This window comes from Onychostoma macrolepis, chromosome 11 (assembly GCF_012432095.1).
Source record: "Onychostoma macrolepis isolate SWU-2019 chromosome 11, ASM1243209v1, whole genome shotgun sequence".
Taxonomy (NCBI): domain Eukaryota; kingdom Metazoa; phylum Chordata; class Actinopteri; order Cypriniformes; family Cyprinidae; genus Onychostoma; species Onychostoma macrolepis.
In genome coordinates this window covers 2,990,941-3,567,656 of record NC_081165.1, presented here as the reverse complement: position 1 = coordinate 3,567,656, position 576,716 = coordinate 2,990,941, and the positions used below count along the sequence as shown (strand labels likewise).

At 37.0% G+C, this 576,716-nt stretch overlaps 17 protein-coding genes across 45 annotated transcripts in view; 8 read left to right on the top strand and 9 right to left on the bottom strand.

Annotated features, from left to right (window-relative positions):
* LOC131549370 (band 4.1-like protein 1) overlaps positions 1 to 164,172 on the bottom strand; it is a 303,307-nt gene extending 139,135 nt beyond the window's left edge. For 12 of the 15 annotated variants that reach the window (XM_058791485.1, XM_058791490.1, XM_058791497.1 and 9 more), the window contains exons 1-10: positions 163,829 to 164,172; positions 129,306 to 129,367; positions 74,369 to 74,481; positions 73,897 to 74,058; positions 41,670 to 41,774; positions 37,304 to 37,346; positions 29,253 to 29,328; positions 2,679 to 2,897; positions 2,378 to 2,465; positions 1,993 to 2,145 (exon numbers count right to left, since the gene is read on the bottom strand). In XM_058791485.1, coding sequence (XP_058647468.1) covers positions 1,993 to 2,145; positions 2,378 to 2,465; positions 2,679 to 2,897; positions 29,253 to 29,328; positions 37,304 to 37,346; positions 41,670 to 41,774; positions 73,897 to 74,058; positions 74,369 to 74,470 — 948 coding nt within the window. In that variant the 5' untranslated portion in view covers positions 74,471 to 74,481; positions 129,306 to 129,367; positions 163,829 to 164,172. Of the gene's footprint in view, positions 1 to 1,992; positions 2,146 to 2,377; positions 2,466 to 2,678; positions 2,898 to 29,252; positions 29,329 to 37,303; positions 37,347 to 41,669; positions 41,775 to 73,896; positions 74,059 to 74,368; positions 74,482 to 129,305; positions 129,368 to 158,058; positions 158,133 to 163,828 lie in introns of those variants that run through there. The other 3 variants (XM_058791486.1, XM_058791496.1, XM_058791487.1) reach the window with 3 other exon arrangements.
* Positions 164,173 to 175,908: 11,736 nt separating this feature from the next.
* Positions 175,909 to 186,838, top strand: LOC131549421 (bactericidal permeability-increasing protein-like). Its single transcript, XM_058791589.1, is given in 17 exon segments — positions 175,909 to 176,001; positions 177,080 to 177,197; positions 177,359 to 177,473; positions 177,831 to 177,910; positions 177,913 to 177,961; positions 178,063 to 178,218; positions 178,723 to 178,786; positions 178,926 to 178,986; positions 179,140 to 179,231; positions 179,316 to 179,492; positions 185,544 to 185,603; positions 185,672 to 185,839; positions 185,927 to 185,994; positions 186,105 to 186,147; positions 186,224 to 186,287; positions 186,387 to 186,463; positions 186,632 to 186,838. Coding segments are annotated over 16 exon segments (1,419 nt in total). The 5' UTR covers positions 175,909 to 176,001; positions 177,080 to 177,094; the 3' UTR covers positions 186,674 to 186,838.
* Positions 186,839 to 186,959: 121 nt separating this feature from the next.
* On the bottom strand, positions 186,960 to 202,311 carry cdk5rap1 (CDK5 regulatory subunit associated protein 1). The gene is made up of 13 exons (XM_058791588.1): positions 201,849 to 202,311; positions 201,318 to 201,421; positions 201,122 to 201,156; positions 200,927 to 201,027; positions 200,439 to 200,649; positions 196,980 to 197,100; positions 196,641 to 196,874; positions 195,347 to 195,444; positions 193,572 to 193,627; positions 191,626 to 191,756; positions 191,109 to 191,258; positions 190,804 to 190,944; positions 186,960 to 187,583 (listed from the first exon to the last, which is right to left on the bottom strand). Exons 1-13 carry the CDS (start codon positions 202,120 to 202,122, stop codon positions 187,479 to 187,481), a joined length of 1,761 nt encoding a protein of 586 aa, XP_058647571.1. The 5' UTR covers positions 202,123 to 202,311; the 3' UTR covers positions 186,960 to 187,478.
* Positions 202,312 to 212,841: 10,530 nt separating this feature from the next.
* Positions 212,842 to 215,984, top strand: ghrh (growth hormone releasing hormone). Its single transcript, XM_058792474.1, has 5 exons — positions 212,842 to 212,872; positions 213,884 to 213,965; positions 215,176 to 215,277; positions 215,561 to 215,665; positions 215,843 to 215,984. Exons 2-5 carry the CDS (start codon positions 213,889 to 213,891, stop codon positions 215,982 to 215,984), a joined length of 426 nt encoding a protein of 141 aa, XP_058648457.1. The 5' UTR covers positions 212,842 to 212,872; positions 213,884 to 213,888.
* A 1,348-nt stretch (positions 215,985 to 217,332) lies between these two features.
* rpn2 (ribophorin II) lies at positions 217,333 to 249,264 on the bottom strand. Of its 2 annotated transcripts, XM_058791561.1 has the most exons (18): positions 249,139 to 249,264; positions 248,148 to 248,335; positions 247,969 to 248,064; positions 244,207 to 244,382; positions 243,091 to 243,166; positions 240,110 to 240,244; positions 239,820 to 239,996; positions 239,627 to 239,745; positions 238,851 to 238,956; positions 238,314 to 238,405; positions 238,111 to 238,225; positions 229,516 to 229,710; positions 229,298 to 229,384; positions 222,544 to 222,639; positions 222,284 to 222,359; positions 221,545 to 221,674; positions 219,468 to 219,564; positions 217,333 to 217,871 (listed from the first exon to the last, which is right to left on the bottom strand). In XM_058791561.1, exons 1-17 carry the CDS (start codon positions 249,149 to 249,151, stop codon positions 219,513 to 219,515), a joined length of 1,929 nt encoding a protein of 642 aa, XP_058647544.1. In that variant the 5' UTR covers positions 249,152 to 249,264; the 3' UTR covers positions 217,333 to 217,871; positions 219,468 to 219,512. The 2 variants fall into 2 exon arrangements, with proteins under 2 accessions (XP_058647544.1, XP_058647546.1); XM_058791563.1 differs by lacking the exon at positions 219,468 to 219,564 and having other exon boundaries at positions 249,139 to 249,249.
* Positions 249,265 to 257,365: 8,101 nt separating this feature from the next.
* Positions 257,366 to 279,898, bottom strand: rap1ab (RAP1A, member of RAS oncogene family b). Its single transcript, XM_058791524.1, has 8 exons — positions 279,614 to 279,898; positions 274,448 to 274,536; positions 266,026 to 266,094; positions 265,863 to 265,919; positions 264,356 to 264,496; positions 260,929 to 261,072; positions 260,697 to 260,809; positions 257,366 to 258,480 (listed from the first exon to the last, which is right to left on the bottom strand). The coding sequence occupies exons 2-7, from the start codon at positions 274,502 to 274,504 to the stop codon at positions 260,720 to 260,722; spliced, it is 558 nt and encodes a 185-aa protein (XP_058647507.1). The 5' UTR covers positions 274,505 to 274,536; positions 279,614 to 279,898; the 3' UTR covers positions 257,366 to 258,480; positions 260,697 to 260,719.
* Positions 279,899 to 282,322: 2,424 nt separating this feature from the next.
* On the top strand, positions 282,323 to 310,315 carry pank4 (pantothenate kinase 4 (inactive)). 3 transcript variants are annotated; one of them, XM_058790444.1, is made up of 19 exons: positions 282,323 to 282,457; positions 282,888 to 282,970; positions 285,434 to 285,642; positions 285,751 to 285,934; positions 286,048 to 286,140; positions 286,259 to 286,412; positions 286,711 to 286,892; positions 287,167 to 287,248; positions 287,335 to 287,435; positions 294,517 to 294,672; positions 299,989 to 300,101; positions 300,316 to 300,403; positions 300,628 to 300,779; positions 300,873 to 300,928; positions 301,031 to 301,080; positions 306,276 to 306,380; positions 306,462 to 306,562; positions 307,994 to 308,062; positions 308,182 to 310,315. In XM_058790444.1, exons 1-19 carry the CDS (start codon positions 282,340 to 282,342, stop codon positions 308,408 to 308,410), a joined length of 2,325 nt encoding a protein of 774 aa, XP_058646427.1. In that variant the 5' UTR covers positions 282,323 to 282,339; the 3' UTR covers positions 308,411 to 310,315. The 3 variants fall into 3 exon arrangements, with proteins under 3 accessions (XP_058646427.1, XP_058646426.1, XP_058646428.1); XM_058790443.1 differs by having other exon boundaries at positions 282,888 to 282,982; XM_058790445.1 differs by lacking the exon at positions 294,517 to 294,672 and having other exon boundaries at positions 282,888 to 282,982.
* A 1,001-nt stretch (positions 310,316 to 311,316) lies between these two features.
* On the top strand, positions 311,317 to 335,769 carry draxina (dorsal inhibitory axon guidance protein a). 5 transcript variants are annotated; one of them, XM_058790448.1, is made up of 9 exons: positions 311,409 to 311,427; positions 313,902 to 314,805; positions 315,049 to 315,144; positions 324,418 to 324,904; positions 327,888 to 328,123; positions 333,210 to 333,330; positions 333,633 to 333,725; positions 334,715 to 334,804; positions 335,102 to 335,769. In XM_058790448.1, the coding sequence occupies exons 3-9, from the start codon at positions 315,070 to 315,072 to the stop codon at positions 335,212 to 335,214; spliced, it is 1,215 nt and encodes a 404-aa protein (XP_058646431.1). In that variant the 5' UTR covers positions 311,409 to 311,427; positions 313,902 to 314,805; positions 315,049 to 315,069; the 3' UTR covers positions 335,215 to 335,769. The 5 variants fall into 5 exon arrangements, with proteins under 5 accessions (XP_058646434.1, XP_058646431.1, XP_058646433.1 ...); XM_058790450.1 differs by having other exon boundaries at positions 315,045 to 315,140; XM_058790449.1 differs by having other exon boundaries at positions 315,045 to 315,144; positions 327,888 to 328,087.
* agtrap (angiotensin II receptor-associated protein) lies at positions 335,221 to 351,189 on the top strand. Of its 2 annotated transcripts, none has more exons than XM_058790454.1 (6): positions 335,221 to 335,302; positions 343,325 to 343,472; positions 344,122 to 344,156; positions 344,666 to 344,777; positions 345,265 to 345,469; positions 347,302 to 349,845. In XM_058790454.1, the coding sequence occupies exons 2-6, from the start codon at positions 343,446 to 343,448 to the stop codon at positions 347,373 to 347,375; spliced, it is 453 nt and encodes a 150-aa protein (XP_058646437.1). In that variant the 5' UTR covers positions 335,221 to 335,302; positions 343,325 to 343,445; the 3' UTR covers positions 347,376 to 349,845. The 2 variants fall into 2 exon arrangements, with proteins under 2 accessions (XP_058646437.1, XP_058646436.1); XM_058790453.1 differs by lacking the exon at positions 347,302 to 349,845 and adding an exon at positions 349,864 to 351,189 and having other exon boundaries at positions 335,234 to 335,302.
* A 2,154-nt stretch (positions 351,190 to 353,343) lies between these two features.
* On the top strand, positions 353,344 to 361,101 carry ctbs (chitobiase, di-N-acetyl-). Its single transcript, XM_058790452.1, has 7 exons — positions 353,344 to 353,744; positions 354,615 to 354,753; positions 355,145 to 355,353; positions 355,437 to 355,608; positions 356,278 to 356,375; positions 359,064 to 359,225; positions 359,365 to 361,101. Exons 1-7 carry the CDS (start codon positions 353,628 to 353,630, stop codon positions 359,578 to 359,580), a joined length of 1,113 nt encoding a protein of 370 aa, XP_058646435.1. The 5' UTR covers positions 353,344 to 353,627; the 3' UTR covers positions 359,581 to 361,101.
* Positions 361,102 to 361,112: 11 nt separating this feature from the next.
* spata1 (spermatogenesis associated 1) lies at positions 361,113 to 367,309 on the bottom strand. The gene is made up of 12 exons (XM_058790446.1): positions 367,098 to 367,309; positions 366,904 to 367,010; positions 366,158 to 366,275; positions 365,830 to 365,883; positions 365,423 to 365,732; positions 364,629 to 364,725; positions 364,416 to 364,470; positions 363,996 to 364,092; positions 363,798 to 363,923; positions 362,527 to 362,711; positions 362,248 to 362,346; positions 361,113 to 362,147 (listed from the first exon to the last, which is right to left on the bottom strand). The coding sequence occupies exons 1-12, from the start codon at positions 367,134 to 367,136 to the stop codon at positions 362,076 to 362,078; spliced, it is 1,359 nt and encodes a 452-aa protein (XP_058646429.1). The 5' UTR covers positions 367,137 to 367,309; the 3' UTR covers positions 361,113 to 362,075.
* A 2,370-nt stretch (positions 367,310 to 369,679) lies between these two features.
* rpf1 (ribosome production factor 1 homolog) lies at positions 369,680 to 376,763 on the bottom strand. The gene is made up of 9 exons (XM_058792326.1): positions 376,392 to 376,763; positions 376,027 to 376,083; positions 372,259 to 372,339; positions 372,062 to 372,157; positions 371,794 to 371,947; positions 371,573 to 371,655; positions 370,492 to 370,673; positions 370,157 to 370,283; positions 369,680 to 370,038 (listed from the first exon to the last, which is right to left on the bottom strand). Exons 1-9 carry the CDS (start codon positions 376,635 to 376,637, stop codon positions 369,997 to 369,999), a joined length of 1,068 nt encoding a protein of 355 aa, XP_058648309.1. The 5' UTR covers positions 376,638 to 376,763; the 3' UTR covers positions 369,680 to 369,996.
* A 163-nt stretch (positions 376,764 to 376,926) lies between these two features.
* Positions 376,927 to 380,056, bottom strand: dnase2b (deoxyribonuclease II beta). The gene is made up of 6 exons (XM_058792327.1): positions 379,835 to 380,056; positions 379,500 to 379,668; positions 379,239 to 379,317; positions 378,673 to 378,834; positions 378,384 to 378,581; positions 376,927 to 377,677 (listed from the first exon to the last, which is right to left on the bottom strand). Exons 1-6 carry the CDS (start codon positions 379,936 to 379,938, stop codon positions 377,343 to 377,345), a joined length of 1,047 nt encoding a protein of 348 aa, XP_058648310.1. The 5' UTR covers positions 379,939 to 380,056; the 3' UTR covers positions 376,927 to 377,342.
* A 1,667-nt stretch (positions 380,057 to 381,723) lies between these two features.
* Positions 381,724 to 384,906, top strand: uox (urate oxidase). The gene is made up of 8 exons (XM_058792372.1): positions 381,724 to 381,854; positions 381,962 to 382,174; positions 382,553 to 382,669; positions 383,490 to 383,568; positions 383,667 to 383,853; positions 383,959 to 384,082; positions 384,245 to 384,328; positions 384,649 to 384,906. The coding sequence occupies exons 1-8, from the start codon at positions 381,834 to 381,836 to the stop codon at positions 384,721 to 384,723; spliced, it is 900 nt and encodes a 299-aa protein (XP_058648355.1). The 5' UTR covers positions 381,724 to 381,833; the 3' UTR covers positions 384,724 to 384,906.
* A 151-nt stretch (positions 384,907 to 385,057) lies between these two features.
* Positions 385,058 to 392,796, bottom strand: samd13 (sterile alpha motif domain containing 13). Of its 5 annotated transcripts, none has more exons than XM_058792377.1 (5): positions 392,663 to 392,796; positions 391,802 to 391,912; positions 391,541 to 391,583; positions 390,772 to 390,883; positions 385,058 to 386,297 (listed from the first exon to the last, which is right to left on the bottom strand). In XM_058792377.1, the coding sequence occupies exons 3-5, from the start codon at positions 391,576 to 391,578 to the stop codon at positions 386,154 to 386,156; spliced, it is 294 nt and encodes a 97-aa protein (XP_058648360.1). In that variant the 5' UTR covers positions 391,579 to 391,583; positions 391,802 to 391,912; positions 392,663 to 392,796; the 3' UTR covers positions 385,058 to 386,153. The 5 variants fall into 5 exon arrangements, with proteins under 5 accessions (XP_058648360.1, XP_058648362.1, XP_058648356.1 ...); XM_058792379.1 differs by having other exon boundaries at positions 391,541 to 391,580; XM_058792373.1 differs by having other exon boundaries at positions 391,802 to 391,978; positions 392,663 to 392,784.
* A 548-nt stretch (positions 392,797 to 393,344) lies between these two features.
* On the bottom strand, positions 393,345 to 404,609 carry prkacba (protein kinase, cAMP-dependent, catalytic, beta a). The gene is made up of 10 exons (XM_058792408.1): positions 404,113 to 404,609; positions 400,689 to 400,750; positions 400,470 to 400,598; positions 397,205 to 397,303; positions 396,959 to 397,041; positions 396,750 to 396,876; positions 396,556 to 396,651; positions 396,356 to 396,478; positions 394,647 to 394,811; positions 393,345 to 394,543 (listed from the first exon to the last, which is right to left on the bottom strand). The coding sequence occupies exons 1-10, from the start codon at positions 404,288 to 404,290 to the stop codon at positions 394,418 to 394,420; spliced, it is 1,188 nt and encodes a 395-aa protein (XP_058648391.1). The 5' UTR covers positions 404,291 to 404,609; the 3' UTR covers positions 393,345 to 394,417.
* A 1,362-nt stretch (positions 404,610 to 405,971) lies between these two features.
* On the top strand, positions 405,972 to 495,937 carry ttll7 (tubulin tyrosine ligase-like family, member 7). Of its 3 annotated transcripts, none has more exons than XM_058792203.1 (21): positions 405,972 to 406,140; positions 419,129 to 419,391; positions 420,138 to 420,272; positions 423,797 to 423,918; positions 426,733 to 426,800; positions 426,923 to 427,081; positions 430,046 to 430,262; positions 431,339 to 431,503; positions 432,826 to 432,984; positions 449,860 to 449,954; positions 453,331 to 453,478; positions 455,322 to 455,395; positions 459,242 to 459,377; positions 466,806 to 466,892; positions 470,117 to 470,279; positions 474,196 to 474,521; positions 477,496 to 477,621; positions 484,963 to 485,043; positions 485,917 to 486,077; positions 488,343 to 488,516; positions 493,978 to 495,937. In XM_058792203.1, the coding sequence occupies exons 2-21, from the start codon at positions 419,367 to 419,369 to the stop codon at positions 494,093 to 494,095; spliced, it is 2,739 nt and encodes a 912-aa protein (XP_058648186.1). In that variant the 5' UTR covers positions 405,972 to 406,140; positions 419,129 to 419,366; the 3' UTR covers positions 494,096 to 495,937. The 3 variants fall into 3 exon arrangements, with proteins under 3 accessions (XP_058648186.1, XP_058648185.1, XP_058648187.1); XM_058792202.1 differs by having other exon boundaries at positions 488,340 to 488,516; XM_058792204.1 differs by lacking the exons at positions 419,129 to 419,391; positions 420,138 to 420,272 and having other exon boundaries at positions 488,340 to 488,516.
* Positions 495,938 to 576,716: the final 80,779 nt, after the last annotated feature.

Sequence of the window (576,716 nt, the reverse complement as noted above, 5' to 3'; positions counted from 1 at the left end):
CATGCAGTTACAAAGTTACTTATAGTTAGTAGAATGTCTAAAGTGGACTATCAATATAAAGTGTAACTGAAAAGTAATTTAAATACAATATTGATGATGTAATTAGTAATTAGTAATTAATTACTTTTTGAAAGTAACTTACCAAACACTGGTCTTGAGCGATATGTCAGTAAATATATTAACAGATTTGAACTATAATTAGTGTGAAATAAATGTATTTTAAATTTTACTTTTTATATATATTTTTTATTTATATTTTTATTTTATATTTTAAATTTATTACTTTTATTACTTTTTCCCTTGGTGTTTTTTCCCCCCTGAAATAAAGGTCATTAAATAGCTCTACACTTGATAAATACAGTTGCAAAGGAACTAAAAATAATTTTAATTTGGCCATAATTTAGTCATTACCAACAACTCCTAAATTAAGCTCTTGTGCAGGAATGCATTTGGTAATGCAACAGTTCCGCTTCTGAGCTTGCCTCTAATTATATTTAAACATTGATACACTTTGTACACTTCAACTTAAGAGATAATGACTGAGCCAGTTGCATCAGGGACTTGCATGGGCTGGGTTCAATGACAAAATGGTTAGGTTAGGAGTAAGAGCCAAACCACCAACTGTGACCTTGTACCACAAAACCAGCCATAAGTAGCACAGGCATATTTGTAGCAATAGCCAAAAATAACATTGTATAGGTCAAAATGATCATTTTTTATTTTATGCCAAAAATCATTAGGATCTTAAAGTGCCCCTATTATGGGTTATGAAAGGTTCATATTTTGGTTTTAGGAGTCCCCAACAACAGGTTGACATGCATGCAAGGTCAAAAAAACACTTTCATTGTCTTAAAATATGCATTTCTTTTTTCTTTTTTTTCTCCAGAGGAATCCCGCAATCCCGCTACGGTGTTTGAGGGAGGGGAGGTTCAAGTTTTCCCGGGTCTGCGAGCGCAACAAGTGGGTGGGCATAAATATGCTAATGTTTCATGTTGACGTCACCTTGAAACAGCTAAAGATTCGTTTTAAAAACGACTCGTTTTCATGACTCTGAGTCGACTATTTCTTTTGAAAGACAGTAACTTTATACATGGTGCACTTTTAGATTTAAAACTTTGCAGGATGTTTTCATTCACTTAGAGCTGTTACACACTGCATGAAAGATAATTTTAAAAAATCCATAATAGTGGCACTTTAAGTAAAGATTATGTTCCATGAAGATATTATGTAAATTTCCTACTGTAAATATATTAAAACTTAATTTTTGATTAGTAATATGCATTGCTAAGGACTTCATTTGAACAGCTTTAAAGGCATTTTTGATTTTTTTGGCACCCTCAGATTCCAGATTTAGTCTCAGCCAAATATTGTCATATCCTAACTAACCATACATCAATGGAAAGCTTATTTATTCAGCTTTCAGATGATGTATAACTCTCAAGTTTGAAAAATTTACCCTTATGACTGGTTTTGTGGTCCAGGGTCACAATTAGACTGCTAGACTCAATAGGGTCCAGGACTTCTGGCAATCAGTTAATTTCCCCTTTTTCACTAAGTTTCAAGCAATTGTTCTATTGACACAGTCAAGTGACTTAATAAAAATTGTCAGTATCAGTAATAAAAATCCCAGGGTCACCAATAGTTCATTCTATGACCAAATTTAGAGTGTGCAAGCAACTATTGGCCAGGTTTACTAAACCTGGCAAATCAGCCTTAGACCACAATCTCATAAAAGTGCAGATGGCAATGGAAAGTTCTGTGGGTGATCTACTAATCGAAGTGCAGTTAAAGAAAATCAATGCTTCTAGGTTAAAATCTCTATTCATATTTTGTGTATGAAAATTGTGTGCATATTTTAAGCCAAGAGTACATCTTACTTGGACTATTTAATGCTTTCAGCAATATGCCACAGTTTGCTTGTTCTGTTTTTTCAAGAGACGGATACTTTTGTGAAATTATCATGGTTTAAGATCTTCTGAAAGTACTGATTACCTCTCCAGGGCGGATTTTGATGTAGAAATTGCTCCTTTTGTAGGAAATCTTGAGGATCTTTGGCCAGGCAAATCGATTGATTCTCAGCCTGTCACGGTAAATCAATAGACCATTGGCACACACGCCCAGCATTATGTCAATCCCTTCTGAATCCTGCCTCAGAAAGAATGGGTGATTATTAAAGGCACAGTCAGCTAAATTACATAACTTCTACTGCAAGAAAGTTTGCCTAATACTAACTACGTTGGTAAATAATTTTTAGAAAACATTTAAATGTTGAGTGTATGATTTCTACATTCACTAATGGCACTAACTGAGAGCTACTTGCTGTTGTAGTGTCTTTAGCAGTTGTAGTTACAGATTGTACCATGTGATTTTTATGTACCTTAGCATGATGCAGGTCGACACCGTACATGGAGAGTTTCTTTGCATTTTCCAAGAAATTCATTTCCGCCTCAGCAGGTGTCATTCCCCTGAGAAAAAGGAAGAAAATAACCATTTTGGTTATCCAAAGGTGCCCCTGACAGTCACAGGTGTGCATTTCTCAGCATTTACAACAGCTTGCAGGGAACATTACATATACTGGTTGTAATATTAATATAATCTGTAATATAATCTCTTTTGCATTAGACAAGTACTGTAAAATCTCTCTGTAATAAATACAGTCTGTAATATCTCTCTCAGACCTGTAAGTTCTATGCAGTTCCATCACCCTCTCCTCCAGTTCACGAGTTTGGTTGGGGGCAAAGTGGAAGTCACTAACATAGTCGGAGCCATGGTCATCTTGGTCAAAGTCTCCCAGTTCTGCCTGCACGGTGTAGGAACCCAGCAAAGCATGTGTGACAAAGGAACAGGGCAGACGGCCAGAGAGGATGTCATTTCGCAGCTGCAAACACAGGTAGTACCTGGAACAGAGAATATCTCCTGAAAGTATAAATTTTGTCATATTCTTTGTTGTTAATGCCTGACCTGTAGAAAAGCTGAGGGGCCTTCAGAATTACATACTATCATAATACATTTCAGTTTTATTTTTGTTTTTTTGTTTACTTAATTTTCTAGAAACTTAAATTAAAATTAAAAACAACCTGGAAACAATATAGTACATGATTTAGCATCTCTTTTGTGATGGGAATGTCAGTTGGAATGCCAAATTTTAACATTTTTACACAATGTAATCCAATGTATTGTAAACATATAATGTAATTATGCCTTGCAATTGACAATGTTTATTGTGGAATACTGCAATGTTTATTATTACATTGGCCAATAATCATGTTGGCTTGGCTGATTAAAGGGGAACTATTATGCCCCTTTTTATGAGATGTAATAAATGTCTCAGGTGTCCTTTAAATGTGTCTGTAAAGTTTCAGCTCATAAATACCCAACAAATCATTTATAATTACATGCTGTAAATGTAATTTAACAGAAGCAAAAACATGCTGTTTTCATGCATGTATCTTTAAATGCAAATGAGCTGTTGTTCCCCTTTCTGCCAAAATAAAACTGTTTGGTTTTGATTATCATGACATTGCAGTTCTTTGACATTCTTTGACAGTTTATTATTTGCATGCATTTTTAAATCATATCAGTTTAAAATTCTGATATATGGCTTTCTGAGAGCACACATCTGAAGCAAATGCACAGAATTGTCCATTGAACTGTCCACCAACTTGCAATGTCTGCACAATTTTTCTAAACAGAAAAATTGCAGTATGCCTAACATGGAAAGTAGAAGTGAACAGAAGATCCCAAAATCATTTTTTTCCCGATATAAACACTTGGGAATTTACCATTTTTATAAGGCAGCGGCTATTTACACTAAGTGTACACTAAGTGATAGAGGCTATGTACACTAAGTGCAAATAGCAATGTATTCAATTTACAGTACGTGAAAATAGCAGGATTTTCTTAGCGATATGCTAAGTATTTACACTAGGCCTAAGTGCAAATAGCTATAGATTCTATTTACACTGTTAAATTAGCAGGATTTTCTGCTATTTATACTACTTATTGCAAATATTGGCAATTATCTGCACCTCGGAATTGTAGTACATTATAAAACAATATGCAATAATAACGTATTGAGTGTAAATGATTATTTTGGCCTAATTCAAATTATTAAATGCATGCCACCTTATTGGGACAAAACCCTACCCGATACTTTATTTTCAACTTTTCAATTATTTCCCTCATTTTTATTGAAAACAAATGCCTTTCTGACATGATATGAGATTTGAAAAGGAAGAAAAAAATTGGCAAAAGGTGGATTCGAACTTGGGTCGATCGCATCAAAAAGACTGCAGCACGCTCTTTACCATCTATGCCACTGGAGATACTGTTAGATTAGTGGAGATTTGCAGTATGCAAAATTTGGAAAGCCAGAATATTGAGACCATACGGTGGCCGAGAAGTGCAAAACAAATCACAATTCTGAAAACAAAAAACGCAAATGCAAATCTAAAAAACTAAATAATTCAGAAAACACAACAACAATTGTTAATTCTATGACCAAATTTCAAATAGTTGTGTCTCAGTCAAATACAATCGTATAAACTGCTAAATAGTTAATTACACTTCAAGAATTTTCCATTGAGAGAATAATGTCTAAAACAGCTTATTTTTTTAATGTAGCTTAAGGCTGTCAATAGATTAAAATTATTAACAATTAATATCATGTTTCTCATGGTCAAACTTTAAATTTTACACTTGCTTCTTTTCCTTTCAAATCTTAGTACTTTATTTGTAATGATGAAAAAAAAACATAGATTTGTTGAAGATACAGTGTTTTATTGATTGGTGTTGTTTCTCTTGAAGTAGGGTTGGAAATTAACATGGAGTTTTAACATACGTATGAGCCTAATCATTCAGAACTGCTGCAGTAGAGTCTCATGAACATGCAGTCATGCACACAGACCAACGACCAAGGTCAGGATATTCATTAAATAATTAAACTAAATTTTGATTTGTTTTTCACCAAACCCTATCATTTACATCCCAAAACACTTGGATAAGAATAAACTTTTGTACTAATATTAAGACATCATCAGATTTCACTGTCAATTATCAGCCATTTATGTTTGTTTGTTTTTTTGTGCAGGGTAATCAGACACATAGGCACCTACAGTTGCAATTGAAATTATTCAACCACTTTGACCAGCAAGACAGTTTGCTGCAGAGAACAAAAGTTTATGAAACCAATTCAAGGCATCAGTAGACTATTAGAGAAAGTTTATTAATACACATTTGAGTGATTCTGAGAACATAAAGTTGATGAATGATGAAAAAAAAAATCTAATTGGCTCTAAACATTCATGTTCAAAATTATTCAACCCCCAAAAGTCATATTTGGTGGAGAATCTTTATTCTTTAAAACCAAAAATAAACACTGCCTGTAAGTGCTTAGAAGCTTCTGTCACCTCTCTACTGCAATCTTGGCCCATTCCTCGCCAGAAAAAGCTTCCAGATCACTGATAATCTTTGGTTTTTACATTTCTTTCTTCAAAATAACCAAATATTTTCAATGAGAATTATATCTGGAGACTGAACAGGCCACTCAATGAAATTCTATGACCAATCCTTCTACCAAGCATAACTATATTTGAATGTATACTTTGGGATGGCTGTCCAGCAGGAAAGTCCATTGATCATCAAGCTTTAGTCTCTGCACTGAAGGCATTAAGTCTTTGTCAAAATGGCCTGATACTTAACCCTCTGGGGTCTGAGGTCATTTTGGGGCCCTTGAGATGTTTTGACATGCCCAGATATTTGTGCTTATTTCAGCTACTTAAAACATACTACTGACCAACATGTAATTTTTTTTTTTGTATTCAGCACAAACTGTGCTACAATAATATGTGACCTAGATGGATGTACATGTTTGCATTTTTTAGGAAAAAAATATTATGCGTGGTTAGTAAGTTTTGGGATTTTTTTTTTTTAGCTGAAATAAGGCCTTAAAACCCACACTAAATAGTTCTGAATAAGACTTTTGAGTAATCAGTCTTGTAGGCTAGAATACTTACTTCAAAATTATGTGAAAATCATTCTGCTTACTCATTCACAGTCAATATATTGATTTAAATTTTTCAAGACATGTTTTGTGATCGAAAGACTATATGCGAGGGAGTGGCAATGGCCTTGAATATTAAGTGAGTCTCACCAAAGAGACAAAGGGCCCTCCCCTAATGGCCTCTATTGGCCCATCAGTGTGACTGTGACTTTGAGGCAGGTAAGAGAGAATGTGAGGAGATTGAAAAAAAGGTTTTTTTTTAATTATTTGTATTTTATTTACAACACAGTATAATCAAAATATACATAATGAAGGTCAAAGACACATTATTGTGCACAATGATCTAACCATAGAGATGTGAACAGACTTTGAGTCATTCCTGAAAACAGATTCTGTTCAACAAGTAAATCATACCTGATATTAACAGTAGTTAAGGCAAAAAGTTTTTTTTTTCCGTAACTTGTTTATTGACTTAATAACATTTGCTGTGCAATATGTGCCAATCGGGACAGGTGCAGTTAGGTCTGTCTCTACCCAGCCGGGTTCGGGTCCAACTTTCGAATAATGGTCGGGTCCGCGGGTAGTACATTTAAGGCATTTCTCGGGTCTGCACGGGTTTGGGTCCCATTTTCAAATAAAATACGGGTCCGGGTCGGTTCCGTGCAGCAAATTCACATACGAATTTTTGGACCCGTGAAGACCTCTAGTTCAAAGCATCTCCAACCCAGCTGTTGGTAGAGGTGTTAGTGAGACCAGCAGGGGGTGCTCACCCTGTGGTCTGTGTGGGTCCTAACGCCCCAGTATAGTGATGGGGACACTATACTGTCAAAAGAGCACCGTCTTTCGGATGAGACGTTAAAACCGAGGTCCTGACTCTCTGTGGTCATTAAAAATCCCATGACACTCATCGTAAAGAGTAGGGGTGTAACCCCGGTGTCCTGGCCAAATTCCCGCTACTGGCCCTTGTCAATCATGGCCTCCTAATAATCCCCATCCACTTGATTGGCTCTATCTCTCTCTCCTCTCCACCTGTAGCTGGTGTGTGGTGAGCGCACTGGCGCCGTTGTCCTGTGGCTGCCGTCGCATCATCCAAGTGGATGCTGCACATTGGTGGTGGTTGAGGAGAGACCCCCCACATGATTGTAAAGCGCTTTGGGTGTATAGCAATACACAATAAAAGCGCTATATAAATGCTTCATTCCTTCCTTCCTTACAGTCTTCGTAAAGATGAATAAACGTCCTTCTATGCATATCAACATCCACAAACTTTCTAAGAATTTATCCTCTCATCCTAATAGATTTTTTGTTAATTTCCTCTTAACTGGACTCATTTAAAATTTCTTGGCAGGTCTCAGTTTTCTTCCCCCAGGTATTCATGTGTGTAAAAATCTGTTATCAGCTTTAAAAGAACCCGAAGTAGTCGATACCCTAATCCAAAAGGAATTAGATAAATGGTACTTAATTGGTCCTTTTCTCACTTCCCCATTTGAAGCATACCGTATCAACCTACTAGAACCGTTGGGACCGCCACTAGAAAATACTTGAGAAAGAAAAGATTGATTATAGATTTATCTTCTCGCCATAACAGCGAAATTCCTAGCATCAATAGTTTGATTACAGAAAATACGTTCGTGCTAGCTTACGTCACAGTAGACCATGCTATTCAGTTTCTTAAAACTGCGGGGAAAGGCACCTGGATGAGCAAAGCAGATATTACCGATGCCTTTAAAATCATGCCCCTCCATCCCTCTCAATGGCATCTCTTTGGCATCAGGTGGAAGTCAAAAATGCATTTAGCTGTGCACCTCACTTTCGGTTGTCGTAGTAGTCCAAAAATATTTGATTATCTCGCCGAAGCACTTTGCTGGATCCTACTGAATAAATGTAAACTCCCATTCGTCCTTCATTTATTAGACGATTTTTTAGTCATTGACTTTCCTAGTTCTCCTCCCGATCGCTGTATATCTAAACTAAAAGAATTATTCTCAAGTATCAAAGTTCCCTTGTCGGAAGAGAAAACTATCGGTCCTTCTACTTCTATCGAATTCCTGGGATACTTCTAGACAGTGTTGCCATGAAAGCTTCTTTGCCCGAAGTTAAGCTTAATCACGTTCAGCAAATATTGTCCCAGTTCCAATCAGAGAAACCCGTTTACTAGGACATTTAAACTTTGCTATGCGCATTATTCCCCACAGACGCAGATTTATTTCCAGAATTTTACAGCTGTCAAAATCTGTTACCAGCCTGCACAAATTAATTAGTTTAGACGAACGATGTCAATCTGATTTACTTTTTTTGGACACATTTACTTAACAATTGGAACGGAATTTCCTTTTCCTATAACGTGTCATTCGAAACTTTGATTTCTTTACAGCTCCATCCGTTGGATTTGGAGGATTATTCAGTAATGAATGGTTTCCTGACAAATGGCCCAGTGAAATTATTAAACTTCCTCCTGAAGTTAAATCTACTGCTCTATTCAAGATTCATCCAATCATCATAGCCTGTTTGCTTTGGGGGAACAGATGGCACCGTAAAAAGATTTCATTTCTATGCGATAACAAATTTGAAGTTAATATCATCAATAAAGGTCGTTCTGATATTCCTTTCATCAATCGTCTTTTAAGATGCCTCACATGGAATTGCGTTATTAATAATTTAATTCTCAAAGCTACTTACCTTCCTTTTACTGATAACAAAGCTGATGCTCTCTCACACTTTAAATTTCAGGAATTCCTTGTTCTTTGCCCCGAAGCTCACACATCCAGCCTGCCTTGTCAAACTATCCTAGACTAAGTTTGCTCTCTTCATACCTGGAGGCTGCTAGTAAATATATGAGGTTTGGGATGGCCAAATCCACATTGAAAGTTTATGATTCTGCATGGTCTTCTTTCTCTTTTTTTGTGCTGCTTTTGTGGTTCCTACCTTTCCAATGAATATTGAAGCTTTATGCGCATTCATAGCTCACCGTGCTAATGCCTGTAAGCTCCAGCCTCCTTCAATTAAAGCAACTCTAGCAGGAATCCAGTTTCATCTTCGTTGCCGAGACCCTAGCAGCATTAGCCTCTTCCACCGTCCCTCCATCTCCCTGCTATTGAATGGCATCTCAAAGGCTCATCCAGGGAAGAAAGACATCATCAAAAGAGCCAAAGCTTCAGGTGCCCCAGGCCAAAGTGGTATAACATAATAGTATACAAGAAAAGCCCAAAACTTTTGCTAAGGTTGTGGAAGCTTTTGAGGAAGATCTGGGCCAAAGGGTCAATTCCAGCAAGCTGGAAGCTGGCAGAGGGATATTATAAAATCTTACAAAAGAAGAGGGTTCCTCCACAATTGCTCAGTTCAGAAAAATCGCCTTCCTGAGGGTGGAATGCAAAGTTTTCTTCTCAGTGCTTGCGAAAAGGTTGACCACCTACATGATGCAGAACAATTACATCAATGCTTCCATTCAGAAAGGTGGTATCCCAGGCTTTTCAGGCTGTCTGGAACACACATCAATGATCAGCCAGTTGATATGAGAGGCCAAACAGAAGAAAGGCAATTTAACAGTGGTCTCGTTGGATCTAGCGAGTGCTTATGGATCTATTCTGCATGACCTCATCCAGCTCGGACTCGACCATTACCACATTCCAGTAGCTATTCAACATTGATCATTAGCTATTTAGGGGGGATTAAACTGAGGTTTACATCAGCCCAGTGGACAACCAACTGGCAGGAACTCCAGAAGGGAATCCCAACGAGATGTACCATCTCCCCTACCCTCTTTATCATGGGCATGAATCTTCTAATAACAGCAACAGAAGGCATAACCCATGGCCCCATCCTGGAGTCAGGTGCTATTCAGCCAGTACTGCGTGGTTTTATGGATGATTTAACAATAACAACTGTGACACATGTTGTGGAAACCCTGGACAATGTAGCCACTTGGGCAAGGTTGTCATTTAAGGCCAGGAAGTCCAGAAGGCTGGTCATCAAGAAGGGCAGAGTCACAAGTAAGTTTGGCCTCCAAGTTCAAGGCGAGGTCATTCCATCCATTGAGGACAGCCCTATAAAGTGCTTGGGGAAGTGGTTTAATGCATCACTGAAAGATGGTGTCAATGTTGCAGACGCTGTGAAGCAAACAGAAAAGTGGCTGAAGAAGATCGATAGGTCTGGACTCCCTGGAAATTTTTTAATTCTGGCTGTACCAGCATGGCCTTCTGCCCAGACTTATTTGGCTCCTTACAGTCTATGAGTTCCCTCTAACAGTTGTGGAAGGCATTGAGAGGAAAGTTAACAAGCACCTGTGGAGATGGATGGGGATTCCCCCAAGCTTCACTTCATTGGGCCTCTACATTCAATCAGGACAGCTGCAGCTCCCTCTACCATCTGTTGTGGAGGAGTTCAAGGTGGCAAAATGCAGAGTCGCACTAAGTCTGAGAGATTCTTTAGATGCCCTGGTAAACCAAGCAGGCATCACAACAAGATCAGGCCGTAAGTGGGCAGTCAATGCAGCCATTGAACAGGCAGAAAGCTCATTAAAATTGTGCAACATCATTGGCAACACTGGACAGGACGTCAAGGCCTGGGATCGACATTTCCAACAGTTTGGGAATGCTAGTACTACGATCAAGCGAGGTATGGTTCAGGCAGAAATCTGAGCTCAAGAGAAGCAGAGGCGTATGTCCAGAGCAGTGGAACAAGCATCTCATTGAGCATGGACAAAATGGGACCAAGCGTAAGATCATAAGAGCAGAGTTATGGAGACTGGAGCCCTACTGTATTTCCTTCCTGCTGCGCTCAGTGTATGAAACCCTTCCTTCACCCTCTCATTTGCATACATGGGGGTTGAGGGATGACCCGTACTGCAAGCTTTGTGATCAAAAGGGAACACTGGTAATTAAATGATTAGGGTAAACGTACCTATTAAGCGCACCAAAATCTACTTTAAGACATTTTTAGTGCACAAGATATTGGTTTCAGTACAAAAAGTTATGTTAAAATAAAATATTAATCTCTCACACAAAAATATTTAATTTTATTTTAAATGACAAAAGCATTTCAATTGAGATATACATCATTAAATTCAAAATGTCTGGCTGTGCTTAATGGGTACATTTTTGTACCCTTTAAGCACACCCCTGTTCCCAATAAGATCACATCATGTTTTATTAAAAAGTCTTATTTATTTTAACCCTCTGGGGTCGGCAAACGCGGATACGATTTTCCTGATAAGGCCGAAATGAGCTTGAATTACTCTGTACGATTTTTGATCGTACAGATAAGAGCAATACACCATTCGAATCGGTAAGGGGTCTACTTTTATTTGTATACACTTATAATAACAACTAAACTTTGTGCTTTTGAAGAATAAAGAAAACAATCAGGGTGCGTTCTCAGTCTTCACTCTCTCCACAAACCGCTTTTTGAAAGACGTCACTAAAATGAACTGTAACTCAGCAAATACTTCACACAGAGACATGAGAAATATAGAAAGCTTGACATGTCTACTATTAAATGAAGTAAGTCTTCCCAAAAACAAATATTCTGTGATAAAGTAATCCGTATGAAACCAAGGTCCAGTTTTTCCATCTGTTCTCATTATCTCTAATTAGGTCACGCCCACGCGCTGCTCGCGCTATTGTTATTACAAATCTCCACGTGAGGCATGTAAACGCCCACATCACCGTAAAACAAAGCAGCAACGCGTTCATCTCGGATACTTTTCAGTTTTGGAAGAACATGCTGTGAGGAATAAGCCTTGTATTTACCTCAGAAACGCGCTGAGAGGAAAAAGCCTTGTATTTACCCCCAGAAGACGCGCTGAGAGGAAAAAGCTTTGTTTACCTCACAAACAGAACGCGAGCGCAGCTGGAGCCGGCGGAGGAGGAGGTCTTTTATACCGAGTAATGTTATTTGTTGTTCTCATGCTATCAAGAGGGAGGCATGCGACCAGCCTTTCCCTATTAGTGTAGTGGATAGGATTCGACGCTCTCAACGCTGCGGCCCGGGTTCGAATCCGGTATAATGTTTAAGTAATGTTTCTTATTGGCATTCGATAATGTGGTGTTGTGACAAAGTTGAACGCATTTACTAGTTGAACTTTTCCCAAACTATAACTCCAGAATAAAATGTGTGAGATCGAGTGCAACATTTTGAAATATGATAGGCAACCTTTCATTGCATTTAAATGTTGCATGACGTGAGGATAGTTACATGTTCTATAAACAATGATATAAAAGTAATGTTCAAGAAAGTTTAGACAATCTTTACTGTGAAGTAGCCTACTCTGTTTGCAAATACCTGCTCAAATATGTTTATAATGAGCTTAACAATAATAATTTAGTTTCTCAGTTATAAAATGTTGTTTTTGTATTGTATGATAATACATTCAAAGCATGTGTGCATCTATGTTATAAAATCCAGTGGGCAATATTGGTGATTGCTAATGTAATAATATAGTTGCTCCTGATAACCCTATCAACATGCTCACTAATTTATTTATTAATTTTAGTGTGTGTGTGTGTGGGGGGAGGGGTGCTTTATTTATTTTGAATAGTAAAAATATGTAGGCCTATATATTATAATAAATATAATGTACTGTTTTTGCTGTACTTTGGATCAAATAAATGCAGGTTTGGTGAGCTGAAGGCATTTCTTAAAAAAAACAACAACATTACAAACCTTACTGTTTAAATAATTTGACTGGTAGTGTATGTATTGTCACCATGTTTGCTTTGTCTTTGTCTGTTCATTGTGTTACTCACGTCTGTTTTGTGTTTTCTCATGCAGTTTCTGCTGTCTCTCGTTTTCCTGGGTTCCAGTTTCCTGCCACTGTTTTGGATATTTTGGATATTGCACCCACGATGTCTTGACTCTTCTGTTGTTTATTTGTTTGTTTGTTCCTAATAAACTGTTTAACTGCACTCGCAAGTGAATCTCAAGTTATTGTATGTGATAGTTACAGTATATGTATAGACATTTCTTTTTTCCTCACATTCTTTCTTGTAGCAATTCCCTCTCAGTCACATACCTGACTGAATGGCTCGTTATGGAGCTCATTATGCGCAGAGGTGGACAGTAACGAAGTACATTTACTTGAGTATTGTACTTAAGTACACTTTTTGAGTATCTGTACTTTACTTGAGTATTATTTTTTCTGGAAACTTGCGACTTTAACTTCAGTACATTTGAAAGACAAATATCGTACTTTTTACTCAACTACATTTATATCAAGGTCCCCAAGTAGAAAGTCGTTGTATGTAGCAGTTTTTACAGTGTGTGCCTTTTCAGATTCACTGAACCTTTTTTTTTCTGCGAAAATCCAGCCTGCGATCTGCCAAGTGTTACAGTATTTCTAAGCCTGCAGTTTTCCACCTAGCTTTTGGCTGATTTCTTTTAGCACATCTGGCAACCTCGGGATCTTCACCACTAAACTAATGTAAACATCCGCGCTACTGCACAGCTAAAAGCGCTCTACAAAGGCATGTGTTAACTCATTAAAGCCCTTTGGAAAATTAACCATGTTTTTACTATAGTAACCGTAACTATGGTATTTGCAGTAAAATCACAGTATCCACAAATTTACTATTATCTCACTATAGTAACCATATGCTATTTGTAGTAAAACTTCAGTCACCACTAATTTACCATAGTTTCATTATATTAACTATAGTTTGATTTATGGCAATACAAATGGTAGGCTAATATATCTGTCAAAAATCGCTGCCCTCACTTTACTCTATATATGCTATAAACTTAGGCCTACTGGTAAATTGCTGCTAAAAACTGGTCAGGGAAGTATATAAATCTGAAAATTATTTTATTGTCAAAACACTGCACACACACACACACACACACACACACACATATATATATATATATATATATATATATATATATATTTTTTTTTGTAAACAAATGATCAAAAAGTAGGCTAAATGAAAACTTTGGAATCTAAACTAGGAATCAATAAGAATTGAAATCAATAAGCAGAATCAGAATCTGAATGGATAAAATTCAAACAATACCCAACCCTAGCCACATGTTGTGAAGTTCACTGATTTCTGAGCATTTTATGAACACTGATCAGTTGATGGCAAAATTAAAAAAGATGGTTCTTTGGTGCAACCTGCACACCCATGGCCATACTGAGAGAGTATGTTCCAGTTTTCTGAGGATACTAAAGATTTGTTTTCTTTTCAATGTTTGCTTTGTTTGCCTAAAATGAACCATATCATAGACTTCAATATCTCTTTGAAAAGAACTTTGTAACTTTTAAACAAGTATTAAAATGAGTTCAATGTAGCTGTAGGAGTGTTAGATAAAAAATAAAGATGATTAGCTTCATTCAGTTGTTCCATTTCTAGGTTTGGTAACATAAAAGCTCTTAATTCCAAAGATAATACAAGCTAATCAGTGTATTCAGTAGGTTGCATTAGTGGCATAAAGTATTGTAAGTATACAATAAAAGCAAAATACAATAAAACAATGCATTTACTTTTTACTTTTGATACTTAAGTACTTTTAAAAACATATACTTCTGTACTTTTACTTAAGTAAAAATCTGTCTTTACAACTTTCACTTGTAGTGGAGTAGTATTTGACCAGTGGTATCTGTACTTTCACTCAAGTAAGGAAGGTGTGTACTTTGTCCGCCTCTGATTATGCGGGCCTTTGTCTTCTCAGGTGTGATTCACAGCATTATCCAGGATAGTTCACGCCCTCTCGCATAGAGCCTTTCTACTCAAAAAGTGACTTAGAAAATTTAAATCAATATATTGTTTTCTCTGAATGAGTGAGTTAGATTATTTTCAGATCATTTTGAAACAAAAATTCTAGGCTACAAGATCCAGTTCTCAAAAGTCTTATGAACAAATGTTCTGTATGTGTTTTATGGCCTTATTTCAGTTACTTTAAAATTTTTGTTTTTCACTAACCATGCATAAACATTGTATTCTCAAAAACACAATCACGTACGTACATGCTGCTCACATATTACTGTAGCCCAGTTTGTGCTGAATACAGTGTCTTTAGACTTTAGCCATTAAAATGTTTATAAGCAACTGAAAAAAGCACAAATGTCAGGGCATGTCAAAACTTCTCCGGGGCCCCAAAACACACTCAGACCTAAGAGGGTTAAACAACCTTTTTAAAGAATAATTGAAAAATATATTTTTTGAAGGTACAAAGTAAATCCCCCCCCAAAAAACAGGACACTAAAATCAAGCAACAAGCCATTCAAGTTGATCAGTTATATATTCATAGCAAAGTGTCATTTAAGCACATTGCAACATCTAGACTAGTCCACGTTCAGCTAACACATTCAAAAACCAAATAAAACAAACCAATAAAACATTTAATTCATGGAGATGAACACAGAAACTAGCCTCATTATGAAACTTCTTATTAAATGGATATCAACTTATCTATATTCTATTAAGGCTGGAATACACTACACAATTTTTGCCCCGATGTTCCACCAATTTACAGTCTGGCGAAGTTGATGCTTGTTGCCAACGATCAGAGCCAGTCTGCAGATTTGAGTTGACAGAATTCATAGAAAATCGCATAGTGTATAATGGTCACAGATTCCGATTTTTTTAGCTTAAAACTTTGATTCCACCCAGTCGGAGGAGATCAAACATGTTTGATATTTTCAGCAGATTTTAGAATACATATTGTTTTCATTTCATTTCACGTGTCTCCTAGCAACAATGCTCACGTTTCTGGATGAGTTTGTTGTGATCGGAACAACTTGAAGGCCTGGTAGTGTATGATCCTCATTCGTTTAGTGTATGATGCCCAGTTTTCCTTTGTAACTTGTAAAAACTGGCTATTATACTCTAAATGACTGAGGATCACATCATACACTGGTGTTTTAAAAATCTGTTCAAATTTTAAAAGTCATGTAGTGTATTCTAGCCTTTAGTCACTTTTTTCCTGGACAGATATGACAGGTTTCTGATGGCTCCTTCATTGAATGGATGACATGCCTCTTTCATCTTTGGGCATAAACTATAAATACGCCTAGATTTTGTTATCTTAAAGCTGTGAAAATAAGTAATTTACAATTTTATAAAGATTAACTTAAAGTGACAACCATCAGTTAATATTTAAAGTCTGTATATGAAGTATTTACATAGACGTTCAATGTGAAAGAGTTTAAAGAGAGCACACTCGGCTTAATGGGAGCAGCAACAATTTTTTGATAAATTGAATGTAATATTCATTCAAATGACAGTATTTTGCTAAATAAATAGTCAAGGTCATGTATTAAGTTCATACATATTTTATTATGAACAACTATTATTAACAATATCTATGAAATTATACTTTTTCTTATTGATGTCACACTGAAGCTGTGTGATTTTCATAGTGTACCCTTTAAGCTCACCTTAAAATAATGAAATCTTTAAAAATTACAGCACTGTAAAACGACAGACCAGCAATAAACTGTCAATTTATAATATTATGTACAGGTGCATCTCAATAAATTAGAATGTCCTGGAAAAGTTCATTTATTTCGGTAACTCAAATTGTGAAACTCGTGTATTAAATAAAATTCAATGCACACAGACTGAAGCAGTTTAAGTCTTTGGTTCTTTTAATTGTGATGATTTTGCCTCACATTTAACAAAAACCCACCAATTCACTATCTCAACAAATTAGAATACTTCATAAGACCAATAAAAAAAAACATTTTTAGTGAATTGTTGGCCTTATGGAAAGTATGTTCATTTACTGTATATGTACTCAATACTTAGTAGGGGCTCCTTTTGCTTTAATTACTGCCTCAATTCGGCGTGGCATGGAGGTGATCAGTTTGTGGCACTGCTGAGGTGGTATGGCTTCCTCTGGGATATCCCAGGTTTCTTTGACAGTGGCCTTCAGCTCATCTGCATTTTTTGGTCTCCTGTTTCTCATTTTCCTCTTGACAAGGTCTGGTGAGTTTGCTGGCCAGTGAAGCACACCAACACCATGGTCATTTAACCAACTTTTGGTGCTTTTGGCGGTGTGGGCAGGTGCCAAATCATGATGTAAAATGAAATCAGCATCTTTAAAAAGCTGGTCAGCAGAAGGAAGCATGAAGTGCTCCAAAATTTCTTGGTGAATGGGTGCAGTGACTTTGGTTTTCAAAAAACACAATGGACCAAAATCATCACAGATTGTGGAAACTTAACACTGGACTTCAAGCAACTTGGGCTATGAGCTTCACCCTTCCTCCAGACTCTAGGACCTTGGTTTCCAAATGAAATACAAAACTTGCTCTCATCTGAAAAGAGGACTTTGGACCACTGGGCAACAGTCCAGTTCTTCTTCTCCTTAGCCCAGGTAAGACGCCTCTGACGGTGTCTTAACAAGAGGAATATGACAACTGTAGCCAAATTCCTTGACACGTCTGTGTGTGGTGGCTCTTGATGCCTGGACCCCAGCCTCAGTCCATCACTCTGTGAACAGCCAGCTTCTTTGGCAATGAATGTTTGTGACTTACCCTCCTTGTGAAGAGTGTCAATGATTGTCTTCTAGACAACTGTCAGATCAGCTGTCTTCCCCATGATTGTGTAGCCTAGTGAACCAAACTGAGAGACCATTTTGAAGGCTCAGGAAACCTTTGCAGGTGTTTTGAGTTGATTAGCTGATTGGCATGTCACCATATTCTAATTTGTTGAGATAGTGAATCGATGGGTTTTTGTTAAATGTGAGCCAAAATCATCACAATTAAAAGAACCAAAGACTTAAACTACTTCAGTTTGTGTGCATTGAATTTATTTAATACACAAGTTTCACAATTTGAGTTGAATTACTGAAATAAATGAACTTTTCCACGACATTCTAATTTATTGAGATGCACCTGTATGTAAAAATACAAGCCGGTAATGCTTGTGAAGCAATATTTTGGCGTAGCACACAATACAGCTAGTCAGCTAACTGTGTTCTATAGGATCTGCGCTATGTTGATAAAACTTTTGGTGAAAGTTTTCAGACAGCTTTCAAAATGGCCGCCAGACAGTGTGAACACATCTCAGTGTGCAATGATCTGATTGACTTGAAATTACAGGAGGTATATAGTAACAAACACATCAATTGGTTAAAACATCAAGTAGGATAATACATTAGTTTTTCTTTTTATAATCTGAGTTCAAATATGGAAGTGTGCTTAATGAGTACGTGAACTTAATAGGTACGTTTACCCTATTCCAGTAAATGATAAGTTCGAGTTTAATTTAAAAAAAAAAAGATTTCTTTGAGAATTTTAAATTATTTGTAATGCAGTATTTAAAACTATATTCTAAAATATACTTAACTGGTTCTGTTTTCTTTTCTGGGCTTAGCTTGTTTGCTCAAATGTGTGCTTGATGCATGAGACCCAGGTGATATTGTTCTGGAATGTGGGGGTTATGCGTGCTATTGTCATAAGTAGAGCACAATAAGCCATCAGACTGTATTGTTTGAAATCAGTGGAATGTGTGAATTCTGTGAAATGTGTGATTTCTGCAAAATTGTTGAATTCTTTAAAATGTTAAGTTTGATTGGGTTTGACTTGCATTGAGATTATTTAGCCTAAAAAATAATCAGCCTAAAGTTAAAAAAATAATAATTTAGCCTTAAAAAAAAAAAAAAAAAATTATTTTTCATTTCAAAAATCTACTAGACCGGTAAGGTCATAATTTTATAATGTATATGATGTCATTGATGCCATCCAAATTGGGAACAGAGACTTTGAGATGGACGCTGATACAAATGATAAAAAGTAATATAAAGATGCCTGTGAACTGGAAAAGGAAAATGACCACCTATTTATGTTGGCCCATCTGATGATTATGTGAACATCATGCCAACAAAACTAGGCCATTCAAGAACACAGACCATGCGCCGTAACAGGTATAGCTGTCTGAAAAAGGATTTTATCACTCAACATTAATTTCTCTGATGAGGATATCACTAATGATGCCCTCTCCCATCATACAACACTGGAGTACTTCTGAAGGTTTATGTCAGAAGATAAAATCAAGGTTCTGATATCTAACACCAATGAGTACAGTTTTCAAAAGAAATGAGCATTTATAAAATCATTATGAGACTATGGGAATTGAACAGAGCTAAACATTGTACAGTGGGGCAAAAAAGTATTTAGTCAGCCACCAACTGTGCAAGTTCTCCCACTTAAAAAGATGAGAGAGGCCTGTAATTTTCATCATAGGTATACCTCAAATATGAGAGACAAAATGAGAAAAAAACAAAATCCAGAAAATCACACTGTAGGATTTTTAAAGAATTTATTTGCAAATTATGGTGGAAAATAAGTATTTGGTCAATAACAAAATTTCATCTCAATACTTTGTTATACACCCTTTGTTGGCAATGACAGAGGTCAAACGTTTTCACACACTGTTGCTGGTATTTTGGCCCATTCCTCCATGCAGATCTCCTCTAGAGCAGTAATGTGTTGGGGCTGTCACTGGGCAACACGGACTTTCAACTCCCTCCAAAGATTTTCGATGGGGTTGAGATCTGGAGACTGGCTAGGCCACTCCAGGACCTTGAAATGCTTCTTACGAAGCCACTCCTTCGTTGCCCGGGCGGTGTGTTTGGGATCATTGTCATGCTGAAAGACCCAGCCACGTTTCATCTTCAATGCCCTTGCTGATGGAAGGAGGTTTTCACTCAAAATCTCACGATACATGGCCCCATTCATTCTTTCGTTTACACGGATCAGTCGTCCTGGTCCCTTTGCAGAAAAACAGCCCCAAAGCATGATGTTTCCACCCCCGTGCTTCACAGTAGGTATGGTGTTCTTTGGATGCAACTCAGCATTCTTTGAGTTTTTACCAAAAAGTTATATTTTGGTTTCATCTGACCATATGACATTCTCCCAATCCTCTTCTGGATCATCCAAATGCTCTCTAGCAAACTTCAGACGGGCCGGACATGTACTGGCTTAAGCAGGGGGACACGTCTGGCACTGCAGGATTTGAGTCCCTGGCGGCGCAGTGTGTTACTGATGGTAGCCTTTGTTACTTTGGTCCCAGCTCTCTGCAGGTCATTCACTAGGTCCCCCCGTGTGGTTCTGGGATTTTTGCTCACAGTTCTTGTGATCATTTTGGCCCCACAGGGTGAGATCTTGCGTGGAGCCCCAGATCAAGGGAGATTATCAGTGGTCTTGTATGTCTTCCATTTTCTAATAATTGCTCCCACAGTTGAGTTCTTCACACCAAGCTGCTTACCTATTGCAGATTCAGTCTTCCCAGCCTGGTGCAGGTCTACAATTTTGTTTCTGGTGTCCTTTGACAGCTCTTTGGTCTTGGCCATGGTGGAGTTTGGAGTTGGACTGTTTGAGGTTGTGGAAAGGTGTCTTTTATACTGATAACAAGTTCAAACAGATGCCATTAATACAGGTAACGAGTGGAGGACAGAGGAGCCTCTTAAAGAAGAAGTTACAGGTCTGTGAGAGCCAGAAATCTTGCTTGTTTGTGGGTGACCAAATACTTATTTTACAGAGGAATTTAGCAATTAATTCTTTAAAAATCCTACAATGTGATTTTCTGGATTTTTTTTTTTCTCATTTTGTCTCTCATAGTTGAGGTATACCTATGATGAAAATTACAGGCCTCTCTCATCTTTTTAAGTTGGAGAACTTGCACAATTGGTGGCTGACTAAATACTTTTTTGCCCCACTGTAAATACCAGTAAATAGTTTTGATTTAACATATTTTTATAATTAAAATAATATTAATGAAAACACGACTTATCTGATTATTTTTATTGTGTGATTATTTGTGTATGGATATATAGGTTGCTGTTATGGGGCTACATAAGCAGTATAACCTGCAAATGAACCCTTAGATCATCTTTAGATTTGTTCAGACAGTTAGTAAAATCCCTGAAATTCGGCTACCCCAAAGGCCCAACGTTGTAATATTACAACATTTCACTAAAAACGTACTAAAATATCAAAAATGTTAAAACTATTTTATTTCTGCATTAGAGGCCTCCCACAATAACATATAAATGGTGAAATTATTTTTGCAGAGTTTTTTCTCTAAATTTGAGGTCTTACAGGGTATGTTACGCAGCTTAGAGTCTGCTTTGTTGGGGGGGGGGGGATCTTCCTCTCTCTCTAGCAGCAGCATGTTCCTTTTATTTTATGATCTGAGCATTTAGCTGAAGCAAATCTACTTGCTCCACAGCAGTGGTGGACGAAGTACACAAATCAAGTACTTGAGTAAAAGTATAGATGCGTATAATAAAATATTACTCCAATTAAAGTAAACTCCTTTTTCAATTTTTTAAGTACAAAAGTACTCGATTTTTATGTACTTAAGTAAAAAGTACTGATAGATTCATTTTGCAATTTTATATAGGCTACTTAATTAAATTTTATATTAGCATATATTTTTTTATAATCCTACTGCTCAAATACCTGGGATTTTCCCAAAATAACCACTATATGGAGCCAAGATATATTTTTGTTGTTGATATGGACTACGTTGATGAGCGCGATGTAGTAATGTCCACTGTGAAGCTTACACTGCGAGAGAATACCTGAGATTTGACCATCTAATTTTCACCAGTAAGAAAAAAGTGTTTTAAAGCTTGTTGTTTTGCAGAACGTCACAGTTATATATGATATGAGAATAAGGCCTGAAGTTGGGAAGAACATTTTAAGGAAAATATAATTATATTTTCATTATTATTTTTTTTTTTCTCAAACCTTGTCTGTGGTATAAAAACACCCCTGGCCAAATGCCCCCTGAGGGCATCACTTCCCACTTTGATAATTACTGTAGTTACCATGTTCTGAACATCACATCCTTTCTTTTTCCCTCAGATGTAATCTATCTAGGTGGTTGAAATTTTTTTTTTGACTTTATATCTAAAAAAAATTACCTCAACTTAGCACCAGCAAGCTTGTTAGCTAGACAGTTAGCAACAGCTAACAATATTGACTTATTTTCAGTATGGTAACTTATGAATAAACCTTTATATATGTCTACTCGGCCAGTTGATCCAAACAATATAAAAATGTATACTGTTGATAAACAACATAAAAACATACATCACATGGGGCTAAATGCACAGCATTTTAATAAAACTGCTAACGTTACAGCAGCAGGGAAGATGAACGTGGATGAGTTATTTTATTTAATCTGTGTTATTTTAATGTTTCCGTTTTTTGACCTAAAACATAGAGACACTGATGTTGATATGTCTGCATTCAAGCATTTCAGTGGGCTTAAACAGATCAACAGCAGATGTAGTTCACAAACAACTGACAGTTTTGACCTAAATATGATTTTCAGTTACAATAATTAATCCTAAAATTCGACATTAGTAACTTACTTTTCACAGTATCAGTCACGCGTGCGCTCACAAGATTTCCCCGTTCAGTTCACTGGGGACATGCTCTAAACGGATCATTTGAATCAGTGAGTTGTCGACTCAAGAACAGCTTCGTGAATGAATCGTTTGGTGCGATTTGCGAAACGATTTAACAGGTTCATTGAAAAGAATCAGTTTGTTCATGAATCAGAATGAATCATGATTCTCAGAGCATGTGATATATTATAACGATATGTTTTATGAAATGTAGTGAAGTACAAAGTATGATCTTATGCTCTGGAATGTACTGAAGTAAAAGTAAAAGTTCCTCAAAATAAAACTACTCCAGTAAAATACACATACTTGAAAAATGTACTTAATGGTGCAGTGTGTAATATTGAGGATCTATTGACAGAAATGCAATATAATATACATAACTATGCTTTCAGAGGTGTATAAAAGACCTTACATAATGAACGCTATGTTTTTATTAACTTAGAATGAGCTATTTATATCTACATACACAGCGGGTCCCCTTACATGGAAGTCGCCACCATTTTTGTACAGTAGCCCTTAAAGGACAAACAGAGCGTGTTTCGTCACTGTTGTTCTTGCGAATAAAACACTGAACAAATAACAATAATATTCGTAATAACATATCGATTTATTGAATAACTAAGTAAATATAATTCCTTAATTGACCTTTGTAATAAATTAATAAACCTCATTGCCGGCTACTCTTTGCTGTCTCAGACTACGACATCTTAGCCCTGTATCGCCACCGTAGCTTCTCTAAAGGGAGGGTGAGTGGGGGACTGAGCCGTTGGTTGCAATTCGCAACCTCAACTGCTAGATGCCGCTAAAATCTACACACATAAAACTACTTTGTTACTGTGTCCACCACTGCTCCGCAGCAGCAGCAGCGTAGCAGATCTAGTCCGCAAAGACCAAACTTATGCACATTCTATTTTACATTAATAAAGATTTATCAATCCTTTCCGAGAGTTGTCATGACTGAAATAATTAGTTCAGCCATGAAACTCTATTTGCGCTCTAAGTGGTTCATTCAGTTCAGTGTTCTCAGATCTGTGCTCCGGCCAACGCAAGGCTCAAATGAGACATTAGGTCCTTAATGAACGAATAATTGAGAATATGGAATGTCTAGAATAATCAAATATAAGTTAATAAACAATCAATATTTGTGATCAGTTTTTAATTAGAAATATCACCTAAATTTAATGATCACTTGAAATTGGAGTCAGATTGAACACGGAGCTAGACTAAAATTTTTATTAAATCCTGATAAATTCAGAAGCGCAAGTAAAAGACCGAATACTCATCAAACCTTCAACCTGGACTCCACTTTTTGGTCCGGTGGAACACCACAAGCACACGTTGGAAATGTAACGCCCCTTACCATAATCGCGAGCTTCAGCTTTCAAGTTAGTTTTATCAGTTCAAGCCCGAAAGGTCGCTGATTCAGAAGCGCCAGATTGTCATAGTAAAGTCGGAATTGACCCTTTTTTTTTTTTAGAAATAGCCTTCAAACACAGCCTTGTACTCTCCTAGGTTCACGAAACTGTCATCCATAAAATGCGTTGCACAAATTCGAACATTTGGGTTGTGCTGTTGTGTTGTAAACAAATCTTAACCAATGATTCCTAATTGCATCTACTTTCAGAAGGCCAAATAAAGTGCTTTTGCTTTCGCATAGAAATACACAGCGTCTCCCTGACATGGCTGCATCAACAATACTGCGGTTACACCACGCCGCCTTTCTTTGCGTGAACATTTGGGCGGCATTACGCAAATAATTCCACATCGTGACGTAGACATGTGGGGGCGTGTTTGAATGAGCCGTTTTAGGTGGGCGTGGACAAGTCTTAACATTTATAAAGAATATCTCTTTGGGTTTGGGACTAGTCTTTGCAACTTTAGGGATCTCATCTATGCACGAACAGCTTGTAACACTCCAAAGAGAAAGGAAAATCTTGAAATCAAAACTCGCATCATATGACCCCTTTAACATATTTGGAGGCAGCTGTAGAAAATTCTGCTGTGTTCTGATTGGTTGACTGAGTTCTGATAAGAACACCTGTGGCCTCTTATAAAAGCCCTATTTGGATGGGACTAGTTTTCTAAACTATAGAACATATATATAAACATATATCAAATGTGCGCACGGTTAGAGTGTCTACGGTAATTCACACTGGCCAAAACACACAAGGAAATGCGTTGTGGAAAAAAAAAAAAATTCACCGGCAATCACAGACATCGCATTCGGACGGGATTAGTTTTCTCAGAGGATCATTCAGTTTTCTGAAAAACAGTAGGTAATTTGCTCTGGAATTATTACAGAGGTTGTGTGAGAAAAACACAGACGTGGCAGATTTGGAAGGGAAACACAAATTTCGCTAACGACCCCCTGTAAAGCTAGTCCCGTCCGAATAAGGCTTAATTAAAGCTTTACCTTGATTGAATTATGTTTTTATACTTCATTTTTAGCTGCTGCCACGTTCTTTTTTTATTTTATTTTTGCTGTGGGATAGCATGAAAATGAATATTAGTTAAATAATTTACAGTTTTCACCTCTGATATAATAAGGTATTTAGGAATTAAACTTACATGTTGACTCGAAGTATGTGGACGTCTTTTTGTCGGGTGCTGTTGCCGTGGTGAATCATAATTTCGGAGCTCCACTGATCATGACTTCTCATAGTAATGGTGCATGTGCACTCAGTCAACCTACTAAGAGTGACACAATTCAGCTGTTCTGAAACGGAAAACTCAGAGTTTCCCATCTCAGGGTAAGTCAACTCAGAGTTCAAGTTTCAGAGATGGTTGAACCTCCTTATTGAAACAGGCCCCAGTTCTCCCTCAGTGTTTGTCAGTTCTCGTTTATGTTGGCGTGTAATTATTCCTATCTTCAGTATCTTTATTAAAGTCTATTTCCTAGTGTTTATGTTCATATTCATGAGCTTTATTACATGTATGTTAACAGAAGAACTGACCAAGACAGTGTTTAGTATTTAGCAGTGTTTTTCTTTCTTTTGTTTTATTTATTTTTTCCCCAATGGACTTGCCTGCTGTCCAACTCCTATGCCCAGAGAAGGACGACCATTTCCTGGAGGATCACACCAGAGACTTTTTGGATTTGGATCTGGTGAAAGCCAAATTGTTGTTCACTAGCACCCACTCCACAAAAGCAGCGAAGTTCTTTTGGGGAGGTAATACCCAATGTTCCTGAATCTCCTGAGTCTCCTACAACTGGTTCTGCCCAGCTCTCCTGAGTTTTCTACGTCTCCTGAATCTCTGTTCTGCATAGGCAAGAAAATTCTCTGTCTCTGCCTCTGAGTCCTGGACTCCACCTTGGCCCTCAGACCCATCGGCTCCGCCTTGCCTCCTTGCTCTCTCATCTCCAGTGTGACCCATCATCCCACTAGCTCCACTGGGCTCCCTTGTCCCTCAGTTTCTGCCTTGGTCAGAAGTCAACCTTACTCTGCTTTGGGATTCCACTCCTCTGGCTTGTCCTCATCCCTCCATCCCCTGAGGCTCAATCTGGCTCTTCTTTCGCTCCAGCTCTACCATTGTCCTCAGTTGCTCCGGCTCTGCTGTGGTCTTCCAGGTCCCCTTCTTCACCTCGCTCACATGAGTCATCAGCTTTGCCTTGGCCCTCCTTACCTTACATTGCTTGTCCCCAGGGTGGACTCTGCCAAGTTAACACCATGGCTCCCCCTCCCTTGACTTTGCCCCGGGGCCTTGTCCTGGCTGGTCTCTGGACCATCATCTGGCTCCTCCTTCTCCTGGCTCTTCACTGGATCCTCCCACCTCCACTCCCAATTGGATTTATTCTTTGGTATATTTTGGTTTTGCCCCTTTCCTACTACAAGCCCTCCTCCATAGCCCCCATCCTCCCTCCTCAGTTGGACTACTTATGGTGTGAGGACGCGCCTTCCAGGGAGGGGGTGAACTGTAACATGTATATCTTGTGTTTCCATGTTTATAAGTCCTCAGTTCTCCCTCAGTGTTTGTCGGTTCTTGTTTATGTTGTTTCATTGGGTCATCTTGAAAGTATTTGGCAGTACATTGCGGGTTTTTCTAGGTTGCTCAGGTACAACACATTTTATGCTACGGAATAAGATTGTCAGTTGTCTCTAGGAACTTTAATGTCTTGGAAATCTTCATGTAGCCTTAGACTTTCTAATGTAATACAACTATTTCTTCTGTATAGCATTTGTGAGAGCTCTATTGACTTATTTGCTATTCAACTTAAGCACATGCATGGGCTAAATGTAAAGTACTGCAGTCTCTGGGGGGTTGAATAATTTTGATTGCAACTGTATGCATTTGAAGAAAAGTGCTTTTAATGGACATTGTGATGCATACGGATGTGCAGCGTGCAGTAGCACAAAATCACTAGCATATTGTGCGACAGCGGTTGTACTGTAGGCCTACTTGGTTATTGCACCTGTTTGAACCGGTCAACCACTGAGCAAGTCCAACAGTGTATCTATGCCATGTTCAGATGTGCATCTTTGATCGTTATTCAAATAAAAATATTTTCAATTTCACAGCTAAGTAATTTGTTCCTGCCATTAAAACTAAATATACCATTTAATATAAAAACTATTCTAAAAGCAGGGCACCGATAATATTTCTACTTTCTACTTTAAATTTCTATATTTTGTAGCTTCTGGATAATGATTTCATGTAATTGCGTATGCACAGCTTGTGGGCATTGCTCACATTGCACCATTTACTGTTTATAAACCACAATATGTGCTATAATTTTGCGACAAGATTTATAAATCAAATAAGGGACCAACTGGAGATTTAGATCCCATATTGCCATTTACCCAAGAAATATTAAGCAAATGCCTAATCACACTTTGTTTAGAATATCACTCTGAAAATGCAGTTCCAAATTTGACCCCCAAATCCATCCATCAGTGACATAATACCCTTTCACATCAAGCAAGGAAACAGACCAATTAATGCACGATCATTCAATATTTATTTTTAACCTGCCCACAGAAGTACCCAAATTCTAACCAAATTCAAAACTTTTTTTAATCCTCACTTTGTTGACGATGACAATTTTTACATTTCCACTGCCTGGTTCAACACCTTAAAATAGTCTTTGCCAGATCAGTGGCCCGTTCTTCATATGTGGATTACTCAGTTAGCTGGATTTTATTGTTGGCGATTTGACATGATCCAGGATTAATAAATTCTTCAAAGCTCATCCTGGAGTTGCTGTCATCGTAACAGGTCCATTAGCTCAAACCTGCTTAGGGAGCAGGTTTATTTCATGTAAACGGGATTAGACTGCATCTTTTTAGGTGAAGGTGATACTGAAAATCTGTTCCAGCCACTACTACTTTATTTTAAATGTTATTAAACCAGGAAAAAATATATATATTTTTAAATTCTAACTTTAAAATTATTTTGAAAATAATTAGAATGTTGTGTAATTTATAGTTACTTTAATAATAATAAAAGTTAATGTGTTCTGTCACAGCACTGTATTTGATATTTTTTGATATTGATCATTTTCTTCTTATATTTGTTGTTTACAATAATGATTCTGTATTATTATTATTATAAGTATTATAGTAAATTATTATTATTATAATTATTATTACTATTACTATGTATAAATGGAGAGCCAATACCAACAGTCGTGGAGAAATCTTGGACGTTGGTACACTGCCGATCTCAAAGACTCCAAACAGGTGGAGCAACTAAGGTGGGAGACAATTAGTGGCCTCAGGAAAATAAACAACACTTTTCTCCCTGGAAAGTCAAAGTTGTGGTGCTTTCAATTTGGGTTGCTGCCCCATCTCGTGTGGCCAGTTACCTATGAGGTCACACTTTCCAATGCTGAGTGGCTGGAGAGGACGGTGAGTTCATAATGAGGAAGTGGCTCAAGCTACCAAGATGCCTTAGCAACATAGGCCTGTATGGGAACAGAGCTCTCTCTCTCTGCCTCTATCAAGCCTTGTGAAATAACAAATGCGCCAAAGCTAGGCTGGAGATGAATAATATACTGACAATGCACACTAATGCCAAGGTCTCTGGAAAGAGGTTTGGTGAGGAGATAATTACATTCTGCTAGGTGACATGATAAGTCAGAGCGGTAATTGTCTTCCACTGGTTTATGTAGAGGGTATTGCTGCACAGCAAATGTTTGTTAATTGCATTTCTTTAGGTTTGTGCGTGGGGTGAGATGGCATTTAAAGATTTCCAGGCTTTGTCTATAAGCTCTTGCTGTATGGATTTTGCTTGTAAACGTTTGCGGCCAAGGCTTGGTTATCTTCCCAAAGTTGCTTCAACTCTGTTTTGCTCTCAAGCTGTTGTGCTGCAGTCTTTCTCTCCTCCAACCTTTGTGTCGTGGAAGAGTGAGAGATTGCACAAGCTTTGCTCTGTTAGGTTGTTGAATGAAGATTTGCATTGAACAATTGTTCATTTGTTTTGGTGGTAGTAACAAAGGTTTTGTGGCTACCAAGAATGTTGCATTTTGTGAGAGATATAATTTTAAAGGCCTATGAGGTGTGTGAGGTACTTTTGTGTGCACTCTACAAGAGGTTTTGGCTAGAAGAGTGTCTTTGGAAGGTATTTGGGTGACGGCAGGTTAGGCCTCTAAAGTATGAACTTTTAGCAGGTTTTGTAGTTTTGATATTGACTTGTTTACTCACAGGGAAATAAATTGCTGATCACTTCATAGTATGCTGTTGTGTTATAGTGTTCGCATAGCATCAGACTGACACAGTGTTGAGTAAACCAACTCAAGGAATCAAAGTTACACAGATAAACAAAATGCTTAGGAATTTTATGTATGTCACATTAAGTTATGCATATATCAGCGATCCTGCTTTCTACATATTGGTACTTGCCAAAAAAAAAAATACATACACGTTGAGAAATAGCTGTAACATGTAACTTTACTCACCTTGTAATGTCTTCCATTAACTGGGAGGGGTCCGGTGGATAAAACTTGACAGCAAAATTAAATTGCCAAGAAGATGCTGTAAAAACATACAAAGTGAGAGCAAAAAAACACAACATGCTTGCAGAGTGGTTGACTGATAAACAAATTTTTCTCATGGTTGGACAGCATTTAAGTGGTTTTTGCCTGTAGCAAATAAAAGCAAAGGTCAGAGCAAGTGAACTGATCAGTACTGAACAAGACAGGGCTGTAAATATGGGCTAATTGTTTGAGTGAATCTGATTTGTGTGATTTTTCTTTATCCTTTAATTTAGAAAGGTCTTAAAATGTTTTTATCCTAATTGTTTTGCAGTACTGAAAGTAACTTTAGAGTTATGTAAAATCAGTTGGGTTAAATGTGTTCTACATACAGTATCGGAATAATTAGGCATAATTATTTTAAATTAATGATGTAGATATTTATGTTTTATTGCAAAATGTCTAGGTTACTATGTTACTAAGTAGGAACGAAATGCTATATAATGACACAATGGGAACGTATCAGTGGTCACAAGGTCAGGGCTCTGAAAAATCACAGCAATTTTTGGCTGATGGTGCTAATACTTCAGCAGATATATATAAAGGTGTTTTATATAAAGGTAAAAAAGAGCTGCATCATAGAGCCCTTCTAAGAGTGTGTACAGTGCAATAACCTTACCTATGCAGCAACACAGAGTATAGGCAGCTACGCAGCTTCTCATTCCTACATCAGGCTTACATTGAGTAGGAACTCAATACTGCATAATCACACAGTGGGAAAGATATAGCCTCACACATTCAAACCATTTGTAGAAGCTTATTCATAATACAGGTTATAAAATCTGAAGTATGGGTAGAGGACCAATCTCCACCATACAAATGGTCTGTAAATAGGTACCTCTTGCAAGGGCCCGAATATCCAGAGATGAAGGCAATCCAGACACCTCATAGACCCCAGCAAAATCACATCCAGCAACCAATGCGAAAGTCTCAGTTTCTTGGCAAAAATGTATCTGTCTGGCCAACATTAGCCTTCAATGCCCTAACCTGCCAGAGCTCAGGACAACCCATCTAATAATAAAGTGTCCCATTTTGGGGCCAAACTCTCAGCCTTTCAAAGTTCTAGCTAGATGTGACAAATGTGCCCTGGACAGCATGTCCTTCTGATGCAAAATCTCCCGAGGTACACTGTCCTGGAGACATACCAAAGTTCAGACTGCCAATACAGAGCCACCACTGCAACTATCATTGCCATGCTTTGCTCACTGAGCATGCAATGTGCTTCATGGCCTAAGCGCAAAATTCAATGCCCTACAGAACTCACGAACGGCCTCAGAACCCAATCCAGCACCTTATCCGTGAACCTCGTCAACCTGCAAGGCCACCAGGGCGTGCAGAGCCAATGCTGTGTGACCTGAAGCCACAGTGTGGCAGGCGTAAGTAAAGTCTGCTGCCACCTCGTTTAGTAGGGGTGGGAATCGCATGGTACCTCACGATACTATACGAATCAAGATACATAGCTCATGATATGATAATATCATGAATACAGCGATTCTGCGACAATCTATATATTGCTAGACAATCCTATAATGATACATAACGATATCTGTCTAACTATGAAAACAAAATGCCTGTGAAAAGGTTAAGTGCAAGTTTTCTCTCTTTATTCAAGTCCAAACTGATAGAAAACGGCACAAAATATTCTGTAAATCAAATTTAACGTTAAGTACATTAATCATTTTATTCTTGGACTAATCAAAAGCTTACACATTTCTTTGTGTAAACCAACACATTTAATTGCTTATCAACTTTATATAGGCTATATATATATATACATATATAATCCTGGTACATTTCAAAATTTATCTGGAGTGCTTTCTCAACCTTTCCTCCCCTCTCATCATAAAAACGGAGCCCCGCACATGACATATTCGCACCGCGTCTTTTGCACGCTCAAGTTCATTATTTCAAATGTAAACACACGGCAAGCACACACACCACACACTTCTGCGGCGCATTACGGCTCTGACAAGGTTTTGTTTTGTCGTCCATGCCATAGATGCAGATTTATGTTTCTGCTGCATAACGCGCACTTGTAATATCTAAAGAGAGAGCGCTCTTTCTTTCCTGAGGGAAATCCACCTGCGATCCGAGCTGAGAGGTTAGGCTACTCACGGACTAAAATATGCGCTCTGCAATAATAAAGTGATCGGTGCCTATAGTCCACGCTGACAGCTGTTCCGGGGCAGTTTTTTAGTTCTCATCTCCATAAACATAAGACGCATCTCTGATTTTCTGTTGGTCTGTCATTACGCTCGTATTTCTTCTTCACTGTGAATTACAATTTCCATTCATCTGACCATTCGCATTCTGGGAAGCGCCACCACAAGAAGTCTGGAGGTAATGTTACTGCCGCTCCGGTAAGCCAAAGTGGTAAATAGCCATAGTGTAGGAATGAATTTAGATCTTTTGTATGTTTAAAAAAAATATCGATACTTGGTGCCAGAGTATCGATAACGACTTGAGGCAATATCGCAATAAATCGGCACATCGATTTATTGTCCCACCCCTATTGTTTAGTAATTTTGGCAAAATATGACCAAGATCTTGAAACTTTATAGTGAAGATCTGGAGAAAAGGGAAACAGCCTTGCGAGATGTGGTTGCTCTCTGGTCCAGCAGAAAAAAAATGTAATCAAAAAGATTTCTGTTCCTCCGATTGTGAATTTTCTGGCCATTTGAGATGAAGCTTCTCAATAAGCCATGTAATCACATTCAGGAAATCTGAGAAAGTTGCAGAAGGAGTAGGGACCCTTCCGCTGGAAGGTCCTAGCTCAGATTTCATTGTGCTGTTCAGACTCCAACACCACAGTAGATATGGCATTTGTACATCCTCCACCTGAGACAGAAAATGTCTCTTGAAAAATGCAGGTCAGGAGATGGAGAAAGCGGTAGCATCAGGTCCCCCATGTGCTGGCTGATGGGCCGTGTGGTGCTAGTAGCTGGGTGGCTAGAGCACACCTGTGATGTCAGCAACTCGTACTATGGGCTTCCAGATTCAAAAGTGGCCTCTGCATGATGGACCCCCAAATAGGAGACACATGTTGTATGTGTCTTTGCTGACAATAAAGTGCATAGATAAGAGAGACATATTCTAAACATCATTTCGCACTCAAGTTGGGGAAACAAATATGCTTGAATGTGAGTTGGTAGACAAAACAAGCTTAAACTATCATGCACTGATTAAAAAAAATCTGAAACGATGGTGCTGTGGGATTACAAATTTATTTAAATGTTTAATTTAGATTCCAATGTAATAGTGTACAAACTGAAGAAGTTATATACCTTGTATTTAGCATTTAAGGTAAAAAATGGTGACATGAGTCAGATCACTACATCAGATGCAAGAGGTCCCTGCCAGTTCCTGTTCTCCTATTGTAAGTGAAATGAGCCAAATGAGCCAGACTCGAATCTTTTGTTCTGCAAATGGCTTTCGGAGCCCCCTGGCCCAGACATGAATCGTTAGACTGATTGGATTATCAATGCAATCGAGTGTTGTTGATTGGGTCTGTCTTTCTCATTTGCATGCTTTGTTTAAAGTCGTCACCCAGGTGCTTTGTTTCCATTCCTAAGCACTGCCCCCTAAATGTATATACACTACAATGTATCACTGCTTTTAGTTAGACTTGGATGACTACAGCGACGCACAGCGAGTTCTCAATAAACAGTAACTTCTGTATGAAAGATATCCCAACGTCTCCTGGTCTCTGCTTCGACAAGAGGAAAAAAGGTTTACAACAGTGCTAAACATTCACTTTCAAGGGCACTGTGATGCAGCACCTTATGAGCATTGCTTTAGCACCATCAGCCAATAAATTAAGCATGATTTTATAGAGGTTCAGAGTTTGTGACCACTGATGTGTTCTCATTGCTTCATTTCAGGTTCTTACAAAAGGAAAGAAAATTAATGAATTAATGAAGGGTCCCTACTCCTTCAATGAATTTCTCTTCCTGTCATTTAAATTCAAGTCCAATATAATTAAAATTAAACTAAATTAATTGAATTAACACAGAGCCAAGTCATACGGAGCCCCTCACATGACATGTAGGAAAAAAACATTTTTAATTGTGTGCACAATATAATAAATTGTTCCCTCGTTTTAATATCTGCCTCTTCATAATGTGCACATGCACTGTGTTGAGTGGCAGCATGTCCAAGTAGCTCTTCTCAACTGTGTGCGTTTTTGTTTGTGTTTGTGTGCTTTTTCTATTCTTATTATGAGTGAAGCAGCAGTCAGACTGGTGTATATGAGGGACGATCTTTAGGCGCTGAGAAGTTCAAGATGTGGGGTTAAACAATTCATACTGCAGAAGATTTACCATTGCTGCAGAGCTGGGGCTAAGCTAAAGTAAAAACAGAGAGACAAGAAGTGGATACAAGCCGTGCCATCGATACTGTAGTATGTGGGACTCACGTCACCTAAGATGTTGTGATTTTGGGTCACACGTCACTCAAGGTGCGGTTATGAGTATATCAGATGACCAATTCCCACCTCACTTAGTTTAGTGCACCAATCAAAGACTGGTAATTTGGCAATGTGGGCGTGTTTCCCACAAGCTGTTCAATAATTTGAATTGCACACATTGGAGGGAGCTGATCAGCTGATTTATCTGAAAGATTGATGATTTAGCTAGCTAGTAGAGCCTTGGATCATCAACACAAAGAAGACACAATTTTATTAACAATAGATATGCAAGAGTAAATACAACAACTAGTGATGATACCAATAAGTGAATATGCACTGCTAATAGAGGATAATAGACAACTAAATATGAAGGAAGATACTGAGTAAATCGCAGAAACAAATAAATGGAATGAACACAGAATGGCTGAATGCAATGCTGTTGAGCTGAATGTAGCAATGGAAGAGATTTCTATGGAAATGTTGCTTATGGGAACCACTTAATGGCTCTGGTGGAATAAACGATAAATAAATGCTTATTTATCTCTGAACAAATAATATAGCTATTATTCGTAATGCTGACCCCAAGTAAATGTTATCTAAACAGGTTAGAGAAACATAGGCTGCAGGTATAAACTAAGCCAAGGTCTTTAGGAAAGAGGTTTGGTAAGTTTATAATTACGTTCCACAAGCGGGTGATCAGTCCGGCGGTAGAGACGTCTTCCACTGGTGATGCAGACTGCGTACAGTGGGGAGGGCACAGAGTTGCGTTCCGGTAGCCGTTAATGCTGACCTGGAGGATGCTGAACTTCTGTTGTGCCACAAAGGGTCCTTAGAGCATGGACCGGGCAGCTGGGTCAGATGGGTCTTCACGGGGTCCTTTCCCGCCTGGCTCGTTGAGGAGCCGTCGGTTTCAGGCAGTGTCTGCCACTGCGGAGGTCCTTTGCGGACTGGGCTGGGCTGTGCTTCGGAGCGGCAAGAGTCAGACGGGGTCCGTCACTGCTGGATCCTTTGCAACTGAAGAGCAGCCAAATGAGATAAAGAAGGTTTGCTCAGGAGCTGAGTTAAACCTTAGCTGTCTTGAAATCTCTTTCCTCGTCAGGCCAGAGACTCAGAACGTTGTATCTGCTACTGTCTCTCTGGATGTATCAGAGACTCAGAACTTTGGTGTTTCTGTTGGTGTCTCTCTAGATGAAAGACTCAGAAACGGGGAGTGTTCCTGTTGCTGCCTTCCCGGTAACAGGACTCAGACTCAGAACAAGGAGTGTCTTTTGGGAAGGTACCTTTATCTCTTTTTGATGAGGAGGAGATTGGAATCTGGCGCCTCTCCTTTCCAGGAATGTGACTGGCCACTTGTGTCCAAGGTGGCCATGATGTTGCCCAGTGTACAGTGGAGTACAAAGTTAAACAGTGTCTTTAACATTTCACCCATGCAATATTTCTTTACCAAACCTCTTTCAAACTATTATCAGCATCATGAGGAGCAAAAAGAGTCCAAACATGATAGGAAACTGTTGAACTATCACTTATTCATACCATAATGTTAATAGGCCTGCTTCTGTGAACTGCTGTGTTAACAGTCAATGGCCATCAACATAAACTGTACTTCATCTGAGGATGAAGTGAATCCCTTGCAGTTTGCATCCATTTAAGGTCTCCAAACATGGGTATGAATGGATTTGGATAGATCTGTGTGGCCTTTCTTTGTTTCGGCCACTGCTGTTGCATCCAGAGGTCTGGAGGAATTTTTATGGCAGTCATTTCCTAAACCTTAGGATTGGGTGTGATGGTGAGGGTCAACCCATAGTCCAAGTCACAGGAAAACAGTAGGGACATGGACATTGATAGGATGGTAGTGTTATTGATTATATTACTTTTTGTTGTGACACTGCAAGCAAGGACTGTACACTGTTTTCCTAACAATAAACCTTGGATCACTAACAACATTAAGGTCCAGCTTAATCAGAAAAAGTAGGCATTTAGAGAAGAAGACAGGGAGAAGATGAAGCATGTTCAACATGAGCTGAAGAAAAGTCTAAAGCAGGCTAAACTGGAATACAAAAAGAAAGTAGAGAGGAAGCTGCAGCATTATAACATCAGAGATGTCTGGAGAGGCATGAGGAATATTGCTGGCTATAAGAAGAACAGCCAGACAACAGAGGGTGACTTGGACAGGGCCAATGAGTTTAACCTGTTTTACAGCAAGTTTGATTGAGCAGCTGGTGTTTTTCCAGCCTCTGAAGGACCTACTTCTCCTTGCGGTCGCTAACCTTCTACAGCAGCTATAAATCTTCCCACTATTCAATCACCCTCCTTTTAGGATCCACTGTGGATCCTCTACTTGTACTGTTGGTGCAACTTCCTACAAACCTGGCTCCCCCTCCATGACCTTTACAGTAGAAGAGGTGAGGTCAGAGCTTGGAAGGATGCGCCCAGGGAAAGCGGTTGGCCCAGATGGTGTGTGTCTGAGATTGCTTAAGGAATGTGCAGCCAAACTAGCCGAACCTCTTCAGAGGATTTTCAATATCAACCTACAGACAGGGAGGGTGCCGCTGCTGTGGAAAACAACATGTCTTGTGCCAGTACCTAAAGCATGGCGCCTGAAGGAGATTAATGATTTCAGACCAGTTGCACTCACTTTGCACATTATGAAAACCATGGAGTGGTTACTTCACTTCTTAAGGCCAGAGACGGCAGGAGTTTGGACTGTGTGGGATTGGTAATGTAAAGATATATGAGGAGAAAATTGCAGGCAATACTGGACAATGCTTAACATCCTCTTTATGACATCTGGATTAGTCAGAGGGGCAGTTGCAGCAGACGATTTTTTCACCGCAAGATCTTTGATCCCTACAGCCATTAGGTTGTTTAATAGTTTTTGATCTCTCTCACCTCTCTTTTACTTTTATTATTACAAACTTTACAAAATAATGGATATGTTGAGGCAATATTTTGGTATGTCTTATTTATTTTATTTATCTACTTATTTATCTATCTATGTATCTATCTATCTATTAATTTGTGCACACAAAATAATAATTTGTTACCCTTTTTTAACTAAATCTTGCACAACATCAGAATTTGTTCCCTCATTTTACTAAATCATGCGCAAGACATTACTAAATCATAATGTTTAAGTTGAATCAAATCCAGTGAGCAAATTATTATATTGTGTGCATGTTTTACTTAAAATAAGGGAATAAGTTAGTAAGTTGTGCGCATGATTTAGTAAAACGGGGTAGCAAATTAAGTCGTGCACATAATGAACTTTTTTCCCCCTGTATGTCATATGCGAGGCTTTGTATTCAGAATTTTTTTTTTTTTTTAAGATTTATTTTTGCCATTTTGCCCTTATTACAACAGGATAGTGTAGAGTAGACAGGAAGCGAAGTGGGGGAGAGAGAGGGGGGCAGGATTGGGAAAGATCCTTGAGTCTAGATTCAAACTTGGGACGCCCGAAACGCAATGGCGTTATATGTCACTAGGCAAATGGCACCGACAGAATTTTGTGGTTAAACATTTTACGTGACACACCAGTTTACATGACATATCCATTCATATGAGGGATACTCACTTCTCATCTGTTTCTTGATCTCTTTGGACAGGTCCAACCAGTTCTGCAAAACACAAAAGAAACAACTAAATCTTAGAGAAACGAAGTCCATACTGCCTTATTGTTTAAGAATGTGTTTAAGAATTATTTGGTCTGTTCAAGAATGGTTGGTCTCTGTTTCTCTATATGTCTGAATTGAGAGACAAAATTTGCAGCAGGAGATTGATGCAAGTCTCAACATCTGTCTTTCCCACTGTGGCTTTAAGTGTAAATGAGATGCTTTGTATTTAGGACATCATGGAAGACCAGAAGAGATCAATGCACATCTGTACATCTGCATGATCTTCAGCATAAGGTTGACTGGAACCATAGAAACAAAAGTACAAGAGGTTGAGGCTTTAATCTTCAAAATCACTGTTTAATCTTTAGATTAAATAACAAAGACTATGTTCTGAATGTTCCATATATATTATAGGACAAAGAATATAAAAAACAGCCATTATTATTATTATTATTATTATTATTATTATTATTTATCACTATCTGGAGATATATATACCCTTCTACTAGCTCTTATAATGATATAGAAGTTACATATACTAAAAAGTGAGAAAATCACATCCATACAAGCAAAGTCTCTTTAAGACAAGTCATGTCACTCAGCGGCCATCTTTGAAACACCTCTCGGGCATGCAAGTGCAGCTTCTATCTCTTTGAATGGGGAAACATCAAATTCACCAAAACTGTTCACTAAGCTTACGATTAAATTTCATATTTGAAATCACTAAAGAAATCTGACAACAACTGTATCATTAATGTTGTTTCTTTTGCTCAAATAGCATTATAAAAAGCTTATTTCTCAGGCTAGATCAGCCAGTGCGCATGCGCAGTCCTGAGCGCACGTCTCAGAATGCTGACTGTTCCTATAGCAAACGGGACTTCTAATGGCAGCTGTAGTGACACGCAGACTTTACTGATTAGCGATTGGCTCTTTCATTCAGAATGCGGGGCTTCCTGCAATTGAGCGGCCATATTGAGCATTGTGTTTTTCCCCATTCAAAACTATACAAGTGACACGTCTTGGAACCATTATTCCGAGTCCATCAAGTAGGAATTGTGATCAGGTCTTGCGACAATAAGTTAAACTCTGGTCACAAAGTTGAGAATTATAGCGGGAGGAAAGTCTCTTCTGTGCAGGAACTCACAATATAGAAACGCTATAATGCACAGAAATTCCATAATTTCATGGTAGAAGAATTGGAGATCAATCTGGGTGGAGATCCAGACACTGAGAACTCACAGTAACAACATTATAATTAGTGGTGGGTCTGAAGCCCAATATCTTAAACAGAAAGGCATGGATAATGGCTTCAAAACAAATAATGAATTCTACTAATGAAAGGAAAAATATTTGACACAGTCACTTCTCAAGTTTTCGGAATAACAAATGAGCCAGGACAGTACAATCACAAATCAGTGCCAATCAGTCTCTCTTAGAAATCAGAGCTGGCAAAGCGTTATATCAACTAAGATACTGAATCATACACATTGTCTACTATAGGGGTGACCCCAATTAGTCGACGATTCGATGCTTCGATAGGAGGAGCCCGATTCGACTACCAATCTCACAGTCGAATATTCACGGGGTTTTATGATCATGCCATTTTGTCTATGTGGGGGTGCTCTGATTTCACATAAAAAGACTGGATTTTTTCGATCAGGTAGGGTATAAGTGATTTCAAAATATTTCAGCCGGTTTATATATATTGTGTACATATTTTTTTATCTCATACAAGATGCATTTGAGTTACGCTGCAGTAAAGCGCTTCATTGTAGTACAACGGTGATCTCTTCAGCGCGCAGCAGAAAAGTAAAAGAACAAAAAAAAACAAAAAAAAAAACACAATTCCCACAACTAACCACCCACCTTTAACAGCTAACTTTCCTAAGCACTTAGGCTCAAATTCCGCTAACAGCTCCATCCTTCTGGCTCTCATTCCCTAATTCAATGGTAACTTAAGCAAAAATGCAAGTCCAAAACATACCTTTTATAGTATAAAAGTGTAAACGGGAAGAACCTTGATCACAGAAACATATATATATATATATATATATATATATATATATATATATATATATATATATATATATATATATATAAAACAAAAATAGTAATATAATAAAACAAATACAACTAATACAAATAAATAAAACAATTATTATCAATACATAATAATAATAGTAATCACTATGTGCAACTATCAACTATAAGGCAAACAAAGGTTTTTGCAATACAGAGAATGAAGAAAAAACCTGAAGGGAGATACATTTAAGTAGTCTTTCTATACACAATGATAACATGTTGGCCCTAAACTGAGAAGTAAAAAAAAAAAATATTAATAAAAAAATTAAAAATAAAGACATGCAGAATTGTCTATGCAGTCTAACATTAGAACAGCCATGAACAGAACATCATAATGTTTATGGGGAAGGGAGAAAAAAAAAGGCATTTCCAGATATATAAACAGGCTTATTAACCAAAATAACACATTATGGAATACTTCAACGACATCAGCCAAACTCAAACTAACCATATAACGTTACCGTTAATTTGTCCTTTTGTGTCGTTAGGAGTATCATTCTGATTTCAGACTCTTTGGTATGTCCGGAAGAAAAAAAAAGGAAAATAATAAAAAAAAATTAAAAATGGGATTAAAGTTCCTGTTATTTGTATTAATTTCATTGCTGGAAAAGGAGAACAGCAATATTGCAATACTAAAAAGTCAGGCAGATTAACTGTCATACAGTAGCCTACACGTTGGCCACGTTATGGAACATGTTACGAGGAACGGACAGATTCCACAAAATCCTCAGCCTCCATCACCGAAGAGAACATCTTCTTACCTCCGTCTTTCATCCAGATGGAGAGCCTTGCAGGGAAAAACAAAGTTGGCTGGTATCCAAGGTTTTACAGTTCTGCCATCACGGATCGGTATTTAGTACGTTGAGTCACCACTTCAGGCGTGTAATCCTCGTAGATAGCAACTGGACTTGCCTCTTTTGGCTCAAGCTTCACGTATGATCAGCTCTTTTTGATGGTAGCGATGCAGCCGGATGATGACTGGCCTCGGCTTCTTCCCGGCCACTGGTTTACTAGTGAGAGCTCTGTATGCCCGGTCAATCTGCGGCGGAGAGGGTAAAATGTACTCTCCCAAAATGTCTACAAGTACTTGTGCGAAGAAAACTGAAGGGCCAGGCCCACGATCCGAATATTGTTGCGATGGCTGCGTGATTCAAGGTCCACAACTTTATCTTGTAGTTTCACGTTACTCTCAGTCAGAGTGGCGCAGGCCGCTTCTAATGCCTCCACCCATTCATCCAACACATTGGCACTCGATTCTGATCCGACAACGTGGTCTGGATGCGATCAATCTTCTCCTCCAGTGCTGAGATGGCTGTTTTAATCTCCGCCGATAAGGCTTGGCGGTGTTGTTCCAGCAGCTTGGCCATCGCCGCCATGTTAACCTCGTTAGGAGCTTCATCTGCAGAGTCTGTTTTCGGTTACTTTTTGCTCTGTTTAGCCGATTTAGAAGACATGTTTGAATAGAATTATAGCATGCGTGGTTGATATCGTTCGCTTTGGACTTGAGTAAACAAAAAAAATGGCTCAAAATGTTACTTTACACTGAAAGGTACGGGAGCGAGAGACAAACGCGTCTACTCCATCAATCCTCTAAACCGGAAGTCCGAAATGCGAAAATTTCTGCCGAATTTTAACCACTGAATTTTTGGAAGGGAAAATCTTCCACAAAAATCACCTGAAAATCACCTGTTGAATATTATACATCATATTTTTAAACAGACTGAATATTTTGGAAGTGAATTATAGAAGGTGAATATAAATGTTTGAATTTTTAATTATGGAAATGTGTGTGAAATGTTTTGAATTCAAATATTCGCAGCTTAAATAAACAATTATGTTAAATTTCAACCCCTAAAAATGCAAGCCCTGAAAATACAAGGCATTAAAATGCAAGCATTGTTAATGCAAAGCATTATTTTTTCAGTTAGTGCAATTCAACATGCTTTTTTTTTTGTTTTGTTTCAAAGACATTTGTCTTTATTTTTCTTCCATAGACTGATGGACAGTGAGACAACAAAGTAGCTGCTTTAGTCTTCAGATGTTAGCTTGAATCTTGAATTAAGTTCATTTTCCTTACCTATCTGCAAACTATTTTTTAAAAATTATTATTCTATGCTTACATCTCATTTAATTGTGATACAAGTGATCTTGCAGAGATATTATTTGTGAGTCTTCTGTTCTGTGGGATAAAACTGTAATATGTCTGAGATTTAATGATAGAATCATTTAGAATAGCTCTCTGACCTTTTGGCTGTCAGAATCACTGAAGGTCAAGCCGAAATAGTCCTTTTCCAACAAGTTTAGATGTTCACAAACCAGGTCCAGGAGAACCTGCCCCTTACACAGTTTCTGCAAAAATAACAAAAAACAAATGTGGAAGGGGTAAAACATACATATAAATTATGCAATTAGCAGACCATAATAACCAAGTTTATAAGATGTTTTGACACTGGTTTATTTGACGATTTGATTAATTCCACCCTCCTACCCCATCAGTACAAGTTGCTTGTCACATATATTATTTTACAAAAATGCATGAGCATTTCTACAATAAATGTACCACTGCAATAACATTACCAACAACAAAATATCAGATTCTATTTTCCAATAAGTCTGGGACTGTTTTAGGTTATTTTTCAGTATTTTGGTGAAATAAATGTATTCCTCCTGGCATAATCACCCCACAAACCCACAAAAGGGTTAAATTTAGGGGGATAGAATACAATATAAAACCCATTGTTCCTATGGAAAGTCATCATAATGATAGTAATAACTGTGTGTGTGTGTGTGTACCTGGTATTTATCACGTTATGGGGACCAAATGTCCCCACAAGTATAGTAATACCAGTCAATTTTGACCTTGTGGGGACATTTTTTTGGACCCCATAAGGAAACAAGCTTATAAATCACACATAATGGAGTGTATTGAAAATCTGAAATAGCAGAAAGTTTCCTGTAAGGGGTAAGTTTAGGTGTAGGGTGACAGAAAATATAGTTTGTACAGTTTAAAAACCATTACGCCTATGGAATGTCCCTACAAAAAATAGAAACGTGTGTGTGTGTGTGTGTGTGTGTGTGTGTTTGTTTGTTTGTTTGTGTGTGTGCCCAACCATATTTTGGGGAGAAATTGGTACCAGCAATTTGTACCAAGAACCTCCCTTTGAGGATGTCCTCATTTGTAAAACTGTGCATTTTGCAATTTGTGAACATACAGCAGGATACAAGGGAGAGAAATTGATCAAAGATGCATCAGATGGAGGAAGACAGATGGAATCAAATACAGCATTTTACATTACATTACATTATGCCATGTGATACTGTATAGTCTTTACCATGGTAGAGACTGCACATTACTATAACTCACCTTTCATCTGAAAAGTTCAGTTATAGTATAAATTCAATAATATGTCATACTGCATTGACAGTAATCTCTGTTCTAGCACAAAACCTTATGGCCATGTCATACCTTCATCATTGTACCTTTTGATACAGTAACACACTGTATAAATACTTTTAAAAACATTATGGATTTAGTGAGTTATGCCAATTATTGCCTGCATTACTGTAATTATTTCAGCAACAAAGGTCATTTAAAACATGTCTCTTGCATTGTTTGATCTTGAATGAACTGATTGTTAAAAGTTCTAAATTGAAAGAAGATCACAATGTTGTTTCGGTGATTAAATCAAATGTTCTCAATATATATTACAATAATCTTATGTTTTGAAACAATGTAATGTGTAATTGTCTCACAGGAAGCACGAGGGAGGCACAAATACTCTTTAACTGTCTTTAATGATGAAAACGCAGGGGAATAAGCCAACATAGGAAAAGCACAAACACACGTAGCAAACGAGTAGACCCAACAAAGGAACACAGAGCAAACAGGAACTTAAATGCACAGGTGCAAGGAATGATCAATTAACTTAACAAGAAAAGGAGCATGACCAAATAAGGAAACAGGAACAGAAACAGGGGCACAACAAGGCAAAATGAGTCCAAAACCCTCAAAGATCAGATTTTGAAAGAATGACTAGTGGTGTTACAAGTGTGGATTTCAATCACTTTGGATTTTTGTACAAAGAGTTTTGAAAATATACACCTTTCTTGTGAAAATAGTACCAGAGCAAATAAAAAAATTTAAAAAAAAAAACTGTATGTTGATATTCATCTTTATTTTGATTCAATACATTTATAGATTTTTTAAATTGGTTTGGTACTATTTTCATAAGGTGTACATTTTCAAAACTCTTAGTACAAAACTTTAAACTTTCACCACTAATCTTTCTTTCAAAATCTGATCTCATGATTTCATTGTAGTTGCACATATTTTCATTCCACATAATCATTGTTTCAGAACACAAGATCATTGTGATATGTATTGAGGACATTTGGTTAAATCACCAAAACACAACAGTAAGATATTCTTTCAACTTAGTACTTTTAACAATCAGTTCATTCAAGAGCAAACAATGCAAGATGCATGTTTCAAATCACCTGAAATAATTACAGTAATAGAGGCAATAACTGTCATGTTAGAAAATACACTTACTGTACATTACCTAGCTTGAATAACTCGCATAAAATCCATAATGTTTGTAAAAGTATTTATACAGTGTGTTATTGTATCAAAAGGTGTGATGAAGGTATGACATGGCCATAAGGTTTGGTGCTAGAAAAAGGTTTATTGTCAATGCAGTATGACATATGACTGAATCTATACTATAACTGAACTTATCAGATGAAAGGTGAGTTATAGTAATGTGCAGTCTCTACCATGGTATCTTCTGATACATCTCTGATTAATTTCTCTCCCTTGTATCCTGCTGTATGTTCACAAATTGCAAAACACACAGTTTTACAAATGAGGACGTCCTCAAAGGGAGGTTTTTGGTGATTTTGTCAGGTTTTGCTCACTTCTGGGTACCAATTTGTCCCCAAAATATGGTTAGACACATACACACACACACACACACACATGCAGCCTGTTGCCGCTGCTCCTGTGTGTGTCTTTTTTATTTCTGTCCTATTAACGTTATTAGTGCGTTTTTTCTTCTTGTATTTTTTGTGAGCTTTCTAAAGTTGGGCCCTTTCAAGGATGCTGGTGGGGAAAGTTTTAACAACCTTTTTAATAACTTTTTTCGTTACTGCGTTCACAACACCCGTTGGATACGCTGCTTGGATTGTTTACTCCCGGGATCAGCTGATCGATCTAAAGCCGTCCAGCTTAGCGATTCGACCAGCTATTGAAATCTGGAGGAAAACTCATAGAGGATGTAGGGGAGGAACAAGACAACGGGGGAAGAGAGTTGGGATGAGACGGGAGAGACTTAAGGAGAAGAGGAGATTCAAGCCGAGTTTCCCCTCTCTTATCATGGGCAATGTGAGACCGCTGGCTAATAAGATGGAGGAGCTGACAGGGCTAGTCAGAAGCCAAACGGAGTACTGGGAATGTAGTGTCATGTGCTTCACAGGCACATGGTTACATCAGGACATTCTGGATCATAACGTCTCCATCGAGGGCTTTCTGATGGTTCGGGTCGACCGGGATTGCAACGAGAGCGGCTTGCCATTCTAGTTAATAACAGATGGTGCAACCCTTGTCATATTACGGTTAAGGAGCAGATATGTTGCCCGGACATTGAACTACAACCCCAATTCCAGAGAAGTTAGGACGCTTTGTAAAATTCAATAACATCAAGAATCTGTGATTTGTTAATTCTCTTTAACTTTTATTTAATTGACAAAAGTACAAAGAAAATATTTCCAACGTTTTCACTGACCAACGTAAATTTATTATGTAAATATGAACAAATTTTGTTTTTGACGGCTGCAAAACATTCCAAAAAAGTTGGGACAGAGGCAAAATAAAAGTGAAAAGGTTATAGAATATCCACATTAAACTGTTTTGAAACATTTCACAGTAAGCAGGTGAATTGGTAATAGGTCAAGGTATGTTTGGGTATAAAAGGAGCATCTCAGTCTTTGCGAGCAAAGCTGGATCATGACTCATCACTTCGTACCAAATTTTATGAGAGAAGTGTCAAACTAATCAAAAATCACATTTCGCAATGCAAAATTGCAAAGAATTTAGGTCTTTCACCAAGTACTATACATTGGTGAAAAGATTCAGGGAATCCAGAGAAATCACAGTACATGTAGGGCAAGGCAGGAAACCTCAGTTGAATGTGCTTGACCTTTGAGCCCTCAGATGGTATTGCATAAGAAACCATCACGCTGTGTTAAACATAAGCCCTATTCGGACGGGACTAGTTTTCTAAACTACGTTTGAGTTTCGATTCTTATCACCTGATGTCTGCAATTTTCATATACCAATTCGGACAGGACTAACATCTCCGTGTTTATTACAGAGGTGGGAGGGGCTGTTTTGTACATCTGGGAGTTTCAGAGATCACGCGCTCTGTATGTGTGAATTGTGTATAGTCATTCGGATTGATTACCATTAGTATAACAGTTTTACTACAAATACCATGGTGAAGCTAAATGGCTAGTATAGAAAAGCCATGTTAATGTGTGGTTGCTTTAGTTTCACTTTAGTTATTTATTTGTAGTAAACCCATGTTTAATTTTCATAAAGGTGCATATGTAATTAAAACATTATGTAATTGCGTGTAGAAACGAACACGAGTAATTTTACCTGATGCTGATATTACAATAGCCAGTCTGAATGGTTTACGTGATCTGGCTCTTGATTTTATTATTGTTTTTGTTTTTTTGTTTTTATTTGACGGGAGGCAAAAATATCAAACATGAGATTCTACGGTAATTCACGTTGGCCAAAACACACAAGGAAACGCGTTGTGAAAAAAAATATCACCGGCAATCACAGACATCGCATTTGGACGGGATTAGTTTTCTCAGAGGATCACTGAGTTTGCTGAAAAACAGTAGGTAATTTGCTCTGGAATTATTACAGAGGTTGTGTGAGAAAAAAACAGACGTGGCAGATTCGGACAGGATTCAAATCACCAAGTACGTCTGTGAAACACAAATTTCTCTAACAACCCCCTGTAAAACTAGTCCTGTCCAAATAGGGCTATAGCTACATGGGCTCAGGAGTACTTCAGAAAACCACTGTCATTTACCACAGTCTGCTGCTGCATCAAGAAATGCAACTTGAATATCTGTTTCTCTAGGAGAAAGCTATACATCAATTATATGCAACGATGCTGCCGGGTTCTCTGGGCCAGAGCTCATCTCAGATAGTCAAAAAGACAGTGAAAATGTGTGCTGTACTCAGATGAGTCCACATTTCAACTTGTTTCTGGCAAAAATGGATTTCGAGTTCTCAGTCCCAAAGACCAAAGGGACCATCCAGAGACAGAAGCAAAAGCAAACGTCTGTCATGGTATGGGGGTGCAGCCGAGCAAACGGCATGTGTGACTGGCAAATGTGTGAAGATACTATTGATATGGAGGCATATATTGGGATTGTACAGCGATATATACTGCTATCAAGATTATGTCTTTCATGGGAAGTCCATGGTTATTAGATCAAGACAATGCCAGCTCTCATTCTGCATGTACTACAACAGCGTGGTTTCATAGAGGCAGAGTGAATGTGTTAGACTGTCCTACCTGCAGTCCAGATCTGTCTCCAACTGAAAATGTATGACCAGTCATGAAAAGGAGAATCACACAACGACGATCACAGACTGCTGAGCTTCTGCAGTCTTGTATCAAGTGAGATTAGACAATAATTTTGCTGGCAAAACATTAACAATTAGTATCCTCAATTCCCAAACGATGAAACATTGTAATTAAAAGGATTTGACACAGTGTTAAACATGCCTCTGTCCCAACTTTTTTGGAGTGTGTTGCAGCCATCAAAATCAGAATTTGTTCATATTTACAAAATACATTTACATTGGTCAGTGAAAACTTTGGAAATCTTTTCTTTGTTCTTTTGTCAATTAAATAAAAATTAAAGAGAATGAACAAATAACAGATTATTGATTTTATTGCATTTTACAAAATGTCCCAACTTATTATCTGCCCAGAGAGATTTCACATGCCAATGTAGTAGCTGTATATATTCTACCATCAGCTAACCAGAAGTCAGCGAGCAGCATTATTCATAATGTTACATCACAATTGCAGACCAGACATCCGAATGCTCTGATCATTATTTTGGGTGACTTCAATCATGTTACTATGGAAAAATATTGCCAACTTTCACACAGTATGTAAATTGTCCGACCAGAGAAGAGAGGACACTGGATTTAATGTATGCAAATGTGAAGAATGCATATGGTTCGTCCCCCCTCCCTCCACCCTGGTAGGTCAGACCACAATTTGGTGTACCTCAAACCCCTGTTATATGCCTCTAGTTAAGAGCAAGCCTGTGACCACCAGAATCATGAGGAGATGGACAGATGAGGCTTATGAGGCACTTCAGGTTTGTTTTGAGGTTACTGACTGGCAGGCTCACTGTGAGCCACACTGAGAGGATACTGATGGACTCACAGAGTGCATCACCGATTATATTCATTTCTGTGTTGACTGCACCGCACCATCAAGCACTATTTTCTTTTGTTATCCCAACAACAAGCCATGGGTAACAACAGACATCAAGGCCATCCTGAATGCGAAGAAAAGGGCATTAAGGTAGGGGGACAGAGGGGAGGTGAAGAGAGTGCAGAGGGAACTGAAAGTTAAAATCAAAGAAGCTAAAGATAGGAGGAAGTTGGAGGGGAGGCTTCAGCAGAACAATTTAAGAGAGGTTTAGAATGGCATGAGGACCATCACGGGTTTTCAAAGGTCCAACAGTGGAAGTGTTGGTGGTGGTGTAGAAAGGGTGGTGGTGTAAAAAGGTCTATCACCTCTACTGTGCCATTTACTCCTGACCATGTGAGAAGACAGCTGAGGAAGCTCCACTCCAGCAAGGCTGCAGGCCCGGATAAGATCCATCCCAGGGTGCTTAAAGCCTGTGCCTCCCAGCTTTGTGGTGTACTTCACCATGTCTACAGCATGAGCCTGAGACTGCAGAAGGTCCTTCTGTTATGGAAGACTTTGTTCCAGTGACCTTAAGGATTACAGGTCCGTGGCATTAACGTCCCATATTATGAAGATTCTGGAAAGACTGGTGCTGGAGAAGCTCAGGCCCATGGTTAGGCCTTTTATAGATCCTCTTCAGTTTGCCTACCAGCCCCACCTCGGAGTTGAGGACGCTATCATCTACATCAGGGTTCCTCGATTAATTTTCGCAGAGGGCCGAATTCTGCCAACAATACCAAGCCAAGGGCCACTGACCTACATACATAAATATATATGTATATATTTATTTATATATATATATATATATATATATATATATATATACAGTATATATATATATATAGATAGATATATATAGATAGATATATATAGATAGATATATATAGTTTCAAAGTTCATATATATAGTTTCAAAGTTCATATATATAGTTTCAGAGTTCATATATACAGTTTCAAAGAGAAATGTCCACTGAGTGGCGCTAAAAAACAGGTTCAATATGTGAACCTTGGCACGTTTTTATTACGTTGATATAGGTACGTATTGCTGTGTTTTTATTACTTTGCTTCAGGTACTTATTGCGGCGGTTCAGAATTCAAATATGCGGGGATTGTCGCTAAAAGTTAATTCTGTATTGTGTTGGAAATAACCCTAAACCTACCCGATAGTGTTAACAAATGCAAAACTGATGTAAAAATGTATTTGTAGACGTGATCGTGCCATTTCAACTTCCTTTTACGCAGATTTGAACTGATTTGTCGAATCGTGCTTACACGGGATTGGAACCAGAGCTCCTCAGCTCTCAAGTTCGTCTCCATACTCCATGAGCTGCTGAACAAACCTACCGTCTATGAAAACCCATAGATATGAAGCTGGATATGTGTGATGCTAACGTTCAAAAGCATCAGTTTTCAAAACTCCCAGCATATTAATATTGTTTTGAAGTCATAACATGATTCTTCAAGTAATTGTGCGAAAATTATGCTTTATTAATCGAAACTCTGTAAATTTGTGTGAAAAGGAATAAAAGGTGTCGGAGTTTTACTGCCTCTAGTGTTCATTTCTTTTGGAAACTGCAGTGATATGTACTTATTGGTACGTATTTCGTGTCTTGCTAAAAAGTGCATCCAGGTACGTTTATGCCATGAGACCACGTAGGTTAACGTCGCTTTCTGATGCTGCATTTGAATTTTCATGACACATTATTTGTAATTAGCGCGGGCCAAACATTTTTCTCTCACGGGCCGAATGTGGCCCGCAGGCCCCCTATTGAGGAATCCTGATCTACATGCAGGATCGAGCTTATACTCACCTGGATAAGGTGGCAAGCACTGTGAGAGTCACGTTTTTTGACTTCTCCAGTGCTTTTAACACCATTCGTCCGGCTCTACTGTGTGAGAAGCTGACAGTGATGCAGGTGGATGCCTCCCTCATGTCCTGGATTGTGAACTACTTGACTGGCATACCACAGTATGTTCGATTGCAGCATTGTGTGTCAGACAGAGTGGTTTGCAACACTGGAGCGCCACAGGGGACTGTGCTGTCTCCTTTCCTCTTCACCCTGTATACTGCAAATTTCAGCTATTGTACTGAGTCCTGCCATCTTCAGAAATTTTCTGATGACTCAGCTAAAGTTGAAGCATCAGTGGTGGTGAGGAGACCGAATACATAACTACAGTGGATAACTTTGTCACATGGTGTGAGCGGAACCTTCTACAGCTCAATGTGACAAAAACAAAGGAGCTGGTGGTTGACCTGCGGAGGACTATGGCACCTATGACCCCTGTTTCCATTCATGGGGGCTCAGTGGATGTTGTAGAAGATTATAAATACCTGGGAGTCCACATGAGCAATAAACTGGACTGGACTAAAAACTCTGAAACCGTCTACAAGAAGGGCCAGAACCGCTTCTATTTTTTGAGGAGGCTGCAGTCCATTAACATCTGTAGGACGATGCTGAAGATGTTCTACGAGTCTGTGATCGCAAGTGCTATCTTTTTTTGCTGTTGTATCCTGGGGAAGCGGACTGAAGGTAGCTGAAATAGACTGAACAAACTTATCCTTAGCTGGACTCTCTGTCTGTGGTGTCAGAAAGAAGGATGTTGTCTAAGCTTCTGGCCATCTTAGAAAACACCCACTTCATAATGTCCTGGGTAGATACAGGAGTATGTTCAGTCAAAGACATATTCAACCTAGGTGCTCAACAGAGCGACACAGGAAATCTTTTTTACCTGTGTCAATCAGACTTTATAGAATTCCTCAGTATAATAATGTATTTCATTGTGCAATAGTATATTTTTACTTGTATAGTTGTTTAAATCTTAGTAGTTTTAGTTTTATTTCTTGTATATACAACCCGAATTCTGAAAATGTTGGGACGTTTTTTAAATTTGAATAAAATTAAAACTAAAAGACTTTCAAATCACATGAGCCAATATTTTATTCACCATAGAACATAGAGAACATAAATGTTTAAACGGAGAAATTTTACACTTTTATCCACTAAATGAGCTCATTTCTAATTTGATGCCTGCTACAGGTCTCAAAAAAGTTGGCACGGGGGCAACAAAGGGGCTGAAAAACCAAGAAATTTTGAAAAGATTCAGCTGGGAGAACATCTAGCAAGTAATTAAGTTAATTGACATCAGGTCTGTAACATGATTAGCTATAAAAGGGATGTCTTAGAGAGGCAGAGTCTCTCAGAATTAAAGATGGGCAGAGGCTCTCCAATCTGTGAAAGAGTGCGTAAAAAGATTGTGGAATACTTGAAAAACAACGTCAAATTGCAAAGGCTTTGCAAATCTCATCATCTACAGTGCATAACATCAAATGATTCAGAGAAACTGGAGAAATCTCTGTGCATAAGGGACAAGGCCGAAGACCTTTGTTGGATACCTGTGGTCTTCGGGCCCTCAGACGACACTGCATCACTCATTGGCATGATCTGCAGTATCATTGACATTACTAAATAGGCCCAGGAATACTTCCAGAAACCACTGCTGGTAAACACAATCCGTCGTGCCATCTGCAGATGCCAACTAAAGCTCTATCATGCAAAAAGGAAGCCATATGTGAACATGGTCCAGAAGCGCCGTCGTGTCCTGTTGGCCAAGGCTCATTTAAAATGGACTGTTTCAAAGTGGAAAAGTGTTCTATGATCAGACGAGTCCAAATTTGAAATTCTTGTTGGAAATCACGGATGCCGTGTCCTCCGGGCTAAAGAGGAGGGAGACCTTCCAGCATGTCATCAGCGTTTAGTTCAAAAGCCAGCATCTCTGATGGTATGGGGGTGCATAAGTGCATACGGTATGAGCAGCTTGCATGTTTTGGAAGGCACTATGAATGCTGAAAGGCATATAAAGGTTTTAGAGCAACATATGCTCCCCTCCAGACAACTTGTATTTCAGCAGGACAATACAAAACCACATACTGTAGCTATTACAACAGCATGGCTTCATAGTAGAAGAGTCCGGGTGCTGAATTGGCCAGCATGCAGGCCAGATCTTTCACCTATAGAGAACATTTGGCACATCATTAATCGAAAAATACGTCAAAGACGACCACAAACTCTTCAGCAGCTGGAAACCTATATCAGGCAAGAATGGGACCAAATTCCAACACCAAAACTCCAGAAACTCATAACCTCGATGCCCAGACGTCTTCAAACCGTTTTGAAAAGAAGAGGAGATGCTACACCATGGTAAACATGCCCCGTCCCAACTATTTTGAGACCTGTAGCAGGAATCAAATTTGAAATTAGCTCATTTTGTGCATAAAATTGTAAAATTTCTCACTTTAAACATTTGTTATGTTATCTATGTTCTATTGTGAATGAAATATTGGCTCATGTGATTTGAAAATCTTTTAGTTTTCATTTTATTCAAATATAAAAAACGTCCAACATTTCCAGAATTTGGGTTGTAGATTTCTATTTGTATTTTTATCTTATGCGGTAATGAACCTAATTTCCCTCTGGGGATTAATAAAGTATCTCTGATTCTGATTCTGACACACACACACACACACACACACACACACACACACACACACACAGAGGTACTCCTATCATTATAGTGACATTCCATAGGAGCAATGCGTTTTATATTGTACAAATATTCTATCCCCCTACACTAACCCTACTCCTAAACCTACCCTTATGAAAATTGTTTTTTTCTCATAGGAAAAAATTCTCCCACAAGGACAAGGATTTCAGATATTGTCATCTTTGTGGGGACATTTTGTTCCTATAACATAGGGTTTACCTGAACCACACACACAAAATAGTGGTTATCATCTAAGATAAATCACTTATAGTGCAAAAAATAATTCATTACATGTGGTTATCCCTGAATTGCAAACAAGTTATTTAGAAACTATATCTATTGAATCTATATCTATAGATATATATAGATGCACCAAATGATTCACTGATTAAACATTAAGATGAGTTAGATTAAATAATAGACAAATGTATTAAACTGAATGAGAAGAAATGCTAATGAAAAGTTTGATAGTAAGAGCTTTATGAAAGGCAGTTACTGTGAATGAAACATTTATATACAACCCCAATTCCAGAGAAGTTGGGACATTTTGTAAAATGCAATAAAATCAAGAATCTGTGATTTGATCATTCTCTTTAACTTTTATTTAATTCACAAAAGTACAAAGAAAAGATTTCCAAAGTTTTCACTGACTAACGTAAATGTAAATTGTAAATATGAACAAATTTTGATTTTGATGGCTGCGACACATTCCAAAAAAGTTGGGACAGAGGCATGTTTAACTGTGTCATATCACCGTTCCTTTTAATTACAATGTGTAACATCTGCTTATGATCCTTGATGGTCATTGGGACTTTATGTCTTAAGGGACCCTTTAGCCTTTTGACTTTTGCAAATAAATTACTGACCTGGCCTCAGCGTTTACATTTATATGGGTACTAAATTGCAGATGGTCTTTATCACTATCAAAAGGATGCAAAAGGATCAACTAAGTGTCCTTATCAAGCTTCAAACACATTCCACAGAAGCGGGGGTGACCCCCCCGGACCAGACTAGTCTGTCTCCACGATTTCAAATACACATCACACACACACCTAAAGACATTTTCTCTATTTAGGCCATAATTAAGCAGTTATAAATGTATCTGGTGTATGCATGTGTTGTTTGTATGTTTCCTTATTCTATTAGCCTAGTTACCACTCGTTATTCGTATTAGTAAGCTCTAAACACTCATATTTAGAGGTATGAAGGTATCTCTGGTTTAATACCTTTCAGATGTCTCTTTCTTGATATCAAAATGATCTGCTCTTTATTCCTCACACAATGATGTACACTATGTGATCATGAAATGCATCACACTATTTTTACTGTACTGTGGGGAAAATTACACCAATCTCCAGATCAGTCGTAAAACATGCAAACGAGGTGTCAAGTGGGACAAAGAAACATTTTCCCGCTGAAACTATGAGCCTTGTTATTGGTAAAACTAACCAAAATGGGTGTTACAGGGAAACAGATAAAACTTCTCCCACACCAAAAGGATGGGCCCCTCTTAACTTTCGGTGCCGCGGAGACACACTTATCACCTTGGAAACCTCACGGCTCCCCTTCCGGGGGGAGTCCGATCTTCTGGCAGATTTTAAGATCAGTAACTTTGTCAACTCACTTCGGACTAATCCACCCATGACTGGAATGACGAAGCTTTCAATCCTAAAGGAATTCATCAGGAATCTACGCATTATACATGCACCAGGATGCTTTACTCAGCACCCACGAAACCCATGCAAGTAACCGCTTGTTAACTATCTAGATGCGCTTCTAGGCTTCGACCCCTTCTAATTAAGGTGATGTGATTATCTAATGGTTCATAACAGGTTTTAGTTAGCTGATGTTAAAATCCTGCCATTCTCTCTCTCTCTCTCTCTCTCTCTCCAGGCCTTCCTTGCGTTGGCATCCATGTTTAATGTGTGTATGTCTGTGTCTAGTTCTATGTTACATGTTCCCCTGTAGTGTAGTTTAATAAACATCCATATGTATTCACACTTGGTTGTCTGTGTCTGCTGCTCTCAGAACGAAGTCACTTTAACGTCCGGTCTTGTTACATGCTCGGAAGCAATGCTTCAGTAGGGAAATTATTTGTCGTGGCCAGATAAATAATTTTCCTTAGAGTCAATAGAAGGGTCCATACTGCGGACGAACTAATCATTTTATTGTACTATTAATACTACAGCTAATTCCTGAAGATGGATATAAAATTGATAACCCGTCATGATTAATTATGTTCATCTCATAAAGCAAATATGCTACAAATGTTTCATTGTTTAGAAATTTAAGATAATAATTGTTAAAGTTTTGCAAGCAAAATTTTTGTCTAGTCTCACTTGATACAAGACTGCAGAAGCTCAGCAGTCTGTGATCGTCGTTGTCTGATTCTCCTTTTCATGACTGGTAATACATTTTCAATTGGAGACAGATCTGGACTGCAGGTAGGCCAGTCTAACACATTCACTCTGTCTCTACAAAACCACGCTGTTGTAGCACATGCAGAATGAGAGCTGGCATTGTCTTGATCTAATAACCATGGACTTCCCATGAAAGACATCATCTTGATGGCAGTATATCGCTGTAAAATCCCAATATACTGTATACCTCCATGTCAATAGTACCTTCACACATTTGCCAGTCACACATGCTGTTTGCTCTGCTGCACCCCCATACCATGACAGACGTTTGCTTTTGTTTCTGTCGCTGATGAATGTCTGGATGGTCCCTTTGGTCTTTGGGACTGAGAACTCAAAATCCATTTTTCCTGGAAACAAGTTGAAATGTGGACTCATCTGAGTACAGCACACATTTTCACTGTCTTTTTGACTATCTGAGATGAGCTCTGGCCCAGAGAACATGGCTGCATCATTGCATAGAATTGATGTATAGCTTTCTCCTAGAGTAACAGATATTCAAGTTGCATTTCTTGATGCAGCAGCAGACTGTGATAAATGACAGTGGTTTTCTGAAGTGCTCCTGAGCCCATGTGGCTATGTTTAACACATGACGGTTTATTATGCAATGCCATCTGCGGGCTCAAAGGTTTCCTGCCTTGCCCTACATGTACTGTGATTTCTCTGGATTGCCTGAATCTTTTCAAAATATTATGTATGGTACTTAGTGAAAGACCTAAATTCTTTGCAATTTTGCATTGCGAAATGTGATTTTTGATTTAATTGACACTTCTATCATAAATTTTGGCATGAAGTGATGAGCCATGATTCAGCTTTGCTTGCAAAGACTGAGCTGCTCCTTTTATACCCAAACATGATACCTTGACCTATTACCAATTCACCTACTTACTGTTTCACGTGGATATTCTATAACCTTTTCACCTTTATTTTGCCTCCATCTCAACTTTTTTGGAATGTGTTGCAGCTGTCAAAAACAAAATTTGTTCATATTTACAAAATACATTTACGTTGGTCAGTGAAAACTTTGTAAATATTTTCTTTATACTTTTGTCAATTAAATTCAGAGTTCTGGCATGAAACTCTAGATGGCGCAGTCCGATAGGTCTAACTCAATCTGACCTAATGACATCATTATCACATGGCACAGCTGATTCGTTCTCTCCTGTATTGGTAGCCAATGAGCTCTCTGCTCATCATTCAAATATATGACTAGTGCTTGCTGTAGCAGTTTTCAGTGTGCTTCAGAAACCCACCACCTTCCCTAGCTCCACCTGTATAGATCTGCTACGAGGTGATTAATGTATGCTATAGGGGGTTATTTCATGTATGTTATATTTGCAGCAGCAGTATTTCTTTCATGCTCACAGCAGCATGTTGTGGATGTATTGGCAGTAGCAAGTCAAAGTATTTGCTCTGCCACAGCAGCAGCAGCAGCGTAGCAGATCTATTCCGGCAAGACCAAATATATTAACATTGTCATGTACATTACCATGCCAATCCCTCCGAGAGTTCTCATGACAGAAATACAAGTTGAAGAGAATTAACAAATCACAGATTCTTGATTTTATTGAATTTTACAAAATGTCCCAACTTCTCTGGAATAGGTGTAGATGAAACAATTATTTTATGTAGTGAAAAGGATACTTTGTGATTGTGTGTATTGTACTAAGACAATTGAAAATACGCTGAAATGTTTGAAAAAAAACATTTTAGGTTTTTTAGGTTAATGAGAATGGAGAAAGGTTTTTTAAAAAAAAAAACATTTTGGAAAATGCAATAAAAACAAGAAACAAGATTTTTTTATGGAAGCAGAATAGTTTTTGAAACATAAAGCATGCTGAATTCCACAAATCGAAAAAAAAAAAGATGCATTGTAATTAACAGTGCTTGCATTTTAATGCCTTGTATTTCCAGGGCTTGCATTTCCTGAAATTTAAAATAGTTGTTTAATTAAGCTGTGAATATTTTAATTAAAAATATTTCACACACATTTTCATCATTAAAAATTCAATAATTCATATTCACCTTCCAGAATTCACTTCCAAAATATTCAATCTGTTTAAAAAATACAATGTATAATAGTCGACAAGCAAATTTTGGTCATTTTATTTCACTTTCCAAATTCGTTGCCACAAATTCAGTGGTTAAAATTCGGCAGAAAATTCAGCGCTGCACATCCAGGAACCGCAGGAATAGCAGTAGAGCACCGATGCATGATCTCCAGCTGATGTGAGCCGCAACAGGTGGCGCAACCGGCTGTTGATGAAGGCCATATGTGGATCAAGTCATTCATTTACAAAAACTGATTTGCAGAAATGGAACAAGCTCCAAGTAGAAGTTTTGATTATCGGGGCCAGTATAAACATGTAGAAACGCTGATTGTGTGTATGTTTAATTCAACATCTTCGCTGTTTCCCGTAGCCTACATGTAAGCAGCTTTCTCTACCACAAAGGAGATTATAATGTTCTTTTACCCAATGCTGAAGTACAGAACTAACATTACATCTGAGGAAGACATATATTGCTTTCGGTTGCTTAGTTTCTGTAACTTTGTATCATGGCTTATGTGACGCTGTGCTGTAATTCTGGGGTTCCCCTCATACGTCACAGGATTCCCCAACGACGCGTAACGCGCCTCAGTGAACTTATACAGTGATATAAGTCCTCAGATCTCAGAATACACTTTATTGATGATTATGCAAACTATATACAGGCAAACAAATGAGATCAGAAGAACACAACGCGCTGCATTTTCGTTGCTTTCCCTTACCACTGATCTATAGTCCTACAAAGATATCAATACCACGATTCGTTTTAACAGTAAGCAACCACTTTATATCGACATAAAAAAGGAGTTCAAAACCGCCTAGGTGTATTGTTGCTGAAAATGTAAACCGGAGAAAGCATTGACCATCTGGGGCCGTCTGACAATTCCACCGACTGGGTTAAAACGTCCAATGTATTTAAATTAAAATGACTTTTAACATTTAAAATAGCACACTGTCAAATTGTAAAGCTTGTATTGCTCATAGTGATTTTACTACAGATGAGATTTTGCCAATACCTCCCTTTATATATAGTATATGTACAGTACACAATTATTTAAATATAAATTTTTTTTTTTTTGATATTCCAACGGTTTTAGTACGTTGCTGGATACAAAACTGACTTACTACAGGTTATATTTTGCCAATATCTCCCTTACGGTATGTACAGTACACAAATATCTTTTTTAAAAAACTACAGTAATATCATGAATATCATGAATATCCCAGGTGTCTGAATAAATGACTACATCGTCAAGATACACAGCACAACCCTGCATATCACCAATAACGCGATCCATGAGACGCTGAAAGGACGCAGGTGAGTTTCGAAGCCCGAACGGCATAACCTTATAAGAATACAACCCTTTTGGAGTAATGAACGCAGCAATCTCACGAGCACGGTCAGACAAGGGAACCTGCCAGTAACCTTTAAGGAGGTCAAATTTACTGACAAACTTCGCAGGTCCCACTTGATCGATGCAGTCATCCATTCTCGGAAGGGGAAACGAATCTGGTTTTGTGACAAAATTAACCTTACGAAAATCGGTACAAAAACGCATAGTGCCATCCGACTTATGAACGAGTTGGCAGGGAGAAGCCCAGCTAGAAAAACTCGGTTCTGCAATGTCATGTTTCAACATATAATTTATTTGCTCCTCCATTTGTTTCTGTTTTTCCACATTTACCCGATAGAATCTCTGTTTTATTGGCTTAACATCGCCCACTATAATGTCATGTTCTATCAGATGAGTGCGTGTAGGAGAATCAGAAAATAAACAAGGAAATCTATTAATTAATTCTGTCAACTGGGCCGCACGGGCCACTGGCAAATGAGCAAACAATTTCTCCAGGTTAGCCAAAGTCTGTGAGTTTTTAAAACAACCAATAGACATTTGTTCCACATTATCCAATGCATTTTCAATGTCTATACAGTCAGATTTAACTGGAACTGCTGAGACAGCGACACATGCCGCATTAACATGACTTACAGCAGAAGAAGACTGAAGCACACACGGGCAAAGTAAGGTTTTAATAGGTTAACGTGACAGAGCCGTGTGCTCTTTCTACGTTCAGGTGTTGAAATAATATAGTTTTGATCGGACACCTGCTTCACAATACTATAGGGGCCCACAAACTTCGCCTGAAACGGAGAACTAACCACAGGAAACAAAGCCAACGCCTGGTCACCTGGGCTAAACGTGCTTCGCTCAGCACTCCTGTCATACCACAACTTCATTTTCCCCTGAGACAACTCCAGATTTTCTTTTGCTAGCATCCCAGCTGTAAAAAGGCGATAAGATAAAAACCCATTAACAAAGTCTATATATACAAAGTGTATTTACAGGAGGTTCAACATTCTTCCAATTATCTGCCAACGCTCCCAAAGGACCACGCATTTTATGCGCAAACACGAGCTCATTCGAGGAAAACCCCAAGCTTTCTTGCGTAACTTCTCTAGCGGCAAGCATTAAAAAGGGAAGACCGTCCTCCCAATCCTTACCCAGCTCTGTGCAGTAAGCTCGTATGAGAAGATAAATTAGATCCTTGGTCTGATTGAACAACCTTTGGAATACCAAAAATTAAAATAAACTGGGAGAGTGCACGAACCACAGATCTAGTAGTTATAGTGCGTAAAGGATATGCTGCCGGATAACGGGTGCTCTGACACATCACTGTAATTAGGCAATTTGCACCAGACTTCGATCTAGGCAAAGGACCTACACAGTCAACTATAAGATGTTCAAAAGGCTGACTCACTGGAGGAATAGGAAATAATAGAGCAGGTTTTAACGTTTGGTTCGGTTTACCTGTAAGCTGACAGGTATGACAGGTTTTAATAAAAGCGGACACATCCCTTTTAACATGAGGCCAAAAGAAATGCCTCAACACTCTGTCATACGTTTTATTAACGCCTGAGTGACCAGACTCATTGTGCGCCACCTTCAAGATTGCTTCACAAAATTTTTATGTTACCACAATCTGAAAAACAGGGCTCCCAAGAGCCTTCCCTTTATGATCAGCGAGTTTTGGTGAAAATAACCACTGGCGCTATCGTCCATCTCAGTGTCAGGTTTAACCAATTGAAACAACTCCGATAAAGAGGAATCTGCCTGTTGCTCCAAGACTAGCTCACTGTGAGATACAGACAAAGGAAAATCAGACAAAGGCAAGGAAAATTTTCTGAACGTTTATTCATACCAGACTGTGTAGCAGGATCCGTATTAGTTTTTATGTGCGACATGTTACTGCACAAGCAGTAAAAACCTCAGGAAAATCCCGCTTACTTTCATCCAGGTCCTGACTGCTACACCCGTACCTTTAACCAAAGCACCCAAAACACATTCGGGCTTAGGTTTAAGCATATAACAGTCAGATTTCCAATGACCTCGTCTATGGCAATATTGACAAAACTTAACTTATCTGAATCACGTGAACCATTACCTCTATTTTCAGAATGGAAACCCTTATTCAGGTGCACAACAACGTCAGACACATTAGTACTTGGCACATTTTAACTTGACTGGCACTTATATTGATTAAAAACGTGCCTTTAACGTGCGTTAACACAATCGCCTGCAAGCATTGCTGCTATGCTTGCTGTCTGTGCTTTTTGCTCACCAACATAAACTGCAACACGACTGGGAACAGAATTTTTAAATTGTTCCAAAACAATTAAGTTACACAACCCCTCAAAATCACTGACCTCGGTAGCCAAACACCAAAGTGAAAAATGCATTTGTAAGTCACGTGCAAACTCCAGATGACTCTGCTTTTCGATTTTCTTCCAAGTTCTAAACTGCTGCCTATAAAATTCTGGGACACGTTCGTAGGCTTTTAACGCTACTGCCTTCACTTTTGCGTAATTCCGACTATCCTCCACAGTTAAAGACAAATACGCTTCCTGTGCTTTACCTATTAATACAGTCTGAAGCATCAATGCGCGGGCCGTGTCCAGCCAATTACATGCATCGGCAATGCGTTCAAAAAGTACAAAAAAAGTCGCAAATTTCCTACAACACCAAAACCAGAATTACCACGCCCCAAAGAGGAAGTTGACTGTGAATACACACCTATTCCAGCTGCAGCACCATCTCTATCCGTTTCAAGTTCATGTTCAAAATCGAACCTAGCCCGCATTGTGTCCTATCGTATTTTCGCCACTGTTAAATCCCTATCTATTTCAGCCTTCACTTTAAACCTTTCGTGCTCAATTTGCATGGCAAGTAACTCTCTTTGCTGTTCAAATGTTAAATTTGAAGACGACATGGAAAGTAGAGGTAATGAAACAGACGATTTTTCTGCCAAAAGTTTTCTTTCAATTAAATTACTCCTCAAAATAGCTTTTTGTCATTCTTTAAGCATATTACTGATGACATCAATATCATAATGTTCAACTATTTTAAGAAGCTGCTCTTTTGTGCAGAGATCTAATAATTCTTCTGACGGAGACGCTATAAATTCCTCTACCGTAGACATTTTAACCGTGTGCGTGAAATCTCGGCCAAAATTAACAGCACTTAACCTAAAGTACAACAAAATTAAAATAAGGTGCACCTCTCTAACTAACTACCAAAATTTAAACTACCTACATAAACTCAATCCTGGTCTTCATGCGGCTACTGATGGTAGTTCCATTATGCACAAAACCCGATGGGAAGGAAAAGCAAACAGAAACTGGTGACTCTCCAAAACCCACAGAAGTGCCCCAAGACAACGGCTCAGTCCACTTTCACCGCAACACTACACAAACAAATCAGGTGAAACCCAAAGGGGTAACACCACTAAACCTAACAGAGAACCACCTTATTAAAAACAAATAAATTTAATTTGAAATACTTACTTACCTAGATTTTCACGCACACTGGTCAAACATCATGTTCACGGCAATAATCACCACGCAAACTTCCTTTACTACCTACACCTGCATCACGCAGTCCACCGCTATGGACAAGTGACGTTACTCCAGCGACACTTCATTTACAAATACTATCCCGCAAAGCGCATGACTTAATACGTAACGCAAAAACGAATCAAAAACAGATGGACGAGCCCCCATTTGTCATAACCCGGCTCAAAGATTATGACAAAAAAAGAGGAAAGCAGGAATTGAGCCAAAATAATAGAATGCTAAAATAGTATTTAGCAAACAAATACACAAAATGGTGATGTGCGAGGGAGAAACTCCCCACACACCAACCAAACAGGGGAAAGATAAAGAGCTTTTATAAAGAGGGAAGACTCCGGGCCCAGGTGTCCTCCATCTGCATTCGGACTGCAGCCCCGCCCCACTGAAACACAAAAATAAACAAAACCACACAGCAGGCAGGTATGCAGGCCGTCACATTCACCAAAAAGGTTTTTCATGTTCCACAGGTTGTAGTACGTTATGAAATTGCCAATATCTCCCTTACTGTATGTACAATTCAAAATTGACCTATTTTGGTCTAAGCCTCGCCCACCTTAGTTACTGTTGCTCCCTCGGACAAACAGACAGAGTTGGTCACTGTCTTACAATGACAGCTACAGTGTGAAAACCTTGTCCCCCCAATGTTTTTGCACAATTTTGGACACAGAAGGCCACCAAATGGGAATTAAATATTCCATGGAGGGATTTATAAAATATTTAAAAATAAATACGGTGGGTAACTCGAAGGAGGGTTTACAGATCACAGTGCAAGCGGGAGAAGTGTCATATTACAGTCGGTCCCCATGATCGTGGATAACAACATGCAGGATCAACACTGTTCATGTATCGCGCTGTACGATTAAATTAATGTACATTTAACCAGTTTAATATGGAGAGGCACTGAAATGTAGACCTTCGTTTATGTGTTTTTGACCTACACTGTACAAGACACGAGAACAGTCTACTATTCAGGTTTGTACCTTAGCATGTTAGACTCACTAACTTTAACATTAGCTAGTTTTGGCCAGAGATACCTAGCTAAAAGCATATGATAACGTTAACGTTCTGCTTGAGCAGATGAAAATTGTAACTTAATGAGTGTATGACCAGAAAATGAACGTTTTGTCTTCATTTGTATTGGGGTGAATACTTAGGGACATTTTGTTCTGTTTTGTTTGGATTCAGGAAATGCAATAAAATAAATTATATTGCCCATCCTCTTAGGATACCTGGAATCAGTGTTACAAGTACCCCAGGCACATCGTTTTTCCTTTTTGAAGCATAAACCCCATAAAACCGTTGCGAGCTTCGGATCTTCCAATGTTTTTCTATGGCGCTGAAACCTAAAGATGTCAGAGTTCTGCTCCCCGTGCAACTGATACTCGACTGCCATTGGCTAGTCTGCGTTCGAGGGGAGGGGCTTACCGATAGGTCGATTATTTAAAACAAAAACAAAAAAATCTGTAAGACCTCAAAAGGAATTGTTCATGTTCCAAAGGTTGTAGTATAAAATATTGATGTATTTTATGTACATTAAGGGAGGTATTAGCAAAATTTCACCTATAGTAAGTCAGTATAGTCACTAGGAATGTACTACAACTTTTGAAGCATATTTCAAAAAGGAAAAAAAAAAAAAAAAAACTTTGTGAATTGCAGTAATTTCTTAAGAATAATTATATACTGTTTGTACAGTGAGGAAGATGTTGGCAAAATTTGAACTGTATTAAGTCAGTCTGGTCACTAGTAACATAGAACATTTGGAACACAAAAAATCCCATTTTGGTGAATTACTGTAATATTTTTTCTTAAAAATATTTGTGTAGTGTACATACTTTGGGAAATTATTGTCTAGGGCGAGTTATTGGCAATATATATTTAGTCAGTTTGAGTAAATTATTCATTTACTGTAAACATTAATTTGAATAAATTATTGGAATTTAATAATTTAATTTAAATAATTTAATAAATTATTACTTTGTTTTGTACTGTGAGGTAAATTTGCTATAACAATAAAATAACTCATCTGCTTAAATGTACATAATATACAGTAATATATTTTTTTAATTAGATGCTGAATTTAATAATTTATTATCGTTTACCACGTTAAGTGTTTTCTTTATGGGAAATGTTTAACGTGCAGTTTTGCACGTTCCGTAAAGGCTAGTTCACACTACAGGATTTTAAGCCAGCTCCAAATGGGCAAGTCAGCTCCAAATGGGTTGGGCCTTGTTAATATGCCCAACACCAGGGCTGGACTGGTAATCGGGCATAACGGGCATTTTCCCGGTGGGCCAACGCACTGAAGGGGCCGACAGAATTGTTTTTGTTTTTTTGCCAAGGACCATCACGCAGGGACTACGAGCAGCCATTGGCCCATTGATTTGTCTCCTGTATTGACAGCGTAAACCACCCAATCACAATGCGCTATAGACGGAGCCATGAAGTGTTTTGCTCCGCCTATATAAAGAATGCTTCATCCCAACTTCTTCCTCGTCGGCTTTTCCCACGTTTTCACAACAGCTTTATCAAGAAAAGGCTTGCTCTGCGGTGAGTGATACGGGCCAAAGAGCCAGGCAGGAGGAGGAGAGGAGAGCAGTTGAATCGGTAAAGTGCTTGATAGGGACTTGACACGGAGGCAGGCTGTCTATCCTGTCTGTGCGCAACATTAGTGCAGAATACGCAAACACTTTTTAATAAAACGTAAATTCGTCCACCGCAAAGTCATGTCAAGTGTGTTCATAGAGGTTTCCATGGGCTAATGTGAATAAATCTAGATTTAAATTCGAAAAGACACGATATTGTCATGGTCCTGCTGGAGCCAGGGAAACGTGGGGAACCAGGAGTTCTTCCAAACATAGACTTTATTGGAATTGCAGGAATGCAGGACACACTAGTAACAATTAACAACCGACATGGAGACAGGGAAACACAGGGCTTATAAACATAAGGAAATCAGACAAGGAGAACTCAAACAGGTGGGGAACAATCAAACACGTCTGGGAACAAATCAACTAATAATGACAGGAACAGGAACAAACCAAATATGGGCACGAGAGGAGGGGAAACACAAGACAGGACTGACATTACTCCCCCCTCCCACAAGGCGCCCACCCCTCCCGTTGGATGTTGCAAGGCGCGGGCCTTGCAACATCCAACGGGGAGGGGGGGTGGGCGCTCTGGAGGCCTCTAGGGACCAGGAGACACAGACGGCCTCCAGGGCGGTGCCCGTTCCGGGAGCCATGGCGGATCAGGGGAGTCCGGCGGCCATGGCGGATCAGGGGACTCGGGATGCCATGGCGGATCAGGGGAGTCCGGCGACCATGGCGGATCAGGGGAGTCCGGCGGCCATGGCGGATCAGGGGACTCGGGCGGTCTCGGGCTGGGGTTCAGGGGAAGCGGACTCTTGGGAGCGCCTACGTGGCGGAGGCACTGGGGGGCCCTCTGGCAGCGAGGAGCTGGACGGGACCAGTGGAGACTCTTGGGAGCTCCTTCGTGGCGCAGGCACTGGGGAGCGCTCTGGAAGCGCGGTGCCGGACGGGACCAGCGGAGACTCTTGGGAGCGCCTTCGTGGCGCAGGCACTGGGGGGTGCTCTAGCAGCGCGGTGCTGGACGGGACCAGCGGAAACTCTTGGAAGCGCCTTCGTGGCGCAGGCACAGGGGGGCGCTCTGGAAGTGCGGTGCTGGACGGGACCAGCGGGGACTCTCGAGGAGCAGGCCCTGGCGGGCACTTACGAGGGGCCGGCACTGGCGGGCACTTGCAAGGGGCCGGCACAGGCGGGCACATGCGAGGGGCCGGCACAGGCGAGCACTTGCGAGGGGCAGGCACTGGCGGGCTTGCCATACTCTCTGCAGGCTTTCGTGGGCCGCGAACGGAGGCTGGTGAGAGGGAGCCGCGGACGGCAGCGGGCTTTCGTGGGCCGCGAACGGCGGCTGGTGAGATCGAGCCGCGGATGGCGGCGGGCTTTCGTGGGCCGCGAACGGCAGCTGGTGGGAGGGAGCCACGGAGGGCGGCGGGCTTTCGTGGGCCGCGAACGGCGGCTGGTGAGACGGAGCCATGGACGGCGGCGGGCTTGCGTGGGTCGCGAACGGCGGCTGGTGACTAGGGCTGAGAACGAGGGTGGAGCTATGGAGGACACGGGGGTATTTGGGGTCGACCTGACGTTTTTTTATTATCCAAAACAACTAGATGCAATGATACATATCTACACTACCAGTCAAAAGTTATTGAACAGTAAGATTTTGAAGGGTTTTTTTTAAGAATTATCTTCTGCTCACCAAGCCTGCATTTATTTTATCCAAAATACAGCAAAAGCAGTAAATTGTGAAATATTTTTACTATTTAAAATAACTGCTTTCTATTTGAATATATTTTAAAATGTAATTTTCAGCATCATTACTCCAGTCTTCAGTGTCACATGATCCTTCAGAAATCATTCTAATATGCTGATTTGCTGCTCAAGAAATATTTATTATTATTAGTGGATTCTTTGATGAATAGAAAGATCCAAAGATCAGCATTTATCTGAAATAAAAAAGCTTTTGTAACATTAATACACCATTCAAAAGATTGGAGTCTGTATAATTTTTTTGTTTTGTTTTTTGGGAAAGAAATTATGGAAATTAATAATTTTATTTAGCAAGGATGCTTTAAATTGATCAAAAATGATGATAAAGACAAAAGATTTCTATTTCAGATAAATGCTGTCCTTCTGAACTTTCTATTCATCAAAGAAACCTGAAAAAACATTATACTCAGCTGTTTTCAACATAATAATAATAATAATAATAATAAATGTATTTTGAGCAGCAAATCAGAATATTTGAATGATTTCTGAACGATCATGTGACACTGAAGACTGGAGTAATGATGCTGAAAATTCAGCTTTGATCACAGGAATAAATTACATTTTAAAATATATTCAATTAGAAAACAGTTATTTTAAATAGTAAAAATATTTCACAATATTACTGTTTTTGCTGTATTCAGACTTGGTTAGCAGAAGAGACTTCTTTCAAAAAAAATTATGAAAAATCTTACTGTTCAAAAACTTTTGAATGGTAGTGTATATCATATATATATACGTATATATATATATATATATATATATATATATATATGGTGGTGGGCCACCAGGACCAAAAAATACCAGGGCCGATTTTTTGTCCCAGTCCAGCCCTGCCCAACACCAAACCCAACCCTAAACCTACCCTCCCACTTGGAGCTGTCCCAACCTACTTGCGGCATAAGTCCCTCCCACTTGGAGGTAATTTCCTCCCACTTGGAGGTCTCCAGGCTGCAGTGATATATACTTGAGTTAACGAGCTCGCCGACAGGTCGGGCTGTAATCGAGGGAAAATCAGCGGGTGATTGGCGCTCCACAATCTTTATGTGTGAACTACACAACGATGCATTAAAGAGGATCGCTGATGCGTCACCGACACCTCGCAGACGCCAAACAAATATCTAGCATGCCAAATACCTGGATCACGTGGTGTCAGGTGTCGTGACGAGCTACAGCCAATGAAAGAGCAAGGCATGGGTTGAGGTCACCGGAAGAAAAACAACAGCAGCAACTTGGCTTAAAGAAAAGTTAGGCTTTTATTTTTGCACATAAAACTTGCTTCGATCTATAGAATGTGTGGTAGATGCTTCATCCTACAGAGCATCTTTCACTCTCTTTCACAGGCTTTTGGCTGCTATATGTTTATTAACCACCAGATGGTGCTGTCCTCGAAACAGTCAGAGGAAAGCCTCAGTGCATCACGAGGCTTCATTTGCCCATCTCAACCGTTCCAATTCTCACGAGTGTTTTCATGACAAAACGTGGTTTAGGAACCGAATAGAGTCGTTGGGTGACAGAGTTGTTGTCAGCTCGTGTAGTGTTGTAACCCCTGGTTGTGGATCATTTACGTAGAGTCACGTAATGTGAACACCACAATGACTTAAAGACAGAAAATCAAGTCATGTAGTCTGAACAGCACAGTGATAGGCCGACGTGTAAAGTCATGTAGTGTGAACTTGGCTTAACTTGCATTCATATCCTCATCTGTTTGCATCATCAGTAACATCTGAGTTTGGTCTTTTAAATAGGCTTGTTTGAGATGAGCAAAATCTGCGCAGAACTGATCACCGATGATCACCGCAAGATGTATGCCAGTTAGAAAAGTGTCAGAGTTTTTCATTTTATTTTTTTATTATAAACATAGGTGTAAATCCCGAGGGGGACGTGGGGACAGGACCCCCCTAACAATATCATTACAAGCAACTCTGTGTATTAAAAATAATATAATGGACATATACTTAAAATAATTGTGTGAGTAGTAAAACAAAATAAACGCAAAAAACCGTTATAAGTTCAGAAATGTTTTGATTCCCCCCTCCCTTTCCTCACAGTGGTTTGGTCCACTGCCTGCTTTCCTCTTTTACTGATACACACACACACGAGTCCGGTGGGAGAGAGCAAGTTCCTCAGTAACAGTTAGTTATGTGTAAGTAATTTAGGCTGTCAAGGCTATTTTATTCGCTTTAAACATCGGGTGAAATGATTCTCTCTCTTTAATACAGATGATGCTGGATCATTAATAAATTAGTCATGACAAAAAATATATGATATCCGATGTTTTTTCTATGAGAGATTATAAGGTTAACAAGCTTAATACCGTAGCTTGTCACCCACTACAACTAACACAGCGATAAGCCTGTGTGTGAACTGATATTAGGCTAATATTGTAGACCTACCTATGTGTTGGGTTTTGCTAAATATGATGTTAAGTGGCAGATCAGTGGGCTTAATGCGGTTGAATATCTAAAGAGACGTACTCGGTTTCAGACGAAACCTAAAATACTATGGATGACGCAAAATAATAATTATAATATGATCGCGTGGTGAACCATATGAACCAATCTCATATTTAAACAAGGTCCATGCTATGTACACATGCTGTCTACGCATAGCTATCCTTAAAAGTACAATTTTGGCTGTATTATTTGTGTCCCCTTCAAAAATTGGTCTTGAGAAATTTTATGTTTATTGTCCCCCCCTACTGTTAGATGAAATTTACGCCCCTGAACATATAACATTCACAGGGGATACAGTCACAGCAATAAAATACATACACAACCAGAATACAAAACAGTAAATACCTCAATAATAGTAATAACAAAAAAGAAATATAAAGAGAAAAACAAATAAATAATAGTTACCATAAACATCATTTAAAATAAATAAATAAAAAGTGTCCGAGTTACGTCCGCCTTGTTCTGATGTCATGCTAACATGTGCCAAAAAAGGCGAGGTGGCTGTGTCGGATTGAGCAGTCGAGCGCAGTTGCTCTCCACCGACTGTGCTGATCAAAAGCATGATGGGAAATGACTTGCTGACGACACAGCTTAATGCTCATTGGTTCAGACAACTGTGATGCTGCTTTCTCTGCTAAAATGTTTTATTTTCTTTTTTAAATCCGATTTTATGTGATTGTGTATTTAAATTATGCTTGAATATTCCCAAACACTACCCTGCTGAAAAAAATGATAAAACCCTGGGCAAAACACAATAGAAAATGTAATGGGTTTAATGGTTATAATGGGAATTGTATTGGTTTTAATGGAAACTATAATGGTGTTGTCATGGTGCACAAGCAGGGAAGAACGAGGAACACGGAGACGAGGATAAACTTCAAAATAATAGTCTTTAATGATGACATCAGGGCAGATCAGGGCAGGGCAGGGCAGGGCAAGGCAAGGCAAGAACAAGGCAAAGACAAGGCAAAGACAAGGCAAAGACAAGGCAAAGACAGACAGGAACACCGGGGAATAACGAGTAGACCAGATGAAAACTAACAGACAGGAACACCGGGGAATAACGAGTAGACCAGACGAAAACTAACAGACAGGAACACCGGGGAATAACGAGTAGACCAGACGAAAACTAACTAAACAGGCAGGAACTAAATACACATGACAATCACTGATAATTACTAAAACACTGCTGGACAAGACTTAACTAATAATCACACTTAACAAGGACAGGAACAAGACCAAATATGGACACAAGAGGCGGGAACACATGACACACACGACAGAGGACTGACAGGTGTCTACTGGTATGTGATGAATTCTATTGGTGGGATGTTAAATCCTATTGGAAAAATGCCCAAAACACACTACAAAAAGGAATTTTGTAATGGTTTTACTGGAAAAAGCAAATGGTTTATAGTGGTATTTTAATGGAAACCATTGGAATTTCTGTGATGGTTTCTATTGGGCTTCTATTGTTTTTTTTTTAGCAGGGTATGACAGTGCGATCACTGTGTGAGATATGTGATTGTTGTCGTATTTCTATAAAAATCTAAAATACATCTTTATATTAAAGTAGAAATGGATGATAAATAAGCCTTTTGTATGGGATTAAATAGAAAGCACTTTGAGTGTCGTTCATCAGATTTATATTCATATAAAAGCAACAGAACTGAAATTATATCACATTTATTCGCAGCACAGCATGAGTGAGAGTAACGCGATATCCGCCTTTGATCTCATATGTATCTGTTCCACTTTGAGAGAGCAGAACTGTCCATCTTGACTGTGCTTATTTCACTCCTCCCCTCACTCATTTCAGGCGAGGCGCATCTCAAACAAGCCTAATAGTTGTCATTGTGTTAGTGCACCACTGAGCCGCATAATGTGTTTTCTTTAACCGATTTCTGAGGGAAACAGCATGAAACCTTGCACGTTCGTTCTTATTCTACAACTGCTTAACTGTCGATATAGTTCACATAATCATCAATAAAGTATATTCTGAGATCTGAGGTCTTATATCACTGTATTAGTTCACTGAGGCGCGTTATGCGTCGTTGGGGAATCCTGGAGTGTGACGTATGAGGGGAACCCCAGTATTACAGCACAGCGTCACACAAGCCATGATACAAAGTTACAGAAACTAAGCAACTGAAAGCAATATATGTCTTCCTCAGATGTAAAAGGAAGCTGCTTACATGTAGGCTACGGGAAACAGCGAAGATGTTAAATTAAACATACACACAATCAACATTTCCACATGTTTATACTGGCCCCGATAATCAAAACTTCTACTTAGCGCTTGCTCCATTTCTGCAAATCAGTTTTTGTAAATGAATGACTTGATCCACATATGGCCTTCATCAACAGCCATTTGCGCCACCTGCTGGTGAGCGGCTGACATCAGCTGGAGATCATGCATTGGTGCTCTACTGCTATTCTTGCTGTTCCCGGATGTGCAACGCTGAATTTTCTGACGAATTTTAACCACTGAATTTGTGGCAGCGAATTTGGAAAGTGAAATAAAATGACCGAAATTTGCCTGTTGAATATTATACATCATATTTTTAAATAGATTGAATATTTTGGAAGTGAATTCTGGAAGGTGAATATGAATTATTGAATTTTTAATTATGAAAATGTGTGTGAAATATTTTGAATTTAAATATTCACAGCTTAAATAAACAACTATGTTAAATTTCAGGACCTAAAAACGCAAGCCCTGGAAATACAAGGCATTAAAATGCAAGCACTGTTAATTGCAATGCATCTTTTTTTTTCGATTTGTGGAATTCAGCATGCTTTATGTTTCAAAAACTATTGTCATTATTCTGCTTCCATACAAAATCTTGTTTTTTGTTTTTATTGCATTTTCCAAAATGTTTTTTGGAGTTTGTACATACTAAAACATCACTGTGAGGGAAAGTGTATTTTATAATAACCTATGGTAGTTTCAGTTTAGAAATGATTCCAGTTAAAGCTGTCAGTGACAAAAACAGTTGTTCCCTTTCGATGCTTCACTCGTACTACAACGCTAGACGCTAATGGGGAAAACTCCTTTTTCTCCGAGGACTGAAGACTTTTTCAATCAGGCAGTGTAACTGCACGGCCATTGGTTCGTGCAGTCTATTAAAAACGAACCAATGGCTCGGCAGCAGATGGGGGCGGGGCTATCTGGCTATATAAGCGGGCATTTCGCCATAGGATCTCAGATCAATTCTCCTTCAGTGACGACGATCTCCCTTCGCTGACACTCGGATCGCTCTCCTTTTAGAGAGCGAATCCTCCCCTCGCGCCCTCCTGTTTTCTTCCTCCCAGGGACCTGTGAGGAAAAAAGAGCGGGGCAAAGGGATTAAGCGCTCGGTCACGAGCGAGCTCACGCTGACCCAGATCCCGCGTGCCTCACCCCTGCCAAGCAGAGTGATTTCTCACATTCTCTTTAAGCGCGAAGACCAGCGTCCCTCTGCTGATGCGAGCGACATGGTCTCATTCGGCGCCGGACGAGCTATTAGATGACAGCATGTCTCTAATAGCATCAGACATGGAGGATATTTCGGGCTCTACTGCTCACCCCTCCAAGCCATGCAGAATGACCTCCACCCTCGCTGGACAAGAGTACTCCTCCACCGGGCAGGCCGCCTCATCTCTGCACTCCATGACCATGCTACAGGTCTTCCAGTCCAAACTCCTCCAGGCTATGGATGAGACAGGACCTGATGCCTCAGCTTTTAAGGAGCTGTGCAGCACTACAGACCTGGCTCTAAGGGCCGCCAAGGTCACGACACAGGCTATAGGGAGGTCAATGGCCAACTTAGTGGTGCTGGAGCGCCACTTATGGCTAAACCTCACAGAGATTAAGGAGGCTGACAAGGTCCCATTGCCTTTGATTCCACCCCACGCATGGCGTCATGGACGCATCCGCGTCAGGGTGAGCCAAGCCTGCGTTGCAGCCCTGGCCCCCTGGAAGAATGGTTTAGACAAGGCGTGATGATGGGTATGGTCTACAGAAGGAAGGTTGTCTCGATAGATGCTTCCAACACAGGTTGGGGAGTTCTGTGCGTGGGCAATCCGACCTTCGGCTCCTGGTCGATAGCAGAAGGTCGGCTACACATCAACTGCCTCAAAATGATTGCAGTATGTCGAGCGCTTCAAACCTTCCTGCTGGCCCTGAAGGGACACCACGTGCTAGTCCGCTCAGACAGCATAACGGTGGTGGCCTATATAAATTGCCAAGGTGGGCTCACCTCGAAATGCCTTTTCGAGATTGTAAGGCGCCTCTTGGAGTGGGCAGATCTCAACCTACGTTCATTAATGGCAGCACACGTGCCTGGCGTGCTGAACCAGGGAGCAGACATGCTATCTCGGAGCAACATCCCCTCAGACAAGTGGATGCTCCACCCACAAACGGTTTAGAAAATCTGGGAGATCTTTGGCAAGGCAGAGGTCGACCTCTTTGCCTCAAAAGACAACTCTCACTGCCAAAATTATTTTTCGAAGAGCAAGTATACTTTGGCCCATGAATGGCCCAATCTCCTCTTATACGCTTTCCCCCTGATCGCTCTGATCCCCCAGTTAATCAGGCGAGCCAGGGAACACAGACACAGAGCGCTATTAGTGGCCCCGCACTGGAGAAACCATCACTGCATCTCAGAGCTGTCTCAGCTGCTTATAGCAGCCCCATGGCCTGTTCCCCTGAGGCAGGATCTCCTCTCTCAGGCGAACAAAACGATTTGGCACCCTCAGCCCGAACTGTGGGCTCTACATGTGTGGGTTCTCGACGGGAATCGGTAGATCTCCCCTGAGAATATCCTAAATACGATCTCACAGGCTAGAGCTTCGTCCACAAGACGCCTCTACGCCCTTAAGTGGTCGGTCTTTTCCGCCTGGTGTAACCCATGGCGAGGACCCTATATCATGTGACATATCGGTGATATTGTCCTACTTGCAGGAGCTGTTGGATAAGGGCCGTTCCCCCTCCACGCTCAAGGTGTATGTGGCAGCTATAGCAGATTCTCACGCTCCTATATTAATACACTGCACGAACCAATGGTCGTGCAGTTACACTGCGTGATTGAAAAAGTCTTCAGTCCATCTAGCGACGCAGTACTCGTTCCCGTATCTCAGGGAACCAAGGTTACGTAAGTAACGGAGTACGATTTATGAGTTTATTAAAGGGTTCTTAGTGCTTCACATGAGGCATAAAGAGAACTGTCATGCGGACACCACTGAAACAACTCTTCCACTTACCTCAATGTTCTCTTCATAAATAGAACTGTCCAAAAGTGCGATTTTAAAGGGTACGGTCTTGGAGCGTTTGGAGCCTTTCTGAGGGGATCTTGGGCTCTTGTTGGACGTTGTTCTGTCTGATGCATCATGTACATCTCCAGAGTCATCATGAGGCTTGACATCCTATAATCAGTATATATTATCAGTTTATATTACATTATATCAGTTTATATTACAAAATATTTTTTCACATCTGTTTATCATTAAAATATTTTCTTTCTTTTTCTTTTTTTTTTGTTGAAAAAACTGTTTCAATTAGGCAGTCATGCGAGTCTACAGGAATGGGTCCTCTTTGTCATGTCGTCTTGTGGTTTTCTTGTCAAGTGGTTGCATGTTGGTTGACTACACTGACTTTGATTTGGTGGACAAGTTTTCAAAGAAAAAAATAAATGAACAAATGTCTAAAATATTAGTTGTTAAAACAATTCCCTACCTCTTTCGCCATTTTACCATCTGAGTCTGACTCTGGAATGGTAACTTCAGTACCCTTATGTTGGGGTGTCACCTCAGTCCCAGGCCCTGTCTCAGTCCTCATAGTCACCTTTCCTGAAAAGAAAAAAAAAAGTTATTTATTACATTGTTCTCTACATATCAGTATGCATCCTTAAAAAAACACTATGATTAATGCTACTCAGCTTTCAGTGCTAAATCACATCTTTGATTGCAGTAAAAAAGACAACTCAAAAATATGCAGATACATGAAAAATTGTAGATACAGATACATGTCTATTGTAGATACAGAGATAAATGGGGGACTACTTAATTAGCTTTGGCAGTCCTGTACATTTTGTCCTTATTTTGAATATTTATGTTTGTCTTGTGTTAGAGCACCTAGTTTTGTCTTTGTGTTGGCCATGTATGGACTCCTCTTGTCCTGCCTTCTTGTTTTCCCTTTACCATGCACCCTCAGTTAGTATGTGTCTAGTCTTTGTTTGGGCAGTTGCACTTACCTGTTCCTCATATGCTTTCCTCTCTATATTGTGCTTCTTTTCCTCTTTGTCTTTGCTGGATTGTGTATGTTGCAAAAGTACACAAAGACAAAACCAATAAATAGACATGACCAAAGACTGAGAGCTAGACAGCACAAATTGTGCCTGAGTGTTTGTGGTATTGTCTTTATGTATTTTTTGTGTGCCTGTCTTTCCTCTGTCTTTACAGTGGAGTCTGTGCTGCCAGTATTCACCTGACTTCAGTCTGCCCTCTCCAGTATTGATCCCTGATTACATCTCTGGTTGCTTTTCTAACTTCTTCTTGGCTCTGACCACCTGTTTGGACTGCTCACTGGTTACTGACCCTTGCCTGTTGCTGACTTCTGTCTTGAGCTTGCTGTCTATGCACTGTTGTCTGTGTGCACAGCTTCTGATTCCTCTCCTCATCAGACTTTTGGATTCTTTCTGCCTTTTTGGACTGGCTGCTGTTTGGACTGCTTACCCAGCTGTTTGACACAGTGGTATGGACTTACAGTACTTTGATCTAGTGGCATGTGTTATATTCAACCGCATACAGATGACAGTGGACAACAATGTATTGTGTAAATTTGTACCACAAAGCACTGAAAGCAAAGCATTTGATATCAATCTGTAAAGACAAAACACTACACAAGAGGTTGGTCTACTACAAAACCTTGCCATTTAAAACTGGTTCCACTGCAACACCACTATTCTGTTCACTGACTTTGAAATGCATACTGCATCCAAAAATGGCAAGCAATTTCTAGATCTAGTCCAAGATCTAATCCATGGGTCCTCAAATAGCAGATACCGGACTGTGAGACCATTTCTACTGTTTAAAGTGAGCAGCATGTCAAAATGACAGAGCTGTACGCACCACGCTATATCCTCTAATTTTTAGTCCTTTCCTGGTCCATGTGCATTGCTTCTCTCCCCTGCTAAAGACATAAAGCTTTACAAAAACTACAGATGTTATTTTAACAACAGAGGCACAGTGCACAGCAAAATTGTTTTTGATACTTTTGCTAAAACAATACAGAAAAAAAGTTGGAAAAATTATTTGTACATGGCAAGGAAAGGCAACTAAAACTTTGAAATTACTAGTTAACTTTCCTTTCTGTTCATATTGTGTTTATTTACTGTAAATTTTTTTTTTTTTTTTTTTTTAGTAGATATTTATTTTAAGCAAAACTTCAAGATGAAAACCCTGAACTCCCATACAAAGTTTATGCTTATTTGCCAAACGGCAGTAATTTTCTGTAAATCTACATCGGTTATGGTTGCTTCCGGGCGAGTGGATTCTCTGCAGCTTTCTCGCCTCCGCTCTATTGCTATGACTCGTCAGGATTGTAGCGCATTCTCATTGGTTTACTGGCCTGTGGCTGATTTCATGCACGAGGTAAGCTTACAGCGAAGCGCTCGCCCAAGCGGAAAAATGCGCTGTTGCTGTCAGATCTCGACTGCCGAAAATCACATTGTGTTTGATGCAAAACCAACTCGACTAAATCAAAAGAAAAAAATATGCTGTAACTGTATTTTTATGTTTTCTCAAGCAAAACAAATTTTAAGAGTCCAATGAAAACATATCTTCTTACATTTTTGGTTATAGACAACATATGCATGTTGAAGATATAGGCTAGCCTACGTTATTGTCAACATGCCTAATTGGTAAATTACAAAAAATAAAAAAAATGTTTTATAAAAACGTGGGCTATATAAAATTTTAATAGCCTAATAAAAAACATCAGGAAAAGAAAGAAACATGAGTCCTCTGAACATTTTGAACATTAACATGTTATTGTTCCCTTTGTTTTGCATATGCTCGTGTCGCTTACAGTTAAAGTCCTTCTCTGATTTTATTGTTGTTTGCCATGTTGCAACGTTACTTGGCAATATTTTAAAGATATTATTGTTTGAGATATTTTGCATGGTCTGTTATTGGAATAGTGTCACCTGGGTGGGAGTTTTAACTCCTATTCACTGAGAATAAAAATAAAAAAATAAAAGAAATTAAATCAAATTAAATAAAAAACCTTTAGCAGATGCAAAGACATATGGGCTGGGGGAACCCCCCATCTCCCTCTGAATAGGGGGTTGGGGGGGGTCTTAATTTTATTTATTAATTTTATGACAGCTCGGCACTGACATTATGTACTACCCTAACTAGCTGCCTAGACAATATCTGTCCTATTTCCTTCAGACCAGCACGTGCTACTCCTTCCAACCCCTGGTTAACAGATGTCCTCTGCAAGCATCGGACTAAACTGAGGGCAGCGGAGAGAAAATGGCGCAAATCAAAAGACTCTGCTGATCTCAGCAGGTATCACTCACTGCTATCTTCATTTTCCACCAAAGTTCACGCTGCCAAAACGACCTTCTTCCACAACAAGATCAACAGCACATCAGACACACGCAAACTTTTCAAAACATTCAATACCCTCTTTGTCCCCCTCCACCACCTCTTTAAATGCTGACAATTTTGCTAATTACTTCACTAACAAAACTACAACCATCAGCAATCAGTTCTCGGCTCCACTCACCCAGGAACTCACAGCAAACACTCACACAGCTGACCATCTTCTCCCCTCCTTCTCTCCTCTTACAGAAGATGAAGTGTCTGAAATTATCCTCTCCAGCCACCCTACCACCTGCCCTCTAGACCCAATCCCCTCACATCTCCTGCAAGCTATTTCTCCTGCACTTATGCATTCACTCACACGCATCAGCAACACATCTCTTCTCACAGGCATTTTCCCCACTGCATTCAAACAGGCTCAGGTAACCCCACTGCTTAAAAAAACACACTAGACGCTTCACTTGTTGAGAGCTACAGACCCGTCTCTCTCCTCCCATTCATAGCAAAATCCCTTGAACGCGTTGGACAACAACCAATCGGGATTCAAAAGTGGCCATTCAACTGAAATCGCCTGGCTTTCAGTCACTGAAGCACCACAGAGTGCAAGAGCTGAGTCCAAATCTTCCATTCTCATTCTGCTAGATCTATCTGCTGCATTTGACGCTGTTAATCATCAAATCCTTCTGTCCACCCTCTCATCGCTGGGCATCACCAGAACTGCACTCCACTGGTTTGAGTCGTACCTCACAGGTAGGTCCTTCAGGGTGTCTTGGGGAGGAAAGGTATGCAAATCACATCAACTGGTCACTGGGGTTCCTCAGGGATCCATTCTTGGACCCCTCCTCTTCTACATCACGGGGATCACTGGGACCCATCATTCAGGCACATGGTTTTTTCCTACCATTGCTGATGACACGCAGCTCTGCCTATCATTTCAACCAGATGATCCAACAGTACCTGCTCAGATCTCAAACTGCCTGACGAACATCTCAGCATCGATGAAAGAACATCACCTGCAACTCAACCTGAGAAAGACAGAGCTTCTCATCTTCCCAGCCACTCCATCAGTTCAGCACCAGTTTACCATCCAACTGGGCTCATCAACGATAATCCCATCGGGTTCAGCCAGGTATCTTGGGTGATCCTTGATGATCAGCTGACCTTTAAAGATCATATTGCAAAAACAGCACGATCTTGCAGGTTTGCACTAAACAACATCAGGAAGATCAGACCCTTCCTAACAGAAAATGCAACACAGCTTCTCATCCAGGCCCTTGTCATTTCTAGGCTGGACTACTGCAATGCTCTTCTGGCTGGACTCCCAACATGTGCAATCAGACCTCTGCAAATGATTCAAAATGCAGCAGCACGTCTTGTTTTCAATGAGCCCAAGAGGGCCCATGTCACATTGCTTCTCATCTCTCTGCACTGGCTACAATTTGCAGCTTGCATCAAGTTCCAAGTCATAGGTGCTTGCCTACAGAACAGCCAGGGGCTCTGCACCCTCCTTCCTCCACTCTCTTCTAAGCATCTACATCCCCTCCAGAAGCCTGCGGTCAGTAAACAAGCGGCGGCTCGTGGTCCCACTGCAGAGAGTCACATAATCTCTCTCCAGGACGTTCTCTTTCACAATACCCTGTTGGTGGAACTCCATCCGGACAGCCAAATCCCTCACAATCTTCAAGAAACAACTGAAAACTCATCTTTTCCATGAGCATCTAAAGCCGCATTCACACTGCATAGCTCAAGTGATCCAATTCCGATTTTTTTCCTCCCATGTACGTGGCAAAGTTTGGATATGGCCCACGACCGTGTAAGCAGGAAAAAATCACATCGATTCCGATATTCTCCGATCGGTTTCAGGCCTCATTCATATGTGGAAATATCAGATATGAATCAGATACGTGCATTTGCGCCTGCCGTGTAAGCGGTCAGATCGGATATTCCCCTGTAAATACGAATCCTACATCATTGAAAAGTGAGTTTTTTTTAAACATTTCGCGGTACAGACATACCTGTAACAAATGAAACATCTCTAGTTGAGTAGCAGAGTATTAATTTGGTTCGTTTGTGTTAAATAAAAGGCGATCTGACACTGAAATGTGTTGCTTTTAAAATCACGCTGAGTGCTCGTTGCTGCTGTTGTCAGTGACAACGGCTCGTGCACAGACAAGCGCTTCTGTCCCGTTCGTTCCATTGAAACCACAAAATATAATACACACAAACATGTCCCTGCCTTTGATATACAATCACTGATGAACACATATGGTTTTAATTACTAAAAAAACTGATGTGATGTGACGATGTGATATGCTTAACAATACAGTATCTACCACTGAGTATTATTCCACTCGCAAGCTTTCAGCTGAGCTGAAGATCATCACGGTCCTGAAGAATTTGTTTTAGGCTACATAATTATTTTGATGTATAGATGTAACTATTGCATTAAAAAACGTTTCTATTTGAATTCCATGTCAATAAATTAAACTCAATGTACTATTCAAATTGATTTATGATGTCATATATGCTATTTTTGGCTTGTTTCACCCCCCACTCAGTGACGCACCCACTGAGAAACCTGATGAAAGTGCTCTAGTTATTGGCGATTCTATTGTACGGAACGTGAAAATAGAGACACCAGCCACCATAGTCCAATGTTTACCGGGAGCCAGAGTGCCTGACATCTTGGCAAATGTAAAAGTGCTGGCTAATGCTAAATGTAAATTCAGTAAGATTGTTATTCACGTCGGCGCTAATGATGTTAGACTTCGCCAGTCGGAGATCACTAAAAATAATGTTAAAGAGGTGCGTGAACTTAAATACGAGCAAATACGATGTCAGACACTTTAATATGCTCTGGTCCCCTCCCTGCTTGAGATTTATAGCAGACTGTCATCACTCAGTGGCTGGATGTCTAAGTGGTGCCCACAGAATAACATAGGTTTTATAGACAATTGGAAGATTTTTTGGGGCAGACCTGACCTGTTGAAAAGAGATGGTTTTCATCCCCCCTGGGGTGGTGCCACTCTTCTCTCTAGAAATATGGCATATAGTCTTAGAGTTCGTACTTAACTAACTGGGGCCCAGGTCAGGAAGCAGACAGACTGGCTAAACCGACTGTTTGCTAGCTGCCTCACGTCACAGAAGTCAGTTAATTCTCACCACCTATAGACTCCTTCAACTAGATATCACACTATAGAGACTGTGTCTGTTCCCCGAACAAGAAAATACAGAAAACATCCAAACCAAAGTAAGAGTAACAATTTAATTGATGTTCAACAAATTAAAAACAGATATAATACAGATAAACAAATGATAAAGCTTGGCTTATTGAATATTAGATCCCTTTCTCCAAAAGCACTTTTTGTAAATTATATGATCACTGACCATAAACTAGATGTGCTTTGTTTGACAGAAACCTGGCTAAAACTATAGATACCCTGAGGAACAATTCCACTCATTCTCTTCTATTGGAAATAAAGAATTGTATAAACTTGTTAAATCATCTAAACTAACAACCTGTATGTCAGACCCTGTTCCATCTAAGCTCCTAAAAGAAGTGCTTCCAGAAGTAATAGATCCTCTTCTGAATATTATTAACTCATCATTGTCATTAGGATATGTCCCAAAAACCTTCAAACTGGCTGTTATTAAGCCTATCATTAAAAAAAACACAACTTGACCCCAAATAATTAATTAATTACAGACCGATCTCGAATCTCCCTTTTCTGTCGAAGATATTAGAAAAGGTAGTATCATCACAACTATGTTCCTTCTTAGAGAAAAATGCACAATACCTAATTTATGCTTGTATGTCTTGTATGCTTCATATAGAGTGCTGTAATATAGATCACACGTTCTCTTTCCGTTTGCTCTGTTTTTTTTTTAAACACCGAACTTCAAACTCATTTATGCCACATAGTTCATTCTTGAAGCAAACTTATGTTTGGTGATTGATTAAACAGTTTTAAACCGCTGCTTGAAATGAACGTGACGTGTCTGTTGTGTGTGACACCTGGGACTTCTCCAAGACGCAGCGCTGCGCTTTTGCACAGTGGGTCACTTGCATATTTTTTTTTTAAATGTTTTGATTAGATAATCATGCAGTGTTCTAAAATAGCAGCAAATAAAATGTGAGAGTATACATACAATATCAATAACTTGTGCATGTAATTTTAATATGGCCTTGTGTAGGTATTTCAAGATGGCTATCTTTAAGCATGACTGTTGAAATTAAATGGTAATACTTATATTTAATACTTAACAATAAGAGTCCATTTGTAACATTAATGAAAGCTTTAGAAGTATTGTTCCTTGTTAGAGTGTGTTCATTTTGTTTCAACATTTACTATTACTAATAGGCTTCATTTTTAAATTTTAAAGTTTCTTCTTTTAACATTAGTAAACTATGAAATAACTAATGATCAACATAATAATTAATATTAATACTACATTTTTATTCATTTACAAAATATGGTTCAGTACTGTTACTGCTTTTTAAAAATAGTAAAGGTCTATTTTAGTTTTCGTTCAGTATCCATTTGAAAAACTATCGGTTGATTAATCGGTATCGGCCAGTGTGGTCCAACCTAGTTATCGGTATCGGTAAAATCCACTATCGGTCGACCTCTAGTATGGAGTACCTAAAGGCTCAGTACTTGGCCCCTTACTTTTCACGCTTTACATGTTACCCTTGGGAGATATGATTAGGAAACAAGCTTTCCCTGTTATGCTGATGATACCCAGCTCTATATTTCTTCGCGACCTGATGAAACTGACCAATTTGCAAAACTAACGGAATGTATAGTTGATATCAAAAACTGGATGACTAGCAATTTCTTGCTGCTAAATACTAAAAAAACAGAGGTGTTAATTATTGGACCAAAAACTTTTGCATGTAATAACCTAGATCACTGTCTAATACTTGATGGCTGCTCTGTAAATTCTTCGTCATCAGCTAGGAACCTAGGCGTACTTTTTGATAGCAATCTTTCCTTCGAAAAACATGTTTCTAGCATTTGTAAAACTGCATTTTTCAAATTATGACCTATGCTCTCAATGTCAAATGCAGAAACATTAATTCATGCGTTCATGACCTCGAGGCTAGATTATTGTAATGCTTTATTGGGTGGTTGCTCTGCACGTTTAATAAACAAACTCCAGCTGGTTCAAAATGCAGCAGCTAGAGTTCTTACTAGAACCAAGAAGTATGACCACATTAGCCCGGTTCTGTCAACACTGCACTGGCTCCCTATTAAACATTGTATACATTTTAAGATCTTGCTAATTACCTATAAGGCCCTGAATGGTTTGGCACCTCAGTATTGGAGTGAGCTCCTATCGCATTATATTCCTTCACATCCGCTGCGATCTCAAAACTCTGGCCATTTGATAATACCTAGAATATCAAAATCAACTGCGGGACGGCAGATCCTTTTCCTATTTAGCTCCCAAACTCTGGAATAATCTACCTAACACAGTTCGGGAGGCAGACACACTCTGTCAGTTTAAATCTAGATTAAAGACCCATCTCTTTAGCCTGGCTTACACATAACACACTATCACATTTCTATAATTCAAATCCGTTAAAGGATTGTTAGGCTGCATTAATTAGGTCAACCGGAACCGGGAACACTTCTCAAAACACCCGATGTACTTGTTACATCGTTAGAAGAATGGCATCTACGCTAATATTAGTCTGTTTCTTTCTTGTTCCGAGGTCACTGTAGCCACCCAGATCTAGACTGTATCCAGATCAGATGGTGGATCAGCACCTAGAGATGACCTCTACAGCCCTGAACGTCAGCGGAGACGAGGACAAATAGATGAGCCCCAGAGACTGATCCCCAGTGAAGACTCCTAGACGGCCATCGGGACAAGACCACAGGAACCAGATGAGTCCTTTGCACAATCTGACTCTGCTTTAGCCTAGATTTAAACTGCTGATTTTGTCTGGCCAGAGGAGAATGACACTATTTCGACAAACTATTTCCCGGTCTAAATACTGTAAAGTTGATATAAAGCCAGCCAGCTTTATATCAAGCTGATGTAAAGCTGCTTTGACACAATTTGCATTGTTAAAAGTGCTATAAAAATAATAGTAAAGAATAAAAAAAAAATTTAAAAAGAAAAAGTATTATCTATCTTTTATCCACCTTTTTCCTAAGTAACCGATGATCGCCACCATGATGGATTCTAACCTCTGTTTGGATGCGCAAATTAAAATTTTCATTAATTTGACTACAAACATCAGAGACTGGAAATGTAAAGCATTTTTCCGTTATGAGGCGGACGAGACTACCGTGATCAGGAAAAAGGTGGATTGTTCTTACTGAAATGATCTTAGAGGCACTTAACACAAAACTCTTTTATTAACAGCATGGTGCCTGAAACAGAGATTCCATTGTTTCAGCATGCACAGTAAGGTCATGAGTGGGGGCTTAAATGTTAATCCATGTTATGTAATGAGAGGCAGGACTTTATTGTGTTCAACAGCAGTAGGATGTAGAAAAAAGAAGAGCATTATGGTCCTTGTTTGCAGTGCATGTATTATGCAATCTAATTGAAGAACATATTCCACAAACAGACATGGTTCCAAATATTGGTTGAAATATGTCAAACATTTTCCATCCTATGATAAATGTAGGGATTGGTATATATGTTGGGTGACTTACAACATAACGTGTTATCTACTAACATGCTTAGTACATTGACAACTGAATTCTATAACCATACTCACACCTGTAAATTTTCAGGTCTCGCTTGTATTTTCAGCAAGGCCCTTCTGTGTGAATGGAGCTGTAATGACCAACTACTGGACAATGCCTAAGAAAAGGTTCTACTGGATTAACCACAGTAATGCTAAACATTATCCATTAATACTGGATAACAAATATTATACTTGACAAATACCCTACAGAAGACTTAAACTCAGGACGCCCGAAGTGCAATGGCACTATACCAGAGGTGGGCAAACTACGGCTCGCAGGCCACATACGGCCCGCCGGGAGATTTCATCCGGCCCGTGAGGCAGTTGGTCCAAAATAATTTGATGCAATGTCAGTAAAATCCAATAGACAGCGCTGTAGCATGTAGTGCGGTATATAAGCCCTGATGTACACTGCATGCGTCTGTTACACAGTGTCTACACTGGATTTCTACCGAGGGGAACGCTAGAGCCCTGCATTCCCTGGGCTTCGATCGGGCCAATTTTCACGTCATAGTTCAGACGCGGGCCGGGCCTCGGGCCTGTTTTAGGCTTCTCCTTATTTTTATATTTTAGACATCCATCAATTAGTGATGAAAAAAATTGCCGCGCTGGTGGAAACAACATGAGACTGTGCCGCGACTGTGAAGAGCGGCTCGACGGTGTTTAGAGTCCCGCAGCAGCAGAGAGCGCGCGCCGTCAGCGCAGATGAAGACTTCTGCATTGAAATACACGCAATACGCTGAAGCTTGCCGCAAAGCCCCAGCAAAAGTAATTACCATGAATGTGTCCGGGGGAAATAGTAAGGAGATATTTGAATTATTTACTAATAAACTAGTGTTTTCTGTGTCAGTGTCACAAAGATGAAGATGATGATCCTGACTCGCCGTCTACTCATTAGACACGCCTTTAGAGAGAAGTGCATCTTCACGGATTATATTTCTATAGATATCATGTCTGTGAGGCATGTATTTGCTGACTTTCGGTTCATTTTTGTGAAGCACTCCTGTTCAAGACGAGACGGCGCATCATTGTTTTCTTTATTTTATAAAGTTATTTTATTTATTTTATAAAAAGTTTTTTTAATATTGTGAGTGCACACAAATAAAAGTAGACCCTTTACAATTCCGAATGATGTATTACTCTTACCTTTATTAGCAAAAATTACGGCGTAAGTTGTTTTCATTGAAAAAAATGCAATTGATTGCGCTGGCGCCTCCATGTCCTGAGCTTTAGCTTGCACTCTCCGCACAAACTACTGGATGCAGCGCACATTTATCTAGTTGAGTTAGTATATCTATAGATTGTATTTTAGGCAAGTCGTGATGATTTGAGAAGGCTAAATTGATCAAACATGGTTATGATCAGCCTGCCGGTATGCCACTGGCTGCTTGGTCCTTACTTTAAAAAGAATAAACTTATTTAACGAACAAAAAAATGCTCCAAACGTTTTTCTAAATTAACTTAATAAAAAAACTAAACGAAATTTCGAAAATTTGCCATTACATACAAAACTGAACTATTTTAATAGCTGAAACAGTATAACGCGATCGCGATTTCGACCGAGGGGGATTCTACCGGAACGTGATCTGTACGGAGGGGGACAACAACCCACTTTCCAGTAGAAGAAGAAATGCCAGTGTTGCCTCCTGCTCACGGGCACTGTAACTACCACGCTGCTAGTTTCAGTTTTGCTTTAAATATTTAGGCTGGGCATTTATAATAAATGTTTATAGTGAATGCCACTGTAATTTTTGTTTGTTTTTTACTTTTACAGGATTTTTTGGAGTGAAGGGAATATAAATACATGTTTCTAATGTTTGTAAACGTTTAGTTTATTTTACATTATTTATGAATAAAATGATAAAATGTGTCTTATACATCAATCGACTTGTACCTCAATGCAACTTATCTGTGTGTCATAAAGTGTTCATAAAAAAAGGCAGAGATGGTACAAGAATAGTACAGTACAGTAGTGAGTGTCAATTTAATACATTTTTTTTTTTAAAAATCAAAGCTTCATTTGTCAAACATATATATATATAAACCCTTGCTACATGTACTGCGTTAGGCTAACTGAGACTTGTCAAAGCACTTGCATATCATTGCTCTTTTGTTGATTTTGGTTGATTTGCTTCCATTGTCCTCATTTGTAAGTCGCTTTGGATAAAAGCGTCTGCTAAATGACTAAATGTAAATGTAAACAATGTATGCAACGTATGTACGCAAATATGTTGTTTACTTTCAGATGAAAGCGTTAACAGCGTAAACTACATCTTGTTAGTTGTGTGTATGTTAGAATAGCCTTAGCGTATAAAAACAGAGGTGTTAATTATAAGACCAAAAACCTCCACATGTAATAACCTAGAACACTATAAGACCAAAAACCTCCGCATGTAATAACCTAGAACACTGTCTACTTGATGGCTGCTCTGTCAATTCTTCATCATCAGTTAGGAACCTAGGTGTGCTTTTTGATAGCAATCTTTCCTTCGAAAGCTACATTTCTAGCATTTGTAAAACTTCATTTTTCCATCTCAAAAATATATCTAAATTACAACCTATGCTCTCAATGGCACAATGCAGAAACGTTAATTCATGTATTCATGACATCAAGGTTAAATTATTCTAATGCTTTATCGGGTGATTGCTCTGTGTGCTTATTAAACAAACTCCAGCTGGTTCAAAATGCAGCAGCTAGAGCAAATAGACTGTTATATAATGTGAGAAAGGTGTCTGAATAAATTTAGCTTTGACTGTATACACAACACATAATTTGACACTGTGCACTGATCAGGGTCGTGGAACAGGTCAAGGTCATGTGTGTGTTCCGCTGGACGTTCTGAATAAAGGTGATGGGACAGCGATGCCCAGAGCTTTACTGTGATCGGCCTTTGCTGCCATACTCTCCTCTGAACTACTGCGCTGCTTAGAACCAAGAAGTTTGACCATATTAGCCCAGTTCTATCAACACTGCACTGGCTCCCTATTAAACATCGTATACATTTTAAAATCTTGCTAATTACCTATAAAGCCCTGAATGGTTTAGCACCTCAGTATTTGAGCAAGCTCTCATTGCATTATAGTCCTTCATGTCTGCTATGATCTCAAAACTCTGGCCATTTGATAATACCTAGAATATAAAAATCAACTGCGGGACGGCAGATCCTTTTCCTATTTAGCTCCCAAACTCTGGAACAATCTACCTAACACTGTTCGGGAGGCAGACACACTCTGTCAGTTTAAAACTAGATTAAAATCCCATCTCTTTAACCTGGCTTACACATAACACACTAACACATTTCTGTAATTCAAATCCGTTATAATTATATTGCTAGGCTGCATTAATTAGGACAACCAGAACCAGGAACACTTCCCATAACACCCAATGTACTTGTTACATCGTTAGAAGAATGGCATCTACGCTAATATTAGTCTGTTTCTTTCTTATTCCGAGGGCACCATAGCCACCCAGATCTAGACTGTATCCAGATCAGATTGGTCACTGCAGTCACCCGGATCCAGTCCATATCCTGACCAGATGGTGGATCAGCACCTATAGATGACCTCTACAGCCCTGAATGTCAGCGGAGACCATGTCAACTAGATGAGCCCCAGAGACAGATCCCCTCTGAAGACCTTGTCACCTAGACTGCCATTGGGTACAAGCCCACGGAAACCAGATGAGTCCTCTGCACAATCTGACTTTGTTGCAGCCTAGAATTAAACTGCTGTTTTCATTGGCCAGAGGAGAACGGCACACTATTTTGACACACTATTTCCCTGTTTAATACTGTACACAATCTGCATTGTAAAAAGTGCTATATAAATAATGGTGACTTGATTTGACTTAAATTGACGCTTGTGTAGTTCATAAAGTCTTGTTTGTATCACATTTTGAGTGTTGGCGGGACGTCTAAGACTGATTCTGTCAGGAATCCCCCAAACATCCCAGCAGGCACAGGATATATACTGTATAATAAGTAACGTCAGGTTGACTTTGGACAGACGTTGCGTTTTGGTTAAGAATGAAATTCGAGTTGTCATCAGTATTTGACACCAATTTGACATTGACTTAACATTTGATTTTGGTTTTCTTTTTGGGCTAATATGCTACACCCCAGATTTTATGTAAACCTTGAAAGTGTGCAATTTATGGACAAAAAGTTGTATTAATTTGTTAATTTGTTTTCGTTAAAATGAGAGGATGCTTTAATAGCTTTATTCATTTTAGTTCCACTGTTTAATTTTAAAGGGGTCATCAGATGCCCATTTTCCACAAGTTGATATGATTCTTTAGGGTCTTATTCAAAAGTCTATAACATACTTTGGTTAAAATTTCGCAATGGTAGTATAAAACAACAACCTTTTTACCTTGTCAAAATCAGCTCTGTTTTCAGCAACCCGTTTTAGTGCATGTTCCTTTAAATTCGAATGAGCTATGCTCACCCCACCCCTTTCTTCTGTGGGGTGGCGAGCCGTTCTCATGAGACTGTTTACTTTAGAAGCGGAACTTGCTATCTAGCACGTTATTAGGAAAGGCAATTTGCAGAGATTCATAAAAGAACCTTATACTCGCTTCTTCTGTAGGTGAGGCTGGATCACAAATAATGGGGGTGCATTCCCTTCAAAAACAATGGTAATCCACTGCGTATTCAGTGGCTCAGATGTTGGGAGTAAATGACGACTTTTCATGACTGTTCATTATTACATCCAACAACAGAACACCTCAATCACTTAGGAGCCATTCTTGTCTACTTCTGCTCCGGCATCGAAACAATGGCGGGCTGATGACAGCTCACTCAGGGCGGGTCTGAGGTAAAACGCTAGTGTCAATCAACAATCATGGGAGGGGCCTGGGTTTGTGTGATGTCACACAGACAGGCATCTGAGAATGTCTTGATATGAGAAAGGGGAAATGATTTAACAAGATTTAAAAAAAATCTTTATCATTATAGAGTGGTTGTGTATACACACTGCCACCACACATTTCAGTTCAAACCAATTGTAAAAGTGCATGTCGCATCCAATGAACCCTTTAAGTTAAAAAATTAGTTAACGCTCCAGCATCGAAACAATGGCGGACTGATGACAGCTCACTCAGGGCGGGTCTGAGGTAAAACGCTAGTGTCAATCAACAATCATGGGAGGGGCTCGGGTCTGTGTGATGTCACACAGACAGGCATCTGAGAATGTCTTGATATGAGAAAGGGGAAATGATTAAACAAGATTAAAATAAAAATAATCTTTATCATTATAGGGTGGTTGTGTATACACACTGCCAACACACATTTCAGTTCAAACCAATTGTAAAAGTGCATGTCGCATCCAATGAACCCTTTAAGTTAAAACATTAGTTAGCGCACCTGAAAAAAAGGCAGAGATGGTACAAGAATAGTACAGTACAGTAGTGAGTGTCAATTTAATAAATTTTTTTTTTTAAAAATCAAAGCTTCATTTGTCAAACATATAATGCGGCCCCTCACTTGGTGTGGAAAACATGATGTGGCCCACGAGTCAAAAAGTTTGCCCACCCCTGCACTATACAGTATGTCGGCACGCTGCCCACGAGGCTATTGGCGCCAACAGATTTCCCTAATCTTACATGCAAAATGCTCAACTGGTAGCTGATGACCAGACTTTCAATTCTTACACTGAAAATTATTGTTTTGCTTTCAGCATGACCTACTGGAGAATGAATTGGAAATGCAAAGTGTTGTATATTTTGCAGAACACTACATTACCTCAACAAAAACTATGTATAAAGTCCACTAGCGTTTCAAACTAATTAAAGTGCAAAATAATTATTATTTAACCTTACTTAACCATTAACATGAACAATGAGCAATATCTGAACTCTATTGGGGTTAGACAACACATGTCAGGGCCTACTCATTGTTGTAATCATACTTTAGATTTAATACTGACACATAGAATTGATATTAATGGCATTGAAATCCTGCAGCAGAGCAGAACAACCCCAGGCATTTATTCAATACAATGGATACATTAACGAAAGATATAGCATCAATAGACACAGACATTTCCCAACAGCAAAGCAGTAATGACTTTATGAACTTCTTTATTTCCAAGATCGATACTATTAGAGATAAGATTCTAACCATGCAGCCGTCAGCTACAGAATCTCTTCAGACAGTGTGCACTATAGATCCCCTGAGAAACAATTAATTAATTACATTAATTACTCACCCTCATGTCGTTCCAAACCCTAAAGACCGGTTCATCTTTGGAACACAAATTAAGATATTTTTGATGAATTTCCCCCCCGTTACGGCGCCCCTGTGAATCGAATCAAAATCAGATCACACCGCATCGTATCGGTGTAAATCGTATCGCACCGCATCGTGGCTGCTTCATATGTATCTTTAATGTATTGCAACTTTGGCTATGCATCGAGATGCGTATCGCAACAGCCTCAGTTATGAAGATATACAGTATATATATATATATATATATAAACCCTTGCTACATGTACTGCGTTAGGCTAACTGAGACTTGTCAAAGCACTTGCATATCATTGCTCTTTTGTTGATTTTGGTTGATTTGCTTCCATTGTCCTCATTTGTAAGTCGCTTTGGATAAAAGCGTCTGCTAAATGACTAAATGTAAATGTAAACAATGTATGCAACGTATGTACGCAAATATGTTGTTTACTTTCAGATGAAAGCGTTAACAGCGTAAACTACATCTTGTTAGTTGTGTGTATGTTAGAATAGCCTTAGCGTATAAAAAACAGAGGTGTTAATTATAAGACCAAAAACCTCCACATGTAATAACCTAGAACACTATAAGACCAAAAACCTCCGCATGTAATAACCTAGAACACTGTCTACTTGATGGCTGCTCTGTCAATTCTTCATCATCAGTTAGGAACCTAGGTGTGCTTTTTGATAGCAATCTTTCCTTCGAAAGCTACATTTCTAGCATTTGTAAAACTTCATTTTTCCATCTCAAAAATATATCTAAATTACAACCTATGCTCTCAATGGCACAATGCAGAAACGTTAATTCATGTATTCATGACATCAAGGTTAAATTATTCTAATGCTTTATCGGGTGATTGCTCTGTGTGCTTATTAAACAAACTCCAGCTGGTTCAAAATGCAGCAGCTAGAGCAAATAGACTGTTATATAATGTGAGAAAGGTGTCTGAATAAATTTAGCTTTGACTGTATACACAACACATAATTTGACACTGTGCACTGATCAGGGTCGTGGAACAGGTCAAGGTCATGTGTGTGTTCCGCTGGACGTTCTGAATAAAGGTGATGGGACAGCGATGCCCAGAGCTTTACTGTGATCGGCCTTTGCTGCCATACTCTCCTCTGAACTACTGCGCTGCTTAGAACCAAGAAGTTTGACCATATTAGCCCAGTTCTATCAACACTGCACTGGCTCCCTATTAAACATCGTATACATTTTAAAATCTTGCTAATTACCTATAAAGCCCTGAATGGTTTAGCACCTCAGTATTTGAGCAAGCTCTCATTGCATTATAGTCCTTCATGTCTGCTATGATCTCAAAACTCTGGCCATTTGATAATACCTAGAATATAAAAATCAACTGGGACGGCAGATCCTTTTCCTATTTAGCTCCCAAACTCTGGAACAATCTACCTAACACTGTTCGGGAGGCAGACACACTCTGTCAGTTTAAAACTAGATTAAAATCCCATCTCTTTAACCTGGCTTACACATAACACACTAACACATTTCTGTAATTCAAATCCGTTATAATTATATTGCTAGGCTGCATTAATTAGGACAACCAGAACCAGGAACACTTCCCATAACACCCAATGTACTTGTTACATCGTTAGAAGAATGGCATCTACGCTAATATTAGTCTGTTTCTTTCTTATTCCGAGGGCACCATAGCCACCCAGATCTAGACTGTATCCAGATCAGATTGGTCACTGCAGTCACCCGGATCCAGTCCATATCCTGACCAGATGGTGGATCAGCACCTATAGATGACCTCTACAGCCCTGAATGTCAGCGGAGACCATGTCAACTAGATGAGCCCCAGAGACAGATCCCCTCTGAAGACCTTGTCACCTAGACTGCCATTGGGTACAAGCCCACGGAAACCAGATGAATAATATGTGAAGTTTGGGGAATAAAGGGGTAACGACCTGTAAAATTAAAAATTATTTCAACTGTAAGTATTTTGAAACTAAGGGGTACCTATTCTAATATTATGTATGACCTAACAACAATCTTAAATTTTGCAAGTGATTTAGCAAAAACATACACTGTGTAGGCCTACTTTTTAAACACGCTGGGTTATTGTTTCAATCCAAACGCTCGGTTGAGACTGTTGGGTTAGGAAGCTGACTTGATTTGACCCAATTTAGGTTGATATCAGTAATAGAGTAACCCGACGGTCCTAGATTAGGAACAGTGTTGCCGAGTCTGCGGTTTTCCTGGGGAATTTTTACCGGAGAACCCCCCTTGAAACGCAATAGAGTGGAGGAGCTATGACATCACTTTGTAGGTGGATTGGCTGTTAGCATGAAACTGGTTCCCTCGACAAAAAGCCAATAGGATTTTTCCATAGACATTTGTATTATCGCAAAAAATAACCTCTGTGTTCAATCATAGTTCATGAAATTTACACGTTTTGTCCATCAAGATAATCTTCACAAAATAATATAACTTTAACAAATTTTGAAGCCTAAATAAAAGCGCCAGAACTTAAAAGCTAAACTTAGGCTATAAACGAACTACAGCATCACGGATGCTCGCTTGTTTAGTGAAAAGGATTTACTCTGTATATGAATTTGAATCCACGCTACATGGACCGTTTCATATAAACTGGAATAAATACAAAACTAGAGCCAAACTAAAGCTGAAATGAGACAGTAGTAATAAATAGTATAGTGAATAAATGAAATAATCTTAACTTGAAAGCACATATTTCTGTACATTTCGAAATAAGGTGCATTAAAAGTCAATACATTTATTTTAATTAAAAACGACCCCACGTGTCGTAGCCATTACGTATCATTATGATTAATAATATTATGGTTATTGTTGCTAATAACATTTGTTGTCTCTATTATTATTATTATTATTATTATCTGTCTTTATTTATTTATTTTTACACTACTTATATCTGTTATCAATCTATTATGATACTATTTCAGTTGTATGCTTCCTTACCCAACCCTAGACACAATGACACACACAAACACATATACACACACACACATGCACACACACACACACACACACACACACACACACGTATGCATGCATGCTCACAGACATATGAATGCAAATACAGGAGCTAATCAGAAGGGACTTGTAATGTTGGCCATCAGTATGTAGGTTTGTTTGTCCTAGTGTTTCTAAAAAAAATTTCTCTCTCATGTGCTATATGTTTGGTCCATGGGGTTATGTTTTTGGTACATGTAAACACTGTCACATTCTTTACTTGCACAATAAAAATAAAAAAACGACCCCACGTACTATTCAATAAAATTCTAGTACATTTAATCTATTAAATAACAGCAGAGTGAGCGAGTTTTTGGATATGGTAAGATTAAATTTATTTTAGTGAACAAAGTACCACATTTCAGCTATAATTTTGTTAGGGTGGGTACACAAAATTTTATTTTATCCTTGCTTCTAGGAAATCCTCAATCTATATGCTTTCTAACAGCTTCATGTGGCCGTAAACATTTAATTTTAACGTGGCTTTAAGCACTATGCATCATTAAAGTTTCACTTTCACCACGTAAGGCCGGTAAATGTGGTGTTTACATGGAATAATCGTATGAGTTTACCTTATGGTCCGAACCCATATCAGTAAGCGATAAAACGAGCATCTTCCATCTGAAGACATGTGTCGCATTTGATGGCAAAGCAAAAAAACATTGCTGAACAACAATATAAAATTGTATTTATTTATTTATTGGTTATTCTACAATTAATTGATTTACAAATTATACTACAACTGGAAGATACTGTAAATTGATAAACTGTTCGGCGTGATGACGTTGAATGTCTCCGACAGCGCCTGTAGTCCCATTTAGCAACTTGTTAGCAACCGTCTTTTTTAAGAAACGTAACAGTTTTAAAAAATCACGAGTGGGGTGTAACTGGTGTGTTTTATGTCGTAGAATAAAACGTGAAAGTATCTTGAGCCTGTCTGAACCACGGACCTTATTTAAGGGATTTAACCCAAATTCCATTCAAAAAACCCATTGACTCTGGGACGATGGAACCGGAAGTGCTAAAATGCTAACTCGCTAACTTTTGCCTACAAAGTGACATCATAGTTCCACCACTCTATTGGGCTAGTTTTGAGTAGCAATTAGGCGGATTTTGTTGTGAAAACCTGGCAACCCTGATTAGGAATGTGGAGGTTCAAACGTGAACAGTTCTGTGTGCGATGAAATCCGTGGGCCGTGTCTGTGGTGCTTAAGATGGAAACGTGTGGAAAATAGGAGAAAACTAATCGAAGCGCAGACAAGGGACAACTCTGAAATTGTCTGAGTGTGTTCGTTTACAACTGGAACAGTGAATGTGGTGATCGGGAACTGGAAACAGCTTGAATGGCGCTTGAGACGAGTCTATCCGTGTTTGCGGCGCTCGTGACAGGAATATGTGTCGAAAATACAAGAAAACTAATCGAAGCGAAGAGGAGAGTTTTTTCTGAAACTGACTGGAATGTGTTCTTTTAAAACTGGAGGGTTTGTATGTTCTCACAACATTGAGAGGCGATTAAAACCGGGAACTGCGAACTAGTCAGGACATGGATCAAAACGGTAAAATCCTGTCAGTTCACTATAATACATAGTTTAATCTTGACTTTCAGACTGGCATAAAGTTGGCTTGACGTTGGACGTTCGATATTCGCATATTTAGGGACTGTCTCTAAAGTTACATGCGATATTGGTATACATTTTTCTAACTTCAATAGCATATGAGCAGAATGACTTGCAGTGATAAAACAAACTGTAATTTTTACAAACTGTAATTTTTACATATGATTTAAAGTTTATTTGATTGCATTATAGTTGACATCTAGATGAACAGTTTATAGTTTGTTTTATGACTGTAAGTCATTCTCCTCAAATGCTATTGAGCTTTAAATTTGCGTTTGAGCCCATTCGGTACTGAAAAATAGCAATTTTTACATATGATTTACAGTTTATTTGAATAAATATCAAAAATGTAAAAGGTGTGCATTATAGTTGACACCTAGATGAACAGTTTACAGTTTGGTTTATGACTATAAGTCATTCTCCTCAAATGCTATTGAGCTTTAACTTTGCATTTGAGCCCATTCGGTACTGAAAAATAGCAATTTTTACATATGATTTACAGTAGATTTTAATAATTATCAAAAAATGTAAAAAGTGTGCATTATAGTTGACATCTAGATGAACAGTTTATAGTTTGTTTTATGACTGTAAGTCATTCTCCTCAAATGCTATTGAGCTTTAAATTTGCGTTTAAGCCCATTTGGTACTGAAAAATAGCATTTTTTTAAACATATAATTTACAGTTTATTTGAGTAATTATCAAAAATGTAAAAGGTGTGCATTATAGTTGACACCTAGATGAACAGTTTACAGTTTGTGTTATGACTGTAAGTCATTCTTCTCATATGCTATTGAAGTTAGAAAAATGTATACCAATATCGCATGTAACTTTAGAGACGGTCCCTAAATACGCGAATATCGAACGTCTAATGTCAAGCCAACTTTATGCCAGTGACTTACTGTGTTTATTACTGTGTGTTTATTGACGTGATGGTTTGGTCATAATAGTTTAACTTCATCAGTGGGTGAAAAACATGAACAAACTGAACAAAATCTTAAATTTGTTATGAACAAAAGTTTCAGAGCAATTTGTTGTAGCCAGTAACTACATGGAATAAAGGGGTAACAAGCACCACTTTTTATTTACAGCCCGCAAATGTTGTATTTACACTGTAACTACATGGAATAAGGGAGGAACAAGTTGGGCTTAAACACAGAAAAAATTTGTATTTGCACAGTTATTACAGAGAAAAATATTGCACTAGTTTTAATTTAATTGTTTGATGGCCAAATTAAACCCTCTTTTTTTTTTTTTTTTTGCTATAAAAGCATCACAGTATACATCCACTGAAATACAAATGTTGTATCATGTATTTTTTTCTGCAAACAGCTGGAAAGAGGTAAGCTTGTTTTAAGCTGCATTGAACCTTGATGGTATATCATGCAAAGTTATTTGGTGATAGTGGTGTTGGGAAGTTGCTGGTGTGAAGTTGCTGAGATCGACAAATAAGCTTTCATAAGGTAAGTAGATTCGTGAATTCTAAATCATAGCAGAAACTCATTAACTCATTTCACTAGATGTCCAGTTTTGTTGTTCAGTAATCTCCATCATGTTTCCTTTAATAACACAATGGTTAAAATACCTAGGCCTATAATAAAATACCAATATAAAAAGTATATTGTCTTTTTAAATCACTCCCAAACATACGATTATTGTTTAGGCCATACATACCACGTAATATTAGAAAAGGTACTATGGAGCGAATTTTGTGCCAATATTCATCAAACAAATCCAGTGTTTTGCAAATAAACACAATCTGCTTTGCAAAGAAAACTCGTCTTTCAAACAAACGCAAACCGATTTGCAAATACAAAACTATTTTGAGAGAAAATGCAGAGGTATGGACAATATGTATTGTGTGTTATAACTGTGAGACTCATTTGCTATTTTATGAGGAAATGTGACTTGATTTTCTCACAAATGAGTGCAGGCGGATTTTCTCACATGTGTCCAAACAGATTTTCTCACGCGTGCAAACAGATTTTCTCACAAATGCAATCCAAAAACAGCAGATGGCGCTGTTGGTCAATTTACGCTAGTCTCTCGAGACCCGAAACACCTTTTCAGGGAATACAGCAGACCAACATGAGTGGGAAACAGGTGAGTTTCTGTCTTACTATATCTATAATTGACCATTTAGCCTAGGTGTTTTCACAAATTGTCCCCACTACAAAGTTAGTGAAATTCACAATAAGTGCTGTAATGTTGTTAACATGATTGTTTAGTTCAAAAATCAGTAGTGACATGGTTAAACATTTAAGTAGGTAGTCTTTCCTTATAAAAAACTGATCCATTCTCTTTACCTCTTATCCTCTGTTGGATTGCGGGATATAGAATATATAGGCTACATATGTTGATACAATTGTTTAACATTCAAAACAATGCAGGGTATAACAATAAATTGTGTCACAATATATAGTAATTTTAAATGCAAATGTATTATGGATAGCGACAATATTGTGTACCAAAATGAAAGCTTAGACAATTTAATTTAGTATCAGATATAGTAATATCACCCAAGAGGTCATTAATTATTAACAAAAAAAAAAAAAAAAAAATTGAAAACAAATAATTATTTAGTGCAATATCTAAACCTTTTTAAATGTTATAACACTGTGCAATTATTTGTGTCAAAAATAATTATGTAATTTTGTAGCTAAGCAAAATGATGAATATTTATCTTCTGGTGTCACTCTTGTCATGTGAATTGGGGAGAAGTTCACGCTGATATAATACTAAATTCAGCGTTTTAATAAACAGTGGTTTACCAGTATTTCAGAACGATTTTAACAATGGAATGATTAGAAAATAATCTTTGGGGTCGAAGGCCGTGGGTTTTGTCACGGTTTCATGATGACCACGAAAATAACTAAGAATACAGATACGAGTATTGCATAGTTTTAAACTGCAAAGGTTCTACTTTTATTTGTGTATAGTCTTAATAACAACAGAACAATGTGCTTTTGTAAAATAAAGAAAACAAACAAACAGGGTGTGTTCTCTGCCGTCTTCTGGGAATTTTCTTCACTGGCACATTAATAAAACAACCTGAATCTCAGTGAAAATATGCCTCACATACATGATACATATATGTATAGAAAGCTTGACATCTCTACTTTTAAATAAACCAATTCAAATTGAAAACAAATATTCTCTGATTAGGCCTATATAATCTGTATGAAAGTAAGGAGAGGGACAGTTTCTCCTGTAATGTGATCCCGCCTCACACTGAGCGCTCTGATCGCATGTTAATGATCTGAGATCAACCAGATAAACATGTAGATGCCCCTGAAAAATGGCATCAAAATGTCAAGCTTCATCATAGAATTTAGCCTACTTTCTTTTTCTGTGCGTTGGATGATGGCACGCTACACGGGTGAAGACACACTCTGGACAGCGAGGACTCTTCTCGGAGTGACTCAGATGACGAATGTTTGCATTTTGAAGAGCCACTAATATAATTCCTGACAGTAGCCTTTTATTCTTAACTTCATGAGTTAAAATGTTGCTCGGCCATATATAAAAAGCTACATATTTTGAGTTGGGCTTTTCCAAACAGGCTGTCGTCAGACTAAAATCTTCCAGTATTCAGAGTAAAATATTGTTTGAAATATGAAATATCTCCTTACAGGCCACTTTTAGTTTTAAATGTTGTACAAGGCATGTATATAAACTACTGTATGCTATACTGTACATAAACATAAATATGATAATAAACTATGATATCCCTTACGAAAATTAAAGTTGGTTTTACTATAGTAAAAGTGTGGTAACCATCTTTTTTTTTTTTTGCAGGTTACCATTTCTGTAATGGCAGCTTTTATGCAAATACCATGGTATTTATTTAGTAAAACCATGGTTAATTTTCTAAAGGGATATCGATGTTTAGATAATATTTTGTATAGTTGAATCACAATAAAGCTCATCTGAACTTAAACTAGTTTGATTATAGTAGCCTATTTGTAATTAGTTTAGCCTACTCCTTTCAGTAGGTTGTCTATGTGTAGTTTTATACTTGTTTAAACTTTTACTGCAGAGGTAGCCTACAACATTTCTCTCCACTGTAGGCTATGTCACATCATATATAGCAGAATGACAATAAATCTTACTTGACCTAATGTAAAAATAAAATTGATTTTTCGCTATCCAAAATACATCTGCATTTTAGTATTACAATATATTGTGACAATTTATTGTTATACCTCTGCATTTTTTTGAATGTTGAACAATTGTATCAACATATGTAGCCTATATATTCTATATCCTGCGATTCTACAGAGGATAAGAGGTACAGAGAATGGATCAGTTTTTATAGAGAAAGACTACCTACTTAAATGTTTAGCCATGTCACTACTGATTTTTGAACTAATCAATCATGTTAACAACTTTACAGCACTTTGTAGTGGGGACGCTTTGTGAAAACACCTAGGCTAAATGGTTAATTATAGATATAGTAAGACAGAAACTCACCTTTTTCCCACTCATGTTGGTCTGCTGTATTCCCTGAAAAGGTGTTTCGGGTCTCGAGAGACTAGCGTAAATTGACCAACAGCGCCATCTGCTGTTTTTGGATTGCATTTGTGAGAAAATCTGTTTGGACACGTGAGAAAATCTGCCTGCACGCATTTGTGAGAAAATCAAGTCACATTTCGTCATAAAAAGGCAAATGAGTCTCACAGTTGTAACACACAATACATATTTGTCCATACCTCTGCATTTTCTCTCAAATAGAGTTTTGTATTTGCAAATCAGTTTGCGTTTGTTTGAAAGTCGAGTTTTTCTTTTCAAAGCAGATTGTGTTTATTTGCAAAACGCTGGAATATTGGCACAAAATTCGCTCCATAAGGTACCACTTAGTTTCAAAATACTTACAGTATAATGATTTGTAATTTTACAGGTTGTTACCTCTTTATTCCCCAAAAGTCGCATATTATTCCCCTATACCTACATGGAGATACTGAATAGGTACACTATAATTACAAAAAAGATACGCTGTAACTTAAGTTTACTTACGCAGTTCTTTGCAGGTTGCATATCTGGTTGTTACCCCCTTATTACCCAAACGTAACACATTGTTCCCTTATGCCTACACGTACGTTCTTTATAGGTACACTAAAATTACAGAAACGTACACTGTAAATTCAGTATACTTCCGTAGTTCTTTGCGGGTTGTACTCTAAAGCGTTGCCGAATAATCTACTTGATCAAGGCCATAGAGTACAATTAATCCAGTCATACAGAAGAAAAAAAAACACCGGTCAGATAAACCGCTTCCTGAAGAATTCTGAGAAGTGATGGTGCATGCATATCTTTTTGTAAAAAAAAAAAAAAAAAAAAGTCATATTCAGATATGTTAGTATTATCAGATCTTTTTTTTCTTCAGTACTACTGCCCTTCAAAAGCTAATACTGTAATTAATACCCCAGCTCTTAATTCATTGTGATGCCTTCTTGAGCATCAGTAATTTTTAAGTAATCTGCATTTTTTCCACTCACAAAATATTGTGGAAATAAAATGCAGAGGAAAACCAAGTTCTATGTTTTAAGGATGTCGTTTTTCTCTAGAGGACCCTTTGTTACAAACCTTATTAGTATTCCAAAGTATTTAGATTAAGTTTCAAAACTTGTTTAATCTAATAAATAATCAAATTAGGCTATGTTCACACTTGGCGTCTTTTTTGAAGCTGCCAACGTCTGTTTTACATTATAATTCTATGGCGTAAATCGTGTTTTTAAAAAAGTCCTGAGCACTTTTTAAAACGCCACCGCAGGCGTCTTTTTCTGCAGCTCAGAGCGTCTTTTCAAGTTGAAAAAAGTTCAACTTTTCTGAAAAAAATGCCCTACTACATCAAGCGCCTTTTTGACAGCTGACCAATGACAAGCGAGTGGCGAGTCGTTTCCATAACAACAAAAACAACAAGAAAAAAAGGAGAAGATAGCCGGTAGACAGATCGTACTAGTTTCGTGCATCATCCAACCGGAGCTCCTGGACTAAATTGTTGGAAGCACCATACAGTTTCCTTCCCCATATAATGTTGCACTCCCACAAACGTCGTTGTGAACCTACACCCTCCCCGTTAACTTCAAAAGCCGACATTTCTACAGCACACAGTGCTAGGCTACCGTTGCAGCTGTTGTTATAGCAACAAAAGACGCCTTTGGCTGCTATTTGTAACCAAAACGCTGCCAGCTTTTTATTTGACTAAAAAAGCGCTCTTGTCAACTTTTTCTAGTCAAAAAAGACACCAAGTGTGAACACGCCCTTACAATTTAAAGCATGTATTTTGTAATCTGTAGTGAAATACATCTTAAAAGTAACCTTCCCAAACCTGATGATCAGTACATCACAAAGAATATGTTTTTTTATGTTTTGTTGTATTAATCACAATAAGCCCATGCTATGTTTTTTATGATACAAAAAGTATTTATTGATAACCTCAAGCAGGAAGTACTGTGAGACATTTGTGGCACAATCTGTTCTGGAGAGCAGGCCGTTATGACACAAATTCATCTGAATAGCACTGAAAGAGACAAGCGAGAAGAAGCCTCAGCCTAATTATTACCCAGTGTCTTCAGCCTAATTATCATCCATATTTCATCTGATTTTATAAAGCAAAAAAAGAATCCTACCACAAAGTGCACTGCTGTATATAATGGTCGATTTACTGAGTCACAGAGCAACTACATAGCATGGTTATTTGACACTATTTATGTAGCTTACAGTATTTTACAGTTGCTTCTGGAATTTGATTGCTTAGTGGGTGTGACATCACAGCACATAATATCCATAAGCTAAGAATTTCCAACAAAGGATAAAAGGAAACTGAGACACAATACAATGCAATTGTAAATGTCATTAAACCACTAAAATGATAGGCTATATGTGTATGTGTGTGTGTACAGGTTTAAATATCCTGGTGGGGACTTAAACCTGAATACACACACTCATGGGGACTCGTGTCATTGTGGGGACCTAAATTTATGTCCCCATGGTTACAAAAGCTTATAAATCATACAGAATGAGTTTTTTTGAGAAAGTCCGAGTCAAGACCAAGACTAGACCAGCACACCTGAAAATCATCTGAAAGATTCACATTTACTGCCTGTCTTGATAAAATAATTACAATCATCATCATCATCATTTGCATTAAAATTACAACTGCAAATAATTTTATTACATTATAATATAAAATAATATACATTTTGAAAATAGAAATATGATGGAAAAATTAAATTATACTTTTTTTGTTGAAAGTAATACCTCCAGTAGGTGGCAGCAGAATCACAGAATCATGCATCTGATTCATTTAGTAAATGAACACTGCTGTGTGTTGCTTTGAAACAGTTCTGCTATGTTTGGATATTTGTATATTTTTTTGGAACTATTTTTTTTGTAATACAGCAAAAAATGTAATAAAAATTTTTATATCAACTATAAAATACGTATCATGTTTGCAATCATGCTCATTTGTTCAAGTATCATTATGTTCATTACAAAAAAAATGTTTCGCGAGAAAGTTCTGGGTAAATTTTGTGTGGGCTATAGATAATATGCGTAAATGATTTTTCTAATTACTCTTTATTTTCGTTGTATGCCATTGATATCGAGTAGCAATTTGACGATGGTTAAATTAGTAAATAAAAGATTGCTCTGATCTGTCATAGGGCTTAAACGGATCACAGTTGATCCGTGATATACGGACCAGGTCCAGACCCCACCTTTCGGCATGTGATTCGCAGATTAATTTGCCAATTTTACACGTTCAATCTATTTAAAACCACAAGAAGAAACGAAACAGAACACAATTCATTACTTGTGCGCTGTACTCGCACACACCCGAAGCGCGCACAAGCATAGAGACGTGTTTCAGACAGTGCGGCATACCGAATTGATTCCTCTTTCATGTATTCATGTAGTTTATACAGTAGAAGGCGAGCCAATGGATATCACACAAGCAACGTGCAAACTTTGTGCAATAGTTATGCCGGTGAACGTCTTAACTTCAGTCATACAGAAAGTGAAAGTAAAAAAACTGACTGAGTTTTCTAACGCTGCATTAACAGCGCATATTATCTCAGAGACAAGAGACGAATCTACTTCAACATGTGCTGATAACAGGATAAATGAATAGAGCTGTTTTAAAGACCCTATCCACAACAACAACAAATGATAACTTGCAAATGTTAAAATCCCCCCCCCTCATGTGTTAAGCAATATGTGAAAAATTTGGGTGTGGTATTTGATGAACATCTGAAGTTTCATAGGCAGATAAATTCTGTGGTCAAATCATCCTTTTTTCAGATGCGGCTCCTATCTAAAGCTAAGACTTTTCTTTCTTTTAAAAACTTTGAGAAAGTGATTCACGCTTTTATTACTTCTAGATTAGACTATTGAAATTATATTTATTTTGGTGACATTTTTGAAACAATCCCTCATTAATTTCTGACCTGGGACAATGGTAAACAAACAAACAAATAAATAAATATGTTATTGCATTTACAGTTGTACATACAATTTAACGATATTCCTGCAGTTGTGGTCTTGACCAGCCTGAATAAAATCCCAGGTCCTCTTAGTGTGTACTCACGTGCCCCGTATTTGTACTCTGTCTTGTCTCTGTCTCAGGGTGTACTCACACTAGGCGATCTGAACCGATCTGAACCGTGTACTCACACTAGGCAATCTGAACCGTGCCTGAGCGCTTTTGACCCCAAAGCCCGGTCCATTTGACTTAGTCTGAGACAGAGACAAGACCGAGTACCAAGACAAAAGACCTTCAAAACATTTAACTAGTCTTGGTCAAATTTTACAACACTACCAGCAAGGCCCTGTTCTTGTGACTATGCATATGGTGTTTTTTTGTTTAGTTTTTCTGCCTTTGCTTTTGTTATGATAGGTTGTATGCAAATATCTCACTTGGCAGCTGTCCAAAATATTTGTTGCTCTTGGAATATGTTAAAAGAAAGCATCTCACCTTTGCACTCATTCAAACTAAATACAGCTGAACACTGTGCTCTATTAGATCAAACACTCTCTAAAACAAAAGAAGTGTGTTTATATGCCAGGCACTAAGGTACATGAGTCATTGTACTAGTAGTGTGATGCTGCTAGCTTTATACTGGTTAATGAGGCAAATTGCCCCAAGCAGCCTTGGATCACTGCCTACCTGGACAGAAGGGCCCATAATTCCATCTAAAGAATCCTGCTAGCATTTGCAGCAGGGAAACTTGCATATTTTCTTTGCATACCAGCCGGAATTATGTTCCTTTTAAGCAAGAGATACCATGCTAATGCTCTTACAAGCAATTTTTTAATACTGTTAATACTGTATACACAATTTCAAATAGAATTAAAATATATTTACTTACATAAGACATTATATAAATGGCAAATACAGATACATAATACAGAACTTTGATGAACAAAAATATCTGTAACTTTGCACACCCTTTTAAGTGGTAAATACACACACATATTGGGTTTCCATGTTTTATGGGGACATTCCATAAATGTAATGATTTGAATACCTTACAAACGGTATATAAAGGATATCTCAAATACCTTTATTGTTTTTATATCAGGTTAATGACCTCTGTTCCTAAACATAATCATCACAGAAATCTGTGCAAAACACTAGAGTAGATTTAAACAGACAGCTACCTGTTTGAAAAAGTAGATGCTACAATTTTTTTTTTTTTTTATTTTAACTAAAACTAAAGCTATTTAGGGGGGCAATACCTTAAAGGGGCAGTTTACCTAAAAATGAAAATTCTGTCATTAATTACTCACCCTCATGTTGTTCCAAACCCGCAAGACCTTCGTTCATCTTTGGAACACAAATTAAGATATTTTTGATGGAATCTGAGAGCTCTCTGACCCTCCAAGGATATTACTACGATCAACACACAGAAACGTCATTAAAACAGTCCATGTGACATCAGTCTTCTCTTCCGGGTGCAATATTGTTTAGTTTGACTAATGCCAGAAACACACTGCATGATTTTCAAAGTTGTTGGATCACTGGTATTCTCACACTACACAACTGTCTGGAGTACCATTTGCAGTAGTTGCTTTTGTGTGCACACTACACAACATATCAATGACAGGGGCTCACACAGTACACAAATTTTCAGTAGAAGGAATCATTGACAACTCTGTCTGGTCTGCAAACTATGTTTCACAACCAAATACACGCAAGAAGTGATGCAGGAAATAACGTACCATTTCCAAATTTCACACTACAGGACTCACAGACAGGTTAAGATATTCAGCATACTAAATATCTTAACAGTATGAATCAGCTCTTCTCTCAGACTGCGTCTTTGATAATTCGCACTACATGATTGTTGTTACTCATGTGACCGAGAACTGATTTGCCCCTAATTTTGTCGTTTTGTTGGAGATTTCCTCAAAAATGTTGATAAGTGATAATCAGGGCTAAAACTGTGCAGCGTGTAATTGTCACTCTGTGTGAAAATCTGATAAAAGAAAATTACATGTATAGGTAGCGCACGTCTGTATAAGCTCTACAACACTTCAAAAAAGTCTTCCATCATCCTATCAGAGACTCGTCAATCCATGACCAGCTCTATGATTTAGGTCAGCATTTTTCAATGGTAGGCTACAGAACAATGAGTAGTGCTGGAAACAATACTTTTGAAAGGGGGAAGTTGATGTGTTCTTGGGGGACATTTATCTGAGTTGAATTTACACCACAGATTCACAGCAAGATGAGCTGAATCATCATAATTAATTGCAAAAGAATATGGTTTGAAACATTCCAACACCGTGTCTAAACTGTACGCATCTAATGTTCCAAATCCATTGTCCTGTTTCCTTATATAGCAGTCAGAAATAGAAAGTGAATCTCTTTATTACTTGTGTTTGTGTAAAGAACAACTGATTACAATGAGTTATGATTTTGTTGTCATGAGCTGGGTTTGCCTTTTTTTTTTTTTACCCTTTCCTTCCTTTTCGCTCATTCTCTGTTCTGCACGTCTACTTAGACTCAGCTCTTTGCCATCTCAATCGATATGGCACCTGTTTTCTCTTTTCTCTGATTTTCTTCTCTATTTATCCCTGCGTCCTTATAGGCTTTTTGACAAATTATTGTTGGTTACTGACTAGGGGTGCAACTGATCCGTGATTCGTACGGACCAGTCCCCATGGTTCGGCACGCATGTGATTCACGGATTAACTGTTAAGTTCAACCAGTATAGACTGAAAGTTATCATTTGCAAGTGTTTACCAATTTATACAATCAAGCAATTTCAGAACATTCAGATGAAGGAGAAATCGAATCGGGACTCGCGCGCCGTTTTCTGCGCTCAGACGCAGCCGCACACACCCGAAGCACGCAGAGAGAGAGAGAAGCAGTGCGATTCAGAATTCAGTTTCAGTTTCTGCTGGGGTATAGAGTACTTAAAGTAAGCTTTTAGTAATAAATGAAAAGCAAACTTTTTTTTTTTTTTGCTGATCCGAAAAATAGTTCAAGTTCAAGTTCATTTTATTTGTATAGCACATTTACAACAGCCACCAGGCTGACCAAAGTGATTTACAGAAAAGCAAGATTATAGCCTACCACATACACAGAAAACAAACCCGACAGAATTTAATACAATAAAAAATTAAAACTGGCCATAGCACAGTAGTCAATACACTAAGGAAAACAAATACTTTTTTAGCAGAGACTTAAAAACAGACAGAGGTGCAGAAGAAGAAGTAAAATTACCCAGCTTCACTAAAAACTTTCTGTCAGACAGGTAAGATTGAAACCATTTCAGGACGTTAGCTTTTAGACCTACCCAAGACTCCAATCTGGATAACAGTGAGGAGTGGTCTACAGTATCAAAAGCGGCCGATAAATCTAAAAGGATAAGAACCATAGAGTCTCCGGAATCGGTAGAGAGGTAAATATCATTTAACACTCTCAACAGGGCAGACTCAGTGCTGTGAGCAGACTTAAAACCAGATTGAAAAACCTCATGAATACAATTTCTTGACAGAAAACTTTGAAGTTGATTCAGCACAATTTTCTCCAAAACCTTTGAAATGAAAGGCAAGACAGAAATTGGCCGAAAAATTTTTAGGACAGAGGAATCCAGTGAAGGCTTCTTGAGCAGAGGAGTGACCGTAGCGACTTTAAGATTGGCAGGAACAGAGCCAGTTTGGAGACACTTATTAATAAGAGACACCAGACCTGGCCCAATCGAATTGATAATTAATTTTAAAAATCTCGGGTGAATGATATCGCTAGAACAGAATGAAGGTTTAAGCTTGCCAATCACCTCCTTCAATTCCTGAAGATTGATAGGTTCAAAAGCATCAAAAACGGCAGAGGCAGATGACATGATTGGAGAGACAGTTATAGTTAAAGTGGGGCAGACGCAAAGTCTTAAGTTAGTAATTTTGTCACTGAAATATCTCAAGAAGCTTTCACAGAGAGCAACAGAGGCAACAGGTAAAGTGTTAACAGAAGGATTTGTGACAGATTGAATAATTGAAAACAATACCTTAGGTTTAGAGTGATTAGTTTCAATTAGATTAGAAAAATATGCAGCTTTTGCAGACTTAGCTGCAGTCTGATAAGATGTAAGAGAGTCTCTGAGCATTTGAAGAGAGATCTGCAGCCTGTCCTTTTTCCATTTTCGTTCTGCCTTTCTACAATTTTGTCTTAAGAGACGAGTGTCAGAGTTTTGCCATAGTTCAAATTTTGATTTGTGCTTGTGTGGCTTAAGGGGGGCAGTTGCATTTGCTACCTTAAGCCAGGCAGAATTCATAAGGCTAAGATGTTGATCAGCATCCAAGTCAGATAATGATTGATCCAAGTGCAACTGTGAGCAGCATTTAGTTTCAAAAGTTGAAATTTGTGCTAAACTGAGGAGAGTATAATCGAGACAGAGTTGCAGGTGTAGTAGAAATTTGAGAGAGATCTGGAAGAGTCAGTGAAAATAATATGGGCTTATGGTCCGAGATCATAAAATCTGAGAGCACAATGTCAGTCACATCAAGCCCATACGACAGTACAAGATCCAACTTATGGCCCTGAATATGAGTAGAGTCGCTGATCCACTGAGATAGATTAAAAGCGTCAATAAGATTAAGAAAGTCATGCGATAGGGGGTTTGACGGACAGCAGACATGGATATTAAAATCACCCACCAATAGAAAGCGATCGTAATTAGTGGCAATATTGCCGATCAGTTCCGTGAAATGCTGTATAAAGTCCTTGGAAGAGTGCGGAGGACGGTAAATCACCCCTACACATACAGGACCATTCCAGTCTAATTGAATAAACTGAGCTTCAAAACTGGAAAAAGCTGTTACAGGGACCAATCGACAGCGTGCAGAGAGAGAGTTTTTAAAAATTGTTACTATCCCACCCCCGCGTCCACTCGGACGAGGGGAGTTAAAGAATGAACAGCCAGTAGGGATCAGATCAGAGAAAGGAGTTAGATCACCAACCTTTATCCAGGATTCTGTGATGAACATCCAAGTTGTGAGATGAGTAGAAGTCGTTTAATAAAAAGGTCTTTTTTCACCAAGGAGCGGGCATTTAATAATGCCATCTTCGGTGAAGACAGAATAACAGGAGATGAGGACGCTCTTTTCAGTGAGCGCAGATTTCCGTGAGTTACTCCCCGTCGTCGAGAGCCGAGGCCAATTCGGTGGAGACCAGCACGAGAAGCAGGACTCGGGTGCAGGGGGAGAACAGGACAAAGCCAAAGGACAAAGTAGGTCAAGTCCAGCGGGCGCCAGGTAGCAGAGCCGCCGTAGAACGATTCATAGTCCGAGAGAAAGCCAGCCCCGCAGTTGAGCTTTCAGCTTCACGATGTAACCTCCGCGGTTGCCTCGTTTCCTCCTTCGCTTTCTCCGCGAGATGTTAAGGGGCCACCGGCGGATACAGTCCGGGATAACCATTCGGAACGGCTCCTTCGTATTGCCAAAGGAGCAGTCCATATACATGTAAGAGTTCGTGAATGTGTCCACAATAGAGTTGCGGATATCCAAGAGTGCTTGACGGTCGTAGATTAAAAGTGTTCAGCAGTTTAGAGACAGAGCAGACAACCAGACAAACAAACATGAGAGCAGCAGACGGCATGCCAAATACACAGGCGCCATCTTGGAATCAGTCATAGTTCCCCCACTCTATTTTTGGACCTCATATCCGTGACTCAAAATCCGTAGTATGATCCGAACCGTGGGTTTTGTGATCCGTAGCACCACTATTACTGACTGATCGTTCTAAGGATCTCCAGACTTCTTTTCAAGTCTAAGTCAGTTCCAGTCCAGTCCAGTCCTATCTAGTCTGGTCGTGTCCTGTGCTTCAACCTGTTCTCTGCCCAGTCATCCTGCTGCCCATGAATACTGTTCCTGTCGCTGAGTGTGGGAAAGAGCCTGCTGGTTGGGGACTGCACTAGTCACACTCCACCTGCCCACTGCCTGGACTTCTGAATACCTCACCCAAGACCTTACGCTGACATACTTTTTCACCTAATGCTGGGTACACACCACAAGATAATCGGGCTGATTTTGGGCCGATTTCTCTCCTTCTGACAATCCTAGGTAATGTCCCGATTATCTTGGTGGTTCTAAAGGTTATCTTATCAGATTTCCAGTGGTGTGAGGTGTGTTAAGAGTGACTGAATCTGCTTGGAAGAATGTCGGAGGTTACGAATGTTGTGATTTTTGATCGAAAATATTCAAAAATCTTGATGTGTGGGGGGGAACCCCAAGGACACCACACACTATAGGAGCAAAACGGTTAAATCTAGGATTTGTTTCCCTCATGTTTGTGGCCTCTCACATTTTGAAGATCTTATTAAGATTTTCAAAATCTTTTAGTGTGTACCCAGCATCAAATTTGTATTCAGCTCTGTACCTGCCAAGTTTGGCCAGAGGATAGCAAACTACCTATGTTTCCTTTTATTAATAAACTATTTGCATTTACTTGCCTTTGCCCTTGGGTCCACATTTTACACTATGACTATGCACCTTCATCAACTTCATAAATTAAGTCTTCTGGGAATACCTGCATCACTACATGCTAATCCACATTGATTATATTCTCCATGCAACCTAACAAAGCACCTCAGATTTGTCACCTGGGCACTCAAGAAACTGCAAGAACACTGTTTGTTCCTCAAGGCTGAGAAGTGTTCTTTTCATCAACCATCAGTACAATTCCTTGGCTTCAACAAGAAGAAGCATTCAAAACCTGGATACTTTCTTGTACTGGGAAGGATCGTCAATGCTTTCTTGGCTTTACCAATTTCTCTAGAAGATTAAATTGTAACTACAGCATGATTATTGCTCTGCTAACCTCCCTCCTCCAATCTAAGCCCAAGTTTCTGTCCTGGAATCTGAAAGCCTGCTACATATTCCAACACCTCAAGAATGCCTATGTCAGTGTCCCTTTCCACATCTATCCCAATCCAGCTCTCCCCTTCATCATAAAAATGGCTACCTGGTCTCATGGCATAAACGTACCTGGGGCACTTTTTAGTGAGACGCGAAATACGTACCAACGAATACATATCACTGCAGTTTCCAAAAGAAATTAACACTAGAGGCAGTAAAACTCTTGATGCCTTTTATTCCTTTTCACACAAATTTACAAAGTTTTGATTAATAAAGCGTAATTTTTGAAGAATATCATGTTATGACTTTGAAAAAAATATTAATATGCTGGGATATTTGAAAACTGATGCTTTTGAAAGTTAGCATCACACATATCCAGCTTCATATCTATGGGTTTTCATAGACAGTAGGTTTGTTCGGTAGTTCACAAAGTATGGAGACATACTTGAGAGGTGAGGAGCTCCGGTTTGAATGCCGCAAATCTGCATATATGGAAGTTCAAATAGCATGGTTGCATCAACAAATGTGTTTTTATATCAGTTCTGCATTTGTCAACACTACCGGGTAGGTTTAGGGTTGGGTTTGGTGCAGGGCATATTTCCAACACGATAGAGCATTAATTTTTAGTGACGGTCCCCGGATATTTGAATACATACCTGAAGTACGTACGCCGCAATATGTACCTGAAGCAACGTAATAAAAACACAGCAATACGTACCTATATCAACGTAATAAAAACGTGCCAGGGTTTACATATTGAACCCATGTTTTAGCGCCACTCAGTGGACATACAAAGAAATAAGGTGCAACATGAGCAAATCTTAATGCTGCAATCAATACTTTTCATTAATTTTCACTACAATTCCCACCAACTCGAGATCCAACTCCTCCCACTTTACATAACCCTAAACCTACCCGTTTCCACCCCCTGGATCCCATTTCCACCCCTAAACCTACCCATCTCCACACCCTGGATCAAATTGTTCCAATTACTCTTATACATATTGTTGTTATAAAATGTAGTTAAATATAATTCCTGTTACACGAGTACTTAGTGAAGTGAAAAAACAAGTGTTGTTACCAATGTCCTGTTACACATTTGACCTTGCACATACCATTCTGAGGGTTGTTACATGTGTGTAGTTACAGAAATATTACAGCTGTAGATACTATGTACCAATGAGTACTTACACTGTGGTTACATACTACGTACACATCTAGTTGCTATGTAAGTACACAGGTATTAGGGCCACTTAATATAAAGTGGGACCATTAACTGTTTATGATACTCCTGTTCAGATGATAAACCACCCTTAATTAATTAATTTCTTTACAAAAGTTTCTCTTCGCCAGTTGTCTTAACACATAAGCAGACCTGATGATATAGTAAAGTGATACTGACAGCTGATAATTGAAGGTCACCTTCCAATTATCAGAAGGGGACATTTAATGTAGGCTTTTACATTATATGCATCCAAGTTATGCAAATTAGTGGGTAAGTTGATTAAAGTTAAATTGATTAAAATGTAACTGCTTGTGGGTATAATGTATTAGATGTTTCTACATATCTGATGAAACTTTGAAAAGTGTTATCGATGAGACTCACATTTTAAATGTGCAAATTTATTGTATGTGTTGCTAATGCAGTGCCGGATAACTACATTATGAACACACTGTGAATGTTTATCACCCTGTGCATCCTGTATAAGCAGTGATACATCAACAAGAAAAAGATATTCTGTGACTTTGTATGCATTCATTACTTGATTCTGGACCTGTGTTGGATATGTGAAATCAATGACCATTACACTGATGCCGTAACTGTTGCACTTGGAAAAAAATAAGCTGCAAAGTGAACCAGGCTTTATGTCAATAGTCAAAAGACTGGCTGTGTGACACCAATTTATAGTTTAAGGCAGGGGTGCCAAATCCTGTTCCTGGAGATCTAGGCACTAGATGGTTTAAAGAGTCAAATTACATTGTATATCAGTGAAAATGTGGCTATAGCATCCAAAAAAAGCTGCTAAGATCAAAGCCAGAAAAAAACAATCTTGAGCACTGTCAAAATGTAAAGATTGTAAATGATTGTAAAGATTTTTAGCAACAGATTTTATGAAGCCTACAGAGGACTGTTAATCCTCATGCATAATTTATTGTCTTAAATAAGGGACTAAACATTAGTTGTCTCTCATTACATTTGATATTCTTACATATAGCCTGCATAAACTGACTGGACAGCTCATCATACATTATGAAACAATGCCTACTTTCCACAGGGGAAGGTGAAACAGTGCTAAATATTTGTTATGAAAGACTTTGCGAGTCAGGGTCGATAGCCTCGTGGGCAGCACACCGACATACAGCGCGAGTTTGAGTTCCGGCTTGTGGACCTTTCCCGATGCCCTTCTCTCTCTCCCACTTTGCTTCCTGTCCTCTCTGCACTGTCCTATCAAATTAAAGGCAAAAACGCATAAAAAAAATAAAATCTTGAGAGACTTTGTGGGTTTCTCTCACTCTCTAGTTCTTATTCATTTATATTCTATCATAATTTTTGGGGCAAAATTTTAGGGTTGATGGGTAATGTTTAGGTATAAATATTTAAGGCCTCAGTGTTAACCTTTGTAGGGGAGCTTAGGTTTTTGATTTTCGTTCTGGATAACTAACATGATACATCAAAGCTGCTTTGCCTCTGTCATGACATTAATAGCTTGTCTAAGTCAGATAAACACAAAACCAGTCACTGTGTCATGAATCCGGTCCATGGACTTCCATTCGCTCTCCACCAGAGGTCACTCCTCCATCGCATTGACTCTCACATTGCTGTTTCACTTATTACCCTGGACTACATTTCCCAGCAGCCATTTCACTAATCACACAATCACCATGGACTTCCTTGTTCAGATCGCCATGTATTGTTCTGCGTTTAGCACTCCCCTAGTGTTAGCTGCCTTACCCAGCCATTCTGTTTCTGTTTTGTTCCTGTATTGTTCTGCATTTATTATTCTCCTAGTTTTAGCTGCGATACGGAATCCTCTTAGTTGTCTTAGTCTCGCCTTGTCTATTTTCTCATGTTTTGTTTCTTGTCCGTGTTCCTGGATTAACCCTTCGTCTTTCCGTTTGGACTATGTTTGCCCCTGCTTGGATTATTGCTCACGTTATTGGACTACCCCTCTTCTCAAGCCCTTTGGATATCGTTCACTGATCTAAGACCCACGCTTGCCCTAGGATTACTCTGTCTTGCCCATGCCATACCTGTTTGCCGTTGTTTGACCCTGCTTGTGTTTTGACCACGTCACTGTATAATAAAAGCTTATTACAAACACGTCTCACGTCTCATTGTCCCCGTTACAGAATACACGGCCACAAAAGGATCCAGCAGCTTTTCAAACGGACATTGGCCAGGTATGGACACAACAAGAATATTATTTGCCCTTAAATTAGGTCCACGATAACTGGAAAACCATATTCGAGAATTTTTAGCCATCGCTCACTATTCAGAATCACCAGACATTATTTTGATAGAGATTTTCTGCGATGGCATAAATCCACCTCTCAAGTCTAAGCTTAGACTCGAGGGTCCGTATTAGTCACTCAGTCAGTTTTTGGACTATGCTCTGTTGTCAGTCGGTTCCTCATTCACCGTGGGTGTCGCGGAGGAGGAGCGCGACATCTCGTCCATGCCGATAATGGCGGCCGTACCCGAGCACACTCACATAATGACGGCGACAGTGGAACCCGTTCACAAAATGGCGGCTACAACGATGCTCCGTCATGTCACAGCTGCCATTTATGAGTCCAGTCAAGTCACAGCTGATCTTCGTGAGTTCAGTCGAGTCACAGCTGATCTTCACGAGCTGAGTCAAGTCACAGTTGATCATCATGAATCAAGTCACGTCACAGTTGATCTTCATGAATCAGGTCAAGTCACAGTTGATCTTCATGAATCAAGTCAGGTCACAGCTGATCTTCGTGAGTCCAGTCAAGTCACAGCTGATCTTTCACGAGCCGAGTCAAGTCACAGATAATCGTCATGAATCAAGTCACGTCACAGTTGATCTTCATGAATCAGGTCAAGTCACAGCTTCTCGTCATGAGTCCAGTCAAGTCACAGTTGATCTTCATGAATCAGGTCAGGTCACAGTTGATCTCCATGAATCAAGTCAGGTCACTGTGGATGTTCATGAATCAAGTCGGGTCACAGTGGATCTTCATGAATCAAGCCAAGTCACCGTTGATCGTCATGAGTCAAGCCACATCACAGCTGATCACCTAGAGTCACGTCACGTCACCACTGATCTCCCAGAATCACGTCATGTCTCAGCTGAACTTCCAGAGTCTTGTCACGTCTCAGCTGATCGTCCAGAGTCTCGTCACGTCACGTCTCAGCTGATCGTCCAGAGTCTCGTCACGTTATAGCTGATAATCCAGAGTCTTGTCACGTCCTGTCTGCCACACCCAAATATTCAAGGTCAGTCCTTCAGTATCCTAGTCTGATATCCAGTGTGAGGGATGCACCACTGGTGTCTGCATGTACAGCTGGTATCCCCAAACCAGCTCACTCTAACCCTCCTGTTCCTGCTCTAATTCCCCTGTCGGGGATCGCTTTATGTTGCATTTGGGCTGTGTACACCACTTCAGAACTGCCCCAGGCGATGGCACCCGCTGCAGCTTCTCCAGAGGTGGCGGCACATGCTGTAGAACCTCCTGAAGCGGCGGTGCTCACTTCAGCTCCTTTTATGGTGGTGGCGCCCAGCAATGTACTCTCAGCCTGTTGTGTCATGATCAAGGAGACTGTTACCACTGTAGAACCTCCAGAGGTGGCGACAACCGCCGCAGAACCTTCGGAGGTGTCAGTGGTATCCACTCACCAACTCTTTGTCTGTCCTGTCGCAGTCAGAAGGGCTGTCCCTGAACTCCCGTCCTGTCACGGCTATGGAGGCCATCTACGAATCCTCGTCCTGTCCTGCCGCAGCCAGAAGGGCTTTCCCTGAACTCTCATCCTGTCCTGTCACGGCTATGGAGGTCGTCTACGAATCCTCGTCCTGTCCTGTCGCAGCCAGAAGTGCTGTCCCTGAACTCTCGTCCTGTCCTGTCACGGCTATGGAGGTCGTCTACGAATCCTCGTCCTGTCCTGTCGTGGCTACAGAGGCCACTTATGAACTTTCGCCCTGTTCTGAACCGGCTGAGGAGGCCATCTCTAAACTCTCGTCCTGTGCTGAATCAGCCATGGTGGCTGATTTTGAACTGTCCATTCGTTTAGTCTCATCTAATGTATCTGATTTTGAACTTTCTGTCCTGCCTGTTTGTGCCAAGGAGTCTAAACTTGAGTTGTCTGTCTGTCTCAATGCTGTTGTTGAGTCTGAATTTGAACTATATGTCAGTCCCGATTTAAGCATTGTGTTGGATGTTGAACTATGCATTTGTCCCATTTCAATCTATGAATCAGTTTTTTGCCCCACTAGTCCAGTCACGACCCCAGAAACTTTACCGGAGCTCCCTGTTGGCTCTAGTAGCCTTGTCACAACCCAAGGACCCGCCGTTGAACTCTTAACCCTCCCTGTCACAAACTCAGAAACCATAAATTTACTCTGTGTCTGTCCCATTTCGACCAATGAACCTGATTATGAACTGTTTGCCCGCTCAATTGTCATCAGGGAAAATAGTGATGGACTTCCTATGTTCCCTGCCGTGGTCCTTGAAACCGTAGATGCTCTCTCTGTCTCTTGTGTTTCTGTTTTTTCTAGACTCCGGTCTCTGCTGTGGGTTCCTGATCAGCCTGTTCAGCCTGTTCCGCCTGTTCCGTCGTGGTGCTCTTCCGTTCTGCCCATGAATCCGGTCCATGGACTTCCATTCGCTAACCACCAGAGGTCACTCCTCCATCACATTGACTCTCACATTGCACAGACTGTTTCACTTATTACCCTGGACTACATTTCCCAGCAGCCATTTCACTAATCACACGCTCACACCTGAGAACTATCACACAATCACACACCCTACATATACCAACAACAACAACAACAACAACAACAACGTTTATTTATATAGCACATTTAACTCTCTGGGGTCGGCACGTGCAAACACCCAACACAAACAAAGAGCATTCATCACGGCTACTGTTCAATTCTGGAAGACGCGCTGAGTAAAGGCAGGATTTCCCTCAAAAGAAGAACACGATTTCATCCAGTAGAGGAGATCAATCTGATGAGTAAGTAATGTTTCTTTTTTGCATTAGTTAACGTTTTATTGTGACATAAACTTGAACAGATTTACTAACAGTTAGTTGTGTTTTTCCCAAACTACAACATGATGAATGCTACGCATCTAAGAATGTTTAGACCATGTTTATTATTAATACTCTGTTCACAAATAGATTTTAGTAGCGTGCTAAACAATAGGGCTGTCACGGTTAAGGAATTTCCCTTGCGGTAATTTTGAGTGGCTCAATAGCTCAATAGCAGTATGCAGTATTACCGCATATATATATATATATATATATATATATATATGTATGTATGTATATATATATATTATGGCATGCCATTCAGGAAAATTTGAGTATATGGAATGGAATGAAACTTGAATATATGGAATGAAACTTGAATATATTGAATGAAAGTTTGAATATATGGAATGAAACTTGAATATATTGAATGAAAGTTTGAATATATGAAATGAAAGTCTGAATATATAGATTAAAAGTTTGAATATATGGAATGAAATTTGAATATATGAAATGAAAATCTGAATATATAGAATAAAAGTTTGAATATATGGGATGAAACTTGAATTGGGTGGATGATTGACATTAAAGAGTATGTATTTTGAAACAAGTGAATGGTATCTTACAGGTAAAAAAAAAAAGGAACATTGCTTGTGTGAACAGTACATTTGTGTAGTTCTGTAGTAATCTGCATCGATGCTATTTTTGTCGACAAATAAAAATTCCCAGTCAGAACTGACGTCCCGTGTGATGTGCACATATGAATTGTAACGTTCTGATCTAACCGCAGGAAAACTCTTGCATGTTCTACAGGCCCGAACAACAGTGCATCAAACTGATTTAGAGCAGTGTGCAATAAATTAATAGCACACATTTATGACAGGCAACTGCTTATGAACTAATGCTGATTAATTATAGCGATGTTTACTTTACAATGTTTATATGGTAATGTGTTTTAGACGGTTGTAAGAATGCATATTTTATCTCCCTCGTGAACTTGAATGAACAGCCTGCAAATAAGAATTCCGGTGTATTTCGGTCTTGTTTCAGGGATTCCAGTCACAGGAAGAAAAGACTATGGACATTCTTTGACATATTATTCAATAAATAGATTTTACTATCAGGATTATTATAGTTAACTAAAGCCATAAAAAGTATGCGTTAGGCCCTGATGAGCACAGAATTTAGCTCTATTTTGTCGTTTTGCACTTGAATTATCCAAAAACACACACAATTATGTCAAACTGTCAGTTTAGTCATGTATTCAAGTAACAGTTGTGTGATACTTGAATGCTTAATTAATGCATTACAGTTTAACCAAACTCAGTAGATTTTAGTCGAACAAATCTACTGTATTTTTAGTCGACTAAAACTAGACTAAAACTAAAACAATTAATATGACTAAAACTATATGGCATTTTAGTCAAAAGACTAAAACTAAATCAAAATGCTGTCAGAATTAACACTGTGTGAGAAATGTCTGAGATGATGGGATATCAAGATGATGGGATGTACACTCCAAACTGTTTGTATTGTTTGTTTGGAATATGATCAGCTGTTGCCAAAATTTTTAGTTCAACAAAGTATTGGAAAATTTGAAGAAATTATATTTTTAAAGTCATTCAATTCAGAAAGCTATCGCTCTGATAACAAGGATATAACTAGTTACAGTATATTATTATTCATTAAATACTGTCAAATTTGCATTTTAATTCCATACACTGCAAATTTCATTCCATATATTCAAACTTCCATTCAATATATTCAAGTTTCATTCCATATATTTATACTTTCATTCAATATATTCACGTTTCATTCCATATATTCAAGTTTCATTCCATATATTTATACTTTCATTCAATATATTCAAGTTCCATTCAATATATTCATATTTCATTCCATATATTCAAACTTTCATTCCATATATTCAAGTTCCATTCAATATATTCAAGTTTCATTCCATATATTCATATTTCATTCAATATATTCAGACTTTCATTCCATATATTCAAGTTCCATTCAATATATTCATATTTAATTCCATATATTCAAACTTCCATTCAATATATTCAAGTTCCATTCCATATATTCATAATTTCATTCAATATATTCAATCTTCATATTATAAATACCATAATTTCCTGAACGGTATGCCATAATATATATATATATATGTACATATATATATATATATATATATATATATATATACAGGTGCTGGTCATATAATTAGAATATCATCAAAAGTTGAAAAGTATTTCACTAATTCCATTCAAAAGTGAAACTTGTATATTATATTCATTCATTACACACAGACTGATATATTTCAAATGTTTATTTCTTTTCATTTTGATGATTAGCGCTTGCAGCTCATGAAAGTCAAAAAATCAGTATCTCAAAATATTAGAATATTTCTTAAGACCAATAAAAAGAAAGGATTTTTAGAAATCTTGGCCAACTGAAAAGTATGAAAATGAAAAGTATGAGCATGTCCAGCACTCAATACTTAGTTGGGGCTTCTGTGACTTACCCTCTTTGTGGAGGGTGTCAATGTTCGTCTTCTGGATCATTTCCAAGTCAGCAGTCTTCCCCATTATTGTGGTTTCAAAGAACAAGAGATACCCAGAATTTATACTGTAGGGATGGTCATTTATTCAAACTCAAATGTAAATATTCTAATATTTTGAGATACTGATTTTTGATTTTCATGAGCTGTAAGCTCTAATCATCAAAATTAAAAGAAATAAACATTTGAAATATATCAGTATGTGTGTAATGAATGAATGTAATATACAAGTTTCACTTTTTGAATGGAATTAGTGAAATAAATAAACTTTTTGATGATATTCTAATTATATGACCAGCACCTGTTTATACAGTGGGGCAAAAAAGTATTTAGTCATCCACCAATTGTGCAAGTTCTCCCAATTAAAAAGATGAGAGAGGCCTGTAATTTTCATCATAGGTATACATCAACTATGAGAGACAAAATGAGAAAAAAAACATCCAGAAAATCACATTGTAGGATTTTTAAAGAATTAATTGGTAAATTCCTCGGTAAAATAAGTATTTGGTCACCTACAAACAAGCAAGATTTCTGGCTCTCACAGACCTGTAACTTCTTCTTTAAGAGGCTCCTCTGTCCTCCACTCGTTACCTGTATTAATGGCATCTGTTTGAACTCGTTATCAGTATAAAAGACACCTGTCCACAACCTCAAACAGTCCAACTCCAAACTCCACCATGGCCAAGACCAAAGAGCTGTCAAAGGACACCAGAAACAAAATTGTAGACCTGCACCAGGCTGGGAAGACTGAATCTGCAATAGGTAAGCAGCTTGGTGTGAAGAAATCAACTGTGGGAGCAATTATTAGAAAATGGAAGACATACAAGACCACTGATAATCTCCCTCGATCTGGGGCTCCACGCAAGATCTCACCCCGTGGGGTCAAAATGATCACAAGAACTGTGAGCAAAAATCCCAGAACCACACGGGGGGACCTAGTGAATGACCTGCAGAGAGCTGGGACCAAAGTAACAAAGGCTACCATCAGTAACACTGCGCCGCCAGGGACTCAAATCCTGCAGTGCCAGATGTGTCCCCCTGCTTAAGCCAGTACATGTCTGGGCCCGTCTGAAGTTTGCTAGAGAGCATTTGGATGATCCAGAAGAGGATTGGGAGAATGTCATATGGTCAGATGAAACCAAAATATAACTTTTTGGTAAAAACTCAAAGAATGCTGAGTTGCATCCAAAGAACACCATACCTACTGTGAAGCATGGGGGTGGAAACATCATGCTTTGGGGCTGTTTTTCTGCAAAGGGACCAGGACGACTGATCCGTGTAAACGAAAGAATGAATGGGGCCATGTATCGTGAGATTTTGAGTGAAAACCTCCTTCCATCAGCAAGGGCATTGAAGATGAAATGTGGCTGGGTCTTTCAGCATGACAATGATTCCAAACACACCGCCCGGGCAACGAAGGAGTGGCTTCGTAAGAAGCATTTCAAGGTCCTGGAGTGGCCTAGCCAGTCTCCAGATCTCAACCCCATCGAAAATCTTGCAAGTCTGTGTTGCCCAGCGACAGCCCCAAAACATTACTGCTCTAGAGGAGATCTGCATGGAGGAATGGGCCAAAATACCAGCAACAGTGTGTGAAAACCTTGTGAAGACTTACAGAAAACGTTTGACCTCTGTCATTGCCAACAAAGGGTATATAACAAAGTATTGAGATGAAATTTTGTTATTGACCAAATACTTATTTTCCACCATAATTTGCAAATAAATTCTTTAAAAATCCTACAATGTGATTTTCTGGATTTTTTTTTTTTCTAATTTTGTCTCTCATAGTTGAGGTATACCTATGATGAAAATTACAGGCCTCTCTCATCTTTTTAAGTGGGAGAACTTGCACAATTGGTGGTTGACTAAATACTTTTTTGCCCCACTGTATATATGTGAAACCGAAACTAAATCGTGTTGAAACAGGAAGTGAAGTAAACAGAAGAGAATGACAAAATAACGGTCCACATAACAAAACATAAACCTGACAATAAGATCATTAGTATATTGTTAGCCTATATATATATAACAGTTAGTTCTGATCCTCGAATCTGACTGACAAGATACGTTTTCTGTTGATATTTCACCTGCGTGTTCTAGACTGGCTGTCAGTCAGTGTAGCTTTATTGTTACGCCACAAGGTAGCGTCAAGGAACTGTCTTGAGTGAGTCTTCATTCAACTACACCTTCAAAAGCGCTGACTCATTCAGAGATTTGTAATGAAACACGCTGTTTAAATCATTTTTACTTTGAGCGCCACTTTTAAAGGCTCAGCTGACCAGCAGAGCGTCGATGCTAAGACAGATTTGCTTTGCTTGGACATGACAACCTGTTTTCACAGATATACATGACTCGGCCTGAAGGACAGACGCAGGTAATTGCACGCGATCAGTCGATCTCTCTCTCATTCGCAGGCAGTCTGTTTAGGCTTGTTAAGTGCAAATTTACTGAGCCTCTGTGCAAATCAGCATGGAACACATTGTTATCATTGCTAATATTCAGTACACATGCACGAAGTGTAAAACAAGAAGGGCGTAACCTTACGAAAAAGAAAACACTGAAATATCGCGGTTGCTGCAGTTGTTGCATTCCTCTGCGGTTATGCTCGTCAATAGCGCGGTATTGCGATATTGCGGTTATCGCGACAGCCCTACTAAACAATAATAATTAGTTTCTCAGATATAAAATATCCTTTTTTATAGTACAAAGTACATCCTTTTATTGTACAAAGCATGCTTGAGTCTGTGGCTACAGAATGATATCATAGGCTACTATAAAACCATACATACTAGACTATATGACTACAAAATCATAGTTGGGTTTTTCCCAAACTATAATTCCTGACTACAATGTTTGAAATCGTGTAAAACATTTTGAATATGATAGGCAATTCATTGTATTTAAATTTATTACGGCGCAATGATGTTTTCATGCTCTATATAAAACAATAAAAGTAATATGAGTGTACACTGTAACATGATGAATGCTACGAGTCTAAGTATGTTTAGTACATGTTTATTATTAATAGCCTACTCTGTTCAGAAATAGATTTTAATAACGTGCTAAACAATAATAATTAGTTTCTCAGATATAAGATTTCTTTCTCTTTTTATGATAGTACAAAGCATGTGTGAGTCTATGGCTACAAAACCTATATATATATATATATATATATATATATATATATATATATATATATATATATACACAGATGTTCCTGATATTAACATGCTCACAAATGTTTTTGTTTTTTTGGTTGTTTGTATTTTATTGAATCAGATACCTGCACCACAGATGTATCCTGATGTCTCTTCAAACTGTTTTCCTCTGAGAGCGCTGTACCAACATCAGATGTTCAACTACACTGATATTCTATGTTAAAACAAGCTTCTTTTCTACTGATTATGTTTTTTTCTTCTTGAATCCATGGAAAGAAGTAGAAACACTTAACCCTCTGGGGTCTGAGGTCATTTTGGGGCCCTTGAGATGTTTTGACATGCCCTGATATTTGTGCTTATTTCAGCTACTTAAAACATACTATTGACCAACATGTAATTTTTTTTGTATTCAGCACAAACTGTGCTACAATAATATGTGACCAAGATGGATGTACATGTTTGCATTTTTTAGAAAGAAAATATTATGCGTGGTTAGTAAGTTTTGGGGAAAAAAATGTAGCTGAAATAAGGCCTTAAAACCCACACTAAATAGTTCTGAATAAGACTTTTGAGTAATCAGTCTTGTAGGCTAGAATATTTACTTCAAAATTATGTGAAAATCATTCTGCTTACTCATTCACAGAAAACAATATATTGATTTAAATTTTTCAAGACATGTTTTGTGATCGAAAGACTATATGCGAGGGAGTGGCAATGGCCTTGAATATTAAGTGAGTCTCACCTGAGAGACAAAGGGCCCTCCCCTAATGGCCCCTGATGGCCCATCAGTGTGACTGTGACTTTGAGGCAGGTAAGAGAGAATGTGAGGAGATTGAAAAAAAGTTTTCTTTTTTTAATTATTTGTATTTTATTTACAACACAGTATAATCAAAACATACATAATGAAGGTCAAAGACACATTATTGTGCACACTGATCTAACCACAGAGATGTGAACAGACTTTGAGTCATTCCTGCAACAGATTCTGTTCAACAAGTGAAACAAGTAAATCATACCTGATATTTACGTGTGTTATTTAAAGACATGAATATTTCGCCAATCATTATTACATATTCGGGTCTTTAGCAACCCGAACCTATATATCCAGCAAGCATGGATCTCTAACTGCTGCAATAGCAAAAACAGCTCTTGATATTTTAAGAACAATTACAGAAGAATAAAATAAAGCATATTTCGTTACCTTTTGAAACTTAGAAGGATTCAGCTCGAGCAGATGATTTTACCATCGCTGTCATCATTAGAGCGCACTTCCCCAATACGTTCAGCATCTGGCTCATATTCACGATCTCAACCGTATTCTCAAAAGTATCATTTTCAATGACTTCAAAATCAATATTTTGATCACTGGCAGCTTATTCACTACATCCACCATCAAATGACAGTGACATTTACTGTATATTCCATTAAGTACAGTAATTGCTCTACAGTAAATCCATTCAAACCACTTTAATTTTTGCTAATGATATTCTTTTGTTTTATGCCTGTGGTAATTATTATATTTACATTACATTTAGTCATTTAGCAGCTGCTTTTATCCAAAACGACTTACAAATGAGGACAATGGAAGCAATCAAAATCAACAAAAGAGCAATGATATGCAAGTGCTATAACAAGTCTCAGTTAGCTTAACACATTACATGTAGCAAGGTTTGTTTGTTTTTTAAAATTATATAATAAATAAAAAGAAAACAGATAGAATAGAGCAAGCTAGTGTTAGAGGCCTTTTTTGCTTTTGTTAATTGTATAATAAATAAAAAGAAAACAAATAGATAGAATACAAAAAGATTAGAAAGGCCAGTGTTAGTTTATTTTTTAGCTAGAGTTAGAAGGTCAAATAAAGATGGAAGAGATATTTCTGATAAAGATGGGATACAATATTGACACCATTATTTACATTTGACCGCAGCACATGCGACTGTCGCCCGTGAAGGGAATGGGCGTGACGTTTCCGGACAATGTGCAGTACGCAGTTTAGCCAATCACAACACACCGGCCCAACTAACCAATCTGAGCCCATCGCCTGTTTCTGAGGGAGTGGTTTCGGAGAATCAGGAAGTCAACCGGTCGTTCAAATGACAGAGGAGAAAGCGGCTTACAATAAAGGTGAAATAATATGAAAAATAAGGCGTTTTTTAACAAACGAAACACGAAGACATGTTATATTGCACCCCATAAACACAATCAAGCAAAGAAAAAAAGCAGTAAACCACCCCTTTAAAGGCTGTGAGACGCGGCCCTCTCCGTGCACGACAGGTGCTGTATTTTTGTGTTTGTATGTTTAAACTGACAAGGTATATTTGTTCGTTCAGGCGCGGGAGGAAACGAAAGAGACACAGAGACACTGTGTGCACACTGAACTCGGCGCACAAGTTCTCAGTTGAGTTTTTCAGAGTCTTGTTTGAATACTTTAAACAGTTTTGAATGTTTAAATTGGCAAGGCTGTCCTGAGCGTCTTTTTAGGCTGGCCTCAGCCAGTCGGTTAAAATCCCATATGTGCAAATGTATCATTGACATGGAGGCATATATTGGAATTGTACAGAGCCATATACCTATAAAACTTTAACAATTTGTATCATCAATTCCCAAACAAATAAACATTGTAATTAAAAGGAAAATTGATGTGACACAGTGTTAAACGTGCCTCTGTCCCAACTTTTTTGGAGTGTTGCAGCCATCAAAATCCAAATTTGTTTATATTTACAAAAGTAAGTTGTCCAGTAAAAGCATTGGACATTTTTCTTTGTACTTTAGTCAATTAAATAAAGGTTAAAGAGAATGAACAAATAACATATTTTTTATTTGATGGCATTTCACAAAACATCCCAACTTTTCTGGAATTGGGGTTGTAACATGCACTGATAAATCATGAACAATAAGACCAAGAATGTGTATTAAGAAATAAACAGGGTCAGAATGTACATTTTAATTCAATTTGAATTTAATACTTAGGTTAGAAATGTTCTCAAACTCAATTCCTGGAGGGCCACAGCTCTGCACAGTTTTGCTCCAACCCTAATCAAACACACCTGATCCAGCTAATCGAAATCTTCAGGATCACTAAGAACTTCCAAGCAGGTGTGAGTTGGAGCTGGTTGGAGCTAAACTCTGCAGAGCGGTGGCCCTCCAGAAATTGACTTTGAGACCACTGGGTTAAAGGTTTAAAACAAACCCCAATTAGAATATTTAATTCCAATTTAGTCCTGCCTGGCATGTACTGTGATTCATCGCTTCCCTCTAACAAGAAAATACTTGCTCATAGGTGTGGTACTCTGTGATGGATGTGACAGGAAATATAGTTGGGCGTAACTGGGTGTAGCATATACACTTTCTTTAAACCAAGCAGTTTCTTTAGGTGTGGAAGAATAGCGACTTTTGTAAGAATAGAGCTCAACAGTGACAATCGACTTTTCCCAGTAGTCTTGAAATTTCCACATTCATTCTCTCCATGAGCAATTTAAAATCTTCAATGGTGGCTATGTTCAAAATGGTATACTAATGTACTGCTTATTACATACTGCACATTAAACAATGTGTGTTGCATAATATATTTTCTATAGTACGAAATACAGTACACATTATTCTGCTTTATGTATGTCTACAAGAACAACATTTATCTCTGCGCAGGCCTACATATGGTAAAACACACCTATTAAAATGCTATTAATAACGTTGTCATGTCCTCACTTTGTTGCATATTTAAGTCGTCACCTTTATTTATATAGCGCTTTTACAATACAGATTGTGTCAAAGCACTTAACAGTATCAAATTGGAGGATAGAGTATCAGTAATGTATAATAAGATTAAACACTCAATTTTCAATTTTCAGTAAAAGGCATTTCATTATTGAATTCAGAGATGTCATTGTCTAGCTCAGTTTAGTTTAAATAGTATCTGTGCAATCAAATCGGCGATAATCGCTAGAAATTAAGTGTCCCCAACTGAGCAAGCCAGAGGCGACAGCGGCAAGGAACCAAAACTCCCTCTGTGACAGAATGGAGAAAAAAAAACCTTGGGAGAAACCAGGCTCAGTCGGGGGGCCAGTTCTCCTCTGACCAGACGAAACCCGCAGTTCAAAAGTTTATATTTCTATTTTAATTTTGTTACAATTTCTAACAATAGTAGTATTATGTAGTTAGGTATTTTATTATATTTTAGTTTTTTTTTTGTTTGTTTGTTTGTTTTTTTAAGTCAGTGTGTGGTGTCCAGTTATCATCTTGGAAACAAAATTATAATTTTCCATTTTTAATAGCTTACTATTTTGTGTATAAACATTTTAATTCTTGACAGTCTGATTCCAATTATTAGAAATTATCAGGAAAAAAAGTCATGGCAAATATTACTTCCATTGCTTCAGAAAGCGTTAACCTGTGTTCACAAGAAATGTGTATATATGTACTTGGAATGACATGAAGGTGACAAAATGATGACAGAATTTTCATGATAGGTGAGCTATTCTATACTTTAAGAGTTTTGTTTTAAGAACTTGTGGTAGGTCCGTCTTAAAAGGTTTATAAGTTCAAACTAAACATTTAAACTGTTCTAGAAATAAAGCATTCCTTGAGAAATTTCCCAGTGTTCCATAAGGTAACATTCACAGTGTGAATAACTGTAGTATGTCCAATGGTCTATTTATGATGCACTCATAGTGGAGGTCATATTTTATTTTAGGAGTTTTGTTCTATCACTGTTAATTTCCTTGCTTGGGTGACTAAATATTGTCCTTAGAGTGGCATAGCCCTGTCATCCCTGATTGGCAGGTCTTACTACACTCTGTAGAAAACTCTCTCCTTTCAAACTGCTATGATTGTAAAGAACACTGGGCATGTGAGACTTGAAATTAATCCACCCTTATGATACCTTTTATTTTTCGTATTTATGTTGACAGCTTAAATCAGCAGCCGATACAGACAGAGCAATATCAGAGTATAGCATCAAGTCAATTAAACTCCTGGAATATTGATCTGGTCAGTTAAGGCTGGCCGCACACTAGAGGATTGTAAGGCCGATTTTAAGCCCGATTTGCACCCCCGAACGATCGGGGGGGGGGGCAAATCGCCAAGCAATTTTTTGTCCAAAAATCCTCTATTGTGTGCTGTCATTACGATTATTGATCTGCTCCCGATCGAGATGCAGCATCGCCGAAATCAAATCGTAAATATCAAACATGTTTGATATTTAACAACAGGTGCACTAGATGGGCAACAATGAGACGACCCCCAAAACAGGAATGGTTTTACAGGTGGAGGCCACTGAAAGTTTTTCCCCTACTCATCTTTTCTGACTGTTTTAAAGTGCAACAGAATGTTAATAAATTGTAAATAAAATGCAACACAGATATTACAGAATAAACTCTGTAATTCCGTATCATTTTACCTGAGATGAGACAAGGTTAAAATCATGGATATGTGCTGTATTAAATTGTATTGTTTTATTTTTTTTTTCACCTTAGCGTTCTTACAGTTTTTCTCAGTCGCTTTGGTGCATTTCTCGAATCAGAAATGAAATTCTCAAAACTACTTGTTCAACCTCCACATCATCTAGTCACTTGTGCACATCATAAAAGCAGTTTCTCATTCTTTTGAACAAGTTGCGATTGCTTTGGTACATTTATGCAATTTATTATGTACATTTGTCTGCGATTTCCTACATTATCAGTTGCTATTGTCATGTTGCTCAAAATGTATTATATAGTTCTCTGTGCTATAGTCTTACCCCTCAAAACCTCAAGTCATTAGTTCATCGTATAAGTCATTAAATGTAAAATGGTTGATCTAGTTGTCATAAACGGTCAAGCATATGTTCTACACATTTCTATTAGACTTTTTGTAAATTTGCCATGAACTGTGAAAGTGAATCTTGACTTTCACTAATGAAGAGAATGCAGATCAACCAATGATAAACCAGTTATCTGAAATAGCTCAAAGATACATCTCATGAACCTTCAATTGGAAAGCATATATAGACAGAGGACAACACTAGAGTTACAAATTCTGACAATGGACTTTCAAAAAAAAAAATCACCTTTGTGCCCATATTTCTTTCTCTTTTCTATATCACAATGATGTTGTAATGTATTTTTTTTTTGTTGTTGTTTTTTTTGTCAGATCACTAGTAAACTGTATCCAATCCAGTCTTTCAATCAATATCCCACATACAGTAGTGTAAATTTGTACGTTTGAAATGGATATATGGCATACATGAAAAGTGCAGCATACTGCATTTCAATAAAGTAACTGTCATCCAAACTGTTGCAATAGTTTACATCAGAACATCGCTCCAGAGAACACTGTTATATTGACAACATGACTAAGCAATTTGACTGTCTTGTCCGTACACAATGACACAAGGACTTGTCATTCTGATGGCACTGACATGTTCATTGACACAGATATTTATTTTTGAGAGATGAACTAAGTATTTTGAGCAAGAGACTGGCTTTTGCAGGTAATCCATGGTGTTTTGCTATTTGTACGAGTTGTTTTGAGAAATGCACTTACTGTTTTGCAAATAGTAAGGATGATTCGAGAAATGCACCAAAGTGACAGAGAAAAACTTTAATACTTTTACATTTTATTAGAGTATTCTGTTAAGTATGCGCATGCGTTTTTATGACGTGTTACGTCACGCACGACGCGAAAACACTTACCGTCACCACGTAATGCAAATTACACACGCAATGCGCATGCGTGTCATAGACATACCATACGTCACTTTGCGCATGCGTGGTAAACATATACGTGACGTAGATACCTGACGTCACCGCGCTACAGTCTGCAGCGAGGGGTGTCTCGATAGAGTGGGTATCAGACTAGGGAATGCAATGAAATTTTCACTGATGATGATGATGATGATGATACTAACTTTATTATAATTACAATAATATATATTTGCAGATTAAATTCAATTTTAAAAATTCTAACATTCATTTGAAGCACAGCTGAAGCACACTTTAATTTAAAGCGAGAGATACAGGTGAAGTTGGCTTCAGAGATATGTGACTGTGCTCACAGTTTATTGGTTCCACTATCCGTATGTGATTTGTGACTGAAAACATAACTTCTCCTGAAGCACTCTGACTCTGTCTGCTATTGTACACTATGGCTGTAGAATTTTGTAAAATCATATTCATCTTCATGGTAAAGAAAATACAGAGTTAAAATTAAACTCAAACTTACCTGGTCAAATGTTTAAACCCTGTTTGGCTGACCAGTGGCAGTTGGGGGAGAAATTTGGAAACCTGTTTAAAAACAGTTTGAAATCATTATTCTTGCACTTCCATTTGGTCCCACTAAAATGCAAATTACACATTTCACCTTCAACCACAGTCAACCATTTCAATACAACTACATAACTATTTATTTTTTATTGTAGCTTTATTTTTGGCTCAGTTACCTGCAGTGGCACATTCAATCAATACGAAAATTGTTAACACTTTAGTATAGGGATCAATTCTCACTATTAACTAGTTGCTTATTAGCATGCCTATTAACAACATATTAGTACTGTTTATTAGTACTTATAAAGCACATATTTTGCATGGCCATATTCCACATCCCTAATCCTGCCCAATACCTAAACTTAACAACCACCTTACTAACTATTAATAAGCAGCAAATTAGGAGTTTATTTAATGCAAAAGTCATACTTAATGGTTTGTTAATAGTGAGAATTGGACCTTAAAATACAGTGTGACCAGAAAATGTATAAACTTAACTGTTAAATCCCACACCCATTAAAACTGTGCCACCTCAAAAAGATGTTGAGGTTCTCGTTGGTTTGTTGGCATGTGGGTGATTTCGGTAACACTTTAGAATAGGGAACACATTCACTATTAACTAAATCCCTAATTTGATTTCCAACATTCAACATTCGAGCCCAAAGTGTAATCTTCTTGCCCATTTTGGAGCGCACACATAATTCAGCCTGGGAAACAGTGCCTCTTGTGCAGATTGTGCTTTCAAAATTTTATCAAAATTGTCCCGCAATTTAGCAACAGTAAAGACTGCCTTTTACAACAATCACAATTACGCTGATCCTGACATTAAGTTTGGGATTTAGGGAGGAATGAACATGCGCTGCTGTGAAGGGAATGAAGTTGCGCTAGAAAAAACACGGCTAGTTTTTAATAGTTTTAACTCATATCATCTTTTTTATGATCCTTGGAAGCCAACATTGAAATCAACAATAAAATTGTCTTAATATCACAGCTTCAGGCCTAAAGTGTAAGCAGACATTTGAATATTTAGTTCTCTCTTCTGTCATCACAATTAAACAGGGCTTTCATATCCGCTCTGCAGCTCCTCCGCGTGAGCGTGATCTCTCTTCTGAATTGTGAATAGCAAAAATGCAAAATAGACAAATGTTCTAATATTATTCCATATAGAAACAGCTGGCGACTCTGGCATGATAGAATTTGCAAGAAAATGTCTATAAATATATGTGTATTTTCTTAATTTCTCCAGGACCGACAGCAGAACCGTTAACCTCAGAGCTTATCAATAAACCGGTCTTAAATAATTTAGCCCAGGGCCCATTTAATACTGGGCTTCGGCACACATCCCTACACACACACACACACACACACATATTTGCTATACATTCTATTTGTCTCTCCAAACACACTAATGTGTCCTTTTTTATACGTACAACAATAAGATCAGGCTGGACAGATTCCACTGAAGATTCACATGGACTAAATATGACATTAAAAACTTGAATAGTCTGAACAGTATGGCAGAAAAAAGTTAACAAAGAATAGAGTCATTTCAGAGAGTTGCAGATATGTGGTCATGATTGACATGTGCTTTGATGCCAAGCGGAGATCCTGTCATGGACAGCAAAAGACAGTTTTCTTAATAACAGTAAGACAGTGTTGTCTCACACAGTGCCTGTCATACACTGCCAGACTTATATGAGGCCCTCCAGCAAACAAATTCCCTCCACTGTCAGCTGGCACTGGTTTTGTCCTTGAGAAAGACAGAGAAAGATAGCGAGAGACAGGGAAATTGGGGGAAGGATAGAAACACAGAATAGAAATGTATCATAAAACTTGTTTTTTTTTTTTTTTTCGAGCTAACGCCACAACATTGCTAGTTAAGGGACTTTAAAACTCAGTTGTGCCACACTGTTTTCTGAAGGAGTTTACAGACAGTAACTGAGTGACATTGTCAGTGTTAAAGGTATACTCCACCCCAAAATGAAAATTTTGTCATTAATTTTGTCATTTTGTCACCTACCCCCATGTCGTTCCAAACCCGTAAAAGTTTTGTTCGTCTTCGGAACACAATTTAAGATATTTTAGATGAAAACCGGGAGGCTTGTGACTGTCCCATTGACTGCATAGTAAATTGCACTGTCAAGGTCCATAAAAGTATGAAAAAAGTCCATCTGCCATCAGATGTGCAATCTGAATTTTATGATGCGACGAGAAAACGTTTTGTGTACGCAAAAAAAAAACTAAATATCAAAATATAACAAAATTGTTCGTTATCTTGCTTCCTTCTAAAGTTCTCCAGTGTGTTTATATAGACCTCTGTTTATATCCATGGTTGTGCATTCTCATTTATGTGTTTTGGTTGTTCTGTTTGCATTAAAAGCTATTTTGATTCCTGAATATACTGTTCATTTTGAGTTTGTTAATACAACCCGAATTCCGGAAGTGTTGGGAAGTGTTTTAAATTTTAAATTTTTTAAAATTTTAATAAAATGAAAACTAAAAGATTTTCAAATCACATGAGCCAATATTTTATTCAATATAGAACATAGATAACAAATGTTTAAACTGAGAAATTTTACACTTTTATCAGCTAAATGAGCTCATTTCAAATGTAATGCCTGCTACAGGTCTCAAAAAAGTTGGCATGGGGGCAACAAAGGGCTGAAACAAAACAAGAAATTGTAAAAAGATTCAGCTGGGAGAAAATCTAGCAACTAATTAAGTTAATTGACATCAGGTCTGTAACATGATTAGCTATAGAAGGGATGTCTTAGAGAGGCAGAGTCTCTCAGAAGTAAAGATAGGCAGAGGCTCTCCAATCTGTGAAAGAGTGCGTGAAATGGGTGGAATGCTTTAAAAACAACGTTCCTCAATGTCAAATTGAAATGGCTTTGCAAATCTCATGATCTACAGTGCATAGCATCATCAAAAGATTCAGAGAAACTGGAGAAATCTCTGTGCATAAGGGACAAGGCCAAAGACCTTTGTTGGATGCCCGTGGTCTTCGGGCCCTCAGACAACACTGCAACACTCATCGGCATGATTCTGTCATTGACATTAATAAATGAGCCCAGGAATACTTCCAGAAACCACTGTCGGTAAACACAATCTGCCGTGCCAGCTGCAGATGCCAACTAAAGCTGTATCATGCAAAAAGGAAGCCATATGTGAACATGGTCCAGAAGTGCCGTCGTGTCCTGTGGGCCAAGGCTCATTTAAAATGGACTGTTTCAAAGTGGAAAAGTGTTCTATGGTCAGACAAGTCCAAATGTGACATTCTTGTTGGAAATCACGGACACCATGTCCTCCGGGCTAAAGAGGAGGGAGACCTTCCAGCGTGTCATCAGCGTTCAGTTCAAAAGCCAGCATCTCTGATGGTATAGGGGTGCATAAGTGCATATAAAGGTTTTAGAGCAACATATGCTCCCCTCCAGACAACGTGTATTTCAGCAGGACAATGCAAATTCACATACTGCAGCTATTACAACAGCATGGCTTCATAGTAGAAGAGTCCGGGTGCTGAATTGGCCTGCCTGCAGTCCAGATCTTTCACCTATAGAGAACATTTGCCGCATTATTACATGAAAAATAAGTCAAAGATTACCACGAATTCTTCAGCAGCTGGAAAACTATATCAGGCAAGAATGGGACCAAATTCCAACACCAAAACTCCAGAAACTCATAATACCAATGCCCAGATGTATTCAAACTTTGAAAAGAAGAGGAGATGCGACACCATGGTAAACATGCCCCTTCCCAACTATTTTGAGACCTGTAGCAGGCATCAAATTTGAAATGAGCTAATTTTGTGCATAACATTTCTCAGTTTAAACTAATTTGTTATGTTATCTATGTTCTATTGTGAATAAAATATTGGCTAATGTAATTTGAAAGTCTTTTAGTTTTCATTTTATTCAAATTTAAAAAAAGATCCCATTTCCGGAATTCAGGTTGTAAAAAGAAGATTGCTTCAGTTACTCAACTCATCCTAATGCAACCAAAGCATAATTTTCTAACCTATGTTTTTTTACCATTTCACACACAGCACAGGGTAATTGACCAGCAATGGAAACAGAGTAGGCAAGGCAGAGACGTGGTCGGGAGAACAGGCAGAATAAATCAAGGCAGGCGGCTTACAATCAGAGTCCAGAGAAACAGTCCAAATCAGGGCAACCAGAGAGGGAGAACAGAGTCGAGAATCAAGGCAGAGGTAATAACAGTACATCAAACACGGGTAGAAACGCTCAGAAGTGACAGCCGGGGCAAATCAAGACTTCGCAATGAGTGCATGGAAGTGTGCTGCTTAAGTATGGGTGTGTGAATGAGGTGCAGGTAATCAGGCCCAGGTATGAGGGATGATGGGAAACTGAGTCCGAATGGGAGTTAATATTCAGGGGATGGTTCCCTCTGGTGGCGGAGAGGGAGTGGTGCGGGAGCTTCGATTGTAACAGAGCCCTCCCCCTGCGAGCGGCTCCTGACACAAGGAGGCAGACGACGCCGGGGTCTTCCGCGAGGTCGAGGGGCCGGCTTCTCCTGGTGCAGTCGGTGGAATTCCTCTGTGAGAGTGGGGTCTAGGATGTCGCCTGAGTTAACCCATGATCGCTCCTCTGGACTGAACCCCTCCCAGTCGACTAGATACTGTAGTGCGCCGCCCCGGCGTCTGGAGTCTATCAGTTCATGCACTCGATACGCCTCCTCGCCGTCGACCAGAATGGGCGGGGGAGTCTGCGGCTCAGCTCCCTCCTCCGGTACCCCTCTCGGACCACCAGCGGGTTTCAGCAGAGATACCTGAAAAGTGGGAGAAATGCGGTAATTAGAAGGTAGCTCTAACCGAAATGATACAGGGGTAATTTGTCTGGAAATCTTGAAGGGCCCAACATACCTGGGACTGAGTTTCTTGCATGGAAGTAGGAGAAGATCCCGGGTCGAGAGCCAAACCCATTGCCCCTGCTGGTAGATGGGACCTGATCGTCGATGTCGGTTGGCCTGAAGTTCCTGGCGCCTAACAGCCCGTAGCAGATGGGTGTGAGCTCGGTCCCAGACCTCCTCACTGCGTTGAAGCCATTCCGTAACCGAAGGCAACTCGGTGGGTTCTCCTGACCAGGGGAACATTGGTGGTTGGAATCAGAGGACACATTTGAAAGGGGTCATGCCTGTGGCTGGTTTGGTCAGGGAGTTTTGAGCGTATTCTGCCCACATCAAATATCGACTCCACTCTGTCTGTTGCTGTTGGCAGTAGGAGCGAAGGAAGCGAATGACCTCTTGGTTGAGACGCTCGGTTTGACCGTTAGATTGTGGATGGTAGCCTGAAGTGAGACTGATATTAACATTTAGATTTTTAAAGAAACTTGACCATACCCTTGAGGTGAATTGAGGGCCTTGATCGGAGACAATGTCGTCGGGCAGACCGTAATAGCGAAACACCTGGTTGCACAGTAATTCAGCTGTCTCAAGAGAGAGGCAGTTTAGGCAATGGTATGAGGCGGCAGGCTTTGGAAAATCGATCCACAATGGTGAGAATGGTGGTGTTACCGTGGGAGTTGGGAGATCCGTGATGAAGTCAATGGCAACATGAGACCAGGGGCGTGGGCAATGGCTACAACAGGCCGGCTGGAAGTTGTCTGAGTGATTTAGTGGTGTTGCAGATATCGCAATTGTGAATGTAATTGGCTGTATCAGTCAAAAGCGTGGGCCACCAGAAGCGATTCCGCAGGAGTTGTTCCGTAGCCGAGATCCCAGGGTGTCCTGAACTGGGGTTTGTGTGAACTTGAGTGAGCAGTTGCTGACGGAAGGGTTCTGAAACGAATACACGGTCGACAGGACATTCTGGAGGAGGTTGAATCTGTTGATTTGCGTGGCTGATCTCGGTCATTATATCCCACTGAATGGGAGCTAGTAGAATTTTTTCGGGAATGATATTCTCGAGGGGGCCTGAGAGATCTCCACCTTCAGCTTGACGGGAGAGTGCATCGGCTTTGGTATTCTTGGTGCCAGGTCGATAGGTTACTTTGAAGTGGAAACGTGTGAAGAACAGTGCCCATCGGGCCTGCCTGGGATTTAAACGTTTGGCTGAGCGCAGGTATTCGAGGTTTTTGTGATCGGTGAGAACGAGAAATGGGAGTGCAGTCCCCTCCAGCCAATGCCGCCACTCCTCCAATGCTAGTTTCATGGCCAGTAGTTCGCGATTGCCCACATCATAATTCCGTTCAGCAGGAGAGAGTTTGCAGGAAAAGAAGGCACAAGGGTATAATTTAGCGGGCTCACCATGGCGTTGGGATAATACGGCTCCCACCCCCGTATTTGATGCGTCGACCTCAACGGTGAATTGGCGTTCTGGGTCAGGGTGTCGAAGGATGGGTGCGGAGGTAAAGCGAGTCTTTAGTTCTTTAAACGATTGGAGGGCCTCGGGTGTCCATATCAGGCGAGAGGTGTTGCGTTTGGTCATAGCGGTGAGCGGAGAAGCAATGGAGCTGAAGTTTCTGATGAAGCGTCGGTAGAAGTTAGCAAACCCCAGGAAGCGTTGTAATTCTTTTACCGTCTGAGGCTGTGGCCAGTCGAGTACTGCCTGGACCTTTTTATCATCCATAGCGACCCCGTCTTGACTGATTACATAACCGAGGAAAGAGGTGTTGGTCTGGTGGAACTCACATTTCTCTGCCTTTACATAAAGCTGGTGTTGTAGTAATCGCTTGAGAACTGATCGGACGTGTCGTACGTGTTCCTCTTGGGTGTCTGAGTAAATCAGTATGTCGTCAATATATACGATTACCCATCTGTCTAACATGTCACGGAAGATGTCATTCATGAAAGCATGGAAGACTGAGGGACTGTTAGCGAGCCCGAAGGGCATAACCAAGTACTCATAGTGCCCACTAGTGGTAGAGAAGGCTGTTTTCCACTCGTCCCCTTCACGGATGCGAATCAGATTGTAGGCATTCCGTAGGTCGAGCTTGGTGTAGTATTTTGCCTGCCGCAGTTGTTCGAGGGCCGAAGGGACGAGTGGTAGTGGGTAACGGAATTTCACAGTGATTTCATTCAAACCTCGATAGTCAATGCATGGTCTTAGGCCCCCGTCCTTCTTCACAAAGAAGAACCCGGCGGATGCAGGAGAGGTGGACGGTCTGATGAATCCCTTGGCTAATTCCTCCTGTATGTAGGTCTTCATGGACTCTGATTCTGGTTGGGACAGAGGGAAAATCCTTCCCTTGGGTGGAATAGTGCCAGGCAGGAGATCGATTGCGCAATCGACTGAGCGGTGAGCGGGGAGCTGGGAGGCTTTCCTTTTGCTGAAGACTTCTATGAGATCTGCGTACTCAGGAGGTAAGTTGAAAGTGTCGGCGAGGGGAGTCGTGGTTGTGTTGGGTTGTCTGGTGATTTTGGACAGACAAAGTTCTTGACACGCTGGTCCCCATTCTGTAATCTGTCCCTCCCTCCAGGATACTTGTGGATCGTGGGTTCGAAGCCAGGGAAGACCGAGAATCAACGGATGGTTAGGTGACTGTATAACATAGAATTGAATCTGTTCAGAGTGCGGCGTTCCCTCTCCTCGGGAGTGAGGTGAGTGAACCCTAGTTGCATAGGTTCAACAGCATTGTGAATTTTGGGTGGTGAGCGAGGCGCAGATTGTACGGTGCGTCGAGAACGAATCAAATTGTCTATGTGGATGGAAAATTCAATGAATTGACTCAGGGTCCTCCCTTCGTCTCGACTCGACACCAGCTCAGATTGCAATTCAGTGTTCAGGCCTTTCCGAAACAGCAGTTTCAGGGTATCCTCTACCCACGTAGTTTGCGCCGTCAGAGTGCGAAATGACAGGGCATACTCAGCCGCAGTTTTCCTGCCCTGTGAAAGGGTTAGAAGCTGCTCACCCGCGTCTCCTTTCTCAGCTGGATGTTGAAACACCTCCTTGAAGTGTTGGAGGAATGAGTCAAAGGTAGGGAAGGTTGAACCATCGGTCCTCCATACCGCAGTAGCCCAGTCCAGAGCTTTGCCGGTGAGTAACGAAGACACAAAGGCGATGCGACTGGATTCAGTGGGGTAAAGTGAAGGTTGTTGGCTGACGAAGAGCGAGCATTGCAACAGGAAGCCTTTGCATTTAGTGGTGTCACCGTCAAATTTCTCAGGAAGGGCGAGTCGTGGATTGACAGAGGGAGCTTGCATGGCCGGAGGGTTGTTTGGAACGGGTGGCGGGTTGGCAGCGGCTTGTGCTTGAGCCATGCACAGACCTTGTAACGCTGCAAGAAGCTCATCAGTGAGTGTGGTGAGTCGATGCAACTGATGTTGGTGCAGAGCGAGTTGCGAGGCTTGAGCCGTGAGTTCAGTTGTCAGCTGTGTCAATGCTGCTGGATCGCTGTTTGGCAAAGTCTTCTGTTGGGAATCATCAGACAGATCGGGATCCATTTGCAGCTTTCTTTATTAGAATGGTCAGACAGCCCAGGGTAATTGACCAGCAATGGAAACAGAGTAGGCAAGGCAGAGACGTGGTCGGGAGAACAGGCAGAATAATCAAGGCAGGCGGCTTACAATCAGAGTCCAGAGAAACAGTCCAAATCAGGGCAACCAGAGAGGGAGAACGGAGTCAAGAATCAAGGCAGAGGTAATAACAGTAAACCAAACACGGGTAGAAACGCTCAGAAGTGACAGCCGGGGCAAATCAAGACTTCGCAATGAGTGCATGGAAGTATGCTGCTTAAGTATGGGTGTGTGAATGAGGTGCAGGTGTGGCAAGGTAATCAGGCCCAGATATGAGGGATGATGGGAAACTGAGTCCGAATGGGAGTTAATATGCAGGGGATGGTTCCTTCTGGTGGCGGAGAGGGAGTGGTGCGGGAGCTTTGATTGTAACACATGTATGTTCCCGTTTTGTTTCCTGTTTGTCCATTTTCGGTCAAGTTTCCTGTTCCCTGATTAGTTCATTCGGTTCCATCTGTGTTTATTAATTATCTCATTAGTTCCCTTTGTTTGGTTCAGGTTTATAAGTCCTCAGTTCTCCCTCTATCTTTGTCCGATCTCTGTTATGATTAAGTGTGTTGTCTCTGTCTCCTGAGTGGATTATTAAAGTGTTCTGTTTGAAACTCATTCTGATTCTCCAGTCCTGTTTCTCCTACAACCCTACGTGACACCTTTTTAGGTCAATAATTTTAGCTAAATTGGTATGTAGGAATTCATGCTGTTTTAATAGCGCCGTTATCATTAGATTTGTATTAGTGACAAATAATATTAAGTAATGTAACAATATTGACAAATAGCATATAAATGCATGTTTTGAACAGGCTACCACTTTTAATGCTCCGATGCAAAGTAAACCAACCTTTCTTTGTTTTATGATAATATAACATATGATTCATATAATGTAAATAATACTGCACAACTGTTAAATGTCCAAAAATCTAAAATATGGTGTAGTAGTGTGTAGCATACAGTAAAACATAAGCACAGGCTCACAGTCTTGACATTTATGCTGCTTGAATTCATTCTAAATAACAAACACATTTAATTTCATATACTAAATTTGCTTCTGTGAATATGAATTATTTTACCTAGTGCTTTCTCACCAACTTATCCACTGACTGCAGCTATAAAGTCTAATCTATCGGCAAGGCCGTGGATCACGGACGCCGGGGGGCCACCCAGGCCTGGGAATATTGAGGTCTGGTACAAATATGACATACAAAAAATACACAGGCTATAGGCTCATATGTATGCACGATTAATCATTAAAAGATCACAATCTCCATTCAAACACACACGACCGTATTCCAAAATGATGATGATTCCACAATGTCTATTAAACCTTTGAAATCACAATCACATTAGAATATTTAAACCTGCTTTCGCGCAGCCGCTGATGCAGAGAGACAGCAGCTCTCATCATCAGGGCCTAAGACTGAAGATTGAACTGTTCGATTATGACAAAAATCATAATCACGATTATTTTGGTAAATATTGTAACCACGACTATTTAACACGATTATGAGTGGGCCATATGACCAAAACTTCAAATGAATGATTTATTTAAAGATGCCACAGAATGCATTGATATAATATTTTAAATTGTTCTCTGATATCTACATAGAAGTTATGTGGCTTAGGTAAGCGCAAAAATTCTCCAGAAACGGTTTTACATGTCCATTTACAACCCTAGAATTTCTCCCTAGAATGAAATGGTCTGTTATTACCTTATTTGGAAGGGTCATGAATAATAATGTTAACCTCTGCTCTGATTGGCTGTTTCACAGCGCGGCTCATTTCAGTAGCTCACAGGAAGGAAACACAGGGAAAATATATATTTCAATACTTTCTGGTGCAGTTATATCGTTGGGTAATTATACTGTAAATGAAATGCGGGAATCAGGGAATAATACTTATTAATATGCTGGGCATTGAATCTGCTTTCAAATGCACGATCGCTTTTTAGTTTCACTTTCACTTTCGAGATTCGCGATCGCACGTACTCTGTTTATACTATGGAGCGGCAGTACTTACCACACATTTTACAAGATCAGATACTTGCCAGTGGTGCTCAGGATCTATAAATCATTCGCCATCATCCTCAATTAGCTCTCCTTACTCTATTTATGTGGTAGGTCAAATCTTATGTACTGTAATGTAACAGGCTACTGCTAGCAAGGAGCTAACCATGTCCCTTTAGTGGCTCGCGTTATTTTATTAGAACGCGTTAATTGCTTTCCGTGCCTTTCTGAATAAAGACACCAACCCATCCCTGCACTTCACATCCCCTGCACGGCCTAGAACATAACATTTATTTCGCTGTTGTCCTCGCTTGTTTCTTCACAATACCTGCAGAACTTCTGATTGTTCGGCTGACGGCTGGCCTAGAACATGGCAAATATGCAAATTTTGGGGGAGCGTAACTATTATATTAATAAGGATTATAGCCTGCTGTCACTTTAAGAGCCGCACGGATCCAATTTACTGTTACACACGTATTTTCATTCTCAACTGTTTACATTCATTTATTACATAACTAACGAGGGTTTACATGAATAATCACTAAGCACCACATTTTGACACATTTTTGCATGTATTTGACCATTTAGGTGTGCACCTTGCGTTAAAAGATTACATCAAGCACAGGATGATAAATCAAGCACGTCCTATTTTGCAAAAGTCACGTTTACATGATTTTACTGATTTACGCGTGAAATTGGGAAACACACCACTGGAAAGGGGGCGGAATGGGGGCGCATTAATCATTTTATCTCGATTATTGCATTTTCATAATCGCTGAAAATTGAAATCGAAACATGGGCTGTAGCCCAGAGCCCCGAACACAAGGGGGCCCCCAAGACAATTCTCTTTTGCATTTTAAACAGGGTTGCCAACCGTTCTGCATAATCGTCCCGTATTTAAGGTATCAGTTTATCCCGTATTTGCAGGCATACACTGTATGACCACATACAAATAACAAATGAATTCTTCTTCTTGCGAATCATTGTTTGAACTGCGACCGTAGCCGCTCCAGGAAGGCTTTAAGACCAAGCGGAATTCTTATACATTTTAAAAATATTTACTAGAACAGCAGGAACATGCCCTTTTAGTGGTGAGTGACAGACTATTTAATTAAATTTGCAGTGCTGTTTCTGATTTGTAAGATTATTACTTGATAATATTGTTTAATTTTTGCCTACTATGGGATTATGAAGTGTGCATTGTGTTTTATTTATTTTTATTTCACTAGTAATGTTACATGTGCCTCGGTGTTAGATTGTACATTTGATTTACCAATTAATTGAATATAACTGGTGTGTGGGGGGTGGGGGCTGGTTAGGGGGTCCAAAGCTGCATTAGCCCAGGGCCCAGCAAAGGCTTAACACGGCACTGCTCAACATGTGAGCTTTATGTTTGAAACAGCTTGAAAACAGTCTACACAGTAGGCTACCTTACAAAAACATTAAATAATAACGAAAGTATTGGGATAAAAGTTTATAGTACATAATGAATTCAAAATTAATAAATATTTTTAAATAGACTCATTTACAACATTATATAAAACATTTTGTCAGAAGCTCAAGTAAATTAGCCTACATATTATTTTGTTTGGTTGTCTAATGTTTTGTTTTCAGAATTGTGGAAGAACAGTGGTCTCTATTCTAAAAATAAATTATCCAGAGTCATGAAAAAATGCATAATATACAATATACCTGGCATCTAACTAATACTATTAGTACTGTTTCTAATATTAAAAAGTAGACTAGGATGTAAACAAGGATTTGGTACAATTATAATGCATTGTAATGCCACTTATCATTCAGTGTGTCAATGTGCGAAGTTCTGCAAACCACACCCCAATCACCAATCCCAACCCTCCCCCACCCCAGGCACCCCTTTCTTTTGGTCCATTCCGCGATCCATGGGCAAGGCAAAGTTTACTGCTAATAATGAAAAGGCTTTGATACATTCACCTGATAACTTGTCGAAGTCTGTGGTTAAAACCCCACTTAAAGAAAACAAAAATACTGACTTTATTCAACAATTCTTCTCCTCCAAATCTTCCGCCATTATCAAGAGTACCTCTGCACGTAAACAATGCATGCATGTGATGCTTCTGACATAAAACACGTGGCACTCTCCATAATGGTGGAATTTGTGATTTGGAGGAGAAGAATTGTTGAATAAAGTTGTTAGTTTTGTTTTCTTTGCACACAAAAAGCATTCTCGTAGCTTCGTAAAATTATGGTTGAAACACTGATGTCACATGGACTATTTTACTGATGTCCTTACTACGTTTCTGAGCCTGGGAACATTTCAGTTGCATTGCTGCCTATTCAGGGTCAGAGAGCTCTTAGAATTCATCAAAAATATTTTCATTTGTTTTCTGAAGATGAACAAAGGTCTTTCGAGTTTGAAACAACATGAGGGTGAGTAATTAATGACGGAATTTTCATTTTGGGGTGAACTATCACTTTAAAAATTATGTTAAATAAAAGTATAAACTTTAACAATTTAATCAATATTTTAAAATGTAATCAAATGAAAATATAACAATTAATTTACAACAAAACATAGCACTTTTATTGTTTGCCAAATAAGATACTGCCCAAACGAACTTGTATAAATTAAAACATACATGAAAAATATCTTTGTTGTTTGTACAATATTCCTTAATAGTATATAATATTCCTATAATAATAATAATAATTTTCCTTTGATATAAGTATATTTTAATATACAATAGTAATATATTGTCATAATTCAAGTAAAACAGAACTTTTATTTGATGGGTTGTCATGAAAAATGTTTTTAATGTGTATTTGGTGATAGTTTTTCTCAAATTAAACACTGAAAAGTGACTCTGCAGCTCTGGAAAGGAAATTCATGTGTTCATGTCCTCATATATTGAGACAGCAGACACTGCAAACACTGTGAGCAGTGTTGGGGGTAACCCATTACAAGTAACGCGAGTTACGTAATCAGATTACTTTTTTCAAGTAACTAGTAAAGTAACGCATTACTTTTTAATTTACAAGAAAATATCTGAGTTACTTTTTCAAAAAAGTAACGCAAGTTACTTTGTTTTCCCATTTATTGACTGACAAGTCTCCTGTCCCCATGTTGGGAGAAATCGGAAATACAGAGGCGTGTGTGCACTGTGTGAACATGATGTTACTGTAGTTCTACACTAAATGTCAACATGTATTAATTCATCTCACTTGTGAAAAAAACTTTTTTAGTATTCCTCAAAATGAATTAAAACTGCAAACTCAGAATGTGAAGCAAACCTGCAATAATTAAATATGTTAAATAACACAAATGTATCTAATCCCATTTTATTAACCAATGTCTTTCCTGCTGACCTTTGATGATCCAGTTCAACCATACTAATAAGCAAAAATGACTTTAGATAAACTAACAATTGTGCTTTATTGTTTTTTTGTTTTTTTTATTGCTGAAGAGTGTTGAACCTTCTTCTCCTGCATTCTACTGTACAGACGTGAATTTACTATTCCTTCAACCTGAGGTTTATTCATTACACTTTTTGGTGTGAAAGGGCTTTTACATTTGCCATAAATAGAACTTCTTATATTAAACACAAACATCAAGTAATGTAATTAGGGAGTAACGCAATATTGTAATGCATTACTTTTAAAAGTAACTTTCCCCAACACTGACTGTGAGTGTCACCATAAGAGTTTGAGTAGTAGACGAAACTGCACAATTCATTCATTCAGAGACGCAGAACATGAAAACTTGTTAGCGACATGTACTGACTTTCTGTTGTCATGTATATTTCTGTTTTAGTGCTTTATGGTAGGCTGTTAGATTAATCCAGCTGGGTATTTCTTTGTGGCAAGATGAAACATACCAAATAACAAAACTACCAGATACTGACGATATACAGTATCTCACAGAAGTGAGTACACCCCTCACATTTTTGTAGATATTTTATTATATCTTTTCATGTGACAACACTGAAGAAATGACACTTTGCTACAATGTAAAGTAGTGAGTGTACAGCTTGTATAACAGTGTAAATTCGCTGTCCCCTCAAAATAACACAACACACAGCCATTAATGTCTAAACCACTGGCCACAAAAGTGAGTACACCCCTAAGTGAAAATGTCCAAATTGGGCTCAAAGTGTCAATATTTTGTGTGGCCACCATTATTTTCCAGCACTGCCTTAATCCTCTTGGGCATGGAGTTCACAGGTTGCCACTGGAGTCCTCTTCCACTTCTCCATGATGACATCACGGAGCTGGTGGATGTTAGAGACCTTGCGCTCCTCCACCTTCCGTTTGAAGATGCCCCACAGATGCTCAATAGGGTTTAGGTCTGGAGACATGCTTGGCCAGTCCATCACCTTTACCCTTAGCTTCTTTAGCAAGGCAGTGGTCGTCTTAGAGGTGTGTTTAATTTTTTAATTTATTCAGACTAGTTAAATTAATTTTGGGCTACCGAAATCTGAAGTTTGCTTGTCTGAAGGGCTACCAGGGATAATGAAATTTTGTGAGCCCTGGTTCCGGAGGCAGGCACAATTTTTGTCAATTTAATTGTAGATTAAATACTCATCTGTGATGTATCCCAACTTTAAAGCAAAATGAACAAATTATATCAATCCACAATCTGACTTGTGATGCAGCCTGGAATTAAATCGCACCATGTTGGCTTGGCCAGAGGAGAACTGGCACCCCAACTAAGCCTGGTTTTTAAAAAGTGTTTTTATTTTATTTTATTTTTTTCATTTTTGTCACCGATGGAGTTTGGGTTGCTTGCCACTGTCACGTCTAGCTTGCTTAGTTGCTCAATTAATATTCAGCAATATTACTGATTATTACTTATTACTGTACTGACACTACTGAATGAGAATTGAACTGAACTGCATGATGACCCCTACAGGGCTGCTTCAGTAATAAATATTAATAAAAATATTAAAAAGTAATAAAATATTTTTTGCTGAGTTCATATTATTTAATAATTGTATATATATATATATATATATATATATAAACATTTACTAGCCAATGTAAACTCTAATGTGGTCTATTTATACTGAATATTGGTCACCAGTTTGCATTTTAAAATGGCTTCAAACAGCTCTTCCAACCCAAAAATCTAAAAGTCTAAACATAGGCATGCAACTAAATTACTCTGCAGTGGTATGATATAGGATTTTAAACAAACTCCAGAGATAGTGCCCTGTGAATTATATGCATGCTAAAAGAGAGATGTCATATATGCTGTCACCAGATTACAGTATGCTGTGAATTTTCAATTAAAAATGATGAAAAACACCAGCAGGGGTTGCTTACTGCAGCGATATGTGCTTTCCAGCAGAAGAGAGAATGCAGCCCCACAAGGCATCTTTGCATGCTGAGGAGCATGTGTGAGAACACGTGTCTGCTTTCACATGCTTGTGTTTGTGTGACCGGTAGTGATGTTACAGCATTGAGTGAAGAGGTGTTTTATTTATTTATTTTGTTCTCTGAGCAAACAGGCAGATTTCTCTGCTGACAGAAGGTTTGGTTAAACAGTGTGGAACAATAACAACCATCACTCTGTCATTTAAGTGAATTGTCAGAGCATACTGCTGGCATGTACTAAAAACTACTTTACATGTCATTTATTTTTTCACCCAAAAAGCATTTGACTGTGCAGAAATCCACAGTACAATAATAAGTACAATTTTTATTTATAAACCTGAATTCCCCACTTGATTGTGCAGGAATCTACAAGAGGGCCATGGCTAATACAGTTAGGTTCATGGTTATAAACTATAAAGAAGAGTTCCTCACTGATCAACACATGCCACTATATCCTTATTTATAGCAGTAAAGCCTGGCCTGGGGAAATCATGCTGTGTGAATCCTGGTTAAAAAGAACATGGACTGCTATCCCTAGTGAAAAATAAATATACTAAAATGTATTATAAATGCATTTATTTCACAAGTATACAACATACATTTACATGTTTATGTATTTAATAAAAATATCCTGCAAGCGTACTTTTAGTATACTGAACTGGTATACTTAAGATCTTGGAACAACAAATTTTGTAAATAATGCACTTTAATTGTGCAGAAGTAGTGCTGAAGTCCAACTAAAGATAAACTTAAGTATATTTGATTGTGCTAAAGTGGAACTATTGCAAGTATACTTTAGGTACGCTTTAAATATCTTGCATTTAAAGACCGATATTAATCAAAGATAAAAAAAATTTAAATTGATTTCTATTAGGGCTGTCGTGATGAAGGAATTTCCCTGGTAATTTTGAGTGGCTCAATTGCGCGATATGCAGTATTATCGCCATATATATAACGGGACGCATTTTTAACATATACAGTATATAGTTTACCTTATGGCACGAGTCTCTGTATCTGTAAAGCGATAAAACAAGCATCTTCCATCCAAAGACTTGTGTTTCCTTTCAGGGCAAAGCAAAAAACATTGTTGAACAACAATATAAAATGTAGGAAACCATTAAATGGTTATTCTACAATTGTACTACAAATTACACTACAATTGGAAAATACTATAAACTGTTCGGCGTGATGACGTTTAATGTCTCCGACAGTGCCTGTTGTCCCATTTAGCAACTTGTTAGCAACCATCATTTTTAAGAAATGTAACAGTTTAAAAAAAATCACGAGTGGTGTGTAACTGGTGTGTTTTATGCCATAGAATAAAACGTGAAATTATTTTGAGCTTGTGTGAATCACAGACCTTATTTTAGGGGATTTAATCAAACTCCCAAAAAACCCATTGACTCTGGGACGATGGAACCAGAAGTACTAAAATGCTAACTCGCTTCCGGGTTTTTGCCTACAAAGTGATTTCATAGTTACACCACTCTATAGCGTTGAATGAGGAAGTGAAATAAACAGAGAATGTCAAAATAACGTTCCACAAAACATAACATAAACCGGACAATAAGATTTTTGGGCTATTGTTAGCCTATATGTATAACAATTGGTTCCAATCTTCGAATCTGACTGGACAAGAGACTTTCTGGTGATATTTCACCTGCGTGTTCTAGGCGGGCTGTCAGTCAGTGCAATTGCATTGTTAAGCAACAAGGTGGTGGCAAGGGACTGTCTTTGAGTGAGTCTTTAAACTTTTAATTTAACTACATGTTCAAATATTGCAGGGCAGTTGTGGCCTAATGGTTAGAGAGTTGGACTTGTAACCGAAAGGTTGCAGGTTTGAGTCTCAGGTCGTGCAGGATTGTTGCTGTGGCAAATGAACATGCACAAAGTGTAAAATGAGAAGGCATAACCATTGACACGTCTGTGTGTGGTGGTTCTTGATGCCTTGACCCCAGCCTCAGTCCATTCCTTGTGAAGTTCACCCAAATTCTTGAATCGATTTTGCTTGACAATCCTCATAAGGCTTTGGTTCTCCAACCCATTCTCACACCCAACTCGTCACATATTGAAGCTTGGTCAGGACCACTTGGCGTCGCTTTTTGATGCTCAAGGTACCCCTTAGCGTCATTTTTCGACTTGCAGGGTCCTCCGTTGCTTTAAATAGGAAACCCCTAGCGTCAATATGCCGATGCCATACTGGGAATTTTATCATCATAATTAAATTATATATTGGGTAATAACATTGCCATAACATTGATTTTTCAATGTAAACAGCCACAACAGTTTTATTTATATTACATAATTTACACATTTATGAGCACATAACCCAACCCTGGCCCTAAACCTACCATTTGTCAATAAACACAAGATATAACAGGCAGCTACAACTACCATCATAATTTATTCAGAAAATAGTAATATTCCAAGTCTTCCGAGGCAAAACATTTGATTTGTGAAAGGAATAGACGCGATCGCCGTCTCTGTCCGCCGTTAAGCTCATCCTGTATGCTGCAGTCTGTGCGCGAATTCAAAAAATGCCGCCAGATGAAATGCTATTGGCTCTTGTGTGTCTCGTGACCGATTGCGTTATGCTGTTCTGACAGACTATTGGTTCTTGTGTGTCTCGTGACTAATGCTGCGGGACTGGAGTATGCTTTTGAATGAGGTGTACATTAACAGAGTGGGGTCATTTTAAGCGATTAAAACCTTATGTTTTGCTCTCTTCTTCTCATAAAGACTTTGTATGGCTTCAGAAGACTTGGAATGCAACACGACTTGTTTGTAATGCTTTTATACTGCTTGTTTATGGTCAGTTTTTGCAATAAATACCTGTGACTGCACTTATATTTTCCTGTTATGTGTTTTATATTGTTCAGAAGTGGGTAGGTTTAGGGTAGGGGTGGGGTTAGGTTGCTCCAATAAAAGTATACATTTATATAAAATTATTTCTATTTTTTACAAATGCGTGCAAACCATTAAAGACAAACAACTGAAAACAACGGAGGAGAACGTGTTGTTATTTTCCATAAGCGTCTTGACCTGAAAGAACAGTATGACCATAAAGCAAGCAATTGAAAGCAATGAAGTTCCTATTTTGTCATATACTGATGCCTAGGGGCACTTTTGGTGTCTTCATAGTGACGCGAAAGGCATTTGACCATGCTTCAGTTTTTGACGCCTTAGGAGTGAGAATGGGTTGGGTTCTCTCGGTTGGTTGTGCATCTTTTTCTTCCGCACTTTTTCCTTCCACTCAACTTTCTGTTAACATGCTTGGATACAGCACTCTGTGAACAGCCAGCTTCTTTGGCAATGAATGTTTGTGGCTTACCCTCCTTGTGAAGGGTGTCAATGATTGTCTTCTGGACAACTGTCAGATCAACAGTCTTCCCCATGATTGTGTAGCCTAGTGAACAAAACTGAGAGACCATTTTGAAGGCTCAGGAAACCTTTGCAGGTGTTTTGAGTTCATTAGCTGGTTGGCATGTCACCGTATTCTAATTTGTTGAGATAGTGAATCGGTGGGTTTTTGTTAAATGTGAACCAAAATCATCACAATTAAAAGAACCAAAGACTTAAACTACTTCAGTCTGTGTGCACTGAATTTATTAAATACACGAGTTTCACAATTTGAGTTGAATTACTGAAATAAATGAACTTTTCCACAACGTTCTAATTTATTGAGATGCACCTGTATTACAATGCTTTATAAATACCCTTAATTCATTAAATATAGTCTTTATTATAAAACATTATTTACTTTATTACACATCCTAAAATACTCTGATATATGTGGACAGAAACATAATTACAATTTCATTGGCAGCATACTACACCCAAAGGAAATATGACCATATTAGCCATATTAGCCCGGTTCTGTCAACACTGCACTGGCTCCCCCCCCCCCATCAAGCATCGGATAGATTTTAAAATCTTGTTAATTACTTATAAAGCCCTGAACGGTTTAGCTCCTCAGTACTTGAGCGAGCTCTTATCGCATTATAGTCCTCCACGTCCGCTGCGTTCTCAAAACTCTGGCCGTTTGATAATACCTAGAATATCAAAATCGACTGCGGGCGGCAGATCCTATTCCTATTTAGCACCCAAACTCTGGAACAGTCTACCTAACACTGTTCGGGAGGCAGACACACTCTGTCAGTTTAAATCTAGATTAAAGACCCATCTCCTTAGCCTGGCTTACACATAACGACACACGCTTCTATTATTCAAATCCGTTAAAGGATTGTTAGGCTGCATTAATTAGATCAACCGAACCGGAACACTCCCCATAACACACGATGTACTCGTTACATCGTAAGTTGAATGGCATCTACGCTAATATTTGTCTGTTTCTTTCCTAGTCTGTTTCTCAGTCCGTATCCGATCAGATGGTGGATCAGGATGTCTACAGCCCTGATCGTCAGCGGAGACCAGGACACCCAGATGACCCCCAGAGATATATCCCTAGATATATCAACCAAAAATAACAAAATAACTAAAATATAATAAAATACCTAACTACATAATACTACTATTGTTAGAAATTGCAACAAAATTAAAATAGAAATATAAACTTTTGAACTGCGGGTTTCGTCTGGTCAGAGGAGAACTGGCCCCGACTGAGCCTGGTTTCTCCCAAGGTTTTTCTCCATTCTGTCACAGAGGAGTTTTGGTTCCTTGCCGCTGTCGCCTCTGGCTTGCTCAGTTGGGGACACTTAATTTCTAGCGATTATCGTCGATTTGATTGCACAGATACTATTTAAACTAAACTGAGCTAGACAATGACATCTCTGAATTCAATAATGAAATGCCTTTAACTGAAAATTGAGTGTTTAATCTTATCATTATACATTACTGACACTCTGTCCTCCAATTTGATACTGTTAAGTGCTTTGACACAATCTGTATTGTAAAAGCGCTATATAAATAAAGGTGACTTGACTTGACCCAAAGAGAAACCAGTCTGACTTGTTTGGATCCAAGAGACCTAGGGAGTAGACTTGTTTTTCTCAAAATAGTGCTCATAGTTGATTATATCCAATCAAATTGGCCTCTTCTCAGTTGTGGAGCACAGACTTTATTAAAGAATTTGCTGATTTTTTTTATCAGAGTTAGTGCTCTGGCTGCAGATAAAGTCTTAATTGTTGGTGATTTTAATATCCACGTTGATAATGAAAAAGATGCATTAGGATCAGCATTCATAGAACAGTCTAACACTTGATGGCTGTCCTGTCAATTCTTTGTCATCAGTCAGGAACTTAGGTGTGCTATTTGATTGCAATCTCTCCTTTGACAGCCACGTTTCTAGCATTTGTAAAACTGCATTTTTTTCATCTTAAAAATATATCTAAATTGAGACCTATGCTCTCAATGAGTGCGTTTACATGGACCCTCTTAATGCGATTATAATGAGATTTTGGCGATATTGCGATTATGCTTTACCTCATGTAAACGCAATACTTCGATCTAAATAATGCGATTAAGCTCATAATTGCAGCAAGCATAATCGTATTAACATAGGTGGCGTACGCCGATTTTAATCGGAATATACAGGCATGTAAACACCTTAATCGCAGTATTGCTGCTCTGACCAAAGTGCGCATGCGCTTGTGACATATATGGTAACACTTTACAATAACAGTACATGAATTATCATGTACTAATACCTTAATTAATAATTACTTGACTATGAACTAATGAAGAGTTAAGACATGTATTAATCAAGAACTAATGAAGAACTAACTTAACTACGACATGAGTCATATGAATTACCTCATGAATAACACCACCTTAATTACATGTTAGTTCCTGCATGTTAGTTAATGTATTAATTAACACTTTGGGGTAAACTAAATCAAACATGCTCTAGAAGAAAGATTCATGAAAATGGCACACTGCAAAATTGTTTATAAATTTTCCACCTGCAGTTATGTCACAAACATCAGTGAATGACAGTGGATTTCTTGCAATATTTACGTTTAACCTAACTCATCCAACGCACAATGATGCATTCATAATTAAAAACAACTTCATCTCATCCTGTTTTGAGTGATTCCACTGCTGCCCTCCTACAATAATGTATTCATTAAGCAGATGCGATTTTCCAAATTAAAATCAGTGTTAGCATAGAGATGATGGTTATGTTATGGATTGGTTTACTGTCTTTATATCATAATAATGCACTGAAATCAGACATTTGTCTTTGTGTTCTTCCTCTTCTTTTGTGCCACTATTGCCCCTTCAAAATGTTAACCTTCCTCCTACCGTTCAGTTCCTTCTCCATCCAAATGCAGCCACATGACCTCTGCTCTTCCACTTTTTTACAAACCACCAAAAAACACCAAATATCTGATTTAGATGAGCTGAATATGTATAAAACATGTGTAATTGATAACTTTTTAAAGATGTGCCCTCCAAGACAAGTCATGACATGATACATTGACAACTCATGAATTCGTTATAAGTAATTAATGATGAGTTAATGATATTGTGCCCCCCCAAGTAAAGTCATGACATTATGATACATTAACAAGTCATGAATTAATGTTAAGTTAATGATGAGTTAATGATATTGTGCCCCCCCAAGTAAAGTCATGACATTATGATACATTAACAAGGCATGAATTAATGTTAAGTTAATGATGAGTTAGTAATATTGTTTTTATTTCATTAAGATATTCTTATCAATGCATTTTTATCATTTATCAATAAGTGATTTAGACTTTTAGACCTCTTAACCTACCTCCAAACCTAAACATTTTATAAACATGCAAGAAAATAACCATTTTAGTAACAATATAGCATTAAAAGTTTTTATAATCGCTAATCCCACTCCTACATCTACACCTAAACATAGCTATTTCTGTACAGTAGAAGAAAAACATGACAGACAGATAAATGCAATTACAATCATTTATTTACAATAGTCTAACCTTGAGGTCATAAACGCATGAATTAGCATTTCTGCATTTGACGTTGAGAGCATAGGTCGCAATTTAGTTTTGAGATGGAAAAACGCAGTTTTACAGATGCTAGAAACATGGCTTTCAAATGAAAGATTGATATCTTCATTTGAGCAGAATTTATGTTGTTAATCGCTGAAAATATTATCCAGATTATTTTCCTGATCCTCTCCCTCTCAGTGAACTCGTGAAGGCGTGCGCGTGCTGCTGCTAGCATCATTCAAATTACACACCTCACCAGAAACACGGCATGTCGCGATCTGTGACGAATGCAGGCGAGAGCCAATGAGCGTTCGATTATCCTGCCGTAAAACCTGTCGTTTGAAGCTGCAACATTTGAATTTGTAACAAACCCGTCAGTCAGCGCGGGCTTTGCTGTTTACGGTCGCTGGACTCGCTGCTCGGGATGGAGATGAAGATCGTCGAATAAAGGCTTGGATTTGGGTCTGTTCCTCGCAGTCGTATGGATTCTGAAGATCTGGATTACAGCGCATGAATAAAATTGTTTCATTTCGTAATTATGTTGCGGTTTTGGTGTTTTTTTTTATAGTTCTATTGTCAGTCACAGCATGTCGGAGATTACGCCTTTTGTGGCCCATGGCAAACAAAGTAAACATTTCATGACAAGTAAAGGTTAAACCATTTAAAATGTTATTTATTTTAAGGTTTAAAGTTAAGTCTTGTTTAACTTGTAGTCCTATTATTGGAAACGAGCCGGCAGCAGAAATCACACAATAAAACGAAATGTTATCATTTCAATATTACTAACTCATCATTAACTTAACATTAATTCATGCCTTGTTAATGTATCATAATGTCATGACTTTACTTGGGGGGGCACAATATCATTAACTCATCATTAACTTAACATTAATTCATGACTTGTTAATGTATCATAATGTCATGACTTTACTTGGGGGGGCACAATATCATTAACTCATCATTAATTACTTATAACTTAACATGAATTCATGAGTTGTCAATGTATCATGTCATGACTTGTCTTGGAGGGCACATCTTTAAAAGTTATCAATTACACATGTTTTATACATATTCAGCTCATCTAAATCAGATATTTGGTGTTTTTTGGTGGTTTGTAAAAAAGTGGAAGAGCAGAGGTCATGTGGCTGCATTTGGATGGAGAAGGAACTGAACGGTAGGAGGAAGGTTAACATTTTGAAGGGGCAATAGTGGCCCAAAAGAAGAGCAAGAACACAAGACAAACGTCTGATTTCAGTGCATTATTATGATATAAAGACAGTAAACCAATCCATAACATAACCATCATCTCTATGCTAACACTGATTTTAATTTGGAAAATCGCATCTGCTTAATGAATACGTTATTGTAGGAGGGCAGCAGTGGAATCACTCAAAACAGGATGAGATGAAGTTGTTTTTAATTAATGCATCATTGTGCGTTGGATGAGTTAGGTTAAACGTAAATATTGCAAGAAATCCACTGTCATTCACTGATGTTTGTGACATAGCTGCAGGTGGAAAATTTATAAACAATTTTGCAGTGTGCCATTTTCATGAATCTTTTTTCTAGAGCATGTTTGATTTAGTTTACCCCAAAGTGTTAATTAATACATTAACTAACATGCAGGAACTAACATGTAATTAAGGTGGTGTTATTCATGAGGTAATTCATATGACTCATGTAGTAGTTAAGTTAGTTCTTCATTAGTTCTTGATTAATACATGTCTTAACTCTTCATTAGTTCATAGTCAAGTAATTATTAATTAAGGTATTAGTACATGATAATTCATGTACTGTTATTGTAAAGTGTTACCACATATATGAATAACGTGACACGCACCTGTAATAATACGGAGATTAGAAACGATGGAGGGGAAGAAAGCATCGCATTCTGAGGAAAACACAACAAGCTGCCAGCAGTCTCTGTTCCTTACCCTCATCTAGAAAGGGCGAGCAGAACGCGACGGCAGCGCACGCAAACAAATTCCATCACATTTCTATGGCGCCGAAAAAGCGTGGAATACAGCCATACAAAATCATTATGCATTAGACGTAAATAAATTAAAACAGCGACCAGTAACACTGCTCTTTCTGAGTCCATCATTTGTGCTGTCCAGTGGGGTATGTGAATAATGGCAGTAAAAAAAAAAAAAACACAATTCTTAGCGAATAATAAGAATAATGGAAATTGCATGTAAACGGGAGTAAGAGCTTTGCTCTTGACATGTAAACATCAAAATGCGATTAAGTCCTTACTCTGATTATTGGAAATAATCGCAATATTCGTGCGCATGTTACATGTCAAGAGCAAAGCTCTTACTCCCGTTTACATGCAATTTCCATTATTATTCCGAATGTGATGGAATTTGTTTGCGTGCGCTGCCGTCGCGTTCTGCTCGCCCTTTCTACATGAGGGTAAGGAACAGAGACTGCTGGCAGCTTGTTATGTTTTCCTCAGAATGCGATGCTTTCTTCCCCTCCATCGTTTCTAATCTCCGTATTATTACAGGTGCGTGTCACGTTATTCATATATGTCACAAGCGCATGCGCACTTTGGTCAGAGCGGCAATACTGCGATTAAGGTGTTTACATGCCTGTATATTCCGATTAAAATCGGCGTACGCCACCTATGTTAATACGATTATGCTTGCTGCGATTATGAGCTTAATCGCATTATTTAGATCGAAGTATTGCGTTTACATGAGGTAAAGCATAATCGCAATATCGCCAAAATCTCATTATAATCGCATTAAGAGGGTCCATGTAAACGCACTCAATGTCAAATGCAGAAATGTTAATTCACGCGTTTATGCCCTCAAGGTTAGATTATTGTAATGCTTTATTGGGTGGTTGTTCTGCACACTTAATAAACAAACTACAGATGGTTCAAAATGCAGCAGCTAGAGTTCTTACTAGGACCAGGAAGTATGACCACATTAGCCCGGTTCTGTCAACACTGCACTGGCTCCCTTTTAAACATTGTATAGACTTTAAAATCTTGTTTATTACTTATAAAGCTCTGAATGGTTTAGCTCCTCAGTACTTGAACGAGCTCTTATCACATTATAGTCCTCCACGTCTGCTGCATTCTCAGAACTCTGGCCATTTGATAATACCTAGAATATCAAAATCATCTGTGGGCGGCAGATCCTTTTCCTATTTAGCGCCCAAACTCTGGAACAATCTACCTAACACTGTTCGGGAGGCAGACACACTCTGTCAGTTTAAATCTAGATTAAAGACCCATCTCTTTAACCTGGCGTACACATAACACACTAATACTCTTCTAATATTCAAATCCGTTAAAGGATTGTTAAGTTGTTAAGCTGCATTAATTAGGTCAACTGGAACCGGGAACACTCAATCACTCAACCACACACAATGTACTTGTTACATCGTAAGAAGAATGGCATCTACGCTAAAATTAATCTGTTTCTTTCATATTCCAAGGTCACCGTAATGAGGAACCGTAATCCAGATCAGATGGTGGATCAGCACCTAGAGACGACCTCTACAGCCCTAATTAAATTAATGAAATTTTATGCACCTGACTGAATAGTTGAAATACAACAGTGTAGTATATTATGACATCACTCAAGATAAACGAATGCATAGCCTATTTGAGAAATACGTATGCATATTTCTCTTGTTTTGTTTTTGTCCTGATAATTATATTATTGTTATTACTATTATATTTTAATAATAATAATACCTTTGCTTATTTTTTACATTTGCTAAAGTAAAAGTTAGCAATGATTGTTCACAATTTTGTTGTTGTCTGACAACTTTCCTAGATCTAAACTAGTTTAGATTGTTTTGATCTATTATTGTTTTAATTCACAATGCAACAACCTTATCACTTAAAGGGGACATGCCCATTTTCCACAAGTTGGTATGATTCTTTAGAGTCTTCATGAGAAGTCTATAACATACTTTGGTTAAAAAATTCTCAATGGTAGTGTAAAACAACACTCAATAACAGCTCTGTTCACAGTGACCCGTTTTGGTGCAAGTCACTTTAAATGACAATGAACTAATGCTCAGCCCACCTCTCTCTTCCGGCGATTTGCAAAGATTCATTAAAAAAAAAAATGTATACTCACTTCTTCTGGAGGTGAAGTTGGATCACGAACAGTTGGTACCGATCCATCCTTCAGTAACAACTTTTTAGCAAAACCTGCTTTGTACTGACCCTCGTTTACAAAGCAGTCTGGTGTAAAATTATTCGTGCAAACATAAATGCATTTAGGTGCACTTTGCCCAGAATCTGTGAACGGCTTGCTCTATGAAAGTGCTTATGATTTGTGGGGATTTAAAAAAAGCGGATTTCTATCATTATAGGGTGGTTGTGTACACACATTGCCAAGACATATTTAAGTTCAAACACCAAATAAAAGTGAATTTTGCATCTGATGTCCCCTTTAAAAATAGTAATACCACACCTGTTCAACAGGCTGCACAGTTTGAGGTACCAATTTGCATAGCACAAAAAAAATCTGAGAAGACATCTCAGATCTCAGGAAAAATCCGAATAAGTATGAACGATACTAATAGTAAAAGAAGAATATGTAATTCACTTACATAATGATAGATTCAGTACATTCACAGCACCAGTGCATTTAGAAACACCTCTGGAACATGTTAAAAAAAAAAACTGACCCACTAAGCATACTCAATCGGCAACATTCAGGTGCTCATAGTCAAAGAGCTTGGTATCAAACACATTTGAGTTGCAAATGTTTGCTCCATCTATCAGTCACACATACAGATTCTCACTACTTCTCTTTATATACAAGCATATGGGGTGATTTTTCACTTAGGGGCACTTTTAACTAGTTGAAGTTTTGAAATCTTCTTTATATTTCATTTATCACATGTTCTAAAATAAAAATCTGCTCATGGACTTCTGTATGAGGAATAACATGTGATAAAAATAAATGACTAAAAAAATAAAAATGTTCACATTTTAGAGAAAAGGATGGAAGCCTTCCCAACAAAATTAACCAATATTTTAAAATAAAATAAAAGTAAGTGAAGATGTAAAAATCTTAAAATTAATTTTAAGGAACAAAATAATTTAGTGTAGTAGTTGTGAAGATAGTCATTTTATAGCTTTGTGTTATCACTGTATGGCAACAACAGCTGACTCATTTGCTCTTTTTATGAGGCAAAGTGTAAAATTAAACCTAACTGGGGTTGCCATTAATTCTTCTGATCTATGAAATAGCAACCTCTGAGCAAAACGCTTCCTAGGAAGATGTCTTCATTTTTAAAGCAGCAGTATACATATTTAAATCCACCTTAAATCCACTGAGTTGCCAAGTACTCAATCCTTGAAAATAATCTTGCTTCTGATTTCTGCCTTTAAGATTGGCTAAATAACACCTGAAACAATATATGTTGTTAACAGAAAGCACATAAAACACTTAACAATACTTTTAACAATAAGCTCTCATATTCATATAAAGTAGCAATTTTAGATACATAATGAAGCTGCAGTAATACATCTGCCATTACCAAACTAAATCAACTTCCATCAACCATAAAGCACAGACAAAATATATATTTAAAGTAGGGGTGTGCAATATATATCGTCTGCGATAATATCGTAATTGTTGTTTTAACGATGTGCAATTTGACATTATCTAGTATTTTGCAAAAGCCAAACAAAACACCCCTACAGAGAGCACGCATTCATTACGTGAAGTATAGACTAGAGCGCGTGCGCATTTACAGTGTGTTTTTTCACTGCATGATTCAGTCTATTAAAATGCATTAAGAATGATCACAAAATTCAAGATATGAGGGCAGAAAATGTGTGTGTATATATCATATAGGTACAATCACACGAAGAGTGTCGTTTTTTGTTCACAAATAAGCATGATTGTGATATTGATTTTATACAACAGTTCAATAAACAATAAGTTAATATTAAGAGACTTACGTTTTAGACACCATATTGCCTGTTTTTGCTCCATTTCGCCAACAAAAAATAATTCCAAACAGCTACAGCACTGTTTTTTGCGTCTCTGAGCAACATGATGATGTTTAGTTCCTGAATGAATCAACCGTTTAAATGATTCGGTTCAGTCGCAATGACTCACTTGCTAGCAGTGACTTGCTGCCACCTACTGGCGATTTTTAATTTCACATTCAAAGTATCTGTTCATTTTAAAATAATTTCAAATATCAGTATTTAATGTTTTATGTTTAAAATATCAAAACATTATGCATTTGTAACAGCAGGTTAAAGCACTCCATGTCCCTCTGAGCTGCATTAAACAGTGTGTAAATACATCTAAATGCCATTCAGATGCAACTTCTGCAAAGATTAATTTTGTTGATACTGGTTTCTTTTGATTAGTAACAGTAATAAATGTCTTATTATTCTAACTGACTGATTAAATGTAACAATTTGACTCAAAAGATGCATACTTTTAGAGAAAAAAAATGGCTTTGTTAAAGGTAAAATTGCCCATAAAAGGTAAAAATCTATTTAAACTTATATGAAAATATTAATTTCTATCACTGATGTAAACTGACCACACAGAATATGAAGAATATCAAAAACTGAAGCTGTCCACGGTAGTCAGATATCAGCACAATAACACACTCAGCAAAATATCGTCTAATTATCGTTATCAAAAAAATCTCAAAAAATATTGAGATATCATTTTTTTTCAATATCGCACAACCCTAATTTAAAGTCTATGTCATCAGTGTTTCTCTGCATTATTCATGAGAAGGAACTATTTAGTCCAATCACATGTGCTGTATTATGCATAAGTATTACAACATTACATGTATATGTATCTGTTGAACCCTCGTTGTTGCTCAGAGACATAGGGTCAAAGGTGCATTTCTTTAGTGCGGTATGTTTGTGTAATCAGAGCTACCAACACGTATAAAAAAATATTTGTAAGTTAAATGCTTCTTACAAATATTTTTTCATACGTGTTGGTAGCTCTTGTAACAACATGACAAACTGAAAAACATTAAACATGAAAACTAGTTGTGCATTTCCTGATAAATACTAGTTCTCACAAAGTAGCAAAAATCACAGCTGCAATGCCACAGTCACTGAGAATGCATCTTGTTTTCTGTCATCGGCTGCACACAAAAATCAACACATGTACAATGTAACACATGTACGGTGGCTATACGCAAGAATGACAAGACCACTAAAAATTCAATACGCAAATGCATGTACTGTAAGAAAGTAGAAAAATCACAATTCAGTATGCAATTATTACAATGAGGTATCAATACAGTACAACCTTGCAGACACTACAACTAATGATCAGGCAAACAGGTTTCAACACTTTTGTCAAATATTATATCCAAACTAGGTAATAAAAAAACAACAACTTTGAAGTTGGCTTGAGAAAGTCTGACTAGAATGTTTGAAGTACAAGCTTTAAGTTTGAAGGTTTTCAGTTTGAAGTATTGAAGTTGCAATGCCATTGCTGGGGTATTTGGGATGGTTGCTATGCAGTTAGTAAGGTGTTCTTGGTGGTTGTTAGTAGGGATATGTGCCATGTCTAATTTAATTCATGTTTAAATGAATGAAACCGACTAGTCGGATTAGTCTAACAAACCACTAAAACAGCCTGAATAAATGATCTGTTTAAAATAGCTTTACATAATCTATGAATAAAACATGCCACTGAAAAACAGATCATATATATGCAATGTGCTTGCCTTGCATTATGATGACTGTACATTAAACCTATCATTCACAATTTTAACCAAAATAAACATATATTAAAAATAAACTGAATCAATTGGCACTACAGTATAAATTAATACAAATTCAATATTAAAAGCAGAATTTTTCAAACTAAAGTTAATTGAGATCAACATATGTCAAGCTACTGTTTTTCATTACCACGTGTTCCTTGTGTATGAAAATGTACATGACGGGTGGCAAAATTGCAAGATTGCTTTACTTAAGCAAGCTACATTATTTAAGAGTATTCTGTTCATTAGGACTTTGATGATTTGTTGTTGTCAAGTAAGATTTGAATATATTCTGTAAAAGTATAAAAAATTATAATGTGCAAAACATGAATATAATCACAAATATATTCAGTGTCAAGTACCAGCAGCATCATTTAGCAGTATTGTTTAGTTCACTAGTCTCGGATATCCCTATTGCTAGAGTGTTCTGGGTGGTTGCTACTGTAGGTTGATCTTGGATGGTTGCTAGTGTGTTGCTATGCAGCTTGCTATGGATAGAAGCCTCATTTGGACACTCAGTCTATGTAAGTATATTGGATTTTCGCAGCATTTTTGGGGAGTTTTAATTGTCCATTTTAAGAAAATCTGATTAGTTAAATTAAAAAATATAGATATAATAAGATAAATAAAAACAGATAGCACACTAATGCCACAAAACACACAGCATGATTTTCAAAGTTGTCGGATTGCTGCTCTTCTCACACTACATGACTGTCTGGGGGTACCATCTAGTGCTGTTGTGTGCAAATTACACAACGTATCGGCAACAGGGGGTGACACCTTACACAACTTTTCAATAGGAAGAATCGCCAAAACTCAGGAGTTCTCATGCAAGACTGGATTTCTTCCTGAAAGAAACTGATACAAGTTGTGTGTATGCTGGTTTGCAGCAAAAAAGAAAAAAAAAAGATTACAAAGGAGGGATGGTTGCTCGCAGAAACCATGCATGCTGATGTTTTGTTGCAGATCTATGACTCCACCCCCTAAACTTTCCCTTGCCCTGTATCGTGCTGTAGGTCATTACCAATGTCATTTTCAGTCAAAATACATTTCACACTGCAGGACTCAGTGCTTCTCTCAGATTGCATGTTTGATAACATACTACGTGACTGTCATACACATGAACCAGTACCAACTTGCCTCCAATTTTGGGAATTTGTTTTGATTTTCTCAAAACTGTCTGCGATTGAAAATCGGGGCTAAAATCATGTAGTGCATACCTGGCATAAGTCAGAACAGTCTGAAGGTCTGAGCCGAGTTTGATGGTTGTAGCTTTAAAGCTCTATAAGGACAGTCAGACATTTTAGCCTTATAATCAGGGTTTGAATTTAACTTTTTCACTCACCAACTAATTTGGCTACTACATTTTTAAGTTACCGGCCATTCATAACTTCTACTAGCCAAAAAATAAATAAATGAATAAATAAACCAACAACTTGCGTCTGTCCACACTGGATGTGACATTAACGGGGTATTAACCTTGCCATAAACATATATGGCAATAAACAGAATCCAAATATGCTATCCATTGTGAGAAGAAGAAAAAACAACAGGCATTGTCATGTCGCAACAACTGCAGTGTAATTAGTGCTGGCATCCTTGGTATGATAGAATTTTTTGCTGTTACATTAAACTAGGGACCAGAAGACCAGAGGTTATACCTTCTTAACACAGAATGTGTTTACAGTCTTTGATGACAGAACTCACTGTCTACCTCCCCTTGTTGTAATCCACATTTGTGTGTTTTGTAAGAACTAAATAAACCAACATTTATTAACTCTCTAAATAAGAACAATACACTTCAGAGGCTCAAATGCTTTCAAGTTGAACTTGTTTTTCAGTCTTGTGGCAGAGGTCTGTAGGAACGCCTGACTGAACTTGCAACTCCCCGGGGTGTTTTCTTAACTGTTTGGGAGGGAGATGTCACATGCAATGTTGGCATAAACACTCAAATATGTGTGCATGTATCTTTGTAACATTGTGAGCTTGTAAATCTGCTAGATACACTGCACTGTTAGAAGTCACAGCCACATAAGGCCAGAAAACACAAACGTCAACTATGCAAATTTTCCAAGTGGAATATAAAAACCTAATGGGCTGACAGACACACTGAGATAGCAGATAGCAAAATTATCAATCCAAAGATAGCATAAGAGCCTGCATGACTTTCAAAAGTTGTGATACTCATAAACAAATGGCCAGACATAATTTATTTTCAATGAGCGACAGAGACGGTTGGTCTGAGTAGAGCTCAACTTTATGCAAATGAGCAGTGACAAGCAATAGAACGACAGTGTTACACCACCTGATATTGTTGAATACTTCAACCTGATTTTAACATTTCAATGCAGTGGAGCAATTTTGACAGTGGGACAGCCCTGAATTTGTTGCAGCTTTGATTTAAACTGCTGGTTTTGTCTGGCCAGAGGAGAACGGAACACTATTTCAACACACCATTTCCCTGTTTAATACGGTAAAGCTGCTTTGACATTGTAAAAGGTGCTATGTAAACAATAGTGACTTGACTTGACTTGACTAGAAATGGCCAACTCCCTGGCCAGTGCACTAACTACTTAAATAGGGAGTTGTTTAAGGAACATCCTAGAACTCTAGACTTGTGCATGTGAGTAATTATCTTAATTCAGTCTCAACAATCTTCAAAGATGCTGCTAGCTGGATCAACCTGAATGCAAAATAGCATTAAAGACCAGTATAGTCTGATTCTGCATGACTTTTATCGGTCTGTTCTTTTTAATGAATCATCCATATCTTGCACATAGTGTGCTTGACATAAATGTCATCACCAGCAGGGGCTACAAGAATAGTTTACCCCTTGCGCAGCCCAAAATGTCTAGCTTCATAAACACATTTAGAGTGCTGTCTACACATTTGTTGAACTGACTGCAGTAATTGGTGATTGCACCACCAGGTGGCAATTAGTCTGAGCTGTTACTAAATTAACCTGACTCCATTACTTAACTGTAAATTGCATGCAGCATAAAACATGCCAAATAAATATGCAGATGATCTGCTGCAGCAACCCCTAACAGGACCTTCCAAAAGTGAGACTGCAAATGATTACTTAATCCATATTGTTACGTCTACAACGTAATGCATTATAATTGAAATTGAACCAATACCTGTTACTTTTCTTAATGCTGCCATGCTGTGACAAGTCATTGGACTAATGTTTTGAATCGTTTGAAGTGTTTTCGGTTCTGTGTGAATGTCGCACCGCCTTTAGAGACTGCTAACGGCAGTAAATGCAAGCACAAATGAACCAGAATTCCTAAATTATGCACACACAGAAAAATGAAAAATAAAATAGCAAAGAATGCGTATTATGCCTCAAAGATTAAACGTTCTTAAAGGCTAGAATACCAGACAAATATTTCACTGTGCATAACGCCAAATAACAGGCTACTTATATGAGACATTCATTCAAACAAATTACATTAGAAGCCGATACTCTTTCTATTGATTTTGATCTGTAATAGTCGATTTAATAGAACAATCGATCTACAGCATATGAAAACATGACATAACTGCGATCTCTTTCATGCATCAGTCAGTGGATGCCCTGACAATGTCTGCGTACTTTCATGACGTGATTGTCATTGAATATACACAGCTATTGCTTCAGTATCAATTGTCTTTTTCTCAGTTTCTCACCCACATACATTACATTTACGATGCATTCAGCTATTATGTCCATTGATCAAAAGGCTGTAGCCTATTGGTTTTAGGCTTGCATGAATTTTTTTTCTTTTTTGTAATGCGTTCGCGCACTAAAGCTGAAACAACGAATCGTACTGTAGTAGCCTATACAGCAGTGTTGCGCATGACATAACCTTTCTAGATCTAATGTTTCTTCTCCACAGCAAAACAGTACTAATCCTAATTTTCAAATGCACCGGCGTTTCGATTAATTGTACATTAAATTACAACATGTTGACACGCAGCCTGTCACTCACCTGTGCTATCAAGCGGTCGTCCAGGTGGATCATGGAGATTTCAGAGTAAAGAAGTGCAAGCAGTAGAGGCGATTCGGTCCCGCCCAGATCCCTTCGACTGTTTCTCGGTAAGGCACCAACCAAATGCTACAGTGACTCAGAGCAACAGAGCACGGTTAAACGGGGGGACGTCACAAGCAGGGTTATAGAGAGTCGGAGAGGTGTTCAATGGTTACCCTGGGGAAATAAGTTTAATTACTGAATGATTTTAGCGAATGCGAATGATTTTATTTTTTTTTTTAGTAATTTGTGTCAATAATTTTATGGGCACTATCAGTTGAAACCAAATGTGCTTCTTAGCACAGTTAGCTAACATGAACATTAAAAGATGTTCAATGATATGTAACCTTATTTTATAATAATGGGAGGGGTGCCTTTTTCCGCTTGAGCACCTGTTCCCCAAAATTTCTATGCAAAAAAACCAACCAACCCAAAAAAAAAAACAGCTTTACCCACCCAAATATAAATATAAATCATTGTTTATTAGACAGAAAAATTGAAAGGAGGGTAAATGGAGAGCATTCTGTCACTAGCCCAAAGAGAAAGTCTGGCACAGACCAGCGAATGCTGTGCAGTCCATAAAAGGAAGTGCTGAAGCTGGACAAATTCTGATTAAATGCACTTATCAGTTCAGTTCATGATAGCTGTCAGTGCAAAATGCCTAAACAAGACCTGGACAGGCAATCGATTTTTTCTTCCACCAGAGGGCTTTAAAAACACATCAGCTGTGTCAGGGTGGAAGATGTGTTTTGGTTCATTCTTATAATTTTTTAATAATCTATTTTTTGGCGAGTACTTGTTAGTAAACATCTAGTTAATATTTGGAAGGGGCTGAGTGACTGTAATAATTTTTACTTCTTTTGGAACAACCTTGGACGGAGCTTATGATGTCTTAAAATCAACTAGATTTTGGAACAGAGCATCTACTATATCTATTTGTCTCGCTTTCTTTGTTAGAGAGGATCTTAATTTCATAAGCTGTGCATTTGCACTCATGATAAACCGCCTTAGGGTCATATGAGGGTTATGGGTGTGTGTTCTCCAAGGATTGTTTGCATGAGGAGGCACACCCTGTCACGAGTCACCTCTCATGCATGACCCAGCAGTAGTTTGCTTGGTCACAGCTGCACAGGATGCTGACCTGTGCATCCTGAACTCTGGCCTTGCCCTTTCCCAACTGGCTAGCATCTTCCAAATACACACACAAAAAAAATCTCTTACCTTGTTTTACAGTCATCTTTTTTCAACATGATTAGTTATGAGTGTGTGTATGTGCCCAGACAGCAACATAGTGTTGGCCCTGCACCAGCCCACATCTGGCCCGTGTGAAATCTATGTTGGCCGGATTCAGGCCGACACTGGTGCTGTCTGGGTGGTATGTATTAATTTAAGTCAAACTGAGAAATGTCTGAATGTCACTGCATTAGATAAATTATCAAAGTAAATGGAATTCATTTTAAAGAAATATTTCACAAGCACATTTTCCTCCTTTAAAAACATTTCACAAGTTTGTCAGGTTTTAAACAATAAAACAATAACAACTGTTCAAATTATTAATTCAAGCCTTTAACCACCGCTAATTGTTCTGACCCTGCAATGAATATGGACAACAGAATATGAAATCACAACAGGACTTCTAATTTTGAATAATATAAATTATAAACACATTCAAAATAATGCATTTAAAAATCATGTAAAACTGTTCCTTCCTTCCTTAATTATTTTTCAAATTATATATATTTTTTAATTCATTATTTTTAAATTGATTTTGAACAAAAACAATAATATATAAACCTTTTGAAAAAGACCAACAATGAACTTAGGTGATAGTGTACGTATTTGTAGAATCCATAAGTCAGTATGATTGGAACTTCAATTACTGATTGAGAACTACACTAACTATCATCCTCAGAGAGATACAGCCAACAGAGAATTTGCTGTTACCATGGAAATGAAAATCATGCTACTAGAGCTCAGCAGTGACATCTTACTGCCAGTGAAGCATTGCAAATGGCATAAATCAAAAATTTCATTATATAATTTATAACAATATAAATAATTATGTTGTTTTTAATAGCTATAATCAATTAATAAATCAATATACAACTTTGTGAAAAAAGAATATATAATTACAGTCTTGATGACTTTCAAATGCTTTCATAAGTCATTATGAAAGTTTGCTCATTCACAAGATTCTTTATGCATATGCTTTTACTCTTCACTATTCTCATACTGTATGTGTTACGGGGCTGACGAGACGTGAGACATGCGGATCCATATGCAAGCTTTTTATTGAGAAGAGACGTGGTCTTAACAGGCAGGGTCGAACAGTGGCAAACAGCTATATAATAGGCAAGGCAAAGAGTCATCCAAAACGGGCCTGGGTCGGTAGACAGCGAACAGTATCCAAAGGGGCTAGACAAGAGAGGTAAATCCAAAATGAAGGCAATAGTCCAGGCAGGGAAAACACAATCCGAAACAGGCAAGGCAAGACTAGGGAAACTAACAGGGGCTCTGTAGGGCAGCGATAAACGCATACAATACTCTGCGATGACAGAGAGGAAGTCCAAGGCTTATAAAGCGTGTCTGATGGGATCAGCTGTGTAATCAGTGCAATGAGTGATTGGTGACAGCTGTGATCAGTACAATGGATGATGGGAATTGTAGTCTGATGAAATGCAACAGTAGTGTAGTGCAGTGCAAGAGTCCATGTGATGAGCGGGTGACCTCTGGTGGTGAGTGAACGGAAGTGCATGGACAGGATTTCGTGACAGTATGGCGGTAGCCCACATACAATAAAATTCCCTTTTGGTTACCAATTATGATCAAAACTTGATCATGAAAAGTTGAATAAGTAATAATAATAATAATAAGTAATAATAAGATAATTATAATATAAATATAAATATATAAATATAAATAAAGTTTTTGTTCTAATAAAAATGAAAAATTGCTCTTCATTTTCTCACCCTCAGGCCATCCAAGATGTATGTGACCTTTTTTCTTCATAGAAAAGTAAAAAAGATTTTCAGCTGAAACCACGGTGCTTGGTCATTCATTAAATGCAATCGCATTTATGTTAATCGCTACGGTCACTTTCTGAGTGAAAAAAACAAATACAGGCAACAGAAAATTAGTACCCGTGACCCGTACCCGTGACACAAAAAAAATACAAAAGTTAATCTTTAATTAATTAAGGTAATCTGAGATGACTCAAAAAAGAAAACATAAGAGGCAGTCTCTCTCCTTTGTGTCAAAGATGACACACACACACACACACACACACAAATCCAAAATAAGGAAACCTACAGGAAGTTCCTTGAATTTGAGGAGATGATGAAAACACTCAAATATAATGCACAAAAGGCTGAAACATGCAATATGGCACTAATGACTGAAACATAAGAGCTAGAACAATCTTATTCCAATGTGATATATATATATCAGATATTAAAAATGATAGATGTAAAAAAAAATGCACAGGAACTGGGTGCTAAAAAGCAGAAATGTGATACAGATGGAAACACTGAAGATGAAAAATCCTACTCTGATGTGAGCCAAATAAAATGCACAAACCCTCGTATAAAAAAAATGCACAGGAACAGAAAGCAGAAATTTGAGGAGATGACACAATCATGGAAGAATAAGGCACCAACAACTCAAATATATGAGGGAAAACTATTTCCTCTAAAGCAGCAATGTAAGAAGATGATGCGGACATTCAAACATAAGGCATCAATCACATAAACATAAGATGGAGAACTATCTGGTTTGGAAATGTGAGATGATGTGAACAATGACTCAAAAATGTCACTGTGACAAACAAAAGAAAGTATCAACAGTGTCTTTCTTTGGAGAAATAAAAATAGTCACAACTGAGACATGCAAAAGTTCTGAGAGAAAGGAGCCCAAAATGAGAATGGGCCGTGAGAAACCTGCTAAAAAGAAATTCCAATGGTTTCCATTAGAATACCATTATAAACCATTAGCTTTTTCCAGTAAAACCATTACAAAATTCCTTTTTGTAGTGAGTTTTGGGCATTTTTCCAATAGGATTTAACATCCCACCAATAGAATCCATCATATACCAGTAGACACCATTATAGTTTCCATTAAAACCAATACAATTCCCATTATAACCATTAAAACCATTACATTTTCGATTGTGTTTTGGGCAGGGTTCTATTGTTTTTTTTGTTTTGTTTTTTTGTTTTGTTTTTTTCAGCAGGGGGAACTCTTTATTGTCTTGTTTCAGTCTCTTTTATAAAATTGTTTTATTGCTCGGGGTTATTTTTTCGTTATTTGTTTTCTTTATTTTTTTTGGATTACACTGGGGTTTTTCAAAATGTCCTAACTCCTAGCTCAGTTTGTTCCAGTCAATCCACCACAAGATGGCGCCATGACTCAACTAAATTTTTGTAGTGTTCATTATGTAAACACTACACAACGTTTAGGCTCTCCCAAAATCTGTCATTCGTTATTCAAAACTTGTAAACTATCTAATGTCAAATATAATGGTATACAGTTCCAAACAGTAGCGCTAGACATAAATAACAGCACATGACATTCTACTCTGAGCTGTCCACGTCCTCGGAATAATGCATTTATTTGAAAGCCTAATGAATCTGCATAAAACCAACATTCACAATTAGGATAGCACTGCCAAATCTTGCATTTCAGATTTGCAGATCTGCTTATGTGAAGCAACCAATGAGAAAGAACTAACTATGCCCCTATAAAGTGCAATTCTATTCTTCAGAACAGAGATTAGCAAAGGAGATTGTGTATAAATCTGACTCTATTGTGATCGAGTCAGTATGACAGTGTTTAGGCTGCCTGTGTGGTGTATATTTTCAGCTGGGTAACTCATGTGGAACAAGTTTGTAGTAAATAAATAAATGCATTATTTTAAAAAGTTGAAAGCCTAAATGAATCTGCGGCAGTTAGGTGGTACAACGGTCATGTTGGCCAAGCCATAGCTCTCAGAAGATTCCCAACTAGCAAGTTATACTTATGAGTTCTACTAGGAGCACTTTGGCGTTGATAGTGTTACCATAAAAAAGCTATACAAATGCATTTGACAATAACGTTTTGGGGGGCTGAAAATGCAAACTTTTGAAAAAAGGCTTATAAGTCTTTGAAAACGATACCATTACTGTCTTTGTGTAAACTATAAAAACATGCATTTGTGAAAACAGTGTTTGAATCTGGCCATTTTTCAATCAGCCCTAATCTCAAAGCCTGCATGGCATAGGTCCTCAGTCAGAGGCTTTGTTCCTCCTAGAGCTATAGTGCAGAGTAAGCTGAGACTGCTGCAGCTTCCTCAAAGATGGGAGGAGAAGAAGGACTCCTTCTTCATTCCTTTGCTCTCCTAGTGTTTCCAGTCTTGGGGTCAAACTGGTGGTCCCTAATGTCTCAGGTCCATTGGTCCCACAATTTGGTGGTTCTCAGAGGGACTACAGGACTACTGCAATGCCCTACTGAATGGCTTCCCAGTCAGTGCAACCAAGCTTTTGCAGAAGATCCAGAACAGAAGGCTGAACATTTGGTCTTAAATCAGCCAAATAATTTCCCTTCACTGGCTCCCAATTGCAGTCACAATCAAATTTAAGGTTTTGACACTGGCTTTCAGGACTGCACTGGAAATGAAAGCCTTCGGCACACATTCTGTCAAGAAGACTCCAAAGCTACGTCATTCATTCATACTAACAGGTCTGGCCAATCACTGCTTGGCACCTGGAGTATATAATTACTTACTTATAATTACGTAATTATAATAACTACTCATCAGTACGCTGATGTTCCCCTCCATCCTCCCCACCAACACCAGCTTGGCCCTGTCCGTCCATAGGGCTCTGCCCTGCCTTCATCTTCAGGCAGGATCAGCCAAATCTGCATCCCCAGGATTTGGACTAATGATGGGCCTCTGCCAAAGAACTTTTCTATAGCCTATACTATACATGAATTATTGTAACTCACCACCATCTCTCATCACTTTACAGAAATAGCATGTAAATGTTTACCTTCTCTCTGAGTCTTTCTGATAGAACGGCACCTCCCTACCTCATTTCACCCCTACAAATGTATTTGTATACTCCCTCCTGCCAGTTACGGTCACTGAACAGATGGTGCCTTGTTGTTCCTTCACAACAGGACACAAAGTCACTGTCCCCTCTCTGCTCTTCTCTGGAGGAATGAGCCAAGAAGCAGCTGAAGACTCACCTCTTCGGCATGCATTTAACGATTCCACAACATTCCACAACCACAATGATTTCACCAATGCACTTAAATACACAAACATACACACCCTCATACTGGTTTTTATACTGTACAAACTGTATTTTCTATCCCCTTACCCTAAATCCTAAACTTATCCCTCACACAAAACCTTCTGCATTTTTAGATTTTCAAAAAAAATTCTGTATGATTTATAAGCTTGTTTCCTCATGGGGACCAAAATATGTCCCCCACAACATCAAAAATTACTGTTATTTCTATACTTGTGGGGACATTTGGTCCCCATAATGTAGGGAATGCCAGGTACACACACATACACACACAAATTCTCTTCTTTGAGTTCAGCAACATAAAAAGGCCTGGACGTCCATGGAGGACAACAGTGGTGGATGATCAGAGAATCCTCTACATCAGGGGTCGGCAACCTACGGCACGCGTGCCAACAGTGGCGCGCAGAGGGATAATCACTGGCACGCAAGCAATAGGGAAAACTGCATACTGATGTACATTTTGATGCAATAACGTCTCATAGTCGCACAGCCTGTTAGGAGCTATAAATACTATTAAAGTGTGAGAATTAACTTGCGCTAGTGAGATGCGCGCGCGACCGCTGCACATACTGGGCGCTTTCAGATCAAATCCTCAACAGCGCTTGTCAATGTCAAAGTGACTGAGATGGCCAATCAAATCAAAGAATAGGCGAGGTATACTGTTCACAGATGCTGAGCGCGAAGCGTCAGTTTGACGTTGAAAGAGAGCGAGGTAAGATGAAGCTGCTGTTAAATGACCGACAGCTATATCCAGTGATGCAAACTACTTGAATTATTATTATTTTTTCTCAAATATGGCCATTTTGAGAGAGAGAGAGAGAGAGAGAGAGATGTGAGAATTGTCTGCGTCTGTCTCTCTCTACAAACAATGAAGTTGAGTTTAGTTACTTAAAAAAACAGCGATTTTACCCCCTCATTGCTGAGAAATATAATATAGCGATTCAGTATTGATTAACAAAAGTCACGTGGCAGCGCTGACAAGAAGTTTTTGAGCTTCTGAATTTTTTTGCACCGAGTGATCTCCGATCTCTGTGCGCGCGCAGAACTGTGATTAAACTGAACGGTTTTAATGCATTGGCCTTGTCTCACACACAGAGAGACAGACGTATTCAGTACGGCCACTGTATATCTGTTATAAGAGGGTGGTGGTACCTTATTGGCACAGTGGTTAACCAGAAAAATTAAAAAGGCACGTCATGCCGAAAAGGTTGCCGACCCCTGCTCTACTTGGTAACCCAAAAAGTAGTATACTTCAAGTTTATTTTATTAAGTATACTTAAGTAAAGTTCAAGTATATATTTTAAGTATACTTTATGTAGTAAGTAATATACAAATATCAGTGTACTAGTAGTATACTTGTAAGGGTACTATTTCAATACTCCTTGGGACTAAATTGGCCCATTTTCTAGTATATAAAAGTATGCTTTTAAGTATAACAGTAGAAAACTTTGAGTACACAACTAGATTACATCAATGTTTTTAGCTTGTACTACAATTATACTAAAAGTGAACTTAGGTATACTGATAGTTTACTAATTAAATACTTGTAGTAGCATTTTTAGTACACTTTGAAGTATAGTCTCAGTAAACTACTAGTTTAGTAGTTTTATACTGAAAGTATACTCTTAAATTTTTTTAAGTGAACTTTACATCATACTTTAACTATACTTCTATGTCCCTGTTAGGTATTAATTTGTATAGGCTATATTTTGTTATATGAATATCTGAACATACAAAACATCAAAAGAAAGAACAGGGTATCTGCTTGTAAACAGAAACATTTTATTCTAGCTTCATGCATTCTTTTTTTTAAACACTTGAATGTGGGTAAGTTTCATAAAAAATAAACAAGTGAACAATATTTTTAACAAAAAGCTGAAAAAAAAGACTGAATTAGATTCAGAATGATAATCAAAACGTAGATGGAGTCAATCAACAACCCAAAGCTTCATAGTCATTATTACCTCTTCATCAGTTGACATTTTATTCCATAATGTTACTGTAACGTGGCTGACGAGACGTGAGACGTGCGGATCCATGTGCAAGCTTTTATTTAAAGGCATGGTCAAAAATACAGGCAGGGTCAAAACAATGGCAAACAGGTATGGCAGGGACGAGACAAAGAGTAATCCTAGGGCAACCGTGGGTCGACGATCGGCGAACAGTATCCAATGGGGCAAGGCAGAGAGATAATCCAGGTACACGAGCAAGAATCCAAGAGAGGTGCAAACAGTGTCCAAACGGCAAGGCAAGGGTTAATCCAGGGAACACGGGCTAGAAAACAAACACGGGAAAACAGGCAAGACTAAGACAACTAAGTGGGCTCCGTAGTAGCTATCACTAGGAGAGGGATAAGTGCATACAATACTCGGCCAAGAGGGAAAGAAAGTCCAGGGTTTAAATAGGGCATGTAATCAGTGTGTGCGTAGGATCAGGTGTGCGTGTGATTAGTGCAATGAATGATGGGAAATGGAGTCCAGTGTCATGGAGCCAATGTGGTGAGCGAGTGGAAGTTGGAAGAATGGAAGTTCACAGACCGGATTCGTGACAGTTACACAGCTTTGATGCTGTTTTATGTCTGATGATCGTGTTAGATTACATGTGGAAGCATCTGTTGTTTTGGTTTCTTCTTCACTTGTGTTTTTTTTGGGGGGGGAAATTCTGTACAGAAGATGTGTACTACCGTATAACAATGAAAACACGGATTCTAGGATTCACGGATTCACAAGTATAGCTCAAATAAATTTAGATTTTTTCCCCTAAGTATGTCAGGTATACTTAAATGTCATTTTAAGTATATTTCTGAGAAGTACATAAAGCCCATTTCTGAGAAGTACATAAAAAGTAGACTAAAAGTATACTTTCCTATTTTTTTCAGTTTAAAAGAAGTATACTAATAGCACACTTGAATAAACTTCTTTTTCATAAGGGAAATAAAAACCCTTTCGTAACATCCAGCCAAGTGAACAACACTCTCCAGGAGGTAGGCATGTCACTGTCAACATCTACAATCAAGAGACTTCACAAGAGCAAATACAGAGGGTTCACCACAAGGTGCAAACAAGGCCAGATTAGACTTCACCAAAAAAACTTCTAAAAAAACATCTGGAAAAGCATTCTTTGGACGGCTGAAATTAAGATCAACCTGTACCAGCATGACGGGAAGAAAAAAGTATGTAGAAATCTTGGAACAGCTCATGATCCAAAGCATATAACATCATCTGTGAAACATTGTGGAGCAGTGTGATGGCATGAGCGTGCATGGCTTCCAGTGGCACTGGGTTACTGGTCTTTAGTGATGACGTGACAGAGAACAGAAGCAGCCGGATGAATTCTGAAGTGTGTAAGGATATACTGTATATCGTCTGCCCAGATTCAGCCAAATGCAGCAAAGTTGATTGGGCGGTGCTTCATAGTAGTTCATAGTTGCTGTAAAACATACAGCAAAAGCAACCCAGGAGTTTTTGAAGGTAAAAAAGTGGAATATTCTGCAATGACCAAGTCAATCTCCTGATTTCAACCTGACTGAACAGCAGAAAGGCAGAAAGACCCACAAACAAACAAACAACAACTGAAGTCAGCTGCAGTAAAGGCCTGGAAAAGCATCACAAAGGAGGAAACCCAGTCTCAGGTGATGCCCATGAGTTGCAGACTTAAGGTAGTCATTGCCTGCAAAGGATTCTCAGTAAAATATTAAAAATGAAAATTGTATTTATGATTATATTTGATTCCATTATTACATTTGAGCCCCTGAAAATGGGGGGAATGTGTACAAAAATTGTTGTAATTCCTAGGCATTTTATGTTATACTTTTGTTCAACCCCTTGAAATAAAGCTTAAAGTCTGCACTTCAATTTCATCTTGACGTATATACACGCATATATGTATGTATAAACTGAAGGATTTTAAATATTACCACCAGATTTTTAGTATAAAGGGAAATCCAGGGATATTATATCCTAAGATTCATTTGGTGAAGCAACTGGGCAAAAAAAGGCCAACACTAGCTTGCTCTATTCTTTTTCTATTCTATCTTTATATATATATATATATATATATATATAATTAAAAAAAACTTGCTACGTGTACTGCGTTACGCTAACTGAGACTTGTCATAGCACTTGCATATCCAGGGGCAGACTTAGCGATTTGGGGGCCCTAAGCAAATTGCAGGTATGGGGCCCCCATACAATAACTATGTGTCCTTTTATGCTTAACCCCTATTTTGCTCACTCGCTCAAGTTTTTAGTTTATTTATCCCTTCACAACCAGCAATTAGTCAACCTGCTGCTGTTCTAAATCCAAATTAGGCTACCTTATTTTTTTTTTCGGATCACAAAAGAAAGACCTTATCAAAAAATAAATAAATAAAAAAGAAAAGAAAAATGCGTTCACTTGTCCATTTAATAAATTGCAAAAATTTTCAATCTTTTTACAAACATAATAGCCTACTATCCCATGCAACTCATTCCATATTCCAAGTGAAAATGAAACCTATAGGCCTAATTAAGGGAAAATATCCAGTCACTGCATTCGTGCATTTATACGAGTACGCGGCAGTTCGCGCCGGTGCGCCTTGGAGAAGCACACAAGAGAGTCATTTTGAAACATCAAGATAAATAAAATTGTGACTTGAAACACAATACTTTCTTTACTGAGGTGAATCTCTGTTCTGAGACAGTCAGACAGCCTAGAATGCGCGCAAAGAGCGCTCCCTCATAATCACTATAGTTGTCTCTCACTTCAATTCATTGCGATCTCACAACGTTCCGTTAATAACTGCACAATTAATCTCTTATTTACATCGTATCTACACTTTGTTATAATGAGATGATCCCCGACCTTGCAGAACTCAGCGCTTGACAAAAACTCGGCATTTTGATCGGTAAGTGGATTCTAACTTAAACACTTCTGGTCACTGCGTTCAAGAAATCAGCGCACATGTCTGTGAACGGCTACATTGCTCAACGCTTTAAATATGTTTCGCCAATATCAGATGGGGCCCCCTGATTCCCCGGGGCCCTAAGCGGCCGCTTACCTCGCTTATTGGTTAAGTCCGCCCCTGTGCATATCATTGCTCTTTTGTTGATTTTGATTGCTTCCATTGTCCTCATTTTTAAGTGACTAAATGTATGTGTATATATATATGTGTGTGTGCGCGTTTTTGTGACAAATCAGGACATAGATTTGTATAATGACAAGGGTATGACATAGGTATACAAGGAGAAGGTGACTTTTCAGGACATTACCCCATGTCCCCACTTTTCAAAAGGCTTATACCGGTAAATCACACAGAATGGAGTGTATTGAAAATCTGAAACAGCACAAAGTTTCCTGTAAGGGGTAGGGTTAGGTGTAGGGTTGGTGTAGGACAATAGCACATACAGTTTGTACAGTATAAAAACTATTACGCCTATGGGATTTCATTTCAACAAGTGCCACACACAGCCTTGGACATCAACAACAAATCACCTGCACTGTACAATAAGGACAACAACATTCTAACGAAAAGCATTTTACTTACAATTCCCATTTTCTTTAATCATACCATTGTGGTTCAAACTCTGAATATTTATTGGGAAAATTAAAAGAATGCAAAGTTCACAAACCACAATTTCTAAATAACAATGTTTATTGATGAATGGTTTGTCTTCTCAGGTTGTGTATGGACACTAGAGCATGTCATTGTTTAAGTGAATTTGAGAAGAGCCTCTTCCTGTTGTTTTGAATTAGAGTTGAATGTCTCTCTTCCAGTTTCACTCAGTGCTGCTGTCAGCTAGCAAGCAGACCGTTCATGCATTCAGACAGGAGAGACCAAGAGCATATAGCACTTCACAACAGTTTAAGGTACAGTGCACGCAGACACACACACACACACACACTGAACAACGCCAGCCTACATAATTTCAGTTTATGTGTGAAATGTAGTATTCTTTTTTTCTGATCTGCCCAGATCTGATCTGTAATGAGAGTGAAAGTGTTTTCTACAGATTGTGTCATTTATATTCAAAATTGCTTTGCTTGTGTTCATGACTCTGCATAAGAGAAGTAACATGGTTTATTAGTAGATATTTGTTGATATCCGTTGTCCTCGGTTTGTAACAGGGTGGGCATCTATGTTAACCAATATTAATTTTGTGTATTGTGTATTGTTTTACATATGGTTCATTTTGATGTACAAAATATGCATCTAAATATCCAAACTTTGTAAAAGGTTAGCTTTACTGTATACTTTATACTTTTTTTCTAGATCAGGAAATAAACTCAAGTCACATGACATATTCCTGCAATGTGTCTTATCTGCATTCTTGTAATTCTAGCTCGCATTAATTCAATGTAAGCATAACATCAACTTGTTCACAGTCATGTGACTTCATCTGACTGCAAGACAAAGGTCTCTTTCAGGGCAACATAACAAATCAGGGCATTGCTTGTCTCAGCCATTTCCTTATTCTCTAGCAAAAGCAGAGATCCTGTAGTTGCTGTCAAATGATAGGCTATTATGTGGTTACTTAATATCTTATGCACTGTAAATATACAGGAGTGTACTGTAATTAGCTTCAGAAAAGCTAACTGTATATGATACAGCTTTTATATTTCAGTTTCACAACTGGCATGTTAAGCATGTAGCACTGTTACACCCCATCTAGGGAAGAAGCACAACATGAAAGGACTTGCATGGACAAAAGATGTGCAACAACAAGTTTATTGGGAGTATTAAATTGGGAGTAATTAATTTATTTAATTTGGGAGCTGACAAGACCAAAATAACAAACTAAATGTTCTTAGTTTTTAAACCTCTACCTTACTAAAATAAAATAAAATAAAATAAAATACACCACTTTCGATACACCTCTTTTCAACAAAACAAAACAAAACAGTTGAAAACAACTATTCTTATGTCCATGATGTGTGTTTCTCATAGGCTATATTGAAAGTGATGTTCCTCTGGTGTGTTCTGGTTCTTGTGAACCTGGTATCTGTAGCTACAGGCACCAATGCAGGAGTTAAAGTCAGACTAACTCAGAAGGGGCTTGAATATGGTAAGTAAGCAAAACAATACTAATACTTTTAACTCAAAATGGAACAAAAACTTAAACATAAACATGCTTTGTGTTTTTTACTTAAACATGCTTTGCGAGACAGATCTCAGGGTACTCATTCTGAGGTACAGCTTCTAAATGTTGCTTTGTTTTGATTGCAGGTCGACAGATTGGAATTGCCTCAATCCAGCAGAAACTCAGAACTATTAAAGTACCAGATATAAGTGGCACAGAAAAGGTGGATCCTATTGGAAAAGTTCAATACAGTTTTACAGGGTGAGATCATTATCTCTTTTAATTCATGGTCCTATAAATTCCTACTATGTAAACATTAAACCTAGTTGACACATTCAAAATGACATTTGAGTAATTCTATGACACATAAATTCCATTTGATTTGTATTCTCCACATGATTTTAAGTGTTTTTTCAGTGTTGAGATTTTAGGATTGTCCCCTACTGACAAATACAACAAATAAAATCCAAGTATTAAAAGAGATATTTACTTGGCCTTGCAAAATTTACTTCCCAAAAAATGCATGATGCCACATTTGTAATAAAACAAAGAGGCATTGAAGAAAAGAGGAGATGAGTTATATGAACATATGGTAAACTTCCCCGATGTACCTGTTAGGATGCAGATTGTAAATCTGGGACTTCCCAAATCAGCACTGGGGTTAGTTCCTGACACTGGAGTCATGCTCTCAATTGGCAATGCTACATCAATCTGCGTGGAAACTGGAGAGTCAAATACCTCAGAATCATGTAAGTTGAGTGTCCTCATTACTAATTCACACTAAATGAATTAATTAGATTCAGGAATAATGTAAATTATGCTATATAATATCTGATCACTTTGTACACAGAAAAGACAGTGGATCATTTGATCTGGCTGTGAGTGAACTGACCATTAGCACCACTATTGCAGTCACGAGTGATGACACTGGCCGCCCAACAGTCAGCATGACCAACTGTGCAGCAACTGTGGGAAGTGTCAATGTCAAATTTCATGGTGGGGCCAGGTAACACTGTACAACTAACACACAGCAGTCAAGTCAAAGTTCATTGCTAAAGTCAATGTTGAATGCTAAATCACCATATAATGTCACTTTATGTCACAATTAAAATAAACTGAAAATCTTTCAATACAGTTCCTCTTTCAAATTAAATGTTTAATGCAGAAGAAGCCACTCCACAAAATAGCTATGTTGTACAAATATTCTTCTCTACAAATATAACATTTAAAAAGAGGAAGATCTCTGAGGAAGTGAATCCTCTGCTTTTTTAACTGATGCAAGTGAAAATAGCAAGACAATGGCAGGACTTATGAGTCTAAATATACTCTTATAAGTATCAGAAATGTTTGTCCACCTCAAGCAGTTAAGCTACAATTGGTAGGGGTTAGCTTTGTATGATGTTAGTTTTTAATTAAAAAAAAAATGTCAACAATCCATGTTATTATTTGACCCAGTTTACACATAATGACTGTAAATTTTTTGCGCTTTTATTTCCTGTTTTCATGACAGCTGGTTGTATAACCTCTTCAGTTCCTTCATTAATAAGGCTTTACGCAATGCTCTGCAGAAACAGGTAAGTTACCTGTAAACCGGTTACCAGTAAAGTAATTTAGGCTGTGACTGTCCTCTTTATTACCCACTAAACGTGTGCTGTCAAACAAAAACTTAATGTAAGACATACAGTTTCACATTAAAACAATCTGCTGTTTCAGATCTGCCCTTTGGTGGCTGATTCCATTGCTGACATAAACCCCCACCTGAAAACATTAAATGGTGATATGATAATTCATTATTTATTCATTATTGGCATTTCAGGCTTGGTATGAAAATCAACATCATTCAATACAATTTTTCATTACATACATACAAAAAAAAAAAAAATTAATTAATTAAAAAAAGATGACATTTCTGTTGTTGACTCTCCAGTGTTAGCCAAAGTAGACCAATATGCTGAAATTGAATACTCCATGGTGGGGTCTCCTGTCATTTCTAATACTTCCATTGACTTGGGTTTAAAGGTAACCTTAAGCACTACTGTGTGATATATTTTTTTGAGACACATGACAAAATAACTGAATTTAGATGCGTTTCAAAATGTTTAGGGTGAATTCTACAACATTGGACAACACAAGGAACCACCCTTTTCCCCAACACCTTTCTCATTGCCGTCTCAGGACACAGATATGCTATACATCGGAGTATCTGCCTTCACCATCAACTCAGCAGGCTTTGTGTATAACAGAGCTGGTGCCCTCCACCTCTACATCACTGATGACATGGTGAGATAAATGAAATGTGAAGTGTCACTCAAATCTGAAAGTTCAATTTAATTGGAGAAGATATTGCAAATTGTGCAGCTAAATGGGTCTGGTGCATATTTGAATTACTGCTCCAAAGAATGTGCGTTAAGGTATGGAGCAAATTTTGTGCCAATATTCATCAAACAAATCCAGCGTTTTGCAAATAAACACAATCTGCTTTGAAAAGAAAAACTCGACTTTCAAACAAACGCAAACTGATTTGCAAATACAAAACTCTATTTGAGAGAAAATGCAGAGGTATGTATTGTGTGTTACAACTGTGAGACTCATTTGCCTTTTATGACGAAATGTGACTTGATTTTCTCACAAATGCGTGCAGGCAGATTTTCTCACATGTGTCCAAACAGATTTTCTCACAAATGCAATCCAAAAATAGCAGATGGCGCTGTTGGTCAATTTACGCTAGTCTCTCGAGACCCGAAACACCTTTTCAGGGAATACAGCAGTCCAACATGAGTGGGAAAAAGGTGAGTTTCTGTCTTACTATATCTATAATTAACCATTTAGCCTAGGTGTTTTCACAAAGCGTCCCAACTACAAAGTGGTGTAAAGTTGTTAACATGATTGATTAGTTCAAAAATCAGTAGTGACATGGCTAAACATTTAAGTAGGTAGTCTTTCTCTATAAAAACTGATCCATTCTCTGTACCTCTTATCCTCTGTAGAATCGCAGGATATAGAATATATAGGCTGCATATGTTGATACAATTGTTTAACATTCAAAAAAATGCAGAGGTATAACAATAAATTGTCACAATATATTGTAATACTAAAATGCAGATGTATTTTGGATAGCGAAAAATGAATTTTATTTTTACATTAGGTCAAGTAAGATTTATTGTCATTCTGCTATATATGATGTGACATAGCCTACAGTGGAGAGAAATGTTGTAGGCTACCTCTGCAGTAAAAGTTTAAACAAGTATAAAACTACACATAGACAACCTACTGAAAGGAGTAGGCTAAACTAATTACAAATAGGCTACTATAATCAAACTAGTTTAAGTTCAGATGAGCTTTATTGTGATTCAACTATACAAAATATTATCTAAACATCGATATCCCTTTAGAAAATTAACCATGGTTTTACTAAATAAATACAGTGGTATTTGCATAAAAGCTGCCATTACAGAAATGGTAACCTGCAAAAAAAAAAAAAAGATGGTTACCACACTTTTACTATAGTAAAACCAACTTTACTTTTCATAAGGGATATCATAGTTTATTATCATATTTATGTTTATGTACAGTATAGCATACAGTAGTTTATATACATGCCTTGTACAACATTTAAAACTAAAAGTGGCCTGTAAGGAGATATTTCATATTTCAACCAATATTTTACTCTGAATACTGGAAGATTTTAGTCTGACGATAGCCTGTTTGGAAAAGCCCAACTCAAAATATGTAGCTTTTTATATATGGCCGAGCAACATTTTAACTCATGAAGTTAAGAATAAAAGGCTACTGTCAGGAATTATATTAGTGGCTCTTCAAAATGCAAACGTTCGTTATCTGAGTCATTCCGAGAAGAGTCCTCGCTGTCCAGAGTGTGTCTTCACCCGTGTAGCGTGCCATCATCCAACGCACAGAAAAAGAAAGTAGGCTAAATTCTATGATGAAGCTTGACATTTTGATGCCATTTTTCAGGGGCATCTACATGTTTATCTGGTTGATCTCAGATCTCAGACATGCGATCAGAGCGCTCAGTGTGAGGCGGGATCACATTACAGGAGAAACTGTCCCTCTCCTTACTTTCATACAGATTATATAGGCCTAATCAGAGAATATTTGTTTTCAATTTGAATTGGTTTATTTAAAAGTAGAGATGTCAAGCTTTCTATACATATATGTATCATGTATGTGAGGCATATTTGCACTGAGATTCAGGTTGTTTTATTAATGTGCCAGTGAAGAAAATTCCCAGAAGACAGCAGAGAACACACCCTGTTTGTTTGTTTGTTTTCTTTATTTTACAAAAGCACATTGTTCTCTTGTTATTAAGACTATACACAAATAAAAGTAGAATCTTTGCAGTTTAAAACTATGCAATACTCGTATCTGTATTTTTAGTTATTTTCGTGGTCATCATGAAAACGTGACAAAACCCACGGCCTTCGACCCCAAAGATTATTTTCTAATCATTCCATTGTTAAAATCATTCTGAAATACTGGTAAACCACTGTTTATTAAAACGCTGAATTTAGTATTATATCAGCGTGAACTTCTCCCCAATTCACATGACAAGAGTGACACCAGAAGAGAAATATTCATCATTTTGCTTAGCTACAAAATTACATAATTATTTTTGACACAAATAATTGCACAGTGTTATAACATTTAAAAAGTTTTAGATATTGCACTAAATAATTATTTGTTTTCAATTATTATTATTTTTTTTTGTTAATAATTAATGACCTCTTGGGTCAATTTGAGACAAGCAAATTAAATTGTCTAAGCTTTCATTTTTGGTACACAATATTGTCGCTATCCATAATACATTTGCATTTAAAATTACTATATATTGTGACACAATTTATTGTTATACCCCTGCATTGTTTTGAATGTTAAACAATTGTATCAACATATGTAGCCTATATATTCTATATCCCGCAATTCAACAGAGGATAAGAGGTAAAGAGAATGGATCAGTTTTTTATAAGGAAAGACTACCGACTTAAATGTTTAACCATGTCACTACTGATTTTTGAACTAAACAATCATGTTAACAACTTTACATCACTTATTGTGAATTTCACTAACTTTGTAGTGGGGACAATTTGTGAAAACACCTAGGCTAAATGGTTAATTATAGATATAGTAAAACAGAAACTCACCTGTTTCCCACTCATGTTGGTCTGCTGTATTCCCTGAAAAGGTGTTTCGGGTCTGGAGAGACTAGCGTAAATTGACCAACAGCGCCATCTGCTGTTTTTGGATTGCATTTGTGAGAAAATCTGTTTGCACGCGTGAGAAAATCAGTTTGGACACATGTGAGAAAATCCGCCTGCACGCATTTGTGAGAAAATCAAGTCACATTTCCTCATAAAATAGCAAATGAGTCTCACAGTTATAACACACAATACATATTTGTCCATACCTCTGCATTTTCTCTCAAATAGTTTTGTAGAGATCCCTTTCACGATCCTCCTGAGGCGGCGGTGCCTGCTTACGATCCTCCCGAAGCGGCGGCTCCCGCTCACGAAGCGGCGGTGTCCGCTAAGGTTTCCTCCGAGGGGGCGGGGCTCGTTCCAGGCCTTCCCGAAGCGGCGGTGTCCGCTCACGATCCTCCCGAGGCGGCAGAGGCCGCTCACGATCCTCCCGAAGCGGCGGTGCCCTCTCACGATCCTCCCGAAGCAGCGGAGCCAGCCATTGCCCGTTCCAGGGTGGCAGCTCCACACACACTGTTGTGGTGGCCGCTGGTTCTGCCCTGGGTCCCCATCCCGCCGGTGCTGCCTCAGTCCCCAGGTCCCCCACCAGCACACGGACCTGAATGTTTTAACCTTATATTATTTTCCCTTTACATAATTGTTAAATAGAGAAATAAGCTAGCAAAAGCTGTTTGTCCCCAAAAAAACTGCTTGCATACAGACAGCTGACGTACTGACACTCAACCCTGCAAGACCATACTGGTGAACCAGCATCACCAGCCCCATTTTGCTAAAGAACATCATGAATATGCTGGTCCACCAGCTAGACCAGCACTAGCAAAAACCAGCCTGGACCAACACTATACCAGCATAAACCAGCCTGGGCCAGCTTGGAATCCATGCTGGTTTATGCTGGATTTTTTTCAGCAGGGTAGATTCTTTCTGTCATCACCCACCCCCATTTACTTGGTGATCACAACACAAGGGGCCTCATTTATAAAGCGTGCGTATGCACAGATTTGATCTTAGAGTGTGCGTACGCTTAAATCCACGCCAACGCTTATATTTATAAAAACGGTCTTTGACGTGGAAAAGTGCTTAGCGTCACGTCAGGGTCCGAGCAGACGTACGCACTTTTTATTGTCGGAGTAATGCAGATTTTTTCAAATGTAAGCTGTTCTTGCAGGTCGCTGTTCTAAATTATGATGATTGGTGATATTTTATATGTTAATGATATTAATTAGGAGTCGTTTACAAGGCAGAGAGCTGAAACCATTCAATTGCGCGCAAGTTTCACATCTGAAAGAGGCGCGTACGCTCGTTTTCTGTTCGTACGTTCATTCTATGAATCGCACGTACGCATTTCTGAGAAACGATCGTAAAATCAAATTTAGGACGGTTTCTGCGCAACAATTTATAAATGAGGCCCAAGGTATGGCAGCAATGTCCCAGATGGGACCACCCTGTAAAAATGTTCTCATGACAAGCTTCCGTCTCTCATGATCCACCTTGGTGCAGGTGCTGGTTCTGTTAAAAAAGAGGCAGTACAAACCTTTTAGGAATTTTCACTGCATCATCAAGGATCTCCTTGGAGACTTCCATTATACAGTATATATAATACAGTGATGAAAGAACTAGAATTGTCAGAAATTTGATCTGCTGGTTTGTTCTTCATACAGTGCCCTCCACTAATATTGGCAAATGTGATTAGTATCATATGGTAAATCTGAGAAAAGGTGGGCTGTGAAAATAAATCTCCATTGTTTATCCTTTTGATATTGCATTCAAAGAATTCACAAAATTCTAACCTATCATTGAAGTAAAACAATTGAAAGTGGGGAGAAAATCTCATGATAAAATAAATGTTTTTCTCCAATGCATGTTGGCCACAATTATTGGCACCCCTAGAAATTCTTATGAGTAAAATATCTCTGAAGTATATTCCCATTCATATTTACATTGTTTTAGCACACTAGGAGACTAGGAGAATGAAATTGTCCAGCTATGACTTCCTGTTCCAAAGGATTATGAATATAAAGAAAACAAAGGCCAAATTCCCTTAATCATCCACCACAAAGAGTAAAACCAAACAATAAAGTTCTGATGTACAGAACAAGATTGTTGAGCTTCACAAAATAGAAAGTTGCTGTAAGACAAAAGCTAAAGCATTGAAAATCCACATTTCCACCATCGGGGCAATAATTAAGAGGTTCCAATCAATTAAAGATGTTAAAAATCTGCCTGGAAGAGGACGTGTGTCTATATCGTCCTAATGCATGGTGAGGAGGAGAGTTTGAGTGCCCAAAGACTCTCCAAGGATCACTGCTGGAGAATTGCAGAGATTAGTTGAGTCTTGGAGTCAGAAAGCCTAAAAAATATATATATCAAACAGCCCCTACATCAGCACATGTTGTTCAGGAGGGTTTCAAGAAAAATTCTCCTCGCTCATCCAAAAACAAAATTCAGCATATACAGTTGTCAGACATGACTGGAACTTCAAATGACACTGGCTTCTCTTTGCAGCAAACCCACTAGATGGGTTTAGTTCAAACAGGGATAAAAAGTACCCCATGCCCACGGTTAAATACACTGCTGGATCTTTAATGTTGTTGGCCTGTTTTTCTGCCGGAGGTCCTGGACATCTTGTTCAGATGCATGGCATCATTGGATTCTCTCAAACATCAACAGATAAAAAATCTAAACCCGTCTGCCTCTGTTAGAAATCTTATAATGGGCTGTGGAATCTGAAGGATCTGGAGAGATTCTGCATGAAGGAATGGTCTCTGATCTCTTATCAGGTGTTCTCCAAACTCTTCAGGCATTACAGGAGAAAACTCAGGGCTGCTATCTTGGGAAAAGGACTTTGCAATAATTGGGTGCCAATAATTGTGGCCAAAATGAACTAGAGAAAGCATTTATTTCACAATGAGATTTTCACCCCACTTTCAATTGTTTGACTTCAATGATAGGTTAGAATTTTGTGAATTTTTTTAATGAAAAATCAGAAGGATAAACAATGCAGACTTATTTTCACAGCCACCTTTGCTCATGTTTACCAAGGGTGCCAATATTAGTGGAGGGCACTGTAGAAGGGTAGCTGAGCGCAGCTAAAATTTACTTTTTTTTTTTTTTTTTGCAGATTCCCTCTGGTTCTCCAATTCGTCTAAACACAAAGACATTTGGAACATTCATTCCTCAAGTATGAAAATACATAGACATGTTCAGTTATTAAATTCAAAACACTGACTTCAAGATTATTTATTTCAGATTGAGAAAATGTATCCTGGTCTGATGATGAAGCTTTTGGTTGAGACAGTGAAGGAGCCCCTCATTACATTTGAACCGAACAACGTGACTGTTCAGGCCAGCAGTACAGTGACAGCTTACGCAATTCAGCCCAACAGCACATTATCTCCACTATTTGTCCTCAATCTGGTGAGTCGCACCAGGAGGAGGAATAACCAAAAATGAATTTAAATGAGGTGAGAAATTTTTTATAATGATTTTCCCTTCAACCAACAGGAGGGCAGTGTCAGTACTCACATATATGTGACTGAGCTCAAACTGGCAGGAAACGTGACACTCAACAAGTGAGTTTTGGAGCCATAAATGCAGTCTATACATACAGTATACAGCTGGATGTGTGTTTATGTTCTTAACTTATTAAAGGATTGTTACAAACTATAATTCTCTTGAACAGAATTGATATGAGCTTAGCAAAAAGCTATGTGGGACCATTCCAGGTAAGACGAAACTAGGAAAAGTGTTTAAATCTGAAAGCAATAATTCAGAAACTCAACATAAAATTTTAATCGACAGGTGACATCTCTTGACAATATTTTCACAATAGTCTTGAAGGTTGCTGTCATTCCCAAGGTTAATGGTAAGAGTTTATTTTTATTTTTTGTTGTTATTTCTTCTTATTGGCATTTTAAGTGAAAAACTTCAAAAGTTCATTTTTATTGTTATGTACTCTTTTCAGCTCGTTTACAGGAAGGTTATCCACTTCCTGCCATTGGAAACATGCAACTTGTAAACAGTCAACTCCAGGTTCTGAAGGTAAGCTTTTATGTATATTAATGTAATACTTTTATATAGTCTATGTTGTCATAATAATAATAATTATATATATATATATATATATACACACACATATATATGTATATTATTTAATATATATAATATAGTAATATTTTTCTTTTCTTTCTTTTTTTTTGTATCCCACAGGACTACTTGTTGATTGGAACGGATGTTCAATTTACAGGATAAATCTCACCTGAATTGGCGATGGATAAATAAATAAATAAATACATACATACATAAAGTAAATGCTGATTTACTACTGGAGACAATGTTTTTAAAGGTGATTTTTTTAAAGAAATAATTTACGTCTTTAACATTTCTATTTGAAATTTAACTTTGCATTACATACATGTTTTGAATAAATAAACTTTTGAATAAATAAACAAAGATTTGACTTCTGGTTCTTAGATTTTATCTGTTTTTAACAGTAGTCAATGTGCTGAAATGGCAGGCAATGGTAGCATGGTGCTGCGGTATAGGGTTCCTATAGCGTCAGCTACTGAGTAGCGTAAAGTGAATCTATGAAAAGGAACTTCTCATTCTCATCTCCCCTTAGCAGGGAACCCCAATGCCTTTGGTTTGATTTCCATACTGAGCTGGAAAAATGTATACCTTGCACTGTAAGTTGCTTTTGATAAAATAATCTGAAAAAGGCAAAAATGTAACTATGGAGAATATGGATATGCTATTTACGCATGAACTTTTCCCCTTCTCAAGCTTGTAAACACCCAACAACAGGTTTTGAAAGTGCTGTAAACTCACATATATAACAATATGATAAATACTGCACTTGTTGTCAGTATGAGTGCCGTATATACCAAGGTAATTTAAAGAAACTCTTTATTTTTCTGCACAAGACATAACATTTTCCATATTTCTTTCCATATACTTATTAAAATACAATAACTGTGTTAATTTCTTCACTATCAATTTTTACGGCATACACATAGTGAAATAAGAACGGCAGTATGAGGTTATCTTAGGGTCAGCATTATATTGTCTGTTTGCTCAGAAGATGCTCAGATGTCTTTCTATCATTCAAGGAGGAGTGGATCAAAGCATGTCCTCTCAGACACTGGGAGTTAGCTGATGTGATCTGTTGGAAAATTTGACAATTAGAGACATTCTATGAAACAAAAATGGTTAAATAAATTTCAGTCGCTTTATTTCAGTGCTCTACAGTGCAAGTTATTCACATACATTACCAAGTGGAATTATTTTTTTTTACTTACAGAACTTATATCCAACCAAGCTACTGAAAACCTCTTTCCTAAAACCTCTTCTCAATATCAACAACTCTTTGTTTTCTTTAAAGGAGATCTATTATGCCCCTTTTTACAATTTGTAATGTAAGTCTCAGGTGTCTCAAAATACCCCACAGATTATATCATTTAGAAAATGCCTATTTTGAGTGGAAACAGCATGTCTCTTTAAATGCAAATGAGCTGCTGCTCCCCACCCCCTTTTCCAGAATAGGGTTGTGCCTTTACAGCTTGTTCCTCTGATACTCTGCTAAAAAACATCTGTTTGGTTTTTGATTATCAAGTCTATCATGCTGAAATCATGCATCTTTGCTGGAACTGTCGCCATAGGACTGATACAATGTAGTCACTTGCAAAAACACAACGGTGGTGCCATGAGTGGAAACCATGAGCAGATTAAGGGCGGTAATATTATAATAAGATCCCTTTCTACATCACAGGGGGAGTGAAATCTGACTAGGGTGGCCATATGTGCCATGTATACGGAACACGTCCTGGCAAGGATTTTTATATTGTCTACAACATCCAAAGTAGTTTGACCAATAACATGCAGGTATTGTACATAATCAACCAATCGTGGCGCGAGAGAAGGATCAAAGAGATGCAAATACGCGAACATGTTTGTTCGTTCGTTCGACTTGAAGCTGCGCACCCATCGTTGTATGACACCAAAGTACCGCAAGAGCGATTTGAAAGAATAAGGAGCCGTCTGGTCTGCTCTCTAAAGATCTTGTGAAATAATGTCATACAACGATCTGCAGAGTGCAATCAGCCAAAACCTGGATATTTTAGGCAATATAGGAATCCTGGCAAGGGTGCGTCCCATAAAAATGGCCCATATGGTCACCCTAAGTCTGACGTGCTCGCTTTTTCACAAGCTTGCAGAGAAAGGCTTACCAAAAAAAATTACTGAGTTAATCTTTTTCATATTTCCTGGGTTGGTAGATGCACCGGGGACCCGATCATAGCACTTCAACATGGAAAAAGTCAGTTTTTCATGATATGTCACCTTTAAGACACGTCCCTGTAACTTTTAAGCTTGCAGTTATCAAAAACACAGCATGAACTAAGAGAACCTGTTAATTAGGGACCAATCTCAAATCTGCCATCTAACCTGATGGTATTTCTCGTCTGACACGGCTACATCTGTCTTCTAGTGCCATCAGATTTTACTACTATGTCATATCTATCAAATGGCTACCACTGTCAGTATTTTTATTTTGTTACTGTACTTAAGTACATTTTTCAAGTATCTGTACTTTACTGGAGTATTTTTATTTTGGGAAACTTTTACTTCACTACATTCCAAATCATAATATTGTACTTTTTATTCCACTACATTTCAGAAAAGCATGTTCTTCCTCGTTATTTTGAACTGGAGAAATCATCGTGCACTACGAGACGTGATAGAGCTGTCCGATTCCTGAACGAGCTGATTCTTTTCAATAAGCCTGTTAAATCATTCGCAAATCACACTGAATGATTTATTCGTGAATTGGATTGAGCGGATTGCAGCTGTTCTCGAGTCAACAACTCGCTGATTCAAATAATCTGGTTTCAGCGAGACTCCAGTTAACAATTTACTGAAACAATTTGCTGTTCTAAATTATGATGATTGGTGATATTTTATATGTTAATGATATTAATTAGGAGTCGTTTACAAGGCAGAGAGCTGAAACCATTCAATTGCGCGCAAGTTCAAGATAATTTGCAATTCATAGATTTCACATCTGAAAGAGGCGCATACGCTCGTTTTCTGTTCGTACGTTCATTCTATGAATCGCACGTACGCATTTCTGAGAAACGATCGTAAGATCAAATTTAGGACGGTTTCTGCGCAACAATTTATAAATGAGGCCCCTGATCCAGTTAATCAAGGTCTTCATGATCACTAGAAACTTCCAAGCAGGTGTGATTTGGAGCTGGTTGGAGCTAAACTCTGCAGAGCTGCGGCCCTCCAGGAATTGAGTTTGAGACCACTGGTATAAAATTGCAAAATAAATCAACATTCATCAATCACTACTTTTAATACTTAAATATGTTAAAAATCAAGTACTTTTGTACTTTTACCCAAGTAAAATTGAAAAAGAGTACTTAATACTTTTACTGGAGTAATATTTTATTAGGGTATCTGTACTTTTACTCAAGTACTTGATTTGTGTATTTCGTCCACTTTGTGTAAATGAAGAGATATCTTATCAAACACATGTATGGACTGCCACAGGGCTCAGTATTAGGTCCTCTGCTTTTCTGGGGACATAATCAGGAACCAATGAGTTTACATGGAGGTTCAGTAAATTAGCTACAGTTAGTTAAAAATTCAGCAGCTGGACTGACTACTAAGCCCAACAAATACAAGCATATTTTATTGTCAATTTTATTGTCACTTCTATCACAAATTAAATAATAGTAGTTTAGATGCCTTTCAGAAAAGATGGCATCCACTGAAAAGATGGCCTACCGCTGTCTACACCTTGGTCTTGCGATGAAAAAGTGAAAAACAACTACCAGCTATACTGCAAGGCACACTGACCACTGCTTGCACCATCTTGATCTTAGGATGGAATTCAAAGAACATAAACTGTTATGTATGGACCCCATAGACCAGGCGTGTCCAAATCCTGGTCCTGGAGGGCCAACATCCTGCAAAGTTAGCTCCAACTTGTGAATTAATTCTAGTGTGTATTCACAAACCCTTTCATATTCAGTTATAGTTTCTGGCATCACAAGCCCTCCTGGACTGCATAGCATGAAATACAGACTGAAAGGCAGGTCAAAACATCCAACTGCTGCTAGGGCATGATAGTAAACTACTACTCTAAAGTATCTGCGAGGATTTCCAGTCAGGATTTAGACTGTATCATAGAGACTGCTCTCATCAGAGTTACAAATGAGCGGCTCTCTATTAGTGCTCCTGGATCTTAGCACTGCATTTGACACTATCGACCACAACATTCTTTTGTACTGTGAAAGATCCCATACAAATACAATTGACTTGACATTGACAATAAAATGATTATTTCAATATTAGATAAACTGTTGCCCATAGTTTACCTTGACTAACACATAATCTCCAGGTGTAATGGGGACCATCTGAGGTTTCTCTGGCTGAACAGGCAAAGCAGTTCTAGGAAAAACCACTTTCACATTTCCATCATTTCGACCACAAAATTCCTCAAAAGATCTTTTACTTTCCTGTAAAATATCAAGAAAGAATTCTGTAAGAGCTAATCACGTACCTGTACACATGTAATCTACATATGTACTGGATATCTGTTTAGCATTTTCTATGCCCAAGCAACACTACAAGTGTTGGAGAAAATGAAGCAAAACATCCTGAAATATTCTGTTATACTCACTCCTTCTACCAACACCAGCTGTGTGCTGCCAATAAGAGCCATGTTGACTTTAGCTGCCTCATCTCTAAAAACAGAGATGAGTTCCTCCAGACGGCGCTGTTTCACTGGTGCAGGAACATCATCTTGCAGCCGATGATATGCATGAGTTTTCTAGAGAGAGATAAGAATGGAAAAAAGCCATACTAATTGTCAGAATACCTCTTCCTATCCCAGTTTTTAATTATTCTATACAGTTTGCTTTGGCTCTTGGGCTAGGTACCAGCAAATATAATTAAGTTATGTTTATTAGTGAAAATACATCTCTAATAAAACCCTAAGTGACTGACATTATCATGCTGAAAAAAAACCCAGTACCTTACTGATGAAATGATTTAGAGCAGAGTAAAACTTCAACTATATTCACTTTAGACATTTCCACCACTTGTACTGATTTCCATTAATAACAATGATGTACCATTGGAACTATGCTTAAAAAATTGATGATGAATCTGGCAGAAGAGCAACAATTAGATCAGACCTTCCTCATGCTGTAGGCGAAGAGAAAGCCCACATTATAGCCCACCTCCCTGACAAGGGAAAGTGTCTGCTGATGGTCTTCTTCAGACTCTCCACAGAATCCTGTGATGAAATCACTGCTCAGACTGACTCCTGAAACGGGATTTATCAGGGACAGGGAGGAACATCATAAACCACTACACTTTATTTAATTCACATCATATCATATGAAAACATGTCTCACAACTTTGCTAGACATTAGTTTTGAAACTGTTATTTGGAACATGTTCTTGTGTCTTATTAACTCTTTATTTTGTCAAAATTAAGACATTATTTCTCACTAATGCTAAAACCACCAGACCTCAAACCACAACTAAATAAAAACAGTATATACATTTATTTTTAATGTATTCATGTGAATAGCATTTACTATCATGTCTTGACAGATTGTTCACTTAAAAAATATACCTCTCTGGTCTCACTTTATATTAAGTGTGTTTTACTACTATGCTTTTACATTATACAATTTGATAATGTAGTTTATTGTGTACATACACAATATTCTGCAAAAATATTGCCAAGACATAGATTCAAGTATGGTTGGGGTATATATTTGTCCCCATTCCACTGCCTGAGTCTTGTGTTTTTCAATGTAAAAATGCATTCTGTGTGTATAGCTGCTAAGCACTAGTGACATGCTCTACATGATGCTACTTCATAAAAAGCCCAGCATGCTCACATGTGAGCAGTTATTCGTGCACTGTCATGTGGTCAGATCATTTTTTCTCTTAACTTCTATCACTGACGTATTGTCAACATGTCTAATTGAAACAATTGCTAATATTTTATTCAAAACAAAGCCCCACAACAACAAAAAATTATTAGAACACTAGTATTTTCACCAGCTAAAAATGGTTTTAAGTTCAGATGTTCTAGTGTAAATGTCCAGATGTTCTAAACCATGTTCTTTGTTGTCTTAATGCTTTGGCAATACAAAATGTATTTTTGTCATGCCAATAAAGCTATTTAAATTGAACTGAAATTGACAGAGAGACAGATGGAGAGAGAGACAGAGAGAGAGAGAGAGCGAGAGAGAGAGAAAGAAAGAAAGAAAGAAAGAGAGAAAGAAAGAGAGAGAGAGATTAACAAAGGCCAAAGGCCTAACTCAAACCGTCAATAGCATCTCTCTCTTTCTCTTCCTTTAAAGAGCTACAATGTCTTTCTCTCTCTGAGGTAACATTCTACATACCTGTAGATGCAGGGAACAATTAATGTGTATGTTTTATCATATGCTTCATCTATTTTGTAACCAATTCAAATGTAATCATAACCAAATATTGTTATTAGACTGTTATTTCAATTATAAACTAGTTTTGATTCAGTATTAACATCGAACTGCTATCTATTGCAATACAATCAAGTCACACCACAGAAATGCTCTCCCACCTATTATGCTATTCTAATTGTGCTTATTTCTGTGTATAAGGTATATGAAGCAGTGGGTGCAAATAGACAAGAATATATAGATAAATATGATAAAAATGCGATATATAGATAAATATGATAAAAAATATATATATATTTTGTTAACTAGGCTACTGGATACAGCATCAAAATTAAGAGTAATTCCAGTGAACATCTTTAATCCCAAAAATTGTAGACTGCTACATCTGGTTAAAAGCAAAAAACAAATTACTACTTGTCTTACAAGAGTAAAAAAGTCAGTTTTAAATCATCCTATACTGTCAATTTACTTAAAACATTGAAAAATAGAATTGTCATTATTTATAATTATTTGACAAATTATTTGAAATCAAACAAAGATAGCAAGTACCTCTGAACATGTTTGACAGATAATACAAAATAATTCCTTGGTACATGAACGTTTTTGTCAGTTTTGTAAGTAGTTCTGTCCCAGTACTAATAATAAGTGATTATCAATTAGCATATTGTATAATGACAGCCTACCTGGAATTATTTCACGAATGTTTTCCACAAGATCAAGATAAGCCTCTCGGGTGTAACTGAGAAAGAATAAAAAGACAGTTTGAAGGAAATTAAATTACACAGTACATCCACACAGTCTTGGATTTCAATAAAAATGAAGATAAATGCAGTAAATATGCTATAAAAAGATCAAGTTAATTGCAGCAAATAAGGCATTTCATAAACAGATAGGGCTGGTTTTTCAAAACAGACATTAAATTCTTGTATTAATATTTATTTATTTATTATTGCATTAACATCATGCCCCATGACTTCAGTTATAAAAAAAACAAACAAAAAAACAGGTTGTATAAATAATCAGCATTTCTGACACTGGTATTTCTCAGGGTGCTTCTATGAGGCACAAGAGAGAGCGTTTTGGTTACATATGTAACCTTGGTTCCTTGAGTAGGAAACAAGACGGTGCATCAGTAGCTGATGCTATGAAACATCCTCCAGACTGGTTTGATCTCATAGAAAGACAACAGTAACTCAAATAACCATTTGTTACAACTGAGGTGCGTAGAAGAGCATCTCTGAAAGGACAACACGTTGAACCTTGAAGCAGATGGGCTTCAGCAGCAGAAGACCACACTGAGTGTCACTTCTGACAAACTGAGAAACTGAGTCTACAATGAAAGCTTGGATCCATCCTTACTTGTTTCAACGTTTTAAGCTGGCGGTGATGGTGCTAATCCTCTAGCATCCCAAATAAATTCATACAAATAAAAAACCTCTCCCTTCCTAGCATGCACTCTCTGTTCTCTGCCATGTCAAGCGCAAGATGGGTTAAGACATGCTTTTTTGAGTGGTAAAAAATGGCGCAAATACCAGTAAATTGACTACTGCAAACCTTAGTAAATTATGTCGCATGATTCATTCAAATACTTTCCTCCCGTAATTTTGCATCTGAAATGGAAACTCCTAAAAATGCATATGCAAAAAGATCAGCTGCAAAAAGGACTGTGTTAACACCTTTTCATCGCTAATTTTTCACTGCTTGTCTTTAGTATACCTGACAGTATTTTATTTTAACACCAAAAGAGGTTTTGTGCTGGAGCAAGCTGTTAGTAAATCTGGTCCATGATGTTGTGATGTGAAGCATTTTGCACATGTTTGGGCCCCGTGTTGAATCTGTATCACAGCGTGCAGGTCACTTGCAGTGCAGACATGATGTGATGTAAAGCGATTTCTGCACTGTATTAAGAGAGAGAGGAGGCAGTAGCGGTGACTCCCTTGAGTTGTCTGTGAATTGCAGTCTGACAGAAAGATTTCAAATCATTGATTTGATCCATGTAGATTAATTTACTCATCAACCCATTTTGCTATTACGAATGAATGTTTGCGGGAACTTCCTGATTTATAAGCACAGAACCTATGAATGAATGAATGTATGAGGCATTTATATAGCGCTTTATTGTGTATTGCAATACACCCAAAGCGCTTTACAATCATGTGGGGGGGGTCTCTCCTCAACCACCACCAGTGTGCAGCATCCACTTGGATGATGCGACAGCAGCCACAGGACAACGGCACCAGTGCGCTCACCACACACCAGCTACAGGTGGAGAGGAGAGAGTGTCATAGAGCCAATCAAGTGGATGGGGATTATTGGGAAGCCATGATTGACAAGGGCCAGTGGAGGGAATTTGGCCAGGACACCGGGGTTACACCCCTACTCTTTACAATGAGTGTCATGGGATTTTTAATGACCACAGAGAGTCAGGACCTCGGTTTAACATCTCTTCAGTTCTTACCCACGTCTCATAGCATGAAGAACCCGACTGCTGCCGCTCTGTGCTGGGAGATGGATCTGCTTGCAGATGTTCCTTCTCTCCTGAATTAACTGTAACACCTGATTTAACACAAAAAAGTATACAGTTAGATTAAATACAATAATTACGGGCAAAATGACAATCAACAAACTCAAAACCTGTTTACAAACAAATATCACCATTACAGAGGGATCAACGCAGTAAATTTATCCAAGAACCCAAATCATAAAGGAATCTTAGAAGCCTGACAGAGGGCAAACAGGATAAGTGCAAAAATTACTTGTCATGGCCTAGCTCTACGTTATTGCTTACTAAAAAAAATTATCTAACTTTACTGATTATACTCAGAACACTAGATTCTGATTATCAAATGTTCTGATATTTCTCAAAAACAACCAATTCTTCACATATTAGGCTCTATTTTACAGGTACTATTAAAACATTTTAACATGTTAAGTGAACAAAACGTATAAGGGTGTATTTTAAATTTGTTTGTCTTTGTTAAATCTGCTTGCTAGGAACTGTTACTCTTCACTGATGCTTTACGTTTATTAAGCAGGATAATGTAAAGTCTATATTTTGGGTGGTACCTTGAGGTCTGACTGGTCTAAACTATAGCTTTGAAAGTGCACAGTGATGACTTTGATAAGAAAAAACAGTCAAGTGCAAGATGTGGAAGATGTGCGGTGTGAGTTCTTTGTGCTTTAGTTGCCTGTATTCTAGCACACTGTCACAGGAAGAGTGAAACATGTATTTGCATGTTACTGTGCATATTTAAGTTTAAATATTATGTTTAAAAACATATATATCTGATTAATCTCAAATAGTTTGTCTGCAGGCAAAGTGCTTCAGTTTACCAGCTTTCATTCACTCTTCAGCTTCAGCTCAAACAGCAATGACCAACAATATTGACGATCAATGGTTTATTTCAAAAACTCATTTTCCTTAATTTTTTTCTCAAAATAATGATGATGCATAATTAATAATCTAGCAGTGTTATTTTTCATCATATTTTCCTCATAATTCAAAACATTTAATTATGGTCATGACGTGCATACGATAATGTCAATGTACATTATATAGTCAATGTAAATAGTTTTGGTGTTGTATCTCAGTAAATTATTGTTTTTAGTCTAACATCTTTACAAGGACCTGACAGTGTAATCAGAAGTTAAGAATCACATCTATGTAGGTAGAACTGTTAAAAATGCTTCTAGAAAAGCAGAATGCATTTCTGACTAGAATATCCCATTATGTTGGGCTCCATAGTACTTACCTCATCAGGGAAGTCTTTAGGATGTGGTGAGGTAAAGCGTATCCTCATGTCTGGATCAATTTGGGACACTTTGTCCAAAAGGTCTGAGAAGAGGAGGCCTCCCTGTTTTGTGCGGTACACGGTCTTGAAGCCTCGGCTGAGCTGAGTACTGCCCTCAGAACAGATAAAGTGCTGTTCAGACAAGTCTCTATAGCTGTTCACATTCTGCCCCAGTAGGGTCACCTCCTTCACTCCCTACACACAAACAAACACACTTTACCTCACCATCATAGATCATGGGCTTTTATTTTAGGTTTATTACGTCCATATTGCACAGTATTGTAAACTCAACCCTTTTACCTGATCTGAGAGCATGCGGACCTCCTCCAATATGGAAGACAGAGGTCTGCTCCTTTCTCTGCCACGAGTGAAAGGCACTATACAGTAACTACACATGTTATCACAGCCACGCATGATAGACCTGGAATACCAAACCAATATGTCACATTTTCATTGCTGTATGAGTTTTATTTCATTTATTCAAATGTCTGAGTTGGGGATGCAGAATATATACAGGTGCATCTCAATAAATTAGAATGTCGTGGAAAAGTTCATTTATTTCAGTAATTCAACTCAAATTGTGAAACTCGTGTATTAAATAAATTCAATGCACACAGACTGAAGTAGTTTAAGTCTTTGGTTCTTTTAATTGTGATGATTTTGGCTCACATTTAACAAAAACCCACCAATTCACTATCTCAACAAATTAGAATACTTCATAAGAGCAATAAAAAAAACATTTTTGGTGAATTGTTGGCCTTCTGGAAAGTATGTTCATTTACTGTATACGTACTCAATACTCGGTAGGGGCTCCTTTTGCTTTAATTACTGCCTCAATTTGGCGTGGCATGGAGGTGATCAGTTTGTAGCACTGCTGAGGTGATATGGAAGCCCAGGTTTCTTTGACAGTGGCCTTCAGCTCATCTGCATTTTTTTGGTCTCTTGTATCTCATTTTCCTCTTGACAATAGATTCTCTATGGGGTTCAGGTCTGGTGAGTTTGCTGGCCAGTCAAGCACACCAACACCATGGTCATTTAACCAACTTTTGGTGCTTTTGGCAGTGTGGGCAGGTGCCAAATCCTGCTGGAAAATGAAATCAGCATCTTTAAAAAGCTGGTCAGCAGAAGGAAGCATGAAGTGCTCCAAAATTTCTTGGTAAACGGGTGCAGTGACTTTGGTTTTCAAAAAACACAATGGATCAACACCAGCAGATGACATTGCACCCCAAATCATCACAGACTGTGGAAACAACACTGGACTTCAAGCAACTTGGGCTATGACCTTCTCCACCCTTCCTCCAGACTCTAGGACCTTGGTTTCCAAATGAAATACAAAACTTGCACTCATGTGAAAAGAGGACTTTGGACCACTGGGCAACAGTCCAGATATTCTTCTCCTTAGCCGAGGTAAGACGCCTCTGTCGTTGTCTGTGGTTCAGGAGTGGCTTAACAAGAGGAATACAACAACTGGAGCCAAATTCCTTGACACATCTGTGTGTGGTGGCTCTTGATGCCTTGACCCCAGCCTCAGTCCATTCCTTGTGAAGTTCACCCAAATTCTTGAATCGATTTTGCTTGACAATCCTCATAAGGCTGCGGTTCTCTCGGTTGGTTGCACATCTTTTTCCTTCCACTCAACTTTCTGTTAACATGCTTGGATACAGCACTCTGTGAACAGCCAGCTTCTTTGGTAATGAATGTTTGTGGCTTGCCCTCCTTGTGAAGGGTGTCAATGATTGTCTTCTGGACAACTGTCAGATCAGCAGTCTTCCCCATGATTGTGTAGCCTAGTGAACCAAACTGAGAGACCATTTTGAAGGCTCAGGAAACCTTTGCAGGTGTTTTGATTTGATTAGCTGATTGGCATGTCACCATATTCTAATTTGTTGAGATAGTGAATTGGTGGTTTTTTGTTAAATGTGAGCCAAAATCATCACAATTAAAAGAACCAAAGACTTAAACTACTTCAGTCTGTGTGCATTGAATTTATTTAATACACGAGTTTCACAATTTGAGTTGAATTACTGAAATAAATGAACTTTTCCACGACATTCTAATTTATTGAGATGCACCTGTATATACACAAGAAACTTATTTTTTTATTTATTGTTTTCTGACTGACAAAATTGTTTTACTGGAAAGATCTACCAGAATAAAAATTACTACCAATTCACTAGATATGATTCTTTGATCTATTCCTTTTTTCATTAACAGGGCTCCGGACTGCAACTAAAAACACTACTCATTTATCAGCTCAGCCCAATAGACAGCACAGAGTGAGCTCAGAGCTGGTGCGCTTACACACAGATCTGTCTTGACACCATTATTAAACAATGCTCCAAGAGCCAGTGAGAAATTACTGAATTTGGTCCAGAATCAATAAATAGCACTGCGAGATACAGTGAGAAGAATTAATAAACATCACTGCGAGATCCAGTGAAAAATGCTTGAATTCGGTGCAGAAATTTGTAATTTTGGCATGGTACATTCATGTTATTATATATTATAAATATATTCATGTACACACTGCAATAAATATACATGTTATAGGAATAAGGAAATGTAATTACAGTCATTTTTGTTGTAAAGCTTCGGCAGTTTTTTGCATTTGCTTTTATAATAAATGCTGTTTTTCATAATAAATACCATAATAAAACATAATAAAAAATGTTCAAGCAAAGAAAGGAGGTGTGGTTTCAGTAACCGCAGTAGTGTTGTTGCAGCCATGTCAGGCAGACGCTGTGTGTCTCTGTGCGAATGCAAAAGCACTTTATTTGTCCTTCCGAAAGTAGATGCAGTTAGGAATCATTAAGATTACTTACAACAGAACAGCACAACCCAAATGGTTGAATTTGTGCAACGCATTGTATGGATGACAGTTTCGTGAACCTAGGAGAGTACAAGGCTGGCTGTGCAAAGGCTATTTCTTTAAAAAAAAAAAAAAAAAGGTACATTCTTACTTTTCTATGACAATCTGGCGCTTCTGAATCAGCGACTGTATGTTTTGTTAATAGTTTAAGTATTTGCTATTGACTGTTCAAATGCGAGTTTTGCGCCTTGTAGAGTATCGCGTCGTGTGTGTGTGTGCACGCGCGTGTGTGAGAGAGAGACGGTCACACATCACAGTAGAGTCAGCTTTCTTAATCGCAGCTTGTGTACTGCAAATACAAACTAGCTTCATCACTGTGTCTGTCACGTGACTCTGTTCCCCTTTCGGGCTTGAACTGATGGTAAAACTAAGGACATTATTAACTGTCTACATTTAATTTGAAAGCTGAAGCTGGCGATTATGGAAAGGGACGTTACATTTCCGACGTGTGCTTGTGGTGTTCGGCCAATCACAATGCAATGTGTCAGCTGGCCAATCAGAGCAGACTGCGCTTGTCGGAAGGAGGGGCTTTGTAGAAAACGACATGTTTGAGAGAGGCGGGGCATAGAGGAACTACAATAATTGTACAGTATTTGAAAAATAATGTGTTTTTTGAACATTAAACATATTCTGTTACACCAAATACACAAAATAATGATCTTTAAAATAGCATCATATGACCCCTTTAAGAACTGTAGAGTCAAATGGACAGAATCCAGTTCATTTTTGTATTTTCTGTTTTAAGAAAAAAGTACACTTTTTTACATTTTATACTTACTATTTTTCACTGTTTCATGGTTACTGTAGTTAATTTACATCAGCATCCCAACTTAAACTTTGCAGTATTGTGATGTTCTACAAAAGCTAGCATAAAACAGGACATTACTCACACAAAAGCACTGTGTCCCTCTGGAGTCTGATGGACAGGCATGACATCAGCGTAAGTCTCCTCTAATGATAACAACACATTACTGGCCCTCTGACCTCCGTAAGCAAGAGATAGCAACCGGGGCAGATCTCGGTATGCGTCTGGCCCTGCCAGAACATCCACCAACTTCTCCTGCTCAAGTAATCTGGTCTTCAGTCTTTCCGCCATGCAACCTACAGAAGGACATAAGATACATGCATCAGGGCTTGACAAGAAGTTGATGGAACTGTAACTTGCCCAATCAGGGCAGGAACTGTATCTCTGCCAACAATACATCTCTCATACATTTCATACGAAATATGTTGCAACAAAGTCATTTACATTTTTTTCCAGACAACATAGTGGCAGGGCAAAAACCTGCACTGCTCCTTTCTGTTGAGCCACGTGTGTGCACATTTACACTTTTCTCTCTAGCAGAAGAAAATAAAAAGGAACCGTCATAATAGTTACCTAGGACACCTATTTTTAATAAAGGCTTGTGTTTTTGACACCTCTTCTTTAAGGCAGTGAGATGTTTGAGTCGGTTCCAGATTGTTTGCTCTGCCTTTTCTCTGTCGAAGGAGAAAAACAATTAAACCCTATATCTGAAAGCAAATTGCATTAGTATACTTATTATTTAATGGTTAAAAAGGGAGTCTTTCTTACCTTATAGAGCAAGTGACAAGCAGTACTACATCTGCCTATAGAAGAATATCAGACGACAATATTAAAGCATTCATGTAATGACAGAACATGAACCATATTCTGCTATTCTGACTGTATCTCAGCCCTTTAAAAAATTCACCATGGTAATCTACAGATGTTTCCATGATGACTTTTTATTGGGTAAAATTTGCAGTACCTCTGGCAGCTCATGTGTCCGTGAATATCCTGCTTTCTGAAGAATGGACCAAGCAATTTCAGTGTCACTGACATTCATCTGACAGCCGTATGTTTCAAAATACACTGAAAGACATTTCACTTGTCAACATCATGTGGCATAAATATTTATACCAAGAAAGAATTTAGACTTCAAAATCAGTGTAATGTGGCAACATTAAAAGAAAGAAAAGCGCCTCAAAAAAAGTGTTCACAGGTAAAGTACTTAATGTATTGTATGTGCTGTACATATATAATTCTTATATACAATAACTTTTAAGAAGCTACATTTGAATAATAACAATAATAATTTATGTAACAAATAGTTAATTAAGTTGTTAGATATAGCCCAAAACGACGAAGAAATAATACATTTTTATTGCTGTAGTCTAATAATTATTTAATTATTGCTGTTAATAATAACAGCCAAAAATAAGACATTAACTGAAAAAGAGTTTTGCATATCGTTCATCAGACACTAATACATGTCAATCTCTAGAAAAGAGGTCCCTACCTTTCTGTGATCGTGCTGTTGTGCATTCAGGAATATGGTACTCCTCATATTCATATTCATCACTGCAAGGATCATAGTTTTTGTCAGAGCTCTTGATGAAATCCTGAAAACTGGGACCACATGCCAGTTTATTCTTTAGCTGCATCACTCTTTTCTGATCGGTAGAGGATGGCTTAGAGCAATAATATCGGTCACATGTGTCCCCTTGAAGGCGTCGAGACAAACATTTCCTAAAAGTAAATCTACAGAGTCTGAAACTGCTGCTTATGTTCATGTCTCACTCATTTAACTGAACACACTTAACAGCTAAAAACAAAGAAACGCATCACTGAACCATGACACTAATCATAAACGATTTATCTCAAATAACTACTCCAATAGATCTAGTGAAATGAAGAAGAGAGTCCACTGAGTAAGAGTAGTTTATGAATGTCAAGCAGCGGAGTACATGTTTAAATGACGATGTAAATATGGCGACGCCACTGTGATATATTTCAAAATAAAAGTCAGGCTAAAAGATTACCATAAAATAAAATATCACAGCTACAGTTACAGATTAAAGAAATAATCTTGGAGCCTCTTTCAAATATCTTTTTTTTTTTTTTTTTTTTTGATAGTTGTGTACGGAGCCCCTAAAGGGACATTGGCAAAAAAAAAAAAAAAGAAGACTTTCTCGTGCGCACGAGATACTATCGCGTGCGCACGAGAAACTATCGCGTGCTCACGAGAAACTATAGTTACAGTTTCCTGTTGCATCACTTCTGCCATCTTACACAGAAGAAAACAAGAGCATGCATGTGCATGAATTAGCCTAATTGAGATCTATTTTGGCCTTCAATACTAAAACATTGTGTCTGTTCTTGCATTCGGACACAGATAAATCATTACTGAACAGCATAAGAACGGCTTTTTCTCTCAGGCTATATTCCACCTGAACAATACATAGCCTAACATCTCAGGACTGTCCATCTGTACATAACTTCTCAAAACTTTTCATCTGTAAAATAGCACATTCATAATTCTTTCTATTTTCTCTATAGGCCTATGTTGTACATAACCTAAAACATTTGCACATTCATAATTCTATTTTATCTATATTTTTATTACCATAGTTATTGTTTTTTAATGCATTGTCTATTCTGTTTATTATTAGCCTTATATTTCACTCTATTACCTTAAATTATATGCATGACTACACTCTCTGTACTTTCTCCACTGGATGCTCCTGTCACCAAGACGAATTTCTTGTGTTTTTGTGCATGTAAACACACTTGACAATAAAGCTCTTTCTGATTCTGACATTTAAAACGCATTTTGAGGTCTAGAAGGATTGGTAGCTACAGTATAAAAGCTCAAATTTTAGATTTCGATATGGCAATAGCCTATTGTCCCACATACAACTCTAAAAGCCAGTCAAATATGTATATAATCGAAAGCGATTATTTATTTTTGATAATTATTACTTTACTTCAGTTTGGTTTTCAATAACTGCTGTTAGTTTCGTTTCATTTTGTTTTTATTTCTTTGACATTTCTTTGACATTTCTTTCTTTCTTGATAAATAAATGCCTTTATTTTCGTTAAATACAGTTCTAATATAACATATTTTACCGTTTAAATATGTATCGATATTTCATTTACTTCTAAAATGCTTGTTAAACGAGTTTAAATGTAATAAATATTGTATTCATGTTTAAACAGTAAAATATGTTGTATTAAGAACAGTATTTAACGGAAATAAAGGCATGCAGGCAAATAAAGAAAGAAAGAAATCTCAAAATAAATGAAAAACTAAAATTAAACACAGTTATTGAAAGCCTATAACTACAATAAAGTAATAATTCTAAAAAATAAATGTGACGAACATTCTAAAATGAGTAAAATGAGTCGGAATGCGCAAATTTTCAAACATATTATTTTCACATTCTCCATTTAAAATACCTTCTAAAATTATATATGACTTGTTGGAATCAGACAAAAAAATGACTGAGCTACAGCCGTTTGAAGGCAATAGAGGCGGGCAGCAGATCTGATTTCGAGAAAAATCGAGTTAAGATTACAAAGCAAAATCACCAAGCAACGTTGCATATTTTCCTCCAATTATTTTCTTAATAATAATGACTATATATTTATCAATCACAATATAGCTATTTTTTTTATCTTTGTTATTCAATATAAGAACAAATATGCAAATAAACGGTAGTTTAATCAAGAGCATGCAAGTGATTCCACATTTTCTTTTTATGTATGATTAACATTGAGACCGATCTATATTAAGACCTACTGTAATGCATAGATCAATACCAAGCGGCAACCTCCCGCTCCCTCTAGTGAAACCAACACGGAAGTGACTAAAACTGCAATTCATCGACTGGCCGCTGGAGGCTGGCTCCAAAAGGGAGTCAATCCCATAGGCTCCCCATGTTAAAATGCCCAACTTTACAGCAGAAAAAAACATGTTTATAGCCTGGTACAAAAAATTATTTTGGTCTATATAGCTATATAGCTTCGTGACAACTGTGAGGGGGGTGAATTTTTTTATAACTCATCCGTTTAAATTATATTAAGCCTTAAAGTTCTGTATAATTAAGGGCGTGGCCACTTGAGTGACAGGTGGACTGCCGCTCTGCTCCAGAGTGTGAAACTTTTGTATTTGTACAGAAAAAAATTATTATAGGTAGGACACTGGGAATCTGGCAATTAGATGTTTTAATGAAAATGATCTCAAACTTGATTTTTACGGCTATATTGATATTGTACTCTGCTTTTGCACTGTCTGCAAAATGGTAACTGATGTTATACTGTGTTCTGCCTTGGTTTCTCCGGGGCTTTTCTCCATGATACAACATGTTAAACACATGTCCCAAAACGATCAATAACTAATTTTCGACCAAAAACCAAAAACGAAGTTATGGTGTTTAGTCTTTGCACGGCAGCACTGCTGTCACTATAGAGGGGCGTGGTTTCAGCTCAGCTTCACCCACGTCCCGCCTTTTTGGCCATTTTCGATTATCCGGGAGTGACGCGCGGTGACGCGCTTCCAAGATGGCGGCGGCCGGCTCCGCCCACTTTAGGCTTCAAAAACGCTTTACAGAAACCTACGGGTGACGTCACGGACACTACGTCCATTTTTTTTACAGTCTATGATCAATACGCAATAATTGTACTTTATAAGGGAGATCGCGCACTCGAGGAAAGGCGCGTCTTGTGCACTCGCTTTGCAAATGTCAGCGCGATTGTATTGTTTTCGTCAGCATATGTTTGAAAATCTTAAGACATGTTATATTAGGAACTGTATTTAACGAAAATAAAGGCATTTATTTATCAAGAAAGAAAGAAAAATGTCAAAGAAATGTCAAAGAAATAAAAAAACGAAAATGAAACGAAACTAACAGCAGTTATTGAAAACCAAACTGAAGTAAAGTAATAATTATCAAAAATAAATAATCGCTTTCGATTATATACATATTTGACTGGCTTTTAGAGTTGTATGTGGGACAATAGGCTATTGCCATATCGAAATCTAAAATTTGAGCTTTTATACTGTAGCTACCAATCCTTCTAGACCTCAAAATGCGTTTTAAATGTCAGAATCAGAAAGAGCTTTATTGTCAAGTGTGTTTACATGCACAAAACACAAGAAATTCGTCTTGGTGACAGGAGCATCCAGTGGAGAAAGTACAGAGAGAGTGTAGTCATGCATATAATTTAAGGTAATAGAGTGAAATATAAGGCTAATAATAAACAGAATAGACAATGCATTAAAAAACAATAACTATGGTAATAAAAATATAGATAAAATAGAATTATGAATGTGCAAATGTTTTAGGTTATGTACAACATAGGCCTATAGAGAAAATAGAAAGAATTATGAATGTGCTATTTTACAGATGAAAAGTTTTGAGAAGTTATGTACAGATGGACAGTCCTGAGATGTTAGGCTATGTATTGTTCAGGTGGAATATAGCCTGAGAGAAAAAGCCGTTCTTATGCTGTTCAGTAATGATTTATCTGTGTCCGAATGCAAGAACAGACACAATGTTTTAGTATTGAAGGCCAAAATAGATCTCAATTAGGCTAATTCATGCACATGCATGCTCTTGTTTTCTTCTGTGTAAGATGGCAGAAGTGATGCAACAGGAAACTGTAACTATAGTTTCTCGTGAGCACGCGATAGTTTCTCGTGCGCACGCGATAGTATCTCGTGCGCACGAGAAAGTCTTCTTTTTTTTGCCAATGTCCCTTTAGGGGCTCCGTAGTTGTGTGTGCTGTCTCCAAAAAAAAAAAAAAAAACAACAACAAAAAAAATGGTTAAAATGCTTCCCTTTTTATTTCAAGCCACTTGTTTGAGAAAGGTTTTATGTAGTTCATGATGTTTTATATAGACTTTTGATAACAATGTATTTAAAATAAGTGAGCTTAATCAGTTTTCATTTATGTATTTAAAAAAATAAATACAGTGAGGAAAATAAGTATTTGAACACCCTGCTATTTTGCAAGTTCTCCCACTTAGAAATCATGGAGGGGTCTGAAATTGTCATCGTAGGTGCATGTCCACTGTGAGAAACATAATCTAAAAAAAAAAATCCAGAAATCACAATGTATGATTTTTTAACTATTTATTTGTATGATACAGCTGCAAATAAGTATTTGAACACCTGTCTATCAGCTAGAATTCTGACCCTCAAAGACCTGTTAGTCTGCCTTTAAAATGTCCACCTCCACTCCATTTATTATCCTAAATTAGATGCACCTGTTTGAGGCCGTTAGCTGCATAAAGACACCTGTCCACCCCATACAATCAGTAAGAATCCAACTACTAACATGGCCAAGACCAAAGAGCTGTCCAAAGACACTAGAGACAAAATTGTACACCTCCCACAAGGCTGGAAAGGGCTACGGGGAAATTGCCAAGCAGCTTGGTGAAAAAAGGTCCACTGTTGGAGCAATCATTAGAAAATGGAAGAAGCTAAACATGACTGTCAATCTCCCTCGGACTGGGGCTCCATGCAAGATCTCACCTCGTGGGGTCTCAATGATCCTAAGAAAGGTGAGAAATCAGCCCAGAACTACACGGGAGGAGCTGGTCAATGACCTGAAAAGAGCTGGGACCACCGTTTCCAAGGTTACTGTTGGTAATACACTAAGACGTCATGGTTTGAAATCATGCATGGCACGGAAGGTTCCCCTGCTTAAACCAGCACATGTCCAGGCCCGACTTAAGTTTGCCAATGACCATTTGGATGATCCAGAGGAGTCATGGGAGAAAGTCATGTGGTCAGATGAGACCAAAATAGAACTTTTGGTCATAATTCCACTAAACGTGTTTGGAGGAAGAAGAATGATGAGTACCATCCCAAGAACACCATCCCTACTGTGAAGCATGGGGTGGTAGCATCATGCTTTGGGGGTGTTTTTCTGCACATGGGACAGGGCGACTGCACTGTATTAAGGAGAGGATGACCGGGGCCATGTATTGCGAGATTTTGGGGAACAACCTCCTTCCCTCAGTTAGAGCATTGAAGATGGGTCGAGGCTGGGTCTTCCAACATGACAATGACCCGAAGCACACAGCCAGGATAACCAAGTAGTGGCTCTGTAAGAAGCATATCAAGGTTCTGGCGTGGCCTAGCCAGTCTCCAGACCTAAACCCAATAGAGAATCTTTGGAGGAGCTCAAACTCCGTGTTTCTCAGCGACAGGCCAGAAACCTGACTGATCTAGAGAAGATCTGTGTGGAGGTGGGCCAAAATCCCTCCTGCAGTGTGTGCAAACCTGGTGAAAAACTACAGGAAACGTTTGACCTCTGTAATTGCAAACAAAGGCTACTGTACCAAATATTAACATTGATTTTCTCAGGTGTTCAAATACTTATTTGCAGCTGTATCATACAAATAAATAGTTAAAAAATCATACATTGTGATTTCTGGATTTTTGTTTTTAGATTATGTCTCTCACAGTGGACATGCACCTACGATGACAATTTCAGACCCCTCCATGATTTCTAAGTGGGAGAACTTGCAAAATAGCAGGGTGTTCAAATACTTATTTTCCTCACTGTAAATACAGTAGAATGGAATTAATTTCCCAGCTGTTCATGCAAATGGATAAAAGCTTATTTTTAAGTGTAATTATTCAATTGAAAAACACTAGAAAAACAGTGTTTGTAAATACATCTAAATGCCACTTAAGATGATGAAAAGTCATTCATATAAGACTTAGGCAATCCAAAAACAAGGGTAACATCAACATTTTAAAGGTAAAAAATGCCCCTGGAAATCAAAGGGGGAAAATATCCCCCCTATTAGAAAAGTTAACTGCTTATAGTTTTTGGACTATTTTTATCCTGGCCTCACCGAATTCTCATTTAGATTCATCATTTTTGGTGTTGTATGGACCACCTGTTGGCCTGACATTTCCCAACAGCACAGCAGTAATATGACTTTATGAACTATTTTACTTCCAAGATCGATACTATTAGAGATAGAATTGTATCGCATCAGATGTACATATCCCCTGAGGAACAATTCCACTTATTCTCTACTATAGGAGTAACTATAACTTGTTAAATCATCTAAACCAACAACATGTATGTTAGACACTATTCCATCTAAACTACTAAAAGAGGTGCTTCCAGAAGTCATAGATCCTCTTTGGCTATTATTAATTTGTCATTGTCATTAGGATATGTCCCCAAAACCTTCAAATTGGCTGTTATTAAGCCTCTCATTAAAAAAAAACACAACTTGACCCCAAAGGTCTAGTTAATTACAGACCGATCTCGAATCTCCCTTTTCTGTCAAAGATACTAGAAAAGGTAGTATCCTCACAATTATATTCCTTCTTAGAGAAAAATGGTATCTGTGAGGATTTCCAGTCAGGATTTAGACCATTTCATAGTACTGAGACTGCTCTCATTAGAGTTACAAATGACCTGCTTCTATCATCTGATCATGGTTGTATCTCTCTATTAGTGCTACTGGATCTTAGCGCTGCGTTCGACACTATCGACCACAACATTCTTTTGAGTAGACTAGAAAACTTTGTTGGCATTAATGGAAGTGCATTAGCATGGTTCGTACTTATCTGACTGCCATCAATTTGTAGCAGTGAATGAAGAGGTATCATATCTATCACAAGTACAGTATGGAGTACCTCAAGGCTCAGTACTAGGGCCGTTACTTTTCACGCTTTACATGTTACCCTTGGGAGATATCATCAGGAAACACGGTGTTAGCTTTCACTTTTATGCTGATGATACTCAGCTCTATATTTCTTCACAGCCCGGCGAAACACACCAAATTGAGAAACTAACAGAATGCATAGTTGATATAAAAAACTGGATGACGAGTAATTTCTTACTGCTAAATTCTGAAAAAACAAAGCTGTTAATTATCGGACCTAAAACCCCCACATGTAATAACTTTAGAATACTGTCTAACTTGATGGCTGCTCTGTAAATTCTTCGTCATCAGTTAGGAACCTAGGAGTGCTATTTGATAGCAATCTTTTTGTAAAACTGCATTTTTTTCATCTTAAAAATATATCTAAATTGAGACCTATGCTCTCAAAGTCAAATGCAGAAATGTTAATTCATGCATTTATGACCTCAAGGTTAGATTATTGTAATGCTTTATCGGGTGGTTGTTCTGCACGCTTAATAAGCAAACTCCAGATGGTCCAAAATGCAGCAGCTATTCTTACTAGAACCCGGAAGTATGTCCACATTAGCCACCGGTTCTGTCAACACTGCACTGGCTCCTTGTTAAACATCATATAGATTTTAAAATCTTGTTAATTACTTATAAAGCCCTGAATGGTTTAGCACCTCAGTACTTGAGCGAGCTCTTATCGCATTATAGTCCTCCACGTCCACTGCGTTCTCAAAACTCTGGCAATTTGATAATACCTAGAATATCAAAATCATCTGTGGGCGGCAGATCCTTTTCCTATTTAGTGCCCAAACTCTGGAACAATCTACCTAACACTGTTCGGGAGGCAGACAAACTTTGTCAGTTTAAATCTAGATTAAAGACCCATCTCTTTAACCTGGCGTACACATAACACATTAATACGCTTCTAATATTCAAATCCATTAAAGGATTGTTAGGCTGCATTAATTAGGTCAACCAGAACCAGGAACACTCCCCATAACACCCGATGTACTTGTTACAACATAAGAAGAAAGGCATCTATGCTAATATTAGTCTGTTTCTTTCTTATTCCGAAATCACCGTATCCATCCGATCCAGTCCGTATCCAGATCAGATGGTGGATCAGCACCTAGAGATGACCTCTTCAGCCCTGAACGTCAGCGGAGGTCAGGACACCTAGATGAGCCCCAGAGACAGATACCCAGCGAAGACCTCGTCACCTAGACAGCCATCGGGACAAGACCTCGGGAACCAGATGAGTCCTCTACACAATCTGACTTTGCTGCAGTTGGAATTGAACTGCTGGTTCATCTGGTCAGAGGAGATCTGGTCCCCCGACTGAGCCTGGTTTCTCCTGTTTTTTTTCCTCCATTCTGTCACCGATGGAGTTTTGGTTCCTTGCCGCTGTCGCCCCTGGCTTGCTTAGTTGGGGACACTTCATTTCCAGCGATATCGTCGACTTGATTGCACAGATACTATTTAAACTGAACTGAGCTGGACGATGACATCATTGAATTCAATAATGAAATGCCTTTAACTGAAAATTGAGTGTTTAATCTTGTCATTTTACATTATTGACACACTATTTTCCTATTTTGATATTGGAAAGTTGCTTTGACACAATCTGTTATTGTGCTATAGAAATAAAGGTGGCTTGACTAAGGACAGTATCCAGTGGCATAGGCGAAGATACACCATGTGTAGGTCTTTTACTCGCACTTCTGTAAAGTTCGCTTAATTCATTAGAATTTTGTTTCAATTTGATTTAAGCTCTGTGCTTAATCTAAATCTTATTTTAAATAATTTTAAATCTTAGACTAAGATTATTATTTCTTTAGTTCTGTTTTAATTTGTAAATTTGACAATTCTGGTATCCCCTTACTGTTCATTTATTTGTTCGTTAGTTCATCATAATTATTCATTTTGTAATGAATTATTTCTCTTCTGGTATCTTGGACCATTCCTCACTTGAAAAAATCTTTGGTTTTCATGTTGCCACTGCTTTCTTCAAATCCCACCAAATATTTTTAATGAGATTAAATCTGAAGACTGGTCAGGCCACTCAGTTTGAGAATGCACATAGTCAGTGAGTACCAGTTTATGGTTATAAGCAGAAGACCCACCCAAATGGTAAGGGAGGAGGTATTGACACAATTCACCACATGGTGTCACTCAGAAGTCAAGTAAAATTCGTTTGGTGGTTGTGTCTTATGTGTCATTGTCAGATAAATTTCTGCTTTTCTATGGATAAAATCATAATAGTTGGAAATTTTAACTTTTGCATACAGTATGTTATGAAAACAATGCATTGGGATTAGCATTGCATTCTCAACTTTGGTTTTGGTAAGACAAAATGTCACAGTAACCACTCATTGCCATAATCATACACAAGTTTTAATTCTGTCACAAAGTGTGGTTTCACTTTATTTTGATGGTCCCTTTTGAGCATTCTGTTGGCTATAATTAGCATTGCACCTACATATCTACTAGCTCTCATTAGTAGAGTATTATTAGACTGGTAGGGTTAGGGTTAGGATAAGTTGACATGCCCTTGCAAAGTTACTTTATAGTAAGTAGAATGTCTGTTGGGACACCATCACAATAAAGAGTTAGCAGATATTAATCAGACAGTCTACTAATACTCTAATGAGAGTTGGTTGACATGTAAGTGCAAAGTTCCTTATAGTCAACAGAATGCTCAAAAGGGACCATCAAAAAGTGTTACCAGTGTGTTGACACTTCAGCCACAGAGTAATGATACTTCAGATGACTACATGCTACTAAGATAGTATTTTAGAAACTGAAGGGCAAAAGGAATAATAAATAAATAAAATAAATTTAGAAGTGCATGGAAATGTTTCTAGCTACGGACAGCCTGAAAGCTGCATATTACATAGAACATAACCAAAACAATCACATTTTTATTCAATATTGCTAGACTGACAAGAAACCAGACTATCAAAGAAACAGATATTTCTTCAAAGCACATAGCAGTGAATTTTTACTGAGAAACTATAAAACTTTGGAAAGAAAAGTTCAATTTTACAACCATCTGGTAAAGCCTTATCCCAGTTGGCTCCTAAAAGTTTAAATTGCATTACTGGCAAAGTTTGAGACACACTGTCAATTGTGAAAATGTTTAAAGTCATCTTTATCTTATCTTTTAGTCACAACACATTTCTTTTTTGGTCTACTGGAATAAAAACAAATGATCACAGGTTTGAACTCTTTTTAACTCTACGGATATTTTTTACCAGCCACACAAGACCATGCTGTACATGACATTCATAGACTAAATAAATATACTAAAAAACTACAAGAATGAGAAAGTGGACTGTATGATGACAAAAGCAACGGCAGAGATGGAACCACTGAAGAAACTGATTTAAATATACATTTAAAAATGTAAAACTTAGAATCTATTAACTGTATGTCTTCAGAAGACTTGTGCAGATGTTGTGTGAAGTACTTTTTTATTTGGACCCATACATGGTCACTATATACTTGCATGGAAAGGTGTTGCATGGAAAGATTCATTCTTAAATTCTCCTTTGTCTTTCAGAAAAAAAAAAAGCAGTGGTTTGGAACAAATGCGGTTGAGTAAATAATTACATGACAAATTACAGTGAGAGAGAGTGAGAGAGAGAGAGAGAGAATAGGGGTTGCGGCATAGAGAGAGGGAGGGGGGAGGTGAGATTTTTGGTATATAAAACAAAAGGTACAAAAGAGGGGTACAAAATGCCTACCCGAGTCTTTTTAAACTCTCTTGTTCAGCATCACCGAGAATGAAACCAAACCCTGAGTACGAGTGACCAACACCTCATGTCTTTGTTCATTAGACTGTCAGAGGAGCACATCACCAACCATACAAGGTAAACTCTTCAATCTTTCTCCTGTCAAAAGACTATTCAACTTAGTAATTAAGAATTATTTTACATTAGAAAGTAAAAATACTTAGACAGTTGTTTGTTGTTTAGGTTTATCATCAAGAACCTTTTTTGGCTGCCTATATTTCTTTGGAGTCTTAAAGCTCCTTGATGTTAGATTGTACATTAGTGTTTATTGTGTTTTTTTAACCGAAAAGCAAGGAAAGTTCACTGTAAAACACTTTTTGGTTCTAAATGGAACTTTTTGGTTCAAGAATGAAATAGGAATGTTTTAGTAACAACAATTATTATTATTCTAAATTGTAAAATTCATTTACAATAAAACTGTTATAAAAATGTATTAATTTACAAAAATAGATTGTTAATTAATAATAATTAATAACAGAGTAACATAGAAAAGCAGGAGTTTATATACATATATACATACATTACAGTCAAACCAAAAATTATTCAGACGCCAGATATAATTTTTGATATCTTTTTACTAGTGGGTGCAGGACACTATAGTTAAGTGAGGATAGCAAAATAAAGTAAACTGTGACATATTATACCCAAAAATTCTTCATAAAATGTACTACCAGTAAGATTGATAAAAATTTGGGACAAAAAATATTCGGACACTTTGACCTGACCATGTTTTGTTTATGTTTTTCTTTAATTGCTAAATTTTTACACAACAGACTGAACAAAATTAAGCATTTCTTGGTAATTGGTTGGCCTAAATTGGTATGCACTAATTGTATACTTAAATTTAACAGCTGACAGCTATTCAACCGAATTCATTACATACCTTTCTATCAAAGTTACCGGACATTATCAAGATGAATTTGTTCTGACACAGTTTAACTCTGAGTTCTTTTCATATTTTATTACCATTTTCTAAATTGTAGCGAATAAACTGATAATGTGAGAAATGTTGAAGGTGTCTGAATAAATTTTGGTTTGACTGTATATAGATTGAGTGGGTGTGAATCATAATGTGAACTGTGTTTTTAGTGAGAATGATGCAGAGAACTGCCCTGCTATTGCTCTGCTGTCTGTTACTGTCAGTGACATCTTCCCCAGTCTATCCACTGAGGTAAGACAGACCAAAACCAACTGTCATTACATTGTTTTTTTTTAATATAATATTTGATATTTTTGAGAAAGAAATGTCCTCTCACTTTTAACTTTTACTCACAAATTTCTTAACGTGTTGATCAGGGGTCAGCAACCTTTCGGCAACCAATTTTCATTTTTCTGGTTAACCACTGTGCCAATAATACCGCCCCATGGGCATCCTTCTTCTGTGTTTTTCAGAGTCAGCAAAATGTCTTTGTACTGTCCTAAGTGACTACAACTGTGATCTTAATTAACTACCGACTGTAAGCCGTTAGTGTCTTAAGTTAGTGGTTTCATTCATTCTGTAATTTGCAACTGCTTTAGAAAAGTTGTTCCTTAACACTAGAATTTGAGTGGTAACTACTTGAGCCTTGTTCAAATATACACAGTGTCGTTATATGTCTAAATCATGCAGTCTTCTTTGTAGCAAACATAACAAATAACAGTTACATCATTTATAATTACGAATCCTCTTAAATGAGAAACTACTTGAAATCATAAACAGTATTATGTAACAGCAAACCATTCTCATAGCATTCTGATTTTCTCAGAACATGACATTTGCAGCACTTGTTGGGATACAACTAATTAACAGTGTATGACTCATTTTTACTTATGGTTATACACTTCTATACAAACACATGGGCAGAGAGTAGGATATGAATGGTCCTAACAAAGAACAGCTGTCTATGAGAAGCGTGAAAGTCTGTGCTGCTTCTGAGCGTACGTTCAGAGTCTGTCACGTTACCCTAATTGACAGAGCCTGAACTCTGCTTTTGTCGTGTTAACTAGGGTCAGGGCTTCTCATTATGAACCACAGACACAGGATGTGAGTCCACGGCTTTTTGAGAGCATCTTATTTAATTCTCTCCCTTACTACATGAAATTTGTAAGGTAATAACAATGTTTTTGTTTAAGAACTGGGGTGAGACTGGGGCTAGTTGTCACAGTCATGAAATCATCCTGTGTATTAAGTGCGCTATATCTTTTATCAAATTTTCAGTAGTGTCTTTTTTTGTTTTGTTTTTTTTGTACTAAAGACAGAAATTGGCTGCTAAAAATAACCTCTACCAAAAATTGGACTGTTTTGACTGTTCTATATAGAAGAAAACTGGTTCTATCCTATGGGTATGTTCATATCTTACGAATGTGACAGTGATATACACAGTGCTTGATGTGTTTGTTAGGTTCGGTCAGAGAGCAGCTGCGATACTGATGACCTCCTCTATTGAGGATCCAATGCAGTTGCCAGCAGATACTTCATCCCAAACACCAGATGCTGAGTTTAGGTCAGTCATTCATTCATTCACCTAGTGCTCAACAATAACACATTTTTTTCTTCTGTGCAACAGTTCAGATTTCTCTTGCCCTGACATTTTCATTTCACATTTAACTAACTCTAAAACTAACGCAGCACTGTCACACCAACAAGCATGTAAATTCTTGCACTGTACTTTGGGCCATCCAAGTGGTCGAACCCATACCATCCTTGGTCAGAAATTGTCTAGTCTGACTTCAAATAAAGTCATCTAAGTCTGTCATAACTGTGTGATGTTTAAACACCATTTTTAGGTTTGGAAGACATGCCGACGCCATCTTTACCAATAGCTACCGAAAAGTTCTCGGTCAAATATCTGCCAGAAAATTTCTTCAAACTGTTATGGGCAAAAGACTTGGGTATGTTTTTTTTTTTTTTGATAACTATAACTACATCATTTATTGTTTTTAATTAAGTAATTTAGTTTTAGGTACCCCATCTCTGATCCACTTTTTTCCATTCTGCTAATTAATCTCATGATTTAACTACACAATTTAATAATGGTGTGTCCCATGATGTTTTTTTTCTGTCAACAGACCAGAAACTCAAAACTATGTGAAACGCCAGTTGGGCATATATGGAGACACCTTCAAGCAAGATGTGGATATGGATGTCATTGAGAGGGAACAAAGTTACAGAGAACCACAAAGACTTAAGTTCTCAGTAGTTACACATTGATTAAACATTAATAAAAGACTGAACAGTCTTTATACTTGCATTTGCCACATTTTACACGATTATTAAAACTCAGTTCACCCTTCATACAGTTTTCTGTGCACTGTGAAATTTTACAGCCATGTGTTCAGAAGGTCTGCCACAGGAATCAGGAGTCCCTACCTAAAAATACACAAGCAAGAACACATGGTTGTATAGTAGTATAATCATTCCTTAAAAACACTGATGACAAATCCTACCTGAAGACCTCTTGCCAAATTACACTGAAAAAAAATAAAATAAAAAAATGTTTCATCTCACTAATAGCATTATTTCTAAGATGACATTACTCTCATGAATAATATAAAACACTTTAGAAAGACTATAGAAAATATAGACCCTGAAACATTGAAAACAAAATTGAGTACACCTGTGATTTCCAATGCATGAACACCATGAAAATAGTGTTTAAATACCAAGCGACCAACCATCAAGGCACATCCCGAATCTAATGTCAGATTCACTTCCTGTCTCCTGAGATGTCCTCATCTGATCGATTTTTGAAGGCGGCATAGATGTATCCTTCATTGCCTTTGATATCCCACAATCCTGTGTGTTCAGTTCCCTGACAGTTGAGCTTAAAAATAAAGAAAGCTGGCGTCTGAAAGTTGCGTTTTGTGGACAGTTTGTGTGTAATTGTGCGTTTCTGACTAACTTTTCCCACTTTTGATGTGACTTCTAGTGGGAAATCAGTATTATATTAAATATTAGCTTACTTATCACCAAATCTCACTCTATATTGTTGTAGATCATTAAACCATTACATTGCCTCAGTAGACTTTCCAAAATCAGTTTTATGAGGTGCCTTTGTGCACAAACACTGCCTTCAAAGTCATCAGCATTTTTACTCTCATTAAGTATTTTGTGTGTTTTTAAGCAGGTGAGAAAAGGGGGAAATGTTTTTGTTTTTATCCTTAATTAGATTGGATTTTAAAACTTTAATTTGTCACATTTGCTAATAGTTTTTTATCTAGCTAATACAATCTTACACTTGTCCAGTGCTAGACCAGCAATGTGACAAAATATATGAAATTGAAATTAATTCTGTCATGGAACAAATTAAACTAATATTTTAATGGATTAAGAGCAACCAACAAGTGTCCAACATACACGTGAAACCCTTCAAAATGGCTAGATTTAATTCATGTTTTGGTTACTACGTAATCCCCATACTTGCATTTCATACTTGTTAAAATCTTCATATTTTCTACATTTTAGAATAGTAAAGAATGGCTAAATGTGTTCAGTATTATATTTGCCACCCTGCTCTCTGAAAAGAATATCGGCCACTAAAAAACACAGAACAAGCGAATGTGTTTTAATTGTTTTATTTAAAAAACATTGTGTTAGCCATCAGTGTGGTGATAACTGGAAGAATGATTCCACATTTCTGTTCAGTTGATGTCAAACAGAACCTCTTGCTCTGATGGTATGACAAAAAAAAAAAAAAAAAACCCTCAAACAGAAACATGCTTCACTATTCATTACAAAAATCTGAGGACAGGAATCTGTATTCAAAAACAATCAAATGAACATCCTTTCAAAAACAGGAAACAGCAGTAGAATATCACAAACTTTCATTTGAATCACCACCAAACAATTCAATGTACAAGCAACAATCATCATATATCCTCAATGTATTCATCTGTCAAAAAAAGAAAACTGCATGTTTCTTAATTGTCAAATTCAATTTGTATTTTTGAAAATTCCAGAATATTCCGGCCTGCATCTTTGTTTCACTTTTAAACCACCACCAATGCTTCTGTTCCCAAATTTCTTAAATAAAGAAAAAACATGAATATGAAACATCCATGGTCTTCTCGATTTTGCCAGCATCATTTTCCATCAAGTCTGAAAAAGAGAAAGTACTGATTAAAACCAAATTTGTACTTCCTGTAGGAAATAACAGTGCTTGCAAGGTAGCAAAAGCTTAGGTTTTAAACTTCGGTTCTTCATAATCTGCAATGCAACATTTAACCTTTTTGTCATCAATCACACAAACAGATGCAGGAAAAGACCAATCACTAAACAGTATGCAAATATCCACATGACATCATCTGTTGGTTATCTTTTGAATGCTAAAATCTAACCAAGTTAATGGAACACTTTCAAACTCTAAACAGTATGTTGAATATAGTGAATATATAGACAAACATGAATATAGTGCTGCACTGCAAGCAAGGTCATTACTATAATTAAAAAATAAAATTATTTAAAACGCAATACTGTAGCCTAGAAAATTAATCATGACCAATCCACTCAGTATTCAAAACAATTTTAGGAAGGGGAATTTACCAAGAATAAATTGCATGCATTAAGCATAGTTTATTAGCATGCATCATGTCTGCAGTACTTCAGCATGATTCAAAAACGCATGCAAATTAGGTATTGGGGCAAATATCAGACACCGTTTGCACAGAGCAATTCCTCTTTAGCAGGCCAGTTATGAGTACTAGGTTAAGAAGGAAGCAGCAGTCTACAACAATCTGCACTCTAAAAAATATTGTAATTTTGACTAAAAATGCTACAGTAAACACCGATTAATTGGTAAATGGTAGGTTCCTTTACCATATACAGGGGGAAAAAAACTGTCATAGATCTTGTTTATTCTTGATCTTGTCATTTCATTTCATTTCATGTCATTTTATAGTAAAACTGTTAAATGTGCAATTTAAATACTGACAAACCATACACTGACATTCCCAGAATTCCCTGTGACACTTCACATTCGATTGGCTTTCATTTAAATCATTGTTTATTGGTAGTTTTTGTTAGATATGTATATTGATTATTTTTGTCTGTAAGATACCATGCACCAACTATATATTACAATTTACCTCAGCTTGTGGAAAGGCTTCTTTTCCACCTGTGTTACAAAACTGATAGCAGTGTAGCCTAGCTGTTGTATTTAGGATTTCTATTTTTTTTTTTTAATTACAGGTTGTTCTGCAAATATGTTTGTATTTATATTAACGCTGCAAATATTAATTGTGCCAGCTGCTATTTGTGAACCAAGTGAAGCCCTGTGATGCCCCTTATTTGTATAGAAACAGGTTTCCACTGAAATAAATAGTTTAGTGAATGCTTGGAATTTATAGAGTAGTTGTTCATACAGAACTTTATAAGGAAACTCCACAACTGAGAAATTTTCAAAGTGACAAAAAGACAAGCAATTCATCACATAGGGCCTAAACTGTAGTTCAGCGGTCTGTCACTGCACACACTAATGAAGTGAAACACAAGCCAATAAAAACAAGCGATCACAACACTCTGATCAATAAAAAGCATGACATGAAAAATATGGCTTGACAGTCACAAATGGCATTGTTTCAAAGGAAGTTGTGAACTTCACTCAACAAACACACCAACGTAGCCATGCAGTAAATGTTGTCATGGAAATGTTGATGCCATATTATAGGATGCACAGGTGGCAACAGCAAGCCTTACTTCAGCCTGAAGACTGGCCTTTCTTTTTGCAAAACATTCAGGCATTTATCGCAGACTCCTATATTTTGCCAACCTACTACTTTGTTCTGCAGCAATCCTAAAGGAAGGGTAAAAAAAAAGAGAGGGAATGGAAAAAACGCAGAAGGGTTAAAGAAAAACACCGAGACAAAGTGTGTTCACACCAAGAACGATAACTATAACACTAACATTAATAAAGTCCACACCAATGGACAATAACTTTATTTATGCCATCTGCCCACTTTAAAGTCAGTTGAACTCTGATTGGATTGTTTTTATTGTTCATCGGCCGGAAAAAACCCTGTTTTTAATGAGATTCCCATAATATTGGGTGTTTCTCAAACGCAAGGCTGCATCCTACAAAGGTTGCATATCTCGGCTGCCACGTCATCAAACGTCGCTGAAGGCCATCTCAATCGGAAGGATCCTTGGAAGACAGCCTTCGTTTCGCGTCCTTCTTTCAGCTGAATTTGAAGGATGCATGGGATGTATCCTCCGCGACCTTCAATCACCCACAATCCTTTGTACCCATTCCATTTCATGAAAATAAACTGACGAAAAACGAGTCAGTACTGAGCTTGTCTGAATTTATTATGAAATCTAAGACAAAAACAATGTTTTCGGACATGACAAGATAGATGTTATCTTTTGTTTTGGTGTAAATTACTTACTAAACGCTAAACTGCCAATAATTTATGCCACAGTGAGATCATAGATGGCGGTTTTTCATTGTATTGCATTAACAGAAAGCCAAATAATATAAAGATTTGTAATACAAAGGGTTTTTTCCAAAACTAAGTTTTATTAGTGTTTTTGTGCCGTGACGGTAAGGGCGGGAACATATGTGACGTAGCCACGCGCACTTACTAGAGCGTCTCATTCTAGCGTTTATATGCCGATGAGGAGTCTAGCCTACAAGACTCTGAAGGACTGAACTAGGAAGGACGCAGCCTCGGTAGTATCCAGCCTTCCGTTTGAGAAACACCCATTGTTCTTCTTTTTTGTTATACCTATGCTGTGGACTTCACTATTCTTATAGAATAAGAGTGATCATTAAAAATGTTATAGTTATTACAGTGGTATGAACGTCCCTTGATGCTCCATTCACCTTGGCCTGGCAGTCAAAAGACCGCTGTATTGTTGGCTGCTAGTAGGTGTTTCTACAACTAGATGCCCCAATATTATTGGTGGGCTGTGTAATTGGCTATATCTTTTGAAAATCTGCCAACTAATGACATGTATTGGCAGTAAAAAAGATGTTTAAACATGGCAACAGTGTCTCATAGTAGATGGATGAGCTCATCGAAACTTCTCTCGTCTGTCAATCATGCCGGCAGACATCGCCAACTCTTACAGATAATGATTTTAGGTCACTTCACTGCTGATTACTTTATGTACAAATGTCCCTTTGGAAAAAGAGAGAGAACTCTAGACAAGTGAAAGTCAAAACCTTGCATTAAATGCATTAAAGGAATTTATCTGTACAAAATTGGGCCTAGAAAAAAAATAAATAAATAAAACCATTTCAGGTTAAAACTAAACACTGAATGGACACTTATGTTCTCTCTAAGGTCTTTTTAAAGGCACTACAGATTAATTGGGTGAATAATCGTCCACAAAAGGCTGTTAATTAGCAGGGCATATTCAGGGAGGTACATTCTAAATCTGTGAAATTAATCTAGTCCCAAAAGACAGAAAATGAAGAGGAAACCACTTGAGTAAACCAAGCACACACTACAGAGCTCGGAGACGGCAACACACCCACAAGTTCAGCAGAAGGTTCAGAGTGAAGACATAAAGGGGACAGAGATAAAACCCAAGCGTCTATTTTATCAAATAGTGCAATTCAAAGCTGCCTTTTTACCACGTCAGAAATAAGATATACCAAATATTCGCTAATCTACACGTAATTTTGATGGCGATTTCTATATAGTAAATAAAAGGCACATAGTGCACTAAATAAGGTACAGTGAATGATTTGGACAGTCTAAACATGCTTTCCATTCGGGTGCTTGCAAAGGACAATAGAGGTAATATCAGTTTAACACTGTTACTGTACCTTTTCACAGCTTTTTGTGCTAGCATGCGGTTCCCAGCCAGGAATGTGAGGCTGCCTATGATAGCCAAATACTTCAGAGTCTGGAACATGTTTAAGTGAGTCCAGTACACGTACATTAGACCCAACATAGCTGCAAGAGAAGAGAATAATTATTATTTTTTTTTAAACTGAATTTATTTATTTTTCTACATTTTCTCTCAGAAGCATGTCACATTATCGAAGTTAAATTAGATGCAGGTCTGTTCTAAGAGCAGTGAAAGGTGGAAAAAAAAACAAGGCAAACATTATAATTGTGCAGTTACTTTGCTCCATTCCATACATGGATAACTCTTTTTCTGCTTATCTCAATTTAAGTTAAATATTCCATCAAACAAGTATTACTTCAAACATTTTCTATTCGATTGTACATTAATTTGGAAATTCAATGTGCAAATCTGGTTATGATAAACTTCACCAAAAAGCTATTAAATGAATTAGTTATTTAATTAATTCATAGCCCATTTCAGTCCAAGGACATTCTTTTTGTACTGTGCTGGATCTTCACTTTCAATGTAAAATTTAAGTTCTAAAGGGGAAAAAAAACCATTGACAAGTGATTTATATTTCATTGTAAAAAAAAAAATCTATTTCTCTGTGAAGAAAATTAGATTCTCACTTTCTGAACCCTGTTGTTGCACTCTATTAACTCTATTGATCACGCTGAAATACTGCTGAATACTGTGTAATAAGTCAGTCTTACCTGCATGGCCTAAGTGGAAGAGAATGGTGCTGGGTGACAGCGTGAAGTTTGACATATTGGCTCCAAGTTTAAACCACTGTACAGGCAAGAGGGAGAAACATAAGCATGACAGAGTGAATGACAGAATGATAGACCGAATATACATCTTTTTTTTTTTTTTACTAAAGCAACAGAAAATCACAACATTAATTTACAAAGTTTCATTTATTTGCATGTCAGTTTTTACATGCACCCATAATAATGGGTCAGAAGACCATTACCAGTATGAGCAGGAGCAGAAACGGAGAGAGGACCAAGGCAGTAAATGTATTGGATACAACTGTGGGTGGCTTCTTCTCTGGCTCTCTGAAAAGATGCTGTAGAAACAATATTATTAATGAAACAAAAATTAATTAATTAAAAGAATACAAAAATTAGGAAACAGATAGGCCTGGGCATATTTTGACATTGATATTTTTAGCCTTTCAATATTTATGAATAAGGAACCATCATTTCAACCACACATAATCGTTAAAGAAAGGAAACAGTATAACAAGTTTAAGAAAGATGAAAAGTTGAAAGAGTAAACAAAAAAATACCTGCATTGTTCTAGTTTAACAAAATGTGTAATTACTAATTATGTTAACACAAAAATGTTAAATATTTACATGGATCCTATAATTTCTCTTAATTTGGTATGTCCCCCTTTTCTTTAATGAAGCAGCATTTAAGGTTACAAACAAAACCTGATGACCCATGCTATCTAGTCCACACTTTTTCATAAAAGCATGAAACTTGGCACAATTGTACAGGTTAGGGCCCTGAACATTTTCAGAAATGGTGGTTGTCCTGCATTTATTTTCCCCAGGTGTTTTTTTTTTTTTTTTGAAAATCATATTTGAATGGGCGGCAACTATAGTTGTTGTATATGTCGTAAGCACTCCTTCAATGTAAAATTTGAATAGGAGGAGAACATTTGGCATCTAACTCAAAATAACTGCTTTCAACAGATCAACAGCTCATTATGAAAAATGCTTTCTCTAGTTCATTTTGACCACAATTATTGGCACCCAATTATTGCAACATCCTTTTCCCGGGTATGCTAAAAAAAATTTAAATACGAATGGGAATATACTTCAGAGATATTTTACTCATAAGAATTTCTAGGGGTGCCAATAATTGTGGCCAACATGCATTGGAGAAAAAAAAAAAAAAAAAAAAAAATTATATATATATATATTTCATCATGAGGTTTTCTCCCCACTTTCATTTGTTTTACAGGTGCATCTCAAATTAGAATGTCGTGAAAACATTACTGAAGAGGGTCATTACTGAAAAGTGTGGCTGTTTACAGAGTGCTGTATCAAAGCATATTACAGTGAGGAAAATAAGTATTTGAACACCCTGCTATTTTGCAAGTTCTCCCACTTAGAAATCATGGAGGGGTCTGAAATTGTCATCGTAGGTGCATGTCCACTGTGAGAGACATAATCTAAAAAAAAAAATCCAGAAATCACAATGTATGATTTTTTAACTATTTATTTGTATGATACAGCTGCAAATAAGTATTTGAACACCTGTCTATCAGCTAGAATTCTGACCCTCAAAGACCTGTTAGTCTGCCTTTAAAATGTCCACCTCCACTCCATTTATTATCCTAAATTAGATGCACCTGTTGGAGGTCGTTAGCTGCATAAACACACCTGTCCACCCCATACAATCAGTAAGAATCCAACTACTAACATGGCCAAGACCAAAGAGCTGTCCAAAGACACTAGAGACAAAATTGTACACCTCCACAAGGCTGGAAAGGGCTACGGGGAAATTGCCAAGCAGCTTGGTGAAAAAAGGTCCACTGTTGGAGCAATCATTAGAAAATGGAAGAAGCTAAACATGACTGTCAATCTCCCTCGGACTGGGGCTCCATGCAAGATCTCACCTCGTGGGGTCTCAATGATCCTAAGAAAGGTGAGAAATCAGCCCAGAACTACACGGGAGGAGCTGGTCAATGACCTGAAAAGAGCTGGGACCACCGTTCCAAGGTTACTGTTGGTAATACATGAAGACGTCATGGTTTGAAATCATGCATGGCACGGAAGGTTCCCCTGCTTAAACCAGGCCCGACTTAAGTTTGCCAATGACCATTTGGATGATCCAGAGGAGTCATGGGAGAAAGTCATGTGGTCAGATGAGACCAAAATAGAACTTTTTGGTCATAATTCCACTAAACGTGTTTGGAGGAAGAAGAATGATGAGTACCATCCCAAGAACACCATCCCTACTGTGAAGCGTGGGGGTGGTAGCATCATGCTTTGGGGGTGTTTTTCTGCACATGGGACAGGGCGACTGCACTGTATTAAGGAGAGGATGACCGGGGCCATGTATTGCGAGATTTTGGGGAACAACCTCCTTCCCTCAGTTAGAGCATTGAAGATGGGTCGAGGCTGGGTCTTCCAACATGACAATGACCAAGCACACAGCCAGGATAACCAAGGAGTGGCTCTGTAAGAAGCATATCAAGGTTCTGGCGTGGCCTAGCCAGTCTCCAGACCTAAACCCAATAGAGAATCTTTGGAGGAGCGCAAACTCCGTGTTTCTCAGCGACAGGCCAGAAACCTGACTGATCTAGAGAAGATCTGTGTGGAGGAGTGGGCCAAAATCCCTCCTGCAGTGTGTGCAAACCTGGTGAAAAACTACAGGAAACGTTTGACCTCTGTAATTGCAAACAAAGGCTACTGTACCAAATATTAACATTGATTTTCTCAGGTGTTCAAATACTTATTTGCAGCTGTATCATACAAATAAATAGTTAAAAATCATACATTGTGATTTCTGGATTTTTTTTAGATTATGTCTCTCACAGTGGACATGCACCTACGATGACAATTTCAGACCCCTCCATGATTTCTAAGTGGGAGAACTTCCAAAATAGCAGGGTGTTCAAATACTTATTTTCCTCACTGTAAATGCAAAGTTGATTGGAAGGAAGAATTTGGGTAGGAAAAGGTGCACAAGCAACAGTGATGACTGCAAGCTTGAAAATACTGTCAAGCAAAGCTGATTCAAACACTTGCGAGAGCTTCACAAGGAGTGGACTGAAGCTGGAGTCAGTGCATCAAGAGTCACCACGCTCAGACATCTTCAGGAAAAGGGCTACCAAGCCACTTCTGAAGCAGAGACAACGTCAGGAGCGTCTTACCTGGGCTGTGGAGAAAAATAACTGGACTGTTCCTCAGTGGTCCAAAGTCCTCTTTTCAGATGAAAGTAAATATTGCATTTCATTTGGAAATCAAGGTCCCAGAGTCTGGAGGAAGAGTGGAGAGGCACAGAATCCATGTTGCTTGAAGTCCAGTGTGAAGTTTCCACAGTCAGTGATGATTTGGGCTGCCATGTCATCTGCTGGTGTTGGTCCACTGTGTTTTCTGAAGTCCACAGTCAACGCAGCCATCTACCAGGAAATTTTAGAGCACTTCATGCTTCCTTCTGTTGACAAGCTTTATGGAGATGCTGATTTCATTTTCCAGCAGGACTTGGCACCTGCCCACACTGCCAAAGGTACCAAAAGCTGGTTCAATGACCATAGTGTTACTGTGCTTGATTGGCCAGCAAACTCGCCTGACCTGAACCCCATAGAGAATCTATGGGGTATTGTCAAGAGGAAGATGAGAGACACCAGACCCAACAATGCAGATGAGCTGAAGGCCACTATCAGAGCAACCTGGGCTCTCATAACACCGGAGCAGTGCCACAGACTGATCGACTCCATGCCACGCCGCATTGCTGCAGTAATTCAGGCAAAAGGAGCCCCAACTAAGTATTGAGTACTGTACATGCTCATACTTTTCATTTTCATACTTTTCAGTTGGCCAAGATTTCTAAAAATCCTTTCTTTGTATTGGTCTTAAGTAATATTCTAATATTTTGAGATACTGATTTGACTTTCATGAGCTGTAAGCTCTAATCATCAAAATGAAAAGAAATAAACATTTGAAATATATCAGTCTGTGTGTAATGAATGAATATAATATACAAGTTTTACTTTTTGAATGGAATTAGTGAAATAAATCAACCTTTTGATGATATTCTAATTATATGACCAGCACCTGTATGTTATATGTACTTACAAGTCATTTGCCCACCGACTTTTGACTAAGTATACAAAAAACTATAGATCTCTTGTAAGATTTGTTTTGTTTGGGTGATTCTTGAGACCTTCATGATCATGTAGATGTATATATGTCAACAAAAAATACTTATTACTAACATGAAAATGACCTTTCTTTGGGAGGGTTTGCCTTTCCCATGCTTCCTGAAAATAGGAGTAGGAAGTTGACGGTCTCATGTGACAGGAAGGAAGTGCATACCTTTTTTCCCCCCTTGAAATCATTTATTTGGTTGTTAGCTTGCATGTCATTGAGACATCAAACATGGATAACATCTAGAAAAATACTTACAAAAGGAAAATGACAACTATAAACTGCGGCAACTATAGTTGCCGGTGAGCTTAAATGGGTTAAGACTCAATGCTACTACTACTAATAATAAATCTTTAATATTTAAGGAATAATCCCATTTGTTTTCTTTTTTATTTTAACAGTAAACCTCTGTTGTGCAGCACTTTGTTTGCCAAAAAATAAAAGGGTTTAATTTTCATTTGATTAGGATAAATTAAATTAATGTATTATGCCTTCATCTGATTACCAGAAAAATTAAGAACATTTTATTTAGCCCTATTATTGTTTAAGAAAGGACCCTATACAAAAAAAGAATAGGTTTAAAATACAGGCCTGTGGTTCTCAATTTCTTTTTATTAATTCACCATTTGTAAACTGATGTTTACTGTTCATGTTTTAGAAATATCAATAACTTTTGTATTAAAACTATATATAATTGAATCGGGACATCTGAATCGATACCCAGCCCTAATTGCTATGCTGATGCAAAGCTCTATCATTTATTTTAACCAGACAATCCAATAGTAGCTGCATGGATCTCAGGCTGCCTGTCAAACATCTCGGCATGGATGAAGGAACATTTCCTGCAGCTCAACCTGGCAAAGACTGAGCTTCTCGTTTTCCCTGCCACTCCGACTCAACAGCATGATTTCAACATCCTGCTTGGAATCATTGAAAATCATTCTTTGGTGACCAGCTGAGCTTCAAGTACCATAAAGACAGCTCGATCGTGCAGGTTTGCGTCGCACAACATCAGGAGGATTAGGCCCTTCCAAACAGAGCATGCTGCACAACTTCTTGCCCAGGCAATTGTCATTTCTAGGCTGGACTATTGCAGTGTTCTTCTGACTGAACTTCCATCATGCGCAATCAAACCTCGACAAATGATTCAGAATGCAGCGGCACGACTGGTCTTCAACAAGCCCAAAAGGGCCCACTTCACTCATCTCTTTATCTCCCTGCACTGGCTACCGGTTGCGGCTCGCATCAAGTTCAAGACACTGATGTTTGCGAATAGAACAGCCACAGGCTCAGCACCCTCCTACTTCCTCCTCACTCTTACGAACCTACATCCCCTCCATAAGCCTGAGATCTGTAAGTAAGTGATGCCTCGTGGTAACATCACAGAGAAGCATTTTCGTTCATCTTTCCTGGCTGGTGAAATGATCTTCCCACAATCGCAGTTAATAACAGAACACCCGACACATTATCTGACAGAAACACCAATTTAATCCCAAACCCGACCTATCTGACATAAAAACTGGGACCCGAACAGCACCTGCATTAAATCTCCTATGTGAGGTAGACAGAACTCATTAAAACTTTTATTCATATTGCGAATAAATACAGAAAGCAAGCAAAGAGCGCTCACTTTAATATAATCACTGCAGCTGTCAATCAGGAACAGTACGATTGGCTACATTGCTCAGCGTGTACTAGACCCAGTAGAAATAGTCTTGGTTAATGGAACCGCAACCCACCCGTGCTTGTGCGGGTCGGACGGTGACCACACCCTACACATAAATATTATTCCACCCGTTACATCAAATATTAGCAATTCACCTGCATGTACCTGCCCGCATGCAGGACCCTGGCTTCCCCCTTGTGGACAACATAGACAACTCTGGCCCTAGAGAATGATTGTAAATTAAGTTTACATGAAATATGTTTGAAATTTCATTCTGCATCTTCTGAGATTTCATTGTAATCCTTCTCATAAAGTCACTGAATTAACCATTAACTGTTACCTGATAGCATTGCCGTCGCATTATATCGCCTACCTGACTCTGCCTAAGAAGTAAGGAAAAATACACTTACCTGAGATGATTTTCTCTGAAATACATGATAGTATTCTTGAAAAAAATCTTTGAATGTATTATTGAATAAAATATTAATTATCAAAGAAAGAAAAAAAATAATAGCCATAATATGGACTTTTGTAAATGCTGGGATACTGTGATGCTCATTGCTGATTTCACCATTACTCTTCATCTGAACAGATTATGTTTGTTGTATATGGCATCATTGTAATCCTTGACCATCAAAACATAGGGGTAGACATCACCTTTTCTGTGTTATGTTTGGTTCAGGAGATATGACACAAAATACATAATTTGGTTATGGTGGAAAGTAAAATGGTCGCCATGGCAACCATGAGGTGTTTTTGCAATGGCTCCATTTCTGAAAATGTTTAGGGTAGCAAACTTTACAAGTGTACCAAGTTTCATGCTTTTATGAAAAAGTGAACAATATTTCCACATAATCACCTGGACTAATCCACTATGATACAATAATGTTCTGAATAGCATCTTATGCATCAGTGGAAGGAGGAAAATCTGTCTTTTTATACAAAGTCCACAGAGTCAATGTCACAAACTTGCTTGTAAGATTTGTGAAAAACTGCAGAATTATATTTGAAAATATTTTGTTTTATTTATTTTTAATTTAATTTATTTATTTAAATTTTAGTTTTTATTAATAATAATAATTATATTAATAATAAAAATCATGTTCTCTGTACAGAAATTTGGCATTTTCCTCAGAATATCCTTTCATCCCCGAGTACCACTGGAGCACTTACCTGGATTTCTGGTTTGGGTGCATACAATGTTTTAGCCTGAATTGCTGCAGGTGCCTCTTCATCTAAGAACTTCAGCACAACATCAGCCTTTGAGAAAAATTAAGTCTAAATTAAAACTAAATCCATGTCTTTTTATAAGGACAATGGGATCTTGAAATAAACTTTTGCAAGTGCTGTTTTGAATTGTCAGAGTTCTCCAATGAAAATAACTGCCTTACCACGTTCCACAAAATGGGGTTCTCCAGCGTAGCGTCTCCCACCATCAGGTAAAGAGCATAGGTGCCAGAGATGGAATCAAACTCTGTCTTTCTCTCAGCTGTGTCCAGCTCAAACTTATACAAATTCTTACTGTCAGGTTCAGCCACAAAAACGACCTCCTGACCGGTCTTCTGGTTGTGTAACCTCACAAAGGTCTGAAAGAAAAAAATGACTTCAATCAGTGCATTCAAATGTTTTTTGAACAGTGCATTTAAATAGGGTTGCCAACTTTGCTTGCTTGGAGTGACATTTTGATGACGTGGGCTTAATCACATCCCAATCCAAGGTTTTAAAGAGGACATCGGATGCCCATTCTCAACAAGTTGGTATGAATCTTTAGGGTCTTCATGAAATGTCTGCAACATACGTTGGTTAAAATTCCTCAATGGTTTCCTTGTCATATACAGCTCTGTTCACAGAGACCCATTTCTGTACATGTCTCTTTAAACGATAATGAGCTACTGCTCACCCCATCCATCTCTTCCGTTTTTGCGCGTTACCATCAAAAACAAAACTGTCCTCAGTGGCTCTGATGTCGGGAGAAAATGAAGACTCTTACCCCTTATTTACGCCTGTTTCACTCAGCAAACAAGCTTTGCATCAGCTTAACTTTATCGTCACTCCAGCTGCCCACTCGCGAGTTTGTTTGAATTCAATTCAAGTTTATTTGTATAGTACTTTTCACGATGCAAATCGCTGCAAAACAGCTTTACAGAAAATTAAAGTTTCTACATTATGTTTAGTAATAGCTTATCAGTGGTGACACACAAATTGATGTCCATATGGCAGAATGTACGATACAAATCAAGCAGTTAATTAATGTCATGTAATCAAACAGACGGTGAACACTAACAGCAATGATTATATGTTGCAAACAAACTTATAGCAAAATTTGGTAGTTTTGTATGTTGTCTGAGGTCCTCTGGGGGGTTGGCATGTTTGTGTTTAACGCCATTCCAGCTTCTGTGGCTATTTTCATGGCGAGAAATATTATGGCTGAATTATATCATGTTTTTATAATTTATTTTTGCTAAAAACTCCAAAACTGTATTTGGTTTAACTGTTAAAAATCTCTTCATAAGAGTTGCCCACTCGCAAGAGTATTCACACTGGAAGTGTTTGAACAGCGTCACAGCAGCGGCTGCTCAAGTTTGCGGTGTGAAACCGGCCATTTTTACATTCAACTACAAAACACCTGCATTGCTTACGAGTCAAGCAGCTGTTCGAGCACAGAGAAAATGGCGGACAGTGTACAACTGGCTGAGGGAAGAAATATGCTAACACGGGACAATCCGTTAGCAGTCGTGGGCAGGCCCTGGGCAGTATGACATCATACTGTAAGGAAGCAGAATAATGACAATAGTTTTTGAAACAAAGCATGCTGAATTCCACAAATCGAAAAAAAAGATGCATTGCAATTAACAGTGCTTGCATTTTTAGGTCCTGAAATTTAACATAGTTGTTTATTTAAGCTGTGAATATTTCAATTCAAAATATTCACACGCATTTTCATAATTAAAAATTCAATAATTAATATTCACCTTCCAGAATTCACTTCCAAAATATTCAATCTGTTTAAAAATACGATGTATAATATTCGACAGGCAAATTTCAGTCATTTTATTTCACTTTCCAAATTCGCTGCCACAAATTTAGTGGTTAAAATTCGGCAGAAAATTCAGCGTTGCACATCCGGGAACCGCAGGAATAGCAGTAGAGCACCGATGCATGATCTCCAGCTGATGCCAACCGCTCACCAGCAGGTGGCGCAAGCCGCTGTTGATGAAGGCCATATGTGGATCAAGTCACTCATTTACAAAAACTGATTTGCAGAAATGGAGCTAGCGCTAGTAGTTTTGATCATCTGAGGAAGACATATATTGCTTTTGGTTGCTTATTTCTGTAACTCTGTATCATGGCTTGTGTGACGCTGTGCTGTAATACTGGGGTTCCCCTCATACGTCACACTCCAGGATTCCCCAACGACGAGTAACGCGCCACAGTGAACTAATACAGTGATATAAGACCTCAGATCTCAGAATACACTATATTGATGATTATGTGAACTAAATGGACAGTTAAGCAGATGTAGAATATGAAGGTTTCACGCTGTTTCCCTCAGAAATCGGTTAAAGAAAACATTACGTGGCTCAGTAGCGCACTAACACAATGACAGCTATTAGACTTGTTTGAGATGAGCCTCGCCTTAAATGTAGGCGAGAGTAGGCGGCTGCAGTGAGGGGAGGAGTGAAATAAGCGCAGTCAAGATGGACTGTTCTGACCTCTCGAAGTGGAACAGATAGACTATACGAGATCAAAGGCGGATATCGCGTTATTCTCACTCATGTGCTGTTCTGCTAATAAATTTGATATAATTTCAGTTCTGTTGCTTTTATATGAATATAAATATGATGAACAGGACACTCAAGGTGCTTCCTATTTAATCCCATACGAAAGGCGTATTTATCATCCATTCTACTTTAATACAAACATGTATTTTAGATTTTTATAGAAATATGACAAATCACACATCTCACACAGAGATCGCACTATTATAGTGTTTGGGAATATTCAAGCATAATTTAAATACACAATCACATGAAATCAGATAAAAAAAACAAAACCATTTTAGCAGAGAACGCAGCATCACAGATGTCTGAACCAATGAGCATTAAGCTGTGTCGTCAGTCAGTCGCTTCCCATCGTGCTTTTGATCAGCGCAGTCGGTGGAGAGCAACTGCGCGCGACTGCTCAATCCGACACAGCCGCCTCGCCATCGCGAGAGTTTTTTGGCACACGTCAGCATGACATGACAACAAGGCGGACGTAACTCGGACACTTTTTATTTATTTATTTTAAAAGATGTTTATGGCAACTTATTTATTTGTTTTTCTCTTTATATTTCTTTTTTGTTATTGCTATTATCGAGGTATTTACAGTTTTGTATTCTGGTTGTGTATGTATTTTATTGCTTTGACTGTATCCCCTGTGAATGTTATATATATATATATATATATACACACACACACACACACATATATATATACAGGCAGAGCTGAGATGTCTGGAGTGTGGAGGCTTGGAGCAAGAGTGCCTTCTGCTGACTTTTTCTTGTGTGTCTGTGGTTAACGTTGATAAAGTGGTGATAGCTTTTTAGCCCTCTTGTGGGAGGTTTTATTTAACCCAAACATGTGAGTTTTATACTTTTTCTGTAAGACCAAGATTTGTTTTGGTTTCTTTTTTTTGTCTTCGTGGGATGCTGTAGGGAAGTGGTTGCCATTTATTTTGTCTACCCTTTTTCTCCTGTTTAAGGATAGCAAGGGAGATAGTGTAATATTTTGTATTTTCTTTTTCCTTTTTATTTGTTAGATTAGGTAGATTGCTTTTGGGAGTTAGTATGTTTTGTTTATTATGTTGGCCTTGACCCTTCCTGAAGTTCTGTGTGCTTCCCTGTGTTCAATAAATTGTAATGTTTTGCATTGAAGTTGGTGTGGCGTGTGAGTCAGTAGAAGGGGGAAAGCTCCCTCCATTCCTCCACCACTTTCTTTATTACTCCTTCCCATCCCTAGACTGGGGAGGTATGCAATATAAAAAAAAAAATTTAAAATAAAAAAAACTCAGACACTTTTCTAACCGGCATGCATCTCGCGGTGATCGGTTCTGCACAGATTTTGCTCATATCAAACAAGCCTATTAAAAGACCAAACTCAGAACTTACTGATGACGCAAACAGATGCAGATATTAACACAAGTTACGGAACGCTTAAAACTGCACGTTAAACATTTCCCATAAAGAAAACACTTAACACGGTTTGCCTCAGTGATAATAAATGATTAAATTCAGCATCTAATTAATAAAATATATTCCTGTATATTATGTACATTTAAGCAGATGAGCCCACAACCAACAAGTTTCACCAAACCATTTTTTCTCCCATAGAAAACCAAGCGCGATATTATAGGTTTTAGGTTTGATATTCACTGCATATTCGCCTAGGCTGCTTTAGGGACAGTCTGCAAATTTACCTCACAGTACAAAACGAAGTAATAATTTACTAAATTATTTAAATGTAATTATTAAATTCAAATAATTTATTCAAATTAATGTTTACAGTAAATTAATAATTTACTCAAACTGACTAAATATATATTGCCAATAACTCACCTTCGACAATAATTTCCCTTAGTATGTACACTACACAAATATTTGTAAGAATTTTTAAATGGGATTTTTCGTGTTCCAAATGTTGTATGTTACTAGTGACCAGACTGACTTACTACAGTTGAAATTTTGCCAATATCTTCCCCATTGTACATTGTACAGTATATAATTATTCTTAAATTAATTCACAAAGGTTTTTTTGGGGGGGGGGGTTCGTGTTCCAAAAGTTTGTAGTACATTCCTAGTGACTAGACTCACTTACTATAGGTGAAATTTTGCTAATACCTCCCTTAATGTAATAAAGTACATCAATATTTAAGTTGGCTTGAGAAAGCCAACTTACTGAAATGCTATTTAAACTTCTTATTATTATTCTTCTGAGACTAAAATTTCTGACTGCTACTCCTCCTAGAGCTTTAACTCTACAGACTCCAAACTTAGCCCAGATCTTCAGACTGATCTCGCCGGGTGTGCTATATCTTTTCTAACTGATCAGACTTACGGTTTTCATATAACTGAAGATTAAAAATCATAAAAATCCCATAGACTTACATTGAATAGTCTTGGCTCATCTGAACATTCCGTCAAACTTCAACTGTCAAAATTTAAATGTAAACACACTGAAGCCCATTAGACTCAATCAGACTTCCCTTCTATGTACTATTTCTAACCCAATCAAACTCATCTATCTCTCTCTCTCTCTATCTATCTATAATCTGACTTTATCTATCTATCTATCTATCTATCTATCTATCTATCTATCTAAAGTCTATCTGTCTTTCTCTCTGTCTATCTATCTATCTATCTACAATGTGACTCTATCTATCTATCTATCTATCTATCTATCTATCTATCAATCTATGTCAGACTGTATTGCCTTAAGTTTGTAAAACTACTTTAAACTTCAAACTATTTCATACTGAAAACCATCAAACTTAAAACTTTTTTAAACTTCTTAAACTTTTAAAACTTTTTCAAACTTTCTGGTCCGGCTTTCTCAAGCCAACTTAAAGTTTGTCTCGACTAACTTTTTAATCTAGTTTATACTGCAACCTTTGGAAAATGAACAATTCCTTTTGATTTCTTACAGATTTTTTGTTTTTGTTTTAAAAATGAAAAAAGTGAATTGTACATACAGTAAGGGAGATATTGGCAAAATTTCACAACCTCCTACAACCTGTGGAACATGAAAAACCCTTTTGGTGAATTACTGTAGTTTTTTTACCAACAATTATCAACATCAATAATAACGATCACACAGTTGTTTTGTATCTAGCAATGTACTACAACCATTGGAACATGAAAAAAAAAAAAAAACCTTACCAGGGATCTTTTATATGTAAATAATTGTGTACTGTACATACAGTGTATATATTGGCAAAATCTCATCTGTAGTAAATCACTATGAGCAATACAAGCTTTACAATTTGACTGTGTTATTTTAAATGTTAAAAGTTATTTTAATTTCAATACATTGGATGTTTTAACCCAGTCGGTGGAATTGTCAGACGGCCCCTTGGGTGCGATAGCGCGACAATGCTTTCTCAGGTTTACATTTGCTGCACAAATACACCTAGGCGGTCTTGAACTCCTTTTTTATGTTGATATAAAGTGGTTGCTTACTGTTAAAACTAATCGTGGTATTGATATCTTTGTAGGACTGTCGACTATAGATCAGTGGTAAGGGAAAGCAACGAAAATGCAGCGCGTTGCTTTCTTCTGACCTCATTTGCATGCCTGTATATAGTTTGCATAATCATCAAAGTGTATTCTGAGATCTTATATCACTGTATTAGTTCACTGAGGCGCGTTACGCGTCGTTGGGGAATCCTGGAGTGTGACGTATGAGGGGACCCCAATATTACAGCACAGCGTCACACAAGCCATGATACAGAGTTACAGAAAGTAAGCAACCGAAAACAATATATGTCCAGTGTTGGGCAGTAGCGTCGCTATAAGCAGTGACGCTACTAGTTTAACTACATTTCTCAGTAGCGTGGCGGTAGCGTCATTGCTTTCTGAATCAAATAGCTTTTCGGTAGTTTCTCTTTTTTTGATCAAGTAGCGCGGTAGCGTCAACAAAAGCTAAAGTTACATTATCCAAATAAAGCATTCTGAAACTCAAGCTCAAATCAGAAATATAACAGCTACGGATCACTGATCCTGGATCAGTAAGTGACGCCACAGACACTAAAGCTCGTAACGCCATTGGCTCCTCAAACTGTCAGTCAAACCTCATTATTCCTCCCGCCTCTCTCCTCAATGAAGTGCGGCGCACGTTTTGGAGCATCTCAGCTTGTTTGCAGTCTGAAGGTAAATAAAGAACTGTTGATTGAATAAGTACAGCGGTTTCTTTACTCAAAAAACACTATTTATAAAGGCTAATGCTTTTTTTTGTCTGTTTGTTTTTGAGGAGCGGAGAAGAGTTTCTCTAGCATTTGTTGTTAAGTCACAGCCAAATAGCTCGTGCGAAGCGCTGAATCTTTCATAATATGATACTTTGGCCAAATAACAGAAAAAATAACGCCCACACAGCGACGGAAAACGGGACACGAGTCTGGAAAAACAACAAGACACATTCGCTGGTCAAAAGCTTCGTATTTGAACTTGATTTTGGTGAAATGTTTATATTAATATCTAATGACAAATTAGATATTAATATATAGCCTATCTGTAGGCCTAAACATCTATATGGTAACACTATACAATACGATTTCATTAAAATACATTTGTTACAGTATTTATTAATCTTTTTAATGTTAGTTAATGAAAATACAGTCGTTCATTGGTAGTTCATGTTTTTTCACAGTGCATTAACAAATGTTAACAAACAACTTTTGTTTTGTTGAAATTAACATTAAGATAAATGCTGCAGAAGTATTGTTCATTCTTAGTTCATGTTAACTACGCTAGTTAACTAATGTTAACTACTGAACCTTATTGTGAAGTGTTACCATTTATATAAATGTATCTGTATACAATAAAGCCACAATACCAACTACAATTAGGAGGTTTTCGGCCGACAGCGAACATTTATTTTGCCTATGTCACAATTTGAGGTCAATCCGGCCCAGTATTTGATACTGATTATGTTGCCAAATTGGTTTGGAACAGCTGTTGAATAAACAATTAAACTGAACATGCCTGTCTATCTGCTTGACTGACCGTTTTATTGATCACTGAGAGAGCATTGACTTGGTATGATGTTGGTTCAATAGAATTTTTTTTTTTTTTTTTAAATAGCTTGGATGTAGTAAATTACTTTTGCCATAGCTTAGCTTGCTACATTTCCCAGGGCTTTAGCTTTAGTGTAGTTAAGCTTCATTTAAAGAAGAGTAACTGTTAGCTTAGCTCACTACGTTTTCCAAGTAGCTTGCCCAACACTGTATATGTCTTCCTCAGATGTAATGTTAGTTCTGTACTTCAGCAATGGGTAAAAGAGCATTATAATCTCCTTTGTGGTAGAGAAAGCTGCTTACATGTAGGCTACGGTATACAGCTAAAATGATGAATTAAACATACACACAATCAGCGTTTCCACATGTTTATACTGGCCCCGATAATCAAAATTTCTAGCGCTAGCTCCATTTCTGCAAATCAGTTTTTGTAAATGAGTGACTTGATCCACATATGGCCTTCATCAACAGCCGCTTGCGCCACCTGCTGGTGAGCGGCTGACATCAGCTTGAGATCATGCATTGGTGCTCTACTGCTATTCCTGCGGTTCCCGGATGTGCAACGCTGAATTTTCTGCCGAATTTTAACCACTAAATTTGTGGCAGCGAATTTGGAAAGTGAAATAAAATGACTGAAATTTGCCTGTCGAATATTATACATCGTATTTTTAAACAGATTGAATATTTTGGAAGTGAATTCTGGAAGGTGAATATGAATTATTGAATTTTTAATTATGAAAATGTGTGAAATATTTTGAATTGAAATATTCACAGCTTAAATAAACAACTATGTTAAATTTCAGGACCTAAAAATGCAAGCCCTGGAAATACAAGGCATTAAAATGCAAGCACTGTTAATTGCAATGCATCTTTTTTTCGATTTATGGAATTCAGCATGCTTTATGTTTCAAAAACTATTGTCATTATTCTGCTTCCATAATACTGTTCAGAAATAATTGAGACAAGGTTTTTTAGGGATAAAAAAAAAAAAAAAAGCAAATGGATTTTTATCCTTGTATGGTAGGTTGTGTCCGCACACTGCTAAGACACATTTATATGCAAACAAAAAAGCGAATTTTGCATCTGATGTCCCTTTTAAGGTTCAAAGCCTCACAAAAAGGCTTGTCCCACTAATGAAGGCAAAAACTAGAAGGCAAAATTTATTCACTTGTCATGCTTTATGCATAAAAGAAAACCATTTTGGATGGGATAATCACCTGGTGAGGGGTGAGTTCCACTCCTGTGGTCTCATCAGCTAACTGGAACGTCATGGCAAAGTTTTGATGGCTGTCTGCCATAAAAGATGCTTTGGCTTTAGTTGGATATTCCACTCTGAAAAACAGAGTTCAACACACAAGCTGGCTTAATTATACAATAAAAAGAAAATAATCAAATAGAGCTTGATAGAAGCTAATCTTACCTGGTGGTTTTGGGGCCAATGCTCTGGTCCTTGTCCACGACAGACAAATCCATGTTGTTGATGGCAACTCGGGTAGAGACCTTTACTTTGAGCTGAGAAAGTCACATCACAATAAGAAATTATTTCAATCCATTAAAATGGACACTCGTAAGTGTGAATATGCTGGAAGAAAGAAAAAACTACAGCAATTACAATAATTGTGCCTTTTTGGTAATTTGTTCAGTGAAAGAGGCCAATGACTTCAGAAAATCTCCACAGTAAATGTGACATGCTTTTGACCTTATAATTGTACATTGAACAGTCAGAGCAATTATTCTTTACATAGCTACAATGTGAATGAACACACTCTAGGCCAATTAAACGTGAATGTTGAGTGAATGAGGAAATGAATCACAGTTCATTGCAACAATTAAGTGTTAAATGCTGAGGTCAACTCATTGAGGTCACGACAAGGCACGGCAGATACAATAAGATAAACAGATACAAACAACTAAACTTTTGATTTTCCTAGCACATTTCAAATATTCAGTTAATTACCTCAACATGGTTAGCAACAAATCGGCTGTCACCAGCAACGGCAACAGAGAACTGATAGTAGCCACTCGCTGGTTGGCTGGCCATGAAATTCAGCTCAAATACCCCACTGTGAAACAAAGGACAGTCTTTTAAACAAAGGAAATATTTCCAAATGAAATTATCACTGTTTCAGGCATATTACGTTACTTATCCAGAGCTTGGAACTCTTTTACAGAATAAAATATTCAAGCACTGTGCACATTACATAAAGGCATAGTTTAAATGCCCAAACATACAAAATGGACACACAAGAATAAAACTCATTCATTCTTGCTGGTCAAGCACGCGCATTTGAACTGTCATTAAACATATTTAATATGCTTTATGTATGTGTGATGATTAATGTTTATATATGAATAAAAGCCTAAATTAATATGCTCATCATATAAAGTGATTAGGTGAATTAGATCAAACCACATGATTCATATAGATTACTTTTACAATGTCTTTATGTTCTTTTTGAAACTTGAAAACCGATTGCATATTTAATGGATGGTCAAAAATTAAGAGAGAACATAAAAAAAAAAAGAAGAAAAAAAAACAAAAAAAATTCTGAGGATGAATGAACATCTTGATGGGTTTGGAAAGGCATAAGGATGAATAGAAATTTAATTTTTGTGCAGACTAACTCTTTTAAAGGAAGTATGTTTAGTAGCATGTTGTTGTTTTTTTCTGCAGTTTTAAAATTTGTATGCCATTTTTTGTTATTTGAAAGTTGTTATCTGCAATGCACATACTCTCTGAGGGTGAAAGGTGCCTGGCTTAGGATGGCAGATTTTGAAGACACAGCACTGGCCGACTCCACCAGCACACTTGCTGAACTGAGGGGCTGGCAAAGGACATCCGTCACCTGAAGCTGCAGTAACAAACACAGACATTATTTCAGGTTTCTTAAAAATTATAGAGTATACACTCAAAATCGAGGCCTACCTGGAGGAAGGGCTGGCTGTGGGATACGGCAGCAGGGCCCTGGGCACTGACAATGACAGGCACATGGAAGCGATTGTTGGAAAGCGATGCAGCCGCACTAGCCACACTGAATGCCTCTGAGAGAGAGTCCCAGGACTTCTTACTGAAGATAGAGTTCACTAGCTGGATTACCTGATCCTGTGATGGACAAGTGGAGGAGCCATTTACCTTGAGACTGCACTTCAAATACTTACAGAAAGTATTTGTTGTAAATAGTTATGTACTTATTTTGAGTGGGCTAAACTATGAACCTCTTTCAGGGGGGTCTCCATGTCCACATGATCAGACAGGGCATACGCAGCAGAAACAAACAATGCTGTGGCCTCCAGCCCCTCCTCAAACTGAAGATACACTCCACCCAAATCATCTAAACGGGCAGCGAGATCCTACAAAGAAGAAAAATACACAAATCACACAAGAACACCAAAAAAATTATAAAATAAAAAGCTGGTTACACAATGCAAATGAGACAAATCAGAAAAGTTTGAAATACAGTGCAAAGTAGATTTGTCTTCAGTTGATTGTTAATAACTCTTATGTTACTAATTTTATGACCATTAAGATTTACAAGTTGAGTTGGGGCGTGCCAGTGAGAAAATGAGTCGGGTGCAATGGACGCAGCCAAAGACAATAGATATGCAGCATCTGTATTGATGGTAGATATGTTAAAATGAATAAAACTTTTTTTTTTGTAATGTACAATAAACTATATAAGTTACATATACAAAATATTATATTATTGTATAATTACCATAGAATATATAATGATTCTGTTCACATCACCTTCATAAATTGAATAAAAAAACAAAAAACAAAATGCTGAATTTTATGTAGAAATGTTAAATCGGCATCTTGTTCTTGACCAAAGTGACTTGAACGCACCTGACGTCGTAATTACAATTTGTCAACTCATAACTACGAATGTCCCAGGAGGACTTGAACGCAGCAATAGTAACAATCAAAACATGATTTGTTCAATTAATTCACTACCCTAAAATAGCCTACACAAAGTCAAATTGTTACACTAATTGAATTACACTGTAAATAAATGCATTTAAGTACTTGAGCACTTAAACTAGGGCTGGGCGGTATATCGAGTTTGTACGATATATCAATGTATTCTTTATAAGCGATACAATATAAGGCAATACCGTTCATATCGATATACGGTAGTTTGAAAACGAGCACATCTGAAAATACAGCGGAGGACACAGACTGAGCTGCTGTGGAGAAAGTGCATAATACAATTGGTTCTAAACACGTGACAAACTTTATATGAAGGGCTTTAAAAACTCGAAAGATATAGAAGCCTATAGTTTAGTTTCAGTTTAAAACGGCTCTGACAGAAAGGCTGCGTGTGCCGCTGACAGACTCGCGCTGTTTAATGTGTTTGAGATGTGCTGATTTCCTAAATGCATAACTTATATTTCACAGGTATATTCTCCAACTTTAAATGTTAGAAAGCCATGGAAATATTTCCATTTTGCTGTCAGAACTGCATGAGCCTTCTGCTTTGAGGTTCTCCGCTAAACTTCACAGACTTCATTGAACGAGCGCCGCCGCGCGCATCCGTGCCAAACAGACACGCAATGTAATAGGAGCGCAATAATTCTGACTAAAATATACTTTTTGCTGAAATAATTGTAGTTGGACAAACTACAATTTTTATTTTATTTATTTTTTTATTTTTTTTTTAAGTTTAGTAAATGTAACTTCTGCTTTAAAAGCATTATTTTTGTTTTTAGATTGCAATGTTAGAATGTAATTGTAACCCTTTTTTAAACATAATATATGGTTACATTCACTTTATTAGTCTTTTTTTAATCCAAATACAAGAGTGTAGAAAATAGAGATATATATTTGCGTATACTGCAAATCAGCCAAAAAATGAGATATGAATTTTTGCTCATATCGTCCAGCCCTAACTTAAACATGACATTGATGATTGATAATTGATAAACAATAATCATTTGGTCTGACAGGTTAGCGATAGGACAGCATACCATCAAGACCTGAGAAACAAAGTGAAAGTATGGCTCTGAAAGTGCACAGTGATGCCTGGAATCACTTGATAATGAAAAAACAGTTAGGTGCAAGAATTACAAAACCAATCTGCCATATACATATTATAATGAAAACAAATGTTGTAATGTATGTTGTAAATTCTTTGTGCACCTCTATTTTAGCGTGTGAGCTTTTGTGCAAATGCAAGTTGTAATTTTAGGTTCATGTTGTATGTGTCTTATTAATTCTATATAGAACACATTTGGCTGAGTTAAATAATCTTTAAATAATTTAGTGGTGTTCAATTCACTCTTCAGCCTCAGGCCAGCTTAAACAGCAACATCATATTCCTTCTAGATGTTCTTTTTTAAACATATTAATATTATTAATAATATGGTTATTTTTCTCTTCATATTTTCTTCAACACTATGTTTCAATTTAAAATAATTTCTTGTCATGGCATCAAAAAAAATGCAGGGACGAATCATTTGATAATGCAGAAAATGCAGTTGCACATTTAAGTGCAAGATGTGCAACACCAAGCTGTCACAGAATATGTACATTACATTTTTATTAGCAAACTATTATAATACAATATTGTGAATTTTTTTGCTTTCACACTGTGTTGTTTCAGTGTGATCCTACAGGAAGAGAGCATTCACAATGGGAGTTACACATTCTGACTAGCACGTAACAGTTCACTTGTGCATCCACATTATTTTTTAAAGACATGAGTTGTAATGTGTTTATGTTGTGTAGTTATCTGATTAATTTCATATAGGATGCATTTGGATGAGGTAATTAACACACTAGTAACGTGCTTCAGTTTTCAGGTGTTCATTCACTCATCAGCTTCAGCTCACACTGTTCAAATGGTACGGTCCACCATTATTTGACTATGATTGGATTATTTCAAAATATCATGTTTCTTTTTCAAATTTATGGATGATGCATTGCTAATAAAAACTAACAGTGTTATTTCATCAACAGTAAGTTTTAAAAAAAAGTTTAATTGTTATTTTTGCCATGAATTGCACAGCCCAGCCCAGCCCCCTCAGTTAATTGATTAACTGAGCTTTTGATTTTTATTGAGCTTTCCAGAACTCAAAAAGAAAAAAAAAGTGCAAAAATCCCTAGACTGTTATTTTATAATTTCTGTAGTCTAGTTTAGGCTGATTGTTGATTGTTCTGTGGCTAATAGATCTGAAGTGACACACTAAACTCTCACCTCAATCTCCTCTAGGATATCTCCAAGTTCAGCTTGCTGAGAGAGACGAGACGCAGTCTGCAGGGCCAAAATGATTCTGTCAGGAGAAGAGAAAATCAGAGTTAGGTCTCAAAATTAAACTAATAAAAAGAGACCATAAAGCAAGCCTCAAGCTAAAACAAAACATTTGAACTACACGATATTGGATTTTTGCCGATATCCCGATAATTTTCAACTCATTTTGGCCGATAGCCGATGTCGATATATAATTATTTTTAATTTTGGTTAGTTTTTAACAAGAACTTATTTGTTAGAATTAAATAAACAATAATGAAGTTATTTTATAATGACTATACATTGAATATTTGAAAATAACTATAAAACTATATATTAAATCAATGCTTTTTTTTTTTTAGCAGAAAGATGCAGTAGTAAACGTAACATTTTATTTTATGATTAACATTTGTTAATGGTCTAAAAACAAAAGTTGTAAAAATTCTGAAAATGTTTTAGAGCTCAATTTGTTTAAAAATAATATAACATTACACATTAATGAATAAATCAGTATATATAAATTTAAATGTCATGTTTGTGATTTTTTTTTGTTCATGTAAGCTATAGCTTCTGACCTTTAAAGCAAAACATAATCATGATTTTATGACATCAATTACCGCTTTATTTAATTAGAAACAGTCTAAATATGATTTGTGTATTTTGCTTTCATTTTATTAGAAGTAGGCCAACAGTGCCCCCTATGGAATAAATACTCTTTACTGTGCAGGCATTAGGACCTGGGGGAGGCTACCTCTGCACATGCTATTACTGTTTACTCTATTGCACAGAATGCTTCATTCTGTATGTGCATTCTCAGTTTAAATGCAGTGATCTAAAACAGTGAATCCAATCACCATTGAAACTTTGCTTCAAGAATGAGCCACAATGCTGATGTGATCTAATCGCTAGCACACCCTGAGCACAAGTGAGTTAATGTATTCCTCTTATCGGCAAGACATATCGGCATAATTTTTCATACTGGGCCGATGCCGATATTTATATTTAAAGCCATTATCGGCCAATTCCGATATTGGCCCGATAATATCGTGCATTCCTAATTTTAACATAAGGACATGAACTTACGCCAAGACATTGTCCTCTTTGGAGATGCGAGCTTTCAGGGCAATGACCACTTCCTGTGAGGCCAGAGGTAACCCAAGAGCGCTGAGAGCACTCACAGACTGATGGATCTGAGAGGCAGTGGAGTCCTCACTGACAGTGGCCAAAAGCAAATCACGTGTGTCATTTGACACAGGAATCTGTCAGGATCAAAATAGAAAATACAATTTGTGGATTTGCTAGTGAATATTACTGTGTGCAATGTGACATATTATTTGAAAGTGACTTTTTGGCTGCCCAGCTAAACACCAGCTTGGCAAGGAGACTAGCTTAAACTAGCCAAGTCCACCAAACCATGTTTAAACAGGTTTTTCAGGAGGTTAAGCAAAGACAGGTCTTTGAACTTAAAGGTTTAGTTCACCCAGAAATGAAAGATGTTACCATTTACTTGCCTTCAAGTTGTTCCAAACCCTTAATAAGGCTTTCAATCAATTTCAGAATACCAATGAAGATATTTTTAATATTTTCTTATTTTTGTTCAGCCATTGAAAGTCCAAACAACCAAAACCTCCATGTAGTAAAAAGTACATAAAAACAAATGAAATTAAGTAAATAAAGGCCTCCTGTAGCGAATCCATGCGTTTTTCTAAGAAAAATATCCATATTTCAAACGTAATAAACACTTTTCTCTCACTTCATCTAACTGTCATAAGCGGAAGCCGTTCCGGCGGATAACGTAGGACGCTGGCGTTGCGTGATTAGTAACGAATGTGGAGAGAGAACAAAACAAAACGCCGGTCACGAATTAGAAGTACAAAATGAGAATTTGTAAAGAAAATGTCAGAGGATTTTGATACAAGTCAAGAGAACACTGGTTTTTCCTTGCTTAAGTAAGGAAACTTTGCTTCCTTTGCTCCTATAAACTCATATCTCAGAGGCGCGCGCAACACATACGTCCTACATCATCCGCTCGGAACGGCTTGTGCGTAAGACAGATACCGGAAGTGAGAGAAAAGTGTTTATTATGTTTGAATTATGGATATTTTTCTTACAAAAATGCTTGGATTCGCTATAGGAGGCCTTTATTCACCCCCCGGAGACATGTGAGGCATGTTTTATTATGGATGCGCGCACTTCATTTAACGTGTTTTGGACGGTTAAAGAGAAACACCCACCGCAATAATAACGCTTGGAAGAGCAAAGACAATTTTTAATATAACTCCGATTGGATTCGTCTGAAAGAAGAAAGTCATATACACCTAGGATGGCTCAAGGGTGAGTAAAACACAGGCTAATTTTCATTTTTGGGTGAACTAACTCTTTAAGTAGCCTAACCTATTAATTAGGAATATCTAATTAATTATACAAAAAAATATTCTGGGTGTTTTTAACATATGTTTAACAGAAAATAATAATACTATATAATTTATTATAACATTGATATTTCAATGTTATTGTTCTTTAAAGCACTCACAATAGAGAATTACCTTTTTTGCCTATCTATCTCTCTCTCTATATATATAAAAATTAGTGCTGTCAAACAATTAAATCGCATCTAGGCCTGTCACGATAACAACTTTTTGTTGTGCGATATACTGCCGCAGAAATAATTGCGATAAGCGATATCATTGTCATTTTAAAGACCATTTTATGCCCCTGAAATATAATTATAATGTAACAGCATAATAATGCAAGAAGGCCTACACGCTTCCAAATGACAACAAACTTTTAATTCTTAAGAATATTTAGATCATGGAAATTAAGTATCAAAATATTAGATACCTTAAAAAACTTGAATAAATAGTAAATAAACATTTTCTAACAAAAAGTGCAAAGTAACAAGTAGGGAAAAAAGAGAAAAATGCACAAAGAACTTGTATGGAGATTTTTCCATCTACAGATTTTCCCCTGACCTTCTTTTCTCTGTAAATTAAGGGTGCACAGTATTACTGAAAAACACAATCACTACTTAGCAGTCAGATGTACGCATGTACAAAGGCACAGATCCCTAAACAAGGCCATATTTTTTTGTAAAAACTTTTTTAAAATGTGAACTAGCACCTCATGACAAAATCCAGGAAAACAATCCACGTTATGTACGAGAAGCTGCAAAAGACACAGGCACAAGTGGAATGCAAAAAACATGGTGACATTAATTTTTAAGTAAATATAATGGGCGATATATTGCATCACCAAAATATATTGAGGTCATGTACATATATTGTGCGATAAGTCGATATATTGATTATTGCGACAGGCCTAATCGCATCCAAAATAATTTGTTTACATAGTGTATACTTATGTATATATAAATAAACACATGCATGTATATATTTAAGAAAAATATGTTATGTTTATATATTAAATATATTTATATATATATAATATAAAATATAAGAATTTACATACATACACATATATATATATATATATATATATATGTGACCCTGGACCACAAAACCAGTCTTAAGTCACTGGGGTATATTTGTATCAATAGCCAAAAATACACTGTATATATATTTTCAAAATATATACTGTATGTATATTTATATATACAAACTAAATATACACAGTACACATTATGTAAACAAAAACTTTTAATTTGAATACGATTAATCGCGATTAATCATTTGACAGCACTAATATAAATGTATAAATACACAGTATATTTAGTATTATAAAGTATTATCTGTCAACACTGCATTGGCTCCCTATTAAGCATTATATACATTTCCCAATTTTGCTGATTACTTATAAATCCCTGAATAGATTAGCTTCCAGTTTCTTTCACATTATAGTCCTTCACGTTTCTTGCGGTCACAAAATCCCTAAAATATCACAATTGACTGTAGGTGGTAGATCCTTTTCCCATTTAGCACCCAAACTTTGATAACAGTCTACCTAGCACTGTTCAGGAGGTAGACACACTCTGTAAGCTTAAACGCAGATTAAAGACCCATCTCTTTAGCCTAGAATACACATAACACACTTTCACATTTCTATAATTCAAATCCATAAAAGGATTGTTAGGCTGCGTTAATTAGGACAACCTGAATGGGGAACACTTCTCATAACACCCAGTGTACTTGTTACATTAAAAGTGGAATGGCATAAACGCTAACATTAGTCTCAGTTTCGTTCTTATCCTGAGGTTACCATAGTTGGATCCAGCCTGTATCCAGACCAGATGAATTGAATTAAGCTAAAATACTTAACTGTTGTCTTCTGTAGAGCTGCATAATAGCTGAATCACATCCGTAATAGCTGAACTGAACTCATTTCAAAATTGACCAAATTCATTTTTAACACTATTGAACTGACTTGAGCAAAATAATGACACTATTGTCTTTTTAGAGCTGCTTTACAGCAGAATCTAATTTGTCTCCATAACCGAGTTTCCATAATTGATTCTGCTATTTTCCTTCTTTCCTGCTATTACTGTGAAGCTGCTTTGAAACGATCTATAGAAATAAAGGTGACTGGACTCGGTGTTCATTTTGTAGCAATTATGCATATGGCGGCATGAAAAAAAACTTAATTCATATGTATACTGTACTAAAACACTAAAAAACAAATTAGCAGTCTTCAAAAAAAAATCTACTTTTTTGACTCTGCCCAAAAACGTTAACTAGAGGTATGAATGTTTTTAAACAGAACGGCATACAAAGAACCCTATACCAGATGAGACCAATTCAACTTGTGATGAACAGTCGGTGCATCTCAATCAGAACTGACTGACATGCAACCAGTGATCAAGACAAAAAGGAGAGTGAAGAAGTATTTTACCTCACATCCAGACAGAGCCTGGCTGGCTTCTGCCGCATAAAAGAGTGACTCCACGCTAGAGGGATCCAGGTTTGACTTGATAAACCTGCATGTCTCCTGAGGTAGACAGATAAGACAAAATTAAACACACTGGTAAAGACTAATATGAATTATTTAAAAAGCTGTTGTTTTTTTCTTACATCTGCATCCGCAACAAAGATTCCCAACTTGCTAAGTCCAACAACAGAGTAATAAGCAGACTTGAGGTCAGTGAAGGGCTGGCTCAATACAGCCTGAAGTCTGGCTACATCAGTGGTGGTCAGATGATGGGTTGGGGTCAGGGCCTGGGTCTCGAGAACCAGGGACAGGACCAACAGGCTAAACAAACCTTCAAATGGGTACATGCACAAAGAATACAGTTCATATGACACATAAGTATCTCAAGGTAACTGCACTTAAGGGAAGCATTTGATTCCTAGGAAAGCATAATGCATTTTGAGGGTGTGGAAAGAGCTGGGTTATTTGAAATCAATTGGAAATACTGAAAATTGGATGTCTGGAAGCACACCTTTCTTTTTCTTTTTTTTTTTTAAATAACCATTTTATAGACACTGCCCTTACAAAGAGCAATTTCTAGATGATTAAATATTTTACAGCTGAGCTTAATATAAAAATTTATATTCACTACAGAAATGGCCAGGTCTTTTCCAGGCCTAAAATCAAAATATTATAAATTCTCAGCTGTAATCTTGAAGTGTCCTTGTTAAGCATTTTATAACTTCACAACATAAATGAGGGAGGGAGGGAGAAAAGGAAACTTTAGGTCCTAAATATAAATAGGTTTAGGAGGTAAACACCAAAATGTACATGTTCTTTGCAAAAGCTATCAAATACAGAAACTATAACATACTACTAATATAATACGAAACTATAAAATGCACTATAAATGTTCACCTGACACTGGATAAAAACTACGCACAATACTACTAAAAACATCATAGTAACTAATATCAGAATAAATGAAGGTACTGATTGATTGGCTGCAAGACAACTGTTCGGACAAAATGTGACAAACTGCATTCACAAAGTCAGCCTAAACATGTCCGCAACGTATCGCTGTTCACTCCTACACTGATTTAATGAACATAAACCTTCAACAAAAGCATAAAAACGTGCAGAAATATTACTTACAGAGATGAGCCATGTCGCCTAATGCACCGTCACCAAAAGCTCAGAGAACTTCCGGGTCATGCGGATGAAACTTATTTCACTAATGTAGGGTGATATGTGCGTTCATTTGATCTAATAATAGACATCAAACATTAAAAATGAATACCCAAATTACATATATTATATGGAAAATAAAAATCATGTATTTGATCAAATTAAACATTCGTAAATATGTAAAATGTATGAAATGAACGTTACACTGAGGGACAAATTACCCCTACGGACCACATGTGGTGTGAGCCAAGTCATGTAAAAATGAATGAAACATGAGAGAAACGGTAAAACGTGGACTTCCAAACTACTTTTTTTCATATAAGAGTGTACATTAAAATCAAAACCTTTCATAGATGGTCACGTACAGAGTACAATCTGTTTGAATGAGAAATAAAAATGCTCTTTCGCGGTAAAAGACGGAAGGTGTGCGTTGTGCTTTGTGTCTGTTTGTGATTGGCCGCTTCCAGTCCTCATTTCTCATTTCAACCAATCAAATACAGGATAACCCAACATGAAAAGTGATATAATTTGTAATAACTAGTCAGTGAAGATTTTGATCTGATCTTTTCATTTCGTTCACCAGCGATATTTGTTCACTAACCCTTTTCATAATTAAGTTTCATCATTACGTCTTTAGGTGGCGACAAATACATAAGTATTTTGACAGAAAAGGGTCTTTTTTTGGCCACAGCTGAAAATGCATGAATGCGCATTAATATGTGATACTGGACCACAAAACCAGTCTTAAGTAGCACGGGTATATTTGTAGCAATAGCCAAAAAATACATTGCAATTTTTATTTTATTCTAAAAATCATTAGAATATTAAGTAAAGATCATGTTCTATGAAGATATGTTGTAAATTTTCTACCGTAAATAGGCCTATACCAAAACGTAATTTTTGATAAGTAATATGCATTGCTAAGGACTTCATTTGGACAACTTTAAAAGCGATTTTCTCAGTATTTTAATTTTTTGCTCCCTCAGATTCCAGATTTTCAAATAGTTGTATCTCGACCAAATATTGTCCCGTCCTAACAAAGCATACATCAATGGGAATTATTAAAAGCTTTTCACAATACTGTGGCATGCCCATTATAATGAATAATAATAATTATTGCATTTTATTTATTTATTTTTGCATAAAATAATGTCTTATACCAAGCATTTTGTAATGTCCCTGAGGCATGTCACTGAGTTTGTACTTAGAAAATTATTAACAAAATGTACATAGTATCTATATTTCTGGCAATAATGTAAGCATTTATTTTTGTTCCTTTCTTGTGAAAATTATTTTTTCTAAAAAAAATGCAAGATATTTGATAAAAACATACTTTAAAGATATGTCCCTCAGTCTGAACTCAATCCCGGCACACTAACCATCCTATACCCATAATAAAATAATCTCCACACATGTGACATCATTTACCAGAAATGGTATCATTCAGGTCTCTTTAATAGTGGTGCAGAAAATGGTTAGTAGTATCATACTTTTTATTCATATTTTTGAGGCGTATTATAGTCTTATATTATTATAGTACCCCGTCACATAAAATTAAGATGGAGAATAATTATTTTTAAACATTTTATTTTAATCCATAGGCAATGTACTTATTTTATTGCTGCCATATATTGTCTCTGCTACACTACATGAGTAGCAGTGGCCATTTTGAGAGTAAAACCACAACTCCATCACAAATGTATGTATCTCTCATTGTTACGTGGTTGTAAACTTGTGACAGGGTTATTTACTTCATTTAATAATAAAAAATTAATAAATAACAATTATAAAAATAAAATATTATTTTATAATTATATATATATATATATATATATATACATTTTTATATGTATGTATATATATATATATATATATATATATATAATTATAAAATCTTTTTATAATTTTTATTTATTTTTTATTTTTATTAAATATTATATATTATTTTGGCAATGTTGCATATATATAAAATTGTATTAAATATTATAAAATATAATTATATAAAATATAAATATAAAAATAGTAAATATATACTAACCAAAATCATGACAAATTTTTGTTGTAATTCCTAACACTTTTTGTAACACTTAAACTTTGACAATCATCATACATCAGAAATTGAACCCACATTTGCGTCAGAAAGGCAATGTTGGCCATGCAGAAATGTTGACCCAGAGATAAGGGAACAAGAAAGAGAGCGAACAATGAGTATGAGAGAGAAACAAAACCAAAAATTAAAACGGAAGGCAATCTATATCCCTTCAAATGTGTTACAGTCTTCAACTTCAACCCCCTCACACCTTGTCACATTAATATTTTTTGAAAAATATAGGAAAGACAATTAAGAACGAAAGCATTTCTTGCTGATTACCATCTGACATGTAAAGGATTAAATCAATAAAATTGTGGTTTTAATTAAAATTCTAAATTAAAAATATTTTTACAAAAATAAAGAGACCGTAGACACTCACTTTTTAGCTTCAGTCCTATAAAAATGTGAAAATTATGAAAAATTTTACATTTGTTATCATTAAATTGTTATGAGGGACACGTGAGCAGTATGTAGATTTTTGTTTTATAACAAGCTCTGTGTAAAATCCTTTTTAAACCAATCCCATTTTGTCCGTTACGGGGTTGAGAAAAAAGGCATCCAAATCTGAAAAAAAAAAAACCTAAAAATAATTAAATGTCTTTAATGCCTGAGGTGGGAAATTTTTTTTTTTTGGAGATCTGATATGATATGTGCCAAATGATGTGGGATATTTAGAAAATGAATCATATGTAGTTGAAAATAAAGTATATTCCAAGTTGAAATGTTACCGAATCCCAGGAATGACCCATATAATATGTAAAATACATAAAAATTAAAAAGAATTTAAGAAAAATCATATCATAATATTAGCCCACAGAATATTAGTTAACTCTCCTTGTATCTCAGCACTGATTATTTCATAAAAAATAACTATAATCCCCTTTCAGTCAGTCATGTTCAACGTGACGTTGATACTGACGTATTGAGGTCTCACTTAGAAGCCTCTGAGTAATACAAGAAACAGCCAATGAATATTGGCCAATGGAATTTGCATGTTTAACCACTCCCTGTACATATAAGATAGTGGGCTCCATCCACTCATTCAGATTTCTGCTTTGAAGCAGAGTGCTTGTATTAGCTTATTGCCTATAAGCACAAGAACTATAGTTAGACCTTTTCTCTGGCTTTGTACATGGCACATTCAGTGGTGCTGGTACCGGTCCCATCCCATGACGGACCCAGCATTTCATTTAGGCTCCTGAAGAGAACAAGATGTCTATCACAGCATTCAAGGAAGGGTCTTCTAATGATGATCTTCCCACCTCTGCTCACTAAAGTGTGGAAGGCACCTTTCACTGCCCGGTCACGCTCAAGTTCTTCCATCCTCACTGCCCTTGACGGCTTCCGTCCAAAGACTGTAAGGCAGGGCTCTTCAGCTCAGCACCTGGAGGGCCGGTGTCCTGCAGAGTTTAGTTCCAATCCTAATTAAAGCTGCAAGCAGCGATGATCGGGCCCTCGCACCCAGGCTCATCGCCAACGGTGGCTTCAGGGAGACAGGGAACGGTGAGCAATATGCATTTAAAAAGCCAAATATAGAGGAAAATGTTAAAGTCATTTATATGTGCCAAACCTGCTGCCAGCTGGTGGCGCTATGTCTATAACTTAACATTGGCCTGTAGATGTCTTCAGACCAGTCCTTTTATCAAACATATGAAGTTTGGTGCAGATTGAACATGGTATGTTTGAGTTAGTGCAAAGCATGACGTATCCTGTTGCCAACAGGTGGCACTATAATTATAACTGAATATTGGCCTTTTGATGTCTTCAGACCAGGACTCTTACCAAACATATGAAGTTTTGTGCAGATTGGACATTGCATGTTTAACTTAGTGTAAAACAAGTCATTTCCTATTGCCAGCAGGTGGCGGTATGTTTATAACTGAATATTGGCCTTAAGATGTGTTAAGACCATGACTCTTATAAAACGTGTGAAGTTTGGGACAGATCGGGCGCATTGCATGTTTAAGTTAGTGTGAAACAAGTAATTTCATGCTGCCAGCTGGTGGCGCTATGTATATAACTGGAAATTGGCATGTAGATGTCTTCAGGCCAGCACATTTATAAACATATGAAGTTTGGTGCAGATTGAACATTGCATGTTTAACTTAGTGTAAAACAAGTCATTTCCTGTTGCCAACAGGTGGCACTATCACTATAAATGAATATTGGCCTTAAGATGTGTTCAGGCCAGGACTCTTACCAAACATGTGAAGTTTGGGGCAGACCGGACATTGCATGTTTAAGTTAGTGTAAAACAAGTAATTTACTGTTGCCAGAAGGTGGCAGTATGATTATAACTGAATATTGGCCTTCAGATGTGTTAAGGCCAGGACTCTTATCAAATATGTCAAGTTTGGGGCAAATCAAACATTGTGTGTTTAAGTTAGTGTGAAACAAGTCATTTCCTGTCACCAGCAGGTGGCGCTATAATTTTAACTGAATATTGGCCTTTTGATGTGTTTAGGCCAGGACTTTAATAAAAAGTGTGAAGTTTGGGGCAGATAAGATATTGTATGCATGAGTTACAACAACTTCCTGTGTCATGGTATTAATAACATGCTTTAGTACTTAGTAAGTGTTGCTAGCATGTTTGACCATTATTCTAGCATGTTTAGCACACAATGGCATAATTTACAGTGTTGCTAAAAGTGCATCACTGTGTAAAACATGTCACTTCCTGTTGTCAGTAGGTGGCGCTATCACTATAACCGAATGTGAGCATGTAGATGTCTTCAGGCCAGGACTGTAATCAAACATGTGAAGTTGGAGGCAGATTGGACATTGTATGCCTGAGTTACAACAACTTCCTGTTTGATGGAGTTAGTAGCATACTTTAGCACTTAGCTAAGTGTTGCTAACATGTTTAGCACACAATGGCATATTTTAATGTGTTGCTAATAGTGCATCACAGTCTAAAACATGTCACTTCCTGTTGCCAGCAGGTGGCGCTATGACTATAACCAAATACGGGAATGTATATGTGCTCAGGACAGGCCTCTTATCAAACTTGTAAAATTTGGGGCAGATTGGACACTGCATGCCTGAGTTACAGCAACTTCCCATTTCTCTTCCACTCCTCCATGACGACATCACGGAGCTGGTGGATGTTAGAGACCTTGCGCTCCTCCACCTTCCGTTTGAAGATGCCCCACAGATGCTCAATAGGGTTTAGGTCTGGAGACATGCTTGGCCAGTCTATCACCTTTACCCTCAGCTTCTTTAGCAAGGCAGTGGTCGTCTTGGAGGTGTGTTTGGGGTCGTTATCATGTTGGAATACTGCCCTGCGGCGCAGTCTCCGAAGGGAGGGGATCATGCTCTGCTTCAGTATGTCACAGTACATGTTGGCATTAATGGTTCCCTCAATGAACTGTTCCCCAGTGCCGGCAGCACTCATGCAGCCCCAGACCATGACACTCCCACCACCATGCTTGACTGTAGGCAAGACACACTTGTCTTTGTACTCCTCACCTGGTTGCCGCCACACACGCTTGACACCATCTGAACCAAATAAGTTTATCTTGGTCTCATCAGACCACAGGACATGGTTCCAGTAATCCATGTCCTTAGTCTGCTTGTCTTCAGTAAACTGTTTGCGGGTTTTCTTGTGCATCATCTTTAGAAGAGGCTTCCTTCTGGGACGTCAGCCATGCAGACCAATTTGATGCAGTGTGCGGCGTATGGTCTGAGCACTGACAAGCTGACCCCCCCACCCCTTCAACCTCTGCAGCAATGCTGGCACTGGCAGCACTTATACGTCTATTTCCCAAACACAACCTCTGGATATGACGCTGAGCACGTGCACTCAACTTCTTTGGTCGACCATGGCCAGGCCTGTTCTGAGTGGAACCTGTCCTGTTAAACCGCTGTATGGTCTCGGCCACCGTGCAGCATCTCAGTTTCAGGGTCTTGGCAATCTTCTTATAGACTACGCCATCTTTATGTAGAGCAACAATTCTTTTTTTCAGATCCTCAGAGAGTTCTTTGCCACGAGGTGCCATGTTGAACTTTCAGTGACCAGTATGAGAGAGTGAGAGCGATAACGCCAAATTTAACACAACTGCTCCCCATTCACACTTGAGACCTTGTAACACTAACGAGTCACATGACACTGGGGAGAGAAAATGGCTACTTTTGTGGCCAGCGGTTTCGACATTAATGGCTATGTGTTGAGTTATTTTGAGGGGACATCAAATTTACACTGTTATACAAGCTGTACACTCACTACTTTACATTGTAGCAAAGTGTCATTTCTTCAGTGTTGTCACATGAAAAGATATAATAAAATATTTACAAAAATGTGAGGGGTGTACTCACTTCTGTGAGATACTGTATATATTGCTCAAACCAATTAAGGGAACACTAAATCATCACAGTATAATTAAATAATAGGTAACACTTTACAATAAGGTTCATTAGTTAACTACATTAGTTAACATGAACTAATAATGAACTGCACTTATACAGCGTTTAATCTTAGTTAATGTTAATTTCAACATTTAATAATACATTATTAAAATCTTGTTAACATTAGGTAATGCACTGTGAACTAACAATGAACATCTGTATTTTTATTAACTAATGTTAGCGAAGATTAGTAAATACAGTAACAAATGTATTGCTCATGGTTAGTTCATGTTATTTAATACGTTAACTAATGTTTAACTAATGAACCTTATTGTAAAGTGTTACCCTTAATATATTAACATGCACACAAACACACACTATATGTAAGTGTGTTAATATATTATTTAATTTATAACAATTTCTAGCAAACTAAAATTGACTAAAATGAATGAACACGACATGAATAAATATTAACTGTTTTTTAGTTTTCATTTTAGTTTTTGCCGTTCGAAAAGTCAAACAAAAAAAACCTACAAATTAACACTGGTATGTTATCACTTTTGAAGTTATGACAAAATGGTAAATGAATGGCAAAACTAACGTTTAAGAAATGTAATGCATTACACTTGTGCTTAAACTCTGTTAATTTGTGCTGTTGACCACGGCCTTTTTCGTGAAGAAAAAAACAAACAAAAAAAAACAGGATACTTAAATTTCTTTGATACAATTCTTTGCATGTTGGCAGTGTTGTTTTGCTGGCATACTGTAATTCATGCAATTATAATAGTGTTAAAATGTTTAAACTAAGACATTTCTGAATGTAAACAAAATGCATGTTAATTCATTTTAATACTGTGGTTATATTTGTGCTGATCTGATCTGTCTGCTGATTTTTTTCACAATTTGATCATTCTTGACTATGAAAACTAATATTGACGTTATTCAGTCCTGTTTGTTTATAAAAAATTAAATGAAATCCCAGTTCTTAAGTCTTTGATGTCAATTGTAGAATTGCTAGGTTCACATTTTTGCCTCATTTAACATTGTCCTAAAGCAGCAGTTCAAGCCCTGAGGTTAAGCTGCTCTACTTTTGCCATGCATGTAACATGAATTCCCTGGAGGATCTCAATATTCTTGTCAGAAAAACAAAAACAAAACAAAAAAAACAGGATACTTAAATTTCTTTGATACAATTCTTTGCATGTTGGCAGTGTTGTTTTGCTGGCATACTGTAATTCATGCAATTATAATAGTGTTAAAATGTTTAAACTAAGACATTTCTGAATGTAAACAAAATGCATGTTAATTCATTTTAATACTGTGGTTATATTTGTGCTGATCTGATCTGTCTGCTGATTTTTTTCACAATTTGATCATTCTTGACTATGAAAAATAATATTGACGTTATTCAGTCCTGTTTGTTTATAAAAAATTACATGAAATCCCAGTTCTTAAGTCTTTGATGTCAATTGTAGAATTGCTAGGTTCACATTTTTGCCTCATTTAACATTGTCCTAAAGCAGCAGTTCAAGCCCTGAGGTTAAGCTGCTCTACTTTTGCCATGCATGTAACATGAATTCCCTGGAGGATCTCAATATTCTTGTCAGAAAAACAAAAACAAAACAAAAAAAAATTTCCTTTGGTTTACAGACCATTATTCTATCAATCGGAGAAATTAGCCCTTTAAGAATATACCAGGAGAGACATAAAACAATCTTGTTAATCTTGATAAACCAATAAAATACAAACTGGCAGAAATAATGAAAAGGTACTAAAATTTAATAATCTTTAAAAGCCAGATCTTTTGACAGAAAAACACAAGAGGAAATAGTTGGTTTAGTACAATATATTTCAGTCTCGATAGACATAGAAATCGAACGTTCCTTCCCCCACTTTTTGCACTATAAAAGGCCTGTTTACTTATGAAACAATCTTTATGAAACAGAATGGCATTAGAATATGATATATGAGCTAGGAAAACCAAGTGACTGAATACAAAATAATGTCACATTGGGAATGGGGGCAGTACTTTCCGATGAACGCGTCCATAGTTGTCAGCAAAACATTTACATACATGTTTGTCATTTATAGACATTTACACACTATCATAAATGGAAGTACAACTTATGAGAGAAAACAACTGAACTTGACATCATTTACAACATCTACACATGCTGTCTGCTGATAACTGGATATTAAACGCTGTCATCCTTCATGTCCTTGAACATGCGGTATTGCGCAAATGAATACTGTTAACTCTGATTTCTCGTCCTGCTTCTTCAACAGGTGATGAGGCCATTGAAAAGCACAGAGTTCAAGAGTTTATGGGAAAGAGTCTTAAAAACATATTTGTCGTGAAATTTCAGTGATTTTCTCCTTCTTGACAGTGCAGGTCTTGAAGTTTCTGAACAGATGTATCCATGGGTTTTTAGAGGAAGTTGAAGGATTTTAAATATTGCCACCAGATTTTCAGCGTAAAGGGAAATGAAAGATAAATAAAAAAATCCCAAGGTATTATACCCTAAGATTCATTTGGTAGAGTAACTGAAAATTGTGTTTATGGAGGTTAATCTTCACTATTATGTTAATATGAGGTTTGTTTAATTTCTTCATCAGCCACGGTCAGTGACGTAAAAAGTCCAGAAGGTCCGGGAAATGTTGAGACGTTCTCAGTTCTACTGAAATTGCTTCTGGGAAATTGAGTTTCTCCTCAAATTTTACTGCCAACATAAAGGGGAAATAAAAGAGTTGTTCTTTTTTGCCATTTCCGGTGCTGCTTTGAGTCAGTCAGTCAGCTGTTCCATTGAATCACTCACTGAGGATGGGAATGCTGGCATGATCCAAACAAGCTAACAGTTCTTCATTACAGCATTCTGCACAGAAAAAATAAAAAATAAAAATCCAATAAAAACAAACTCATATTGAAGCACATTTACCACATAATACAACACACAAGTCATTCTAACTGCTATAGACTGAGCAAATGCTGCTCTCTAGTGGAAACGTTTAAGTAAACCAACTTACTGAAGATTTTTTTTTAATAGAAATTGCACAAGCAAATACATGGCTTCACATGATCAGACCTAAATGCTGAACACCTTGCTGGAATGTTGATTAATAAAAGCCTATACTGCAAATATTGCACTCATATAATGCCTTTTCAGCTGAGTTCATGCAGCAAAAAAGGGCACTGCACTGAAACTTCACTTGCACCCACTTTTGCAGTGATGAATGTTGTAACTTTCAGAGCACCAAAATAAATATGCTGCTATTGTGTGTGTGGTATGAAACAGGCCTTACAGTAAATAAAGCAAAGATTAAACTTGGTACGCAACTGGTGTGTGCGTGCACGCACTTGCAAAAGAGTTCAATCTGCACACTGTGAGAGAGACCGCGAATATGAAATTTGTATACCTACATTTACGTCTCATGGTTTTGAGGACTGAAAGTCTATGCTTCATAAACAGAAATGTCATAGATCACACTTTGACTTTTCCATTTGCACCATTTTTGTTAAACACCAAACTTTAAACTTGTCAATGCCACTTGTCAATGCAAACTTTTGCCGGATTACGTTTACTGTTTGGACTGCCACCTTGGGCATGCAAGTACAAAACGACGCGTTTAGTGTGTGATACCAGGGAGTTGCCCCGGAAAGTCTCATCTTCTATTGGTTTCAGCTAGGAATGCATGATATTATCGGACCAATATCGGAATCGGCCGATAATGACTTTAAATATAAATATTGGCATCGCATCACATTAGCACTGTGGCCTTTTCTTGAAGCAAAGTTTTGCCTGAATGGTGATTGGCAAATCTGTGTTTCTGGCCTTCTGTGCTATGGAGTAAACAGTAATAGCACGTGCAGCGGCAGCCTCCCCCAGGTCCTAATGCCTGCTCAATAAAGAGTATTTATTCCATAGGGGGCGCTGTTGGCCTACTTCTAATAAAATGAAAGCAAAATACACAAATAATATTTAGACTGTTTCTGATTAAATAAAGCGGTAATTGATGTCAAAATCATGAGTGTGTTTTAATTTAAAAAGGTCAGAAGCTATAGCTTACATGAACAAAAAAAAAAAACATGACAAATAATTTTATATATACTGATTTATTCATTAATGTGTAATATGTTATATATTTTTAAACAAATTATGAGCTCTAAAAGATTTTCAGAATTTTTACTATTATTTTTAGACCATTAACAAATGTTAAATCATAAAATAAAATGTTACGGTTACTACTGCATCTTTCTGATAAAAAAAAAAATGCAGTGATTAATATATAGTTTTATAAATTTATAGTTATTTTCAATATATAATAATGATATAATATATATAATTATATATCGGTATCGACATCGGCCAAAATGAGTTGAAAATTATCGGCATGTACTGGCAAAAATCCAATATCGTGCATCCCTAGTTTCAGCTGCTATCATTGGCTTCAATCCCAATCAACAGCAAGTAAAATAATAATAATAGCAAGTTTGAAAGGTAGAGTATAATACAAAGCTTATTAAAAATAACTGGGATATGCCCAGAATAAAATGAGCAACAACATGTAATGAAAGTAACTAAATGAAAAGAGAGATAATCTAATTACTTTAAACCAAATAATTCAATATAATACTAATATAAGAAATTGTTTGTAAATAATCTTTAACCAATAAGTAAACTTTTGTCATTACATTAATTCAGTTACAGACAATGAGAAGAGACTTTAGATATAACAAGTTATGACAGAGCTAATTACAAAAGCTTAAAACAAAAATAAATGAATAAATAAAAACTATCGGCCAGTCAAGACAGTTGATCCGTTTTGATACGCAGCATCTGTATTATTTTGGTTAGATATTTTCCAGGTTTTAAATGTTTTAATTTTAATACATTTATACTTGTAGCACATATTAAATATTACACATCACATTTTTCTTTAATATCATGCAACCCCATCTCACGGTCTCAATTTCTGAATACTGGGAAATTATTTGGCCTGAGCAATATATCAGTCTATGAAAAATAATGTAGCTGGGAGAAGCTTTGAATAAATCAATGTTGGATGATATAACTGTGACATGATGACAGACCTGGCTCTGAGCTGCTGCTGGCTCTACAGGAGGATACAATTGGATTTCTTTTTCGCTTTCTTCTTTTCCACTGGTGTTTTCCTGTTAATTTGTCTGACCAAGTCATAGAAGATCTGCAATGTGCAAAGAAAAATAAACAGATACTCTTTAAAGTACTCAATATAAACATGAAACTATGGAATATGTTCTAAATGGAGGAAATGTCAAGTGTGAGTAAATGTTACAAGCTCACATCAAGGACGTTGATCTTCGATTTGGCGGAGGACTCTAGAAAGGCACAGTTGTTCCACTGCCGGGCCAGATTTTGCCCCTGTTCTTTCCCCACCACCCTCTCATCCTCCAGATCACATTTATTTCCCACCAGGATCATTGGCACCTACAGTCGGAGAGGGGGAGAAAAAGAAAGTTACACAAAGGTAATTATGCGGGTCTTCCAGTTCACCACTGAAACTAAACGGTTATGCAACATTTATGAATGCATTGTAGGCTAGTTTTGGAACATTTACAGTTTATTAAACCAGTGAAGATGAAAGATGCCAAACGTTTTTCTAAATTTTATACCTGAAAAGCTGTCACCAAACCACTTATCAGACATGATTTAAATGTGCACAATCATACCAGCCACAACTAAAACCTCAGTAAGCACCTATTATGGTAGACTCTAAGAAGAAAAGAAAAACTGAGCTTTGTAATAATATTTTCACCAAGTTGGTCAGCTGTTGTAGTCGGTCTATAAGCTGTAAACAAGTTACTTTGTTCAGTTTATTGGTTACTTGCTTATAATAAGCAATGTGTCTGGTAAAAGAACAAAGACATCACACGTGGTCAACAACAGTCTGCAGTGTGTAAAACGGTGTGAGTGCAGAGGTGATTGATTTAATGCCACCTAGAAAGATGCAGGACACTGTCAGTTTTCCCATTTCCTTCTGTGGCCTTAAACAGTGGAGAGCACACAGAGCGATTCTCTCACTAGACTACTCTTCAAGCACCAGAAGCCTGCCATGTTTGGACTGGCCAGATGGAAAAGGTTTAAAATCTAAACAAACCAGGAAGAGGTAGTGGTCAGGCCAGATATTTCAGCACAAGCCTCTGTAGAGAAACAGAACTAGGAATGCCATGTTTCAGCTTTAAACTAAATGGCACCAAATCAGGCTGGGGACAAGGACAGAACTATCTGAGAGTGATAGCATAAAAGCAATAACAAACCAACTCACAGTCACACTTAAAGGAATAGTTTAAGTGTGAAAAAAAAAAAAAATAAAATAAATTCTGTAATGATTTACTTAACCTCACGTTGTTTCAAACTATGTGATGTGGCTATGTTCACACAGCAGAAGAATACGGTCCAGTATTTGACTCCCTAATACAGTTACGTTCACACAGTTCAGTTATTCACAGGATTGAGAGCTGCATTCTGTAAACAAACACTATGGGTGTAACAGTACACTTATTCGAACTGAGAATTTTCGGTACGGGTCTTTCGGTTCGGTACGCAGGAAATTCAGACAATAAATGCTGCTTTGGCATTCTGTGATGTGGCATGACATCTCACCGTATTCTACCGCCTCAGTCAAATTGGCAGCACGACCATCCCTTCCTCTTTATTACTAGTTTTAATGCAAAATAAATATGAATTGACATCTCAGCCATCACTAGGGTTGTGACGGTGCGGAAATTTTCTATTTAGACTATACTTCATTATATTTACTTGTTAGTGACGTCTTAATTATTTAATGTATATGTTTAAATAAATATTATATGAAACAAGGTATGACTGTAAATTGTTATATGTGACCCTGGACCACAAAACCAGTCTTAAGTCGCTGGAGTATATTTGTAGCAATAGCCAAAAATACATTGTTTGGGTCAAAATTATCATTTTTTCTTTTATGCCAAAACTCATTAGGATATTAAGTAAAGATCATGTTCCATGAAGATATTTTGTAATTTTCTTACTGTAAATACATTAAAACTTAATTTTTGATTAGTAATATGCATTGCTAAGAACTTGATTTGAACAACTTTAAAAGGTTGATTTTCTCAATATTTAGAGATTTTTGCACCCTCAGATTCCAGATTTTCAAATAGTTGTATCTCGGCCAAATGTTGTCCAACCCTAACAAACCATACATCAAAACCGAGGTACATACCGAACCGTCATGTTTGTGTACCGTTACACCCCTACCAAACACAGACCTTAACAGAACTCACAACCGTATTTTCAGCAAAGCCCTGCTGTGTGAACAGAACCTTTCTTCTGTGGAAAACAAAAGATATTTTGAAATATTTCAACCATTTTTGTCCATACAATTAAAGTCAATGGGGTCCAAAACAACAGACAAACATTGTACAGACTTTCTTTGACTTTTATGTCCAACATCAGACATCAGTCAAGTTGTAGAAAAAAATGACTCCAGAGCAAATCAGAACTGGTTCCATTTTTAAAAGAACCTACCAGAAATATTATGGATTTGTTCTGCTTTGTTAAAAGAAAAATTAAAAACAGATTCAAGAACAGGCAAAGTGAAGGAAAAAAAAAAATCATAATAAAATAACACGACATGAATGACTGTATCTACAGCACCCAGCGAAAGAATTGTTTTGGCAGAACTATGAGCAGTCTGATCTGAAAATGAAAAATCTGGAGCCTCAAAATAAACATTAAACACAAAGATGACAACTTTTTATTGCGTTGTCCTTGCCATTTGCATCTAACAACAAACATTCAGTTATTTATGATTAACTATGGGTGCTCCCTCAAATGTAATTATGGAATCATTAACTATAATTATTACGTGAGATAAAACCAGAATGCAAAGAATTCACTCATACTCTCTTGAGAACAGCTGGCCTCAAATAGACATATTCAACTGATGTGTGGCCCATTCATGCCTTCCAGCCTCAATAGATCTGAACCTTTGCTGGGGATCTGGACTTATAGTGCGGTCCAACCCGCAGAAGCAGCATGATGAGAGACAGAAAGAGACGCACACGGTGTAAGGCCAATCAAAACATTCCAGGGATGTTAACTGCTCATAGCTGTGATCCCCTGGGCCAGTGCTTCACACTACACACACACACACACACACACACACAGTGTTCTTTCCACACATGTCCAAAAAAGGACATCTCATGACTGACATAGAACAGAGGCAAGCCAGAAGACTTGGGTTGAGGGTGGGCTGCTGCAGAGATGGTGAATAGACCCATGGGATAACAGACTCATTTCATCAGTACTCTTGCTTTGCTTAGAGTTGGGAAATATATAGAATATTCACAATATTGTAGGCAATATAAAAGTTAAGCATATTTGTTATAGATTGCTACAATTTTAACATTCAATTTCCATGTAACATGTCAGACTAAACTGCACACTAAATTGTCTCACTTGTTTAATACAAATAATCAGCAAACCATTATACAAAATGTATACAGGGAGAAAACTTTGATTTTCTAAATGTTACTGACATAGAAAGAAAGAGAGAAAGCGATAATGGTACTTTAAACGGTGTAAGCAACTACCAGGTGGCTTGTGATGAAAAAAAAAAAAAAATGTTTTAGTAAGGCAGTGATTTGTTAAACTAAGTCTCTAAAATGCTTCTCTTTGCATGCATCCATACATCAACGTCCACTCAACATGAATGTTTTCTCATACTTACATCCTCTGTGTCCTTTACTCGTAGGATCTGCTCTCTTAAGTCCTGCAGGTCGTTGAATGTGGACTGCGCTGTGATTGAGTACACAAGAGCAAAGCCCTGACCGTTCTTCATATACAAGTCCCTCATAGCTGTGAACTGCTCCTGAAAGAGAAAGAGGGAAAAAGTACACAATGAAAAAAAGCACAAGTGTTTACTTTAAAAGTGTTACTATGTAAACTCCGACACTTCAAAAAATTCTAAAATACAAAATAACTTTTTGAAGCGTCAAAGTTTTGGGTGAACTGACTTTCAGTGAAGGGACAGAAACGTCTCGGATTTTGTTAAAAATATATACTGTGATGTAATATCTTACATTATTTTAGGTCTTTTCTCTGCAAATATTAATGCACGATTAAACATCACATTATGCTATGGACTTTCAAGACCTTTACAGTCTAATCTCTGAGAGCTAGAGGTCTTCACGGGTCCACTTGAATCTGGAAACACACAGTTTAACCCTGAATCTGATTCAAAACTTCAGACATGAGCTGGGTATGATATTAGTTGTTTTGGGTCTCGGGTGATTTTAAATGGGTGTTCTTTTACCGAATGGACCTGAAAAGACGTGAATTTATTTATTTTAAATATGCCAACTTTAGATTTTTGTTTTGCCCGTTAAACAATATTTTATTATTTATAACAAATACATATCAATAATTTGATTACATCCTTCTCATTCAAACTATGATTCTGTGTGTAAATTACCAAACCAGCAGCAGCATTATGCGGTCCTTATAACCTGCACTCTGCAATGTACCCGAGCCATTTGTGAGAATGAAGGTAGGGGATTTACTTGTTAATATTAACACAAATATAAATTCCTTGTCATCTGAGGTGCAACATAAGCAGTTTATCTGCTTGGAATTGCTTGCAGAAATCTTCTGCCAGATAAAAAAAAAAAAAATACAAAAATAAAAATATCTAAATGCAGTTGATGATTCCAAAATTAATTAACTAAATCAAATTAACAAAAATTTAAGCATTACTGTAGATTTTCTTTTTTTTTCTTCCCTCAAACAAAACAATTTGTGAAATTTCACAGAAAACAGGCTATTCTCCCACATTTTTGACATACAAAAAGTAAAATTGACATTATCTGGCAACATAGGTTAAAAATATATAGCTAACAAATGTTATGAAGAAGGATCAGAGAATAAATTTAATCGACAACTGAGGTAGGTTTGTATCATACCCAGTTGTCACCACTCACCACTGGCATGCAGGGCTACAAGCTGTGCACATCACCAACTTTTGCATTTGGGTCCAGTTGATTTTTACAAACTTTTCCATCGGGTTTTTCTTTTAAAAAATTTATTTTTGCACGTCAGGTTTGGATAAGAAGTGATTTGGGTCTACCCAAAATCGGGTACAGAGCTGTGAAATCTTTTTTTCTCCGCTAATGTGGTTACAGTACGTTGCCAGCTGTTGCTGGCTGAAGTGTGGAAACAGGGAGGCCAAAAGGACTTACTGTTCCTGCTGTGTCCAGGATCTCCAACATGCACTGCTGGCCATCCACTTCCACTTGCTGCATGAGGAGAAGAAGAGAAGAAATGAAACCGAAATAAGCTTCCATTTATTCACTGGGGTATTGAACAAAATACAGGAAAGTCTACTGAGCACAGAATTTCTACCTTCCTATAGGAGTCTTCTATTGTGGGGTCATATTTCTCCACAAAAATTCCCTGGACAAACTGGACCGTCTGCAAGAGACACAGATATCAAATTAGAGCCAGAGAATGTTTCATAGAAAGCTGTACACAAGTCATTGTCAAAAGTTTAAAAAAAACAACCACCATATTTTCTCTGAGGGGGTGAAAGGTTGGTCACGATACACTTTTTGTCCCTCTGACATACGCAAATGTGGGAGACCAGAAACAAGTTTATATGAAAAAGTTGTTAATTTTGCTGCATCCTAAATTTTGGTGAACTTTGACCTGCAAATTTATATCACATGATGTTTGACCAATAGAAGATCTGTGTGTTCTGGGGTCCATTCTTCATACCTCACTTCGTACATCGGAGATGATCTGACAGATGCCAGATCTTTCAATCCTGATAACTGATCTCTGGCTAATTGTGTTCTTCAAACAAGTTAGCGGATTAGATTAAAATTAGGGATGCACCGAATGTTCGGCAACCGAAATTGTAATAAGCGAAAAGACCGAATAAATTGTACCGAACAATGACGTGACGCGATCAAATAGAGGCGCGCACTAATGCAGCAAACACGTCTGCAGTGTGAAAGTATTTAAAACTGTCAGAGAAAGACGCAAAAATAATTCCAAGCACGAAGCACCGACAGTTAGATGCTTAGCGCTGCATCTCATGTCTCCGATGAGAAGAGGAAGAGATGGTTGATGCTGGTTACTATGATGATTGAAATCGCGAAATAGCCTCAACTGATTAGTAAATAAACTGCAGAATGTTATGTTTTCTAATACAAGCAGGGATTGCATGTATTCAAACAGCGCTGCACGAGCTCGCGGTGCCAGGGTTCAAAGTCCAAAGCGCGAGGAACATCTGCGTTAAAACACTGTAGCCTACTCGTCTTTTGCTCAGTAAATTTTTTTTTTTTTAAAGACACATGACAATGTGATAAGTGCTACAAACATCTTCCCAAATTCGTAATGAGAATCATTTAAATATCTGCATGCTGTTGTCAACAAAAAGAAGCACTAAAATCTTCCAGCGGGTTTCTGCCAAAATAAAGTCTAAGAAAAAGCAACAACTCCATCAACATTCATAAATGTTAGTATTGTAATTTTACTGTTGTTCTGTAAAGTAAAATAAAAATAATAATAATTACCCTACAACAGCTCTATACATTTATTATAACATTCAATGTCAATAGTGTTCAAATTGGGATCTGTAGTATGTTTTAAAAGAATTCTCTTCTGCTCAGCAAGGCTGCATTTATTTGTACAGTAAAAAAATACATGCCTGATTCAAGAAGGAGGTCTCAAAATGGCCCAAAAATATTATTTTAGTAACTTATTAATTTTTAGTTAAATTTTGCTTTGTTGGTATAATGTCTGATAGAATGTTAAAAAAATGTTCAGTGTTAAGTAAATATTTTTAAATTGTTGTTTTGTAATTTATTTATTTATTTATTTTTTTGAAAAGCAGGACAAAACAGTAAAAAGCACATTTTGGATATTTAATTTATGCAGTGGTGACAAAAAAAAAAAATAAAAAATGGAAAACAGGCCTGGGGAAAAGAATGCGAAAACCGTGTTGTATTCGCCTTCGCCCAGTGTTCCATTTTGTTCGGCTTCGGCCAAGAATTTTAATTTCGGTGCATCCCTAATTAAAATATCCTTTTTAAGTTGTCTTTGATTACTTTGTGTTAATGTTCACTGGAAAGGGGTTATCGATACTCAAAACCATGATCAGCAGTAGGGATGTAATGGTATGAAAATTTCTTATCACGATTAGTCACCAAAATTATCACGGTATTGTTAAAATGTGCTGGAGATGTTCAAAAAGTACCGACACATACATCAATTGACCAAGTTTTATATTTAAAAACCAACAAACAACAAATAACTTTTTATTTGCGTAATCAGTAAAACAATAACATTACCAATGACATTCGGATTTTAAATGACAACTTGACTGACAACAGTTTATCTAATAGCATGTTCAAATATCTAATGTAAATTTTCAAATAAAGCATTGAAAGAGTTTCATAAAAATATAAACCTCACATTTCAGCCTTTAAATAAAGAAAAGTGTTATGTCAAAATTATAATCGATTAATAAATGATTATATGTATTTTATCTGTTCCATAAATAAATCTAGATAACTTGTGTATTATTTAAATGTGTAGAATCCACATAAGCTTGTTTTTCATCAACTGGTCAAAATTTACAGCAGGGCATGCAAATTCGGTCCATTTTTGGCTAGTCTCTGTAAATCCACTCTCTGATACTAGGTGGTGCTTTATACGGAAAAGCTGAATACAGCTGTTTACCATAAACTCCATAGACAAAGCAGTATTGCGATTAAGAACACTTCCTTTAGGTATTACATGGAGCGAAAATGAAAAAAAAAAAAAAATACCATCAAATCGTTTCTGAAAACAGTCAAAACCTTCAGAGGTACATTCATATAATTAATTAATTCATATATTTATTTGTATAATTCCTGTAACACTCTTTTAAAACCTCCCAGCTTTTCCGCACTATTTTCACTTAAAACTAAACTACTCTGCATGCTGTGCACACGTGAGACTGTTACTGAAAACTGTGCTTTATGCTGGACAGTATTTATTTATTCTGAGTTGTTCAAATCGCAGTAAAGATTTTAATAATTAAAATATGAAACGGTAATATTAACCGTGGGAAATTTTATCATGATTTATCGTCAAACCGGTAATCGTTACATCCCTAATCAGCAGTGCAGTGATTGGCTGGCTTCAAGACAGCAACTTAATTACATCATATAATTAAGATTAAAAAAAAACAACAACCTTGTGAGCAAAATGACATCACTAGTAAAAAATAAATATACTTAAATGTATTTGAAATACATTTATTTTGTGTTAAGTATACTACAAATACATCTACATATTTATATATGTACTTAATAAAAAAAACGTAACTGTACACTGAACTGGTATACTTAAAAGTCTGCTAAATTGCATAAAGTGCATTGTGCACAACTAGTACTCCAAATAAAGTTTAATTATGATTTTTATATCAGTAAGTCTCGAACGATATGTCAGTAAGTGTTAATAGATTTGAACTATACTTCGTATGAAATAAATCTATTTTAAATGGATTATTTTTTTACTAGGAATAAAAATTTGTACAGGCTTTGTATTCTTCAAATGTCAAGAGTATTGTAATTAGCAATTTATTTAATTTTGAAGCTGATTTGTTATACGTGATACATGAGTAAAGTTTCTTAATCCATCTAACACATAACTGTGTTTAAAATGATTGTGCATCATAAAAGTATTTTGAGATTTGATGAGCGCTCACTGCTCAAATTAATGCACGGCTCAGATAATTAACTTACTGAGTAAGTAAAATTAAAGCAAAATAAAAACAATGAGTAAAATTTGTTGTGTCTTATTATCTATAGATTACGATTTTAATTATTTGCAAAATAACTTTTTCCTGGTTTAATAAGAAAGCAGAAAGTAGCAGTGGCTGGGACAGACTTTCAGTATCACCTTGACTTAAAAAGATGCACTCCAATACTGTTTACATGAAAAGAGCCTGCTCCCAAGCAGGTTTGAGCTAACGGACCTGTTGCTATGACAGCAACTCCGGGATGAGCTTCGAAGAACTTGACAAACCTGGATCATTTCAAATCGCCAACTGATTAATCCATGTACGAAGAATGTACCCCTGGCACAACCTCTTATTTGAATTAAAAGATAAACTTTAAAGCTGCAGGTTTGCAGCATTTTGGATTTGTTATTCGTTTTATGTTGAATTCATTTATTTTTTAAAGGAGCTACAGAGCGTGACGTCATAATAGGGTTAGACAATAAAACGATAATGCTAATTGTAACAATATATTTTCCCCTTGATAGAACGATAATACATGTTTGATAACTGTTCAATATAATGTTTATGTTCCAAAAGTGGAATGAAACCGCGTTAATGGCAACACCAATGGACCAATTTTCAGCTTGGCATGAGCAGATTACTAGGGATGTAACGATTAACTGCGAGCTGGTTGAAAGACGATTCAAATCAGTTAAGATGCTAAACAAATCGCGATTCAATTAGGGGTAGGAGTTTATATGAAAGTGCCCCTTTTATGGGTTATGAAAGGTTCATATTTTGGTTTTGAGAGTCCCCAACAACAGGTTGACATGCACGCAAGGTCAAGAAACACTTTCATTTTCTTATAATATACATTTATTTTTACCTTATTTGCTCAACAACTCCCAAACGATTCGTTCAATGATTCATATTTCCAAACCCCTTCTTTGCATGTGACGATCTGTGGTGATTGGCCGATTTCACTTAAAGCAGTGTTTGGGAGCTTTTACCGCTCCAAAAGCGGCACCTAGTGGCAAAGAATGAATTTGCATTTTCATTCAGACCAATGTGAAAATCAAGTTTTCCCAGGTCTGTGCGTGCAACAAGTGGGCAGGCAATATGCTAAAGTTTCATGTTGACGTCAACAAGAAGCGGCTTGGGATTCGTTTTAAAAACCAACTTGTTTCAATGATTCAGAGTCGACTCTTTCTTTTCAGAAACAATAACTTTATACATGGTGCACTTTCAGATTTAAAACTTTGCAGGATGTTTTCATTCACTCAGAGCTGTGTTACACACTGCATGAATGGTAATTTTCAAAAATCCATAATAGGGGCACTTGAATGCATGTCTGAGGGCAACTTACTGTCTTTAGAAAAGTTTAGATGTTTTTTTTCTTTTCATCTTGCCTCAGTATAATGCGTATTAAATTTCATAAGTGCAGCGCTGCTTTCTTCACAGCGGAAACCAAGGAAACGCTTTAAGCAACACCTGCTGGCAGAGAGTGAATCTGCATCTCATTCAGCTCGTCTGCTGTTTCGGTTTCATGCAGATATATTTTATGTAGTTTCACAAAACTGAAGTGAGACCATTCTGTTTTTGCTTCAAATTTCAAAAGTTCAAAAAATTATTTAGATTAAAAACTGCTCATGTTGCATGTATGCAGCATCTTTGTTTGGATCATGATTAAAATGCAGTGGTTGCCTCTAATTTTAAATGGAAAGAGCACAGACAAAGCCTTATTTTGTTTATATGAATTGATTTATTTGATTTGGGTTTTTTTAAATTTCAATTTAGTTTTGTTATTTATATTTACATCACATTTACATTTAGTTTTTAGCAGACGCTTTTATCCAAAGCGACTTACAAATGAGGACAACAGAATCAAAACCAACAAAAGAGCAATAATATGCAAGTGCTATATTATTATAGTGTTATATTTCAGTTTCACAAAGAAACATGCAGCATTTTATCCAAGCAATAATAAAAGGACATTTTATTTATAATTTGTCTTAAATCTAATTTTGTTAAATCGTGAATCGAATCAAATCAAATCATGAAATCAAAATCGTGAATCGAATCGTGAGTTGAGTGAATCGTTACATCCCTACAGATTACAGTTAATAATAATTGCTGATCGTCTTGATCACACGACCAGTGCTGTGAGATCCATTGGGAAGCACTTGAATTCAGAGAACTAGGGATGTTCATTTTAACCGTTTAACCATTAACCGACCGATAAGAATTTTGACTGATTAATACAATCAGTTAAACGGTTTTTTCAGTAATTTATCAAAATATTTTAAAAGGTTTGCTGCATGGTTAAAATAAGCTATGCGTATAAAAAAAAATATGTTTTTTTAGAGAGAGAGAAAAAAAAACATAAGTCGCATTTTATTATTTCATTCAGAAATAGGCCGACGCGAATTACAAACATTATAATAAACACTGTAAACATAGCTAGGCTATTTTAGGTCCCCTCACTCCACAACACATCCTTTCAATTAACAGTAGGCTATTTAGAAAAGAACAAGAATTAAAAATGTAAGAAGCTATAGGCCTAGCTATATAAACGACAAACCAAAACTAATTCATTTAGGCTAAAGGAAACTGAAACCAATGTTGGGTCTCTCATTCATACAAAATCAAATGTTTCCGTATTCGTGATGTATTTGAATGCCAAAATATTATTTACCTTTTATGTATAGGCCTAATTCACTCGCGTTCCAATATTCACGTAAAACAAAATGTTTTGCATAACTTCACGGTGGTACGGTGATAACGCTTAACGGGACAGATTTTACTACATATTTAAACTGAGCAAAACTGTTTAACGTAAAACTTTGTTTTTTCCCATATGTTTGACTGATTGTTTTTAATAATGATAATGAACAGGCTGCATTGTTAAGTTAGAATGCTTTACTGTGTGCGCACATGCGGCGCTGGAGCAATCACTTGATTTTTTCCCCCCTTGTAACAGTGGAAGCAACTACTCTTTTTAGTCATGAAGATAATCGGAATTGTAAAATAGGCCACTTTCTGCCTTGGTTTCCTACTTGTTGCACAGTTTTTCTTTTGTTTTCTTAAATTATGATTTAAGTGAAAATATATTTTCTCGTATAGGCCTAATTTATTTGTTTTAATATATATAGGCTATATAGCGCCTAGCTTTATTATGTTTTTCTCCGCTGCAGAAGCGCTGCAGGTGCGTGATGTGATAGCCATGATGACCATGTGAATCCTTATGTTCTGTTGTTTGCTGCTTTTTGCGCATGTAAAATTAATCCCCGGAAAACAAATGTTAGTATTTTTAACGGGTCACAGACACTTATTCTTTCTAATTTAATTCAGTTCTAATTTAAAATAATCTTGTCGGTTAACGGTTAATAATCGGTTAACGAGCATCGGTTGTCGTTTAGGAAAAATAACCGAAATGAACATCCCTACAGAGAACACCAAAAATATCTGGAAGATTTAGACAGGGCTAGTAAAAATTTTAACAACTGGGCCAGTAGAAATTCCTGTTATTGAGCCCTGTATTTTCATGCCTGCACTTTAACACATTACTGCAGTCTCCAGTGTCTCATGATTATTCAGAAATTATTTTAATATGCTTATTTGGTGCTCAAGAAACATTTCCTATCATCAATGTAGAGAACTCTGCCATTCAAATGTTTGGGCTAAAATCAGATAATAAAATTAATACTTTTATTCAGCAAGGATACATTACATTGATTAAAAGTGACAGTTAAGGCCTTTCCACACAGAGCGCGAAAAAGTGAAATGAATATTGGACGCGACGACGTGCTGGAATAAAACAATAGATTTCTATGGATGCTTCCACATAGACCGCGAATATTCATGCACCGAAAATGCGAATGTTTTTTTTCCGAACCAGTCCGTCGAATCTTTTCAGTTTCGCAAAGCGAAAACACGGGCCGTCCAATAAGATTTTAGCATTACATCATGTGGCCAGAGCAACTGCTGTTACCCAAAAGGATGACTCGACGGCGCTAAAAGCTCAGAAAACTGTATTGAGCACGAGCGTAAAAACACCGAAGTAGAGGACTTTCAGAGTCAGATTGTGTTCACTTTAGATGTTCCGTATTAAAAAAAAAAATGTAATTGAGTGAAGCATTATTCTACACAAAATATGACAGCAAATAGACAGATGATTATGACAATATATTTTCTTTATGCGTTTTATGCAACTCATGGTATTTTTATAACAATAAAGGATGTTTAAGCAGTGTAGCGTTATTAAACATACAAAGAGTGCATGTCTGCCTATTATAGAATCAGAGTCAACGATCGGAAGTTATTACAAGCACTCGATGATGGTTTAAAGTGGGTTTTAAGCAAATACATTAATAATTACATACATTTTACACAGTGTAGTTTGATATTTTACAATTTATTCTTGTAAGCATTATAAATAGTTTGCGTTTCTGGTGTAGAACCAAACTTTATTTATTTACAGCAGACAATGTTAAATCCATATACGAGATACATATCTGAGGAAAAATACATTGTTGTATACGCAATACAACAATGTATTTTTTCCTCAGATATGTATCAGGCGTGAATTAATAGAAGGTGAACAATCGTTTCTCGCTCTGTGTCAAAGCACCGTTCGTCGGCAATTCACCTCGCTTTTTTGCATCGCACTCAGTGTGGAAAGGCCTAAAGCCAATCAGAATTTTACAAAAGATTTCTATTTCACATAAATTCTGTTTTTTTTTACTTCCTATTCAAAGAATCCTTAAACATTTTTTTTTTAATTTTTAAATACCACCGTTTACAGCAGCGCAGCTATTTTTAATAGAATAACTACCATTATTAATAATTGAGCACCAGTAATAATAACAGCATGCTAGAATGATTTCTGAAGACCTTTACAGCTACAGAACCAAATGACAATCAGAGAAAACCAAAGCCATGGTCTACTGATGATCTACTGATCATTACTGTGGATCACATCATTGCTTGGCTAAGCAGTGGAGTCCAGCTGCTCTGAGGTTTGGTGAAGATGACATGGTATACTGTACTTACCAGGGCTGATTTGCCCACACCGCCAGAGCCCAACACCACAAGCTTGTATTCACGCATGGCAGGGTCTCTTCACCAGACTCCTCAGTGCTCTACAAACAAGATAAGACAACAGAATGAGTAGGTCTCCACATATTGATACGTGTTAGTTTGTGTGTGTGGTGTAGAGAGCATCCTGGATCGTAGCCCAGGTGGGGGATATTGCAAGCATGACCTCTTAAACACAAAGCAGCTGTGGGTTCTGGATGGAAGTGTGCAATCTAGAGCCAGGACTGAGGCCTGCTGAGCCTACATAGATTTAACCCATATCAGCAGGCCCACACTGATCTGGACGCCGCAAATCAATGACAGGAAAGAGGATGGTGGAGGAACGAAATCTGCTATGACATAAAAACCCAAGTCTGTTGTATAACAGGACAGAATGTGCATTTATGTTACTATGTGGGAAACTTAACCAAGATAATGGTTAACCACCATTGGCTTTTAAAATAAATAAACCAGAGTTGCAGTCTGAATAGCTTTATGTACAAAGCATGCCACATACATTGATCAGCAAAAACCATTTACTCCACCAGACCTTGAACGAACATTCTTTAAAATCAACAACTTAATCTCTTCTCCAAATGCTGCTACAACCATGTGGGACCTGTTCAGAATGAATAATACATATAGGACAATCCCTTTTGTCTGAAAAGGTGTCACAGGGAAACCATTCTGCTGGCTTTCATATAGTAAACACACATGCAGCCAAAAACAGGTCTTCTGAAGTTACGCCTCTGTGGTGAGGGGCCAAATCCAAACAGTGGCCAGGCTGTGTGCACTCAAGGAACTAATCTCATCCAGTGTTACTTGGAGAGGTTCATAGGTGCTGTTGCTCGAAAGCTTTGGTCCATTTCAGCTTTTGCAGGATTGGTCGGCATGCAGGGAGGAGAATTTTCTTCCTTTAATGGTAACGGCAGTGTAGAAAAGGCGATGAGATGCCAAACTGAGGCCACCGAGAGGGAAAATGACCAGAGGTAATGTAGAACTAAAACTCAGATGTGATTAGGAGCATTTCAGAAGCAAATGACTTCCAGTCGCTCATGATGTCTGGAAAAAACACTTGCACGCAAACAAGATGGAGAGATATAGCGTATGACCACACCTCTTGGCTCCCAAAAAACAGCTGCAACTCCAAATAATTCAAATTATGTTCGGAAACAAGCTAATTGTTGCATGTCAGTACTCAATAGCCAATGAAACACTTTCATTCTCATTTTCTTCTGTTTGTTTCCCTAGGACACAAATAGACACATTCAAACAACAATACATATTTACCTTGCCCACTCAAGTATGGTATCATTACCGGATTCACTCAGACTGTTCTTTCCATGTAAGGATGGCGTGGATAGGCTGATACCTCCACACAGCATGAACACAGCTAAACCTCCCTGATCATCATCAAAGGCAGACTGAACAATCTGTGGACCATAACAGCTGCTCTGATGAAAGTCTTTGAAGTCATAGGATAATACTTTAAGACTGCAAATAAAGGTCCAGAGAGAGTCTGAGGGCCATGGAGGGTGGGTGAGTTGGATGAAACCCACAATACTTCAGCAAGCTCAAACATTTGACAGAAAGGCAGTTTGTTTAACCCACATTAAACTAGACTTTGTGTCTAATGCAAGTACTAGAAGTCAACTGATTTTATATTTTAAGAGCTAACAAATACTATCATGACCTCCAATGTCAAGCACAAGTTTAAAATATTAATTTACTAGCGCATGTTTGTTTATAGTTTAACACCATGCCAGCTTACCATGGTTATATTTATGGTGAGAAAAGGAAAAAGAAATAAAAAATATATAGTTCCAGTGTACCAACCAAGAAAAATTATAAAGAGTTCTGCTTTTTTTTATGAATGTCTCATTTGCTATAATTAAATTGAATACCATCATAAGGCTGTACTGATACAATCACTTAAACATATTGCATCAATACTTGCATCAAAACACTGTGTTATCAGGTGATAAATGAAAAGACAAAGCACAAAATTTGAACAGAAAGAATGTCACTGCCACCTGACTGATGCCACTTAACCACAATTTCTCAACTGAATGTTGCCGTTCACAGCCTTTTTAGTCTCAGTTAAGGAAGACAAAACAGACAAAACGTTATTTAACCTCATAGTGGGTTTCGGTTTGTCAGTTTATTACATTCTAACTGGATTAATTTGTTGCTCTTAACAGTCACAGGATTTTACCAAATTCTTATGGTCCAAACAGCTTCAAGCCCTGAAACATCAACCGTCCAACTTACAAGAGTTTTCATCCCACTGATCATCTTAAACCACATTTTCAGGAATTTAGTTAACTGAATACTCTGATGGTGACTGAGGAACACAGCTTCAGTGTGACACTACAAAGAAACTAAATCTAGAGTCTGGATTGAAAAGGTCAACCTCATCGGGGACAATGGCTTTTCTTAATCATCACACTAACTGTGCAAGGTGATCTATGAAACAAAGTTTTCATACTAATACTGAAAACTGATCATCCTCTGTAAAGTCAAAAATTATCAAAGAAAAAAAAAACACCCTGGTTCAAGTTCTTGTCAAAATATCCAGCTCATCGGCAACATACAAAGACCACATCCTTTGTTTTTGGAAGGAAGATCAAACCTGACTATAAAGTCACAAATCTAATTAAAAGACATTCATAGAATTACTGCCACCTCTGGACAGTGCTGCTTTAAGTTTAACCTATGCATGTCTTGTTAAAAAACGATGAGTCAGTATGCGAAACCGTTAAACTTGCATTTCTCCATCCTCCTCTTCTCATAATTTAAAAGACAACATCATATCTGGAAATGTGGTTGTACTTCCGTTTTTCAGGCTGAAGAGATGAGAAATATGCTGTTCTCACGTGAATATGACAAACTACCAGATGAAAGATTATAGCGGGGCTTGCCTGTGATATTCTTATAAATTACTACATACTGCAGACAAACATAAGGAAATGAGACAAGTGAAATGGATCAGGTGGAAGCCAAAAGATTTTAGGAAAAGACTATCGATAACTGGTCTGTACACTTTTGTGATATATACAATTTATCATTTTTTAATTTATAATTTCACCGCTAACCAATGCACCGCCTCCTGATTCTTAAAGAAATAGCACCTACAAATGTACACAATTGTGTGCTCAACAGGAAAGAGAGTAATCCAATTTATTTAATGAATTGTTCACATTAATATCATATAATTTGCATAACAGCAACTGCATGTGGCTATTAAAAAAAGTCCACTTGTCTAAAATAATTAACATTATGTTAATAAGCATAGTTTACATTTCTGCCATTAATCTTTATCCATCTAATTACTATAACTCCATAATATCTGTGTTAAGACACAACAACAAATGTGTTTTGCTGGAGCAATACATCAGCTGGATTGGCTGCAGTAGGGCTGGGCGATATATCGAATGCGATGATCACACGCATCTCGTCAGTAAAGCCGGTTCTGTGATTAGTCGTAAATCTCCATCACATGCTTTCAAATGGAGCGGCATTTAATGCACAGAGAAGCTACACAATATCGCGTTCATAATCAAAGGCGATTCATCTGCGATAATGAACACGATATTGCTTAGCTTGTCAGTGAACTACGGCTCTGTGCATTAAATGCTGCTCCATTTTAAAGCAGGTGATGGAGATTTACGACTAATCACGGGAACCAGCTTTACTGACGAGATGCGCGTGATCATCGCATTCGATATATCGCACAGCCCTACTGCAGTCAATCCAGCTGATGTATTGCTCCAGCAAAACACATTTGTTGTTGTGTCTTAACACAGATACTGCAGATGTATTGCTCAATCTAAAAACAGAAAATATAATTAATAAAAATAAATCAAGTAGATAGAATAGAAATAGAATTGAGAGTGCTAGTGTTAAATGGTCAAGTTTTTTAACATAATATTCAGACACCTACACTAAAAATAACTACTGTTGCACTAAAAATTATATCAATTTCTACAACAGAAGTACAATGCGAAAAAGAGCATATGTTCACAGTTAACAGAGAAAACAGTGGAAAAATTAACAAATGTAATTTTAGTCAAAAGCAACAACAGCAATTAGCTTTGGGGTGGGGTGGGGTGGGGTGGGGTGGGGAGGAAGGGGAAGCAAAATCTTAGGCAAGGCCTGACACAAATCACACAACCTTTTGAACCTAAAACCAGAGAAGACTGGTTTCAAGGGACGCAGTTTACTTTCATAAATAACTTTATCTGGTTAACAACTTAGAAGAATATCTTGCCCACTCAACATAAACCTGACTCATATTGAGCTTACTTGCATCCATTTCAACAGGTGTAACCAACATGAAGTTATCATCTAAAGTATAAAAAAACAACATAATAATGATTCACTCCATAGATAAGAATAAGGAAGCCTCGCTCAGACATCATTTCACAGTAAAACCAGCAAAGAGAACTGAAAACTGCTTTGCTAAACATTGGTATCAGAAAAAAAAACCCAATGCCAATTTACGTCTATTCAGCAAAACCAGTTGATCCGTCCTAGTCATCTAGGGATACTAAACTCAACTCTGAGATAGAATCAAGTTATTAAACAATGTGGCAATAAAAATCAGCTCGCAATTAATTCCTCATCAGAAACTGGGAATTGTAATACAACAGGACTCACAACTACTGAACCTTGCAAGAGAGGGCTGTTTTGATTGATAATGCTTAAACTACAGCATAAAACATTGACTGGACTGTTTAATTTAGATTAATGACGGCAAGAATGTTAATTTCAACCACACACTTTCGATTTAGACTAGTAATGTACACATTTATTTTAAGGTGAGACAGAAGTTCTTTATAAGATGTTTATAAAATGTGTTATAACGACAGCAAGAGTTTATTTTGGTCAGTTTCTGATGTGGTGAAATTCAGTCTGTGAGATTCGTGCTAACATGCTAAGACTGCTGGAGCCGGGAAAAGACTACTCAATATCACTTTATATTTAAGGAGCAAAACATTATTGGCACAGTTATGGACTACAAGTGAATAAAACGACCCATATCACACGACACATATAGTTTAATATCTCTTCGTGAATTTTTGCAGTGAATTAACGGTCCTTATCAATAGTGTCTGTTAGCGCGCTCGTTTAGCCGCCTACCTTCACACACCCGCCGGAAAAACCCGACAAACTTTAGCGTGTTCAGCTGCAGTCAACCTCAATCCCTTATCTCCTCAGCAGACTGGGTCATTCCACGAAACAGCACCTGCGGCTGACACGAAACGAGCTTTGGGATAGAAAAAAACACGGCTCTGCTGCCCTCAATGCGACCTCACGAGCCGCTCACGCAACGCGCCTGTCACTCACCGACTCAGCGCTCCAGCGCGAGCCCAGCTAGCGCCGCGATTTAGCTCAGAGTCTCGTGACAGCTTCCGGTGTCCGGCTGAATCATGGGCCGCCACCCGACAAAACAAAGGTCGCGATGAGACGATTTACTTGTGTAATAAGGTTAAACTCTGACCAAACCCTATTCTTAACCCTAACCTCAATCTTAATCTAAATATACACCAGAAATATACAGCCTTGGCTTCTGAATTCAGTGCACTAGACATATTCATGCCATTGAAAACAGACCTTTAATCAAAATGTAAATGTAACTCTACTTAAATGTAACAAGGCCCTCCAACTGAGCCTGGTTTCTCCCAAGGTTTTTTCTCCATTCTGTCACAGTTTTGGTTCCTTGCCACTGTCGCCTTTGGCTTGCTTTGCTTTGGACGCTTGACTGATTGCACACATCACTGAATCATCAATGAACTGACTTTAGCTGGAAAAATGACTCTTTGTCATTGTCCTCTTGCATTATTGACAAACTATTTTGCTGTTGACACTGTAAAGCTGCTTTGACACAGTCAGTATTGAATAAAGCACTATGACTTGACAAGACACAGCCACAGTTAAGACCATCGCATAGATCTGCCTGCATTCAGTACATAAAGCCCACTTTTCAGAAAATGGTCATTCCTATGTTCCCATGTTACCCACATTTATATGACACATGACAGAGACATGGCAAAGGGACCTATGGTCCCAGGATCCTATGTTCTCTATATTTATATGGCAATCATAAACACATACTTTGATGTTCCCAGGGTTAGGGTTGTGCGGAGTTAGATAAGAGAATATAATTTAGCTTACGAAAAAATAAAAAATTGTTACCAGTTGGTGGTAAGCAGTATGCACTTTACACATGCCAACAGCCACAAAAATTCAGAATACCCTGGTACCTACTACTTTTGTGAAGAAGAAGTACACACTTTTGAGTGTGTAGTAGAAGAGCAGGCAAGCTTTGGGAGATAATATTACATCATACCGCTCTGTCGCAGCTGTCACAATGTCACTGTAAACTGCGCTGTCAATCATCTTGTCACAGTTAACATCATCAACATTTCATTTAATTAAACTTCCCACATTATTGGAGAGAAAAGAAGGAGCACGTTGAACTGCCAGCGGGTCTTTATGCGGAGAACTAAGCTAAATTATATATATATATATATATATATATATATATATATATATATATATATATATATATATATATATATATATATAATCTTTTTTTTTAACAGGTTAAATTTTGAATATTGCCATCTACACCGGTCGCGCACATTCGCCATGTTTGTAGTTTTTAACGCTTTTATTCGTGTTTGTAGTTCTGAATCTAATCATCCATCCGGAGATTTTTGGCATACCTTTTTCAACATACTATGCTTTGGGACATACTAACTCTAATCTCACATACTTTTTAGGATGGATAGTATGAACATTGGGACACCCTGGCTGGCCTGTTCAACAGCGACCTGAAGAAAAAGTCCATATTCCATAAAACATCATATGCATCATTATTATGTTTAGCATGTTTACACAGTGAAATTATGTTTCACCTGATTGTTTTACTAAAGGTTTTTAAATCACTGAATGACATTAATGTCAGTTTGTCTAAATATTGCAAAGGTTTATTTTTATTTATTTATTTTATTAACTTATTATTATTATTATTGCATCAAATTATCATCTAAGAGAAAGTTTAATTAATAATTTGCAGATGCACCTAGGTCACAAACCAAGTCTATAATGTAAATAGCAAGTGACTACAGCATCTTTTATAGCCTACTATTATACTATTTTTATACTATTTATAGTATTATTATAATAGCATGTTATGTTGCCTACTTAAGTACGAGATCAATCATGTCTAATTTATGGTAGCAAACTGCAGTTTGGTTGAGTAGATTGTCACAACGTGGATTTGAGTGTCCTCTGTTCAACGAATTTGTCAATATATATATATATATATATATATGTGTGTGTGTGTGTGTGTGTGTGTGTGTGTTAAATGATAAAAGTGTATTTTGACATAATATAAAATATGAATAAATATCTGTTACCACTATATTGCGCATCCTCAAATTAAACTATAGCTGATTACTGACTTTTTTATATATTATAAAAGTGTTAATAGAAATACGTCTAAATAGGAATCTGATCATTTTAATGCTAATAGTGTTTTTTTTTTTTAAATATTAAATACTGTAGTTCCCATTTTATTCTCAGACATCTACAAAGCTTATCATTTAATTAAGGTATTGATGTTGACTATTCACTTGTTTCCGATTGAAAAGCAAATAGGTAGTTTTTTTAATGAAATAGTTTTAATAAATATTCTATTCTATTCTATTCTATTCTATTCTATTCTATTCTATTCTATTCTATTCTATTCTATTCTATTCTGCGTAGGAATAGGACTTTTATTGTAAAATTTCGCCGTAACTCTGAGCTTTGACGCGTCGTTCACGTTGCGTAGCAGTTTGCAAAACAGTCGCAGTAAGATGGCGCTGTCTTGCGGGGCGGACAGAGGATCCCACAGCATGGATAAGAGCATTACACTCCCCCCAGATGAAATTTTCCGCAATTTAGAGAACGCCAAGAGGTTCGCTATAGATATAGGTATTATCACATGCGAACTCGTACCCTTGTTTTTTTCTCAAACGTAGTACAGTCACTTGTGGAGTTTGGACGTGTCAGAGTTTGTTGGGCAGGGCTGCGTTCAAACCTGTTAGCGCGTGCTGCTAATCTGACAGTTTGTTCAATTCATGTGAGGAATAACAACACTAACATTATTTATGAAGACTTTGAGGCTGTAAATACCCTCTGAATAATCTTTATTAGAGAAATATAGCGTAGCGGAACGAGGACAGATGTTTTTAAATTTTTTTTTTTTTTTTTTTACTACTGGGCTGCAAGTGCAAACATGTCATATTTTTTAATGAACCTAAACAACCTGATATGTTAATAACATAATAGTAATCGTATAAGACAATGTTAAATGTATATGAACATAGAATAAAGAAACTATTTACCTCATCTTATCTGACAGGTGGCTCTTTGACAAAACTGGCATATTACTCCACTGTCCAGCATAAAGTTGCCAAAGTCAGGTCGTTTGATCATTCAGCGAAGGTAAGCTTGCAGGTAAGACTTTTTCATTTAACCCCATGATTACACATAACATTAAGGGCCTTTTTGGAGACAAGGGAGGCAGTGTCAGAAAATCTGATGAGAAAGTCATGTACTGTGCAAAAAGTAAAACTATACAAATATTAGTTTTTGTTAGAAGGGCTCCTATTATTCTTGTTTACATTTTCAACTTCCTTTAGTGCATAATGTTGCTGGGGGTTTTTTGCATGAAAAAGATCTGCAAAGTTACAAAGCACAAAGTCCACTCCAAAAGAGTTTCTGGGCCTGTCCCAATACCTACGCTTGCAGTCTTGGCCGCTTGAGAATGCATGCACACGACAAAAAATGGCAACACTCCGTGCACTCAAAATCCACACCGTCTCTAATACAGCTTCGGTGTGGTATCCCATCGTCATTCATCATGTTCAGGAGCTCACAAGCCCCAAAAGAGTGAAATGTTGAGGAGAACTTTGCGGTGTAATTAATTTAATTAGATATCACACATAATTTGTGTAAAATGTAAAGTATTGCACATTTTATTGTTACAAAGATGTGTGTGTGTATTATGTAAAACATTTGCAACTGCTTTTTATCGCTTGATTAGAAGCACCACAATTGGGTGCAATTCACTAATGAACAGAATTATTATTTTTTTAAAGTGCAAAGTATTACATGTACACAGTGTAAAAACCCCTCGTTTTTACAATACTATGTTGTAAGTGTGTCCCACTGATTAAAGGGGTCATATGATGCTTTTTTAAAGATCATTATTTTGTGTATTTGGTGTAAAAGAATATGTTGACATGCTTTAATGTTCAAAAAACACATTATTTTTCAAATACTGTACATTATTGTAGGTCCTCTATGCCCTGCCTCTCTCAAACACGTCGTTTTCTACAAAGTCCCTCCTTCCGACAAGCGCAGTCTGCTCTGATTGGCCAACTGGCACAGTGCATTGTGATTGGCCGAACACAGCAAGCACTCGTTGGAAATGTAACGCCCCTTTCCATAATCGCCAGCTTCATCTTTCAAAATAAATGTAAAGACAATTAATAATGTCCTTAGTTTTACCATCAGTTCAAGCCTGAAAGGGGAACAGAGTCGCGTGACAGACACGGTGATGAAGCTCGTATGTGTTTGCACACAAACCGCGATTAAGAAAGCGGACTCCACTGTGATGTGACCCTGTCTCTCTCTCTCTCTCTCTCTCTTCCCTCAACTTAGACGAGTTGATATGTACCTCTCCCATCTCAGTGCATGCACTCAATCGCTGTAGCGCGCGGCGCCACTATGCTAGCGTTTATCTTAGCACCATTCATTCCTTAGGATCCAAACAGGGATGAATTTAGAAGCTACCAAACACTTCCATGTTTTCCCTATTTAAAGACGGTTACATAAGTAGTTACACGAGTAAGTATGGTGACACAAAATAAAATAAAAACTAATAACAAAACATACTTACAGTCGCTGATTCAGAAGCGCCAGATTGTCATAGGAAAGTCAGAATTACCTTCTAGGTAATTATTCTTCTAGGTAATTATTATAAGGTAATTACCTAGGTTCACGAAACGGTCGTCAATAAAATGTGTTACTGTTCTGTTGTAAGTAATCTTAATGATTCCTAAATGCATCTACTTTCGGAAGGCCAAATAAAGTGCTTTTGCTTTCGCCTACAAACACACAGTGTCTTGCTGACATGGCTGCATCAACACTACTGAAACCACGCCTTTTTTCTTTGCGGGAACATTTGGGCGGCATTACGCAAATATTTCCACATCGTGACGTAGACATGTGGGGGCGTGTTTAAATGAGCCGTTTTAGGGGGGCGTGGGCGAGTCTTAACTTTGATAAAGAATATCTCTTTGGTTTTGAGACTTTAGTCTTTGCAACTTCAGGGATCTTATCTATGCACAATCAGCTTGTAACTCTCCAAAGAGAAAGGAAAACTTGAGATCGCATCATATGACCCCTTTAATTAAAAGTCCTACACACTAGCGGTCTTAACGCCCACTTGAACACTTGGGCCAAATATGTCATGTAAGTATGTACATTATGTACGTTTTTATTATGTATTTCTCAACAGAATTTCTTACAATAAAAAGTAAAAGAGCATAGTGGTCATTAACTGTTATAGATGACGTTAATGGCATGATCCATATGCATATGGCATATGGTCTATCAAGGTGTTGCAGGATGTATTGCAGTCCCTTTTTGACTGCATAGCGTTCTTGGTAATAAATTAATGGTAATTTTAAAATTTAAAAGCAATGCCATAGAGGAACTGTTTTGGGTTTCCCAAAGAACAGTGAAGAGTTAATAAAAAAATAATTTGTGTAAAGAACATTTTATATAATAAAAAGGTTTCATGGATGTTACTTTATATTAAGATTCTTTGCATTAACATTAGTTAAAACAAAAGTTTTATAATTATTTAATTGTGTATTTTTTCATGTTACTTCTTTCTAGGAAACAGATGGTGACCCTCTTTATGAGATATCTGTACAGGAAGAGATCACTGCCCGTCTTCACTTTATCAAGTTTGAGAATGCTTACATTGAAACCTGCCTAGATTTCATTAAAGATCACCTGGTCAACACAGAAACCAAAGTCATCAAAGCAACTGGTGGAGGGGCACACAAGTTCAAGGACCTGATAGAAAAGAAGTTAAAGCTAAAGTAAGTAATATTTTATAGCTTACTGAGAATGATACAGACATGCTTGGAGTTCAAGGATTTGTTGTAGGTTTGTTGTAATGTTAATTCAATTGTATTTTTTTCTCTTAGAGTGGACAAAGAAGATGAAATGACTTGTCTGATTAAGGGATGCAACTTTGTTCTGAAGAATATCCCCCATGAAGCTTTTGTGTATGCTAAACATGCTGATTCTGAATTCCGGTTCCAGAATACACATCCAGACATCTTCCCCTACCTGCTTATAAATATTGGCTCTGGTGTCTCAATAGTAAAGGTATATCTGTACTGCACTGGATCTAGATGCCTCTGTTGCATTATACACACAAAACAATACAAATCCTGAGTTTGCAGACTTTCTAAAGGAAGCAACTGTTCCTGTTTTTGAAGGTTGAAGCGGAGGACAAATTTGAGCGTATTGGTGGCAGTTCTATAGGTGGTGGCACTTTTTGGGGTCTTGGAGCTTTACTTACAAAAACCAAGGTGGTTCATTTCGTGAAGTATTACTTGGAATTTCTACATTTTTTATTTTTTATTTATTTTTTAAATTTCACTTAATTTTTTATTATTTTTTATTATCCCTTCTCATTCTCTGTCTTAGAGGTTTGATGAGCTTTTGCAGTTAGCATCCAAAGGACAACACACAAATGTGGATATGCTTGTTAAAGACATCTATGGAGGTGCTTACGGGTCCCTGGGATTAACTGGCGATCTCATTGCAAGTAGCTTTGGGAAATCAGCCACCACAGACAAAGGTAAAGCAAAAGAATAAATACAAAAGTGGTTTGATTGTAACATGAGGCAGTTTATTGTATGGCCTGTTTTCCTCACCCAGGAAGAGTCATTTGACCCTTCACCCAGTTTGCTTTGTTATTAATGTGAAATGAAGCCAAAAGTCTTTGGTTTCACAAAGGCATACATGAGGAAAGTGTAACAGAGTTGCAGTGTTACTTTTTAAGGTCTAAAATAACATCTGCACGGTTTTGCACCATGAATTCAATGAAAAGTTTACATGGCAGATCTCACTTGGGCATTTTGTTGTATATTGCTCAGAGTTCTCCAAAGAAGACATGGCAAAGAGCCTATTGCACATGATAAGCAATGACATTGGACAGCTTGCCTGCCTCTATGCCAAACTGCACAACCTTACCAGGGTCTATTTTGGAGGATTTTTCATTCGAGGACATCCTGTTACCATGCACACCATCACCTATAGCATCAATTTCTTCACTAAGGTCTCCAACCTTTTTTTCTTAATTATAATACTGTATCAATAATGATTATGTGAGTGTTTGATACAATGAATAATATTGTCAAATTCTGTCAAATATGTTTAATTTATCATTGCCCCAGGCACTCGATTTCCTATCACCTAATTCTCTTTCTTCATGTGTAATACAGTAATACAATGACAATGTTATCCCCTGCTTACATTCTCAGGATATAAATCTTATTACATATTGCTGTGTTATGTGAGCATTTTGGATAAAGAATTGTGTTTATTTGTAGGGGGAGGTCCAGGCTTTATTTCTAAGACATGAAGGATATCTTGGTGCTATTGGGGCCTTTTTGAAAGGGGCAGAAGAAGACAGTAAGCTGTTGTTGTGTACACAATCAAACTTGAGTATTTGCTGCAGTGAGTGTAGTTTGTTTAACCTACATGTTTCTTTGTGTTAGATCCTAACCAGTACAGCTGGGGAGAGAACTATGCTGGCAGCTCTGGTCTCATGAGTGTATCTCCAGAGCTGAATCCTGTGCAGCGGGCTCGTAGTGGAACGGTAATTTGCACAAAAGATCAGGCCTCTAGAAAATTTGCTGTTGCAGTGTTTTTTTTTTTTTGCATATCTGTTTTGAAAGACAAAGTAGATTGTAGCCAATTGAGATGCATGCTCCTTATCTTTCATGACCTATTTTATGTTCTCTGTAATGTTCTTATTTCATCTCTTTTCTTTTTTCTTTTCTTTTCCTCTTCTCCATCCGTCCATTCATCCATCCATCTTCTCTATCTATACCCTAATATTTTCCCTTCAGTTTCCAGTAAGTACATTTCCATCCAGGTTTTCTTGTGGTTTTCTCTGCATGCTCTTTCCTTTAAAAAAAAAAGAAAAAAAAAAATGAAAAGCAATCTCTGGTAGCATTTTCAGCATTTTTTTTATCATTATGAATGTGATGTTGCCATGGATATTATCCAGTGTGATGCACTTATTTCTCATGAGTGTAAACGATGCAGATTATCTAGTTGTAGATGAGAAATCACTGTCTGGAATGTTTGACAGCTGTGGGAAATTTGTCATAAAGGTAGCGTTTTGATTGCACTGTAAGAGCCCCTTTACACAGAACACGTTGTTGTGTTCCACTGTGCTACTTTTTACTTGTTTTCCAATGCAAACATGCGCTAAACAGACTTCTTTAACTGTTGCACCACTTGTCATTGTCAGGGCCAGATTATCCATAGACGGGATTGGGCGAGTGCCCTGGGGCACCAGCCAATAGGGGGGCACAAAGTGATTAAGATAATGACTAGACCTTTAAAATATTTTTCGTGTTTTGTAAATTTATACATAAAGAATTGCGATTGGGTCAGGTCACAGTTTTGCCCCCTCCCCCCTGTCAGAGTGGATAGGCAGCATCGCGGTTGTGCGAAACGTAAATTAAAAAAAAAAGAAAATATCATGACACATAGCCAGGGCTCTACAATGTGACCATTTTAGTCACATTTGCGACTGAAAAGTACTGCGTGCGACTATCAAAAAATATTTAGGAGCACCTGTGCAACTAACCCGATTAGCATATTGTATTTGAGCTCAGGGGAGCTTCAAAGATGTCTACTTACTGTTATTCAGAATCCACTCACTGCTCAAAATACTGGAGTTTTGTTCATTGCTGAGTTATGCAAGCTCACAAATCCTCTCGTTATAAATAACAAACAAAGTGTAGACAGGGTGTAAATAAGAGATTCGTTGTTTCATTGATTATAATGGAGCTTTGTGAGATTGCGATGAACTGGAGTGAGTGACAGCTTTTAAAGGTTATTAAGGGAGTTTGCAAATGTGGTATTAAATGAATACAACAGTTCAATAAACAATAAGTTAATATTAAGTGACATTCATTGTATGACTTTAACAATATTGCCTGATTTTTCTCTATTTCTTCAATGAAAATAGTTTCAAACAGTCACAGCTGAGCCACTGCTGAGTGTTTCATTTATGAATGAACCTGCGTTTTTAAATGAATCTAGTGAGTCAATGATTCAATTACACATTCATAAAGACAGTCACTTGCTTTGTTCCTGAATGAATCAGCCGTTCAAACAAATCAACTGAATGAATGATTCAGTGATTAAAATCAGTGACTTACCGCCACCTGCTGGCAGTTTTATTTTTAAAGTGTCATTTCAGTTATTTCACCCTAGGGCACTACACTGTGTTGATCCGGGCCTGGACATTGTTTTTCAGTGTCTCACACATGAGCGCCACATAAAGTTTAGCTCATAAAGATGTGTCTGAAGACACTTCCTTCTTTTCCATTTAGCAGCCTTGTAGTTCTGCAGTTGGATATTATTGCATCAGTGTGAATGGCCCTTTTGGGCTATAGCCACAAATAATGGTTGTTTTGGGTGGTGAATAGAGTGCTGCAGAAATGATGTGTTTTTGCAGGCCAAAACCCAGAAACGACCATTTTAGGACTTCTGGTTCCATGGTCCCGAAATCAATGAGTTTTTTTTAATGGATTTTAAATGCCTGAAATAAGATCAGTGGTTAACACAAGTTCAGGATATGTTTTTTGTTTTATTCTATGGCATAATATACAACAGTAACACGTACTATGAATTATAAAGCTTTTATTTGTGTTGAAACATACTAGCATGTGCGAGGCTAAATAGTAGTGTCAAACGATTAATGGCATCTAAAATAAAAGTTTTTGTTTACTAGGGGTGTCCCCGACTAAGGATTTACAAAGTCGAATCGGAATTTTCAAATCTTGCTGATAGTCAACTGATAGTTGAATCATATGTTTGGAGGCGAGGACGTGCAAAATACATTACCAAGAGTCAAGTCAGACATTCGACAGTCATAATTACTGACGTTAACACGCAGGGAAAATGTGTAACGGACGCCTCGAAGATACAAACGGGATAAATAATGTTTTATGTTTTGATTAAAAGATAGTTAACATTAAACATCAGCGAAACCCTAAGAATTCAAAACTTTTTTTTTTACAATAGTGCTCTCATTATAATTTTATGTATATGACAGTAGTTATAAATAGTCTGCATTTCTGTTTTGAGCTGCGCGGGCTGAAGATGACCAGTAGAATGAAGCATCTGATAGCAGGTTTTTACTCCTCATTTATCTCATAAATAATACACTTCGTTATATACAACATAACGTTAATATTACGACTTCTTATAGGCTATCTGCACAAAATGCCCCGAATGCATGAACGTGTCTGCGCTGCTCTGAATGAACTCAGTCTTTGTGGACACGTTCTTCACGCAACAACGTGCAGAAACACGGCAACTAAACTCTAAAAATTCACAGTGTTTTATTAGAATAGTGTTCTCTAAAGAGATAATCACTGTAGTACTACAATGAAGCGCTTTACTGCAGCACAACTCAACCAAAAGCATCTTATACGATATAAATAATATATACACGATATATATAAACCGGCTGAAATGTTTTGTAATCACTTGTACCCTACCTGATCGAAAAAATCCAGTCTTTCAAAGATTTAAATCCCTGCCACCAAGATGCTCCTCTGTCGGTCACGGATTATGGAAAGTGAAACTTAAATCTATAGCAGTGGTTGGATTTATTCAGGCACGTTAAAATATTTATTTAAAGCTTCCTTCTTTTCAGATTCTTATTTACACAGCATTATCTTAATAGGCTGTATATTAACTTATTGGGAGAAAACCGGTAGTTCTATGTTAAATCAGACGTTGAGCACCCCCCATATAGCCAAAACGGCATGATCATAACACCCCTCGAATATTCGACTGTGAGACTGGGAGTCGAATCAGGCTCCTCCTATCGAAGGATCGAATCGTTGACCATTCGGGGTCACCCCTAATATAAACCGGCTGAAATGTTTTGAAATCACTTGTACCCTACCTGATCAAAAAAATCCAGTCTTTCACACTGCCTGTGTCAGTTTGTGTTTTGTTAAAGATTTAAATCCTTGCCGCCAAGATGCTCCTGTCTGTCACGGATTATGGAAAGTGAAACTTAAATCTATAGGGGTGGTTGGATTTATTCACGCACATTAAATATTTATTTAAAGCTTCCTTCTTTTCAGATTCTTATTTACAGCATTATGTTAATAGGCTGTATATTATTGGGAGAAAACTGGTAGTTCTAAAATCAGACATTGAGCACCCCATATAACCAAAACGGCATGGTCATATACTCTGCGAATATTTGACTGTGAGATTGGTAGTCGAATCAGGCTCCTCCTATCGAAGCATCGAATCGTCGACTTTTCGGGGTCACCCCTGTTGTTTACATAGTATATGTGTGTGTACTGTGTGCATTTATTATGTGTATATATAAATATACACCCATGCATGTATATATTTAAGAATAATGTTACCTTTATATATTAAATATATTTATTATATAATATAAATTATATGAATATAATATTTTCAAAATATATACTTTGTGTGTGTATTTATATATACATTTACATAATAAATATACACATTACACACAGATATATTATGTAAATAAAAACTTTATTTTGGATGCGATTAATAGTTTGACAGCACTATGGCTAAATGAGGTTGTCTGCGATTATTAAATGTCAATTCAACCGAGAGGAAAAGTCATCCACTTATTAGTAAATTTTCAGCGCCTCATTGTGTTTATAATTATGGTTTTGCAGACTATTCTAACTCAATTGTATAGTCTTCAGTCACAATCTTGGGCTTGCTCTCTCTAACATCTCTTTCTCTCACACCCCCTGTCAGGTTGGGAGGGGCAGAGGCACCAGTTTTCTCATTTTTAATAGCTGGAAATACTCAACTTATCCATCTTTATGCAATAATAATTATTTTGAATTTCATGCTGTTACTGTAACACATTCTGTAAAACTCCATACTGTAGTAATTTATTGCCTTCCAGGTAAATTGGGCACCATTTTAGGGGATCCGGATCTGCTGCTGTCCTTATTCCCTGAGGATGGCAGCCTGCTTGTTGTCTTTGGTGACTTCAGCATCCACCTGGAGAAGCCTTAGGCTGCAAAGTTCAACTCTCTCCTATCCTTATTCAATTTTAAATGGCTCACCATCACGGGAATTGAAAAATCAGGCAACCAGCTCAGCCACATTTACACATCCAGCTGTATCACAGAAAATGTTTTGGTAAAACCCATTTCTTATCATGTTTTTATTACTTTTAATTTCAATTTACATCTTATGTCCCACCAACCCCCTGCCAGTTGCATTCAGACAAAACCTACACTCATCCTCTCTTCCGTCTCCCACCCAATTCTCACCACTAGATGTGAAAAGTGCTAGACTCTTTATCATCACTTTGACTTCCTGTCTAGACAGTATCTGTCCTCTATCCTCCAGGCCAGCGTGTACTACCCCTTCTAATCCCTGGTTATCCGATGTTCTCCGTGAACACTGGTCCAAACTCAGGGCTGCAGAGAGAAAATCATGCAAATCAAAAGATCCAGCTGACCTGAGTATGTATCAGTCTCTGTTTTCATATTTTTCTGTTATGGTCCACACTGCCAAAAATTCTTATTTCCACAAGATTAACAGTGCTTCAGATGCACACAAACTCCTAAACATTCAACTCTCTCCTCTGCCCACTCCCACCACCACTTTAACAGCTGATGATTTAGCTAATTTCTTCACGTATAGAACTATAACCATCAGTAGTTTGTTTTCAGCTCCACACACACAAGAACTCCATCCACAGCCAACAGTCTCTTCCCCTCCTCCTTTCCTCTCAGAGTCGAAAGTATCTAAAATTCCCTTCTGCAGTCATCCTACCACCTGCCCTCTAGCCCCTGTCCTCTCACACTCCTCTATAAGCCATTTCTCCTACACTTTTACCAGCACTCGCACACATCAACACATCTCTCCCCACAGGCACTTTCACCACTATGTTCAAGCAGATTTGGGTAACCCCACTGCCTAAAAAACTACACTAAACACTTTACTTATAGACAGTTACAGACCTGTCTTGCTCCTCCCATTTATAGAGAGAACTCTTCCAACGATTTATGTCCAAGCAAGTATCATCTTTGCCTTTCAAAGAATAACCAGCTGAACGAGAACCAGTCAGGTTTTAAAAGTGGCCATTCAACTGAGACTGCCTTGCTGTTGGTCACTGAAACTCTGCAGATTGCGAAAGCTAAATTCAAATCATCGGTTTTCATTTTGGTTGATCTATCTGCCGCATTTCACACTGTCAATCATCAGATCCTTCATCCCACCCTCTCATCATTGGGGATTATAGCAACTCCACTTCACTGTTTTGAATCCTATCTCTCAGGTAAGTCTTTCAGGGTTGCCTGGAGATCCAGAGCACATCAGCTGGTCACGGGGGTTCCTCAGGGCTCAGTTCTTGGACTCCCTCCTGTTCTGCCTATACACTACAGCACTGGGACCCATCATGCAGGCACATGGTTTCTGGTGCCATTGCTGTGCTCTATTTTTCATTTCAACCAGATGATCCAACGGTAGCTGTATGGATCTCAGGCTGCCTGGTGGACATCTTGGATGAAAGAACATTACCTCCAGCTCAACCTGGCAAATACAGAGCTTCTCATTATTCCTGCCACTTTGACTGTATAGCTTAATTTCACTGTACAGTTAGGCTAGGTTTATCAACAATAATCCGATCAAGTTCAGTCAGAGCTCTTGGGGTAATCTCTGATGACAATCTGACCTTTAAAGACCACATTGCAGAGACCGCACAATCATGCAGGTTTGCATTGCACAACATCAGGAAGATCAGGCCTTTCTCGACGGAGCATGCTGCACGACTTTCTGGCTGGGCTTCCAACACGTACAATCATACCACTATAGATGATTCAGAATGCAGCAGCATGACTGGTCTTAAGCGAGCCCAAGAGAGCCCACATCACACCTCTCCATCTCTCTGCACTGGCTACCGGATGTGGCTCACATGAGGTTCAAGACATTGATGCTTGCATACAGAACAGCCAAGGGCTCTACACCATCCTATCTCCATTCACTCTGAGGCTACATCCCCTTCAGAAGCTTGAGATCTGTAAGTGAGCAACGCCTCATGGTACCATCACAGTGAGGAACAAAATAACTTTCGAAAATGTTTCTGTTCATTATTCCTTGCTCTTGGAATGATCTTCCAATCCCCATCTGGCACACAGAATCCCTGATAATGTTTAAGAGACAACTGAAAACTCTTTTGTGAGCACCTAACTGCATCCTGCAAAAAAAAAAAAAACACTTTTCCTTAATTCCTCCCTGTTCTGGCTGATACTTTTCTGAACAATGTCAGAAATGTATTACTAGCACTTCTTGTATTTATTACTTATGATGAATCGCTTGTTGTATGTCTCATTTCATTATTACTTTGGATAAAAGTGTCTGCAAAATGAATAAATGTAAATGTGTTGGGTTTTTGTCAAGGGATCCAAGATAATGATAACTTCTGGGTTGGCCTACAAAAATGTATCACTTCAGCATTCTATAGGAAAGAATGAATATTTATATCATGAGTGAACCCTTAAGTTAGGTGTGTATGCCTGTTTTATTTTTTGAACCTCTTCTTGGTATCATCAAATGTCTGCTGGGGAGTAATAGCCTTTCCTGTGCAGATGAATGCACAAATTAACTTTATTCATTGTCTCCAGTTTGACATGTTGGAGATGGACCGTCTGGAGAGGCAGCTAGTCAACCTCCCCCTGCTGCAGGACCCGACCTCTTATATTCCAGACACGGTGGACCTGACTGAGGATGCATTGGCTCGGGAGTACTGGCTCTACTGCTTTGAGGACGCATTGGATGGGGTAAGTCCTCCAGGCTCTGTATTTTTGTCTTTCATTTTGCGACTTTGATTATTAATTTGCTATGCTAACTTTAGAAAATATATATGTAATCTCACAACTCGGCATAATGGCCGGTCAACTGCAGGGCGTTCACACTGCACTTTTTGTTCCATTGACTTCCATTCATAATAGGGCTGTCAAAAAAAAAAAATCGAATTTTGAATATTCGTCGAATTGAAAATAAAAATCCAAATTTTAATGCAAAACGTTGCGTTCAAATTTTTGGGGTGCGTCAGGCAGCCTTATCTGGCACACGAGATGCGATGATGATGTAGGTAAGTATAATTGCATTTTAATGCTTTTTTTAGCCTATCCAGTTGAACCTACTGGATATGTTGATCATTTAAAATACTGCTGAAAAGAACATCAATGCGGAGATTGTTGTTTATGTCAAAACTGGAACCAAGCCGTTCACACAGAATGCATATTTATCGCATTTTCAAGAGGGACATCTATCACCGCTGCACTCGCGTCTCGCAAAAGAGAGTCGGATATTTAGAAAGCCATTTAAAATTATTGTAAGTTCAACTTTGAAAAAACATCGGGACATGTCTCTCCCCATTCCACTGCATCTCATGTTTTTAAATGAAACAAAGTAACTTTACTCTTTGTGATTGGTTTTCTATGCTTTGAAATAAACTTGTATACATGATGCTGTTTTGTTTCTAATTGTTTAATCAACTTAATTATATAAGGTTAAACATTATTTTAAACATTTTGCACATTTTTCAAAGATAGTCGTGTTATTTTATGCTATGAAGAACCGTGGATTAGTAATATTTTGCTCAATGTGCCCTCTTGTGGCCTCAGGAGAGAAGCCAAAAGCTTTTTTCCCCCTAACTGAAATTATGCCTTTTAAATTAGAATATAATTCGAATTTTGATAACATTTAAGTACAAAATTTGAATTTAGTTTTTCAGCCATTTTGACAGCCCTAATTCATAAGCATGCAAATGCGTCAGACCGGAAACGCAAAAACCCATGTGAAAGTTTCGTATTTCACTGCGTTCCAAAGTTCATGCTTGGAACTTTTTTTCGCAATTTGCATCATGTGAAACTGTGTGACCAATAGCAGATCGATACGTCACAGCATAGCTGAATTAAAAGAACATAAATTTAAAGCTGCAGCACTGCAGGAAAGTGGAGTGGATGGTATGTGTTTACATTTTAGGTGTATTATTATATGTTGTGTTGAATTAAAGTTTTTAAAAAGACGCTGCAGAGCATGACGTCATATCACGACTGTTGCAGCATTCAAGGAAATTTTGCATGCTCAAAGTCAGTGTTACCGTGGCTTTATTATTACCAACAACCACCCACTGGGACTTGAATTTCTTTTAGTTCAAATAAAGAAACAAGACAGAAATAAATTTCTGGTCGGTTATATGTTGATATGTAGATGTTTTGATGTCACTAACCTGGCAAACTCTGTAAAAGTGATTAGTACTTTAAAGCTGCAGTCTGTAACTTTATTTTGGTTAAAAATGATCCAAAATCAATATTTCAGGAAGTACATAACCAGCCAGTGTTCAAAACTATCTCCTTACTTTTGCCCGACTCACAATGGTAAGCTTATAATGTTTTCTAATTTGAGTGGTACTGGTTGGAATTTGCGGGAAATTTGAGCATGCTGCCACATCACTACATCACATCTGTAAACATAAAGTTGTCCCAGCTAAAAGGCTATCGCATGTGAGGATGCTGCAGGTGGCGGATCGTTTATAGCCTTTTCTCACAGCAGCTGGAATAATTAAATTGATCATTTTGATGGCGGATTGTAATCCAGAAAGGATTGTGTGTTTATGAAACCCATGTGACTGAAGTGAAATTATATTCCAGTTTTAAATGGGCATCTGGTTACAGATAGCCTGGGATTACACAAGATTTGTATTTTAAAGAGAACCAGTTTGAAGGAAGAATAAATTGCTTTTTGGGTTAAAAGAATTTCTTAATATGAAATTTGAATGGTATGACAATTAGAGATTAAACTGTACAGAAACTGAAATGTACATGGTAATACACACTATATACACAATGTTAGTCACGCAATGCTGTTTTTGTTAACATTAACAATTTGAGAACAAAGTATAATAATGTGCACGGTTTGATGTGATATGAGCTAACCGATCGTTAGATTTAATCATCATTGGTAGCGCAATTTGTTGTAATGCTTTTTTCCTCAGTTGGTCAGAACAAACGTGGTAGACTTGTTACTTGCTTGTTTAGATGACAATATCCGATGAAAATTCTTATTTGGGTCATATATTCCAAGATGTAGGCTTGATTCCTAAGTACAATATCCACATCAGTGCAGTGACTGACAGCCACACATACTCCTCAAAACATTAGATTCACCCGTGCTGGAGCCGTGCCTGAGCACAACCCATTCAATGAAGATAATTCAGTAAAAAACAAATGAAGGTTTTCAAACAGAGATTGCAACAAAGAGGCAAAACTTACGAACTGCAGCTTTGAGGTGAACCTATATGATATGTGACTGTTACGTAACTTCAGTGTGATATGATGACCAGTCTTTCGTCGTGGCAACATATCTAGTTACGTTGTCAAATCTGGAAAAATGTAATTCCTGAATTCTTTTCCAAAACGGAACTTTGTGTCATTTTGTCAGTTAGCAAAGCAAAGAGGTGTGATGCTCCGCGTAATAATCTGCTCTGTTCCAGTGCACTCCGTGCAATTGACCTATTGGTAAGCCCCTCCCCTCAAATGCAGTTGAGCCAATGGCAGTCGAGTATCAGTTGCATGGGGAGCGGAACTCAGACATAGAGAAACATTGGAAGATCCGAAGCTCTCATGGGTTTGATGGTGTTATTGCTACAAAAATGGAAAAAACGATGTGCCTGGGGTACTTGTAACACTGATTCCAGGTGTCCTGAGAGGATAGGCAATAGAATTAATTTTATTACATTTCCTAAGCCCAAACAAAACAGAGCAAAATGTCCCTAAGCATTAAACCCCAATCCCAATGATGATGAAAACGTTCATTTTCTGGTTGTCATACTCTCATTAAGTTACAGTTTTCATCTGCTCAAGCAGAATGTTAATGTCATCTTGTGCTTCATCAAGGTATCTCTGGCTAAAACTAGCTAACGTTGAAGTCAGTAAGTCCATGCTAACGTACAAACCGAAATAGCGGACTGTTCTCGCGTCTTGTACAGTGTAGGTCAAAAACACATAAATGAAGGTCTACATTTCAGTGCCTCTCCATATTAAACTGGTTAAATGTATATTAATTGAATTTTACCCTGTTGTTCCAGGATGTTGTCATCTGCGATCGTGACTTCTCCTGTTTGCATTGTGATCTGTATCTTTGCATATTTATTTTGAAATATTTTAAATATCCCTCCATGGCATATTTAAGTCCCACTTAAATGATGGTCCTTCTGTGTGTCAAATATATCGAAAGCATCTTGGGACAAGGTTTTCACACTGACAGCTGTCATTTTAAGCCAGTTAGCAGTTTGTTTGTCCGAGGGAGCAACAGTAACTAAGGAGGGGCGGGGCTTACCGATAGGTCAATTGCTCACGGTCCAAGCCAACGCTACATTCATATACCGCTTACTCATCGTTAAAAAGTTGTTAGCTATGATTCGGCTCTGACATCATTAAATTCTCATTCTGTTTGTAATTAATTTGTTGAATAAATGTCTCAATTTCAGAAGGCCTATAGATAATAGTTATGATATTTGTGGCTTTAAAGTAATATGTTATGAAGTAGGTTAGAAATAGACATGACATGACTTGACTGGATGGTGCTTTGATCACTTATGATCATTTCTCACTGCGGTTATTTTTGTTGTATATTTGTTTTGTTATTAAGGGGAAAGCACACGGAACACATTCACATATTCATCTAAATGACACTTTTCATCAGTCTGGATGTTGGGATGTTCGTTAACATTACAGCACTGCAAAGGGATTTCAAACATTATTTTATCCATAAGCAAAAAACGAAAAAGAACATTGCTGTTAGTAGGCTATATCACAAAATTAAATTCAGTTTCTCCACACTTTTTCATATTGCCCTCTTACTTCATACTTGACTTTGATGTTTACTGTGCATTTAAGGTTATTTAACTTCATTAAAACAATATTTGAGCTCCATAACCTTTTATTTTACTTATTTTACATATTCTTGAACCAGCATATCACAAAGAGCATTCTGGGTTGAGAGAGTGGCCCAGAGCGGACTAATTGAGTCAAAAAGGCTCTCTTCGCTCTGGAGGAAATATGACCACCCCGCTCCGCTCACATGCTCTGTCAGTTAGTAATTGTGACATTGTCGTGGATCCGTAGTTTTTTGGTCATTTTTATTTATTTTTTTTCCTTTGGGCAGACATGCAATAGTTTAACTTTATTTATGTCCTCATTTGCTCAAACTAATTTAAAGGCTAATTTGTGAGAAGTGAATGAAGAATACAGACTAATTAATTAATTAATTTCATGTATTTGAAAAAAAAAAAAAACATAAAAATGAGCAAAACACTTATCTAGAAGCATTAAAAAAATCTTAAATAAATAATAACATTAAAAGTTGTACAGAAAAAAACAATATGACCAAACTTTTATTGTGGCAACACAACGTAAATAGGGTTGCAGACAACACTAGCAAATCCATTATTTATTTTTGGCTATCAATTTCATTTTTATTAAGCTATCGTGTTTATTTTTTCAATCCAGAAATAAGAAATAACTTGTATCTATCAGGCAGACAATAATATAAAGTAATAATAAATAAGTAAATAAATGAATGAAAATAATGGAGCAGCGGCCAAATCAGTCAGCAGGACAAATCAGTCAGTATTGTTTTTTTCTGACTGCAGGGCTTCAGGCTGTGCACATCAATGCTGTTTATGTTCAGGTCCAGTTGGGTTCGAAAATAAATGGCATCAAGTCGGACAGATCTAATTTTATCAGGTCTGTCTCGGGTCAGGTTTTTCTTTAAAAAAATTGGGTTTGGTTAAAAAGTGATTCAGGTTGGGTACAGATTTTAGGAAGCGACAAGACCTCTGGACAGAATCATTAATGGGCTCTGTTGTCTTTAGTCACATTGCACTGCGTTTGGTGTAGATGTGGTTTATTACGAATATATTGTACATACTGTAACTAGAACATTCTTGGTTATCTTATAACCGTAGGAGTTGGTAATTTGACGGTAATGACATTATGAGAATGCAATATTCTAAGATTTTTCCACAACAAAACTAAGAAAAACAAAGAAATCATGAAAGTTCATGAACTCATTTTGTTTTTCAACAGGTGGTGAAGCGAGCCATAGCTAGCCAGAAAGACCAACCAGAGGCGGTGGAAAGGGGGGAGAAGTTTCGCCAGAAATACCGTCATAAACTCCAGACTCTTCGGCACCAGCCTTTGTAAGAGCAACCATGAACCTTCAGTCTCTGCCACGGCTCATCAAGGGTTCATTCTTCAGCTTGGACTGATATATCTGTCGCTTAATATTCATCAAGATCTTAGTAGATATTAGGATGTTTTACGAGTTATTGTCTTGTAGTGTGTGTGTGCTTGAGTGTTGCTGGATGAGTGTTTCTCTCTTCTAATGTAGCTTGCCTCTCCTCTCATCTCTAGTGCTTATGGATCCCTCACCGTCAGAAGTCTTTTAGACACAAGAGAACACTGTTTAAACGAGTTCAACTTTCCTGACCCCTACTCTAAGGTTTACATTGAATCTTGAATCATCCTTCACCTTGCCTGTGGTGCTTCAAATTACATCAGTTCCCCATAGTCTCATATTTAAAATCTTGTAAACTTGTTTTTCTTTTAATTAGATTGTTTCAGTCTCTATCTCTATGCATCTGTGTGTCTGTTTTCAAGTGGTTAAACTATGTTAGTGGCTTATCGAGTTTATCATACTTAGTCTGATTCTCTGTTTTTCTGTAGATTAAGCAGAAGGAGAATGACATGGCCCTGAAATACTATCTGAAGGTAGTGAAGTCTGTAGAGGAGCTGAGCTGGGAACAGAGACAGTTCACTTTGGTCAAAGGCCTCTTGGCTGGCAACGTTTTTGACTGGGGAGCCAAAGCCGTGTCAGAGTGAGTGTACTGATGAGTATGCTAGAAGATTTTTATTTATTTTTTATTTTTCACAGACATTGGGTTTATTCTTACCTTTGAATTGTTCTTTAGCGTGCTTGAATCAGATCCAGAGTTTGGGTTTGAACAAGCAAAACAGCAATTACAAGGTATGAAAACTTATTTTAAACTATTAAAATTATATAATAATAATAATATTATTTGTTCTATCTATATTTCTATCTATATCTAATCTATATACTTATTCCCAGAGAGGCCATGGCTTGTGGATGCCTACAACCAGTGGCTTGAAAGACTGAAGGTCAGATCTTAAATCGACAATGTCTTTAACACGCCTCTCAAATGCTGTATTGAACTTCATATTAAGCTGCAATCATGCTGTTTTAACCCTAAAAAAAGCCTTTTTTAAATTTTAACCCTAAAAAGGCCAAGACCACAAAGAGACATTAGAAAATGAATTTTCGCATCACACAAGTTCAGGATTTAAAAAAAAACAAAAAAACTTTTATTTTTGATTTTAATGTTTGAATATGTCGTCCCTTTGAGGGTATAAATTGATTGAAAACAGAATACTTGTTTGGCAAAGCACGCTACCACATTTTAGCAACATTTTATTCTCTCATAACTTACAGTAAACATATGTTGTAATTAGGGATGTTCATTTTAACCGGTAACCGACCGATAAGAATTTTGACCGATTAATACAATCAGTTAAACGGTTTAAAGTCACTTATTTATTTATTTATTTATTTATTTTTCAGTAATTTATCAAGATATTTTAAAAGGTTTAATGCATGGTTAAAATAAGCTACGCGTATTAAAAAAAACAAAAACAAAAACTTGTTTTAGAGAGAAAAACAAAAAAAAAAACATAAGTCGCATTTTATTATTTCATTCAGAAATGCAAATTACAAACATTATAATAAACACTGTAAACATAGCTATGCTATTTTAGTTCCCCTCACTCCACAACAAATCCTTTCAATTAACAGTAGGCTATTTAGAAAAGAACAAGAATTAAAAATGTAAGAAGCTATAGCGACAAACCAAAACAAATTAAGGCTAAAACGAAACTGAAACCAATGTTGGGTCTCTCGTTCGACACAAAATCAAATGTTTCCGTATTCGCGATGTATTTGAATGCCAAAATATTATTTACCTTTTATGTATAGGCCTACTTTACTCGCGTTCCAATATCCACGTAAAACAAAATGTTTTGCATAACCTCACGGCGGTACGGTGATAACGCTTAACGGCACAGATTTTACTACATATTTAAACTGAGCAGTGTTTTTTTTTTTTTTCCTTTTCATATGTTTGACTGATTGTTTTTTTATAATGATAATGAACAGGCTGCATTGTCAAAGTAGTGTGCGCGCATGCGGCGCTGGAGAAATCACTTTTTTATTATTATTTTTTTCCTTCTAACAGTGGAAGCAACTACTCCTTTTAGTCATGAAGATAATCGGAATTGTAAAAGGTTAGGGTTGTTTGCTGCTTTTTACGCATGTAAAATTAATCCCCGGAAAACAAATGTTAGTATTTTTAACGGGTCACAGACACTTATTCTTTCTAATTTAATTTTATTTCTAATTTAAAATAATCTTGTCGGTTAACGGTTAATAATCGGTTAACGAGCGTCAGTTGTCGGTTAGGAAAAATAACCGAAATGAACATACCTAGTTGTAATATTGTGTTATACAATAATTACAATGTCTATTTATAAATATATTAGTCTCCTGTATCACATTTCGTACACAAATTTCAAGATCAAAAATTTGCTGATAAACCTGTTGTACACAATTTACTTTGTGCCTTCTGCCCTCTAATTGATAGTGCTTTTTTATCAAGTGTTTTTGCTGTGAAATCTGTCATGATTTTTATAATGTTTTTATTGATTTATAATGATTTTTATAAGAATAACTTTTATATTGTTAGTAATAATTTAAGAAGAACATGTACTGGGCTGAACCAGCTTGTTTTCTTGATTATGCGTTTATCATTTTTTAATGTAAAAAAAGTTTTTTTATTTTTTCTTCTCATGTTAAAAATCAAATGTCACATATAGCACAACAGGATTTTCAGGAAGGTTTATTTGCGTATCTCTCAGTAATCACTGAATTGCAATGAATTGGACACATGAGCCATAAAAACCTTATGTATGAAATACAATATTAAACAAAAACACATGTGCAAACTCATATTTTGGACATATATGTTGATAAAAACAATAACACCTTAATAATGTTTTGTCATTATAAAATAAACATGATACTGCTGACAGATTATTTTCAGTTTTGATGTATAAGAAAGGGAGAGTGAGAAAACAGTATTAATTTTATTTTTTATTTAATTTCATTTTAAAATGTACAGTATCTCACAAAAGTGAGTACACCCCTCACATTTCAGCAAACATTTTACTTTTGGATATATTTTATATAACTTGGATATATTTTAGAGTAGTCAATATGCAGCTTGTATAGAAGTACAAATTTACTGTCCTCTAAATATAACTCAACATATAGCCATTATTGTCCAAATAACTGGCAACAAAAATGAGTACACCCTAAGTGAACATGTCAAAACTGTGTCCAAAGTGTCAATATTTTGTAGGGGCACCATTGTTATCTAGCACTGCCTTAATCCTCCTGGGCTTGGAGTTCACCAGAGCTGCACAGGCTGTTGCTGGCATCCTCTTCCACTCCTCTATAATGCCATCACGGAGCTGCTGGATGTTAGACACATGGTGAATGCCCCACAGGTGTTCAATAGGGTTCAGGTCTGGAGACATACTTGGCCACTCCATCACCTTCAGCTTCATCAGCAAGGCAGTTGTCATCTTGGGGGTCGTTATTATGTTAGAAAACTGCCGTTCGGCCCAGTTTCTGAAGGGAGGGCATCATCTTCTGTTTCAGAATGTCTCAGTACATGTTGGAATCCATGTTTCCCTCAATGAACTGCAGCTCCCCAGTACCAGCAGCACTCATGCAGCCCCAGACCATGAAGCTACCACCACCATGCTTGACTGTAGGCAAGATACAATTTTCTTGGTACTCCTCACCAGGGCATCTTCACACATGCTGGACACCATCTGAGCCAAACAAGTTTACCTTAGACTCATCAGACCACAGGACATGGTTCCAGTAATTCATGCTTTTGGCCAGGTTGTCTTCAGCAAACTGTTTGCAGGCTTTTTTGTGAGCCAGCTTCAGAAGAGGCTTCCTTCTGGGACAACGGCCATGCAAACTGACTTGTTGCAGTGTGCGGCGTATGGTCTGAGCACTGACAAGCTGACCTTCCACTTCTGCAACCTCTAAAGCGATGCTGGCAGCACTCATGCATCTGTTTTTTGAAGCCAGCTTCTGCACCTGACGAACAGCACAAGGATCTAACATCTTTGATCAACCCTTGCAAGGCCTGTTCCGAGTGAAACCCGTCTTGGAAAACCTCTGTATGCCACTGGCCACTGTACTATAACTCAGTTTCAGGTTGTTACTGATCTTCTTATAGCCTCGGCCATCTTTGTGGAGAGCAACAACTCTAATTCTCAAATCCTCAGAGTTCTTTGTCATGAGGTGCCATGTTGAACATCCAGTGGTCAGTATGAGAGAATTGGGTAACACTTTATAATAACTGCACACTATGAATCATTAGTTAATCATTAGTAAACAGTCAATTCATCATTTATAAAGCATTGTTCCAACATTAAGAGGCATTAGTAAGCAGTTTATAAATACAGCTATAAATGTTTTGTTCTTGAGCATATCTATAATGTTTAATAATTGTATTTTCATACTTTATTAATGATCAGTTTGTAATTTCTAAATTATTACGTTATTTACAAACCAGTTATTTAGGAGTTGTCAGTGGTTCATAAGATCATTTAGAAAGTGTAAGTAAATGATTAATAAACTATTTAAATGTACATTTATAAATCTTATTATTTAGACACATGATAATAGTTGCTCAGTGTGTTAATAAATGCTTTATTAACACATATTCCTGCTGTAATTCATGATTAAGTCAGGTAGTTATAAAACATTTAGTAGTTGCCAGCCATCTATTTTTGTGAGCTCATCTAAAGTGAGGACTATTCATACCTCGTAAAGCATTTACAAAGGAGATTTAAACGCTCATTTATCTTCCAAACAGACAAGTTAAACAAACACAACACAGAGGGATACAGAACACAGAAATATTTTTTTCATGATGCAAAAAGGAAACTGTACAACTAAAAAGAAAAATTAAAGTTAGTTTCATTTTTTTTTTTCATCTTGAAATAAATATTTCTGAGTTCTGTATCCCTCTGTGTTGTGTTTGTTTATTTTTTTCTGTTAGGAAGATAAATGAGCCTTTAAATCTCTCTTTGTAATAGATATGCTTATAAATCAAGAACAAGGCATTTATAGCTGTATTTATAAACTGCTTACTAATGACTATTAATGTTGGAACAATGCTTTATAAAGGATGAACTGACTATTTACTAATGCTTGCCTAATGATTCATAGCGTGCAGTTATTATAAAGTGTTACCGAGAATTGTACTCAAAGCACCAAATTTTAACTGCTCTAAAACAAGATACACAAATTTGTATAGTCCTGTCAAGCAGACAAAAACATGAACGTGATGAATAGGACATGTGGCTTTGCATGGTTAAACGACACAGCTGTTTTCACGTAGGGTGTACTCACTTTTGTTGCCAGCTTTTTTGACAATAATGGCTGTATGTTGAGTTATTTTCAGAGGACAGTAAATCTGTACTGCTATACAAGTTGCACATTGACTACTCTAAAATATATCCAAGTTTTATTTCTTTAGAATTGTCCCTTGAAAAGATATACTAAAATGATTGCCGAAATGTGAGGGGTGTACTCACTTTTGTGAGATACTGTACTTTTAATTGTAGATTAAGAGGAAAAGAGGAATTATGGATGAATTAAATCAATGCAGATATCCGTTTTGTTTTTATGCCAAAACTAACAGTTCCAAAAATCCAGTTCACTAAAAGGTTATCAGTAAAACCAATATGTCATTATGCTTCTACTTAACCATCAACATTAGAACAATGGTCATAGAAAATATATGTGAACAAACGTTTAGTCTGAGATCCTTTTAGGTGCACGTGTGAATTATATTGGTAATTATTAGTAAACATGCCAATTGTGTGGGTCGAATATTTTTTTTCTTATGACTCTATGTTGTTACAGACTGATAATGTGCTGCTTTGCAGTATATTTATTTACTAATGTTAACAAAACAAAAATCACAGCAACTGGCTTGGAATTTGAAAGTGGAGTTTGTAACTTTTTAAACGTACATGTTGCATCTAATGTCTACCCTGGCCTGTTTTTAAACATGGCTAAAAACACATATTTTGCATCTGTTTCAGGACATTGTGCATACTATGAATTTAATATTTTGTCTGAAAGCATGTTAAACAATCTACAGTCTTCCTGGTCTTGATTTGAAGGCGTACCTACTGGCTTTCTTTTACAGGGTCCTCCTCATAAATGTGCATTATTTTTCGTAGATAATAGTGGAATAGACATTATTCTTGGGGTTTTCCCTTTCATTAGAGAACTTCTCATCAGAGGCACAGAGGTAAGTCAACAACAATACACATGAGTCTTTTCAGTGTGTTCTTACATTTTTAGTTACATATGCGATTATGTTGGCTTTTAGGTTGTTCTTGCCAGTAACTCAGGCCCTGCCCTCAATGACGTCACTAACAGTGAGCTGCAGATCCTAACGGAGAGAATAGCTGCCATGGACCCTGTCATTCAGTGAGTGCTCACCCTCTTTACCAGGGTTAAAATAAAATTGTTTAGTCTCTAGGGGTTGGGAATCGAAAATCAATTCCAACAGAATCGGATACTTAAGGTCAGGAATCAAAACCTTGTTGTAAAATTCAAATTTCAATTCCACCTATCAATTCCTGTGTGCACATCTTTTTTTTTAGGTGGTGAAAAGGGGCTGTTAAAAATGTATTTATCTTTTGAATCATTCATTCAAGAGATTAATTCAAAAACACTGATTCATCCAGTAATGAAACAAGTAAATCTTGAATGAGTCATTGAATCATTCCATTCATAAATTCTATGAGATTTTGTTTAGTTGGCTAAGATTTTTTCTTCAGAATTGTTAGAGAACTACAACCTCCATTTAAAAAAAAAAAGTCTCAATTTATCCATAATCGTGCCGTTCTATTTTGCACACAAACGGCTCTTAATTGAGTCTAGTTTTTATGTAGCTGGCTGATTTTTGTTCATGGTATTCAGCAGCAATTAAATGTTTTGCAAAAAGAGACAGAATAAATATGTTTGATATCTAAATGTTTGACTTCTAAATGTTTTTTTTTTAACCACATTGGAATCAAAACTGGGAATCAATTAGCAGAATCCGAATTGAAATTGATCAAATTCAAACGATACCCAACCCTAGTAGTCTCTCACCTATGTAGAATGTAAATATGAGTATAGATAATGTCACATGACAACTACAGCCTTTGTGCCCATGTATGGAAAGATATTCTGGACAATTTTTAAAGGAGTTACAAATTATGTGTTCACTTGCGTTTTCCATATGCGGACGCATAAATTGTGACATAATCCAAACGCAACTGCAAATCTTGCATTACCGAATGACTTTTCAAATTTCAAATGGAAAAGCAAAGTCCATTTGCAGCTGTATTTTCCATGTCTTACGCGTTATGAGCCTGTCAGATTTAAATAGCAATATTAATTACCATGTCTGCTTTTTTACTGTCTCTGCCAAAACTCAAATGGAATCACAGTTCCTTTAGCATTTGATTTTCTGATGCCTAGATTTGCAGTTTGCTCATGTGCATCAGTCGGAGTGTAAACACTGAGAGATCTTGAGGTGAAAAGCGTTTGGTTAATGGTGAATATTGACCTATTGTGTAAGTAAAAAGGGGGGAAAAAAACTTTAATTTTTGTTTTCAGAGGACCAAACTGAACAAAAATATCCAATAGGGTAGAAGATTGTGTATAACAGATTTTGTTATGGTAATAATTTAGAGGCCATAGAATGTTGTGTATCAAATGTGATACAGTAGGCTTTAAAGGGTTAAAGCTGTTAAAGAGGTTTAAAGAGGTTTCTTTGAAAAATAAATGTTGTGAAGCAATACACCCTTATTTTTTACATCATGCTGAAGTAACAGAAGGTTGAACATGTTTTTATTTTCTCTTTTTCAGCACTGCACTCAAAGAGGACAGACTCGCTTTGGTGCAGAATGGTTCTAGTTCTCCTTGTTTAGACCTGAGGTATAATGTTTTCTGTCTGTATTTGTATTTTCATTTATTGGAGTGAAACAGAGAGCCAATGCTGTGCGAGTTCCCTCTGCTTTAAACCATGGTCTCTCCCTTTGTTATTCATTCTTCAGTCGCCTGGACAAAGTCCTGGCCACAGTCGTCAGGGAGCGTGGCACAGATCTGGTGATCATTGAAGGAATGGGTCGGGCCATCCACACCAACTACTATGCCATGCTCAGCTGCGAGAGCCTTAAACTAGCCGTCATAAAGAACTCCTGGCTGGCCGAGCGTCTTGGAGGCAAGATCTTCAGTGTAGTCTTCAAATACGAGGTTCCTTCCAAAGTCCAAGAGCAACATTAGGGAAATTAAAAGGCTTTTAGAGCTAAAATGGCTAGTGCTGAAAGGAAATTGCGCTACCAAGGGTCCTCAGTGCTTTTTCCTGCGATTGACATAATGATTGTACTTGGGGTTTTCTTTTGCTTTTGCGTCCTTTTTTTAAATTTTTTATTTTTTTTTATCAAAATCAATAATAAGGGGGCAGTCGTGTGTGCCTGCTCTGAAATTGAATGTGCACGTCTGCTGTAGCCTCCCTCGTAACAATTGGATGACAGCTGTAGGGGCTTTTTCTTTTGATGAGATTGAATTTTATTGTTCTCAGACCAGATTCGGTTGCTGATGGTCACTCTGTTGAATTCAGGATGGATTGGAATGACAAATATAACATCTATGAACGGTTTTCAAATTGAATTAGTCCTAGTTATGAGGTCTTATGCTTTTCTCCTGCTGGATTTAACAATATATTTAAATGTATAAACCTCTGTTTATTAAATGTGGGTCTTTCTTTTGAAACATTGAAAACATAGCAGATTTTTTTTCTCTCATTTAGTCTTTTCAAATGAATATATTTTGTGTATTTCCATTTTTGACAAAAAAAAAAACTGCTTTCAAGTGAAGCTGGTATGTTTCTAATTTCACTCACTGCATTTGTTGCTGCCATACTGAATCATATCTCATCCAGCTGGCATTGTCTTTTAATGACTAGCACCTCTGTTCCCATGACAACATTTCGTAGTGACAATGATTTTGTTCTTTTAATACAATGGTGACCCAACAGAAGTGAATAACAAAAGCTTCTTGAATTAAATAGAATACTTGGCCTTTGAGTAACAATTTATGGGTTCTGATAGTTTTTTGTTCTTTGTTTTGTTTTGTATGGCCACTGTCCGGATGTGATAAAAAGTGGTGTAACTATTGGGACATACTCAAATATAAAGGGATAAAAGGCAGTTTTTATAATGGGCTATGTAACCATTAACACTAGATGTCAGTATTGTATTACAGTTGGTCCAAAACAGTTGCATTTCTTGCTAAAGGCAGATAGTATTGTATTTTATTTTATTTTTTTATTATTTGTCAGGTGCTCAGTAGGAAAAATGAGAGGGAACAGAGTCTGCAATGCCTGCTTCGGATATTGCACCATTATAATGTAATGCATTTGTCCTCAAGTTTGATGCAGATCTCACTTTCTACCATCTGTGGAAATCTTTGTAATCTAAAATCCATTTCAGGATTCTACAGCACAGTATTGCCTCACTATCACAGCTCTTTCTGTTTGAGAGAGAGACCGACAGTTTGTGTGAGTGTTTGCGTGAATAATAAAAATCTCAAATGTTTGAGACAATGGATAAGACAATGATTAGTTTGTGAGGACTAAACTTTAAAGCACAGTATTTCAGGGCTCTGTTATAGAGTAAGAAGCACGTTAATTGCTTTTGTTTCATTCTGATTGATTGGTTGGTTCTCTTCATGTATCTTGTGTGTTTGTATTGCGTACATGTGTGTGGTCCAGAAAAAAAAAATGTTCATACAGATTGACAGGATATGTATTTTCAGTATTTTAAACACAGTGTGTACAACATAATTCTGACTAAAGGTTTTATACTAATGGTCTAGAATGTGTAACTTCAGGAGTCATTCATTTGGGTGGTAGATTTGAAATATGCTTGTCACAGATGTCGAAAAAACAAGGATCTCTCTCAGACTAAAGCTGATTGTACAGTCCTCATTTATTATTTGGCCAAACGTACTTTACTAATGCATTAACTGTGAAATTTTGTAAAATCAGTTGTAAATATAACGTAAACTTGTACAGAGTGTACTGTTTATTTGCATATCTTGATGCATTCTCGAGATTTTAGAAAAAGATGCTCACTTGACAATCATATATAATTCTATGTCAAATATATTTTACACTGTCTTCACTCAGCTCGGATGTCTTATTTCTGCATTTGTATTACTTTTACAAAATGACCGAGGATTTGACAGCACTGGTTAAACATCTATGCCATCTTGCAATAAATCTGATTTATATGTTATTAGCAAAACATTTATCTCATAAGAAGCAAAAAAATAAAAGAGGTACACTTTATGTTGTGTCCTTGTTACAGTGTAATTATACATTTAAGTACTGAGTAATATTAATGGTTAAGGTTAAGACTAGGGCTTGGCTTAGGGTTACTTGCATGTAATTATGCATAATTAACAGTAATTATAATAGTAAGTACATGTAAGGTGTAACAAGGACACCTTAATATAAAGTGTACAACATCTACCAACAGATGCTTGATGGACCAAGCTAACCAGCAAAATCTTAACCTCTTGACCTGGACAGCCTCATGAATCACATGACCAGCCAAGTAATAATTATTTTAGCTTGGTAAGACCTGTGAATAAGGACATTACTATAATTATTATTATTATTTTATTTATTTATTTTTTACTGGAAGAACAGCATCTTCACTGAGATGCAGTTGCAGTCTTTTGAGAAGCTTTTGTTTAGTACTGTGCTTAGTACTGCACAGGGTATTTCCACATATAGTGATATAACACTATTAGATATGATTTGGTATTATTTGCTAGATGAAACCTCTAACTTGTGGTCCGCTGACTTCTGCAAGTTATTCATTTTTAAATATTAATAATATATATTACAGTTGTTTTAAAAAGGAAAGTGAGAAAACAGTTAGTTAAACAATGCAAGCAACATATAATAGTAGGCCTACATGTATTACCTTTCACTGAATTAATTTGTTTGTTTAGTTTACAAAGTTTGTAATTAAACAAAAACGTTCCCTGTTTTGAGGACTGTTGCTGGTCCCCTTTTCAGTTTTACTTCTGAGCAGATGTGTGGGAATGCATGTTTGTTGAATATTCTCTCCTGTGGGATAATAAGCTTGTTCGCTGATTTTTTTCCTCATCACTGACATCAGACTTCACAGCGGCGCGCGTTCAGGGAGCGCGCTCGACTTTCAGAGCCAGAGACAGTTCATCTGTGCTCCGCTTCTTCACTCGGCTGCTTCTCAGCGGAATAACACACGGTGAGTGCTGCTCTTATACTCGTTCTCAAGCTTTAAAGAATATGTTATATCGTGTTTGTTTGCGCAAATATTTTGACGGAACATTAATTCGCTCGGGGGTTTCTGTTATGATTCACGATCATAGCAAAAAGATAACTTTTGCCTCTTCTTCCTTTTCTATCCTTATTACCTTTTAAGTGTGTGTTTCATTTGTATTATTTTAAAATCTGAAATTATGGTTCTCATAAAAAACTGTATGGATAACAGCTTTCTTTTAAAACTTGACAATTAAGATAAGCATTGTCACGTTTGTCTATGCAGGATACACCCCGTAAGCAATCGCTATCTCTTCATACTTTTTATAAGCAATTTCCTTTTTTTCATAAAATGTCCATGTTATTTTATGAGGAGGATGTATGAGAGTGCGTCTGTGCGCGCGCACCTGTGAGTGCACAAGCTTGATCATATCTTGATGTTCATAATTGTGTGTCTTGAATTGAGTGGGCAGCTGAGTTTGAAAGCATGCAATTATATCTGAATTTCAATTAGTCTCCAAATAAGGCTCTTTCTCTTTCTGCACGCACAAAGAACTATCTTTTTTTTTTTTTTTAGAAATAAAAAGAATGTAAAATCATATAGTAATAACCTGTTAAGTAAGTTGCATTATCACATGCAGTGTGTGTGTGTTTGTGTGTATATATATATATTAAAAAAAAATAAATAAAGGTGCTTAAAAAGTTCTTCACAGCGATGCCATAGAAGAACCATTTTTGGTTCCACAAAGATCAGATTCAGTCAAAGGCTCTTTAAAGAACCATCTCTTTCTTACCTTTTTAAAATCTGAAGAACCTTCTTTCGCCACAAAGAACCTTTTGTGAAACAGATGATAAAGGTTCTTTATGGAACCATTTAGACAAAAAAGGTTCTTCTGTGGTATCGTGAAGCACCTTTATTTTTAAGTGTGTATAAGTTAAATAATTTTACAGTCAAATATTGTTGCAATTATTCATTTGATCATTTATTTATTTGTCCTTTATTTGGCCACAGTTGCTGGAATGTGGTTAGTTTTTTTTAACTTTAAGTCATCATGTGGTCTTCTATTGTGTTATTGTCAGTCCATTTTATGGTAATAAACAGATTTTAATAGATCAAATAATTAACATGATATAATTGAATGACATGTACAGTTAGGTACTGCAACATATACAGGAACAAAAATGCCATCCAGTAATACTTTACCTTAAATTTTATAACCACAGATTGCAGGTTTCTTCAGTAAATGTAACAAAATAATTGTTTACAGTCCTGCAAAACTGTGATTCTGTGACTTGAAGATTGTTTTAGATGCATTTTTTTTCTAGCCTCAGTAACGGCCTGTATTGTCATACTAACACAGCTGCGCAGCTCGTAAATATTCTTATTATTAATATGATATTCTTGGTCATACTTTCCATCATTTAGTACAAATTTTTTTTTTTTTTTACTTAAATGTTTTCAGCATTAGTGTACCTAAAGTGGTGCTTGGTATTTTCCAAATGTGTGTTCTAATTACAGAGCCACACTCCTAAAGAATATTTTTAAAGATGATACTTTATTGATCATGCCATACAGTGGTATCAAGACATTGACTGCACAATGCTGAATGAATGTCAAAGAAGTCTGAATGACCTTCTGCTGATTCTTGCTACAGGGCGATTGTTAAAAGAGAGCAGACGCTCCAAATGTAGACCATCCCTAAAACACTTCCAATCGTTTCGGCTATTAAGAGACCCCAAAGCAGATCAATAAAGACCTTTGTGTGATTTGTTCTCCAGCCTCCATCTCCTGCTGGCTAACTGGGAATCAGTCTGGAGACAGCTGGTCTATTGCTTAACAAATGAGACACTGTCTTTCTCTCCCGCTTATCTTGTACGGAAACTGCTTTGACTCAACAGAGACGTTTCCGTGTGGACTAGTTTTACGGTTGATGTCATATGGTGTGGTTCTCCACGTTCCCTTCTTTTTGTTGTCTTCACACCTCACAACATGCCTATAAAGACTGCGCGCCCGCTCAGTATGTGTGCTTGTGCGTCTGACAGTGTTTTTGGGACAGGATGAAGGAGGTTTCCCTGCTGTGAGGATGAGGAGCATTCTGCCAGGATGCTCAGCTTGAAGATAAGGAGACACATTGCAGGGAGCCAGTTGTGATACTGCGAAACAAAAGCGATATTTGATGGAGCACCACATGTGTTGTAAGCAGTCACACTGGAGAGAGGATCTCTCTCTATCTTTCCCTCAGCTCTCTTGGCACCAGATGGATCCTCCTTATGGCAGTTTTAACACTTAGCCTGTTGTTACACGTTTTGTGTCCTTGACACTTTTAGAGCTGCCAAAACGAACAATGTGAGGTGTGAAATTGCTGAAACTGTTTGTCAAGAGATGGGTGCTCTCATTTGTGTAGATGGGTTTATTTCCATCTTTTGAAGCAGTCTTTTGTTTGATTTTTGTCATTTTAGGAGGCTGCCTGATGTGAAATCTTAATGTTTCATCCAGCCTTATCTCAGATTCTCAGAGCAAGATTGGAACGATGCAATTTGCAAAGCTAAGCACTTGTTTATTCCCTCTGATTGATCTTAGTCACATATAATGTGCTTATACAGACTGACACACCAGCAGTGCGATATCTGACTTCCATTAAAAAGAAATTGTGACAAAGCAATACCCTTTACCTGAACGGAGTATGACATTGTGCTTATGATATTTGTACAACATTGATACTATTGGTGCCTGTTTTTCTGTCTTACCACATTTAGTCCAAAGATTATGGTTGATTTGATACTAAAGTTTTGAAACACTATCTGTTCCTGTGCCTCAGTATTGATACTAAATCAATATCTCAATACAAAATGACAGTAGGTAAACTGTTAAATATGCATGGCAATGGACACAATTACAAATCTAATGATTTAAATGCTGTCATATAGCTAGGCAGATTAATAATTCAATAAACAATTAGCTCAAATTAGACAGAAGGCCAAACTCCAGCATTTGCTTTCATGTCCTTTCACTTTGCATGAAGTGCTGAACTGTGCTAAACAGAAGCTTATTGGTAGCAACGTGCTAACATGAAATCAAATATAAGTCAAGTCACCCATGTTCTTTGCCTGAGGAGTGCTGTTTGTAAGATGCTGCCTTATTAGACAGCAAGGCGGCTCTCTTGTAACAGAATATCTTTGATGCTTCTCAATAGTGCTACCCTTTCTTGATGGCTATGATTGTCTTCGTGGTCCTGCAGATTTGGTGGGTGTGAAATTTTGTGGGTGTAAATCAGCCGTGGCCAGCATCCCCTCATATTATTTGGAGAGCAGCTAATTGCTTCTACACACCAAACATGACCCGATCCTTAACATCATAACTAAGGTAGACCTACATATGATTCCTGGAATAGAAAGTAATTAGAGTTAGCTGATATCGACTGAGAACATTTTTCTCTGTGCCCCGTATGTGGTCTGTACTCGCCTCATTCAGCATCAGAAAACTCACAGAACTATATAACCTTCTTAGATCTTCCAGTTGAGAAAGTATGTATAGAGAAAAAGCTTCAACCTTTCATCCTGTTGAAAAGCTTTTTTTTTTTTTTGTTCTTCTGCTTTCTGGAGGTAGCAGGGGTGCAACAGATGGCTTATGAAGCCCCAGATCTCAGCAGGAGGAGATGTTGAAGACCTCACAGTGGAAGCTCTCCCTCCTCTTGAGATGTCAGTGAGTTCATTAGTGAGCTCCACATTCCTTTCAAACTTTTTCACAATATCATCCAAGTCGCTTGTGGAGGCTTTTATCAGTTATTCACACAGTAGTAGGATCTGAAGTTTCTGAACACCATGTTGTGCTCACACATACCCTCTGTGGTAACTCCACCGCCTCGCTGTTTTCTTTCTGGGATTTTTTTAAAATTCTCTTTCTGGGTCTGGGTCTCGTTTTCTTTTGCTGAATTTCCAGCGCCATGCTGGGCTCCATGTTGTGACCCTTTGCTGAATATCTTATATCATCTAAATTTGCCTGCTGTTATTCCACAAACAGCAGAAGTACTACCACATGAATCCACGGAGACCTCTGGCTATACTTCTATGTGTTGTATCTCATATGTATGTGCCTGACACTGAAGCTTTGTGATTTGTTTTTGTGATACTACAGAGGACTATCTGTTGGTTATTAGAATGTGCTTCCAGGATGTGTATTTGATTATTTATGTTGGATGGACTGGAAATAGCAAAGAAATTAAATTTTAAAAATATATTCAATATATACTTTAGCTTAGTGATTTTTAACAATCTTTTTTGTCAGCTGAACACTTTTGAACTGAAATATTTACTTGATCTATACACTGGAGATTTTATGGTAATATTTTAATAAGTTAATTATTCACATGTTCAAGATTTTTTTAATGCCAGTCACATGACATGCAAGTAAAAGAAATAAATGATTTCAAGCGTTTTATTTAAATGTTTACAATTATTTATTTTAATTTTAAATTTTATGATTTAAAGAATTATTAGCTTTTCATCAACTCACACATCACTATTATTATTAAGCATCACTATTGCTCATACTTAGGGTGATATGAACATTTAACTATTAACTGGTAACATTTACGCTCATATAACTACTAAGTAATAATAACGGCTAAAGTGGACATGATATCTCAAATCCTGTTATATTTTTGGTAACAAACTGGCAGCTGTGGTTTCCAGAAATTCTGTTAAAAGATATGGTGACAATGCTTCAGGTATTACAGGATGCTATATTGGTGCCTGTGTATTTTACAACTTTAAATAATTGTTTAATAACACTTTTAAACAGGGAAGACATACTCACTATTAAATAAGAGTTTTCACTGAACAAACTCCTAATGTGTTGCTTATTAGTTAATAAGGTAGTTGTTAAGTTTAGGTGTGGGGTAAAGGATCTAAAGTATTGTCATACAAAATAAGGCATCAATATGTGCTTTATAAGTACTACACAACCAATATGCTAGTGCTTAAAAGAAACTAGTTAATAGAACTGGTCCTTAAAATAAAGTTACCTTTTTTTTTTTTTTTTTTTTATTTGGACCAGCAGCGTCCTAGCAACCACCCTGAACGACCACATAACAACATGATAATAAACACCCAGAACACCTAACCATAGTAGCATGGTACTGTATAAGCCACTCAGAACACCTTAGGATAGTAACACACTTGTAATCACAAAAACACAGTGGTATGTTCTGGGTAAATACATACAGCATTCTCCTGAAAAGATATAAAAAAAATCAGCAGTAATTATTAGTACTGAGCTATTTCTTACTGTCACAGTAAAAATTAATGTTGCAGATTTATCAAAAAATCTATATTTACTCTCTTGTTTTGATAAAGGACTTTTCAAAATCTAGAAATCACATTTTGATAAACAGCCAGAACAAATAGGCAACATTTTAGCCAATGGCTGTATTATTGATTTTGCACAGCCCAGCATCTTTATAAATCATGCACTGGACACATTAGGTTCCCCACCCCCCTCTTGTCATCTCACGGTCAGCATCTCACCTTAAGCCTGAGCCCTGGGCATATTGCCATGTCATGCCAGATGTTGTATATGTTATCCATGGCTCCTATTTAAACAGTGTGTGGTCTTTGTGGGTGAGGTCATATTAAGCCCAGCAGGGTGCACGGCTCCCAGACTTCATTTCATCCCATCATTCAGCTCCCTCAAAGCTCCACCTGTTAGTCACATGACAGTAGGCGGTTTTTGTATGGGATCAGCATGAACTCAAATCACCCAGAGCCTTCATTTATAAAGACTTTTCAGGAATCTTAGAAGCTTCCAAACATTTTGGTTTGTTTGTTTATCGTTTACACTGTTTTTTGGTATCTTTACTGTTGTTTTTTGTGTGGTGGATGAGAGACTAATGAACTACTAACGAACACACTTGTCATACTAACAAAGTCTACGGGGGAGTGCTTATACTGAATAGAGACCAGCAATTGTGTGGAGACTAAAGCTCAGCGGTCGCTCTAAACTCTCTCCGGTTGTGAAAAGCGCACAGTGCATACAACAGACTGATACCGCCCAAAGCAGTCAGTATGTGTCCCAAATGAAGCGCCTGCAATCTTGATACAAATTTCCTCCTGCAGGAGTTTTGCTATACCCAGCCTCATATGCAATTTCCTTCGCTCAGTCTTTGTGGATGGGTTCTGGGTTCTTAAATAGCCCACAATAAAGTCCCCTAGCTAGCAATCCTACACAACGATCTCTGCAGGGTGTGAGTTGCATTTGTGTGTCTGTGGCTGATAAGGCTGGTCCAACTATCGACCCACACAAGCTCAATACCCCATCCCCATTGATTTATCATACGCTGTTGTCTTCACAGAGCGGAATGGCTGCCTGAGCAGGTTGCCAGGTTGATGAACTACCCCCGCCCACATTAAAGAAAGTCTCAGAGAGACCTAAATACGTTAATGCTGACACCAACACAATGTAAGCACACACCCCTAAGCCCATAAAAGCATGGGCAATAACTCAATACAAGCACTAATTGATACTAATGCTAATGGTAGCACTTACACAATGCTAAAACCTGTATGTACACTGCCATATCTCTGGATGAGAGTACGTAGCAAAGAATGGTGGTAGAAAGTTGTCCTAAATCGCTTTGTGCGCATGCAAGACATTTTTGAATCTGATTGCGAAAGTGAAAGATGGATAATATAAACCATGGCATATCAAACGCTCCTCATTACCGCCCAGTTGTACCAAACCCTTCTCATTAAATTCTGCTTTATTTCATTGAGCTTGATTCATTACCTAAATCACAGCACTGAGATACCAATTATAAGGCAATAATGGTGAGAGATGGAGCTGCAATTTAAGTTTTGCCATCTTAATGTGCTCTCCAGTTGCAAAGGCAATGAAGAGTAATGTTCTCCTCTGATAATTTTACTTGCATCTTAAAGGCGGCAATAAGAATTTTGGATGTACTGTACGGAATCAGGATGATCCTTTATTCATCCAACCCAAATGAATTATAGGTGTACTCATTCATTTCCTATTGAGTAAATTTTGCATATAAAGAAATAGTACTTTTGTAAAATACATGATGCACACTCGCATATCCAGTCCAGTCATATCTAGAATGTTGAGATTAAGTAATCTGATGTCTGAGGTACTATACTATTAATTCAAATAATAATAATAATAATTTTACATTCTGAGTGGAGAAGTAAAATGTTGCTGTAACATCAATTAAACAAGCAGTGACATACAAAATATTTGGTCCATAAAACAGCTACATAGCCTCAATCTGACATGATCGGAAGAGAGCTTTTGGCAAAGCTCTGCAATTCAGAAGACAGCCATGCACCAGAATGAAACGTATGTTAAAAATGTGAAAGATGTTCCATTTGTGAAACGTAAACAATAGATATAAGATAAAACTGGATGTGGACTGGACTTAAATAGAAAGTAATTCATTGAAAATTCATTATTTGTTTTGAAGTTATTTTTCTGTGCCTTCTAAATAAGAGCTTCAGGTACATATCTAGTAGATATCTTCTCAATTTACATCTAATGCATGAATTGGCCTAAACAGTTTTACAACCTACAAGGAATCTTTTAGCGCAAAGTGATTTTCATTTGGAATAAAATGGCAGTTGGGCAGTTTTATATTTCTTGCTCTTTTTCTCACTTCCCGATAACATTCACAGGTATACATTTTATCAGTTCATGCATTCCCTGGGAATCAAACCCATGATACTGGCATTTCTTGCACCTTGATTTACTCTTTGAGCATGGTTATCACTAGTGGAAATCTGGTTTGGTCACACAAGCCTGAAAACTCATAAACTGGCTAAATTATTATTTTCTGGTTTCATTGCAATGCCTAATCTACAATATACAAAATGCATATAAATGTTATTACTGCAGACATTCTTGTAAATACAATGACTTGATGCCATCAAGAATAGCCTTGCTCCATCATTATAAACATGACAAATCATCAGAAATCTAAAGACATCTTATATGTAAAATTAGCATGTTTGTATCAGTAACACTGGTGCAAGTCTTAAATGCAAGGATGGATGTTTGCTGTTTGAGGTAACGTGAGCAGCTCTCGGGGACAAAAGACAAAGTAAAGGGGCTAGATTTACTGAGGGGAGCATCTGAGGATGAGAGCAGACCTCGGATGATCAAAGTAAGACCCATGTCACTGATTTGCATGGTGAGATGCATGGTGAGAACCTCCTCATAAGCTTAACTTTGATATACCACCTGAGGAAAGATTCTTCCTTTGGATCCTCTAATGCTTGGCCTATGGGAATCCAAACCTGATATTTAGTCTGGCAAGTTTTCTTAACACATTTAGGTTGCCTTTGAGCTCTTGTTTATTTCATGTCAAAGCAAAGACATTATTTAAATATGAAAGTATATTTCTGGGTGTAACGTGATGCTCTGGTTTGTAATGTCCTGGTTTAAAATTCAAAAGTTTCCTTGAAAGTCTTTGAAAGTTTGTCAGATTTTTTCAGTTTTTATTAATTTAAATTTAGCTAGCTAACTAAGATATGTTTTAATAAACATTATTATCAGGGCATATTGGCTATAATATCCAAACTTTTATGTCTTGGATACATGGTCAAACAGTGAGTTGCAAACTGGATGTTATAAATGGTCTGTCTATCTGCCAGTGTGTAAATGATTGTTAACCTATTAATTTATTCAATAATATATTAAAAATGTAATTCATACATACACCAAAAATACTTTTTACATGATGAGCATGTTTTAAATTTTTGAAATAATAGTAATGATTTTTTCTTAATATTTGAAATATGAATGAAATTTAAGTATTCATAATATTGCCAAATGAATGTGGTGCAACAAAGAAACGGTTCAACCAACAGAAAAAAAGGAAATGATATCAAAGAGGAACCCAGCAGACCCTCATGGCTGTGTACTAAGTTCTATAAGTATCAAATCATTTACAACCACACTAACCATAGTTCTTGTTGTAAAATGTCGTCACACTTTAGTATAGGGACCAATTCTCTCTATTAACTACTTGCTTATTGGCATGCATATTACTAGCATATTGGCTGCTTAGTAGTAGTTATAAAGCATATATTCTGCATGGCCATATTCTACGTCCCTTAAAGGGTTACTCCATCCCAAAATTAAAATTTTGTCATTAATCACTCGTTCCAAACCTGTAAAAGCTTCGTTCGTCTTTGGAACACAATTTAAGATATTTTGGATGAAAACCGGGAGGCTTGTGACTGTCCCATTGACTACCAAGTAATTAACACTGTGAAGGCTCAGAAAAGTATGAAAGACATCGTCAAAATAGTCCATCTGCCATCAGTGGTTCAATCTGAATTTTATGAAGTGACGAGAACACTTTGTGCGAGAAAAAAACTTTTTTCAACTTTTTCTTCTCCGTGACACTTCCTGCAAGCGCGTTCATGAATTCACAAGCAGCGCCTTCCAGGTTCCCTATCTGAAGACTGCGCTAGCAGGTCACGCCACATGCGTTGTGTGTGATCTGAGGCGCACTCGTCTGAGGCATGTTTCTAGAGCCCTGCATTTCAACCCGGGCCCAATGGGCCACAACTTTTTTACGGCCCTAGGGCTTGGCTTCGGGCCAATTTTCATGGCATAATTCAGACGCGGGCCGGGCCTCGGGCCCGTTTTCGGCTTCTCCTTATTTTTATATTTTTATAAGAAAAAAATTGCCGTGCTGGTGAAAAAACAACACAAGACCATGCTACCGCGACTTTCAAGAGCGGCTCGACGGTGTTTATTGTTTATATGAGTTCTGCGTTCAAATGCATGCAATAGGCTAAAGCTTGCCGCAAATCCCCAGCAAAAGTAATTACCATGAATGAGGGAAATAGTAAGGAGATATTTGAATTATTTACTTTTAATTAATTAAAACTAGTGTTTTCTGAGTCCACGTCGCAAGGATGAAGTTGCCGATCCTGACTCGCCATCTCCTCATTAGACGCACCTTTAGAGAGAAGTGCATCTTTATAGATTATGATGAAAGAGTTTTTGTTTTTGATATGTTTTATTTCGTTAAGTAGTAATTTAAAGCTTTCTATAGATATATTTATTATGTCTGTGACTGTGAGTTTCGGTTCACCATTGTGGAGCGCTCCTGTTCAAGACGAGACGGCAGAAAGCGCATCATGTTTGTTTTCTTTGTTTTATAAAAGCACAATGTTTTGTTGATATTATGAGTGCACACAAATAAAAGTAGACCATTTACAGTTCCGAATGATGTATTACTCTTACCTTTATGAGCAAAAATGACGGCGTATCCACTGAAAAAAATACAAGTGATCGCGCTGGCGCCTCCATGTCCTGCAAAGCGCGCTTTAGCTTTCACTCTCTGCACAAACTATTGAATACAGCTCACATTTATCTAGGTTTAACGTTTAAACATTGTTATATGCTTGAACTGTTTTATACCTATAGATTTTATTTTAGGCAAGTCGTGATGATTTGAGAAGGCTAAATTGATCAAACATAGGCTACACTGACTGGTCGTTTCTTTAAAAAACAAAAACTTATAACAAACAAAAAATGCTCCAAAGGTTTTTCTAAATTAACTTAATAAAAAAACGAAACGAAATATAATCACTTTGCCATTACATACAAAACTGAACTATTTTAATAGCTGAAACAGTAGTATAAGCTGTTTTGGGAGAAGGGGAAAAAAATACGGGCTCGGGTCGGACTCGGGCCGGTAATTCTGATAAGCTGTCGGCAGGGCTGGACTGGGACAAAAAATCGGCCCTGCCATTTTTTGGTCCTGGTGGCCCACCACCATATATATATATATATATATATATATATATATATATATATACATACACTACCATTCAAAAGTGATTGAACAGCAAGATTTTGAATGTTTTTTTAAAGAATTCTCTTCTGCTCACCAAGCCTGCATTTATTTTATCCAAATTACAGCAAAAACAGTAATATTGTGAAATATTTTTACTATTTAAAATAACTGTTTTCTATTTGAATACATTTTAAAATGTAATTTATTCCTGTGATCAAAGCTGAATTTTCAGCATCATTATTCCAGTCACATTATTGTTCAGAAATCATTCAAATATTCTGATTAGCTGCTCAAAATACATTTATTATTATTATGTTGAAAACAGCTGAGTATAATTTTTTTTCAGGTTTCTTTGATGAATAGAAAGTTCAGAAGAACAGGATTTATCTGAAATAGAAATCTTTTGTAACATTATAAATGTCTTTATCATCATTTTTGATCAATTTAAAGCATCCTTGCTAAATAAAAGTATTAATTTCCATAATTTCTTTCCCAAAAAACAAAACAAAAATTATGCTGACTCTAATCTTTTGAATGGTGTATTGTATAATGTTACAAAAGCATTTTTATTTCAGATAAATGTTGATCTTTGGATCTTTCTTTTCATCAAAGAATCCATTAATAATAATAAATATTATAATATTAAAAATAAATATTAATATTAATAAAAAATAAATAATAAATAGAAAATACATCTTTGATCACAGGAATAAATTACATTTTAAAATATATTCAAATAGAAAGCAGTTATTTTAAATAGTAAAAATGTTTCACAATATTACTGTTTTTGCTGTATTTTGGATAAAATAAATGCAGGCTTGGTGAGCAGAAAATAATTCTTTAAAAAAACATTCAAAATCTTACTGTTCAATAACTCTTGACTGGTAGCGTAGATATGTATCATTGCATCTAGTTGTTTTGGATAATAAAAAAAACGTCAGGTTTTTTTTTATTTAAATCTAGATTTATTCGCATTGGCCCATGGAAACCTCTATGAACACACTTGACATGACTTGGCCAAAAAATCATGGTGGACGAATTTACGTTTTATTAAAAAGTGTTTGCGTATTCTGCACTAATGGCGCGTGCACACAGGATAGATGCCTGCCTCCGTTGCGAGTCCCTATCAAGCACTTTACCGATTCAGCTGCTCTCCTCTCCTCCTGGCTCTTTGGCCCGTATCACTCACCGCAGAGCAAGCCTGTTCTTGATAAAGCTGCAGTGAAAACGTGGGAAAAGCCGACGAGAAAGTTGGGGTGAAGCGTTCTTTATATAGGCGGAGCAAAACACTCTGTCTATAGCGCATTGTGATTGGGTGGTTTACGCCGTCAATACAGGAGACAAACCAATGGGCCACTGGCTGCTCGTAGTCCCTGCGTGATGGTCCTTGGCAAAAAAAAAAATAATAATTCTGTCGGCCCACCGGGAAAATGCCCGGTATGCCCGATTACCAGTCCAGCCCTGGCTGTCGAACAAGGGCCGGGCTAGGGCCTGAGTGTCTTGGGCCTGGGCCGGGCTAGGGCCTATATTTGAGGCCCGTGCAGGGCTCTACGTGTTTTGTCGGTATGCTTGTGGCTTGATTTGTAGAGGCCAGCGTACAGACAGAGAACCCGGAAGGAGCTGCTCGTGAACTCATTAACGCGCTTGCAGGAAGTGTCACGGAGGAGAAGAAAAAGTTGAATAAAATCGATTTTTTTCTTTTTTTGTGCACAAAAAGTGTTCTCGTCGCTCCATAAAATTCAGATGGAACCACTGATGGCAGATGGACAATTTTGATGATGTCTTTCATACTTTTCTGGGCCTTCACAGTGTTAATTACTTGGCAGTCAATGGGACAGTCACAAGCTTCCCGGTTTTTAGTGATTAATGACAAAATTTTCATTTTGGGGTGGAGGAATAATCCCACCCAATAATCCCACCCAAGTTTATTGAGGCAAAAGTCGTAGTTAATAGTTAGTTAACAGTGAGAAATGGACCTTAAAATAAAGTGTGACCTAAATGTCATGTTTTATTGATGTATAGGAATTAATTATGATATATGAAAAAAAAAAATTAATAAGCATTTCTCAAAATAATAATAAAGGTGTGTACACTTACATGTATTCAAAGTGCAAAAGTGTAAAAGTCTGACCTGATCTTGCCCTAAACAACAGGTGGCGCTGTGTTTGAAGATGGCAGCTCCCGGCTTTTGTCGTCTCTTGGCTGTGCTCCTCATCACACTGTCCCACACCTCGTACAGCTCTGAGATCCCATCTGAAAATGCCAAAAGGAGTCTGACCCGGTCTTCCACCTCTGACTCCAAGCAAGACCAAGATATGGGACTTCTGGGTGGCAGCCAACGACGGAGACACTGGCCACGTAAAGACAGGGATAGTGTTGGGCTTCACTCGCAAAGGCCACTGGATCGAGCGGAGGATGATGGGACAAGTCTGGAGGGTCTGAGCCCTGTAAGGCTGGAGATGGGGCCTGGGGACAGTATGAGGACGGAGGTTCATGAGGAGGTGAGGGGGCCTGCTCATATGCGGCGGGGAAATCATCCACCGGAGGGAGAGTTCAGTCGTAAAGGCAGGAGACATGGCCATGGGCATCAGGCTGATCACAGAAAGCAGGGAGGCAAAAGAGACAAAGGTCGAGCTAAAGGTAATTGAGATTTGCTGAATTTTTTACTTAGGTAATATGAGTCATTGCAATTTGCAATAGGGTAAGCATTTTATTTCATAAGAAATCATCCCCCATATTTCTGTTTGCTTAAACATCTTTGCAAAAATCACACTGGTGCCAATGGCAATAGTTGTTTTTTAAAGGTTCAGTCTTTACAAGAACCAACTAAGACCTCTTTTGGTTATCACAAAAAAATGGCTAATCACTAAAAATGGAAAGAATTTTTACTTTTACAAAAGTTTGTTTCAAAAGCTAAACCTTTGGCAAAAAACTGCAGGTAGTCTTTTAAGCAGTGTTGGGCAGTAACTAGTTACTAGTAATTTAGTTACTGTAATAATATTACTTTTTGCAGTAACTAGTAGTGTAACTAATTACTAATAAGATTTCAGTAATAATATTAGAGTTACTTTTCATAAAACAGCTTAGTTACATAGTTACTTTTGATGCCTCAACCCCACTGATTTGAAATCTAACAATCAAATAATTCCTAGATTTATTTTCATAATTTTCATGACTCGCACATGCATGTAATGTCCCCAGTGCAGCATGCAAGCTTGGAATAGCTTACATTCAGCAGATAGAAATATTGCATTATATTGATTTTGTCAGGAAAAAAGATCTGTTGTGTAAGTTGTGGCTTTAGTTTACTCTGGCATTACATCCCTCTGATCAGCATGTGGTACATTATATTAATATAATTACAAATATTTTTGGAAAATTAAACAGTTTCTTACAAACTCATGTCATTTGATAAAATACATAACGAAATTTAATCGCATATGGGTAACGGAAAAATTACTTCAAGCTACACATGACAATTAATGACATGAATACAACACTTCTACTTGAATGTCACTATCAATCACTATTGAGTGTTTGTAATAACTTCTGACTGCGATCCAATGTGGATTTTGGTCAAATGATGAGGCAGAAATATGTTGTTAGTAACATTCTAGAATAATTTTATCTGGAAGATACACAGTTATAACTTCTGTGGGGCATGAAGAAAAAGTAATGTAACTAGTAGTGTAACTAATTACTGTTGCCAGAAAGTAATAAGTAAAGTAACAATATTACTTTTGAAAGGAGTTACTAGTAATGAGTAATATATTACATTCTTTGAGTAACTAGCCCAACACTGCTTTTAAGTCTATTTAGTTGACAACAGGTTTATAAACACTTCTCGTTAGTAATCTGAAAAAATGCTAAAATGTGTGTGTGAACATTTATATTTATATATATATATATATATATATATATATATATATATATATATATATATATATATATATATAAATTTTGGCAATTATGTAAATATAAATAAACAGTGCCATGCTTCACTCTGAAAAATGCACTGCATCAGACTAAATTGCATCCTTTCATTTATTAATCACACTAAGCCATAACGAAATTTAAGTTTTATTTCAATACGTGTACAGACCTATTGTTCAATCTCTGCATTTTTTTCATACATTGAAAGCTTATAGTGACTGTCGAGTTAGCCAATGTTTGTGTACTACATTTAAAGTCAGCTGAAGCTGTATGCAAGAATGGCCAAAAAGTTGTTGTCCACAGGAATGACACACAACATGTAATTACACACTTAAGTGGTAATATAGCACCTAAAACTACTTTCATGATGCTTTTTGGAGCTTGGCAGCACCTTTTCACAATATTCTATGACTATTTAAAGAGCAGATATTCTTCTAAATGTCTTATTTATGGGTAACAATTTACAATAAGGTGTCGTTTGTTAACATTAGTTAATGTATTAACTAACATGAACAAACAATGAACAATGCATTTATTACACTATTTATTAATCTTTGTTAATGTTAATGAAAATACAGTTGTTCATTGTTTGTTCATGTTAGTTCACAGTGCATTAACTAATGTTAACAAACACAACTTGTGATTTTAATAATGCATTATTGAAATTAACATTAACTAAGATTAATAAATGCTGTAGAAGTATTGTTCATTCTTAGTTCATGTTTACTAATGTTGTTAACTAATGAACCTTATTGTAAAGTGTTACCCATTAATGTTCCACAGAAGAAAGAAACTCTAGTTTGGAACAACACAAGAAAGTAAATGATGACAGAATTCTTTTTTTTTTGGGGTGAAGTTTATTCATTTATATTTGCAGAGTAACATATCTAAACTTTCCCTGCTTACTGGCAGGTAGATATAGAATATTTATCCCAAATAATTTCAAATTTAAGCACACATCCAGCTTCAAACCACATTCGAAGAACAAGGACTATGTACTGTATGTAGGCCTGTTACATACACTGCTTGGTTCAATAGTCTAATTTGCTGATTTGGTGCTCAGTTATTAAAAATGGTTCTTAATATGGTTCTTAAATGTCAAAAACAGCATGATTCTTTGATTAATATAAAGTAAAAAAACAGCATTTTCTTGAAATAAATATCTAAAAGTGTTTGAATGGTAGTGTATCACAGCTTTCTGTTTCAACGTTGATAATAATCAGAAACGTTTGTTGAGCGGCAAATCAGCATATTATAATGATTTCTGAAAGGTCATGTGACACTGAAGACTGTAGTAATGATGCTGAAAATTCAGCTTTACTGCAGGAATATATGAAAAAAATGACACATTTCAAAGTATATGTAAAAGATGTTATTTTAAATTGTAATAATATTTCACAGTTTTACTGTTTTTACTGTTTTGGTCAAATAAATGCAGCCTTAATTGGCAAGCATAAGAGACTTAATCATAATATTCTAAACTTTTGATCAGTAGTGTATATAGTACACTGTATAGAATTAAATATATTTAACAATAAAGCCCTGAGATGTTCAATAGGCCTATGGAGTAGAGTAACAATGGGTTCGTTTCTGTGTCTATAAGTAGCCATATAAGATGTTTGCCAGGTCTAAACTACGAATGCTAATTTTATTAAAGACCGACCATAGTTTCTCTCTCTTTTTCTCCTAGGGGATCTCTATGACCCTGAACCAGAATTAGGCTCCTTGTTGAAGGATATGAATGCATTTGAGGATGGTTTTTACACCTCCCCGCCCAATCACGACAATGCCCCACTCACTGAAGCTCCCTCCCCTCTCTTTCCCATTTTGGTAACCACGGCAATCAACGAGCATCCCCCAACACTGTCCCCAGCCTCCACCAAACCCCAGGTACCCTGGCAAGCAGAAGCGTCCTTGAATATGAAGGTCTGTTGTGTTGCTCAGAGTGTTTAGTTTTCTAAGATGCTGTTATTCCTCTCATATACACAGAGGACTGTGTACAAAAGCATTTTTGCATTGTTTTGCCTGGATTCCTTTTTTTTTTTGTTAAACATTTCACCAGCATCCTGATTTTATTGTTAGAAATACATAGTCTGTGGCATCACTCTTGGGACGTTTTGCTGCTTTCAGACTACGTTAAACTGCCTTGAGTCTTTTTCCACTCTGTCATTTTGTTGTTAGATCCCAGAATGAACATCTTCATTTGAACCGCACACTGTGGCAGATATAGATACTGAAATGCTGTTTGGAGCCAGTAGTGGAGGTACTTGTCATCCTTGTGGTGTGCAGCGCTTCATCACACAGATTTATTTACCTGTGCTTCTTTGCCGTACTTATTACTGAGTGCCGCCCGGGGCTGGATCATACACGAGTAAAATTACCCAGCTCGCTTTGCACTAGGGAGGAGGTGGAGGAGGGGAGCTGTCACCAGAGCGAGTGAGGGGTGAGATGTCGCTCGCCCATCCTCCTGCTCCTCTTTTTCACAGCCATCTGTTCTGCTCCATTCTCCTCCCTGGATATCTTTTTACCACTCCCCGTATATATTCAAATTCTCTTGAGAGGCATCACTAGGCCTGGATACTGATATTAATAAAAACTACATTTGCATTTCCTTAAGGAAATGCAAACGCTTACAAGGCAGCAAAAGAATAGTGTTTTAAAAAATAATCCAGAAGGGAAAGTAAGCTGCCAGAATGAGACACACAGAGAGATGAGCATAAGCTGATACTGGTGAAAATATTATGATTTAAGTCAATACGTGATTTCCAAATTTCAATCTTAAGTAGATTAAATCTTGAGGAATCATTTATTTTATTTTATTTTTTATTTAGAATACCACAACAATAATGGTCTTTTTATTGAAATTAAATAAATAAATGGATTTTTGGGAAATAAAGAAAAAGAAAGAAGAACAGTGAAAGAACAAGAAAAATATTTTTTTTGTAAAGTAATCAAATTGAACTGTTTTAAAATAATAATTTTATTTCAAAATATTCACCCATGCAATCTGTTTTGTGTGCATAATGTGTTGAAAATAGAGAAATGCTTCGTGCCTTCTCACATTCAGTTGTGAATTACACGAATCACATAAATGCCTATATTTTCAATTCACAACTGCAAAATTTGACAATAAAGTGAAGCAGTTGCATTGCCAGTGGTTACAGACCTGTATGCCAGTGCACCCACTCATGGTGAATTAACAGAGGTGGGATAGATACTATTGTTTATTTTTTTTATAAACACCAGAAAAAATAACAATATAAGAGCAAAACACTGTTAAGTCTGTCAAATCTTGTGGTGCTTCTGGCTGTAAGTAGCACCTGAAACAGTTAAATGATATGTAAAAAAATTTTTTTTCATCTTTCGGCGACTATGGTGTGAGACATCTCGGAAATTTAACAAGAAATGCTGTTGCTCAGATACAAGCAAAAGACATGCTTGAAGAAACACATTTTATTACATCTTGATGAACAGACAGAACAAATCTGTGAAAGCTGCATGTTTGAGAAGCTCAGATGCACAAGGTGCAAATCATGTCAATACACCAAAATAACCACATCAGGAGGCCTTTTTGCATGTAGTTCACTTTAAAACTTTGGTGTGGTTTGGAAAATGGTGTGAAGGTGCACATTATTTTGATGTTTATTTTCATAAATCCAAATATTGGCCTTGTATTTGTATTTAACATTAAGGTTAACAAAATGCTGGTAAAATTGGGCATTCACCAGCTAATGAGGTTAGTGTGCAAAACAATTAGTTTATTTATTTATTTATTATTTATTTATATTTTTTTATTGTTGTTATTTTTTTGCCCTGTTTCCAACTTTATAAGTCGATTTTGTTCAAGTGGTTCAGGCTGAATTAATTGCAGAAAAATGATGTCGAAGAAAAAGACGAAATGCTAAAGAATTTCAAAACAGTATTGCATTGCAAGCACTATAATGCCAAATGGTATACAAGTATGTGTTAGTGGTATGGCTACAGACAGCTTGTGTCATTGGAGAATTGAGACTAACACACAAACCCCCAGCTGCTACTCAAATGCTGTGGTTTGCAGTTGAATGACTTAAAGTACTGTGGACAGTTCTAATTAGGCTTCGATCACTAACAGCCTTAGATAAAGAAATACAAAGACAGATCTTCAGTTTGCACTTAATCTAACTGCCATTCCTCTAGTAGATCAGCTGTAGTCTTTAGAGGCAATCTATACAGCTATCCATCTATCTCTACTACTCCATCTAGTTTAATTGTAAGGTATATTTTGATCATGAAATAAAATTTCAAGAGGGAAACTGAGAGAATGTGGTATCTTGATGGCATGTCATAAATGATCCAGGTCTCAAATGTGATGCAAATGCAATTATTGTATTGCTGAGGGAATGAGCAGCAGAAGTCAGTTATTACTCTGGTTAGATTCTCTCTGTCCTTCTCCTCTCCAGTCATTCATTCAACTCCCAGAAGAGCACCGTTCTTAATGCTGTTCACTTGCACTGCGTCAGTGCCGCTGCTGCTCCAGCCGCTGGCAAAGACACAGACTCTACAGGAGCTCACACACATATCAGCATGTGATGCCAGAAGCTTTAGAGTGCAGACTTCAGTGTATACACATCTAGGAGCCAGATTTACTAAAAGCTTGCACCAGTGCAAACCCTCTTTTGTTGGTGTAAAACTACAGTCAGGATTTGCTAAAGACATGCAGTGAAAAATTTGCAATGAAGTCATTTTTTTGTGGCTGATTTTAGGAAAATAGATGTGAGGAGAGTATTTAAATGAATTAAATATTGTGTTCAATATTTAATTCAAGTTCACTGCGTCTGTGTTCTTTAATTTGCGCAATGTCACTAGATCACTTGCAGAACTTGCCACTCCCATCAGTGCTCATATGGGATTGCAGTCTAACGCTAAATTGCCTTGTTTAGAAAATCTAGTTCTTTTAGAACACAAAAGCATATTTTGAATGTTCATACAGCTCTATTTAGGGTTTCAATGGACACTGAAAATCCAAGGGAATTTCAGGGAATTTTAGAATTGGGATTTGCAGTCATGGATATTGTATGTGAAGACTGTCAATCCAGGTCTACTTTTATTACTTGCACACTGATTTTGTAGAGTTTCTTTCTTTCTTTCTTGCTTTCTTACATTTATTTTTTTTAGTGCTTTTCACAGTACATAAAATTTCAAAGCAGCTTTACGGAAAATGCATGTTTCAGTGTTAGAGTGTCTTTGGGATCTAATAAATATGGGGACCATTTCCTTAAATTCCTTACATCTGCTTTAATCTTTCTAACACTTGTATTATGCTGAAGTTCTAAAATTATGTAAAAATTGACCCTAGGTGGATTTAACACAATTAACTAAAATTCACACTATAAATTACAGCGATACAATTATAATAAAAAAGAAAACAATAAGGCTTAGTTAAACAGACAAAATGATGCTATCCTTCCACATCATCAGCTTGTGATTGTAATGGTTATGACATATGGATAATATTTGTCAGTCTTGTAAGTCATCTGAAGTCCTCACATGTAAGGCTGGACCCAAATTGGAGTTGGTGCAACATCAGGAAGGGCATCTTAAGATAGAAACCAGAAAGCAAAATGATTAGCATAACTGCTGTGCATGTTATTTTAGACAAAGATGATGTGAATTTGTTACACATCTCATAATACAGAATTCCAGTTATGTCTAATGAGTATTTTGAATGCTTGACTAAAAAGATGTCTTTAATCTACACTGAAACTTAGAGTGTGTCTGAGTGCCGACCATATCAGGAAGGCTGTTCCAGAGTTGAGAAGCCAAATGTGAAAAAGCTTCTATAGTGGACTTTGATATCCTAGTGTTTTGTGACCTTAAAGAGCATGATGGATTGCAATAAGATGCAATGTAGCCAGTCTAGAGACGATAAAATTGGTGTGATAAGATTATATTTTCTTGACCTGGCAAGAACACTAGGAGCTGCATTTTGAATCAGCTTGTTTACGGATGCAGGGCAGGCACTTTGCAGTGCACTACAATAATCTGGTCATTAATGCATGGAGTAGCTTTTCTGCATCAGAAACAGATAATGTTCTGTAACTTGGCATTGTTTCAAAGGTGGAAGAAGGCTGTTTTGGTAACATGGAAAATGTGATTTTCAAAAAGCAATTTGCTCTCCAATATAACACCTAGATCTTTAATTATAAAGCGTGGAGTAGTATTTTGGTCTGATGACTAATAAAATGACCGGTCATCGAACCTTTCATGTCTTTCATACACTTGTATTTTAAAAAAATATTTGAAAATTGGACATTAAGAACCCTTTAAATTGGAATAATGGTGTGAGGCCAGGGCAGTTAATTGTTAATTAATATCAACATGATATCAACATTAAGCCTATTAATGGTTTTAAATGTTGTTATGCAATATTTATCAGTGTACATTATTTCAAAAATAAAATATAATTTTTTTTATCAAAATATAATAACTTTCTCCACCTCTAAAGCTTCCAAAGCTGTGCATAAGGTGAAACACAATATAGTTGTACGCAGCAATTACAGGGACAAGCACAGACTACATTCCACTAAATGCAATGCCAGACAAAGTCAGTCTCAACAGAGGAACAATCTCAAGATCATCCCGTCTGGGATTTGAATTTATAAACTGTAGTTATAAGCCCAGAGCTTTATCGATTGTGATGGCATAACTGCATATTGCTTTTTGAATTATGAAGATGACCAGAAGGTGGCGCTGTCACTAAACTTGGCCTATGTGACGCTTCTTCTGACTGTGTGTGAGCCAGGACAAGCAAAATATGTCACTTCACAGAAGTTAGAATTCTGGATACTATTTAGTATCCTTAAGAATTTCTTAGCTGTATTTTAGTGTTGTTAGTACAGCTATCCTGTAATATAAATCAATGCATAGTTGTTATATCACAGGTTTTGAATTAGCACCTTGCTTAAAAGTGATGTCAAGTGGATCACCCAGAATAAACCTGTCTAAAACCATATTTTCAATCTGTCTCATTCAGAAGTCGGGTCGAGGGAAGGCTCAAGGGGAGGTGATGCCGACTCTGGACATGACCCTCTTTGACTGGACTGATTATGAGGATATGAAGCCTGTAGACACTTGGCCATCCAACAAAAGAAAAGGTATGAAAGTACATTCTCAAATCTAATCAATAACAGTGGTTTTACAATCTGTCAGATTTGTTTCCTGCAGCAGGTTTTTTTTTTTTTTGATTTTCTTTTCAGATATGTTTTGAGATAACTCTGTTTTCAGAGTGTTTAGACCAAGATATATTGAAAGATCTGGATAAATATTTGATTATAAGATCAGATGTAGTTCTCCCAGATCTTTAAACCTCTAAACGTAAATAATTTGCAAACTCACAGCTGATTTCTGAATAAAGGATTTCATAGGAGGCCTGTGTCTGTCTGTTTCCCCAATAAAGATAAACGTCGTGGCAAAAACAAGAGTAATGGGAACGCAACGCTTGATACTGATGTCATTGACCCATGTGACCATCATCTCGACTGTCTCCCTGGTCAGTGCACCGCTATGATTGTTTTTATATTACGGTTATCAAAGGAATAGTTCACCCAAACATTACAAATCTGACATTATTTACTTTTCATCATGTTGTACCAAACCTGTATGATTTTCTTTTTTCCATGGAACACAGAAGGTACATTAAAAATAAAAAAAAAGTCTTCTGGGCACATTCATGAGCGAATGAGATTTACACTTTGAGTCTGATCTTTTCAATCTGAATATTTCCTTCACAAATCTGATTGGGGTTCAGTGACATAACTCTCTGCCTAACTAGTATGATGTGTCGTTGAATAAGTTACCCAGCTACTCAAACCGTGGTAACATTGTCCAAACCACATTGATTTAGTCAGGAACATGTCTGGGTCATTTCACCAATAAATCAAAGGAAAAGAAAAAAAAAGAAATTGTATTTTGCTTTGTACTTTTGTACTATTAGGAGTTTTTACATTACATCAAGGCACGAAAAAGCTCTCTTCTAAAATTTCTTCCATATATATATTTTATCCTAACCTGCTGTGACAAAAAATAAACATTTCTAAGTTTGTATTATGACGGAATATATAATATCTCCTGCATATAAGCTTGCTTTTTTTGCTCAAGTGCATTAAATGCACATGTCATATGCTTCTAACCACAAGTTAGCTGAACAGTAGTTTCAACCACAACATACACAGTACGATGATGTTTGCAAAAGTTTGTTGGAACAATGGTTTCAGGAATTGATGAACTAAAACACTATAATATAGCCCTTCTATAGAAAAGAGTAGCCTTTCTTTCTTTCTTTTTCCCAAAATACACTTTCTGTGTTTCACAGTAGAAAAAGTCATACTGAGTTAGAATGATATGAGGATGAGTAAATGATGACAGAATTTACTTTCTTTTTTTTGTTTTTCTCAGTTAACTGTTTAATTAATATATGTATTAGCAAGAAATACTATAAAATACTTACATTTGTGGTTTATCTTGTTGTGCTACAACCAGGTTCCTGTTGTGACCTGAGAGAACATGAGTGCAAACCTCACAATCGCGGCCTAAACAACAAGTGTTATGATGACTGCATGTGTGAGGAGGGTGGGTACAACTTTTTTGGTTTCCTTAGAAGGTAACATTCTAGAGCGATACAAAGAAGAAAAAAAATATAGAAATAAATCTCATAAAACCTGTCTGGGAACATTATTTATTCACTAATAAAGAAAGAAAGAAAGAAAAAGAAATGCAAAACTGAAATTGTTTATTTTTTATAAATGTTTATTTTTAGAAATATAAAGGTTTTTTTTTTTTTTTTTACATTACATCAGGGCCCTAACCTGGGAAAATGTAATAAACGAAACATAATAAATGAATAAATGTGAATGTAAACTTCTTTAGGTCTGCGTTGTTATGCCAAGTTCCACCGCAAGAGGAGAGTGACCCGAAGACGGGGCCGCTGTGTGGAGCCAGAATCAGCCAACAGCAACCAAGGAGCCTTCATCACCATCTGACATATAGAGAGATTCCCCATGACTGATGATGGACTGAGCTTTGAAGAATGTGGGTCAACGTTAAACGTCCTCAGCCCACAGTATAAATGTACATACACTGTTCATCTACCTGTCAGGGTTGTGCACCATTCAGAATTAAATTTAGAATGGCTTTTAAATTCTTGAATTTGAATTGAGGTAGCAATCAGTATACAGAATTGTAATTTGAAACAGAAAGTAGAACTTTATTTTTCAGTTTGAATTAACCATGAATGTTGTCACATGCACAACATACGGGATAATTTCTAGAAACACTTGATGATATTAATAATAACATTTTGAAATGCCACCTAAAAAAAATTTATAAATCAAGTTACTTTTTGGACCATGGAATTAATCAAAGCCAACTAATGGACCAATTAATTTTCTAATATACTTTTATTATTAGTACACTTGTGTGGATAAGCTCAATATATTATGTAATTGATAGATTCAAATTTGGTCAGTATGTATTTTTATTGAGCTGTCAAACGATTAATCGCATCCAAAATATATATATTTTTGACATAATATATGAGTGTGTACTGTGTATATTTATTTTATATATATATATATATATATATATATATATATATATATATATATATAAATACAAACACATGCATGTATATATTTAAGAAAAATGTTATGTTTATATATTAAATATATTTATATATAATATAAAATATAAGAATATAAATATATACATGTATATACATGTAAATATTTTCAAAATATATACTGTATGTGTGTGTATTTTTTATATATATATATATATATATATATATATATATATATATATATATATATATATAATAAATATACACAGTACACATACATATATTATGTAAACAAAACTTTTATTTTGGATGCGATTAATTGCGATTAATCGTTTGACAGCACTAATTTTTTATAAAATTATTTGAAAACAATTTGGTGTTTTTTTTTTGTTTTTTTTTTGTGATGCAGGGTGGCATAATTAAAATCTGAAAAAACTGCCTCTACCTACAATTTTGCAAAACTCTAAAAGCATACCTTTACACACAATTCATCACAGCTTCCAGCTGAAATGAACACTAGAGGCAGTAAAATGGCAGCAACTTTTATTTATTTTCAAAATGATGATTATGGGGACAGATTATCTATTAATAAACAAATGTTTTTGTGTGGTTCCTTGCATAATATTATAGTATAACCTCAAAATGCTTTTACCATAGCACATGATTTGTAAATAAATACATTTTGACATTGGCATCACATAACCAGCTCCATATGTCTGGCTTTTCTAACATAGTAAACTTGCTCAGTATCTCATCCGGTACAGCACTGCACTTTACGATGCAGAACGCTCAGCAATGAGTTCCATGAAACACAAGATAAAACACAACCTTGGTTGGAAGTTAAACAATGCATTTACTTTATAGAAATATGTCTGTTCAAAGAAAAATGATTTGTGCATATCAGGGATTAAATAGGCACAATTATACAATAATAGTGATTAAATTGATGATGCAGTTATTTATGCTGTGTCATAAAACTTAAATTTCTAGTTTGAATTCCAATTCAGTCAATTGCTCGTTCTGTTATTCAAATACCAATTCAACATTCTGACTGTGGCCAATTGAATTTTGCAGTTCACACTTATGAACTTCAAGGAAGCCGATTCTTAAAGTATGAATTTTGCCCAACCCTGCTGTTTGTCAAAAGTTACTTTTAAGTTCGAACAGAATCATTTGTGTCTGAATGGAAAGCTTTTTCTACTGATTATTGTTATACTACTGTCAATAACTACTGCTACTCCTGTATTAATGGATAATGATATTGATTTGTTTGGTTTATTTGTAATATATGCTTTATTTATTCAAGTACCAAACAGCTTCTTTTATTGAGAGATGTTATCATGGACAGGGAATGTGCTCTTCTTTAACGACTGTGTGTTCTGACAGAAAGATGGATGGTTGAATGAGTGATTGTTACCTGTATGGATTAGAGGGATAGAGATGGACAGAGGAGATTGAGAGAGAGATGGATGTCTTGTCAGTTTAAATCACTAAGCTTCTTTATGATCTGACACACCTCTGTGTCCCATCACTGTCTTGTTTTAACTGTTTATTAGACTTTTATGTTAGTGGGGCTGTAGATATGCTTTAGTCTTTGTAAAGTTTTTTTTTTTTTTTTTGTCACCTTGTTTTCAACTTGAAATTTCTCAAGCTCCATAAATTGTCAATTATTTTTAACTGATACACCAGAAATAAACTTAACTAAGGACACTTGGATCCTAATAGTTTTTTTTTTCTCCATCACAGATGCTCTTGAGACGATAACATACTGTGATATATTGTACATATTATTGCAAATATTTAGGTCACAAAAAATATTAAGTTTCCCTACAACCTTTCAAAACTGTGCAGTTAGTAAAGACAAAAGTTATGTTCTAAATGCATGGGATACACTGATGGCTTTCTACTTACTAGCTAATATGTGACCCTGGACCACAAAATCAGTCATAAGAGTCAATTTTTCGAAATTAAGACTTATACATCAATGGAAATCTTATTTATTCAGCTTTCAGATGATGCATGGTTTGTTAGGATAGGACAATATTTAGCCGAGATACAAATCTGGAATCTGTTCTTAGCAATGCATATTACTAATCAAAAATTAAGTTTTGATATATTTACAGTAGGAAATTTACAAAATATCTTCATGGAACATGATCTTTACTTAATGTCATAATGATTTTTGGCATAAAAAAAAAATCCATTTTGTTAGCACAATGACACACAATGTTGAACACTGGCGGTAGAGCCTGGCTTGCCATTTATTCTAGAACCTCAGGCAGTGTTTGATGCCTCTAAAAAACTTCCTCAGAGAGCTCCGTAATGCACGGATGTGTCCTCTAAACTGACTAATAGTCTGTGGCATGTAGTCTCTGTCCAGGGACTGGAAAGCTCTCTGCAGAGCAGGTGACCTTGCTTTCGCTGTCTTTGTGTCCTTCTGCCTTCCTTGATGTTTATTTATCTTCCCATTCTCTTTGTGTCTTCTGAGTCACACTTCCTTCCTGAGTATCGCTGTTTCTTGTTTTTCACCTTCAATATATTACCTGATATCGATATTTGCGAGGTAGAGTCCAAATCAATTTTTGTGATTAGTGCCACACAAGGCCTTTGAATGCCAGAGGCTTTTTAAAGCCACAGGCTGCATGGCTCCAGACTGCAAAAGGAAACTTAACACTGGGGTCCTAGGTGCATACAGTCCAAGCTGACCATTGAAGCCTCCAGGCCATTCATGTACACAGTATTATATATATATTTATATATATATATATATATATATATATATATATATATGTGTGTATACAGTGCCTTGCGAAAGTATTCATACCTGTTAATTTTTTTCACGTTTTGTTTTGCCTTATGCTAAACTGCTTTAAATTACTTTTTTTTACCCCACATCAATCTGCACTCCATACACCATATTGACAAAGCAAAAACAGAATTGTCACAACTTCTCAAATTTATTAAAAAAAAAAAAAAAACACTTAAATAAGTAAAAAAAAGTAGCTGAAGCACCTTTACAGTCTCAAGTCTTTTTTGTTTGATGCGACAAGCTTTGCTCATCATCATTTGGCAATTATCTGCCATTCTTCTCCTCGCCTCTTCATCTCTCAAGCTCTGTCAGGTTGGATGGGGTCAGATTGCACATTTTCAAGTTTCTCCAGAAATATTTGATTGGGTTCAAGATCAGGCTGTGGCTGGGCCACTCAAGGACATTCATAGAGTTGTCTATGAGCCACTATAAGCCGTGCTTAGGGTCATTGTCCTGTTGGAAGATGAACCTTCTGCCCAGTTTTGGTGCATTGAGCTTGTCTTCTATTCTGATGAGTCCTTCAGTCCCTGCCGCTGAAAAACAGCCCCACAGCGTGAGCACACTTTACTTTTGGGATGGTACTCTGCAGGTGATGAGCAGAGCTGGTTTCCTTCAAACATGAAGAAAGAGTTTGGAATTGAGGTTCATCAGACCAGAGAATATTGTTTCTCAGAGTTTCAGGGTCCTTTAGGTGCTGTTTTGCAAATTGCAAGTGTGTTTTCATGTGTCTTCACTGAGGAGAGGATTGAGTTTGGCCACACCGCCATAAAGCCCAGATTGCTGGAGTGTTGCAGTGATGTTTGTCCTTATGCAGGTTTCTCCCATCTCCACATATGATCTTGGAGCTCAACTAGAGTGACCATCAACTTCTTGGTCACCAGTCTAGACAAGGCCCTTCTCCATCAATTGCTCAGTTTGGCCAGGAGGCCAGCTCTAGAAAGAGTCCTGGTTGTTTCAAACATCTTCCATTAAGGGTAACAGAGACTACATGCTTCTGTGAAACTTCAACAGGCAGTTCTTTTGACCTCAGGGCTTGGTTTTTGCTCTGATATGCATTATCGGCTGTTAAACCTTTTATTAAGACATGTGTGTCTTTCCAAATCATACCCATTAGGTTACCCACAGGTTAACTTAATTCAAAGTGTAGTAACATCAATATGAATGATAAATGTCAGCTGTCCCGGATAAGGGTATGAATACTTATGCAATGGAATCATTTAAGTTTTTTATTTTTAATAAATTTGCAAATATGTTAAAAACCTGTTTTTTACTTTATTATTATGGTGTATGGAGTTTAGATTGATGTTGAAAAAAAGTAATTTAAAGCAGTTTAACAAGGCAGTATCAGAACAAAACGGGAAAAAACTAAAGGGGTATGAATACTTTCGCAAGGCACTGTATATATATATATATATATATATATATATATATATATACACACACACACACACACACACACACACACACACACACACACACACACACACACACACACACTGTGTCATTTTAAGCAAAGTACCTTCATTTATTAGATTGTATTTGGAAAGTTGACTAAGAAGAGGTGTGCTGTCCATTCCCTCATTACTTCAAGACAAATTAAGCAGATAAAAGATCTGGAGTTGATATGAAATATCAAATTGGCATTTGGAAGCTGTGTGGCTGGTGCTACCATTATGAAGTCCAAGGAGATCTTGATGAAAGTGAAGGAGGCCTTCATTAAGCTGAAATACAACATAAATAAGAGAGATAGCAAAAACCTTAGGTGTGGCCAGGTCAACGGTTGGCTACATTCTTAAGAAGAAAGAGAGCACTGGTGAGCTCAACAACATCAAAAGGCCTGTACAAACACGGAAGACAACTAAAGTGGATGATCGCAGAATCCTTTCCTTGGTGAAGAAAAACCCCTTCATCAACAGAAATCAAGAATACTCTGGAGGAGGTAAATCATTGTCAAAATCTACAATCAAGAGATGCCTTCATGAATGTAAATACAGAGGGATTACAACAAGATGCAAATCACTGGTAACATTCAAGAAAAGGAAAGCAAGATTAGAATTTGCCAGAAAACATCTAAAAAAAAAAGCCTCCCATGTTCTAGAATAAGATTCTTTGGACTGTTGAAACCAAGATTAACTTGTACCAAACTGATGGGAAGAGAACAGTATGGCGAGAGAAAGGAACAGCTCACAATCCAAAGCACACCACATCGAGTGTCAAGCATGTTATGGCATGGGCATGTATGGCTGTTCACTGGTGTTTATTGATGATGCAACTGCTGACAGAAGTAGCCGGATGAATTCTGAGGTCTTTAACGTTATACTCTCTGCTCACATTCAGCCAAATGCTACAAAACTGATAGGACACAGCTTCACAGTGCAGATGGATAATGACCCTAAACATACTGCGAGAGCAACTCAAGACTTTTTGAAGGCAAAGAAATGGAATATTCTTTGATGGCCAAGTCAGTCGCCTGATCTCAATCCAGTAGAGCATGCTTTTCAGTTACTGAAGATAAGACTGAAGGCAGAAAGATGGACAAACAAGCAGCAACTCAAGGGAGGAAACTCAGAATTTGGTGATGTCCATGGGCTCCAGACTACAGGCAGTCATTGACTGCGAAGGATTTTCATCCAAGTATTAAAATTGTACTTAGCTGGTCTTTGAGTGACGCCACAGAAATGATATATCACATTCACACACATCCCGATTGGACACCCACTGCACAACACTGTCACCCCAGGAGCTTCATTGACTATAAAACAGTCAATAATGCATGGGATAAGAGTGAGAGACAGAGAAAGAGCTGTTTCCTTATGCACTGCTGTTGAAATGCAGTAGTTGTACATTTAGTAGATGATATTCAACGTAAGAAATCTGTGATTTAAGTAACACAGGAAATTTTACTGTGTTGCGTGGTAGCAGTTCGTTTTGTAACACATCCGGAAGATTCTTCCTTTTTTCTAAACATCAAATGTGTATCAGTACAGGATTGTGCAGATTGTATATTTTTCGACATATTCTGTAGAAAATTTAAGTGGTTTATATGCCATGATTTTACAGTGTTCTTCATGGTTGCCAGGACATTGCTAAATGAGTGAAACATTTTCTCCACGTTTTGAGTATCCTTCATGACCATAGCACCAAGAAGTCGGAATTAGTGCCATACAAATGCTCTAATTAACTCAAATTAGGGGTTTTTCAAGAGTAAAGGTGCAGTCACACTACACTTTTCATTACATTGGTTCTTCTATTTCTACATTGACTATTCCAGTGCTGGAGGTATAGGAAATGCAAGTTCATGTGAATTTTAGTGCATTCTGAAGAATACGTTTGTTGAACTCTGTCCTGCAAATTTCCATCAAGTGAAGATGTCTGACCAATTGATATATCAGTGTGACCTCTAGGCAGAAATAAAAGAACAAAACATTTAAATCTTGCATCATTGCTATAAAATATAGTAGATTGCATATTTTTACATTTTAGATGTATTACAAACCACCCAATGTCCATAGAAATTTTGTTCGCTCAAAGTCTATTGTGACTGTGACTTAATAGTGAAACTGGCTTTAGCAAACACACACACACACACACACACACACACACACACACATACACAAACTACATCCTATGTGCATCATAACACTGTAATTTGTGAAGACAGGCCTAATGTATATCAGAGGTCAAACAGGAAGATGAACCTTTCTACCAGACACTCAAACAACAAAGGAACTAATTTCCCATATGCCATGTGAAGTTATTAATGTAATTTCGGGAGGAGTACGCCCATCTAATCTTCCAATTAATATCCGAGTATAAAAACAGCCTCTTACCATTTCCGTTTTTAGTTCCATCTCCTCCTTTATGCATATTTAATTCATTTATCCTTCTGTCTATCGGAGCTCGACTAGAATAGTCTCTCTGAGCCCTCCATTGTGGACATCAAGCCAAATCCGTTTACCTCTAATGCTAAGATTATATTGGGCACACGAACTCGTGAAGTGAAAAAAAAAAGTAGATTTTGGTTCCTCTAAGCTAATTGAGCAAATCTGGGCTATTCATCAGACTTAGATAGTGACATATTCTTCCAATGAACTGTCCCAGGTGTTATTAAAATCATGGACCACAGCTGGCTAATTGAACCAGCAGCATGATCCATCAAATTCAGCTTTGTTGTATTTAGTAATTTCATGTCCATAAGTGTGTGTGTGTGTGTGTGTGTGTGTGTGTGTAGGAGCACTAAACAAATCATTTATGAGCACAGCCTATATTTTATTTAGTAATAATGAATGTGCCAAGAGGTATGTGCAATTTAATTTGGTTGTTTCTGCTGTGACAAGTCTTTAAAGGGCTGCGTATTAAAATAACATGAACCACAAATCAATGGGAGCTGAAGAATAACTTGTCTAAACTAAATAAAACAAACAAACAAACAAACAAAAAACCAATGGATGGTTGAGAACAGTGTGACCCTTTACTGTATTGTGACATTTCCTAGTTAGTTAAACTTCCAAATGTGACAACAAACCCTGATCTCTCCTATAACATTCAGAAAACGTTATTGTAAATATGCACAGTAGAAATTAAATCATTGCTTACAGTGACATAAACGCATAGACACAGGTTTTCCAGTTCTGCTCTCATGCGTTCAGATGGAGTAATGAGTAGAGGGAGGTGTAGTCACATGGCTGTGGTCATGCTGGTGTCACATGGTTTTTGTTTGCAGTCACTTCAGAGAGCTGGGCAAACTTCTGTTACACACAGTTACGATGAAAGTGTTTCAGGCTTCCTTTGTGAAATACTGAAAACTACAGAGGGACACTAAATCGTAAAAGGGCAGTGATACTATGGAAATACCAGCCATAAACCTCAAGGTAATGTTTTTAAGTTACAGTATGTGTGTTGTATAGTGAGTACATTGAGATAAAAAGAATTTCATTGCTAAATGATCCATCAAAAAAACTTTAAAGATCAAAAGAAAAAAGGAAATTGTTGTTTTATTTAAAAATATTTCTACACACACTTTTTTTGTTAAATAATTTATTAGTAACTTTATTATCAATTACCTACTACCTATTATCCATTAAATCAACTTTTTGTCAGTTTTGTTACATTATTTCCTCAGTTGTGCTTCTGTGATTTTAATTACACTTCTTACTATTGTATGTCAATGGCTGTGTTTCAAAACCGGTAATGTTATTTTATTATAAACAGGAACTAGTAAGCCTCTGAATGGATATAGTATTACTGTAAATACATTTTATTTTCTTTATTTTTGGACATAATTTTTCTTTTGTATGGGTTCATATCCCCGCATTGCCTTTTTTAAAGGTATTTGTATTTGTTCTGGGCACAGTGATTTTTAGAGATGCCCCAGATCATAGGTGCAGCAACATTTTTGGGCATGTAGGCCCAAAAACGCCCATGACTGAATGCTTACTGGGTTTGAGCCACAGCCTATGTCTAGGGAACAGATTTGTACTTTTACTCATGAGCTGCACTGTGTGTGTGTTTTCTCTGCAGGCCATCGTGTTGGTTCACTGGTTACTGACAGTCTGGTGAGAATTATGGTGCATTTGCCTTTCTCTTTTCTGTTTTCCCACACTAACCTGAGGAATTTCACCAGTTCTCAGTTCAGCAGAAATGAAAATACATTTCTTCTTCAGACTAAAAAAAGTCAAGTCTGTAAATGTGTGTGTTTATAAACATTTGAAGCCATGTAAATATTGTATTGTAACAAATTCTGCAATAGATTATTTTGAATTAATTTTAATTGATCTCTTCTCTCAGTTAGTGTGATACACTGTCTGTAGTAGCAACTGGAGGTCGCGGAAATATGCTTTGCATTTAGGTGGTACTTGAAGCTCGAATGCTCCAACAGTCTAAAAATTGCTTATTATAAAATGTATGTATGGATCAGAGGACAATTAAGTGCTCATTTGCTATATTAAAAAAAAAAAAAAAATCACATTGTTGTTTTATTTATTTATTTTAGCAAACTGAGTTATATTGACAGCCCTTATTAAAATACTAGTCTTAAAAGGTTTGAATGCATGTTTGTATGCAGGGCGTGCTTGTTCCCCTGGCTTAATACTTCTTATGTGTTGGGGAACGTGAGTGTTCTTGCAGTGGGTGTGTGGGCCATTGCACAGAGAGACTCCATAGACGCTGTATTAATGGTAGGTGTGACTTTTTTACATCCAAGAAGAGCATGATTTTTAGGTCAAGAAGGCTTAAAGACAAAAAATGTATTCATTAACGATGACAGATGAGAAATCCACAGCTTGAGTCTTGCATAGCCAGAGTTTTGACTAACTGTCAGTACAGCTAACTGTCGGTGAAAAACAACCCTCTTAGACAGGAAAAGAGCATCGGACTGACGTGTAAAGCAAGAAATTACAGTTTTTTGTTTTTTTGTGCCAGTTAGGGGTGAGTTTATCTGAAATATATTATGTGTGATGTGTATAATTTGTAATGTAATTGTAATTTGTAACTTAGTTTGAATTCATTTGAATTCCTGATACAAAAATTCTCTAAAGCCAGCCAATCAGATTAGAGCTTACAAGATGGCCCATGAGCATGCTGAGATCATTTTTTGACCTTCTTATGTGTTTGTACATAGTATTTTTGTCTACTAATATGTGATCTCTGCTCTCCTTCGTTCAGTTCTTGATTGGGTTGGCAGTGACCATCCTGACTGACATTGTTCATTTTGGGCTGTACTATGCGGATACTGAAGCCCACTATGGGAGCGGCTTGTTTCGCTTTAGTGGGGGCATGGCCATCCTGAGCCTGCTGCTCAAACCTGTTTCCTGCTTCTTTGTCTACCAGATGTACCGTGAGCGGGGTGGCGAATACAACGTCAACTTCGGTAAGTGGGTGACCGAAGGCCCGGGGGAGAAAGAATAAAGGGTGACTGATTAATTTTGGTCCAGAATGCTTTCTGATGCATGTGAAAGTCTTTCTGTGAGGTTAAAATGGCAGCATTGTTTGCTTTGGTTTGTTTAAGGCATTATTGAGCCTATTTTAGGCATTATAATTCCTAGGTCACTGATTGTGGAGCACAAGCAAAGTATTTCACTCAAAATGGCAAGCAAAATGAGTTAAAAGAGGAGAGGGTAATTGAGTTTTAGGGCTGGTCACAAGGCAGATGCCTGACAGAGTAGCCCACAGAAAAGAAAAGAAAAGAAAAGAGACAGACAGCTTGACTGATCTCTGTCTGAAAAACAGGGCTTGGGCCCAAAGGGATCAGGCCAGTTTCCACTGATTCCTCAATGTTAAATCTTTATTATCTGTGATCTTAGTCTCGTAGCTGTTTTGTTAAGGTCTTAATCCATTTATATTGCGTTATAATTATTTCTTTAGGTCTTTTATTAACCCTGTTAGGTATGAAATATGAAATGAGTCATAAAAAAAAAATAATAATTAAATTGAAAAAACAAATCCATTTGCATATGTTGCACAGTATCATTCAGTATGATAGAAAAATTTCAAGTTGCTGATATTTATGTGATCTAAATGTTATATAGATCTCATCTCTCAGATATAAAGATTTCATCTTGCATGATAGCGGACTACTTACACAAAATGTATATAAATATTTGTCACTCTATATCTCCCAATAATATGTTTTATTAGAATGATATTTAGTTTTATAAACAAAACCCTGTGTTTATTTATTTATTTGCTTTATTGTTTGTTTGTTTAACATGGGGCAAAACTTTTAATACAAAACAGTACAATGATGAATGACAGATTGACAAATAAATGTTCCTCATATTTAATACATTTTAAAATGATAAAAATATATATATATATATACAGTATATGGATAATTAGTCAACTTAAACATTAGTTGCTTCAGTAAGTATTCATCTTGAAATATTTAGTTATTCTATATGTTTACCAATTCTTGTTAACATATTCTATGTTTACTTTATAAAAAGTCATTAAGGTTTCACAGCAAAAAAATCCCTCCTTCCACGACCTGTGGGGGAGGGAGGTGCACTTTTTGAATTATGCAAAAAGGATTTTTTTACTTAATAAAAGAAGTGTGAGCAATCAATTTGATCATGTTGATAGAGGCTACTGATGGAAAAATGCAATCTGCCTTTATTCTTTTATTCCACAAGTAAATGTCCAACAATAGAGTGACCAGTAGTAGACCAGTATTTGATTGGTCATGTTATCTCAAGATATCCATCTTACAAAATTGTATATAAAATATGATGCTGTAGGAGTGCTAAGGAAATCATTAGAAATCATCATGCCTATAACGTCTCAGCCATGGAGAATAAAAAAAACAAAAACAAATCCTGTTAAATTCTAAAGGTCATTGATTCACTTTGCACTAACAAAATCAAATAATTTAAACTCAAATCAGTATTTCATCTACATTTATTCAGTTGCTAAGTATCCATACTGAACAATAATCAGAACAGCATACAGTCAATCGTGAGTATTGCAGAAAATCCATTGGGGTTTATACTGTCTGACTGTTAATCATTTTCTGCATGATTGTTTTACTGTAACCAGGAATGATATTTTACTCAAGACACATGTTTAATTCTAGATTCAGGCCTGTTTCGTGTGTTGTTGTTCATCTATCGTCATAGTGTTTGCTCCTGTCCTTCATGCTCTTTCTGTGACTTCCCATCTTCATTCACTGCCCTGTTTGCTGTCTCGCTGTCTTCTGTCTCTCAGACCTGGAAACATCCGTGGACAGTCGCTGCACCACGGACAGTGCTGATAGCACACTGCTCAGCCGTCGCTACTGAACCTTCCCTCCTTTTCCTCCTGCAGTCCTGTTTAGCTTCCTCTAAATCAGGGAGTTTTCATCTCTGAGCTGCTGTGGTGTATTTCATGTTGACTTATTTTCTTGCTCTTCTTCACATAATGTCTTGGTATTTGTGTTTTTTAGCACTTCATATTATTTCCTGCATTTTAATGTCTTGCGTTAGTGTTTTTTTTTTTTTTCATTCTTTGTGCATTTCTTTTTGCTTGATGTTATAATAATGTATATAGCTACATTTGTTTACTCTCTCTCTGTGTGTGTGTGTGTGTGTGTGTGTGCATGTGGTTTCAGAAGAATAATCAGTTCTGTTAGAAGTCTCTGTCAAAATTTTAATACACAATGCTCAGAATTTACTACAGAAAGTTTATAAATATATTTATAGGTTTACAATAATTTTACAGTACAACATTTATTTGTAAAGCACATTTAACCGAAGTTGACCAAAGTGCTGTACAGAATAGAATAAAAACTCAGAAATAAGATGAATAAAACAAGGCTATCATATTTAAAACAAAACAACAATTAAACCAATGATCAAGGAGCATTGAAAGCTAGAGAGAATAGATGTGTCACAGCTGCATTTTGCACTAGCTGTAGACGAGAGAGGGAAGACTAAGAAACACCATAATAAAGTCTAAGCGAGTTGTTACAAAAGCATGGACCACCATAGATAATATTATATTATATAATTTGCATGCTGTACCATGGTCTGTCTGAATACTAGATTCTGATTCTAGATTAGCTGGCAGGTATGCATTAAAACCATTTAATGCACATGCAAGTCAGTTTAATCGCCGTCCTATATTAATGAACTGCTTTTCAAGTCACCTTTATTTATATAGCACTTTATACAATATTGATTGTGTCAAAGCAGCTTTACAGTGTCAACAGGAAAATAGTTTCTATAATACAAGAGGACAATGCACTAAACGTGTTGTCAATGCTGCCCCACAACTTTTATTAATAGAAAAGCTTAGATACTGGATCGCTACATTATATTCTTCAGCAATAAGGAGGTAAAATCGCTGTTTAAGTAACTAAACTCACAACTTCGTGAGTTGAAAAAATGACCATGGTATAAGCGGGATAATGCACGTGCGGTGCTTTAAATGATTTTAATTTCCTTGCCTATAGCCTGAGACGCTATAGGCTCCATGCATCCTCGCAACTCAACATAGGACATGTGGTGTGGAAAACAGATGGATAAAATATTTACTATATTTTCAAATGTTTTGAAGTATTATTTTCAAGCAGCTTGTTACATAGTCTTAAAATTGTTTGTTCAGTTGTCTCTACTGAGTGCAACAACTATTAAAAGAGCAAGGATTTCTCTGTATGACAATACATGTTTTTTTTAATATGTAAAAAAAATGTATGGGATAAAAAAAATAAAAATAAACAGAGTGCACCTTTGATTAAGAAAATAGGTTCAAACGTATGTTGACCATAATATTGTTTGTTAATGTAAGTTTTAAAGGGGAAATCTAGTTTTGGGCTGGTTGTGAGTCTGGGTGCGGGTCTGTGTTGAAACCTTCCAAGAACATTATTAAGAACCGCACCATGTGTTACACGAAGCTTTATTTTCTAGCTGTATGTGGTATTTTCTGCCTGAATGGTCACAGAAGTGCTGATTTACTGCACTGTCTTAGCAGTCAATATTTGCCTGGGTTTTTATTGCGCAATAAAAGGGAATCGTGTTATTTTAAATTATTTATTGACATTGTATTTCTCAAGTCGTGTTTTAATAAATGGAAGCAATAGCAAATTGATCCTTTTCTTGAACGATGTTTTGTTTTCACAAAGCCCTTTCTCATGCCTGAGATATTGGGCCTATAATGTAATTGAGAACATTTACCTCTGTGCCTGAATTGCTCATAATGCAGTGAAACCGTCTCTTCATTGGTATTCTGTTGATGTGTGATGGGATTTCTTCAGTTAATCTATCATAAAGGAATATTCAGGCTGAATAAAGAAGTTTAGGCTAGCAAATTGTCCAGGAATTACAGGTTACACAGTGTGATCAAAAAATCTGTATGTTTATTGTTTAGCGATAATTGGGTTTAATTCACTATACCTCATGCCTGAATATTTAACCTGATCTCACTGAAAAACACAAATTCAAATGAAATGAATCATACTAAAAAGTAATATTTTTAGAAAAAAGCTTGAAGACATGAAGGTCCACCATTAACCCTACCTCTAAACATAACCATAAACGTCAATGGGATGTACAAAAATGAAGGAATGAGATATTGAAGGAATTAGCCACCAATTCGTAAAAACGTAAAACGGTTACAAACTGATAGTGTTGCAATGTTCCATTTGTGCAGTCGGAGTCTTTTTTTTATTAGAATGCAATTTCTGAACGAGTGTAATTATGTATTTTACAGTCACAATATATTTTAACAATGCAAACTGAAATTACTGTTGAGTATGCAAAGGTTCAGAGTTTTTTTATCTTTTAATTTCAGGTTTTCCAAGGATAACTCGAAACAGAGATGCCTACCAGTCCATTGACCACCAGGACCAGTCTGGCGGCTCTGCCAGCTCCTACAACCAAGCAGAGGCTGGCAAACCTGGGCCACCTTCCTACTAAGCAAAGACAAACCCAAGATATAACCAACAGTCTTGGGTTTTTGCTTGGGTTATGTTTTTTATTTTTCATTATTATGTTTTGTATTTCATGAATACACAGTACAAGCTTCAAAAACACAAACGAGAGGTTTTGAGCAAACCATTTAAACAGCTTTACATTTGGTTGGTTTTCAGCCTGAGGGTTGTGAAGCTCATAATGTGCAGTTTCATCTTAGAAAGGTCTCCTGAAGCTGTATTTTGGGGTGTTTGGCAGCTCTCCTGCTAAGTGTCCATCTGTTACTGTTGGTCAATTATTACTTCTGTTCCGAGACTGTTATACTGTAGTTTTCTACATTTATTTACTTCATTTAATATTTGTTTGCAGTGGGACTCCAACATTTGTTTATTTTGTAAGTATTTCAAGGATTCAAAAGATTCTTGTTAAACCATATGCCATGCAATATGTTCCATATTTATATAGTACAATTCATTAGATTGGTCATGCACCAGATTATTTATTTGTTAAGCTTGGTAATGCCGAGTTTGGACATATGAGAATTGGGATTTCCTAATTTTGAGACCTATAAATCAAAAGTGATAAATTTGATGTGGGAATGTATTTATTTATACAAACAATTATGCAAATGAGCGTTAAGCACTTTCAAACATGAAAAAAATGGAGATTGTATTGGTTTTTGAAGGAAATGCTGATATCGGTGCACCAGATTGACCACAGAATCCAGAACTCTTATCTGAAATTTTGGACAGCTCTCAAAATATGCTGATATGCCAAAAAGTGATGTCCCCCAATTTAATTTTTATTTTTTTCTGCAGACAGATGCAACCATATCTCATAAGGCATTTACTGAAGGATTAGGTTACACTTTATTTTAAGGTGTCCCTGTTACAGTTACACACTAAGTAATATTAATTGACAACATGCATACTCTAGGTATACGGTTAGGATTGCTTGCATACTTGATTTTGCTACATTTACACTTAGTCATTTAGTAGATGCTTTCATCCAAAGCGACTTAAAAAAAAAGGACAACGGAAGCAAACAAACTGACAAAAGAGCAACAATGTACAATTGTATAATAATTCTTTGTATAATAAACAGAAAACCAGTAGATAAAATAGAAAAAGAACAGAGAACACTTGAGGTTAGTGTTAATGTGTAATAAGGACACTGTAAAATAAAGTGTTACAAATGATTGTTTCTATTCATCTTGAATTTTTCTCTGAACATCAACACAAACATTTGTGAGATTTAATAACAGCGGTTGCAGTCCTGTTCTAAATTTTTTATATTCTTCTGTTCATTTCCAAAGCGGTAAGAAGCACTGTCGTGTACCTCAAATGATATCGGTTTAGATTAGTTCCCACTGCTGGTTTTATATTCCCATTAGTGATATTACATGTTGTCATAGGAACGCCACAGTGCTCATTTAAATTAGCTTTTGGTTTTGGGTAATGTTCCAGTTTTCATTGGCAAGAAAGCTCTTTTATGTGGGCTTCATTATATTGTTTAAAAAACGGGGGCGGTGAAAGTTATTTCAATATTTTAGTATTCAGTATTTTAGATCTCTTTGCTAGTTGATCTGTAACATTAGCAGTACTATCATTTCTTCGTTTTGTCATCTTATTGTAGCCATAGAGTTAGAAATGAGAAATAACAGATTTTTATATAATGAATAATGACCTGGGGTGCGTTTCCCAAAAGCATCATTAACTAACTATGGTCGTTAGTTCCACTGAACTCTATTGGTAACGATGGAACTTGCAAACACAGCTGCTTTTGGGAAACACACCCCTGGCTGATAGAAGTGCGGCTTTGCCCAATCAAAAGCTGAGGTCCAGAATATTTATTATGCCCTATACTTTTCTCTTTTTCTTTTTTTTTTTTTTCAGTTGAACCCTTTACAAAAGTGACTATGACTTTAATGCATGAAAACACAATGCATGTTATGCAATTATGAGTTTACATATTGTATTTTTTTCATTTATTATTGTACTTCCTGTAACTGTTGACAAAAAAATTCCTCAGAAGCAATTTTTAAAAAAAAAATTAAATTTCTTAGGCACCAACCATGACCAACTCTTGACTACAAACTCTTGACTAAACAATTTCTTCTACTTCTAAACAAACTTCTACTGTCCAGGGGCAAAACAACAACAAACAACCCTTCATTGAACACACTTATCTTTTCAAGCATATTATCAATCACATATCAGTCTCCAAAGATTTGACTGTAGTGTACATTTTTATTTTTTTATTATTATTTTTTGACTGAAACCTCAAGATGACCTCAGGAAGGCAGTATTTTGTCATAAGTGTCACAAGGCGGCATAATTAAAGTCATTAAATCCTCAGAAAATAGTAAACTTCCCTCTTCACATGTATGAGGAAGTTCATTGTGCTGAATGAACTGAAACTAGCAGAATGGCTGACTTCAGTGTACATGTACACATGTACATCTAGAAGTGTGTTTCTCCTACAGAGGGCGTCCTGTGGCTCATGAAGCACCATTCACACTTCAGTTGCTGTTGCGTTGTGTGTTAAAGGCATCATGTGAAACATGGTTAGGTTGTTACGCTTAATGATCCTCAGCTATTCACTTACACAGTAACATATCATAAAAAAAAAAAAAAAAAAAAAAGGAGAAAAACTGGGACAATATATTTACATTTAATCATTTAGCAGATGCTTTTATCCAAAGTGACTTACAAATGGGTACAACAGAAGCAGTCAAAACCAACAAAAGAGCAATAATATGCAAGTGCTGTAACAAGACCCGGTTAGTCTAATACAGTATTAAAAAAAAAAAGTTTTTTTTTTTTTATAAAAAAAAAAAAAATGAAAGAAAGAAAACAAGTAGGGATAGAATAGAAATAGAATACAGTAGTGGTTCTTAACTCTGGCCCTTGAGGTCCACTTTCCTGCTGTGTTAGAGGGTCAAGTTTATATATAATAAAAATAAATCAAGTAGACAAAACAGAAATATAATAGAGAGTCGCCTACTAGCATTAGAGGGTTTTTAAATAAATAAAAAGATAACATGTAGGTAGAACAGAAATAGAGAGTGCCTAGCTAAAACCAAACAGAATAAACACCTAATAAACGGTTTTATTAATATGGCTTTATGAAATAATTTGATATGATTTAATGATATCATCCACTTAGAATAGATATGCATTTTAATAAAAACTAATATGCAAAAAATATTAAACTAGAATTATACATTAAAGGATCAAAATAGTTTCTTTATTTACCATGTAAAGCAGGGTTCCTCAAATCTTTCCCTGGAGGGCCAATCTGCTGCAGAGTTCAGCTTCAACCCTGCTCAAACTCACCTACCTGTGATTTTCTAATGATCTTGAAGACTCTGATTAGCATGCTCAGGTGTGTTTGATTAGGGTTAGAGCTAAACTCTGCAGGCCAGATTTGAGGATGCCTGATGTAAAGTTTCATGTCATGGAAATCACGTTATCGAATCAAACCGATGAAAGCAGTCCGACTCCGCCCACTTTGCGCCTGCGTTTAAATGTGTTTTTCTCATCCATCCTTTTAATTTCAGTAGTGTCACATGTTCGTAATGTTTCTGACTCGTGTTGATTTGTAGACAGGAGTTGTTTTTCATTACAGTCATTTATCATCAACATGTGGATTATTGTGTCTCTCTTCGTGCTAACTTTGACCGCGCAGGTGTGGTCCAAAGTTTGCCCATGTGCTCAAGAGGAGCTCTGTCAGCCCATCCGATCCCAGCCGGGGTTTGAGGTGGGTGACCCATCCAGTGATCAGCTGATAGCTTCGCACTATATCATGTCAAATACAGACACTTAGACCACACTTAAATGCGTTGGATTTATTGCATTAGATAACAAATTGGCATATGCAAACAAATGATGCTAACATCTTTACTCATTTATTTAATGATATAGGCTACTTGATCTTTACTCGTTTACTTAATTGGCTATTTTAGTGAAACCTTTTGCTTGAACGTGTCATGCAATGAATTCAATCGCATTAATGCTGTGATATTCAGACACTTTTAACTCTGGCTAATAACTTTTTTTTTTTTTTTTTTCAATGGGTAGTTGACCCCAAAATGAAAATTCTGTCATCATTTACTCACACTCAAGCTGTTCCAAACCGGTATGAATTTCTTTCTTCTGATCAATGAATACAAAAGAAGATATTTTGAAGAAAGTGAATAACTGACAGGTGATCCCCATTGAATTGCATAGTATGAAAAAAGTACTATGGAAGTCAATGGCGACCAGAAACTGTAGAAGAAATTCATACAGCTTTGGAATAAATTGAGGGTGAGTAAATGATGAACTGTCCCTTTAACTATATTTAAACTTTGCTTTTCAATTTTATTTTTTATTTTTTTTAACTCACAGGCACAACATTTCATCATCACCATTTACTGTTGCATGCTGTATTGTTGAGCATTTGATAAGTTGCCTGATTTGAAGTTAATTAAGTATTAGCACAACCACTTTAAATTTGTTTAATGTTTAAATTTCTCTCTATCACATTGTATCATGCAATAAAGACACTGCCATTAAGACCAAAAACTATTATCTTTATACTGAGAGAAAGCTTCTTAACACAGGTCTTTTCCTAATGCATCTTTTCCAGGTTTTTGTATTTGATGTTGGGAAAAAGGCTTGGAAGTTTTATGACTGGACCCAAGTAACAACGGTTGCAGCTTTTGGAGAATATGATGCTGAACTCATGTGTTACGCTCACTCTAAAGGAGCTCGTGTGGTCCTGAAAGGTAGGGTTCGACTGAACATATATCAAAGTTTCACATTTTACAAGCATGCTGTAAACAAGATTTTTACATTTTCTAATCAACGTGTGTGGCACTTTTTCTTGCTAAGCCCACCACCATGATGCTAGGGTATTGTATGTTATTGCCAGGGCCTTGTTATTTAGTTGCTAGGGTGTTCTGTCCCTCCTTCAGTGTATATCTAAAGGGAATTGTTTTAATTAAGAAACAAAAAAAAAACCCTAACATTTAACATAACCCAACTATTTTTTGCATTAGTCTTTTTTTTTGTTTGTTTGTTTGTTTTTTGTATGAGCAGACTGTCAGTGATCAAACTGATATTCTTTTAGTCTATTGTGTTTTCTATAGTGTGTGATGGTTAAAATGTTTTTCATAGGAGATGTGCCACTCTCATATATTGTGGATCCAGTAAATAGGACAGCTTGGATTCAGGAAAAAGTCCAGTTAGCAAAGAGTCAGTTCATGGATGGAATAAACCTAGATGTTGAGCAGGGAGTGGAGACCGGTTCCCCTGAATACTATGCTTTGACAGCCCTTGTCAAGGAAACCACTGAAAGTTTCCACACAGAGATCCCAGGCTCTCAGGTAAAACAGCATTTCAATTGAAATTGTGTCATATGGCTGCTTTAAAAGCCCCTGACGTACTGTCTTCTTACCATGAATCACAGGTATCATTTGATGTGGCTTGGTCACCCAAATGCATTGATAAGCGTTGCTATGACTACCTTGCTATTGCCGATTCATGCGATCTCTTGTTTGTTATGTCCTATGATGAGCAAAGCCAGATCTGGGGTGATTGTATTGCCATGGCAAATGCCCCCTTCAATCAGACATTGACAGGTAAGGGATTTGTTGAAAAAATAAATAGGCCATTTGTTTTTTGACAATAATATCTCACAAGGCGTTAAAACAATACTCTAAAGAGCTATTGTAAATGTTGCAAAACTTGAAAGAAACTGTGTTTTTATACTTGAGCACACTTTTTTCTAAACAGGTGTCTACATAGTTTGCCCTTTTCCACAAATGTGAAATCTGACATGTCTTTCTTGATGACATTTCTAAAATATCCCTTCTCTCTATGTAATCATAACATAATGTTTGAAACGCACTCTTTATGTTCATTGAACAACAGTTGGTTAGACCATAAGATTATTACATATCAAGTCAAGCCACCTTTATTTATATAGCGCTTTATACAATACAGTATACAGATTGTGTCAAAGCAGCTTTACAGTGTTATACAATAAAATAGTGTGTCAATAATGCAAACACAATTCAATTCTGCTGTAGAGCAGCTCTAAAAAGAGGACAATAGTTAACGGTCAATTTTTCAGTAAAAGTCAATTAATTGTTAATTCAGTTCATCATCCAGCTCAGTGCAGTTCTCTTCCAATAGTGTCTTTGGAATCAAGTCGACAATATTCCCCAAAAAAATATAAACTTTTGCTTGTTTTCATGTTACAAACCATTGTATAATGCACACCTAATGTTTAGACATTTGTTTTTCAGCCTACGATCAATACATCAGCATGAACATAGAGCCAAAGAAACTTGTGATGGGTGTTCCATGGTATGGTTATGACTACAGCTGCCTGAATTTTACAAAGGTAACAATTTATTTTCGATATTTTCAGTACTTAATTTAAAATGACATGCAGTACTAGAGCTGTTCGATATAGAAGAAATTGTGATATGCAGTGCAATAAACTCAAATCAATTTGCAGTTATTTTAGATTAAAATACATTTAGTTTATACACTGTAAAAAAAAAAAGTTGAGCAAACTTAAAATTTTAAGGCAACAAACTTCAGCAGATTTTTGAGTTTTCTCAACTTGTTGTTTTAAGTTTATACAACAAATATTTGAGAATCTCCCACAAAAACAAGTTGAGCAAACTCAAAAATCTGCTGAAGCTGGTAAGTTCGCTCAACTTTTTTTTTTTTTTTACAGTGTATGTACTTAAAAAGCAAAGTTATTACAAATGAGCTAATAAAATATTTCAGAGTTTAAATCAATATTTTGTTTCCAATTATTTGTGGCAAATAGATGTATAATAAGCAGGACAATGCATAGCCAATAGGTTATTGCAAAGTGAAGCCTTCCCATTTTATCTCTTACACAATTTACATACTTCCCTTCACTCCCACATATTATCTTTTTTCATCATGCTTATTTGTGTGTATATACACTGAACAAAATTATAAACGCAACACTTTTGTTTTTGCCCCCATTTTTCATGAGCTGAACTCAAAGATCTAAGACTTTTTCTATGTACACACAAGGCCTATTTCTCTCAAATATTGTTCACAAATCTGTCTAAATCTGTGTTAGTGAGCACTTCTCCTTTGCCGAGATACTCCATCCACCTCACAGGTGTGGCATATCAAGATTCTGATTAGACAGCATGATTATTGCACAGGTGTGCCTTAGGCTGGCCACAATAAAAGGCTACTCTAAAATGTGCAGTTTTATCACACAGCACAATGCCACAGATGTCGCAAGTTTTGAGGAAGCGTGCAATTGGCATGCTGACTGCAGGAATGTCCACCAGAGCTGTTACCCCTGAATTAAACGTTCATTTCTCTACCATAAGCTGTCTCCAAAGGCGTTTCAGAGAATTTGGCAGTACATCCAACCGGCCTCACAACTGCAGACCACGTGTATCCACACCAGCCCAGGACCTCCACATCCAGCATCTTCACCTCCAAGATCATCTGAGACCAGCCACCTGGACAGCTGCTGCAACAATCGGTTTGCATAACCAAAGAATTTCTGCACAAACTGTCAGAAACCGTCTCAGGGAAGCTCATCTGCATCCTCATCGGGGTCTTGACCTGACAGCAGTTCGTCGTCGTAACCGACTTGAGTGGGCAAATGCTCAAATTCGGTGGCATCTGGCGCTTTGGAGAGGTGTTCTCTTCACGGATGAATCCCGGTTTTCACTGTACAGGGCAGATGGCAGACAGCGTGTATGGCGTCGTGTGGGTGAGCGGTTTGCTGATGTCAACGTTGTGAATCGAGTGGCCCATGGTGGCGGTGGGGTTATGGTATGGGCAGGCGTATGTTATGGACAACGAACACAGGTGCATTTTATTGATGGCATTTTGAATGCACAGAGATTATCATTCATCCACGACCATCACCTCATGTTGCAGCATGATAATGTGATCTGTACACAATTCCTGGAAGCTGAAAACATCCCAGTTCTTGCATGGCCAGCATACTCACCGGACATGTCACCCATTGAGCATGTTTGGGATGCTCTGGATCGGCGTACAAGACAGCGTGTTCCAGTTCCTGCCAATATGCAGCAACTTCGCACAGCCATTGAAGAGGAGTGGACCAACATTCCACAGGCCACAATCAACAACCTGATCGACTCTATGTGAAGGAGATGTGTTGCACTGCGTGAGGCAAATGGTGGTCACACCAGATACTTACTGGTTTTCGGACCCCCCAGATCCCCCCAATACAGTAAAACTACACATTTTAGAGTGGCCTTTTATCGTGGCCAGCCTAAGGCACACCTGTGCAATAATCAAGCTGTCTAATCATGATATGCCACACCTGTGAGGTGGATGGAGTATCTCGGCAAAGGAGAAGTGCTCACTAACACAGATTTAGACACATTTGTGAACAATATTTAAGAGAAATAGACCTTTTGTGTACATAAAAAAAAAAAAAAAAAAAAGTCTTAGATCTTTGAGTTCAGCTCATGAAAAATGGGGGCAAAAACAAAAGTGTTGCGTTTATAATTTTGTTCAGTTAGACAACTAGTTACAAACTATGTTACTTCAACATACAAACACTGTTTAACATTGTGTATGCAAACTTTGGAATAGAGAATGTAAACTAAATAAAATTTTGACACTAAAATTTAACGAGACTGCAGCTGTGCTCATTGTCTTTCTGAATATTTTCCCACATGAATCTCATGAATGACACATCAGAATGGGTACCAAAACTTTTCTAGCAAAATATCATCATTAACCCGGTGCTTAATATTGCATTAAACAAATAAACCTATCAATTTCACAATTTTTCTATGTCAAAGCTTTTGTTATCAGACCTGGTAATGCAGTCTCTAGTCATATATTATCTGTTGGCCAAGAATTTGGCGTATTCACATAATACAATGGTTTAAATTGTGTGCTTTAAATGGACCATACACAGAATATTTCCACAAAAACATATAGTAAACAATTGCCTGCAGGTGGACAAAAATAAGGAATAAATGGTATTTAAATAAGGTTGAGTAGTCGAATAGAATGAATGCACTCTCTTTTATTATAACAGGATGGGATATGTACAATTCCAAAAGTGCCATTCAGAGGGGCTCCATGTAGCGACGCATCCGGCAAACAAATTCCCTACAGCATCATGATGAAACAGATCAACAGCTCAATATCAGGACGACTGTGGGATGAGAACCAGCGAGCTCCATATTATAATTACAAGGTATTGTGTTACGTATCAGTTTTGTATCAAAAGATTAATACTTACTAAAATACTTTTGTAAAAACAGCATTTTCAAGAAGATAGTTTCACTGTTAGACAAGTTATCTTTTTCTTAAAATTGATAAGATTTTATTTACAGGACACAGAAGGCAGGGTCCATCAGGTGTGGTATGATGACCCTGAAAGCATTGCTCTGAAAGCTGCCTATGTGGCACAACGCGGTCTGAAAGGAATTGGAATGTGGAACGGAAATCTCCTGGACTACAGTAGTGACCCAATCGCCCAGCAACAGACGGTGGACATGTGGAACGCCCTTACATCCGGTGAACACAGGGAGTCTGCTGCCGTCCCCTAGCTTCGTTTCTTGTTGTCTATATACACATATGGTCTGAATGACAGAAGGTGTTGTGCTTACTCAAAAACACATCATGAATCTGACAAATATTTAATTGCTTTATCACAAACCGAATAAACGGCACACTCCATTTCAGCAAGCCTAAAACCTTTTATTTAACTGAACATTATTGACATTGGCACGTTTACTAAATGTAATCATTTGCATGACCATAATTTCTAGTTCACTACTGCATATCATGATTCTAAATCAGCAGGATCTGCAGGTCTTATAGTAATGTCTTTCAAATCAGAGCAGAGAGCAGGATGTCTTAAATGTATAAAAGCATAGCGTGAAGTGCTGCATACACTGCAAAAGAAAAAAAATTCCAAGTATTTTTGTTTTCCAATTCAAATATCTAAACATCCTTAAATACATTTACTGGAAGATGCAAAATGCAGATAGTTGAAGTCTTGTTTTTTGAGAAATTGAACAAAATTAAGCAAATTTATGCTTAAAACAAGAACAAATGTCAATGAGGTACGAAAACTCGTTTTCCCTTTGAATTAGCTTGTGTTCTAAGCCCGCTGGCCGATATTTGTTTCTGTTTTAATCACAACCTTACATTTTGATCAATTTCACAGAAAACAAGACATGTCTTCTTGCTTCTCAAGTAAATGTCTTGATTAAGGAATCTTTAAACATTTGCACTGTAAAACTAAAATACTGAGGACCAACATCATTTTTTTGCAGTGTGATTAAGTAGTACAGGTAGAGTTATTTCTATATTCTAGTGGTTGGGAGCAGAGTGCTCTCATGTGGTGAACGGCACTTGTATTCACAGTCACTTGTACTCTGCAGGTGATGAACTGGTTTCCTTCAAACATGATGCTTAGAATTGAGGTTCATCAGACCAAAGAATCTTGTTTCTCAGAGTCTGAGGGTCCTTTAGGTGCTTTTTTGCTAATTGCAAGTGTGTTTTCACGTGTCTTTACTGAGGAGAGGATTGAGTTTGGCCGCACCGCCACAAAGCCCAGATCGGTGGAGTGTTGCAGTGACGTTTGTCCTTCTGTAGGTTTCTCCCATCTGCATATATGATCATGGAACTCAACTAGGACCATCAGGTTCTTGGTCACCAGACTAACCAAAGCCCTTTTCCATCAATTGCTCAGTTTGACGAGATCTAGGAAGAGTCCTGCTTGTTTTAAACTTATTCCATTAAGGGTAACCGAGACTACATGCTACATGTGCATTCCCCGATACAATCCTGTCTCATGAATTCCTTGGACTTCATGGCTTGGTTTGTGCTCTGACATACACTGTTAACTGTAGGACCTTATATGGACAGGTGTGTGCCTTTCCATATCCTGTCCAATCAACTGAATTTACCTCAGGTAGACTTCAATCAACTTGTAGAAACATCTCAAAGATGATCAGTGCACCTGAGGATCAGAATGCACCTGAGCCCAATTTTGAGTGTCATGGCAATACTTATGTACATGTGATTTATTATTATTTTTTAATAAATTTGCAAATATTTTAAACAAACTTTTCATGTTGTCATTATGGGGTACTGTTTGTAGAATTTTTTGGAAAATAGTGAATTTAATCGATTTTGGAATAAGGTTGTAACAAAATGTGGAAAAAGTGAAGTGCTGTGAATACTTTCCGGATGCACTGTAAGGCCACGCTCTGAGCCTCCAGCCTGTGAGAAGACATTAACAGATACCCTACGTTCAGATTCTTCATCCAGCGAGACAATGACAGATGCAGCACATCCTGAATCTCCATCCTAGAGAGACTAAAGTAGACTGACCATTCGTTCTGAGTCTCTGGCAATCTTTCAGATATATCAGCTGACCAACTTTCTCCAATTTACATTGTCCAAACAGCCCCCTATTGGGAGTGTTTTCATACTGCTAAGGTAAAAGTCTTCGACTAGTGTCCCAAACTAAGAGAGGGGAGAAGTGGTCATCTGATGTACTCATAACCGCACCTAAAGTGACATGGGTCACTAATGACATTGTGATTTTTGGGACACATCACTACAGTATTTCACCTCAATAGGCGGGCGAAAGCAAAATCACTACACTAAACAATTACATTTAGAGAGCATATTCACGTATTGTGTTCCCTTCAATTCACTTCTTAAAATTTTCTTTACTTGCTTGTAAAAAGTTCTCTAAAAAGTTATATTTACCAGCATAAAACTTGCAGAAACCCTGATAAAATCAAGTAATGTTGTTTTGCTTGACAGCTCTTTTTTTTGCAAGACTTAATTTTTTACAAATTATAAAAATGATTTTTGTTACATGTTACAAGTAAAGTATATCATTTTGTAGCAATCAACTATAAGTCCACCATCCATAGGTTGGTTTCTCCAAAATGTGTAAACGGGTGCTTTCAAACCATTGCACCATTAGTCATTTCATCAGCTGAATCACAACTTTTGTCCACAAAGAAATCTCATTTCTAAGAAACCTAATGCTGAGCACATAGACATGTATTCTGTTTCTTTATAATTGAGCTCTCTTTTGCATCAGTTCTGCTCTCAGGGCCCGTAGTTCTGTGGCAGCTTGCTTTCTCAACTAGACAAAGAAAGAAAAAAAACAAAAACATCACTGAAAAGTGATGTGAAAAGTGCTGAAACTAACCAACAGACCTAAACAGTGCATGTCTATTCAGTACCTTGATCTCTGTGGCCAGTTTCATATTAGCATCATCCGCATTTTTCCTCAGATCATCAATTTCACTGCTCTCTGTCATAATCTGGATTATCAGCTCATTCTGTAAATGGCAAGGCACAATGTTTTTTTTTTTAATGTATCAAAACATTACATTTAGAAAGAAAGAAAGAGGACAGTTCCTTCCCTGCTGAGGAGGAGTTCTATAAATAAAGCATGATTAGATTATCATTACTAAACTAAACTAAAAACTAAAAAATAGTACAGAATCAGTTTAAACTACCTTTAACTTTGTGCTTGACTGTTTCTTTGCTTGCGTTCGTCGTTTTGCACCATCCCGGGCTTGGAGTTGTTGTAGCATTTTACTGTAGAAGGTGTGAAGCTCCAGTCGTACACTCTTCAGTGTGTCCTCCAGAAGTGTTGTTGCCTTCTTAGTGTCAAAATATTGCCTTTTCCACCGGTCACGTGCTTCAGAGGCAAACAAAAAAAATAAACTTTCATACACCATAACCTGACATAATACCCATTTCACAAACACAAAAAATCTGACAGATTAAAGAGAGCCTGAAATCCTAAAATAACCCATATGAAGAGCGTAAAGTATTAAAATTCAACAGTAGACTCTCCAGTTCTCAGAATCAAAGTTTTAGTCGGAATGAGACAACATTTTTTCTATAGATTGTATTCCTTGCATAAATACTTTGACAGATATACAGTATGTACAATTATAATGCCCCAAATGGCTGATATCTGCACAAAAGATTATTCACAACAAGTATAATGCGTAATTTCCCCCACTCCCATAATAAATATATAGAAGAGTGGTTTTCAACCAATTGTTTCTTTTTTAACTAATGATATTACATGAATTTTCTGGTCTTTTTAGAACAAAATGTTTTAGAGCTTGGCATAATTATCAAGTCTGTGCACTGAAAAATGCAACTAACTAAATAAATCCATACACCATGCTCTCATTTTATCTTCACTTTGTTTCCTGCTTTATGCTATTTCATGGTTTCTTCTGCAGACCGTTCAGGCTGATCTTTAATGTTTGAGTACATGACTCTAACATCAGAAAGACACTGATGGGAACAAATGGGATCCATGGCAGAGCAGCACGACAGAAACCAAGAAAAATACAATCAAAGGTTGTTACCACAACTTCTTTTCAGGTGCTGAAGGGTAAAACGTTCCAAAAGAATAAAAAATCAAAAAGGTCTGTACTCTAAAAATATTTATTTCAAAGAAGAATGAAAAACACAAAAACTTCCCAGGTTTGCTTAGACGCACCTGGATGATCCTCTCAAACTCTGGAAAAATGTCTCATAGGAGGATGAATCAAAAGTGGAACCTTTTGGTAGCGGCACGCACCATTCGTCAGAAAATGCTTAATTTCATAGAAAAACTTTATAGCAACAAAGTGTGATGGTTTGGTGATGTTTTAACACAATCTCAGAGCAAAGTCCAGATGTAACCTCACTGACATGCTCTGGCAAGACCTGGAAGGCACATACTTACATTTGAGTACATTTTTAATTCTAGATGACTTTATACCTTGGTTCCTGCGATGTCTGTTAAGAGCTAAAAGCTCTCTGCCCTTTTTCAAAAGCTCTTGCCTTGTTTGTTCAAGCTCCTTCCTTTGCTCTTTGAGTAGCTTGATTTCCTCTGTCAGTTTATTTTCTGAAAGCATGAGATATTGAGTATGCTATACAAGAGCAAGAATGACAAAGTAACTGCTAGTAACTGTCTTACTAGTGGTTGTTTGTTGTGTATAAAGTTCAAGGGAATAGACAGACAGTGGAGAACTTCTCTCTGCTGGGAGTGGAGAGGCTGGTCTACTCATAAGAACCTGTGAAAACACATAAAATCTTCACTAAAAGCTTCTCAAAACAATGTCCAGAACACTGTTCAACCTCCCGCTGCAAGAGCTATTTTACTCGGCTAATAAACCTCATGTTGTCTTTATGAGGGTGAGCCATTTACAGGTACGGTACTTCCTGTATCGTCTGGAAAATCTCTACTAAACCTTCAGAAACGCTTCACAGGAATGTGGGTCTGGGTGAAAGGTTGAGACTACAACAACACGGCATTCTGCACAAAACCAGAATGGCTTATTAAAAGATCCACCGGATGTATCAAATGTAATTTGAGACCAATAAGTTTATCTCTTACCATATCATCTGTTTTTTCTTCACTTGATTTCAGTGTCAGAGAACTGTTGAATTTCCTAAATGTATGATATAGGGTATTAAAATACAATTAAATATTCTATTACAGATCTAATATTTAAAAAAAAAAAAAAAAAAAAAAAAGTACTACCAATGAATGAATATCTGACATTTAATAGTCTTTGCACAATTACAAAAGCAAAAAGAATTAGGTTACCTTGCCAGTCCATGAGAATCCTCAAATGACTCCGTAGGTCCAGAGTTTCTGTTGTTCCTTTTAAATTTTTTTTTCTTTTTTGCAGCTGTATTCATTTCTACTTGAGAAAAATCTCTGTTTAGCAAGGTGTCTGTCTGCATTGAACAAAAATGAATAAACCCAACAATATTTAAGTATTTAAGTAAAAATGCAAGTAAAACTGTATTGCATAAAATATTTTGTCAGGTAACTTGCATTTGACATGAATGAACATTACATTTAGACTAACTGCACTGTATCTCTCAAAAATATCATTTTTTTCTTTTGGATGTCTCGCTTACTGGACACATCACACGATATTACTTAATCATGAATAACAACAGGTCATTTAATATGCAAATAGCATTCAATAATTGTATTTAGAGGTGCACTGTTTAAGCCGGGTTTGTGTTGAAGAGCCACTAACAAATTTAATCTAAGTAATCTAAGTAATTTATTGACATAATGTTTGTAAATGTCAACATTATCATATATGTCTAAAAGATTGAAGTCTTATCAGGTGAAACGAGCTTACTGATGCAATTCAATCAATCGACTATTTTATTCTAACCGCTCCCATTTTAAAGCTTCCATAAATATTTAGTTTGTTTGCAGAATTATGTTTCAACTAAGTTTAATGGTGCAACGCAAAAATCATTAGCAGTACGTAAGGTGTAATTTAGTGCCCCTTGACGTGAAAGCTAAGTTGTAACTTGCGCACAGCTGGAGCTGGTGTAGATGAGTGCATCTGTGCTTATGTTTTTTGCATTTCATACCGGACTGTTTGTGTACAGGCTCCAACTGATCTTGCGAACTGTATGTTAGATGAGGAGTGTCAGCGGATCCTGTGTCTTCATCACTCTCATCCTCCTCTGCATCCTGCATCAGAACAGACTGCTGAGGTCCTTTATTGATTGAGGGGAATTTAATGGGCTCTTTTATCTTGCCAGGTGCACATGTTGGTCTGAGCAAATCGTGACTGTGATGGTCAGTGTTGCTAACTAAAGTATCAGGGGTCAGAGAGCTAGAGCAAAGGCCACTGTCATTCTCTCCCACGGGTAAAAGGTACAGCTCAGGAAAAGGAGCCTAATGGGGTCAAGGAAACAAGGCATAAACAATAAATCATAAGAAGCATAGATCAGCTAAACTAAACTTAGTTTGCCTTTATTTCATAAGCACTTACAAATGGTGGAGTGAAGGATTTTACTGTCAGTTCTCCCTCTTGTCTGAATTTAACCTGGGATCAAATGGAAAAATTACATTTTTCCGTGCTACTCAAGGGTAATTATCTCACAATTTGCAATTGCAGATGGTCTATATTGAAAATGAATCATTGTCTTGTGTCTAATCAAACTTTTAATTATCATACTCATCATCACCATCACACTATGTGCTTTATTTAGTCTAATGCAAACAACTCTAACCTTTGGTGGTACACTTATATTAATTTAGGTTACTTTCATTAATCTAAATTAAAACTTGTTTGTTATTCTGCAATGATAGCTACTCACCAGAGCCAAACTTCTGCCAACACATTTTAAAAAAACATATCTATCTGCGATCCTGTCCAGCCCAAGAAATGTTCCAAGATCAGATCTGAGATCAGACAGGCTCACATCTGAATCGACTCTGAAACAAAAAGCAATTAAATCACAGACTCACATATGAACAATCCGAGTAAGGCTATGAGGTAGAATAAGTAGGATATCTTTACATTTATTAATGGATTACAATTTTCTGGAAATATATATGTTTCATATTTATGAAATAACTACTATGAGATAACTACATCGGAGTACTAAAGATTTTGAGCGAAATTACACAAATTCTAGTTTTTTTCCTGCAGTATTTTTTGTTACTTTCAAACACCAAGCTAATGTAGGCCATTGTTATGTGAATTCTATGTAATTCGTTGTTATGTGAATAAAGATGTCATTATCATCATATAATATCTGTTAGATAAATAAAACCACACAGGCATACAGTCCAGATTCTAGAGTCAAATATTTGATGATAGATTTTAAACAAGTTGAACTGTGTTCAAGAGCATTCTTCATAAGCACCAGGACATGTCAAGTTGGTTTGTATTATTTTCTCACAATTTTCTGGTTAAAACAATGATTTGGTGATTCCTTTTACATGTTTACGGTTTAATATGGAGTTTATTTGTGGTCAAGACCAATTCACTTTCAAAAATATTCACAAGTGTAAACCATGACAACTAGCTCCAGAGCCCCAGTAGAAGAGGTCAACTGACCTGATAAATCCAGCTGAGATGAAAGTGTCCACAGCTTCAGCCGATACTTTATTCAACCTCCGATCAAACTGATCATCGGGTACAAAAAACACATGCAGCTCCACACGCTTCATTAAAAATAAAACAAAATTAAATCAAAAGAACACATGCACGTAGAATTAGCTGTTGAAATTATGGTTATTTATTAAACATACCTCTGTAATTTCAGCCCGCTTGCCAGTAAACCCGCTCATGGTCACATTAACCTAATGATGATTTCACAGAGAGTGCGCGTGGGTGTGTGAAGTGCTAAGGAACGGTATCTTGAGTAATCAAACAGTACCAGGGTGAACTGGACGCTCATAAACCCCCGGAGCTTCACACAGGACACAGTGTGAGCGCCGCCATACACATGAACATGTGTACTGCCCACCGTACATGCATCCAAAAAATAAAGTAATATTAACAGCAAATTAAGCCCTTCGGACCTGATTATTTTCTGCTGAGCAAAAAATAAAATAAAAATTCCCAGTTGATTTCTGCTCCCTTCCAGCATAGAAATAAGGGGGGGTTTTAACATAGGAGGTTGGCGGATTGAAGGGGTTGGGTGATTGTGGGCAATGTTACCCCAAGAAATCAGTTTTGCATTCAGTTATCATGGAACTTCCAAACACATTGCTAACTTTTAACATTGTAAGCTAATAAGAGATCACACAATTACTAACAAATGGAAAATAACAAAAATACATCTGCTGGATATTCCCATATATTATCTCATTTGCGATGAGCAGCCTTGAAGCAGTTTCTGTGTGGCACAAAGCAAAGGTGGATGTTGCATTTGTCACAGAATACATGTGTTTTCCCTGTGCAGTATGGCCTCTTGCATCTAGTGGCCTCTGTCTTCTCATCATAATTCGGCATGTGGTCAACCATATACTGCACTTCAGGTAGAGGCCTTGCATCCTGAATGATTACACATGCTTTTGATCTAGCTTTGGTCAACAGTTGGTTAGAGTACAGGCTGGATGCCAAAAGGGCCAATCTCCAGACAAAAGACACCCTGGATCTCCTCCATTTCAAGATGAATGTGGCCCAGTGTCTGGTGAGTGTCCGTAAACCAGGGCAGCAAAACGTGGAAGACCCAGTATGTCTCCAGAACCACAACCGCATGCCCACAGACCAATACCCAAGGATTTTTTCAAAGTTTAATGAAATTAAATATTTTCAAAATAACTTGAAATATTAACACTTGAAATTGTTAATATTATGCCGAGAGAAAATGTATTAGGCTAGCATGAACATAAATTAACATTTTTAATGAAAAATAGGCACTTACTCCTCCCTCTCTCGAGCTTCAGAGCCATGCTTGTCTTGTCTTAATTTCTAGCGATTATCGCCGATTTGATTGCACAGATACTATTTAAACTAAACTGAGCTAGACAATGACATCTCTGAATTCAATAATGAAATGCCTTTAACTGAAAATTGTGTTTAATCTTATTATACATTACTGACACTCTATCCTCCAATTTGATACTGTTAAGTGCTTTGACACAATCTGTATTGTAAAAGTGCTGTATAAATAAAGGTGACTTGACTTGACTGATGTCTGAAGCTCTCTCAGATCAAGTTAAAAGTCATTTCTCCGTTGTGATTGGATAATCAGGAACCAACCAGTAATAAGCATTATTCAAACAATGAAATCAGAGATTTTTTATTGGTTTAGACCCAGAAATATGTAATGTCCATTCCAATGGACGCCAGGTCTGAAGGGGTTTTAAAACATTAAATATTAAAAACTATTTATATTATGCAGCACTTTACATTGATTTACTGTCCAGACTGACTGTCAGTCTGCAGGTTTCACTGGGTGTCACTCAGTACATTTACATTTACATTTACGCATTTAGCAGACGCTTTTATCCAAAGCGACTTACATTGCATTCAAGTTACAGTTTTTACATTTTATCAGCTCTTGCTTTCCCTGGGAATCAAACCCATGATCTTGGCGTTGCTAGCGCCATGCTCTACTATTTGAGCTACAGGAAAGTACTTAGATAATATATTGTTTGAATGGTCTGTTTGCTTAGAAACCATCAGTGTTCTTTTTTTTTTTTTTTTTGCAATTTTATAAGTGTGCAGCACTCACTAATTTAAAATGTTTTTATTTTATTTTATGTACATTCACGAGTTCACCTGCCCATCCAGTCCTGATGGTTAATGGTAAACAAACTTGGCTTGCTGTCCTTAATGGAGGCTCAAACCCAAGGCTCGGCTTAAGAGCAGAGTTCAACCCCCCTATTGAGGTACTACCTAGAGGGAGAATGACAGATATGCAGGAGGAAATGGGGAGGTGGAGGGATGCCAGAAGAATTGATGCTGGGATCGTACAATGACTGCTGCTTATATAGACTCGTAATGATGATCGGTAGGACTGAATGATTAGTCTCCTCCCAAACCTACGTTTGGAACTTTATTCATATGACTGTAACATCTAATCACTCAATAACCCACCCTGTCCCCTTTACACACATATATATATATACTTAAAAAAAGAAAAAAAACTTTCATATCTTCACAAGGATGTGTAGAGTGTAAAACATAATCAGCATAGGTTCCTCCAACTATAGGATGATTTAAACAAGTTCAATTCAAACTACTTTTTAAATGACAAAACTGAATCAGAGAAAACGTTAAAAAAAAAGTCTTAGTTTTAAGTCTTTCCAAGGTTTTTTTTTTTGCATATCTGAAAGTTACGAAAATATTAGGTGTATGTCCTAACTTCAATACTGTAAAATTAAGACAGAAGACATCAGTCTTTTTAATCTGAAATTTCACAAACCGGCCTCTTCCACCCATGTCTTTAATCAAACATTTAGAGAAAAAATATATATAATGTATTAACTTGATTTATTTGTCATGACTTGAGACACACCAAGTCTCTTTGTGTCCAGCCTGATTATAATACTCATATGAACAAATGCTTAGCAGAAAATATAATACAGTAAAGACAAAGCTTGTGTTTCTACAACACTTTCTTTCCATAATATAAAAGAGATTTTTAGATAATTCATTAAACGTCAACATGACTGTCCTGTGTTTGAAGTCTGTGCCTTAAAGATGGAATTTTCTTCTGCTGGAGTCCATCTCATGGCGCTGAAACATTTAAAGGAGCAGTTAATCATGCATGACTGACACATAAATTACTGACAAATAACAGCACATTCAAACAACCAATGTTCCTCACGAATGAGATTTTAGATTTAGAACGCACCTTGTGAACCCACTCATATTCCCCAAACTTTGAGTCAAAGGTTCCTTTCTGTAAAGAGCGAAGTTTAAGAGTGAAGCGAGGTCCTAGTTCCTGTATGCCCACTTTCTTTTCATTCTTGAAGATGTACCTGTATGATACACAAGTTTATTCAGTCATGTAGAAACAAAAGTTCCTAATCTGCATACAATTTTTATCCAGTTAAAAATGTAACAATGCAAAATGTAGGTTAGGTTAACTTTATTCGTCTATTTATAGGGACTCTAATAGAAGTGTCAGACTTTTGGACTCTACTTGATATTCTAACTACGTATCTATTTTTATGAGAGAATATTTACCTGTGAAACCTGAAAAAAATGAAGTCTCTCTGATTGTGAAATGTGGCAACCTGACGGCCCACAAACTGTGGATCATGAGGAAACAGAGCAGCAAACAACCGGCCGATGGAGTGACCGAGTCTAGTAGTGAAGTTGTTAAGGATGACTTCTGGGACGTGTTCCGTTGGGTCTTTACCTCTTCTCTAGAGAGGAAAAACAGGAGTTACGGTTAAGCATTTTTGAACTTCCATCGTCCCAAGTATTTTATTTTTATATATTTTTCAATGGGTGTTGGTAAAATGCCTGAAATAAGTTTTGTGGTTAACAAGCTCAATATTTTCAGTTGCAGTTGCTAATAATTGGCTAAATAGTAGGGCTGGGACAATAAATTGATGCATCGCGAATAGAGTAATTATTCAGAGATTTTCCGAATGTGTCACGATTCTCTCTTGAATTGATTCTGAGCTTAGTTTTTAACAGCAGATGGCACTGCGTGCTTTAGAAACAGTCGTACTCCGCTTGCTTCCAGTTCCTAACACTTCATCGTGAGCGTTTGAGTGCACAGTTAAAAACTAGTCTAGAGCTCCATCTGCTGTTAAAAACTAAGCTGAGAATCGCGACACATCGATTTATTGTCCCAGCCCTACTATAAATAGTATTAGAGGACTTGAAATATCATCATGCTTAGCAGAAATACTCATCTGCTCCCTAGTTTTGCCCTAATGTATTTACACTTGTGTTCTCAAAAACTATTCTATTCAAACTTTCCAACTTTTATCTGAAGCTTGGCAGCAGTGGTGATTTTGAAGTCAAGTGACCATGGTTCTGTATATCCTAACATTTGACTGCATTTAGGCTTCATTTTCATGATAAACAACGAAGCTTATTTTCTGCTATTATCCAAAAATCCTATTGGTTTTATTATCAAGAGAAGCAGGGTGATGCTAACCTTCTGGTTTGAACTACAGAAATGTCATCCCTGCCGAACTCTATTGATATAATTAGTTAAAATGATTTTGTTGTACAACTTGTATCGCACAACATGGACATCAAAATGCACTGCATGACTAATTTAATTACACACACACAGTAATTCACTAACCTTCATTTCCTTGCGAAGGCGAACATTACTAACTTTGAAATGTGCAGTTGGCCCATCAGGAAGGTGACAGAGAACCAAACCATCTGTGATACTTTAAGTGAGGGAAAATCCTTCATGTAGCATTCAGTGACTGCTTCTCATGACCTCATTAAGATGACGATTCAACAAAATCTCACAGATCTAAAAACGTGGTTATATACTGACGTATGAACAAAGGATACTTGGCACTTTTCTGTCCTCATTGATCACCATCAGATAAGTGAAACCTCTAGATACACACTGTGGAATGACTCTCTTCAAAGCCAGACCTCTTCTGTAGTACACGTGAGCATGTGGGATCACTGTTGCCAGCTGCTCACAAAGCCTCACGGTCCTCTGAAAACATGCAGACATTAACCATTAAAACAAAATAATTGAAGGACACACTTATATAAAATTCTAATTCATAATGAGAGTCAATTAGAAAACAGAACAGTAAACTGAACCCACTCCTCTGGGCCTGTCCGAAGTGGTGATGAGCACTTTAGGATTTGTCAGCCGATTGAAGTAAGCAGAGAACTCATCGGTTCCTTCATCAAAAGCCACCTGGATTTCAAATAAATTAGTTCCAGGTTAGGTTCAAAATTGTAAATGAGGTCTACTGAAGCAGTAAGCAGGTGGAACAGGGTTCACAAATCACACATCACCTCCTCATCCTCTGGGTTGACTGTAGTTTCATCGTATATTCTCTGGTTTTCTATTGTCTTGGGAACTTCTTTTGGTGGAGCCTGAAATAGAGAATAAGTTATTACATATAGCCATGGCACCCACATCTGCCAAGAGCGTGTTAATTGTTTATATTTGATATAGATTAATAATACAGTTCTGCACATATCATCAAACATGGACTTAAAAGTTTTACACCAAAATTCAACAGCAATCATTCAGTATTCATTTACTTAGACCTTCCTTCTCAAACTCCACTCCACTTTTGCATGCAATTTAATCATACTGCATGATCACAAGAGAATCACTTTGAACAATAAAATGACAAAACTGAAGTAAGCACATATACAGCAGAGTTAATCATGTTTTATTTTCCTTTTCATTTCAGAGCTGGTCAGCCCTGGTCAAACCAAAGTCTTTAAATCCCTGTAACTTGAAACAGGAAATCTAATGACTTTCAAAGTGTATTTTCCATATATAATCAGCTTTATTTTTAACTGAATTAAAATGTATTGCTTGCCATTCACTGATTTCATATGTACCACATTTAAATTCTTAATTATCGTAATTTAATACTAAAATATATTAGCTTTTCACCAAATGGAATTGAGAATCTGAAGCAACAAGTATGTACTTCACAAGACATTTAATGCTGAGTGGCAGAATAAATGCATTTACACATGCATTGCAATCTCCAGAAACAGTGAATGCTTTATTACAGTGCATGCTACATAAAAGGTTTTTTTTTTTTTCATAAAACCTAAATATTATGCTTTATGTGGTAACATTTAAATTTACTAGTTGTGTGCAAGTCAATAAAGGCATTTTATTTGACTACAGTCAGGTCCATAAATATTGGGACATCGACAATTCTAACATTTTTGGCTCTATACACCACCACAATGGATTTCAAATGAAATGAACAAGAAGTGCTTTAACTGCAGACTGTCAGTTTTAATTTGAGGGTATTTACATCCAAATCAGGTGAATGGTGTAGGAATTACAACAGTTTGCATATGTGCCTCCCACTTGTTAAGGGACCAAAAGTAATGGGACAGAATAATAATCAAAAAAACTTTCACTTTTTAATACTTGGTTGCAAATACTTTGCAGTCAATTACAGCCTGAAGTCGGGAACACATAGACATCACCAGACGCTGGTGATGCTCTGCCAGGCCTCTACTGCAACCGTCTTCAGTTCCTGCTTGTTCTTGGGGCATTTTCCCTTCAGTTTTGTCTTCAGCAAGTGAAATGCATGCTCAATCGGATTCAGGTCAGGTGATTGACTTGGCCATTGCATAACAGTCCACTTCTTTCCCTTCAAAAACTCTTTGGTTGCTTTTGCAGTATGCTTTGGGTCATTGTCCATCTGCACTGTGAAGCGCCGTCCAATGAGTTCTGAAGCATTTGGCTGAATATGAGCAGATAATATTGCCCGAAACACTTCAGAATTCATCCTGCTGCTTTTGTCAGCAGTCACATCATCAATAAATACAAGAGAACCAGTTCCACTGGCAGCCATACATGCCCACGCCATGACACTACCACCACCATGCTTCACTGATGCTTAGGATCATGAGCAGTTCCTTTCCTTCTCCATACTCTTCTCTTCCCATCACTCTGGTACAAGTTGATCTTGGTATCATCTGTCCATAGGATGTTGTTCCAGAACTGTGAAGGCTTTTTTAGATGTCATTTGGCAAACTCTAATCTGGCCTTCCTGTTTTTGAGGCTCACCAATGGTTTACATCTTGTGGTGAACCCTCTGTACTCACTCTGGTGAAGTCTTCTCTTGATTGTTGACTTTGACACACATACACCTACCTCCTGGAGAGTGTTCTTGATCTGGCCAACTGTTGTGAAGGGTGTTTTCTTCACCAGGGAAAGAATTCTTCGGTCATCCACCACAGTTGTTTTCTGTGGTCTTCCGCGTCTTTTGGTGTTGCTGAGCTCACCGGTGCGTTCCTTCTTTTTAAGAATGTTCCAAACAGTTGTTTTGGCCACGCCTAATGTTTTTGCTATCTCTCTGATGGGTTTGTTTTGTTTTTTCAGCCTAATGATGGCTTGCTTCACTGATAGAGACAGCTCTTTGGATCTCATCTTGACAGTTGACAGCAACAGATTCCAAATGCAAATAGCACACTTGAAATGAACTCTGGACCTTTTATCTGCTCATTGTAATTGGGATAATGAGGGAATAACACACACCTGGCCGTGGAACAGCTGAGAAGCCAATTGTCCCATTACTTTTGGTCCCTTAACAAGTGGGAGGCACATATGCAAACTGTTGTAATTCCTACACCGTTCACCTGATTTGGATGTAAATACCCTCAAATTAAAGCTGACAGTCTGCAGTTAAAGCACATCTTGTTCGTTTCATTTGAACTCCATTGTGGTGGTGTATAGAGCCAAAAATGTTAGAATTGTGTAGCTGTCCCAATATTTATGGAACTGACTGTATATCACCCTGACAAACTACATCAACTGAAGTAATTTTTATGGGTTACATCCAAGTACAAACAACAAAAGCAGGTTGCCCCCTTTTTCTCTCAGTGACTATGATTTTGTGTTCCATCCTAGGATATAATTTACTGCCCCTCCAGCCACACCATTAAATATTTTCTGGAGGCACCATTGCATATAGATGCCATGTTATTATGGTGAGGCATCAGAGGCATAGAAAAGATTATTCTAAAAATAGAAAAGCCTCACTGCATGCATTAAAAAATATTGTCAAGCAGATGTAAATTGTAATAGATAAACTCAACTTAATTTTTACCATGACCGTGGTTTTAAAAAAAGATTATTTTTTTGGAATCACTTTACTATTAAAAAACAGTTTGACCATAATATTATTACAATACAAGATTTTACTTTAAATACCCATCCCTAATGGCAAAGAAATTGTTTTTGCAGAGAAATTGTGATACAGATCTCGTAAAGTGATAATAGTTCACCCAAAAATAAAAATTCTGTCATCATTTGTGACCCTGGACCACAAAATCAGCCTTCAGTGTCAATTAATGTATAAATCATCTGAAAGCTGAATAAATAATCTTTCCATTGATGTATGGTTTGTTAGGATCGGACAATATTTGGCCGAGATGCAACTATTTGAAAATCTGGAATCTGAGGGTGCAAAAAAATCTAAACATTGAGAAAATCGCCTTTAAAGTTGTCCAAATGAAGTTCTTAGCAATGCATATTACTAATCAAAAATGAAGTTTTGATATACTTATGGTAAGAGATTTACTAAATATCTTTATTGAACATGATTTTACCTAATATCCTAATGATTTTTGGCATAAAAGAAAAATCGATAATTTTGACCCATACAATGTATTTTAGCTATTGCTGCAAATATACCCCAGAGACTTAAGACTGGTTTTGTGGTCCAGGATCACATGTACTTACCGTCATAATCACCCTGTATGGGTTTCTTTCTTCTGTTGAACACAAAAGAATATATTTTGAAGAATGCTGGTCACCAAACAGTTGCTGGTCTCCTTATTGACTTCCATAGTATGGAACAAAGTACTATGGTTAAACTTTGGTTATGGACTTGGTCTTGGTCTGGTTTTGGTTAGCCATATTCTTCAAAATATCTTCGGCAGAAGAAAGAAACTCATGCAGGTTTGGAAGGCTGAGTAAATGATGACAACTTCATTCTTGGTGAACTATCCCCTTTAATATAGTTTACTGATTTATGAGAGCCAGTCTGATTATAGATGTTGTGAAGCCAAACATACCTTATCTCCAAGAGCTTTTCTCTCTTTTTTCTTTTTCTTTTTCAGTTCCAACTTTTGCTGAAAGACATAAACGACAACTTTAACAATTTGAAAAATGTATGTTGCAGAGTTGCACCTTTAATGATTAAAAGCTGTGCTTCAACCTTTAGCGAGCTACAGTACATTTCTAAAAGAGATGTTTTAAATAGGCTAATTGTTTTTAAGTGAGCTAATTCAGTTTTTCACTAATTCTGAGGCACCGACACGTCCTGTCTTGTGATGCCCATATTGCTGTCTGTCCTGGCAGCTCGCTAGGTTTCGAAACACAGCCAAATGATGCGTTCGTGAGTGATGCAGTAAGTGTGTATATGTTAGTGAGATGTCACCTTTCTTTTCTCCTCCTTGAGTTTAAGGAACATCGAATGTCTGCGCTGCTTGTTTTTGATCTCAGACACACTAAATGTGGGAGGTAAACAAGCTTCAGACACGGATTTCTTTTCTGTTTCTTCACCCTCCGCCTGATCCATCTCTTGCACCGGAGCTTCGTCGGGTTTTACCTTTCGCTTTAGTTTCTTCGTTTTCCCCTTTTTCTTAGAAACACTTTCTGAAGTTGTTGCCTCGTTAGAATCCATTTTCTGCTGCTTCTGTCTGCTTCACGTGTGTGATACAATACTTCCGGTCGAACAGGAAGTTCCTGCTGCCACGTGAGTTGGTGTTATGTTTAGCGTCCTCTAGCGGAGAGGCAGGCGACTGATCAAAGTACGAATTTTCTAATAATAACATTTTTAAGGTATTTAATTCATTCATCTTTTCTTTTCTTTTTTTTTTTTAATTTAACTAATTTCACAAGTAACTACAAAGAAATGGCAAACAACACACTGAATTAAACATAAATGAAAATAAATGTCTTGTTAAACATACCCCAGTGATCTTTGTTTTATTTACAACTTCAAAAATATTACTTTACAGTGTGGCCTACAATGGAAGTCAATGGTCATCAAAAAATCTGTTTGGTTACCAACATTATTCAAAGTATTTTCTTTTGTATTACGCAGAACATATTAACAAATACAGGTTTGGAATTACACGTCTTGAAAGTTCAAAACAAAATAAAACAATGTTAAAACTTGTTTTTTCTTTTGTTGATAGCTTGGAGGACCACCACAATCATGGTTAAATTTACCATTTTGTGTGTGTGTTTGTGTTTTTTTTTTTTCCTGTTATGTTTATCTACTTTTATATTTGCATCTGGGCTTAGGCTAAAACTGGTATAACCGGGGTTTTCAACAGGGGTTAATGCATGCTACAAAGTCTGGAGCTAGTTCTGAAGGTATTTTTCAGCAATGTTTATACCCAGCCATGGCCTGACGAAAAGCTTTATAAATGACTGAGCTTTGAGAACATATCAGCCCACCACCTCTGCCAGCCTGGCCACCGTCTCTATTCAAGTCCCCCAGACATGCCCACTGGTCTTTGAATGCATAAGACACACACCACTTTGAATGATCCTCATAGCTTCTGAACATCTGCGGTCCAGGAAGACAAACGCTGTCAATGTTCATCACGTGCCGGGGAAGTGAGCAGTTCGAGGGGAGCCGATGAGCCTGGTGCAGCCATGACTCCACCAGCAGATCTGTCCCCAACGCTTGAGCCACCCAACCAGTGTAAATATCTGTAGAGGAGTTATACTCTTATTAACCTACAACTCTGTTTCATGTTAAAGGAATAGTTTACCTGAAACTGTTTAACCAAAAATCCTTTCATCATTTATTCACTTTTATGTTTTGTGCACACAAAATACTCAAAATGTTGAAGACTGTCTATTCTCCTTTGCAATTGCAATGAATAAGGACTGACTCATACAACTTTTTTGCTGTTTTCCAAGCCTCCTGAAGCAGATACAGCTTTGGAAAAAGCTTTCATTCTTTCAAAGCAACTTGTGATTGTTTGAGGAAAAAAAACTTGCAGTCCTCATTTATTGCTTTTGCATAGAAAAATAATCTCATGATTTCTAGTTTTGTGTTTCACAGAAGGAAAATCAAATGGGATTGGTCATTTGGGGAATGATGGGAATTAAATTATGACGGAACAATGACAAAATCACATTATAGATCACTAGCTTTTAGCCTACTGTATCATGATGGGAATAGTAAGATAACATGTAACATTGTAATAATATATTGTCTAGAAAAAGACAGTTCATAGTATATAATAGTCATACAAAGGTAAAACATTTAGGGACTGAACTTGAGTCTTGCACGCTTGCATGGTTACATAACCAAGGTAAATAGTACTTTGGCATAATGCAATGACAATAAACTGCTGTAGGACCATCAGTCTGAATATATAGAAGAGTTTTTGAACTTGAGAGCTCTCACCATCCACATAGTTGTGTGATTTGGCAAAACTGAAAAAAGTTTGTCCTCGAACCGATTTCAGCCTCTGCAGACTCCTTCTGTTTTTAATGACAGGTGTCTTACCATCACAAATGTGTGCCATGACTGCAATGTCTGGGCGAAATGCCATAGGCACAGAGCAGTTATACATACGTGGATTAAGATATGCTAACTGCCATGCTGTTAAAAGAGAGGAATACTTATTTCAGACAGTGAGCTATAAATTATACCACACTTTAAATTAAACATAAAAAGAATTGCATGTGCTTACATATTTGCGGGAACTGTGTATAGTTGTATGTAATACAGAGCAGAGTCTGGCCGTAGTATTTTCCTGTAGATGGGTAACTGTAATTTCTCTCTGGAAATGGAGGGAAATGAGGAACACTGTGTGTGAGCCAAAATCCCTGAGAGTGGTCAAACATCAGCACGCCTGCAAAAAAAAATCATATACATGACAATCCAGTTACCCCATACAGTTGGATACAGTATTTACACGTTTCAAATCTTGTTTATTTAATGTATCAGTTGGTTTTGAGGGTATGTGAAGAGCAAGAATAGGCCAATTCATTTACTGCAATATTGCCCACTTGCTTCACAGCCAAGTTACAGGGGACTGAAGAGAAAAGAGAGAGAGAGAAACTTGTCCTAAACTATTTATGACATTTTTTCCACAAACACGACTTATTAGGCATCGCCTTTGTGCTATAACTTTGAATACTAAAAGTGACAGGACAGTATTAAGTGAACAACAAAATCAAATCAAATGCTAAAATTGTTGTTGGAATCTGTAAATCCGTTTATACGTTGTATATACCTTATCACATATAAATGTACCTTTTGTATGTCCATACTTGCTTGGGTACTTCAGTTCTGGTGGAGCGTCATTGTAAAGCATATAGACTGAGCCGTTGGACTGAAAAATGAAAGTACAGTCATCTACAGTATGTTCAGTGACAGCACAGTGTTATTGATGCACACTACAGTAAAACATCTGTAAAAAAAGGAAAAGATTTGAAGTGTATTTTAATAAACTTTTGTAACAGTCCTGTGTACAGTAATATATTAATATATATTAGTATTCAAAGAGCATCTTACTGTATATCTGGAGTAAAGCTGTGTCAGTGTTCTGCCTAAAGCTCCTTTACTGCTGTTGACTGTATGTTTACTCATCTGAAAATCCATGACGGATGGATCCAGATACATGTAATCCACTCCACTTCCCTTAACTTCCATCTTGTAAATGGGAAGCTTGTAAATAATGAACCTTTTAAAAGAATACATGAGAGTTACAATACTATAAAACATTGAATTATACGATGCACATAACAGTTCACAGTGCATACAGTGGCTATAAGATTGATTTCAACAACAGCTGTCAAACATGTTTTCAGAAACTAATCCTAAACCCGAGAGCAAAGATTTCATCCTACCAGTCAACCGGCTGACCATCCTCATTTAAACAGGATATCGCTGCCTCTGAGAAACTGAGAAAAAACAACAACACACACACACAGATTCGAAACAACATTAACATTTCAGTCTGTGATTCAAAGTGAATAAAACATCTGAATTTCCTGCTTAAATGAAAACAGAGAGAGACGCTCTCTCTCGTATTCCAAGCTGTGAAGTCAAAATAGCTGCTCTAATGTCAAAAAGAGGAAGTTTGTCTTATGACCGACATCATGCAGCTGTAATCTAGTGACAGAGAAGCGGCCTGAATATAGCAGGGGCTAGGGAAATGAAAATCTGGTTATTTTTCCCTAAAACCTGTAAATTAAAGTCTGTAAATTAAGTAATATGAGTGATGCTGTTACAACCTACCCCACTACCAGCGTAAATTCATTATTTATGAATAAACTCTGCAAAGTCTAACATAAGAGTCTTAAAATGTATAGTGTATGTAATTTTTTGAAATGTAAAAAAAAAAAAAACTTTTGACAAAGTCTAATATATTAATATTAAATATAATATTTTGCTTGGCTCTTCAGTTCTGGTGGAACATCACTGTAAAGCATATAGACTGAGCTGTTGGACTGAAAAGTGAAAGTACTGTAATCTGCAGCAACATTATATATATAGCTCACACTCAAGGAGGAAATATTATTTATTGGTGCAGTTGCCATATGGCCAAAGAAGAATTCTGATAGTTTATAATGTAAATCCAGATCTTTATAACAGTACAGCAGACTGCTTACATAAAATGTATAGAAATAGAAATATTAGTTGTCACTCTATATATCCCAATAATATGTCTAAGAAGATATTTAAATGCTTAGTTTTATGATCAAAGTAGTTTTTGTGGTGGGCAAAACATATAATGCTGAACAACATTGAACAAATGTTCCTCAAAAGCTTCATGTATCAAATTTGCTACAATTAAACATGGTTTTTCTTTTTTTAAAAAACAAGTACTGATTATGAAGTATGAGTTTCAGTCTAGTAAGTGTTCATCTTAAAATATTACTAACAATATAAACGTTATTCTTATGTTTACTTAAGAATAATCATGATTTCACAGCAAATGCTTGAAATGCAATAGTTTCACATATCGTTGTCCCGGTGAATGTTTGCTCTTTGAATGAATAATATAATATGCGCAAGACACCTAAACTGACAGTCCTCAAAACCTTTCTGTGGCAGACATTAGTAGGCCTATATATATCACACCTCTGTCAAAAAATAATCAGGTTCCTCTTATTTGGCATTGCAGGTGTAGAGTAAAATTTATTTAGGTTGTTGGCACAAGACAACACAACATATACAGGCTCTCTATGCTGTATATCATCTTTCACCTCCAGTTTTTCTCCCAACCAACGTATCCAACCCTGATAATTTTCCAAAGCATGTAGAAATCATGCTTGTGAGAAGATTATAAATCAAATTAAACAAGATAATCTGCTGATCTAGATCTCACTTGTTTGTCATTTAATGTTAATAAATTAAATCTGTTAATTCGAAGATCAATCAACTGCTGGATTATACCGAAGAAACACCCTTTGAAATGTAGACAAAATCTTGTAGAGATTTCCAGTTCCTAAAACACAGATATTACCAGCTCAGGCCTGATTTTCTCTTGTTCCTCAAAAAAACAAAATCTGTTGAACTTTGGTTGATGTACAGTTGAGGGGTGGTGAAGGGAGGCCAGTGGGCCAGAAGAAATGTTGGGTCATGGATGGGGTGGAGTAGGACGTGACTGTGGTCATTGTGTAAATGAAACAGGACAGAGGTAGAGAGGAGAGGTGGCTTGTTTTGGAGGGCTTTCAGCAAATCAAAATCTCTGTAGAGGTTTATGGAGGTGGGGCAGATCATTGATCATTTGGACCCAAAACATAAAAAACTGGTACATGACACCACCTCCTCAGCAAAACCCTTTGCCCCCTCCAAAACCTCCTCCAACCACTGGTGCAGTCAGTAACTCCAGTTACAGTCATGGCCACTACCTCAAATCAGGTAAGGAAATTTGCTTTTCATTCATACCGTATGTGTGTAGATGCATGCCAGCCTCTTTAAAAAATGCATTTGAACTGCAATATTATTTAATAACATGTCTCATGTAGAATGTGGAGTTTGTGAGAACAGGCTATGGGAAGAATGCGGTTAAAGTTCTTCACATCCGCCGTGAAGGGATTCATCACCATATTACTGAGCTGATTGCAGACGTTCAGTTAACCCTGAAGACGCACAAAGACTACTTGACAGGAGACAACTCTGATATCATCCCCACTGACACCATCAAAAACACCGTCCACGCTCTCGCCAAACTAAAAGGAGTAGGTCCTTTTTATGCATTTAGTTTAGCCCCTGCACCTTACTTGTTTTAGCTACATTCATAATTTTCTTCCCCAAATATAAATGAAAACAAACAAAAATTACATTGTAAACATAAGTTTTGTTACATAATATGGTACTTCGTGTTATAAATTAGCCTAGAAGTCAAATATGTAACTACCACAGTTCAAGTAGAAACAGCTACATAGGCTTTTTTTTTTTTAGAGTGATTGCCAACCAGCATCATTACTTTAGATAATCAGGAAGAATGTCTAATGTATTCTATGAAAGGATTATTAAATTAAGGTAAGTCATCTTGCAATTGTTATATTAAGCCATAGCGGTATGACTTAAAGCACAGAATATTTCTTGTCTTGCAGATTAAGACCATTGAGGGCTTTGCCCTGGATATCTGCGAACATTTCCTTACAGCGTTCAATCATGTCACAAGAGTGAGGGTCAACATTGATGAAGTTCCCTGGAAAAGGCTGGAAAAGGTGTTGTGTTTCCGCTAAAGCAGAATATATTCAGTGATTTTCCAAAAAATATGTAGACCTTTGTATTAATATTTGGCCATTTAGTAAAACGACTAGGAATGAGGAACATCACAAAAGCCAACAATACTTACGGTACTGCAAGAGATCCAAAGCTAGGGAAGTTCAGAAAAGTTGATAAAATGTATTAATTATTTATTTATTATTATTATTTTTAAAGTGCCTTTAAAAAGAAGTGTCTAGCTGGGCTGACCAGGAATTCTGTGTTTGCAAAGTTAAGCTGAACGTGGCATCCCTTCACCCAGGCCAAAATGCCTGAGTCGCAAGCAGAAATACAATCTGAGATAGTGCCAGATTGTGCAGATAGTGCCAGGTTGGAATGACAGCTGTGTATCATCAGTGTAGCACTGATGGGGAAAGCTGTTTACTTTTATTATTGAGCTGAGTGAGGAGGTCTATATCGAGAAGAGTAGGGGACCAATAACTGAACCCTGAGGCACCCCAGGGGATAGCTGATATAACTTTGGAAACTTACTGGGTTTATTTGATGAACTAAACCTGTAGTAACTCTGGTGCTAGGATTAGCCAATTTAGGCCTAAATGGATCTGACTTCAAACATCCACTAAAAATCACTGTGACACCACTCACTGAAAGATAACTGAAAAAAAGAAAAGAAAACCCCCGAAAGCATAAATTATTTTTAGATGCCATTTTGTTTGGTAAATATTTAAATCATACAATTGATTTTAATTAAATACATTACATCTTATTAAATACACTGTAATACTTATTGACTAGCATCATTATTAACGTGTTTAACAGAATGGAGTCGAGCACACACATGCTTTCATCAATTGTCCTGAGGCCTGGCACTTCTGTGAGGTCGAACAGCATTTGAGTAGTGAGTAAAAATGAGATTCTGACTAGTGATGGTGGTCTGAAAGTATTAAGGGGAAAGTATATTCTTGCTTTATTTCAGCAAATATATATCTTTCTCAGTGACTCCAGTGGTTCACAGCGGTATTAGAGATATGAAGGTACTGAAGACTACTCAGTCTGGATTTGAAGGCTTCCTACGAGACCGTTTCACCACACTGACAGATGCAAAGGACAGAGTCTTCTGCACTTCTGTTTATGCAAGATGGAGCTACAACACTCATGTGAATGTGGCATTTGATGCTGCATGGTAAATGCTAAACATTTAGACATTCTATAGCACATAATATGTCATATGTTCTATTACATGCTGTACTGTGTTGTATAGCTTACTGTAATGACAATTTCCTTGTAGGAAAACTGTTAAGGACACCATCATTCAGAAGTTTGCAGGACCCTATGATCGTGGTGAATACTCTCCTTCTGTTCAGAAAACTCTGTATGAAACACAAGTTCTGGTACTTGACAGAATTCCGCAGGTAAATCAAACCGATTTCAGTTTTGTGTGACTTTAGTTATAGTGTTTGCTAAGGTAAGCATTACTATTGCTCATACTTAATTGCTTTAAGTTACTCACTTATAAGCATACTTGGAAGTAAATGTAAAAAAACATAAATCTCGTCATCACTTTGATCCCGTAGGTTGAAGAAATTGAGATAATCATGCCGAATCAGCATTATTTTGTCATTGACATGACAAAAATTGGACTCTCAAACAAGGATGAGGTGAGTGACAGAAATCCATTGTAAAAGTTTGTAAAAACGAGTCAGTCAAACAGAGGTTATCAGTTCAGATCGGTCTGAATATACTTCTCTATTGACAAAGGACAAAGTCTAGAGTTTTCAGGCTCTGTGACAAAATCAGGACTTGTGAGACTGCTACTCTTAAAATGACTTTATTGCCAAACTTTTACAAACCACACACACAGGAGCAGGAGAAGGATGTTTTGCTATCCCAACTTAGAGATGATAAAGTAACGATGTTGCTTTGTTTGTATTTATACTTTAAAATCACGTCACAATATGTTGTTGTGCTTTCATTTCAGGTTTATCTTCCCGTTGATAATCCATCAGGAAACATCACAGGCACTGTACGCAGAAAACCACGAGCCAAAATGTAAAGAAAAAGAAAAACAACATTCACAAACCAGACATCAAATACAAATAAACCCTATAAAAGCAATCTCAAGTTAGGCTCTAGCATGAGTATCTGTCTATACATTCAACAAACTTGATTTTTTAAAATGAGAAACATGTATTTTTTTGTGTAATCACACAAATAAAATAAAAAATAGAAAACATCATTCTCATCTCGGATAAATATATTAATAAATATAGTCCAAAAAATGTGTGTGTGTTCATCTTTATAACTTTGTTTGAATCCATTTATAATAGATTTTATATTCGTTTTAACTCTGTTTTCCTAACGAGTAATTTAAAACCAAAATTGTCACATTTGTTTGCGTTGAAAGGTGTTTATAGCAGTGTTTTTGGAGTAAACAGAACACAATCAAAATCATCATTAACATTAAAGAACAGTTAGTTTCATAACCTTACTATAATAAGGAATCAAGTTTAGGAAAAAAAGAAAAAAAAAGAAAGAAAACTGAATCAGATAAACATGCAGGTAACATATCTGGGATTTCATTGTTTAAGGAGATTGGTTTGAAGTGGAAAACTGATTATTACATTTAATGATCCATTTTTTGAGATATTACTCAAATACCACATACGCACAAACGGACGGAAGTCACACAGCACTGTAATGAGGACCAGGAAGTGGATTTTTTTTAGCAGTCTGAAAAAGCACCATTTATTGCAGTCTACACTCACTTTTGTTTCATCTTTTAAAACACCCGGTATCACAAACCGCTGTAGATTTACAGTGTTGTGCTGGCTTTCAAAAACAAAAATTCACCAATTCATCAAGAATCACATTGTTAGCTACAGAATGAAATAAATAAACTGAATTCATAGCAGCACAAAGTACTGTCATTCTGACAGGTTTCCTGCAAACAAAGCCCTAATGTGTTGAGCCTTTATAGCTGTAAACTACAGCAAATACATCATTTTCAGACATTTGATCATTTGTGCTGTTTCTTTATCTCAACACGCTTTTTATCTCTTAAAACCAGAAAAACAAAAAGGAAAAATAAACACCAACAAACCGATAAAATCACAACCACGCTCTCATTTCCGTTCAAAAGTACTTCATGCGTTACACAGAAACATCTTCAAGAATAGTGTTTCGATTTTAGTTCAAGCCATTTTTCAGATTACATCACAGATCACGTTATTAAACTGAGCATTTAATCTTAAAAGCAAGAATGATTTATGTACAAGCACACAAAGTGAAGGTAAAATCTGAATGAACATGTTAAACGTAGGTAAACTAAAAACAGTAAATATACCTGTACAGCAGAATGAGACCTTTAAAGCAATAAATTCACCATGTTTATTTATTAAGATGCATAAAATGTATTAGTTCTGCCTGCAGTTACCCTGCACCCCTGCTGTGATTGTCTTCCATGCGTCCATGTGGCTGCGGCAGCTATGAGACGTTACTTTTCAAGTGTTGGGTTTGGAGAGGCTTGACGTGATACTCATAAATCTTCAGTGCAGGACCCAGTTTTATTGACAGTCCGGTCAGAACGTCATTTCGAGTCATTAATAAAAGGGATTTGCCATCAATTTCCTGTCGGGGAAAGTTGAGCAAAAAAAGACACAGGAGATGAATAATAAAATGACATTATAACATGATTGTCTTATAAAATGATGAAGCGCTGCTCCGCTGATCCAAGAAACTGAACAATTACTGTCAAATTCCCATATTTTTTTATATACAGCTGACTGTGACTAAGAGATTTAGACATAGGCATTTAGTTATGTAAAAAAACAAAGCATGCTAAAATAAATTCAGGGAAAATGGGTTTAATAATCCAGATCTAAAGTATATCATACATAATAAAGATCAGCTCTAAAAACAATTAATTGCCTCAAATATGTAAATACAAATCATGTACATTCGTTTTGTTCAGAACTGAGGGTCAGACCTTTCGAGAAATGTTTGGGAGAAATGCAAGGATAAAACGTCACTATTTCTAACGGTTGGAAAAATATTGACTTATTTCGTTCAGTCAAGAATGTTTTGCAAATTGTCTATTGCTTTTTCTGAGTGACTCAAAAATATTTTTATTATTTAATAAGTTAAAAAAATAAATAAATAAATAGTATGTATGTGTGTGTGTATATATATATATATATATATACACACACACACACATACATACATACATACATACATACATATATATATATATATTAGGGGTGGAAAGTGAAAGATTATTTGTTTTTAATTAACTTTAGTCAAATGTATTTGAATCAACTGTAGCCAGCTATATGAACTGTTCTAAAGTGTGAACCAAATGGCCATCAGGACAATGGATCATGGGCTCTCCATGGGGTGTTATTGTGTTGTTTGTAGCACATTTGTTACCAGGTATAAAGGTCTGGTCTCACAGACAGTACTGGGTTAAGATTGTTTGAAGGATGACATGCTAACATCACTGCTGAAGAACTGCTACACTGCTACCTTCAATAAATTCTTCTCCCCACAAGAACTTTGGTCAAGCTTACTTATTTTATGTATTAGAGAAATCTAGTACATTGGCGAGCCACCCAAACTACTGCTCAGCCAAATACAGCAAAATCTAACACAAGGTACACAGATGTCACGGTTCGGTACGTACCTTGTTCGGGGGTCACGGTTCGATACGATTTCGGTACAACAGGAAAAAAACAAATCTACTATGCTCGGTTTCTTTTCATTTATTTTGAACAGAGAGTAGTACAGTAGTAATACTAAATATTATATTACATTTTATATATATTCTGCAGTACATATATACATACAAGGGATAAATTCTTGAAATATATTTGATTTAGTAAACAGATACACAAGGGGAAAAAAACTGTGCGACAAGTAACGTAGCCTCTATACGCTGAGTTTCAGTTCATTTTTGTGAAGGGCTTAATTTGTTCACAGAAAGGAAACTCAAATGGCAGAAAGCAACATCCTATTTGTTTTCTTTATTTTATAAAAGCACAGTGTTTTGTTTTCATTGTGAGTGTACACAAATAAAAGCAGACCTTTATACAGAGATGCATTATTAAGATGACAAGTGTTTAAAGTTGATTCTGCTGGTATAAGGAAACAGTTGAAGTGATAGCGTCACACGCACACACACACATCAGTTCCAGCATTGCTTAAGTTGGTACTTTATCAAAATAAAATACAAACATCAGCGCACCCGCCTCTGTGTCACCGTTGGAATGCGACAAAGCCTATAATTTACATAATAAATAATAGTTTAGCATTCAGATACGTTACATCGCAAATATGGAAATATTATAGAATATTTGGATTTGTGCCAAATGAGAGAGGTAGGACACACGAGCACAAAGCTCCTTTTCACAAACAGTTGAGTGCGCAAGCCTTTAAAGTATACTCCTTTGTCAGTCTATGTGAGAGACGCATTCAGAATCAGCATATGGTCACTGTCTAGTGGGCTTTTTTTTCAAGTGCGCAACTCATGACATTCGCTGTTCTTCTGCTGGCGGTTATCAAACAGCGTTGCATAATATGTATATATTAGGGCTTGCATAGACTATAGGGGTGGCCGGATCGATCTTAATATCGATAGTATCGATACAGACGTTGGTATCGGTATCGGATCGATACTAGCCTGATTAGATCGATACTTTAGGTTAATTTCCTCTCCTCTACACTTTAATATATTGCTTAATACATTAAACAAAGAATAGACATGTCTGTGTGTTTATATACCGCTCTTTTCACGTCTCGTATGCAAACATTACTGCTCCTCCCCTGCTTTAGTGATTTGTTATGCCATCACGTGACTCAGCGGTTCCAAGCGCAAGCGGATATTATTGGCTACAGCGAGAGATGGAACAGGAGAAATTCGCTGCTGTGGCAACAGCACCAAATTTATTCACCTTTTTCAACGTGGAAGAAAAAGTAAGCTTTTTTCATAGACTGTATGTACGAGACTTCCACTTCCTTAGGCACGGTGGGGAAATTATGAGAAAAATAAACAAAAAATTGTTTGTGCTATCCACCATGTGTGTTTATAATTAAGACAATTAATTAAAATAATATGGTAAGAAACACCAGTTTGCAATACCAAGCAAGCAGCAAAACGAGCTGTTTTGTACAGTTAAAAATTGCTGGAAGCGGATGAAATTTACAGAATGTGGCCTTTTTATACAGTATTACTGTCTTCAACCATTAAGCCACGTTGTTTTTTTTCTTTATAAAAGTTATCTGTCAGAGGAAAACACTTAACATGCATGCACTTTGCGTTCATATGCTGGGCTGCTTGCCTGCATATAGTTTGCATCATCAGTATACTGAGTTGGCCTTTCAATATTACTTTCTTAATGCATTAGGCCATGTTAAGTTTTTTTTTCTTTTCTTTATAACTCTTTTCTATGGGAGGAAAATGCTTAACACAAAACTTTACGCATTGCTTTCATATTCTGGGCTCCTCTGCTTGCAAACTCCTTTCAGAAAGGCAAATATCCACATAGCTTTAAGGTGAAAGTAATATTTTAGTCATATCAACATAAGTTATTGTTAATTTTCAAAGTGTAATTGGTCATTTAAATGCATGTTATTAAAAAAGAAAAAGTATCGGTATCGGTATCAGTATCTGTATTTACTTGGTATCGGATCGATACCAAAATTTGCAGTATCGCACACCCCTAATAGACTAGTCGAGTAGTCGAGTGATCGACTACTTCAACCACTAGTCGGCACTGCTGGAAACAATCGACTACTCGAGTATGCACAGAGTTTGCAAGTACGATGTGAATTTTAGGATTACAATATTGTGTGTAGCTGTTACATTCTATGAATTTATCTATGTTGCATGTAAAATTAAAATATGTAATGTAATAATTAGGGGTATGCCCGAAGTACCTTATTCGGAATGGCATGGATAATGGCTTCAAAAACGAATAACGGATAAGGAATAATTCTGCCTGAATATCTGGCTGAGGCTGGCACAGTCTGGTGTTTGTTAGATAACAGGTGAGCCAGGGGATCAACGCGATATTACACACAGACCTCTAAAGTCACGCAATAATGAGTGTGTGAATTGAATGGATATAAACTTTATGAATGAAAAGAGCGCAAATCAAACACTGCATTGCTGTTGCCTCTCCGTGCATCTCTCAGAAATCAGAGCTTGGCAAAAGTAATATCACCTATAATAATACACCATACACATTCTATTATTTGTGTGTATTTAAAAGGCAATGATTTAAACCTTAGGTTACGATATGATACACGAATGAATGTAATAAGCACAGCGCGATCACCAATCAAACAGCCGCGTTGCACATCTCAGTCTCTCAAAAACCAAATCAGCTCTCTCTCAAGAGCAGGCTAATAATCAACTTAGATACAGATACATTTTCTACTAGACCTACATGTTTGCTTCATCTTTTGCTGGTTTGCGTGGCACACGCACATTTGTTTAGTGAAGTTCAAAAAAAGACTCGCTTAAAGAGTTCTGCGTAATGAAAATGTGCGCATTGAATTAATTCAGTCGTGTTAAAATGATCATTAAACGTTTGTTATGACATCTCTCTGCTTGTATGATAAATTTATTTTTAGAAATTAATAATTATTTTAGTTTAACACGGCATATTTGTTCAGTGATGACTACAAAAAAAAAGATAGTCATAACGGTCTTATCAAGTAATTGTACGAAGTTCCACCTGGTTTTATCCGAATACAGATACAAATAATTTTGTGATTGTTACAAATACAAATACTGGCTGTTACATGAAAATTAAAATATGTAATGTCATAATTATAAAGTTTTGACAATTTACGTAGGTAATTGTTGCAATAGGCTATGAACTAATAAATGTTTATTGATAAGAACTATTTCATGTCTTTTCATGTACAGTAGCATGAACCACGAGTAGTCAAGTATTTTTAAAATAAGAAATCGACTAGCAGAAATCAGTAGTCGTGCAACCCCTAATATATATACTCATAATATTATATCATATGAACCTGGTTAGTTTGTAGAAATATATATAAAAAGAAAAAGGTGCAGCAAAAAATGAATTCCTACCTGATCCTGGAAAGCATTGGCTTGCTCCTCAAACCCTGTAGCTTTAAAATAATTGACCACATCTGCTACGGCCCAGTGGGCTGGATCAGAAAGCTGCCCATTCTCCACAGAACTGTTAGGGAGACAGAAAAATATTTCACTGATGTATTAGCATAATTTAACCAAATACTGTATGTCTACACAATCTTCAAGAGATCACTTTATTGGGCATAAAGGGTTAGTCCACCCAAAAAAAGAAAATTTTGCCATAATTTATTTGTTCCAAACACATAAGACTATCTCCAGAAAACAAATGAAGATATTTTTAATGAAATGTAAGAGATTTCTTCTCCCTCCATTAGAACTCTGACACTTCAAATCGTGCATAAAGAGATCATAAAATAAATCCATATAAATCTTCAAGAATCGGCTAAAAACACATCTCTTCCATCTTTTTTTGACCCTCTAACTCTAGCATTCTAATACTATTCTTAAAATAAAACTCTATTCATGTACTAACTGCTTGTTTTCTTTAAAAAAAACAAAAACAAAAATCAACAACTAACACTAGCTTTTCTGAGTCAGAGCCAGTGATGAATATGATATTTCTGGCCTTGTGATGAAATGGGCCGTGTACAGTCGAAATCACTTCATGTGTACCATGAAAGTTTAAAAAGTACAGCAACAACATAAAATTAAGATGACAAGACATTACTAAATGTTTCTCACTCAAACTCAATTGTTAAACACTTGGACTCAACTCAAACCCAACATTACTTTATATACCAACCTTTTGGTGTCCAATGAACCATTTTCCTTGGTTTCCATGACTGCTGGATGAAAAAAAAAAAAAACTTAATACATGCAATTATAGTCTATCATCACTGTTGTAGCTTTGTAAGAAATACTACAGTATTGAAGATGCATTATCAAAATTCAATAAACTGTTTCATGTTTATGCAAATTCTAAATAATGTCTTGAGGTGCATAAGGCTGAGGCTCTGTATTTATATGAACAATGATAATCGTATTAATCTGATTTATTGCTCACCTGTATGTCAGAGAGGTAAGACTGCTCTATTCCATTAGATGTGTTGAGTTGTTTCCTCATGTCCTGCTCACTCCCTCCTCATCAGTCTCCTGCTGTGCAAAGCTGCCCCATCTTCCAGAAATTTACATAAGTTTCTGAATAAACTTAGAGAATTGATTCCGTAAAATAATAAAAGATCTGAGCAATCAAAAAGACGATAAACCAAAAAGTTTAGGACCACAAAACAGACAAGAGAGAAATGTTAAACATGCGGAACTGTAAAATATATTGTAAACACTAAGGTTATCAGTAAAAAAAAAAAAACATATATATTAATGTTACTGTCATTATTATAAAATGACTATCATCGCTATATAATCGCACAGCTATTAGATTTGCAAAACACAAATATCACAGTTATGAGGGAAATTAAATAAGCATTTTCCTTCACATCTGAGGTTTGACAGGTTTGGTGTCTATGAAGAGAAACACGATGAACAAAATGACAGCCATCGTTTTTAAAGCAGAAAAGAGATTTTTAATTGTAAATAAAGTATTTAATAATTTATTGTAAATAAATTATCCATGATTTTTAAGAATTGAAAAATGCCGTTTGAAATATAGTATTAGCAAGACTAAATGTATCTGTCACTGAAGCTGTATTCTGTCAGGCTAGACAGAAGTATTGGATCATCAAAATATCCATTTAATATATTACACGTGTTTTCATGATGAATTTCGACAGTGTGATGATTAATAAGGCAGATGATAAACTCATTAGCTAGCTAGCTTCCATTAACTCTACATTTATGACATTTGCCGTCTTTCTGAGAAAACAAAACGACAATTTCCAATTATTTGCAAGAAAAGCCTTTATCTTACCAATTTAACAGGTGTTTTATGTTGACGGTTTGAATGTTATTGATTCTCGATCATTGGAACAATATTACGCTTTTTTCCCAAGCACAATCCGACAAATGCAGGCGCTGGGGGTTATGGGTAATGTAGTCTCGAACGATGGGAAATGTAGTTGTTCACAATATTGTAGTTGCAACCTATTCAACGAATATGCAATTATAGGCAATTATCAGTTACATAAAGGACAATAAATAAAGCAAAAAGGTAAATCTGCATCTTGACAAGCTATTACATGCATACTTTCAACGGACAGTAATTCACAAAGCTGCCCCCCCCCCTTGTTGTATCTTTTTTTTCTGTTAATGTGTGAAGGTAGTGACCTAGCCTATTTCTTCTGATGAGTCAAAGTTTTTTTCAATGTCCGTTTATATTTCCCATATATAATGAGTAAATTCACAATTAACCATATTTTCAAACCAACACAATTATCAATAAATAAATAAATAAATAAATTAAATAAATTAAAACATTTTTTTTCTTTGAGTTGCAATGTAATTTTATTCTTTGTAACAAAAATCACACCAAAACAATTTTGTATTCATAGTCTTTACAAAACAATGCAGTCACCTAATAATTCCAATCTTCAATCATACTTCCAAGTCTGGTGATTTTAAAGATGATTTTAGGAAGCACTATTTGACAAAAATAAGCTGAAAAAAAAAGTTGTTTATTACATTTTTTAAAAAGTGTTCTTTTCTCACATAGCTTTTGTTTTTTTTTCACAATGTGTAGGATGCATTGAACGAGTTTGTGTCAAATTAATAAATGCACATGCAACATAATACAATCAAGCATGAGAGGTTGTGCAACTGAATTATGGGACCTGTGCAGAGATAAGGTGAATAAAAAGGTGTTACCTGTGTATTGTGGAATATATACAATTGGCATACAGAGCATCACCTGTTTAATATATGTACTGCATAATATGTTAACCAATCAGAGTTTCTCTTGCTAATGTCGTCAGACATTTAGCTCCCCCCCCCCACAAAAAACAAACAAACAAACAAACAACCAAAATAGTAGCATTTTTCACAATTATACTTCCAACAGTACTCCCAGACAAACAGAACTGACAAAAGGCATTGGACATTATAAAGCAATGTAAATAATTTTCTTTTATTCAGTGTCAAAATAAATTGTCCCAAAATTGGACATCATTATCTCTACAGCAGATATACTATTTATCTTTAAAAAAAAAAGTATTCACATGGCCCATATAAGATGACTGTAAAAGGTGCACAAATCAAAGGCATCTTTTCATTACAATTTCAGTGCCATTTTAAACACTTTCTTTATCTTTTGATATTTCTGAACATCCAAAAGCTTTCTTCGGCACACATATTCCACAGACAGATATCGTATACACACACTTAAACATAATGTAGAATTGAGTTTTTCTCATGTATTAATACTGAGCATATAGGCTACATTTCCTTAATGTGTAGCACGAATGAAAAAAAAAAATTGTACAATGCAGGAAAAAAAGGCTTTATTCATTGTTTAAATTAACATATAATCTTTCCAAACAGAAGACTATCTTTTTTTTTTGATGCCGTAGATTACACTTCACTGCTAAAGGCACCTGTGAATTTCCAAATCTCCCAAAGTCTCTGAATTAAGCAACGTGGAAGGAATTGTGATGTTCTTGGATTCAACTTTGAAGGTGCATAACAAGACAAAATAACCATGTAAACTTCAACTAAAGCCTTTACAGAAACCCTAAAACTCCAAGAACTCTTTTGTACATTTCTCTGTGACAGATACCCGGACGTCTTCCTCGTCGTACTCATCAAAGTTACTCGTGTCTCCAGGCCCTCTGCACTTTGGTATGATGGGAGCATCAATCTATAAAAACATTGAAAAAAAAAATTCACCAGCTTACAAAAGAGCAGTTCTCAAGAACCAGCTAATAAATTGAAGCCTGAATGTAAAAAACAAAAAGCAACACCTTCTTCTCATAGATTGCAATCCAGTCTGTTGTAGCGAACCATCTGTGGTTTTTGATGTCGCTGACTCCATTTTTCAAATTGCCAAAGCGTTTTGTGAGGTCCACCTGCAGCAGATTGCGCAGAAGATCCTTCAGGTCTGAACTAAAGTGTGAAGGATATCGTGCCTGTGGAAATGAAATATTCACATCTGTTGGAAATGTCTAGAACATTTGTTCCCTGATTGTCAGTAATTTTTAACTTTTGTTAGCAGAGGTTTTAAAGGGTTGGTACAGTATACACAGAACAAAATTAACCTTTAGACCGACTCAAATTATATTTATTAAACCTTAAATTTTGATTTAATATTCAGCTAAAATATTTATTTTCCTGAAGACAAAAACATTCAAACAAAGTAAAAATGTATTTAAAGCCATGCACTGAAGAAAGTGTGTTGGATTTACATTATTTATACATGTACATTAGCTGGACATCAATTATGTATTTTGTTCTCATGACTGCCCAATCATCGAATTAAGTCATTTTAAAGTGACCAAATTAAGTAGTCTCAAAGTGATTTTATGTGGCAAAAAATTAACTGAATTATATGATTGTACTATCTAACAACTAAATAACTAACTGTTACCAAACAATAGCACATATTAACATAATAAATGATAAGTTTGCTCCTTAGAAAATCAGTCTGTCCTCTTCCTAAGTAAAATCTCCACTCTTCATCACAATTGGTAACCCGGTGTAACTGAAATGGTTCTAAGTCCCAACATAATTAAACATTAAACATGATCAAGTCTCCCCCTTTTCTCATCTTGCTTAACACACACACACACACACACACACGTTAATACATGTTTAATCTAATTATTTAGTTTACTAATTTAGTTTGCTTACTCTAAAGTTGTTATTTTTAAAACAATTTTAGAACAGTATTTTGCATCATATTTTCTGTTATGTACTAACAAATAAATAAAATTAGATGTAAAAATATAAGTCCATAACACAAGTCCATAATCCATAATATCACTTCCTCAGAAAAGAAGTCCATCCCCTGTTGTGCTCTCACATCAAAACCACCAACATATTTGTTACATATTAGAACAGTTTTGAATGGGTTCCACTTGGAAACAGCAACAGATCTGTGCATATTTATCTTTTAATTCAGACGAGATGACTTTTTCACTGGAGAAAGCATATGGATAGAGGACTCTAGATTTTAAAAGGTCTTAATGATTGATTTGTTTATCACAAACATGCAGCTTTCTGCTTGACAAGATGTTAATTGATAGACTGGAGTCATGTGGGGACGTCAGCTGTTTGGACTCTCATTCTGACGGCACCCATTCACTGCAGAGGATCCACTGGTGAGCAAGTGATGCAATGCTAAATCAAAATCTGTTCCAAAGAAGAAATAAACTACATCTTGGGTGGCCTGAGGGTGAATACATTTTCAGCAAATTTTAATTTTGGGGTTAAACTTGTTTTTCATTCAGGTCTCAAAACACATGATGTCATGAAATTATTCTTTTTTGACCTGTTCTGATATAGCAACCTAATTTCCTTGTACTGATGGAGCAAAATAATTTGTGTAAAAATAAACGGTTAAAGAAATAGGGATAGAGTGTAGATATACAGTAAGGCCAACACCAAGAGAGAATTTTACTGTACTGTAATAAATAAAATAAATCATAGTAAAAATAATTCAAATTCTTCTGACCTTGCCAGATACAATCTTCTCATAGATCTGAATAGGTTGATCAGCGAAAAAAGGTGGATATCCAGCAGCCATTTCATAGATCAGAACGCCCAATGCCCACCAGTCAACAGCTTTGTTGTAGCCCTAACAAAGAAAAGGAGAAAACATTAAGGATTTGTTTAACTTCTAGAGGAGTAAGAACAGCTGCTGTGTTTTCTTACCTTGCTGAGAATGATCTCTGGCGCCAGGTACTCTGGTGTACCGCACAACGTCCAAGTTCTGCCTTTGACATGTTTGGCAAAGCCAAAGTCTGTTACCTAAATCAAATTCGAATATGAGAGTTAGAAATAAATGCTCATTAAAATATCAATTAAACACAACCAAAGTGCAGGTAACATTTAAGTGACTGGCACACCTGGATGTATCCCTGATGATCGATGAGCAAGTTTTCAGGCTTAAGGTCTCTGTAGATGAGGTCTAGAGCATGAAGATACTCGAATGTCAGAACAATCTGAGCAGCAAAGAACCGTGCGTTCTGCTCACTAATATGAGGGGAAAAACATGGTTATTTCATTTATAAGAGAAAAGGACAGGTAAAGGCACATAAATAAAGAAATGTATTACCTGAATCTTCCAATCCGTCTCAGATGTGAGAACATCTCACCTCCTTGGATATACTCCATGACCATGTATAAATTTGAATGATCCTGTTAAGGTAATTTAAATTAAATCATCATAATGCTACGTAATACAAAAGGTTTCTGTTTTTATGTAATAACGTAGATTTTTTTCAGTAGCTTTAGCTACATCCTAGAATCACACCCTCTGCTCTGATATTGTATGTCTTTTCAATATAAACTGCATGTGTACCTTAAAAGCGGACTCCAGCTTCACAAGGAAAGGAAAGGACACTGCTTGTAATATTTTCTTCTCGTTTAATGTGTGTTCTATCTGTTTAAGTTTCACCACCTGAAAAATCATCAAAAGGAGGAAATACTGAATAAAAAAAAGCACACATTTCAAATGCTAAACAAAATAGATTCTTTTTAACATACCAAAAGCATATCTTACATAGAGCAGTGTAAATAAGTAAGGTAAAGTGGGGCTAGATGGTCCCTTTATTTATTAATTTAATTTAATAGAAAAAAATTCTAATTTGTGAAAAAAAGGTTAAAAAATGAATGAGTGATATAGTGTAGATATATACGTCATAAGGGATTTTTATTGGCATTTACTGTAAAAAAAAAAGAAAAAAAAAAGATGAATAGGATTAAATCCTCTTTAATGAAACTGAAAATCTTTTGTTTCAAAAGATATGTGATAATTTTAGGGATTCTCATTAAATACATTTCCAGTATTTTGGTAAAATAAAACAACATTAACCTTTTTGTACCTTATTTCTAAAAACACCATCAGGCAAGATTGGTGGTTTTAAAATTGTTACAACGTAACAATTGTGGTTTTAAAATGTCTGTTAGAAAGACTTTAGTATTACCCACAGTATTGAGTGACAACGCATTTAGCTTTTTCTTCTTTGTCAGATCACACACGTGCTTCATATTTGACTCCTTTCGCCAACATAGCTAAGGTTTTTAATGCATGATCCTCTCAGTACATTGTTATAACAATAATATGTTTTGGTTTCATAAGTGACAGTCAACTGTGGAAACATCATTAGGCTGCTTGCTGCGGTTTGAACCTGTCAGCAGAGGAAGTTTCAGTTTCCTCCCTGCGCTGTAAATGTATTTCTACCATTTCACATTATGCTCTGACACATTAAACAAGGCCTGGACCAGCCAGACTCAACTGAAACTGTGACAATTAACCTGCTTTTGAATTTCCTAAAATTCCAAAATAATAATCAGTTTCAGTGTTTGAAAATTTAAGAAACTATTTGCTGTAAATTTGATTTGAAAGTCAACTGAATAACTAAATTTAGTTTAGAGCATACAAAACATAAAAATGCATTAAGTTTTATTATATTGTTTTCTGTAGGGAACATCGGGATTCAGTTATTTAGAAACTGTTATAATAAATCAGTTATTTATGCAAACAGAAACCATGCTCATTTTCATTTGCAAATCAGTTTTTAAATTTTTTTTTGTTGCAAAAATGTCTTCTGTAACCCAGACAAAAAAAAGATTATATAAAAATCTAAACAAATTACGTTTATCCTACAATGTTTTGTATGTACAGTATTAGTGTTTTGATTAAGGTGTTTAATCCAAATGAGTACATACAATGGTGGCCAAAATTATTAGAACACTAGTATTTTGACCAGCTAAAAAATGGTTTCAAGTCAGTTATTTCTTTCTTTTGCTGTAGTGTGTCAGTAGGAAATATCAGTTTACATTTCCAAACATTAATTTTGCCATTACTGTAATGATCCAGTGAGATTTTTGTTTAGTGTTGTTTAGTAGTATAGTGTTGTAATAATTGGGCCACCACTGTAATCTGCATAGCAAATTTATTTGTGGAAAACATACAGTAAACAAAACGTTGACATTACATAAAAAATGAAGTTAGGTGATTTAGTTTGATTTATATTATAACTTAAAATATTACACAGCAACAACTTAAAATGTAAAATTTGGTGCTGAGCATGCAAGTCACTGATGATTGCTAATCACTCCAACCTGTCCTCCAATTTGTCAAAATCCCTGAAATACGACCCATCAGAGCGTATACTACAATTGCGCCCCTATCGGCAACAGGACATTTTCATATTAATGTTTTGTACTCTTTTATCTGCGTCATAATTTGGGTTTCATGTAGCTCAGTTGGTAGAGCATTGCGTTATACGATGATATATAACCAATTGATTATGGGTTCGATCCCAGAGAATGCATGTGCTCATAAAATGTATATGCACTATAAATCATGATTTTGCACGATTTCTGTTTAGGGGTAGGGTTAGGTGTGGTCATTCGTACAAATTACCGTGAGATCGGTGTAAAAAGTCCACACATTGCATTTAAATAAACACGCATTTTGATTGGTAATGACAGTCATACGTCATTTCATGACGACAGATGCAACATGACACTGTCATTATTTTTAACTTTAAAACGTAAATATAGGTTGTAATAAGGTGCTTGCACAAACGACCTATAGGGTCATTTTTTGTTGGAGGACAGGCTCAATCACCCATAATAAACTTGTATAATTTGTCTTTTTGGTTAAAGCATGTGAACTTACAGATATGAGCACATTTTTGTTAATTCAGAATTAATATATGTTCTAGCTCTATTTACTGTTAATATTTTTAATATGTTTTGTTTTAAGTCACCATTGGGGTGGTTAGTGTTCACGTTGGTGAAGTTTTTTCAATTTTAATGATTAAATTCTTTATAAATTCTTTATTACATAAAGATAAACCTATATGATTTTTTTTTAAAGTTTGTCACTAACTGATACACAAATTAAGCAAACTTAGTTTAGTGGAAAGGTCTAGTTAGTAGCATTTGCATCAGTAATGCGCAATATTGTTACTCATTATAACTTCAAAATACAAGCTTATTGAACTTTATTGAGCTTAATGATAACTATAAAGTTTTAATAAAGTTTAAATATACGAAGCATTAATAATTGTTCTAATTCTATGATAATAGGGAAGTCCACAACACAGCTATAACATTGATGACACAGAGGAATGGTATTTTTCCCAGCTGACGAAAGCTAAAAATATTGACATCTAATCAGAATCCACAGATGAAAGAGCTGAGCCTTTAAAGCAGCAGACAACATAAAAGCAGTGCATAATAAACTCACTCATAATAAACAGAACGTGAACAGGTCTTAAATCATTTACTTTTGAGTTTACGGAACTTATTATGCTTATTATGTTCTATAAAATAACAGAACATCCTTAATTGTTATGGTGATACAACCATTTTTTCCATATCTTTATAGTAAAGTCATACTCTTCTTGGAAAACTTAAAAAATAAATACTTTCAAAATAATATACATTCTGCATTTATAAAAGACCCAGGATGCACTCATTAAGAGTCACCAGGACTGTGTTAAAAAATGTTTTGTCTCATAGACGCTCACAAACACAAATGTCTAGCACAGAGGACAAAAATCAATTGCTGGGTCCTGCAGGAGGATATACAGTACAGCATGCATACTCACTTTTTCTTTGTCCAAAATCTTCATAGCATAGTATCGTCCCGACTGTCTGTGCTTGACTAGCATTACTCTTCCAAAAGATCCAGTGCCAAGAGTTTTCAGTCTGTCAAAGTCACCTAGACTTGATGTGCTCTGCAGAACCCAAGCCAGAAGTCAGCAATTAGTTCTGCTAAAAACCAACTGTCTCCGACTTTCATGTTTGTTGTAATAAAGCTCCCATACCTGTGGCTGACAGTCCCATTTTCTCAAGAAATCCTCTTTGGCTTTTGCCAAGAATTCTTTCACTAAATAAACAGATAACAGAATTAACATTATAAACTGAAAAGGGATAGCTCAATGCATGATTTTAAGATAAACAATAAATTGCTTTATATGGAATAGAATGGAATACAACTTTAACATTTTCAACTTCATTTCAATCCATTTAAATGTGTAAAACAGAGCTTATTTAATGCATTGAAATTGGTCTCATATGGTAATCATTCTGTCACCATCCTCTGGCATTTCTAGTTCTGAGCATGGGAACTGTGTGCTCTATAATGAACTGAAAGCTACAGGTACAGTATGTTTCTGCTACAGAGTATGAGTTGAGTTTTGTGTAATGACAACACATTTCCAACATGTGAAACCACGGTGCAAACTGAAACTTATTTTTAAAACGTGAAACGTACAAAAGCAAAAATGGCTTAACAAAGGATGTGTTATAAAATGTGGACGATTTCTGCTTGCTTGAGCTCTTGCCATTTCATTTAGGCAGCAATAGAGATGCTGTTATCAAATAATCCATCTTTTCATCTGGTTGGTCAGTCAAAGGCATAATCAGTGAAAGCTGCTCAATTTTCGGTAGCACTTTATTTTACAGATCGTGTACTTCCCTGGTACATACATGGTAAATATCTTGTACCTACAGGCAAGTGAGTGGTAACACAAGGTACTTACCTTAAGTGTATGTACATGGTAACAAATAAGAAACACGGCTGTACTTAACAATCGTACATGCATGGTAATTAGTTTGTACATACAGACAAGTGTGGGTAAGAACGGTCACTTACAGGTAGTGCCCGTACATGGTAACTAATTAGGTACTTACTAATGTATATACATGGTAAATATGTAGTACTTACAGATAAGTGGGTACAAACAGGCACGTCCTTACAGTATCCGTATATATGGTAACTAATAAGACACATTACTGTACATACTAATGATATGTACATGGTAAATGTGTAGCACCTACGGAAAAACGTGCTATTATGTGGTAACAACATGACACATTCTGTACTTGGTATATACGGTATGCTTGGTAAGTCCTAACCTTACCTAATAAAAAGAGGACTGTTTTTCAAGTGCTTATGTAGGACTGTTAATGCTAAATTGTTCTCCACAACAGTGCTTACGAAGTTTGAAGAACTGGTAATTCCTGTGTAATGTTTATGTAAAATGGTGCACTTTATTTTACAGTCCTATTTCCATATACTTACTATGTCTGTACTGGTGTACCTATTAGTTAATGCACAGAATAAGTTATGCGGTACTCAAGTTGGGGGGTATAAACATGGACTAAGGTACTTATTGAGTAATTGATGATAGGTGCCATTGCAGTTTGAAACTTTGGAAGTTGGATGGGAACACGGCAGTAACTGTGCAGCATTGCATAGTGTTAATACTTAGCAGGCACAGTCCATTTAAATAGGAATTTTGACACATGACAATCAGTAGTTGCAAGTGCAAATATGAGTCCGGTAGCTACTGTATAATTCCAAAATAAAATCTGTCTACACACATAATTATTAGGAATGTACGTCAGCTCAAATCCCTATTGGACCAATTAGTTAAGAGAATCAGTGTCGTTAAAGATAAGGCAAGTTAACTGCAATGGCACCTACCATCAATTACTCAATAAGTACCTTGGTCCATGTTTATTCCCCCAACTTGAGTACCGCATAACTTATTCTGTACATTAACTAATAGGTACACCAGTACAGACATAGTAATTATATGGAAATAGGACTATAAAATAAAATGCACCGTTTTACATAAACATTACACAGGAATTACCAGTTCTTCAAACTTCGTAAGCACTGTTGTGGAGAGCAATTTAGCATTAACAGTCCTACATAAGCACTTGAAAAACAGTCCTCTTTTTATTAGGCAAGGTTAGGATTTACCAAGCATACCGTATATACCAAGTACAGAATGTGTCATGTTGTTACCACATAATAGCACGTTTTTCCGTAGGTGCTACACATTTACCATGTACATATCATTAGTATGTACAGTAATGTGTCTTATTAGTTACCATATATACGGATACTGTAAGGACGTGCCTGTTTGTACCCACTTGTCTGTAAGTACTACATATTTACCATGTATATACATTAGTAAGTACCTAATTAGTTACCATGTACGGGCACTACATGTAAGTGACCGTTCTTACCCACACTTGTCTGTATGTACAAACTAATTACCATGCATGTACGACTGTTAAGTACAGCCGTGTTTCTTATTTGTTACCATGTACATACACTTCAGGTAAGTACCTTGTGTTACCACTCACTTGCCTGTAGGTACAAGATATTTACCATGTATGTACCAGGGAAGTACACGATCTGTAAAATAAAGTGCTACCCAATTTTCTATCCAGAGAGATTATGGAATGTAAAGGTTTATAATTATTGAGGAATATTATAAATAAAATGCAAATTAAAAGTCCAAAACTGCCATCTTTTGATTATTATTTAATGTAGAACTACAATGGCCAGCTGACCATCAGCCACATGACAGCAATGACTTCCTTTTGGATTTATCTTGATTTCATTGAGACTCCTGAAATTACTTTAAAATGCACACAAATATGTTTTAACTGTGATATTCATGCTGACCAATAAAACAGTTTCTTCTGACATTTATTAAAAAATTAATAAACAAAAACGTGGCAGACTGAGAAAGAACAGTGAGACAACATTGCACTACAATAATTATACAGTACATTTAACAAAAAAACTGTTTACAGAATATTATCTCTCCACCTCACAGCTTTATAGATAAATAACACTGCTTTCATAAAACCAGCTACAACAAACATTGTAATAATGTAACTTTTGTGATATCAGTCTTAATAAGGTTTAGCGCACCACCTGCACATGAGATTTGAATTGCACACGTTTGTCAGGGGATGTATTATCAGTAACAATAGTGTATTTGTTTACATTTTTACATTTACATTTTAGCCTAGCAGGGCAACCTACAGTATTATCAGGTCTGCCATTAACTAGAAGAAAAGTTAATACTTTATGTACAGGAAACGTGATGTTTTAACACTAACAAGTTTAGATTGCTTTACATTTTCCTGGCTGTAAGAAGCAAACTGAACTCTTCCTGTTAAAACCACAAGAAGTCTGACAACAATCAAAGTGTGTAACAATTCGACAAGACTAACACATTTTACTCTGCACTCTTCGGTTAATTACTATAAAAGACCTACATTATATCCTTCAATCTAGAGCTTGTGAAAATCCATCAGATACTCTCTAAAGTATATGCAATGGCTTTATTTATAGCAAAAGTCAATCATTTTAAGAAAACAGTCATTTTGTGCATTTAATTGAAATAATGAAATATTGAAAAATATTTCACTTTGACTTACTTGTTGCATCCCAAAGGACGGTATACTCTGACACATGTGGCCCCTCGTTTTCTAGTCCTTTCTCCTGGTGCCCTTTTCGACATTTGTAAAAAAATCGGCTAGCTAAGGTGTCCAGCCTCTGAAGGGCAGAGTTAGTGCCTGATGACTGCCCAAAGTTAGGATCTTTTGTCTGGGCCATCACATGCACCGTTCACACCGAAGGAAACTCTCAACTGGTTAATAACCACAAATGCTCTTCAACTGAAGTCTCTATAGCACAGAAGTCATAGTCATTTCCTGTTTGAGAGGCTTAGATTAACATGCGAGTTTTTGCTGTACCACCAGCTGAGCTAGTTATACTTCCTGTTGGAGTATTCTGTGTTAATGAAGAAGTAAATACATCAGGCCCTTTGCTCAACACCCACAACAGTGGAGAAAAACAAAAAGACACTCTAAAGTTCCAAAGGCCATCACAGGGAGAATGTATTGATTCTCACTGAGAGATAACTTGTGAATACTACTACCCTGTAGAAATGTTTTACTTATTCTTGAAAATACAGAGCTATCTATCGCTGAAATAACATGTCAAGATGTTGTTCATATCATTTTGATGAGACCATGATGCAGTGTGTCTTAACTTTTCAATAAAAAATGTGCATAAAATGTTTATAAATTACTTCATGTAATGAGTTTAAATATAAATAAAACTTCATTCTTCTTATTGTTGTTGCTGATGTGTCATGCACTCTATAAAACCATTTCACATTAATAGGTTAACAAGTAGCCTATTACTCAGTCCTGACTAATTCAATTAGGCTACTAATGTAACTAAGCTTACTTTTATTTTTATTTTTTTAAGCAGGATGCAGTTAAACAAATACCCGGGTGGTCAGTGCTTCCTTAGCATATGAATTTACTATAAATTACTACAGAGATCAAATTGTAGGCAAAAAAACAAAACAAAAAAACATTGGTGTTAGCAGTTACCAACGGATACCCTCAGAAATAAAAACAAGCCAGCACATAAACAAAGCAAAACGAAACCAAGAAAATAATAGAGAAGGCATGTTAAGTCGCAGCGCCATCAAGCGGAGAAAAGACGAAATAAACATCAGTGATGAAACGAATAAACTTCAGTGATGAAACAGAAATTCTTAGTAGCCTACTGTATTTTAGTAAAACATCCATCTACGTTAATGGCCAAATGAGTGAATCGTCTTTTTTAAACAGTGATGTTACAACAAACGACACTACCATTTAATCAATGCTTAATATGTTTAATATTAAAGTTTAAATATATATAATACAAACAACAACAAAAAAAAAACATTTGAAGTATGAAGTAACATATGAAGTAAAGTGCGACTGTAGTTTATGTAGGCCAACTGTGATTTTTATTCATCTTTTAGTTGTGATCTATACACATAGTCAGCAATGCTGAACATATTCAACAATGCTGGTTTATATTCATAAAATAACACCGAAAAAGAAGAAAATAAGATTATTTATTGCTTTAGAAATAGGAAATATATGTAATATTTATTATTAGCCTTTTATTATTAGTCATCTGGAATAAGAACCCGGATGGAAACATTGGTTTGTTGCTAAGAGTCCGTGCGCTCCGGAAGAGTCCATGTATTTCAGAGTGGGTAATTATGGTCTTTCACCATTTTATGGTAATTATGGTCACTCACCACATGCCTCTTAATCTACTGTTTAGAAATAAACAGTAATTTTTATAGACTCTATATGAAATACAAACTGACAAATTGTGGTTAAATTATATTGTGTTATTAGTACTGTGTAAACAGTATGCAGTCCACACGCCCCTATTTGAGCAATGGATCGGTCCATCTTCATCGTACACTTGCGGTAACTGGACAACGTACAGAGCAGATTGAGGGATTTCATTTAACACCAAACCTTTAAATGACATGTTAAAATGAAATAATATGCATTACGGCCAAAAATAAGACTTATACACAAAGAGACAGAAAAGAAAGAACAACAGCGACAGCATCGCAGACAGAGGCTGGAGCCTGTGTATAGGTAATTCACTCAAAACCTTCTCATTTTTATCATCATTGATCTGTTCACTGCTGTTACATAGTTTATACAAAATAATAACAATGTTACTGACAAATAATTATTCAATGGCTTGAGTTCAGTGGGAGTAAGCCATCAGGATGTCTTGTGTCAGGATGCGGCGCGTCTCTCATCGCATCCGCATCTGCCTTTTATAATTAATGATAATTTTTCACTTTAATAACATGCACCATAACATAAGCATTATTTATAAGTTATTAATTTTCGATGAGTAGTTTAGTTGAAGAGCTTCATAAATCCTGGCAATGCAGCACTGGTGTTTTATTATCATCTGGGCCTCCTTGCATCAGGGGATCTTGCAGGGAATTCAGTGGCAAATGAATCACATGACAGCGCAAAGTAACCTGTTTTTAACTGTGAGTTATTATGAAGACAGGAAAAGGAGAATTAAAGGAGAAAAGCAGGTGTTTGGATGCAGATCTGGACATCCTCATTAAATACGGCCTACTACACAAAGGCCAGCACTTCCATCACATACAGTAGTTAACATGAATTAACTGGTACACATGAGCCAGATCAGCAAAAACCAGGAGCAGGATGTATCTACAGTATGAATCTGTACATTTATCCACCCCATGCCACAGGATCTATCCTTCTTAGCAGTACACCTCATATAACATTTGGGTGCCATGAGTTTAGTGCTGTAACAGACCAGTGATTTAAGAAGATTACGTCACCGAATTCCTCTGTTGATGTTAGAGAATTATTTCTGGGATGGATTGATGTTGTTTGCGCATTGGTTCATTGTTTCAATACCTTTGTTTTTGTTATGTATTGTTCAGAGTAGGAGCTTTGGAGATTTATGGTGCTGTCTTTTTCGCATGCTGTAAGTAAAACTGGTGTGTTATTATGTTGCCAAGGAGACATATAGGCCTATGTCTAAGAGCTGTTCCTAATTTTAGAAACTTACACAAAACTTAACACCCCACGCTTAGTGTGACTTCACACATATGCTTTATCTGGGGTTTGAGTCTTTTATATAGAGTAAATTATACTAAACTTTAATGGAAGTCTTGGAATAGGCAGTTTTCAAGCAATCATTATTGGTTATTTTGGTAAATCGACAAATTATTTGGTTGATTAATTAAGTAACCTTATTTTTTTAAGCATCAATAGTAAATCAATAAGGGTTTTATTGAACAATTTGTCCTTCAATGTTTTCAAACTGTTGAAATGCGTAATGTAATAGTATATGGGTGCATATCATCCTGTTCTGAACTGGAAGAGAGACAGATATGCAGTAAAAATACATTAACATCACCCTAATTAGTTGAGTCATTTTAATAAATTTTCTAATTTCTAATAATTTGTTGAACTTTTTAATGCAAATAATAATGATTTTATTTTATAGTACAACTGTAAAACTGCAATACTAATATTTATGTCTTCTCCTCTGTTGGTAACAGGTTCATAAACGCTTCTCAATACAAATGTGGTGAAATAAGTGCTGCACATATGCAGGTTATAAGCATCTCAAACTCACAGCTCATGCAGAAATTGAGTTCATAATAAGCAGGATTTTCTATGAACCGAGCCGCTCTGAGATCTATGCAGCAAGTATATTTAATTACATTGCAGCCTTTGTTATTTGATTATCACACTAAGCCATGTCATAATTCCACTTTTATTTTCATATATCATGCAGACCTTGTACAAATTGTTTGTTTATGCCAGTCAAGACCATATGCAAAAAAACAACAACAAGACCATACAATAAAAAGTCTGTATTCTTTTTCCATTCCAGTTTAAGAATGAGCTTGTTATTAGAGTATTGAGATGTTGTCTCAGATGCATACAGAATCTTGATTTGTGAGGTACTTTTTTTTATGAATGATTAACAGAAGTCTAAATTCATTTTTCTTTAACTGACATGCCATGGTTTTTGATTTCCTGTCAAAAGTTCTCAGTGTTTGTGTAGGCAGAAACAAGTCTTGCTGTGCTTGAGAGGAGTTTTCAAATTTAAGGACCAAGTTTGGTTGATATGCTGTCTGAATGGAGGCACAAATGGCTCCAACCAGATCTCACGAAAGTGCGTATAAATAGTACGCCAAATAAAAACAAAAACTCGTGGTATTGATACGATGGTATTGATAATAAAAAAATAAAAAAATAAATGTTTGCAAAAACTGTGTATCATATGTACTGCAACAAATTTCGTATCATATGCACGCGAAAACTGCGTATCATATGCACGCCAAAGTCAATTTTTGCGTATCAATACCACAAGTTTTTGCTTTTATTTGGCGTACTATTTATACGCCAATTAGTTCCAATATTTGAACCTCTTCCTTCATCAACCTCTCTCGGACCAAATGGTAGAAAATAGCATTCCAAAATTTAAATGTAATATTTAGCCAGGGAAATGCATTATCAGTTAGTAGAATATGTACGCTGTGGCACAGAGAACCTCTGTCAGCGATGTCTCTTAAGGCTGGAACACACTTCACGACTTTTAAAATCTGAACAGATTTTAAAACCCTAGGCGTCATACACTTACCGACTTTGTAACAGTCACAGAGGAATACTGGCAGTTATACAGTAAATTAACTGAGGATCTTACATTAGCAGATTTTAAAGTTGTTCCGATCACAATCAAACTCACAAAGAACTGAGCGCCATGTTACAGCGTGACAAATGAAAATCAGCTCAAAATATCAAACGTGTTTGATATCCTCCAACTGGGTGCAATCAAAGTCTGAAGCGAAAAAATCTGTGATGGTCTGTGACCATCATAAACTATGCGATTTTCTATGAAATCTGTCAAAATCTGCAGACTCACTCTTTGGGCAACTAGCGTCAACTCTTCCAGACTGTAAATCGGGGGAAAATTGGAAGTGTAGTGTATAGCAGCCTTTACAGAAGTGTGAAATGTGTTTGTGTGAAAATGCCCAAAGCATACTTTACACAAGTACAAAAGTCAAGTTTAAGCACTTTTCACAGTACACACCATTTCAAAGAAGCACGAAGGGTGCTTTGCCATAGAGCCAAGTTTTAGAGCTGTGGGGTATGATGATACATAACGATGATAAGAGTGATCCTCCAGATTTAGATCTAGCTATGTTGCATTTATAGTGTTGTCAACATACAGTATGTATTATTGCTGCAGTGACTCAAATGTAATTAGGAGATTTAAATATTGGTTGGTTTTGTTCTGTGTGAGAGTAAGCAATTCGCTAAAAGTTTTAATGAAAATATGATAGTGTGGCACACAGGGATTTGGGTAATAGTCAGGTTAGTTCTGAGAAAGAGTGAACAATTCTCAAAAAGCATCAAATGAAGATATGATCGGTTATCTTTCCCCATTAAAAAAAAAAAAAAGGGGAAATAAGCAGAATTAAGTTAAACTAGTAACTACTGTAGCAAACTAGTATTTAAGTTATATTTGACCTGGCTGCTTGTTGAATGATTACTGTAGTTGTGTAAACCCTACATTATATAATAAATATTTAAAAAATGTAGGCTATTTTAAAAATAATTTCAGAAGGTTATGTGATTTTGTTCTCCTTTTTTTCTTTTTCTTCTTAACAGCTCCCACTCACTGAAGTGGAGTAGTGACATAATATCATTCTTGTAAACAAATTCCAGCATTTCAGTAATAAAAGTGTCCAACTATTCATATTTGAAATGCATACACAAAGTGCAACAGTAATTGTACGATGCTTGGTAGTGTTCAAAAAGCATTTACAAAACAGCTTTCGAATTAATCCCTTCTTGTAAACTGCTGAGATGAGGAGTCTGAAGTGAGTTTAACATTTTCCAAATATAATTAGCAGTTATTAGTGACAATGTTGAGAAATAAAAGAAATGGCTTTAACTTCAATAAGCAACTTCCCTGATTTCAGGCAAAATGACCATATTGTGATGTTGTTCCTTTACATTTTACTTGGGTTACTATGTATATTTTTGTTGAAAATTACTGATATTGCGGTAAAGATTTTGGTAATGTCACAGTCTTGGGGCCCTATTTTAATGATCTAAGCCCACGGTCCAAAGCGCACGGCGCAAGTGCACTCAGGGGGTGTCCAAATCCACTTTTGCTAGTTTAACGACGGTTTACGATTAAAAATTATTTGTAATAATTTGGCATGTTTGTGCACAAATGGGTGCAAATGCATTTGCTATGCATTTGCTAACAACGCGATGCAGGAAGGGAAACTGAGAACTGCGTCGGGCTGAAACTAGCATAAACACTTGTGCCTCGCCTTGCGCCGCATTGCGCCGGGTGTATGATAGGGCCCTTGGAGTTATAGACCAAGATCAATTGACCCTTCACAGGGAGTTTGATTGACAGGCGGTCTGACCAATCATAAACGCTGAATCTGCCATTTTTGTCCATTAAACAAACCAGACAGGAGAGTAGATTAACGTTGGTGGACGTCTTTTAAAAACAAGTCTTTCGTTTGAAACAAGATACCTTCTGATGTTCATGTTTATTTCGTGCTACATTATATAACTAGTAACGAGAAAGAGATGATCGGTTCACTTGCCGCTTGAACTGAGGTGCTACACAACACATTAAAGAGCCAAAAATTGTATTTATTGTTGGAATTTCTTTAAAAATGACAAAAGTTTAAAGCTGAGACTTTGTTTCATGCCTAAAGTAACCTGCTCTGTCTTGTCTGTCAGTGCAATGTATTTTTCACTGCGTGAGAACGTGGTGTGACACAGGGGCGGACTGGGACAAAATTTCAGGCCGGGAAATCTCACACTCATCCAGGCCATCCCATAAACCCATAACAAAATTTGAAACCACGGACAACAATATTTTTTGTATGACCATCCTCATTATCACTTGAACTTCCACTTTCATTTTCCCTGTCATCTCTCTCTCTCTTATGTGTATGTTTACTTTTTTCATCAACATCTCCTTGTTGCAAAACAACCACATCATTATAATTTGTTTGCACATAGTATACTTTTATTTTAGAAAAAAATAAGTATTACATTAGGACCATATGTTATTGTTTTATCTTACCTAAATGTCAAAATTGGTACAATAATAGCTACATCCTGAATATATCTTTATAACACTGAACATGTTTTTGCATTATCATGGGTCATATTTTGTGCTATAAGGGAAATTAACCATGGTATTATTAGGCCTATGGTAAAAGTAACCATGTTTTTGGCAGACTGATTACCAATTGTATAACCAGAGTTTTACTACAAATACCATGGTGAACTACATAGTGTAAAACCATTGTTAATTTGTGGTTACCATGGTTTAACTATAGCAACTATGTTAATTTTCGTTGTGTTGTTGTCTGCCTTAGCTCCCTCTAAACCTGTTATAAAACGATGTGAATATTTGTCTGCTAAATTCCTATGCTTTACAATAGTAATTATGTCCTGTTGGTAATTTTGCAGTAATTAATTGACCGCTATTGCTAACTTTTGCTAGCAGTCTAATGTTTAAATAGGTAAACAAATACAAAACTACAATACACCAAAAGTACACTAGTCTGTTTACAGATGTAAATAAAAAGTGTCAGCACTTGAAGTCCTGAACAGGACAGTTTTGCCTCTCTGCTCCACCTGATCGCTTCCACTCCATTCTCGAGTCTCGCATGAGTCGCATCCTTCTGGCGGACGCGCGGATGCCAGCCAAGACTAACCGATTCATGATTTATTATTTTAATTCTTTTTTTAAAATTTGTAAATTTTTTATTCGGAAATAATCACTTTAGTACATTCGGCAGGCAACAAAAACAACAACAACAAAAATATGTAGGGCAGCGGGCCGGTGCTCCCGATGGCCAGTCCGCCCCTGGGTGACAGCTCCACGTCTTGTCGGGCATAGTAACATTAACTAAGGGTCTTTATGAAGGGTCAATGAGTGTAAATGTCTTCTTTTATGGTCAGTTTTTTCTTTGAGGTCATGCATTGTCATGGTGATACAACAGTTTGCAAATAATCCTGCTAAGCAAGTTTGTTATAGTCAGTCTGTTTATAGTAAATTTGCAGATCAGAATAACAACACCTTTGGTTTATTGATTCAGAAATTTGAAGGTACTGTGACTCTGCCCTCTTGAGTTACCTGTAGACCAATGCAAGAGCGCACATTTAAAGAGATAGTTCACCCAAAAATGAAAATTCAGTCATGAATTATTCATCCTCATCTCATTCCAAACCCATAAGAACTTTGTTCATCTTTGGAACACAAATTAATATGTTTTTGATACAATCCGAGAGCTTTCTGACCCTGCATAGACAGCAATGCAACTGAAATTTTCCTAGGCCCAGAAATGTAGTAAGGACATCAGTAAAATAGTCCATGTTCCTCTGCTCGTAAACAAGGCGCAGCTCATGTGTGTTCTAAATCAGCAGCACCACACGCATGCGTTGTGATACTCTCATTAATAGCGCCAGACGGTGCAGGGAGGAGAAGAATTGTTGAATAAAGTTGCTATTTTTGTTTTCTTTGCGCACAAAATGTATTCTCGTATCTTCATAAAATTATGGTTAAACCACTGATGTCACATGGACCATTTTACAGATGTCCTCCTTACTACGTTTCTGGGCCTTGGAACATTTTAGTTGCGTTGCTGTCTATGTAGGGTCAGAAAGCTCTAAGGTCTTACGGGTTTGGAACAACATGAGGGTGAGTGATTAATGACAGAATTTTCATTTTTTGGGTGAAATATGCCTTTAAAAATGTTCTCATTACGTTACAATAATCCTGTGGACAGTTACTTATAAATTGGGGTGTGCGATATTGAAATAAAAAAAAATCTTTATATTTTCTTGGATTTAATCGATAACGATAATTAGACGATATTTTGCTGAGTGTGTTATTGTGCTGGTATCTTAAGGACTACCGTGGACAGCTGACCCCTAAAGTTTTTTATATTCTTCATATTCTGTGTGGTGGTCAGTTCACACCGATATCATTTTTTCCAATAAGTTTAAATTGATTTTAATAAGACATAATAATAATAAGACATTTGAGCTGTTACCAAGAAAATGACATCAGTATCAATAAAATTCATCTTTGCAATGCAGAGAAAACACAGAAGCTGCATCTGAAGTGGCATTTATATGCATTTACACACTACTGTTTAGTGCAGGACATGAATGCATTTAATCTGCAATTACAAATGCATAAATAATGTTTTGATATATTAAACATAAAACGTTGAATACTGTTATTTGAAATGATTTAAGTAATAAAAAGAAACTTTAAATGTGAAATTAAAACCGCCAGAAGGTGGCAGCAAGTCCCTGTTAATAAGTGACTCATTGCGATTGAACCGAATCATTTAAACAGGTGATTCATTCAGGAACGAAACACCATCATGTTGGTCAGAGACAAAAAACAGCGTTGTGACTGTGTTTGTAATTATTTTTGTTGCCGAAGTAGAGCAAAAACTCTTAACTGACTTCTTGTTTTTGGAATTTTTGTAAAAAAATCAATATTTCATTTGTAGTCATGGCAATTTTTGGAGAAAAAAAACAGCACTCTTTGTGTGATATTGATTAACTACATGAAATTATATAAATATATACATTTTCTGTCCCAATATCTTGAATTTTGTGATCATTATAAATGTATTCAGACTGAATCATGCAGCGAAAGAACGCACTCTAAATGAGCACGCGCACTATTCTAGACTTCATGTAATGTACGCGTGCACTCTGTAGCAGTGTTTTGAATGGATTTGCAAAATACTCGATAATGTCAAATCGCACATCTTTAAAACAACAATTACGATATTATCACAGACGATATATATCGCACACTCCTACTTATAAATATAACATTTTTTGAGCAAATTATGCACTGGGCGCACCATCTCACAGCACAAGCACTCTGTCAGCACCTGACACTGCAACTGATTCACATAAAACTCATTATGATCTACTTTATAGTGTTTAATGTGAAGCATGCTTTGAGTATATTGGGTTTGCAATATTCTTACTGTAAGAAATTCAACTCAACTGCATAGTTGCATATATTATTCACAATTATATTCACAATTATTCACAATTATTATTCACAATACAGTTATATTATCAAAACAAACTGATAAAAGTCATGCAAAACAAGTAAACAAGTAAAACATGTTAAAAGAGCACATCAGAAGTCATTGATTAAATAAATATTCTATTTTACAGCATTTTTAGAAGAAAATACAATTAAACAATATTGTAAATGGGGATTATATCAAATACACAATATATTAGATACAGTTGCACCACCTTACATCATAAAAAACTGCATATAACCTGGTGTTTTGGTAGTTTTAGTGCATTTTGAATGTGAAATTCACTGCTGTGCGAATGTTGAAAAAGCTGAAGGATAACTGTGAAGAGTTTTGAAAAAGTGACCTAAGTATTTAAAACTGTGTTCTAGTGAGTGTAAAAACTGTAAACTGAAAGAGAAGTTTGATAGTAATAGCATTAGTCCACAGAAGCATTTGGACTTGGTCTTGAATAAGCTGGTCTTGATTATTCATAAAAAATTTGTTCTTGGTCCGGTCTTGTCTGGACTCGTGTACCTGTACTACAATGCCACTTGCTTGTAAAAATTGTATTAAAGAAATAATCATTTAAAAACAAAAGTAAACATAATCTGAGTCTATTTTTTCCCCCTGATTTAGACTTTAAGTTAGTATGCCATGAAGTTATGAAGTGAAATATCCACTGAGTGGTGCTAAAGTGAACAAAATGTTCTCTAAAACAGATGAACGTGAAGCAGCATTATGCAATCTTGCACTTATTGCAGCAGTTCAGAAATAAACCGTACACTGTACCGTACACGATAGGTTTAAAATAGAAAAGCGAAAGCAAATGTGAGATAGAAAAAGAAATAGTGTGTGCTCTCTGACTCCCTCTACAGCTGAGAGAGGTGATGCGACGTCTCAGAGGAAATAAATAGTGAGTGGATTGTGGGTGGTGGAGCTGTCAGGGTGATGCATGATAGCAGGAGATTACTCAAGCACTCATTCATCAAACACACGCCTGCCTGTCATTGTGTTGCTGTCTTGTGCTGTAACAGATTGACTGTAGCTTCATAAATTGCCTGAATGTCTCTTTTAGCGACTGTTCTAATTGCATTAGTATTTCATAATTTGGAAATTGTATTGATAAAGCAGATGCTTTTTATGCAAATATTTCTTTGCAGTGTTTTGCACTGAGCTAATCTCAGGAACACAATGGTGACAGGATTTTCTTGTAGGTTTGCAGTTCATGGGTCGTCCCTTTGCGGAGACCAAACTTTTGAAGGGTGAGTCAGAGCCCAGAGACTTAACCTTTCTGAATCAAGCACTGAAGCAAATAAATGAACAACTTGGACATATGACATTTCATACAAGGTGTATTTACTTTCCCTTCTGTCAGTAAAGGGACTTTAGGGAGATAAAACAATGTTGAAGAAAAGTCTTCAGCATCCAGTCACAACCAACTAATTAGTTAAAAAAAAACACTCTCAGAACCCTAAAATAAAACATTAATAATCGGTCTGATCGAAAACGAGGTTTACACTGAAGTTATTTAAGAGGGCAATATCTTTATATCTATATAACTGTCCAATGATATAATTAATAATTAAACAATTGAACTAAATTAAAAACATAGCAATGAACAGCAGCATTTAATTTAATCCAATGTTTTACTATAAAAGATGTAAAAACCGACTGTGACTTGTATGAATCAGATGCCCCAGTGCTACAGTACTTATAAGAATGAGAAACACTGTACGTCGTATCATATTTAGACTTTGATATTCATAGAGACATTCCATAACTCCATAACTTCATTGAATCAAACCAAAATTATAAACGAATAATAAACATGGTATCAGTACAAAATAGCTTTAGAGAATAGAATAGAGTTTAAAATAAAATACTCAAAGCGATATTACATGATAAATATGACTGGATGAGTCGAGTTTGAAGCTGTTGTAAATCAGTGTAGGTGTAAATGGGATCAAAATGCTTTGTGATCTTATCATGTCCGGGACAACATCAGAGGACCACCTGTAGGGCACAACCTGCCAATCTAGCAGTGACTCAGATCATGAAGTTTACTTTATACAGATTCTCGAGTACAACAGTTAAACGGCATGTTTGCGGTGAAATTAAAATTTGGAAGCATATCTGGTGTATTTGAATAAACAACTACAGAAAAGCACTGAACTACTATGTGATGTTTGTAGTCACAAAATCAGTGACCCTCTTCTCAAAATTCACTCACAAGTGGTCACAGGAGAGGCAGATGAGACACTGGTAATACAGTCCTTGTGTAAACATGGTGAGACTAAATAGTTCCCCTTAAAATCTCTATTTGTAGTTGGAATCTATAAATCAACCATTTTGTTTTGTTCCTTGTTTTATTCTTAAACTGTGATCTGTTTATATGTCTTTTATATGTCCATTTGTGTGGAATCAGTATTTGCAATGCACTTTACAAACACACCACCAGAAGTCAGTGTTGTATTATATTTTGCCATCTGGGTTGCCATAAAGCAACACTTAAAATAGCTGAACATTTAATTAATATCAGGAACATTTAATAAAAAAAATATGTATTTACAAAAAACTTGACAAAGAAAGCTAAATAAAGCAAAAAAATTTTTTTCAGAATATAAACCTTTTCGAGTACTATTGCACCATTTTTCAGAGCATTTCATGTACATGTATCCACATGGTATGTTTTTATCCAAAGTCACTTACATTGCAATCAGCACAGACACATTGTAAAGATGTTTGCATATTGTAATTTTTTAAAATATTTTTAATCTATATACCCTCTTGTTGTGTAAAAAGGTACTAATTCCTAAACATATTTTAAGATATCCCGAATCCTGATTTGTGAAGACATCACTTGCAAGGTTGTATATTAGAATGAATGTTCATTTATTGTCATTTAAGTTAAGTTATGAGAGATATTTGCAGCAGGTCACCATCGTTGCTTGAGTTATGTGTAGGGCTGGGGGGATGTAGTTTTTTCCCCTTCATTTTGACCAGCCGTTGCTATTTTTGCATGTCTCTCTTGTTTAACACATCTGATTCAAATCACCAGTTCATTAGAAGAGAAGTCCATGAATGAACTGTGTACCGTGTTCAGAGCGGGTGGGGGTGGGGGGACGCGAGGACCAGGATTAAGAACCGCTGCTTTTCACAATCAAAAGACAAAAGGAAGATTTTTAAAAGACATTACATTAAGAAATAGTTAAACATTGTTTTTCATTTTATTTATTTATTTATTTTTAAAAATAACACTGAATATATATATATATATATAGTAATATTTACCTACATACATTTACTAAACCATTTTGTTAGGCTACACAATTTGGATATTTTTGAGTGCTCAAAAGAATGATTGAATTTGAACTGATTCATGGAAGTGAATCTAACTAACTTGTTTGTAGCAAAGCCATCATAAATATGTGATGAATAATAAGTATATCAGCCAGCCTTAGATATCATTTGTCATCCTTCTGTCAAAAGAAAATACTGCTTTGTTGTTGAGTGTGATGTTAGTTCTGCATTCGTTTTTGGACCTGTTATGCTGTTAGTGGTGTTGTCACAATTTACAAAAAATATGACTTCGATACAACACCTGACAAATACTGAACTGATACAACAGCAAAAACCTAAAACAACAGGAAAAGTAATTCAACAATAGAAGACCCAACATGGAACTTATAGTTCTTTGTTTTATTTAATTAAAAAAACCCTGAAATTTCCCCATTGACCATGGTGTTCCTGCCCTGCTATTTGAACATTTTCTTTAAAAAAAAAGAAAGAAAGAAAGAAATATTAATAGTAAATGTGTGTGCTTGGGACAGAGCGAGAACTGCAACTGATTCTTTATTTTATTTTGTTTTATTTTATTTTAAATAATAGTGATTTACACAAATTGAAAGTGATTACAGTACTGATTACAGTACACAAATTGAAAACAAAAAGTAATAAAATTACTTTATCTCTAATCTATAATTATCTAATCTCTTATTTATCTGTCTTTATCTAATCTATTCTGTCTATTTTAACTATGCCTATAACTATATTTCATATGCAAAGTTCATTTGGGCTTCATATAAAATTGTGATATTGTATTAGAGTAAGTGAAGCTGTGCTGGGACTCACTCCTTTTGAACCAGGGGCCGGTTGCATAAAAGGTTAAGACTAGTCTTAAAAGTTAGTCAGCCAATTTGTTGCTTTAAGACTGGATATCATTTTTTAAAATTCAGTTACATAAAAATGTAGATTAGTCTAAGTTGTATCCAAAAAATAATACTGATTACCCCTTGGCTAGTTGGTCAGACTAGTTCTCAAAACACAGTCTTAACATAGAGGCTAAGTTTATGCAACTGGCCCCAGATATAAGCACTCACACGGTTTTTTTTTAAAGGTGAACATAGCTTTGGACATCATAGATCACATGCATTTTGGCAAAAACAATACAGTGCTTTAATGGGAAATGTGCTGTTTTTGGAAATTTTGTTGAATGTAACTAGTGTATATTTCTTTATCACTTTATCACAACTCTTCTTAAAATGGTTTCTTACTTAAAGTATCGGTAGTAATAAAATGAGGAATCACACCGTTTTTACCTGCAAGGTATCAATACCTTTCTAGTATTGGTATATCGTAGAACACTAGCTGTTAGACGTGTGCATTGCTGTGTGACAGATTACAGACGTGTAAAGTGAACATTAGAATGTTAAACATGGAGAAATCTCACAGACTGATGATGCAGCGGTGCTAATGTTGCGTTTACTTGACAAGCAGCAGACAGACCCTCATCTGCCGAAGCCCCCGTCAGGCGGTAAGAGCTGATCAGTGAGGTGAAACCTGCTGTCAGCGGCGCTGATAGGTTTGAGTGACACAGCAACCGTTTGGCCAGACTGTGCAGTTCCCTCCAGCGCTTCTTCTTTGTCTGACATTACCAATCTTGCTGTTTCTCTTTCTCTCTTGCTCAGACACCTTGTCTATCTGCCCATCTGTGGTTCCGTGGAGAAGCCCTGACCTCTTTCCTTCAGGGTATACGGTCTACAACTGACCTTCGCCCCGTCCTCTGCCACGTGATCTAAGTGGACAGATGATAGTGCCACCTCCTAAAACTGTTGCCACAAAGACAGCGAGGAGGAAGTAGACTGGTGCCAAACCGTGCCTCATAAGTCTCTGAGGCTGGGTATTGAGAGGTCAGCTGTTTGAGATATGCCCTCACCCCCCTATGATGGAGGTAAGTTTGATATAACAGTTTGACAACAGTGACCCCAAAAGTCCATCCAGAAAACCAGAGCCCACTCTATATGCCCACTAGGGGTGTTCACAAATAGTTGAATATTCGCTGTCCATTCACGACTGCAGGTATAAGCACAGCTGTACTCTGAGTAAGCTGAGAAGAGAGCTTCTGATAGCGCATTGATCTTGAGACATACAGTATGCTTCCTTTAAATTTCCTCCAGGGAGAGTGATTTAAGAACAGAAAACACAAAGCTCTGTAAGAAACTCTGCTTAGCACACTGTTATCTTTGTTTCTCTGTTGGCGAAACATTCTTATTGTTATAAGAACATCCCTAATGCCCACCCTCTTTGTTGAAGTAGACATTCTAGTAGGTGTTGAAGGGTGTTTCTTAATACTAAAGTGTAAAATATATCAAAAACATTGGTAACACTTAAGTATCGGGACCAATTCTCACTATTAACTAGTTGCTTATTAGCATGCCTATTATTAATATATCGACTGTTTATTAGTACTTATAAAGCACATATTCTTCATGACCATATTCTACATCCCTAATCTTACCCAATACCTAAACTTAACAACTACCGTACTGACTATTAATATACAGCAAATTAGGAGTTTATTGAGGCAAAAGTCATAGTTAATGGTTTGTTAATTGTGGGAATTGGGCCTTAAAATAAAGTGTGACCACAACGGTGACAATAACCTTAGTAAATGGTCAGTTGCTAAATATTCCACAGACGATCAAGGAACGTCCCCCATGAACATGCCACCGACACTGTCAAATCAGAATGGAGTAAAAAGGAAGGTCCACACCAAGAAGAAGAAGAAGGGTTTCATCACAGCCAACGTTGCTGGAACAAAATATGAGATTGGTAGGAAAAACATTCTATTATTTATGTAAAATTTGCTGATGCAAGGGGACATTCATACAGAACACAGACAATTGTTTATCCAGAGACTCAATAGAACTGCATTCTCTCTTGAAAAAGAAGACTAAAGATGAAAGGAAGAAACAAAACACATACACACACACACGTACGTTGGGTTTCCATGTTTTCTGGGGACTCTCCGTAGATGTAATAGTTTTAATACTGTGAAAATTGTGTTTCCTACCCCTCACGCAAAACGTTCAGAATTTTTAGATTTTTAAAAAACTTGCCAAAAGACCAAAAATGCCCCCACAAGGACAAATTTACTAGTATTACTATCGTTGTGGGGACATTTGGTCTCCATAACATAGGGAATACCAGTATACACACACACACACACACACACACACACACACACACACAACCCTGCTGAAATTGACATCATTTACTTTCCAAGTACTTTAAGTGCCTTTTTTAGTCAGGAAACATTTTAGTAAGACATGTAAACCATTATACATGCACCCTATAACTCATTAACGCTTGAATAAACCATGTATGACATACAAAATCCTATATTCACCACACATATTCAGTGCATCTCATATATGACTTACAGCCCGAATTCCGGAAATGTTGGGACGTTTTTTAAATTTGAATAAAATAAAATCTAAAAGACTTTCAAATCATGAGCCAATATTTTATTCACAATAGAACATAACATAAAAAATGTTTAAACTGAGAAATTTTACAATTTTATGCACAAAATGAGCTCATTTCAAATTTGATGCCTGCTACAGGTCTCAAAATAGTTGGGATGGGCGCATGTTTACCATGGTGTAGCATCTCCTCTTCATTCAAAACAGTTTGAAGACGTCTGGGCATCGAGGTTATGAGTTTCTGGACTTTTGGTGTTGGAATTTGGTCCCTGATGTAGATTTCCAGCTGCTGAAGAGTTCGTGGTCGTCTTTGACGTATTTTTCGTTTAATGATATGCCAGATGTTCTCTATAGGTGAAAGATCTGGACTGCAGGCAGGCCAATTCAGCACCCAAACTCTTCTACTACGAAGCCATGCTGTTGTAATAGCTGCAGTATGTGGTTTTGCATTGTCATGCTGAAATACACAAGGCCTTCCCTGAAATAGACGTCGTCTGGAGGGGAGCATATGTTGCTCTAAAACCTTTATATACCTTTCAGCATTCATAGTGCTTTCCAAAATATGCAAGCTGCACCCCCATACCATCAGAGATGCTGGCTTTTGAACTGAATGCTGATGACGCGCTGGAAGGTCTCCCTCCTCTTTAGCCCGGAGGACACGGCGTCCGTGATTTCCAACAAGAATGTCAAATTTGGACTCGTCTGACCATAGAACACTTTTCCACTTTGAAACAGTCCATTTTAAATGAGCCTTGGCCCACAGGACATGACGGCGCTTCTGGACCATGTTCACATATGGCTTCCTTTTTGCATGATAGAGCTTTAGTTGGCATCTGCAGATGGCACGGCGGATTGTGTTTACCGACAGTGGTTTCTGGAAGTATTCCTGGGTCCATTTAGTAATGTCAATGACAGAATCATGCCGATGAGTGATGCAGTGTCGTCTGAGGGCCCGAAGACCACGGGCATCCAACAAAGGTCTTTGGCCTTGTCCCTTACGCACAGAGATTTCTCCAGTTTCTCTGAATCGTTTGATGATGTTATGCACTGTAGATGATGAGATTTGCAAAGCCTTTGCAATTTGTAGTTGAGGAACATTGTTTTTAAAGTATTCCACAATCTTTTTACGCACTCTTTCACAGATTGGAGAGCCTCTGCCCATCTTTACTTCTGAGAGATTCTGCCTCTCTAAGACATCCCTTTTATAGCTAATCATGTTACAGACCTGATGTCAGTTAACTTAATTAGTTGCTAGATGTTCTCCCAGCTGAATCTTTTCAAATATTCTTGCTTTTTCAGCCCTTTGTTGCCCCCATGCCAACTTTTTTGAGACCTGTAGCAGGAATCAAATTTGAAATGAACTCATTTAGAGGATAAAAGTGTAAAATTTATCCGTTTAAACATTTGCTATGTTCTCTATGTTCTATTGTGAATAAAATATTGGTTCATGTGATTTGAAAGTTTTTTAGTTTTAATTTTTTCAAATTTAAAAAATGTCCCAACATTTCCGGAATTCGGGTTGTAAATATATGAATTTAAAGCTCAACATATTGTCTGTCTGATTATTTTAGCATTCTCTTGTTTACTGAGCAACACACTTTACCTAGCCCATGTGCGACTAATACACTCAATTACACGTACAGTGCTAACAAAGCTAGCATTCTGAGTACAAGATATGTGCAAATGTTATTGTTATTATAAATGTTATTGTTTAGTTGATTTATTTATTTTTATTAATTCATATTGTGGTGTACGTTCAAGGGTTTCACACATTTTAAGAAGTGCTTTGATATTCAAGGGCTTTGATATTCAGTTTTTCAGTGTAGGTGAAACTCTTTTCTGTCAGAGCATGACAAGAAAACTGTTCTTGTTCAACTTCCCACAAAACATATATATTTTGTGGGTAAAACAATTCAAACTATAAGAATTTGTTCCCTTGTTCCCCGGAATGCAAAGACATGTTCTGTGTAAACAGCCCCTAAAGGGTTTTCTTTCAGGGATTGATTTAAATTAACAGTTTGTACGGCAAACCTATTTTTATTTATTTATTTTTTAATCTACGCTGTCTCTTGGCTTCTAAAGCTAAGAAAGAAAGTTTACTTTTTTACATGTAAATACTTAATTTAGTATTCCAAAGAAATAGTAGAAAATACAATGAATTATTATTATTATTTTTTTAATACATGTACGTGTTTGGGATACTTCTAATTGAGTAAGATTTTGAAACCTCCCATATTTGAATTTATTGTAAGTGTAATGCTTTAGAGCAGGGGTCACCAAACTTGATCCTGGAGGCCCTGTGTCCTGGAGAGTTTCGCTCCAACTTGCCTCAACACACCTCCCTGGAAGTTTCAAGTATAGTAAGACATTGATTAGCTGCTTCAGGTGTGTTTGATTAGGGTTGGAGCTAAACTCTGCAGGACACCGGCCCTCCAGGACCGTGTCTGGTGACCCCTGCTTTAGAGTAATTCCCTTAATTAACAATCATATAGTTATTTAACAGGCATGGGCAGTTTTTAAGCTTTGGTTTAACTGGATTTCAGTGTAAGCCACACTGATTTAGTTTTATCCAGTAATGGTGATGTTTATGAAAAAATCAACATCACGGTCATAACATTACCAGTTGCTACAACTGTGTAACGCTTCTTGGAAAGATAATGTAATGCAGACATAATTTTCTTAAAGCATTTGGGTTGAAGCAAAAGCATAAGTCAAGCATAATTATTGTTAAAGCATGAGTTTTTATTTCAAAAAAAGAATTAGGATTCTGCTAATTAAGTCAGTTGTTTGTGTCCATTTAGTCATGGAAACAGAAATATGATCCAGTATTGTCAATGCATATTAAAGAAAACTAATTTGATTTATTTGCAGTTCGTATTGTCATTGAGGAGATGATCTTTCATAAAGCCAGAGATGATGATGAGATGGCCAATCTCATCTGGAACGACTCTGCCGTGCAACATGAGAAAATCGCTGAGCTCAGGAACTATCAGGTATTGTGATTTTTCTTTCAGTTCAAATAAAGAAAGAAAGTGAAAAAAGTTAAAAACAAACATGTTGCTAAAGTCTTTTTTTATTTGCCATGCCTTTAAGAGATGTGATCTTTACCATGGCTTTTACTAATTTTCCTAAAACCCTTCACAGGGATTTGTGGTTTAATCAACAGAAATCACGTAATGTACTGTATATAACCTTCATGGCTAAAGTACAGTACAGTAGTAAACCATCAACTGAGGTCACTTGAGATCAGCAAATTTGTCAGGAAGAGATTTGAAATAAAGTCCTGTTAAGGGAAGTCAGTTCAGTAACCTTTTTAAGTGTGTAATGATCTACAACAAAAATAGAGAGATTGTTTGCGATAATTAAGCAAATATTTATACAATAGTCCACAGCCATATCACCCTGCAGCCCAAGACCGGTTGCCCATGGAAGCTAAGCAGGGCTGAGCCTGGTCAGTACCTGGATGGGAGACCTCCTGGGAAAACTAGGTAGCTGTTGGTAGAGGTGTTAGTGAGGCCAGCAGGGGGTGCTCACCCTGTGGTCTGTGTGGGTCCTAACGCCCCAGTATAGTGACAGGGACACTATACTGTAAAAAAGCACCGTCTTTCGGATGAGACGTTAAACCGAGGTCCTGATTCTCTGTGGTCATTAAAAATCCCATGGCAGTCATCGTAAAGATTAGGGGTGTAACCCCGGTGTCCTGGCCAGATTCCCTCCACTGGACCTTATCAATCATGGCCTCCTAATAATCCCCATCCACTTGATTGGCTCTATCTCTCTCTCCTCTCCACCTGTAGCTGGTGTGTGGTGAGCGCACTGGCGCCGTTGTCCTGTGGCTGCCGTCGCATCATCCAAGTGGATGCTGCACACTGGTGGTGGTTGAGGAGAGACCCCCCACATGATTGTAAAGCACTTTGGGTGTATAGCAATACACAATAAAAGCACTTTATAAATTCTTCATTCATTCATTCACAATAATAATTTCTTGCTAAAAATTAAATCAGTTGTTCAAAAACATATACAGTATGTACACACAAACTGAACACCAAATGCAGCTTTCAGATGCCTTTTTTTTAGGTCAACTGACATAGAATTGAATGCACAGGATAGTGAGATCATAGGCAGGGAAGAATACATTTATGCTGGCTTCAAAAATTGATCAGATGTGGATATCTCAGTAGACAGGATGTGTCATGATCAATGGATTCAGACGTGCATTGTTGGCTTCTTACCTGAGATTTTTCAGCTTTTGAATAAAGCTTTTTTTTAATACCTTATGTCAAACCAGCAATACAAACTTTAATTTTGCTTAAACTAGGTGAAAAACTTATCATCTTATACACGTTTGTAGTAGAGTGCTCTATTGAAAAGCATTTTTTTGATACAGGCATTGACTCCCATTCATTTGTGACAAGTTGTCCACCTACTCCTACAAATAAATTTGTGCCCGGTTTGTTATCCATGCCACAAAAGCATCCCACCCTGGCAGAAAGTCTGTAGATGCCAAACTCTCTGTTTATGTACTTACTAACATCAGATTCAAAGCAGTCTTATGTTAGCATGTTGCTAAGCTAACAGCACATCACTCAAATACTGTGTGTCTTCTTATGCACATCAAACAAAAATATTGTGTAATTGTTTTTAATTACACTGAATATTCTTTTTATTAATGCATTGCAGAAATCAAATGACACATAAGTTTACCAAATCAGTCATTCTCTCACATTGTCTCACACATAGTCTGCTATCTTTGCATTTCTTGTAAAGGATATACTCCATGCTGTCTTAAAATTGCTCTAAAACAATGTATCTCAGGAGGCAGCTTAGTGTTTGAATTGACACAAATACAAAATAATAAAACATTCAAACAGACAACATAACATACACGGCAAATACTTAATTAAGATGGCTACCTTTCGAAAACCCTCAATAAATCACGATTAAACTATGTTATCAATATCAGATATTTCAGCATCAGAAGCAGTCTGTTGCATCTGCAGCAGCATGACCATACTTCACATTTTCTCCATTTATTTTCAGAATTTTAATAGGGAATGACATGAGGATGAGTAAAAGATCAAAGTAAACTCTAAATTCGCAATTGCAAAAACTTTTGCCCCAAGATATCAATCTGTCTTTCATATTTGAAACAAATGACATTTACATTCAGTATAACACTGTGTTAGGGCTTGCTTTCAGAAAGCAACTCTGCATGTCTGACTAATATTTCCTGTCACGTATCACAAGATTACAGTTGCAAAGAAAAATGCCCCAAATAATTGGCTTAGATGCTTTGCTTCATATAACACTTTTCATAAAGTTGTGTTTGGTTACTTTTATTTTTGGATAAGCATGCTGTGCTTTCACACCTACAGTTTTTTTCTTGCTTTCCTGTGATTGGCTCGGCTGCCAAGCTACAGGTCATATGAGTCAAATTAATGGCCCTGTTCAGCCTCATTTGCTCAAAGAATACAGAAAAACTCTCCACCCCCTCCCTTCCTCTTTGCATTCAAAGCAATTCATTCATCTGTCAGTACCTACAACTACATGGGCTCTGATGCAGAACCAATTACCTTGGCCCTTAGAGTCAAAATTGATCGTCTTTTTTAGTTTTAAATTAAAAACAATGTGGGGAACTAAATAGGGGTTAAGAAAGGTCTGACAACCACCTTTTGTTTTGAGTCTGTAATTGGACATAAATGTCAAAATATTATAGTCTCAGTTCAAGACTTGGGCTCTAATGTTGTGTTTTTCCTCGCAAAGGTGAATAACCGAGTGCCCTCTAACAGTGTGATTATTTTCCTCAGAGGATAAACCATTTCCCAGGAATGGGTGAGATCTGTCGGAAAGACTGCTTGGCAAGGAACATGGCCAAGTGAGTTTGAAAACCTGATACCATATAAGATACATGACTGATTACAGCTGCCCTCCAGCCAAGGAAAGTTGACTTAAGCTCTTTGTTTTCGTTAATTTTAATACTCCACTTTCTTTCCTTAGAATGATTAAAAGTCAGCCTCAGGAATATAGCTTCATCCCCAAAACCTGGATCTTCCCAGCCGAGTGCACGCAGTTCCAGAATTATGTAAAGGAGTTGAAACGAAAACGCAAGCAGAAAACGTTCATCGTTAAGCCTGCGAATGGAGCCATGGGCCACGGGTAAGTTACAGCAGACTGGAAATTGCGCATCCTGTTTTACGGTGTTGTTCTGGAATATTTCTCAAAATGGAGGTTATTTGTCATTTTTCCATGGGCAGCATACTACTACAAAAGTGGCAAAGATTTCCCAGTAAAATTTTGCCATTTCAAAATTTTCTATGCCTGACAGACCCTGTATTCACAAAACATTTTATCTCACCACTAAGAGTTCTCCTAAATAGCAGTAAAAGTTTGTAGCTAAGAGTTTTCTCTTAAAACCAATTCACAAAGTTGCTGAGACAAACTTTTACTAAAGAATAGAGAGAAGTCTTAAGATAAGATGACCTCGTTGCTATGTCAGCATGCTTACTAACTAAGCCCACAGTGATTGGCTAATAGGGACAGGCTCTGTCAGAGATTAATACATAGAAATATTGTAGAGCACGATTTTATGTTGCCGTATTCAAATAAAGGTTTAAAAATAAAAATGTTAATTGCCACATTCAAATAAATATTTTAAAATGCAGGCTAAGAGTCACTAATTAAACACGTATATGTTCAGCTAACTGTCAGCCTCTTACATGTATACCTCTCGTAAACAATTAGTGAATATGCATATAAACAGCCTTTTGATTAACAGAGTGGAATAATCATGGCTGACGTAAAAGAAAACCAAACTGGACGCAAGAAGAGCTATTACTTCTTGCCCAACTGGTTAATGAAAGCATGGATATAGGGAATCAAAGGAAAATTGTCCCCGACAAGTTCTACAACAGTCATAATACCCCCGCGATTAAAGCAATATACTTTTTTAAAAGCATATTATCATTAAATGTTTATATTCCAAGGCAGATTGCCGTTTTTAGGATAGTTTGTGGTTAGGATTAGGTTAGGGTTGCTTTGTGAAATACTCTTAGAGCAAAAATTTAGGAGGACCATTATTTTTAAGATTTTCTCCTAAATCAGCGAGTTATGAGCTACTTGTAGCCTTAAAATGTTTTGTGAATACGGGCCCAGAAGTTATTCATTCATAGCTGAAACTTGTACAGGAGCTGCATGGAGTTCCAACCATATGTGTATTTGATCTTCGGGTGCATTGAAATATTTGAACTTTTGTGGTTAGACTTATGTGAATTAACAATAGTTTTCCCACTAAAACTAAAAAAGTAAAATGTTCGGTTATGAATAATTATATCTGACTGATAAGCAGAGGGTAATGGCAAAGTCGGTTAAGGCAAGTCATTTCTCTTTGAAACCCCTCTCTAGATCTCTTTGTTGAATTAGCGCTGGGGTTGAGATTGGTTGATAGGAGTATCGTTCTACTGTGTCCTACTCATGTAAATAATATTGTGCCACCGCAAGCACTAATTCTTATAGTAAATTTGAAACTAAAGTAATAACCCTAACACCAACCCTTATACCTAAGCTGAACGTGTACAGCAGCAGATGGGGCACTAGATTTATTTATGACTGCCTTTTATCTGTTCATAAATTAATATTTCTATGGTCATACGCTACAGCAAGCCGGTACTTATTAAAATGAGAAGTCATCAAAGGTTGAGTTATTGTGGTGCATTTAACAAGTGAAAGAAGATCGTCTGCTAGGCTGGAGATTAAATTTGAAAAAGCGTAGCGTGACGCAGGAAATTAAGTTATATCTTCCTACGTAATTTATTTTTCAGGCCGAAAACTAAATGAATATTGTTTGTGTCTAAGAAGAGGCTTGTTAAAAACTGTGGAGGGCTAAAAGACGAGATCCCCACTGGTGCCAAATTAAACAGTCAGCCAAAGTGGGTTTTGATTACCTGCCATCAGCCCTCATCAATCATGTCATGCAATTCAAACAACCCCATTATCCTCTACAACATAACACAACACAAGCTACTGGACGCTAAACACACACCTGAGCCAGCGGACGCCAAGCACAGGACTAGACTGTGTGCCAATACGGTGGAGATAAGGAAGATTGGCTGGTGTGCTGCTTTTGGCTGAGCACCAAATTCTCATACTCTGAACTCCCTTCACAATAGCAGAAGCAATTAATATTTAATTTTTAATTATAAATTAAATGTTTATATATTAAACAAAACACCTTTTAGCGATAGATGTGGCATTTCTTATTGAAAACAGAATGCATCTGAAGTGTAATAAATCCTGGAAACCCCTCAAGAGCCACTTATTATGCTAGTAGAAATGAGACTCAATCACGGTAAATCATTTTTAATTGTTTTAATTGAGCAAATGGAGCAACTCACTGTTGCATTGGTCTTTTTGTGGCCCTTGTTCTTGTTTGGTCATTTTCTGCAATTTTGTTCTCGTACTAAACAAACAACCGTAAATGAGTCAAATGTATCACGAGTCACAGGAGAATCTTTCGTAACAACGTAGTTCTAGAGAACATTCAGCTGTGTTTTAATTGTCCTGAACCTCTGCATCTAATTGCAGCAAGACCAAGCAAACAAATTCTTTTGCAATATTTATCAGCTGACATAGCTAACAAATGAACTGTGATGATCGAGCCCTCCTTCAGCAGCTTGTGGTCTTTGGAAAGTTGACGTCTCAGGTAAACTCTGAGGTCACATGGAAACCGGACGAAAAGAAACATGCAACCAATTAGGTTAATGCAGACCAATGGCCGTATATTTTACCGTCAAAGCTGGTTTTTCTAAGGCCCCTTTGTTTGTTAAACATCCAAGCTTCACTTATTCATGTGTTTGGTACTGGTAAACGCATCGTCGTCTGTATACTATAACAGCCAAGAGCTGGAGATCTGTTCAAGCTCAGAACCAAAGGAAATAAATGATGGCAGGGCTTGAAACAGACCAAGACGTCTGGTCCTATTAACCTGGGCCTAGTCAGGGTCCAGGGACCAGCGATAGAGACAGCACCTTAATAAACTCGCTCTCTGCTTTGGATTTTTAACCAACAATAAAATATGCAGCACATTTTTGGGATGTGCGCTGAATCTTATCCATTTTTTCCCAGGATATCTCTGATTCGCAATTGTGAAAAGCTCCCGGTCCAGGATCACTTCATTGTGCAGGAATACTTAGACAAGCCCTTCCTCATGGAGGGCTACAAGTTTGACCTGAGATTCTACATTCTTGTTACTTCCTGTGATCCACTACGTGTCTTCCTCTACAACGACGGCCTGGTGCGAATGGGTACAGAGAAATACCACACACCAAACGAGTCCAACTTGGTGAGTTTGCATATAATAACATGTAAATGACATGAAAATGTTAATTCTATGTAGTAAATGGACAGTCAACACAACATCAAAATAAACTAAGCAGAATCCTCCACTCTATAAAACTGGGTAGACATATAGACACTTTTATAGACACAGTCCAGTCAATTCCCGATGGATTCAAGCAATTGCAAATGCTGTTTCATATTGACTTTAACGCTCTTCTACGTACTTGAGATAATAGACATTAGTAAGAGTAAATACCATATGTAATTGTAATTGTGGTGAATATTGAGTGTATTGTTACATAATACATTTTCCCAGGTGAAAAACAAGTACACTTCCATAATGTACTTAAAGTGCTCTATTTTCGCGCACTAATTTTGTACTTAATATACTAAAAATGATCCTTTAGTTCATATTCATGGTGTCTCAAAATAGCACAGTTGAGTACACTTAGATGATCTTAAGTTTATCTTAAGAAGTACTAAAGGATCATTTTTAGTATATTGAGTACAAAATTAGTGCGCGAAATAGAGCCCTTTAAGTACATTATGGAAGTGCACTTGTTTTTCACCTGGGTTAGCATGTTGTCAAGTTGTCACATTATGAAGTATGCATAAATCTTCGTTAAAAAAATTGTGTAAAATGCCGCATTACATATATTCATAGTAGGGCTGCATGATAAATCGCATGCGGTTGTCATGCGCATCTCGTCAGTAAAGCCGGTTCTGTGATTAGTAGTAAATCAATACCGTAGATCACTTACAATCCACGCAATATTGTGTTCATAATCACAGTTGAATCGCATTCGATTATGAACGCGATATTGTGTAGATTGTAAGTGATCTACGGCTCTGTATTAAATGCCGTTCCATCTGAAAGCACGTGAAGAAGATTTGCTACTAATCCCAGAACCGGCTTTACTGACGAGATTCGCATGACAGGCCATAATGTGCAAGCCATAATTCATAAAATATTCTTATGTAAATGTTTTCATTGTAAACTATCAATTATTTAGACCATAAATGTGACAATTCTTATAATAATGGTTGTACGCTCTTATGGACCTTTATTCTTTTCCTCAGAACCAGCTCTACATGCACTTGACCAACTACTCCGTAAATAAACACAACGAGAACTTTGAGCGAGATGAAACCGTGGACAAAGGCAGCAAGCGCTCTATTGGTTGGTTCACAGAGTTCCTTCGAACCAACGATTACGACGTGGCCAAATTCTGGGGCGATGTTTCAGTGAGTTGTTTTTATTTCTATTGCTTCTTCAATAACTTTCAATCTAGGGCTACATGATACAATGTTCGATAATGAGACACAATGAAAGATTATGTAATTGGAATTTTTAGCTTCCCGTGCCATGAGCAATGTGTGAAGTTAATAGAAGTTCTACAAAAATTGTAAAACGTCTAAAAATGTTTTCATGCTTTTCTTTATGCATACGATGTCATCGGTTCACACACGTATCAAAAGACATTGCACACCCAGTCTTTTCTCCACATTTCCATTAACTACAGATTAATGGCTTTAATTTCATATCGCAATGCATATCACGACCCTTATCTTATCGAGATTTGCCGTATTTTTCAGAATTCGATAGCTCACGCAGCCCTACATTAATCCCTGGCTCCAGTTTCTCAATTGTATCAAATTTTCCTTTAAAAAACAAATCTGTTTCCTGTCAGAGTGTTACCAGTGTGACAGCTCTGCCCTTATCTTTCCTCTGTTTCATCCTCCTTGTTGTCCACTTCTCTCTTTTGATCTAATTGTAATTCTTTCATCTTTTCAAATGGAGAGCTCATCCACTCATTGCACTGTATTTATTGACTCCTTTGCCAAGCATTCACAAGTGTTACATTTTACCCAGTGTGCATCTTCTCTGTAATCCAGTGCCTCTTTATTGGCCCGCAAGCTGTCCTTATTTATTGAAGTAATTTCTCCGAATCAGAATCAGACTCTACTGATAACTAATGTTAAATTCTCATTTATATGTCAGAACAGATATGCATGAACATTTTCAGTTCAGCTGAGGACAAACACACACACACACACACACACACACTTCTTTCTCTTCTCTGTGGAGGATGCATGCTGGGATCTAACCTGCTTCTCCGGAACTGCACGTTTGGGGTCCACGGGACGCTCAGCAAACGTCCCGCCGGTTATCTGCCCCTCATACTTCAACACAGCCTCTGTTTAATCATGCAGGGAGACCGCCGGCCTGCCAGACCTCTGATAAGAGTGTACAGCAGCTGATACAGGCCGTCTGTTCCTGTCTTCCTACGATCTGCCCCTGTCTTCGCGTAGCGTGCTGTCAGTCTTTGACCTATCATGTCTCTTCAGGGAGCTGGGATGTTAATGAGTCCCTCATACGGGCTGTTTGCACATGCAATGAGATTTCACGAGCATGTCCTCACTGAGAGTTAACACAATGTCATGCATTTCTTGTGATTGGAGCAATTCAATTCACAACATTCAATTTTCAATGCACTGATTGGAGTTGTTTAAATTTGTTGTGTGGTCTTATATAACAAATGCGTGTTTTGTGCATGTGTTCGCAGGAGCTGGTGGTGAAGACCCTGATAGTGGCCGAACCACATGTGCTCCACGCCTACCGCATGTGCCGCCCGGGCCAGCCACCAGGGAGCGCCAGCGTCTGCTTTGAAGTTCTTGGATTTGACATAATCCTGGACCGCAAACTCAAACCCTGGCTGCTAGAGGTCTGTTTTCACCTTCTGTCCTCAATCATTTCACTTTTTGATCCGCCACACTTGATATACAGTATGCAGTTCACATTTGAGTGTCCTCACTTGTAGAAAGTAGAAAGGCCATTTGCATATGCTATATACTATGTACGTTTATCTTGTCATATTTTGGTCAATGGTACGTTTTAATTCAAATTTTTGTTGACGAAATAAAATAAAAAAAACATCTCAATTACTGATAGACTTTTGACAGGAATGAAAATGAGGATGTGAGGAATATAATAACATCCTGCAAGTTTCATAGCTTAAAACACCCTTATCATTATACAAAAAGCATGTATTTATTCAGTCTAATCTGAGGTACATCACCTGGGCACAAACATTTGCATATACACTGCCTCCAGAGCAAGACATCGACGAATAGTCATCTTCTCACCATAGGCCCCGCCCGCTGGCATCCAGTCGCCTAACGAAATTACAAGCAAAAAAAGCAAATAGAAATTACAATCACTGTCGCTATCTTGTCTACACTGGATACAGTATACAGATGAGCATTTAGATGACATTTGAGTCTGTCATCAATACGAAAAATGGAGTGAAAGAACGTTCATTTTGACGCGTTTGGTTTAAACAGCTCGATCACGTCTTTGTACAGATATCAGAAGGATTCGTGGTAAACTCTAAAAATAGTTCAATCCAAAAGTATTGTTTAGTAAAACATGTTGAAGATTAGCAGATAGGCTGTCGATTCATTAAATGATAAGCCGTTTCCTCTAAAAAGCTGTTTATTCAGCGTAGTAAAGCCTCTCCTCCATTGACATCCATTAAAAAAACGGCTAATGGTTGCAGGCTTGCCTTCTAGTGGCTTTACTGAGAGGACTAAAAGGACCCGCCCCTTAAAACAGGTCGTTTTAGAAAGAAGGTCAGAGTGAGGATTGAAAATATACATTTTTCCAAATATTTATTTGTTTTTTGTGAAAAAACTTTATTAACACTATAAAGTAAACTTCAGGGAACATTTAAAAATAATTAAAAAAATCCATGTCATGATCCCTTTAAAATGTTTTAATTGCATAATAAAAGCAAAAATTGATAATTGACCTAAGATCTAGAATTGTGTTGTATTGTATTGTAAATGTAACGCTGTATTGTAGGAACATCTGGTTTGTTAGCACTAAATATGTTGGCTTTTACGCTAATAAACTTAAAGGTACACACATGGCACACATTAATATTGGATAAACTGCTAATGTTTTAACAAAACTATTTTTTATCAATGTTTTTTGTTACTGAATCAATGTTATCTACCATCTTGAAATAATTTTTTTACTGAGCGCGTTGCAGTGAATTCAGGTATTGTCTAATTTATAAAGGATACATGCAGTATTCCTGTAGAATTGGTATCTTATATATCTTAGAAGTGCAGTATTTCTGCTTATCTTTCAGAGCTGGCCTCACATCAGCTGTATGCCTATGAGGCCTTAAAGTGCTGTCTAGATAGGCAGCTCAGCAGGTTTTGTAACAAAGATATAGAGCGGAATGATTGCTGGACATCCCTGATTTACCCAGTTTAATTTTGTGGAAATGGGAATAAGATGCATTCGCCTTGGTCTTGCTCAAGATGTCTTGGGTTTTGCGTCCTTTTGTTCAACTTTTCACCATTTAAGGCAAAACATTCCATGTAATTCAGCTAAATGAGGGACTCCCACTGAAAGATGATCTAAAGAGGCAGTTGTTTGTGTGTTTGAAAACAGTTGGTTCCTCAGATTCTGGGGTTTGGCTTTTTTTTTTTGTTCTGTTTTTCATTTTCATTTCCTTTTGCTGTGGTGTTCTGTAATGTTGGATGACAGTCATCTAAACAACATTTTCCAGCCGTTCCCAGCATGTGCATCTTTTAACTGAACAAACATAAAGTGATTGTGCTGACTATGCCGCTTCACCATGTGTTTGTTATGGTTATTGCATAATTAAAAACATTTAAAAAATGTATAGCAACTATCATTTTTGGTGAATTGTAAAGACACTGAACATTTCTAACTCCTCCGGCATTTAAACCTTTATTCACGGGTGAGTCATTATCATGGATCAAGGCTGAATCTGTTGAATTTTGTTTCTATTTTACAAGAAGAATCAGTGTTGGTATCACAATGTTGTTTCAGCATTGACGTCAAACGTTTGAATTAGTTACGATTTTGTAATGCTTTTGAAAGAAATCTCTTCACCTTCACGTTGTATGAATTTGATCAAAAATACAGTTAAACCAGTATATCATTGTGATATGATGTATTATTACAATTTTAAATAACTGTTTTTTTTATTTGAATATATTTTAAAATGCAAAGCTGAATTACTCCAGTCTTCAGTGTCACATGATCCTTCAGAATCATTCTGATATGCTGATTTGGTGCTCAAGAAACACTGTTTTATTATTATTATTATTATAAATATTGAAAACCGTTTTTGCTGCTTAATGTTTTTGTGGAACCTGTGATACACTACCTTTCATATTTTTTGTTCAACATGATCAGCATTACATTGATCAAAAGTGACAATTATAATGTTACAAAAGATTTCTATTTCAAATAACTGCTGATAATAATAGAAATAACTTTCTATTCATTGAAGAATCCTGAAAAATGTATCACGATTTATAAAATTTGAAGCAGCAAAAACAGTTTTCAACATTGATAGTAATAATTATATTTAATATGTAATAGAACCATTATATTTAATATAAGAACCCTAATATTTTGCAGTATTACTGTTTTTACTGTATATTTAATCAAATAAATGTGCTCACTTCTATAAAAAACGTCTTTCATTTTTTTACTAATTATGTACATATTTTGTTAACCCTTTTTTCATATTTAGCATTATAAGGTATTTAAGCATCATTTTTTACATTTAAACAACCAACAAGGTTGATCACACGCCAAAGGGGAAGACTAATGAAGATATAGAATTTGTAATCTAAGCTGTAATAAGTCAAAATATTCTTTGTTTGGTTTTGATATCACTGAACAATAAGCTGACCACAGCAATCCATTCTGCAATTATTATCAGTCTGTCAGACATAGAGCCTGTTTGCATGTTTTTGTGTTTTGTCTGCAGTATTTTCCCATGATACCTCAGGCCATGTTTTTACGATGGTGTGTCAGGTGAAAAGTGTTTCTGACTGTTTGGGTACATGGATATGTCCTGTGTGAACAGTTCTTTTTCTGCTCATTTGACATTTTTGCTCAGTAAAAGTGATTTTGATGTTGACTGCAGACTGGCCAAGGGTCATGATTAAATACATGCTTTTTAAAAAGCGTTATATTTATATAATAGAGTTTTCTATGTTATATTGGCAGCCCTGCCGATTTTTGAACACTTTTTTGGCTTGAGGAAATGGCCACCTTGTGTGTTTTAACATCTGAAGTGGGGTTCTTGCACAACAGCAAGGATAAATGCTTAAATAGCAGCGTATTCACCACCGACGTTCAGCATAAACACCGGGCTGAGTTTGCTTACACCAGAGCAAGAGCAGACTCTCTCCCCTCTTTCCTCTGTTTGACAGACACGCTGCAGAAATGTAGGTCAGGACTGTGAGTTAAGACGGTTAGGATGCAGGAATGCTGGCGCGCGTACATGTGGGGTAACGTGCCGTTTGCTAGCCCAGAAAGTTCCATGTCAGGTTTTCTGGATCGCCTACACTTCTGTGTGGCAGTTAAAGCATGACCTAAATCTTTTAACCCAAACTTCTGGCTGCAGCTTCCATCTTACTAACCCATTCTAGAATGTGACATGCCTTGGGATTATTATTATTATTATTATTTTATTTATTTATTTTTTGGTTAAATCCTCCGAATAATTTGATCTTTTATTAGAAACTGGAAATTTTTCACATTTTATTTTCGGGCTTTTTGACACTGGCACTTTTTTGATAGACACATTAGAAAGGGGATTTTATTAAGGGAATTAAAAACTGGATTCAAACCTACAACTCCCATGTGAGCACCACAAGAGTATGGTGCATATGTGGTTACTGCTAAGCCATGGCTCCGAAAGAAAAGTAAAACAAAGTCTTTTATTATTATTTTAAGTCAAATCATTGGGGAAGTTTGTGTCATGGTTCAGATTTTCTTTTCTTTTTTCCTTTCTCTCTCTCTTTAACCACTTTTTAATTGAGATACTTTAGAGAGGAGATATTTTTAAGGTATTAGGATTAGGTTTTGGGCTAGATTTATTATTTTTTTGAGGGGTAAAGAAAAGATTGTGGCTTTTAATTTTGTTTTGAGGCGAGTCACTGAAGAATTTATCTGGCATTGTCTTTTTATTTGAACTTTTGCAGCTTTTTATAGACAAACATTTGAGAAGTCATTAGGGAAGTTTCTTTCATTTTTTTTTTTTTACTTTATTCTTTGGGCTTTGAGATGCTAAAATGTTTAATTGAGAGGAGGAGATATTATATTAAGGTAATAGATTCAGGTTGCAGACTGGATTTTAATCCAAAGAAGTAGGAACTTCTTACAGTACGTGGCATTTTTTCTGAATTTTATGCAATTGGATAAGGTTGCAGGCTATATTTGAACTTCTATGTCCCACACGAGCACCATAGCTCAATGTATGTGGATAAAAGTGGATTCCCTCAACCCCTGTTGTTTTGAGTCAAGTCATTGTGAAAGTTTGTTGCAGGTTTTAGGAACGTCTAGCGTAGACGGACATTCGCCGTCAGTTCTCCGGCACTGTTCGTGTCTCTTTGCAGGTTTTGGGAGGAGAACACAAACTGTGGCGGTAGATGCAGTCGTTCAGCCCCAGTGATAATGATCCCTCAGTGCTACTAGCAGCCGCCACAAACTCCCATCAATTAACATCCCACAAGCTCCTCACTGAGGGGGAAAAAAAGCTGTTTCTTTTTCACGCTACATTTACTGAGCGAACATTTATTTCCGATTTCGAGTGATTAGTCAAGACACATATCCACACTGCAGCGTCTGACGGAGAGAGGCAGGAGGTGTGATGTCTGCTGTCTGTTCTCTTATGAAAGTTTCAAAGCTGACTGTCGTAATCTTAGTGGATAAATATTGGGAATTGTCCGCTACGGTATTCTTTCAACTTCCTCCATCGTCCTCTATTTAATTTCAGTTTTGATGGCTAACCCTTATCAGATATTCTATAAAATTTATTTCTTTGAAGCTGAAATTGTTATGATTGATCTACAATTATAATTTATTCAGTTTTCAGTGCATCCGCAGGTCTTATGATTCTTTTATCAAGACACTTTAGTGTCTGCCGCAGTGGCAACAAAAAAGTGAAATGTAACCTCTTACTCTGACAGAGAAATGTCATATTCTCCTTTTTCTTCACCGCTTATCAAATGTTTTTCATTTTATTTGCAGTTTCCTTTTCCTCTTATTTGCAAATGAGGCTGAAATGTCAGCTGGGGTTTTACAATACCTCTAAACTGACAGCTCTTTCTCACACACAGCTCTTACTGAGAGCTCTAAAACTTGTGTTTTTAAAGGACCTCAGCTCAAATAAACATCAGTTGCTCAATTGCTACACAAAACCAGCATACTCAAATACACGACAGCATTCTAATGCAAACTGTAATACAAATACATCTCATAATTAACACACACACACACACACACACACACACACACACACACACATGTTTGTTTTAGTGGTTTACGGGGACTCTCCATAGGCGTAATGGTTTTTATACTGTACAAACTGTATGTGCTATTGCCCTACACCAACCCTACACCAACCCTACACCTAACCCTACCCCTTACAGGAGACTGTCTGCATTTTTAGATTAAAAAAAAAACACCATTTAGTATGTTTTTTAAGTGTTTTGTTTTTTACGGGGACATAGGCAGTGTCCTCATAAACCACCTTCAAATTGTAATACCTCTGTCATACCCATGTTATTATACAGATTTTGTCCCCGTAAACCACAAAAACCAGTACACTAAAACAACTCAAACAACACTCAAATGCAGTGACTAAATGGATCTAACACACAATTTCAAGCACACAATGTTAAACACATATGCGCCTTCAAAAACACAAATTGGCTAAATAAATACTTAACACACATTTGAACACATACAGCTAAGATGGCTCACGTTCACTCAAACACATCCACACACACACACACACACACACACACACTGCAGGCTGCAAAAGCACTTTAGCTCTGGCCGAACAGCTAATGTTCTGAGGCTTTTGTACTGATTTTATCTTCTCTGCGGGTTTTATTCTCCTTCCATTGACATTCAAAACATTTGAGCCATTGATACGAGCAGGAACACAAACATGGAAACCGGAGAAACCTCACTCTCTTTAGCTCGCCTCACATCATCCGCTAGACGTGGTGAGGCACCATTGTCCACGTCTTCAGCAGAGCGCATCATTAACATGTTAATCTGGGCGCTGCTCGTTCACAGGGCTGCTGGGAAGGTTCGTCCACTCCACAGGTCAGACAGAAGCATCTGAGGGACTTGAATAGCCATTAGTCAAATGCTGTGGCGCAACATTGATATCACTCCCCCCCTGGGCCATCTCTGTCTTTCCCCCCTCTTTTCTTTCCAGAAACTGCTCACACTGGAGCCGTTAAGCTGGCATGACGAATAATGCAAAGGCACAGCGACAGACAGAGAGAGAGAGAGAGAGGAAACATGGCTTCTCTGTTAGTAGACTAGTGTCTGCATGCATGCATTTTATTTTCCAAAACTTGGTGAGCTGCCTACCTAGAAAGCATTTTAAGACAAGGCAGAGGTTTCAAAATGTAAGTGGCAACATTATGCTGCCTACTTTTCTAGAGTTAAATGCAGCATTGCATGTATCCCTCATTAAGAAGGCCATCCCACAATACACAGTGATAAGCACGTTAAGCGACACTGTATGTATTTTATAGCAAATCTCAACCAAATTGCTCGACTTAACTGTTGAAATATTTTAAACTGTATTATCACCCAGCGATATATTAAAAGTTGGATATAGTACATTCTAATTTACATAGAATTATACTCACGTGAAGCAATATATACTGTATAGAAAAGTTCAGCTGTGTGATCATTACAAGCTATATTTTGCACAGCTCTATATATAAAGTTGGATATATTATACATATATATATATATATATATATATATATATATATATATATATATATATATATATATATATATATATATATATATATATACACATACATACAGTATATAGTATAGTACAGTATACTGTATAACTGCTTGATTGCTTGTATTGTCACCAAGCTGTGATCTGCTAAATGCGACATGAATATAGCAAGAAATATTAACATTATATTTTGTAAAGTTGCTTTGAAGCAGTGTGTATTGTGTAAAGTGCAATAAATTAGACATTTGATTTGAAAGCGCAAAAATAAAAATCCATTTAAGATGCTGGGTAAACGAAGATAAATATTGATTATTAATATTATTCATGTAGCAATGGAATTTCATACATGTGCTGATGCTGAAAAAGGTGAAGGGTATTTACTCTAGCGTAATGTGCTAGTCTGGAAGACAAAGTGTTTTAATTCTTTGTTTAAAATGTCGCTCATAATTTTTTTTCCATAATGTGGAATATATTAAAGTGAAAAATATTCGTAATTTAGAGACATATGTAATCTATTGATATGTAAAATATATACGTTTTTTGTTTGTAATTTAAAACTGAAACTAAATGTGTAAAATACGTACTTCTTTTAACTTACTGTACCCCTAAAAGAAAACTTTTAGCATTTTTAGGATAAAGAAAAGTTTGCTTTATGTGTGAATTCTTTTTTAAAGTGTGTCCGCTCTTTTCAGTGGACAAATGTATATACACAAAGTATAGCTACTGTCCCCCGCTCACACTCACACTGATGCTGGTTGTATTTTAGGTCCATTCTCACTAACAGAAATGCACTAGCAGTGATCTTAAACAATCTTCTGTTCTGTCTCTCTGATTCTGTGGGTTCAGTGTTATTGTAGAGACTGTACCTGCAATAAAGACAAGGTAGAGAAAAAAAAAATAAAACAAATTGACTTCATTTTATGTTTAGCTCTCGTGAAGGTTGTGTCCTTGAGGCAGTCGGTTTTCTGACAATCATTAGAGAAGCAGCAAGCATCCAGGGACAGGAAGTGCTTGTCAAGTGTTTGCCAAGCGCGGGTCAAGTAGAGCTTTAAGAGCTCGTCTGCACACCCAAGATGTTCGAAAGCACGTTCGTCTTATCTAACACTTCTCTTGCGGTATTCTTTTTAACATTATTTTTGAATTTCCAAGAAATCTTTAAGTCATGAGGAATACATTTTTTTTCTTTGATTATTTACTCTTCTTCATGTCATTCCAAACTCGTACGCTGTTATTTTTTCATGTAATACAAAAATAATTTTTTTTTTTGTTTAAATAATGGTTACACTGCTGCTGTTGTCATTCAAGGACAGTTTGGTGTTTTGTGAAATCATGTGATAGTTTTGTGTGAGAAACAGACTTTTTAAATTTTTTTGGGATACTATGAATTGTTCTATTTTGTGTTCTGTTTGTAATAAACACAGCAACAACAGGATCTGTCATTTTTGGGTTAACCATCCTTTTAATTTAAATTTGTTGTTCAGGCCATTTTAGAGTTTATGACAGCACATAATGAAGATACTTTATTATATTTTATTTTTTTTGAAGAACATAAAAAATGGAAGAAGAACTTTAAAAGCTCTTTAAAAAAAATATTTTGAAATTCTACCAAATGCTTTTATTTATTTATTTTTTTAACCACTATGCATTTGGTTTTGAGCATTAGGAATTCATGCATGAAACAGAATTTTAAAACTGCCAACTTCCTTAAGATTCCTCAAAGGATGACCATAAATTATGCAACACATGCGTCATGATATGAGAAGCCTGCTTTTCCATACATGTACCCATACGTATCTAACACATTCACTGTTGGGCTACATTTGATTTTCCGAGTGTGCATTAGTCGTCACACTTCTCTATTTGATTTTTATGCTCTTAATTAAGTCATAAAAGCTGTGGTTCAGTGAGTGGAAACTCTAGGTGGCAGTGTTGCTCTGTAGTCCTGCTCTTTTCAGGTTTATTAAAAAATGATTACAGCGATCCATTCATCTGTCTGTATCTGAACAAACTAAATTACTTAGCATTTTTAATGCAGTCTCACAGAAAAAAACAAGAAACAAAAACAAAGTAAAGGCCTGTTTCATGCTCTAAAATAAATCTCTCCATCACCTAAGTGTTTATTTTAAGAAGTATGACAGTCTGTGTGTGTTTGGGAATCTCTGATAGGGGGTCAGGTCAGCGGCTGGCCCTGAACACGCACGGAAACACTGATTGGGTTTCGCCGCTGGAAGCAGCCTCTCCAAATGCGACAAAAGAACAAAACGGTGATTGATAAGGATGTGAAATGCGATCCACACGTCTCTCTCCGCAGCTGCTCCATTAGCAGAACCCAGATCAGTATTCCTGCGTGTACAGCGCGCTGAGGATTCGAGCAAGTGTTGTTTTGTTTATCCTGATGTTGTTGTTTATCCCGTATGCATGGGATGGCGTGTTCAGTACTGCTGCATAGTAATGCATCGTGCACTTTGCATCATTTCAAATATCACAGATTATTTAAAACAGTTCTCACTTTTATGTTTCTATCCCAGAGATTTTTTATCACACCTGAACATTTAAAGCACATTTAAAGAGTTCATGAATGTACTCTTTATTTTCTCACCAGAAATCTTTCATAGTTTTTTTTTTTTTTAATGCAATACATACAACATGAAGTCAAATAATTAAAATCTAAGTAAACGTAATTCAAATGCATAATATTCACTGGAATGATTACACACTGGAATCATAATCCCCTCGCTGTGGTTTCTTGGATTACTGTCAGGCCATGAATACACCAAAACTTAGAGGTTACTTGAGGTTACTAAATTGCATGAGTTGTTTTCACAAAAACTGAGGGAAATTAAGTGTATTGATTTAACTTGATTAACTATGACCAAAAATCAGTATAGTATTTCGTTTTATGTGCAAAACTTTTTTTTTTTTTTTTAAACCTCTCTGAATGTAATTGAAAAACCTATGACACTTGAGAAAATGTGTATTGGGTTTCAAAGATGCATGCAATTTTTCGTATGTTAAAGAGACAACTGCAAGTGTGCCATTTCTCCTAAAAGTTTAAACACAGCAGTGTTGGCTTATGCAGCGTCTTGGCTGTTTGCCTGACCAATAGCAGATGGAGTGAGTGTTCAGGAAACAATGAGATACAGACCATGGTAGATCGTTCAGCCCAGTGTTATTTTGGCATTTTTAAATAGTATTAGAGATTTTGCTTGAATTCTCATTTTAATTTGACTTAATTGTAATTTTTTTTATTTTATTTGGTTTTTGTCATTTTATTATTAGTATTATTTGTGACCCCGGACCACAAAACCAGAATAAATAAGCTTTCCATTGATGTGTGGTTTGTTAGGATAGGACAATATTTGGCTGAGATACAAGTATATTAATAAATATTGAGAAAATCGCCTTTAAAGTTGTCCAAACGAAGTTCTTAGTTACTCCACCCCAAAATGAAAATGTTGTCATTAATCACTTACCCCCATGTCGTTCCAAACCCGTAAAAGCTTTGTTCGTCCTTGGAACACAATTTAAGATATTTTGGATGAATACCGGGAGGCTTGTGACTGTCCCATTGATTACCAAGTAATTAACACTGTGAAGGCCCAGAAAAGTATGAAAGACATCGTCAAAATAGTCCATCTGCCATCAGTGGTTCAATCTGAATTTTATAAAGCGATGAGAATGCTTTTTGTACGCAAAGAAAATAAAAATAACGACATTTATTCAACAATTCGTATCCTCTCTGTCTCTCTGTGTCAGCATAGCGCCATTTTGGAGAGCATCCGATGGATGCAAAGTGCGTACGCTATTCTCTGTCATCAGTAACTATTTTGGACTATTTTGGCAATGTTTTTTATACTTTTCTGTGCCTTGACAGTCAATGGGACAGTCACAAGCCTCCCGGTTTTGATCCAAAATATCTTAAATTGTGTTCTGAGGACGAACAAAGCTTTTACGGGTTTGGAACGACATGGGGGTAAGTGATTAATGACAATTAATTAATTTCATTTTGGGGTGGAGTATCCCTTTAAGTTTTGACATATTTACGGAAGGACATTTACAAAATATCTTCATGGAACATGATCTTTACTTAATATATAAAAAAATTTATAATTGTGACCCATACAATGTATTTTTGGCAATTGCTACAAATATACCCCAGTGACTTAAGACTTGAAGAATTGAATAATTTTTTTAGTCTTGGTTTATTTAGTTATTTTAAACAAAAATGAGAAATGTTGCATTGGCAACTAGCTACAATAAAATAAGTTTAACTTTTTGGACACTCAACTTTTTGCCTTAATAAACTCCTAATTTGCCGCTTATTAATAGTTAGTAGTAGATAGCATGCTAGTTAATGTGAGAACTGGTCATTAAAATAAAGTGTTACCAATTTTTATATTTCATTTTGCTTCAGTTAATGTATATTAATGTATCCAACAAAATGTTTTTCCAAAAATTTCTCGCAACATAATTTTTTTATTAAAAGAGAAGGAAAAGGCTGTAAATTTGAAATGTGTGCATGTGCTATATTTGAACTTATATTTGGTCAACTTTTAAGTCTGCACTAGCATCCAGTGCTAAAAGACAAGACGCAAAGCCATAATTCAGATTTTCGGGGGTCTCTACAGAGATTCATTAATCTCAAAACAGCTGGATTCCCTGTAGTGTGACACCACGTTTGCACCACAAGTCTCAGTAAAAGCACAAAGAAGGTGTGTAAATTAAAAATCAGTAATATCTTTTGATGGCGTCGAGGAGCTTTTGTAAAATCTACTTGCGTCAGAACGATTATTGTCAAAAGGTGTTGAATTGTGAAGAAAAAGCCCGAAAACATGGCTGACATCCTAAATCTGCGGGACTCCTGCGTGGCGGATCTTGATGAGGCGTCTTTGTTGCTTTGTGAAACGGGCCATCTGCGGGGCATCTACCCAGCGAGGGGTGACGTGGCCCAGCTTGGAGAGCTAAGAAAGCGTGAGCCGGATCAGCTACTGCTGCTAAGGTTACGGCTGATACAGTAAATTCATTGATTCAGTCCACCGTTAGCCGCCCCTCCCACCAAACCCCCCTGCACCGCTCAGTTGTGATGTAAATATTATCTTACGGTCCTCTCCTAAGCGATCACCTTTCTGAGAGAGATTAACATCTGAGCGGGGCAGCTCTATTAAGAGCCCAGCGAGGGGCGGCTGTGTCTGCTGTCATCTCTCTCTGTGGCTGCCATCTTTCTCCAACCGTTTGTCCGTGCTGACGCTGAAGCACTAATGCTGTGTGTCTTACACACTGTAATGTGCAAACTGTACCCAAAACTCATTTTTGCCGTATCGGAGCAAGCGAATGCTTTTGCTGTTGTTTGTCATGGGCGGAATACAAAAGAGCGTATTATTATTATTATTATTATCTGAGGTGAAGAAAACCCTCCAGGAGACTTACCTGCTGATAAATGGATTTGGTAGCTAAAGGAACAGTTCTCCCAAAATTCTGCCACCGTTTACTCACCCTCATGTCATTCCAAATATATTCCTTTAAAAGTTATGAATGACCTTTGTATACAAAAGAGGTAAAGATGTGGGCTGTTGACAAAAGGTTGAAAGTTTATATACCATATGCGACCCTGGACCACAAAACCAGTCTTAAGTGTCAATTTTCCGAAATTGAGATTTATTCATCATCTGAAATCGGAATAAATAAGCTTTCCATTGATGTATGGTTTGTTAGGATCGGACAATATTTGGCTGAGATACAACTATTTGAAAATCTGGAATCTGAGGGTGCAAAAAAATCCAAATATTGAGAAAATCGCCTTTAAAGTTGTCCAAATGAAGTTCTTAGCAATGCATATTACTAATCAAAAATTAAGTTTTTATATATTTATGGTAAGAAATTTACGATCTTTACTTAATATCCTAATGATTTTTGGCATAAAAGAAAAAATGATAATTTTGACCCATACAATGTATTTTTGGCTGTTGCTACAAATATACCCCAGCGACTTAAGTCTGGTTTTGTGGTCCAGGGTCACATATTATATATAAAATGTGTACTAAGCATTATTTTACCAAAGTGTCTAGTCGACGTATCGGATAATCAATATATTTGATATCATAAACATATGATTTCTGACAGCTAAAATAATAGTACCACATGAAGGAGAAATCTATTCAGTAAATAATAAAAAATAAAAAAGCAATAATATTATTCCTTCGAGGTGTGCTCTGTTTGAGATACAGATGATTCATATTATTTATTTTTCAAGTGTTAGAGTTGCCTCCAACCACTGTAACACTCTTGACTTCTTGTATAAAATTTGATATTATTTTCTAGTCTTTCTTGCTTAAGGTCTATTAATAGCACAGTTAGTTTTGGCACACAACGGGTCAGAAGATTGGAATCATTAAGATTTTATAATTGTTTTGAAAGAAGTCTTACCAAGGCTGCATTTATTGATCAAAAATGCTGTAAAAACAGTGATATTGTGAAATTATATTTAAAATAACCGTTTTATTTCTGAAAAATTATTTTAAAATGTAATTTATTCCTGTGATGGCAAAGGTGGATTTTCAGCAGCCATTAGTCTTTAGAAATCATTCTAATGTGCTGATTTATTAATATTCTCAGTTATTATCTGTACTCAGTTATTATTTATTCGGTTCTTCTTATTATTATTATCATTGTCAATGTTTTTGCATCTTAATATTTTTGTGGAAACCATGATGCATTTTTTTGGATCCTTTGATGAATAGAAAGTTCAAAAGAACTTATTTGAAATATATAGAAATCAGCATTTATTGAGATAGACATCTTTTGTACATTATAAATGTCTTTACTGTCACTTTTGGTCAGTTTAACATCTCCTTTCTGATTAAAAGTATTAATTATTATTATTATTATTTTTAAATATTTTCAATTGCAGTGTCCCCCGTTTCCACAAATCAACATATTAGAATGATTTTTGAAGGATCATGTGACACTGAAGACTGGAGTAAATTCAGCTTTGCCATCACAGGAAATGTTTGTATTTTTAAAAAAATTGTAATAATAATAATTCACAATATTACTCTTTATAGTGTATTTTTGATCAAATAAATGCATCTTAGGTGATCATGAGAGACTTATTTCAAAAACATGAACAAATTTAAATTATTCCAAACTTTGGTAGTGTATGTTTCTTAAACTAAAATATAGCAGGGTATTTATTATTACAAAACTGAAAAGAAAAAAATAGATAAAAGTTAGTTACCCATAAAGATTAAAGCGCCTGATATATAGACTCCTTGCTAATGGTCATACATTCAAATTTTAGTGCAGTCACTTTTTTAAATTTTATTTGTATTTGAGGTTTTCTTTTGCTTCGTGCAACAATACAAACAACAAAAGATTGAGTTTCTGGTCAGCTTCTGGTTACAAATACTGCAGCACTGAGCATGAACGTTATGAATGAATATTACCATACATCACAGCGATTGTGCAGATATCATGAGCTGATCTCATTTCCTGTGCAGTTCTTTTTTCAGTTCCACAGAGAAAATAACTCTGGCATCTGATGAATTAGCTTGTGTTGGCAGGAATGTGACAGATTATACTAATGCACGGAAAGACATTCTATTGCTCAATTATCTCCAATTAACTGCTCAAATGATTCTGAATAGTTATAAATGATTTAATTCAAACAAATATGTAAACCAGCATGCAAAGCTATGGTTTTCATGTGTTTAGATTGTGCTATTATTCCGGCCAAAGCGAACCAAAGCTGATCTGATACATTTAAAATGTAAATGCCTGATCATCACACTGGGTAATGACAAACTGTAAGGGCTCACAGGATATATTTGCATTTAGTGATGACTTGTTTCCCAGTAAGCTTGTCAGAGATCCACGGAGTGGCCGCGCTTGAATAGATTCCTCATGCGAGATAAGAAAAGATTGTGCCATTCAAGTGGTGGCGTCTACCAGCATCATTCAGCATAATGGACTAGTTGGTTTGTTGCCTGGCTGATCACACTTGCTTAATGTCTTTGTCACATTCAGACTTCATATTTAAAAAACAACAACAGATACTTTTTTGTCACGTAACAATCTAGCCAAGAAACACGCAGCCTTTAGTGGTCATGATTTAAAAATTTTATAGACCAATTTGTGGGCGGAGCCTATCTGGTGGCAGAAAATGACAGTTTTGAAGCAGCAGTCTAAGCCATGGAATAATAGAATAAAAAAACAGTAATTTTGAGTTTATATTTCAAAATTCTAACTTTTTTTCTAGCAATTCTGAGATTATATCTCACAATTCTGGTATCGGCTCAGAATCATGAGTTTATATCCTGCACTTCTGCAATCTTTTCCCCCTCAAAATTGACAAACTCACAATTGTTGAGTTAAATGGAGTTATTTAAAATTGTTACTATGATAGATAAACTTGTATTTGAGAGAAGAAGTTCAGAATTGTGAGGTAAAATAGGTAAATATTATGTGAAATGTTATAGGTTTAAATAGTATTTCATGCTGTAGCTGTAGGGCTAATACAATATGCCCCCTATAAATTGCGTATGTGAATATTGTGCAGACCTATTGTTTAAATCAAATTTACGCATTAAAAAGTAGGTTGATCATAGCAGGTTCCATCCATATCCTGTCTGTTTAAATGTCTGCGTTTAGCTTCAAATGGCATCTTTGATGACATTATTCTATAAAAATGATTTGCATTCCGATTCTGACATCACAAGGAACAACAATACATTTTTTCTCTTTTTCCGTGGATTTGACCTGTTTCCCTCTACTTGTTAGCAGTGTTTTTCTGCCACCACAATGTGCGCGCAGCTGCAACTGACGTTCCTGCGACGTCTACTCCAAATTTGTCTATGGAGCGCATCTTTTCTCTTTTTATGATGTGCCTTTGACTTTGTGTCACACAACTCAAATGTATCTAGACATGCAGGCTTCCATTTTTTGATTTAATGGCACCACCTATGCACTGATATGTCATGTCAATTGTCTGGTAATCACTGGCTGCGCATTGAAAGCTCAGCAGCAAACAAGATCAAAGTTGAATTTGTTTGAACTTCAGTCTCGCTTGACCAGCATGCAGTGCTTCACTCCATAGAGGTCATCATTTACTCACCCTCATGTTGTTCGAAACCTGTTTCTGGGGAATGATATTTGAAGATTTACAATGAGCAGACAATGAAGCTTTCAGACTTCAAAAATGATACAAAAACATGACATAAAGCATGTGTACCATATTCCAAGTCATCTAAAACCATACAATAGTTTTGTGTTCAAAATCTAATTCAATATTTAATGAAAATCGTGATATCTGCCCTACCTCTTCTTGGTTCGAAGTAACAGTGTTGCCTAAATCGAGACCATAATTTTTTTTAGGGTGGTTCACAATGATACATTCACAAATCAGACTGAACGGGTTCCTGAGTAATTGACTAAATGATCAGGTCTCAGCAGTTCCTTGTGAAGTCAAATTCTGAGTGAATAATGATGTACATTTCGGTTTCTAACACAAAGCTGTCATATAGTTTCAGAAGACTTGGAGCCACTCTATATTGTTCTCGACATCAACGGCATGTGGTTAATGGGACACTAAACCAGATGTAGTTTTTATGAGAGCTGATGCCCTGAGATTTCAATAATGGGTGACTGCTTCTATGTGGCTTCTCAGTCCTCTTTAAAAGATGAATATTGCTTCAGGTTTTTGATGAAATCATAAAAGAAAACAATATGAAAACAAAACCATCTCTCTTTTTCTTCCCTCTACAGATCAATCGTGCCCCGAGTTTTGGGACAGATCAAAAGATTGATTACGATGTGAAGAAGGGGGCTTTGCTCAACACCCTGAAACTGCTCAACATCAGGTATGAAGCAATACTCTCTCCAGAGTCCCATTAGAAAGAGAAAGAAAGAGTTAATCAGAAATCTCACTCTCCATTCCCAGCTGTCCACCAGTCTTAAGTGTTTTAGAAAATATTGATTCCTTGATCTCCACTAAGAAGTTCTTTGATGGGTCCTCATGCACTTGGTTTTACTGCTGCTGTTTGATTTGGAAGATGAATTTTTGGACACTTAAGCCACACTTAAAGATATCTAAAGGTCACAGGTTTACATGATAAACTATCAAAACAAGTGACATCTTCAAACTAATAGTGCCAGACCAACCTTTTGAACTTTTCACAGAACTGAGCCATTTTTGCAGTGACTTTAATGTAACTGATTCCGATTTTTAGTAGATGTATGAAATCAGCTTATACAGGTTTGTTAACTAAGGACAAATTCAACCAAGATTCGACAACCACAAAATGTCACAATACTGTTCTTAATTTTGAACAACGTATCAATTGTTTTGTGATTGGAAACCTTAACAAACTAACATAAAACAATGTCACTTGTGTTTTTTGTTTTTTTTGGAACTGCTGCATTGGTGTGAGTTTAAAGAAGTGTTCTTGGTGGATGAGTTGGTGGATGACTTTATTGTGAAGTTCTAGTTACACGATATTTGTAAAACAAAGTAGGGACATTGGCCATTTTTGAGACCCCCTTCTTGAATCAGGCATGTATTTTTCATGCAGCCCAGATCCCAATTTGAACACTATGTGTGAATGTTATGATAAATGTATTAATTATTAATTATTATGTAGCTGTTGTAATTATTATTATCATTATTATTGTCTTACTTTTTTATTTTATTTTACAAAACAACAGTAAAATTACAATACTAACATTTATGAATGTTGATGGAGTTGTTGCTTTTTCAGCTTTTATTTTGGCAGTAACTCGCAGGAAGTCCTCAGTGCTTTTTGTTGACAACAGCAGATTTATAAATGATGTTTGTCGCACGTATCGCACTGTCACATGCCTTAAAAAAAAATAAAAATGGTTAATAACCAGCAACAACCGCCCCTTCCACTTCTCATTGGAGACATGCGATGCAGTGCTAAACAGTCTCTCGCTGTCGGTGCTTGTAATGATTTTTGCATCTTTCTTGGACAGTTTCAAATGCTGCTTTCACACTGCAGACATGTTTGCTGCATTAGTGTGCCCCTCTATTGATCGCGTCACATCATTGTTCGGTACAATTTATTCGGTCTTTCCGCTTATTTGGCTGAACAGTGTGACTACTTTGCTAGGTGGATAAGTATACAAAAGCGCTTTACTTAAAGTACAGTATGTCTCTTTCCTCTGTGGTGTCACTAGCAGAGATATCATGTGAATTTCCAAGTCAATGACTTGAAATGGTTGTGAGATGTGTTGAAAGTTATAGACATAGTAAGGTGAGCAAATGATTAAATCCCACTAGTCTAGAGATTTAGGGCCAGATTTACTAAACAAAGGGCAAATTAGAGCGCAATCGCATAATGGTAGTGGTAAGTTCTGCGGTTGATTTACTTACAAGGCACACATTAAAATACAGACACAGTCAGATCATTTCCATAATGACCAACACAATCTACCAAGAGCAGTGCAAATAAGGGGCTGTTTACACAACAACGTTTTCAGCCAAAAACGGGAAACTTTTTATGCGTTTGGCCTGTTCGTTTACACCACAACGGCGTTTTGGGGACTGAAAACGCATAATTTTGAAAATGGGTGCAAAGTGCAAGTTTTTGAAAACGCCACCATCATCGTTTCCATGTAAACACCCAATATGGGAATCTTTGAAAACGGTGACGTCATGTGTGTGCGTAGTACGTGTTAGGTATGTAGACATGCGCAGTACGTGTCGATTTTAAAGTCAAGTGCGAACAAACATGCACAACAATGGCGGAGTACACGGTAGTGTTGCTGCTCAAGAGTTTGCTAACACAGCTAAAGCTGCCATCGCTATAAATGAGGAGTACAGCAACAGTCGGTGTGGTGATTTTAGTGACGGAACTCCTGCCCTCAAAGAGCTAATCATCACTTCCCCACAGATACTGTTTACTAACAAGGTGACAGCACCAACTACTGGCCTGGCATATGTAATACAGCGTTTTAGCAGTTTTCACGGGTACGTGTAAAACTGTAAAATTTGTGTAAAACGCAAATCGTTTTTGAAAACGTTGTTGTGTATACGTGAAACTTTTAAAAAACTTTTCAGTTTTTGACTACATCATTGTCGTGTAAACCTAGCCTGAGCATCTGGGTAAATAATGGCGCAAATACCAGTAAATTGACTAGCGCAAATCTTGTTAATTGTGTTGCGTGATTCATTTAAATAATCTTCTCCCGTAAATTTTGCATCTGAAAGGGACACTCCTACAAATGCATAATGCCAGCCGTGAAAATAAGTGTGTCCACACCTTTTATTGCTAATTTTTACAGCGCATCTTTAGGACAGTAGTTTTTTAATGCCAAAAGAGGGTTTGCACTGGTGCAAACCGTTAGTAACTCTGGCTCATAATATGGTTTTATGGCTATAATTTTGATCTAATTGTGTATTATTTTTTAATGTTTATTACTGTGCTGTATAATCACCCAATACACTTCAGTTGTATGTTTCAGTTTGTGTATTTCTGTAAATATTGAGGGTAATACTCATTTTTCAAACTGTTTTCTATGATTGTATTGTATTTAACCTAAATGGTGTGTTTATGTTTGAGGATTGTGTGTTTTATGTTGTGTATGTTTGCTTGTGCACACTTCTTAAGTTTGTGTGATTGCCTGTGCGTGTAGTTGTATGTCAGTACACAAGGTTTCCTGTGATTGATTATCATAGACCTGGCCTTCAAATCCCAGGTCCACTTTTTGTCCTAAATATACCAGAGTGGCCCAACAATGGTCCTAGAGCAGGAAACAACAGCAGACAAACTCAATCCAGCAGTGGATCAGATTTCAGGATGCATTGCTGCCATTCTGTCGCAGTGATTTTCTTGAAAGTCTCCACAGACGTTTACTGCGTCCCAACTGATCCAGCTGAGTTCTTACCAGTAACATATCAAAGCGACTCCTGTGTTATTTCCCCAGCAGTGGTAGGACAAAACCAATAACTCAGCGACAAGAACTCAGAAGTGTGAAAGTCGTATCAATAAAACGAGAGGGTCCCCAGTGGTTCAGGAGCCCACTGACCCTGAGTGGCCACTTACAACAGCAAATTTGAAGGGCCAGTGAGCGATGAAATCTTGAAGTGCTGAATGCTGTCAAGGCGAGTGATGTATGGAGTCTCGGAGTCTGTCAGGATTTCGGCTGGGAGTTTGGGCTACTTTGAGTGCTATTACTGAGCATTTCCTTTTATTTTATTTATTTTGTTTTACCCAGAGCGAGTGATAAACGACGGAATTTGGCCCAGCAGAAGGCGGAAGCCCAGCGACGACTGTATGGACAGGGATCAATGCGGAAACTGACGGCCGGATCATCGGAATGGGAAAGACAACGTCACCTACTGGAGCGCAGGAGAGAAGAGCTGGTGAGGCCTGTTTAGCAATTAGAAAGCAGCATTTTATTAGGTCATGTTCAAGTAATGAGGCAAAATAATTGGTGTTGGAGCCATGGATTAGCAGTTTGTGCACTTGCTCCAAACTTGTTGAGGCTTGGTGCTCATGTGGAAAAAGAAGATTCAGATCTCACCTATTTTGTCTTATTTCTCCATCAACAAAAAGCAGTGTTGGGGTAGGGGAGTTGCTTTTAAAGTGCCCCTATTATGGGTAATGAAAAGTTCACGTTTTGGTTTTGGGAGTCCCCAACATCAGGTTGACATACATGGAAGGTCAAAAAACACTTTCATTGTCTTATAATATGCATTTATTTTTTACCTTACTTTGCTCAACGACTCCCAAACGATTCACTCAGCGATTAATTTTTCCAAACCCCTCCTTTGCGTGACGTTAATCTGTGGTGACTGGATCCATTGGTCTCACTTTCATTTCATCTCGCCTGTAATGCCCGATAAAGCAGCGTTTGTGAGCACAGTGCTGCTTTAAGTACAGCATTACCAGGGAAACCACTATTTTTAGTGGTAAAGAATGAATTAGCATTTTCATTCAGACCAACGTGAAAAGACCAAGTGGGCGGGCAATATGCTAATGTTTCATGTTGACGTCAACATGAAATGTCTTGGGATTCGTTTTAAAAACGACTTGTTTCAATGATTCAGAGTCGATTCTTTCTTTTGAGAGACAATAACTTTATACACAGTGCACTTTCAGATTTAAAACTTTGCAGCATGTTTTCATTCACTTAGAGCTGTGTTACTCACTGCATGCCATGAAAGGCAATTTTCAAAAATCCATACTAGGGACACTTTAAAAGTAATGCATTGCAATATCGTGTTACTCCAAGTAACTAATTGCATTACTTAGTTACTTTTTACTTTACCGTTATTTATTTTTTATTATAATTTTTTTTCCCACCTGGGCTAGGCTTGATTATTTGTTTTTTAATTAAAAACCCCAAAAGTTATAAAAGCACCTCACTCCCAATTTCTCTCAACATGAGGACAGAAGAGCTGTCAGTGAATAAATGGGAAAACAAAATAACTTGCATTACTTATTTGGAAAAAGTAACTCTGATACTTTGTCGTAAATTTAAAAGTAATAAGTAAGTAAAAGTAAGTCACTCGAAAAAGTAATCTGATTATATAACTTGCGTTACTCCCAACACTGATAAAAAGTGGCAAACCCCCCAAAACCAAAAAAATATATATATATTTAAATATTCATATTCCTTATATGTACAGAAAAAAGCACGTTTTGCAGGAAGTTCAGTAAGTAGAAGGTGCTTTGTGCACCAGTTCTTGATTGGTCTTTCGATCAACTTTTTATTATATGAAGAGATGAATGAGGTTGAGATGACTGCAGGTAGGTGGTATTTTCAAAGGGCAAAGCTAGACGCAAAAGAAGAGTGAGATTTGGGGTTTGGGGGCTGAGCGAATATGCCTGTACCAGCATTTAGCAGAGATCAGTGACTATTATAGAAGACACCCTGCTGCGCCACTGCAAATTGACCAGCTGACCTTTCCACAATTATAGTTTTTGATGTATTAAAATGGTACAGTGGGAGTTAAATCTATATGAATTATGAATGGGCTCCCTGTATTAACAAGTGTAGAGGAGAGGATGTTATTTGCGCCCGCTAACTCTCAGACTTCATTAAGGTGCCTCGTAATATGGGAAACGAGTCATTCGGTGCCATTGTTATTGGGTTTTGGGTGGCCAAATTACACTGCAGTATAGCACTAACAGAAACAGGGCTTTATTTCTTTGTTGTTCTACCTGCTTCTCACCCCTTATTCACTTGTGTTGTGTTTTCAGAAAGAAAGACTGGCCCAAGTCCGCAAGCAGGTCTCCAGGGACGAGCACGAAAAGCGCCACCTGGGGAACTACAGGTAGGGAAGCCGCTTTGACGATTGTTATCCTGTAAGAACGCCCGCTTACACCTGTGGGGTCTCTTGTGGCTTGGTTTGGGATGTGACAGTATGAAACAATTTCTTAGGCTCTCATGTGAGGACAAAACAAGGACAAGAGTTGTTTCTGAAACTTGAAATATTCTGCCTTCGTAGGCAGAAAAGGGGGATAATAAGGCACCAAAGCATGTTGGAATCCAGTGTTTTGGTAACATTCTGTTCATTAATATAAGTGAAAACATTACATTTGTGCTTTATTCCTGTAAAAATAAAAAAAAATATTTATACAGACATGCATACTTAGGTGAAAGATGAAAAGGGGTTTTCAAACATTTATAGTTTAATACAGCTTTAAAATAATCCCATATGTTAGATTGTGTCCTGTTTGTTTATTTATTTTTCTTAGCAAAAAATAATGTCTGTCATACATTTTTACCATGATTTACAGAATGTCATTCAGTGTAACAATAGTTCATATAACAGAAAAAAAAAAAAATCTTGCATTTTTAGAAGTAGACTCTATTTACGGATGACAGTTCAGGCCCCAAAACCTAATTAATTGTAATTTTAAATCTTTACCAAATTTTGCCACTATCCTTCAAACCACTAGATTTTGCCCATTTGTCATGTGTGTTTTTTTTGTTTTTGTTTTTAGTTTTAAATCAATTAAAACATTACAAAATCTAGTAGGATCACTTTTATTTTATATATTTTATTAAGTACAGGCCTGAATAAGTATGTTGTTTTATTTTTACATAAATATATCTGTTATGCTGAATGATGATGGAACATAATTTCACCCATATTTTGCCATTTTATTTTCACAAAAGTTATTTGAAACATTAAAGCAGACATTTACTTGCATTTAATATGCTTTCTTTGTATATAAAATCACTTCTGTAAATTTTAATTCGATATGGACATCAAAATGGGGTGTCTCGTCTTTGACCCACATAGAAGGCCAAAGTAAATTATAGACAACATTATAGAAAATTTGTAATTAAATTCAAATTTATTTGCAGGATAAAATTACTTTTCTACCTCACTTATGACTGCTGATTTGAGAGCGCTGGTCTAGAAGGACCAAAAGTTGTCAGTATTTTTATCTATATCTGTCAGAGATTGCTTGCTTCAGAACATTAAATGACTCCAGGTCACTACTTTAATGACTGCTAATGTTTTGTAAAGAAGCCAGATGCGTCAGCAGCCAAATGCTTCTTGCTTTTATTACTTTTGTCATTTGTTACATTCAAAATCAGACACTAAGATCTTCCAGACGAAGACCTGCCATTAAGACTTGATTAACCTGACCTCATTACACAAGCATCTTGACTAACCCTTTGTATTTACCATAGAGGGTGGCTTCTTCATAGAGAATTTGCAACATTTAGCATCTTGCTGCGATTTTTCACTCAGAAAAAAAATGCTGTTACTTTGTAATTGCAACAAATCGCTTCTTAATACGGAGCCTCCACGTCAGAGCCTCAGAGGAGGAATACGAAACGAATGCCTTTTCCTAAATAGGTCATTTTATGCCTATGTCTGTAACTGCTGTTCTGTTCAACTCTAAATAAAAACACCCCAAAAGATGCTGAAACATGAAAAAAAAGTGTTTGAGGTTTGTGGGTCAGACCCAGATTTCAACATGTGCCATATGCCGAAGACTAAGCCCACTTACTCTTACTAGATTACTTCTCCCACATAAGTTTGTCCATCATGCTTGTAGCTCTTAATGGATTTGGGGCGGTTTATTGTCTGATCTGAACATTTACATTTACTTGAGCTTTTGATTACGCTGAAGCCAGAATCCAACAGAGCCTTTTTAAATGTCACACGCCAAGTGTGTTTTAGTTTATTAGGCTGAAATGTGGAAATATGTAGCTCGCTGCACCTTCACTGTTTATTTAGATTGAGTTGCCACCATTATTTTGGTCAGTGCTTCTCTGGGACTGAATGCAAAATAAAAAATGCAGCTAACTATATAATTGTGTGAAGTTATGATACCAAAATAAACAGTCTTATTAGACAGTTTTCTGAAATACTTGATGCTGATTGGTAAATGCTGCATTCTGCATTTAAATATTCTTGATTTATTTATTTTTTAAGTAGTCAGTATAATAAGCAGGATAATTCTTGTATTCTGACAATCATTATTTCTAAATAAACCACTTCAGGGATGGTACAAGTTCATCTTGACTCTACATTATCAACTTTTAAAGGGAGGCAAAACACTTTGCACATACTTTGTTGTTGATGTCAGTAGCTATCCAGTCAAACTGTATGGTATTTTTGCACAGATACATTTGTCACCTCTTAAATAACTAATACTAATACAACATTTATCCCATTATCTGTTTAATCCAAACTGGTACTTTTTAAGACACAGTCTTAACGTTTATGCAACCAGCTCCTGCTAATGTTATTTATACAACATAAACTAACAATGAAAAATACTTATAAAACATTTATTAATCTTAGTGAAAGGGTTAGTTCGCCCCAAAATGAAAATTCTGTCATTAATTATTCAGCTTCATGTCGTTCCAAACCTGTAAGATCTTCGTTCATCTTCGGAACACAAATTGATATATTTTTGATAAAATCTGAGAGCTCTCTGACCCTCCATATACAGTAACGCAACTGTAATATTCCCAGGTCCCGAAACGTAGTAAGGTCATCAGTAAAACAGTCCATGTGACATCAGTGACTCAACTTCAATTTTGCAAAGCTACGAGAATACTTTTTTGCGCAAAAAGAAAAAGAAAAATTTATTCAACAATTCTTCTCCCCCGAGTTACCGTCTTCCGTCATTTTGGAGAGTATCACAATGCATACGCATACTTTCCCCTAAGCGCAAACAACGCTGATTACGCCGATTGCGTTCATGTGCGCACTTTCCTCCTTACGGTAACAATGCTGTTTACGTTGATTACGTTCTTGGGTACTCCCCAAAATGGCGGAAGATGGTAACTCAGGGAGTAGAATTGTTGAATAAATTGTTATTTTTCTTTTCTTTGTGCACAAAAAGTAGTTGAAGTAGAAGTTGAAGTAGTCGCAAAATTGAAGTTGAGCCACTGATGTCACATGGATTGTTTTACTGATGTCCTTACTACGTTTCTGGGCCTGGGAACGTTGCAGTTGCGTTGCTGTTACGGAGGGTCAGAGAGTGCTCAGATTTAGTCAAAAATATCTTAATTTGTGTTCCGAAGATGAACGAAGGTCTTACGAGTTTGGAATGACACGAGGGTGAGTAGTTAATGACAGAATTTTAATTTTGGGGTGAACTAGCCCTTTTTTATCCCTATCCCACATTTATTCAACATTTAGTACATTACATTATTTTCGATCAAAAGTTGTATCTAGTGATATTATTTAATGGACCTGTGTTTTTCTTAACTAATGTTAATAAAGATTAATACATACTGTAAGAATATATTGTGTTGTCAGTAATATTAATACATTTCAGGGTTTTGTTTGCATAATTTTGGTACCGTAGCAGCAGGTCGCCATCAGATGTCTAACATAAAATCTGGGTCCTGAAGCTCAGCCAGTTGCTGGTTTTGATTATCTCCTCGACTCAATATGGCGCTGATCTGAAGATCCATCACACAGATATAGACAAAGGTTTACACGTCTCTGGCTTTTGTTTAGTCTTAACGTCTAATATAAAGACAAGTTTATTAATCATTAGTATATACACAGCATTAATGGACAAATGCATGTGTGAAAAGAACGATTGAGGTTTGTTTAAGTGATTAGAAAAGCAGGCAGGCCAGGCTGTTAAATCAGATAATCAGATAAAACTCTCTCTCTCTCCCTCTCTCCGTACAGACGTATTTACCCCCCAGATGACAAGCTGCTCTTGGAGAAATATGAGAGTCTCCTTTCAGCTGCCTTTCAGACATTCCTCGCTGGGCGAGCAGCTTCACTTCAAAAGGAAATGAATAATCCACTGAAACGAATGAAGGCATGTACCTGAGACGCAACCGAACAATCTTTTGCTCTTTTTCCTTCTTTCTCTCCCCCCTACTACTTCTTCTTCTGCTTGCTCTTTTGCATTTAAAATAAGAAATGTGGAAGTGTATTTTACTTCCTAACTCTTGTTGTGGCCATCTGGTTTTCATTATTGCAGTTAAAGGTAACCATCAGCATTGCTATTGCTCATTCATAGGGTTAGGGATTTAAACAAACCATTTGAGCTACGGACATGAATGATACCTCAAAAAGCGTGTGGCTTGTTGAGGAGAGGTTGCTATTACTATAAGCTCTGAGACTTTTTGCCTAGTAGATGATAAATCTAGCCCATTGACTGACTGTGAAGGCCATATAAAAAAATCTAGACAATCTATAGGTAGTGTTGAGAAATCTATTTGGAAGATGTTGCTTTTCAAACTAACAGTTACTCATAAATTATGATAGTTTAACTGTAGTCAATAGGCCTGTCACGATAACAACTTTTTGTTGTGCAATATATTGCCCCAGAAGAACAAAGAATGCACAAAGAACATGTATAGAGATTTTTCCATCTACATTTTTTCCCCTGACCTTCTTCTCTGTAAATTAAGGGCTAAAAAGCCCTTTAAAAGCTTTATTAGCTTAATATTAGTGCTGTCAAATGATTAATCACAATTAATCGCATCCAAAATAAAAGTTTTTGTTTACATAATATATGTGTGTGTACTGTGTATATTTATTATGTATATATAAATACACACACATACAGTATATATTTTGAAAATATTTACATGTATATATTTATACATGTAATATATAATTTATATTATATGTAAATATTTTTAATAAACATAACACTTTTTTTCTTGAATATATACATACATATGTTTGTATTTATATATACATAATAAATATAAACAGTACACTCATATATGTTATGTAAAAAAAATGTTTTTGCATGCGATTAATCACGATTAATCGTTTGACAGCACTGCTTTATATACAAATTGCCCTACTGCATTTCTAAGCAGTTTCTCTTTTTTATGAAAGCCTCTGTTCTAAGGTTCTATTCAGCTGGAGTTCATTATTGTGCTGTGCAACCTCTCTGAAACCTCTGGATGTTCATTTTACGGGGATTTTCAAGGCCGGATCTGTGTACCCATGCATATGAATGTGGCATATTGTTGGAAGGGTTTGTCCTCATAGCTCACATTGATGGAATCTGAAATCTGACTTTGGAGTGGGGTTGCGCATTAGTTTGAATGGAGGTGGTTGTTAGGCAGGTTGTAGTTTTGAGCCGGGAGCCGTCTGCTGATATGGCAGGGGAGCTCGTGAGCCGTTTCCTACGGCGCTGGTGTCTGGCTTATTTGGGAAAGATTCAAGAGCCAGAGTTTGTGCCATTGCCATGTGGTCTTTGACCTTCCTGTCTGTCAGTTTGTTAATTTCGCATGTTTTTCAGCAACCCTGAGCCTTTAACATTAGTCTAGGGCCTGGCTACCTCTCACAAATTTACAAAGGGTTAAGAAAGTTACTCAAAATAAGTCATTACTAATTGCTAATTACTTTTCTAGTTTTTCAGGGGAATTCTTTACTAATTACTCTGTCTAAACAGTAATCACATTACTCTTCACTATGTACTTACTATTGCTGCCAAAATGGCTTGTTCGAGAATCATTGGATTACAATCACTGGCCAAATTTACATGTCAAAAGTACCTATTTGATGTTTGGAAACTTGACCTACTCCATCATGTTTAAGTAAAAGGGAGAAAGCAGGATAAATACTATTACTCCTAAACACTAGAAGAACTACCAACACGAGTAAACTGCATGTAGCACTTGTCGCTTTGTATATTCTTAAAGGGATAGTTTACCCAAAAATGAAAATTACCCCATGATTTACTCAGACTCAAGCTATCCTAGGTGTATAAGACTTTCCTCTTTCAGACAAATACAATTGGAGGTATACTAAAAAATATCCTGGCTTTTCCAAGCTTTAAATGGCAGTGAATATTGGTCGAGATTTTGAAGCAAAATAAACATTCTCAAGTGAAATAAACATACACATTCAGCTTGGATTGTTTTTTTAGCTGTCACAATTTAATGCAGGTGGTGCAGAAAGGCTGTTTTTGAAAGATAGGGCAGCACACAAACTATACTGGACCCAAAAGAAAGCTCACAGCTCGCAGCAAAGCACTGTTACTCATTTCACATGCAAAGACGCATTTACATCTTAAAAGCACAGCAGCAAAAAATGTCCCGTTTAATGCCAAGGGTCACAGAGAGGGTGGAAAAATGGTCACGAAAAACTAAACAACGTCATTAAAAAATTCGTATTCATACTATTGTTAGGTGATATTGTGTAAAACATTTTGTGGGAACAGGTCTGCTGATGATAAGATAGATTTAGATAATTTAATTTTAAATTACTTTTATTACTTTTAATTACTAAAAAAAATGTCTAGAAATGTCAAGTCAAGTCACCATTATTTATATAGTGCTTTTTACAATGCAAATTGTGTCAAAGCAGCTTTACAGTATTAAACAGGGAAATAGTGTGTCCTATGATAATAATAATAATGATAATAATAATGTCCTAAATACATGTGAGTAAGGTAAACAATAAATTCCAGTAGCATAACTGCATATATCTGACACTTAATGTCCTAGTTTTTTGTAGATCATAGATAAATACATGGACTTATACATGACATACATAAATACATGGAATAGCTCACATAAAATAAAAGTGGAAATAAAATATACGGTATGTCTTTTTTAATTTAATTTAATTTTGTCTAGTAATTTATTTGTGTGAAAGTTTTGTTTAATGATAAGATAATATTAAAAATATCTTCATTTGTGTTCTGAAGATGAACAGAAGTCTTACATGTTTGAAACGACATGCGAGTGATTAAATAATGACAGAATTTAAATTTTGGTGTAAACTGTCCCTTTAATAATGACCCATTACTCTAGTGGAGTGGGTCTCAGGCAGCCACAGGATGATTAGTAAATTATTATTATTTAATAAATTATTATTAATATATTAAGAAAATCTAAGCCACAATAAAAGAAACTGAAATCAGAGTTGTTTTTATTTAAACTCAATAACTTCCTCTAGTGGTAATATTTTTGCTTTGAGTGTGACCAGATGGTTTTATTCCATCCAGAAAATAACATTTTATGTTAATACCAACATTTCTTCTGTACATCAGTCAATGTAAAATGCGAATGGTGATGTATTTGTTTACATCTGTTTTGCGATTCCTCTAGAATACATCAGCTGTGAATAGATAGAAAAGCTGTGGCAGGAGAGAACATTGCTCTGTTGTTTACTTGCTTTCCACAACTGCAACAAGCTCTCGGTAAAACATTAACAATGGCAAGTTCCAGCACCTGATTGCCACTTATTGTAACGCACGATAACAAAATGAAAACTCTTGTTAGAAATGCGTCCTCTGTATTAGATGCACACCTGCCTCAAAATTGTTCAAAAATGTCCTCACGTCTGTGCCCTGTCACACAAAATAATCCCAAAATCGACTTTGTGAGTTTGCACCCAAATCAAAGCAACAAAAACTAATTTCATAACAATCTAACGGTAGCAAACACTGGCAAATATTGACTCGTCACCTGCAGTCAGAGTGTGAGGTTTTTCTGGCCTTTTTTTCTCTTCACTGACTGCCTGAACAATGAGTCTAACACTGTGTTTGGGGAAGAATGGAAGGCGGCGATGAGCAAAAGAACAGATTTTAATGCACTTAAAATCTCCCTCCATCTGAGCCAGAACAACAGATCAATGCCTAGCTTATTGAGTTACAGCTGGGATAATGTTTCTGCTTGAAGAGCATGCGACATTTGTAATGGAGAAACATCAGAGTCTTACGGTTTTGAGAAAAAAAAGAAAGAAAAAAGAAAATATGTTGAAGCGAATTCAGAACATTATTGATCAAATTCTTGAGACTGTGATGATTCAGTCTTCACCCAAATACTTTTATTGTTTGTTATACAGCTATTATTATGTTATTTATGTTATTTTTTATGCTGTTATTTTAATGTTATTGAATATAATTAAATTAAAAACACCTGTTCTGTGATTTATTTTTTTATTTTTTTAATGGATAATTATCAATAAAACTATTGTTTGGTACAACTGTTCCGAGTTAGTAATGAAAAAAAAAATAATGAAGAAAGAAAAAAAAAATCTGTATTATCTATGTTATAGGTAAAAAAAAAAAGAAAAATTAATAAAAAGATTAAAAGTGTTACATATTAGGACACACAGAAACTGGATTGGCATTTAAGCAGTGTTAATAGATACAAGAAAATATATTTTATTTTTGATTACATCAAGTACCTATTCAAATTATAATAAAATACATCAATTAGGTTGAATCAAGTGTAAATTAAATGACAAGAAGAAAGGTGACACCTTATATAAACCTAAAAAAAAAAACAACACATCTGGTCGATCAGCATTTAAGAACACCATGGCAATATCAAAAGAACTGCTTGAGCCCCCTCCAGAAGAAAAGTTGTAGAGTCGAAAAGGGCTTTAAAGCCATTTCCAAGATATTTTAAGTCCACTATTGTATGTAATAATTGTTTCAGACTTCTGGCAGTCTGTCCAAGCTGTTCTGTCCCATCCAATTCATCCCAAGAGGAGAGTGCAAGCTGAGTTTCAGGAAGACTCGAATAAACTCCAGGGTATCGTAAAGGAATCTGCAGGAAGCCCAAGCAGCAGTCAGCATGAATGTGCCACTGTTGTGGAAGTGGAATACATAATTTAAAGACTGCTAGATTCATTGACACTTTTTTATGAAAAGTGTTATACTATAATTGGAGTCAGTATTATTAATCATACTGAATCATACTGATAATGAGTTTTACAGTGTTTGAATTAGCTGGTGTTGCTTGCCTGAACCATTGGCTGTAATTCTTAAAATATAATGGAAAAAGAATTGGTTGTGTGTAATTTGTAATACCAGGAAACTGTAATTTTGGAGTCTTTAAATGTCATGAGCGCTTTTCTCATGTGAACTGTACAGTGACCCCATACTTCAAAGTCAACAACAGAGTGCTTTATTTGAAAGATATGACAAGAAGAAATTCTACATAGATTATGATGTGCTAAACTCAAAGTGTGGTTCAAATAGAGTGACTTGTAAGAAAGAATGAGGTTGATTCATATTCCAGATGGATTCCTGAACCTGGGCTAAACACATGGCTTTGATTTATGCCAAGAAATTTTTTAGGTGTCATGCAACGTGCTGTTTTGATGTAGATTTTTTTCCAGAAATTACTCCGTTTGATTACTCATAGTTTAGACAAGATAATAATGTGTTTAAAATATTTTGGAATTAAGAGACCTCACTAAAATTACATTATGTGTTTGTTCCTGATTTTACTAAGAATGAGCTGGTATATGTTAGGAAAATAGCTAAAACAATTATATGTTGATAATATACTACTTTTTTTTGTTGATATTTAATTTAGATATTTATGCATTTAATATCACTTGAGAAGGTTCAGTTAGAACATCCATTATTTCAACCAAACAATCACTGAAGGTAATTCGATATAAATATTAATTTTACATTTGGTTATAAATAATCAATATATATAATCAATATATATATATGCATCTCAATAAATTAGAATGTCGTGGAAAAGTTTTATTTCAGTAATTCAACTCAAATTGTGAAACTCGTGTAGTAATTTAAGTCTTCGGTTCTTTTAATTGTGATGATTTTGGCTCACATTTAACAAAAACCCACCAATTCACTATCTCAACAAATTAGAATACTTCATAAGACCAATAAAAAAAACATTTTTAGTGAATTGTTGGCAATACTTGGCAGGGGCTCCTTTTGCTTTAATTACTGCCTCAATTTGGCGTGGCATGGAGGTGATCAGTTTGTAGCACTGCTGAGGTGGTATGGAAGCCTAGGTTTCTTTGACAGTGGCCTTCAGCTCATATGCATTTTTTGGTTTCTTGTTTCTCATTTTCCTCTTGACAATACCCCATATATTCTCTATGGGGTTCAGGTCTGGTGAGTTTGCTGGCCAGTCAAGCACACCAAAACCATGGTCATTTAACCAACTTTTGGTGCTTTTGGCAGTGTGGGCAGGTGCCAAATCCTGCTGGAAAATGAAATCAGCATCTTTAAAAAGATGGTCAGCAGAAGGAAGCATGAAGTGCTCCAAAATTTCTTGGTAAACGGGTGCAGTGACTTTGGTTTTCAAAAAACACAATGGACCAACACCAGCAGATGACATTGCACCCCAAATCATCATAGACTGTGGAAACTTAACACTGGACTTCAAGCAACTTGGGCTATGAGCTTCTTCACCCTTCCTCCAGACTCTAGGACCTTGGTTTCCAAATGAAATACAAAACTTGCTCTCATCTGAAAAGAGGATTTTGGACCACTGGGCAACAGTCCAGATCTTCTTCTCCTTAGCCCAGGTAAGATGCCTCTGTCGTTGTCTGTGGTTCAGGAGTGGCTTAACAAGAGGAATACGACAACAGGAGCCAAATTCCTTGACACGTCTGTGTGTGGTGGCTCTTGATGCCTTGACCCCAGCCTCAGTCCATTCCTTGTGAAGTTCAGCCAAATACTTGAATCGATTTTGCTTGACAATCCTCATAAGGCTGCGGTTCTCTCGGTTGGTTGTGCATCTTTTTCTTCCACACTTTTTCCTTCCACTCAACTTTCTGTTAACATGCTTGGATACAGCACTCTGTGAACACCCAGCTTTTTTGGCAATGAATGTTTGTGGCTTACCCTCCTTGTGAAGGGTGTCAATGATTGTCTTCTGGACAACTGTCAGATCAGCAGTCTTCCCCATGATTGTGTAGCCTAGTGAACCAAACCGAGAGACCATTTTGAAGGCTCAGGAAACCTTTGCAGGTGTTTTGAGTTGATTAGCTGATTGGCATGTCACCATATTCTAATTTGTTGAGTGAATTGGTGGGTTTTTGTTAAATGTGAGCCAAAATCATCACAATTAAAAGAACCAAAGACTTAAACTACTTCAGTCTGTGTGCATTGAATTGATTTAATACACGAGTTTCAAAATTTGAGTTGAATTACTGAAATAAATGAACTTTTCCACGACATTCTAATTTATTGAGATGCACCTGTAATCCATATGCAAACTGATAGATTTAGATAAAAATAATCACCTATAAACTGATTCATGAAAATGAATCATACTTACTAAAACTCCTGAAGCTTAAATGAAAAATGCTCTCTTAACTCTCTCATATACTCTCAGTCACAAAACAAGGAGAGATTGTGAATTTTGAGAACTTGTACTTCACTTATTTTCTTTTGTCATGCAGTAAAATCACAAGTGAGGTGCAAAAATGTATTCATCTAAGTGCATAACCACATGAAAAGGTTAAAAAAGGTTGTTTGTGACTTGTTCTGCAGGAGGAAGATATCCTAGACCTCCTGGAGCAGTGTGAACTGGATGATGAGAAACTGATGGGAAAAACCTCCAAACAGAAAGGACCTAAGGTATATAGTATAATGTACAAGGCATATATATTGTATATACAAACTAGTGCTGTCTTAACATTAATGTTTTTCCAATTTAACGGCGTTAAAAATATTTAATGCAGTTAATGCAGGGGCGGAAATAGGGTTGGCCACCCCACTCACGACTGCTGCTTCAGTCTATTTTGTCTCGACAAGAATTGTGTTTATTTAGATGCATAACGTCTTTACGACCACATCAAACAGGAGAATTTTCAGACGCACACTCCACTTCGCCTCAGTGCCAGGCGCTAGTCAAACGAGTGCAGAAAACAGTACACGTGATAAGGAGCTTCAGTAGAACAACAGTGAACCGTGGTCAGATGAGATGTTGTCAGGCCATATGTCAATAAAAATTTTCCTGTTCTGTCAGCCATTATACTGTGCTCGTAGCGCATGCGCTGTAGCCTGTATCATTTCATATTAAAGTGCGAATTAAAGTCACGTTCAGCAGCGGCAGCTCTTAAAGTAATAGCAGCCAAATAAGCTAATAACCCAGCTGATGTGATGTCTGTTAATCAAAGAACAACAAAAAAAAAAAAGGAAATCAATAACTTTGTAGCTTTAAAGATTCATCTATATTTAATTTAGAATTTAGTGTTTGATAACTTTAAGTTAGTACAACAAATTACAATAATGGACAATTGAGTATACTGAATATATGTATTTTTGGTGTCATTGGTTTCATATTTTTCTCATTAATTTTCTCTTTTAAAGGGGTCATATGATGCGATTTCATGTTTTCCTTTCTCTTTGGAGTGTTACAAGCTTTTTGTGCATATATGAGATCTGTAAAGTTGCAAAGATTAAAGTCTCAAATCCAAAGAGATTTGAGCCACGCCTTCCTAAAACGGCTCATTCAAACACGCCCCCACATGTCTACGTCATGGTGTGGGAAGATTTGCATAACACCGCTCAAACGTATACGCAAAGAAAGAAGGTGTAACTTTTATTCTTGTTGTAGTGTTATTGTTGCCGCCACCATGTCGTGGAGACGCTGTGTGTTTCGTTGCGAAAGCGAAAGTACTTTGTTTGGCCTTCCAAATGAGTACACAACTAGAAATCAGTGGTTAAGTTATATTTACAACACTGTTCCAGAACAGTACAACGCAAATATTGGAGTGTGTGCAGCGCATTTTACGGAGGACTGTTTCAGGAACAATTTTTTCCTGAACCTGGGAGAGAGTAACGTTAGCCTACAATGTGAACACTATGAATGTCTGTGATGTGAACACTATAAAGTGGGGCAATTCCAACGTCGCACAGTCTGGTGCTTCTGACTCACAGCCTGTAAGTACGTTTTGATATTTAAAGAATTTGCTACTGACTATTTAAACGCGAGTTTTGAGCAGTGTAGAGTAGTGCTTGTTTGGCGTTTCTAAGATCACAAATGCAGACATGGTGTGATGTTTACGCAGCGTGGTGCAACCGCGTATGAGTCATTATAATCAGCAATTATGTCCTCACTGAATGCAACAAATGCCTCGTTTATAATGGGTTTTATTGTTTTTGTCTTGTCGCACCGGGGCACGGTATCACAATACGGGAAGGGGCGTAACATTTCCGTCACACGCTTGAGGTATTCGGCCAATCACAACGCACTGGATAGCTGGCCAATCAGATCACACCTCGCTTCTCAGAACGATGAGCTTTGTAAAAATCGACGCGTTACAGAAAGGCGGAGCATAGAGGAGCAACAATAATGTACAGTATGTGGAAAATAATGTGTTTTTTGAACCTCGAACCACGTAAACACATTGCATTACACCAAATACACAAAATAATGTTCTTTTTAGCAACATCATATGACCCCTTTAAAAAGTTTGTCAGTAAAGAGTTCTAAGCCATGAAAATGGGCCAGCCCTGAACCAGACCTGAAGCAGAAATTTTTTTTTTTTTAATATTTAAAACTTTTTTCATTCAAGGTATAGATCTTTTTAGTTCATCCATTCCCTGGGAATCAAACCCATTGGAACCCATTTGAGCTACAGGAATGCAAATCTGTGAGATTCTACTTTTATAAAGGAAGACCTCTTGTAAGAGACAATGAATTTTGTATGCATTATGACTTAATCCAATCAAAAATGTATGATGATGCAATACTACTGAAAATAAGTCATTGATTATAAAGGAAGTATGAAAAATAGTATACTTCAAATGTTTTGCAAGTATATAATTAGTTTGAGAATGTTGTGAGACTTAATTCGATTACGTCTTTGCAAGTGTTTCATGGGAGTTGGTGGTCACCGCTGCGCTTTTTTGCCACTCTGACGGTTCTCTGATTGGTGAAACCACACTGACTCGTGGCCCAACAAAGGCAAAACACAGTAACTACACGACAGTAAATGGAGTGTTTTGACAGAGCTTATACTCTGCTCATGATAAGTCTGTCTTGAAAGTTTTCTTACCATTCTATGTATCCATGGAGAAAATGAATGGGTTTTTGCCTTCACAACCTATTGAAAATAGCATATTTTTATGCAAAGTATAATTCCCTTTCTATGTTTAAGATGAATTATGAACCAGGCATGAGATTTCATGATGAATTTTCATGACATGCCCTCATAGAGATGTTACAGACAGTTACAGACACTGTATGGCATGAAATAATAGTAATTGGTTCACTTTTGACTTAGCAGAATGTAGGTTTCATTTCAGCAGTATCTGCTCTGATGCATTGGAACACTCTAACAGTGCCATTTCAGGGCCATCTGGAATAATCTGACTAGACAGAAATTAAGCAACTGAAATAGTCACAAGCGGTTCCTCTTAAAAAAGCCAAGGAGAGCAGGATCTCTCAGAATTCTTTCAAAACTCTGTTAGAGATTATGTCCAAAGTGTTCATTTAGACGTTTGAGCCAAATTGGAGTTGAAAAGGTGAAATTAGTGCATTCAGAAGGCTAATAGTCAGTACTTCCCAAGTGTCGGACAGATATTCGATTCTTTGTTCAATACTTCTTGAAGGACATAATAGATTAGTTCCCCTGACATGCAATGTGTGTGTTCCAAAACAAATGAACATGTTTCTGCAGTGACATTAATCAAGACTTGGTGCGTCAGGCGTGTATCACTGCCGCCCTTCCATTCTGCCGTCAGTTGCAAGCGTTAATTGGACTCGGGGTGGAAGCTCAGGAACTGACATTTTTCTAGGATCTTCTCTCATCATCTCTCCCTGCGGGTGTGTTTATGTGATTGTTTGTCTGTAGGTCCTGTCATCCATGCCTGAGAGCAGCCCGACGCCCAGAGGGCACAGGGAGCCTGAGGACTCTTCGGCCAGCTGCAGCGACAGCAGCTCTGGTTCCGACGCTGATGGAGAAGATGAGAGCAGCAGCATCACGCAAGAGAAACTCAATCGCCCCGAACGCTCCAGTGAGTTCTTTCCTTGGGCCTGTCAAAGGAAGAGGCCTGGGAGCCTCTATTAGCCTTTTTCCTCAGAAAAGGCACTGGTTCTTTTTTTCTCAAAATGGTTCTGGAACCCTACCAGTGAAACCATATGCTAAGTTTTGCTTTATTTACAAAGTTTTTATTTTTTTAATGTAAGGTTGGTACGAATTTTTTTTTTTTTATGTTTTTGAATGTTTTTGCTTATGCTGACCAAACTTCAGTCAAAAACAGTAATATTGTGAAATATTTAAAATAACTGTTTACAATTATAAAATATTAGCGGTGTCCCCGACTAAGGATTTACAAAGTCAAATCGGAATTTTCGAATCTTGCCGATAGTCGACTGATAGTCGAATCATATGTTTGGGGGCGAGGTGCAAAATACATTACCAAGAGTCAAGTCAGACATTCGACAGTCATAATTACTGACGTTAACACGCAGGGAAAATGTGTAACGGACACCTCGAAGATACAAACGGGGTTAATAATGTTTTATGTTTTGATTAAAAGATAGTTAATATTAAACGTTAGTGAAACCCTAATAATTCACAACATCGTTTACAATAGTGCTCTCTTTATAACGTTATGTATATGACAGTAGTTATTAATGTTCTGCATTTCTGTTTTGAGCTGCGCACATTGAAGATGACCAGTAGAATGAAGCATATGATAGCAGGTCTTTAATCAATGGGATTTAACTCATTTATCTCACATAGAATACGGTTCGTTATTTATACAACATAGCGTTAATATTACGATTTATAGACTATCTGCACAAAATGCCCCGAATGCAGAAGTGAACGTGTCTGTGCGGCTCTGAATGAACTCCTTTTGTGGACGCTTTCTTCACGCAACAATGTGCAGAAACACGGCAGCTAAACTCCAAAAAAAATTCACAGCATTTTATTATAATCGTGTTCTCATTATAATGTTATGTATATGACAGTCCCAGTCATAGTTATTAATATTCTGCATTGTTGTTTGTCCAGCTCGCACACGGAAGAGATAATCACCGTAGCACTACAATGAAGCACTTTACTGCAGTGCAACTCAACCAAATGCATCTTATATGAGATAAATAATATATACATGATATATATAACCTGGCTGAAATGTTTTGACATTATTGTACCCTACCTGATTGAAAAAATCCAGTCTTTCACTCTGCCTGTGTCAGTTTGAGTCTTGTTAAAAGATGCCAAGATGCTCCTCTGTCGGTCACGGATTATGGAAAGTGAAACTTAAATCTATAGGGGTGGTTGGATTTATTCACGCGCGTTAAAATATTTATTTAATGTTTCTTATTTACAGCATTATCTTAATAGGCTGTATATTAACTTATTGGGAGAAAACCGGTAGTTCTATGTGAAATCAGACATTTGAGCACCCCCCATATAGCCAAAATGGCATGATCATAACTCCTCAGCAAATATTCGACTGTGAGTTTGGGAGCATATCGAAGCATCGAATCTTCGACTATTAGGGGTCACCCCGATAAAATATATTAAAAAAATGTAATTTATTCTTGTGACGGCAAAGCAGTCTTTACTGTCACCTTTGATCAGTGTAATTTATCCTTACATCAAACAAGTTTGTATTTTTTATTTTATTTTATTTTTGGAAAAATCTTACTGACACTTTTACAATAATAAATTAATTTGAAAAAGAAATGCACAAATATTTTAGTTTTGAAAACAAAAATATTTAGCATCCCCCTCCCTAAAAAAAAATCGATATCTTTTACCATGACAAACTGATTTTGATGCAGCTGTCAGAAGTTACATTGATTGCAATCAGTTTACAGAGCATTGCAAATAAAATTACTTAATTTTTTATCGTTTGAACACACTTCACATGGTAGAAAATTTTAATGATTGTAATGGGATGATCTAGTTTTGTTTTGCGTCAGTGTTGCTGGACTGAGTTGTTGTTTTGAGAACTCTACTTGACATGATCTTACTACTGAACCCCTAACGTTATCTGTTCCTACTTCGAGACCAGCAGGTTTTAGGGGTCTGTTCAGTGGAAAAGCTATTTATCACCTGTGGGCTGGGACTATTAGGGTAGACTGGGAGGTTCTGGGACGTTCTGCTGCTGAACTGCTTTTATAGGTGCTATCTGTCCCTCGATGGTTTCCAGATGACTGCAAGAGCTGCTTATGGCTTAAACTTTTAAGCAGCCTTTTGTCTAGCCAGACGCATTAAATCTTCAGTGCCATTCGCCGAGCCTGAGCTAAATTACAGATGTAAATCTACTATAATGCATTTGTTTACCTAATTAATACATGAAACAGAGAAAATCCATCTTTTTTAATTAGGGTCACAGTATTCGCTGGCCCAGTGCAGTGGCTCTTAATTTGACTGGCTGACTGCGGCAGGTGATGTCGTGAGAGGTCCCTCGGCTCTCATGCGCTGCAGCTTTAATGAGCTTTTCTGATGTTTCAGTCCGCTGGTTTAAAGGGAGACTGGACGCTTAGCTTGAGGAAAGCACAGGTTGGGGAGAAGTTCAGAGGAGCACTTCTGGCGTACCTTGAAAACTGTGCAAACAAGCCTCGAAAAATGTTTGTTTTAAAGTAGAGTTCTTTTTAGAAGCAGAGTGTTCCTCAGGGTCCAGCATCCTACGCATAGTCTTTATATATACTGTATACTCTATATAGATGTTTTTAAAGCTGCGCTCACTATTCCTCCAAGTGATGTTTTTCACAAATATGGTTCTAAAAGGCTTGAGATTACTAGATTTTTTTTCTTTTTCAATAAATGGTCATGAAAGGAGTTGCTAAACCTTAAGAAATTTTTTGTCCACTTTATTTATTGTTATTGCTTATTTTTTAAACAGAGGGTTGCCATTTTTGCAACCTTGTTACATAAATTGAAGAAATGTCTAAAAACATTTTAAAACTATCATGTGTGGAACTTAATCTTTGTCTTGCTATAAACAATTAACAAACCAATTTAAATTACATTGCAATATTTAAGCCAAAATTAAATAACTACAATTTAAATAATTGAATGATTTAAAATCAATGATACCATTTACTTAACTTGAGTTTCACAGTTTTATGCAATATTTTTAATGGGAGGGAAATCACGTACAGGCTTCTCCACAAAATGTGGGACACAGCTAAATATAATGTTTCTGGTAATTAACATGACTTTTTCCAAAATGATTTTAACAATTAGTTTAACAGCTTATATCATGATTTTGTTTAATTATTGGGAACAGGCAAGACGGTACTAGATTCAGAAAGTGTCAAACTGGGGTAGGACAGGCCAAAGTATCATACTATGATCATTTTGTTTATATAGTCTATAGTTCAGTAATGGAGCACTAGTTTGTACCCTATTTTTGGAAAGTGCCATAGATTGTGCAGTATATTGATTATCCGGGCCTGACACAGTTGAAGCCATGCCTTTTCCATTAGCCACTGAAAGAGGGACAAAACAAGCTGACAGGTTTATTTGGTGTGCGAGGGGTCGCTGGTGATTGGGTTGCTGCCGGAGGGGGCTTTGGGCCATTCTGGGGTGACATTGTTTGCCCCCTTTGCCCCACACTACCCCGAGGCCATCTGCGATAGTCTGAGCTAAGCTGCTATAATACCGCATTTGGCAACTTCTTCCCTCAAGATTCACGGATGAAGCGGTGATGCCGCTGGCTAGCTCACAAACTGGAGGTCATTCAAATTCGTAGATTTGTCTGTATGTGTGTTTCAATTCACTGGCTGGCCTGAGTTGGAAACCTGACAGCCACTCAGGCCTGCAGGATGATCACATGGTGAAGTGATTAATTAAAACCTTTTTTGTTGGTCATTAGATTTCAGATGCTAGACTTAATTTCCAAGAGGGTGTGTGTGTGTGTGAGTGTGTTTTAAATTGAAGTCAAGTGCTTTGGTTCTTTGTTTTAGGTCGTGTGCATTGGAAACCTGCCCCTAAACCAATGCGAGGTCCTTCCTCCTCGCCCAATCTTTCCGGGCTCATCCGCCGCTCCATGTCCTGTCCGCGCTCCATATCCTCTCTGACTGCGCAGTCACCTACCAATGAGACCAGACGGCCAAAACCAGCCACTCACATGGCTAATGCATCGACTGCGGCCGCTCAAACAGCAGCCACCATGACGCAGATGACCCCGATTCGACCCCACACGGCATGCCGCTCCCATTCGCTCAGTCGCAACAGTTCTACAAACAGAGTTCCACACAGCAGCAGTCTAGGTGCCATTCACCCCAATACGGCAAGTATCGGATTTCTCTCTATCACACACAGGGAATATTCACAAATTACGATATTGCTCGTTCTATTCATGCAGAATGTGCCCTGAAATTCCATATGCATTGATTACCTGGTCAAAAGATTGCATTTGTCTGAATTTGCAATATACAACCAGTGCACACTACTGTATGTGGAATTAAGTATCCCGCAAGGCAATGACCTGACCTTTCATTTCCAGCTTGATGAATGAACAGGAAGTTCCAGTTCCAGCTTAATTTACACCCCAAGAAATCAGAAAAAGGGAAACATAAAGTATATTTTGCATAATGGAAATTAGATTTAGAGTTTTTAGATAATGAGAGTTTTTAGATTCTTGTACTGTGACTTTATATTCATGACAGTTATAAGCACGTTTTCAAATTCTCAATTCACAGTGAAAAAGATATGATACATATTATATTATTGTACTATATCATGGTAGTGCTTCTTGCCATTAATATATGCTCATTTAAAGATTATATATATCAGAAATAAGAATTCTAATTAGAATCAGCACCGAGAGACTACAATTACTTTACAATTACCAATTCATTTTCTTGTTTTGATTTTGGGGAAAAAGTGTGACCTGGTATTTCTTTCTTTTTTTTTCTTTTTTTTTTTTTTTTCCCCATCAACCTCTCTTTCACATGGTTACATGTTTGCAGTGATTCAGTATACACAGTAGTCAACATTTGAAGTGGATCACAAAAGTTCATTAAAGTTGTCCTAAGACAAGAACGTATTTTGGTTTTAGGTTTTAGGACAACTTTGATGGAAGGTTTTGATCCACTTCAAATGTTGACTACTATAATTGGACTGACCAAAGATTTTTACTAGTGCTGTCAAACGATTAATCACATTCAAAATAAAAGTTTTCATTTGCATAATATATGTGTGTGTGTGTGTTCTGTGTATATTTATTATGTATATATAAATACACACATTTGCATGCATATATTTTGAAAATATTTACATGTATATAATTTATATTATAAATAAATATATAAACATAACATATATTTTTTAAATATATACATGCATGTGTGTGTATTTATATATACATAATAAATATACACAGTGCACACACATATTATGTAAACAAAAACTTTTTAATATTGGATGCGATTAATCGTGATTAATCGTAATTTTTTACATGAAATTGGCAAAATAATAATGCCCCCCACACACACACACAAAATGCTTTCTAAAAAGCAAAAGCTACATAATGTATTGGATGGGAAATAAGTGGAAATGAGTTATTTTGGATACTGCTATAGACACTACTGCAGACTGTCTGTGCAGCATGGAGTAAGCATTACACTAGTATTTCATCCTGAACATAGACTATATCTACACAGACACATCTATCTTTTTCTTTACCCTAGATGTCCTCTAGAGAATCTGAACAGATGTTCACAAAGATGGCTGATTTAGAGAAGATCTGGCAACACACCACCTGTAAAAATGACAAATATCATTTTTATTTTCCCATCGCTGTCCTGAGTCATTCTAATCCATCAAACAATAGAGATTCAACACACGCACAAAAACATAATCAGTCACGGTGTGTTTTCAGACTCTGATCGTTCCTTCTCATTCTCATATCCACTCTTGTTCTTTCACTCTCTCTGGGCACACCTTGGAGAGGAAAATCAGTCATATTGTGGAAAATATTGGGAGTGTGAAGCTAAATTGGGCCTGTATTTACGGGCACATTCATCTCGTGAATACCAGCACTCCCCCTTGTTCAAACTCTCATTAAGGAATATTAATCAGAAAAAACAGCACACACTCTTATGCTCTGTTTAATAAGACTTTAGATTGTGTTTAGCAAGACGGACTACTAAAGCTACATGCTCTTTTCAGAGTAATTGCATATAGACTGCATGATCATCAAGTTAATAAGGCTTCATTTTCTAATAATGGAACCTGGTTAATTAGGATTTGTGCTCTTTCCTCAAAACTCTTCTAATACTTGGATTTTGTGCTGTGTTTGTAGGACTCTGATAAGACTCCATAAGCATAAGTTTTTGCTCAGTATATGAAGCCTCGAGTATGATAAATCTCAGGAAAACATGTCCATCATAGTGTACTCGTCAAAATTGACAGATTCTTCAGTATTACTATTTTTCACATTTTAGAATAATAGTAAAAACATACAAAACTATGAAAAATGTAAATATCAAGATTTCAAAAAAGCAACCAGCTTCATTCATTATTTTTAGCAGTATTAAAAGGAGTTCCTATGTACTGCATGCTGGACACCTGGCTGTTTTTTCCTAAAAATATATATACATAATTCATTGGAAGACAATTTGGAATTTATATTCAACACTAAAACTGGTAACCTGCAGTTGTCAGCTATTGTTGTCTGATCTAACCCTAATATTTATTTTTGTTGGTGTAACTTTGTTGGTGTTTTGGTCAATTCAGGAGTTTTAAATAGTATGTTGGACATGAATAGATTGGATGAACCTTTATTTTGGCTTTACAAAAACCTTTATTTTGAATGTGATTAATAATGATTAATCATTTGACAGCACTAATATATATATTTATATATATGACGTATACATACTTTAAAAAATGTAAATAAAGCAAATACTCAAATACTTTTTTTGCATTACTGAAATGAAAATATGAGGGGGCATGAAATCATTTCTTCTTTCGTTTGATTTTGGGATGACATTACCTTGATGTGTTCTTGAGACTCTTCGTTTAAGGTCTCAGACTCTGATATGCGTCTGTAGACTATATTTAGTCCTTTTAAAAAAATTTTTTATGAAACCTTATTTCTAGAAAGTAAAGATCACTGTTTTTCTTCTCACAGTGAGCAGTCAGGTGCCATATGAACGCACTGCTGCGATGGCCGAAACAAACCTGATGACTGCAGAGAAAAGACGTCCCGCTCAATAATTCATCTTTATTGTGTTGGTTCTTTGCATGTGCGGGTGCAGGGGGAGACCCCGCTGAGTAAAGAGCAGGAGGCCGAGCTGATGCAGCAGACGCTGGCTGCGCTCGGGGAGATGAGGATTCGTTACCCGGGGAAGAGCGAGGAGGAGGCCGAGGCCGTGTTGGATGAGGTGAGACACGCAGCTGAGAGAAAGCGCTCGGTCAGGGCAGGCGCACCGGCTGCTCTGTTCCCCTCATTCCCCGAACTCATTTGAGGACGTCCGAGCCGTTCGCAGCGTCTCTCGTTGTATGTAGAGTCATTAGCCGTCCACCTGTATGCTTAATGAGATCCATTAGCTGTCTGCGCAGAAACACAGCTGGCCGGCAGCACCTGTTTAAGACACTTTCCAGCATTCATTTACACCATCACTTTCACGCCGATAGATCTGGCGTACATTTGCACATTAACAATTATGGAAACACAGCATTTAGCAGGAGAAGCACAATTGAACTGATGCCGCTCTATTACTGGAGCTGTGAAATTGTAATTGGCGCCTTCCATGAATACGGTACACTTTGGTAATTATTTTATTTTAATCCATTAGAGGCACACTATTAGGTGTGTTAGGTAAACTCTTATCTAACATAAAATTAACCTAGCATGAAAAGTAGCTAGTTTTAAACACACTGAATGTCTGAAATCACCCAGACCCCTGTAAAGGTAAAAGTATAGCCAAACCTGAAAGCTTTTAAATTTGAATTTTGAGAACTTGTACAATAAATATCTGTAAGTTAAAATTGACACTTACAGCTCTGATGTGAAAAGCTGAATGTTGAATGTCAAAACACAGCTGCAGCGAAATAGTTTCACATAAAGATAGAAACAAAGGTGTATTATATATTTACTTTTGCATTTGTTTTAGTTTCACGGCTGCTGGTCGGCATTTACAACCTCTCAAATCTTACAGGACAACCTTACAGTACAATCTAAGTGCCTTCATTTTCGCTACTACTTTTGCAATATTCCTGTTGCAAAACTCACTTGATGAATGGAAACTGCAAAAAAATTTTGCATGACCATTTGCTCTATTAGAAAAAAGAAAATATCCAAGATAGTATTTATATGACTTTACAAAAGAGAAAATAATATAGGGAGATTTATCATGTTGATCAGAGGAAAGAATGATGTCAAATTTACTGTCACTCCCTCAGTTGTTGTATTAGAAACACAGTTCCTCTTTAGGAACTCGAGCTGCGTCCGAAAACGCTAGGGGAATGCCTCCAGCGTGAGCGGCTCTGAATATCGTGTGCAATCTAGCCAATGGATGGGCGAGACATCACGGACGGGGTTACGTAATGACCAGCTGGTATAAAAGCACGTGCGGTGAAACCGGTGTCAGCTTTTTGTCATTCAGCAAGCTCTCTGTGTGTGTATTTTCTATTCAATCTGTTGTGAGTCTTATTTGGTGTTGTCTGTCCCATAAGCTCCATAAAATGTCTAAGAGACATTGTAAGCACTCAGTACAAGCTGTGTGTTCCTCCCTGCAAGTGTTACATCACTGCAGGTGACACACACAGCTTGTGCGCGTTCTGCTTGGGAGCGGAGCACGCACAGTCGGCACTCGAGGGCGCCGGCTGTCCGCATTGCGAATATTTGCCAATGCACGTGCTCCGCTCCCAGAAGGCTCTCTTCGATGAGAGAGGAGTCTTCACCAGCGTTCCCCACGGTGCCGGTCCCGCTGCCGCTGAGGCGGAGCGACGTTGGCGCTCGTGGGGTTCGCAAGTGGATCCGTTGGGGGGAATGGAGACGGGCGAGACCCTATCTCCTTCCCCACCCATCAGATTCGGTGACTGTTCTCCGAGATCGGAAGCCCGCTCTGCGGTTACTACTCCCTGGCCGAGGCTCCACCCCCTCAGTTGCCCCAGTATGAGGAGCTGTTGTAGGTGATGACTCGTGCTGTGGCCAAGTTAAAAATCAACTGGCCGGCCGAGGAGCAAGCTGAACCGCAGACAAGCAGACTGGATGAACACTTTCTGCGAGCGAAGTGATCACCTCCAAAAGGGAGCCTGCCGTTCTTCCCTGATTTCCACACCGTAGTGTCGAGATTGTGGGCAAGACCTTTTTCGGCCCACATCTTCATCCCCTCTTCAGATTACTATGGTAATGTGGGGGGATTGAACGATTGCGTTTATAGAGCGATGCCTCGGGTGGAACAGACGCTCACGAGCTATCTGTCCCCCGACGCTGCGTCGTCTCTAAAGGCTCTGTCCTTGCCTTCCAAGCCGCTGCGTACATCTTCAGCACTGGTGGGTACGTGGCAGCGGGTCAGGCTGGCGCGTGCCTGTACACTATGTTGGTGTTGCAGGCATAGCAGGCTGACCTGCTTAAAGAGCTAGATGAGCGAGAGGGGATGAGCTCCGATGACATCACGGAGCTCAGGCGAACCACTGATTTGGATCTCCGCGCCACCAAGGGGACCGCCCGTGCTATTGGGCGGTCGGTCTATGGCAGCCCTGGTGGCAGCAGAGAGGCATCTGTGGTTGACCCTGTCCGACATCAGAGAGAAGGACAGGGTCTTCCTCCTGGATGCCCTGTTTGCGCCTTCTGGCCTGTTTGTCGACAGGTGCCACGAGGCCCGTAAACAAGCGGCGGCATTACAGCGGTTCCTGCCTCGCTGCTCTTCAGCTCAGGTGGCTGCTGGACGGGAGCAGCCCCAGCCATGTACCAGCTCCTCGTACAGGGAAGAGCAAAAGTTTCGGGGGTCTCTAGAGCAGCTAGTTAGGCCATCTCTGATTACACCAGAGCCCAGTCTCAAGAGACTGGTTCCCTTAGTAGACTATTTGGCAGCGTGGAAACTACTGCCGAATGTGTCTCGGTGGGTCCTGCATACTGTAGAGACAGAGGCTACAGAATCCAGTTCGCTTCTCTTCCGCCTCGATTCAACGGGGTGAATCCCACTCTGGTGGGCCCCGAGCAGGCTCTGGTAATGGAACGAGAAGTAGATACTCTCTTGAGGAAGGAGGCCATCGAGGTGGTCCCTCCTCACGAAAGAGAATCCGGGTTCTACAGCCGGTACTTCATAGTTCCAAAGAAGGATGGAGGGTTGCGTCCCATTTTAGATCTGCATCAATTGAACCGCTCAGTCATGAGACTGAAGTTCAGGATGCTTACACTCAAACAGGTTGTGTCTCAGATCAGATCCGAGGACTGGTTTGTCACGATCAATCTGAAAGACGCATATTTCCATGTATCCATCCTTCCCACTCACAGGAAGTTCCTGAGGTTTGCTTTCGGGGGCGAAGCTTACCAATATCGGGTTCTTCCCTTCGGCCTAGCACTCTCACCCCAGAACATCACGAAGTGTGTGGATGCTGCGTTAGCTCAGTTGTGGCTGCAAGACATCCACATACTCAATTACATCGACGATTGGTTGATTTTAGCTCAATCAGAGCAGATGGCGGTTTGACATCGAGATGTTGTTCTCGCTCATATGGAAGTGCTGGGGCTAAGACTGAACGCCAAGAAAAGTGTGCTCTCTCCGGCTCAGAGAACCACTTGTCTGGGCGTGATGTGGGATTCGACCACGATGCAGGCACGTATGTCACCTGCTCGGATCGAGTCGATCCTCACTGTAGTCGCGAGAGTGAGATAAGGCCGGTCACTCACTGTAAAGCAGTTTCAGAGACTGCTGGGTCTGATGGCAGCTGCGTCCAACGTGATACCTCTTGGCCTGCTGTACATGAGACCCCTACAGTGGTGGCTCAAGATCAGGGTTTCACGCTTCGCATGATCAAGGTCATGCGGTGGTGCCTACGTGCCTTAGACATGTGGAGACAACCCTGGTTCTTGTCTCAGGGCCCGGTGCTGGGAGCTCCTTGTAGCCGCGTAACTCTAGCGACGGACCTCACCGATTGGGGTGCGGTCATGAGTGGCCACCCTGCCCGCAGTCTGTGGAGTGGTTGCCATCTCACTTGGCATATCAATTGTCTGGAGATCCTGGCCGTGTTTCGAGCTCTGAAACACTTTATCCCGGACCTGAGAGATTACCATGTGTTGGTGCGTACCGACAACACAGCTGTGGTCTCTTATATCAGCCACCAAGGAGGTCTGCGTTCGCGCCCCCTGTACAGGCTGGCGCACCAGATCCTTGTGTGGACCCAAGGGAAGTTCCGCTCGCTGAGGGCGGTTTATATTCCTTGGCACCTCAATATGGGAGCAGACATCCTGTCGAGACAGGGGCCGAGGCCCGGGTAATGGATGCTTCACCCAGAGGTGGTGAAGCAGATCTGGAGAGTGTTTGGCCAGGCTCAGGTGGACCTCTTTGCGACTCAAGAAACAGCGCAATGTCCCCTCTGGTACTCTCTGACTCATCCAGCTCCAATGGGTCTGTACGCCTTTCCCCCAATCGCTCTGTTCCCGGGAGATCTGGCGAGAGTGCGCCGGGACGAGGTCAGTCTACTACTGGTAGCGCCGTTCTGGCCGGGCCGAGCTTGGTTTCTCGGACCTGATTTCTCTCCTCGACGGCTCCCCATGGGAGATTCCTGTCAGGAGCGATCTCCTCTCACAGGCAGGGGGCACAATCTTTCACCCCCGCCCGGAGCTATAGAAGTTGTGGGTGTGGCCCCTGAGGGGGCACAGCTCATAGCTTCCGGTCTCTCAACCGAGGTTGTTGAGACCATCCTCCAATCCAGAGCTCCCTCAACAAGGAAACTGTACGCCTTGAAGTGGAAACTTTTCACTTCATGGTGCAGAGACCGCCAGCTCGACCCAGTCAACTGCCCGATTGGTACAGTTCTGGAGTTCCTGCAGGCCCGACTCTCCACAGGGTTGACCCACTCCACCTTGAAGGTTTGTGTGGTGGCAATATCGGCCTACCAAGCCTCTCTTGGTGGACAGTCAGTGGACAGACACCCCCTGGTTACATGTTTCCTCCGCGGTCCACTGAGGCTAAGGCCCCCAGTACGGTCTCGTATTCCTCCTTGGGACCTGGCTGTGGTGCTCGAAGCTCTCTGTAGGCCTCCCTTCGAGCCTATTGAGGAGATTTCTGATCGCTATCTCACTCTGAAGGTCACTTACCTTCTGGCGATATCTTCCCTCAAGAGAGTTGGGGATCTTCAGGCCCTCTCAGTGGCCCCTACTCACTTGGACTTTGCGCCCGGCATGGCCAAAGCCTTTCTATACCCTAGAACAGGGTATGTTCCGAAGGTCCCCTCCTCAGCACCATGGCCAGTCGTACTGCAGGCCTTCTGTTCTCCTCCCTTTCGGTAGCCTAACCAGCAAAAGCATAACTGTATGTGTCCAGTGCGAGCACTGGACGCATATGTCCACAGAGCTGCCATGTGGAGAAGGGCGGACCAATTGCTAGTATGCTACGGTCCCCCTAAGAGGGGTCTGCCTGCTACAAAGCAGACCCTCAGTCGGTGGATTGTGGATGCCATTAACATTGCTTATGAGTCCTCTACAGGATACAGGACATTTGCAACGCTGCGGGATGGTCTACACCCCTTACCTTTGTCAGATTTTATGGCCTTGACATACGGGCTACTCTAGGCTCTTCCGTTTTCTTGCCTTTGATACACACTGGGCAGGGACTTGGAAGCCTGGCGGCGTGGGTATCTCGTTCCCCTAGTGTTTTCGGACGCAGCTCGAGTTCCTGAAGAGGAACGCCTCAGTTTACGTATGTAATCCTGGTCCCTCGAGGGAACAAGATGCTGCGTCTCGAGGCCATCCCTGCCAGCGCTTGCTTAATTCCTAGAAGCTGACGCCGGTTTCACCCCACGTGCTTTTATACCAGCTGGTCATTACACCCCTCGCCCATCCATTGGATAGATTGCACACGATATTCAGAGCCGCTCACGCTGGAGGAGTTCCCCTAGCATTTTCGGACGCACCGCAGCGTTACATACGTAACCTGAGGCATTTTATGTAATTTAATGCAAAGGTAATATAACACAAAATATAGTTATAAATGCACTGTACATTAATTCATTTCAAAATGTAAATATAAAAATAACTTTGCTGGAACTGTGATGTTAATAACTTTGGAAACTCATCAGCACAGCCTGTGAAAAGTCCATTACCCTTCACTCTGGTATGTTGTCACTACATTCATCTTAGCATTCAGGCATTATCTAGTGAAGAAATGATGCAACATCTTTCGACAGTATATCCTATATTTCATATATACGTTTTGCATATACACATATACTGTATTACAGTTTGAGAGTCACATGGCTGTACCAACTTTTTATTAAATTAAAAAGCTAAAGGATGGGAATATGTTGCACCATATTATATAATGACAACTGAAAATGAAACAGGAAGAAAAATACTTATCAATATAGCGCAGAGTTAGGGTGTAATGGACCAAAAGCTAACCCTAACCCTATGTCCAACACATAAAATTCACATTTCTTTCATTGAAAGAAAGAAAGAAAAAGAATGAATGATGGGTTGTGTATTGTATTCAGCAGAAGACTTTTAGACCTATTGTACTAACCCTAACCTAACAGTCTACCAATACTCTAATGAGAGTTAGTTGATATGTGGTTGCAAATTAATGAAAGATTACTTGTAGTTAGTAGAATGATGTAGCCACTAAATGATGCATTGTTAAAAAGCCTGGCAATGTACAAAGAAAGAGCACTAACTGATATAGCTGTAGACTAGTTTATAAGTTTAAGTTTTTCCTGCTATATCCTAACAATACTTATAAAGCAAATGCCTGTGCAGACTGATTAAAAAGACATTACAAAACTATAAATTGCTACGAAAGGTAAACCTTTCAGCTTCACATGCATGGTGGGGAACCAACGTTTAGTCCCAAACTAGCCGACTCCTATTCAATCAATCTGTATTTAGACATGTGACAGATGTTGGGAACAGAAGCACAAAAATCGAAAAAATACAAAAAAACAACTCATATAATATTTAGTTTGACCTCCTGAGATTGACGATCAACATTTTGAAGGTTAAGCATCTCGTTTCTCTGACACTTTGGTGAAAAAATGAAAATAAAACGGTATTTGAATAACTATCAAATTTTGAGAGCATTTCCTGTAAATGTTTGTAATTAATATTTTTCAGTGTTTTTGGTCTAATTCACAGTCTAAATGAGTTATTAATGATAAGGAAGATAAATGATAAATATGACCATATTTATGCCATCATCTCACACTCAAAACATGGACATAGTTCATCTACTCGTTTTAGTGGCGTGTACGAGAATGTATTCACTAGAAGCAGCGTTCACTGGTGTGTGCTGTGCCACCGGGATTCAATGAGGAGAGTGGGTATATTTTATTGATAATGTAAATGTAAATATATTCAAACATTCAGATCCATGTTCCAAAATGTTAAAAATTAATATGTGGGGAGAGAACCTATGTGTATGGGCTGTTCTTATTCAAGGTCCTTGTGTTTGTAAAATAAAAGAAAGATGCCTGCAGCAAACAGATAGATAGATAGATAGATAGATGATGGATAGAAATGCATATTACAATAATAAAATGAATGTTGTTTCACCCTTTAGATTCTGAACAACTGGAAATACCATAAACCAAAAGTGGCGTCTTACTGGCTGGTGAAGTTAGATGCCACAAAACAAAGGAAGGTGAGTGGACTTAATATGCATGGAGTTACACAAGGTGAAACACTAAACACTCAATGATTTTTTGATAAGTTGGAGTTTTTCAGAGTCTCAGGTGACCAAAGTGTATGGTGGATGGTCTTAAAAAATGCCATTTGGATCTGCCTTAACAGAATACATGATGCAACAAATTGAAACAGTTCAAAGGCACTCAATTTCAGCACTATTACAGTAGTGAACGACAGGTGGTTACAGCAGGTTACAGGTGTTTTGATTTGACACAGTAGGGTGGACGTTGAAGAGTGGGCATGACAGACTGATATAATGAGGGATTGTCTCGTTCCACAAGCTGATTATCAGCCGAAGTTTGAGGGATCAATCAGAATAGAGTTAACATGTCTCATACGGGGCCATTAAATCAGGCATATTGTTGAAAGTCACATCACAGATGTCGACGAGCAGAATAACTGAGGGAGCTGGAGAGGGAAGAGGAAGATTGGCGGAAACTCGCTGAGACTCATGCCATTACTCTTCTTCTGAATTTTACTGTTCACAATCCATACCCCTCCAGTATCTTTGGGAAGTCTGATTCATTTTAGCAAGTTGGTTCATTAGGACGATTCATTTCAATAAATGATTCACTGATTCAATTGAATATTCTGCCCAGAAGTTCCTGCATTTTTTTTGTTTCAAAATAAATATTTAAACTGTGTTACTGTATTCATAACTATGCTTTTTAATCTACTATAAACATCAGTGGGATTTTGAGTTTTTGCTTTTTTCTGTGTAAAAGTATGGTATTTACGTTAATTCTGTCGCTGCGAGATATTCTGTGTGAACATTGTGTACTACTTTCTGTGGTATTTTTAGCCAATTTTATTCATCTGATTATTTCAGGTTTTGGATATTGTCCGTACCAACATCCGCTCAGTGCTTCAGAGAATTTGGAGTGAACCGGATGTGGAGAGTCTACGTCTTTATCGCCTTTTCAACCGTGTGTTTAACCGTCTGCTGTGGAGTCACGGTCAGGGGCTCTGGAACTGCCTCTCCAGCTCTGGGTAAGAGACTTTTATTTTGCCTTAAAAGTGAACATGACATTAGAATAGTGCTGTCAAACGATTAATCGCGATTAATCACACACAAAATAAAAGTTTTTGTTTACATAATATATGAGTGTGTACTCTGTATATTTATTATGTATATATAAATGCAAACACATGCCTGTATATATTTAAGATATATTTAAGAAATATGCTATGTTTATATATGAAATATATTTATATATACTATAAAATATCTTAATATAAATACATAAATGTATATACATGCAAATATTTTCAAAATATATGCTGTATTTATATATACATAATAAATAAACACAGTACACATACATATAGTATGTAAACAAAAACGTTTATTTTGGATGTGATTACTCGTGATTAATCGTTTGACAGCACTACAATACAATGAAATCTATTTGCATTCACTTTATAAATTTGCACTTCTAGCACATCATTTCAAAGAATAAAATGGGTTGTCTTTTTTATTTATTTATTTAAAAAAAAAATATTTTAACATAACTCCTTGTTTATTGAACTGTTGCGTAAAAGCAATCGTAAACCAGCAATCGTACTGTCAGTCAGAATATGACTGTGATTTACCAAATCAAAACATTGTGATATTGCCTAATTGTATGTCAGAAATATATATTTTGCCAAAAATACAGTAAATTTAGTGGTAAGGCTTCTTAAAATATTGCCACAGTAGTGTGTAAATTGGCAAGAGCTTCTCCAGCTCTACAGAGAATAATAAGCTGTCATGTCTGGTTTTAAATGTCCTTCATTCATTAATTATTTGACTAGTAAATGTCACATAAAATGGATTGGGAAGAGCGTTTAATGTAAAAAGACATTTAGATAGAACATAACCCCGGCCATGAGAAAAATGGTCTCTGTTTTGTCTTTATTGACTCAATCGTGAGTCTTTATATAGATTTTACTTCCTTAGAGAGTCGCACATAGAAGCATACACGCTTGCTGTTATAATACACATAGAGCCTTACATGCTGCGATTTTATCAGCTCTGAGCGCAAACAGCGGGGACACCTTCTTATTGACCGCCTTCCTCCCTCTAGTCATTGTGAGCACTTCTCAGGGGCTTTGTGTGGCCCAATCACTCTTGTAATTGCCACAGAGTGAAGGATGTTATATAGCCAGGTTTAGACCATTTGGAGTTGATGAGAGCGAACACAGCTCTAGGGGATTAGAGGCAGTGCCAGCGACCCATGCTGCTTCTGTTTAATCAGGGACTGACGTGTGAAGGTGGCCCGTGAGCCGTTAGCACGGCAAGGAGATAGCAGTGGGAGAGCACTGTAGAGCTTCCCTGCCTGTAATGCACAATTCAGATCCCTAGAAGTTACATTTCATCATCTCTACAATGAAACCTCATCTCCTCCACCAAGGCTTTAAAGAGAAAAGACTTTTTAGTGTTTCTTTCTTCAACATGAAGAACATGAAGAGAATCAAACCTTTTAACTTTCCTCATGGTTTGTTCCAGCAGTGTATATCGTTGTAAAAGCTGGCTTATATTGTCTCTATAGAGTGGTTTATAAGAAAGTAAAATATAAAGTAAAAAAATTGTTCCCTAATCAGAATTTTGTCTGATTTTCCAATGAAAATATGTCAACATCCTTCGCTGAAAAAATTATAGAGTGGACCAACTAAAAAATCTAATTTGTTACAGCCAAATTTATTTGTCTTAAATTATGTTTATGATTTGGTTCAAATCTTAAATTTTGATTTAATATTAATCAAAAATATTTTTTTTCTCGGAAAGACAAAAACACAGATTATTTGTTATAAAGATCATATACAAGAAAAGGGTGTTGGATTTACATGATTTAATAATGCATTGGTTGTACTTGAATTAACTAAGTAACTCAAACATAATTTGTTCACATGAGCAGATATATATATATTTGGACAGATATTTGTGTCAGTGGGTAGAACTGATTCATGTTATTGTATTAATGCATTATGTAGAAGAATGATGAAAAACATCGAATTGTGTTGAATATTAAGTTATTATTAAGAGGTTTAAGCGGAGTTTACAGTTGCCACACAACACTGCAACCATTCAATTTTTTTAATGTTTTGAATCTTATTTTAGGTGATTTTTTTTGTTTTTATTAAGTTTCTTATATTTTGGTCTGTGTCCATCAAGACCTAAAATAAAAAGATAATATAATTAAATGAAGCATTAGGCATACCATGTTATATATGTTGGTGCCACCCACCATTTATGTGTGTATTTTCCTTCAGCAGGTCATCATGGGAGAGTGTTTTCAGTAAGAGCAGTGAGGTGGTGACCGCGCAGGAGCTGAGGTGCTGCCAGCGTGTCGTACAGTTGTGTAGAGACTGTCTGCTTGTAGTCTACAAGTTTGTGGCTGACTCCCGTGGTTCTCTCAGTGGACTTAGCCCAGACTGGGACGACACAAGGTATAGTCACTTCCTCAAGCACTCATGATCACGCTGCTAAAAGAACGTACTGACACTCATGTCACCATTAGTACAGTTAACACTGCAGAACGGCATTTAATATGAAAGTTCAATAACGAAAGAAAATGAAGTGATTCATTGCATCATGCAACCTCATTTAAAGTATCTAAAACTTGCAAACTCTGGGACTAAAATCTACAGATACTGCATTCATGTCACGTTGAATTTACGGCAATTATGAGATGACAAAACAGAGATTCTAGGCTAAATTGTCCTCTTGCTCAGACACAGTCACACATTTTGTTTCTATGGCAATGCTCACTTTTGTTTCTAATGACAGCAAAAATTTTATACATTATTTCCCCTTCCATAAAATATTGAAAAATACTGAAATGTAACATGTGGCACTGGCTATAATAATTTTACATGCAAATATCAAGTTTGCTAACTGTTTGTTGTTTTTATATGATGTCACAATAGGGGAATTAAAAAAAAAATAAATAAAAATATTTCCATGCAGTATTTCAGGACAAACAATTGTATTTAAATTAATTAATTTAAAGTCAATATTTAAAGTCTTTTCAGTGCAAACATTCCCCTTTCTATGTAAATTTTGCCCGTAATGCAGGAGATTACACTTGATTCACAAAACTCAGTCTGGCATAATTAATATTGCACTATACTCACAATTTCTGACTGTTTACAGGAAAGTGTTCCACATTTTCAAGCTGATAAATGTTCTTTACCACTTTGTGCATTCAATGTGCATTCAAAGCAAATACTTTTCATTCGTTCAGTTCGTTAGGAAGAAGGTAAATTAGCTCCACGTTTACTGGATTTCTGATGTTTAATTAACCCACCCACAATTTGGTTCTCATCACCTTGTATTTGACATGTTCAATTCAGTTCTTAGAGTTCTGCAAATGTAGCTGAATCAGGTTTGTTAGGAGATCTTTACACTGGAAAGGTGGAACAGAAACTGCAAACTGAAGTGGTATTTATATGTAAAGAGGAGTTTATACAGATATAACACTATACAAATATATATACTCAAGAATTACAAATCACTACAATACATCACACTAATTCTTAAAATACGGTCACATTTACCATTGCTAACTATTATTATATTAAAAACTATTTATTTTTATTTTTATTCATATTTTAAGTATAAACGTCACCTAAAATACAATATATTATATAAAAACAAGCCTTACTATTCTATTTATTTTAACATTAAAGCAAATAAAGTATTTTTTAATGCAAAAGTACAATATACTAAAGAAAAAAAAAAAAGAAAAACGTAAAAATTACATATAAATCAGCGTTAGGGCTGATCAGCTCAGTGTAATCCACTTACCTTTTTGACATGCTTATGCAGACATTGTATGATTTTTTTACTTGAGTTTTAAACTTTTGACAGAGTTTACTTGCATTTCATAACCTGCATAAGTTTAAGGACTTGGGAATGTAGAATCATGCAGAATGATTTAGTTTGGATTCCGTCTTTCGACCCTGACTTGTTGACTGCCGTGTTTGCTGGACGTCTCTCATCCTCTCATTCCATCCCCCTGGGCTGTATATTTTGGTTTTGGATCACAGTCGTTCCCGCAGTATCTCAGTATGTCTGATCTTCGGCCACCAACCTTTGTCCACCTGCTTGCTTGTTTTTTTGGGGTTTTTTTGCTGGATTTCCATGGAGAGACCAGCTAGTCATTTTCGATTTCCTCTCCACTCTCCATCCCAGCCAATATCCGCTCTCTTCTCACACTTGTGTTCTCTCAGGACATGCCTCATTGACGACTCATTGCTGGAACGGCCCTTGGGGATCCGTTATTTTTCAATCAGCCAGCATCTGCTTTGCCTCGTTAGGAAAATGATGCCTGGGTAACAGTCTCATCCTTGCTTCTTACTCCATCGCCTCCCTTCCTTCCTTGTTCAGATCCATCAGGTGACTGTCCTCTCTCTTGGTAGAAACAGAAGAGGTCAAGTGACATATACCCCTAAGTCAACACGAAATCAAAGCTCTGTCTCTGAAAAAAAAACTTTACTTTTCATTTGATATCACCAAAGTCCTTTTATTTTTATACCCCTTCTCTAACCATCTGTTATATATATGGAACGCCAATTTTTTACCATCCAATCAATTTCAGATGAATAGAATCCAAAAAGTCCCAAGCTACAGTACATTTTGTTTTTTATTTTTGGAAATTTGTTAGATTTTGGAGATACAGTACATGATTTACCTATCATAAACACAAAGTTGTGCAAAACTTTACAAACTTTAAAACTTAAAAAGTTACATTATTGTGTTAAAAGTAACTAATTAATTTAAAGTAACCCCCAAATTAGCGCAATGACCATGTTCCATATCAAAACTCATTTACATACCTAAAATACATATTTTACAGTCACCGTTATGCAGATGATCATAAACACAGCTAAAAGGCTTACCAGTGGCCATCCTTCACAAAACATAACATCTACAACAGTTTTATCATAGGTAGAATGCAAAATGTTTCAATACAAGCATTTCAGTCAAATGCAAATCAACCTGCCACAACAGTTTAAAATTCCATGCAAAATATGTGGATTTGGCAACCCTGCATCCAACACGAGCTGCATCCAAAGCGATTTAAATACTCCGCATATTGATAGCAGCTCCCTGATGCGCAAAAATTATATGTAATATTAGAATGTTTGCGTGAGCAGGTGGCAATGGTCAGAAATTCAGCGGGAGCAGGATTAAGAAAACAGTCCCGCGCAGGGCTTTAATACAAAAACGCAGGCAATGAATGGCGACTAGAATTCAAAAGCTGAATCGCGGACATTTTGGGCGATTTTGAAATCCTGGCTGGACACATTTTTTTTAGGTCCAAAAAGAGGATATGTCTGGGAAAAAGAAGACGTATGGTTACCCTAGTGAAAGGTATTACTACCAACTCTGGTCAAGAAATCATTAGAATTCAGTGTTTAGTCATGAAATGTAATAGCAACCTACACAATAATTTTTAGAATGAATGAAAACAGGACACTTTCATGGTTGTGCAACAGCACGTTTGCATAAGATGCCACGGAAAGTTTTGTGAGGATTTTTATGTAAAACTACGGAAGCCTTTCTTAACTTTTGAGAACTGTAATATGATATTTGGTGAATAAGGAAGTCTCAATTTTCTCTCAAAGTGTCTAAAAGTTCTCTCTCAGAGTTTTTTGCGGCGTGTGGCAGTTGGGTGATAGAGTGTAGGCTTTAAACAAGCAAACAGACGTGAGATATGTGCAGATCTCTGAGCGATTGTGTGTAATTAGTAAAGCACACACACGTTCGAAGGTTAGACAGCTGGCGGTTCTCTAGGGCTTTGCACTGGCAGGTTTTTCCAAGAACTGCTCAATGATCAAAAGCCAAAGACCTGGAGGAATCCTCACAGAGGTCCAATTAAACACTGCCTGCAGCCTGATTGGACCCTGAGTGATGGAGCTCTCTCATGGATGAGACTTCCTTACAGGGAATTCTTCAGAGCCAGAAAGGCCCACCTCCATATATGTTCATATTTGAATTTCATATTCCTTTGACATTTCCTTTTGTTGACCAAACTCAGCAGTCTGTAGTGAAAAATATGGTAATGAGGCTCAACCCCAACCCAAAACCATTTCCTGAGAATTCACCTGTCTGGAGTTCCCGGAGGGAAGAACCAAAGAGTCGGGTCTGATTTTTAAAGCTTTAATGAAAGGAACGTAGGGAAACATCATGTGTGCATCAAGTGAATGGTGCATTGGAATGTGCATTGGATATATTTATCGATATTCATCGTTGTCCAGAGTTTTATGATCCGTAACACATAATGCAGGACATCTGTGTTTCTTATTACTCATCGCCGATTGGAGTAAATGCATCGCAAACACATGCCTAGTGCAGTATCATGAGTAGTTTCAAGGACATTCTCTTATAAAAGTTAATTTGATTCTTCCAACGTCTCTTGGCCCTGACTTTCTGCAGCAAGGGCTTTAGAACAAATCTTCTTTCGTTAGATAAGAAACGGTCCCAATTTGTACTGGTATTATGTATCACTGTTATAACTACAGTGTTGCATTCATACAAAGCCACTTTATGTGATTTAATTAAAGAGATGTGACACTCCTACTGTTGTTTATTTTTTAAATGCATTTTATTTAAAATAAATATCTGTTCATACATCAATGATTTGAATACACAACTACGCTCATTTTTTAATTGTTTTATATATATACAGTATATATATATAAACTGAATTTCTTAAAAAAATACTTTACTAGGCTGTGATAGTTCACCCAAAAATGACAATGTAAAAGTTGTTTCAAACCTTTATGAGTTTCTTTCTTTTGTTGAACATGGATAGGAAAAAAAAAATCTAAAGGAAGTCAATGGAGACCAACATACCGATATTCTTCAAAATATCTTCTATTGTGTTCAGCAGAAGAAAGAAAGGCATATTTGGAACAGTATGAGGGTTAGTAAATGATGACAGAATTGTCATTTTTGGGTGAAATATCCTTTTAAATCGTTTATTTTTATGTATGTACTGTATGTATGTATAAAAGTATGATAAATATTAATGATTGAAAAAATATTTGTTTGCCAAATCAAAGTCCTCTATGGTTCAACCAACATGCAGAGAATCTTTTTTTTTTTTCCATGTTACAAAAAAGCCAAAATACATGTATTACAGAGAGGACACCTGTACAGCCTCATAAATAATGATTAAGATATTTATGATTGATTACAACAGTTTTTACAGACATAAATCTAAAGTTTTACAAAAACATAGTAAACTTATAAAGAACTTGAGTTTATGCTTAACTACTAGAAACATATCAACTATATTTCTAAAAGACATTTCTTTTTTTATCATCTCAGACATCCTTATTTGTCATTGCCCCAAAAACATTTTACCACTACCAAAATAAAAAAAAGACTTCCGCAGCTGTTTGTTCAAAAATCGTTTGAGTGTATTAGTGTATACAGCTTATTTAGCACAACTTTTTTTTTTTTTTTATTGTCACTGTTTTATTTAATTAATTAACAGTTTAAATTGCCTTGTTTCGAGTGGAATTATAATTAAGCTGTTCTGCAATTAGATAGTGCGGGTCGTCAGCTGTCCAGGCTGGTTACCCTCCTTGTCTGCGTGTAGGCCCTAATTATCTAACCTGTTATCCTGTCTCAGAACATCCTGCGCATTAAACAAGTTCTTATCTGTTAAAACAAGTCACGTCCAGCCACTCGTGTCACTCATTGTTAAAAACGGCACAGTGTAAACGTGAGGGTCAGCAGAGGGGACGGGAATCTAAAGCATCAGCTGGAGGAGGATTGGAAGCGGAGAGAGAGAGGAAAAGTGCCTGATCTCTTTAGGTGACCTTTGTGCGTCTAATCCTGCCTTTGAGTCTGGCATCCAACCCCCATTTCTGATTCCTCTCTCCGTCTGTGTAGGTATCTGCTGCCAGTCACCTCCCAGTTCATCATCAAGTGGCCGTCGTCTAGCTTCAGCCGCTCGGCGTCCTCCACTCGCCCCCGCAGCGTCTTTACTGCACGGATGGGTCACTTCTGATGGCCACTGGACTCCGACACCTGCTGGGGGAGACCATATCCAGACTTGAGATATCCAGACCTAAGGGCATAACGTCTGGGACCTCCACAAACTCCAGCAGCATATTTAAGGGGATCTGCCCACCTGCATTGTTAATGCATCAAATGCATATGATCGAGCAGTCCCTGCCTCCTGTCCGCTGTAAAATATCAGCTGCATTGCTATCTCCTTTAGGATGCTTGTAAAGATGAAGAACATTATGAAGTTATTTTCCAGACTCTACAAATTATTCAGTGGATTCCAGTGAATGTTTCTGTGTCATGGAATCAAGTCATGTTCACTTTTTTTTTTTTGCTTTGACCATGGTGTTATTTCTTTCAGTTTAATTTTCAGTTTATCCCTAAATCATTTTATCCATTAATATGTAACATGATGCAGCTTTCTTAATATTCACTTTATATTTTAGCTCATTTGGTCTATTTTAAATTCTTCTCAGAATTAAAATTTTAATAATATGGGGCCGTTCACACAGGATCTCAAAGAGCTTTTAACTTTTCAAGGCGCTTGAAAAATGTTAATGGCGAGAGGGAAAAAAAGCGTTATGTGTTGCAACGGCCTAAGATTTGAGTATAACATCAGGCATTTGTGACCTTGTGAACGTTTCATTCCATTGACCAATCAGTTTGATCTATTCATGAAAAGTAATCTTGAAAAAAAAAAAGAGGCATAAAGTGTTGTCGCATGCAGTCAGGAAGGACAACACAATGTAAAGTTGAGTTACATGCAATTGACAAGCTCACATCCTAAGATTTTTCCAATGTAGATGAAAAGTGCAACTGGGATGTGTCCTGCGTAAATGCCCCCTAAGAACGATTTAGAAAGGGAAGGAGTTAGTGTTAAGGAGTTAAGTGTTCGAATTGGAGTCAGGGTTAGGGTTAGGTTAGGTCTAGGGTTTTATGAGTATTATAGTGTTAGGAATTAAAACTGCTTACTGTTTGGAGTAAATGCTTTACGTTATACTAGACTATAGTTGCCTGTTCTGAACTAACAGATCAACTTTTAAGGGACGCAAGTCTCTTTTGCATAACTTTTATGAGCCATATTGTGTAGAATGCAAATATGAACCTCAGCGTCTGGGCTGTCTGATGTGCAGTGCTGATGAAAGGGATTTTTAATATTGCGCTGGTAGAGTATGTTTGGTAAATTGTCAATGAGCTCAATGTGCTAAAACTTGGATGGCTGCATCTTGAAGATACTTGAATTAATTTATGTTATTTATTTTATTAAAATGTCTGTGTTTACATCTAATTTAGCATTTGTTTTAAACACACTTGTTCATTTAATCCATGGCATTACCAATGTATGCAGTGAAGTTTATGAACGGAATAACCTTTTATGAAAGTACTGTAATAAGTGCTAATTGCAGAGCTTTGCTTTGGATCTAATTAGGATAAATGTTCATGTAGTGTTTTAGTAAAGGTGACCTGGATGTGCCAGCTCAAACCACGCTGTGCCAAGACTACTCACAACCAGCAGTGTGTTATTGAGGAGCTATGTGACTGTTGGCAGTATTTATCATTTTATATAATTCATGGGATTTTCTGTTCAGAATGTGCTGTTTAAAAACCTCGGCTGTCGGGTTTTCTTGTTTTGGTAAGTAAGAGAAACTGTAGTGACACTGTTCTGACAGCCATCTATGTAACTCCCACTGAAAACAGCGATAACCCAACATTTATTCATCAGACCATTACAGGTCATTTTGCCCAACGTACCATCACGTCACAATGCCAAATATAATTTTTGCCTGGATTTTCATTCAGGAGAATGGTTTTTAATAGCAATAAAAGGCTTAAAACATCTAAACCGTCTCCAGAATTCTATTTGAGAATCTCGTTGAGAGGCGTCTGACCTTTTTGACTTCTGTTCCATCTCCTGAGGGTTTCTTAACACAAGGTACCTTCCACACACCACACATACACTTCCACAGCATGACACTTCATGTCATTCCACACAGTCTCGCGTGAGATTCCAGAGCATAACCTTGTCATGTTTTGATCTAACCTAAGGTCATTCTTGAAAACTAAAAACTACACTGTAAAACTCCTTGTCTCGTACAACAAAAGAAAGACCGTGACGGTGTTACTTAGCAACAGCAGAGAGAAGCATTGAGATAGAAACACGTGTTGACACGTCCGTGTGATTCTTGAATCAAAGAAATGAAAGTGTCAACAGCTGACACTTGATGTGAGTTTTGATTAAAGTCAGTACATTTTGCAGAGTTTCTTGCCTTTGTCCTAACTGTTTTGCTAGCGTCAATAGTTTTGCTGTCCTCAGTTAAGGTGCTTTAAATCACTGACAGTGATTTAATTGCTGGAGGTTGTGAAGTTGCTGCACTGTTGTTTGCTTGTAGTTACTCCTGCTTTACTGCAGTATTCAACTGTATCAGGGGATAAATCACGTGAGCGCAATTGTCTGCATTTCCATTGGTGGTTACCACACTGCATTGCTGTTCAGTTGCATAAAGTCAAACTGATTTGAAAATAAGAGTTGCAAATTCTTGTTTCTGTGAACTTTGTGTATAATTGTGTTAGTAGCACCTAATGAAATTGCAAAAACATGTTTCCTATTACACTTCACAAACATTTCTACTGATCATTTGAACATGACCTGTCTGTTTTGATTGTTCCAAAAGGTAGTTCCATCTCCAACTCTGGCTATTGGTTCAATGAGAATTTGACGTTGAACCAGGAAAGCAACTTTTCTGAAAGCACCACAGAGCAACAATGTCTTCTCTTTAGGTCAACCTACAAAGAATTAAAAGAATTCCTGATAATTCTCTGACTGCATTTCAGCACTGAACAAATGCATTCTCTGCATTGCTACAATAGGAGCTATAGCAGAAGTTTGCATGAATGTCTTATTTTATGGCCTTTTTTTCTCTTTCAGGCCAACTACCTGCTACTTGGTAATAACTCATCTGGTTTGCACACACACTTGTTCAAACAGCAAAATTCAGAAGCAAGTTAGTATCTTAGCACTTCTAAAGTCAGTTTGTTTTTTGCCTTGGCCTGTGGTGAAAATCTCAAGATATTTTCACACTTTATTCTACAACATAAAATGCATCAGTAATACCACTTGTGATTAACCTTCACTTGTTTTGAAAAAGGCATTTGCTAACAATTGGCAAACCAGGACTACGTCACGTTTGAGCTCTGTGGCAAACAAAGGAACACGGAGACAAGAGGTAAACTTCCAAAACAACAGTCTTTTAATCATCCAAATCAAACAGGGAACACAGGACATGCAGAGACACACAGGAACACAACATTGACGTTCAATACCAAACATTAGACTCATAGAAACACGGTTTAAATAATCAAACTAAACGAGACAATTAACAAACACAGCTGGACACAAATTAACTAATAAAGACAGGAACAGGAAAATCCATATATGGGCACATGAGGGAGCACATGGGGAACAAAACACAACACAAGCCTGACACTACAGAGGTTCATCATCACACCAAACAAGAAAACTCATCTACTAACTAGTCACTTTCACAGCTTTTTTTGTGTTTGTAATTGTGCTCTGTTGTTTTTCATGCTCTATTGTAAACTCTATCATTTATAATCACGCTCTGTTGTAAACTATTGTTGGTCTATTTTGTGTAATGATCCAAAAGCCAATGGAAAAATCCTATTGGGTTTTTGTCGAAGGAACAAGGGTGATGTTAAATTCTAGGTTGGCTTACAAAACGTGTGTCATCACTGCAGCACTCTATAGTTGTCTAAAATGAACAGAACATGAGTGGTGCTTGTCAAAAGGTGTCTGTCAACTAAAGGCATTTTCCACAAAAGAGCATATCAGACATTTACAGTTTGGACAGCTCCATTGATTATACTGTGAACGATAGTATTGTCATGTCATGCCAGTGTAGAAGGAACCGCAGATTAGCTCTTTACAGGCTAGGAGATATTAAGTCACAAAATATTTTGATATTCTCTTAATACAGTAAAGGTCTACTCAAAGAGTGAGGATATAATAAAAAAAAATACACGAAACAATGTGTACTCCATCGTATACTCCGTCATATACCCATATACTCCATCAGTAGTTCTTTGCATCGGTGGGGATATATTCTCCTTTAATATTTTTTTTGTTTACTGATCTTTATCTTATTTTTGGCCAAAAACAGAAAATATCTTTCTTTTTGTAGATACTCTTCATTAAAGTCTGTATTTTGTAAAAATAGTAGGTTTGTGTAATAAGAGTACTCCATTGCACCATAGGAGTCACAAGCGAAGAGAGGCATGTTAGAATTACTGTCTCTTGAGCCCTCTACTCTGCAGCCTTTCTATTGCCCACATATAAAGGTCTCTGGGTGCCTATTTAACGGATCACAGCCATAGACGCCTTCATGCACTGTAAAGTGCGAGTTTAAAGCCTCAGATTACCTGTGAACGGCCAACAAGAATAGTATGATTCTGAATGCTGCCACTCTGGGATTTGAAAGTACTTATGGTGAAGTTTGCTTTTTTCCTGTCTCGCTGCCACAAAACCGACTCCAACCACAGTGTGGGCATTTCCACTGCTCAGCTAAGTAAGCGTCAGAAGAAAAGCCCATCTGCCAACTGGGGGCTCGTCCGGGATCCTTCTGGAGATTATCGTTGCCTCTGCTCTAGCCAGTTTTGCAGACAGACCCCTCTGCACTGCTGTTCTGAGCTCAGGGACTCAACAGCTGTCTGGCGGTCGCGACTCCCTCTTTCATGTCGAGTGCTGATGTATTCAACAGTCTCATTCAAAGCACTTGGTTAATTAGAACTCTTGTGTTATTCAAGTGTGGTGATTCATACCGTTACCTTTGCCCCCCTCAGTCATTGTGAAGGACAGCTCACTAAATGAAAATGGATTCATTAACATCGATGACTTTATTCCGTTATTTTTCTCCTTCAGTCTTCTGTGGGAATGCGAGAGCTTGCCTCCTGTCCATCTTCTCTCAATCCAGTTGCAGATATTGATTTAAGATTACAAACAGCCACAGTGATGGCTCAATTCTCACCGAGCAACTAACTTCTAGAAAGCCGAGCAGCTACTGTGAGTTGTAGTGGTCAATTAATGAGGAGAATGAATGGTCTTGTCAGCCTGTCCGATGTTTTTGGGTCTTATTGTCAACACAACAAATGTTTTTTATTTGTAATCGAATACATTCCTCCTGTGACCTGGACTCATTATGCTTGCCTTTTCTTCTGAGGTTTCCAGGAACCGGAATGCCAAGACCTAAGCAATCCCCGGAATATTTATGAACCCCCGTGGTCCCAAATGAGACAAAACAGGCTTTGAACAATCGACTTTTTAACGTTTCATGATTTACTCTCCACTTCTGAACATAATTAAGTGTGGATTGACAGTAATGGTTATAATTATAATTATTATAATTACAAAAATGATTATACTTCTTTAGAAGAGAGGCGAGTGGAACAAGAGCAGTTCTTTACAATGAGGGAAAGCGATTAAAAAAATGGGCTTTTCTCAAATGTGTCTTTTTCTTTTCAAAATGACTGGTGTTTTACTAAATATATTAATAATCCACTAACCATTCTTATCAAAAGCTATACCCATGAGGGGTATTGACTACAAAAGCCTGAACCGACCGATTGCCTGGACAATAATGCTGTTATCTGCCTCTTATCCTGCTGTTTAGCATCTTATGCAGCTCTAGTCTTATCATTTTCACACAGTGAGGGGAGATGCTTGTAATGTGGGTTTGTGTGGGTATCCATATGTCTCTCCAAATATTGTCCTGCAGAATATTTAATGTATGACAGTGATGCTCAGATTGACCACAATCTTGAGTAAATGATATGAAACTATATGTTCTGCATTTTAGAACAGTTCAGTCCCAATTTTCTTGCACAATGAAGATCTAATATGTGACCCTGGACCACAAAACCAGACTTAGGTTGGGGTCGCTGGGGTATATTTGTAGCAATAGCCAAAAATACATTGTATGGGTCAAAATTATTGATTTTGTAAATTTCTTACCGTAAATATATCAAAACTTAATTTTTGATTAGTAATATGCATTGCTAAGAACTTCATTTGGACAACTTTAAAGGCGATTTTCTCAATAATTTTATTTTTTTGCACCCTCAGATTTCAGATTTTCAAATAGTTGTCTCTCGGCCAAATATTGTCCGATCCTAACAAACCATACATCAGTGGAAAGCTTATTTATTCAGCTTTCAGATGATGTATAAATCTCAATTTCTAAAAATTTACACTTAAGACTGGTTTTGTGGTCCAAGGTCACATATATGATTCCAAATGGCAAATTTGTGATTTGTATGCCAGTTTACTGTAGTATAATGCAATCTGATAAGGGAAAAATGAATGTATAAACTATTGTTATTTTTATGCAATATTTATTAAAAATGTTTACAATATTTAAAATAAGAAATTGTATATAAACCATTAACAAGGCATGGATGGATATTGAAAATAATGCATGAGAACCCCGACATTTCAACTGACAAATTACTCTCTGGTTCTTAGCCTTCGGCCGCAATGTGTGCTTGATATATATAGGCTTTATCAAGAGTAATATATTAATCTTGATCTGTAAGAGGACATAAACAATGGGTTCTTCGGTCTGTCCTCTATTAACTTGATGTAACCCTTCTGCATTGATCTGAGCTGCGGCTCCTTTAGAGTTCATGCCAAACATTTAATCTCTTCCTCCTACACAGGATGGCAGAAATACAGGTTAATCTGAGCTCACCGGCTGCTGCAGACACAAGATTTGAGGCTCTGACTGGGCCAGTCGGGGATTCATGAGTGAACAACTGTGAATTACTTTAACAGGTGTGAATGTTTATGTGTGTGTGACCTTCATATTAGGCAAGTCGTGATGTCTTTCCTAAAATGTTCATGCCTAATACCAGTTTCACATTTACCTTTACTAGTTTTGCATCTAAATCACTCACTTAAATATCCTCTATTTTGATTTTCCAACAGCTGATCCAAAGTAGAGATAGTTGCTTGTAATTATGACTTTTTATTTCGCGATTCTGAGAAAAGAAGTCAAAATTGCAAGATATAATCTCACAATTGTGAGAAAAAGTCAGAATTGAGAAAAAAAGAGTCAGAATTGTGAGATATCGGGCCCTATCATACACCTGGTGCAATGCGGCACCAGGTGCGACGCAAGTGTTTTTTCTAGTTTAAGCCCGCAGTTATCATTTTCACGTCCTGTGCCACGTTGTTTAAATAGCAAATGCATTTGTGCCCATTTGTGCGCCCATGGGCGTGCTGTTCTGAAAATGAGGTGTGTTCAGGTGCATTGCTATTTTGAGGCAACTGAAATAGACATTGACCAACTAAAACCTGCTCAAAGTCAATGGCGCAGTATTTTTGTTGTTTTTTTACAGTGCGTGTTAGTAATATGTGCCTATAGGTGGGTCCACAACGTGCATATACTGTACACTCACACAGGGACGCGCAGAAACACACAAATATGCCAAATATTAAAAATTAAAGGATTACAGTGTAAAAGATTATTATTGCATAGGCTACATAAATATAAAAATGCCTACATGTCATAATGGATAGTCATTGCATGTATCAGAATTAAGCTACCTTGCTCGCGCACGAGCAGCTCTGGAGAATAGCGAATCCGCCATGGTGCGAGTGCAACTGACTCTTAAAGGGAATGGGAGATGAGACTCTGATTGGTTTTTTGCGCGTTATGCCCAAAATACTCATTAAGAGAATAGTGACAACCCTTTTAGATCATGCGCCGGCTGTGCGTTTTTCCTGTTGTTAAACTGGCAAAAGTGGATTCAGACATGCTCTAAGTGCACCTGCGCCTTGCGCTTTAGACCATGCACTTAGATTGTTAAAATAGGGCCCATTAACTCACAATTGAATTCTGAGTTTATATCTCAGTATATTGTGGGAATTCTCACAATTTCGAGAAAAAAATATTTTTTTTTACAATTACTAGTTCATATCTCACAATTCAGACTTGCAAATGCATGTTATAAAGTAAGAATTACCACTCTGAGAAAAAGAGTTTATATATCACAATTATGACTTTACTCAGAATTGATTTTTTTTCTCAGAATTGCGCGTTTCCATCACACAATTCTTACTTTTTCTCAGAATTGCGAGATAAAAAGTCGCAGTTACCTTTTTAAATTTTTTATTCAGTGGCAGAAATGGTCTTCCATATGCTTGTCTGTGTTTGTGACATTTCTGGCCAGAGTTTGTGAGCAGTGTGGAATAGAAGCAGAGTCAATTTGCATGATTGTGCCAATATTCAGTACAACGGCACTCTTGCTTTTTGTGATTTTGCTTAAATATCACCTGACAAATGTGTGTAGGACATTATATTCTCATCTGTCTGTCAAACCCTGAATATTTGCATAGAGACTTTCCTACACTTTTTTTTTTCTTTCTAAAAATGGATTGGTGAGAATGTTGGAGAGAAGCCAAACCATCCCGAATTTTTGGATGACAAGGGTGAGATGTGTTAGTAATGTAGCATGAAATCAGTAGGGTAAATAAAGCTGTCTGTTATCTCTCTACCATGTGATGAGGCAGAAGCCAAAGGATTTAATAGGACTTACTCAAGAGGGAGCTGATGCCCGCAGGAGAATGCAAACGTCTTTCTGTCAAAAAACGTCAGACAGCTGCTTACTTTCTCTCTGGCTTTCTCACCCCAGTTTTAATTCCTCACTGAACGACTTCAGAGATAAGTGATTTAGTTTGCATTACATTGTTGAAACAGTTTTCAACATAGCTGACATCGTGACATTGCATATTTGTTGCATATAAATATGTCACTTCTTGTCACAAATAATTGTTCACTGCACTGTTTTTTATGGAAATAGAATTTAATAGGCTGTGAAGACCTAATGTGATCTCATGAGAATTCATATGTATTTTACGTAAGATGCGGTTCTACCACACGTACATTTACCCAAGTGTGTATAGACACTAAAACGTGCAATATTGACGTATTAACAGTATCTAAAATGTAAATCTTTTATGTACCTGGACCTTAAAATTAAGTGGGACCTGTTTACCCATTACTTGTAATGTATATATACATTTTCTTGTGGGACACAGTAATTTAAAAAAGACCATCAATTCCACCATGTTGGATATGAAGTAGAAAATGTATTCAGAGAATATCCTGTGGCACCGAACCGAATGATGTCAAGAGTTCAATCTCTAGAAACTAAATTAAGCTACAAATCTTTAGGCATTCTAAGTTTCCAAAAAGCGCATTTCACTTCCCATATACACACACATGTATCTAAAAACCTTATTTTTTAATTTAATTTAATACATATGCATGTTTTTAGTTTTCTGATATCAGTTAATGGTGATTTATATTTTGATCAGAGTGATTTCTTCCAGGATGAATATTGCCCCATGCATAGGGCACAAGTGGTCATTGAATTTTTGGATGAGTATGAAATTTATGTGAATCATATGGCCTTCACAGTCACCATCTCAGCCCATTTTAACACCCGTGGGAGATTCTGGACCAGTGTTAGACAGTGCTCTCCACTGTCATCAAAACAACAAATGAGGGAATATCTTTTGGCTGACTGGTGTTCCAGAGACTGTAGAATCAATGCCAAGAGGAACGGAAGCGGTTCTGGCAGCATGTGGTGGCTCGACACCTTACTAAGACACTTTATGTTGGGTTTTCTTTTAATTTGTCGCCCATCTGTATGTATGGTATACAAACTATAGGTATGTGTTCCCACATATATCAGATAACTTCTTTTTTTCATCACCTCAAGCTCAGTCTGTTGTGGCCAACTCTGTTTTGTGGACCACATTATGACAACTGCCAGGTCCTGCCACATTCTCCACAGCACAAGGACTATAAGGTCCATCCTCAACACCTACTCTACAAAGCTCCAGGCTCCAGTCTTTTCTGGAAACTTTTATATTGCCGGACAACCAGCATCTGCCACCCAACCCCTCGAGGGCTTTCAAAATGCTGTTTGTTTTCAACCTCCAGAAATTCTCTCACATTACTCTTCTCAGGTCTCTTCACCGGCTGCCAATATCTGCAAGAATTCAATTGGAAACACCATTTCTGGCTCACACTGCTGCCAATGCTCCCCCTGCCCCCATTACCTTCATGCCTTGTGTCTCTCCACGTGAAGGGTTCCTGCCTGTTCAGCTCCAGAAACTTCTTCATCCTTGTTTTTGACTTTCACATAGTATTAAAAGGGAACTTTTACGTTACCTCTCTTAACTTTTACGTTTCCACAATATAAAAATGCTGTGTAGAACTTTTGCCTTGAAAATTAGGTCAAAAAATAACCTCTAGTGCTGATAATTTGACAAAAGTCTTTGTCTTCAGTAATTCTGCTTGTTTGTTTGAAAACACTGGGTTTCAAAATCAGTTAATAATCAGCAATATTATCGATTTGACAGTATCAGATGAGAACAAAACTTGAACTGAATTGAGATGGACGATTGTATGCTTCATAGCGAATTGAATTTGTTAATTGATAAACTTCAACAGTTAGTAAACTGAATTGAGTTTATTATTGACACTTGTCTTCTGTTGAGCTGTTGCATAGCTGAATTGAATGTTTTGTAATTGATGAACTTTGCAACATTAACAATGTTATTGAATCAACACTTAACCGACTTCAGACAAATAATGACACTTGTTAAATTGAGTTTGTTTCATAACGGATTGCTTTTGCAATTATTGAACTAAATTGAGTTGAATATTGACACTATTGTCTTCTGTAGATTTGCTGAACAGCTGAAACTTGAGTTTGTTTCATAATTAATTAATTTCACAACATCATACAATTCTGCCTCCATTGCTGATAAATAACTGTATGCTGTACTATTCTAGGGAGAAAAAAAGCGTCAAACATCTTCATGGAAGCACTATTCAAAGGGGAATACTATACAACACAGAGAAAGCTTATATGTGTAAAAAAAAAAAAAAAAAAAGTGTACAAATGCAGTGCTGTAACTTTGTACTGAACTGATTCATGCTCCTTTGACCATTGCTGACTCGTGCCTCCTACAAGCTCTGAAAACAAACGGCCCTTCTGTAAACAGGCTGTTTGTAGCTACGGTCAGCTAAGCCCGAACACAAGATGTCCTGGGGGTGTCAGGGAGCAAGGGATGTTGATAGGTCATGAGAGAGAGTGTTTTCAACACAAGATAGAGTGCAGTTCAAGCTCTGTTAAAGTGAAATGAAAAACATTTCCCTTCTCCGTCCTCACGTCCACAGTCTGACCTCTGCGGACACTGGATTGTTTTATTATTTTTTTCAGGGCTCAGTGAATTGTTGGGAATACTGGTTGGGAAAATTGTAGAGTAAGAATCTATCAGCTTGGAACAACTGACCTTACATAACTGATGGCAAGTGTAATAAATCATTATTATACTCACTTTGTGAATTCTTGGGCCAAAAGCTGCTGACGTGTTTGTACTAGTATGCTGCTAATCTGGGAACAGGACAATGAAATCTTTCTTACATGATTAGTTTAACAAAAAAAGAAAATTCTGTCATTATTTACATACACCCTGATGTTATTCCAAGACTTTTCACTGTAAAACAAAAGGAGATGTTAAAAAGTTCAGCTCTCTCCCATAAATCTATGTATGTATGTTTTTATTTTTATTTTTTTTATTTTTTTAAATAAAATAAAAATTATTATGAAAATCAAAAATGATCTACTAAGACTATTCCCTTGGCTTTATGTCTATCCCTCTCAGTCTTGTTTGAAATTAGACATATAACCTGACGATCCATGAAAACATATTATGGCCAGGAGCTATGAAGCTTCAAAAAAGCACTACATTGTCAATATGAATTGCTGTTTGTAAATAATTTCAGTTCCATAATATGATGTATTTCCGAGTAAAACGGGATATCAATCTCCCCTTGATTGGATCTTGAAAGTGGACATTCCATACCAGAATGGAGCCAGACCAATTATAGTATAAATGGATGCCTAAATAGCGATTTGGCTGCATGGCCTGGCTGCATATGATGTCAGAAGAAAGGAAATTGTTTCAGAGGAAAAACATGCTATTTTTATTAAAGATTACGAGGTGAAAATGCACAGATTAACAAAAACACTGGGAACATACTTTAAGGAAAAAACCTATGAAACTGTCACTGTTTTTTTAAAAGGTACTAATATACTTTAAGTAATAATATGTAATACTTTTAAACGATAATATGTACGGGTAAATAAGGTACAAAGAACTACCGCCCCAGTGACAGCTTTATAATATTTTTTTATTTTTTTTAATGAAAAATGCGTAAAAACAGTAATACTGTGAAATTGTATTACAATTTAAAACAACACTTTTCTATTTTAATGTATTTTTTAAAATGTTATTTTACAAAGCTGAACTTTTAGCATCATTAGTCCAGTCTTCAGTGTCACATGACCCTTCAGAAATTATTCTAATATGCTGATTTGCTGCTCAAGAAAAAAAAAAAACATTATTATCAATGTTGAAAACAGGTTTTCTGCTTAATGTTTTTGTGAAAACCGTGATAAAGTTTGCATAAAGTAATAATTAGAAAAAAATAAATAAATATATATATATATATATATATATATATATATATATATATATATATAAAAGAAAGAAATTAATACATTTATTCAGCAAGGAATTAACTTGACCAGAAGTGACAAAAAAGACATTTGTGACCCTGGACCACAAAACCAGTGGTTACAATTAAGTGTCATTTTTTCAAAATTGAGATTTATGCATCACCTGAAAGCTGAATAAATAAGATTGATGTACGCTTTGTTAGGATTGGACAATATTTGTCCGAGATACAACTATTTGAAAATCTGGAATCTGAGGTTGCAAAAAAACCCCAAAATATTGAGAAAATCGCCTTTAAAGTTGTCCAAATGAAGTTCTTAGCAAGGCATATTACTAATCAAAAATGAAGTTTTGATATATTTACGGTAAGAAGTTTACAAAATATCTTCATGGAGCATGATCTTTACTTAATATCCTAATGATTTTTGGCATAAAAGAAAAATTGATAATTTTGACCCATACAATATATTTTTGGCTATTGCTACAAATATACCCCAGCCACTTAAGACTAATATTACAAAAGAAAAAATGTTGTTTTCAAACTTTCTATTCATGAAAGAATCCTGAAAAGTAAGAATCCTGAAAGTAAATGCAGTATTACAGTTTACAATTAAGCAGAAAATGACTTTTTCAACAATAAGAACCATTATTAATAATTGATCATCAATAAATACTGATATTAATTGAGCTGCAAATCAGCATATTAGAATGATTTCTGAAGGATCATGTGATGCTGAAGACTTGAGTAATGATGCTGAAAATACAGCTTTGTAAGCTTACATTTGAAATTATACTCAAATAGAAAACATTTATTTTGAATTGTAATAATATTTCACAATATTACTGTTTTTATTGTATTTTGGATTTAAAATGAATGCAGCCTTGGTGAGCATAAGTGATTCCTTTCCAAAACAAAAATCATAATTACTTTTGACTGGCAGTGTATATATACTTCAGCAAAGTTCAGCAGTCTAACTGTAAAAAGAAAGTGCTTTTCGGTAAAACATTCCGCACCGTTTACAATTACAACCAGTGTTACTCTCCTTTTGATTGAAATGTTCCAGTTCGCAGCTTTTCCCGAAGTATCAAGGTCTCGGGCTGCCAAGTAACATCAACCCAAATGATGTGAACACTGCGCTCATTATGTAGCCCTGCTGCCCTGCTGTTTTTCAGCAGCACTACAGTGGACAGATGGTCACAAACACTGACCAGCTATTTCCTGGTCACCTGAGCAGCGAGGAGCGGCTCACTTTGAGCTGGCTTCCTGCCTGCCTCCGTGGGTCCTGGGAAGGGTCAGCGTGAGCCAGCATGTGAAAGGAGCCATACTGCCATATTTGTTATTCCAGCAAAGTCTTCTGGTCGAGAACAGGCCACCAACATCTTTTTGTGAATGAGGAACGTCGGTTTACAAGGTCTAATCAGATCTCAGCATATCTTTAGAGTTACGTCGTTCTTCACTGGCTTGAAACGGCCACCAAAGCCTGTAAATATTAAGCGACAGATTACTAGCAACCGAATGCAACAGCAAAGCAGTTTATGAGCGATTAAGGAATGAACCATTCTGGTTGATGTTTAAAGCACTGCGCTGTTCATTTGATCCTGAAGGATAAACAACAATGTTGGAAAAACAGACCAGAGCCTTCATTCGTCGAGAAACAAGGCAGTTTTCAGAGCAGATGTTCCTGTTTTACAGGAGTCTCCGGGAGATAAGGTTTGAATTATGAAGGGAAATATTTATCCAGGCAGAGGAATATTACTCTTCCCCGTCACTCGGCCACACATTTGCACAGGCAAGACACAATATCCAGGGGAAGTGGAGGAGTTAACCTCATTTGTTGCCAGGGGTGATAAAACTAACCCAAGATCAGCCAGTCAGATATACAGTGACAAATATGTGTCTCTGACTGCTTATATGTACTACTGGTCAAATATTTCAGAATAATTAAGATTTAAAAAAAATGTTTTTGAAAGACGTCTCTTATGCTTACTAAGGCTGCATTTATTTGATCGAAAATACAGTAAATGCTGTTCTTTCGAGCTTTCTATTCATCTAAGAATTCTGGAGGAAAAAAAATGCTTTGAACACTGATGAAAATTAGAACCATTATAATTATAAACATAACAATTGTTTATTTGGAGGAGTCCAGGAGGACTAGTCTCAGTATCTAATTACACAAATCTGACACTGGACCACAAAACCAGTCTTAAGTCTCTGGGGTATATTTGTAGCAATAGCCAAAATTATAGATTTTTCCGTTATGCCAAACATCATTAGGATATTCAGTAAAGGTCATGTTCCGTGAAGATATTTTGTAAATTTCCTACTATAAATACATCAAAACTTAATTTTTGATTAGTGATATGCATTGCTAAGAACTTCATTTGGACAACTTTAATGGCAATTTTCTCAATATTTTCTCAGATTTTCAAATAATTTTATCTCGGCCAAACATTGTCCTATCCTAACAAACCATACATCAATGGAAAGCTTATTTTATATATATATATAAAAATTGGAACCTTATGACTGGTTTTGTGGTCCAGGTTCACAAATGCTCAATTGGTGAGCTGATGTTGATTTCAGACATCCTGTTTAAAACCATCTTAGATTAATATAATGTTTGTGAATTCTGTCCTCCACAATAAAATTCCACTGTTATATTTTTGTGATAGCGTTGTTGTTAGGACAAGGGTATATGTCATATTTTTAAATTTATGTTTTAAATATGCACTTTATTAACTGTCAGCCAAAACAACTTCTAATCATATTTATGTGCATTACATTTATGTTTTTCATAGTTGTTTTACCATATAATATGCCACTTAATGTGCACTGACAGTTCAATCGCTGACTAAACTCACCCTGACAAATTTCATTCAAAGTAAAAAGTGTGACAACTAGCCCCAGTCTTCCCTATAATGTATTGCATTATATAGTCTTTGCAAGACCATTGCAACATGCTCTTTAGCAGTTTCTAAGATTTCTTAAGTTATTCAGTTTTAAATCATGCCATTTGATTGCATTTTATTATCACCCCGCTGTCATGGCTTATTCACTTCTGCATCATGATATGCATAACTTCAGCTCTTATCTGTTGAATAATAATCTTTTGGTGAATAAATCTTATCAGCTGTGAAATTTGGCATTGAGCATCTGTTGGCTGATGACATATGGAGATAAAATGCCTCAAAACTCTAGTTCTCTTATGTCAGAATGTCAACTGTGATGCTTGAAGTTTTAAATTTCAGTCTAAATAAAGCATAAATGAAATGTCACGACTATATTTGACGTTAATGAAATATCCCATTATCCCGGGCCTCCAAGATGAATTTAAAAAATCATTAAGAGATACATTAACACAGATCAAGCTACTCAGCTTACCAGAGGAAAAACACATTTTCTCCACCCAGCCGTGAGATTAATGGTTTTATAAACATGATTAATGAGCGTTATTTGTGTTGACAGTCCTTGAGTGACATGTTACAGGTGTGAGGTAGCCCACAACAGCTTCCTCTTAAAAGAGACTTTACAGCTGTCTCCTTCATACCAAACTACCTTCTCCATCAGCGGCAGAAAGCCATGACTGGGAGCCAGAGCCTTCGAGTGTGATGATAAACATTTTCCAGGCTTACAAGGAAAGTTTTTGTTCACTTCCAAACCATGGAGTGCTCATGGTCCTTAACATTCCCAACGGACCGGCCCAACTGAAGAAATAGTTAAGCTGTCATCCAGCAATCAGACACAGCAGCCCACCAGACATCCAGAGAGCAGTTGGCAGGATCCACGAAAACAAAAAAATCAAAGGGATGAAAAACAACTGGAATCGGGATTCATGTAACAAGAATTTAGACGAGCTGACAGAACATGTCAGTCGTTTAAACTTCATATCTCAAATTCCTTGATCCTCACCTCTTAATTTACTCCTGTCTTTATTTGATCTTTATTAAAACGAGTTAAATGGCTGTTTCTTCCACCATGGACACTTTTGGCCCAGTGGACGTTTAGAAAATAAACTTTCCTCTAACACACTTTTCACACTCTTGCTAGTTTATTTCATTTGTCTGCCGCGTCAGACAGTGGACGCTCACAGGAGAATTCTGCCATTTTTGTGCTGGAAAAAAGAAAGAAAGAAAAGAAAAACTTTATTAGTGGCAAAATTGTTACTTGTGGTATATTTTACACAATACATATTTAAAATGGCTGTAGTAGTATGTTTGTAGTAGTGCTGTCAAATGACGCATTGAATGTCGCATTCAAAATCAAAGTTTTTGTTTTTGTCAAAATTTATACATCATCTGAAAGTTGAATAAATAAGCTTTCCATTGATGTATGGGTTGTTAGGATCAGACAAAATTTGGCTGAGATACAACTATTTGAATATCTGGAATCCGAGGGTGCAAAAAAAATCTAAATATTGAGAAAATCGCCTTTAAAGTTGTCTAAATTAAGTTCTTAGCAATGCATATTACTAATCAAAAATTAAGTTTTGACATATTTACAGTAGGACATTTACAAAATATATTCATGGAACATGATCTTTACTTAATATCCTAATGATTTTTGGCATAAAAATAATCTATAATTTTAACCCATACAATGTATTTTTGGCTATTGCTACAAATATACCCCAGCGACTTAAGACTGGTTTTGTGGTCCAGGGTCACATATGTGTGTGTACTGTGTATATTTATTATGTATATATAAATACACACATATGCATGTATATATGTAAAATATTTATGTATAATATCAATTATATTAATATAAATATATACATGGAAATATTTTCAAAATATATACTGTTGTGTGCGTATTTATATATAAATAATACATATACACAGCACACACGCACACATATATTATGTAAACAAAAACGTTTATATTGGATGTGATCAAGCACGATTAATCGTTTGACAGCACTAGTTTGTAGTAAAATGGTTGTAGAAGTATCAGTATGTTTGTTTATTTATTTTTTTTAATAATTTTTATAATTTATGACATGGGCAAAGCTAAAACAATAAAAAACACTTGTAAAAGGCATTTGAAAAAGCAAAAATAAATTCAGAAGGCATATTTAAATTCAAATAAATTCAGTTTTAATGTATTCTTCATACAATAGATTTAAAAAAAATAATAATAATAATAATTTGAATATTTTAACAAAAACACTCAAACAGTAAATTATTTTTACATATGCTTTTTGTCCAGAAAGACCTAAAACATGTTTCCCTCCGGGCAGTCAGTTCTCAGGCGTTCTCGGTCTTGCTCAAGGGCACGATGCTGATAGAACAGGACTGTAATCTCAGTAACTCTCCAGTTCATGGATCACTTACGACAGAACAGGCAACCTTTGTGTAAATGGCCCAGTTCCTATAGCATCAGACTGCCACAAGACCCGCAAATTAGTCGGCCAGGAGGGAAACATTTCAAGCCACCAGCATTCCTCTGTGCTCTCCTGTCTAGGCCGTAACCTCACCTGTGCTGAGAGACTCAGATCAGACGACGCGTGAATCCTTGGCCACCTGGATGTAAAGAGCTATAGAAAAGTTTCAAAACTCCAAAACCAAATGACGGAAATTCATTATAGAAATGCTTATTTTTCTCAGAAACATTTGTTTTCATTTAATGAACAGCTACTTTAAAGCTGCAGCCTACTAATCTAAGAGCTACTGAAAGTAGTTAAACTATAATCAGTGAAGCTACAGTGAAACTATTTAAGGCAGCAATATCAATTAAGTTGGTTATTAAAAAAAAAGTATTCAATAAAGTTATTTATCAGGGCAAAAACAATAATTTGAACTAAATGAAACACGTATGGTATAATGCACATAAATAAGCATAGGATAAACAGCAACATTTAACTACATTTTTATTTTATTACTAAAACAACATAAAATGCCTCACAGGGGCCTCTAGGAAAACTATTGAGTGATGACACTAATGAATAAGTCAATCATTTATTAAAAAGAACCATCTAAATGAACCAATTCTTCTAAAATGAAGTTGAATTCACAACACTATAAGGGAGAAGACATTGCAGATTGTGTAACACAAACAAACAAACAAACATTTATTTATTTATAATAGCTGAGCTACTGTCACACTATTAAAATGTGATCAGTAGTATTTATCTTAGCTATTCTCGACACTGGTGATAAAATGACATATAGAAAGAAATACTAATTAATTTCATACTTATTATTACAGGAACAGTCTCCTGACATAGCCCAAGGTTAAGTGCCTTACTCAAGGGCACAACGGTGATATTTCATGAATAAACCCTTCTGGGGTTTGAACCTACAACCTTTCAATTACTGGCCCAGATCTTTAACCGCTAAGCTCCACGACCCACCCAAAGACTATTTAATGTAGTTACCCACCCAGAACCATTTTATTGGCGCGATGGCTGAAAATCTTTGAGGTAATGTTTCGTTGGTTCGCTGTAAATGATATATAAAATGAGACATTTCCAGTGTAAACACACAGAACAGAAACAGGTGTAGGCATCACTAATGCTCAATGACTATGAAGTCACAGAAAACCCCACAATTCCATCCACCGCATGAACTCTAGCTCTGAAACCCCAAACGCATCCCACCCCACAAACTCCACCCAGAACCGCCCACTCCACCCAGCCCATAAACACCAAAGCTAACTGGAACTCTCATCTGAACTTTACTGCCGTTGTGCTATTTTAATACAAAATCAGGATGAATCATCATCTATGCAGGAAACCAGATTTCTTCTGATTTTCTGAAGTGCGTGCAAGTTGTGCTTGGCGGCGCAAAACTCTTTGCCAGGCGATTGCTGTGTGGTTGCTAAGGTGTTTTGGGTAGTTAGGTGGGTGCTTACTTGTCCAAATCAAAAAAGTCTACTGGTTTCCAGAATTGGCTTTGCTGCCTCTCTCAATAAAAGTCCATGTGATTTTTTTCCCCACTCGTTCATCATATTTTCACCAGATGGAGATTGTAAGTCCGCTCATAAAAAGTGCTAGAACACCTCTTCTCAGCAAGCCGCATGATTTGAGGTATCATTCCTGTCATAAACAACCGTGTGGGACAGTATGAGCCAAAATATAATTTTACGGTCAGGGATTTGAACAAACCTCTGAACATAAATTTGAGCAATATAATCTGGAATATAATGTTATTTTCATCAAGTTGATGACATAAATAAGTAAATAGACAGACAGACAGACAGACAGACAGATACATAGATAGACAGATAGACAGATAGACAGATAGATAGATAGATAGATAGATAGATAGATTGGTCCAGTTCTCACTATTAACTAACTATTAACTATGACTCCTACTTTGCTTCTTATTAATATTTAGTAAGACAGTTGTTAAGTTTAGGTATTGGGTAGGATTAAGGGATTTAAAATATGGTCATGCAGAATAAGGAATTAATATGTGCTTTATAAGTACTTATAAACAGCCAATATGTTAGTAATAGCTTATAAATCTAGTTAATGGTGAGAATTGGTCCTTAAAATAAAGTATTATCGAGAGGTTTTCACTGATGTCTTGGTAATCTTTCTGAATAACCCGCACAAAAGACTGTAGGATGACAAAATCCCAAACAGAGCAAAGATCAGCAAACCAGGTTTAATCCGTACAGCTGGATGTGTGTGAACGAGGAGCCACTGTGCCCTGTGATGCAAAGCTAGCGTGCACATGTACACGTGTGTGTGATCGGACTGGTGGCACTTGTGTTTTGGCAGCATTTTGATGTAGTACCAGTATTAACCAGATGGTGGTGTTCTCTGCAACAGTTCTGTAAATCAAACCCTGATCATCTTCATCCTATCCTTTCTTATTCATTAAAAAAAGCTGGGAATAATAAATCCCTGAGAAACGGAGAGAATGTGATGAAGCCGTACTTAATTATGTATCCATCCTGTTGCAGTGGTGACTACTGTGAGCTCTTGTAAACTCTCTGTTCCTCTTTAGACATCTCCACCTAAACACACACACACACACACACACACACACACACACACATGCACACGCACACACACACACACACACACACACACACACACACACACACACACACACACACACACACACAGAAATAACCAAAATAAATAAGCATGTTTAAATGTTTAACATAAGTTGAATCGAAGCTAGAGTGCCATGAATGTAAATAAAAACACAACCTTTTTACTTTTGGACAGATAAAGAAATAAACAAATAAATCGGCCAAACTTTGACTGCCATATGCGACTGATCAAAAGAATTAAACAAAAATAAAATTCTAAACACGTTCAAGAAACCATGTATAATTTCAAACATTCTGTGTATGTTTATTTGCTGTCATTAAGTTAAATATATCTAATTATATCAGCCACCTGCAATCATATTTGTAATCTGTAGATCACATCAGGGCTAACATGCACATGCTCTGGGTGATATGAGAAATATAAACAGTATATCACAATCACAGCCCTATAGTGAAAAGAAAAAAAAAACCTAAAATGTATTTTAAATACATTTATGAGGTGCTACGTATACTACAAATACATTTGCATATTTATGTGATTAATAAAAATACACTACAATTGTGCTTTTAGTATACTAAACTGGTATACTTGAAGTATGCTCAATTGGAAACTAATTTTGTGCTTCATGCACTTTAATTGTGAGGAAGTAGTCGTGAAGTCCAACTAAATGTATTGTGTAATAATTTATTTCTTGTTGTAATAATGTTTGTTCTAATAAAAAGTTTAAACATAAAGATATACTGAAGTATATTTGATTGTGCTAAAGTGGAACTGTTGCAAGTATACATTAGGTACACTTTAAATATCTTGCATTTAAATACTGATATATTCAAAGATCATACAATCCTCATCAATAGTGACATTAAAACACATTTTAGACTTAATTCTAAGAAATGTGCATTGTCCAATAAAGAAATACCTCAAATAATGTTTAATTATAATTTTATATAAGTGATATGTCTATTAATATGTTAATGAATTTGAAGTAGCCTATACTTAGTATTAAATAAATGTATTTTAAATAAATTATGGCATTAAAAAGGTTCATTTAAAAGCAGTAATGGAGTAAATTATGGATGGAGGAGAATTCTGAATATGTGGGTGTCTCCACAGACAAAAGGCAAGGTTACGCACGCGTGTGTGTGTGTGTGTGTGTGTGTGAAACTCTATTTGTGCAGCTCAGAGCACACCTGGCAAAATGTATTCCTAATAATGAAATGAATTTTGCCTCATAAGCTCCATATGCAGATGCACAATTATGTGGTGGTAGATTTTATGTCATAAATTGGCTCAGCTGGAAGCCTGGTACACACAATAAACCACTATCAACAACACCAGCACACACTAGATACACTGAGCGTGTGTGTGTGCATGTGTGGGTATTTGTGTGTATATGCTTTTAGTATTATTATTATTTTATATTAAAAAAAATTTTTTTTTGTTCTGTGTAAAATATCAATACAATTGAAAATACAACATATTTTCAAAAGGCTTTTTAAAAGAAATAATAAAAAATAAACAATTAAAAAGAATAATTAATATAGCTCTTATTTAATCTGAGTCACACCTTATTTTATTTAATGTCTTTTTAGTCTTAACGTTTGGATTTGCGTGCTCTCTCTCTCTCTCTCTCTCACACACACACACACACACACACACACACACACAGCCGCTCTCTATTGAACAATGCTGCGTCCAGCTCGACTCTTTCTCTCTGTCGATGAAAACACTCCAATCCCGTGCTGATGAGATAGTTAATTAGCTTTCTTCTCGTTCACATCTGAATTTGAGGACTTTGAACAGATGAATAAAACAAAAAAGAAAATGCTGGCAAACAATTTTGCTGGCACACGTGCAAATCAAACAGTGAAATTTGTTCATTAAGATAACAAAATCTTCTGTGTAAAAGGCATTGGGACACATTTATTAAATAATTTTGAGTGAATGTGACTCTTTTTGGTGTGATAACTTTGTTCAACACATCCATCTATTTTCACGCTTGTAATCTGCACATTTTGAGTGTATATCATATTTTAGATGAGATACTCAAAATATTTATGACAACAATTAAAATGGCACAAAGACACCATATGAGGCCATTAGTTCCACTGATAAAAAGAGGGCAGTAAATTTCTCACATTTCTTGGATTCAAGCTGGGATATTAATGTAGTGTTGCACTGATCATTTCCGCTGAAATTAATCTGAGAGAACTCGACAAAGGATATTAATAGTGAAACCACACTAAAGACTTACAAATAGTTTATCTAATCTGTATTAGTTAAACAGCATGAAACAACAAAAATGTAAAAGGTAGCGTACTATATATTTCTGACATTTCTGAAAACACAGCTCTAAAATCTTTCTTTATTATACAGTTCACTTATGCTTGAATGTATGTTGGTGTAATTTTTTTGTGTTAGTTGTTTAAACCACAGCTAAACCATAGCAAAAATAATGATAATTGTGGAATTGAATTTTGGCAAGAGAATTGGCAAAAATCTTGATTTGACTACATTTTAACATACAAAACTATTTCCAGAGAAAACAAGCATTTGCGTCCCTGGACCACAAAACCAGTCATAAGAGTCAATTTTTGGAAATTGAGATGCATACATCATCTGAAAGCTGAATAAATAAGCTTTCCAATGATGTATGGTTTGTTAGGATAATAGGACAATATTTGGCCGAGATACAATAATCTGAAAATCTGCAATCTGAGGGTGCAAAAAAAATCGAAATATTGAGAAAATCGCCTTTAAAGTTGTCCAAATGAAGTTCTTAGCAATGCATATTACTAATCAAAAATGAAGTTTTGATATATTTACAGAAGGAAATTGCAAAATATCTTCATGGCACATGATATCCTAATGATTTTTGGCATAAAATAAAAATCGACCCATACAATGTATTGTTGGCTATTGCTACAAATATATCCGTGCTACTTATGACTGGTTTTGTGGTCCAGGGTCACATTTGTGTAATTAAACATTTTGCTAACAACCTTATAGTCACTTGTAAACCTTGTGTCAAATTATCCATACAACAATTAGCCATAGATTTTTTCAGTCATTATGTTGAGGTCATTCTGATGAGTTTTTAACTTTACAAAATTCTTATGCCTTGACTATTCATGCATACACACATTTGCGTAGACCTATCCTATTGAAAAAGTTCACTGCCCATTGAAGTCCTAATTCAATCCAAATCAACACCCGCGGGTAACCGAGACCCCATGAACGCGATGGAATGACCGTAATGTTGAGGTACGTTTAGCCTCTGTAATGATAACCCCCCGAATTCTGTGAGAATTAACAGTAGCTATTCTTCAGCCTGCTGATGAATATTTGCAGGTGATGAAACGCCAGTCAAAGCACAAAGGAGACCGGGGATGTTCAAAGGAGGGTTTGTCGATGTGTATCTTTGTCGGCTCTAATAATCACCATCTCACATGCTGTGCGTCTGTAATCCCGCTAATTAAAACCCGCTGACAGTTCACGCACGCTTCATTGTTGTTGACCACTGGAGCTTTGGACATTTTGACTGAATTAAACATGTCAATGCCGCAGTCATTCACAAGGCCAAGTCTGAACAAATCCACACATATCTGTATATTTACATATATAATCAATAGTGCACTGCTCTGAATAGGCATACCGTGAATTTTGATTGCAACTCGAAGTGCCACTGCCAAAAGTGTTGCTATCCAGACACAATAGTCTACGCAGTGGCAATCTCTGGCTGGGGAACATGCACGCACGCGGCAGACTATTCCCGCTGGCCAATCAGATGGAGCTACCGAGAGATGAAACCAGCGCTTTACCTCGAGCCCGCCTGAGGCGAGTCATTAGGGGGAAGGAATTTGATGCCCCGTACCAGCGCTCGGAGCTCTCAGATACAGAAAAGTTAAAGCTCATCACTTTTCTCCACCCAAAATCACCGTGTCCTTGAATGCAGAAGACCCGTGGAGGAACGGGAAAATGTGTGTGTGGATGGGGGAGGGCTACAGCCTTTAGGTGTCACTCTGCTTTCAAGAATGATTCAGTGAATACACATTCAAACAAAATGATGTCTTGTGCAGGACCCCTGTGCTCATCTACAACCCAAATTTATCATGACGCATCTGAACCTGCGGTTCTTGAAAAGCTCCATTTGTGGGGATTGGTGTTTGCGTATAGATACCTCCCTGTTGCGATGGGGTAAATGTTTTTAAGTGTGCCAGCATTCGTGGGTGCCCTGGCTGATGCATAAAAACCTACGAGTGTTCGAAATGATAACAAATGCAGCCGAGAGAAGATCTATCCATACAAGAATAACAAAAGGAAACAAAAGACGAAGAAAAAGCACCCAGTGACCTCAGCAGAGCGTTTCAAACACTGTGTCATGTGTATGTATGTTCTTAAAGACTTCCAGATGTGTTGTGTTCTGGACACATGCATATTTCTGCTGCAGGAAATGAATGTGGTTTTGTTTGAATGGCTTCTTTTCAGAAAAGATATTTGTAGATGGCTAGATTTAAAGGAACATTTTTCCATGCATGACTTTACTGCTTTGGAATTAAGTCAGATAGCATCAGTACCCAAAGATGCGGCTTCACGTCATTATCTGGCCAGAGATGGGCTATATTTCTGTCGCAAACATCGGGAAACCAGCAGGAGATGGTAATAACTCAATCTTACGAGAAAACTATTTTGTAAGAATTCGTACAATGCGAGTTGTACGGAAACGTACTATTTTCTATAAGAAATCCATCGTTAACAAATAGTAAACATGAAGGTCCACCTCTAAACCGAACCGTTAGCGGAGCGTAAGCAAATCATATTAAAACGTACAGATTCGAAGTGTAAAATAATTAGCAATTGCCATGAGAGCAGGTTAAAATGTTAACTACATTTAAAGCAGAAAAACTCACATTCAAAAAATTATCCAAAAAACAAAAAGTGTGGTGTATATTTAAAGGTTTGGATCACTCTGAATGCCAAATTTAAATATTTTAGACTACAACCTCAACATCAAAGCTCAGATGTTAAATTGTTCCTTGGTTTGTTTTAAAGAGGAGAGCTCACGTTTCATAGGACTGGAGCAGCGTTCATGGAAATGTACCTTCAACAATATATAAGAAGAGCGCACATCTTCTGCAATAAAGTGTCAGGTTCTGTCTCAGGAGACGTGCTGTCATTAGATATTCCTGGTATGTTTCTAAGAAAAGCAAATGCAGATTGACTCAGTGGAACGCAATACTGCCGTTGTTTTTTTGTCACAGTGATAATCAGATTTATATGATTAGGTGTGATAGTATAAACCGCATTATTATTATTATTATTATATATATTTTTTTACAACAAAGCTTTGTGGAACAGCTTCGAAACATTGTCTTTTTCTTTTTGTTGTTGTTGTTGTATTTAGCTCGTTCACAGAAAAGGAAAACAAGAACCGATGAATGTGCAGCATCTGTATCCGTGTGGCTGGGATTTCCATGCCTGAAGAAGATCATTAACATTGTGTCCCACCTCCCTCTCGGATTCTGCCAGGGCAATTTCCAAAAACAAAAGCATTTAGGTGAGTTCAAGGCAAAACTGTGTGTGTGTGTTTGTGTGTGTGCACACGCTTGAACGAAAGAGCCAGAAGAGCAGCCTGGGATAAAATAAAGGGTGGGGAGTGAGTGTGTGTGTGCGTGTATGTGTTAAAATGAAGACAGGAGGGCCATGTTCCTGCTTTTCTCTGACCTAGTTTACAAGTTTGGAAGTGTGTGTGTGCGGATAGGGAGAGACAGAGAGGCAGAGAGAGGAGTGCTGGGTTTCAAATCCAGCGGTCAGACAGTAACGGTGCCAGATGACCTTGGGTCGGTCCCTGACCATCTGCCACCTCCATCCCTCAGAGTTCGGCTCTCTAGCACGGCTGTCACGCATGTCACATTCTGCTTACAGAGTTCTTTAACATGTGCTAAAGAACCGTTCGTACAGTACGCAGATACATTTAACAGAGACACATACTGTGTGAAACTGGTCAGTCATGGCATTCAGTGGTCAGTGGACCGAAGCAACAGATTTCTTATACGCTATTTTCATTGCTAGTTTCAACTCAAATAAAATTATTCACTGTCCAGATATTTGTTTATTTTGTAATTAGATGTATAAGTCACTTTTTCCACTGTAAAATGGTTTTACACTGGAAAAAATTGTACTTTAGTTATTTGATTTAGTTTTTCCCCAGACAGTGGCTATGTTTTAGATGGACAATACTCTGTAACAGACTATTGCTTAAAAAATGAAAATAAATGAATAATGGAGGACAAATAAGCTTGTGAATACAATATTTCTGCAATGCTGTCAGACACTGAAAATATTTTCTTTGTGTCACCCACACCAGTACGTGTCAGTATATTAAATGCAAAACATTAAATAAAATACAAAATAAAATACAAAATAACACTTTACAATAAGGCGCCATTAGGTAATGCATTAACTAACATTACCTAACAATGAGCAATACATTTGAAAAGTATGTATTAATTTTTGTTAACATTAGTTAAAAAAAATACAAATGTTCATTGTTAGTTCATGTCAGGTCCATTAAATAATATTAACATACACAAGGGGGAAAAAAAAAAAAACCCTTAGCCTTATTTTAGAAATTAAATAAATATCTTTAAAACATAAACATAAAAGTTGAATAAAATAAACTTCAGAGAAACTGGAGGGTGTTTAAAGTATTTTAAATATGGACTTACATATTTACTGAGCTAAAATGCTAATTTGACCATAAAATATTCTCACCCAGAACAGCAGTTATGTGTTTGGGAATTTATAAAATATCTAAATATAGAGCGATTCTGCCACCTGCAAATTTTCCTGTTTCCTTACTGAAGTCAAATAATTGATTTGTAAATTCAAATTTATGCCCTTGGCACTTATTCTTACCTATGCAATTCACAAGAAAATGCATGCATTTACTACTTTAGCAGGTAAATGTAGCTTTAAAACCTCAGCTGCCAATAATAGCACATGAACTAATGCAAGCATCACCATTTACTCTAGCTCAAACTTTGGGCTAGAACTTCTGTTTTAATAACTAACCCTAAGTATTAAACTCGAGTGCATAACATGTCCTACACAGTTTATGTTACTGTATGTCTCAGATTTTGTGGCTTGTTAAAGAGAGTGCTATTACTTTTTAAAAACGGCAAAAAAACTTACAGTTTCTCAGAAAGAGAGACCCAAACCATAACTAGAGACAAGAATATCAAAACACTTAAGGATGGACTGTTTTGATTTGGGCTTGTACTTTTCTCAGTAGAACCTCAGATATAACAAAAAGTCCAGCTGAACATCAGCTCTCACCAAAACACCCTGACGGTCTCCACACTCCAGGTTTGCTGTGCTGATCATCGAGGAATTTTCCTTAATGTGTTAATTATCTGCAGCTCTTCAGGAGTGTCTGAGAACCAGCTGGACTCTGCATTCCAGACGAGAGATAAGGACTGAAGGATCAGGCTGCTTATTAGTGCTGTAATCCTTTAAATGAAGCCTCCTGACATTTCTCACTGCTGCTGCTTTAGATGAGCATCTTCAGTTCATAAATCTAAGCGCTCACTCCACACAAGCTCAATTCTGATTCTAAGGCCTGAGATTTAGCAGAAGCCTCTGAGCTAAAATGATCACCAAACACCAATGTGCCATTCAAGAAGGCAGGCTTTTGTGATGCCTGTTGTAAATGTGAAATTGGACTATACTGGTTAAAACACATTGTAATACACTAATAATTACAATGTAATAACATTGTAATAATTAAGGCAATCATTTGTTTTTAGATTCTTGCTTTTTTCAACATTTAAATAAAAATAATGAAATTGCGCAATAAAAAATATAATTGCTATTGATTTTACAACAGCTTCAAAGTGTCTGCATACTACAATTAGAATAATCTCTTTCTATTAATATTAAATAACTATTTCAGTTCTCAAAAATTCTGTATAATTCTGCATAATACTCACAGATTGTTAGTTTCTTATATATTCCTCTTCCTACAATCTCCCAACAGTCCCTCCCTGTTTTTCTTGCCATCTGAAAATGATATAAGAGGGTAGAGTATTGTTGACCTCAGTTCTGACTTTGGGAAATTGCTGTGACCTTGTAGTTCTTATGAGAGGAAACAACCTGGCACATACCAAACAGGATGATGGTTTGAGCTTGAATCTGAGGAAAGAGAGGGAGAGAGAAAAAAAATCTCCCCACTTTCATTTGCACACGGAAAGAGCACCTCATGGATCAGGTTACACCCCTCTGTCAGCTCATAACGCACAGATTCACAGACGTACACACACACACACACACACACACACACACACACGCACAGTAACGTCTGGAATGTATGTTTATATAGAGTTGCTGTTATAGAAGTCACATTGTAACATCAAATAGATGGAGAATTAGAATGAGAGAGTGCTCTAAAGAAAGGGGGAGATGTCTAGATACGTATATGGTAGCTTGTGGGAGTTTGAAGGACGTCAGAACAGAAAATTCACTATTCTGCCTGAACAGCACGCACTTCAGGGTCACGCACAAATGAGACAACTGACATTCCATTAATAACATTCTTAACCGGGCCTCCTTAAATCCAAAGAGAATGCTAGATCATTTTAACAATGATCCGTGATGATCACTAAAACTAAAACATAAAAAATAAATAAATAAATAAATAAATAAATTCATTACTTGAAATAAAATAAACGTTAACTGAAACTTAGTATCACAAACTTACTAATGTTTTACTGCACAGATTTAGAGGGGTTTATGTTTTACACCCCCTAAATTTTTTATAATTTAAATATATGCTTTTATGCAACATTTTATGCAAAATTCACTTTAAAGAATATTGAAATTTCACAGTTTCATTTATGGTGATAATATGAAAAATGTGGCATAATTTAGTATAAGATTGATGCCATCTACTGGAAAACTAACACTTTTAAAATTGAAATAACAAAATATTTCAGTATCACTCAATGGCTTTTTTTTAAATGTGGATTTTTGCTAAGACATTGTAAAATAATTATTATTGCTTTTTTTAAAAATTATTATTATTATTATATGTGTTTGATTGCAGTGATTTTATTAGATTTTTTTGTCACATTAACATAGAAACATACAACCAGATATAATTCCAATTTATTATTATTACTATTATTTGTTTGTTTGTAGAGTAAGCAAGTGTCATCAAGTCACATGCCATTTAGATGAAGGGAACACACATTTATTTATTTATTTAAATTTCATCAAATGCCATTTGGGGTTGCACACGACCTCAGCAGTGCATAAGGATTAATATAAATCTAAACTTTATCATTTGAAACTATGCATTAATTATGCAGATTTTTAAAGTGAAAAAGCCCTGCTTGGAACATACTGCAAGCTGCAATTTTGCTTTTAAAATGACTAAAAACACAGCAGAAAACAAACAACAAAAGCACTTGTTATAATCCCAACGAAAGCCTCAAAGTACTACTACAAATGTTAAAGTAAACCTCTTGAGTTTTGCCAGGGGAACTAACACTGACTGAATTGTTCTGTTTTGTGGCAGGCGATGCATTTTCGTTAAGTGATGTCATGTGGCCTGCTGTGTCCGTCTCTGAGAGACGACTGGGAGTATTTCTCATTTCAACAGCCACTCACTCACAGTTGGGGAGTGACTACATCTCTTTCTCATTTGCAGGAAGTAAAGGGGGAGGTGGGCAGAAATACCTTTGCTGGCAGTGTAAAGTGCACCCAAGAGTTACACTTGGGCAGTATATGCACTTCTGTACCTTTGTTGTGATGCGACCTTGTCACTTTGTACCAATATTACAGCAATTTAGGCTCTTAAAGAGTCAGACATTTATTTCCTCCCAGCAAGATTCAGTATTTTGTTGGTCACTGCTAAAACAACATTTGCTATAAATAGAGTATACAGCAAGTTTTACTGGTTAATAAAAAGCAACTAAGCGGAGAGGAGTTCTGCTAATTATTGAAGAATGGTCATATTCAATTCCCATACCTGCTGTAAAACTGTACTAGGCATTAGGGAGGAAAAGGATATTATTACTTAATTAATTAATTAATTATTTAGATTATATAGAAACATATAGAAGCCTGTTACTGTCACTTAATAAAGTAAACAAAAACGGTAATTACGACTTTTAATTCAGATTTTTTTTCTCAGAATTGCATGATATGCAAAACTGCCAATTTGACATTTTACTGGATTTTACATTACTGGAATTCTTCAGTAAGCAAGTAAGTAAGTAAGTTAAAAAAAAAAAAAAAAACAGTTTTATGGTAAGCTACAAAGGTTACATATCAACTTATCTAACACTTAAATAAGTACAAATTTGCAATACAGTTAAACCTGACCAAGGCAATATTAATTTCTTCTGATATCCATTGCTGCAAAGTGCAGCTGCTCATATATTAGCTTTGCTGGATTTCAAGCGATTCATGCCTAATTTTAATACAACACATTAAAACTGATAATAAAGCTCAGAAGTCTAGTCAAACTCTACTTTATTATATCACATTATATACATCAATTTGTGCTTTTAAACATCAGTGTATCTCAGTGCCCCTTAGTGCCGCTGTTATAGCTCAATTATGCTCTAATATAATCTTACACCTTGTTATGTTTAGTAATAAGGGACACAATAAACAAAGACTGTTAAAAGCCTTTATGGTGAATGACTACTGCATAATGTGAACAATCGACCACTCTAAATGGCAGCTTAATTAAATAAAGCACTTAAATAAGTGAAGCTTCATTTCCACCAGCAATTGTGTCAGCACACGAAGATTTGGAGTTCCTTGGAATTAAAAGATCATTCTAGAAATACAGAAAGAAATTGATGGTAAAAGCCTGCAAGAGTGCAAACAAATCTGATGACAAAAAAGAAACTTGATTAATAAAAAAAGTAAATACGTAGCTAATGATCGTAATTACACCAGAGTAATATCAGCCCTAGGGCTGCAGGGAAACTTCCTCTGTTGGCTTTATTCACTTACCATGTCTCGTCCTCTTTGCAGGCTAATTGTGAGTATTTGTATGTCGGCTTGCTAATGAAGGTCTAGATGTGCCTGTAGCCTCTACTGTTACACTAATTCAGATAAAAGCTTGACTTCAGCTGCCATACTGACATTCAAGGTGTAGGACGGCTCAGTTCTCATCTATCAAAATGGCCATTACGGGCTGAGGAACCTAATTAGCACGACAAGATCTAAAATACACGACTCCTCCTATTCACAGCATGCATCCCTTAATCAGATAGATTGTGGCTAATTGCTAAGACATTGAGTTGATTTTCACTGGTGGAGTGTGGGTGCTTTCAGGGCCCAAGATGTGCTTTTATGAGCGCTCTGACACACCTAACCTGCCTGGAAATTCAAAAGCAACACGGCCAGACTCTGTTGTGTTGGGCGGTTTGAGATATGCGTCAAACAAACCGAGGGAATACTAATCAGAATTATATAGACATAAATTTCTGTGCACAGTATTTAAAAGTCAATTCAGTTAAATCAATTAAATGTTGACCATGCAAAGACCATGTGAAATTGATATTAGAAATCACAACCCACTATATGTGACCCAAGAAATCTTTTCTACCCAAATCGATATCCAACATAAAAAAACATTTCTCTCAAATCAAAGCAGACAGTATTGTTAAAATGTTTGGAGTCCATAAGGTTTTTTAAAATATTTTTTAAAAAGTCTTATGTTCATCGAGGCTGCATTTATTTGATAAAAAATACAGTAAAAGAGCCCTCTAGTGAGTGAAGCATAAAACTACAAGTTACTTGTTGAGGAATATTGTTTTGGAAATACGGCTTCACAATTCTGCATAGATGAATCTGATGGCTTGAGACGCACTGCTGTGCCCATGATTACAGGTAATCAGCGCGAATGTCATTAATAATAACATCAAAACGAAGGACGGATATCTGAAAAATATTTCTTACTAGCAGGTAAGTAGCTGTTGTTTGGACTTGTTGAAATCAACCTTTGTAAAATAATGTTTTAAAATAAAATTTGACAATGCTGACATTAGTCAACGAGTGGTATATCAGGCTATAATGGTGGAAACTAAAGAATTAACTGGCTCATAGATTGGAACTGTTACCAACATAAACATTGTTTTGTGAAACTAGTCAATGCACAGCTAATGCGATGCTATGTAGAGTATATTGATTCCTGTTTTATTACATGTACTGAAGTTGCCAGATCTGTGGAACAAGCCCAATTTTTTTTCTGCAGACCCTCCATTGGGGGTCAAAATATTGTTCTGGGGAGATCGCTTTAACCCGCACCGTGCGTTATTTAAAAACACGCCGTGGCAAAAAAAGTGTAAAAGTAGCCTAGTTCTGCAGTAAAAACGGACTTGCCAACACGCGATTTCCTTTTTATTTTGCTTGCAACTCTTTGGTTAGTTGTTGTGCATATACTGTAGCAGTAACCCGACCTTCTTTCCATTATTCACGAATATGAGCTAAACACGACTGGCCCAATGAAAAAAGTAAGCAGATTCAACAACTTCACAAATAAAAATAATTATTATAGGCTTATAATGATTTAGGGTAAGGGCCTGGAAAGAGATGGACTGGAAGATAAAAAAAGTTAGATATTGCAGCTTTAAAATAACTGTTCTATACCTGTTTTTTATTTCCAGAAATGGCAAAGCTCATTCTTCAGCTGCCAGTACTCCAGTTTTCAGTGTTAAATGGTCCTTAAGAATTCCTTCTAATATTCTCATTTGGTGCTTAAGAAACATTCTTAGAAACATTTTCTTAGTGTTATTAGTTGAAAACAATTGTGCTGATTAATGAAGTGTGGAAGTGTTTTTTTCACGATTCTTTTTTCCAGGTTACTTTGATGAACAGAAAGTTCAGCACTTGTTTGAAATATAAATTCTTATTTTTTATCTGGTTATAGCATCCATTATGAAAATTTCCAACTCTTAGATGTTTATGATACCAAACTCACCAAAGTTTTTAAAAGGCAAAGCAATTTTTTAAATCAACTTCCATGCCATTCGAATTCTGTTTGATTTCTGTTGTGAAACGGAAAATTAATTATTTAAAAGATTGACGGGAGAATTTTCATTTTGAGTGAACTATTGCTTTAACTATACAGAGTCTTTTAAGTATTACTAGTGGCATAAACTTTTTTCATAACATGGGTCGGTCTGTGGAGACCACTGACAAGATGATTTGAGAAGCTTGCATTAATTCCACTTAAACAGAGCTGCAATAAAATAACGAAAAAAGAATGGCGGAAACACATGAGACCCGCCGCAGTCTGGGAAGCAAGAGTGAAATCTCATGAACTCATGATCGCGAGGATGCAATAAAGAACTAGAGCAGCCGACCAACAGGCCCTGACAGAGAAAAACGCTCCCCACCTACAGCAGATAATAAATCAGACGCAGGCGTATTAAAAAACCAACAGAAGAACAACAAATATGGCATGTCTTGCTGGTTTTAAGTGTCCATACCTTTCCCCCTTCACTGCAGGAGGGGAAGAGTATAATAACTTCACCTCTCTCATTGTCACCTAGAGAAACATTGGGATGATTTTCAATATGTTTTTTAATTACGCTTGCTTATTTCATCATTAGCTTAAAAAAAGAGCATGAGTGCCAGAAGTGGCCAGGGTCATGTGGGGATAAAATGACAGTGAAAAAGTGTTCATGAGAAAACTCTCTCGTATGAGGGAAGGTGATGAAATAAAACAGAGAGAGTGAAAGAGAGATAGATAGAGAGAGAGAGAGAGAGAGAGAGAGACATGAGAAATGAGATGAGGAGATGGTTATGGCCTGTGGAGGTGCAGATTAGAAAAGAGTACAAGTAAATCAATCAATCAATCAATCAATCAATCACATGTATTAACTCTCTTCACAGAAGCAAGGAAGAAAATTTGTATGGTTATAGTATATCAGTCGGACCATTTTTATATAAGGAGACATCCTATTTTTGTGTCAAACGTTATTTTATATACATAGAAAGCATATTAAATGTAATGCGTCTGCTTTAATGTTTCAAATAACTTTTGTAAAAATTCAAACATTGAAAAAATTACATTTAAAAATGTTTAAATTATGTTTAAAATAGAAATTACATTTACAATAAATAATAATTTAATAATAATAATAATAATAATAACAATAACAATAACAATCTTTTTTTTTTTTTGTCATTTTTTGTTTTAATGGCATCTAATGATTTTTTTTTTTCTAAATATGCCTGACAACTTTGTTTTTTTGTTGGTTTTTTTGAGTGGGGGTGCTGTATATGAACTATTGTTACAATTAAGGACACTTTAGTTGTTGGCTTCTGTAAATCAAGATAGAAATTGATTTGGTCAGAAAAAAATTAAAATTAAATTGGACAAGTTCTAATGTTTGGGGAAAAAATAAATCTAAAATAAGCCTGAAAAATGCATGATTACATAGTACAGAGGCCTACATATACTGTCACTCTAATGCAGCAAAGTGAATTGCTGTAAAAGTATCTGGTTTGATCTGAGCAGATATGATTTTTTTTCTTATCCAGAATCCATCTCCTGCTCACTGTAGTCCATCAGTCACATCATCAATACAGACAAGAGTGACTGTTCCAGTGACAGTGATACATAACAAAACCATAACTATATCATCAGCACGTTTCACGGATGAGGTGGGATTGTCAACAGTACCTCAATGCTTTCTCTTTCCAGCATTCAGGTACAAGTTCATCTTCTTACCCAAACTTCCTTCTTTCTTTCTTTCTTTCTTTCTTTCTTTCTTTCTTTCTTTCTTTCTTTCTTTCTTTCTTTCTTTCTTTCTTTCTCTCTTTCTTTCTTTCTTTCTTTCTTTCTTTCTTTTCTATCTATCTATCTATCTATCTATCTATCTATCTATCTATCTATCTATCTATCTATCTATCTATCTATCTATCTATCTATCTATCTATCTATCTATCTATCTATCTATCTATCTATCTATCTATCTATCTAGTGCTCTTAATTAACAGCCAGAATGTTTTTCTTTTTCTCTTCTTAAAGGTACATTTTTTTTAACTTGTTAGCACACTATTTCTTGTCATGCCATTTATGCTTGTCAGATGGTTTTGCACACCTTTGTACATTCTGCTGAATCGTCAGTCGAGTTGTTGATTTTATGCTGAGAAATAGCAGCAACAGACTACAAATGCAAAGGAAACTATACAGCAGGGGTGGCAAGCGTTGGTCATGCAGAGTTCAGCTCCATCCCTGATCAAACACACCTGAGCCAGCTAATCGAGGTCTAATGCTGCCTTCATGTGCTATCGGAAATTTCCTATTTATAAAGTTGTGATTACAAGTTTGCATTCAAGTGCTTTGTTGTTGAAAAGAATAAAATGTAGCATCCCATTGGTTGCCAATCATATAAACATTCACCGCGCTAGATAGCTTGCTGACGACTCTGGAATTTCAGTCAAATGCTTATTTCACTGTTTCTAAAACATACAATATTCTTCAAATGATTGTTCTAAATACACTACTTTAGCAACAAGACAAAGTGATGTAGAATAAAACTAATAAATAATAGCATTGACAGCAGCAATGGTTGTCCAATCCACTATGTTTAATGGTTTGCCCAACTCAGAAACTCTGGTATCAAAATGATCTCAGAGATTCCCAGTAGTAAATAAGACTTGAGAGGCTGATCATGTCTAATTTCTGATTTGGAAACTCATATTTATGTTAATTCTGAGAGCACATGAAGGCAGCATAAGGGTTACTTGAAAGCTACAGGCAGCTGTATTTTTGTCAAGGCTGGAGCAAAACTGTGCAGGACTATGGCTCTCCAGGACCAACACTGGCCACCCCTGTAGTACTGTACAGTCAACTCTGTGTTTGAATAATGCAAGCACACCAAAGCAGCCAAGACACAGCTGAAGTGGTGATTCAATGTACTATGTATTTTTATTAGAGTTTTTGTTAATATATATTTTTTTATTTGTTCTGTATTTACTTTAATTGTAGATTTAGCTTTTACAATTTGTGTCATGTTTTTGTAATTTTTAATTGTTTTTTTCCCATATATGTTAATACATGTTAGTATAAAAATGAGAATTTTATTTTATTTCAATTAACATTTATTTTTAAGTATGTTGTGATATTAGTTTTAGTTAACATTGATTTATATTTTAAAATGAACTAATATAACATTAAATTGTTTTTGAGCTAAATAAACATAAATTCTGGGTAGAATTCATTTTTAAATATATTATTTCTTTTTTTCCAACCTGGTATGGAAAAATACGCAGTCCAACAAAGGGTTTCATCAGTTGCTTCTGACACGTCCCACCCCAGTCACGTGGCTTGATAATGATTGGTTGCTGTCTGATGTCTGTAATACTGATGTCTGCCTGATTGATTTGGCCTAAATACTACAACACATTCATCAATGCAAAAACTCGGTTTCTTTAAAAAGAAAATATAATGTTTATTTATCATAAAATGGCATAAAATGTAGATGTTCCTGCATCATCTGCTTTAGTGATAAGCTCTGAATGACTGCAGATGTATCTTCAAAACAAGCGGAAATGTCTTTTCCTCTGCACTTGTCCTGCTGTGAATCTCTCACCTGTGAACCACTAAACACTTGCAGTGGTACAATTCCCACATTATAGGGAGTCAAAGACTCACATGTGCGTCTTCTAAAACAAGCGATGTCAGCTGTGCAATTCTTTTAAATAGTCACCAAGGGAACGTAACATATATAGTGCCGACCGCTTTTCCAAGGTTCAAGGTTGTACTGACACTCGCTGACATCTCATCACCATGGGAACCTTGAGGTTGCCGAGAGCAACTTTCCCAAGATGCACATATAGAATAATTGTACAAATAGATATAGAATAATTGCACAAAACTAGTGCTGTTTTTGTCCCTAAATAAAAAACTGATGATAAATAGCTGGTGCCAACTTTTACTCGCCTATACTTAGACACACAAGCACATCATAATTTGTATTTATTTATTTTTTGAATGTATTTTTGGCCTGTCCCCAGCCTCCTTGTTATATTGTGCAAATAAAAACACAACCAAACAAAAAAAAAAGTGCACCCCCCCCCAGTCTTTATATATTCATAAAATTTAAATGACAGTGTATTCTAAAAAGATGAAATTTCCAAAATGTCAGCCATCAGAAAACTCACAATCACAATCTCATTTCAGGCATTAAACTCCTCAATCACAAATAAAAATGTATCTAGTAACTCTTTAAAATAAGGTTTCATTTGTTACAGTGGTTAACATGGTAAGGCTTTAGTTTTTGGGACAAATTCTCACTAGTTGCTTATTAGCATGCATATTACTATCATATTGGCTGTTTATTAGTACTTATAAAGCACATATCAATGCCTTATTCTGCATGACCATTTTTTGGATCCCTTAATCCACCCCATAACTAAACTTAACATCTACATTACTAATGATCAATAAACAGCAAATTTATTGAGGCAAAAGTCATAGTTAATAGTTAATAGTGAGAATGGGACCATTAACATTAGTTACAGTAACTACATTAGTTAACATGACCTAAGAATGAAAAATACTTCTGAAGCATTTAATTTAGTAATCTTAGTTCACATTTTGTAAATGTATTATTTACTAGCACATTAAAATCAAAAGTTGCATCTGTTAATATTATTTAATGAACCTGCGCTAACATGAACTAACAATGAACAGTACTATTATTACTGACTAACGATAACAAAAATGGGTAATACTTTATTTTAAGGACCAATTCACAGCATGCATATTATTAGCATATTGGCTGTTTATTAGTATTTATAAAGCACGTATTAATGCCTTATTCTGCATGACAATATTTAAAATTCTTTAACTCAACCCCATATCTAAACTTAACAACTACCTTACTAATTACTAATAAGCAGCAAATTAGGAGTTTATTAGGGCAAAAGTCGTAGTTAATAGTTAGTTAATAGTGAGAATTGGACCTTAAAATAAAGTGTGACCCAAAAAGGAATAAACAATGAAACAAATGCATTGGTAAAGTTACTGTATTAACTAATGGGACACTTTACTATAGCGTGTTACCATTTAATATTATGTTGTATGTGAAATTCTTTACTACAGTTTTAAAAAGTAAAAAAACAACAACAACTAATAATTAAAAAGTGGATAATGTGGAAGTATTCACATCAAAACTGTTTTTCTAAAAAGCACTTTGTTTTTGTTTCACCTCATTTAGCACAAAGCTTATAATGCCAAATTAAACTGAACAACATGCTCTACTTGTGCAGCATCACAGTTTCTCATCTCATGCATATATTGAAGTATTCATATACATTCATTTACAAATATATATATATATATATATATAAAATCTGACTTTTGGAAATATAAAAATAGCACATTTCATAGTGCAACCAATGAATTAATATTTAAATTTTCTACGGTGGACGAACAAGAGACTACTGTTCTATCCAAAACTTTGCGTGCCATTGCAAGCTTGAATAAACACTCATCATTAGTATTGCTTAGACGTAATAGTGTTTTAATTGGGCGTTTACAGCCAAGAGTAGAGGTTAACTCAATGATTATTGAATTTCCATTTACCAGCTATTAAAAGAGTCACTTCAGCTTAGCTAAACCGTGATACAGAAGTGTTGAGACAGCGGTGGGTGTCATAGCACCAACATCAGATCAGCCAGTGTAGCTCAGAGGGGGCAGCTTCTGTTTGGATACGCTGCTTTTAGCATTCTCATCTGGGGTCGTGTTGCGCTCCACAGCGAAAACAATGAAAGGAGTCCAGGCGTCCCTGTCAGGGTGAAATGCGGCCGTTGTGTAGATAACAGACACCCATCTCCAGCATTATAGCATGGACAATACCGCGAGGAGTAATCCTCTTCATGGGGTCTGATTTCCCCGTCACTGCTGAGCGTTAGCCACGCTGAGAGGCAGCGTCTGTAAATGACATCAGCACAAAAGCAGAGCTCAGGGCCCCTACTGGAGGCTGCTGGGCGTAGAATCGGGAATGATAGGGGAACAGAAATTCCTGTGGGTGTTGCGTGGATGTGAATCCCGCCGTGTGACCACCCATCAAATCCCCCTCAGAACTGACCTGCTGGAGCATTCAGCCACCCTGTAACCGAACCTCCGTGGCCCAAGATCTGACAGCTGCTCCCAGAATATTGTTCTTACGAGACCAAGTCACAACAAAGAGCCTCACATCGCGAGGGGGTGGGGGAGCCGGTGCCATTGTTTCCATGTTAGTTGCTCTAACATAAGTATAAGTGTCTAACGTCTGATGCAACCTACGCGTTTTTTCCCCTCTCCTTTACGAATGTTTACGATATTAACCCAGTCAGAGGGCTGTCTTTTATGTCAGACTATCTAAGACTTTGGTCATGATCGACAGCATTGACTGGGCTATTGAAGTGATTAGTCTTACACGCAAAATTGATAACTTGCAGTGAGTGCTTGCAGTATTTTTCATAAAAAATGTATGAAAAAGAAAAGAACTATGCGACAGTATGAGCATAACATAAAGGATCATGAAATAAATGATCATACAGACAAACTAGTATAAACATGTTTAACTAGTCTTTTGCGATTTAATTTGTAACTTTCATACAAATCTAGGTTAATGATTCTATTGGTTTTTCATTCGACAGCTACTGTAGCAGTAGCCGTACTGCACTGAAATTTCACACATTCCAGAACGTTAATGAAAAGTGATCAGAGACTGATGAAATTGGCCCTGCTATGAAAGAAATACTTTAGACAACAAATATGTGGAAAAACAGTGCACATTTTCTTTTTTTTTGTTATTTGAGAGCGTGTGGGCTGAACATGAACGTTTTTTTCAAATGCTAACTCTGATTGTCTGAAGTAGACTTTGCTGTAGTAACTAATTACGTGTGATCTTTCTATTTGGCTCATATCAAATGAAGAGCATCTTCTTGTGATGTCATTAATGTGGAACATTTCTTTTTATAGCTCTCTGGGGAAATTGTCTGGCTTTTTTTCCACCTGATTCACTAAAAGCAAATATGCAAATCAGGTAATGCAGCAAACACACAAACAAAAGTTAGAGGCAAGTATAATTTTTGCATGGTGCAATTTCCTATCTTTCTGGCTAGTTTGAATGCTTGGTTGTGGAGGATACAGAATACTGAATTCAAGAACCGAAAATATACCATTGTATCTTTGTTTTCTTTGAATTCGGTCAAGAGGTCAATCTGACCTTTAGCTTGTCTGTTGGTCACATGTCTTCTAGTCATACGAGTTGTAAGCCAGAACTGGCAGGTCAATGTTACTTCTGTTCGCAGCGGAGTGCAAAAGCGTCTTCATATGAACTTGTGTTCTCCAGTCCCCTGTGTTCACGTGTCTATGAATGGCGCTCAATAGAGTGCAGTCAAGTCTTGTGTAAATGCATTACTTCATCACTGCAACTACAGAGTGCATCTAGATTCATGTCACGTTATAATGCTCTTCTCCATTATTTGATCATCATTAGATGAATTGTTGCTAATATCTAGAAAATATACACACATATCTATCTTTTAAATGAAATGCCTAATTTACACTGAAAGATGCTAAAAAGAATGACAATGACTGGCTAAATCAGTGCAGATAGTGATGGGTTAAACTGGATTATGGGTGTTTAGTGAATAAGATGCAGGTTTTGTGCAAAACAAACAAACAAACAAACAAACAAACAAAAGGCTTAAGCTTGCTGCCTACACAGATTTAAAGACATTTATTATTATTATAATTTTTTTTTTTACATATTTTTGTCCATTCTATAGTTACAATCCCAAAATTTGTTCTCACAAAGTAATAGCAAGTAATGCACATAGGTAAATTACACAAGAGTTTTGGACAACAAATAACAGAGATAATAATGGTCTTGCTGCTGTTTTTGCACTGATTAGGAAAGCGAAAAGGTGAACTGAAAAAAAAAAAAAGGATGACAAAGAGGCAATGACTGAAATATTGTTTGGAGATGCATAAGGAACAGTTTTAATTTTTTATTTTGGCCCCACTTCCCAGTACCTCACAATCCTCTGATGTCCTGTTGGTCTCTTACAGTTTGGATGATACTCATTGATGCTCTCTTTAACATTGGGACAGTGTGGACTCCTGACAACCGGTGGGTCATATTTCAGTTTGAAATTTACTGTGGAGTTCGCAAATCATTATAAGTGTGTTTACTAAGAACAGCATCGCTGATGTGCAAATGCTGCAAGATGGTGAAGTTCTGAGGCTTTTTTGTCACAAAATAGTCAGCCTTAAACATAAGGACAACTACAGTAGTTTCAGTCTTGTAGTTAACAATTGGCTGCAGGCGCCCTATGTGTCCTTTACTCATTTAACTTAAGTTTATTGAGAGAGCCGTTCATTTGATTTAGAGGGGAGATGAAGATGCTTATTACCATTGTAAATGAGTTTTTCTCCCGTGGCTATTAAATTGTTTCTCATGTGCCTTTCCTTCTCAGGCCTCATATTTCTGTGTTTTTGATTGGCAGTTATTTAAAGCTCTGATCAAATATATACATACTTAGCAGGGTATGTGGCTCTGAACATTAATATATGCTAATTACCAGATAACAAGGGGAATAACAGGCCAATGCTCATTAAAAGTCACACAGACTCGATTTCATTTTTCATCTATTAAAACTTCGACAGAGCTGTACAAAAGTGATTGTTGAGCGGTCGTTGAGTCATTAGAGAGGACGATGATGAAAGAAACACAGCGAGGCATCGTGTTCGATTGAAACTGCACTCTCTATTAAAAAAGAAAAAGAACAATTCAGAAATATGTATGCTTTTCTTTAAACAATACGCAGAAGATGGAATTATTTGACCTTCTGTGAAGCCTGCATGTTTAATGTATTAAAAAGATGTTCTTAATGCGTGATAATTAGGGCTGCCAATCTAATGCATTCATTTAGTATAATGGATTGAAAAAAAAAAAGATTAAAAAAATCATGCCCCTTACCCATATGTAAAAACAGTATGCTATGTTGTGCTATGACATTTGACACATTGTAAAAGGTTTCACCCTATTCCAAATATTGTTTAGGAATCGTACAAGTTCTGTATAAAATGTCAGAATTTAATATTAAAATCGGTTTAAAAAATTGCGCTAAACATTTTCAATTAATTGCATGCTGATTCACCAGCTCCAATTTTAATATTTAATTTAGTATATTTTTTCAGCATTGTTTTTATCATTGCAACAATATTTATAATACATTGTAATACTCAATAAACATTAAAATTTAAAGAATGCATTTCAACACATTAAATCCCAAGTGTGTTTTATAATGTGTTACAATGCATTATAATGATTATGCATATGCATTATATGCATTGCAATTTTATTATAATGTATTATAACTGTCATTACAATTATCTATGAAAGTTATATCTCTACACTGTAAAAAGTGATAAGTTGACTTATCTTAAAAAAATTGAGGAAACCTGTTGCCTTAAAATTTTTAAGTAAATAATAATTAAAAATAATAAGTTAAGTGAATTGTCAAGTTCACTTAACTTTTTTTTTATTATTATTATTTACTTAATAATTTTAATGCAACAGGTTTCCTCGATTTTTTTAAGTTAAGTCAACTTATCACTTTTTACAGTGTAGATATTTTTGTTGGCCTTTGATTAGGTTAAATTAGTTTGCAAAATCAATAAGCTTATTAATAAGGTTTATTGCTTTCATTTCATGAATATATTGAAAGACACAAATGTTCAATAAATAGTTACAGTTTTACTGGCAAGTATTAAAGCTTATTATTCTTAATGTAGGTGGTTTACATTTGGCAAGCATGTAGCAAGTTGGCACACTAATATGGGATGTGCTGCGTTTATCGCCATTTTCTAATTGGTTTTCTCAACCACGATATTAAACTGGTTTATTTGATGTTAATGTAGAGTATGACAATAATTATCAATGCTAGTTTACTAAAGAAACACCATAGAAGACTTAATGCATGTCAGCATCACCTGCACTCAAACACTGCAATGCTTTTAGCCTCAAACCCTCCTCCACTAAACCACTACACAAACAAACACTTTTACTTGTCTCTATTCCTAATGGACGCCACTCTGTTGTCCATTTTCCTTGCCCCAGGAAAACCGGATGGACAGCCAGTGCAGTCTCCCACAGCCGAAGACACAATGCTGTTTATCTCCTAATTGATTCTCCGAGGAAAGTTGGAGATGGACAGCGTCAGTCTGACACTGCAAAGCAGCCCGTGTTAATAATGTATCATTGGAGTTTTTATTGATATGCTTCCGCTCTGAACTTCTGTCTTTCCTATCTGTCACACGTTCGCGGCATGTCGGTTTATGTGGCTCAGTGGAAATGCTTTAAATTTCTTCCACTTATTGAAAACATGCAACAAGTCATGGTTTTTGATGATAATTAAAAGAGACTAGCTGTATGGCTGCGAAGGTTAGGTGTAATAGGAACGCAACTGGCAGATTGAATTATGTTGTGTGTTTCAATCAGCTCAAATGACTTCATACTGTATGTCTGTGAGGAAGTTGATGCCTTAGAGCCTTACACTGTAAATAAAAACAGCTCTGTCAAAATAATCAAATTATTGAATTAATTTTAGGTAAACTTTGGGCTATTCTTACATTACCGTTACACTGCAAACCCTAAAGCTGTTATATAAAATCAGTCAAGTGGTTCTAAATAGACATTACTTCAATCAAAATGAAACTCAAAATGCTCAAGTACAAAAAAAAAAATAAATAAAAATGAAGCAGTGGAGAATACACATAAGCCTTTGTTATATATGCATGCTATAGCTTTATTTTTAATAGATTTGAGCTAATTCAAAAATCAAGCAAAAGCAGTGATTCTTCGATAACAGATTTATATGTAAAGTACTTGCAATAAATAAATTTGACCTACACGATTAAGTTAACTCTATAACAAAATAACATTAGGTAACCTGAAGTACTTCCATGGAGAAACACCTGCAATTCATACTTTGTCTATTTTAATTGACCCAAATAATTTTTTAACCTTTTGTTTTTAACGAGAATCAGTTTGCATGTTTTATTTAAGGTCAAACAATTAGAGTTTAGAGTGGTGATAATCTGTGAAAAGAATAAAGTTGTTATGGTGGTAAGAGCAGCAACATGTCTTTATGTTTTCAACACAGGAAGCAGGTCTCATATGATTTTCTCTGTTAGTCAAGCGTGGTTGTGCCCTGCAGGCCTGCTGATGTGTGTTGAACTTCATTCTCATGGGTTTGCACCTCACGTTGTGTTGTATGGATTTTTTATACTGAATATAATTGGTATTCAAGCTTATATATTTAGGGTGCAGTCGAAGGTCATGACCTCAAATTATGTTATAGGACAGCTGGCGCATAATAACATGCATGATGCCAAAAATTGGTAATGATCCACTTAGTTAGACTTTGTTTGGTGACCCATAACCCTTAATGCCAAATCAGGTGGATTGACATATGGACGCATGGAAAGCCTTCCCAGAGGAGTGGATGCTGTGAGCAAGGACCAGTTCCTTAAAGCCAGTCTTTTGGCAGTAATAAATGAAAAAAAAAAAAAACATGTATGGTGATTGAGTCGACCATACTTTCAGCCATATAGATTAAAGATCGCAAAGTATAGGTTTTGAATAGACACTGAAATACAATATCTGCATGTTGGCAACACTGAACATATTTAAAGTAAAGCAACTTTTATGTATGAACTTTAAAATCTTACAATGTACAAATCTGTAAAATGTGCATGCAGTGCTGGGTAGATTACTTACAAATTGTAGTCCGTTACTGATTCCAAATTACAATTACAAATGACACAAATTGTAGTTAGTAAAGTAATCCATTACATTACACATTCCAGGTAATATGATCAGACTACTTTTTAATTACTTTTAGATTACTTTTGACCATTTTTTACCACATTGATTTAAATAAGATAATCTTGTGCCATATTGATATAAAAATACAAAGAGAGAGAAAATATATTCCATTTGTTGTTATTAACAACATAAAGTGCATTAAACATCTTGAAGGAACTGCACTGGGTTTAAGAGTTAAAAAAACAACAACAAAAACAAGCTATTGAGTTAAATGACAAAAAAATAAAATAAAAATACAATTACAATTACAATAAACCAAAAGATTACAAATTACAACAATTAACATAAAACACTTAATAAAAATATGAAATATTATACCTGTTTTCCTGGATGTCATGTGACCATGTGAATAATTTGTAATTATGTAATCAATAAAAAAGTAACTTTAGTCTAACTACAAGTATTTAAAATGTAATATAATCTAATTACAAGTACTTCAGTTTTGGAACCTGATTACGTAACCCACTACCCAGCACTGGATGTACAAATCTTTTTGAATATTACAGAAGCTGAGAACTGAAATTACTAAAACGATTGCAAGGGTTGAAGGTTTCTCATTTGAAAGGGTTTCTCATTTATAAGTAATTGTTGGAAAAAAGTGCAGTCACACTGGCTAAATTTTGCGAACAAAAAAGGTCCATTCCATTGTTAATAGTGTAATGATGCTTGAAAAACTGCACACAGAAGTCACTTTCAAACCAAGCAGATTTCTGTTGTCAGTGTGGTAAATTCCTGTGACCAAAATCTGTTTTGCTAAATTTTTTGCAAAACTCCCGATTTAATGGATTCCTATTGAAATGAATATATTTTGCCTGTTATATTCCACTGAGCAGTGACAGATGTGACCGTACTTTGAGAATTAATATTTTAACAGCAAATATATACCTGAAATATAGACATGACTAAGAAATCATATACTGTAATGAAGTTATAATGTCAATTTAATTTGTTTTGAGTTAGAGATACAGTACATTTGTCTCATTATTGGAAAATAAAGTGTACATACCATTATTTCAATATTCTATTAAAATATGAATTCTGTGTGGATTCATAAGCATTTACGTGCCTTTAAAGATGTGCATACATACTGTACATGTGTTCACGTATAAGATGCTTTCCATACATAATTATTGTATGCATTAATGTCCAAACTTAAAAGTCTGTGTACTATATGTACAAAAGCCTACAAACATTAATCAGATCATATTGATGACATATATTTAGACAATCTAGTTTTGTTCATGTGCAAGAATATATTTAGAAAAGTATGGAAAACATTCATTCGTTTGTTCGTTCGTTCTTTCGTTCGTTCGTTCATTAATTTCTGTATTTAAATATATGAATCAATATTTTCTGACAAAATACAACCATTATGACCTAAACACATGAGCATCACACAAAAACACAGCTTAAGGTTTATTTGATTTAAGAAAGACCTTGACATTTTATTCTACATTCAGACATGAAGACCAATTATATTCAGTGGTCACACTATTAGACATCATATAAATAACCACAGCAGCACAGTCATACATAATTCAAGAGTTTCTCAGTTTGTGACAACACTAACCTTCACTTGGGTTAATTAAGTATCTGTTTCACATTCATGTTCTAATGCTGTAGGTGACATTTTCCCTATCCTAAAGAAAGAAAAAAATTGCACTATTGTTCTTTCACTTGGAGCTAAATGTCGTTTGAAAAAATGATCTACTGTTGTTGTTTTGTCACTTTTTAAAAAAAATGTTGAAGCTAAAAGGCCAGAAGAACCATGATTTAGCTGAATCTGTGCCTCTATAGCTTTCTCTGTCAATTAAAGGCAGAACATCATTCTCTCTTGTAGCTCATTCTTTGATGAAGTCCATAACTGGTAATGTTTTCAAGCAAATGTCAAGGGATTTTGTGGGTCAGAATCAGGCCTGAGTAAAAGATATTCAAGCATTCTGTATCTGTATCAGTTTCTCTTTGTGTTTGATATTACATTTGTTATTACATTGAATCAATAAATAAATAAATAAATACAAACAAACAAACATTTACATCCATATTTTATATATATATATATTATATATATATGTTTTTTTGTTTTGTTTTTTTTGGAGTCACTATACTATTTTACCTGAATTGTATTATCTTTATCAGGAAGTTTGTTTCATTTTCAGATGACAGTATTGCATAATTATTCTGTGTTTACAGAAAATATGGTAAGACTTTATTTTAGGGTCTCTTAACTAGTTGCTTATTAGCATGCATATCACTAGAATATTAGCCATTTATTAGTTGTAATTAAGCACATATTAATACCTTATTCTACATCCCTAATCCTACCCAATACCTAAACTTAACAACTACCGCACTAACTATTAATAAACAGCAAATTAGGAATTTATTGAGGGAAAAGTCGTAGTTAATAGTGAATAAGTGTTCCCTATTCTTAAGTGTTACCGAAAATATTATTCTACTTCCTTCTATGTATCAATTTAATGTATATTTAATGCATTTTAATTTATCATAAAATATCATCCTATCCATCCTGTTATGTATCCCTATTTAATACAATCAGTGACAACAACAATTACTGATGATTACTTTCTAACAATAATTATTATTGCTAATAATAATAATAATAATAATTGTTATTATTATTATTATTATTATAAGGTTTGATATACAATTATTAAAGTATATTATATTCATAATTCTTAAAACAGTACCTCTGCTTATTAGTATTTGAAAGCAGACCAAATTTAGTCCTTCATCATTCCAAGAAAGTTACACTTCAGTGCAGGTGCAACAACATTTTTAATTAGGAAAAATGAGAGTTGTCTTTTCATTTTCCTCCTTGACACCAGCAACCAAGAAACAACAGCAAAGCTGCCAAAATCAGCTGAGTCTCTGTGAATGGATAGACAGTGTTAGTTAAGTCATATCCTGTCTCTGCCATATTTGAGTCTCAACACACACACACACACACACACACACACACTTGAATTTGTGGTTTACGGGGACTCTCCATAGGCATAATGGTTTTTATACTGTACAAACTGTATTTTCTATTGCCCTACACCAACCCTACACCTAACCCTACCCCTTACAGGAAACTACTGGCAATTTTTGAATTTCATAAAACACCGTTTTGTATGTTTTTTAAGCCTTTTGTTTTAGGGGGACACAGGAAGTGTCCTCATAAACCATGTTTACGTTGTAGTACCCATGTCATTATACACATTTGTGTCCTCGTAAACTATATATACCAGTACACACACACACACACACACACACACACATAGGAACGCTGTACAGTCCCTTGTGACGGAATCTCTCATTCACAGAGCTGTTATTATATTATATAAAGCTCCGTCTCTGTCAGTTCAACTTCACGTGATCAGAAAGTCACCACAGGTAGAAGAGTAGAGCTAGTTTAATTCATTTCAGTCATCATGACTGACCACTTTTCATGAATGAAACATAAACGTGCAAACATACAAACAAAGAATTGGCACTGCACTCAAATACAAGGAGCAACCTCATAGCAACGTGTTAGAACACTCAGAGCACCCTAGCAACTGTATAGCAACACACTGGCAACCACCCACAACACCCTGCCATCATAATGACTTTCACATGGACAAGCAGCACTTTGCAAGAACATTTTTTTTTGTTTTTTCAAAATGTAGTTATGCACATAGTTTTTTCCTAAACTGATTTTCTGATACTCATCAGCTTTGTTAATTTCACGGAAGGGTTAAAATTTATTTTCTGCAGCCATTAACCAAGATGAAGCTCTGGGAACCTATACGACAACTCTAATCCGTTAGCAAACGCAGAAGTGATGTAACCTTAGAACGGATAACCGGCATCCACCACTGAATAGAGCCATGATTCATTTCCGCCTCTCAAAGAACCCCTGAGAAATGAAATAAATACATTAAAACTGCTCTGACCTTGTAATAGTGATTGTTATTCCAAGCAGGATGGACAGATATTCAGCTGCTTCTAAAAGTGACAGAGGCAAGTTTGCTGCTCCAGGCTAACAATTTAGTTTGGGTGTCCATGGGGGTGGGATTAGGTGTATTTGTGTGAGTGTGTGTGTGTGTGTGTGAGAGTGGGTGTGTTTGTATTCCTCTGCGCGCAAAGGAGTGTGTGAGTGTGTGTAATCATATTCTGCTCTCTGGTAATTAACTTGACAGCATGAAAAATGGCCGTGATAAACGGTCTCCTTCTATAAAACACAAATATACCATAATATTTCTCGCCGCAAACTCAATGAGCAAAATACATCGGGGGTTTGATTGCACTAATCACGTGGAATCATTCTACAGCTCAGGAACAGAAAAGATGCATCATCTTCTCTTTTATTTTGCGAGGAGAGTAACAATACTCTGCTGTACTCCAGGCCTATTACTCTGGCTGAATATGATTTAGTCTTTACTCTCTCGTGTGGAAGCCCAGTGAATGAGACTGAATGAATTTCTATAGCTAAGGCTAAACTATAGGCTTTTAGTCCTGTGGACTTTCGGAAAAATACATTTTATTTTAAATATACCTTTTTCACAGTCTCACAACATTATTTAGTTAATAATTAAAAAGTATACATATAGTTTAAATTAATATCTAATGTAATTACCACCACAGTTATTTATTCATTTATTCATTCATTTGTTTGTTTGTTTATATTTGTGGATTGGATTACTCTTTTTTTATTGCCTAAGGCAGCTCTAATCCATCCATTTTATTGAGAGTGTTATCTATCTTACTGAGAGTGTTATTTGCTTTTACAAAAAAAAAGAAAAAAGGAACAAAACAGGTTTTAACAGAAAACCATGATTTTTTTTTCTTAAATTTGACCACTATAAAAATCTACTTTAAATAAATTACACATTGTTTCAATTTTCAGTGCATAATTGAATAAAATTACACTCAAAACAAAAATGGTGCTAAATAATACTAAAAGTGGTACATTGGCTTGTAATCATAGGGGGACCACTCTAATATAGCACATACAGTCCAATGGTGGGGTCACATATTATTTTAAGGTCCAATTCTCGCTATTAGCAAACCATTAACTTTGACTTTTGCCTCAGTAAACTCCTAATTTTCTGTATATTAATAGTAAGTACGGTAGTTGTTAAGTTTAGATATTGGGTAGTATTAGGAATGTAGAATATGGTCATGCAGAATATGTGCTTTATAAGTAGGCTACCAATAAACAGCCATATCTTAATAATATGTTAATAAGAGGCATGCTAATAAGCAACTATACTGAAGTGTTACCAATGGCAACCATGTAGAAGCATAAGAGGAACCCCATTCTCCTCCTTAGATTTTAGATATGTTACTCCACTCTCATATATTTGCTATGAATGGGAATTTACTACAATGGCAAAAGCTGTTTGGAACCACTTTATGCTTTTCTGAGGTCAAAATGTCTTGTGTAGGGGGCCATGGAGTATTTCCTTATAGCTTGATTGGAAAATGCATAAACTATTCTGTACACAAGCAATAATACCTTTGTTGTTTACACAAATCAAATGTCTCACATTACATATCAAGCATACATAGCACCTCCTTTAAGACTGATGTCAACTTGGTAACCAAATACTCAAACTTTTGAAAAAAAACTTTATTAGAAGCAGTTGTTGGCTTAGGTACAAAATTGCCTAAAAAAATGTATTTGCTACTCTTCATTTAGACTATCAAGATTATATATTTTTGTTTGATATTTTTATAATTGATTTTCATATTTTTATTATATATATGTCACTATGTAAGCTATACTTAAAAAGCATTTGATAAACAGCAAATGCATGATAAAGACATGACAACATGTTTCTAAGAAAGCTGAAATCTGTTAGCTTCAATAAATGTGAGACCATTATGCAAAAATGGAAAATTTTAAACCTACTAAAATTAATGAATTTACAAAATCCTGCAAGATGCAGTAGCTGCTCTAATATTGTGACGACTGTTTACATATTACAAAAAAAAAAAAAAAAAAAATGCTAATGTCAATAGAAATACAATAATGTTGTAAATGGGATTAGCCCTTCATGGAGAGAGATGAAATTTGATTTGAAATTTGAGAACTTGCTCTGTCTCTAATGCCAGTGCCACGATGGAAAGAGCTAAATGTAATAAACCTGCACAAAGTTTTAAAATGCATATTGCGCAGATAAGGAACGCAGTACTGTACCTTTTTCTAAAGTAATTAGGAGATATTTTTCATTTCTGTCATTAGTCAAACTGACAGGAGTTCCCCTCAGGCCAGGCTCCCTTGTGCTCGCTGCCACACACCTCTCTCAAACACACTACCGTAATGAATGTTTACAACACACAGGTAATGGGGTAAATATTGGAGTCATCAATTATTGAGGTTGAGGGACAGGCAATCAAATCCCATGATTATTGTGTCTTTAGAACGCAGCTCCGCATGTAGGCCGCTGTCTGGCGGGCAGAGATCGCTAGCATTGTTCCTATGAGATGATAGCGCTAATGTTTGTGTTAGTGAAACAAAAGGGTGAAATGATTAACTGACATTGTTAAGCTGAGCGATACCTCTTAAAAAAGACAACCATGATATTGCAGCACTGTTATACAGTAGCAATAAGCCTTTATGATGACTAAGGTTAAGAGGACACAAGCAACAAATCGTGTCACGTGTTTTAAAAATAAGTAAACATGCCGTAAATGTCATTCCTAAATCCTCTTGATTAATCGTTTTTCACATCATTATGGAAGAATTCTAAAATCAGCCAAATAAGGTAGTGAGCCACACACATCGACAGGGAGTGTAGAAGTGTGTGTGTGTGTATGGAGACATCATTTATACTGAGTTTAAAAACAAGGCAGGCTTTAACTTTTGTGCTGATGCCTGCTGGTTTGTTTTGACAGAGCTCTCTTGTTCTGTTTTCAAGTGTCACATTTTGATTTTAACAATGAAATTTCAATGTAAATGAAAGCCTAAATGAATTCTGAAATGTCTAAAATTAATTTGATGAAACATTTTAATATCTTCTTCCTCATGCGCAGTGGCATTCTGTGAGACATTTGAAAAGCTGTACCCCTGTGAATTGCAGGTCAGCGAATTTGGTTTGACAAGAATAAAGTACACAAGCAAAGGCCTTGCACCCACAGCTTGATATGTACAGCCTTTAATAGCTGCCATTTTGTAGCAAAAAGGCTATTCAACAGACTTTTTCAACATTTGAAAAGGCTATTTGAAAGACTTTTGGGAGTTCTTGGCACCATCTTTGAAAGCCAATTTAAGATCGTATTTTAGGAAAAGACTGAATGTACTCGCAGGCCTCCAGGAATAGCATTAGCCTGTGCATTCATACACACCAAAAAACATCAATTCACACTGAAAAGATCACAAATTTCATCTGAAAATCAAAGAACCATTCACATTTCACTGCCAGCTACAGACAACCTTTCATCATGATCTGGTTAACAAATGCACATTTCATGTTCTTGCTGACAGACTGGCTCACATATTAACAGTAAATTCAAGTGAAGGATTCACCACTGAGCGGTTGGCATTGTTGCTCTAGAATGGCACAAATGGGATTCTATGGAAGAGCAAATGGAATTGAGCTCTAATTTGTGAAGGGCACTTAGTGCTAGCGCTAATGAGTCCACATTAGAAGCTAGCTGTGCAGCTGGGTTCAGCCTGCAGGAGTGCAGATATGCCCAGAGCTGGAGACGAACCAACTTAGACTGCTCACCCCAGAACATCCAACATCACCCATCCATCAGGTCTCTGCTGCTGTAACAATTTGACCTGACATATTACTGCAATAGCAGACCTGTATAGATCATTGAAATGAAAACTATCTTCATCTACATTTTAGATTTACAGCATCAAAACTCACAAAGTTTTGATGCTGAATATGTATATTTTTACACTCAGTGTAAAAATATACATATTCCCCAAACTTCCTCCCAGTGTTACTATAATTCTCATTTTTGACCTTTCAGCATTTGCCAAAATGTTTTGAATTCAGTTAATTTCAGGTTTCTGCAATACGAATTAACATCTTGAAATCCCTATTCCGTAGAGACAACTTAAAGGCATTGTTCATTTTGAAATGAAAATGAGCTGTTAATTTATTCACCCTCAGGTCTTCCAAGATGTATGTGACTTTTTTTCTTAAGAACAGTAAAGAAGATTTTTTTAGTTAAAACCGTGGTCCTTAATGATTGATAAAATGCAAGTCAGCGGCTGCCTGTTTTTGAGATTTGAGAGGATGACAAATTGAGGTCTAATGCAGAGAAATGATCGGTCTATGCAAGAAACAGTAGTGAAATTAAAAGATCAATTTTGTAAATTAATCAATTAGTGTTTGAATTTTGTCAGACCTCTTGTAGGGTCTCCTTAACACTTCAACATATGCAAAATCCGGGGCATAAGACTAATTCATGGGACTCAGGCCACGGGGAACCCCACAAGGATGGTACATTTTGTACAAAACAAAAACTTTTTAAACGAGATTGAAAGCTCTTATGAACTATTTTAAATCTGTCATTCTACACTGTTAAAAATTGCTGTTAATTTACGGCGGAATTTCAACAGTATAATCCTGTTATGTTCAAAAGCAGTACATTACTGTTTTTTTTTCGTTTTTGTGAAATGACGTAGACACAATATAACGGCATTCTACTGTATTTATAACTCGAAGGAAATAAAACATTACTATCCAGTATTTTTGTAAACTGCAGTGAGCACGCCGGGACTTTCATCCGTCTTGTTAACAGGTAAGTTCTCCTTTGCTTTGCGCGATTTCATAGACAAAATACATTACATTTGCTACTGCAACTAATCTGTATAGTGGATATCGGAAGTGACACTATCTTTTATTTGCTCTTTTCAGTGATAAACGCGCCAAATACGACATCATTGAGTGCGACTGGATTTCTGACTCTGTGACTCGGATTATATTATTCCCAATTACAGGGTGAGTTTCATTCGTTATGAGATAATTCTTATGCAAAGTTAAGTTTTCAAACACTGTTGCATTGAAATCACATTGATGTCTCTGTAACATGCTGAAATGGCCAGTGTTGTTCGCTAATAGGCTATCGGTTTGCAGAATTTGCTAATGCGTTAAACCTCGACTGTTTGAAAAAAACAAACGAACAAACTCAAAATTTCGGTGTCATTGTGATTGCAAATTTGGGTAAGCATGTTCTAGTATGACATGATTATTCTAAGGGGGATTTTTACTGTTGTGCTTATATTGTTTTTATGTTGGTTATGTTTTTGCGTCAATCCATGTTGGTTTTGTAGTTAAAGTGATAGAATACTTATTAGCTGGATTTCTGAATCGGAAATCATATGCTTGGAGCACTTAAAAATGTAAACACGAAAGCTAAGTATGAGAACCAATGTTTTCATGTGTAAAGCTAGCATGTTTGAAATTGAGTTTTTATTTACCATGCACTTGTGTGGACTTTCAGTGGATGGGCTTTCTTTGTTGTCTGAATATAAATGAAAATAAATTTTACAATACACAATTTACAGTATACACATTTTGACTTAAAGGTCTGTCCAGACCAGTCCATGTTGAAATGCTTTTCTTATGTTAGAAGTGCTGAACTCTGTGACTGTTTACAATGATTTTAGTTTTCTTTGCATCCAATTGTAATCTGGCAATGTCAAATTAATGTTATGTCAATGCTGAAATTAAATGTGAATTAAATTAAAACATTAAATATGTTTTTCTTTTTAAAGGTTCAGGTGAAACACCAGGAAGAAGAATCCAGCACTGGATGATCAGCCTTGAGGAGCACATCATTTGTGAGGGCATCCAGCCGGCTTTTCTGTCTGGGGTTGCAGCTGATTTTTCTACTTACAACAATTTCAATCTTCAATATCAAGCTGAAGACGCGTACACGTTGGAATTTATTCAAAGGTTAGATACTTGGATGCATACATTCAATTCACTTCACATTTTATTTCTATATCACTTTTTACAATACATATATTTTTAATGCAGCTATACAGAAAATGTATGTTTCATTGAAACATTTGGCCCTAATAAACAGGGAATCTAGCATCAAATAGAGAAATTTCCTATCAAATATTTGAGCCCCAGTGAGCAGTAGGTGAATGTCAAGGAAATAAAATGTCTATTGGTGGTGAGGTGTTGGTGGAAACCTTGAAAGGAAGCAGATTCATCTAGGACCCATCCTTCATCATTAAAATGATGATCATGTGCATATGTTACAGTTCTATCAGACATGGCTAAAATAGTAGGGTATAAGATGTGTTATGTCAATGCTTGAACAAAGAGATATCTTTAATCTAGACTGAAACACATCATTCAGTCCAAAAGATCTGAGTGTTGGAGCTTCTTAAGAAAGCTTTACTTTCCTGACAAAGTAAAGTGAAGTGTTCTTGATACAAGAATAGAATTTTATATACTTTTAATATTTATATGTTATCCGTGAGTACCCTTTTTGGCAACACTTTAGAATAGGGAACACTTATTCACCATTAACTACGACTTTTCCCTCAATAAATTCCTAATTTGCTGCTTATTAATAGTTAGTAAGGTAGTTGTTAAGTTTAGGTATTGGGTAGGATTAGGGATGTAGAATAAGGTCATGTAGAATAAGGCATTAATATGTGCTTAATTAGTGCTAATAAATGGCTAATAGTCTAGTAATATGCTAGCTAATAAGCAACTAGTTAAGAGACCCTAAGATAAAGTGTTACCATCTTTTTTCCCCCTCCACACTAATTCTAAACACACATTTGTTTTTCAGGTGGTTCATCGAGATAAATCCGGAAAAGGGACCAGGGCTGGAGGAGTCATATCAAAGCGGATGGGGAAGGTTACCCAGAAAAAGAAAACCGTGAACCCTCGTGTTTGCAGTCTACTTAAAAAAATTGATGGATTTTGAGTTGGACTAACAAGTATTACACACCACAGACCGCACACACACACTCACATCACACACACACGTTTGTTTTTGTGAAAAGTGGGGACATCCCATAAGCGTAATGGTTTTTATACTGTAAAAACTGTATGTGCTATTGCCCTACACCTAAACGTACCCTTTACAGCGAACTTTGTGCTATTTCAGATTTTCAATACACTCCATTTTGTGTGATTTATAAGCCTTTTGAAAAGTGGGGACATGGGGTAATGTCCTGAAAAGTCACCTTCTCCTTGTAATACCTGTCATTACACAAATTTATGTCCTCATTTGTCACAAAAATGTGCATGCGCACACACCCACACACACAGTCTCTTGATCTCTATTTTTTCAGGTATTCATTAATTTCTATTCACTCAAAAACATTTACTCAGGTGTTCTCTAAGTTTTTCACTTAATCTTTGTGTCCAGAGTTATTTTTTTGGACAGCCTGCATGACCTATTAGAATTAATTGTTAAAGAGTTAAAGCAATTTATTTATCATTTATACAGCTGAAATCTACATTTATTGTCATAAATGTAATAAGCTTTGGGCTTTATTTTACAATTTGTTTTCATTTTGTACCAATGTTCTGTAAGTCAGAATCTGATTTGGGGAATATGTTGAGTTTATTTCTGTTACGACCACTTCTTCCCCTTAAATTTCAATTATTGTGTTTAATGTTTTTTCTAAGAAAGTTTTTTTAAATAAAGCAAAACAAGTTTTGAATCAACACTTTAAAGCTGCTTTACTTGTGTTACATTTCAAGTCACTATTTCAAAGGGTACAAATATATATTAAAAACCAAGAAGAAAATGTTGTCCTTTTTACTAGCAGGCCATTACTCAATAGCGTACACAATGGTATAGTATATTTGTATTGCAGTTTACACATTGTTTGTTTAGTTGTGAAGAAGAGCAAAAAAAGTATTTGCGAAAACAGTAGTCAACTGTAAATTTCACCAACAGTAAGACACAGTTAATTTTACAGTTCCTTGCTGGCAACCAAGCTGCCAGTTCTTTACTGTTTTTTAATAAACAGTAACCAACTGTAATTTTACCCAACAGTAAGATACTGTTAATTTTACAGTTCCTTGCTGGCAACCAAGCTGCCAGTTCTTTACTGTTTTTTAACAGGACAATTTTTAACAGTGTAGCAACAATAATCAAAGAATTGGGAAAGTTTCAGACCTTCGAGAACCTGTGCAGGCCAATCCATCCCACTAAACTCACCCAAAGAGCAGACTGTAAGATACTTCAAGAACTCTCAAAGAACCCCAGGGAGTCATCAAGACAATTACAGGCAGCTTTGGCAACAGTCAGTGTGAATGTGCACCCGTGAACCCTTAGAAAGAGACTGAACAAATGTGGGAGGTCAGCAAGAAAACCGTTTTGAAGGAAGTTGGAAGTTGTTAAGCCAAATTTCCAAACACTGCATCTAACTTCTTACCAACTGTGACAAATACTGAGGGCTGTGTTGTGGTTTGGGTGTTTCAGGACCCTGCAAACCTGACTTGTCAACTATGAAATACAAGAAAAATATAATATAAATATAATAAATGTTTTGTACTTTATTTTCCCACAGCATTATAACAAAAGGTTTAAATTAAAGACAAATAATATATTGCAAATATGAGGATCTGTTGTGCCATTTTATTTATAAATGCTTTATAAAACTTCACGTGGACACTTGGATATGTTTAGACATGCAATGAAAAATCAGTTACAAATGGCAAAACTGATGGAAAGTGAGGTAAAAGAAAAAAAAAAATCATTCCACGTCAGGGCAATAGTTACATTTTATTTTAAATTTAATTTAATGAAACATAACAGAATACACATCACATTTTTTCTCCCTTATGGGAGTTTTGAGTTTGAAAGTGCATGACAGTAAGTAAATGATTACAGAATTTTTTATTTTTGCATGAACTCTCTTTTAATTGCAAAATAGAGTCAAACCATTTCACATTAAAAAACATCACTTTATAACATTAATACTTTTATGTGGATATGTTCTTTTAATAAAATCTGTTTTATAGCCTGAAATTGCCTTAAATTTAAGGAACATGTTGACCGCCATATTTTGTGAATGACCCATTTGCAAGAACTAAATAAAACTGAATAGCTGATAGGCTTAACAAAAGATTTGATCCTCCAGAATTAGTTCAAGACAGCATTTGTTGCCTCTACTGCAGTCAGTATTCTGAAAGCACTACTGCCTACAACCCACAATCACCTTATGCTGAACACCCCAGAGCCCAGTATAATCTGGAGTGTACTGTACTAAATAGTGCATCTCTACCTGAGAAGTTTCTTAAGGTCATCGCTCAATGTCAGCTGCCTCAGCCAATACCAGGTCATCTTGCTCCAACTTTGTGGCAAAGATGAAAGGCCTAACATTGTTCAGAAGAAACCCGAACTAGCAGAGATGTAGTCTACGATAGTACAGAGATTTGACTTTCTTGTCATAGTAACTAGGCTTCTCATAGAGCCAAGGATGTATGAGAAGCTTTAAAGAGATCTGTTAAAAAAAAAAAAATGTTCGGGTGAAATTGTGTGAAAACTGAAATCTAGCCCGAGAGTAGTTATTTCCAGCTCTTGAGAACTTTCAACAATACACATTTTGGATGTCACCATTATCTGACACACCCATTTCAGACCTGGGAGTCTTTACTAATGAACTGACTAGTTGAACCTGGTGTATTTGATTAGGGATACATACAAAATGTGCAGTGTTGGGGGTACTCCAGGAACGGGGCTGGAAATAAATGCCCTGGAGAAGCCATTTTATGTCTATATCCAGGGTGTCCAATCCTGCTCCTGGCAAGCCACCTTTTTGCAGAGTTTAGCTGCAACCCTAATTAAACACAGCTGAACCAGCTAATCAGGGTCTTCAGAAGAAGCAGGTGTGTTGGAGCAGATTGGCATTAAACTCTACAGGAAGGTGGCCCTTCAGGAGCAAGATTGGATGCTGTTGGTCTATATGGACTCCAGAAAATAATAGTAATCAATGCTAACTTTCTTTTTCTTCCTTATTAGAGGGACAGACCCTCCAATGGCAACCTGGCATAATAGTGAAAAAGCCACCACTAGGCTTCACAACTAGCTACAATACTAAAACATTGTGTTAGTAGGGACAGAGCTTTACTCTTGGACCTTAGGGACTTCTTTGGAGAACATACAGGACCTGAGTAAAGAACCAAATGAGACCATGGTGTCTTGTGATAAATTAAAAAAAAGTCCTTAAATCCAACTGAATTATAGATAGGCCCAACCCATATGAAAAAATTATTTTTGATGGGCTAAATAGGACAACTGATAATTTTGGTTTCTAAATGTCTTTAATTTCAGTGTGCTTTCAGATGACAGCACAAACACAGGACAAACAATTCCTCATATTTACCATTTTATAATTTAGTATTGTTTTATCTTAACATGCATAAAGAACTGTTTACAAAGCACATCACCTACAATGACATGTATTACTTGCAAATGGCAAAATGAACCACTTTGCATTATAAGGCAAAACTACGGTGGCCGAGAGAGCTCGACGCACTGCAACTTCAGAAAACACATGCAAATAGAAAAAGCACCAGCAAATCAAGAAAACATCTTCTACAATTTGACAGCAGGTGCTGCAAATACTCACAACACAAGCAAATAAAGAATTTTATTTGCAGTATGTTTCTTTATTTGGTTGTGTTGTGAGCATTTGCAGCACATGTGTTGTAAAATTGACGAAGTTGTTTTCTTAATTTGCAGGCGTTTTTTTTTCTATTTGCAGTACGTTTCTTTATTTGGTTGTGTTGTGAGCATTTGCAGTGCATGTGTTGTAAAATTGACGAAGTTGTTTTCTTAATTTGCAGGCGTTCTTTCTATTTGCAGCGCGTTGAGCTCTCTCGGCCACCGTACAAAACCGATTTCTTGACAACAAAGTTTACAGGAAACCTTCATCCAGAACTGCTGTTTGATTCCAATTATTTGCTGGAAAACAGTCTAGAACACGTTAGAATGAGACATCACAAAATGGAAAAAAATGCAGACCAGCTTAGACTCCAGTGAAATGGAAGACCGACAGAGCCGAAGGCCTGCAGATATCCCAAACTGGGACCTTACTAAAACGACTAAAAATTCCAACAGAGAAACCATCAACCAGTCACAGACAGGGCTGGGGAGTAACGAAATACATGTAACGGCGTTACGTATTCAAAATACAAAATATGAGTAACTGTATTTCGTTATAATTATATTTTAAATAGGTGGTAATCAAATTACAGTTACATCCGAAAAGTATTTTAGATTACCAAAGTGATTACTTTGATTAAATTAATGTAATTTCTGGTCCCACTTTATATTAGATGGCCTTAACTACTATGTACTTACATTTAAATTAATAATTTGGTACAATGCACTTATTGCTGTCACGAATCCTGTCCCTGCACTTCCGTTCATTCACCACCAGAGGTCACTCGCTCACCACAATGACTCTCACACCATACATCACTCTGGACTACAGTTCCCATCATCCATTGCACTGACAACACACACACAGCTGATTGCACTAATCACAGGTACACCTGATCCTAAGCAAACACTGATTACATGCCTTACATAAACCCTGGACTTCCTCTTCTTCCCGGCTGAGTATTGTATGCACATATCCCTCTCCTAGCGATAGCTACTCTACGGAGCCCATGTAATTTTCTTAGTCTTGCCTTGCCTGTTTTCCTGTGTTTTATTCTAGCCCGTGTTTCCTGGGTTAACCCTTTCCATGCCATTCCGTGTTTCTGTTCAGTTCCTGTATTGTCCTGCGTTTTTCACTCCCCTAGTGTTAGCTGCTTTATGGAACGTTTGTTGTTTTCTAGTCTGTTCCCAGTATTTTCCCCTGTCTCACTGTTCGGACTCTGTTTATTCCCTTGCCTGGATTATAGCCCGTGTACCTGGATTATCTCTCTGCCTTGCCCCATTGGATATTGTATACTGTTCGCCCATCGTCGACCTTCGCTTGCCCTAGGATTACTCTTTGTCTTGTCCCTGCCATACCTGTTTGCCATTGTTTCGACCCTGCCTGTATATATGACCATGCCTTTAAATAAAAGCTTGCACTTGGATCCTCACGTCTCGTCAGCCACATTACAATTGCGTACATGCATGCTTTTACATTGTACTTATATTTTAAAAAATACTTATATGTAATTACATCTGTAATTAATTTCTGTAATTACATTTATAGTTACACTGTTGACCCATCCCTTACAGTTTAACCCACCCTTAAACCTACCCATACCACTTAACCTGTCCCTAACCTTACCCATATCCCACCTCAATAGCAGCAATAGTGTTTTGCAATACAGTATGAACACAATAAGTACATTTTACTTATTTTTTGATGTAAGTACGTAGTAGTTAAGGCCACCTAATTTGTGACCAAATTTCTTAATTTAATATTTATGTAAAGAGTTTGGGGATTTTAACCAATAAGGCAACTGATTCTCCCTTGAAAAAAATAAAAAGTGCTGCAGCCTGTTCATTTAGCAACTCGTAGAGAGAGTGCATACTCGTGACACATAAATGGACGACACAACAGAAAGCCGTTTGTGTAATGCATTTCTCTCGTGGAAATACAAAGACTATTATATAAATCAGAAAAAGGTAGCGTTAACATCTCAGTGCAGTGCAATGCCTACCTGCAACAAAACTTCTATCAGCATCGGAGGATACCACGTCTAATCTTAAAAAGCATCTTGAGGGAAGTTGTTCTTGATCTTTGAAAAATTTTATCCAGTAACTCGTTTTTCTATTTTCTCATATTTTGAGTGTTGAATCATTACGTTTAATATTTCTAAGAATTTAATTGAAAAATGACACCGAATTCTCCTAGATTTCACACTTTGCATTCAGTTAACAGATCCATACGAATCATGCTTGAAATAAAAGTTTATAAAGTCAAACGATAGCTTTGTGTGTCTTTATTCATTCGAAATGTTCTAGAATAGATCGTCTTTGGCGCGGTAATGCGAGTTCATGATTCGATTTGTGCACAGATGATTCTTTTGAGTCAATCTTTTAAATGAATCATTTCTTTTGTTTAACGAAACCAGTGTGAGTGGTTCACATTAAACTGGATAGATCTGGGGTATGTTTCCCAAAAGCATCGTTAGCGAACTGTGGTTGTTAAATTACATTGAACTATAACGACATTACTTGCGACCGTAGTTGCTTTGGGAAATGAGCCCTGTCCATTTTGACTCAGCGATTGCTTCTCCATAGAGAGGATTATGAAGTAATCACTTAAAGTTTGGTCCATTCATTAAACAAATCTATTGTATAACTTGGATAACTGTGCCAGTTGTTTTGGCTACTTTTATGTTATGTTTGGTGTGTTTGGATTCGTTTTGAAGCTTGGAATGCATCATGAAACAGCACGGAATCCCATTCATTGTATTCAAATTGAATTTATATTGATTGGTAGATTTAAATGACATAACATTTTTGTTGTTGTTGTTGTTCATAGAATGCTGTGGAAAACTGATTTTGTTAAAAAATGCAAAGAGAAAACATAAAAACAAGACATTAAGTTAATATGTTCCTTTGTGTTATATAGCTTAAGTATTTAAAAGTATTCTAAAGTATTTAGATTAAGTTACTAAACCTGAGTATTCTAACGAAATACATTACTGATTACTTTTTAAAGCATGTATTTTGTAATCTGTAGTGAAATACATTTTAAAAGTAACCTTCCCAGCCCTGGTTACAGACAAATGCAATGCTCTAAAAGCACACCCAGACAAAAGCTTGTACACCTGAAGAATCACACCCTGAACAAAAGAAAAAGCCAACACAATGCAGTTAATAATGTCTTGATTTAAACATTCGGAAAATGGCACAGCTGTTTTACAAGGTGATCGCTCAACACAGAAAAGGCAGCCCCTGTGGGCAGGACTCGATCATGTACATGCATCTAAAGGACAAGAATCAGTCAATAAAGGACAGTGATGTGAAGATTTTGGACAGGGAGGACAGATGGTTTGAGAGAAGAGTGAAAGAGGCCATCTTTGTGAAACTGGAACAGCCATCTCTGCGACAAGGCCTGTCAGCTACATACAATGCTGTCCTTTCATCTTTAGCCCAGCAGTTTCGCCCCAATTCACACAGCGATTGCAATTCGCACCATCTGGGAGGCGACTCCCACAGCGAATCAAATCTTACCACAGTGTGCGATCCAGTTAAATGTCAGGGAATCTCCTCAAACTGATGAATCCACTTGTACGAGTGGCGAAACATCTTGAACATACAGTACAGAAGAATGTGTCCTTCCAGATGTGCAAGAATACATTTGAGAAGACATTCTAAATATATGTGCCTGAGTCTTTCTTGAAACTCTCTTTTTAACTCAGTTTCTCAGCATGTGGGATCAGAACTGCAGGAAAACTTTTCATACTTGTGTGGTCTAATGGAGAAAGAATGATTGAGTTCAGAACTGATAGAAAAAAAAAAAAAACACACAATGGGAAAGATGGATTTTACAATTATGCATTTGGTAGATGCATTTATACAAAGAACATTATACAAAGTACATTTTATCAGCATCTGTGCTCCCTGGGAATTTGCATTGTTAGTGCCATGCAAGCAATTGTGCTACAGGAGGATGAGCGAAATGATTGTGAGGGAGACTCTACTTTAAAACTATAATTTTGAAAGCTACATGTTATTACAAATTTAAAGTAATTAAACTACCGTCAAGATATACCCTTTTAGCTATAGCTGTTTAGCTAACTGTACTATAATGAACACAGTGATGAACAGCATTGTTGAACTAAATATGTGAATTATGCAGTGCTGGTCTTCACATTACACAAAGTATGTGTAGGCCCCCCAAACCACCAGGGGGCCCCCTTTCTCTCAAAGATGATTTAATGACTAGGGCTGTGTGATTAATACAATTTTGGTTGAGTTTTTGACTTTAGCTTCAAACAGTTATGAAAACACTGTGCTACATTCCTTTTCTTTAAAGTGGTGCATTGTTGCCCTTCCTACGTAACATCCAAATCATTCAAATCGTAATGTGACTGTCGCCTCCAGTAGAATGTGCTTAATACTGAAAAATAATTAAGGAGGATTTCTGTGCAAACGGAGTGAAACACGAACAAGTATAGGCTACTTTTGGCTTTGGACATGAACTTAAAGACCAATACACAAAAAATAGGTCAGAATGACCTAATTTGATTATTCAGTTTCTGTACAATAGGCTCAACTGTATTTCATTTGTATCTTTTTCTATTGTTGTCCTATTGTTTGTAATTTTCTTATTTTTTATTGTATGTTTGTTGACAGTAAGAGCAAATTAAGTGGCTGGAGGTCTTTTGGGGTTTTTATGAACACACCGACAGGGGCCCCCTGACAAATGTTTGCCTGGGGCCCCCAGAAATCTAGGACTGGCACTGATGAGTACAACACAGTGACTTCTAAGAAGGAGAGATTGAACGGATTCACTAAAATGAATCTGAATTTGCAATCTGCAAAATTACTTTAGTGAGATTGATAGATGATTATTGTTTGACTATTGTTGCGGTTTGTTCAGTTGTGGCCACAATACAGTTTAACATGTTAACATGTTTAACATGTACGATGCTGTTTTTAATAATCGCATCACTACTCACGTAACTGATAGTGTCACCGATTGGATGGATGTGATAGGATGATCAATGACAGTGGTTACCAGTGTTCCTTCTCTCTTTTCTTGTGTCTGTTTTTTATTCCTGAATAGTCAGCAAATGCAATGGAACATTTTAATTAACCATTAAACAGCTTCTACTGTAACAGCTGGAGAGTTAAAGGCGGTCACACCATAATTTACAGAGTGATTTACACACAGATGCCGAATATTTTACACCTCACAGCTGGACAGGATGTGGCAAACATTTTCCATTCCAATTGGAAATGAAAATATGAGTCATAATGAATTAAATAAGTTTATCTGGCAGTTTTGTTTGTCAATGCAATGAATACTCAAACCCCATCTCCCCCCCCCAACACACACACACACACACACATGCTCTAGTTTTTGACACATCTCAGCTGACAGTTGAGTTGAAACAGCACCAGCGAAAGCGGTAGCGGGACAGACTCCAGCGCTCTTGGGCACTGACACGTCTAATACGTTTATCGTTAATTGCAGCCTTTAGGGACATTTACTCTTGAATTAATTAATCCATGCTAGGTCTCTGTAGATATAAGATTATTCTATGAAGAGTAATATTTCACATCATTGGCCACATTTCATATGCAATAAATTCAGCATCAACACAATGCAGTGCTGTATATGGAGTAATACAATTTTTTATTAATTTTTTTAAGGAAATTAAAAAAAAAAAAGTCCTCCTGAAACCTCATAAGGATGATCTCATGTTTATAAGCATAACGTGTTACAGGGCCATTGCATCGTTCAGCATTGTGATGAAATTCGTCTTGCAAGGGAAAATTCAGCCCCCCAGAAATTCCCACGCAAACCAACAACAGCTATAATAAAACCCCACGGCCCTCAGTAGACAGTCAATTATCATTTCAGCAGACAAAGAGAAGTTTCTCTGAATAATTCAACTAATGAACGTGAGCCAAGTCTGACGAATAGCCGTCAAACTGGTTGCTTGTGATACCGTGCGTCTTGTGGCATCTGTTTCACTTCACAAGACTTTCACGCCAATGCTACTTGCTAATGAAAGACGAAACAATTACTGGCTTGTGACTTAGATTGAACTATGTTGAAGCATTACAAAACAGAAAATTCGACTGATAGTTTCACTTGATATTTATCAATACAAAGAACAAATATTTAAAAATGTGCTGAGAACCTTTGGTCATACAGTTTGTGATTTTGTGTGTTTCTGTGAAGAGATCTCAGAGAATATGTCCAAATGTTCAAACCTGTTTTATGGCACCCACTTTCTTAACACAGCGTGTATAAAATGTCCTCTTACTAACAACTGTAGACATACTGATTTAGCTATGGACAAAATTCAGATCTAAACAAGTGACGCAATACATTTTAGGATTATTCACAAATGTGAGTTCATGTTTTTTTGGTACAGCTTTTGGTTTGCACACAATCAATACAGATTATTCAATTAAAATCGAAATGTATCCCGATGTGCGGAGACTTGTAAGACATACTATACAACTATAAGTTCTCAACCCTGCTAATAATAAATACTAAGTTCTGTCATGAAACTCTATGTAGATTCAGGCGGATGGGTCAGAAATAGATGATATTCACAGCGTTAAACTGCTTGGCATAATGTTGCATACACAGCCAATGATCTTACTGCTTAAAATTTAAATGGCTGTTTAGAATTCAGTAGAGCAGTTCTCAGTGTGCTTTCAGAGTTCCTCTGAAACCCTCCACCTCCCCAGCTCCACCTGTATAGATCTGCTAAGGCTTATTATACAGTATATGCTATTTGTGCAGCAGCAGTATGTCTTAAATACTCAGAGCACCGTATCGCTGTATGCATTGGCAGTAGCAAGTTCCTGTACCTACTTTGCAGCAGGAGCAATAATCTACAACTATGACCCTTAAACAATGTGACTCTGGTCTGGTTTCAGATTACTGCCCTCCATTGTGTTCACATTGGAAAACCTAACCCTTATGATCAAACTTCAGCATGTAATGCCACCACATCTAGACATGAAAGATACCTCAAATCATGCGGCTTGATGAAGAGAAGTTTGATGTCAGACTTGCAACTTGGAAGACGATGAAACAAAAACAAACTAACACTGATTTATACCGAAGGGGGGACTAAAGCAGAATGAACTTTTTCTATTAATATTTGATTCATTTCTAACCATTTGTCTATGTAAAGGAATATAAAACACAAATAAAACACATATAAAGCATATACTGCAACAGTTTCTTTACTTTTTCTTTTATATTCTTTAATTCGTTCATTTGTTTCCAATCATTTATCATTTAATTATTTTATTATTCCATTTAATCTGATTAATTTATAGTATTCATTTAAACCATTTATATTCTCAACTTCATTGGTTTATTTATAGATTAGTCATTTATATACCATTGTTGTTTAGTCTTATGATTGTGTGATTTTAAGGGATGTTTGTCTTCATGAATAAGAGATAAGAGGGAATGTTTATGGAAATTTAAAGTTTATGGGATGTTGTTGTGTGTCACGAATCTGGTCTGCACTTCCGTTCATTCACCACCAGAGGTCACTCGCTCACCACATGGACTTTCACACCACACATCACAATGGACTCCATTTCCCATCATTCATTGCACTGATTGCACACACAGCTGTAGGCACTGATCACACAGCATCACTAATCACACACACTATTTAAACCCTAGACTTTGTTTCCCTCCTGGCCGAGTATTGTATGCGTTTACCGCTCCCCTAGCCATAGCAACTCTACAGAGCCCTCGTCAGTATCCTAGTATCCTAGTGTTCATCACTGAGTTGTTTTTTGGACTATGCTTTATTGACTGTTGGTTCAGTGTTCACTGTGGGTATCGCAGAGGAATGCGACACCGCACGCCCTCATGTAATGGGAGCTACACTAGAGCACAAGCACAAAATGGCGGCCACAACAACACCCCGTCATGTCATTGCTGCCATTCATGAGCCAAGTCAAATCATAGTCAATCTACAGGAGTCAAGTCAAGTCACCGTTGATCGTCACGAGTCAAGGCAAGTCAAAGTTGATCTTAAAGAACCAAGTCAAGTCACAGTTGATGTCAGAGAATCAAGTCAAGTCACAGTTGGTCGTCATCAATCGAGTCACGTCTCAGCTGACCATCCAGAGTCACTTCACGCCTCAGCTGATCTCCTAAAGTCAAGTCACATCTCCGCTGCTTGTCCAGAGTCACAGCAGCACGTCTCCGCTGCTCGTCCAGAGTCACAGCAGCACGTCTCCGCTGCTCGTCCAGAGTCACAGCACGTCTCAACTGTTCACGTCACAGCTGACCGTCCAGAGTCACAGCACGTCACAGCTGACCATCCAGAGTCACTTCACGTCTCAGCTGATCTCCTAGAGTCTCGTCACATTACAGCTAGTCATCCAGAGTCACGTCATGAGTCAAGTCACGTCTCTGTTGATCTTCCAGAGTCACAGTCCGTCACGGCTGATCTTCCAGAGTCACAGCCTGTCATGGCTGACCTTCCAGAGTCGGGTCACGTCTCCGCTGACCTTCCAGAGTCACGTCACGTCCGGGCTGACACACCCAGATCATCAAGGTCAGTCTTCCACTATCCCAATTTGATGTCTAGTTTGAGGGATGTACCGCTGGTGTCTGCACGCACGACTGGTATCCCCAAACCAACTCACTCTAACCCTCCTGTTCTTATGCATATTCCCCTGTCCGAGGCACTTCCCCTGATGGGAATCGCTTTGTGTTGCGTTTGGGCTGCGTACACCACCGCAGAACTGCCCGAGGTGGCAGCACACGCTGCAGAACCTCCAGAAGCGGCGGGGATCGCCTCAGCTCCTTGTATGGTGGTGGCGCCCTGCAATGTTCTCTCGGTCTGTTGAGTTGCGGTCGAGGAGACTGTTACCGCTGTAGAACCTCCAGAGGTGGCGGCAACCGCTGCAGAACCTCCGGAGGTGTCAGTGGTATCCACTCACCAACTCTCGTCTTGCTCTGCCACGGCCACGGAGGCCGTCCTTGATTCCTCGTCCTGTCCTGTCGCAGCCAGAAAGGCTGTTTCTGAACTCTCGTCCTGTCCCGTCACGGCTATGGAGGCCGTCAATGAACTCTCGTCCTGTCCTGTCATGGCTATGGAGGCCGTCAATGAACTCTCGTCCTGTCCTGTCACGGCTATGGAGGCCGTCAATGAACTCTCGTCCTGTCCTGTCACGGCTATGGAGGCCGTCAATGAACTCTCGTCCTGTCACGGCTATGGAGGCCGTCAATGATCTCTCGTCCTGTCCTGTCGCAGCCAGAAGGGCTGTCCCTGAACTCACGTTCTGTCCTGTCACGGCTATGGAGGCCGTCAATGAACTCTCGTCCTGTCCTGTCGCAGCCAGAAGGGCTGTCCCTGAACTCGCGTTCTGTCCTGTCACGGCTATGGAGGCCGTCAATGAACTCTCGTTCTGTCCTGTCACGGCTATGGAGGCCGTCAATGAACTCTCGTCCTGTCCTGTCGCAGCCAGAAGGGCTGTCCCTGAACTCACGTTCTGTCCTGTCACGGCTATGGAGGCCGTCAATGAACTCTCGTTCTGTCCTGTCACAGCTATGGAGGCCATCAATGAACTCTCGTTCTGTCCTGTCGCAGCCAAAAGGGCTGTCCCTGAACTCTCGTTCTGCCCTATAACGGCTATGGAGGCCGCCTGTGAATTCTCTGCCTGTCCTGTCGCAGCCAGAAGGGCTGTCCCTGAACTCTCTGTCATGGCTAAGAAGGCCATTTCTGAACTCTAGCCCTGATCTGGCCCAGCCATGGTGGCTGACTGTGAACTGCCTACCTGCTCAGTTGCCACCATGGAAAATAATTATGAACTTCCTGTGTTCCCTACCTCAGTCCTTGTGTCTGTGCATGTTCTGTCTCCTCCTTGTGTCTCAGTTTCCCTTAGGTCCCAGTCTCTGCTGTGGGTTCCTGATCCGTCATGGTATGCTCCTGTTCTATCTGCTCCGCCGTGGTGGTCTTCAGGTCCGTCTGCTCCGCTCTGGTGGTCTTCTGCTCCACCTGTTCCGTCTGCTCCGCCGTGGTGTTCTGCTGTCTGGCTCTGGTGGTCTTCTGCTCCGCCTGTTTGGTCTACGCCGCCGTGGTGGTCTGCTGTCTGGCTCTGGTGGCCTTCTGCTCCACCCGGGTGGGCTCCAGTCCCGTCTACTCCGCCCTGGTGGGCACCAGGTCCGTCGGCTCCTTCCTGGTGGACTCCAGTCCCGCTGGCTCCGCCCAGGTTTCCTGCTCTGCCGGCTCTGCCTCGGTCCCCGGTCACTCCGCTTCCACAGGAACCTGGCCCTCCATCCCTCCCCCTGTTCCGCCTCCGCTCCACCTCCCTCCTGGATTATAGACTCTGTGGAGCGTCTGGAAGCCGCTCTTTGGGGGGGGGGCTCTGTCACGAATCTGGTCTGCACTTCCGTTCATTCACCACCAGAGGTCACTCGCTCACCACATGGACTTTCACACCACACATCACAATGGACTCCATTTCCCATCATTCATTGCACCTGTGTTTATTTCTACCCGTGTTTCCTGGATGAACCCTTTCTGTGCCGTTCCTGTATTGTCCTGCGTTTTTCACTCCCCTAGTGTTAGCTGCGATACGGAACTTTTGTTGTTTTCTAGTCTATGTTCCCAGTATTTACCCCTGTCTCCCTGTTCGGACTCTGCTTATTCCCTTGCCTGGATTATAGTTTGTGTACCTGGATTATCTCTCTGCCTTGCCCACTGGATACTGTTCGCTGATCGTCGACCTTCGCTTGCCCTAGGATTACTCTTTGTCTTGTCCCTGCCATACCTGTTTGCCATTGCTCGACCCTGCCTGTATTTATGACCATGTCTGTAAATAAAAGCTTGCACTTGGATCCGCACGTCTCACATCTCGTCAGCCCCGTTACATTGTGAAGCAGTTTTGTGTAACACTACTTGTTGCATTTGTGCTGGTTAGACAAAGTCTGAACTTTGAAACATAAGCAACTAAGATTATTCGGTAACACTTTATAATAACTGCACGCTATGAATCATTAGGTAAGCATCAGTAAATAGTCAGTTCATCCTTTATAAAGCATTGTTCCAACATTAATAGTCATTAGTAAGCAGTTTATAAATACAGCTATAAATGCCTTGTTCTTGATTTATAAGCATATCTATTACAAAGGAGATTTAAAGGCTCATTTATCTTCCTAACAGAAAAAAAATAAACAAACACAACACAGAGGGATACAGAACTCAGAAATATTTATTTCAAGATGGAAAAAAAAAAAATTAAACTGTCCAACCGTACACTTTAATTTTTCTTTTTAGTTGTACAGTTTCCTTTTTGCATCATGAAAAAATATTTCTGTGTTCTGTATCCCTCTGTGTTGTATTTGTTTAACTTGTCTGTTTGGAAGATAAATGAGCCTTTAAATCTCCTTTGTAAATGCTTTACGAGGTATGAATAGTCCTCACTTTAGATGAGCTCACAAAAATAGATGGCTGGCAACTACTAAATGTTTTATAACTACCTGACTTAATCATGAATTACAGCAGGAATATGTGTTAATAAAGCATTTATTAACACACTGAGCAACTATTATCATGTGTCTAAATAATAAGATTCATAAATGTATATTTAAATAGTTTATTAATCATTTACTTACACTTTCTAAATGATCTTATGAACCACTGACAACTCCTAAATAACTGGTTTGTAAATAACGTAATAATTTAGAAATTATAAACTGATCATTAATAAAGTATGAAAATACAATTATTAAACATTATAGATATGCTCAAGAACAAAACATTTATAGCTGTATTTATAAACTGCTTACTAATGCCTATTAATGTTGGAACAATGCTTTATAAATGATGAATTGACTATTTACTTATGATTAACTAATGATTCATAGTCTGCAGTTATTATAAAGTGTTACCGATTATTCAATAAGCTCCTTTTTATCATCATCACTTCGTGATGCTCCTGCTTTTGCTGTTCACTGGCTTTACTCAGTCAACTTCTTGGTTGATAGAAGACTGTTTTGTATAAATGATTGTTGTCTCTTGCTGTTAACAAAACTTGCTGTTAACGGGTTTTGGGTAATTTTGATGACTAGTTGTTCTGTTACCAGACAAAATGGATAGTTTCTGACAGGATCTGTCATCTGGGGCTGAATATGATATTTCTGGCATGGAGGCATGATCTAACATCAGGTTTGATTGTGAAATGCCATTGGCTCTTGTGTGTCTTGTGGCCAATTGCATCATGTAATGTTCACATTTATCTTTTAAATAATGGCTAAACTTTTACTCTGTTCCTCACATAAAGATATGATTTAAAAAGTATATATGTTTGTAATGCTTTTATATGGTCACAAAGCTGCATCTGACATGACATTTATATATACACAGACTGTTTAATGCCTCTCAAAGGTGGTATAAATTGTTAATAAATTCTATACAGAAATAAAGAATTTGCAAGAGTGCTGAACTCAGTTGGAGTTAGAGCACACACTTAACCTTTTCAGTGGAATTCTTCTTCACAATTGACTAATCTAAATGATTTAATTTGCCATTCATGTACTCAACAGACAACCTGTGATTGGTTATAATGATCAATGCTGCAAAGCAAAGCAAAGCAAAGCAAAGCAAAGCAAAGCAAAACAAAAGCAAACACAAATACAAACACAAACACAAACACAAACACAAACACAAACACAAACAAACAAACAAACAAACAAACAAACAAACAAACAGAAAGCAAATCTTTCAACACAAGCAGATCAATCAACACATTTTGTTCATTTCACTTTATCCGTGATGGTCATAATTGATTCAGTTTAATATCCAGAATATCAAGTTGGCCAGTATTAAAATACACACACCACACACACACCAAAAAAAAACAACAACCAAAAAACAAAAACATCAGCAACTACAGTCATGCTCTGAAAGCCACTCAAGAACATCTCAGCACCTGCATCGCAACACCTCACTTACAATATCGTAACGTTGTGGCAGCAAGTTTTACACGGACATTTTCCGAAAATGTAAAAATCAAGTTATTTTTGCAACTCCGTTTGGTGCCGCTATAGTCACACAGAAATGACACACTTCACCTTTAAGCGACTAAATCAATGAAGGTAGACCCGCGGTGGCATATAAAGTCATTTTTAAGTAAAATCCAGCGACAACCACCAGCAGAGAGAGCAGCGAGAGGGGAGGAATCTTAAATTGCAGGTTCTGTCCATCAGCTGTTGTGTTGTAAACTCCGAGGACGGGCAGAAGAGGCCCCGCTCATGCGGCTCCTACCTGGGCTGCTAATTTCAGCTGATAGCTGACAGCGTGTCACTCCGGTCCATATCCAGCACACACCTGCGCTCCACACCTGCTATCGCTATTGACGGGGTGCTATTGCTGTGGCTTAGTGTGGCCCTGGTGAATAAAGCTGACTATTAGTGAGAAAAAAGGTTTAAACAATACATAAACTCCCTTTGTGAAAAACAACGAGAGTGTAAGGGTGAAGAATGGACACGGAGAGGATGGTAAGAGACGATCTCACCCCAGCGCACAGTCATGCTCCACAAACCTGAAATCAGCGGCTACGTCCGTCCTTTAAACCAGCAGCACGCCAAACGTTGCTATCAGCTTTTCTACCACTACTGTCAATCACTGTCATTCTGGATCAACAATGCAGAACCCCTCCTTACCTCCAACCTTTCCCCTGGCAGAATTCCCCTCAAACTCTCTCCGCATTTATTTATTTCTTTAATAGCAGACGCAGATCGATACATCTATTCTTTTCTGTAGCAACATCAGGTTTCACTAACAGAAAGACTTGCTTGCCAGAGAAAGAGCCTGAGTGAAACATGTAAGAGAGAAAAGTAACGAGAAAGAGATGCCAGTGAAAGACAAATGAGAAGAAAGTCTTGAGACAACAATCCTTTATACAACTTGGTACTCATCATATGAAGATAATTCAATTAAGGAATGCTGCTAGTTGTCTCGTAGAGAAGTTGCGTAAAATGTCTACATCTCAGAAAGTATAAAGTTTTTAGTAAAAAAACAATTGGTTGCAAACTAGTTTGAAGACTAGTTTACCCTTTACTAGTTTATCCCTTACACCTTAACCCACCCTTAAACCTACCCATACCACCAAACCTGTCCCTAACCTTACCCATATCCCACCTCAATAGCAGCAAAATTGTTTTGCAATACAATATAACTACAATAAGTACATTGCACTTATATTTTGATTCAAGTACATAGTAGTTAAGGCCACCTAATATAAAGTGTGACCGTATTTTCTAATGAATATCATTTTGGATCATGCATTTCAAATGTTGTGAATTGATACAATGACATTATTTTTTGACCAGAATACTGGTTTGATATTTTTGTATGTTATCTCTTACATTTATGCTTTTTCAAGAATTTTTTTATGTTTCATAATTGTTTTACTGTTTTGCTAAAAAGCATGCAATAAGCAGGCTTTGGGGCTTTCAATTTTGACAACTTGGGACTGACAGAGTGTGGCAAAAATGAGTGTTCAGTAACCTGGATCTTTTTTCCTGTGCAACAACGGGGGAATTTTGGACCATCTTTATATTAAGTATCTTTAACTACTATGTGCTAACATTTAAATTAATAATTTATGTACATACATGTTTTAAAAGATCCTGAATTTTGACCCCACAATTACCCTTTAACCAACCCTTAAACCAATCCATGAAACCTGGCTCTAAACTTACCCATAGCAGAAGTGTTTTGCAATATATACAATGTACAAATATACCAAACCATTTATTATTATTATTATTAATTATAATAATATTAAAAATAATAATATTAGTAGCAGTAGTGGTAGTTTTTTCCCACTTAAGTATATAATATTTAAAGACACCTACCATTAAGTGGAACCAACATTTAATTGGTAGTCAAGACATTAAGGTATGTGGTTTTCCAGAAACTGCTAATTGAAACTGTATTAATTAAGAGCAAGATGCAAGAATCCTGCTGCAACAAGATTTTTTTTCTTCATATTTTATGTTGTTTGTATATAGTAATATTTATTTATTTTTATTTTTCATTTACTTTATTAAAGATTTCTATCTTTGAGCAGAAAGAGCAGCCTGTCAGACAAAGACCCTCAATGACACATGGCTGAGAGAGAAAGAGAAGCAGGAACAGCAAATGTAGAAAGACAGAGAAATTGGAGAGGGCTTGAGACCCAGCAAAAGAGAGATGGGACAGAAAGACAGAAAGACAGAAAACGAGAACGACAGAAAGTTGCCGCACACTGCATTGTCTAACCTCTCTCCCAGCGCATGTAGCAGCACTGACACCATGTCATTAAAGAACACCGCAGGCATCTGCTCCCAGAGAGAGAGAGATGGAGGCCAGCGTGACAAACACAGACTCGTGCAACTGTTTACTGTAAGTTTAATGATCATAACCATGACTGGCAGTCATAATAATAACTAGGGCATCACTTATGATCTGTGACGCCTCTCATTACTGTGGCTGGCAGGGTGAAGTTTGAACATGCAGCTGATGTAAACACTTTTAAGCCCGATCTCTGATCAACATCAAGAAAGTTTAGTCCAAGTCATTAATGCGCATAATGTACTGCATTTGTAATGCATGTAGTTTACATATGCTGTATGCAACCGGCACTGCATCTGCTATTTGTTGTATTTGTATGTATATAATGCGTATTTGATTCTTATATTTTTATGGCTTCTGTTAATCAGTTCTGTTTAATGTTTTCTCTGTTGCAGCAAATGTTCAAATTGTTTTAGAAAATGAATAGCTCAAAATTCTTTTTGGATGATGAAATGCCATTGCCAATATACACGTGACATCATACTACATTTGCATTGACTGAAGAAAATTAACAGTTTCAGGGAATAAAGGAGGTTATATAGAAGCTTAAAAGACAAATCATTATTGTAATACCTCTTGCTGTAGGTTTTAGTGCAGAAATCAGCAACAAAGGCTTCAATTTAGTGAATTTTCATGATGTAATTGTTGTTTAATGCATGTCTGTAAACCGTGTGTCAAGTAAAATACAAAAAAGAAGCTTCAAACAGCTTTACATAAAAAATAATTGTGAGTGTCACAAATTTCAGTTTCCATAATCAGCAGTTTTTAATTTTCTTGTACGACTTTAAGTACAAGTACAACAAAGAAGCTCTATAATACTGCGTCAATTAATTAAGTGCTACAATAGTTTCCATCACAGCCTCTCTGATAAGTTATACTGACTATTATTTCTATTTATATACCGAATGAGCAAGTCAAAGGCGACAATGTCAAGGCACAAAAACTCCATCAGGTGATATAGTGCAGGGGGAAGAAAAAAAAGACAAAAAAAAAAAATTACAAAATTGGGAGAAACCAGGCTCCTGAGCATGTAACATCTAAATATAATTATTTGTAATTAAATGAATAAATGGTATTTTATTGCAAGGCATTTTTGTGTGGTTGAGCATATCCACACTCTCAGAAATAAGGTACAAAAGCTGTCACTGGGGCGGTACCTTTTCAAAAGGTACACTTTTGTACATATTAGGTTCAAATATGTACACTTTAAGTACTAATATGTACCTTTAAGGTACCAACTGCCCTAGTGACAGCTTTTGTACCTTTATTTCTGAGAGTGGCAGTATACTAACTTCTTCACAGCTTTGCTTCATGTGTGCTCACATTACACGTGTTGTATTACGGTAATTGGCATCTTTTTAACCGTGTCATCTCAACTGAGTAAAATCTTATTTTATTCAAATCTAACTAAAATGATAGCTTAATAAATATTATTTTATTCATATGTTAATTCATCTTGTCAAACACCACATTAGTGCTTTTTCAAATCTATAAAGCAGCATCACACATTATTTAAAAATAATAAATACATAAATTATTTCATATCAAACTTCTTCATCATTCAAAATAGCCTCTGCATAGCCTTCAAATTCTTTTTGAAGGATAAAAACCACGCGGTCAAATAAAGTTGGATATAAGCTGTATTATTATACCAATGAAAGAAAATTAACAAGGACAGCCATCATTGTACTTACACCCTATTTAGGCTCACTATTCTACAAATAGTCTATAGTGAATAAAGCATTTAAAATATATATATATATATATATATATATATATGTGTATCACAAAAATCCATTAATTCACATTGTGCTACAAGGACCCTTTCAACATTATCAGTACAAGTCAAGGGAAATTTCCAAAGTTTAATCTTTAGGGCAATAATAAAATAAAATTAATTAATTAATTAATATCAAACATAAGGCTGGAATTATCTACAAGGGTTTGAATGGAGACTAAGTGGTTTGATTCCACAAAAGAAATATCAATCTTTGCGTTGTGGCCTACCCATAAATTCACATATGCAACAACCAGCCTCTCACATCTTATTGCTTTAGTAGTAGATTATTCAAAATACATTTTGTGAATCCTGAATTAAAAACAAAGTCTAATAACACATTTGTTATCTGTTCTTTTTTTAATCATTCTCTGAGGTTTTCCTTAAACTTGATTTCAAACTTTATTTATTTACTTTTTTTCAAAGATTTTTCAACCTTTGATTGCCAAGTTTAATTAATTTGTGGTCTAACCTTGGCGTCTCTCTTTCCTCAGTCTTTATTCAGCAGCTGAATGCCACATACACAAACAATTAAAAGATAACTTTGGCATTTTTTGTCTTTTATTCTGTTGAGCGCACAACAATAAAATTGAGAAAGTGAGAATTTTGAAAGCCTCCGTATGGAGCCTGAAACCGTGAGATTTTAATCATCAAACCATCGAATGTGGGAGTTAATTTTGACAGGCAAACGCTTTCCCCTTCACACCGTTTCCTGAAACGCACCGATACGCCAAAGTCCTTCACAGTTCTAACTTCACAGAGCCTAAGCTCATATGATACCCATGCAAAACAAATCCAACCAAATCTAGAAATATAAGTTGGCAAAACAATTTTTTTTTGAAAGCAACCCCGATTTCTACCACCCTTCAAATCAGCCAAGGAGATCTACTGTATATGACAGGTAACCATAGATTTACCCCACTCAAACATGACAGGAAGCACCTTGCTCAAAAAATGCCCATCAAAACTCTCCCATATTTCCTGGATGTTGTATAATGACCCCTGCATAAAAATGGCGAAAGAAATGCAACTTTGATCTGTAACCATTCGGCCGAGGGCTGTGTAGGGTTTGTTAGCTTCTTCAAGGCGAGTGATGCAGCCGCGGCTGTAGCGGTGGGAGTAGGAGACTCCACTCGGGAAAAGACAAAGAGAATGTATTGCCCATGCTGACTAGGGAGTGTGGGGGAGGACTAGGCATGTGTTCTAGTTAATGACATGTCACCAACAGGGATGAAAGGTCAAAACTTAACACAGTTCACAGGAAAGAATACTACATTACTTGCCGTGTTGCTGTACTCTAAGGGCTTCCTGCACAACGCAAGAATGTGTCACGCTGTGGTTTGCACTGAGTAGATTAACTGATGTCTGCTGCTGGGAGCCTCATTGGTCCGAAAAATGATGAGCTTGCTGAATCTGTTTATAAAACTGCTTCCTTTCATCTTTTTGGTTCTTTTTTTGTGTTTGCCACATGTGCTGAAGATGAAACAAACTTTAGTTTTGGTAAAGCATGAAAGAAACATCTGGTTAGAAACTATCATGTGTCATCCTAGTTGTCTGCGAAACAGATCATAATCCTAATGCCAGAAACATACTAGAAGGTCCCATCGTACATACTTAACATCCTCACTGTGGCTGTAACAAACCTCAGTGCCCAGAGTTGTCTGTTTGTACAACCAGATACGCTGTATGCAGGTACAGTAGCTAACTTGCTCCGCAAGATTTTCTTCAAACTGTTGACCTGAACGATAAAACCAAATGTAAAAAACAGCTTAATCGATAATACCTAGCTCTGTAAATGCAACAGTGTTGGAGAAAGTTACTTTTAAAAGTAATGCCTTACAATATTGCATTACTGCATAAAAAAAGTACTTAGCATTACATAAATTTTTGTTGTTTTTTGTCAGCTGGGCTGGGCTTGCTTATTTATTTTAAATAACAAAAAATGAAATATAAATGTAAAGGCTCTTTCACACCAAACGTGAAATTAATAAACCTCAAGCTGAAGGAAGTGCCTTACTCCCAATTTCTCTCAACACAGGGACAGGAGAGCTGTCAGTAAATTAATGGGAAAACAATATAACTTACGCTATGTATTTAAAAAAGTAACTCATACATTTAAAAGTAATGTGTTACTTTACTAGTTACTTGAAAAAGTAATCTGATTACGTAACTCACATTACTTGTTACATTACCCCACTGGTAGTCTGACTTAAAAACTCAAGTCTGAGATACAGATTAAAGTCACACTGAAAAGAGACTTAAAAGGTTAGTTCACCCAAAAAAATTAAAATTCTGTCATTAATTACTCACCCTCATGTCGTTCCAAACCCGTAAGACCTTCGTTCATCTTTGGAACACAAACTAAGATATTTTTGATGAAATCTGAGAGCTCTCTGACCCGCCATAGACAGCAAGGAGATTACCATGATCAAGGCACAGAAAAGTAGTAAGGACATCGGTAAAATAGTCCATGTGACTATTTTAACGTAATCAGCATTTTTAAGTTCAGCATGTGCTCGCTTTCTACTGAATGTAAACAACGCTGATTATGTTGATTATGTTCTGGGGTATTCTCTAAAATGGTGGAAGAGGGTAACTCAGGGAGAAGAATTGTTGAATAAAATATGTTATTATTGTTTTCTTTGTGCACAAAAAGTATTCTCGGAGCTTTGTAAAATTATGGTTGAACCCCTGATGTCACATGGACTATTGTAACGATGTCCTTGCTACATTTCTGTGCCTTGATCATGGTAATCTCCTTGCTGTCTATGGAGGGTAAGAGAGCTCTCGGATTCCATCAAAAATATCTTAATTTTTGTTCCGAAGACGAATGGAGGTCTTACAGGTTCGGAACGACATGAGGGTGAGTAATTAATGACAGAATTTTCATTTTTGGCTGAACTATCCCTTTAACTTGTAAAAAGAAGTAGCATCAGACTTTACTTGGTCTCCAAAATTAAGACTTATGAACAATTAATTAAATGCAATGCTGCAGTTTATGGAAAACTACCAAAAGACTTCAAACATGACTTAGATTTGTTTTGAAAGACTTGACTTTGACTCCAGCTCAAAAACATGTCAAGACTTATAAACATGTTCTGACATATTTCAGAATGTAAACCCACAGAATAAGGCTTGCATTGGTAGAAGTGTTTGTGTTCACATACTTCCGTAGTCTGATGTCTGCATCATCTGTCCTGATGTTCGTTTTTTTCAGTTGTTAAGTCTGATGACAAATTATATAATTAGCATAAGTGATTTTTAAGCAATAACAAGCAGATTTGTTACGTGTGGGCTCATCCGTTTGAAGACCAGAGTGTCTCTCTGCAGGTGTGTTTGTGAGATGAAGTGATTTGTTTGCATCTAGTGAACAGCATCTGTTTGTTCCCCCTCACTATCCAGGCAATCTAACTAAACGCCACGATAGCCTTCCGCTGCCCAAAACCATGCTCAAAGATTTCTGTGTGGAAACTGTCAGACCACAGTTTAGAGACCAGATGTCACTTCTGTACAAGATAAACGGATGTTCTGCTGCTCCTGAGGACACTTCCTGAACCATTATTCTCTCACGCCTTCAGGGCCACCGGCTCAGGCGGCTCTCCATCTTTGAAATTTAATTGCTCAGTCTTCCCAGACTTCTGGTTAAACTTAACATTGTCCTCCAGGTAAATCAAGAGGTTGGCTGAGATGAAGTGGACTTACTCGGAGCCCAACTGTATATAAGACACCAACATCTAAAAACCAGCCTTTCCATTGTCTTGTACAAAGGCACGTGCAGAGCACATGCCTTTGTCTTACTTATCAGGTCCTTTGTAACCACTGCACTTATTGTCACCAAAGACGAGACGAGATTCCAGCTGTTGAAATAAAAAATTAGATTTACACGTATCTCCTGCTTTTCAGTTATGAACCAAGCACATTATTGCCAATGCATTACGTGGTCTTACATTAGCAAGACCAGCCTGAAAAATACATTTTTTTAAAAGCGTGATTTAAACTAAACTTGCTATTTTACGATGACTTGATTTTATGATTTTGGCCTTTCCCTATATATTCACTTGCTTGATTAGAAAAGAGCTGCCTCAAAATATAACAAGGATAGCTGCCAAGTTGACAGAAATAATTGCATTAAGGATTTTGCCACAACTCCCTTTTCCTCATGACTCATTTTATAATAATAACATTGTATCAAAATTTTAGACATGCATGCTCATTTTATTTATTATTCTAAAATAAAGTCAGTAAACTATGAAAAAAACATCACTGGAAATATGGGGATTGTGATGTGACCACAAACCAATTGAAACTTACTTAAAATCTTATATTTAAGATTAAAGTTCTGCATGCTCTGGACATTTTCTCGACCAACTTCATTAGGTTGCGTCCTGGGATGCTTTTAAACAGGATTGAACAAGTTCCTGTGTAGTTGTTGGCTGCTTTTCCTTCACTATCTGGGCCAACTCATCCATTATTTGATTTATATATATATATTTTTTTGCATTACATTTTTCGGTTGTGTAAAGAAATTTGTACGTAAGCACATTTTATATTTTATGTTTGCAAAACTAATTTCAAGCAGTTTAAGTAAGATCAAGAGAACATCCCTATTGTCCCAACTTTGACTGTCAGTAAGCACACACACACACACACACACACACACACACACGCACACACACACACACACACACACACACACACACAGTTTCACACATTAGATATTTTGTGTGAAATAATGTTATTATACTGTAATAAATATGTTATAACACTTCTAATATGCTATATTTGCTATCAGTTTAATGTGGAATGTGTCCATTGACTGCATTCACTGAAGACCAAATGAAAATAGAAGAAAAAGGGGGGGAAAAATGTCCATAGTTCCTCTGGACGACAGCTGATCTGTCCATCTAGCGTGTATTGTTGTAAATGTCAGGTCTTAAAGGAGCTGCTACAGCAGACATTAGGTCTCCAGGGAGCTCGGGAGTGTGTGATATTTCACACTCCACTCTTGAGCAGATGAGAGGGACCTGTGGACATCCACTCAGGAGAGAGAAGATTCACATTCAGTTCTCACACACCTTCAGGTCCTTATGAGTTCAGCTCAATTTCAATCACTCTTACAAAGACCTCTGCGCTCTCTCAATCTGTGGTTGAGAATTCATGTGAGGATACACCAGGAAAGTGTTTGTCTAATGTGCAAAACTGAAAAGAAATGTAACATCTTGTAACAGCAAATAAAATAAGTTAGAATTTTATTTTATTTTTTGTGCTGGAAATGTTGTTTCAGTACAAAATCTTATTGCAGCATTACTTATCCTGTAATTTTACAATATACACAAGCATATA

Coding starts and splice junctions, on each gene's coding strand:
- rap1ab (XM_058791524.1), bottom strand. CDS start 274,504: ATGCGTGAATACAAGCTTGTGGTGTTGGGCTCTGGCGGTGTGGGCAAA. Junction 265,920..266,025: donor TAGAAGACTCCTATAGGAAG/GTAGAAATTCTG, acceptor CTCCTCATGCAG/CAAGTGGAAGTGGATGGCCA. Junction 260,810..260,928: donor CGAAGATCAACGTCCTTGAT/GTGAGCTTGTAA, acceptor TGCACATTGCAG/ATCTTCTATGACTTGGTCAG.
- samd13 (XM_058792377.1), bottom strand. CDS start 391,578: ATGGAAACCAAGGAAAATGGTTCATTGGACACCAAAAG. Junction 390,884..391,540: donor GGTTCATTGGACACCAAAAG/GTTGGTATATAA, acceptor TCTCCCTAACAG/TTCTGTGGAGAATGGGCAGC. Junction 386,298..390,771: donor CCAATGCTTTCCAGGATCAG/GTAGGAATTCAT, acceptor TTTCCCCGACAG/GAAATTGATGGCAAATCCCT.
- agtrap (XM_058790453.1), top strand. CDS start 343,446: ATGGAAATACCAGCCATAAACCTCAAG. Junction 344,157..344,665: donor CACTGGTTACTGACAGTCTG/GTGAGAATTATG, acceptor GTTTGTATGCAG/GGCGTGCTTGTTCCCCTGGC. Junction 345,470..349,863: donor CGAATACAACGTCAACTTCG/GTAAGTGGGTGA, acceptor TTTTAATTTCAG/GTTTTCCAAGGATAACTCGA.
- rpf1 (XM_058792326.1), bottom strand. CDS start 376,637: ATGGATTCTAACGAGGCAACAACTTCAGAAAGTGTTTCTAAGAAAAAG. Junction 376,084..376,391: donor TCAAGGAGGAGAAAAGAAAG/GTGACATCTCAC, acceptor TATGTCTTTCAG/CAAAAGTTGGAACTGAAAAA. Junction 371,656..371,793: donor TGAGGACAGAAAAGTGCCAA/GTATCCTTTGTT, acceptor AAAGTATCACAG/ATGGTTTGGTTCTCTGTCAC.
- ttll7 (XM_058792202.1), top strand. CDS start 419,367: ATGCCCTCACCCCCCTATGATGGAG. Junction 474,522..477,495: donor GTGCCATTCACCCCAATACG/GCAAGTATCGGA, acceptor GTGCGGGTGCAG/GGGGAGACCCCGCTGAGTAA. Junction 477,622..484,962: donor CCGAGGCCGTGTTGGATGAG/GTGAGACACGCA, acceptor TTCACCCTTTAG/ATTCTGAACAACTGGAAATA.
- spata1 (XM_058790446.1), bottom strand. CDS start 367,136: ATGAGCGGGTTTACTGGCAAGCGGGCTGAAATTACAGAG. Junction 364,093..364,415: donor AAGAAAAAACAGATGATATG/GTAAGAGATAAA, acceptor GTGTTTTCACAG/GTTCTTATGAGTAGACCAGC. Junction 362,148..362,247: donor AACTGGCCACAGAGATCAAG/GTACTGAATAGA, acceptor TTCTTTGTCTAG/TTGAGAAAGCAAGCTGCCAC.
- ghrh (XM_058792474.1), top strand. CDS start 213,889: ATGATGCAGAGAACTGCCCTGCTATTGCTCTGCTGTCTGTTACTGTCA. Junction 213,966..215,175: donor TCCCCAGTCTATCCACTGAG/GTAAGACAGACC, acceptor TGTGTTTGTTAG/GTTCGGTCAGAGAGCAGCTG. Junction 215,278..215,560: donor ACACCAGATGCTGAGTTTAG/GTCAGTCATTCA, acceptor CACCATTTTTAG/GTTTGGAAGACATGCCGACG.
- prkacba (XM_058792408.1), bottom strand. CDS start 404,290: ATGGCCCAGACAAAAGATCCTAACTTTGGGCAGTCATCAGGCACTAAC. Junction 400,599..400,688: donor AATGGGACTGTCAGCCACAG/GTATGGGAGCTT, acceptor TGGGTTCTGCAG/AGCACATCAAGTCTAGGTGA. Junction 396,652..396,749: donor ATCATCAGGGATACATCCAG/GTGTGCCAGTCA, acceptor AATTTGATTTAG/GTAACAGACTTTGGCTTTGC.
- uox (XM_058792372.1), top strand. CDS start 381,834: ATGGCCACTACCTCAAATCAG. Junction 382,175..382,552: donor CTCTCGCCAAACTAAAAGGA/GTAGGTCCTTTT, acceptor CTTGTCTTGCAG/ATTAAGACCATTGAGGGCTT. Junction 382,670..383,489: donor CCTGGAAAAGGCTGGAAAAG/GTGTTGTGTTTC, acceptor CGTGTTTAACAG/AATGGAGTCGAGCACACACA.
- cdk5rap1 (XM_058791588.1), bottom strand. CDS start 202,122: ATGAACATAAGCAGCAGTTTCAGACTCTGTAGATTTACTTTTAGGAAA. Junction 196,875..196,979: donor TCCGCATGCTCTCAGATCAG/GTAAAAGGGTTG, acceptor GTTTGTGTGTAG/GGAGTGAAGGAGGTGACCCT. Junction 195,445..196,640: donor CTAAAGACTTCCCTGATGAG/GTAAGTACTATG, acceptor GTGTTAAATCAG/GTGTTACAGTTAATTCAGGA.
- ctbs (XM_058790452.1), top strand. CDS start 353,628: ATGTGGATTATTGTGTCTCTCTTCGTGCTAACTTTGACCGCGCAGGTG. Junction 355,354..355,436: donor CAGAGATCCCAGGCTCTCAG/GTAAAACAGCAT, acceptor CATGAATCACAG/GTATCATTTGATGTGGCTTG. Junction 359,226..359,364: donor CTCCATATTATAATTACAAG/GTATTGTGTTAC, acceptor TTTTATTTACAG/GACACAGAAGGCAGGGTCCA.
- dnase2b (XM_058792327.1), bottom strand. CDS start 379,938: ATGTTAATGTTGTTTCGAATCTGTGTGTGTGTGTTGTTGTTTTTTCTC. Junction 379,669..379,834: donor GATGGTCAGCCGGTTGACTG/GTAGGATGAAAT, acceptor TTCTTTTAAAAG/GTTCATTATTTACAAGCTTC. Junction 378,582..378,672: donor TACACAGTTCCCGCAAATAT/GTAAGCACATGC, acceptor CTCTTTTAACAG/CATGGCAGTTAGCATATCTT.
- draxina (XM_058790448.1), top strand. CDS start 315,070: ATGAAGCCCCAGATCTCAGCAGGAGGAGATGTTGAAGACCTCACAGTG. Junction 324,905..327,887: donor AGACAAAGGTCGAGCTAAAG/GTAATTGAGATT, acceptor TTTTTCTCCTAG/GGGATCTCTATGACCCTGAA. Junction 334,805..335,101: donor TGACTGCATGTGTGAGGAGG/GTGGGTACAACT, acceptor AAACTTCTTTAG/GTCTGCGTTGTTATGCCAAG.
- rpn2 (XM_058791561.1), bottom strand. Junction 244,383..247,968: donor AGGCTCTGTCTGGATGTGAG/GTAAAATACTTC, acceptor TGATCCTGACAG/ATTCCTGTGTCAAATGACAC. Junction 219,565..221,544: donor GCACAAAAAGCTGTGAAAAG/GTACAGTAACAG, acceptor CCCTTCCTTTAG/GATTGCTGCAGAACAAAGTA.
- pank4 (XM_058790443.1), top strand. CDS start 282,340: ATGGCGCTGTCTTGCGGGGCGGACAGAGGATCCCACAGCATGGATAAG. Junction 285,643..285,750: donor GAAAAGAAGTTAAAGCTAAA/GTAAGTAATATT, acceptor TTTTTCTCTTAG/AGTGGACAAAGAAGATGAAA. Junction 287,436..294,516: donor AGCGGGCTCGTAGTGGAACG/GTAATTTGCACA, acceptor CATTGTCTCCAG/TTTGACATGTTGGAGATGGA.